Below are 485,886 nucleotides of genomic sequence, written 5' to 3'. Positions count from 1 at the left end.
CTGGAGCCCCCCGGCCGGGACCCCGCGCTCCTGGGCAGCAGCCGCGACGCCACCTGGGAGACGTCGTGGGGATGCACTTTGCGCACCTCCGGGGCTCCGGGGCTCCGGGGCTCCAGGGCCTCGCCGCGACCCCGACGTCGTTCCCGGCTGCCCCGGACCCCGATGCACCTGCAGCACCGGGATGCGCGCCGAGGATGCGCGCGGTGTATCCCCTGTCCTCGGGGGTTCTCACCCCGCCGTGCAGACCGCGGCCTGGAGCTCGGGAGGGCTTGGGAGGTGATGGCAGCGCCCCGACGGCGGGTAGGCCGTGACCTACCCGGGCTGCAGGGGCGCAGAACACACCCAGGGGCTGGGATCCCGGGGGGGGGGGGGGGGGGGGGGGGAAGGGGAGCACCGGGACACTGCCCAGGGGCTGGAACGGGGGGTGGGGTGGGGGGGAGCACCAGGACACTCCCCAGGGGCTGGAACGGGGGTGGGGTGGGGGGGAGCACCAGGACACTCCCCAGGGGCTGGGATGGGGGGGGGACGGGGAGCACCGGGACACTGCCCCAGGGCCTGGGATGGGGGGGTGGGGGGGGACTGCGAGCACCAGGACACTGCCCCAGGGTCTGGGGTGGGGGGGACGGGGAGCACCGGGACACTGCCCCAGGGGCTGGGATGGGGGGACGGGGAGCACCGGGACACTCCCCAGGGGCTGGAACGGGGGGGGGGGGGGTGGGGTGGGGGGGAGCACCAGGACACTCCCCAGGGGCTGGGATGGGGGGGGGGACGGGGAGCACCGGGACACTGCCCCAGGGCCTGGGATGGGGGGGTGGGGGGGGACTGCGAGCACCAGGACACTGCCCCAGGGGCTGGGATGGGGGGGATGGGGAGCACCAGGACACTCCTCAGGGGCTGGGATGGGGGGGTGGGGGGGGACTGCGAGCACCAGGACACTGCCCCAGGGGCTGGGATGGGGGGGGACGGGGAGCACCGGGACACTCCCCAGGGGCTGGGATGGGGGGGGGGGGACGGGGAGCACCAGAAGGTCCGGAGTGCGGGTGACCCCGAGGATGTGACACACGGAATCTGCCCATGGCCCTGCCCTCACTGAGTCCTTGTCCACCTCCTACACTTGTCTGCGGGGGAACAGCAGTAGCCTCGTGTCCAGGCGGTGAATGTAGGAATTTAAGGTCAGAGCAGAAGGGCGCTGCGCTCCCGGGTGGCCGAGGGCACTTCCTAGTCAGTAGTTTCGGGTAGCGGAGGTGTTGTTCCTGTCAGGGCTCCGCTCAGCCTGGCCTTGTCCCTGAAGCTCTCGCCACCTCCTGCGCCACCCATCACCGTCTGCTCGGGCTCCCTCTGCTTGAGCATGTCCCCCTGAGAGGTGTCATCAGGCTCCACGGCCTCTGCTCCCGTCTATCCCACGTCCAACAACAGCCTCTCCGTAAAGTACCGGGACAGGTCACATCCAATGACAAGCAACGGGCCGTGCCCTGTGGTTGGGGCGCCGAGGGCCACGGTGCTCCCACTGGGCCCATCCTCGGGCCTGGACACCCTCTGGGGCGACCGGGAGCAGAGCTGCAAAGGCCTGCCCCGCGGCCTCCTTCCGGACCACTTGGCCAGCCCGCCCCAGGGTCCCCCTCTCCCTGGCCCAGGCGGTGGGTGGGACTGCAGCCCACTTTTCCGGCTGCCCCAACCCGCTGTGCTGTCCCCCGTCCTGTGCCGGACATGCACCACGGAGTCACACTCACCAGGCCTCAGTTAGCTGTGCGTTGCCACCTCTGTCTTGTCAAGCACCTGTTTGCTGGGATCCCAAGTCCTAGGGCGCACCTGTTTGCTGGGATCCCAAGTCCTAGGGCGCACGGAAGGCCACCTGCATAGTGTCTGCAGTGCGGGAAGGGCTCGGTCCAGGTCGCTGAGCGGTCCAGACCTCGAGCCCTACCACAGTGGGCCTGTTTCCTGGGTGAGAGCAGGTGTATTGGGGAGGGGGGGTCGAATGACTATTTAAATCCTGGACATGTAGGGCTGAAAGGAAACACAGGCAGGACAGCTGGGCGCCCTTTCCCGCGGCGAGGTTCAGGGAACAGTAACGGAGGTAACTTATCGAAGGCCTTCTGCGTTCCAGGCATATTCACAGACCTCATTTCTCTCATATCCCAGAATAACCTTGTGACACAGACGCTAGTGTCACCACTTTAGAGCCGACAAAATAAGGGTCGGAGGTCACGCGACACGTTTAAAGTCCCAGCTGGCAGCTAATCGAGGGGGATGCAAAACCAGAGCCTCTAGCTCTTGCGCCCTTGGATTTTCCAGGACACACACTGCTGGTTTTCCTTTAGTCACAAAGCCAGGGTGGGGACCCGAGTCTCCATTCGAGGTGTGATCCCCCTGCCCCAAGTCACCTCATCTCCAACATGAGGCATTGGCAGCCATACAAGGGCATAGGAGGCAACTGGCTCCAGAGCAAACTGCAACCAGAGGCGGCTTGTTTAGCCCATCACGGCGTGCGGCGCGCCACCCGCGGATCCCGTGGAGTCCCGCAAGTCCTCAGCAGCCGGGAAGATGACCACGTAGGTCCTCAAGGGATACGGGATCATAATAAAACCCAGCAGCCATGTGGCAGAGTCCACGGGAAGAGGAAGAGGAGCCAAAGTCCCCCGGCCGCACACGCATCGTCCCCCTTCACCGCAGCAGCAGCGCTTTGGGCCGACCCGGCCCAGGTCCAAGCAAGGCAGGCAGCGGTCACTTCACAAGGCAGGACGCAGGCCCGGCCTCGAACCCTGCTCACACCCAGTGCTGTGTCCCTGGGAGGGTCTCTAAGACCCCCTGCGTCTCAACTCCCAGTCTCTCTTTCTCGTACAATAGAACGTGCCAGGAATGCCTTCCCATGCCTTTTTTATTTTTTTTTAATTTTTATTTATTTATGATAGTCACACACACAGAGAGAGAGAGAGAGAGGCAGAGACACAGGCAGAGGGAGAAGCAGGCTCCATGCACCAGGAGCCCGACGTGGGATTCGATCCCAGGTCTCCAGGATCGCGCCCCGGGCCAAAGGCAGGCGCCAAACCACTGAGTCACCCAGGGATCCCCCCATGCCTTTTTTAAAAGGCAGATGTTCCAAACTGGAAAGACAGGGGCACGGGGAAGCAGGGAGACCCAAAGCCACGAAAGGGGAATCCCTGGGTGGCTCAGCGGTTAGCACCTGCCTTTGGCCCAGGGTGTGATCCTCGAGCCCCGGGATCGAGTCCCACGTCGGGCTCCCAGCATGGTGCCTGCTTCTCCCTCCTCCTGTCTCTCTCTCTCTCTCTCTGTCTCTCATGAATAAATAAAATCTTAAAAAAAAAAAAGCCACAAAAGACATAGTTCACAATCTACCTACTGACAACCCCTGGTAAACTCCCTTACAGTACAGCTATTAAAGCTTCGAAGAAGTAAAGACAAAGACGTCCTTGACATGCTAAGTATCTAAGACTTTGTCACCTTAATAGATTGCATTTCAAGAAAGGCTTAAAAATTTATTTTTTAAAGGTTTAGAGGTTATTCTTTTATTCACAGAGGTTTCATGGAGCATCAGTGCTTGGAAGTGAGCAGGAATGATAACGGCACACGTTTTCCTTGGTGCCACAGCCACGATCCCACTAGATCTTCACCAGGTGTGTTGACGATGGATGTGCCTGGAGCCACATTAATGCAGAAATTCATTTCTTCAGAAGGTAAGCAGAGGTTTCTTTTCTTTTTCTGATTAAATGCCTTATATTTCCATTTAAATTAAAAGTTCAGGTAAGTAGTAAATATGGTTTTATGTTTAAATTTCAGTAGTCTATATTAAACTAAATGGAAATTTTATCACAGGTATAAATCTTGATTATGGACTGTTCTGGATAACCTTCTGTTCACGCCAACCTCTTAAATTCTTCTTCTGAGGCACAGTCAGCATATCCTTCACTCTTTGTCCTTCTCCTTCTCCCCCCATCCCTCCCCTCTGTACTCTCTCAGGGCTCCGGCACCTCAGCTGTCCATCCCACTCCCTCACTCCCATTCCCTCAATTCCTTTGATTTAGTATCAAAACCACAAATTTTTTCTCAGTTGCTCTGGAATAGGTATTTTTTCTTTGACTTACTTTTTGGTCCTTTGCTATTTGTTTTATTGTCATCTTGTGCTCATATTAGGAACAGAGGAATATAAAAACTTTAAATTTCACCAATACTTGGGAGACTTTTCCCTGATGGTTGAGATAACGTTTTCTTGGATCACAATTTTCAATGACTTCAGTTACTGATAACAGACTTGCCTTATAGGTTCCTGGCAACGAGTTAAAAATACTGATTTGTGGGGCACCCGGGTGGCTCAGCAGTTGAGTGTCTGCCTTCGTTCGGCTCAGGGTGTGATCCTGGGGTCCTGGGATCGAGTCCCACATCGGGCTCCCTGCAGGGAGCCTGCTTCTCCCTCTGCCTGTTGTGTCTCTGCCTCTCTCTGTGTGTCTCTCATGAATAAATAAATAAAATCTTTAAAAAAATTGATTTGTGAAGTTAGAAAACACAAATCTTAAAAAGGAACAGGAAAACAAAACAGGCAACTTTCTTAATACGAAACTAAATAGATAAAAATCATGGACAATGTGAAACAAATAATATACAAACTTTTATTCAAAGATATTCAAGAAAGACATGTTTTGGTCATTTTAAAGTGAGATTAATTGAAGATCTCAGAAAAACTGTATTTGATCAACACACATGGCTACGCACAGAAAGTTCTCTCTTCTGTTAATAGCAGCTAAATTTATACACACAGAAAAAATTCTTAAGACCATGCAAATTCAGTTGAATTCCATACATTCATTATATTCATCAAAAACCTGCAGTAATGTTCATGCCAAAGTGTTACGTTAAGAAAAAAATTAAAGATACACACCAAAACATGACCAAGATTAAACTAAAGAAAATAATAAATAAGCATAATTTATATTTTATTTAAAAAAGTTTGGCATCACACATATTCAAGTGTGTTACACCGTGTTCATTCCTCAGAAGTGGCATTTTAAAGTGTTAAGCATTGTTAAATATCAAAAAATACAACTCTGTTTTACAATGTAGTACTGGCATAATTCAAAGTACTGTGCCAATTATAAATAGTATAATCAAGTTTCAAACATCTTTTCAAACATATTTAAAGGAAAGCATATAGACACACATTTATATGCACACAATTTGTTATACTCATGTAATCAAAGATATTTTATAAAAGCAAACAGTTTTATCCCTCAGCTAGTTTGTATACTTACATAGATTTTAATACCTGTTCAAAGATTTTCAGTTCCTGTGCATACAGATTTTTCAGGAGAAGGAATAAAGATAAAATTTAATTTTACAAGAACACACATTACTTTATCTTCCTTCACAAAGTAATCCATAGTCACTCAAGGTTGGTAAGAACTAGTCTTTAAGAAAGCAGCTGTTGTCTAAAGACTACAGAGTAAGTACCGCAGTCCCGGTTTCTTATTAAAATTCAGTCAGCTGCTGCTCATTGCAGAAAAAGCCTACGCAGTGCTTCTACCAAAAATAATCTTCAGTATCTGAGGCCTATTAAGGCAGCCGATCTGATCTTCTGCTGAGACTTAAAGAGCAGCCACAAGTGGAGAAGTGCTAGACTCTGAGTCGCTTCAGAAATACGTGGTGAAGCCTGCTTCTCATGTATAAATATGCCAAAAATGTCCTTCCGGCTCATAATGGTTTATCAATAACTGTGACCCCTGAGCAAAGAAACGAAGAAATACAATAGAAGTCACAGGCAACATCCTGTACCTCTGAGAAAAGAGTACGTTCTCTATTATTGGAACAACAGGGACTGAATGAATCATGGTGTTTCAAGATCTCTTTCTTCAATTTGAATACTACTGTCATTTTAACCTAAATGACACAGAAACCTCTGCTCATTATGGACCAGAACTGCATCAGACTCCTTAAATCCAGAACTCGTCTTTTGCTCGTTATAGTTATAATTAAGGAGCTGTGATTTTAATCAGGAAATATCAAAATCCACCTAATATTCAAAGGGACACGAACCTTTTGTGGGGGATGGGTATTTTCATTATCTTGATTGTGATGATGGGTTCACGGGTATATACAAATGTCAAAAGTAATAAAATCATACACTTTAAATATGCATTATTCATTCTATGTCAGTTCTATCTCAATAAAGCCATCAAAAAAATTTCACCTGATTTTGAGCCATGTTATTCTGGAAGCCTACTATTTATAGTTCTTCCACTAGGTGTTGTTTTGCATGATACATAAACAACAGTGATGGTTAATTAATCTTAAACTCTTTTCTCTCCACTCCTGGGCCAATATTAGAAGGAACATTAGAATTTAAAGCAACAGAATAATCATTGGAATAATACGCAACATACAATCTTAAAGACTCATCATTACATTTATTAAAGCCTATTACCTTTTATTTCTCTTGAATGGACCAAAAATGGTATTTTATTTCTCTTGAATGGACCAAAAATGGTATTTTATAATCCACCCAGTGCTATGCTTAAGTAAAACAATTACTCCACAGTCTCACTATGTACTATCATATGGCACCTGCGAGGGCAGATCCTGAAGTAGTCATATTTCTTGGACATCTGAGTAATGAAAGCCTTGCCACACAGTAAACTCCACTCGACTATATACAGATTTTAGCCACATTAAATTTTATAATATGATTCTGCACTGGAAAGGTTTGGAATTTTTTAATCAAATGACTGTAGAATAATAAAACAATACCAGTGCTTTATTTTAGAATATACACGTCCAGTATTATTTTGAGAATAAGAAACATACTTTGCAAAAATTCTTCTTAGAACATTCTTAATATAAAAATCATGGTACTTTTTTTCATCATCTACTAGAAGATTGTAAGAAAGTTAGACATTTACCTGCGTAACTTCTCCCTGTGCTCATACAAGATGACACAACCGTCCATTTATCAGTCGTTGGATTATAATATTCTACTGATGCCAAGTTACAGGAACCATCATCTCCGCCAACTACATATAACAGACCATTAACTGCACAAACTCCTTTAAAAAAAAAATAAGGCAGAGAGAAAACAATTATTTAAAAAATTGGGGTAGGGATCCCTGGGTGGCGCAGCGGTTTGGCGCCTGCCTTTGGCCCAGGGCGCGATCCTGGAGACCCGGGATCGAATCCCACGTCGGGCTCCCGGTGCATGGAGCCTGCTTCTCCTTCTGCCTATGTCTCTGCCTCTCTCTCTCTCTCTGTGTGTGACTATCATAAATAAATAAAAATTAAAAAAAAAATAAAAATAAAAATAAAAAATTGGGGTAAATATAAATATCCCTATATGTACATGGTGAGGTGATCCAGAGACACTTACTTCCTTGAAAAGAGGCAAGAAGAGAAGACGGTGAACATGAAAACAATTCCCTTTATGTTTGAGAGTCTAATACCACTTCTGAGCTCCCGCTCGTTCCATTTATGCAGGAGTTTTATATGGGCATTGTTTCAATTAACCTTCAGAATAACCTTACTTTATAGGTCAGAAACTATTTTAATTTTTATTTTGTCAAAAAGAAAAAAAATTAAAGGTCAAAAGGTTTAACTATCCCAAAGTAGCTTCTTATGGAATCCTAAAGAAAAAATATATATTGGTAAAAGGTAAAAAACAATTCTGAATTCTGAAAGGATACTGAACGGTTAGGTATTTTATCTCTTGTAAAAGGAGAGAAAAGCATTATTTATTCATTATTACTAGAATAACTCACTTTTTTTGCAAAAATTCAAAACATCTAGGAAAGTATTTATAAAAAAAGATCACTTCTAATTCTATACTACTTAGAAAAATGACTATCAAAATTCTCATCTCTACTCTTGCTGACTCTTATCTATGCATAAATACTCAGATACTTCTTTTTTAACCTTAAGGTTGCTCATACTACATATACTACTTTATTACCCACTCCCAAACAATATACCTTGGACATTTCCTGAAGTTAATAAATACAGATCTACGTAATGATTAATGGCTGCTAGTAATTCCATCTATAATACCATAATTTGCCTTTTGCTGATATTAAGTCATTTTCATTTTTTTTCTTATCAATGATGTTGCAATGAACAAGAATCTCACACATATTTTTTGCAGACTTATGCAACTATTTTTTAAACATAAATTTTTACAAAGAAATTTGAGTCAAACAATAAACACCTTGTAAAAGCTCTTTATTTTAATGTGTACTTTAAAAGCATATCTATATATTTTTTTAATGATTTAAACAAGGTTCAGAGCTAACTGGTACCAGAGAGCATCAAAACATCTAGAAGGATACTGCCCACATACGGGTCTCAGTAGTTTTGTAAATGGTCTTGCTAACATAACTAATAGATGCTTGTAGATTTTTAACATAACAAAGTAATGAGTCCAAATCTCAATCCAACATTTAAAAGTGCACTAGCAATAGTATCTTCTGTGCTAATGCAATGGATCTTCTCTATACTCAAACTCAACTGTGTTACTATTCTAGTCTCTTGACAAGAAGCAAACATACCATTTTAATGTAGTTCAACTGCTTAAAAAGCAATAGCAAGATGACAGTTCTACAAATTACCACCTTATTCTTTCAGCTAGAAGAAAAGAGCTCATTTTGATTTGAAAACAATAAAACATAGGTAGAGGAAAAAATTCAGACTATTCCAATCTTTAGGAAAATAATGAAAGCTCAAAATGCAAATAAATTTCATAACCCAGCAAGGCACATGAACATATTACTGTGGCTTATCTAACCTAATATATACGGGGGTCAAGCACTTATTCTATTTATGGCCCAGATTTGTGGGTTTTATCATGAGACTATCTATAGCCAAGAGATTTTTTTTTTTTACCTCACCAAATACAATTGATTGGATGAGGGGAAAGGTCCTTGCAGTCCTACATACTTAGTCTCCCTTCATAATCACATTAACTTAATTAGAAATATTTTTTAAAATAAAGAGAAATTACGAAGAGCATTTTGAGAGGGATGGAGAGTGCATCGTACAACATCATACAGTAGTATACAGTGAGTTTGAGAATCATGAGGAACTTATTTTGGACTATGGGAATAATGGCATTTTATTTTATTTTTTATTTTATTTTTTATTTTATTTTATGGATTTTATTTATTTGAGAAAGAGAGGCAGTGAGTGAGAGAGAGCATGAGCAGGGGTAGGGGGACTGGAGATTGAGGGCCAGAGGGAGAGGGAGAAGCAGACCCCGCACTGAGCAGGGAGCCCCATGCAGAGCTCAATCCCAGGACCCTGGGATCATAACCTGAGCTGAAGGCAGACACTTACTTAACTGACTGAGCCACCCATGTGCCCAAGATAGTGGCATTTTAAAGATGACTAGCATTTCCTGAAAAGACTATTTAGCTATCCTGAATGTACTTTCTGTTTTTATTTCTCTTCCATGGATCTTCTTTTTAAGCAGTTAGTTCCCTAATCTTGAAAACCTCAGCTTTCTTAAAATTGCTTTCAACAGCACCTGGGTGACTCAGCCGAATAAGCATCTAACTCCTGGTTTTGGCGCAGGTCATGATCTCAGGGTCCTAGAATTGAGCCCCATGTCGGGCTCTGCACTCAGCGGAGAGTCTCCTTGAGGGTTTCTCTCTCTCTCTCTCTCTCTCTCTCTCTGCCCCTCCCACTGCTCGTGTTCTCTCTCTAAAATAAAGAAGTCTTTTTAAAAAATTACTTGTTGATGTTGCTATTTTAGCTTCTCCAATTTTAGAAATCATGAACTATATTAAATTAGGGTAAGCTTCAAGCTTCAGATTCAGATAAACAACTAGCTTTTAACCTGGCATAAATATTTACTCAACTAGACTAAATTTCCTGAGAATTGGACCTGTAGTACATGGTACATGATATGCACTCACAAATATTTGTGGTAAGAATGAATGAAGTTAAACATCAAATATAGAGGGCTCTTCCTCTAATTTAGTCTCTGTATTATCACAAAAAGTAGCCATTATGCCAGGCGTTCACTATATAGGATTACTACATAAATTTCAGCCTTTAAAGAGCTAATCTATTAGAAAGTCCAAATCAGTAAAAAAAGAATGAACATATACAGCAATACCAGTAAAACTCAGAATACAAATCAGTATAAATTTCATAATCGTAAGATAGACAGATACCTGCATTTCTTCTGCACATGTTCATATCTGCAACCTGTCTCCATGTGTTGGTGGTGGGATCATACACTTCAACGCTTTTTCGTACTAAAGGACCATCATGACCCCCAACAGCATACAATAAATTGTTTAACACACCAACACCTATAAAACACAGAAAAAAAACAAACTATAGTAAAAGCGACAAGGAATTTATGACACACTAGGGTTTATTTGAATGACTTGTAAAAGGAAGTCAATATTAAGGCTTACAATCTAAGAAATGGAAATGAATAGAATTGGCAAATGAGATTCTCAATAAGAACTATTATTCTGAAAAAGGTATGTCCAATAAAATAAAAATACTATGAGGTTGAAACCCAGAAAGGGAAAGTCCTTTAACATAATCCTTTTGAAAACAACTTTCATGGTAAAAGCAAACCAGTATGAAAGCACAAAACTGGTAAGGAATGGACACGAAGAGACTTGATTATTAAGTTCAATAAGGACTAAGCACAAAAATTAAAAGGAATGCCAAACAATATAAATAATTAAGTGATACAAGTGGCCTTTTATATTGCACTTAGGCATTTTACAAAGTGATATTTAAATATATCCACCACTACCTGCATAATTCAAAAAACACTTAACAGTCTCATTAAAATCAGTGTATATATAATATGTTTTCTGGTAATATGAAGAGAAGCCAATGAGTCATTTCACTTGTTTAATTCTTTTCCATCATTTTCGTGCTTCAATTGCTTAAATGAGTTTCCCACATACCGGCTCCACTCCGTCTGGTGCTCATTTCTGCTATATAGGTCCACTCGTTTGTTGTAGCATTATAGCATTCCACTGTGCTAAGACATTGACGCGAAGCTCCATCATACCCCCCTACAGCATAGAGCAAACCTAAACATGGAATCACAAAGGCAAGTTCATAAGAAGCCATCTTTTTACATCATATTTTCATCCACAGCAGCAGTTTCCCTTTTGTTACTGATTTTTATAAACTATGAAGATCTTGCCTAACGGTGATCGGAGGAGCTATCAGACCATATTATGAAGGTCTGCAGGGTGTGTATGAAATTTAACATTTTCATCAATAAATCTGAATGATAAAATAGGAAGTACACTCATTGCATCCTTGGATAACACTATTTGGTAAGTGAACAACATCGTGGGAAACAGAATTGAGTATGTTGGTAATCTTAGTAAGTCGGGGAAAAACAGTTAAATCAAGACCTAGTAGTACCAGTATATCGTGGAAATATTATTTGGCGATAAAAAGAAATGAGGTAGCAGTGAATGCTCTAACACAGGTGAACCCTGAAAACATTATTTTAAATTAGAGAAGTCAGTCACAAAAGATCACATACCATATGATTTCATTAATATGAAATGTCCAAAAATGGGAAATTTATATAGAGACAGAAAGTAGAGTAGTGGCTACTGAGGTCTGGGGAGGATGGAGGGGACAGCCAAGGAGAGTAGGGCTGCTTCTTGTTCTAAAATGAATTGTGGGGTGGCGCAGCGGTTTGGCGCCTGCCTTTGGCCCAGGGCGCAATCCTGGAGACCCGGGATCGAGTCCCACGTCGGGCTCCCGGTGCATGGAGCCTGCTTCTCCCTCTGCCTGTGTCTCTGCCTCTCTCTCTCTCTCTCTCTCTCTCTCTCTCTGTGTGACTATCATAAATAAATAAAAACTAAAAAAAATCTAATTTAAAAAAATAAATAATAAAATAAAATAAAATAAAATGAATTGTGGTGATGGGTGCACACTGAATTGTACACTTTAAATGGGTGAATTGCACGGCATGTAAATTATATCGCCGTAAAGCTGTTTAAAAAGAAGTTAGTCAAAGAATTATACCCATAGTGGGGAGGGAATGAGAACCCACAAATCTGCCAAAGAAATTAAAAAAAAAAAAAAAACCCACACCTTTAAAAAACAATTGTTAATGCCTTTCTTAAGCTCCGTTGGTGGACAAAGCATCTATAAATAAGTAACCCATGGATGGTAACCCATCCTCTGAAATGTGAAACAGCTTCTCCAGAAGTAAAATTCTGCACGTGTCATTTGATTTGTTCCCTAAACAATGGTATTAAGATCAGTTAACAGTTTTATATGGGTCATGAAGACAGAGAGAGAGAGAGAAAAGAAAGGGGTGAAGAAGAGGACAGAGGGAGAGGAGGAGGACGGGAGCGGGGGGGAAACGAGGGCTTCACATACATTAGTTTATACAGACCAGCTAATTTTTAAGAAATAAATAAAATCTACAATGACTATTCCTTTCCTTTTTTAGATGATCATTTCCTTGCCCATTTGGGAAACTGATATTCAGAGGATTGGAAGGATCACTCCTACCAATCAAGAGGCTACACGTGCCTGGAAATGTTCACCTGAAACAAGTGTCAGCACCCACCTCCAACAACGCCGACACCCACGCTGCTCCTCCTCGTGTTCATTGGAGCCACGTGAAACCACTCATTAGACTTTATATTATATGCTTCCACGGATGATAAACCTGTAATAAAGCACAGTGCTCTTCATTTCCTCCTCCCAAAGAATGTGAGGTAAGTGTTCTTTTCTGTGTAGAATCAGGGAGAAACACTTCAGGTCTGTTAAATGGGGCTAAAGTAAAAGAGGAAAATGATGGAATGTAAATATATCAATTACATGACAAACAGGATTAGCCTCTTTGCCGCAGGGCTCCCACCCAGCTGGCACTTGCTTTTTAAAAGCGGTAAGAGGAGTGACAGTGACGTGACGCATAAAGAAGCAAAGTTACATACTTGTATTCTCAACACTAGTCAACAGAAGTTTTGATGGAGTTTTTAAACTTATCCTTACAATACCTGTTAAAACACTCAAATGTCTCCTGAATTTTTTTAAAGATTTTATTTATTTATTTGAGAGAGAGAGAGAGAGAGGCAGAGACACAGGGAGAGGGAGAAGCAGGCTCCACGCAGGGAGCCCGACGCAGGACTCGATCTCAGGACTCCAGGATCAGGCCCCGGGTCGAAGGCAGCCGCTCAACCGCTGAGCCACCCAGGGATCCTCTGTCTCCTGAATTTTGTCACAGTTTGTTCCCCAAACGGGACTCTACGTTAATTCTAATGTAAGACAGAAAAGACCAGAAGGAAGTCACCTGTACTGCCATCAAAGCCTCCCACGGCGTATAACAACCCGTTCAATACGGCGGCCCCCAGAGTGCTTCTGCGGTCTCGCATGTTCGCGACGCTGGTCCACTGATCTTTCACAGGGTCATAGGAATCCACGGTGCGGACTCTCAAGGAGCCGTTAAAGCCACCGACAGCAAAAACCAGCCCGGCCATGTAGACCATCCCTGCAAAAGACAGCCAGCAGTTAAGGACGAACATGCAACCTAGAGGCTGTGCTCCGGGGAGGCCACGCTCGTGGGAACGGGAGCTGCGCTTAGAAGAGCACTGACGGAGTGAAGCCCGCGCCGCAGGAAAGCCTAACCCCGCGCGTGCTCCTTTCTAAGATGATTAAATCGTTCACCGGTGCGGCCTGCGGTATTCTGTTGACTCTTGGCTCTTTCAGAGACTTCTTGACAGAACTGAGTGTTGAGGCAATATGCACCAACTCCTTAAGCCTGTACACAGCTCCCGTGGCTTTCGGTTTTGGATCTTCTGCTCCTTATGTGTACACTTAATTTGCGTGATATCCTCCTGGTGTATCATGTTAGTGGGCTGCATCAGGGGGCGTGATTCTTCTTACTACAACCTATGAACTGGGAATGGTTTTTACGACTTTTAATGGTTGGAAAACAACCAAAGGAAAAAGAAGATTTTGGGACACATAGAAAACTACCAAAATTCAAATTTCTGCATCCACAAATAACGGAACACAGCCCCACCCGATCGTGGATGTAGTGCCAGTGACTGCTTTCGCACTATGGTGGCACCTGAGTTGGGACGGAGAGCGGACAACCCACAAAGCCTAAAATACTTACTCTCTGGTCCTTGAAGAAGTTTGCAGACCCTGAGCTAGTGAAGAGGTTAGGCAATCCCTGGATGGAGAAGCAAACCGCGAGCCTCTGGGTTTTAATCACCTTTTCACTTTTCCAAGCTTTCTCCTGCGGTTGCCCTGATCTGAGAAGCCCCTCTGATCATCCGCCCTGCTTTCAAGTTTCGAGTCCCAATGAAAGTTCTACATTCCTCGCACCACCTTAGCCTGGAGGGACTGCCTGTAGCTCCCGAAGCCCCGAGAGCAAATAATAGCTAGACAGTATATTTGGGGTCAGTAATTCATACGCAGTCTGCATCATTATCATCACTTTAAAGTGTTCAAAGTTTCATCGTTCTTAAATTCTGTAGTGCTTATGTCACTGCTCGGCTTGGGGGCAGGTGCTGTGCCTCAGAGTCCTCTGAATCCAGCTGGGAGATCAGGAATCACCAGTCCTAACTGCTGACCAGCTCGATGTTTCATATGATGTCATCAGACGAAGCATGTACCACGACCGCTCACTGTCTCGCCCCCTGGTGCTTTACACCCCAGCTCCCAAAATATGTACGGATGTGCAGTCCTTCGTGTGACATGAAGACTGCCCGTGTTGGCAGCTTTCTATCACAGAAAGGAAAGACTTTCCAGTCCCTGGTTCAATGAGGAAATGAATACTCAAGCTACTTCTCGGTAGATCTCAAGTGTCGGAGGAAAGCTGTGGGCAACAGACAATTCAAGTAGGCAGAGAATTAATGAATGGTGAAGAGTAACCCCTGGCCTTCCTGAGTGCCCTGGATGGAGGAAATGTGGTAGATCTCCAGGGAAGGCCTGGGTGGCCAGTGAGCAGTGGACACCGCAGGCGGTATGCTTCAGCAGGAAAATGTCCTATATCCCGAATCACAAGGAACAGTGGGGAATGTTCCCTGTGGAAATTTGGGCCACTGCAATGTTCATTTTCTTTTCTCTACAACAAAACAAAAATCTATCATATCTTAGAGATATGTAGCGTGCTAGGGTAGTTCAGGCGACAAGGAAGAAAACAAAAAATGACTCAAGCTATGAGTCCAAACACTCTGGGTAGAGAGGGGGTGGACTAAAAGAGCCGATACTCCCCAAAGTTACCTGGAAGCACCCAGAAGTTTGAATGATTTTGCCAGAATTCCATAGTTAAAGGGCATCAACTCTAATCTGAAGTGGGTGGGGAGGCATACTGTGCTTTCATGAGGGCACAATGAAGGTCAAGCTTACCCATAAATGGTACACTTCAGAATGGACCCAGTCTAATTACTTATGGTGCAATGAAAAGGAAACTGGATCAGGAATCAGATATGAAGTAAACTAATTATAAATATCATGGAAGGCTCCAACAGTAACAATAAAGATAAAATACCTAAGAATAAACCTGCCAAGAGACATACAGGACCGTATCAAGAAAATGTTAAAAATCTACTGAAGAAAGAACCAAGTCCTATCACCAGTCATGTAACTAGTCCCATCACATCTTATTTTTTTTTAATTTATTTATTTATTTATTTATTTATTTATTTATTTATTTATTTATTTTTTCCATCACATCTTAAATCATAAAGCACGGTAATTATAATGATAATTGCTCTGTGTTGATGCCTAAATAGAATATTTAGAATAAAATCAAGTAGATGTAGAAATTTAGTGTATGATAAAGGCACATTTCAAATGAATGGAAACAGCTGGATTAGCCCATACAGTCTTCAGACAACTGGCTACCATTGAAAAAACAAATTCCACATCTTACTTCTTACATCAAAATAAAGTCTAGATGTGTTTTTTTTTAAGATTTTTAAAATTTATTTACTCATGAGAAACACAGAGAGAGGCAGAGACACAGGCAGAGGGAGAAGCAGGCTCCTTGCAGGGAGCCCGATGCAAGACTCGATCCCAGGACCCTGGGATCACGCTCTGGGCTGAAGGCTGGCACTAAACCACTGAGCCACCCAGGGATCCCCTAGATGTTTCTGATATAAATATAAAAAGTAAAACAAAGTACTAGAAAAATTTATATGTTAAAAATATAATGTTGTTTCAGGGGAGAAACCTAGCAGATACCATCTTAACCAGGTGATTGAGGTTAACATCACCAGAAATAGTCATAATAACCTCCATCTAATCATGAGGAAACATCACGCCCAAAACTGAGAGATGTTCTTCAGAACACCTGACCAAAGAATCAAGGGCATGAGAGACAAGGAAAGACTAAGACGCTCTTGTAAAGAGCTGAGAGACTAAGAATAAATGGCAAATGCAATGGGGGATTCTGAAACAGAGTAAGGACATTAATGAAAAACACTCATAACATATGAAGTCCGTAGTTTAGCTAATAGTAGTTTATCAATACTAACTTCTTAATTTTGATAGCTGTATCATAGGCGTGTAAGGTGTTATTAAAGAATGACTATATCAGAAACCTTTGTAATAACTTTGTAATTCTTTAACTGCAAAACTATTTCAACATAAAAAGTTCAAAAATAATCTTTTAACTTAAAAAATAAGAAACATATGTGTATGTACACACACACACACACACACACACACACAAATAGCTTTAGAGTAAGACTTTTCTATAGAAGAAACAAATCCTTAAGTCCAAAGGCAAAACTCTGATGTACAGGGACCTCATAAAATGGCAAATATTTTACATGGTGAAAATAACACAAGTAAAATCAAAAGAGAAAAGATTAATACAAATAAATATTCACACCACAAATGATAGACAAAAATGCTTCTTTCCTTACCATGTATCTGTCAAATCAATAAAATAATTTTAAAAATGGCAAAAATCATAAACTAACAATTCAGAAAGACACTGAACCTTCCTCATAATAATATCCAGCAAATTGCTAGCTATGCCACCTCATACTAACTAGAGAACCAGAAAGGTATGTAAAGATGAAGACTGAGTGACTATCCCTAATGACGTCTTGGGGGCATGAATGACACATTGATTTTAATCAAAGCTTTTCTAATAAAGATTCTTCTAATTAATAAGACCTGAACTGGAAGCTCCCAGTGATCCAGCAGCAGAGAAATGACCACAACGCAATCACGCTTACCTGCCCTACATCTCCTGGAAGGTAGTTCTGCTACTTGGTGCCATCGCTCTTCTTTAAAGTCATAGCATTCCACGCTTCGGATAGCCTTTGGTGCTTGGCCCCCAACTACCACCATCAACTGTAAGGGTAGAAATGTAAGCACTTGAATAAACAACTATTGCATATGGAGGGATTTAAAATGTCTTACAAAGACTTTGATGTGGAGAGTGTTAGGATGAAGATGGTAGGGTGAGCTGGGGAAAAACAACCACCTAATCAACACTTAAGAAACATCAACAAACGGGGCACATGTTAGAACTACAATTCTATTATCTAGCACATTTAGTCAAAAATAAGGATTTCAGAAACTGGAATAAGTTTCTGATCCTTCAAGCAAAAGCAGTATTAAAGCCAAAAAACAGCAGGCAGTCAGCACTGGCAAGGCTGCAATATGTCATAGGGCTTGCTATAAACTAGACCCTGGCTTTCATGACCAGGGATTAGGTCTCCACAATCCAGGAGAACAGATAGGAGTGAAATTTATGATAGTGGGTAGGTGAGATGAAAAGGACAGGAAGGTATTAAAAGAAACATGGATAAAGAAAAAAAAAACTATAGAAAAAGGGAAAGTAACTGAATTAGAGTTCGCAAGAGAGCACACATTCCTAGATCTCAAGTAGAGACCTCTTTTGATGCCACACAAATAAACCAACCTAAAGGACAGGTAATGGAGATACTCGAAACCATAATGAATGAATGAATGTACAATAGGCTAGTGCTGAGAATAAACAAGGTCTACAAGTTTCTTCAATTCAACTCAATCCCACAACTATTTACTAAATTCCCATCATCTGTATTTGTCCAGAACTGTGCTAGGTGTCATACACATAAGAAATATAAGACATAGTCTCTACCTCCCAAGAGCTTATAGATCTCACTAAGGAGACAAGACCCACGAAGTAATTCAAGAACAATATACAATTATGTATGACCAAAAAGGTATACGATTAGCATAGACATTAATCGCTAATGCTGATCAGAAAATGGAACGCTGCCATAATTTAGTGAAAGCTTCCTGAAGGGGGTGGAACCTCGAGAGACAGATGGAGTTTAGCTGTCACTGGTTTGTCTTTTACGGAGTACAGAGGGGCACTCTTTGGCAACACTGAAACTACAGCCATCAAACCGGAAGAACATAAAAGTCAATGATACCACGTATGGAAAACTTTAAATAAAGGCAAGGACCTTGCGGGAAAGATGATGTGATGACAGGAGAAAACAGATGTTCAAAGGAAATAAATCAAAACAAAAGAAGATGGAATGACTCATACATACAGAAAGGGGAGGTTTGCAACCTTGACTGAGCAATGACCTACCTGTACTCAGAACTATAGAAAGAGAGGAGTATGGAGAAGACATGATTCCTGAATCAGAGTAAATCCCAAGTTTCCAAAAAGAAGCCTATTTTAGTGTTTTTTTTTTTTTAACTGGAGAGTAGAAGGAATTTTAATGGTCTTAACAAGAAGACTGAACAGAGACCAATAACATGATTCTTTTCAGATAATGTTGGTGAAAATAAGTAAAAGGAAGAATTAACGAAGAAAATCTGGAATACTCTCCCCCCTACCACCCAAAGGGGAAAGAGGGCAAGATTGTAAAACCACAGGGGTAGGATCAACAGAACGATCAAGCCCGTATCCAGGTGTTTATACATGATAGATCAGCGTTTGAACGTCTAAACACTGCCTGGCAGTTAGGCAATCGTTAACAGAGGCTTGGTTAACATCTCTGAAGATCACTTGAGGAACAAGTCTCTGAAGGGAATACTTTTCAAAAAATCCTTGGGAAACAATACTGATTTATTACATTTCATGAGTCTCAAACTTTGAATTTCATGCTTTCCATGCAGTAGTTCCCTTCCGCACATCAAAATGAGCATGGAAGGGAATGCACTACCGAATACAGAGAACAATGCTATTATCTGTCCTATACTCACCCAAGAACAGTAGAATGGGGTGAGGATTTGGGAATCCGAGAGGAGAGAGACAAAGGATGGATAATGGGATATTTATATGAGATCAAGAGACTGCACTAAAAATCACTGTGCTACTAACCAACAAAAGGGGTGATCATGGCTCTGACGCCCCAGTGATTTGTAAAAGACATGTGATCTCATCTGAAAACACCAAACTAGTTAAGCTAATGTAAAGGAACAGAAAACAGGAACAATTTTTTTTTGTGACATATTTAAGGAAGACAAGGGGTAGGGAGTTAAACAAATTAAAGTAACCATCCTAAAATGTAGATTAAACCTTGTTTTTTCGTTTTCCTCACCTATTAAATATTAGTTAGAAAATGTCTCCTGAAAAATCAAGTTTTATGATTTTCCAATTGGAAATCTCAACGGATAGTGTAAAATATAGAAGAATACATACACGGGAATAATATGATAGCATTTGTTAAAAAACAAAAACAAAAACAAAAACACATTCCAAAGTGAAAAAGAAGCAACAAAGTAGAGTAAGCAAACAAAGCTTCTCATTATGATGTCCAGATCCAAGGATGCCTTACACAACCCAATATTGCTTACTGGAAATGCAAAACTAACATCTGAGGTATAAAAAGAATCATTCATGCAAATCTGTGTGAGTCCACAGAATCAGAGCCTAATATAAAAAGTACTAAGTCACTGTCGTGGCAGAAATATTACTGAGACATTACAAAAGTTTCTTTAGCACTGCTACCACATTTTGTCTGATTTGACTTGTCATTACTATGATAAAATGGATCGTTACTATGAAATATATAACCATGAGAAATTAATCTTTGCTCCATTCTTACCTACCTACTCAGAATTAATCTTGAATATAACCCCTCTAAGATGACACACAGTGCTGCTGAAAGAGCATCCAATGCAAGCATTTTTTTCAAAAATATATATAGGTAAATAAATTTTGAGAAGGGATCATGCAAATGCACAGTCAAAGCAACAGTGGAGCTCACTGCCCCCTGCCATGTCTCCTGCCCCCCTCCCTGGCCACCTGAGAGAGTAGAATGAATGAGAACCTTCACGGATAGTATACCCACCACTAAATAAAAGCTGAAGAATTGAGAAATCCTGAAGTATAGAGTTGGAAGGGCCTCTCCAAAGCCACAACCAGAAAAGCCCAGAAACAATATAACTGAACAGATGAGCACAACTCCAGAAAAAATAAAATACTTGTAGGATTTTACCAAGAACTCTTAAGAAAATTTCCAAAAGTGACATGTTTATTCCAGATATTGGAAGAAAGTTAAGTTTTCACTCTAAAGGTCTTTGCAGCATAAAGACAGCAAAGCTAAAGATGTCAGAAGAGGGAATATATAAGAAGAGTACTTTTACAAATATGGAATGTTTAAAAAAGTATTAAAACAAACTAGTTAGAAGGATGCTGAAAAAACTAGCAGAAAAAGAAATGGTAATTTAAATGGGCTAAGGCTATGAACACTTTTTATAAATTTTCTTTTTCTTTTAAAAGAACAAAAACTGACACCAAATAATATGGACAAATATGAAGTGATGTAGACTTAAAAAGATGACTATTTATAAAAGCAGGTAAAAGGGTATTTGGAAATGTAAACATTTATAAAATCAGCAGACCCAGATGGCATGCATACTAAGGTGTTAAGGGAACTAGCTAATGTACTTACTGAGCCACTTACAATTATTTTTGAAAAATCTTGGAGAACTGAGGAGAGATCAGAAAATTTAAAAACGGCAAATACCAATTTTCAAAACAGGGTAGGAAGTGAATGCCTTGTAAATACCTTTTAAGTGATAATAATTCTGAGTAAAAATTTAGAATATTTTGGGAAAAGCATCTGAACCTCTAGGAGACGACAAAATGATGAGTAACACGCAGAGAGATGTTAAAAAAAAATACCAAATTTGAATCTATTCGATCCTGAATCTCACAGGATGTTACAGGCCAAATTACTTATTTTTGGCTTAGATAATAAACATAATCTTATGGACTGAAATTTTCCACAAATGGACTATGTCAGTGAGTGGGTATTTCTAGCAAGGTCACCAGGAAGAGTGCTGAGGTCCATTCTAAATTAAAATATTTACTAATCATCTAGAAAAAGGAGTAAATAGCATACTCGCAAAATACACAGTTGGGTCTAAATTGAGAACTGGTATTAACACTGGGCAGAACAGAAAAACAATACCAATATAGATTTGAAGCAATTAAAAATGTACACTCCAAAAATAAAACTTGAAAAAAAAAAAACACTAAGTAAAAGCATTAAGTGAAAGAATTTAAAAGACAAAATTTAATGGAAAGGACAGAGTGGCAACCAAAGATGACGTAAGAAAACAATGGATAACAGATTAATTCTTATTTCTTAATCCATCATTGCCCCACACGCATACAAGAGCTAAAAACACATACATAAATAAAAGCATTATATTATGGATCATTCTGATTAGACCATATACAAAATGATGCATAACGCGCTGGTCTTCTGGTACCGGGAAGATGGAAAAAGAGCACAAGAAATTGCAAACGGAGATGGAAATGTGGGGTTATTCTGTAAGGAAAATGAAATCAGTAAAACATCAATGGCTTCAACTAAAAAGATAAAAGTAGAGTATGAACTTTCACACAAGGGCAATGGGAATGCTGGCAATCTGGGACGACAGAGGGGAGAGCTACCCTGACCTGACTACCAATGATGTGTGCGTCAACTGTCTCGCAGTATACAACAGGGGACAGGACGGAAGTGAGCCAAATGAGCTGTTGGCCAACCTTAGCCCAACAGGTAATTCTGTGAAAACACTCGGTTTTCAATTATTGTCTAAACACACAGCTTACAGAGAAATCTTTCTCTGTAACCTACTCAGATTTTCCTTTCTACTAGAACTAAAGCTAATAGGACCCAGAAAGGACAAAAATCAGTTGCTTTCTGTTCCAGAACAGTGACAACATGCAGTTTATAAAGGTTAAATGAACCGAGCAACCCCCCCACCCCTTGCCACACACAGGCCCAATAGAGAAGTTGAATTATATACACTACAATGAATTCTCAGGCACATGGAAATTCAGATGAGTAAAAATATCAACAGCCTCTCTATGGGCCTTTCAGATGAAGTAATAACAAGTGTGAACAATAGATCCTACTTTGGGAAGGTTCATGGGTGTCCTCAGTCGGGTCCGGACACTCTTCATTAATATACGCTGCTCCGTTGGCAGCAAATGATACTTCATAGCTTCAATGAGGTAATCTTTGCAAGCACTGCTGTTCTTGACCAATGCTTCCTCTTCAACCCTCTGCAGGGAGAAATAAGACATACCCCATGACAGGGACAACTATTTCATGATAAAACTGGCAAAGAAACAGAAGTAAAGAAGAGGGGAAAAACAAAACAAAAATCATCCGGTCTGGCTCAGTCGTTTTCCTTACAAAAGAAAGCTTATAAATATCACTAAAAGAAAAATAAATGAAGCCAAAAAAAAAAAAAAAAAAAAAGCTCAAATATCTGGTCTGCAAAGAAAAATATATGTAAGTAATCAAGAGAAGAGCTGCAATCAAAATTATATACCTTAACATCAGCAATAGAATAATCTTTAGATAATACTATATTCACCTATTTCTCTCTCTCTCTCTCTCTCTCTCTCTTTTTGGTATATTCACCTATTTCTTATCTTAAAATATCAAGCCAAAGAGTAAGAAAAAAAATTTAGATAATGAGTCCTTCAGGTGGAATAGGCAATACTAATAAATTAAAGTCACTTTTCAAACGCAAAAAGGCAAATAAAATATCCAGGAGAGGGATTCAAAGTACTTTATAACATGCCTACACCACAAATAAATCTTGTCCCTGCTATTCCCGACCTCAAATGCAGGACAGGTTTTTTTGTTCATTTTCTTAACAGCGGAGTGCCAATGATTATGCAGATCACAACAAATAATGAGGCTTCAAGAAATCCTAAAATGCTCAGATTGAATCTCTTAATAAAGAACGTTTCCTTGGGATGCCTGGGTGGCTCAGTGGTTGAGCATCTGCCTTCGGCTCAGGTCATGGTGCTGGGGTCCCGGGATCGAGTCCTGCGTTGAGCTCCCCGCAGGGAGCCTACTTCTCCCTCTGCCTGTGTCTCTGCCTCTCTCAATAGATAAAATCTTTATTTTTTTTATTTTTTTTTCTTTTAGATAAAATCTTTAAAAATAAAATGTTTCCTTAAATAGTTTCAATTATAAGAATGTTGAAATGTTCCTGGCAGGATTCTAATAATAAAAAAATAAATTCAAAATTGTTCACAGACTGCTAAAATCCATTTATTTCTACTTACTTCAAATAACCTGGTTTCCCTCAGATTAGAAATAAAGACAGAAACCAAATGCATGTAACAGTAAAACTATGAAGTAGAATTAAATAGTATTTGGGTCAAATGTCAAAATTCCATTTCTGCAGGGCAATCAGAAGACGCTATCAACAGGAAAGCAAAGATGATGCAGAGCAGGGACACAGAGTCACAGGTGCATTTATTTATGTGTAAGCGACCGTAAGTACTGCCTACAGAAGCTCTAGAATTTGCTTGCCCACATCAAACATAGGGGGAAGCAAATTTCTAAGAAAGAGGAGTGGCCAAAGAAGGAGCAGCTGCCAAGGACCACAGGTGCCTCTAAGGTCCTCCGTCCCGTGCCCTGGGCATCTCATTCCGTAGGTCTCACCACTGTCATGCTGTCAGCCCAGTGACAAAGTGCTACGGGATTCACAGGTTTTGCATATGCTTTTACCTGAACTAAATATTCCCGAGGAAGCAAAGGTAACCGCACGTGTTCCATCAGCCGAGCCATAAATTCTTGCCTTACATCCTTGTCATGGTTTACCCAAGCTATTACTGCTTCAAATACCTTGCAGAAAATATGGGGAAAAGAAAAATAAGTAATGAGTTATGTACCAAGGCATCTGAATGAAGGATGATGAGATTACATTTTCTACACAATTCTTGCTAAGACATCCAAGTTTAATACACGGCTCAAGTTTTCCAAAATCCTGACCCGTGCTGTACTTAAAAAGCTATTCAGTCCATTTCTTTCTTTTAATTTGGTATTTAGTAAAGTATTTTTTTTCCCAGCTTGGCTGAAATATAATTGACAGATAACACTGTGTAAGTTTAAGGTGCTCATTTGATATATTTATATATTGCAAAATGATGACCATCATAGCTTTAGCTAATACCTTCGTCACGTCACATAATTACCGCTTCTTTTCCGTGGTAAGAATATTTAAGATCTACTCTCTTAGCCACTTTCACGTATATAATACAGTTTTGTTAAATATAATCACCGTACTGTACATTCCCCAGAACTTACTCTTTAGAAGTCTGTAGCCTTTCACCAACATCTCCCCTCTTCTTCCATCCTGAACCCCATGTAACCACCACTGTACTCTGTTTCTAGGAGTTCAGTTTAGATTCCACATATAAGTGATCTCATACAGCCCTGGTCTTTCCCGGACTTATTTCACTTAGCATAATGCCTTCAAGGCACACCTATGTTGTCACAAATGGCAGTTATTTTCTCTTTTTTCATGGTTGAATAATATTCCTGTGTATATATGTGTGTGTATCGTATTTCTGTTATCCATTCATCCACTGATGGGACACTAGGTTGCTTCTAAATCGTGGCTATTCACAATAGCCACGATTTAGAAATCTTGATTTAGAAATCAAAGATTTAGAAATCTTTGAATTGGTTTATTGTGAATGCTGCAGTAAACCAATGCACATGGGAGCACAGACGTCTCTTCAAGAATATATCCAGAAGTGGAACTGCTGGATCATATGGTAGTTCTATTTTTAATTTAGCAAGTACCTTCAGCACTTTTATGTATTAAGTATTCTTCATTTGGTATTTTACTAAGCATTTCACCAAATATATTATCTAATCTCCTTGAATTTAAGTGGTAGCTGTGATAATCTGACAATACATGATCTAATTCACTGTTGATAACCTTCCTAAGGTGGTTCTGCTTACCAAGATTTAAATCTCAAGTCTCTTTGGAATAAAGGGCCCAAAATAATAAAGCAAAGTGATACTGTTGAATGAATATCACATACCCTCATAAACAACTATTTTAGGCTTTTTCTTTAGGTTTAAAAAGAAATGTTAGCCATACACTTCTAAATTAAGTGTCTGCAGAAAAAATTAGTTAATTACTTAATTGTCTGCAGAATAGATGAACTCTCTTTTCTCACAATGAAATATATTAAATCTACTATTTTTGAATAGTAGATTAAAAACAAAATAAAATAAAAACAAAATAAAATAAAAACAAAAAAAAATAAGGGCATTACAACTTAACAACATACACCTATGAAAACGTTAATGAGCTAATATGAAGACAGTACGTGACTATATAATTTCCTTCCAGACTGATGAATACATAATCCAGTAATTTTTAAAGGCTTGTGGAAAGTGCCTGATAATAGGTAGTTGGATTATTAGGAACAAAAAAATATTTCTGTTGATGCTGGGATAGAGCATGAAAGTAAAAAAATCTACATTATAATTAACATGCCTCTTTAATTCATTCAGTCACCAAGTATCTACAAAGTACCTGTATGTGTTGGGTGCTAGAAATAGAGAGGATCCTGTCAATTTTGTCTACTATTTCTCAGCTCTACTCTCTCTTCTCCACCTGTCTCCACCATCCTAGGTCAGACCCTACTGCTCACTGGTATGACCTCAACATCCTCCTATCTGACCCTTGCCCCACTTTGGGTTCAGTCAGCACACTACTGACGGCTGGTCTCCAAAATGGTCCCTTAATAAACCACATCTCTGAGTATCCACACCTTATGCAGTGAACCTGCCACAGGGACTCTAAGTTGGCCCTGTGTCACCAAAAAAATAAAATATAAAATAAATAAAATAAAATAAAATAAAATAAAATAAAATAAAATAAAATAAAATAAAATAAAATAAAATAAAATAATAAAATAAAATAAAATAAAATAAAATAAAATAAAATAAAATAAAATAAAAAAATAAAAAATTAAAAAAAATGCAGCAGAAGTGCTGCGTGACTTCCTAAGCTTGGTCGATAAGAAGCGTTTCAGTTTTCATTCGGGTCTCTTACAATGCTCATCTGGGGGAAGACAGATGTCACGCAAGAAGTCTGATTACTTGAGATCACCATGCTATGAGGAGCCCAAACTAGCCCCAAAGAGGGAGGGCAGGGAAGGGGAGAGGGTTAGAGGACAGAAGTGGAAAGAGATACCAACCAAACTGCAGTCCAGGAGCTGGACAAGTGAATGAAGGGAGCCAATGTGGATTTTCTGGACCCACAAGACACCATGTGCAGACCGACTGAAGTTCCAGTATGGCTAATCTGGACATTCACGGCAACCCAGCTGAAGCCCAGACGCTACAGAGCAGAGATAAGCTGTCCCAATGTGTTGGTCTCTCTAGACATTGCTGGTCTCTCTGGACATTCAAGCCAAGCCAGCTGAAGCCCAGACACTACAGAGCAGAGACAGGCTGTCCCAACGTGCCCTGAGTGAATTCTGCCCACAGAATGGTGAGTATAATAAAGCGGCTATTGTTTTGTGTCACTACATACACTTTGGGGTGGCTTGTTGTGCAGCAGTAGGAAATCCGGACAGCTTTCATGCCACTTCTATTATGTGGGTATTACCACAGCATTCTCCTACCACTTAAAACCCTTTAAAGAATCTTCTTCATCACGAGGATGAAGTCAAGGTTCTTTAAGACAGCTGAGAAGACATTTTATGCCATCTTCCCATCTATCTCCTACCGCTCTGTCAAACATATATATCCTAGACTCTAAACATATTGAACCAACTTAATGCAATGATTCTTTCACACCCTTTTTACATTCACATACTCTACCCCTACCTGGCATGCCCTTCCCACGCCCACTCATCCTGACTTCCCGGGCAAACTCATATACTTTTTTAGAACTTGAGCCAGGCTAACAGCATCCCCATCCCAGGAATGATGAAATGTTCCTACGATACCCTCTACAGCATTCCGTAATTATTTATTCATCCCAATGGTTGTCCCTTTAACCTATGGAGTAAAGATTTCTATTTTGTTAACATTTCCGTAGCTGTGACTCTGTGACAGCGTCTGGTCCACATTAGGCACTCAATACGTGTCTGTTAAATATGAATAGCAAAGCAATGTCTTCCTCCTCTCTATATTTCTCAAGCACTAGATGACATACCTAACAACCACTCTTCACATCTTTTTTTTCATATGGTAAATATAATAGTAAATGTGTCTTTTTATGCCCAGGCAGGATGGATAACTTTGAGGAATAAAGCTACAGGTCATACAACCTTAAATGCAAAGCACACAAAGAAAAAAACAGTTTCACTTTCTCCAAATTCAGTGTGTTCACAAGCTTGTGTGCCCCAATTCCTGAATATAACACCCACCCAAAGAATAAAAGTCACTAACAGAAGATTCTTTCTCCACCAATATGAAAGGTACAGGTGGGGTGTCTGAGTGGCCCAGTCGGTTAAGCAGCCAACTCCTCATTCTGGCTCAGGTCCCGATTGTGGTGTCCTGGGATGGAGGCCCGGCTCGCATCGGGCTCCCTGCTCAGCTGGGAGTCTGCTTTCCCCTCTTCCTCTGCCCCTCCCCCACTGCTGTACACTCTCTCAAATAAATAAAATCTTTAAAAAAAAAAAAAAAAAGGAATGCTCAGTCTAGAACAAGCTATTACTTTGTTATCCCTGATAATTTCTTCCCACTCACATAATGGTGAAACTACTCTGGTTTGAGAAATATGGCATTTAGGTCATAATTTTTAGAGGCATCTAACTGTGGGAAGCAACCCAGCACCCAAAAGGACTTGGCTCAGTTTAAGGTGTGCTGGTTCTTGGTGTGGGGGTTGAGTGCAAGACTCTAACATCTAGCAATTCAGGGCATTTCCTGTGGCCTGAAGAAACTAATCTGCACAATCAACAAGTCAACTAGTTGAGTCTGTAATAACTTCCAGATCAAAGATCACTGGCTGTTGCTACACATAGAGGGTTACAAAGTTACAAAACAAAGTGAAATAAAGAAGGGAAAAGTAGGGATGCCTGGGTGGCCCAGTGGGTTGAGCCTCTGGCTTCGGTTCAGGGTGTGATCCCAGGGTCCTGGGATCGAGTTCTGCATCGGGCTCCCCACAGGGAGCCTGCTTCTCCCTCTGCCTGTGTCTCTGCCTCTCTGTGTGTGTCTCTCATGAATAAATAAATAAAATCTTAAAAAAAAAAAAAAAAAGGAAAAGTACTCCGTCACTATATACCAGAAAGAAAAACGTACTTACCTTCTCTTCTGAGGAAATGGTAAGTTTGTCACTTGAGATTAAGCTGCACACTTGTTCGATGCCGAGATTGAGAAATTCCTCACTAAGTACAACATCTGCAAAATGCTGCTCTGTTGGGAGGTTAAAAATAAAATCCATTAACACCGACATTGTGTTATCCAGCTTCAAACTGCTTCAAAAGGAGGAGGTTTTTCTTAATCTAACCTAAGACTGAGGAAAAACAACTGTATTTCCTCCAGGCAAGAACCAACAAAACCCAAACCAGCTACTCAGGGGAAGTGGTCTCTACTTCAATAAGAAAGTAGAGGCACAGGTAGGAGAGCCGGGTATCCTACAGCTGCCCGCCTCTGTATCACATGGTGGGGCTTCTGAGTTAACATTGTATTCCTTTTGTGGTAATAAGATTTTCAGTATTGAAATACGTAAAACCTATTGATGACATAAATCAAGTACATGGTGTACATTTTACACCCCTGAATGTAAAATACTTCCAAACCTAATGGAATAAGGAGGGAAACCCGCTTTATTTGAAAACTTTATTTTTTTTTAATTTTTTTTAAATTTATTTATGATAGTCACAGAGAGAGAGAGAGAGAGAGAGAGAGGCAGAGACACAGGCAGAGGGAGAAGCAGGCTCCATGCACCGGGAGCCCGACGTGGGATTCGATCCCGGGTCTCCAGGATCGCACCCTGGGCCAAAGGCGGGCGCTAAACCGCTGCGCCACCCAGGGTTCCCTATTTGAAAACTTTAAACAAAGAAATGTTAAATGCTGCTCAGTCTGAACATATGACCATTATTTTAAAAAAACAAAGTTGATTTATAATATAGATAGCTCTCAATTCTCTGGCAGTTTACCCGGGGACCAAATCATACCATTTTACACCCTCAACTCCTTTCCAGAAACTGGTAAAACCAGTAATTCTTAAAATACTACAGAAAGCCTTTTTTTGATCTCACACATATACCCACAACTCCAAACGGGGGTTGGGAGGGGAACTATTCAAATAATCAATGACTTTACAACTTTAAAAATGAATCATTTACAAAGTAACCTTTCCTGCAAATCCAGCAGCCACTTACAAAGTGTGAGTTCACAGGGAAATGTGTTCAGGCTTTGGAGTCAGACGCACAAGAGTCAAATCCCAGCTCCTGTAAAACCTTGGGCAAATTATGTCATTTGTCTGAGCTTAGGTTTCCTCATCTATAAAACGGGAATAGTAACACCTTACCTAATAAGACCACTGTGAGGATTAAAAAACTACAAGTCTATAAAGCACCTAGAACTGTGTATGGTAGAGAGTAAGGACTCAATAATCTAGCTCTTACTGTACAGTCATCCCTAAGTCCTAAAGCAAAAATTTGCCGGGAAACCTAGATATTTTCTAGGTCTTCCCAATTAACCATATTCTAACAGTCATCTATTAAAAGACGAGGTAAAGATTCACTTCAAATGTGTTTCCAGGTACCATAGAAAGGATCAGCTGGCTTCCCCTTCAGAAACACTTCAAAATCTGCATTTACACAAATCCCCTAACGATTCACTTTAACAAAAGGTTCATCACAAAATGGCTTTAAAAGTGATAAGCAGCCCTAGGATCATTATAAAGTGATGTGACTTTATAATGGACTTACGAAAATCCAACTGACACAATTTTCGTCTGTTGGAAATGTTTTTTCCTATTATTCTTTTACGGAGGGGTAGCTGACGATGTTAATGTTCGCTTCATCTAGCGTATGACCGTGGTTCAGCAAGCGTGCACGTTCCGCAGGACACACCAAGGTACGAGGAGTTAGCATCTGCCGTACGTTCCCACGCTGTTACTGCCTACGTTCCTTACCTGTACTTCTCATCCCTGCGGCTTATTTATTTCACAGCTACAAGCCTGTTCCTCTTAATCCTCTTCACCTATCTCACCCCCCTCCCACCACCAGTTTGTTCTCCCTATTAAGAGACTGCTTCCAGCTGAGTGTGTGTGTGTGTTTTACAGATTCCGTATATAAGCGAAACCGTGTGGTATTTGTCTTCCCTGAGAAAGGCCCAAACGTGTTGTTGTGAATGGCAAGATTTCACTCTTTTCCGTGGCTCACACTCGCTGCATCCACACACTACTGCTCCTCACCCAGTCATCTGTTGATAGGTGCTTGGGCCGCCTCTGCATCTTGACTACTGTAAACAATGCTACAATAAACACAGGGTGCATATGTCTTTCCGAATTACTAGTTTTGGTCTCTTTTAGAATCCCCGCAGTGGAATTAATGGATTATATACTATTTCTATCTTTAACTCTTTTTTTTTTTTAAAAGATTTCATTTATTCATGAGAGACACAGAGAGAGGCAGAGACACAGGCAGAGGGAGAAGCAGGCTCCCGCAGGGAGCCCGATGTGGGACTCGATCCCGGGTCTCCAGGATCACGCCCTGAGCCACCCAGGGATCCCCCTATCTTTAACTTTTTGAGAACCCTCCCCAGTGTTATCTATAGTGGCTGCACCAGCTTACACGCCCACCAAGAGTGCACCCAAGATCCCTTTTCTCCCTGTCCTGCTAACACTTGTCCTTTATTTCTTGTCTTTTTGATAATAGCCTTTGTGACTGGTGTGAGATGATATCTCATTATGGCTTTGACTTCCCTGATGATTAGTGACGTTGAGCATCTTTTCATGTACCTGTTGGCTACCCGGGGCCCCTATACCGTCTTTGGAAAAAATGCCTAATCAGGCCCTTTGTCCATTTTTTAATCAGATTGTTTTTTTTGGTGTTGAGCTGTAGGAGTTCTTTTTATATCTTGGATGTTAATCCCTTATAGGATACATTATGCATCAGTATCTTCTCCCATTTAGTACGTTGTCTTTTTGTTTTTTGTTTTAGGGCTTCTCTCATGGTTTAAAAGTTTTTATAGTTTGATGTAGTTCCAGTTGTTCACTTTTGCTTTTTTGTTGTCCCTTGCCCAAGGGGACATATCCAGGAAAATGCTGTGAAAGCTGCTGTCGAAGAAAATATTGGTTATGTTTTCTTTCAGGAGTTTAATGGTTTCAGGCCTTACATTTAGGTCTTTAATCCATTTTGAGTTTACTTTTGTGCATGTATAATGAAATGGTCCAGTTTCAGTCTTTTGCATGTACTTGTCCAGTTTTCCAGCATCATTTATCGAAGGAACTCTCTCTTCCCCCTGTATATTCTCACCTCCTTTGTGAGTTTAACCGACCATACCATTTATGGGCTCTCAATTCTGTTCAGTGGTCTATGTGTCAACTTTTATCCCAGGACCACCCTCTTTTTATTATTATACTTCTGTAATACAGTTTGAAATCAGAAAGTGTAATGCCTTCATTTTTGTTCTCTTAGGATCGCTTTGCCTCTTTGCGGTCTTTCATGATTCCATAAATTTTTTTTTTCTATTTGTTGAACAAAATACCACTGAGATTTTGATAGATATTACACCGAATCTATAGATGGCTTTGAGCAGCATGGACAGTTTAACAATAGTGATTCTTATGATTCATGAGCACAGGATATCGTTTATTTGTATCTTTTTCAATTTCTTTCATCTAAGTCTTGTAGGTTTCAGTGTCTAGATTGTTTGCCTCCTTGGTTCGGATTATTCCTTAAGTACGTTATTATTTTTGATGCTATTATAAATGGGATTGTTTTGTTTTTCAGATATTTCATTGCTAGTGTATAGAACTCGTTTGCATGTTAATTTCACATCCTAGAACTTGACTGAATTTGCTGATTAGTTCTACTAGTCTTTTTTTTTTTTTTTGATGGGATCTTAGGATTTTCCATATTTGAAATCATATCATCTGCAAAGACAATTTTACTTCTTCCTTTCTGATTGAATGCCTTTTACTTCTTTCTCTTGCCTGACTGCTCAGCCAGGACTTCCAGGACTATGTTGAACGGGAGTGGTGAGAGTGGGCATCCTTGTCTTGTTCCTGATCTTAAAACTTTTCAGCTTTTCACTGCTGAGTATGAAGTCAACTATGGGTTTGTCATAAATGACCTTTACTAAACTAAGGTTTAATATATTAATGTATGTTCCTTCCATACCTGATTTGTTGAGAGTTTCTCATGGAAGGATGCTGTATTTTGCCAAATGCTTTTTCAGCATCTGAGATGATCACACAGTATTTATCTTTCATTGTATTTATGTGTTGTACCACATTTACTGATTTGCGGATGTTGAACTATCCTTGAATCCTTTGGGTAAATCCCACCTGATCATGGTGTAGAATTCTTCTATGTGCTGCTGAACCCAGTTCGCTAATATTTGGATACGAATTCTTGCATCCATATTCATCAGCAATACTGGACTGTAATCTTCTTTTCTTATAATGTCCTTATCTGGCTTTGGTATCAGTTTTAACTCTGGCCTCACAAAATAAGTTTGGGAGTATTCTTTCCTTTTCTATGTTTTGGAAGAGTGGGAGGATTAGTGTTAATTCTTTAAATGTTTGATAGTATTCATCAGTGAAGCTTCTTGTCCTGGATATTTCTTTTGGGGACCTTTTGGATTACTAATTCAATCTCCTCACTTGCTGTTGTTCCGTTCAGATTTTCTGTTACTGCATGATTCAGTGTTGGCAGGCTGCATCTTTCTAGAAATTTATCCATTTCTTCTGGTTATATTAACACATAAGTGCACTTACAAGAGACTACTCTTATGATCTTTGTATTTCTGTGGTATAAGCTGTAATGTCTCATTTTTCATTTCTGATTTTATTTACTTGAGTCTCCAGTTTTTAATCTAGCTAAAGGTTTCTCAATTTTACCTTTGCAAAAACAACAACAAACAAAAACAAAAAAACTCCAAAAAATAAGCTCTTAATTTTATTGACCTTTTCTATTGTCTTTCTGGTCTCTATTTCACTTATTGCTACTCTGACCTTTGTCATTCCCTTCCTTCTGCTAACACTGGGTTTAGTTTGTTCTTTTTCTAGTGCCTTGAGGTGTAAAATTAGGTTGCTTATTTTGGATCTTTTTTCTTAACAGGCCTTTATCACTGTAAACTTTCCTCTTAGAATTGCCTCTGCATCATCCCATAGATTTTGGTGTGGTATATTTCTCTTCAAGATATTTATTTCCCTTTTGATTTCTTCTTTGACCCACTCGCAGTTCAGAAGTGTATTGTTTAATTTCCTCACACTTGTGAATTTTTTAGTTTCTCCTGTTACTGATTTCTAGCTTCATACCACTGTGCTCAGAAAAGATACCCAAAATGAAGACTTCTTTTGTGATTTATGATCTATCCTGGAGAGCATTCTGTGTGTGCTTGTGGAGAATATATATTCTGCTCTTGTTGGATGGAATGGAATGCTCTATATCAGGTCTATCTGGTCTAAAGTATGGTTCAAGTCCAATGTTTCCTCGTTGATACTCTGTCTAAATGATCTATCCATTGTTGAAAGTGGATACTGAAGTCTCCCACTATTAAATAATTAAATTAAATAACTGTTGTCTAATTCTCTTTCAATGTCTGTTAGTATTTCTTAATATATATTCAGATGCTCCAGTGTTGGGTAATATGTATTTATAATTGTTACATCTTCTTGATGAACTGAACCTTTCATCATTATGTAATAATGAATCTTTTATCATTATGTAATAACGTTCCCTGTCTCTACTTCTCATATTTGGCTCAACATCGTTTGTATGCTATCAATATAGCTATACTTGCTCTCTTCTGGTTTCTACTTGCATGGAATATCTTTTTCCGTCCCTTCACTCTGAGTCCTTAAAGCTAAAGTGAGTCTCTGGTAGGCACCATATAGTTTGGTCTTTTTTTTTTAATCCAGCCAGCCACATATGCCTTTTGACTAGAGAATTCAATTCATTTACATTTAGAGTCACTATTGGTAAAACCTTACTAATTCCATGTATTAATTGTTTTCTGGCTGTTTTGCATGTCCTTTGTTCTTTTCTCCCTCTCTTGCTTCTTTCTTTGTGAATCGGTAATTTTCCATAGTTGTAGGCTTTATTCTCTTCTCTTTACCTTTTGTACTTATACTGTAGGTTTTTGTTTTGTGGTTACCATGAGACTCATATAAAACTTCTCATAGATATAACAGTCTATTTTACATTGATAAGTATTAAAGTTTAATCTCATACAAAAACTCTACCTTCTACTCCAACAGTTTATGGTTTTGAGGTCATAATTCGCCTTTTTATGATCTTTGAGTCTCCAAAAGCCTCTCTTTTTATATTGTGTATTCACTAACAAATTATTGTAGCTATAGTTATTTTTACTATTGTCCTTTAATCTTATGCTAGTGTTAACACAACACCATATTACAGTATGAGTATTCTATGTATGTATGTACATATGTAAATATGTATTTATTTATTTACTCAGAAAGAAAGAGTGTGCAAGAGTATGCATTTGAGTGGGGGGTAGAAGGAGAGGGAAGGGGTGAGGAGGAAACAAACTCCCTACTGAGTGTGGAGCCCAACGCAGGGCTTGATCTCATGACCCTGAGATCATGACCTGAGCCCAAACCAAGAGTCAGATGCTTAACCAACTGAGCCACTCAGGTGCCTCTAGGGTATTCTTAATATGACTATATACTTGTCTTTACCAATGTGTTGAATATTTTCATATGAAAACTATATTTCATTACTAAAAATTAGCATCATTTCATTTCAGCCAGAAGAACTCCTCTTAGCATTTCTAAGGCAGGTCTAGTGATGATGAATTCCCTTAGCTTTTTTTGTCTGAGAAAGTATCTCTCCTTTATTTCTGAAGGACAGCTTTGTTAAATTAAGTATTCTTGGTTGGCGGGTCTCTCTCTCTCTCTCTTTCTCTCTCTCTCGGCACCTTGAATCCCACGAGATATATCTTAGCCTGTAAGATTTCTGCTGAGAAATCTCCCGGATAGCCTTATGGGAGCTCCCTTCTAAGTTACAAGCTTTTCTCCCCTCTCTTGTTGCTTCTAAGATTATCTCTTTGTCTTAGATTTTTTACTGTTTTATTATAATGTGTCTTAGAGAAAATTTCTTTTAAGTTGATTTTGTTTAGTGGCCTATACAAGCTTCATGACCGTAGATATCCAAATCTTCACCCAGATTGGGTAGTTCTCAGCTCTTATCTTTTTAAATAAGCTTTCTGTCCCCTTCTTCCTTTCTTCTTCTAGAACTCCAGTAATTCACCAGTTGGTCCTCTTTTGATGGTACCTCCTAGATCACAAAGCTTTCCTTCACTCTTTTTCATTCTTTTTTCTCCTGTTCTCTTCAGACAGTTCTAAACTTCCTGTCTTCAACCTGCCTGATTCTTTCTTCTGCTTGATCAAGTCTGTTGTTAATCCTCTCCACTGCATTTTTCATTTCTTTCATTGGATTTTTCAGCTCCAAAATTTGTTTTGGAGCTGGTTCTTTTCTATGATTTCTCTGTGTTAAACTTCTCATTTTATTCATGTATTGTCTTCCTGAAATCACCAAATTATTGGTGTTTTCTTGTAGCTCATTGAGTTTTCTTAAAATAGCTATTTTGAATTCTGTATCAGGAAACTTAAGCGCATCTTGATGTTTTGGGGTTTGGTTATGGGAAAATTACTGTGATCTTTTAGTGGTGCCAAGTTACCTTGATTTTTCATGTTTCTTGGAGTTGTGTGCTGCTGTCTCTGCATTTGAAGCAGCAGTCATCTCCTTCAGTCTTTACTGTCTTCAGGGAAGTAATACCTTCTTTCAGCCCTGCTCGAGATTCTGAGGATTTCTTAGACTTTCTATGGATACATCTGCTCTAAGCTTCTTATTCCCTTCTGTAGAAGAAATCTTAAGCTTGTATGCCAGTCTTTATCCTGCAACACACCAAGGTGAATGCTGACAGCCTCTCTTTTGTTTTCTCAAAGGTGGTGCTACAGCTGAAGTTTGTGGCCTCTCCCTGGCCCACGGATTTGGACCTGCTGCACGTGCTTATTTGTCATCTTCCAAAACTCACTCTTGCCACTTCCTACAAAAGCAGAAACAGAAAACTGGCCACACTGTGAGGGTGGAGGGCACAGCACACAGGGGATGGAGGTGCCCATAGGCCTACTGAGAGGATCCAAGAGAGAGGCTTTCCCAGCAGCTACTGGGCAGGCGTCTTGATGGAAATCTACCACACAGTTAGTAGGAACTATGTCCCATGTATGTCCTCAGAAAGTGCTATGTACCACTTTCCCAGACTTTCTGCCTCCTAGTCTGGATCTCCAGATTTAGTACTCTGAATAGGGCCAGAAAGAAATGGTCACTTTCAGCAGCATTTACACAGCTGGGGAATCTGGGTGCTCACTCACACACACAAACTTGTTGGAGATGGTGGGGCAAAAATGAGGAATGTCTTATGCTACCATGATTAAAAACAAATATTTCCCCAATTAGAAAGAAAAGTGTTGCTATAGACAATTCATTTTATTGTTTTGAGTTGAGTGGAGAAATGCTGTCCTAAGTAAGAAAAAAAAAAATGGTTTACCCTCCCTGGCTTAGGCCACTTCCCTACGCTGCTGGCCTTCATACCAAACCTCTTTAGGGCAGATCTTAATACAGAAGCCTCTGCATTTTGATGCACATCACATATTTATCTGTTGCAACACAGCCTCTGGCCCACCCTTCCCCTGTTTTGTTCTTTGGAAGTCCTTTTCTTGGGATTAAAATGTCTTAAGCCCTGCATAGTGTTGCAGTCTCTCCCAGTTTGGATTCTAGAATACTTTTTTCTAAACTTTATTTTTTAAGCTTTTATGTTTTTTAAGTAATCTTTACACCCAAAGTGGGGCTCAGACTTACAACCCCGAGATCAAGAGTACATGCTGTACCAACTGAGCCAGGGAGGCACCCCTAGAATCTTTTTAACCAGTCTGTCTCCATTAGCTCTCTAAAATTGGGCATTATCTATGGTCCTGCCTGCCCTGAGCCCTCTTTTCATTTTCTGCTTGTTCTCCCTGAAGCATTCCATCCCATTTGTGTGTCCCCAGTTATATTTAACTAGCACCCCGTATGGATGCTCCCAGATTCAACCTCTCTCCCAAATCTCAATATATGAATCTTCAGCTCTTAGTCTCCACATGACCTGGTTAACCACCATGGCTCTTTCAAACAGACAGAGCCACCCGCAACCACACACCCAGCAACACATACAAGCAGTCCTTTAAAACCTTCACATGATTCACCACTTTAGGCCACTTACCTTGGCTCTACTATCTGAATTTTTCTTCATTGTGAATTTTCCCACTCCTTGCCTGCATGCTTGGCAAAGATTATCTGGCTGAGTCTGATTATCTCCTCAAAATAAATCAAGGTCTTCCAATGGCCTGCTGTCTTTGCCTACTGCTAATAAACTTGCCCAGTTGGAGAACTTCTAAAATTGATAGTGTACTCCACTGCTCATTCTCCTTCAAGCAATCAAGACTGAGACCCACCTACACCTCAAAGAGTGTTAGTACCTTTCTCTGGACACCTGCTTGCCCTCCTGTCCTTTGGTGTCTTAATGGCTCTAGTATCCACATTCCAAGGCTAAGTGAAACCTCAGTCAATTCCTTATTCCCTTTCCTCTCCTTGTTTATTGCGGTAAAACACATAACATAAAATTTACCATCTTTACCTTTTTTAAGTATACAGTTCAGAAGTTTTAAGCAAACTCACATTGCTGTGAAAGCAACCTCCAGAACTACTTCATCTTGCAAATGCGAAACTCCATACTCATTATAGAACTCCCCTTTTCCCCCTCCTACATTCCTTCCTCTCCTTAAACCCTAAAATAAATTCTTTCACAAATCCTGTGGATTTTTTTTCTGTAATGCCAGAGGAAATCATAAGATTTAGTGGTATAAGGGATCTGAAAGGTCCCCTGACACAGCTTTTATGTCAGAGTAACTTCTAAAATTTTCATATTCAATGGGTATCTGGTACATTTTGTGCACATCAACAGGCAGCAAGGCAGTCACACCATTCCTGAACACTTACTATAAGTGGAAGTTCTGCTTTATGTTGTACTAAAACCTTCCTCCCTCTTATTTTGTAACACTGATGCCACCTCTGCCCAGATTAACCTCTCTCCATGCATGAAGTTCCTTCAAACTTTTACAGAGCTTTGTATTCTAAATTTTCTTCCTATGGTTTATAAATTCCTAAGTCTTCTGACCATTCCTTGTATAATTTCGTTTCATGTCTTCACCATCATCCTATCTCCAAGTTCAGGGCTTCCATGTGTCAGTCTCTCTCAAAACACGTAACCTGAAAATGAACTCGATTTCACAGATCTAGCCTGACCCAGGAAGAACAGAATGAGATAATCACATCTTTCTAGACACAGTTACGATATTGTTCTTGAGTACACTATCAGCTAAGACTCTAACATCTTTGGACTGGTTTGACTAATACAAGCCTGATACCTGTCACTAAGCCAAGATAAGAAATTCTTCCTTTTCACTGAGTGATTTCCTATTCAGTTTACTGCACCTCAGGAAGGTACAGAACAAATTAACAGCTACTGCACACTGGCAGTAAAAACACACACCAGGGGATCCCCGAGTGGCTCAGCGGTTTAGTGCCTGCCTTCAGCCCAGGGCATGATCCTGGGGTCCCAGGATCGAGTCCCACATCAGGCTCCCCGCATGGAGCCTGCTTCTCCCTCTGCCTGTGTCTCTGCTTCTCTCTCTGTGTGTCTCTCATGAATTGAATTAAAAAAAAAAAAAAAAACTTTAAACAAAAACAACACACACACACACCAAATGCACTTACAACATATTTACTCAAAATGTAATGCTAAAGAGCAGATCATGTCAGAGTTCAGTCTGTTTCCTCTACTCATACTCGGGGTTACTTCTCATATCCCCAGTCTGGCTTCAATCACCTCCTCTCTACCTTCATTACCTTGGCTCTCTGTTAATAACCTCAACTATGGTTTCCAATCCTTTCATTCGCACGTTGACAGATTATTCTGTTTACGGCACAGAGTTTTCACTGTGACTTCAGTAATTTGCCCTTACTAGGTTACCACTGCTGCTGAGCAAAGCTAACCGGGTTATGCTGGCATTCAATAATCAGTTCCTTTTCTCTGAACAAATCCCATAACTGAAGTAGGGCATAATTCCCAGTAGTAGAGACTATATCATGAATGTGCAATATATATTAAATATATATATGTATATTTTTTTAATTTTTTTTTTTATTTATTCATGATAGGCACACAGTGAGAGAGAGAGAGAGGCAGAGACACAGGCAGAGGGAGAAGCAGGCTCCATGCACCGGGAGCCTGACGTGGGATTCAATCCCGGATCTCCAGGATCGCGCCCTGGGCCAAAGGCAGGCGCCAAACCGCTGCGCCACCCAGGGATCCCCACATATATGTATATTTTAAAAAGATCTATTTATTCATGAGAGACACACAAAGAGAGGCAGAGACACAGGCAGAGGGAGGGGCAGGCTTCTCATGGGGAGACCCATGTGGGACTCGATCTTGAATCCCAGGATCACGCCCTGAGCCAAAGGCAGGTGCTCAAACGCTGAGCCACCCAGGCGTCCCTAAACACTTTCATTGTGACAATATACGTTAATATATTACACATATATTGAACCTATATGATGTACACATATATTCTTCCCTATATATAAGGATTCTCTTCACTCTCTAGGACAGATGAGCTTTCCTGTTTGCTTCCCTTCTGCAACTAAAATAAGATTATCAAGAAATGAAAGGACTGTCTCTCCTTTTTTTCCTAAGGATTGGTCACACCAGGTCTACTGGGCTCATTAGCTCTGGTCCCTCATCCTAAATTAAGTCCAATGGAATCAATAATAAAAGTCTAAAGTTTTGCCTTTTCAGTTTTGCACCTAGTGATAAGCTACAAAGTACCCTTTTTGTTTGATTCTCAACACCCAATACCTTTTTGATCAAAATTAAGTGCCACGAAGATTCCTATAATTCCTCTATATTCCATGTAGTACGGAATTCCATCTGAGAAATGAGGGTAAGTACCTGGATAACAACAGCACTTTAGACCCACAAACAGCTCATCCCTGAGAGACAGAGTGTTTTTGGGAAAATAAAAATCTCCCTGGTTTTCAGTAACCTAATTAATAAAATAAGTTTTAGACTAGATAACCGCTATGGTCCCTACAAGTGCAAATACTCTGTGATTCTTTCATTCTGAATACTACTAATCTCTAGGGGAAAAAAATTACATATATATCTCCAGCAGCTCCATTAACAGACAGTTTTGGTGAAACCTGAAACAGCTAAGTCATCTGAATGAGAAAAACTATCAACCCAAAGCAGAGTGGAGAGATTGCATGTCGCTGACTAGGACACAAATGAGAACTATAATGAATGTAAAAATGTAAAAATGATTAATTCCTGCAAGAAGCATCAATTAAGTCCGCATGGATTCATCAAGAACTGCTGTACATCAAATGCTTTCACAGTTCTCCAAAGGAAGAATCTTCTGGATCAGTAGATTAACATTTCAACAGATCCTCAGATAATCAGCACCTATTCGTTAGCATGCATATCACACAGTCAAGGCCAGTAATACTACTATTAAAACCACTTTCTCAACACAAGGTTATTTCAAAAGGGCAGCTTTCAAAATCATGGCTTAATTTGACAGATGTTCACCCGAGGCAGTGATTCCTGGCCTAATAAGTTACAGAATGATGGGCAAATGATTGAAGCAGACTGATTGCAAAAATAAATAAATAAATAAAATGTTATGGGAACTACTTTTACAGAGAATAAGGCATAATCTAGACACAGTGAATATGAGTGTAAGTGGAATATTATTGGCTTATAAACTCCTTGTAAGCGGGGGTTAAATCGCGCTGAGACTCTTACCACCCACAGTGGCCGGGGTAAAGGCAGGCACATAAACAAGGAGGCTCTGAAAGGACAGAGCATTGAGTCTAGGCTGAACGGCCAAGAGATTGCTGGGTAACTGGCATCAGAGAGCAGATTTATGAAGTAACACAAGAGCATGAGGAGGCAGGAAGATGTCAGCACAAAGCTGTTTCAAACACCAACCAGGTGTTCTAAATACCAACAAAGTTCAACACGCCCTGGAACTGCGTTCCAAGGTGGCAGGTGGGTGTATGGAGGAACGATGGTGGTCACAAGCAAGTTTCAGCAGGAAGTCTCAAGGAAGCCAAGAGTATAGATTCTGAGATTGCTGACAGCAGAAGAAAGGAAGAAGAGAGGGAAGAGGCAATCTAGGTGTTGAAGACACAAGAAGACGTGGAGGCCTGGAGAGAAAACAGGCTGCAGGCCGCCAGCCAGTCGGCGTAGAGCCAAGGATGGTGACAGGGACGGAATGACCATCTGAACCATACCCCTTTACCCGCCTTCCCAGTGGGTTGGGGGAGTAGGCCCCTGAGGGAGTTTGCCCCCGACACACAGGTGTCAGGGGAAAGCAACATTTCACTTAAGACCTAGGGAGAGGGGACTCACGTGAAACGTGAAAACAGCTGGGCATATAAAAATGGTCATTGTGCCAGGATTGTGGAAAGGCTATAAGGAGGGCCACGCAGGCCAAGATGCAAACAGACAACAGGGTTAAGAGCAAGAGGAGGGCGAAAAAGAAACTCAAAGTATGTCAGTGACTGGAGAAGACTTCTTTGCAGGTTTTCTTGTACTGAGGAACGTGGAGTGTTCGCCGATCCCAGAATTTCAGCTGGAACACTGGCTTGAAAATCGTACTGCAAATCTCCCCAGAGATCACTAAGAACTGATGCCAAGTAGCTTCGCAAAATTTTAGTGTGGGGAGAGGTGAGATGAAGGAATGATGAAAAATCTAAATCTATTGTTTCCTTACATCTGTTTGAAATACTTACAGTTCTACAACCGGCAACTTTCGTCACCACAGAAGGCTAAATAAAATTCTTATTTCAAGTTAAAATTAAAATCTAACTTCCAGAACAGTCTGGGACTATTAAAATGCATTGAAACTAGTAGGTTCAGTTTTTATCTCCTCTATATTTTTATCCTGGAGAAAATGCTAAAAACAAAGGTATTTGTGATTTGGGAAACTGTTAAAATACGGGCACCACTCAAAACACATGGGAAGTAAAAGCACCCACGAGCCAGCATTAGCCAAACAAGTCTATACAACTTGGAATTAGGTGTGAAATTTTTCTTCTGTAGGCATGAAGCAAAAATAATCTCATATAGCTTTTTAGCTAAGAAAATACTCATTCAAGAGCATTACAAAGGCTGATCAGTCCAGAACCCCATGCCTCAACACGCAGATCATTTAACCTGGCTGGTCTGTCACCCTCAACTGCCTCCCATTTGGAGAACATATCGCTACATGCCCCGGTGAAGCGGCGTGGGCCAGCGTGGGCCAGCGTGGCAGGCTGTGACCGCCAGCATCAGCTGCTGAAGCCACGGAGTGTAGCAGGGCAAGCAGCAAGGATTTACACCCTCCCTGCTCAGACTTTCTACCCTGCCCACTAGTTTCTCACATTTTTACTTTCTTTAGAAATGTGATATTAGGGCAGCCCGGGTGGTTCAGCGATTTAGCGCCGCCTTCAGCCCAGGGCGTGATCCTGGAGTCCTGGGATCAAGTCCTGCGTCGGGCTCCCCTCATGGAGCCTGCTTCTCCCTCTGCCTGGGTCTCTGTCTCTCTCTCTCTCTCTCTCTCTCTCTCTCTGTGTCTCTAATGAATGAATAAATAAAATCTTTTTTTTTAAATGTGATATTATGAAAAATAAGCATGAGTTCATAGAAGAGATTTCCATGGAACACCTTAATTCTTTCATCACACCTGTACAATTTAATTTATTCTAATTAACACCAGAGAACTCATTTCCACTCTGCAGGAGAAACCAATGGAGCAGATCTTATGTCCAGAATCTCTGTGAGTTTCCCAAGGACAGGAGTGCTCCAGCCTCTGAAGTACAGGGATGCTTGGGATCCGAAAGTACCCTGAGGTGAAGCGAGCCCTCTTTTCTTCCCCATCCTTTCTCTCTGTCGGCTCCCTTCTCTCCTTCCTTCTTTCCATGTCTGTCTGTCTGTCTGTATGAACCCCTTCTATTGCTCTGTATTCCTTCCTTTCTCTCTTTCTTTCTTACCTGTCACAGGCCCTATTCAGCCCACCATCTAGGACGGAAAAATAAAAAAAGGTGTTAACTTTCTCAAATGCCACTGTCCCACTTCACTCTCTCAGATACTTACAGGCGCTCTGTGATTTGAATTTGAAAGTAATTTAGGAGTTTGAGTAGATCTTCTGGATGCACAAAGTGCTTGAATTGTAAAAAGAAAGGAAGGGAGGAAGGGCTAAAAAACAATTATTTGTTCACACCAGGAAAACAAACAGTTCTCTTTCTGAGCGGACTCCTTACCTCCCCACCTCCTATTTGCTTAAAATATAAACAACCAGATATTTTCACTAGAAAGAACTGTTTTTTAGTATTATTCTGAATTATTTACGTTAGAAAGTTTGTTATTAATGTATCAAAGTATATGGAAATAGATTCTCTATGTGAAGTTGGTCACTGGGATTTTATTTCTCTAAAATTATAAGGATGGGGCACCTGGGTGGCTCAGTCGATTGAGGGTCTGCCCTTAGCTCACTCAGGTCATGATCTCTGGAGTCCTGGGATCCAGCCCCAAGTAGGGCTTCCTGCTCAGCGAGGAGTCTGCTTCTTTCTCTCTTCTGCCCCTCCCCAGAGCTCATGCTCTCTCTCTCTCAAATAAATAAAATCTTTTAAAAAAATAAATTATAAGAATGAAATAGATGAAATAATGACAGAATTGTGTCAAATAACACAAGAGGATGCAAAAATTCATCAAGATGTAGACTTGCCGCTCAGATTTCATTAAAAAGTTTACATGTAAAAAATAATAACAGAGGAAGGGGATAGTTAATAACAGAGGGGTATACAGTTGAAACAAGACTTTCCATGAATTGACAACTCTTTTTTTTTTTTTTTTGAATTGACAACTCTTAATGTTTGATGATGAGTACTGTGCTATTTTCACGTGTTGCAATTTTTCATAATAAAAGATGTCGTTAAATGTTACTTATAAACTCGAGCAAATGTAAGATTCAAAAGCGTGGTATAAAAGCAGTATATCCTTTAAGACTAGGCTTTGATGGGGGCGCTTAGTCAGGTAAGCGTCTGACTCTTGGTCTCGACTCCGGTCATGATCTCAGAGTCATGAGATTCAGCCCCGAGTGTTGGGCTCCACACTCAGCAGCATCTGCTTGAAATTCTCTCTCCTTCTCCCTCTGCCCCTCTCCCCTCTCTCTTTCTCTAAAATAAATCTTTAGAAATAAATACACAAAATAAAATATAGTGCATTAAACAGTAAGAATTAAGAGTATCCAGCTGGCTCAGTCAGTTGAGCATCCAACTCTTTCTTGGTTTGCAACTCAGGTCATGATCTCATGGGTCATGGTATCGAGCCCCGAATAGCATTCTGTGCTTAGTGGGGAGCCTGCTTTTCTCCTTCTCCCACTGCCCCTCCCCAATCCTGCACACTCTCTCTCTCTCAAATAAATATTTTTTTACAAATTAAGAATTAATTTTTCTTTATAATTTTGTTGAAAAGGACATAAACTGTCCACAAAAAATTCTTTGCATAACTATGAAGGACTCTACAAACTAAGACACAGAGGGGTTTAAATTCTGGTGGATAACTCTTCACATTCTGTAGTGTGCTACAATACATTTAAGATTTTAAATAACAGAAAGAAATAATTAAATGTGATAAAAATCTCCTAAACACACGGCACATAAGTTGGTTCTGAGAGAAGCAGAACTAAGAGTTCCAGTACATCATGTGAATTATGTGTGGACATCTTTTGCATGAATCCTGTTTACTCATTCTGTCCCCAGTCCCTTTCCCTATCTCTTAAAAGTCAGTAATGTGTATCAAGTCATGTGAGACAACTAGCTGCCCAGGAAAGATATGTTAAACAGTGATTGTTTCATGAACAAAAAAATTATCAAAAAAAATATACAAGCCGCCTTTATTTTCCCAATAGAAATCACTTATAATGGGCACGTTATGTCTAGAGTGAATGGATCTTGCAGATTTAGAGAGAAAATTTTCTATTTAGTTGAAGAACAGCTGAAGAACACTGGAACACATCGGTGAATCCAAATTTGTCTTGGGTTTTTCTTAAAATGCCTCATCCTACTCAAAAGGATTACATGAATATCATTACATATTATAGGCATTCCCCAACTTACAGAAGAGTTGTGTGCTGAAAGTTCATCTGTAAACAAGCTTTCTGAAATTCAGATCACATTTTCCCACTGAAAGAATTTTATAAAAGGTAGTCAGGCCAACAAGGCCACCCCAAAGAAATCTATAAAGTTCAAATTTCCTGGACCCACTATGTCTCACCACAGCACTGTGGGTTTTCTTTTTCTCTAACACCTTACCATTATTTCTTTGGCAAATACCATAGAGATTCTAGCATCATTCCTCTTCAATGCTTTGTGCATGCACATGTATACATACATGTGCACACATGCGTACACCCTTATCCAGGTCTACGTGCCACAGTGTCCCCTACTCGTCCGAGTAAGCACCGTGAAGCGGACCTGAGACAAGGGGCTCTTGCACTTGAAGGCTGGAGGAAGTTGAGGTTCTAATGCATATTAAGGGGCAGTGGTCATGGTAGGTTCTATAATAACTGTTCTTACTGGGGCTCACAAATACAGGAAGAGATGGTGGGTTATAACTTCCACCAGGTTTATCTTCCCAAAGATGGTTAAAAAATTAGAAATTTCCTAATAATCATTTTTAATATGTATTTTTTAAATGCTTATAAACTCAGACCAAATAAATTAAGGGTTACTTTTTTGTACTTCAGCTACATTCAAAAGTTTAACAAGCAACTCTCCGCCTGGACTGGAGAGATAGATGGGAGATCAGAGGGTCCTATACAGCAACCAGAGTGATGGCTTCCTTGGTAACAGCAATGGGCTGCCCTCTGCCACGGGAGGGCCTGGGAACTAGTGTCAAAGAAGAAAGACGCCTATATTCTGGATCTACTTTTCCACTCTGCCCAAAGGCAACTAGACTTCATCGCCTTGAAAATTTTTAAGCCACAAAACTGTGGCTTCAAGAAAAGGGTGTACACAGCTACAGGGATAAAACGACTTAATTTCATATGCAAACATTTCCTCATATGTCTGTTAATTTGATGATTTGAAAGATAAAGACATGGGGATGCAGTACTCGCATAAAACTAGCTATTCTTTAGGCCCAATACCAATTTCTAGGGTTCTTTTTAAGTTCAGAATTTTATAAACATGCTTCAGTTAGGTAGTGACACATTATAAGTTTTTAAATGTATTTTTATAAAGTCCAGATCCAGAAACATGATAGAACTTTCCAGAAATCACTACAGAATTACATCAGAACTCAGGAGTTCTAGACTCCTCCGTCTCAAAGTCAGCCAAAGTCTATTCCACTTGCCTGCATAGGTGTTGGCTTTGTTCAGGAGGTCTGTGCATGCATGCATATCAGCAAAAGCCCGAATTCCTAAGCAGTTGACAGGGTGAAGCTGAGATTCCAAAAATTCACAGCAAGTCTTCTTTACATCCTGTAACTGTAACAGACCAGCTGCGGGGAGAAGTACCTGCAACATGCAATTAAGTCCAGTTAGGCAGGTGGATGGGGGAACACTCACTATTTAGCACTCCTCTACAGATCACAATATATGCAGCCATAACTTGTGATCTGCATCCAGACCCAAATAGTCCACAGATCCAAACGCTCCATGGAAAGGAACGCAACATTTGCAAAAAGGGTGATGCCCCACATTCCCCAAGATTTCTACAGAGTATCTGTCAAAGATCCTGTCTTGGTCTTTGAACCTAAGAAATACCCAGGTCATATTAGGTTAATGGTTCTTTTTTATAAGCACAAACAAAATGTACCTTTGAATTTAAAAACATAAATTATTAGCATGCTAGGGGGTGCTATGGTTCAGTGGAAATGGTCTTTTTTTACCCTCAATTCAAGAAGTCATGAGCTTCAGTGATTTGTGGGGAAGGCCTGAGCCCAAAGTAATACATACCACAGCAAAGCCTCATTTTGCTCTCCCACTGTCTGAATAACACAATAAACTGCTTTCCTTAGAGGACAGTACAATTTTAAATTCAACAGTCTCAGTATAAGCACTTTCTCTAAAATGTAATAAATGTGCTAAAAAGGAAAACACAAAATGCAATTACCTAATACTAACTTTTTAATTTGTATTCAAATAACTCCAAGAGATTTTGTATTAATTATAAGTTTTTCTGTAGGATTTAACCAGTATCTTCACTATCAACACTACATCCAATACTACAACTGCTTTTCAAAAGAGGTCAATAATGGAAACATTTTTTTCTTGTAAGTGAATTAGTGTGAAGCTATGTTAAGTACCGCATTTGAAAGTCAAATTAAATAGGAAAACTTCATTTAAAAGAAAAAGTTCTTGAACATCTGCTGCTCTTTTATAAAAGCCAAAAGAAAAAAATAAACCTCAGCTATTAGAACAATGGTCAATTTTAGAAAAGATCACATTAGCATAAAAAAATAAATAAAACCTAAGTTCCTTCAGGAATTGACTCTCATATATGCCAAGCTGTAGCCCAAAGAAAAAGAGAGAAAAAAAACAGTAGTTTGGGATACCTTTTATAAGTTTTCTATCTCTATGTAATAAATCTTAAATGCAGAAAAGAAAGAGTGTGTTCACGTCTTTCTGTAACACAATCTAGTCTATTTTTTTAAAGGAACCAAAGAAGTTTTACCTTCCAGATCTAGAGGCTGCATGTGGGTTAACCCACATGTACACAATCAAATGGTCAGGAATTAAGGACTGAAGAGAATAATTTCATGTATTTTAGTGCAACTTCACCAACTAATATTAGTTTTCTCTAAAAATATAGCAGTATCTAGCGACCTTTTCCTTCTGAATTTAAGAAAAATAAAGTGCAAATAACGCTGTTTAGAGCCAAACCTTTTGAATAATATGTATAGAGCGTTTCATTATGTTATGAGAATGATCTCCATGGAAACCTTTAGTTGTTGATAATTTGCAAATTGGAGGTTTTTCTACGCTGGTATAATTGTGCTCTGAAGCAACATAAAGTACATTCCAAGATGCTTAACAGTGCTGCCATTTAATTCAGCAAACACATATAGTTAAGAAAGTGGTCTTCAGTGTAAGATTTAATCTCTGTGAAATTTGCATAAATAGTAACGATCACCCATCTTATCAGCATTTTCCCAGAGACAATACAGTGTGGGAAAGCAGTATTGAACCCGGTGGTAATCCAGAAAGACAGGAGCCCTGGGGGGAAAAAAAATCAGTGAGCAGAAACGGGCTCACTCATTCACTGTTGGTAGGAGTGTATACTGGCTCAATGTTCTTGAAACCCAATTTGCCCATTTCAATCAGAATTACAAATGCATGTATCCTCCAACCCAGCAATTTAATGTACACATACACTAACAAATGCACAAAAATCTCACGTGCACAAGACATTCACTGAACACCACTGTGGGTTAACAGCGGAAGTTAGGAAAAAGCCTACACGTCCACTGCAAGGAGACTGATGAAACGCTTGTACCCTCCATTCAATAGAATACTCTGCAGTCATTCAAAACAATGAGGAAACTATGAATGAGACAGTTTCTAAGATATATTCCTAAGCGAAAAAAAACCAGTGATTGATTCAGACTATGCTAACATACACATATACATCCTCACTTATACACACATCTATCTAAAAGAGCAGCTACAGCAGGCGTTTAAAACTTTTATTTTGCTTCCTCACCTTCGACTTCATCACTACCAAGCCCAGATCTACCTTATAAGGAGACTGAAATTCATGAACCGTAGAGTAAGTATGCCAGCGACAGAAAAGTCATTTCAATTGTAGGCCATGTAGCTAGAAATTCACATGTGATTTTTAATTGATGGCAATGATGATGGTCCCATGCTTGGCAAATAATATGGACGAAATACACCTTAAGTGTTAGTCAAATGTATAAAACAAGTTTATTCATAATATCCTTCTGTCTGTAAATCCTTTAAAAAATGCCTCAGTTTTATGATGTAATTTTACTAGGACTAAATTTCAATAGCTCATAATTATTAATTACACACAGCTTCAAAAACAATGAATAATTGGCCCAGGCTTACTAACATGACCCACGGTGACCATCAGTTACTCATGATGAAAACAGGAAAGCAGCCAGGAGCACATCAACTTTCTAGATTACTTTATTTATTAGATAGCCAGCAAAAAGAAGACAAAATAAAAAGTGCTCTTAATTTCAGACGAACCATATCCCACAACCTGAACCACTCAAACCATTGGCAACCTAAGAGCCTTGGGATCAAATCAAATCAAAACCTCTAATTCATCTGATAAAGAAACCAAATCCTAGAAGAGGCCAAAAGACGGGACCACGTGGTACAGCTGGTCAGTAGAAAGCTAAGAATATGATCAACTTTGCCAGCTTTCGGTCTACAATTCTTTCCTCTACCTTGAGCCCTCTCTGTAGGTGCAGACTGGAAGTTTTTGTCCAATTTCTAAGTATCCAATACTTCTCTTTTCAGCAAGAGTAATAAAGATGACAATCACTTCAACAATACATTCCTGCAATTGCTTCTACTTACTGAGTAATTACTACATCAGGCACTGTGCTAAGCAATTGGCAGGCGATAATATCTCATTATCCCCCATTATATGCAAATGAATACAGAGCTTGGAGAAGCTGGGTAACTTGCCCAAGGTCACACACCTGGTGTGGGACAGTTCAAGTCGGCAGGAGAGAAGTCTTAACTACAGTGAGTATAATGCTTTTGGATGGCACCCACGTGAACATTCTTATGTCAATAGGAGTAGGTTTTTCAAGTTACTATTTATTCCAATAATATATGACTCTTAAGTTCACTTATTTAAAGCAAGAATTGAGTCAACATAGGGAAAAACACTAAAAATTTAATAGCGTCAGCAGTAGAGAATACGGTAAAATCATATGAAGGTGACACACAAATTACTAAACTTTGAAAACCTCTGATTTGGGAGCTCACATTTAGTACTCTAATCCTTCAACATGCAATATCGTTCTGGTTCTTATGGCTTTTGTGTGTCACTGGAAAGGGAGCATGCGCTTTAAGTCCGGGGCCATCACAACCCCATGGCATATTTTCTACAGAGTGGATAAACTCTACTATTAGTAACAAATGCGGAAAACACCTACCAATGTAAAGAGGTGGTTTCTTAATTTGCTATTTAGGTCACAAAAATATCTTGGGCATTGTAATTAAGAGGTCTGAAGAATAAATTTATGCCTTTAAAACTAATTTTTCTGAGCTCCCTAGAGCAAAGGTACAGTTGAATCGTGCTGCTTCTTACATGAAGTGGAATCATATTGACACAATAAACCTCCAGCCACATAGTGTTATGACCTAACGGAAAATTTCCATTTGCTCCATTTTCCACATCAACGCTGAGATTGATGAAAATAACCCTAAGGCACTCTACGATCTAAAGGATATTCCAAAACATCAAAGAGAAAGCAATTATGTTTGTTATATAATACAAACGTTAATCATATAGTCTAAGAATCGAAAAGTGATTAATTCCCACAGAGTATATATGCCAAGGGAGGGCAACACTCCAGAAACTGAAATACTTCTCTCGATTATGTCGAGGCCTAAGAAAGACATAAAGCTGGCAGTGTGTCTTGGGGTCCAGGCCTCACCTCTCCTTCCAGCAGCCTCGTCCTCGTTCCCCGTGAGTTCTCTTCTACCAGCCCTGAGCTCTCCACTCACAAGCTGGTGTCCTCACCACGATCTCTCAGGCCCTCTCAGCTCACCACTAACAGCTTCACACGGGCCTGCCTGTCTCTCTGCAGAAGAATGCATGCCCTGGGACCGGGGTGGGGGGGTGGGGTGGGGGTGTCATATCAGTCTTATCCCTATTGTAGCCTCAGGTACTAGAAGAATATCTAGATGCATAGTAAATGAATCAACCTGAATGTACTCTCATGGGTATTTGTATTTTAAAAGAGATACAATTTTGGCTGTCCTTTGACCCAGAAATACAAAATCTTATTTCTAGAACGTGTCTATATGGGACACTTATGTCCTAATGCAAATCTTCTCAGCCCCATTTCTTGCTCAAGCCACCAGGGCAGCAACCAGGTCCAAGTAGACTATGATCACCTCCGTGAAAAGGTAACTCAACAGTGCGTCACCCCCACCTCCTACCATACCTCTCTCTGGCTTCCTAGCCGGGGAATGCACTGGGGACTCACACCTGCACCATCTAGAAGCACAGAGTTTGAAAGGACGCTTGTGGGGCCAGCTCTGACTGATGGAGAACGGTCCAAAGAAAGATGAGAGCTAAATGCTTCCCCTCTCTTCTCCCAAGCAGATAGTTCTGAGATACATTTCGTTAAGTCTCCTCAGATGGTTCTGGTGAAAAGCCAGGAAAAGTTAAATGCTTTTCTGGCTCCTTGGAATCCTAGCCAAGATAGCAATGATAAAGGCAGCTGTTTTTTCAGTGATTATCACCTACCACTCACCAGACACTGCTTCGGTTTGGCCTGTCCTCTGAGTACCATGAGTGTCAAAGGCCTATGATCATCAAACTAGCGTTTTGTAGAATTTTACGCAGGCTCTACACATTACTCTTCTTGTGAAAAGCAGTATCTTTAAGCGCTAAGAAAAACATGAAGCAAAAGAATATGACTGGGTAATTAAATAAACAACTTCAAGTCTATCATTTTGGTAAACAGGAAAAATGTATTTTCACCAAGATGTGCTGATTTCCAAAATATGGAGACAATAAAACCCTAAACATTTTACCCTTGGAGACGTTTTCTGAAATGAACAAAGAAGCAGGGGGGAAGCCACCGCTGATTAGAGAAGACAAGTGGAACATTAGACATGGAAGGCACCCGAGACAAACAATTAGCACCCGTGTGACACTCTTACACCAGCTGCACATTTTAAAGTAAGACGCTTTCATCCTACTTCACTTTGTTTGACAAGCCAAATTACACATAAGATGTTTCGCTTAGACAAGTACACTCCTTCTGCTTGGCTATTAGGATCTGCAATTTATTTTCAGCTTGGGCATTTACTCCATAGGGGGAAATAATTTATGTAGTGAGTCTTTCAAATCCTCAGCCATTAGCAGTGTGTTTATTAGAGAAGACTACCAAGGGGTCTGACTGCTCCAGACACAAGATTTCCAGATGTCTATGAAAATAGCTCAGTCACTATTAACTTTACAGTGAGTGCACGGCTAAAAAGCAAGTTTTTATTAATTTCCCAGCCATTTTATATCCATATTCGTTTAAAGAGCAAGGGGGGCACCTGAGTGGCTAATTCGGTTAGATATCCAACTCTTGCTTTCGGCTCAGGCGTGATCTCAGGGCCGTGGGATGGAATCCTGCATCAGGCTCTGCACTCAGTGGCGAGTCAGCTTGAGATTCTCTTGCCCTGCCCTCACTCCCTTTCTCTCTCTCTGAAATAAATAAATCTTTTAAAAATAAAATACAGAGCAAGCGCCTTGTGTGTCAGGAATGACCTGAAAACAAACAGGGAAACAACTGTTCAAAGGGCACGAGGAGAGGGAAGAAATTATTCCCAAACTTAAGCTATATATGTTGTTGGATCAAAAAAAAAAAAAAAAAAAAAAAAAAAACCAAAAAACTCTCATTATGAAACGTAAGCTTTTTTTTTTTTTTTTTTTTCTCTCTAACGAAAGGGAATTTATTTGTTCTGCTGAATATGCCTTTCAGGAAAAGGCCATTTCTAACCTATAGCAAGCAATAGCTGAGAGGTGATTATAGACAGGGAATTACTTTGCATTTCTAATCCACTGAATTTGGAGCATCTGATCTTACTGTTCAATTCAGCAAGGGTAAAGAAACCCACCTACCCAAAGTGAAGATAATTGAAGGGGAAAAAATAGGATGGAGATGATACAAAAACTGTATTCAAAGGAGAGTGATGCGATGTAGGAGAATGAAATTGGACCCTCATCTCAATCTGTACACAAGATTCAACTCAAAATGGATTAGAAACTTAAATGTAAGAAATGTAAGACCTGAAACCATAAAACTATTAGGAGGAAACATAGGCGGTAAGCCCCCCGACCATGCTCCAATGGCTTTTTGGACATTTGGACCACAAAGATACAGGCAACCAAAGAAATAACAGACAAGGGGACTGCATCAAACTAAAAAGCTTTTGTACAACTTTCAGTACTATACACCTTCTAAAATCTGCATTTAGTCTCCAAATTATAAATAAGTCCTATTCCACAAGTTTTTTTTTATTTTCAATTGGCTTCTTGATACTCATTTAGTCATAGAAACTGTATTAAAAAATAGTTACGAACCACAGTATCAATGAATATAATATTACTACTTGACTGCTGTGACCTTACAGGGCACTGGGTGCAGGAGAGGGGGATGAAGCTTCCTTCCTCTTTCTGAGATGTAGGCCCCGCTGGGTGCAGGGTTTTGAAATAGGAAGTGTTTTGCCCTTGGCATCCTGCAACCTCATTCACACTTCTGTATCTCAAAACCCTAAAGGTCAGTCACCAGAAGCCAGCCTCTATTCTGTGCACCCAGCTATGATTCTCCACACAGATCTGCCTCTCCTGATTGCTAAGTGTTTCATCCTCTAAATATATTTACCTCACCTCCCTCCTCCTCCCAACACACCCCCCAACCCAAGCTCCATCCCTCGGGATAGCTACTAGCAGCACAGTCAAAATTAATTCATACTAATGGTTAATAATGCATCACCTTCCAGGACAAATCCCGTCCAGAGATACTTAAAGTTTTAAGAGAGGCTGACTCTTAAGCAGAATACATCTGTAATTGAGGTCATTTCCAATGATACAATAAATGAAGCAAAAAAGCAAAAGGAGTACAGAAAGAGGAACTATGTGGGGACGCCTGGATGGCTCAGTGGTCAAGCATCTACCTTCAGCTCAGGGCGGGACCCCGGGGTCCTGGGATCGAGTCCCGCATCGGGCTCCCTCTGCCTATGTCTCTGCTTCTTTGTGTCTCTCATGAATAAATAAATAAAAATCTTAAAAAAAAAAAAAAAAGAACTATGTGAGCTATGTGGCTTTCCCACAGGCTGAAAACCACCCCTCCTCTCCTCTCCTTTTCACTGATCTTTTCCCATTCTTTTAAACCTACGTTTTCTCTAAAATCTCTTAAGTTATTCAACAGTGGCTCAAATGTATAACAACGTGTTGTAGAGTTGTTGAAAGCACTGATTTGGTCCACCACTCCACACAGTGTCTGGCACATGGTAGAGGAGCACACTGGCTCTAATTCAAGGCATTTCTTCTTGGATTGAATAGAATGTTCAACCCCATGACAACAGAATGTCAGATTTCCCTTCTCCCTCACGAGATGATGATCCATGCCACATCCTTTACAACAAGCATAAGGTTGCTTCCTTTTTTGATCAAGCATTCCCAAAGTAAAAGATATAATCGGGGACACTTTGGAAAAGAACATAGTATGTGAAGATGGGAAATATATTTGACACCATAGTAGCTATTAAATAAAATAAGGAGACAGCATTTTATGATTATTGATATTTCCAACCACCTATATTCAGGCCAAGGGACAGTAAGCCTTGGCCGCTATCACGTTTTTGCCTTCATTGTAAACTAGTCAACTCTCTTAGGAAGGAAATAGGCGATATTCATCAAGAGCTACCAAACAATATAAAGGTTTAAAGTCTTTGATGATGGAAGTATGTTCCTGAAAATCTACTCTGAGAAAATAGTGCAAGAGCTAGAACAGGCTATATCCATGAATTTTTACTTCAGGATTATTTATAAAAGTAGGGGGGGAAAAACAGAAACAACTGCAGATTTAGCAATATGGCCACAATTAGGTGAATTGTGTCAAATTCACATGATGAAATAGTATAAGCAATGATAATGAAGACTAATAAGGGTTTTAAAAAACTAGCATTTCTCAAATATTTGCAATAACATACAATATTACCAAATCAAATGGACACAGAGCTAGCTCCAGCCTGTGGTTTAGAAAGCCTTACTGGACGTCAAGTTCCTTTGATCTCAAGGAACCCGGGTCGGTAAAACAATGTTGACAGAGACAGGAAAAAACAAACAACTGAACATTTCCACACGATTTAGTTTTTCTACCACATAATGGACGTAAGTAAAGAAAGTGGTACACGGGTCTTGAAAACGACAGCTTGGCTCCCTGCCCCTGCATCTGTCGTTCTACAGCTGGCAGCACTGGATCTGGATCCAATCCGATTTCTAATCAGAGAGAACAGCTCGGCTCCAACCATAAGCAGCTCAACCTGGTCAATTTGATGTCACTGCTAACACGACCTTGGGCACTTTGATGTTTTTTGTCCCCCAGACCCAGCTCCAGCCCACCTGCCTCTAACCAGGATCCTTCCCTAGTGGGCATCAGTAATTTGGCCTTAACTTTACTGTGTGGACCAGTTCTCCCAGAGGCTGAAATCCTGTCCCTGCATCCCAGCCCAGAAAACACACACTGCTTGTTTCCAGGCTCCCTCCCTCTTGTTCTCACAGGACCTCCTGTCTGGCTCAGCTTCTATTCATCAAACAGCGACTATTCATCAAACATGCCATTATTCACTTAACAAATATTTATTGAGTATCTAGTCTAGGGTCCAATCACTAGTCTAGGTTGTAGGGATGCGACAGTGAACAAAATGGATAAATATACCAGCCATCCTAGAGCTTGGATTCTAACAGGTAGTGCTTACATTTAGTAGGGGCATGTGTGATTTCCAGCACCCCGGCACTCCTGCCATTCAAAGTGGTCTTTGGATCTCAGAGTCTAAAGTCCAGAGGCACCTGAGGATTTGAGAGCTATAGATTTTTAATCCCCAATCTGCCTCTGAATTCCTATAAAGCCTCAGGGGCAGAATGGGAGTTCATATGAAAAGAATGGAGAACAGACACCATAGAGTGTTCATAGAGAGTTCTCGCTTCTCAAGAGTGACAACTCTGGGCTTGAATGCTTGGACATGTGCCGTATTAACTGTGTGACCCCAGAAATCGCTTAACCTCCCTGAGCTGCAATTCCCTAAATTGTAAAACAAACAAACAAAAACAAACAAAAAACAACTCTCTGGGGATCTCCGGGTGGCTCAGCGGTTTAGCGCCCGCCTTCGGCCCAGGGCATGATCCTGGAGTCCTGGGATCGAGTCCCGCGTCGGGGTCCCTGCATGGAGCCTGCTTCCCCCTCTGCCTGTGTTGCTGCCTCTTTCTCTCAATCTCTCTGTCTCTCATAAATAAATAAAATCTTTAAAACAACAACAACAACAACTCTCTGTCCAGGATGTTGTAAAAAACTATATATCAGCACTTAGCAAATTGACCAGAACATGGAAGGTAGGCAGCCCCTTCCTCCAAAATGAGTATTTTATTCTCTTTCTGCTATTATTTATCAGCATTAATCCACTTTAACTTCCTCTCCTTTAGTGCTTCCTCTCTAAAATCACCTCAAAAAAAAAAAAAAAATGTTTACTAGTCTCTTGACTCAATCATGCATTTCACTCCACTAGAGGTCAAAATTTTCCCTGTACCCCTCCCCCCCTATTCTCCAGGGTTCTTCCCTTCCACAACCTCAGAATGCCATGAATAACTAGAGAGGGGGTTACTGTTTAGATCCTCCCTAACCCCGCCGATTACCAAGTGCATTCCAGTGGAATTTTCTCAAGACCAGAGACTGCTAATACTTTTTAAAGATTTTTTTTGTTGTTTTCACAAATACAATGCTAAATCAAAACACAGACACCTGCGCATGCCCACACTCGTGTGCACGCGCACACACACATCAACACTCACATACATAATACGCTTACTTCTTAGACAACTCTTTTTCTGTTGCGTGATTTTATATTCTCACCTTCTAACACTGTCTGCTAATAGGCAATTAAATAACTTTATCCATCTTACTGATTAGCCTCTCCCTGACCCCAACTAGACCTTAATTATAGAGTAAATGTGTCTCAACATTTTCTATCAAAGTGAGTAAGTCTTATTCATAACAGTCCAAAACTTTAAATACATATCCATCGGGATCCCTCGGTGGCGCAGCGGTTTAGCGCCTGCCTTCAGCCCAGGGTGTGATCCTGGAAACCCGGGATCAAGTCCCACATCAGGCTCCCTGCATGGAGCCTGCTTCTCCCTCTGCCTCTCTCTCTCTCTCTCTCTCTCTCTCTGTGTCTCTCATGAATAAATAAATAAAATTTAAAAAATAAATACATACATACATACAGACATATCCATCATCATGCTAAATTGCAATAAATCCATACAAATACAATACTCGGCATTTATAAAAAGGAACTAACTCCTGGAACATGTAACAACACAGATAAATCTCACAAATGTTCCGTTATGCCAAAGACATCAGCCTCAAAAAAATACATCCTGTATGATTCTACTTATATAAAGTTCAATAACAGGCAAAACTAATCTGTTATAACAGAAATCATATCAGAGGTTGCCTGGAATCAGAGGTAAGGGATTGGAAAAAGGCTTGAGGTTATAAATGCTCAGTATCCTGATTAGGGTGTGGGTTCATGGGTGTATGCATTTGTTGAAACTTAGCAAACTGAGCAGTTAAGATCCATGGTATGTAAACAACAGCCCACCAGGGGAAAAAATTTAAAAAATGAGTCTTTTGGTTCCACACTAAGATTAACGAGCAGTCAGTGGAAGGCATGTATACATTATGAACAAATTTTTTAAATGGAAAATAATAATCCTATCTAGTAGAACCCTAAATAAGAAAATAAATGTATGTCAAATATATTTACATGACCAAATTTCCATACTAGTATTCACAAAATTAATTTAAAACAATAGCTTTTGAATACATCTTAGTGATACAGCTATATTCTATTTTCACCAAAAAATGAAGTTTTCATAAGTTCTATAACCTGGGGAAAGAACACATGTACACTTAAACTAGATGATGAAAAGCACATTAATTTTACTGACCTGACAATGGAATTAAGACATCGAGATCCAAAAGGTAGTAATATTTTTTAAAGCTCCATGTCAATAATGCTAGGATTTATAAAACTTTTGGCTTATTTCAAACCAAATATGACAGAACCACAGAAAATTCAACAACTCTAGGGCTCTCACCATCTAAACTGGTTTGGAGAGAGGGACCCTGAACACGGACACAGATGTGCTATGCCCCACATAGGTCCACACTTTAACAATATGAGGCACAGATCAATGATGAAAAAAATCCACCTGAAAGGACTTTGATTTTTATCTAACCTTTCTCTGCTCAAATTAGGACACTGCTCTAAGATGGTAGGTCATAATCAAGATGGAGTCATTTTTTGCTCATCAAGATAAATTCCTCTTATATACCACATGAAGCTAATTAAAATACAAACCACAAAATGACTCAACCATGGACATCTTTCAAAGACTATATATTTTATAATGATAAATCATAAAAGTCATCATGTGGGTGGCTCAGTGGGTTAAGCATCCCGGCCTAGGTCACGATCTCAGTCAGGGTCCTGAGTCCTGCATCGGGCTCCATGCTCAGTGCAGTCTGCGTGTCCCTCTCCCTCTGCTCCTCCCCAGCTCGCTCTCCCTCCCTCTCTCCCTGGAATAAAACATTAAATTAAAATTTTAAAAAGATTATATATTTTAATAATTTAAAGCCACAAGTACCTTAGTTATTAATATTTCCTAGTACCTAGCTTTCCTGTAAATAAAAACTTGAAAAACTTCAAGTTCCATGTCCATCTAGTTTTACATGTTCTTATGATCAACCTTCCAGATTTTTCTCAAACTAGCTGACCTTCAATGGCTTCTTCCATGCTAAATTTTAAATAATAAGCTTTCACTTTTTCTATACTTTCAACTTATTCAGAATAAAATATAATTTAAATGGCATGACTGGAGAACAGTCATGTTCTAGCTGGTCAAGTATTTTGATTAAAATTATGAGGATTTAAAATACAATATGATACAATACTTAAATACAATAAAATGCAATTAATACCAAAACTCAATTGTAAATAATTTAAAAATTTATAGTAATTACTAACATAAAAGAAATTCATCATTTTGTGAATTTGGAAAATAACTAAAATTATCACTATTCTGGTAAAGTGATAAAATATCAGGTTAACAGTTTTCTGGGCATTAGACTGTCAGATAAATTCACTTCAATGACAGGATTTCCCAGTGCTATCCCATAAACAACCACTGAAAGTTTGATTCAACACATTTTCAAGTATTTTTTTTTAAAGTCTTGGCTTGTGCTTTAAGCACACCATCTGCCAAACCCTTTTAATCATAAAGAACTTACTTTCTATCTCATAAAAGAAACAGAACATGAGTGGAAAAATAATAAGGCTTCCATAAACTTTGATAGGAAAAATATCACCTTTTCTTGAGTTACATGTCAAACCAATGGAAAAGGGTGTTATTGGTACTGCAATCACCCCAGAGTACTGTCTCCACGGACTAACCCAAATATACAAGTCTTGTTGTATGGAGAGAAATCTACAGCAAATCAATATTTTTATTTTTTTGGTCACAAAAATATATCCAGTGCAGAATATAAAAAATGAGGGAAAGGTTACTGAGCCATTTTTTCTTTTTTTTACCCAATAATCCCAAACAATCTTCCTCTTTGTGGTTCTTCTTCCTTGTGGTCACAAGACTTTTTATTGATGCCCCACTTTTTATTTCTGCTCAACAATTATAAACCACTTCAATATTTTTATAAGCTTTAACTGGTATAATTTTATATATCACAGCATTTCTGTGAGGTGTCAAAGCATTATTAGCTTTATTTATAATTAATAAAAACCAGAAAGATTAATGTCTTACTCAACGCCATTCTTGAAGTCAATGGTAAAATTCAAGATTTGAGGGGATCCCTGGGTGGCGCAGCGGTTTGGCGCCTGCCTTTGGCCCAGGGCGCGATCCTGGAGACCCGGGATCGAATCCCACGTCGGGCTCCCGGTGCATGGAGCCTGCTTCTCCCTCTGCCTGTGTCTCTGCCTCTCTCTCTCTCACACTGCGTGCCTATCATTACTACTCAATTTAAAATAAAATTATAAAAAAAAAAATGATTTTATTTAAACCAAAAACATCTAGAAAGCTTCTCAGTAGACATTTTTGCTCACTCTGAAGATAAGCCTTCTCCTCAACTCCTTTGGTACATTGGGCAACTTCTAGTTGTGTGGCTAAGAATGGAAAGTGGTCATTCAATCAAAATAACCAGAGGACAGACCTGGAATGTGACTGTAATTACAGTTAAAGCATAACCAAGGGACACTTGGGTGGCTCAGTGGTTGAGCCTCTGCCTTTGGCTCAGGGCTTGATCCCAGGTCCTGGGATCAAGTCCTGGATCGGGTTCCCCACAGGAAGCTTGCTTCTCCCTCTGCGTCTCTCATGAATAAATAAATCTTTTTTTTTAAAAAAAAGCATAAAAAAATAAAAAATAAATTTAAAAAAGCATAACCAAGTGTATAGTTAGAGCCTCTGTCAGAAGAAATCATTTTTAACATTAAGTCCAAAATCATTCCTTTTATTTAATCTCTATATGGAGACAGATGAGCATTCAAAATACTGGGGCCCTACCCTCTAAGAAATCCTGGCCTCAATAAGCTATTATGGCTGGTAGAGTTCCTTACAGCATCTAAGCATGCTTAGAGGTGGAAAAGACAACTACTGGATAATAAAATATTCAGAAATGGGTTATCTGAAGAGAAATTATTTGTCAGTTTTCTTGGATACCATGCACGGGAGAGGCAATGGATCTGATGGTACTCAATCTATCTCCTGGTTACTAGAGATGTGTTTTGTAGTAAAATGATAGTTCATTAAAGCCCTCCTTAATCCACTTGAAGTAATCTCCATTCTCTATGATTTCATGCTCACCAAATAATCCTCTGATTAGGAATCTATTACTTAGAGACCTAGGTCCTGGGAATGATGCCCAGTGGATAACCTATACATATATATAGTCACCAGAAACACCTATTACCCTGTAAAGTAAGAAGCTATAAAGGCTCTTAAAACAAAGCCCTTGTCTGTCTTAGTTGATATTGTATCACCAATAGATGGAAGAACACTGCCTGGCATAAAATGGATGCCCCATAAATTTTTAATGAACCACTACTGAAAACTGGAATTCATAAGGATCAACACTGGCCAGCAATGGAAAAATGGGAAAGCTCAATATCTTAGAAGAAGAAAAGGAAAGAGCAAGCCATGTATAAAGAAGCAATGAATTTTTTTCTTTTTAAGATTTTATTTATTTGAGAGAGAAAGAGAGAGAACACAAGCAGGGGGAGGCACAGAGGGAGAAGCAGACTCCCCACTGAACAGGGAGCCCGACGTGGGACTCGATCCCAGGACCCTGAGACCATGACCTGAGGCACCCAGGCACCCAAGAAGCCAAGAAATAGTTATCAATCCTTACATAATCTATCCTCATCTAGCTGAAGATGTTAAAAGCCTTAGATCTTCAAGTTCAGTCCAATTCAGTCCTAAACTAATCCTGACCAAGACTGTGAAGTTTATTAGGTGCCCAACCAGTACTTCTAGTCTGTCATTAATCTTGCTTGCTTAAATGTGGTTGGCTTCCCCAAGCATCCTCATGCACTGTGAACCCTAAAGCCCTACAGGACTGAGCATGCCCCAGATCCTGGGTTGGCCATTCCGTTTCCTAACAGGAATATATTTTCTCCATAATCCCAACTTTATAGCTATGGTATTGCAATTGCCTAGAGTTTATCAAGTCTCTTTCAGCCAAGCGAGCTTGGGGCTGTAGACCTGATTCACTGTTCACTCTGGGCCACCCTCCCTGGATCAGAGACACTGCCTAACAGCAGGCACTACACTCCTACGGCCACCACCATGAGACATCCTGCTGCCATGCCTCCTGCAGCACCTCATTCAGACCTGAATTTGTCACTCATCCTTGAGAACTTTCATTTGGATTATAGGCTGCCCTCAATCTAAAAAAAAAAAAAAAAAAAAATACTTAAGTGCTTGCTCTCCCAGAGAGGTGCCCCTATTCTTGGCCCCAAGCCTCAATCCCTATGATGCTTTTAGTGAGGTCCCAGCATGTCTCACCCCTACATAAGCCAGTTATCCAATGAGTGATGTTTCACAAGCTCTTTTATAAGAACAACAGAATTCAACCCCTATTTCAGACAAAAAAACAAGGTCAGAGAAATTGAGGACTTTGGACAAAGTTACATGGTATTTCAATTAGCAAAGCCGACATCTATACTCTATTTACTATGCTTTGCTCCTTGTTCATTTTTTATAGCATCACACCTAGTGGAGGACTAAAGACTTAGCAGATACTCCATAAGTTTGCTTAACGATAGAGTATCTTCCATACCCATTTTAAAATAAATATCCATCTAACAGAAATCGCATTTCAGTGTCTATCTACACAATGCAGGAATACACACAGCAAAAGCATTGGTTTACCAACCTCCTTGACCTCTCACCTAAGTGTCCCATGCCCTTTGTCCTCTCCAACATGCTTGCACACTTCTGCCCCTCCAGCTGAGTTGCATTTTGCCAACTCGTAACATTTCAAATCTGTTTATGACACTTGCACTTGTTTCTGAAATTATGTAATTCAAATAAACATATGTAATCCAATGAGATGTAACTGTAAAAAGAAAGCTGTTGCTATGAAAACTAAGTTCATTGCTTTAGAATGACTTGACCAATGTGTTACGGCAAAAAAAAAAAAAAAAAAAAAATTTCTTAAATTACATGTAGGGGAAAGGAAGGGGAAATTGTATAATTCAAAGATGACTTTGCACTGAGATTTCAAGTGTCTCAATTCTTGCTGCACTTTTTTAAAAACTAGAAGATTACAGTTGACCCACCATTATGATGTCATACGTGCAAAAAAGCAGATGGCTCTCCAAGGAGCTAACCATACTTGTTTTACAACAAAAGACTGGCATAAATTGTGCAGTTGCATGTTGTAGGTTACAATAAAATATTTGGGGTATACATGTATTATTTTTTTGATGGTTTCTGTTGATTAAGTGGTCAACCATGTCAACAGGTCTGTGGATGCCCCTACCTCTACTATCTTCTTTTAGAAACACCTCCCTGGTAAAACGTTGTTCAATATACTGTTCACACTTCCAGTCTGAAACAAACAAAAAATAACCTCCCCTACACCACCAACAAAATGGACACACTATGTTGAATTTTCTACTGTGCTGTGATTGTGTGGCACACTGGTGTGTTTATTGACAAAAATTAATTTTAACTGTTTCTTGAAAAATTCTCATTTAAATTCTGTTCCTTTTCTAAAAGGATGAGATTTTCTATCTGAAAACATTTCAATTTATGCAACATATAAATTTTCTAAACTGTTTAAAATCTATCCATTCACAATTATCCGATGCTTCTTAAATTCTTCTGAAATGATACAAGTTCTTACAGACAGAACTTGTAGATAAACATTCATAATATTAATTTGGGAATAAGAGTATTTACTTACATTGGCACTGTCTACTAACATCCTCACCTTCGTTTTTCACACTTACATCAGGTGAAAAAAACTCTTAGCTACTTTTGGCAAGCCAAAACAAATACCCAAAAGCTGAGAAGTCAAAATGTATGTAACAAACCATAAATTTAGCAATGAGGTAAATGTTTTTAAAAAATTCAAGTTGCTTTAGGATTCTCCAAAAATGTTGATCAACACATCAAATGAAGAAGAGTTAAACCTCCAATAATATTAGGTAATGAAAAAAGTAGTTTTAGTTATAAAGGTATTTTTATTTTCAAATTTATGAACTCTCTTTTTAAGCAACACTAGTTAATGACAACTTAACAGCTGCTGTGTGATACTGAACTAATTACTTAACCTTCTTGAGCTTCCTTAATTGCAAAATGTAGTAATACCTATCTAATAAGGTGATGACTATCAAATGAAACATATGTAAAATGCCTAGCACACAACTGAAAATAAACTCATGTAAAAACCCTTCATACACACACACACACATACATACACACACAGCTTAGTATTCTTAACAGCAGGAGAATGAAGGGGAGAGACAAAGCATATGAATTCTCTAAAGTGTATATAAAACTGTGCATAAATGGCTATGTGCACTTTACTTGGGAAAGGGTCCACAGTTTTTCATCATTCTCAAAAGAATCCATGATGCCCCCAAATTTAAACAGTTCTTGTTTGTGTGTGTGTGTGTGTGTTCTAAAAGAGAGCAAGTAAACAGGTGGTGGAGAGGGAGGGAGGGAGGGAGGGAGGGAGGGAGGGAGAGAGAGAGAGAATCTTAAGCAGGCTCCACACCAGGTACAGAGCCCGATGTGGGATTTGATCTCACAACCCCAAGATCATGACCGGAGCCAAAATCAAGAGTTGGATGCTTAACCAACTAAATCACTTAGGAGCCCCATGATGCCTCCAAATTTTAAAAACTACTTTTTAATAACCTTTGACTGTATTTTCTCTGTTCCCAGATATATAATGTTTATAAAATTTGACTGGAAACTCAAGGAACAAGTTAAGTTTAAATTACTCAATAGCAACAACAAAAAAGTTCAATTAAAAGCATGATCGTGGCAAGATATATATTCTCCTTTTATTTCTCCTTTAAAAACACAAACAAATTCATTTGGCTCAAACTATTCCCTAATCTTGCCATAAATAAAAGCAAATATCTAAATTCAAAACCAAAGTTTAAAAAAAAAAAAAAAAAAACAAAACCAAAGTTTAAAAATCTAAACAACAACAAAAAAAAACAGCAATAGCAAAATAAAAAATCTGGGAAACTCCAAAAAGTCAAGAATTAAAGTCCTATTTTCCATATATAACACAATAACATTTCTTTTTTGGAGTTAATTCTTCAAATAAATTCATTCCCTTATTCTGACTCAAAGTTAACCACCTTCACTTCAAACAGTCGGTATATATATTTTTTAATTTGTGTAAATAGGAGACTATACGGCATCACAGAAAGGGCCCTAAACTAGGAATCAGGGACACCCACTGACTATGATGGCTGGACCGCAACATTCCACAGCACCATGATTCTACATCAAAACATGCGATCCAAACTAAAGCACTAAGTTACTTTCTATCCTAAAATTGTATTTTATTTTTTATTACTAAACAGAAACTCCATAAAAGAGAGGATACCTGACCAAAGATTTGATTCTATGTCTATAAGAAAATATACCTACAACAACAAACTTGAATTTCAGAAAGTTCTATCCCCACTGTCAATTTTCTCAAAACAGGACTACTCCGAGCAGGGTCTCGGGATCCCTGGGTGGCGCAGCGGTTTAGCGCCTGCCTTTGGCCCAGGGCACGATCCTGGAGACCCGGGATCGAATCCCATGTCAGGCTCCCTGCATGGAGCCTGCTTCTCCCTCTGCCTATGTCTCTGCCTCTCTCTCTCTGTCTCTCTCTGTGACTATCATAAATAAATAAAATTTAAAAAATATTTAAAAAAAAAAAAAAAAAACAGGACTACTCCGAGCAGGGCCCCAGTTGGGGCCATTTACAATTTTAGTTTAACATTAACAAGAACACCAAAAATGTCCACCATACCACTCCTTCCCCTAAGGTGAACAGCACTTACAAGAAAGATCTAACAGTGTACACAGACAAAAATAAACAGGAGAGAGAGCAGTTTGGTGTAACTTGATAGGTAAACTCTTATTTTGTATTTCACCGAAAGACACTTGCCACGGAAAAGGCAACTTATTTTAATCAACTTTATTTGCAAATTGCCTTTTCTAAAATAAGTAATTTTTTTCAATGGAATATAAATAAGGCTATGCATACCAAGGTACCCCATGCTCTCTTTCCCCATCTCCCCCCTCCCCAAAAAAATATATATATATATTAAGCATTTAGTAAGTCTGCCAAATACAACTCTTTGAATGTATTCCTGTAGGAGCTGAACATATACACAAAAGGCAAATCAGCATGGCAAGAGGTTTTCTGAAAGGCTGTGATGACTAATATTTCAGGACTGGAACGTGATAGTTATTAAAAGAAACATGAGAGGCGTTTTCCCAGTTCCTCATAGGCCAACATCTCCATCGCAAGAACTACTACAAACAGCATTCAGAGCTGAATTCACACAGTCGACTCTCTTAGGCCTAAATCATCTTTTGCAAATTTCCTCCATGTCACATATTATGACAATCAGCAATTCATTCGCTGAAGGTCAGATACAGGGCACAATGAGCACCATGAATTCAAATGAATTTTTAAAAAGGGGCAAAAAGAAAAACCAAGACAATGTCTTGTTGGCAACAATACCCCGAAATCCAGCAACAAGCATAACCACAGAGAAAAAAATCAGATTGTGATGACATGTTGGTACTGTTACCTCATGACATGTACCAAACACTTTCCTACAGATTAAAAAAAAAAGTCCACATAGCAGTTGATTCACACCTTTATACACAACTTTAGTATCAACCAAGGTTGTTTCAAATGCCTTATCTCATGAACTGGATTTCCAAACAAAGGCAAATGAGGCCACTTGGGAAAGATCACCAGAAGGCTTCACCACTGCCAATATTTCAGATTTAACAACAGCATGTCTTAACAAGTTAAAGTCCAAAGATTTCAGTCTCCGAATCCAAAAAGTTTGTATCATATTTCAACTAATTATAAGGGACAAAAGATGAAGCCCACATTTTCCTATTTGAGCAAGTAGAATTCAGAGATTATTTCTTAAGAAGTTAGTCCTAATTCTTTTTGTTATCCTCAAAACACAGTTTACCTGGTTGGAAGGAGTATAAATAAATATAAACTTGCAGATGGCAATTTGGCATACCAATCAAAAATTAAAATATGCTTGTACCCTTTGATCCACCAATTACATCTGAAAAATCTATTCCACGAAGTTTGGGATATAAATATAAAAATGTGTATTCACTGCACTACTTTATAAAGGTGGAAAAATCACATATGCTGATTAATATATGGCATGCCATTCAAAAGAAGGAGCTGGGTCCACATGTATTGACGTGTAAAGAACTACAAGATACTATGTACAGGGACGCCTGGGTAGCTCAGTGGTGTGAGCCTTTGGCTCAGGGAGTGACCCCCGGGGTCCTGGGATTGAGTCCCACATCGGGCTCCCTGCAGGGAGCCTGCTTCTCCCTCTGCCTGTGTCTCTGCCTCTCTCTCTCTGTGTCTCTCATGAATAAATAAATAAAATCTTAAAAAAAAAAAAAAAAAAGATACTTTGTACAGTGAAAAAAAGCAAGTTTCAGAATAACAGGTAGAGTAAAAATACACTTATGTCAGGAAAATTGTGCATAGGTGTGAGCATAGGTGTGAAACAGGTTTCATGTGCATAGGTGTGAGTGAATGGGTAGATAAAACTGCATAGAAAATGGTCTGAAAAGATTCACACCAAGCAGATAGCAAAAGCTACCCTCTGGGGAAGGAGAGTAGATCAACGTGTGTGGGTTGGGGAGCATGAGAAAGGAAGGGCAGTTTAAAAGAGGCACTTACCCTTTCTACACTATATACATCTGTATTATTCATTTATATCATTTATATACATAAAACATCTGTTCTTTATAGAAAGTTAAGAAAACGCAATGTTAAGTTTTAGCTAAATTCTAGAATCACTTATAAAAGATGTTGCAGGGATCCCTGGGTGGCGCAGCGGTTTGGCGCCTGCCTTTGGCCCAGGGCGCGATCTTGGAGACCCGGGATCGAATCCCACGTCGGGCTCCTGGTGCATGGAGCCTGCTTCTCCCTCTGCCTGTGTCTCTGCCTCTCTCTCTCTCTCTCTGTGTGTGACTATCATAAATAAATAAATAAATAAAATTAAAAAAAAAAAAAGATGTTGCAATTATAAAAAAAAAAGTAAAGACTGTTGATAGTCAAAAACATCCTTTGTAGATTTTAACCTCACGAACAGAGAAAGGTGGGCAGCATCAATCAGTAGTTACAAACGAATATGACAGCGTCTTCACAAACAAGCAAGCATCATTCAGAGAACTGAAAGATTGGAACACTGAGACTATAGAAGATTTTGAAATCAGAAACATCATTAAAAAGATGTCATCGTTCCAAACGTCCCTTAGAAATTCAGTTTTAACAATGAATTCCATTACTTTGGTACAGAAGGTATACTATGGTGTGGGGATGCTCTTGTGATTTAAAAACTGGCATGTATAAGCAGCTACACGATATGAGGGGTTGACTCTTACCTGTACATTTTCTTCTGTAACCTGAATTTCCGCAGTGTAAACATAATCAATTAACATCCTCAGGGTCCAGCCATCTACCTCTTTTATGCGAACTCTCTTTGCTCGGCTCTCACTCATCTCACCTAAAACACGAAGGAGAAGAGTGACGCTACAGCAAGACACTGTTGTGAAGACACCAATGCCATTTTCTTGCCACTCACTGTATTTTGTAGGCAACACAATCAGTCGCTTTTTGCAGGCCTAAAGCATCCCATCACCTCCCCCTGGAAGCTAATGATGAGCAAATGACGAAATGTACTTTTGTTAGTCACCTGTACCTGGAAATCACATCTCAGCAGTGAGCTTGCCATGTGCCCAACTCTAGCACCTGTGGCACTGTCGGTTCAGCATCTGACGCCGTCCATGCTTTTGAGCAGTTTGGGTTTTTTGGTCCATGCTTTTGAGCAGCTTTTCTTTTTGGCTTTCTACTCATGACTAGAAGAGTCACAATGTTACCCCCTCGGGCTAACAGCAATGAGCACTTGCTAAGGAGGACTCACTTGGTTAGCAGCGTTCACCCCACAAGCACAGCAGTGCCTGCCACGGGCATGAGTGGCCTACGCTGGACACAGAGGCTCTGTCCTCCGAGACAGCACCACCCTCATGCAGGAAACAACCAGAACATAAACTACAGAAGGTGGTGAGGGAACGCAAGACAAGAGGGATCATAAAAGGGTTAGTCAAGGACAAGGGCTTATTACAGGGCTCTTCTAGCCCAAGTTCTGTTCCTGTTTGTCATCTGCGGTAACTTCATCCACAAACGGTAGATCCCTTCCACACCAGCACTTCTTACTGAAGCCAGACACTCTGCTACGTCACTGACTGCTAGAAAGTGCTGTAGGACCCTCCTCACTCCCTTGCTCATTGAGCTAACTGAACGTGCAAGGACCATAAATAAGATCCCCTCTTGTGGAAACAGGGAAGCAGAAAAGAGAGGGGAGCTCAGGGAGAGAAAGCAGGCAGCAGGTGTGAGCACACACACATGGACAATAAATATAAAAAGACCCAAGACATTGGGAGACATAAACCACCGAACGGCGGGGAAAGAAAACTTCAACGTAAAAGGACGAGGACAGTCTACGAGTGATGTCGAGTGCTCTGAGATGCCTACGGAAAAGCTCTGGTGCCATTAGGTTTCAAAGATAAAAGCAGCAGCAGCAAAACCATGCTGCCCCCGCTCACCTTCACCTTAATCCAGCATCTCCTGTTGGAAAAACAACAGAACAGCCTCAGGATTTCTTGAAAGTTCACTTCTTTTTTAGCCATGGTACACTGTCTGTGACCATAAGCTATTACAAAAGCCTACAGGAATCCTAATTACACAAAATTCCTCAGTAAACACAAACCCTGGGAGGACAGAAATAATAACAGCGATGGACATTTAACTGCATGCTTCCCTGGAGATCAGCTCTGACATGCTCTCAGAAAGGAGCTGTTCTCCTAAGAGCTAAAGTATCTCAAAAGTATCCGGCCACTTCCCGGGGAAGGTGAGGAGGGGCCATCCCCCGGGACCAGGAGGCAAGGGAGACAGGTAATGAGAGAAAGGTATACAGGCCTATACGGTAGGAAGACAAGGGCCTGGATTACGTGTCTGCTGCCTCAGCACATTTTTTTCCCACTAAAAAAAGGGAGGGAAAAAGAAGGGTTGAGAAATACAATATGTAGTTCTTCATCTGCAATACAACACATGTCCCTATCCTACTCTCTCTGGATCTTGTACACAGATGGGATTTGCATCATCTGGAAGCTCTTTTGTGTCAAAAGTGAAGACACTGGTAATTCCCACTTGGACTGTAGACAGAGGCCACAGCTAATTCATCTGTAGGGCTCCAGTGATGCGTAAAGCCCTGCAGGGCCTGAGGCCACACATGGATAAAGCCAGGTACTGAGCTCTCCAGAAGTGAACTCACCTCTCAGGACCCAGCCGTGACCTAGCTTAGACTTTAATTTATACATATATGACTGAAAAATTAGTCCTATGCCAAGCACCTTTTACTATCACAGGTTTTTAAGATTTTATTTATTTATAAGAGAAACAGAGAGAGAGGCAGAGACATAGGCAGAGGGAGGAGAAGCAGACTCCCTGCAGGAGCCCGATGTGGGACTCGATCCCGGAATTCAGGGACCGTGTCCTGAGCTGAAGGCAGATGCTCTACCGCTGAGCCACCCAGGCATCCCTACAGTTACATTTAGTAAATAAATTTTATTCCATTACTCTTCAAGTTCACGTGTGATCTAGTCATTATCGTCCTTTTGTCTGTCATTAGTTCTGGGTTACAAAGAAGCTACTGACATACCGGTATTTTCATTTTGGCAAGCTGACCTGGATGCCCCTGCCAGCACCGTCTGTGATGGTCATGGCACGTAACTCCTCAACTCTATTACTAATCTGAGGCAAACATGGTAGCTGCATTCCTCCGCCAGTTTTGGTCAAGTTTGACTCACTTCTAGAAAAGGTCTACTAGACCCTCAAAGGGAGAAAAAAAGAAATAGCACTCCCTCCCTGTCCTTCCTTGAGATGTTGGGTCCACTCTAATAGACATCTGGCATTCACAAGGGGAAGCGACCTCGGGATAACATTTTCACTGCCAACGGAAGGACAGAGACACAGAAGGAAGTGGGATCCCTGAGGAAATTCTCAAGCTGCAGATCTGACTATGCCTGGTGTCCAGCCGACGTCCCAGTTACGAGAGAATACATGTCCTTACCATTTAAACCGGGGGGTTTCTGTCATGTGCAGCCTACAACAGCGTAACTTAGGCTCTTTATGCACAAGACCCTATTTCATTTTCTTCACAGCAGTTAGCAATATCAGAAATTACTGTTTCTTTGCATTTACTCTCTACCCTCTCCTCTTCTTCCAAGGAGAATCATGAGAACAGGGACTTATCTGTCTTGTTCATCTCTAAAGCCCTGATAATGCCTACCACAAAAAACATGCTCAATAAATATTCTTTGATGAGTGAAAGTGAAAGCACTTTGATGAGTGAAATGATGGTCTACTGTTTCGTATTCCAACTTACCGAATCATGTTCAGTATGACAAAGAAATCATCAAAAAGCACAAAACAAAGGAGTAAAACTAAAAATTCAGTATCTCCCGCTAGATATCAGATAGATATTTTAGCCTGAGGCACTAAATAAGCCTCAAATGTATTTGTAAGAGAAAAAAGCATTTTAAACATCGCATTTGTAACAAGTAATTTAAAACATAAGAACCCAATCTGACATACACTTTCTCAAGTAACAGTTAAACCACCTGGCCTTGCTCTAAATAGGCCCATACTTCACAGAGTAAAAACCTGTGAATATATCACAGAATTACTTTTCACCTCCCTTCTCTACCCAAATACTTGGAATTACGATGAGTAACAGAATTCTTTTTTTAAGTGACAAAATCTGAATGAAAAATTCCCCTACAATTTATGGGAAATTAAAAACAAGAGCCAAAAAAGAACATCTGCATATTCCCCACTTCTTAATAGGTGAGTCACAGGAAAACAAAAGAAGAGTAGGGTAATGCCCTATGCCACTGCAAATACTTCTGATTATCCACTAAGCAGGAGAAAATAAATATACATAATGTATGATGCAATGCAAGCATGGAAAGGTCTACTGGTTGGCCTCACTATATTTTTTATACTAAAGTTTAACAGAGCTTCAGATCAAAAAAAAGAAGACCAGAGAAAGAAATAATGGACTCATATTCTAGCAAATCATAAAAAAAAAGTATGTACACTAAACCCCTAGACCAAATCTCCTAATCTTCCTTACCTGACAAATGATGTACTACTCAGTGGTTTCAAAGATTGCCAGAAAGGTGAATAGCACCTATTGCTACAGAACCATAAAAGTCAAGCCTAATAAGCATATGAAAAGATGCTAAACTTCATCAGTCATTAGGGAAGTGCAAATTAAAACTACAAGAGATGCTATTTTACACCCATCAGAATGACAACAAGTTAAAAAAAGTAACGTGTTGACAAGGATGTGGAGAAATGGGAAGGAACCCTCATACATTAGTGGTAGGAATGTAAAATGGTGCACTTTAGAAAACAGCATGGCAATCCTTTTTAGGTCAAACAGAAATTTACCATAGGACCCAGCAATTCCACTCGTACATATCTACTCCCATGAGAAATGAAAATAAATGTCCACACAACCAACTGTTCATGGATATTTACAGCAGCACTATTCCTAATAGCTAAAAGTTGGAAAAAACCCAATGTCCATCAACTGGTGAATGGACAATCAAGATATGGTATATCCATAGAATTGTATCTATCTAGCAATAAAAAAGAACAAATTCATGATGCAGATTATGACATGGATGAACTTCAAGATCATTCATGTGGGAATAAAAATGTTCCAAAATTGATTTACCACTCAGTACATTTACTAGAAGTCACCGACCACTACACCTGAAATGGATAAATTTTATATTATGTAAAATATGTCTCAAAAACGTGAAAAAAACCACAATTGAGGTATTCATTTTATATATATATCAGAAATTAATAGTATCCTTATTTTGCATCTACCTTCATATATCACAGTCTGAAATTTGACTACATATAGAAGGTATATCCTCAGTCAGAAACAGGTAGGACTGCAAGTACCCACCTACCAGTTAACTGAGATACAACTAGGAATATTTATAGAATCAGAATATCTTCAGGGACTCTCATTACCATCATTAAGCAAAGCCTTCATATTCATAAATTGGGTATCAGCTAAAACATGAAGAGTTGGGAACTGTCAGACCACAAAAAAAAAAGAAGTGCAAATGAAATGTGGTTTAGATCACAAAGTAAACAGAAAAGAAAGAAAAGGTGTAACAAGATGTACCATCTCTATCCAACATTCATGTTTCTAGATATCTAAGGCTCAAGGAAAGTGAAGACTCTAAGTGCCACCTTTTGAAGGGAAAGGAAACTAACCTTGCTGTTGCAGTTTTAAGTTCACCACTATATTTCTGTAACTCTGTGGAAAATAAAACAGTCATCAAAAAAATAGTCTAAGGCTTCCTCAGTATTCTACTCTTGTAGAATATAAAGACATTTAGAAATTTCAAGTATAAGAAAAATGATGGATCATATGGTATGCTTATTTGTAACTTTTTGAGGGACTTCCATACTGGTTTCCACAGTGGCTACACCAAATTACATTCCCATCGGCAGTGCACAAAAGGTCTTTTTTTTTTTTTCCTACATCTTTGCCAACACTTGTTATTTCTTGTCTTTTTGATTCCAGCCACGTGGACAGGTGTGATTTGCATTTCCTTGATGATTAATGATGTTGAGTACAATTTCACGTGTTTACTGGCCATCACATTTCATGTGTTTATTGGCCATCACTGGTCTTCTTTGGAAAAATGTCCCTTTAGGTCCCCTGTCCATTTTTTAATTGAATTATTTGGTTTTGGGCAGCTCGGGTGGCTCAGCGGTTTAGTGCCACCTTCAGCCCAGGGCATGATCCTGGAGTCCCGGGATCAAGTCCCACATCGGGCTCCCTGTGAAGAGTCTGCTTCTCCCTCTGCCTGTGTCTCTGCCTCTCTCTGTGTCTCTCATGAATAAATAAATAAAATCTTTAAAAAAAAGAAAAAAGAATTATTTGGTTTTTTTTAGTGTTGAGTTGTAGAAGTCCTTTATATATTTTGGATTTACCCAATAAAATCAAAAACATTAATTAGAAAAATATATATCTACCTTTATGTTTTTTACAGCATTATTTATAATAGCCAAGATATGAAAGCAACCCAAATGGCCATCAAGAGATGAATGGAAAAAATAAGAATTTGGTACATATAAAAAATATTATTCAACTATAAAAAAATGAATGAGATCAGCATCTGAGCCATCATAGATGGACCTAGAGTATACCATGCTAGTGAAATAAGTCAGACAGACAAAGGCATATACCATAAGATTGTACTTATATATGGAATCAAAAACACAAAAGAAGCAGAAACAGACCCATAAACACAGAGAACATGTTACCACAGCAGAAAGAGTGGCAGGATGGGCAAAATGGGTGAAGGGAAGTCGAGGATACAGGCTTCTAGTTAGTGAATGAATAAGTTACAGGGCTAAAAGTCACAGCATAGGGAATATTCAGAAATGCTGAATCACCATGTTGTATACCTAAAACTAATGTAACACTGTGTGTCTGTTATTCTTCAATTAAAATAATAAAAACAACCATAATTACTGCCAAAAATTCTGTATTTTCTATGTGCCAAGTAAAATGCTAGGAAATTCACACGTATGATCTAATTTAATTTTTACCAAAATCCTAGGAAGTGAGTAATACAATCATCCCTCTTCTCCAGACAGAGAAACTGAAGCATAAAGTGATGACATGAGTTTCCCACAGTTTCTAACAAGGAGGTAGCAACCGCAGTGTCATGTGAGAGAATGCCACTTACAGGGGACAGCACTCCACTAGGGACTTCCTAAATTAGGCCAACACATTCCAGCTCAAACCCTCCTCTCACAAGCCTAGAGACTCTGTTGAGAAAACTGTCCAGGAGAAATAAATAAGACCTGAACCATGAGACTGAAACGAATCCTAGGACATAAAAATTTGACTAGTCCCATTTCATCAGTATCGACTTTTCAAATCGGCCGCAGCTAAAGGCACCCTCCCAACTTGGCTCAGAGCCCTCTGCTGCTATCCTTCCCATGTTCTTGATTATTTAACTCCGTTCAGGACCAGCAAGGCTGCAACAGGCTGAATAGTGAGGGGCCTCCAGGCACCCCTCTACTAAAACACTAAGCTCATCCTCCTTACATGGCCTGCTGCACTTCTCTTCATCTGTGTGAAGCCTTTAATCCCATCAGGTTTCAGGAAATGTCAGATCCCCTTCTCTCAGGGCTGCCCGTCACAGCCTTTACCAGCAGCATCAATGCTTTGGGCACCCACATCGTCCATATGCTACTACATATTTAAAGTGTGCATATCATTACTGGGGCAGGAAGCACGCTTACACTGTTCTGTATTCCTTGAAGTATCTGAGCAAAATCTTAGGCACAAGAAATACGTCATGACTTCTAAAGTATGAATAGCTTTGTATTTGTGCTTTTTTATATAACTACATTTGTATTTAGAAGTATTTTGTTTGTCCTATCAATGTTCTTAAGATTATAAGCTCACTGTTGGAACATATAACAACTTCATTTCTTATTTAAATGCAATACATGTTTAAATTTTTTTTTTTTTTTTTTTTTTTTTAAGAATGAGGTTAAGGGAGAACCTAGATGGCTCAGTCAGTTACATGTCTGACTTCAGCTCAGGCCATGATCTGAGACGTGGGGTCAAGCCCCACGTCAGGCACCTGCTCAGGGAGGAGGCTACTCCTCCCCCTGCCTCTACTCCTCCTCCTGCTCGTGCGCTCACTCTCTTTCTCTAGCTCTAAAATAAATAAAATCTTTAAAAAAAAAAAGAAAAGAAGAATGAGGTTAAGGACTTTAAGTGTTACGGGCATAAACTACTTTTTCCCCAGAAGTACTGAAATCATTCTATGTATTTTTACAGTTACCTAAGTGTTCACCCTATTTTTATATATATATCTAAGTCAAAGGATATTAAATAAACATCTCTTTATTCATAAAGAATACATGAATATGTGAAAAGCATTTTTAAAAATGGAAACAGTAAAAACACTTTTCTTTTGCCAAAATAATAAAGTGCCAAAAGTTGTTATAAATAGCAGGAAAGGAAACTAAGCCAATATATGTAAATATAAATATAAAGGGGAAAACTGAGAATAAAATCGTGACTATGTGAACGTAATGTACACATACACACAACATGATTATAAAAACGGAAAACAATGAGGAAAAAGAATTCGAAACAAAGGAAGAGCACTTACTTCCATTATGATACTTAATTTCCTAACAGTAAAATGTTAATAAGAAAACAAAATGTGGGAAGAAAAGCCCAGATCTGTATATATTTTAAAAACACTCATAACTAAGACATTTCATACCTGTAAACATGGCATGAAAGTAAGGACTACAGGCAGCCAGCACCACTCTATGTGCAGAGATTTCCATGTCTTCGGCCACAATTGTGACGTCACACAGCAAATTCTGACTGTTTACAAAGCAGAGAGAGAAAAACAATTTAATGATACCAATAAACAATGTATCGAACGTCCTTTGCAAAAAGCTTACAGTGAAAGCCCACTCCTCCGAAGTTGAGGCTAACTTTTAAAACTGCCATCCTGGGATCCCTGGGTGGTGCAGCGGTTTGGCGCCTGCCTTTGGCCCAGGGCGCGATCCTAGAGACCCGGGATCGAATCCCACGTCGGGCTCCCGGTGCATGGAGCCTGCTTCTCTCTCTGTCTCTCTCTGTCTCTCTCTCTCTCTCTCTGACTATCATAAAAAAAAAAAAAAAAAAAAAAATTAAAACTGCCATCCTCTGGGGCACGTGGGTGGCATAGCTGGTTAAGCAGCTGACTCTTGGTTTCGGCTCAGGTCGTGATCTCAGGGTCCTGGGATCAATCCCCCACTTCGGGCGCTGCACTCAGCAGAGTCTGCTTCAGATTCTCTCTCTCTCTCTCTCTCTCTCTCTCTCCCTCTGCCCCTCTTACTCCTGTGCATTCTCTCTCTCCAAAACCTTTTTTTAAAAAATAAACAAAACTGCCGTCCTTTAAAACAGAATTCCTAAACATGAAGCACATAGAAAACAGTCATGACAGATGCCTGACATGCATTGGGCCGTCACTCAGAATCTTGCCTTTGTTTATAGAGAAATCCTTCCCAATTTGATCATTGATTTCTCAACCTAAAATAAATTACTGGCAGCAAACCATCAATGGATCATAAAAGGGGAGGTCGTTTGAATTAAGAACATCAGCAGAAGTAGCAGATGGCAGTCTGACATTAGGATGAAGACAAAATAAAACATATGCAGAAAACCAAATTGGGTCAAAGTACCAAAAAAAAGAGATACTTAAAATGATGCTGGGTCATCAAGAAAAGGTAAAATTATATTCAATTACACTTGCTATTTAAAAGGCATAGAAGACATTCGAGGCTTCACTTAATCAGAACATTTTACCAGTGCAAACTATCTCATTACTCACGGCTTAAAAAAAAAAAAAAAAAAAAATTACCATATACAAAATTAAAAAGCGTTTTGTTACCTTAAAACAAACCATTATTCAGCAAACATAATTATACCTCCAATTCTGAAATATCCATTTTAAGTCATTCAAAACCATGTGGTGAACATTTTTTACATTCTACACAAGCTGCTGGATGAGACTCTCCAGCTAAATAAGAATGTCACAGAGTATCTTTTTGGCAAAAAGTGGTGCTGATGCTTCTTCCAGAACAAGCAGGAAGGATCTACCTCTAAAATCGACCTTACTGGTAGTTGTGTCATTTATTTTAAGATTTTATTTATTTATTCATGAGAGAGAGAGAGAGAGAGAGAGAGGCAGAGACACAGGCAGAGGGAGAAGCAGGCTCCGTGCATGGAGCCCGACGTGGGACTCGATCCTGGGACTCCAGGATCACGCCCTGGGCTGAAGGCAGATGCTAAACCACTGAGCCACCCAGGGATCCCCAAGTTGTGTCATTAATAACTAACACAGGTGTGGTGAACCCAAAAGTCCTTCCACGCCTCAAATACCCAAGCACTGAATTTATACGTCTAGCACACACAGGTCACACCTGGCCCCCTCCTCCACTATTCTACTTCCTACAAGGGTGGACCGTCTGCTTCTGTAGTTTCCTAGGAGCGCCCAAGCAACATTTTCACGTGCGCTTTACCAAGTCCTTGAAGTTCTCCAGTTTTCCACACTACTTACAAACTTGTTTCTGTAAAGTTCAAAAGTTTTTGGAGACCCTACTAGCATCTACTTTCCCTCCAGTTGAGGAAAAAATAAAAAAAAGAAGTCCCACTGCACGGGGGATAACTGCATTCCAGGCCTCATGGCTAATGAGCTTGCTGGGACCCTTTAGACTGAAGTATGGTTCACAATGCTGTATGAGAGACCGGGCAGGTCCCACATTAGTCATCAAAGGTGGCATAAGGTCACCCATTTGTGATTCCTCCACTGTGAAAAAATGACAAAGTCTACTGTCTGCTTGGAGAATATAAATCCACTCTGTAATTCCATGAATTCCATGGGTTCACAAGTAACCAGAGTGGGAAAAGTCAGTGGTGTTTTAGGAGAATACTATGCAAGAGCTTTATCTGCATGTATTATCTCATTTAGACCCCACCACAATCTTATGCAGTTGGTATTCTTACAATTTTTACCCCCAAATGTGTTGCTGGGGAAGTAAGGTTAAAGATGAACAATCTCAGGGCAGCCTGGGTGGCTCAGCAGTTTAGCGCTGCCTTCGGCCCAGGGCGTGATCCTGGAGACCCGGGACCAACTCCCACGTCGGGCTCCCTGCATGGAGCTTGCTTCTCCCTCTGCCTATGTCTCTGCCTCTCTCTGTGTGTGTGTCTCTCATAAATAAATAAAAATCTTAAAAAAAAAAAAAAAAAAAGATGAACAATCAGCCTCAAGTCCCAACTAGTGGCAATGCCAGCATTCAAATCCATGGAGTCTGGCTCCAAAGCCTTTAACCACCACACAAAATCTCCTAAAGTTGTGTGGCTTCAAGACCTGTGAAAGCTCAAATAAAATAGGGAATAAAAAGTATACATCAAGTAACACCAACGTATTAGTTGACATACTATATACCAAAAGAAATTTTTTGAAGTTCTACATATAATTTTAGTGGGGTTTTAGCACTAACTCTACAAGAACAGTTAAAAAAAAAATCAAATTCAACAAAGCACTGCAAGATCATCTCTGCCCTTAAGGAGTCTAGCAGAAAGGACTGACAATGCCAAGATTATAGGATAAAGTGGAAAACATCAAAAAGGTGCTATGGGAATAGGGAAGCATTTAAATCAGATTAGGGGTCAGAAGAGACTTCCTGCAGCTACCAGAAGAAAGGCAGACAGAGAGAGAGAGAAGGGCGAGCAAAGAGCAGGAGAAGGATGGGTTGAGGGTCAGGAGAGTTGCACACAGTCTCTCAAGCATGGGGCTTCCAGGGCGTCCACGTGGCTCAGTCAACTAAGCATCTGCCTTCAGCTCAGATCATGATCCTGGGGACCTGGGATCCAGTCCTACATCAGACTCCCCGCTCCTCAGAAAGCCTGCTTCTCCCTCTGTCTCCGCCTGCCTCTCATTCTTTCTCTCTTAGGAGGAAGAAGAAGAAGGAGAAGGAGGAGGAGGAGGAGGAGGAGAAGGAGAAGAAGGAGAAGGAGAAGGAGAAGGAGAAGGAGAAGGAGAAGGAGAAGGAGAAGGAGAAGGAGAAGGAGGAGAAGGAGAAGGAGAAGGAGAAGGAGAAGGAGAAGAAGAAGAAGAAGAAGAAGAAAAAGAGAGGAGGAGGAGGAGGATGGGGCCATCTAGGCTTTCCTATAAGGATCAGAGCCTTGAGGACACCCCTCAAAGGTGAGTCGAATACATCTTGATGCCTATTTTCCTTCTGTGTAGGAAATCCTTCTTAGTGCTCTAGTTTCAAGATGGAACTTAAGTGGAATTACACTCGAAACCCCCAAATCACATAATTAATTACATCTAGCTTCAATTTCAATTACTCATTGATCGAAACCATCTAGCATAACACCTGCTGGTTGTCACATAATTAGCTTGGCCTTCCGGCTTATTAACTGATGTTAGCTAACGAACAAGGTAAAAACACTGCCAAGTTAGTATGCAGCCACACCCTGGGTTAAGTCACACACAATCTAAACATTCCAAAACAATAACATATTTAGTGCTAGTGCTTCATTTTTTACCTCTTTGTCTCCAGCAATAACATATTTTAAAAGAGCACTCAGAGATAAGAGAGATCTGACCAAACTTCTGATCTTCCAATCAGTGTGTCTGAGTCTGGCCCTTACCTCTTTCCAAATGTGCACATTCATAAGAAGTAGAATAACTTTTGGGTGAGGAGGAGTGAGCTATAAATGAAAAGTCTGGCAATTTTTACCTTACCTAAAAATAAGAGCAATTTGTATAGCAGCCCATACCTAGAGTCTACATGGTGCGTTTCTGAGTTTGTAATCCTATTACTTGAGGCCTAATGAGGGAATGAATAGTAGAAGGAAAAACTCTTCCAGAATAATCAGACAAATAAAGTTGCTATTTAGCAAATTTTGCATTTATTCTCTCATTCATCAAATATCCAGAGTGGCTACTGGTGCACCAAGCACTATGTGCATTTACAATAACAAGATAATGTCCATGAAAGCACGGAGTTTACAGTTGAGTGGGAAGAAACAGAGAAGCTAGTAGCTAATTGCAGAAGGAATCTATAGCTTTTAAGATGGGGCAGGTGTGGGGTGTTTGAGAATGCACGAGAGAGGCCAAGTCCAGCCTGAAGGACGCTTTGCAAAGAAGTTGTCTCTAAGCTCAAACGTGGAGAAGAGCAAATACAGGCCTTATGTAAAACTCAAATTGCCCAGAAAAATGAAAGGCACTCCATCTCCTAAATGAAACAACATCATGCAAACTGGTCCTTCTCAGGAAAGAGAAGGCTTTGAAAATGAGGGGGGCACTTGATGGGATGAGCACTGGGTGTTATGCTATATGTTGGAAAATTGAACTCCAATTAAAAAAAAAATTAATGAAACCTGCCCAAACATACCAAGACAGCCTTTAGTTTTCTAATATAAAGTGACCAAATTCCTAAGACTGGAAAAACCTATTACCGTTGTGATATCTTCTCAAAATAAAATATGTCAACCGGCTCTGAGAGGTCAAAAATAATTAGTAGTCACATGAAACAAGAATTTACTTTCTCCTGGAAGTGGGGGAGGTGAGGCGATCACATGGCACCCGTCCACCTTCCTTCCCCAGGTGCCAGGGAAAACTTGGAGGAGGTCCTGCCACATGGAGTGGAGTCAGGGTAACGGCCGAAGTACCGGGCGGGTGAGGTGAGCTGTCGGCAAACCACAGCCCACAGCCAGGAACGTGCCCAAAGCCATCTCTGCAACAGCGTCGGCTGTTAGGATAAAGGAACAACAGCAAAACATAAAAAGAAACGAGGCAAGGGGTCAGAGATCAAGGCAAGAAGGAAAGAAGCTAAGGAAACTGAGAATTGGGCAGGAACCAGAGGGTGAGCCAGACGTGGGTGCTGCTGGGCGCACGGCTGCATCACGGAGCACTGGCTGCTCGGCACGAAGGGGGGTGGGCCAGGGGATGAGCTGATTTAGGGTGAAAGGCTTCCCGGCTGCTGACTTAGTCATATTTAACCAAACCTCCTATAACTGACAGTTTCATTTAACAGACAAGGGAGATGCAATCTGGCTATAATGTCAATGCTCTCCGAAGAGCAACAGAACTCCGTGACGAGTGTCACCAACTGTCTCCTTTTCCTTCTTAAAACCGTGACAGTTTGATTTGGATATGAATTTGAATTTCCGTGGCAGTCAGGCACAGGGAAAAAAACTTAAGATGTTGGGTTTAGTAAGATTCACCATCACAGTAAAAGTCCTAAAAAATAGCACGGCCCCCTCAACAGATTTGCACCTGCTGAGATTTTCAAACAGGAAGCAGGAAGTGGTGGCCGTCAAGTTGGAAAGGTAGGAAAACCCACTACAGGGACTTGGAAACTGCCTGGAACTACGAAAGGGTCCCAGAATAGAGGGTATTATTCTTCTCAAATAGAATCGAGACAGCAGAATGACGTGAAACATGACAAGACGGAGCTACAGGAAGACGTGGGGGAAAGCGTGTCACCGAATACCTCAGAGAAGGGAAGGAGACATCTCCAGATCTGACGACCTACAAGCACACGTGGTCACAGTTGAGAGCAGAAGACGGAAAGGATGATTAGAAATAAAGTGAAAGATGATATTAGGGACAGAGGAAAGCTGGTGGGGAGGGAGAAAAGAGAAATGAGGCAGGCGCAGGATTTCAAGGGGGAAAGAGTAATGCAGGGATGAATTTCTGAATATGCGAACGAAAGCCTGACTATGGGGTAGAAATGTAGGATGTATACAAAGGGAACTTCCTCATTAAAAGGTTCTTTTTTAGGGGCAGCCCGGGTGGCTCAGGGGTTTAGTGCCTGCCTTTGGCTCAGGGCCTGATCCTGGAGACCTGGGATCGAGTCCCACGTCGGGCTCCCTGCATGGAGCCTGCTTCTTCCTCTGCCTGTCTCTGCCTCTCTCTCTCTCACTCTGTCTCTCATGAATAAATAAATAAGATATTAAAAAAAAAAAAAAAAAGTTCTTTTTAGGGCAGCCTGGGTGGCTCAGCAGTTTAGCACCTGCCTTCGGTCCAGGGCGCGATCCTGGAGTCCCAGGATCGAGTCCCGCATCCGGCTCCCTGCGTGGAGCCTGCTTCTCCCTCTGCCTCTCTCTCTCTCTCTCTCTCTCTCTCTCTCTCTGTGTGTGTGTCTCTCATGAATAAATAAATAAAATCTTAATAAAATAAAATAAAATACAATGTTCTTTTTAACTGGAGAGCTAAATCATGGGATACGCTAGGCTATGACAATTTAAAGAAAAAAGCCAGAGTGAGATCTTCTCATTTTCTAATTTAAGAGCTCTGAAACAGAACACCATCTCGCATGTGGTAGGTGTTCAACAACTCAGAGAAAGGGAAAAGACACAAAGTCGGGTCAGTAAACTACCTCACTACTACTTGTTATTCGTAATGTTTGAAATGTGCAATAAGTCTACCCATGCTCCATAAACACCCCTTAAAAAGAGACCAATCAGGGCAACCCCGGGTGGCTCTGCGGTTTGGCGCCGCCTTCGGCCCAGGGCGTGATCCTGGAGTCCCGGGATCGAGTCCTACGTCGGGCTCGCTGCATGGAGCCTGCTTCTCCCTCTGCCTGTGTCTCTGCCTCTCTCTCTCTCTCTCTCTCTGTCTCTCTCATGAATAAATAAATAAAATCTTTAAAAAAAAAAAAAAGAGACCAATCACATGTGCTTAAGAAACACTGTGGAAGGGATCCCTGGGTGGCGTAGCGGTTTGGTGCCTGCCTTTGGCCCAGGGCGTGATCCTGGAGACCCGGGATCGAATCCCATGTCGGGCTCCTGGTGCATGGAGCCTCCTTCTCCCTCTGCCTCTCTCTCTCTCTCTCTCACTGTGACTATCATAAATAAATAAAAATTTTTAAAAAATTAAAAAAAAAAAAAAAGAAACACTGTGAAAGATTACCAGTTAAAATGAGACGAGAAGCTTCAAACTACACCTTAAATTTTTCTAAATAAACGAGTCTATTTGACTTGGGGGCTCTTCCCAACTGCTCCGTCCTTCCAAGAATGTTTTACAGTCTACTCTAGTACAACATGAAAGCAAAAGAACCTCACTACCTGAAGTTCTTCACAGGAAAAAATAAATGTTAATTAGAGTAATAAAAAATTCACATAGGAAAAACAATAAATATTAGAGTAATAAAAAATTCACATTGGAAAAAAAAATTCACAGCGTTATGTGATTTAAAATCTCTTTTACAGGGATCCCTGGGTGGTGCAGTGGTTTGGCGCCTGCCTTTGGCCCAGGGCGCGATCCTGGAGACCCGGAATCGAATCCCACGTCAGGCTCCCGGTGCATGGAGCCTGCTTCTCCCTCTGCCTGTGTCTCTGCCTCTCTCTCTCTCTCTCTCTGTGACTGTCATAAATAAATAAAAAATTTTAAAAAAATCTCTTTTACAAACAGAGATATAAAGCTATGAAAAGAAAGGCAGACTCACTTAAGTTTGTTCTTTAATTCACCTGCCATCTAAGCAACAGAATACAAATAACTGAAGAGCCACAACTCAAACTTTTCATAGATGCACAACAGATAACACAATCCGACTAGCGGTCTGGATCCGCAAGGTCTAAAAGTCCCCGAGGAAAAAAACTACAATAAACACTCCTTTAAGACAGAACTTCGGGATCCCTGGGTGGCGCAGCGGTTTAGCGCCTGCCTTTGGCCCAGGGCGCGATCCTGGAGACCCGGGATCGAATCCCACGTCGGGCTCCCGGTGCATGGAGCCTGCTTCTCCCTCTGCCTGTGTCTCTGGCGCTCTCTCTCTCTCTGTCTCTCAGTCTTTCATGAATAAATAAATAAATAAAATCTTAAAAAAAAAAAAAAGACAGAACTTCAGGCTTTTTTGTTTAAATTATCTTTGGAAATGTAAAACTGCTGCTATAACTGAATCAGTAAGTATTTATGGCTTATATGTGATGAATAGGGGCGCGTTTGAATTGCTTCCCACGACTCATCCTTACTGAAAACCTTCAACTCCTAAACCGAACTTAAGGATCAAATTCTCTTCCTTCTGAACCAGTGACGGGGGGCCCCGACTAAGAGCCCTTGAAATTTTTCAAGCTCAAATACAGTCTTATCCCATAACCCACAAAATGAAGTTTTTCTGTTTAAAATTTTTTGAAGGCGAAATGCTACCTCTTGACATTTCCTTTCTTTGGTCATCTCAAAAAGCCCACAGCATGACGTTCTCAAAAAAAACATACGTCCGAGATTTCGTCTGCTTGTCTTCTCCACAGACCCAACACAGCGCGTTGCACATAATGAGCACCCTGTGAAGATCTACTGATTTGATTTTGAAGATGTTAGTGTTCAGAAAAACTCCAACCCCCGCCAATTCACGCTTGGGAAATTTAAAGAGCTGAATTTCCTGCCAGAGATGTGTTGCTAAAAAGACCCGTCCTTTCACTACGCTGCCAGGTTGCTCCTCCAACATCATTAATCTTACAGTGCTGCTCCCTTTTTCAAAAGCTTCCCCGATTTCCGTTGCCCACAGGATGGAGTCCAAATGCACCACGCCACTGAAGCCTGCACGATTCTGTCCTCCTGCTTCCTAGCCTGTTCTGCACAGACTCCGCAGCATGAACTCTTGATTCGCTTCATCCAGCAAGTTCTGCGTATCCGCTCCCTAGCTCATGCCGTGACCCAGGCCAGGGACCCAGGCCAGGAACCGCCTCTCCTCTGCGAATCCTATGCTCCGGCAGGCCCAGCAGAAACCACGTCTGTGGCTGCTTAGAGTTCTCCTGCGCACACCCTCTTGGGCTCACGGCCCTCCACCATCCCACCCCCCTCCCCAGACGGCTCCTGCGGGGATCCAGACGCCCGCGGGGACCGGCCAAGTCCGGGGGGCCCCGCTCCGCCTTCCGGGGCCTGCTTGCTGATCTCAGAGGAGAGCCAGCTGCTCACAGACACTTGTGGAATACACTGTTCAGGAGTGACTGCAGGGCTCTCAAACCAAGTAATTTAACGTTATGCAAGCTCGTATTGGGCCAGGACAGGGAGCTCTATCTGGGCCTCTTGTCTAAAAAAGAAACAAAACCAAAAATCTATTACTTCCATCAGCCAAAGGTTCGTAAACTCTCTCTCTCTCTCTCTCTCTCTCTCTCTCTCATTCTCGTTTGGCTGCAATGCTACGAGGTAGACGTGAGGGCCCAAGGGCAGAGTGGTAAGAACAAGGAAGTTCCCCCTTCCCAGGAGTCAGGAAACCACTCTCAGCTACCCCTTCCTGGCGGCAGGAAGTTGATGCAATGACAGGAAATCAAAGATTTCCAGCTGTTTAAGGAGTAGGCCTCATCAGAGATTTTTTTTTTTTTTAATTACTCAAATGGGCCAGAAGGGGTAAGAGAGAAGTGAATGACGTTAAAAACAAACAAACAAAAGGGTTCTGATGAACTCCAAAGAGAGCTTATTTTTTAAAACACCACCGGTCAGTGACTGTATTAAAACAATCCCGGTCAGAGGGCTGGGAGCCAACACCCTCTGGCCTTTCAAAGGTCGCTCTTTGTTCTGCACATCAGCATCAACTACCAGCCTGTGACACATTAGCTCCCGAAACGGGTGCACGGTGTGACACAAAGATTGAGGTACCGTTTCACAGCCATACAGTCCACACCCAAAACAGGACAAATAGGTGCAGGGAGGCTGGCGCTGCCCAATGCCAGGATGAGGCAAGGCCCTCACCGCTGCGCAGGTCAGGAGAGCACCTCACAGGCCCGGAGAATGTTGGAGCAGCCACCTTGCGCTCCATCCCGCCCACGCCCCTCATTTTACAGCTAAGGCTCCGAGAGGTAAGAGAGCTGGCCCAAGGCCAAAGAGTTTGTCCCCAAACCTGGGTCACCCACCTCAGGAGAAGGTGTCGCCTTCCCTGAAGTTTAGTGAGTCAGGCCTGGGTCAACAGAGACCTACCCACCAGCGGAAGGTCACAGCGACCGCGCCCCATGGGAGGGGGAGGAAATGTGGACAGGCCCAGAAAGAGCCAGTCTTTCAAGACTTTTCAAAGAAAAAAGAAGCCATTAAAAACCGCAGTCTTAATATGACCAGACTGTTTTCTTACGTTTCTTTCTGTTGCATTGAGGAACCGCTGCAGTTTACCTTCTAATAACTACTGTTATGATGGAATTAAAAAACTAAAACAGCACAGCCAGGCCTGCTGGATTACCCCAACTATCTATCTGCATTCGCCCAAAGACTAAAATGAAAATACATTTATTAAAAATGCTATCATTACACTGTATGTTAACTAGAATTTAAACAAAAATTGGGGGGAAAATAATTAGTATTGAAAATAAAAATAAAAAATGGGGCACCTAGGTAGCACAGTCAGATAAACATCAGACTTGGTTTCAGCTCAGGTCGTGATTTCAGGGTCCTGGGAAAGGCCTTCCTCACTCTCTGAGCTTAGCTCCTGTGCTTAGCCCACAGTCTGCTTGTCCCTATCCTACCCCCTCTGCTGCTCCCCCCTCTTCCTCTTGCACGAGTCCTCTCTCTCAAAGTCTTTAGCAAAATAAATAAATAAAAACAAAAATACTATCAGAGCAGGAATAGGAAGCAAGTCAAATATGTAACAGTCGAATCTCTCTCCAAACCACTTTCCACCTGGTAGCCAATAAGTTTTCTTTTTTTAAAAAAATGTATATTTTATTTATTTATCCATGAGAGACACACAGAGAGAGAGAAGAGAGGCAGAGACACAGGCAGAGGGAGAAGCAGGCTCCCTGGAAGCCTGATGCAGGACCTGATCCCAGGACCCTGAGATCACACCCTGGGCTGAAGGCAGATGCTCAACCACTGAGCCACAGGTGCCCCTGTTCTTTTCAAAATGAAAATCTAATCATGTCATTACCCTGCTTAAAAGTCTCCAGTGGCTTCCTCCCATGACAACTCCTGATAAAGACCAAAATGTATAAGGCCCTAAGTCTGCTGGGCCCCACCTGCCCACTCAGGCTTCTCTCTTGCCTGAGGCCCCCCAACCTCCCCCACCCGGCCGTCTGCACTCCAGCTGCCCCTCAGTTCCTCCCACGAGGCCAGCTCCCACCTACCACCAGGCTTGGGGCCTGCCATTCCCCGTGCCCGGAACCCTGTTCCCTAATCTTTCCCACCCCCCCATTCTGGCTTCATTTCTCTACCTCTATTTTGCTTTGGATCTCAGCACAACTATTTCTACTTTCCCAAGGAAGCCCGTTCTGACCGCTGTTATCCACCTTCACAGCACCAGGCAGCCCTCCTTTGTGGCACTACCATTAAAATGTACAGTAAATTATGTGTGTAATTCTCTGATTAATGCCTGCTTCCTGCATTCAACCATTGGCTACATGTCTGTTTTTGCTCACCATTCTATCTCCGGCGCCCAAAAGATAAATATTCGCTGAATCTTTAAGTAAAGAAGAAATAAATGATGGACCCGAAGCGTGGGCTTTTAGGAAAGACATAGCACAGACAGATTGAAGGAAAAGTATAAGTCATTCCCTTCTTTGTAGTCCAAGCTTTCAAATATATGGGGGGGGGGGGGGAGGAGGATGTCTTTCATAAACAGCTAAGAAAACTAAACCAAGACTATTACTACATACTTAGTCTTTTAATTAAAAAACCATTCATGCATCATCAACTTTTTTGGGGGGGGGAAGGGCAGAGAAAGGAGGAGAGAATCTTAAGCAAGTTCCACCATCAGCACAGGGCAGAGCTCCATCTCACAACCCTGATATCACGACCTGGGCCCAAATCAGGAGTCAGACGGTTACCTGACTGAGCCACCACCCAAGTGCCTCTCAATCAACGTTTAAAGTCGCTTCTTTCCTATCAGTGATTCTCAAAATTATGATTCTCAACATACTTGAGAATTACCTTAGCCATGGGCAGGTACCAGTCCTCAAAATTACTACCACTACAACCACCACCACCTAAGTCACGTTTTCTTTCCATATTCTTGGTGGTAAGTTAGAAACCCTAGACCAATGCTGTCCAGTAGAGAAACATGGGATATATGTGTCATATAAAACATAATGGAATGTCAAAATCTTGTAGCAATCATATTAAAAAAAAAGAAACAAGTGAAAATAATTTCAATAATCTATTTAACCCAAAATATCCCATATATTATCATTTCAAAATGCGATTGATATTCTTAAAACATATTAAAAAAACATTTTACATTCTTTTTTTGTACTAAATCTTGGAAATCCATTATATATTTTCCACTTACAGAACATCTCCATTCAGACGAGCCACACATGGCTAATGGCTACCATATGGGACACAGAAGTCTTATACTACCCATGCTTCTCATAAAAAAAAAAAAAAAAACCACCTGCCGAAAAAGCTTTTAATGTTCTCTGTATCACACAAAGCAACAATGAGGCACAAAGAGTATATTCACTATAAACAACTGAAAAATAAAGGAAGAGACCCATGGTTACATGTGTATGAATGCAACAATACCTTCTTAATTCGTTCATGACTTTAAAAGCTTTCTTCATGTGCCAAGGATTCACTGTCACTGGGCAGTGTTTTTCAGTATTATCATCTTTTGAATCGAGAGGCTTCTGATGACCCTGCTTTGTGCATCTGTACATAAAAAGAAAAGAACAAAACAAACAGAAATAAACGGAAAAGGCCTTATTACAGATAATTTAGTCCAGGCTTATCAGCCTACAAGAGATAACAATGAGTCTCCCACACTCATACAGCATATCCCAATGTAAGATTAACACACAAAAATTCAGAACATTTTCTGATGGTCACTAGGATTTTAACCAAAAAAAGCGGGTAATCACTTCCACAGTGTCAAAGCTCAGAAAATTCAGTAAAAGTGGTTCAACAGACAACTTGAAGTAAAAATGCTGAAAAATGATCCTCTGTGTTAGAAATTAACCTGCGTTTAACAATCCGTTGTAGTCATATATTATTTACAAGCATTTTACAAGACAGGGACAGGATCATATTTTACACCAACTTCAAAGCCTCAGAATCTGATTTGAGTTTCGCTCTCCACCACCCAGGTTATTTACTCCACATATTTCAGACCTGCTTTTGCAACAATTAATCACGTTAGGTAGAGTTTATTGAGTATTTGCTATACAGTGGCAACAGTGCTAAGTCATTTACTTGCATTAGTTGCTTAATCTTCACAACAGCTCTGTGAACTCATTACTATTATGATACCCATTTAATAGATAAAAAGGTGAAGGCAAAAAAAATAATTTGGTTAACTAAATAGCAGAGCTGGGTAAGACTCGAGTCACTCTGAGTCTTTGAGCTCATTCTTTTTACTAACGTTCAATACCATTTCCTACATTAAGCAATGATACTTAACTTCAAATTTAAACAAAATTTTTAAAAGCATGAGCTAGATTCGTATTGCTGTATAAATTATTCTTTTGAGTCTCGGAGGCAAAAAAAAAAAAAATTAACAAATAAAATCAGGGTGCCACGGCTGGGAAGGGGGATTAACTGCTAACTTTTTGAGGAGACGGCTGCGCAACTCCAGAAATGTACTAAAAATCACTGACTTGTATAATTCTAATAGGTGAATTTTAGGGCATGTAAATTCTATCTCAATAGAACTAAAAAAAAGTCAGGATGCCAAATTAAGCCTAAAGAAATCATACAGTATATATCTCACAAAAAACAGGCAAGCATTATTTATTGATGTGTTTCTCCTCCCACTTCTTCCTTTCCTGGCCCATTTTGAAAGGATCATTCATTTTTAAAATATTACCTCTCACAAATTCATTCAGCAAATATCTGAGTGCCAACTATGTACCAAGCACTGTTCTAGGCACTTGGAATATATGTGAACAATGAACAAAAAAAGACGCCTATTCTCAAAGAGCCTGGAGTCTAGCAGGGGAGAGGGGAGACAGGGAGGAGACAACACACCAGTGAAGAGGAAGCACATCAGAAAATAAGGGTGATGAATACAAGAAAAACAGCAGGGTACAGAGAGCAAGAGTATGGAGTGCTGCAACTTGCACTAGTCAATAGGGTCATCAGGTCATCAAGAGCCCAACTGAGAAGTATGATTTGAACAAGGACTAGGTGAGAGAACGTCCAGAAGGAATGAAGAGCTATAGCACAGGCCTGTACGTGCTTGGTGTGTTCCGGGAACTCTGAGACCATGGCTGGGGCTGGGGGAGGGGCAGAAAGAAGCGCAAATCACGTAGGGCCTGTAGGATGCTATAAGGACTTTGGCTTTTACCCCGAGTGGAAGAGGGAGGCACTGCAGAAGACTGATACAATCCAACCGACGTTTTCAAAGGATCACTTTGCTGTTGGTTGAGAATAGTCCATGTGGGCAAAGATGAAAGAGGGCTAACCACTTAGGAGAGCAACGCAGTAGGGGATGACGGGGCTCAGGGCACGGGAGTAGCAGTGGCAGTAGGAGCAGTGATGAGAAACGGTTGGGTTCTGGCTTATTTTAAAGGTAGTGCCAACAAAATTTGTTGACAGGATACATGTACCATGTCAAAGAAAATCCGAACAATTTCTTGAGTTGAGTAACTGGCTTGAGTAACTGGAAGGATTGGGTTTCCATTCATTGAGATGGGCGAGGCTGCAGGTGGAACCGATTTGGGGGTAGGAAGATCAAGGGCTTAGTCTTCATACGTGTTGCTTATCAGACATCCAAGTAAAGATATCACACTGGCATATCAGAGTCTAGAGTTGGAGAGAAAACTTTAGCTGGATAGAAATGTGGGGATCATTGATTACATAGAAAGTACATGAAGCAACGAAACTCAGGCGCTCAAACCTTACTGTAACCCCCACCCTCAACCGTAGATGCTGTCCTTGCTTATTTCTCCACGTCCCAAGACTCAACAGTGGTTGACTAGGCATCCGATTCTTAGAGGATTTGCATTGTCCCCATTCCCTGGAGAGTTCTGAGAGTTTTTAAAGGGGCTTTACAAATAAATGAGTACAAGACACCGCCTCCAGGGGGTGAGCCCACAGCTGGAGTGGGAGAGCAAGACGGTGCACCCGTGGCCTCTGTGTGTGTGTGTGCACGTGTGTATGTGCGTGAAGAGAGGGATGAGCCATACCTGGCCTGAGAAGAAGAGCACGTCTAGGAGCCAAGGATGAAAGAATATTGAGATCTGACGAGGAGACTGGGAAACATTTCACAGTAGAAGACAATCTCATAATGCTATTTCCCCACCATTCTTTCACAGAGAAAACAGTAGGGGAAAGGAAATCATGCAGATACATACAACCTATGCAAACTTTCGGGGCGCCGGGGTGGCTCGGTGGTTGAGCGTCTACCTTTGGCTCAGGGGTCTTGATCCCATAGTCCCAGGATCAAGCCCCACATCGGGCTCCCTGCATGGAGCCTGCTTCTCCCTCTGCCTGTGTCTCTGCCTCTCTCTCTCTCTCTGTCTCTCCTTAATAAATAAATTCTTAAAAAAAAAAAAAAAAAAACTATGCAAACTTTCTGACACACAACGCTGAATGCCCACATGTACGGCCAGTCAGGGTTTACATCTGCTTCTAGTTTAATAACTTCAGAGCGCACAACAGAGGAGAAACAGACGATTGAGGCCTGGCAAAGCCATCACAGAAGGCTTCTCAGGGCTCAGAATGGGAGCGAAAGCAACTCAGCCCGAGAAAGAATGACATCATTTAAGAGTCAAGAGGGTTTATATTTGCTTAAGAAATTATGAATTAAAATTTCCTGCATTATAGGATTAAATAACTTTAAGACCGCACTCTCTAACCACCGGGATCTACGCTGGTGCGTTCTTAAGGCTATTTTCAGCTCCTGCTTTTTCTGATGTGCTCCAAAAACTCTACGAGAAAAGACTTTAGTCAAAGGCTTAAAGGAATAAGTGAGAAATAACACTGAATTTTTTTTTTAAAGTGTTCTCCGTACGGAGAGCTGCTTAGAAATACAGCGCCCTGGCGCACAGGGCTGCGGCTGCAGCAGGGACGCCCTCCCCGTGATGCCCCCTCCCGTGGCCTTCGTGTCAGGGTCTCTCCAGAAGCGGAACCGAGTGACGGGAAGCCCGTGCCTCGGGCCCGGTGTGGAAGCGAGCGGCGCTGCAGGTGGCAGGTGGCAGGTGGCAGGCGGCAGGCGGCAGGCGAAGGGCCGCCCCACCGGGCCCGGCTCCCTGCCGAGGCGGGAGCACCTGCTCCAGAGAAGCTCCTGGACGGCTGCGAGAACCGGGAGAACCGTCTTCCTCAAATTGTCCGGAGGAGATACTTTTCAAGGTTCTTGCATTCGTGAATCTTTCCCCAACCCCATGCTCTGCCCAGGCAGGCTTAAAACTGTGCTAAGAGCCTGTCGTCACCAAAACACACTCTCAAGTGGGTGAGGTTTCCAGGGTCTGGACCCCATACACAGCTGCAGGCCAGGGGCTCCTCCGATCCGGCCCCCACCCCCGCTGGCGGCCAGCGAGCTCCAGAGACCAGCGAATGCGGAGGCTGCTGCTCCCGGGCTCTCCCTCCAGGGTCAGGGTCCTCTTGGGGACGCACCTCAGAAAGGACGACGGTTGCTTCAGGCCTAGTGCTTGCTCTGGGGCGGTGGGGCCCCGCGCAGGGGCGGGAGCCAAAGGGCCCACGCGATGCCCTCTCAAGGCGACCCCACCTTCCCTTCACCCCAAGACTCAGGCGAGCCCTTTACGGGGCCACGACAGCGTGACGGGGCCCAGGAGGGGGTGGAAGGCAGCTACGGAGGATCCCAAAGACACAGAACAGGCGAGTGCTATGTCCCCCCACCCCCCAGGGCCAACCATCTCGGACTGAGAACAAGCACTTTACGAGGTTTGGGTTGTTGGGGGGGGGGGGGTCCCGGGGGAATCCACGCTACCCTCGTGTGAAGGATGCAGCCGCAGATGCACCAGGGGCCCAGGTGTGCTCACACGCTCGGCCACGGGCCACCGTCTGCGCCCCCCCCCCCAGCCCCGTCGCCTCAAAAGCCGCAAGACTCCCCTGCGGGCAGGGAGGCCCCCCACAGGGCTCGCCGGACCCACCAAGGGTGCTCGGCAGCTGTGGTGTCCGGAGTGGCCGTGGGCCCCCGGCTCGTTCTCTGCGGGCTTCCCCGCAGGCCGGTGCCCAGCAGCAGGTGGGCACCCAGCAGCGGGCGGGCACCCAGCAGCGGGCAGGCACCCAGCAGCAGGCGGTCATCCAGCAGCGGGTGGGTGCCCAGCAGTGGGCCGGCACCCAGCAGCAGGTGGGCACCCAGCAACCGGTGGGCATCTAGCAGTCGGTGGGCACCCAGCAGCCGGTGGGCACCCAGCAGCAGGTGGGCACTTAGCAGTTGGTGGGCACCCAGCAGCCGGCGGGCACCCAGCAGCAGGCGGGCACCCAGAAACCGGCGGGCACCCAGCAACCGGCGGGCACCCAGCAGCCAGCAGGCACCCAGCAGCAGGCGAGCACCCAGCAGCAGGTGGGCACCCAGCAGCAGGCTGCCATGCTCCCCCGACTCCCTCGCAAGGCCGCCTACCAACCTCGGCCCTTACGTCCCCCTCCAGGTTCCCAACAAGGTGCCCTCCATCCTTGCCTCCCCCCGACAACCGCCCCAGGAGTCAGAGGCCCTAGAGAGAGGGGGCTCCGTCCCGTTCCCGCAGTTGGCTCAGGCCGAGGCGCGGTCTGCAAATTCTCTTCAAGGGTCTGGGACCTGGACTCGGATTAGGTGCGCCCGCAGGCCATCGCCCCCGAGCACACGGCCACGTTGCCAAATAAACAGAGCGTCACCAAATGCTGCCGTCCGCCCTCGGTACGGCGTGTGTGGATCACGCCGGCGAAGGCCTCGAGGAGCCTACCGGGGAGCCTGCTGCCCAAAACCACCCCAACCCCAGGGCAGGGGCCGCTTACACGACGTCACCGCAAGGCCAGGGGAATCCTGCCACCTGCAATGACACCGGTGAACCTAAAAAGTATCACGCTGATCGAAAAAGGCCAAAGACAGATGCCGTCCGATTTCACCTACACACGGAATCTAAACAAACAAACAACAAAAGGGACACACGCTCATGACTTCCAGTTGTAAGTCACGAGGGTAAGACGAACGGCACAGAGAATACAGGCCGTGATACTGTAATGACCTTGCATGATGACAATAAAAAGGAATGCCACTGAATACATTAGTAGAGTACGTGTGTTGCCACAAGTTGTTTCAGATTTCTCCGAGCCGGAAAAGCTGGAAACGCCCAGTTTTCCCAAAATGGATCAGCAATGAGAGCACAGCACTGAACCTACTGGAGGACAGGGGAGGTAACCCCCCCCCCCCCCCATCCAGTCTTGCGGCTTTATGCTAAGCGTGGGGAAGCGCTGGCAGGAGGAGGTGGCGGGATGTCTGAGGCAGAGAGGTTGATGGAAGTCGGAATATAATTGCTCTCTGATAGTAGAACAATAGAGCTGTAAAAAGCTCTGCTTCAGTTCCACTCCGCTCTCTCTCCCTCTCTCCCTCCCACCTACATGACAAACAGCACAATCAGGCACTTTTTGTCCCTGGCAGGGACTATTCCCAGGAAAGGGACCAGGGTAAAAGTAAGCCTTATGCAAGATCAATCTCAGCTTAAAGAAGATGCCATCAACAGTTAGCCCAGCACCGTCAGCCCGGGGCACTTACGATGTGCTAAAACGGGGAGAAGGAGCTTGATGACCCATTTCAAACACTTCCATGTCTCTTATCAACTCATTTTTCTGGCCTTTCCTTGGCCACTTTTCCTAGTGTTACCAGCACTTAGCTAGGAATAGGCACAGCAATTTGATCCAACAATTCCGTTGACTAGGCTACATTTTCTAACACCTGAATGAAAGGCACTCGAAGAGGACCAGAATCAGCTGGAAGACCTCAGCTGCGGCTGTGCCCCTGCCAAACACTAACCAAGTGACCTTGGGTATAGGCCCTTGGCCTCTCTGGGCTTCAGACTGTTAACTTATAAAGCAAGGTTTTGTTATTCCACAAATATGCCTAATACGAAATGCAACAGAAAAGCCAAAGACAATAACACCTCACCCACTTGCCTCAGGAAGCTTGTACGAGCACTAAATACCCTATGAAGGAAAATACAGAGCTAAGAAGAAAAATGTTGAGGTTAGGCGCTAAACTGAATATAGAGATAGATTTTTATGGATTTTATTGATTGGCCTTCCTCATTTTTAATTGCAACATTCAATCAAAAGTTACTAGCAACACTCCAGACAACCACCACTGTTAATAAATCAAGCAGGTAAGCGCTGCCTGGACGCCGGCCGCGCGCCCGAACGTAAGCAGCGACGGATGTAAAGGAGGCTGAGCGCAGGGAACCTCTCCAGTTACCATCTAACTGGGGAGGCACATCTGAAACCACCAGGGAATGGCACAAGTCAGTACACAAGTGCAAGATTATGGGTTACGGATACTGTGGGAATGCAAAGAGCAGCTGGAATGAACTGGAGTAAAGAAGGAAGACTTTTGTGAAGGAAGAGGGTTCCCAGTGGGCGTTGGAAGAATTCCAAGTTGTTTTAACTGGGGGGGCGCGACAGGAAAGGCTGGAGACTCTGGCCTTGTGATAGGGCAGTTTAGGAGGTCAAAAGCACAGACTGATTTTGAACATCCTATAAGATTTGGCCAAAATGACAGGTGGTTCGGATCATCTGGTTGAGATAACTGGTTTGGTAAGTCATTTGATGTGACTGTTGGGGTCAAAATAGTAGATGGACTGAAAGGTGAGGAAAGAACACATAGAGGTTAATAGGAGAAAAGGTAGGAGGGGAAAAAAATGCAGGTATCAAGGGATGAAATCTGTTCATCAGAATAGTAGTAGTCAGAATGGACACTTGAAACCAGGACTCTCCTGTTCCTGGGAGCTGATAAGCTGCGGAGGATGACGAGAGAGGGGAATCAAAGACCATTCCAAGGCTTTGGGTCCCTGGGACCAGAAGAATGATTATTCCATCGAATACATGCAGACGTTATAAACGGAAGTCAGTTTGAGAACTCAGTTTCAGACAAGCTGGATCCGAGATACAAGCTAAGAGTAGATGTTCTGTGAGAAGCTGAAAATCTTAAGACCGAAGCACAGATCCAGAGTCCAAGCATAAGATACAGATGGAGCCACAATTTAGGGATTAATAGTTGATTAAAAAGAACTGGCCAAGACCTGGATCTGTGAGCAGCAGCCACTGCCAACAAAGAGTAACAGAAGAGAAGCCATGTGAGACAGAAAGAAGTGATCAACGAGAGGAGGGTCCCAACTTCGCCTCCACTTGATGACCTATGAAAAGTAATTCACCACCTGAAAAAAGATAACAGAGATCTCCGCTCTAAGGGTGTTGACAAGAGTAAATGAGATCAAGGTAAATCGCATTTAGCAACCTAAAAACTACAGGAGGAAACCAAGAAAAAAGTAGTGGCATGGAAAGCGAGGGCTTGTTTTTCAAGGCAGGATCAGAGAAAAGAACTGGTCAAAAAAAAATACCTGAGCAAATGTCAATAGTCTGAAGCGTAAAACAGTAAAGCACACGACACACAAACTATATTGACCCACGCACTACAATTTGTTCGCTATCAGTGTCAACCCCGAGGAAAAGGACTTTGTTTTCTGAGATATCCCCAGAGCCTGGTCATAGTAAGCAACCAATGATTACAAAGGAACCACCTGCACAACCTTATTATACACAGTAAATACATTTGGAATTCTGAATAATTCTACAGATAAGCATATGAAAAGCAATTTTCATTCTCTGTCTCATATCCCTGCCTATTTAAACAGCATGATCTTAATTATTTTCATAAACACTCCTGATGCAGTTCCATTATAGCCCCAGATGAGTAAACTTAAAGTCACCTTCACGAAAGCACACTTCCTGATATTACTGAGTGCCTACTGTGTGCCTTAGGAAGTACAGATCACAAACAAGGTTTGGGGCTATTTAGTGGGAGGGGGATGAGTGATTTCCCAGCATCAGAAAATTTTAAGACTACTGCAGAAATCTTACCTATTTCCAGAATCCACCTCTCAAGTTCCCATATACACTCCACAATTTTCCTTACATAAAACTTCCCTCAACACACATTGATCCATATCTTCTCTCAACATTACCTTGTCAGTCATCATTGCTCCTAAATATTTTAGACATCTTTGTCACTGAGGAGATTCACCTGTGATCTGATAGCAGCTCAATTTACAGTCCGGTCTATTTAAACAAAAACAAGAATACATTCCAATGTGCCATAAAAGATAGACCAGTGAATATTGGGGTAACCCATGTCAAGGTTCCAAATTCACAGAAATTGAACCTTAAAATTAGAAAGAACATTAAAGGTCATCCAGTCCAGTGGATCACAAACGTCAGACTTCAGTGAACTTTTTACTGGTCTGTGACAAAATACAGAAAGTGTAGTAAGTTTTCATAAAACTAAACTAATCATTTTAAGGACTGTCTTTTAGTCTGAGATAATGTCCTTCTCTGTATTGGGGAAGAGACACCAAAATGTCCTTTCTTTTACCAAAAGACAGTGATGGTTGATAATTATTTTATCGATATTTTTCTTTCTACTGGGCAAAACAAAAAACTTAGCATTTCTGTGTCGGACCTCAGTTTTTTTTCTTTTAACTTCACAGGTCAGTGAAATCCAAAATTCTGAAAACCTCTGCTCTAATTCAACCCATCTTCTGCTGTCTAAATCCCTTAGAACACAGTCAACAAGATGTTTGTCTGCCTACGCTTGAACAACTCTGATGCCAAGAGTCTCCAGTGATGTGGAATCAGTGATCCAAGATATGGTTGTATCTGAGGCGTGTTTGCTTAGTTCTGTGAAGGAAAAGCAAAATGTAAGGCTTGTAGAGAGAAAGCCAACTTGTGAAAAAGGAACCAGTAAGAAAACGAGGGCTAAGAAACAACTATTCAGTGAGGGGTGTCCAAGGGATGCACTCCACGCTAGACCTCCGTCTTCCCTTAATAATTACAAAAACCCGCTAGAAAGTGCGAAACATTCCTGAGGTCAGGGCTGCACAGCTCAGTTTTCCACCTAAATTCCCTGTACTAGCCCACATCTAATTTTTAGTCACACACCTTCAGGTTTGATCAGAGGCAAATGTCCCATCATCTTCATATCACTCAGGCTCCAACATGCAAGAGAATCTAAATGCCACATGTAGGATGCAAAAAAAACAATACGCAGAGATATGAAGCCCAATGACAATATGATAATCAAAAAAGATGAGGAGAACTAGGAGGCAAAGAGTGAAAGAGTGTGGAAACAGTACAAGAGATCAAAACCTAATTTCAACAAGTCTATCCCAAAGGAACTGGGGCACCTCTACTCCTCAAAGACAATGTGTTAACAGGTGGGCAGCAAGGTGGGATTAGAAAACAATATAAAACTGGCTGTTACAAAACCAGCACGAGCATAAGCTCCTACACAGCGCCAGGTAGAGACAGGCATTCAACTATTTGCAGAATTAATGAATTAACGGACACTCGCCCAAAGAGGATCTGAGTCCCTGCTTCTAAACCACACCACCCAAGGCATATTAAGTCCACACCAAACATCGTTCTTTGCCTTAAAGCTCAGACTAAAAATCTAACCTTATGAAAAGCTGAGACCTCCCCATAACTTCCACTGCCTCCATGTACCAGGCCCTAGCCCAGCGGCGCCCAATAAAGCTCCTTCCCAAAGACCCTGCCTCGCAATTCTCAAACACAGCACCCATGATTCAGTGTGGAAGGGAAAAGTGAGCTGATGGGAGTGGAGGCAAATAGGCCAAGGGGTAGGAAGGAGAACTATTTCTGATTCTAACAAACTCTGGACTGAGGGTTAGTCCTCTACAGACCAAATGACAATAAACCCTATTTGTCCGTAGGATTAAGTGAACATAAACCTGAAGAAGTCTTACCAACATTAGCCATCCATGATTACAAGAAGTTTTCACAATTCTTTCCTCCCTGCTGGCATTCCTAGCTTTCCTTTACAACTCAGCCTGTCATTGTTCCAGCATTATGGATGGAGTCTCGATATCAAAGAATTGCGCCAGGTGCCAAAACGAGGATTAACTGATCTGTCCTAGATTCAGTTTATCAATATCTGCAGGCACACCTCTGTTTCATTTTCAATGATGTCTATTTAAATCACGTTTTAGGTCTCTACTTCTTCCCTCCAGAGCCTGCCTAATGTCCACACCCTTTTTTTCACCTGCATTCTAAGAGCCCCTGCTCTTCCCTGTAGTTCCCTCTGCTCCAAAAGTAAATTGGGACTGCAGGAAATGGCTATTAAGGGGGCAGCTTTACTACAGATAACGTGCCTAGGTGGTAGGCACACTCTGTGTGTCTGGTGTTGCCTGTATACAGGTAGCGTTTCCTGCCTTCACGGCCTCTGAGCTCAGAACCCATGTGCTGGTGCTGGAGTCACGCTGCTGATGCTAACAATCCACCATCACGCTTCCTGGGGGTTCGGGAGCTCTCCCCAAGCTGCCGCAGAACATGACCGGAGGACAAAGCCCTCACAGCCACAGTGATGGGCAGGCAGCTGAGCCTTGCCTCCTCCAGCCCGGGAGGGTCAGCTCATCGGCCTCGCCGTCTGCTCCTCGGATCCCCGTGACCTGTTCCACTCAAGCTAAAAATCCTATAAGGCACTTTTAGAAATTGTAGTTCCGGGATCCTATGAGCTCTCCTGAAAGGACTCGACATCAAAAAAATTATTCGGCCTAAGCCAGATACCCATATTCTGGCTGGAAGTCTGCCAAATACCCACGAGAGGCTGGTGCGGTTCCAGTGCCCCGGAGTGAAGCTGCCAGACCCACGTGAAAACCCATGAGCCCCAGACCCAGCTGCGGGCGAAGCTCCCCGGGCCAGGCGTGAGGTCTGTTGCAGCCCGAGAAGTCCCCCTCAGAGGGCTCTTCTCCTTTACAGGTCAAACCGACGAAGGCAAGTCAAAACTGAGCTTTTCAAAACTCCTGGGGATTTACCGTGCACTTGCACCAAACACTTTCAAACAAGAAACCCCAGCACTGGACCGAATAACGCAGACCTTCAACATGTTGCACGAGAATCGCTCAAGCTGCTTCTTTCCGGGAGGCGCTTGTGCTGCAGGTGTCCTGGACGTCCGTGGGTACCGAGCGGGGGGACCCTGCACCCGGCAGGTGGCGGCTGCCCCGGAGCCGGCCCAGGCCCACGCGGCGTCCTGCAGCGCCCGGGGCAGGGGCCAAGCGCTGACCGCCGGGGCCCGGTCGGGGCGAGGTCCAGGCTCCTCGGTACTCACTGCGCCGGACACTCGGGGGGGGCAACCCGCGGCCGGTCGGCCCGGGACCCCCGGGGTCCTCCTCCCCCTCCTCCTCCTCCTCCTCCGGGCTCCCGGGCGCAGCCCCCTCCCCGCCGCACCCCGCCCCGGGCGCCCGGGCCCCGCGGACAGTCGGCGCCTTCCGCTCGGGGCTGCGGGCTCCGCGCCTCGTCACGCCCCGCGGCTCGCGGCTCCGGGCTCCCGGCTCTGGGCTCCCGGTTCCTGCAGCCCCCAGCTCCCGGAGCCCCCGGTTCCTGCAGCCCCCAGCGCCCAGCTCCCCCAGCTCCCGGAGCCCCCAGCTCCCGGCCCCCGGCTCCTGCAGCCCCCAGCTCCCGGGTCCGGGATCCCAGTTCCCGGAGCTCCCGGCTCGCAGCCCCCGGCTCCCCCAGCTCCCGACTCCGGGCTCCCGGCTCCCGGCCCCCCATTCCTGCAGCCCCCGGTTCCTGCAGCCCCCAGCTCCCAGCTCCTCCAGCTCCCGGAGCTCCCGGCTCCCGGCCCCCGGCTCCTGCAGCCCCCAGCTCCCAGCTCCTCCAGCTCCCGGAGCTCCCGGCTCCCGGCCCCCGGCTCCTGCAGCCCCCAGCTCCCGGCTCCCAGCTCCCGGGGCTCCCAGCTCCCGGCCCCGGCTCCTGCAGCTCCCGGAGCTCCCAGCTCCCAGCCCCGGCTCCTGCAGCCCCCGGCTCCCGGCTCCCAGCTCCCGGAGCTCCCAGCTCCCGGCCCCCGGTTCTCCCGGCTCCCAGCTCCCGCAGCCCCCAGCTCCCAGCCCCGGCTCCTGCAGCCCCCGCCCCCGCCGCCGGCCCCGCCGCCGGCCCCGGCCCCGGCCCCGGCCCCGGCCCCGAGCAGCGCCGCAGCGGCGCGCCTGTCCGCAGCGCCGAGCCCGCCCGCCCGCCCGGCCGCTCACTCACGCGGGCGGCAGCGGCGGCGTCTCCATGGTGGCTCCTCTCGGGCTTCAGCACGCAGGCACCGACCGCCGCCGCCAGCACCATTCCAGCCGCGGACGCCGGCTCCGCCCGCCCGCCCAGCCGCCGTCCATCCGCCCCGGAGGGGGCGCCGCGCTCGCCTCACCGCGCGCCACCACCTGCGGCGGCCCCCGCGGCCATGGCCCGTCGGCCCCGCGCTCCGTGTGCTGCGCGGCCCCCGCGCTCCCGGACTGCGGGCGGCGGGAGGGGCGGGGCGGGGCGGGCGGGAGGGCGGGCTCGGCCACTTCCGGGTTCGCCCGGCCGCGCCGACGCCGTGACGGGACGCGCTGCGGCCTCCCGCGGGCCCGGGACCCTCCCCCGGCGCCTCCCCTTCCTCCCGCCGCCGTCGCCGCCGCCGCCGGTGCTGGTGCTGGTGCAGCCGCCGCTGGTGCAGCCGGTGCCGGTGCCGGTGCTGGTGCAGCCGCCGCTCGTGCAGCCGCCGCCGGTGCTGGTGCTGGTGCTGGTGCAGCCGGGGCCGGGGCCGGTGCTGGTGCTGGTGCTGGTGCAGCCGGGGCCGGGGCCGGGGCCGGGGCCGGGGCGGGCGGGGCGGGTCACGGGCGGCGGAGCTGGAGAACCGGGAGGGCGTCGTCCCGGCGGGGAGGCCCGGCGCGCGCTGCACCCTCGGCGGGAGCCCGGGCCCAGGGAGAGGGGGGGGCTCCCCGGGGCTCCCCCGACCACCACGGGCCCACCTGCCCCCGAGCGCCCCGGGCCCCGCGCCCGCGGAGCAGCGCGGTGAGGCCCGCGGACGAGGCTCGGGGGCGGGGAGCGCGGGCAAAGCCGGGTCCGCCTGCCCGGGGCGCCGGCGGTCTAGACGGTAGAAGAGCAGCCGGCGACGCCTGCCCCGAGGCCGAGCGGACGCGCCCGCCGCAGCCGCCGGGAGGCCCCAGGACCGGGCGGGAGCCCGCGGAGACGCCCCGAGCAGAGCCCCCCGGCGGGGCAGCAGGTGGCCGTCCAGGTGTGCCGCCCCGACTCGCAGCTGCCCACCTGCCGGGGGCCCACGCGGGGCCTGGGGGCGCAGCCCTGCAGGTGCACCTGCCGCGCAGCCACGGCGAGGGACGGCGGGTCCGAGAGCACGTGCGCCAGTTCCACGGGCCACCGCGCCTCCAAGGCCGGCATCTCGCGCTGGGCTGCCACCAGCAACAGACGCGACCTTAAACTTGCGAGCCGCTTAGTCTGGTAATTAAAAGGACGCCTTTGCTGGCATTTGTTTTAAAATACTCCACCGAGGGGCGCCTGGGGGGCTCCCTGCGTTAAGGGGCTGCCTTTGGCTCAGGTCATGACCCCCGGGGGGTGGGGTCGAGCCCACATCTGGCCCTCTGCTCAGCAGGGAGTCTGCTTCGCCCTCTCTCTCTCTCTCTCTCTGTGCTCACTTGCTCTCAAATAAATAAATAAAATCTTTAAAAATAAATAAATAAATAAATAAATAAATAAATAAATAAATAAATAAATAAAATAACACAGCCCCTCCCAAAAAAAAGAGGGTACAGAATAGATGGGAAAAGATTGGCAGATGTTGATTTTTGATGCTGAGTTATGGATGTATGACGGTGGTCATCATTCATTTGTATCTATGTGTATGTTTTTAAAGGTCCAAGATTTTTAAATTATTTTTTTCAGGAGATGGGGCTGGTTGCTATATAAGCAGTATATGTAGGGAAGTAAGAGCAAGTAAGGAGACTAGCCCGGCTGCAAGGAAAAATAAGGGTGGCCCGGACTAAAGTCAGAGTGACGGAGCAAAGTCAGATTCGGATCCTGTTTAGAAGATAAAGCAAACAGTATTTGCTGACAGGTTCGATATGAGTAGAAGAGAAAGGATAGAGTCAAAGATGATCGCCAAGGTTTTGATCTGGGCTCTTGGGAGAATGGACTTCACGTTTACTGAGATCGTAGAGACAGAAACCGATTTGGTCAAGGGAGGAAAGTATTCGTAAACTGATTTAGACATGCTTAGGTTTGAAGTGTCGATTAAACACCCATGTGGCGATAGGTGTAGACAATTAGGTTTATGTATCTGGAGCGGACGCAACTGGAGAGTTTGTCAGCATACAGATGTCATTTAAAGTCCTGGAACTGGCTGAGCTCACCTAGATGCTGTAGCTACAGAACAGGACCAAGAAATGATCCCTGGGGCACTGCAACATTAAGATGATAAGATGAAGAGAAATCAGCAAGGGAGACAGAGAAGGAGCGGTGGGTGGGGTAGGAGGAGGACCAGAAGCGCCTTGGCGGCCTACTGAAGCGTTCCAGAAAAAGTCAGCACTTTAATATGCCCTAGCGCACGCTAACCTCTCCATGGCACGGTGGGCGTTATTGATCCACCATGAATAGGACATAAACAATAAGTTATTTCTCTCGTTGATGTCTTTTTTTTCCCTAGATTCCAAAAAGAACTTCCTACTTTATCAGGTCATTATAAGAATTAAATGAAATAGTCTATGTAAAGCGTATGACACTAGGCGTATAATGGAAGCACTAACAAATGGTCATTATTATTCTTCTACACATTTCCATGACTATCAGTCATATATGGCTGAGCTAGGAGTTGAGATTTGAGTGCTAGACCCAAGAGATACACCCTGACTTAGGTTTGACCAAAACTTTGACCTGACTTCTGCATGCAAGCTGAGTGAGCAGGGCTGTTTCATCAGCCATCTCAGGAACTCTTTCAAGAAAAAAACAAACCAAAAAAAAATCTATTGCTTGTGTATATTCCCACCCAGAGGAGGATGTGTCCGTCTGAGAAGGCACACAACTCCAAGCCAGAGCTCCTTTCACCTCCTCCCCTGGATTACTTGTATCTATTATAATTCTCTGCTCCTTGAGGGATCCAGGTCACCTAGAATGCTAAGTGTCTAGCCAAATTTTTTTTTCATATCTATTTCTAAATGTCTAGACTTTACAAATGGCCTGGGAAGGAGTACTTCTTAACCGTCATACCGCCCAACCTTCCTGAGAGTCACATATCAGTGCCTCGTGTGGTGGCCGCCAGGTAGATCGAAGGCAGTCCATGTTTCTGATCCAAATCACTGCCCCGGAGCCCATTCCTTGCAAAGAAGGGGAAGAGCTAAACCCACAATTCAACCTCTCATCTAAGAATATTGAAGCAATTTGAAAATGTTAACTATTTAGATTGAGTTGAAATCAGATGCTGCCGTGGACTCATGACACGACGTGACAAGCACAAACATATCACATGGCAAGAATCTGGGAACTGAGAATAGTTCGTGTAAAGAAAAGACCTAATTTCACCAAAGAGTATAAAGCTATAAGATCCTGTTCTTGTAATTCCTTTCAGTGTAAAGATAGCAAGTATGAAAAGCATCACTTACTCAAAAATACAGTTTTAAAGAAGATGGAGACCTTCTAAAGAGTCTTCTTTTCAATCCTAAAATGCATTTACTTGAGTTGTTTTCTAATTTGTTTTCTAATTTTAAATCAGTTTCGCTTTTATTCTTTTGATTTGGAAGCAGCTGAGTGTACATAATATATTATGAAGCATTTCAAAATATCCTTGCAAGATTTTTCTATTTAGCAAATGGATTTGTCGATACATTAAAGGTATTTATTACATGCTCTGTGGTGTTAAATGGGGTGATGTGAGTCTTCTGCTCCAGACCAGTAGAAAATCCTTAATTGAAGGAATCCTTCATTTTTATTACTCCAGTTTACTCTGCAAATGCTTCCTTGTTTTCGTAGACTTTAAGATACCAACCCTACTTCCAGCACAGCACACCTGTCCACTATCCTGTACCAGAGGTTTCTGGGAAAACAAAAGCAAATTGTTTGCTAGAGTTTAATTGGAAATCTGTTGGAATTGGTACAGGAAGTATCCAAAAATAGATTTCACCTTAATGTATATCAGATAAGCAGTTTCTCTGTGCTGTTTTAGGAAAAGGAAATCTACTTAATCTATTTTTACTTGCATGTAGTTTTATGCTATCTATTTATGTAATCTGGTGATGTAATACCTCATTAGAGATTTATCCAAGACTAAACATCTCTCTACACAGTCAGCAAATCTGGGGGAAAGAAAGAGCAAGTAAAAATTCTTGACAAATTACAGGAAGCATTACTAGCACGTCGTCGTTCACCTCAAGTTATCCATGCGCACGCACATGCACACGCACACGCACACCTCAACTTCTACCCACACTTGGTCTATCACAGCTGCCTGTTAATAGCATAGACCCTAAGCCAAATTGTGAAATAATCTGTTGTTGGCATTCTCATTTTCCCCATTCTGTTCCTTTTGTTTGTTTGTTTGTTTTTTTCCTTCTGGCATCAATACATCTATCACCTCAGACCCTCCCCAGCTACAGGTCTCCAATAAAACTCTAATAAAACTTAGAAATTATCTAATGTCAGTTAACCGAATGGCTCATTAGTGGATTACACTCTAATACAATAGCTTTACTATAATGGGGTAACTTCATTTTGGTATTATTTCAGCCAAAGAATATCTTCACACCCTATTCCCCACTCTCCTTTCTCCCTGAATGTGTTTCAATGCCTTCTATATTATTTCAATCACAGCATTTTTGATAACAAAGTGTGATGTTGAAATGTAGCTTTTTCATTAATGGGGATATGACTGTATAACACTGGGAAAGGAATGCTTTACTTAAGTAAAGGACAATGCTGATAGATGAAAAATATTCTTGAACTCTAGACTTTCTGAAACCAAAACCTCTGGGAGTTTGTGTTATTTACTCAAATTGTTCACATGGTAATATGAAAAGATAAGTCTTGAATTTCCACATAAATCCAAAAATTTGAGCTCAGCCCAAGTCTCGGAATTATTTTTGCAAGTAAGGATCCTTTCCCAAGAAATCCTTTCTAGTTCTTAATCTGGTTCTAGTCGGCTTCTGGATGCAGAAAAGCATGTTTAATGCAGGCTATAAGTGGTTAGTCAATTCCTGAAGCATCCATATTTCTTCATTTTTCCCTGTTAAGATCTTGGTAATAATCCAACCCAAGAAAGAGAATTGAATCCAGGCTGCATATGTATGAGAACTATTCTTCACTGAACTAAAAATGAACCTAAACTGCCATTTTGAAGTCTTTGTTAAAAGCCAACTAAAATTAAATCATAAGAAAAATATTCCTCGTCATATTTCCTGAGGCAAACTGATCCAAGAAAATCTTAATTGTATTATACTTAGGTATCATATCAATTATTTTATGCCAGGTAGGGAAAACACTGAGCACCCTATTTTAAGTTGCATTTGTACTCTTGAAACTCCCTAAACTCCTTTTCGGATTTATTTTTCCCCAAAGCACTTACTGGTAAATCACAGTTTAACAAACTATGTGTTTTACAGAGTTATTTCATGTATTGTCTGTCTTGTCCCTTGACATGTAAGCTCCGTGAAGACCTAGATTTTAGTCTGTTTGGTCCCTGCCGTGTGCGGGATTAGAAAAGTTCTGGCACGTAGTATGCATGCAACAAGTACTATTGAATGAACAAGTTGGCATGATTTGCTGTAGCTGCCAACCAACACATTTGCCTCCAGGAATGTATATTCTAACTCAAGATTCATGCGATGTGCATTTTAACACCTTTATACAATATATATTAGTTTTTCTTCCCTTTTACTTTTGGAAGGAAAAAATTAATGCTCCCCAGGAATAAGGAAGGCACAGAGAAACTTACTTTGATTTCAGTCAGTCAACCGGCCAACATTTATTGAATGATTTATTTGATGAATACAATGTGATAGGTTGGGAGCTAGGGGGCAGAGGTAGAAATAAGAAAAAGCTTAAGGCAAGAATTCTGCCTCAGGGAAACTTGTAATTAACTCCAGACACAAGAAATACATCCACTATATTAAATCAAATTAAACAAAAGTACCAGACAACGAGGTCTTCGCAAATAAGATGAGTATTGACTCAAGCACTTAGGAAGGCACACAGTAAGAAAACAGAGTATGTTCCTGGACAGTAAAGAAAGACTTCAAACAACAAATGATTCGAAGACTAGGGTAATAAGAAATAAAGCCGAGATGTTAAAGTGAAGGTCAGATTCTAGAGATCCTTGAATAAACTTTCGGCTTTATATGAAGTAGATAAGCATTGGAGGAGCATGTCTGTCTGCCTGCCTGTGTGTGTATGTTTGGCCAGATAGTAGAATACAAACTCTACTGGAAGAATTTTAATCCGGCATTGATGTGCAAAATTAATAACAGATGGAAGAGACTGAAAGCAAGAGAATCCTTTGGGAAACTGTCTAATCGCGAGCGTTCATGCGTGAGATGGTAAAACTCAAAGTAGAGTACTGGGCTATAATGAAAAGGAAAGGCCAAAGGGAAAAGATGGAATAAGCATGACTTGTTGACTTATTTGATACGGAGGCAAAGGAAGACGAAGTAGTCAAATTTCTGGGGGTTCTGAATGTGAGACTATGGTGATAGAATTGATAAGAAGAAAATCACATGGGACAAATGATAATGGGTATGGTTTTAGGCCTACAGAGTCTGCAGTGATAGCAAGACATCCAAGTGAAACGTCCAGCAGGAAGTTGTAGATAAGCCAAGACAAGGCCACTCGGTACAAAGATAGGATCACTCGGAGAGCTATTGTACCCTGAACAAACAGGTAATGCAACTTTCTGGGGTGAGCTACGCTGTTAGCAGATGTAAACTCTCCTGCCTGCCCTCCACAGTTTGCTATGCCTAGGTTGACGTCCCTGTGTTGTAACTCGTTAATTTCTTAATTGTTAATTTTTTTTTGTTAGGCAAATAATACATGATTACCTTCTTACTGTAAAAATTCAGACCGTGAAGTGAAACTTCCCAACCCTTCCCAGAGGTGACCCATGTTAACCCCGTGACGAATGTCCTTTCAAACATTTTTTTTCCCGCAGTTACGTACATATGTGGTGCATATAGAAACACATGTGTTTGTATTTGTTTTACATAAGTGGAATCATGCTGTATGGTACCATCAGCCCATTAGCAGCTGCTAAGGAAGTCTTTCTGCCAACTTGCTGTAGCTGTGGGGAACCCAGGCAGGAAAGCCGGCTGCCAGTTGCCAGTACATCCAAGATTTTAACTGGTACTGATTTCAGGGGAAATTCTGAACATCAGAAGGTTGGCTAATGCATTACATTAGATTAAATAGTATCTTGCGGGGTAGATACTCCATGGGGTCTCAGTATGACAGACGATTTTTGCCTCTCCTCTCACCAAAATGTACACACTTTTGGAAATGCTGTTTTCACTCTAAGCTTTAAGGAACAAGATCCAAGTCACTACTTCTCCAGTAAAAAAAAAAAAATTCCACTCTTAATTGGATTTACATTACCGGAAATCTTAGTATTTCTAGATTCTCTACATTTTCTCTCTGTAATTTTTCATTCCAGTTACTGCTTGCAAAAACACTTTCTCTTTAAAACTCAGGCATGAGGAAGATCTAGAAGAGCTGAGTTATGGTGGATATCCGTTCATTTTATGTTGGTCAAAAACTGCTGAAATTTCAAATTTCATTCTCTTGTGTTTTTGTTCTTGGTTAAATCTTCCTAAAGCCATAGTAATTACATGCCTACTTATAATGATTTACTTTAAAGCATATTTAAATATTGCAGCAACATGCATTTTATTTAGCACAATCCATTTTTAAAGTTCTAACTGTGGGAAGCTATATATGTTCATAATTACAGTTTATTTGAATGTGTAATATTTTTGGAAAGTGAAGTACCATACTTTGGGGGGGTGGAATGAAAATAATTTCAGTATTTTTAAATGAACTGAAGTTTTTTTTTTTTTTTTTTAATGTTCGGTATCTAGGGTAATTTTTAAATTCGTTGGTTCTATTTTATATTATAAGCCTTGAATAAAAATATCTTTATGCAGTGAAGTCTCACTAATGTTGTTTTCAAAATCCATACCATTGGCCACCTCTAACTACTTGGGCCACTGTGATTAAATTACCATCGCAGCATTTTTTTTTTCTTATGCTGGATTCCATACAAGATAATTTTTGCACGTAAGGGGAGGCATCTTTCAAAACACTAGCTGAAAATTACTTGTATTTTATCAGTAACTAATTATAATCATAGTATTAGGAAGTATGGCAGAAGCCACTTTGATGACCCATCCAGGCCATTCACCCAATTTTATACGGGAGTATGACCAATTCTATAGGCATTCAGGGTATACTTCAGCACCTTGTCCAATAACTCATTCCACACTTTTACAGTTCTTTTCAAGATTTAGTACCTAGCACTGTGTTTACTTTGGAGACAGATTCAAAAAATAACCTGCCTGAGAACAGCTTTTCTACCCTGAGGAAATGAGATATACATACCTAAAATTATAGGGGAATATGATTCATGAGTGTAAAGATAATATGGGTTGGATTATCCTAGAAACACTTTTTGGGAAGGTACAATTTGATTTGGGCTTTGGGGGGGCCTGTAAGATCTACATCAATCGAGAAGAAAAGGGAAGTTTCCTCACAGAGGGAAGGAAAAAACAAAACAAAACAAAAAAAATGGTAGACCTGTCAAAAATTATAGGTCTACCCTAACTGGAGTTGAAAAATAATAGGTGAGATTTGACACGTAAAACAAGATGCTTTCCCAGGGGAGCCCTCCTACCAAGGCCTGGGTGTGGGGTGGTCTATAAATTGGTCTAATAAGCTAGAAGACTGAGGCTTTTTAATAAGTGAATAAAATATGCGAGCATTACTTTATTGAGATTTATCTCGCCAAAATGGAAAGACCAAGTTGGGGGTTGGGAGGTTTCAGAAGGGGCGTTGATTAAGGAGGCCTTACATTTGCATCAAAAGGTCTAAAAATTACCTTTATCCTGTGACACAATAGTTCCACATCTAGGAGTTTATCCTAAAGAAGTTATCATACATGCACGTGAGTCAGCTACCAGAATATTTCATGCAGTTTATTTCTATAACAATTAATTAGAAACATAAACTGACCAATCGGTGAGTGGCCAAATATTATTATAATACCACCAGATAGTGGCCCGTGATGGGGCCATTGAAACTGATACATTATAAGACTACTTAATGTCATAAAAAGATGACATACTGTTGACCGGAAAATAGTCACAAAAATCTGGGTATAGTATGATCTCGTGTAGGTAAAAGGGAAACAAACTGTGCATATGTGACGGAGCGAGAGTGAGAGAGCATCTCTGTGTGTAACTAGTAAGTTGAGCAAACAGGACACCTCTCGATTGGATAGAAAATGCAGTTTTTATCTTCCATTGTCCTCTGAAGTATGTGTTCACTGGTGTTCCTGCCCTAAGGTAAAGAGTGGAAGAGAATCTTTTAGATAACACAAAGTTCTTCCGCCAGTTATAGTCCTAAAAAACCACAACTCAGTCTTAATCATCAAAATTCCAAACCTAGCTTTGTGCTACTTTTTCTTCCCTCCTCAGTCTCTGACTACTTCAGTCTGAAATCTTGCAGAGGGAAGAGTTGGAGGGAATGAGATTCCTCAGCAATACTCTTTAGACTGCAGAGGGCTAATCAGGAAATTTGCATTCTAGAATCACCTCTACGTCTCAAACTAGTAAATTAACCACTCCAGTTTTTCATTACCTCATGTGAAAAATGGAACTAATAACACTTGGCCTACCTACGTCTTAGATTTATTAGGCACATCAAATTATATCACAGGAGCAGAATTACTTTGCAGAGTTGAAAAGTGTTTTTAGTAGTGTATTATGAAATACAACCCTCTAGACTAGAGAGCCAAAACCCGGTGTCTATAGGAGGCCAGGAAGGTAACTTAAATGATTGCATCATTTAAGATGTAAGGTGATAGATAGGAACTGCATCTGACCCTAACACTGGGGAAGCGATACGTCGCAGTAGAGATGATGGCGACTAGAGATGGAGAGCTCATGCCCAGTGAAAGATGGCACAGTTACCCCCCAGACCTGAGCCACTTGTGCCGTGGAGAAACACAGGCCATGTTACCAGATACTTGTACCACGGAGACCATAGGCCAATTCAAGGAACGTCAGAATTCTTGATTTTTATGTGAAATCTTCTGATTTTCCCATATTGACAACTGATTTAAATATCAAACGCAATGTAGACCAACAATGTGTGATGTGAACTAATGATGAGGCTAGACTCAGGCCCCAGGACATCGCTTCATAGTCCTGCCCTAGACTATAAACAGCTTGAAGGCAGAGACCTTGACTTTATCTCGGTGGTCTTAACAGTTGACACAATGTCTGACATATTTGGTGCCTAATATGCGCTGGTAAAATGATAGATGCACTCTGCTAAGGAAAGACTGTTGGGCTGCCTGGGTGGCTCAGTGGTTAATCAGGTCGTGATCCTGGGGTCCTGGGATCAAGTCCCACATCAGGGTCCCCACCAGGAGCCTGCTCCTCCCTCTGCCTATGTCTCTGCCCCTCTCATGAATAAATAAATAAAATCTTAATTTAAAAAAAAGACTATTTCCATACGTGAAGATGTCAAACAACTCAAGACTGCCTCTGCATAGAGTTTTTTTATATATGGACACTTAATTGTGACAATCCTTCCTTTTATTTTTCCCAACCAGTCAAAGTAGAGTAGGGGAAAGCAGTAGAAGAAAGCTAAAGAAATAGATGCAAAATAAAAGATGAATGCAAGCAAATAATTAAGTAAATACATCATTAGTTGTTTGGTTATTTCTGCTGCTTGGTTTTGTCTCCCGTTAGGAGATTAGGTTGATCTGGGTGGGTGGATTTAGCTCACTAAGGAGGTAGGTGAGAAGAAGAGCACCACCTGACTTAGAAGACGTGGGCGTCTGTTGTGGGGACAGCAGGTAGTCAGAGAAGACCTTCTGAGGATGTGTTGCTGTTTAATTCAACAAGTGATTTAATTCAACAAATATGTATTGAATATATCGATAAAGCAGAGACCTCTAGGCCTCACGGGACTTAGATTTTGCTTGAGGAGACAAAAATTAGAGAATTAAATAATGTGTTAGATGGCACGATGGTCAATTTTATGTGCCGTGTGGTTAGGCTATGACCCTCAGTTATTCGATCAAACACCGACCTAGGTGTTGCTGTGGAGGTTATCCTGGATAATCTGGGCAGGCCCGATTCCATCAGTTGAATGACCTTAAGCACAGAACTGAGGTTTCTGTGCACAATGAGAAAGTCTGCCTATGGACTGCAACTTAACTCACGTTACAAGTTCTGGCCTGCCCTTCCTGACAGCCTGCCCCGATTTGGGACTCGCGTAGCTAGCCCCCACGGTTGCACAAGCCAAGGCCTTATACTACATAAGAAATTATTTGTCTTTGTATCAGATTATAGCAATGGAACTAACCACCCCCGACTGTAATGACCCCATCACCATTTGCCCAGATTCTGTGCATTGGCAATTTGGATTTAGCCGGGGGAGTTGATCTCTGCTCCGTGCATGTCAGCTGGGATCATTCATGTGTTTGCAATCATTTGGCAAGTCAGCCAGCCTGGCTAGTACCAAATGGCCTCATTCACAGGTCTAACAGTTGACTGTTGGGGTGGGGCCGCTGGGACTGCTCTGTCACCACCAGTGGGCTGGCTCAAGCTTCTTCAGGTGATGGCTGGGTTCAAAAAAGCAGCCAACGAGACAGTGCAAAAACTCAGTGTGCAAGCACTCATCAAGCCTCTGCTTCTGCCACGAGCCAAAGCAGGCCACGTGGCCAAGCCCAAAATTAATATGAGAGGACACTTCACAAGAGCGCAAGAGCCTGGGTTTGGCGATACCTGACTTATTGGGTTTGCCATTACTTCAACAGTCCACCACAGTCTTCATGAAAACTCCGTACGGTAGGTACTATTAATGTCCTCACTTTTTTAGATGAGGAAACTGAAGCCTAACAAGATGTTAAATAACCCAGGGGCATCTGGGTGCCTTAGTGGGTTGAAAATCTGAGTCTTGGTTTTGGTTTTTTTTTTTTTTTTTTTTTTTTGAGTCTTGGTTTTGGCTCAGGTTATGGTCTCAGGCTTATGGGATCTAGTCCAGCACTGGGATCCGTGGTCAGAGGAGAGTCTGCTTGAGATTCTCTCCCTCTGCTCCTTCACCCACTAGCATGCTCTCACGTGCTCTCTCTCTCTCTCTCTCTCAGAATAAGATAAATCTTATCTTATAAAAAATAAATCTTTTAAAGAAATGTGTTAAGTAGCCCATACCTACTATGAGGCAAGGTTAAGATTTCAAGTGTGAGCCAAGTCTGATTTCAGGGACCGTGCTCTTAACCACTGTTTTGCCAACATGAGGAAAAGCCATGGAAGGAAGGCCAGAGGGTGACCTGGCACAGACGGTGATGGGTCTTGAGCATGGTCAAGGTCCCATTCTCTAGGTCCATGCAGACTGCAACAGCTGGTATAGGCAGCAGCAGGTAGAGGACTTGTGGGTTGGGATTCCTGAAAAAAAGAAGAGAGAAAAGTGTTAACCAAGAAACAGAGTCACAAGCTGGGAGTCTATGAACCGTGGAGCAAACCGCAGAAGGCAGGTGGCGGCGCTGGATGACTAAGTAGATGTCAGCATCTAGAAGTCACCACTGGAGAAGGTCAGGAGAATGGAGTGAAAACAGGACAGAAACAGAAGTTGATTCTGCACCCCTAGGGTGAGACACCCCTGGAAAATGGTATCTACTTATGTGACAATTTGTCTGGAGTCATGCTCATCATGGCAGAAATAAATTCAGTTTTACTCCTTTTTTGTGAGGGTGCGGGTGTATGTAAAAACCGGGAATAGTGGATGTGCTGAAATAACAGTGAGCAGCTTTGAGCAGCCTCTGAGTGTATTTATAGATATCAAGCACACGAAACACGCCCACATTATACACCCTCTCCCCAGGAATCCAGGATGTATGAAGAATAATACAAGGTGTACATTTGGCAGTCTGCGCCACACAGGGGTGTGCTGGGTGTAATGATTCTGAAAATCCTTTATCGTACCTGACCAGGGTTTTATCAAAACTATAACATGAATGTCTGGAAAGCTTGTAGCCAGATTCATTCTGAATGCACGATTTTTCCTTTTTTCCAACATTGGTACTGACATAATCTGTCTGAATCTCTTAAGGTGAAGACATATCCGTTGCGACCTCAGGTGGATGGATCAATGATAAGATGGCAAAGGGTTGGAACTCCTCCTTTTTACTCCATTCAGTTCTGTACCATCACTTTCAACAAAGTATTGTTGCATAAAAGCAAAGTATTGCTTTTATGGTCAAGAAAAACTTAATTAAAAAAAAAAACTACAACTAATAGGATCCCTCAACAGAACTGTCTGGCTCTCTATAGTGTGACACACAGAGAGAACTTTTGGGGAATAGGAGGCACAGGCACGTAGGTCGGAGGGGTACCCACTCCCCCAGTGCTCCATGCCCCCAAAGATCTGGGAAGGAAATCCTTCAACTCTAGGACCAAATTGCAACCAACAGTAGTCTCTTGGCATGAAAAATAGGGACCTTTGGATTCCTTATCTTTGGAGGCAGTGGAGACATACCTTGTTTACCAGAGGAGACATCACTTTTTCACTCCCCAGAAAAAAGAAAGGAAGAAAGAAAGAAAAGAAACTACTGTGAGACTCAGGCTTAGAACAAACAGTACAAAAGACTGAGGGCATCTGCTCTCCCGTCACCAATTCGGGGAGGTGCAAAGAACAGCAAAGACTGGCAGAGACCCGGAGCACGAGCCAGGACCCAACACGTGCTGGCCTGCTCCCCTCCGAGTGCGCCACAACGGGTTTCATGAAACACGTCCACGAGCACCTCGTCTCCGGGCCTGGGTGCTCCAGGGAACCCATGAGGGCATAAAACCCGGCTTCCGCCCTCAGGGACGGGAGGACAGAACATCCCCATGGCTCTCTAGGACTTTATAGCAACTAAAACACACTCTCCCTGTTTCTTGGAATTGGATCTGCGTATCTGCTTTATTTCGCTCTGGTCCCCCACTGTTTCCTCCCACTAGTTTCCCCAGATGTTTGACGGCTGGTGGACTTTTTTTGTTTTTTTAGTTCAAGTCTCTCACCTCCGATTTCCTGAGAGAAGGAAAGACAGATGAACAATATGTTATCTGTTGGGATGTTTTCCAGTGACTCATTCCTCTGGGTTCCTAACTCACAAGAGCTCGGTGACAGGAGAAAACATCTTGCTCCGAGCTGTTAATTCCTGCTTAGGTGCAAGCCCTTCTGTCTTTTGACAGAGTTTCATAATGAGTTCTCTTGGAGCATAATGACAATGGCAGAAGTCGTAGATCCGTCCTCTCTGACTTTTGCCTCATCGACGAGTTACCCCACATCTGACTCCTTTGTCCGGCTCGGTGACCCCCGGCAGCCCCACTACCGGTTCCAGGGGTACCTGTGACTCTGACCAACCGGCCAGGTTGGTCTTCGGGCTTCGGCAACCACAGGCCCCAGAACTGATTTTGCTCGCTTGCTCACTTCTCTTTTTGAATCCTAGCATGGCGCTCACAGAAGGTTCTGAAGAGAGACCTTAAATAATCCAGTGCCAATAATAATAATAATAATAATAATAATAATAATAACAATCCAGTGCCTACATTCACAGGAACAGGGAGAAATAAAACAAGTAGAATTTATGAAGTTCATTTATTGAAAAGAAGGAAAGGGGGATGAGGCTGGGGCACATTTCATTCTTCTGCTTTTTTTCTTCTTTTTGTTCTTTCTGTTCCTTTCCCTTGAGTGAGAGAACATCCTTCCCAGCCTGCATGTATGTCAGTGGTGTCCTTCTGGGGAAAGCTCTTTCCCCCCAAGCTCAGGTAGGCCTTTGCTGAGAAGCAGCCTGGGACAGGAAAGGGTAGTGAGCAGGACAAAGAAACAACAAAACACACACACACACACACACACACAAACTGTTGGGTTTTTAAATTCAGCTAGAGTTCAGGAATCTACAGGAATTCGGAGGTGAAAGAGCCCATTTTTATTATTATTTTATTTACTTTTTTCCTGTGAGAGAAAGAGAGAGCATGGGGAGCAGGAAGGAAGGGCAAAGGGAGAGGGAGAGAGAGGATCCTAAGTAGGCCCCACACCCCGTGCAGAGCCCTACTCGAGGCGTGGTCTGAGGACCCTGAGCTCAAATCAAGAGTTGGGCGCTAATCCAACTGAGCCACCCAGGCACCCAGAAAGAGCCCATTTTTAGTTTGGGAAACAAGGAAGGGATAACAGAGGGGGTGGCTTGAAGGATGAGTAGGACTTCCGTGGCATCAGACATCAGACATCATCAGAGATGATGTCTTCAGAGATGAAGACAACGACCTGCTTCCGCCACAGTGGGACTCCACCGCCCTGAGATCCCATGGCTTCCTCTCTACGAGGAGGGTTGGAGCATCTGGAAAGCTTTCTCCCAACTCATCTCTTGTTCTAGCATGCAATTCATAACAATTACATTGCGTGGGGCTTGGTGAAGATCTTTCCCACACAACTTCTCTTATGCTAACTGTCGTCTTTCTCCATTTCCTCCCATTTATCCTAAGTTGATAATGAAACTATCATAGTTTATATAAATAAGTGTATTTGTTAACCATTGCCATGATTGTGCTACATATAAACTACCCTTTGGTTTAGTGGCCTATGACATTAATTCCACACTCATCAGATCTCTGGAGTAGCTGCTCTAGCCCGGACTTTTCTGGAAAGTTCTCCCTCACCTTCCAACCTTAGTAGACTCTAGTTTATTCTTATTATCGCTTCCAAATAATGGTTTGTATTCTTGCCGTTGTCTACACCATCTCCCAAAACCTTACTTATGTGGAAAAAGTTACAGATAAATATTCATTAGCGAAGTCAACAACAACAAAAAAAAACTCACAAAATTTTCCAAAATCGTGTTTAATGTTGAAATGAATGTTCTAGAAATAGCTAAGATCAAACCAGAAGGAACTGCCTTCTGGACTGTTTTCCACAATGACACAATTACCATTCTTCTGGGTTAAAACTAATAATGAGGATTCGAGTAATATCTCACTAAATAAACCTAGTATTTAAGAAGATGAGATAGTTCAGGGTGTCTGGGTGGCTCAGCTGGTTTAAGGGTCCTACTCCTGGTTTTGGCTGAGATCATGACCTCATGGTCAGGCTCTGTTTTTGGCATGGAGTCTGCTTCAGATTCTTTCCTCCTCTCCCTCCCTCTCTCTCTCTCTCTGTCTCGAATAAATAAAGAATATCGAAAGAAAGAAAGAAAGAAAGAAAGAAAGAAAGAAAGAAAGAAAGAAAGAGAGAGAGAAGAAAGAAGAAAGAAAGAAAGAAAGAAAGAAAGAAAGAAAGAAAGAAAGAAAGAAAGAAAGAAAGAGAAAGAAAGAAAGAAAGAAAGAAAGAAAGAAAGAAAGAAAGAAAGAAAGAAAGAAAGATGAAATAGTTCTAATGAGGCAAGACCACAACTTTTGTACTTTTTTCTGAAAAGAGTGTTTACTAAGTAAATTATTAATGAAAAGCAGTCCAGAGGGAACCATTAGCCTTACTTGGAAAGTCAACTCAAGCATTCTTGAAATTCTGTGGCAGTGTTTCTTTGCATATGAATGATGAACAAATTAAAAATGATTTTTTTTATCTGTTTGTTAAAGCAGGTTTAAAAGAACCTCTTGTTGGAAGTTTTGTGGGATTTAGCCCACATCCTAGGAGAGCTTTAAAATACAAACTTGTAGATCTCAAAAAGAACTTTATAAATCAGACTTTAATTCACTTGAATCTTTTAGATACGTTTTCTGAATTACAATTTTTCCCATGTTAAGCAGTTTTACCCACCTACTGATGACTTCACAAAGCATTTTAGGAAGGATGGCAAATGGAGAATTACTTTGGATATTTTAACCCAAATAAGTCAGCCCAGACAACCCTCATTGACCCAACTATACCACACGGGGACCCAAACCCAACAGTACCACAACAGCCTGAAGAGAAAGGTCATGGGAAACACAAAAAAATATATACGAGTATTACTCTCTGCTTCCATCTTAAAATAAGTCTTCTTCCAAAGGATACAGGTGGAACGTTCCTGTTTGTTCTCCAGGGAATGCCTTGCTCTAACAATTCAGTGTGATTATTATGCAGGGAACGGTACACGTACCGAAGTGTGTGCACGTCTGCTACGCTATTTGCCTCCAAATGACATATGCTTTTGATTATTATTTGTAATTCTAGTTTCTGGCAGTAATAGACTTGTTACCTTAAAATGCTTAATCCCTGTGTATTGTAGAAAGTAGCATTTTTAAATACTATACATTCAAGTTTGTGATCATTTATTGTTAGTGACCCTGTGTTTCTTTATAAACTTAAAAATCACATAAACTCTTAGTTTTCTCTCTCCGACTTTTCTTCCCAAGTGTGCTCACGCATACTCTCTCGTTCTCTCTCCCTCATTCTCCTCTCTTGCTCTCTCTCTCCCTTTCTTGCTACCAAATCTTCCCCTGTTTACTTTCTCAACCATCTTTAGACCCAATCAAATACTTTAACCTTTTGGAATTGACGTTTGGCAAGGATTAATTTTATCTGTTTCATTTCAGAAATGCAGGACCAATGATTTGAACTGAACCCAGCCTTTTTTCAAACTAATCAAGCCACAGATTAAGCCTTCCAAATTCACAGCTTGCTCGTGAACTAGAGGAGCCTGGGATGGGGGAGGACAATGGAACATTCAGTACCGCATGAGCCTCCCATCCCTCTGTCACCTCTTCTGCCAAGAAAATTTTCTTAAGCTCCAAGCTAAATGACCAGCTCTTTTCAACCCTCCTTCCTTCACAATGGTTTTCAGTATTTATTTATCGGGGCTTCTCCAGCTTGGTTGACCTATACACCGCATTTTTTTTCCAGAGTTTTCCCTTAGGTGGTTTTATTACAAAATCAGTGTTTCTGCCAGAATTATAATATTGAATTCTTTCCCCCTCCCATACACTGGAGGTTCTCACCCATCCCTCAGTGAGGAGCAGAGGGGCGGGGGTTGACTCTGGACGCTCCCTCTATAAGAATCACTGCTCTGACTGTGCTGCTCCTGGGAGCTTGGTTAGTAAATCTGCCAAAGCTGAAAAAGAAATTCTAAAGAATAAGTCATTCTTGTTGCAGATATTCCAAATTGCATTCAACTCAAAGTTAGGGCTATAAACAATGAATGAATTGGTCTCTGGGGGAAACATTCAGGTTTCTATAAGATTCTACAGCTGGTACTAGAACCTTGCATTGACTTTAGAGATTTTGCAACCAATCGAGCCCTGCATCCCACGATAACCCTTGTTTTACTAAATAGAAGGGAGAGAGCTGTTTGACTAATCTGAATGAGTTCTCTATTTTCACTCCCTTTTCCAACATATGTGGTTCTGAATTTCAGTTTTTATACTGAAAAGGCTAATGCACATTCCTTAAAAAAAGAAAAAGAGATCCAGAAGTTAATGATTAACAAATAGATAAGGATGAACAACACTGAAACAGTGTGGTAAGCTTGTCTTCTGTTAGCATTTCTCTCACCTTGGGAACTTTGGTTTCTAAAACTGAAGGGTTTTTTTTGGTGTTTGTTTGTTTTCCTTGGCAAGGCACTAAGGAAGAATTTATGAATATGAAACACTGAAGATACTAAAGTTTACATATGCTTTCACTTATCCCTTTTAGTTGTCCCTGTGCAATAAGCACATCCATAGCATTGTTCCCTTTTCCTAAAAATGGTTTATCAATATTATCTCATTAAACCTTACTGCCCCCCTGTGGTATAAGGCGATGTTCTCTTTCTGTCTCTAAATTGGACTGACCAAATCTGCTAGAAATAAGCACTTTTGTCCAAACTAAACAGCGTGACACTCCTAATACTAGAAATGGGATTCAAGATATCAGGGTCTAACAATTCTCAATCAAGTAGCAGTAAGAATACAAAACTTGACTTAATATATACAGTGTCAAGGAAGCTTATTTAAGACAATAAGTTTATTTAGGGGGTGCCTATTGACATCATTACCTGAAAGAAAACAAAACCCTAGATAAGTATATATGGAAATTTTTAATAAATATAAAGCCCTTTCTGTTCTGTTGATCTCTGTGTCTATTTTTGTGCCAGTACCACACTGTTTTAATCACTACAGCTTTGCAACATAGCTTGAAGTCCAGAATTGTGATGCCTCCAGCTGTACTTTTCTTTTTCAGTGTTGCTTTGGGGTCTTTTTCAGTCTTTTGTGGTTCCATACAAATTTTAGGATTCTTTGTTCTAGCTCTGTGAAAAATGCTGTTGGTGTGTCATTAGGGCACAGAAATGGACACATAGATCAATAAATAGAACAGAGAAATCCCAGAAATAAACCCACAACTATATGGTCAATTAATCTTCACCAAAGCAGGAAAGAACATCCAATGGGAAAAACAGTCTCTTCAACACATGGAATTGGGAAAGCATACTGGACAGCAACATGCAAAAGAACTGGACTGCTTTCTACACCATACACAAAAATAAACTCAAAATGGATTAAAGACCTAAATGTGAGACATGAAACCACAAAAATCCTAGAGAGAACACAGGCAGCAACTTCTTTGACACTGGTGTAGCAACTTCTTTCTAGACCTGACTCCAGAGGCAAGGGAAACAAAATCAAAAATAAACCATCAGGACTTCATCGAAATAAAAAGCTTCTGACAGTGAAGAAAACAATCAACAAAACTAAAAGGCAACCTATGGAAATGGAGAAGATATTTGCAAATGATACATTTAATGAGAAGTTAGCATCCAAAATATATAAAGAACTTATAAACTCAACACCCAAAAAACAATGAGTCCAATTAAAAAGTGGGCAGAAGACATGAACAGACATTTCTCCAAAGAAGACATGCAGACAGCCAACAAACTGAAAATGATGAAGATACTAAAGAAAATGAAAAGATGCTCACCATCACTGATCATCAGGGAAATACAAATCAAAACTACAATGAGACGGGGTGCCTGGGTGGCTCAGCCAGTTAAGCGTCTGCCTTCAGCTCAGGTCATGATCCTCTTGGGTTTGAGCCCCGCATCGGAGCCTGCTTCTCCCTTCTCTTTGCTCCTCCCCTTTGCTCATGCTCTCTCTCTCAAATAAATAAATAAAATATTTTTTAAGACTACAATGAGTAGTCTATCGTTGTCAAAAAGGCTAAGATCAACAACACAGGAAACAACAGGTGTTGGCAAAGATGTGGAGAAAGGGGACCCCTCTTGCACTCTTGGTGGAAATGCAAACTGATGTAGCCACTCTGGAAAACAGCGTGGAGGTTAAAAGTTAAAAATAGAGCTATCCTATGACCCAGCAATTGCACTATTGGGTATTTACCCAAAGACTACAAAAACACTAATTCAAAGGGATACATGCACCCCTATGTTTATAGTGGCATTGTCTATAAGAGCCAGATGATGGAACCAGCCCAAGTGTCCATTGACTGATGACTGAATAAAATAAGTCAATGAGAGAAAGACGAATACCATATGATTTTACTCATCTGCGGAATTTAAGAAACGAAGCAATTGAGCAAAGGGGGAAAAAAGAGAGGCAAATCAAGAAACAGTCTCTTAATTCTATAGGACTGATGAGACCAGAGGGGAGGTGGTAAAACAGGTGGTGGGGGTAAGGAGTGCGCTTATGACGAGCACCAGGTTTCATGTGGAATTGTCAAATATGTTGTACACCTGAAACTAACATTTCAGGTGTGTGTGAACGATACCAGAATTAAAATTAAAACTTTAAAAAATTATATAAAGCCTATATTTGTTGCTTTCAATATTATAGAGATCTTGCCTAATAATTGCTGGTGTTGGAAGTGCTTTAGGTCAGGGAAGGGAAGACTAAATCCATTCCTAAATCCATTCCATTCTCCTGGAACATAATACCCTCTTGAAATATATTTGAGAGTTCAATTACCAATCTTGTTTCTTTGCCAGAAATATGTTTCTGGCAATGGTGTGCAATATACTTAGCCTTACCCTGATATTATTTTTTGGCCTCTACCTACCAATGTTTCCTTCATGGAAGTCAATAGTGCTTTATGGTGATGCTTTCCCTAGCCTTGTGATACATCATTTTTACCTATTTCGCCGTAGGAATGTGTGCAAATTCAAGAGATTTAAGTTTCTGAATAATGAATGCCACTTTTGAGTAGAAGTGTAATATTTTTGTGGTAAAATGTTTTAAAAGGATCCCTGGATACAATGTGAACTCTTTGAAGCCGCATGGTTGGGTGTGGAGTTATCCAACTCTATAGGAACCATCTTATTTCTAATGTACTAGATACTTCTCAATATCTCCTCTAGTTACTGAGCTTTTTTTTACATTTTTCTTTAGGACTGAGGGTGTTTTCAGAAGAAATGTCCTTGACATGATCACTACTCCCGTATATGTGCCACCCTGCTAACACATGCATTGTCGTGCTGAAAGGAGCTGTATTTGGGATCAAATTTTTTTTCCATTTTTTTTGATATAGTCAATTTCTATTTTATTTATTTATTTTTAAAGATTTTGTTTATTTATTCATTTAGAGAGAGATAGAGCATGAGCAGGAGGGGCAGAGGGAGACAGAGAAAATCTCAAGCAGCCTCTGAGCTGAGTGCAGAGCCCTCTTTGGGGCTCGATCTCACGACCCATGAGTTCATGACCTGAGCAGAAACCAAGAGTCAGAAGCTCAATCAACGGAGCCACCCACGTGGATAGGGTCAATTTTTAAAACTAGCTTTCTGTTTTTAGAATATGATATATGCTCACTGTGAACAAAATTCTGACATGACAGAAAAGTACAAAGAAGAAAGTAAAAATACGCCTAAAATTGCATCACCCACCAGAGAAAACATCTGATAGCGTGGTGAACATCCTCCAGACATTTCTCTATGCATATCTACCCATTTGTAGATTAATGCAATTTTACATAAGTGAAATCACATACTATATATACACTATTCTGAAACATGCTTCTTTTGAGTCAATCATTTGTCTCTGAAATCTTTCCATATCCATCAATAAAGAACTACTTTCTTATTTTGAAGGATGCAGTATATTCTTTTTTTTCTTACCAAAAAAAGGCACTTATTGAAGTTACCCATCCCTGGATTTGACTTAAGTAAGCCCTAGAGAGGCTCTCCACCTCTAGAGATTTATTTTTTCAGCCCTTGAGAGCATCACTGTAGATCGAAGTCAAGGGCCCCAGGAAGGTGACATATTCCTGGAAGTTCACCACCTGACCTGGCCCCTATTCTGATCCAAATTGTCCATCAGCTTTGCAATTTCAGCATCCTGCAGCTTTAGGCCAATGGTGAGCTCTTTCTGGATCAGCTCTGTCAGCCCTTCTTGCCCAGGGCCTTCTTGTCGCCCTCCCCGCCCAAGTACTTGCAGAAGACGACCACGAGGAGGCCGATGCACATGGTGGTTGGGCACTAGGCTCAGAGCACACAACACTGGGAGAGTGTGGAGGGACCCAAGTAGTGGCCAGTGGGCCTTTTAGCCTACAGGTTGCAGTGTGTTGTACTGAATCCATGTGACACAACTCCTCTAGGCTGCTTCTGAATTTCTACCATTATCAACAGAGCCATGTGAATATCCTGTGGTTACAGCTATTCTCACTTACTCATGTATTTCTTTTGGATAAATTCCTTTATGTGGGGTTTTGGGTCTTTTTATGCATGTTGCCAAACTATCCTCTAGAAATATTGTATCAATTTACATTCCCACCAATAGGACACGAAAGTATGCATTTTCTGAAGCCAAATCCAACTCTGAATGTTATTAACTTTTTCAATATTTGTTGAGGACCAAAAATTGCTATTTCATTGTTACTCTACTTAGCTAGTATTTAATTCCTGATAAGATTAAACATCCTGTAAGCTTACTGTTTATTTGGATTCCTTCCTTTTTTTTTTTTTTTTTGAGTCCTTCTTTTTATGAATTTCCTGTTCACATTCTTCAGTCACTTTTCTTTTGTTTCCCCACCGTATGTGTATACATATTTATTTTTATTTTTAGTACTTTGTTATGCATCATGTTATGAAACATTGTCCTGATTTGTCACCTGTCTCTCTCCCTTTTTTATAGTGTGAATTGTGAGTTCATTTTTCACTTGGTTGTCTGCAACACAAAAGTATAAAAAGTCAAAGATATCAATCTTATCCTTTTTGGTTTCTGAATTTTTGTGACATGGTTTTTAAAAGTCTGCTCTATCTCAAAGGGAAATATATTTATCCATTTTTTCCCTCTAGTACTTCTGAGTCATCTATCACACTTACATATGTGATCCATCTAGAAGATATTTACTCTGTAAGGAGTAAAATCTTGGTCTTTTTTTGTTGCTGTTGAACCTATTGTCCCAAACCCTCACCGAATGGCATTTGCTTACCACCTATCTGAAATGCTACTTTGAACTATAGGTTAATATATATTCATCTGGCACAGTGATCACCATTGTACTTGGAGTCAAACAGATCTCAATAAGGTTTGATCATTTTCTTCATATAATGCTTCTTGTTAAAGTTTTCTTATGTTATTTAAATTTTTGTGGCTATTGAAATTGATGTGTTGTCTGCCACTATATTTTATGACTAGGCATTTTTTGTATATAAGCCCACTATTACATTTGTACATGTAGTTTAAAATAACCTCCAAAAATGACAGTTTTGCTGCTTCCATTTCAGTTCTTATTGGACTCCTTGTTTTAATATATTAGTGGCACCTTTGTTTTGCTTCAGACATTAATGAGTTAAGGAAATATTCATCTAATTCTACTTTGCTGAATGTTTGCATTGGAAATAGATATTAAATTTTATTAAATGCATTTTTGGCATCAATCAAAATGATATACAGTTTTTCTCCTTGACTTATTAATATGGTGAATTATATTAGTATTTTTCAAAGTTATAAACATTTGCATTTCTGGAATAAATCCCACTTGGTCATGGACTATCAGTCTTTTAATATACTTCTGCATTCTGTTCAAGATACACAAGATTACCTTGACATTTATAATTTGACTGTAAATAAGGTATCCTAAGAGTCCCACCATTTTTTTGTGCTACTTCAAGTACTAACTTCAAGGTCAATTAATTTAAAATACTATGTTTTGGGTGCCTGGCTGGCTCAGTTGGAAGAACACCAACTCTTGATCTTAGGTCATGAGTTCAGGCCCCACTTTGGGTATACAGATTAATGAGTTAAATAAACTCAAAATAAAATAAAATATTATGGTTTATAAAATGGAACTACCAAACAAACTCAGAAATGAAAGGAGAAACCATAGAAATACAAAGGATTATAAAGGAGTATGATGAAAAATTATATAGGAGAAATAGATAAGTTCCTAGAAACATCCTCCCAAAACAGAATCAGGAAGAAATAGAAAATTTGGACAGAATGATTATCAGCAATGAAATTGAATTAGTAATGAAAAAACTCCCAGCAAACAAAAGCCCAGGACTAGATGGCTCCACAAGTGAATTCCACCAAACATTTAAAGCAGAGTTAACAATGGGGTACCTGGGTGGCTCAGTCAGTTAAATATCTGCCTTTGGCTCTGGTCATGATCTCAGGGTCCTGGGATGGAGCCCCACATCAGGCTGCCTCCTCATCAGGGAGTCTGGTTCTCCCTCTCCTGCTCCTCCTCCCCACTCTTGCTCTCTCTCTCTCTCTCTCTCTCTCTCTCAAATAAATAAATAAATAAACAACCTTAAAAAAATAATAAAGTCTTAAAAAAAGAATGGTTATTACCTGTTCTCAAACTATTTCAAAATATAGAAGGAAAACTTCCAAATTCATTCTATTCAGACCAGCATTACCCTGATACCAAAACCAGATAAAGACACCACAAAAAAGAAAATGACAGGCCAATATCTCTGATGAACCTAGATACAAAAATCCTTAACAAAGTATTAGCAAACAACAATACATTTAAAAAATCACTCACCACAATCAAGTGAGATTTATTCCTGGGATGCAAATGGTTCTATATATGTAAATCAACGTGATACATCACATTAACAAGAGAAAGAATAAAAATCATGTAGTCATTTCAATAGATGCAAAAGATTTGACAAAGGATGACATCCATTCGTGATAAAAGTCCTGAACAAAGTAGGTTTAGAGGGAAACAGTAAAATTTGAAAAGATACATGCACTCCTAAGTTTGTAGTAGCATTATTTGCAATAGCCAGGATATGGAAGCAGCCCCAGTGTCCACTGGTGGACGAGTGGATAAAGAAGACATGATACACATATTGTACACTCTAGATGCATCCATGTTGTTGCAAATGGCAAGATTCCGTTCTTTTGAAAGAATGAAAGTACTCAGCCATAAAAAATGAATGAAATCTTGCCATTTGCAACAACACGGATGGATCTAAAGAGTATAATGCTAAGTGAAATAAATCAGAGAAAGTCAAATACCATATGATTTTACTCCTATTAGAAATTTAAGAACCAAAACAAATGAACAAAGAAAAGGGACAAAAAAACCAGACTCTTAAATGTAGAAAACACACTGGTGGTTACCACAGAGAAGGTGAGTGGGTGGGATAGGTAAAATAAGAGATGGGGATTAAGACTCAACATAATGAGCACTGAGTAATGTATAGAATTGTTGAAACTCTTTATCATAACACCTGAAATTAATATAACACCATGTTAATTTATACCGGAAGTTTTAAAAATACAATAAATACAATAAAGTGTATTAATTAATTAATTAAAAAATGGAACTGGATCATATGTGAATTCCACCCTAGAGAGTAAAATGAATTCATCTACATGAATATTCTGAGGCAATAGTCTAATTATACTACAATTTTTTTAACTTGCAGGTGTATGCCCAAGATTAGTTACGCATATGGCCCACAAAAATGTGTACACAAATGCCCATAACATTATTCATAATAGCCAAAAACTGGGAAAAACTCAAATGTCCACCAGTGGACAAGTAAATAAACAAAAGGTGGTATAGCCACATGATGAAATATTATTCAGTGATGAAAAGGCATGAAGTACTGATACATGCTACAACATAGATGAAGATCTTAAAAACATTTTGCTAAATGAAAAAAGCCACACAATGTATGATTCCATATATAGAAGTGTCCATAATAGGCAAATCCGAAGGTACAGAAAGTGGAGTCGTGGTTCTCAGAGGCTGGGGGCAGTGGGAAAGGTGGAGTGACTACTAATGAATATGACCTTTTTAGGGTGATGAGGATGTTCTAAGATAAGGTGGTGGAGATAATTCTGCAATTCTGTGTACGTGCCTAATGTCACTGAATTATACACGTTAAAAGGCTGAACTTCATTGTTTGTGAATTTTATCTCAATAAAGCTCTTATTATTTTTTAAACCATAAGAGGGGCGCCTGGGTGGCTCAGTCGGTTAAGCATCCGACTCTTGATGTCTGCTCGGGCCATGATCTCAGGGTCGTGAGATCGAGCCCCACGACGGGCTCCGTGCTGGGCTTGGAGACTGCTTAAGATTCCCTCTCTCCCTCTCCCTTTGCCCCTCTCCCCACTTGTACATACTCCCTCTTCCTCTCTAAAAAATAAAAAATAGGGATCCAGGGTGGCGCAGCGGTTTAGCGCCTGCCTTTGGTCCAGGGCGTGATCCTGGAGACCCGGGATCAAATCCCATGTCGGGCTCCCAGTGCATGGAGCCTGCTTCTCCCTCTGCCTGTGTCTCTGCCTCTCTCTCTCTGTGTGTGACTATCATAAATAAATTAAAAAATTAAAAAAAAAAAGAAAAGAAAAAATAAGTAAAAAAATTTGTTTTAATCTTATGAGGAAAAAATATGGAAGCCATACATGGGAAGCAATTATTTACTTCTTTCTTTTTTCTCTTTCAAAGTGCTAGCTTCAGAGATTGAAAACCTCTTAAGAACTGAAGCTTTGCTGCGGGGGAACAAAAAACACCCTAAATCTCTTGACTCACACAGACTGAGAAACTTATAAGATTCCCAACAACCAGTCATAGACCTGCACTAGTGAACAATAGTTTAATTTCCCTGGTCTGAAACATTTTACTCACAAAGGGCTTTACATTTAAAAGATATAGATGTAAAATACATTTACACAAATCCAGCTGACTTTCTGTGTCTTCTGCTCTTACCACAGGGGAACGATGAATCTGCTGGGAACGGGTTGGCAGGTAGACAAGCAGGTAGGAGGGATCTATGGAGGGAGGAGGGTAGCAGAACCGAGATGTGTTTGCACTCTCATCCACCAACATGTTCTCCATGTTATTTTTTTTTTAAGATTTTATTTATTTATTCATGAGAGACACACAGAGAGGCAGAGACACAGGCCGAGGGAGAAGCAGGCTCCACGCAGGGAGCCCGACGTGGGACTCGATCCCGGGACCTCGGGGTCACACCCTGGGCCGAAGGCAGATGCTCACCCGCTGAGCCCCCAGGTGACCCTGCTCTCCAGGCTTTCTGCCCTTCTTGGGAAGGCTGCAGTTCCTACCACCACACCTGAGAACCATCCTGAGGACCTGGTCCTCAATGCAAACCCCCAAGACCATCTGACCCCAGGCGAGTCACCAAACAAGACCCCAGTTACCCTTTTGCTGTTGCTGTTGTCTAACGGGTAGTGTTGCTTCATGCAGTCAGTCACTCAGAGTCTGGTCTAGGGATCTTTTAAGAAAATGTAATCAAGTCTGTGTTTAATACTTAATTCCCAGTTCAGCAGCGTATGCTAATGAGCACTGACTAATGTGGAAATTACAGTACTGTAGGGTGCAGTAGTGCGGATTTGAATTCTCGCGCAGGAAAAATTCTACCTCAGTGTTTGCCCTCACCTGCGATCACTGGGGTGCAGCCGTATGTCTTTGAGCAACTTAGACTTAATTTTTGAAATGCCGTTTTAAAGCATTTTATTATCTGATAGTGGTTAGGACTGGGTATCTGTGTTACAGACATGCTTCAAGAAACAATAGCCATGCGGAAATGTCTGGGGTTTTTATAAACAGTATGGTACACACTGCTAGCCTTTCCACTACCAGTAGTAGTAGAATAATAATAATTATGTAGGGTCCTTGTCCGATATACTTGGAATCTATTATTTGAACAACAAAGAGGGTCAGGGTTTCTGGTAATCATACAGATAAAGGGTAGCTGGAGCATTCATTAGGATCGCAAACATCCCAGAGGAGGAAAATGTCATGAAATGTGTCTTCAGGGATGAAGATGTCACTACCTACCCACTATAAGTGAGCAAAAATTTTAAACTTTTTCTAAAATGTTGATGAATTTGTACTGACCTATCATCACTTTCATGCCAAGATTTTCTCATAAGATAAATATGAGATGTGTGACAGGTGTGGCCGCTGAAGTATCATGTCTCACTAACCAGAAGTGGGTCACATGCACACCTGTACGGGGGGAGATTGGCTGGGAAAGTCGGGACTACGGCCCAGGTTGGGTCAACCAATGAATATCCGCTCCACCATCCCTTCCCTCACACATCCTGATGTCACTGAACCCAGTGGAGCCCAGGGGCAGGGACGACCACGGGCTCAGGTAGGAGACTCATGTAAGAGAGAAGAGAGCCTATTTCACAAATTACCTAATTACCAGTTCTACTTATATAGCAGTAATCAAGAGAGTGTGGTATTAAAATAAGGAGAGACCTGATACAGATTAATGGGATAGAATAAAAAGCCTGGAAATAGATGCACACATAGGTGGCCAAGTGACTATCAAAAGACATCAAAGCCAATTAATTGAGTAAGAGTAGTCTTTTCAACAAACATTGGAATTGGGCTTTCATATGGAAAAAAAGTGAACCATAGACACTATAAACAAATATTAAATTGAATTAATACAAAAGCCCACATTTCTGGAAGAAAACATAGGAGATCTTCACGATCTTGGGTTAGGCAAGGTCAAAGCAAAAACCCTAAAAGAAGAAAAATGATACATTGGACTCATCATTTTAAAACCTTTTGATCTTTATTTTATTTTATTTTATTTTATTTTATTTTATTTTATTTTATTTTATTTTGACAGGAAGCAGGATTTATTGGTGGGCATGAATAGGGTTCGGGTGGCGCAAGGTTCTCATGAGTGCAGAGCCCTCCATTTGTCCAAGGGGCCACGATTAGGGATGTATTTGACCCCACAGCCAACTGGGATGAGCCGCTTTTCAGCCACCATATCTTCAAACTTGTCCACATTAAACTTCGTAAAGCCCCACTTCTTGGAGACGCGGACCTGCTGGCGGCCAGGGAACCTGAACCCTGCGTGGGCCTCGGTCACCTGCTCCTTGTTCCGCAGCTCGGTGTGGATGGACGTGAGGACTTGGCCGACGTGTGCCCTGGCTACTGTGCCCTGGGGCTTCCCAGAGGCACCTCGCACACCTGTGTGCAGCCTCGATGGGAGAGAGCAGGAGGCCAGACCTCAAAGTGCACCATGAGGGGCTGTGCCCAAGGTGGGGGGGGGCACCCATACAATCAACAGGCTGCATTCGCTGCCAGGGAGGCTACTGTCGGCGGCCCTGGCACCCTGGGTCAAAGAGCACAGTCGCCTCCATCGGCTGCAGACCTTTTGATCTTGAAAAGACACAAGTTAGAGAAATGGAAAGGCAAGACTCAGAAACTCCGAGCTTCCTTTCTTGCAGCCTGAGAGGCTGTAGGCCTGGAGGTACTGGCGCCCCGACGGCCGGGGGGCATGGCCCAGGCCCTCCGAGGAGCAGTCCGATGGCACTCCGTCAGGCACGTGCGTATGCACCCCGGGGCCGTGGGTCTCCCTGCCGGGGGAGCGCCCTAAAGACATCGCCCCACCCCCCGGGAAGGGCCGGTGTCACTCCTTTCACCGCCAACGGTGCCAACGGTGGTAGAAGCCAAAATGGTGTAAAGCAGAGAGGCAGTCACTATTAATTTATATAGAACATTTTTTAGCATTCCCAGACGCCCCCAAAAGCACCTCTTTTAAGCTTCCCTGATGCTTTAGGACGCATCTTGCTAACAGATGCATGCAAAGAAAAAAAAATCAAGATAAAGCACAGATGTGCAGGAGCAGTCCAAAGCTGTGGGAGCTGGAAGCGGGGACGCTGAGCGTGGCTCCCAGGGAAGAAGCCTGGTGGGGCCACTCACCCCACGATCCACGAAACAAACCCTCACCACGGTCTTCACTTTTTGCCTCTTGTGTAAAAGCAGAAATCCTCTTTGCATTTTTTTCATTAGCCAGACAGGTACCGACGTGGGTCTTTCCTAAGAGTGAAACGGCATAAGGTGAACTTTCAAGAAGCAGGGGGATGCTGGTCTATCACGTCAACTAGAATCTTCAAGTCTGAAAGCAACTCATTCTGGTAGATTCTACTTTTTAGATTTTACAAAGAAAGAAAATGTCACTCTGCACCCATTAGGATGGCCTTTTTTTTTTTTTTTTTTTTTTTTTTTAGAAAGGAAAATCACAAGTATTGGTGAAACGGTAGAGAGAAACTGGAGCCCTGTGCACTGCGGGTGCCACTGTGCAAATGTTGCAACTGCTGTCGAACAGTTTGGCAGTTCCTCAAAAAGTCAAGCCTAGGAGTGTTGCGGGGTCAGGGAGGGCAACAGTCGGGAAAGAAGTCTTGAGACACAATATGATGCAACTCAGTAGCTTCTTTAAGCCGCACAGGGACCGCGGAACCGTCGGCGTAGAAAGCTGCTGCCTATGTGCTTAGTGTTCAACGGGAGGGGATGTGCAGAGAGGATTAGATCGTAATGGTCTTCCTTGAATTTCTACTTGTTTTTTAAAAATGTTATTTATTTATTTGAGACAGAGTGTGAGCCTAGGGAGGGAGAAGCAGACTCTCCGATGAGCAGGGAGCCTGATGCGGGGGCTCGATCCCAGGAGGCTGAGCCAAAAAGCAGGTGCTTACCCGGCTGAGCCACCCAGGTGCCCGGAATTTCTACTTGTAAAACTACTACTCTCAAGTGGTTTGACTTCTTAAAAGATTTCTCTGGTGCTTATCATTCAGTCGGATATTAACTATTGGTGAGATTTGCAGGCTGTCATGAGACCCTTTAGGATGGGGCCACCAGGGGCACCTGGCTGGCTCAGTTGGTAGAGCATGTGACTCTTGATCTTGGGGTTGTGAGTTTGAGCCCACGTTGGGTTTAGAGATCACGTAAAGTAAAATCTTAAAAAAAAAAAAAAAAAAAAGGAGAGTGGAGTGGTGGCAACCAACACATATTTGATTCTTATCAGAACTATGCAGCCTATATAGGTCAGCCTTCTGGCCTGAAAGTGAACATTTTTCTGCTTCCATCCCTCACCAAAAGTGCTATGTAACTTAACAATTCTAGATAAATACCCCAAAGAATTGAAAACAGGGACTCAAACACATACGTGTGAACGAATGTTCATAGTAGTGTCACATTATGCAAATGATGGAAATAGGGCAGCCTGGGTGGCTCAGCAGTTTAGCGCTGCCTTTGGCCCAGGAGGTGATCCTGGAGTCCCGGGATCGAGTCCTGCGTTGGGCTCCCTGCACGGAGCCTGCTCCTCCCTCTGCCTGTGTCTGCCTCTCTCTCTCTCTCTCTCTCTCTCTCTGTGTGTCTCATGAATAAATAAATAAAATCTTTTAAAAAATGGAAATAATCCAAATGTCCATGTGAATGGATGAACAAAATGTGGTACATACCTACAATGGAATATTACTCACCTATACCAAGGCATGAAACTCTGATGCATGCTACGACATGGTTAAAACTTGAAAATATTGGGCTAAGTGAAATAACCCAGACACGAATTTGGCCAAAAGGACAACTATCTTATAATCCCGCTTAGAATAGACAAGTTCCTAGAAACAGAAAGAAGAATAGAGGTTTCCAGGGGCTGGGACCAGAAGGGGATGGAGTGTTGTTGCTTAATGGGTACGGAGCTTCTGTTTGGGATGAAAAAGTTCCGGAAATGGATAGTGGTCATGGCTGCAGAACATCGTGAATGCACCTGATACCACTGAATGGCTGAAACAGTAAATTTTATGTGATGCCTATTTTGCCATAACAAAGAGAAAGAGAGTGCATGAGCAGAAGGTTCACAAGGGCTGAGCCACTTGCCTGAGGCCACCTTCCTAACAGATGCCAGAATTGGGATCAAACAGCAGCCAGCTGGCCCCAGAGCAGGTGCTTCTGCCCTGCCCTCCCCCTACCTTCTCCACCCTCCTGTCCTCTGTGAGAGCGAAAACGAGGCAGAGGTGACTTCTTCATCCTCAGCTGGGAGCACGTGCATCAGGCTACCCCAAATTCTCCGGGTTCTGCACATACCCGCGCATGACCATGAGAGTACCGAGCATATTGATTTGGGGATTACAAACAAATTTTAGCAAGTAGGTGAGTTCACACATACAGAATCTGTAAAAATGGGGATGGACTATATTTACTAAAATGTGTTTTTAAACTTGGCTACGTTTTGGAGGTAACCTCCCAACAAAGTGGATATAGATTTATATCAGGTGCAAAATCTCACACTGGCTTCCCTCGGATAGACATTTCTTCAGCACACGTGGAAAACAAATCAAGCAGTTATTTACATGCACGTAAGAGTCACCCTTGGGAAGCTTATTAAAGTGCAGATCCCGGGCCTCTAAAGAGGTTCAGGTGATCGAGGACTGAATCCAGGCATCTCCATTTTAAAAGCAGGCTCAGAAGATTCTGACAGCTGGAAAAAAAAGAAAATATATAGCAGTTCTAAGTCTGGGCCTGCCTCTTGTCGAGGCACTGCAGCCAAAGATGACAAGTAACACATACGTCAGTCAAACAAATTAGGTTTATTGGCTGGGCTCATTGCAACCACGGAGACCACACATCATGGTAGAAAGGTGGGGGGGGGGGCATCACGGTGAGAAAGAGTCAGAAGGAGCTTCCTATGGGAATTTGGCTTGTGTTAGACATTTTGGGGGAGAGTCCAAAAAAGCAAGCATTTGTCATGGATTGGGTGCTGTTGAGATACCCAATTCCGCAACTGGGTATCTCAATCATTTTTATCTAGAAGACAGGACAAGTGAAGAGAGGCTCAAGCTGCAATTGGTAAAGAACCAGGAGTCACTCTGTTGGGAAAGAGGACATTTGATCGTTTTTATGATTTCACAGTGACCTTGCTTTTTATTAAGGTCAGACCAAACTACACAGTGGTCTTGTTTTAGTGTCACTTCATTGCTAAGACAGAGTGACCTCGCCCAACACCGGTGCTCTAAGACATTGTTTATACTCAACAGGAAAACATCTTGGCCTGGCTGTGGGTGCCATCGACTCTAAGGCCCAGTTGGCAGTACCAGGCCAGCGCCCAGCTATTAAGGGTTGGTTTTTTTCTTTTTGATCTTCTTGGACATTGATTGTTTGTCCTGCTTCCGCCCTTTTCCATGGTCCCGTCACTCTCCCTTGCTGCATTTTTGCCTATTTGTCTTACCAGGTTCAAGTTCAGCAATCAGTTTGTCTAACATTTGCATAAAATTTCCTGGGACGCCCAGGTGGCTCAGTGGTTGAGCATCCGCCTTTGGCCCAGGGCGTGATCCTAGAGACCCAGGCTCGAGTCCCACGTCAGGCTCCCTGCATGGAGCCTGCTTCTCCCTCTGCCTGTGTCTCTGCCTCTCTCCGTGTCTCTCATGAATAAATAAATAAAATAAAAATTTCCCATGCTCAAAGGGTACCAGTGCCTATATTTCCTGCTAATACATATACAAGTGATGGGGGAAAATGCTCCCCCAACACTCACAATAAAAGTAAGGTGATACTTTAAGTTGCTATCTCAAGGGAAGAAATTTTGTCTTTTTTATAGTTCTTGGCATATCATAAATGTTAAGCAAATATGAAATGGAGTGTGATGGTGAGCCTGGGGAGGAAAAGGAGGATGCAGTGGTGTTAAAAGAAGTCAGAGGTGTTTAATCTCATTTTAAATCCTCAGAGAAACTATAACCACCTCTAACAAACAGCTTTAGATGAGTTGCAGTAAAAAGATGCAGATTTAGTGACCATAGGGTCATTAAGAAAACCATTAAGTAGCCTAGATTTTTTAGAAAAACAGTACTTTTTAAGACTTAGGTTGGCCAAATTCAATTTCCAATGGTTCTGAGTCTGCCTTAGACAGGCTGGTTAGAGCTGATGGATTTGCATCATGATACAAATGGGTGGTAAAACCTAGATCTCTGTAAATGGAGTGATGGTTACCATAAATATGCTAATCATTAATAACTACACATGCTTAAGTCTAGGCATTCCCAATATGTTTTTACTTGCTCAGAATCCAGGGAGTAGAAATGTCAACTGTTTACATCATAAAAAAATATGTTTTATCCATTGAAAATACCTGGTTTTAATCATGTATTTGGGCAACATTGCCTATCAAAAAAGTTTTCATAAAAATGTTTGAATTATTATCCCTATGAAGCAAATCTCTGATAGTTCAAAATAAGGACTGAGTGTTTTAGTGACTGAAGAAGAAAATCTACTTTTGCCAAAAAGAAAAAGTAAAGAATTGGGATGAAACGAGCCCAAGAGAGAGAAATCACATCAACTTGGCAAATGAAGCAACTCTAGGTAATCTCTTCATAGCAGCTCTTCAAATTCCAGTTGGTCTTTGTTCACTTTCTGAAACAATACACTCTCTCAAAACTCTATTTTGAAAGAAAAAAGAATTGTATTTCCAAACGTAGAACACCTCATTACCCCCTTACTATTCTTACCTCTTAATTTCTCTATATGTTGTCTGGAAAGAGCTGTCGTAAACATACAGAGAATCCACTACTTTTTAGAGACTAGATTTATTTCAGTCTTGATAGTCCCACTGAAGCACATGGTTACCCTACGAATGACCCAAGTAAAACATGGGTTTTAGGATCTTTATTGGTGTGTTGACAATTTATACCAGTTCAATAAAGCAGTTTTATAAAAGGAAACCCATATAAAGTAGACCAGTGGTGGGCATATGTAAGTGTATTTTAATTTTGTATCAAAATATAAAATGATAGACTTGCCTGTTTACAGCATTTAAAATTGAAATATGTAACACATAATTATGTGCGAGTCTTCCTCGTAGGAGCCGAAAGATTAGAAATATGTTCCATTCATTGTATTTGTCTTTAGTCCCATTTTACAGATGTACTGGAAAAGTAAGAAATTTAGTCACCATTCTTACATTTTAAGAGAAACAAATTTCAAAAGAGTCTAGGTGGGTCAAGAAATGAATATGCACAGAGCTAGGTGGGCTGGGGTACGCAGACGTAGAGTTCGTGGATACATTGGAAAGCATAGCTGTCTGGCTTCTACCCCGTTATCCAACCATACTTGGACTTGGTCTGTGTCCTTCTGAGCCTTCAACATCCCGAGCCTCTTAACTTTCACACAACAAGCTAGAGTTCAGGTACTTTGTTGTTAAAATATACATGAACCTGACTTTAAGCTCTATTACAAAGCTATAATCATCAAGACAGTATGGTCCTGGCACAAAAACAGACACATAGATCAACTCAGAAATGGGCCCTCAACTCTATGGTCAACTGATCTTTGACAAAGTAGGAAAGGAAATCGATGGAAAAAAGACAGTCTCTTCAATAAATGGTGTTGGGAAAACTGGACTGCCACATGCAGAAGAATGAAACTGGAGCATTTCCTTACACCAGACACAAAAACAAACTCAAATGGATGAAAGACCTAGCTGTGAGACTGGAATCCACCAAAATCCAGAGAACACAGCTAGCAACCTGTTTGACCTTGCCACAGAAACTTCTTGCTAGACACATCTCCAAAGGCAAGAGAAACAAAGATTCATCAAGATTAAAAGCTTTTGTTTGCACAGCAAAGGAAACAACAACAACAACAACAACAACAAAAGGCATCAAAAGGCTGAGTAGTATTCCATTATATATATATTTCATATATATTCCATATATAGATATAGATATAGATATAGATATAGATATAGATATAGATCCACATCTTCTTTATCCATTCATCTGTCAATGGGCATCAAGGCTCCTTCCATAGTTTGGCTATTGTGGACATGGCTGTTATAAACATTGGGGTGCAGGTGTCTCGGTCTTTCACTGCATCTGTATCTTTGGGGTATATCCTCAGCAGTGCAATTGCTGGGTCTTAGGGTAGCTCCATTTTTAACTTCTTGAGGAGCCTCCATCCTGTTTTCCACAGTGGCTGCACCAGTTTGCATCCCCACTGCCTCTCTCTCTCGCTCTCTGTCTGTCATGAATAAATAAATAAAATCTTAAAAAAAAATACTGATGAATCACTGGCCTCTACCTCTGAAACCGATAACACATTATATGTTAATTAATTGAATTTAAATAAAATTTTAAAAATATATACATGAACGTGAGACTGGTCTACAACTCTTATTTGCCTGGCTTTTAAAGCCAAGTTGGGGGTGCCTGGGTGGTACGGTTGGCGACTGACTCTTGGTTTCAGCTCAGGGTTGTGAGACCGAGGCCTGTGTGGGACTCTGTGCTCAGTGGAGAGTCTGCTTGAGACGCTCCCTCCCTCTCCCTCTGCCCCTCCCTGCTGCATGACCCACAGGCACACGAGCTCTCTGTCTCAAATAAATAGAAATAAACCTTAAAAAAATAAATAAAACCAAGTGAATTGCTTATGTAATGATTAGAAACAGCAAAATCTCGGTTGAGTTTACCTGAATGACAACCAAGAATAACACAAAAGGAAAAATATCCTAATTAGGAGAAAGAGAAGAATGAAAAGGTGCTTCAATTTCATGACTGTCTTGTCGGAATTTTTATATACCCAGATAATTCATGTATGTTTATGAAATTCAAGCAGTTTTCCTCAAGACACACATCTGCAACACCTTTTGGGAGCCGACACGTTGTGGAACGGTACCATCACGAGAACGGCATTTAGGTGTGTTCTCTTCCAGGGTGAGCACACCACAATTTTACTCAGTCTGTTCATGTGTTTAATTGCCTTCTGTTATTATTTTTTATGCAAGACATCTAGCCAGAGACCAGAGAACTGGAGCAATTATGCCTGGCTTGCATTCCTTCTGCGAACAGAGCCGACTAATTGCGCTGAAATTCACGCTTCACCTGCACTTTCAAAAATCTGCCTTAGACCACGAATCTGTACGCAGGGGCCCAGGCCTTGGGATGTTAATCAGGTGAATCAAAGGCCACGAATAACTTGGAGGAAAACATATACTTTCTAAAATCCACGATGGTGGTTAACTTACACTGGTTTTAAGAATATATTTTATTGGGAGGTCTGGGGGGCTCAGTGGTTGAGCGTCTGCCTCTGGCCCAGGTCATGACCCCAAGGTCCTGGGATCAAGTCCCACATAGGGCTCCCGCAGGGAGCCTTCTTCTCCCTCTGCCTGTGTCTCTGCCTCTCTCTCTCTCTCTCTCTCTGTCTCTCATGAATAAATAAATAAAATCTTTAAAAATGAAACAAAACTTACATGATCTGAATGGCTCAATCCTCAGCATTTTTTATAGACAATATTGGCGATACGACTGTACTACAGTGATCTTTTGGTATGCTTTGCGTTACCTTCATCTTTTTAACTATCAACAGAGCGTCGAGATTCCTCTACCAAACTTGGCTTATGAAATTGGAATTCAGTCTTAAACCTGCCTTAAAATAGATGAATATGCAAATAGTCGCATATTTATAAGGAAAAATCACTTTAAAAGGAGAAGGTTAGAGAAGCATTGTTTTAAAAGTAAAACCTTGGGAACAATGATTTGCTTATCTCATATTATTATCTTCAATTGTCTATTGATTCTGCTCATCATACTGACAGTTGGATTTGTGGGATTTTTTTCCCCTGAGGAAGGCTCCCCTGGACCTGCATCTCTTGGAGGTAATTCCAGAATGCCTGAGCTGAAGACCAAAACATAAAATAAATGTAAGAATTCAAAATCTTTAAGAACAAGGTGGTGTTTAAAACCATAGTAACTGATGCAATGGTTGCTTCCGTCCTTGCTCCTCCAGGTGTCTCTAAAAGTCCTCTCTTCGGGCTGGCCTCTTTATCTATTTAACACCCAGATGCCTCTGAAACTATCTGCTTTCCGGGGAAAAAAAAAAAGTTCTAGGCTCGCCTTGAGTTTTTTCCACCCCAGGACACTGGATCAGATTTTGAAAAGCTCTGGTTCTTTTAAACAGAAAACAACATTAGAGGATAAAAAAGACAAAATCGCGCATAAAAATGAATCTAGACATCTAATGATTGTCTTACATGACTGTTGCAAGGAGGTAGGATGACATCAGAGGAGACACTCTCTAAAATAACAGCAATGATCCCTTAAAACGAACAATGGATTCGTGTTAATGTTTTCACTTTATCTCTAGTTAAATTAAGTCCCTTCTGTATGGCCTGTTAGGAGAGCTTATTTTTCCACTTCAGTTAATGAAGTTTTTCTGTTTTACATTAACCTCAACACGCCATAGTGTAGCTTGTCACATTGAACTCTGTGTCTTAATTATTGTGTTGTCCCATAAAATGTCAAATTCTTTGAATTCTCATTTCTTTTCTGGATTCTCAACCCAGGTATCTGGAATTGCCTCCAATGTATGCAAGAGCTCTCTCTGTCCCTTCTCAGTATCACCAGAAACCCCAACTCTCTTCAATAGATCAAGAAATCCCATCCTCCCTCAGGAACACAACCACAAATCTGACCCAGTCTGATTAGCTGAATCAGTGGACACTTCATTGAAGATAATAATATCCAATGGGCAAGTTATTAGTTGTCCAAGTTTGTTCTTTGGTAATGCTTTTCTAACTTTCTCCTTTTGAATTGAATTTTCCTTTTTTTTTTTCCTATGCTCATACCATTGTTTGTTTGTTTGTTTGCATATTCCTGTATTTTAAGGCTGTCTTAGAGCCGAATTCCAATTTCAGAAGTCCTTGGACACATAACTGTTATCTCAGTGTTGTTCAACCCCAGAGATCCAAACCAGGCAAAAGATAATCTGAAAACAAAACTAAATTATAGCTAGAATCATTGGAAAATTACATTAAATGGAATACAAAATTCTCTTCCTAGAAAGTTTATTTATTTATTTTTTAGAGATTTATTTATTCATGAGACAGAGAGAGAGAGAGAGGCAGAGACCCAGGCAGAGGGAGGAGCAGGCTCCACGCAGGGAGCCCGATGTGGGTCTCGATCCCAGGACCCGGGGTGACGCCCTGGGCCGAAGGCAGATGCTCAACCGCTGAGCCCCCCAGGCGTCCCTAGAGTTTATTTTGAACAACTTCTGTTTTATTTCTTGTTGATTCTGCTATATTCCATAAAAACCAATCTGTAAAAGACAAAGCCCAATTGAATTATATCATGTTTCCATAGTCAAATTATGTCTAGATAGTCTCCCAATAACATTACATGCAATTCCCAGACACTTGGCCCATCTACAGAGAACTATAGGACAAGGACTTTTTTAACCCATTAAATTATAACTATGAAAAGTTTTACTGCAAGGCACCTGGGTGGCTCGGTCAGCTGAGTGTCCAACCCTTGATTGCAGCTCAGGTCATGATGTCAGGTTTGTGGGATCCAGCTGCCCCCCTAGACTCTGCACTCAATGGGGAATCTACTTAGTTTCCCTCCTTCCAACCCTTCCGCTGCTTGCTCTCTCTCTCAAATAAATAAATAATACATCTTTTTTTTTAATTTTATTGCGATATATCCAAGTTCTCAAAGGATTAAAACGTTCCATGCCTATACTCAATACTGCAGTCAATGAGAATTATCTAATCGCCACAGAAATAAATAATTCAAGTAACCCTATTACACTAAACATTTTTTAAAGAAAAAGGAAAGGAAAGGAAAGGAAAGGATAGTTTCCGTTTCAATTAGAAGCATAGATAATCTCACAACTAAGAAGTATCAACTTACTCAGTTTTATTATACCACACATGTCAATTTTTTTTTTTTTTTATGATAGAGGGAGAGAGTTTTACTCCATTGGAACCAGATGGAAGAAAAAAAAATGTAAGTCCAAATAGGCAGGTTTGTAGTTTAGGTGTCATAAAGATGAAAAGCTTGAAATCTGATGGTTTCTATTTTCTCAATGAATTTATTTTCACAATGAAGTGCCAGGGAGAGCATCGTCTCAAGAATGAGTACCCAGGTGGGGCGCCTGGGTGGCTCAGATGGCTGAGCATCTGCCTTCAGCTCAGGTCACCTCCTAGGGTCCAGGGATCGAGCCCCACATCGGGCTCCCAGCTCAGCCAGGAGACTGCTCCTCCCTCTCTCTGTCTGCCTGTCCTGCTTATGCTCGCTCTGTCTCTCTGTCTCTCTCTCAAGTGAATAAATAAAACCTTTAAAAAAAAAAAAAAGAATGAATAACCAGGAAGGAGTGCAGAAAGTTTGAACACGGAGTAGGAGATACAACCGAATCATCTCAAGGAGTGGAAACATGGCCAGTAGGGAACACAGAGGGACTGATAGGCAGCACCAAATGTCTATGAGGTCTGTGAACATGAGTTTAAAGTGTAAGTGTTTACCCGGATTGTGTGGTCCAAAAATGCCCAAGGTGGCAAAAGAAAACCCAATCAGAATTATTCCGACACTCTCTCTCCCCGCCGCAGGTGAATGCCGAGGGTGGGGAGAGCGGCAAGTGGGTAAGACCGTCTACAAGTGAGCCAGTAAAATGCAAGGCAGTGGACTCTAGACCAGCAAGGAGAGAGGTGGGATGAGAGAGACTTGAGGCTGTGTTACGATCCAGAGACTGGGTGCCTATGAAAGGGTGAAGAGTGGAGGTTACTTGAGCAACTGAGCTGAAAAAAATAGGAAGTAGTGTTTGAAGAATGAGTGTCTGAAAGCAAAGCTTCAGAAGTGGACATAGTTCTTGAGATGGGTGTCTTGGTTGTGACCATGGAAAGTGGTTGCTGGGAATCAAGTAGAGAGATGTCTTAGATCCTCTTCAATCTTACCATTCCAATTCGCTATTAATGGTGTATAAGAACAATGTTGGTTTTTGGATTTGTGTCTGGTCTCTGCTTATCTTACTAAACAATCTAATTGGTTCTAATTGTTTTAAAGTTGATTTCTCTTTTGAATCGTCCAAGGAGACAATCATCTTTCTGGAAAATAACAGGTTTATCTCTTCCTTTCTAATAATCCCACCTAATTTCGTGCATTATTGAATTGTCTGGACTATCTAATACAATGTTGAATGGTGCAAGTGCTTACCAGGGCCCACTTTGGTTCATTTTTTTAAAAGATTTTATTTATTTTATTTGAAAGAGAGTGAGCGAGAGAGAAGGAGCAGGAGGAGGGGCAAGTATGCTCCCGTCTGAGCAAGGAGCCTGTGCTGGGGTTTGATCCCAGGACTCCAGGATCGTGACCTGAGCTGAAGGCAAACCCTTAACCAACTGAGCCACCCGGGTGCCCCTCCACTTTGGTTTCTGACCTTAACAAGAATACTTCTATTTCGTCATGAAATATGGTATTGGTTATGGCTTTCTGATATATTCTTTTTATCAAACTAAGAAGTTTTCTCTTATTTCCACTATATTAAGCTTTTGTTTTACTACTTGCCTTGAAATCAGAAATGTGTGTTACATTTTATGAATGCTTTTTCACCATTTGTGAAGGTAACAATGATTTTCTCCCTAATTTCTTAATACAATGACTCTCATTATATTAAGAATGCAGATTCTATTTCAACTCAACAGGTGTTTTTGTAGTGTTTACTATATGCTACACTGTAATTTAGACTCTCAGCGTTCGGTATTGAACAAAATATGTATTTTTAAAAAATCCCTGATGACGATCAAGTTTACATTCTAATTTATCAATCTCCCACTTCTGCTTCTAGGAATTTATTCTACAGATATGTATGCTTAAATGCATGTAGGTTCAGGGATTTTTATTGGGACAGTTTTCTGCATTGTACAATACTCAAAAGCCGATGAGGCTCAATACACAAAGGAATAATGGCCTATTCACATATAGAACACTGTGCAACTATTAGAAGAATGAGGTAAATACCCTTGTACTGATATGAAAATTTCTTTAAGATTATTAAATTTTTAAAAAGTACGTCATAGATGCATTATGTAAAAAATACTTTAAAAATATTTTTTAAATAGTATGTATTTCATGATATACATTCTGTACATTTTTACATAACATGTATGTCCATGATGTATATACATGTATAGAAAGACAAATGAAGGATACTGTCATGATGAATTTTGTGCATCAACTGGATGGGGCTAAGGCATGCCCAGAGAGCTGGGAAAACATTATTTCTGGATGTGCCTGTGAGGGTGTCTCTGGAGGCGATGAGCATTTACTCAGTAGGCTGAGTGAAGCAGATCAATCACCCTCACCAGGGCAGGCGGGCATCATCCAACTCAGAAAGGATGTAAATACAACACACAGGTAGAAGAAGGGTAAATTTGGCCTCTCTGCTTAGGCTGAGACATTCATCTTCTCCTGCCCTCAGACATCAATGGTCCTGGTTCTTGGGGTTCTGGACTCAGACTGGCAATTATGCCATTGGTCCTCACTCCCCGTTCTTAGACCTTTAGACTTGGACTGAATTATACCACCAGCTTTTTGGTTCTCCAGCTTGCAGATGGCAGATTGTGGGACATCTTGGCCTCCCTAACCGTGTGAACCAATTCCTATAATAAATCTCTTATATCTATATCTACATCTATCCTATCAGTTCTGTTTCTCTGGAGAACCATGACTAATACAGATATCCATCAAAATATAACAGTGGTGGTTACCTCTAGGGAGGGAATGAGGAATGGGATTGAGGCGAATAGGAACCTGAATATGTTACTCTATAAACTTATGTATTGTTCAAACCATTTGCAATGAGAATTTATTTGTGTATTATTTGTGCAATTTAAAAAGAGAGAGAGAGAGAGAGAGAAACAGCATGAAACTGCTGTGAAACCAGCAAAATTTTGACAGATGGTCTGTCAAAACTACCAGGAAAAAATGCAAGCACTGGGAAAATAACAGAGGAAAAAAAAAATCAGGGAAGTATCCTCGGTTAATTGACACTAAGAAAGAAAAGAAAGAGGTGGAAAAACAAGCCAAATAGTTAGACTCTAAACCTAAAGCCGGAGATTCGAGAGGTCTTGAAGAGCTCTTAAGTATGACCACAGCCCATTACATCTGTGATTTATGAAGACCATTTTGTCAAAATGAGAGCATCACGAGTCTCTCTTACAGCTCTATTTCAGAAAGGCTGGAAGGCATCATTTCGTTTCAACACCCAAGAGGAAATGATCATGAGCCAAGAAAGATTTAAATATCCTCAGAGACGAGAGTTTTGCTTGCCAACGCTTAAGAAGCCAAGATTTACTTGTCATGATGAACCAAGATGCTGAGCAAAGAACAGATTCTCAAGTAAAAGGCAGGGACCAAGCAGAGTGACATCTGCAAGTCAGATGTTTTTATTCAAGAGTTTGCTTTTAATTTTTAGATTAGACAATTGGTTGATATATGCTTCTCCAGTGGAAGTCAGATCACATGAAAGGGGAGCCCCCAGCAGCTCTCTGGGTACTTCGGTGTCCATGTCCCCCAGCTCTCCTTATTCTTGCACATTGCCTAGCAGTTTAAAAAACACTTTCTCACATGCATTACTTTGGGTGGGGGTGGGGGGTTGTCACAACAAATCTAACACTGGTACTGTTGATCTTATCTTATGCGCTTAAGGGGGTAGCTCCAACCAAGATGACCTTAGCGAATGGCACAGCCGGGACGCGGATCTGTGACGGCCGACTCCGGGGTTGCCCGCCAGGATCACTCGGGCAGAGATCATGCATGGGCTTGATCTTTCCTAAAATCAGTATTTGTGTGGTAGTACGAGCGAAGGCAAGTAGATGGTTTAGGATGGAGCAGAACCGAAACAAGAAAGAACATGAAATAAGCTTGGGGAAGCTCGTAGAAGAGGAAGTGAATGAGCAGGCTCGATTTGGCTGCAGGGTTTTGTATCTGCGAGGATTGGGCCCACCAAATGCCACTGCAGAGCTCTGAAAAGGGAAACGCCATGATGAAAACTGTGCTGAAGGGAGGCTATTTGAAGAATTCAGCATCAGCAGAAATGGAAAATGAGCGTATTGGGATGAAGGGGAGTGGGGCTGGACGGAAAAGATGGTGAACATCAGAAGTAGCAAGCACTGGAAGGTTCTCAAGACCCTGGAAAGAACCAGTCGGACCGTGGGTGAAGAAGGAATCAGAAGCTACCTGCCAACAGCTCCTATCAAGTGTGCCAGACTGGTAGCAGGGCCAGTAACCGCCGGAATGCTGGGGGGCGGCTAAAGGTGACCCAGCCAGCTGCTGATACGTAAGACTTCAGGTGTCAATGATCAAGTGGAACTTCTTATGAGGAGTCGGTGGTATAAACCTGGAGACAAGTAAGAAGCGACTGCTAGAACTTTATATCTGAAAGCCATTTCTTTAGTTGGTGATCATGACAATGAGGAGAATTGAGAATTGCCCTTGCATGAAAAACACTGGGGAGGTCTACCCAGAAGCAGCCGGAAGGGGAACTCCAGCCAGGCGGGAGAAATCAAGGAGATAGTAAAGGTCTCAGCAAAGCAGAGCATCAGCCAACGTAGGAAGAGGAAAGAGGAATCACTAATCTACCCCATAAGATCTGCAAGTTTGCAAATACAGCCTCGTGGACTATGCCTGGTAAGCTTCGGTTGTCCAGCACGCATCCTCCTTGCTTTTGCTGACTTCTTATTGAATGGAGGCAATTCTAGGCTTAAAAGCACTCATACGGCTACAAAAAGATGGTTGGAGAATGGCAGGGTGTTGGAACTACAGTATTCTAAATGTGATTATAAAAGGCAGCAAAGCCAAAGCCCATTTTTAAGAGAGAGCCCATCACAAAAGAACAGGGGAAATGTTTGTGAAGGAGAAAGAGGAGAAGAAAGGTGAAAATAATAGTATCTCCAATCTTAGGCCAAGGTAGAGCAGAAAGATAGAAGTGCTGTTAAATGTAGCAAAATGATCAAAAAGGACAAGAACATACCAATAAATAAATAAATAAATAAATAAATAAACAAACCTTTTTATTTGATAATCAGGAAACCATAGAGGATAAGAAAGGGCAGTTTTGGGCAGCCCAGATAGCTCAGCAGTCTAGTGCCACCTTCAGCCCAGGGCCTGATCCTGGAGACCTGGGATCAAGTCCCAAGTCTGGCTCCCTGCATGGAGCCTGCTCTCCCTTTGCCTGTGTCTCTGCCTCTCTTTCTCTCTCTGTATCTCTCATGTATAAATAAGTAAAATATTTTTTTTTAAAAAAGGGTAATTTTTTAAAATCTTTATTTATTTCTTTATTTTAGAGAGAGAGGGTGGGGCAAGGTGCAAAAGGCGAGGGAGAGAGAGAATCTCAAGCAGGTTGCTTGCTGAACTCAGAGCCCAATGAGGGGCTGAAAACATGCCCTGAGCTGAAATCAAAAGTCAGACGTCTAGCCACCTGAGGCACCCAGAAACTGTGAGAAAGGAAAATTTTAGTGAAGATGTGAAGACAGAGTGTATTGCTAAAAAGAGATGGTGGTTAGTAAAGGGAAAGAACAACTCCAAGAGACAGCAAAATAATGGAATGATGATCGTTAGGCAAACAAGATTGAATTTAATTGAAGAAGTAATTTTTTTAAAAGATTTTATTTACTTATTTATTTATTTATTTATTTATATTCAAGAAAGAAAGAGCACTGGGGAGAGGGGAAGACAGATATGGAGAAAGTGTTAAGTAGACTCTGCACTAAGCACAGAGCCTGATGTGGGGCTTGATTTCACAACCCTGAGCTCAGGACCTGAGCTGAAACCAAGAGCTGAACCCACTGAGCCACCCAGGCTTCCTAATCAAAAAAGCATCGAAGGGACATGTATTATATATGCATAGCATCATGTTAGGTGCAAAAAAAAAAAAATCCTTTAAGAAGAAACAGTCAAAGGAAAGTAAGGGGTAGGAAAGATAGATGAGCATGGTGGTCCCCAAAAGGTTAACAGAAAGAACCAGAAGGAGCTGCTCAGCTGGCTGCTCAGGTGTGGTGGAGGCGACGTGGATGATGAGCTGGGGTAAATGAAAAGCAGGAGCAGAGAAAAACTTCAGGTAGTTTGGCCTCAAAAGAGAATTGGTAATTGCTGATCAAGCACAAGATTGGCAACTCCAGTTAGGTTGTGGCTAAATGTAAGGCTGAAGTGGGGGGCAGGGAGGTGAGGGTGCAGGGTCTGCAAGACGTGCGAGCCGAGGTCAAGTGGCAGGGACAGGCCAGGTCGTCGAGAGTGACACGCTGTTTTTGAAGTCACAGCAGATGTGGATTCGAAATCTGGTCCTATCACCCTCTCATTATAGGACCTTAGGGAAATCACTCGATCCTTTGGAGCTCTAATTTCCCCTTTAGAAATAGCCATCCCATAGTGTTATTGCAAAAAGTACATGAGACAGGGCACCTGGGGGGCTCAGTTAGCGAGGCATCCAACTCGTGATTTGGCTCAGGTGGTGACCTCAGGGTCATGAGACCAAGCCCCACGCCCGAGCTCCCTGCTTAGCGGGGAGAGTCTACTTGTGCTTCTCTGCCTCTGCTCCTCCCCTTGGTTGCACGCCCACTCTCACTCTCTCAAATGAATAAATAAATCTCTAAAAAAAGGTATGTGAGTTAATGCCTGTGAAAGCAAGTGCCTGACATTCTGTAAGTACTTAATACATTGCCAATATTATACGAACATGAAGCACAGGGTAGAAACCAGGTGTGGCGGTACAAAGCTGGATTGCATCTAGACACCAAGTCTCTGTGGTTCCCAGGGGAACGAGTAAGGGAAGCAGGAATGAAGAGACCTCAGAGCTCAGCTTTCACTCAGGAGGGAGGGCTGGGAGATCATCTTTGATAGTTTCTAAAAGATACCATCAGTGGTGCTATCACGGGCAGTGCCCTACGCTTAGAGGCAGCGGAATAGCACTTCCATTTTAATGTATTTATTATTTTTTTATTTATTAAGCCAATACATATGATCTATATACAAAAGGATCTACATAGGAAATCCAGAAAGTATTAAAAGTGAGTTTAAAAAGTTATATAATTCGGTCCAAGTCCCTGCTCCACTGTGTTGGGTATACTTGGACCCAAGCTCGAGCTTGCTAATAAACCCTCGTGCGCTTGAAAAAATAAATAAATAAATAAATAAATAAATAAATAAATAAATAAATAAATAAAATAAAAAGTTATATAATTCAATGCGTGGGAGATAACTACTATTAAAATGGTAGAGCAATTCCTTAGTTTTGTTTTCTCTCTCTCTCTCTCTCTCTCTCTCTATATATATATATATATAATATATGCATTTGGGGTAACAGACTGAATCTTATTTTTTTCACTTAACATCATTTCCTAGCTTCTCTCCATACTTCATCTTATGGGCATACCACACTTCATTTATCAACTTGTTTACTATTGAACATTTGCGAGTTTTCCACTTTCTGTATATAAGTCCTGGAGCAATATGAATATCTTTGCATCATTTATTTATTTTTTTAAAGATTGTATTTATTTATTCATGACAGACACAGGGACACAGGCAGAGGGAGACGCAGGCTCCTCCTGGGGATCCCGATGCGGGACTCGATCCCAGAATCCCGGGATCAGGCCCTGAGCCAAAGGCAGGTGCTCAACCGCTGAGCCACCCAGGTGCCCCATCTTTGCATCATCTAGAACAGTTACACGGTACCCTGTTGTGTTACTAAGTCTTAATTTACTTACCACTGAATCCTCTTCTACTTGACATTTTAATTTTTTTCTTTCTTTTTGATCTTTGTTATTGAAACAATATCATAATGAACATGCTTGTACATATTTGTGTGTGTGTTTGGAAATAAATTCCTTTTAAAAAAAAAAAAAGCTTAAAAAAAAACAAAACCCCAAACACTTGATCCAGAGAGCCAAATTTACCTCTAAAAGTTTGTCAATTTTCACCCATCCGTGGAACCTGACAGTGCCCATATCAACACATGTGCATCAATAATGAACAATGATTGCTTTCCTAGATTTATTGCCAACTTACTGACCAATGATTTTTGCTTTATTTTTCCTTTATTGTTTTATTAACAAAAGGTTGCACTCATAAATTTTTATTGGCCATTTGTTTTTCATAGAATCCTTCTTAAAACCCTTTTTAAGGCAAAGTATAACAACCACCGGAGCCTATTTTTAAGTACCATTACTAGAACATCAGGAATAATGCTTTTTTGCACAGTTTACAAAGAGCTTTGTTCTGTTTTCTGCAGCCTTATAGCTGGAAACAGAAACATTTGGCTTCAAATCCCAATAGCTCTTCATTATTTAAAGGAGGGGATGGAAAGCTCTAGAGGATATCTGAGACTATGTCAGTAACAGAGCCTGTGTTATCTTCTCGGTGCTAGTTCCCCGTCAGACTTCGGGGCAGTGCATTGAAGGGCGAGGTTGGGTAGACCCCCTGTGGTATATTTTTCTGTCCTGTATAATTAAGCTCCACCATTCTCTTCAAGTTGGACGTAAGACACTGGACAATGGAAGTGTGACTGGAATTAACTGTCAAACAAGGTAGTGGGTGCATTTCTTTTCTCATGGCTGGTGATGGTAAGGGTGGTGAACTGCAAGAATTTTTTTTTAAGATTTTATTTATTTATTCATGAGAGACACAGAGACAGAGAGAGGCAGAGACACAGGCAGAGGGAGAAGCAGGCTCCATGCAGGGAGCCCGACGTCGGACTTGATCCCAGGACCCTGGGACCACGACCTGGGCTGAAGGCAGACACTCAACCGCTGAGCCACCCAGGTGTTCCGGGAACTGCAAGAATTTCAAACAGAAACAATCTTATTCAATCTGATGGAAGAGACCACCAAGATCAGTACAGTGAAATCTGATCGCCTACATTTCTCTGATTCTGGGAACTCATTCTTCCTCTTCTTACCCCTGAAGTTTACCTAAATGACCCCCAACAGGTTGATTCTGCTGTGGACACCTGTCAGAAAGGAGGCCAGCCTCAACCCTTGGAAACTGGAAAATTTCCTCACCAGGGGTTGGAGCTGTAGGCCAATAAAAATCCTGTACATGTCAGCAGGTAGGTTTTTTGCCTTGTGCCTTAGGAAACAGAGAAAGTTGGTCAGCAAGTAGAAAGAAGGTAGTAGATGAGAAATAGTACAAAATACTTCCTTGGTTCATTATGTTGCTGCAGGTTCTAGTTCCAGTCCTCTGGCACGAGTCTCTGCCTGTATCTTTATAATAAATTCTCTCAAAATCAGTCTCTGTTTATCTACCTTTTTACCTCTGGCTAGGGTTGGTTTCCACTACTGCGACAAGAGAATTCTAAACAGTACAATCACCCAAATCCCTTTTCCTGTGACCCTACCTGTAAGTAAACAAATGCTGGTTATTTTAAACTGATAAGGAAAGGATCCATCTTCTCCCCTACAGCCTCGATGCCTTCTGCTTTCTTGTCTCTAGCAGAGCAAAATACTTGCAAACCATGCATTGTCATGTTCTCGGGAATGTAATCAATTCAATTGTAAATGTGATCAATTCAATTAGTAAGTGTTACCCACCCAATTGTAGGAAGACATTATTTTGTCATTGCCTTAAATAGTCCTCTTACTCAATTCTAAATCTTCTAAAGGGCGTTCCAATCACTTATTTTTCTAGGCACAGTCTTACATAGTAAAATAGGCATGTTTTGAGGCATGCTATTGAAAGATTTTCCTATTCAAAAATATTTCCCCTTTTGCGATGATGAAAACAGTCTGAACTCAGATAGTGGTGATGGTTGTACAACCTGGTAAATATATTTTTAGAAATCACAGAATTGTATATTTTAAATGGTGAATTTCATGGCATGTAAATTAAATCAAATAAAAATTAATAAAACCAAAACCAAAAGACACCAACAAAAATCCATCCCTAGTGAGTAATACATATTTAAGTTAGATCATGATGTAATAAAATTAAATGTATTGATGATATAACACAGAAAAAGGAAATCTGTCACCAACTGCCATCCCAGAATGTCTCTTTAACTCTATTACTGGAGAAATTGGTCCTTTACTTAAAGCATTGCCATGCCTGGAAACTCCCATTAATAGCAAATAAAAACTTCAAGGTTGTATAAAAACCACTATTGGCCTTTCACTCTTTTAGTTAGCTTAGCTGGTGAGCAGCAATCGCTTACAAGGATGTGAGGAAAGAAAATACGATGGGAAAGTATAGGTGCCTTTCAATGTGGACAGTTGATGGGGGAAGGCATAGTGGGGAGAAAGTGGGCAGTGGTCAGAGAATGCACGATATATCATGAGAGGTCCTGGACAGCCAGACGGTAGTGTTAGAGTTTGGGGTCTAGATAGAACAGTAGGGGGTCAGACTGGAGTAGGGAAAAGAAAGAAGACAGAGGAGTGTCAAAAAGAACAAAAGTCCTCAGGGGGGTAAGAAAGAACCCATACTTGATCTCCCTTATAATTGCCCCAGAGTGGATCCAGCCTGTTATCATCCTTCTAGAATCCTGAGCTTTCCATGGAAATCGCAAAGACAAATCTTAGAACAAAACTAAATTATTAATGGTCCTTAGGACAAAATGGCCTTTTTATCTCTCTGACAACACACTTGTTCTCCTTTGCTTGCTAACTGCTGATCACAGGGCTTACATTTCTCTTTGTTCTGCAAGTGGTACATGAACTTTCTAAATTCTCGCCATATCACCGAATGACAGGATGGCGTGTCCTCAGTGAGGTGTGATGGCTAAGCCGGAGATTCACAGGCAGCCAAGTACTAAGTTTTCACCAAGTCTGTTTCTATTCCAAACAAAGACTCTTCAGAAAACACCATGAAAATGAATCCTTTAGAAATAGTATTTACTAATCTTTAAGAAAAGTAATTAAAATTGTATCAATGTTCCCATCCAAAACTAGAGTGAACTTACAGGTAGAGGATTAAGTAATGACTTTTAACCCAATACGTACACGGAGAGTTTAGGTAATATTACTTTCTCATCAAAACGTTTTGGGATAAATGTGACCTAGACTTTATCTTTGTCCATGTAAACAAATGCCTATGAGCCATGGATAAGTAAATGGAATTAGCAACTGCTTGAGAGAAGACCAATGAACGCAGTGGTTATGTACGGTTAGGTACTAAGATAGAATTGTTCTAGTAGTAACAGCTAAACTTCACTGAGTACTGACTATGAACCAGGATTTGTTCTAAGTATTTTACATATACTAACTCACTGAAAGTTTACCACAACTCATCAGATAGGCAGCATTATCATCTCCACTTACAAAATTAGGAAACAAGGAAAAACTGAGAGTTTTCCCTCTAAAGTCAGGAACAAGACGATGATGTCCACTCTCACTACTTTTATTCTACATAGCACTGGAAGTCCTCACCACAGCAATTAGACAACAATAAAAACAGGCATCCAGATTAGTAGAGAAGAAGCAAAACTTTCACTATTTGCAGATGACATGATAGTCTTTAGAAAAAAATCCTAAAGACTCCACCGAAAGACTGCTGGAACCCATCAAATGAATTCAATAAAGTTGCAGGATACAAACCTAAAGTGCAGAAATCTGTTGCATTTCTGTACACAAATCATGAAGCAACAAACAGAGAAATTAAGAAAACAATCCTATTTACAGTTGTACCCAAAATAATAAGATACATAGGAATAAACTTAATCAAAGAGGTCAAAAACCTACTCTGAAAACTATAAAACACTGATGAAAGAAATCGAAGATGACACAAAGAAATGGAAACACAATCCATGCTCAAGGATCAGAAGAACAAATATTGTTAAAATGTCTATACTACCCGAGGCAACCTACAGATTTAAGGCGATCCCTACCAAAATACAAAGAACATTTTTCACAGAACTGGAACAAATTATCCCACAATTTATACGGAACCACAAAAGACCCCGAATAGCCAAAGCTATTTTTAAAAAGAAGAGCAAAGTTGGAGGCATCATAATTCCAGACTTCAAGTTACATTACAAAGTTGTAGTAGTCAGAGCAGCATGGTACTGGCACAAAAATAGACACAAAGATCAATGCAACAGAACAGAAAACCCAGAAATAAACCCATAATTATATGGTCAATTAATCTTCAACAAAGTAGGAAAGAATATTCAATGGGAAAAACTCTATTAAATAGACAGAGCTGGGAAAACCGGACAGCAACATGAAATGGATGAAACTAGACCACTTTCTTGCACCATATGCAAAAATAAACTCAAATGGATTAAAGATCTAAATGTGAGATCTGAAACCATAAAAATCCTAGAAGAGAGCACAATGTCTCTGACATTAGCCGTAGCAACATTTTTCTTGACAGGTCTCCTGAGGCAAGGGAAACAAAAGCAAAAATAAACTATTAGGGCTACATCATAATAAAAAGCTTCTGCACAGTGAAGGAAACCACCAACAAAACTAAAAGGCAACCTGCAAAGTGGGAGAAAATATTTGCAAATGACATATCAGATAAAGGGCTAGTATCCAAAATATATAAAGAACTTATACACTTAACACCAAAAAACCCCCCAGATAATGCAAGTAAAAAATGGGCAGAAGACATGAACAGACATTTCTCCAAAGGAAAAAAATCCAGCTAGCCAACAGACAAATGAAAAGATACTCAAAATCACTGATCACCAGGGACATGCATGCAAATCAAAACTGCAATGAGATATCACCACAGAATGGCGAAAATCAGAATGGCTAAATGGCTAAAATCAACAACACAAGAAACGACAGGTGTTGGCAAGGATGTGGAGAAAAAGGAACCCTGTTGCACTGTTGGTGAGGATGCAAACTGCTGCAACCACTGTGGAAAACTGTGTGGAGGTTCCCCAAAAAGTTAAAAATAGAGCTACCCTATGACCCAGCAATTGCATTACTGGGTATTTATCCAAAAAATACAAAACCACTAATTTAAAGGGATACATGCACCCTGATGTTTACAGCAGCATTACTTACAATAGCCAAATTATGGAAACAGCCCAAGTGTCCATTGATAGACAAATGGATAAAGAAGACGTGTGTATGCATATATATAATATATAATGTTATTCAGCCATGAAAAGAATGAAATCTTGCCATTTGCAATGACATCAATGGAGCTAGAGTGGAGTGCTAAGCAAAATAACTCAGAGAAAGACAAATATTATATGATTTCACTCATATGTGGAATTTTAAAAACAAAACAAGCAGAGGGAGAAAAAAGGAGAGAGTCCAACCAAGAAACTATAGATGAACAAACTGATGGTTACCAGAAAGTGGGGGGCAGGGGTGGGGAGATGGGTGAAATAGGTGACGGGGATTGAGGAGTGCCCTGGGATGAGCAGTGGGTGTTGTACGGAAGTGCTGCAGCACTATACTGTACACCCAAAACTAATAGAACACTGTATATTAACTAGACTGGAATTAAAATACATTTTTTTAAAAAAATGGGAAATGAAGGTACCAGCCTGGTGGTGAGAGGAGTAAAATAAGTTGCAGGGAGATTCCGAAATTAAAGTCAAATTAAAGAAGGCAAGCGTGTTTGGTTAGTTCTATGTACCCTTTCCCTAGAAATTCTCCTTCTAATGTTAAAATTTGGAGGTTCTGGGTTTTGCCTCATATGTCAATTCTAGGGTATGTGACCTCAAATGCCTTGCCCAAATCCCCTAGGACTGTCATGATCCTGTATGAAATTTGTGGGTATAAATCTAGAACCTCCTCGACTGAAGTACCTAAAAGCAGTAGTAAGGACTTCTGGCTTTATTCAGAGTGAGATGGCAAGCCATGTGAGCATTCTGAGCAGAGGAGTGTCATGATTTTATTTTTGTTTTTCAGAGATCGCTCTGGCTGGATATGTAGAAAAGAGATTGGGATGAGGACAAGGATCGAAACAGAGAAAGTAATTAGAAAGCCACTGAAATAGTCCAGGTGAGAAGTAATTATGGTCTAGATAAGGGAGGGGTAGAGAAGATAATGGGAAATAGATTTTTTAAATATATTTTAAATATAAAGCCATAGGATTTGCTCATGGCTTAATCATGGGCTATCTATGTCCAAGTTTATTGGCCTTAAAAACTGATTGAAAAGAGTCTTTCTATTCAATAACATGGAGAAATCCATGGAGAAGGATAGAAAATTAAGAATTCCTTTTTTGGATATTTTAAGTGTGAGGTGCCCTTTAGACATTCAACTGACAGTATTTAATAGGCTTTTAAATACACGAGTCTGTGCTGCAGAAGAGAAGTACCTTTGTTTTTTTTCTTCCTCCTCCCACCATGTTCTCAGGCAAAGATCTCACTCATATCAAGCTACAAATTAAGATGGAAATTTTACACATTCTCCTTTTAGAAAGAGTTTCATTTCAATAAGGGACAAAGTGTTATGCCATCTTCTGGTGGCAAAATTTCAGACATTCATACTACTCCAATCTGGGGTGAATAAAAAGGGCGTGTAAGTGCTGCCTGGGTCGTACCACAGAAGTAAGTGGGTGTTTATAATACTTTATAGTCACTCCTATAATAATCTCAGTGTTTAAGCAGCAGACATACATATAGAAATGTCAGTGAGTATTGACATTTTACCACTTTGCAAAAGAAATCTCTTGGATTGAATGTTCTTAGATTAAGCGGGTAGTTGGTAAAATTGTACTTAAGATAAATTCACTTCCTTTTGCTTCCTTTTGAATGATTTTTAAATATGGATGAAGAGGGACAGGTAGGTAATGTTTTCATAAGCTGAAATTTTATCAGGAAATACACGAAAACATTAAAACCACAGCACCATATCAGAATGTGTGAAAAAATACAGTGTACAGGAGATGTCTTAGACTTTAAGACCTGAATTTCCTTTATAAAATACACTTAAAGTTAACTGCGATTCTCCATACCTAAATTTTATTTCTATAATTGGATTTATAGCTGGAAAGAAAAGAACAGTCTCTAAAATGCTCCAACAGAAAACATTGCCAAAAACAGTCATTTTATTTTATTTATTTTAAAAATTTTATTTGTTCATTTGAGAGAGAGAAAAAGAGAGAGCACGAACAAGGGGAGGAGCAGAGGGGGAAAGATTCTCAGGAAGACTACTCTGTGCTGAATGCAGAGCCTGATGCAGGGCTCCATCTCATACCCACCGAGGTCATGACCTGGGCCGACACCAAGAGTCGGATGCATAACTGGCTGAGCCACCCAGACACCCCTTGTCATTTTATTTTTATTTATTTTTATTTATTTCATGTTTTATTTTTGTCATTTTATTTTTATGTTATTGTTCATTATTCCCAAATGTTCTTCCGAATAAAAACCCTTATTATATCTTGCACTGATTTTGGGGTGCTGCGTTTACTAACATAAATAAACACAATACTTTACAAAATACACTTAAACATACGCTGTATTTATCTAATTGATCTGTACAACAATCTTTTGGAGCAAGTGTTATTAATATCCCCATTTTGCAGGTGACAAAATCTGAGGCTCAGAAAAGGCGAAATGATATGCCTAAGATTATACAATCAATTGATGGTTTTAAACTAGGCTGCAGTTTGGTTCTTCGGATCCCTATCATGCTGCTGCTCTAGATTTCTCCTCCCAAAGCACGATTGCCATTCAAATTTCATCCATTTTCCTTTTCCTTGAAGCAGGAACTTTTCTATTAATAGAGGCCTTTTCAAGAAAGTACACCTGCCCTTGCCAAGATACTTACCCTACCCAGAGTGAAAGAACAATCAGATGTTTTCTGTGAGCCTAGCAGAGGAAGGGAAGAGCTTGCCTGTCCAGGCCATTTGTCCCTCTTTCTCCCCAATTTCCTTCTTCAACCTTGCAACTCCCACCCAGATCTAGGTAACGGCTGCTTTAAAGTCCTTTTTATTCCAACACCTGAGTCATCTCATAGATGACCTCTGCTGTTTGCCTTTCCCTTGAGAGTGGCTGACATTTTTCTGGTTCTTTTTTCTGGTCAAGTAATTTTAGATTGTGTCCTGGAGATTACAGATGTTATAGAGACTCTGGATTTTATTATATTTCTCTTAACAGTGTTGCCAGTTTTGTTTTAGCAGGTAATGAATTTGGTTGACTCAAACTGCAGATTTTTGTCTCCCCTGTGGCAGCTGGCAGCTCAAGTCTCACCTCTGTTCTTTCATGGTTAGCTGCCCCGCTTGCAGTCTGACACCAGGCATAGTTTGGGAGTCAGCCTGGATATCTTGGGCAAAATTTGTGCACAAAATTTTGGGCTCCCTCCTCTAGCTCTTGCCTTTCTGAGATTCTTCCTCATGTTCTCTGTGCCCCCTATTTGCCCCAAACTTATTCTTCATATCAGAAATACGCTAGCTTTCCACTGGTGTTTCAGCTGCCATGTGCCCTCAAATGACTGTGGCCTGAACTCAGGGAAAAGCTGCAAATAAATAGGAAACTCATGCTGTCATAGTCTCTTCCTTCAAGTTTCAACTCACGCTAAAACCTCCTGCTCCTGTCCACTCGTTACAGGTAGTTGTTTTTCTATTTTTTCTGTAGTTTATAATTGTTGTCTGCAGGAAGTTCGATCTGTTAGTTCGCTATGCCAGATTAGAAGCATAATTCCCCATATAGATCTCCATTTCAGTTATCTGTTGCATCAACCCAAAATTCGGTGGCTTAAAATAAAACAATTATTTGCTCACAATTCTGCAACTTGGGCTGGACTTAACTGGGTGGTTCTTCTCCATGCAGTGTTGGATGCAGCCATCTGGAGGCTTGAATGGGGCTGAAAATCCAAAATAGCTCCACTCACATGCCTGACACCTCAGATGGAATGGCTGGAACAGCTTGGGGGCTGATCAGATGGCTCTCTTTTTGCTTTCCTCCGAGCAAGATAGTTGGGCCTCTTTATGTTGTGGCTTAATGTTTCAAATGGAAGCATTCCAAGAGCACAAGCCCCAATATACAAATATTTACAGAGCCTCTGTTTGCATCACACTTGTTAATGTACAATTGGCCCAAACAAGTCACATATCTAAGCTAAGAGTCCGTGTGGGAAAGGATTACGCAAGAACCGTAGGGCCCACTGAGGCCACCAGTGTAATCATCCACCGTAGTCTCTCAGGCATCTTTCTACCACCAAGTTAGAGCTTGCTTCTCCCCGCGCTCTTTGCCTCAAGGATCTTTCTCTATCATGTGTTCCTCTGTTTCCTATATCCTCACCTCCCCCCTGATTCTTTCCATCGGTATGTAGATGATCTCCACATCTTCCTCTTAAAATAACCCAGAACTCGTCTTTAACCTAGTACCCTATCTCTTATTACCCCTCACAGCCCAGCTTCTTAAACCAGTTGTCCCAGTCACCTGTTTCCAGTTCTCCGTCCTGTGATTATTTCATACCGTAGATGTAGATGATGCGGCTTCACTCACACAGCTGCGTCGGATTGCTCTTGCCAGGATCGCTCACACCCTTTTGTTGCTAAATATGGATGTGGCTTGGTTCTTTGAGTTAACTTTCAACAGCAGTGAGCAACGTGGGAACATTGCTTACCTCCTTGAAACACTCTCACCTAGACTCAGCTTACTTTACCTCGACAGCACAGTTCCTTGCTGCTCCATTTATTACACGCCCATTTTTGAAGTGTTGTCATCCCTAAGGTCTTATCTTGCGCTCTCTTCTTTTTCGCTCTAAACATTCTTTCTTGTCATCTCATCCTTTTCAGGGCCTTTAATTACCACCTATATGCTGACACCTCCTGAACCTAAATCTTTGGCCCAGATCTCTCTCCCTTGGCTTCAGAAATATGCATCCAATTACCTACTCAACATTTCTGCTTGCTTATCCCACATCTCACGGGGATAAAGTCATCCCAACTCTCTCCAAAACCATCTCTCTTCTTGTGACCTCTGTCTTCGCGACCAACAACGTCAGTGACCCCAGTCAGACACCTGAGTATCCTTTTGCCTCCCTTTTGCCTGCTCCCACTCCTCTCCAACCAATAGCGCTCCAACTCCAAGTAGATCAACCACCAATGATCTTGTGTGCATTTCTGCCAGACTCTTATCTGACGTCCCTGAATATACGGTCAGGCTTCCTGCAGGCCACATGCGCATCCCAGTCCCCCAGACACACATATACGAAAGCTGTTTATCACAGAGAATCCAGAATGATCTTTCTATTATGAAGTTTATTCACTTGTTTTAAATCCCTCCACGGGTCCCCAACACCTGTAGAATAAAATCTCAACTCCTAGTAAGGTGACAAGGTCCTTACTGATGTGGCACCTACTGCTCAAAGCTCCTTTTTTTCTCTCTAGTTCTCTTCAACTTCCCCTCAAATCTTCTCCCTTCACTCATTTTCCCGCTGCTGCTTTTCCCAGGACACAACCTCACTCACCCCGACGCCGGAAATCCAACATGCTCTCTCCGAGGTTAGACTAATTGGCTGTTCTATCCCTCGGATGCGTGACCCTGAGCACTTTACCTGACCTCTGTGTGCTTTACTTTCTTATCTGTAACATCAGAACAGAAGGGGCATCTCCTTCACAAAGCTGTCGTGAGAATAAACCGAGGTAAAGTGTGCAGACTCCTTGGCATCGTGCCTACATATAACAAATACGTAACACTGGAGCTGTTCTTATTTGTCTCCAGCCACACGACTACTTTTAGTTCTTCAAGCTGCTTATTCTTTCCCTTCGTTCTGAGCCACTTGTGGGCTGTTCCCTCGGCCTAGAATATTCTCCTTCCCCCCCCACATCCTCCCATTCTCCTTCACAACCTCCCCCTCTACCACCACCATCCTCTGACTACCCTTTGCCTGGCCAGCCCTTACTCATACCTCGAGTGTTAGTTTGGATATCACTTTCCACTAGAAGCCTCCCTTCCAAACCACCGTTATAGTATGTATCACACTGAATCATCATCTCCTGTTTATTTCTTTGCATCTCACAAGATTGGAAATTCTGTGAGTACTTTTCTTTCTCACTCTCTCCCTGTGATGGACTGAATTCTGTGCCCCCCAAAATACATATGCTGAAGTCCTAATTCTCAATACCTCGGAATGTAGTTGTATTTAAAGATACGTTCTTTAAAAAACAAAACAAAAAGCTAATTAATCCAGTATAACTGGGATCCTTATAGGATGAGGAAATTTGGACACAGAGACATATGTGCACAGAAGGAAGATCGTGTGAGGACCGGGGAGAAGAGAGCCATCTAAGTCGTCTACACCAAGAAGAAAGGCCTCAGAGATACCAACTCTGCCAACACCATGGATTTCTCCAGAACTGTGAGACAGTGTTTCTATTGCTTAAACCACCCAGTCTATACTTTGTCAGCAGACTAATACACTTCCTTGTGTAGGATCTAGCAACATGCCTTGCGAACACAAAAGCTCAGAAATGTTTGTTTCATGAAAACAAATCATCCCATTTTCTCCAATCCTATTAGAGGAGTTGGAGATGAGTTGGAGTAACAGTAATGAGCTAAGCCTTCTTTTCGAGACCAAAGACACTACAGAAACATGAGATTAAACCAACATCTAAATCTAAACACCAAGTTTCAAATACTGGAAAATCACTTCCCTCTTCTTCTCCTTTCAGAAACAGAAGGCAGGAAATCTTGAAAGTTGTTTATAAACAGCTGAAGCAAAAGAGAGTATTTACAATGCCTATATTCCAAGCAATTTTGCTTTTGAGTGACTTCATCACTGTTATTTAGCTAATGGGGGTGTGTACTTGAAAAAGCCACCACAAGCGCTAGGGTTCCTGCAGCAGTCATCAGATACCTTCAAGTCCTTGACGTTCCAGGAGTAGCATGGAAATGTGCGTCTGTGTGGAGGGGGGCAGAGATAAATATTCCAATAGATTCTATTGATAGGAAGCAACTTCCATTCCCTCCTTAACTTTCTCTTGATGGGCTAAGACAACCCAAAGCAGAGAATCAAATAAAATGATTCTTCTATCTTTAGTATGTGGCTGTGTTAGTATGTAAAAGTTTTTTAATCTTTCTCTCAAGCAAAAAATGAGGATTCCTAAAATTTACAGAGTCCATTTGAACATAATAGCTGCTGCAAAATTACAAGGATGAATGGGAACTCAAAATCTGCAATGAAACGGGTCTCTTTAAAGATTTTATTTATAAATTTATTTGAGAGAGAGAGAGAGAGAGAGAGAGAGAGCAATCACACGCAAGTGTGGAGTGGGGGGGAGGCAGAGAGAGAGAGAATCTCCAGCAGGTTCCATGCTGACCCCAGAGCCCCAGCAGGGCTCAACCTCACCACCCTGAGACCATGACCTGAGCTGAAAGCAAGAGTTGGAAGCCCAACCAACTGAGCCACCCAAGTGCCCCACAGTGAACCCATTTCATATTGCTTTGCATTTAGTTTAAAATCCTCAACCAAAAAAAAAAAAAAAAAAAAAATCCTCAACCATCTAAGATTTAGATAAAGGCAGTAGCGAAGAAAATGGTCTAAAAAAAAAAAAAAAAGAATCAGTGTGCGACATTGATTTCTAGACAACACAGCAACCTTATTATTACTTCCTAAAATGGTAATTTTAAAATAATTTCAGAAAACTGGGATCCCTGGGTGGCGCAGCGGTTTAGGGCCTGCCTTTGGCCCAGGGCGTGATCCTGGAGTCCCGGGATCGAGTCTCACGTCGGGCTCCCGGTGCATGGAGCCTGCTTCTCCCTCTGCCTGTCTCTGCCTCTCTCTCTGTGTGTGACTATCATAAATAAATAAATAAATAAATAAATAAATAAATAAATAAATAAATAAATAAATAAATAAATAAATAATAATAATTTCAGAAAACTGAAAACCTTGTCTCTCGTTGGAAACACCTGCCTTCCCTTTGGTGCGGTTGTGGGTGTCTGGGTAGCGTGTTTATCCTGAAAACCATGACTTTGATGCTGCATATACTTTTTTTTATTGGTGTTCAATTTGCAACATACACCATAACCCCCAGTGCTCATCCCATCAAGGGCCCCCTCAGTGCCCGTCACCCAGTCACCCCCACCCCCACCCCACCTCCCCTTCCCCCACCCCTTGCTCGTTTCCCAGAGTTGGAGTCTCTCAGGGTCTGTCTCCCTCTCTGATATTTCCCACTCATTTTTTCTCCTTTCCCCTTTATTCCTTTTCACTATTATTTATATGATGAGGCCAAGTGATGAGGCCATATGATGTCTGTCCTTCCCCGACTGACTTACCGCACTCAGCATCATCCCGTCCAGGTCCCTCCACGTGGAAGCACATGGTGGGTATTTGTCGTTTCTAGTGGCTGAGGGATGTCCCACTGTCGCCACAGCCCCCCGCTTCTCTGCCCATCACCTGTCCGTGGGCCCCGAGGCTCCCCCCCAGGGTGGCTGCCGTGGACGTCGGGGCGGTGAGCGTCGGGGTGCAGGGGTCCCGGCGTTGCCCTGCCCGTGTCTTTGGGGTAAGCCCCCAGGGGGCTGCACACCCTGTAACTCCGGTGTGGCTGCGTGACTTTGGCCAAGTCCCCTGGCTTACCTGGGCCTCGGTTTCCTTTCCCGTGAAGTGCGGGTACTTTCAACCCAGGCTTTAATGAGACAACATTTATAAAACAGCCACTGATACCTCTCTGTAGTGGACAGCTGATAAATGTGTATCTCCTTTCTCCGCTTTCCTTCTTTTTTTATATAAGATTTTATTTGCTTATATTTATTTATTCATGCGCCAGAAAGAGAGTGAGCCGCAGGCCGCGAGCCGGGCTCCATCCCGGGCCCCCGCGCCGTCCCGACCACGAGGAGGAGCGCGTTACCCACGGGGGCCCAGCGCCGCCCAGCGGGCTACGGGAGCACCGCGCCCCTAAGCGCAGGTGGGCAGAGCCGCCCGTCGTTCGGCCGCCGCGGAGCCAGGCGGTTCCTGGACTTCCTGGGGAGCAGCCCCGAGCCGCCCCGAGCCGTCCGAACAGCCCCGAGCCGCCCCCGAGCCTCCCCGAGCAGCCCCGAGCCCCGAGCCGCCCCGAGCCGCCCCGAGCCTCCCCGAGCAGCCCCGAGCCGCCCCCGAGCCTCCCCGAGCAGCCCCGAGCCGCCCCGAGCCCCGAGCCGCCCCGAGCAGCCCCGAGCAGCCCCGAGCAGCCCCGAGCAGCTCCGAGCCCCGAGCCGCCCCGAGCCTCCCCGAGCAGCCCCGAGCCCCGAGCAGCCCCGAGCCGCCCCCGAGCCTCCCCGAGCAGCCCCGAGCCGCCCCCGAGCCTCCCCGAGCAGCCCCGAGCCGCCCCGAGCCCCGAGCCGCCCCGAGCAGCCCCGAGCCCCGAGCAGCCCCGAGCAGCTCCGAGCCCCGAGCCGCCCCGAGCCTCCCCGAGCAGCCCCGAGCCCCGAGCAGCCCCGAGCCACCCCGAGCAGCCCCGAGCAGCCCCGAGCCGCCCCGAACAGCCGCGAGCCCCGAGCAGCCCCGAGCAGCCCCGAGCCGCCCCGAGCAGCCCCGAGCAGCCCCGAGCAGCCCCGAACAGCCGCGAGCCCCGAGCAGCCCCGAGCCGCCCCGAACAGCCGCGAGCCCCGAGCAGCCCCGAGCCCCGAGCAGCCCCGAACCCCGAGCAGGCCCGAGCCCCGAGCAGCGTGGGGCGAGGTGCGGGCGCCGCGGGGGCACCCCTGGGGTTGGCGGCCCAGAGGTGGCCCGGCCGCGGCGCTAAGCTGGTCCGGGACGACCCGCGTGATGGGTGCGGGGCGGAGGGCCGGGCACCCACGTCCTGCTCGGCCCCAGCCACGAAGCTAAGCGGAAAAGCACGACGCAGGACGCGGGGTTGTTGGTGCTCCTGCGGGAGGGGGGCAGCGCGGAAGCGGCCGGGAGGGCGGCTCAGCCCGACGCCCTCGCTCCCGCGCATCCTCGGCCTCCAGGGGGCTCCGTGGGCACCCGCCGCGGGTGGGGTCCTGCCGCGAGGTGGGGTCCTGCCGCGAGGTGGGGTCCTGCGGACCCCGGGAGGCCAGAGGCCAGGGAGACCCCGGGGGCGCCGTCTTCCTCCCGGGAGCCGCACCTCTGACCCCCATTACCCTATGCCCCTCCCCCATTCCCCTGTCTCCCACCCCTCCCATCCCCCTCTCCCACCGCCTTCTCTCCCACCTCCCCACCCCCTCCCCCACCCCCTCTCCCCCTCCCCCACCCCACCCCCCTCTCCCACCGCCTTCCCCACCCCCCCAGCAGGCCATTTAAGAGGTTCGGACCAGGCCCGTGGGGTTCAGGTTGCACCCCGCTGGTGACTGCCCGGGGGCCGAGGTCGCACCCCGCGCCGCGCTCCCGGCCGGGCGCCCCCGGAGCCTGGCCCGCGATGTCCGAGCCGTGTTGGGGCGCAACCTGCTGGGCCTGCCCGGCCCCCCAACAGCCCTCTGCGTGCTTCGCACACGCGAGCGCCCGGATGTTCACCTGAGCAGTGCAGAGCGCCGGGGACCCCCGGCTGGGCCCCTCCCCGCCCCTGCGGCCCAGGTCGGCCCAGGTCGCTGTTCTCCTGCACACACCCCCCCCCCCCCGCCTCGGCCCCTCCCTCCCCCCTCCCTGTAGCCCGTGCCTCCCCCTCCCTGCACCCCTTTGGATCTTAGTCTTACCCCCCCCCCCCCGTTTGTCCCTGGCCTCTGCTGGGTCCTGAGCTCGGGGCGGCGGGTGCTGGAGGCCGCCTCAGGGTGCCCAGGGCGGGGGTGGGGGGTGGGGGGGCTAACCAGGAGACTCTGGGGCCTTACAGGGCCCGGCGATCATGGGCAGCTCCCCGGGAACGCCTGCCGCTGGGACCCCTGACCCGGGGCAGGAGTTGGCGCCCACACGGGGCACAGACCTCACCCAGTAGGCGAAGTAGGGGGGGTCCCTGGGCGGCTGGGCGCGGGAGGCAGCCACTGCGGGTGGGCGGGGCTCCAGGTTAGGCCCCTCGCCCCCCCCCCCCCCGGAGTCCCGCCTAGGAGTCAGCCCCGACCCGGAGAAAGGGGGGGCCTTCCTGAGCCCCCTAAGCTCTGAAGACCCGGCTGACTCTGGTTCATTTCTCACTCACTAAAGGATAGAGGTCAATTAAAAATGTGAAAAGAAGGAAAATGATTTTTTTCTTTTAAAAAATTCAGGGTTAGGGTTACCTGGGGGGCCCAGCGGTTGAGCGTCTCCTCTTGCTCAGGGCGTGACCCCGGGGTCCTGGGATCGAGTCCCGCCCCCGGCTCCCTGCTCAGCAGGAACCTGCCTGTCCCTCCGCCTGTGGCTCTGCCTCTCTCTGCGTCTCTCATGGATAAATAAAATCTTTAAGAAAAAAAAAAGAAAGAAAAGAAAAATTCAGAGTTATTATTTTCAAGTGGCTGGAGAAAGGTCGCATTAGGGAAAGAAGAGGGAGCGCCGTGTCCCCGCGTCTAGGGACTGTGATGAGTGGATAGGCCTTATGTCTGAGGAACAAGTACAACCTGGAGGGAGCAGCCTCCGCTGTGGGGCCAAACCCGTACTCTCAGCCTCCCCTGGCCTGCAGTCCTGGGGCGCTCCTCCCCACATTTCTGTTTGCTTCTTTCTTTCTTTCTCTCTTCTTCCTTCCTTCTTCCCTTCCCTTCCCTTTATATCCTTTATTTCTTCTGTTCCAATTCCCTGTTCCAATTCCCTATAATTCAAGGTGTGCCTGGGTGGCTCAGTCAGTTCGGCTCTCTGAGTTTTGGCTTCAGCTCAGGTCATGATCTCATGGGTCTCGAGACCCAGGCCCAGCCCCTTCACTGGGTCCCTGTGCTCAGCAGGGAGTCTGCTCGAAGATTCTCTGCCCCTGCCCCTCCCCCCACTGACATGCCCTGCACGCTCTCTCAAATAAATCAATCTTAAAAAAAAAAAATATATATATATATATACATATATATATATATATATATAATTCAAAAACCAACACTGTTTCAGACATACAGGCTATGCAGGGGGTTTGTAAGTCATTTTTCTTCCATTTTATTTCTCTTGGCTACTTTCCAATGACACATAAAGACACACCTTCATCTTTTGAATATAAATTCTGTTTCTATTGCTGGATATTTTTGCCTAAAAGAATTTTTTTCTACTAGTTTCCTAAAGCATGATCCTTTTCTAAGCTATTTTTAATTGTAAAAATATCATACCGGTTTTAGAAAAATATTTCTACGTACATACCAAGAGGCACAGGTGTACTTAAAAAAAGAAGTAGAAGAATGTTCATTTACAGCATTGTTTGAAATAACAAATAACTGAAGGCCAACTAAATATCCACCATTTAAGGACTGGTTAATAGACTATGGTTTTTATAATGAAAACACTTCAGCGATTCTAAAAAATGAAATAGATCTGTATATGTTATAAAGACAATCACAACAACCCTGTTCTACAATGTAGGGAAAAAATAGTCAAAATACTATTTTATTCATGGAAAAATGTATGTGGACTAGAAAAACCAAATGTGGTTTTTGTGTGTGTGTATATGGTCTCATTATTGTTGTTGTTTTGTTTTATTAAGTAGGCTCCACGCCCAGCATGGAGTCCAACACCAGGCTTGAATTCATAACCCTGAGATTAAGACTTGAGGTGAGATCAGGAGTCAGATGCTTAACCAACTAAGCCACCCAGGCGCCCCAAAAAACAAATGTTTTAATAAGCAAATATATGCTGTATGAGTATACAGAAAAACATCTGGAGAAATACACACACAAAGATGCTCATGTGTAGTCATGAATGACCTGTTTAATTAAAGATTTAAAAATTAAGTTTTTAAAAGGTTGTATGGAGTAAACGTTTCAGAGCACAGACAAATTTAAAGTGGAAGCAGAACATTTCTCTACAACCTCGGTCCTCCTCAATAGAGGTAACCACGAATGATTCTTGTATATTCTTAAGGAACGTTTTCATTAGTATACAAAAGCAAATATATGAATAGCTATTTTGCCTCCAGTGGAAATATGTGTATATAATTGCAAATCGAATCTTTTTTACCTAGTATATCATTCTGCAGTATATATTTATGAATGCATACGGATCTACCCCTATGCTTTTTAATGTCAAGTTTCATCAGCAGTGTTTTATTTAGTCCTCTATTGATGGATCTTTAGATTGTCAGTTTTCAATAGAGAATATTTCAGAAATAATGGTGCAAAAAATGTCCATAAACAAATATCTTTCTTACTTTTTCTAGTGTGACTGCAGGAAAAGTTTAATTACAGTCAACGGATAAATGTTTATTTTAGTTTTAATCATTTCGAAGATAAATATTTAAAACTTGGATAAATATTTAGAACTTGGGTAAGTGTTGATTTGGTTAGTTCAACAGACTTGGCCAAATTGTCCTCAAAATGTTGCAGTAATTCACACAGTTTCTAACAACAGTGTGCAAATGTTTCCCACATTCTCACCAATACTTTTCATCGTTGTGGATCTGATAAATAAGGTGGCATTTTTGTTTTCTGTTGTTTTAATATGCATTTTTAAAATTATGAGTGGAGTTGGACATACTTTTGCTGTTTACATTTTTTAAAAGATTTTATTTATTTATTCATGAGAGACAGAGAGAGAGAGAGAGAGAGGCAGAAACCAGGCAGAGGGAGAAGCAGGCTCCATGCAGGGAGCCCGACTCGGGACTCGATCCTGGGACCTCAAGATCACACCCTGGGCTGAAGGCGGCACTAAACCGCTGGGCCACCTGGGCTGCCCGCTGTTTGCATTTTCATTTCTGTGCACGTCTTGTTCTTATAATCATTTGTAATTTTTTAAAACCTTTTCGTTTGACATAAACTTGAAGTGCTTTTTGTATGATAAAAAATTAGCTCTTTATCATGTGAGTTACAGTTAGGATCATGCACTGATTCATAATCATACAGTAAGTAATTTTGTGTGTATCTTCTAGGCTTTTAAAAACTATTATTTTTGTTGTGGTAAAATATTTATAAGATACCATTTGCCATGTTAACCATTTTCAAGTGTACAATTCAGTGGCATTAATTACATTTATAATATTATGGCGCCATCACCACTCTTTATTTCCAAAAATTTTCATCACCCCAAACAGAAACCTTTACCCATTACAGAATAATTCCCATTCCCTCCTTTCCCCAGCTCCTGGTAACCTCTAATCTACCTTCAGCTTCTTCTGCATATTTCATAGAAGTGGAATCATATAATATTTGTCCTTTGGGATCTCACTTATTTCACTTAGCATAATCTCTTCAAGGTTCACCCACATTGTAACAAGTATCAGAACTTCATTCCTCTTTATGGCTAGATAATAGTTCATTGTGTGTATAATACTTCATTTTTGTTTATCCATTCATCTGTTGATGGACACTCAGGTTATTCCCACCTTCTGGCTATTGTGAACGATGCTGTAATACACATTGATGTACAAGTACCCGTGGGAGTGCCTGCTTTCAATTTTTTTGGCTTTTTTGTTTTGTTTTGTTTTGGGTTTTTTGTTTTTGTTTTTGTTTTTTTTATGATAGTCACAGAGAGAGAGAGAGAGTCAGAGACACAGGCAGAGGGAGAAGCAGGCTCTATGCACCGGGAGCCCGATGTGGGATTCGATCCCGGGTCTCCAGGATCGCGCCCTGGGCCAAAGGCAGGCGCCAAACTGCTGCGCCACCCAGGGATCCCAATTTTTTTGGCTTTACACCTAGGACTGACATTCTTTTTTTGTTTTGTTTTTTAATTTATTTATTCATGACAGACACACACACACACACACACACACACACACACACAGAGAGGCAGAGACACAGGCAGAGGGAGAAGCAGGCCCCATGCAGGGAGCCCGATGCCTGACTCGATCCTGGATCCTGGGATCACGCCCTGAGCCAAAGGCAGACACTCAACCTCTGAGCCACCCAGGGATCCCAGGAGTGACATTCTTTTATGGTAACTTTATGGTTAGCATTTGAAGAACTGCCAAACTGTTTTGGCTGCATCACTTAATTCCCACCAGCAATGTACAAGAATTCCAATTTTTCTGCATCATTGCCGACATTTGATATCTTCCATTTTTCTAAGTACAGTCACATTCTAGTAGGTATGAAGGATTATTTCACTGTAGTTTGATTTGCATTTCCCTAATGACCAAAGATGTTGAGATTCTTTTCATGTACTTATTGGCCATTTAGATATCTTACTTGGAAAAAGGCCTCTTCAAGCTCTTTGCTCATTTTTTAATTGGGTAGTTTGGTCTTTGTTATTATTATTGGTGGTACTTTTGTTGTTACTGTTTTTGAGTTGTAAGAGTTCTTTCTATATTTTGGATATTAAACCCTTCTCAGATATATGATTCCCAAATATTTTCTCATCCTGTGGATGGTCTTTTCACTTTCTTGATAGTATTTTTCGATACACAGAAGTTTTTAATTTCAATAGAGTCCAATTTATCTATTTTAATTTTTGGTGTAATTTTTTTTAAAAATTGCCAAATCCAACTGAGGTCATGCAAAAATTGCCTTTATATTTTAAAAGTTTTATACTTTTAGGTCTTAAATTTATATCTTTATTCCATTTTGTATAATTTTTGTATATGGTGTGGATAATCAGTTTTTCCAGCACACTATATTGAAGAGACCATTTTCTCCATGAATGATTTGGGCATCCTTGTTTAAAATCAATTGACCACATATGTATGGGTTTATTTGTGGGATATTGGTTCTACTCCACTGGTCTAGGTATCTAACTTTATGCTAGTACCAGACTGTTTTGATTACTACAGCTCTGTAGGACATTTTGAAATCAGGAAGTATTAGTCTTCCAATTTCTCTTCTTTTTCAATATTATTTTGGTTATGCTGGGTCCCTTGAAATTCCATGTGATTTTTAAAAGGGATTCCATTTCTGAAAAAATATTGTTAAGACTTTCCTAGCGATTACATTGAATCCATATACCTCCTTGGACAGTATTGTGATCTTAACAATATTAATTCTTGTAATCCACAAACATAGAATGTCTTTCCATTTATTTAGGTCTTTAATTTTTTTAGTAATATTTCTTAGTTTTCAGCGTACAAGTCTTGGACCTCCTTGGTTGAATTTATTCTTAAGTGCTTATTCTTTCTGATGTTATTATAAATGGATTTATTTTCTTGAATTCTTTTTTTTTTGTAGTGTTTGTTGCTAGTGTATAGAAATGCAACTCATTTTTTCAGTTGATTCTGTATCCTGAAAGTTTGGTGAATTTGCTTATTAATTCTAATACTATTTTGGTGGATTCTTTAAAGTTTTCAAGATATAACATCATGTCTTCTATGAATATAGTTTTACTTTTTTTCCAGTTTAAATGCCTTTTATTTCTTTTTCTTGCCTAATTTCTCTACTTCTATATGCTTTCATAACATGTATTTGCATATCAAAATATTTATTTTTTTGCATTATATGTGTATACTTTTTTCATTAAAACATAAAGATGGCATGACTATTATTTTGTAACCTAACCTACCTTTATGACACACTTCTAGAGCCTCTTTTGGCCAACATATATAGATCTATCTCATTTTAAAATTTGTTGGATAATATTCTAAGTATGGATACATAATTTACTTAACTATTCCACAAGCAATAAATATTTGGGTTGTTTCCAATTACTTGGCTTTTAGCATTTATATATTAAGTTGTCGTCTTCTTTCCCATGCAGAAGTTTAAAACTTTTTGTGTAGTCAAATTTATTGCACTCTTCCCTTTAGTGCTTCTGGATTTGGGGTCATGCATGAAAAGTCTTTCTTTTCTCTTAGACTATGTTACAATGTATTTTTCCCTAGAACTTTTGCTAATTTATTTTATGCTTAAATCTTTGAACTATTAGGAATTTATTTTGGCTTAAGAAATATGGGGGTGATCCAGCTTTATTTTCTTCTAAATGGCTAGCTGCCTTCTCCAACATCATTCACTAAATAATCCATCAACTGGGGAGTACTTATAAAAGAAGTATAAAGTTTGGGGCACCTACGTGGCTCAGTCAGTTAAGTGTCTGCCTTAGGCTCAGGTCATGATCCCAGGGTCCTGGGCTTGAGCACCAAGTCAGGCTCCTTGCTCAGTGTGGAGTCTGCTTCTCCCTCTCTCTCTGCCTCCCATCCCCGGCTGTGGTCTCTCTCTCTCTCTCTCTCTCTCTTTCTCTCTCTCTCAAATAAATAAAATCTTAAAATTAAAAAAAAAAAAAGAAATGTAAAGTTCAAGTTGAAAAAGGAGTAGGACTTTTTTTACTCCCACGAAGGGTTATATAGGCAAAGACAGACACTGAGAGTAAGTCTCCTGAAAGAGTGAAGACTACTTATCTTTCAGAACTGAATAAAAGCCAAAGTAGGGAGCTCCTGCTCAGCTCAGTGTGCAGGATTATAGCTTCTAATTTGGGTTCTTTACTTATGCCCTTTAGCCCAAGTATCCCTCCTTTCCTATTTTTCTCTGTGAAACTCAATTCAGTTGCCACTTCATCTATAACGAAATTATTTCCTCATTCTCCAAAAGTTTGTTTTTACTCCTGCTCCACTTCAAACACACATCAGAATGTCCAAGAATCCTTTTCAACTATTGGCTCTAAGAATAGAAAAATGAAAATGGGAAAGAGTTGACAAGAGATACCAGAGAATGGGGTTGACGCTGAACATAGTAATAGAGCGTGATCAGGAGAAAGCCAAGGCCCGATGGGAGTTTGTGAGTGTAGTTTACTCAGTCCATGCAGAAGTTCATTCTAAAGACAAGAGTCTAGGCAAATCAGAGATCAGAATTTACAAAGACCAGCCAGGAAGCAAGGAACAGACAAAGGAAACATAGGACCTATTGATTTTTTTAGTTTCCTATGGGGCCTCCAGTGTCTCATATTGGAGGACTTTAATAAGTGTTTATTGATTGAATGAATAAATGAATATGGAACATACAATCAAACTCCAATTTTCTCTACTATTAACAAGTGACCCTGGGCAAGTCATTTGAATTATTTTACCAATTTTCTCAACTGTGAAATGCAAGTAATAATATTACACAACTCCGTTCTGAGGACTGTTATAAGGATGAAAATAGTATGTTGTTTTCAAATGTAAATTTGAAAATTTTTGTAGAATTTTGTAAATTGTCACGCCCACATAAACACTGCACCTAGGATCCTTTTTAAAAAAAGGCAGGGCATACATACACCCTTGTACAAATTTACGTATTATTTGTTTTTGTCTTTTGTCTCCTTTTTAACATTCTAAGTAACTTAATTTTCATTTACTTTAAAGAATAAATCCATGTCCTACATTAACAAAAGTGATGTAAACAACAAATCGTTGCATCTCCTAGCTTATTTCACCTTGGTTCAAACAACTCAGAGACTTGGAAGTTATAAGGTTTTCTAAATATTGGAAAATCAATATAATTATTTTATAAGCTATTGGGGGACATTTTCAAATGTGCTTCAAACTTCAGCATGCAGAATTATGAATTGTATTTTAAAACAAAAATTTTACTTCTTACATGTCTAGAACATAATTAAATGAGACATCACTGCCAAAAGCTTAATGCTCCATCTTCTGATTATTTTGAAATAAGGAAATCCTCCTATGAAAATACTGAAAATGCATTTGGCTGGATTATAGAGCCTGGCACCTAGCATTAGAGTAGAATCAGAAGGGACCAGAGATCAAATGAGATTAGCTCCAGAATTACTAAGTAGTAGCCTTGATTTTCAAGAAGGTTACAAAATTCATTTTCATCCTAAGTTTCTGTAAATGCTTTTCTAGAACCTTATTTTTTTTAAAAAGATTTTATTTATTAATTAATTTATTTGAAAGATCAAAAGAGTGCATGTGGGAGAGAAGGGCAGAGGGAGCGGGAGAAGCAGACTCTCCGCTGAGCACGGAGCCCCACGTGGGGCTTGATCCCAGGATCCCGGGATCACGACCTGAGCCAAAGGCAGATGCGTAACTGACTAGCCACCTGGGTGCCCCTGTTTTCCTAGAACTTTAAAAGAAAACTTTTTTTTTTTTTTTGGTCTAAACCTTCATATATTTGATATCTATCCAGAGATAAATTATTTTTGGAAGTTTTAGCAAATTTGTTCTCCCACTCCCGAATTAGTCAGTGAAACTAAAATAAATTTTTCTGCCTTCAGGAACAAATGTGTTTTTAAATGTCAGCACAAGAACTTTAGGAGAATACAAACCAATAATACGGGAGGAGGTGCTGGATAACAAGTCTGAAATTTCATAGGTTTTGAGGACCTCTAATACATTTTTTTCATCCAAATTTGCAGTGTTTGGTTACAATTGGATTCTATTTGTGGGACCTGGTGCTTTCAAAGGCCCAAATATTTATGGAACAAATAAATGGAAACTGCAGAATATTTCCGATTGCTCACAATATCCTTAAATGTCTTTCTAGAAAAAGATTTCTAGAAGTATATAAGCCAAAAATAACTTGATACACTAAAATAACTGTTGACTTACTTTTCTGTGTGTTCATTGAAAGGGAAATTGTCAGCAGCATCTCTCTGGGTATCTAAGAGAGACTTCGCTACAAAGCATTACCCAAAGCCAGGGTTTGGAATAAGGGCATTCCTGACAGGCACAGGGAAACTTAAGAGAATTGTAGAAAAGTCTAGCGAGGATTGACTCTATCTAAAATTTGATTAATAAGCCAGGTTAAAATCAGTATTTGTAGCTAATGAGATCCTACTTCAAAATCAATAATAAATATTAATTAAGAACCTATTGTTTACACGATACTATGGAGGATGAATAACAGAAGTTGTATTAGTAACATTATAAAGTGAATTAAGGATACATTTTATATCGATGTTTAAAAAATGAGATATTACTAATACTTGAATATCTGTGATGACACTAAGCACTGTGCTCAAAATAATGTTGATGGTGACAACTTATAGGAAAGATGGAGCTTCAGACCCAAATCTAAAGGTGAACTGTTTGGCAGAAAAGCAGTATTCTTATTCCTCAAGGTAAACAAATGCAAGAATTTTCACTAAAAATGTTTCAATCATGGAACAATGAAATCTCACATACCTTTATAAATATAATTTCTTTATAGGGTTTTGCTGGTTTAAATTGCTTTAATCAACACTAGAACATTATATGGACATAAGATTTTAATAATCTTTCCTGATGATGATGAAGTTTCAATTCCTTATACATATCATCTGTGCCTGAGTTCTATAAAAATTCCTTTCAGAATTTTTGGAGAGAGTTCCAAAGAAATGTGTTCCTGCACCTAACCCATCATTTCTGTTTATAGTCCCTGACTATGAATATCGATGACTTTTAGTAGCAAGTACATATTTTTCTTTGCTTCTAATTTTTGACCTGGACATAGTAAATATAACTATGCTTACATGGCTAGGCCTAAAGAAAATGCTGAGGTAAAAATAAATCTTCTTCTTCCTTCTAAATATTCACCCTTGCCTTTCCACAGAGCATCCTTTTCTCCCACTCTTTCTAATCCCTGGAAGTCACAGCCTCCTACTGAAGCACAGCTCCTAGCCTGACAACCTCACTCCTCCACCAACCTGCTCCTACAAAATCTTGCAAAATTCAGAATTCTATTTCCTAACACCATTGCTCCCTTCTGGTTTATACAGGATAATCACAGATCATTCCTACCCTAAAGACTCTTAGCCTACCAAGTGCACCATCATCTTTTTTCCTCCCAAGTGTTTTTATTTTGAAAACTTTCAACCTCCAGAAAAAAAGACTTACTGAACTATTTGAATACTGTAACATTTTAATGTATTACTAAAACAGTGACCATATATGCTAATAATGCTTCCATAAACCTGACTTAGAAAAAAAAGCAACTAACATTTTGAGTGCTTAGAGACAACACTGCCAAGAGCATTACATACATTATTTCATTTAATAAAAAATTTCTCCAAAATTGGATCTAGTAACATTTCTATTTTTACAGGTGAGGAAACTGACTCCTAGAGAATTTAGCTAACGTGCCCAAGATCATACCCATAGTAAGATGCAGAATTCAAACCTTCGTGACTAATTCCAGAGCCTTGGTCTTACTTAAACAGCATAATGTGCTTATGAGAGTACACCTCCTGACATAATAACTAAGTTCAATGCGTGATCCTTGATTGGATTTTGGATGATGAAGAAAAAACAACTGAAAAAGATATTTTGAGGAGCACCTGGGTGGCTCAGTTGGTTGAGCTTCCCATTCTTGGTTTCAGGGGAGGATGTGATCTTGGCCTCCTAAGATTGAGCCACAGGAGGGGAGGCGAGGGGAATCTCCTTGAGGTTCTCTCTCTCTGTCTCTCTCCCTCTCTTTCTGCCCCTCCTTACTTGTACTCATGCATTCTCTAAAATAAATAAGTCTTTACAAAAGATTGAAAAGTTAGGGATGCCTGGGTGGCTCAGCAGTTGAGCATCTGCCTCCGTCTCAGGGCATGATCCCAGGATGCTGGGACCTAGTCCTGCATCAGGCCCCCCCCAGGGAGCCTGCTTCTCCCTCTGCCTGCATCTCTGACTCTATCATGAATAAATAAATAAAAGCTTTAACAAAAAGATTAAAAAATTAAAGTGGTATTTTGGGGGAATTTTGAAAAATTTTTGCCCTGGATTGGTTATTAGCAAACACAGAACTATTGGCTTTCTTAGTTGTGATAATGATACTGTGTTAAATAGAAAAATGTCCTTATTTTCAGTCAATGAAGTATTTGAAATGAAGTTTCATCACGTCCTGTACTTACTTTCAAATGGCTCACTTAAAAAAAAGTGTGTGAACACTTGCGTGCACGTGCAGATGCACAGACAGCAACTGCAGCATAATAGGAACAACTGATGAATCCATGTGGGAGACACATGGATCTTCGCTGTACTAGTCTTTCATCTCCCTAGGTTTAAAACTTCTCAAAACAAAATACGAAAGGAAAATGAATGCCAAAAGAAGGCGCTCAAAAAAGAATTAGGGACACCTGGGGGGCTCAGCAGTTGAGCATCCGCCTTAGGCCCAGGGCATGATCCCAGGGTCCTGGGATCGAGTCCCGCGTCCGGCTCCCTGCATGGAGCCTGCTTCTCCCTCTGCCTGTGTCTCTGCCTCTCTCTGAGTCTCTCATAAATAAATAAAATTAAAAAAAAATAATTCATAGACTCTCAGGAAATCTTATAATTTCCTGAGATTTTAAAGATCAGGTGGTCTTATATCATCTTTCCCTTGGCTGATATTTGAATAATTTTATTTCACCAGTGGCATAAACAGGATGACTCCATACACAGTGCACAGATAAGCTTTAGAAAGTGTGGAAGTGTGTGTAGCCTCCCTAGTGGGGTTACATCGGGGAAAAGTTGTTTTATTTACTTATTCTGGGGTTTTTTTGTTTTTGGGTTTTTTTTAAGATTTATTTATTCCTAACAGACAGAGAGAGGAGGAGGCCCCGGGCTGAGGGCAGCGCTAACGCACTGAGCCACTCAGGTGCCCCGCTTTACTTATTCCTTTAAGAAAGAAAGAAAAGCCCTAAAACCTCGGAACGGCCTCGTTTCGCGTTGGTGCGGCCCAGTGTGAGCTGCGAGGGCAGCGGCGGGATTCCGCGGCGGGTTCTCCTCGGCGGGGGCCGTGCCCGCGGGCAGGAACTAAGGGAGACGGAAGGAGTTAATGTTTTAAAGAGAAGCAAGTGGCGGCAAGAAGAGTTAACTTCTTGGACTTGGGGCGCGACCCTCCCGCGCGAGCCTCGGGCCCGGAGCGGGGCGGGGACTGCGGGAGCCCCGGGAGCCTGAGGTCGGCGCGGCCGCGGCCCCCGCGGGGGTTTCAAGGCGGGACACGCCCCCCGCACCTCGGCCAATCGGGGGCTCGGGGATGGGGCTGGGGGCGGGGCTGGGGCGGGGCTAGCGGGGCGGGGCGGGGCTCGGGGCTGGGGCGGGGAGGGGGAGGGGCTCGGGGCTGGGGGCTGGACTGGGGGCGGGGCTGGAAGCGGGGCTGGGGGGCTGTGGGCGGGGCAAGGGGCAAGGGGCGGGGCTGGAGGTGGGGCGGGGGCTCGGGGCTGGACGGGGGTGAGACTGGAAGCGGGGCTGGAGGCGGGGTGGGGGCGGGGCTCGGGGAGGGGCTGGGGGTGGGGCTGGAGGCGGGGCGAGGGGCAAGGGGCGGGGCTGGGGGCGGGGCTGGAAGCGGGGCTGGGGGCGGGGCTGGGGCTGGAGACGGGGCGAGGGGCAAGGGGTGGGACTGGGCGGGGCTGGAGGCGGGGCTGGAGGCGGGGTGGGGGCGGGGCTGGACTGGGTCTGGGGGCGGGGCTGGAAGCGGGGGCTGGAGGAGGGGCGAGGGGCAAGGGGCGGGGATGGGGGGGCGGGGCTGGACTGGGGGTGGGGCTCGGGGCAGGACGGGGGCGGGGCCGGGGGCGGGGCCGGGGCCGGGGCGGGGCCCGGGGCTGGGGCGGGGTCCAGGGCCGGGGCCGGAGCAGGCGGGGCTTGTCCGCAGTGAGGCGCGGAGGCCCGGGAGGCGGCGCTGTGCCCCGCGGAGGGCGCGCGCGCAGGTGGAGAGGCCCGGCTGGGCCCGGCTTGGGCCGCGGGGTCGGGAATGGCTGCGCGGGGCCGGATGGAGGACGTGAGTGCGCGGAGGAGGAGGGAGGCTGGGCCCGGGACCCCTTTCTTCCCCTGCTGGGTGCGCGGGGCGGGGACTGCGGGGGAAGCCGCCCTGCACCGGTGCGGCCGCAGCGGAGGCGGCGCTTCCCACGCAGGGCGGGCCCGGGGCGCGGGGTCCTGCGACGGGTCGCTCGGGAGGCCGGCGGGTGCGCGGGGCGGGGGGTGCGCGGACGTGGGTCCCCGGGGCGCCCAGCTCGGTGCCGCGCGCCTTCGGCCCCGGAACTGGGAGCCCCACGCTGCGCGCCCGGCCCTCGGCCCTCCGCCCTCCTCCCTCCGCCCTCGGCCCTCCGCCCTCCGCCCTCCTCCCTCCTCCCTCCGGGGCGCTGGGGGCGGGGGCGTCCTGCGGGGCCTCTCCGGCGCGTCCCGGCCTGCGGCTGCCCCCCACCCCCCACCCCCCACCCCACTGCCCAGAAACCCGCCCTGGAGACAACGGGGCGGTGATGACTTGAACGCCAGCGTGATAGGCGTGAAAGGAGTTTTAAGCCGCCCTACCTGGTGGATCCAAGCCAGATCGCTGACAAAACAAAGGCCCGGTGTACAGTCTGCGTAGTACCGAGCGAAACCTTGGCCCAAGTATATTAAAACATTTTTAGAGGAAACATGGCATTGTACCCAGCATTAACTGGTTGCCTCATTGACAGGTAAGGTAATAAAACTGTTACCCTTGAGAAACGCAAAGTTGACATCACCTTAAGGCACTAATTTGGGTTAACACATTAATAGGAATATTACTGTGATCCTGTCACTGATTTAGGGGTGTCAGGCAGGGCACCTAACAGCTGCAGCCCTATAAGAGCTTAGATTCTCATTAAATAGCTTAGATTCTCATTAATAGCGACCATAAATATTCAACTATCTTAACCAGGGCGCCTGGGTGGCCCAGTGGGTTTGGCTCCTGCCTTAGCTCAGGTCATGATCCCAGGGTCTTGGGGGTCAAGACCCCCATGGGGCTCCCTGCTCAGCGGGGAGTCTTCCTTTGCCCCTGCTCCTACTCTCCCCTTGCAGGGGCACGTGCTCTCTCTCTTAAATAGATAAATCTTTTTTAAAAAGTCTCTTAACTAGGAATCAAAACTATTTTTTTATTTTTTTATTTTTAATAGATTTTATTTATCCTTTCATGAGACACGCAGAGGGAGAAGCAGGCTCCATGCACCGGGGAGCCCAACGTGGGACTCCATCCCGGGTCTCCAGGATCACGCCCTGGGCTGAAGGCGGCGCTAAACCGCTGAGCCACCCCCGGGCTGCCCCAAACAATTTTTAATGATAAAACTAAAACTGAATTTTTCTTTTCAGTTGAGAAAATGGAAAACTAACTGTAAGACATGGAAGTACATTTGACATTCATCTACATTTAAAGAAAAAAAATCATTGTTTCTGAATTTTTAAGGGTGAGATTCATAAGCTGACAATGTATGGGAGAAAATCTGAGGAAAATGAGAGACCCTTAGAAAAATGTGTGCAGTAGATGGTTCTTGGTTGATGCTAAGTTACCCCAGGTCCTTGGATCTGTAGCTTTTAGCTTTAGGATGAGTACAATCCTAGAAATCTGTTTCACCAAACGGTTACACACCTAAATCACTTCAGATCCGAGCAGGTTGCCTGTTTTGGGAACTTTGTGGATATGATTCCTACCATTCAGTAAAAAGCTAAAAATATGGTGTGTGCGGTAGGCCTAGACACTTAAAAGAGTTAACAGAGGTAAAGGCTTTTCAGTTAAGGTTCATTGTTTGCAAGCTGTGAAACCAACTCTGCCCACTTTAAAGAAGAAAGGAATTTCTTTGAAATGATCCAGGGGGAATGAACACGTAGGCCTCTGAAAGTGCCGACTCCAAACAAGGGTGGCTGCAGGATCTAAGACTCCTTCAGAGTCTGCCGTGGAATGAACCTGCCCCACCGCGCTCTCCCTTTGATACGTTGCTCACAGAAACAATGGATGGCCCAGCGCTCTTAGGTTCCACCAGGAGCCAGAAGCTCCACCTGGGCCAAGGAGGGTGAAAAGTACTGAAGGATGTTCCCATTGAGACTTAATGCAGAGGTAGACAGTGGATCCCCTGAGGAAATCGAGTTATGGTCACAAAAGAAGAGGAAAGAGATCCACGTGGGCAAAACAGATATTTTGTACAGCTCAAGATGTAGTTATTAATAGTGTAAGGGAAGACATTATTTGGTTTCAGGAATTGTCTTCGCTTTACCTTTCACATGGAGATGGTGGGTTGCCGTCTGAGAGTGATGAGTTGTTTTTGGTCAGGTTACAACATTTCCTGTAGAATCCACAGAGTATTGGGTATAGCCACCAAATACAGGGTGTTTACTGAACATCTAATAAGTGACATAGAGAAGAAACTATATCATAGTCCCCAACCTCCTCGGTGTAGGCAGGTAAGACAAAAGCTACATACGTTAAAAAGGATGTAATACAAGACAGCGTAAGAAACACTCCAAATTATTATTATGAGCAGTACATTTTATAACAGTTTTATAGTGGAAAGGAAACATTTGGCAGGACAGGTTGGTTTTGGTTTTGTTTTTGAGGGAGAGGAGAATCTTAAGCAGGCCCAGCACCCACATGGAGCCCAGTGTGGGGTTTGATCTCGACCTTGAGATCATGACCTGAGTGGAAACCAAGAGTCAGACGCTTAACCAGCTGAGTCACTGAGGCGCCCCAGCAGGACAGGTTTTATGGAGAAGTCTTGAAAGATGAGCTGGATTCTGAAAAAATAAGAGACGATATTTGTGGGGTGCTCCAGAAAGCTCATTTATGCTAGGGGAGGAGGTGCCTCAAAGGGAGGTCAGTGGGAGATACGTGGACGCTAGTCTAACCGTTAGTTTCCAGGCTAGCTGTGTTTAAGTTCTCAGGCCCCAAGGGTTCGAGAAGTTGGACAGCCTCTCGTTCGCCGCACACACGTATTGAGCACCTACTGTGGTGGGTGCTAAAGGTACGGAGAATATGCAGTACAGAGCCTCTGCCCTCGTGAAGTGCGCTCTTCCACCGGGGATTGGATTCATCCTTCTGGCTGAAATGACCAAAAAAACTGTATGTGGTATATGAAACAACACTTTTTGAGATGGTGAGAGTCAGGCAGTGAGGGACAGTGCTGTCCCAGAGGAGGGACCCAGAGTGGCTCGTGCGACCGCCCCAGCTGGCCCCCGTGGGAGAGTGCAGGCCGGGAAGGGCGAGGGCGCCCGGCAGGGGTTGGCTGGCTCTCTGAGCTGTGGAGATGGGGCCGACAGTCTGGGGACACTGAGGCAGCCAGAGTTCACGTGGTGGTAGGAGAGAGGTGCACAGGGGGGACCTGAAATGCGTAGAGTCCCCCTCAGGGCCCCGCAGAGGCCTGCTTGGTACGTGCCCGTGAGGATGCCCCCCGTGGCCTGGAAAAGAGCCTCCTGGGATGATTGGAGAGAGTGGCGCTTGGTGCCCACGCAGGGCCGGCGTCGGGCGAGGCCTCGGTCAGACCGAAAGCTCGGGCGCTCGGGGCGTCGGGGGCTCACGCGGGGCTCCCTCGCGGGCGGAGCCCTGGCAAAGGCCTCGCCTCATCACAAATCTTAAAAGCAAGACCGAGAACGTCAGTGTTTCCCAGTCACTGAGCTGCGTTCGGAGGAGGAAAAGCTCAGGAGCACTGAGGGGAACACAAGGCGGCCCAGCCCGCAGACCGGTCGGGAAGTCCCGCGTGCCCGTGGCGCCCTGGGCCGCAGGCGGCGCCTAACCGCCGAGCCACCCAGGGATCCCCAGCGTCGACTCTGTTTCAATACAGTTGGAAAAATCGTCAAGCGTTGCAAAAGGCAGGGAAGTCTGACCTGGAGGTCCGTTGAAACTGACCGGGAAAGAACGTGCTAGAAGCAGCAAGCAGGAGCCTTAACACGCTCTTAGGACCCTTCCACGTGTTCAGAAGGGTAAAAACCCGTGCGGCAGATCCGAGGTGGGCCCAGTGCGCCCTGGGGACGGGGAAGGCACCTGCTGGACCAAACGGGCAGTAGGAAGCGCGGGAGCAGGGAGAAGCGGGGGTTTTGCTAAGACGGACTGACGGGGGCCAAGGAAGGCAGGCCCGGCCCTCGGGGGCCTGTGGGGCCTGGGAACCGAGCGGGGAGATGGGGGGAGATGAGGGGGTGGGGTGGGAGGGGGTCCCGGCAGGAGCTGGGAAGGGCTTGTGAGGCGAGAGCCAGACTGGCAGTCCCACTCGGGTCTGAGGGTGACCGGGAGGGACTCCGGGTTGGGGGAGAGAGACGTGAATGTTGGTTTTAGGAGACGTGAGCGCAGCTAGAGCTGGCTCGGGTCTGGAGGCTGGGGGGGCGGGGGGGCAAGGCCAGGGGGATGCGGGCCTGGCCGGGGCGGGGGCCGTGCAGCCCGCAGAGGCCTTACCGCCGGGCACACCGTCTCCTGTCCTCTCCCCGCCAAAGTGGGGGTGCAGGCGCCCTTAGAGCTCTGTTTTCCGAGGGGGGAGACCCGCAGAGAGAGGTGAAGGGACCGGGCTCAGCGCGAGGAGAGGAGAAGCGGTAGAGCCCAGCGGTTAGAGCCCTGGGAGCAGTTAGAGCCCTGGGAGCGTGCCTTAAGCATGCACTTCCTGCCGGGCCCTGGTCCCCCCCAGGCTCCCCGAGAACCCCTCCTGCAGAGCCCCCCCACCGCGATCCTAACTGGGCTCCTAACTGGGTCAGGAACGCGGCGCAGATGGGTTTGAAACAGTCTCTCCTCAGATGCTCCCTGGGTGCCAGCCCCCCTCGCCGTTGGGGGGTGACGAGGACAGGCCGGGGCTGTGGGTCTGGTGGCGTCGGCCGGGGTGGCAGGTGGGCAGGCAGCCGGCCGGGACAGCGTGGGGGGAGTGAGCGCAAAGTGCGGGAAGACCCGAGCTGCGGCCACCCAGGGCGCCGTGAGGTGGCCCGGGGCGCGGGGAGGAGGCCCAGACGTCAGCCGAGGGAGCCCGGTGCAGGCTGGGCGCCTGCTGGCTGAGCAGGAGCTGGAGGCGGAGGCCTCTCGAAAAGAGCACAAATAATCAGAATCGTGCCACAGGTTAGGGCAGACCAAGCAGGAAGCTGTGTAGCCTCGGAATGAAAAATAAATTGCAGCGTTAGATGCCTGAGTTTGGAAATTGAGACTCCCGCCTCAGCCCTGAGTTAGGATCCGGATTATTTTTTTTTTTTAATTTTATTTATTTGAGAGAGGATGAGTGAGAGAGAGAGAGAGCGCGCGAAAGAGCGCATGAGTCAGGGGAGGGGCAGAGGCAGAGGAAGGAGCAGACTCTCCGCTGAGCAGGGAGCCCGATGCTGGACTCGATCTCAGGACCCCGGGGTCATGACCTGAGCCCAAGGCAGCCGCTTAATGGACTGGACCACCCAGGCGCCCCAGGCTCCAGATGATTATTTTCATCTTTGTTCTGTGGTGTCCAGAAGCCAACCACAGAACGTGTGTCCCATTCTACCCTTTCCAAGGAGCCGTATCCTCTGTTTGCAGTTGCTCTTCTCAGGCTTCCCTTCTTCCGATGAAATCTCTATTTCCACCTTATTTCAGCCCAATTAGCTCACGTACATTATTTCATCCTGTATGCCTTTATCCGTAGCCTCCCCAATGAAAATGTAATCTTTTGGACAAGGATTCGGTTTTATATTATTTTTTTCATCTTATGGTACCTTATATATAATAGTTTTCAGCAAGGCTCTGAGATTAAGAGATTGTTGTATGCACCAGAGACCTGTTAGTACTATTCTTGCCTGGACATTACCTTTAAATAAGACAAACTGAATTTTTGGGTTGCAGCTCAACCCATCAGCTACCTCAGTGACTTTGCAGCTAGTTGTTTTCATTGAGAATCGGCTATCTATAAACTGAAGTCTCCCAAGGATCTATGAGGGCGATCTGTTTCCTTCTCTAAGGTATTTCTCTAGGGCGCCCAGGTGGCTCAGTCGGTGAGGCGTCTGCCTTCGGCTCAGGTCATGATCCTGGGGTCCTGGGATTAGCCCCATGTTGGGCTCCCTCCTCCAGGAGGAACCTGCTTCTCCCAACCCCTCTGCCTGCCACTCCACCCGCTTATGTGACTCTCTTTCTCTCTCTCTTTCTCCATTAAATAACTAAATAAAATCTTTTCTAAAACTAAAATAAATAAAATATTTCTATCATAACTGAAAGTCCAATAAAGCCTCCAGCAACTTTCCAAAATTTTGTGGAACATAAAGATGTAGTTTAAGAATTGCAACCACAGGTAATTATTTCATCAATAATGTAAGTACTGTTAGATAAATCAACATCTAAGTTTTTAGGACTTAAAGAAAAATGGTTTGTTTGGTCTCGTGATGTATTAGCTCATTTGAAGATATTGAAGTAAGATTTCCTCTATCCATTTGAATACTTGTTTTCACCAATATACATTTAGTAGTTATATACAAGTTTATGATATTTTTAAATTGGGCTTTAAATAGGGAGCATATTTTTCTTGCCTCTAACTTGTGTAATGGTTTTTAAAGCTTTATAGTTTAGTAGATTTGTCTTGGAAACGTAATCTAGAAAGTGGTGATTATATTTTGCTTCTGTTTTTCTGTACCGCAGGGTTCCTTGGATCTCACCCAGAGTATTGAAGATGACCCTCTTCTGGATACCCACCATCTCCCACATCATTCATTACATGCTCATTTTAGACCCAGATTCCATCCTCTTCCTACGGTCATCATAGCAAATCTTCTCTTATTAATACATGTAAGTTGACTGGGATGAAGTAATCCATACAGAGGTGATGTTCTTAAATATATATACGCTCTTCAGAGGGCAGCTTGGCTACATCTGCAACATTTAAAATGTGCATCCTTTTTTACTTATCTTTCTACTTCAAAGAATTTATAGATATATTTGCATATGTGTAAGAATGTTTTAATCATGTTGTCTGTAATATCAAGATATTGCAACTATCACCATTCAGAGGACACTTTGTATGACCCATCCATATGAAGGAGCGCTCTGCAACATTTGAAAAAGAAACAGGGTGGACGTGTATATATTAATTAGACTAGCCTTCACACTTACATTGTTGAGTGTCTACAAACACAGATTTACGGCAGTGTGCACAGAACGTTCCTATTTGCACATTTTAAAAGATAATTGAGAGGGCTGGTGTGCACGTATATTCCCATATATAAACAGAAAATTTCTAGAACCATTCGCAAGATCCTTTTAACACTAGTTGCTACTGAGGTGGAGGACTGAGGGCCTTGTAGAAGGCACCTGATATATTTTAGGACTGAGGGCCTTGTAGAAGGCACCTGATATATTTTAGTATTTGCATTTTGTACTATTTGAAGGTTTTTTTTTTTTTTTGAAGGTTTTTTTTAACCACATGCATATATTACTTTTTCAGTTATTAAAAAAAAGATGTAGATAAATCTATGTTGACACAGAAATTTATCAATTTATCTACACTTAGGAAGTAATGTTAAGCAGGGATATCAGGTTGCAGCAGAACAATAAGTAGTGTTGCCCCATATTTTAAGCAATGATAAAATTACAGATGTCTGGGGTTTTTGTTTTTGTTTTTTTCCTTGGGAAGAGAGCATGAATGGTGGGGAGGCAGGCAGAGAGAGAGGGAAAGAGAGACTCCTAAGCAGACTCCATGCTCAGCATGTAGCCCAAAACGGGGCTTGACCCCACAACCCTGAGACCATGACCTAAGCTGAAATCAAGAGTGGGATGCCCAACCAAGTAAGCCACCCTGGTGCCCCAAATATCTGGGGATTTTTAAAAACACATGTATTGCAACTAGTAGGTAACTAGTAGGTAATCACATAGACACAAAAAGAAACTCCTAGAGAGAAAAACAAAAAACCCTGTATGTGCAAATGGTCTTGTAGGCTTATTGATGGCTCTGCATCTAGTCTGTTAATTATCTCCATTTTGGTTGTTGAGATCTGAAGCACTAGAGGATGTGTTCTTGCTACAATGTGAAAAATCAAGAGGGCAAATTCTTAGCAATCCCAAGTGTTTATGAGGAGAATGAATGTGGCTCATTGACTTGTTCAGATGCTGTTCCAGTGACACACACTGTGTAGACGTGTACTCAGAGCTGAATACCCTGAGGAGAGAGGTGCATCCTTCTTCCCTGTGCAGATCTATTAAGTGTGGTGTGCTTCTGCTATGGCTTCCTGATCCCCAGATTAGCAACTGAAGCACTTCCTTCCTGGTGCCACCATGTGCAGATGTGGCCTCCTGGTCCCTGGATTGTGGCCTGTTTTTTTCTTCCTTTTTTTTATAACATACTCTTTAATTTGTGCAACACACTCTTTGTGTATATATTCCCCGAACATACACACACACAAACATGCACACATACCATTTTGAAAAACCTTTTTATATTAAACTGCTTGTCTATGATACTATGGGATTAATTGCCCTAATTTTAGGACTAAGAAAATCTTGTGTTAAAAAAAGAACAAGAAAAAATACCAGCATTACCCAGACACCAAAAGCAGATAAAGACACCACCAAAAAAGAGAGCTACAGGCCAATACCTCTGATGAACGTAGATGCAAAAATCCCCAACAAAATACTAGCAAACCAAATCCAACAATACATTATATCATTCACCACAATTGAGGGATTTATTCCTGGGTTGCAAGGATGGTCCAATATTTGCAAATCATGATACATCACATTAATTTTTTTAAAAGGATGAGAACCACATAATCATTTCAATAGATACAGAAAAAAAAAAAAAAAACATTTGACAAAGTACAACATCCATTCATGATAAAAATCCTCAACAAAATCAGTTTAGAAGGAACATACCTCAACATAGTAGAGTCCATCTATGAAAAACCCACAGCTAACATCCTAAATGGGGAAAAAAACTAAGCTTCTTTACAGTCAAAAACGAGACAGGGATGTCCACTCTCACCACTTCTATTTAATGTAATACTAGCTAATACTAATGAAGTCTTAGCCTCAGCAGTCAGACAACAAAAAGAAATAAAAGGCATCCAGATTGGCAAGGAAGAAGTCAAACTTTTATTTTGCACATGACATGATACTATATGTAGAAAACCTGAAAGACTCCACCAGAAAACTGCTAAAAGTGATAAACGAATTCAGTAGTCACAGGATACAAAATCAATGTGCAGAAATCTGTTGCATTTCTATACACCAATAGTGGAGCAGCAGAAAGAGAAATCAAGGAATCTATCCCATTTACAATTGCACCACAAACCATAAGATACCCAGGAATAAACCTAACCAAAGAGATGAAAAACTTATACTCTGAAAACTATAAAACACTGATGAGAAATTGAAAATGCCATAGAGAAATGGAGAGGCATTCCATGCTCATGGATTGGAAGAACAAATATTGTTAAAATGTCTGTACTACCCCAAACAATCTACATATTTAATGCAATCCCTATCAGAACACCCGCAGCATTTTTCACAGAGCTAGAACAAACAATCCTAAAATTTGTATGGAGCCACAAAAGACCCCCAAAGAGCCAGGGTAGCCTTGAAAAGGAAAAACAAAGTTGGAGGCATCACAACTCAGACTTCAAGTTCTATTACAAAGCTGTGGTGACCAAAACAGTATGGTACTGGCACAAAAATAGACACATAGATCAGTGGAACGGAATAGAGAGCCAAGAAATGAATTATATGATCAATTAATCTTTGACAAAACAGGAAAGAATATTCAATGGGGAAAAGACAGTCTCTTCAACACATGATGTTGGGAAAACTGGTCAGCTCTGCGCAAAAGAATGAAACTGGACCACTTTCTTACACCATACACAAAAATAGACTCAAAATGGATTAAAGACCTAAATGTGAGCCCAGAAACGATAGACCTCCTAGAAAAGAGCACAGACAATTTCTCTGACATCGACCATAGCAACACTTTTCTAGATATGTCTCCTGAGGCCAGAAACATAAAAGCAAAAACATATATATATATTGAGACTACATCAAAATAAAAAGCTTTTGGGGACGCCTGGGTGGCTCAGTGGTTGAGCATCTGCCTTCAGCTCAGGACGTGATCCCAGGATCCTGGGTTCGAGTCCCACATCAGACTCCCTGCAGGGAGCCTGCTTTTCCCTCTGCCTGTGTTTCTGCCTCTCTCTCTGTGTCTCTCATGAATAAATAAATAAAATCTTAAAAAAAAAAAAAGCTTCTGCACAGCAAAGGAAATAATCAACAAAACTAAAAGACAACCTATGGGATGGAAGAAGATGTTTGTAAATGTGACATACCCAATTAAGGGTTAGTATACAAAATATAATAAGAACTTATACATCTCAAACACCCAAAAAACAAATAATCCAATCAAGAAATGGGCAGAGGACACAAACAGACATTTCTCCAAAGAAGACACACACACGGCCGGCCAACAGACAGGTGAAAAGATGCTCAACGTCACTGATCGTCTGGGATATGCAGATCAAAACCACAATGAGATACCACCTCACACCTGTCAGATTGGCTAAAATCAACAACACAAGAAAACAGCAGGTGTTGGAGAGGATGCGGAGAAAGGGAACCCTCTTACAACGTTGGTGGGAATGGGAACTGGTGCAGCCGCTCCGGAAAACTGGAGATTTCTCAAGAAGTTAAAAATAGAGCTGCCCTATGACCCAGCAGTTGCACTGCTGGGGATTTACCCAAAGAATACAAAAACACTAATTCAAAGGGATAACAAGCACCCCAATATTTATAGAAGCATTATCTGTAACTGCCAAATTATGGAAACTGCCCCAAAAAACTTCCTTATTGTAACAAGTAAAACATTACCAAAGCAAACAAAGATAAAATCCTATCTTCCCTTTTCGCTACTTTAGTCTTTCTCCCTGAGTTAATAAATGAATGTATCTTACTGCTTTTTTTAAAAAAATCATACAAATATATACCAAAAGACGGGCTGCCTGGGTAGCTCCGTTGTTTAAGTGACCAACTCTTGATCGCAGCTCAGGTCTTGATCTCAGGGTCCTGTGTTCAGCCTCGTGTTGATGGGGCTCTGCGCTGGGCATGGAGACTACCTAAATACACACAGATTAGCACATATGTAAGGATTTCTCCCATTTCTTCCACCCACCCCCAGGTGGATAATACAGTATTTATTACTCTGCAGTGGGGTTTCCCAAACCTGAGCATGTGACAGATTCCCTGGCAAGCTTGTTAAACTAGATTGTTTGGCGGATGCTCCCAGAGATTTTGATTCTGCTGGTTGGGGTGGGATCTGAGAATTTGCATTTTTGACGAGTCCCCTGTGATGCCGATTGTGCTGGTGTGTGCACCACACCTTGAACTACTACTCGACAACTTTTTTTTTTTAATCTCAACATACAGACATCCATCCAAATTAATACAGGGAAACTTAGTAAATTCTTTCATAGCTGAAAAACATTCTGCTGTAGGAGTAGATGTATCTTAATTTATGAAGCATCCTGCTATGGATGAACACGCATCCTTGGGCACTTTGCAGTTTTTTGCAAATACAGAGAATATTGCAGTAAATATTTGTAGCCATAGAACCCTCTGTCCTGATGGTTTTACTTCTAATGGGTCGAGTCCTTAGGACAGTAGTACTGTGTCAAGCTGCTTCCAAATTCTTTTTCCACATCTATTCCCAGACCAGTCAGCAATATATGAGAAAGTCCATTTGCCTCTATTTTGACACCGATCTCAAATTTTTGTCAATCTAATTGGATAGCTATTTTTGTTCTCTTAAAACTGAAACTAGAAGTAAAGCTTTTTAAACCCTGATTTTAATTACCTTTGATGCACTAAATTAACTGTTTTTACTCTTTTCAATAAAAGAGAAGTGGGAAAGAAATTGTGTAACATGAACTATTTGATGGGTTTGGGGGTAGCTTTTCTTTTTTTAAAGATTTTATTTATTTATTCATGAGAAACAGAGAGAGAGAGGCAGAGACACAGGCAGTGGGAGAAGCAAGCTCCATGTAGGGAACCCGATGCAGGACTCTAGGATCATGCCCTGGGCTGAAGGTGGCGCTAAACCGCTGAGCCACTGGGGCTGCCCGGGGGTAGCTTTTCTTATTTATGATTTGTTTCCAAAATTTCTGCAAATTTTTCTCCAAATTTTGTTTAAAACGTTTGTAAAATGGTTTTAAGAAGAAGTTGTTTTAAAATTCATTTATAGGGCAGCCCGCGTGGCTCAGCGGTTTAGCGCTGCCTTCGGCCCAGGGCATGATCCTGGAGACCCGGGACCGAGTCCCACGTCGGGCTCCCTGCATGGAGCCTGCTTCTCCCTCTGCCTGTGTCTCTGCCTCTCTCTCTCTCTCTCTCTCTCTCTCTGAGTCTCTCATGAATAAATAAATAAAATCTTTTTAAAATAAATAAAATAAAATTCATTTATAAAAATAGGATAGCAAAAGTCATAGATAGGAGTATGTGAGTATGTGCTGGGATGGTGATAATCATTTCTTAATTCCAATTATTGAATTTTAATCCGACTGCTTTCCTTTCCACAGGTTGTATTTGTCATTTTAGCATTTTTAACAGGTATACTTTGTTCTTACCCTAATCCAATTGAGGACAAGTGCCCAGGAAACTATACCAACCCACTGAAAGTTCAGACAGTCATAATCCTTGGGAAGGTTATCTTGTGGATCCTGCATTTCCTTCTTGAGCGCTACATCCAGTATCACCACAACAAAGTGAGAAACCGGGGCTACACCATGATCTACCTGTCGACCAGGCACCTGAAAGGACTCACGCTGCTGATCCACTCCACTGGTGAGTCTGGCTCAGCTTGTCTGTCTGTGGCTTGCTTGCGCGGCAGAAATTCCAGCAGAAAGCAAACGTGACGGTTGACTTTATAATCAAATATATGCTCTCAGTTTTGTGAGAATGATGTGTGTTGTGGCCACTAAAATTCGGATCACCTTAATGTCTTGAAGCTTTTTTAATAAATATATTTAGTCTTAATTTTCCGTTGACATCTGTGCTTGTGATCATAGGGGAGGGGAGGGAAAAGAATGTACCTCTATCCTTCTAGGTAGATTTTTGGCTGATAATAAAAGACACTGTAATAAAAGACAGTATCACAAGAGGAAAACGACCAGGAGTTTACTAGCCTGCGCACCTCCTGTGTGCATGGGAGAGAACCAAGAAGACTGAGCAACTCTCCAAAATGGGCCAAGTCACCACCTTAAACACCACCTCCAGTTAAAGAGTGGAGACGGTGGCGGGTGGGGAGGTTGGAGGAGTTTTGCGAGGCTGCCAGGAGAAGCACTGTCCACAGGGGTAAGATTGTTGTGCAGATTACTGCATTCTCAGTCGGTAATAGTTTCTAGAAATTTAAAGTCCTCCTTCTCTCCCCGGTACAGAGAGGGGGACATGCTTACAAAATGTAGTTTTCCCCCATCAATGTCTCTTACAAAAGAGATCTTTTCACTTCTACTCAGCTTTCAGAGCTTCACCTGCTTAAAATAATCAGCTTAAAATAATCCTTTTGCGGAAAAAGCATATTTTGGGGTGGCATTGTCTGCCACCTGCCCCCCATCATTATGAACACGGGGTCCGTGTGATGTAGGAAAGACGTTAGGGTTCAGAGCTGACGGCTGAGAAAGAATTCTTGAGACATCTTTGGTGCAAAAAGGTGGTTTTATTAAAGCAGTGGGGGACAGGACCCATGGGCATTACGTACGTTCGGGTTGGAGGGGTTAGGGAGAGCGGAAGTCTCTGAAGAATCTTGGAAGCGGGGTTTCCAGGATCCTGAGGGGGCTGGCTATTGTTAGGAAAGGTCTTTTATTGGACACCTGGCTGGCTCAGCGGTTGAGCCTCTGCCTTCAGCTCAGGGCGTGACCCCAGGGTCCCAGGATCGAGTACCGCATCGGGCTCCCTGCATGGAGCCTGCTTCTTCCCTTGCCTGTGTCTCTGCCTCTCTCTCTGGGTCTCTCATGAATAAATAAGTAAAATCTTAAAAAAAAAAAAAGAAGAAGAAGAAGAAGAAAGGTCATTTATTGCTGTTTAGTAAAAACTCGGTCATGAGACCCTCAGATGCATATCGGCAGGCCACGTGCTTGGGGGACGGTAGCCAGCATCTGTCTTGGAGGCCAGAGCCTAAGGGAGTCTCCTAAGGAACCTTCCTGTTAAAGTCGCTTACAGGCCCCTGGGCGTCGGGCTAAGACTACCCGTCACCGCCAGCAAAGTATTAACATCGAGGCAGCTGCGTCCCTAGAGGGAGGTCACTCTGCCTGTGTCAAGGACTTGTCAATGGGCTGTAAGTAGTAAGGAAATTTAATCATTTTTCTTCCGTTTTGGTCCCCACATCACGCGTATCTCCCTGTGTCTAACGTGGACTCCCGTGCCCTTTCCACGGGAGCAGCCTGCTTCATCACGAGAAGCTGCAGAGCTGCTGCTCTTTGGTACTTGTAGGGTAAGAGGACGTAATTGCTTCACTTTCATGAGATGCTGTATTTTTCTTGTGGTGACAGAGCCTGTTAGAAAATAAGGTGCATTATGCAAAATGGAAAACTTGAAAAACTTTATGAAGGCGAGATCAGAAAGTCCATATGGGACTTAGCTGCATTCATGCCTCTTTTGTTCATCGTTGCAAACGTTTCCTTTATTTTTACTTTTGAAGATCTTGCTCATTTGAGGAAGAGTGAGTGAGAAAGAGCTCGAGCAGGGGCGCGGGGAGGGGGAGAAGCAGAGTCCCCTGATGAGCAGGGGGCCGCACGCAGGGCTGCGATCCAGGACCCCGGGATCCTGAGCTGAGCCCGCGGCAGGCAGACATGTAACTGACCGAGCCCCCCGAGGTGTCCCTGTTGTCACAGACATTTTACAGGCTGGATGGAATTACATTGAGCTTCTTTGGGTATTTTTGCCGTGGTGCTAGAAATCTCTACCTTTTCAAAAGACCCTCTTTTTTGGTTTGAGTCCAGAATAAACAGACGTTTTGAAACCAGATTGGAAATCAAAATTAATCCCCCCCCCCCCCCCCAGAAAAACGGCTCTACGGAATTTAATGTTTATTTTTCTCTGTGCGCTGTTAATACATCTGCTTGGGGCAGGCTGCTCGAGGCCGGGCGCTGTCAGTGGGGGCCGCAGGGTCGGCTGCAGCAGAGGAGGGCGCATCTTGGGGCCTGGCTCCCCTTCCCCGCCCCGGGGGAGCTCGACTAGGCCGCGGCCAGCAGGTGCCGCTGGAACCTTTCCTCCCACAAAGGGCACAGCAGAAACGCCTTTTTACCTTAAAGGCCTCGATGCCTTGTGAGCGGGGAAGCTGGGTGTCGGGCCGCCCTGGAGCTGGGGTCCCCGAGGCCCGAGGTCTAGCTCCCGGGACCCCTTGTGTCACCGAGCAACTGGACCCCGACTTCAGCCCCAGATGGTGTCACGTTCATGTCGCTCAGACCAGGACCCGGGGAATCAGGGACCTGGGGCCATGCGCCCCGAGCTTCCACTCGCCCGGGGTCTGGGCCTCGCATCTGAGAGTCGCGGGGCCTGGGCGCCTGGCACCGTCGTGGCTGCGGCTGGGGCGGTGTCCTGGGGTGACCAGCCCCGTCCTGATGCCCACCCGCTGTGGGGGGGTCGCGCTGTGTCCACACCCGCGGTGGCCGCCAGCAGCTGGCTGTGGCCTGGTTCTGCTGTGGGGCTGTCGTGGACGCCGCCTCCTCCAGGCGGCCCCCCGGGCCCTTGCAGCCGTGGCCAGGTTCCAGGCAGCCCCCCAGGCCCTCACAGCTATGACCCAGTTCACTGTCGGCCCTTCGTGGACGCCGCCTCCTCCAGGCAGACCCCCGGCCCTCGCAGCCACAGCCCGCCAGCCGCCCCACTCGGGCCCTTCCTTTCCTCCTGTGCCGCTGCCCCCAAGTCCGAGGAAGGCGGCCAGGGGTCTTCGGAGGCCGCGGGGCCCTCGGGGTTGGGGCGGGGCCGGGAGCCCGCGGGGCAGACCTGAGCCAGGCCACCCGGTGACGCCGCCCTGCGGACCCGAGGTTGGGCGCAGGCGGGCCCAGGTTCTGGGGGTGCGGCGGGGGGGGGGGTGTGGACCGGGGTTCCCAGGGACACCGCACCCGACACTGTCCATGCGCCGGGGCCGCGGTCCCTGCCCGCCAGGCCGTCGTCAATTATTTTATAAAACAGAAAATAGTAACAATCATTTCTTTAAGAAAATCCGGCGTCTTATGTGATTGTCTCGTGGGGCATCGTCAGCTGCGGGCCGTGTGGGCTTCGTCCTCAAGGAGCAGCCTTGGCTGATTGCGCTGGGGGGGCTCGGCATGTGGGGGGGCGTGCACCTGCCGTGGGCTCCGCGGAGGGGCTGGGGAGCGTGCACCTGCCGTGGGCTCCGCGGAGGGGCTGGGGAGCGTGCACCTGCCGCGGGCTCACGTGGGGGACGTGCACCTGCCGCGGGCTCATGTGGGGTGGGGCGTGCACCTGCCGCGGGCTCACGTGGGGTGGGGCGTGCACCTGCCGCGGGCTCACGTGGGGGGGGCGTGCACCTGCTGTGGGCTCCGCTGGGCGGGGGGCGTGCACCTGCGGGCTGCCGCTGACCGCGCGCCCTCTCCGCTCTCGTCCGCAGGCAGCACGGCTCTCCTCCTGGTGCTGAGCGTGCAGCACTCCTTCCCCGCGCCCGCCCGGCTGTATCTTTACCTCGTCCTGGCCATCCTGGCCCTGGAACTGCTCTGTTCCCTGACCTGTCTGCTCATCTACACAGGTGAGAATCACAAAATACCAGTGAGTCGTTTCTGAATTTGTGTCAACAAATTTTTGTCAAGTGACGCCTTGTATCCGAAAAGTAAACACAACAAAAATGAAAAGATCCACAAACGTTTGGTTTATCAAAGGCAACTGAGATGTAAGCCTGGCACTTAAATTTGAAATGACGAAATACAGATTAAGTAAATAAAGAATGCATGCAAACTGCATTTAGCCCAGACTTGCTCTAAGACAAACCATTTAGGAACTTATTTTCTAAATTTAGGGCTGTCTGAGGGCCAGTCTGTTCGTCTCTCTCTGTCTCTGTCTCAACTCTCAGTGATAAAAATTTTTTTTAAGATTTTGTTTTGTTTTGTTTTAAATTCACGAGAGACACAGAGGGGGCTGGAGGGGCAGAGACCCAGGTAGAGGGAGAAGCAGGCTCCGTACAGGGAGCCTGACGTGGGACTCAATCCCGGGTTTTCAGGATCACTCCCTGGGCTGAAGGCAGTGCTAAACCGCTGAGCCACCCAGGCTGCCCCATAAAATTTTTTTTAAGGTTTATTTATTTGAGAGAGAGAATGGGAGGGGTAGAGGGAGAAGCAGACCCCCTGCTGAGCCCAGAGCCCAGTGTGGGCCTATCCCAGGGCCCTGGGGTCATCACCTGAGCCACCCAGGCACCCCAGTGGTAAGATTCTAGTAAGCTTTACTGGGGCGCCTGAGTGGCTCAGTTGGTTAAGTGGCCAGCTTTTCATTTCAGCTCAGGTTCTGATCTCAGAGTCCTGGATGAGCCCCTATCGGGGTCCACGCTCAGCTCAGCAGGGAGTGGGCTTGAAGATTCTTTCTCCCTCTTCCTCTGCCCTTCCCCCTGCACACACTAAGATAAATAATCTTTAAAAAAATAATAAAGTAAGCTTTAGATATGTAAACATGAAAAATAGATGGAGGGATACTTTTGACAGAAAAGAATTCAAGCCCTGGAAAAATCTAGATTTCATTCCTGCTGCAATATTGGCATATAGTCAGTCTGTCCAAAATACTAGCTAATTTTTTGCCGCTGCATAACAGTTATTTTGTGACAATAAAATATCTCCTCTATGCATTTTAAAAGAGAGTCATTTCTCTACTTATGAAAGACAAAGTCCTGTGGATCTCAACTCATGTTTCATTTTACTGATTTTTTTTTTTTTTGGTGCATCTCCTTAGGCCTATAGAAGAGCATTTAGTTTTTTTTTGTTTTGTTTTGTTTTTTAATTTATTTATGATAGTCACACAGAGAGAGAGAGACAGAGACATAGGCAGAGGGAGAAGCAGGCTCCATGCACCGGGAGCCCGATGTGGGATTCAATCCTGGGTCTCCAGGATCGCACCCTGGGCCAAAGGCAGGCGCTAAACCGCTGAGCCACCCAGGGATCCCTAGAAGAGCATTTAGAATATGAATGGGGTAACTAGTTTATAAATGTGAATGTCACATTATTGATTGACCTTTATAAACTTTTCTGTAGTTATTAGCTAACAATGAGCCAAATTATGGAGATTGCATTCTGTACCTCACTTAAAAAAAATGTATATCACCCACTAAACTTCCTAGAAAAGAATGAGACTTTGGGTTGTTTTTTTTTTTTAAGATTTATTTATTTTTAAGATTTTATTTATTTATTCATGAGAGACACAGAGACAGAGAGAGAGAGAGACAGAGAGACACAGGCAGAGGGAGAAGCAGGCGCCATGCAGGGAGCCCGATGTGGGCCTCGATCCTGGGTCTCCAGGATCACGTCCTGGGCCGAAGGCTGCGCTAAACCACTGAGCCACCTGGGCTGCCGAGACTTTAGTTTTAAAGGTTAATTTTTCTGCATATAAGAAATAGCTTGCTACCATGTGACAAACGAATATTAAATTACTTTGTTGATTGAGATCAGTTCCATTCTACAACACTTCTGTCAAATGCTGTAAATGAGATAGTTTAGCTCTGAATATAGCATTCACTTACCATGTTATTTTACGGTAGCTCTACTACATTTATTTATTTGTTTGTTTGTTTGTTTAGGATTTATTTATTTATGATAGACATGGAGAGAGAGAGGCAGAGACACAGGCAGAGGGAGAAGCAGGCTCCATGCACCGGGAGCCCGACATGGGACTTGACCCCGGGACTCCAGGATCGCGCCCTGGGCCAAGGGCAGGCGCTAAACCACTGAGCCACCCAGGGATCCCCTACTTTTATTTATTAGAAAGGGTGCAAGCCTTCTGGTAGTGAGGTATTTTCTATAGTACCTATCGAATGCTCTATGACGTAGCAGGACTTAGGAACATTCCAAGGACCGTGTAAGGGGAAATTGGGGCACCTGGGTGGCTCAGTCAGTTAAGAATTTGCCTTGGGCTCAGGGGAAGATCCCAGGGTCTAAGATCAAACCCCCATCGTGCTCCCTGCTCAGTGCAGAGCCTGCTTCTCCATCTCTGTTTGCTGCTCCCCCTACTTATGCTTGTTCTCTCTCTGTGTGTGTGTCAAAGAAATAGTCTTTTAAAAAAATTGCTTTATTCTATATGCGAAGACTTAGTAACATATTTCATTAATATTAAAATTTATATCTGAATAAAAACACCATTAAATCTTAAGTGAATATGTTTCCCTACTGTAAGAAAACCTGATAATTGCTAATTCCGACTTTCAAAATACATGGACGGTTTACATAGGAAGGGTTTATAATATAATTTATAAACTTAGGGTTGCCGCAAATATTGAATTTCTTTGGAAGATCGAAGTATGTCTGTTTTACCTCCACATCCTTAAGAGTAGGCTTAACTTTTTAAATTCTATAATGTTCCTTTAAATGTATTGCGGTTTTGACAGGAGAGATTTAGGGAGTAGCTTCTAGAGACAAATGTTGCTTTTGTTCAGTGTCGTAGAAAATCTAAGCTTGGGCCCCAATGTATGGACTTTTCATGTTTCTCCATACTGAAATGATTTGAAAAGATAATGAGTTTTGATAACATTGAAAGTGATTCTTTAGGACATGATTCTTTGATATACTAATTATAACCTGACCTTGACTAGCGTATTTGCATTTTAAGTAGTTAACCTCTAGAAAACAAGATGGACCCTTCTCGTTGGGCACTAATTTGCTTTACTACCTCTACAGGGGAAAACTAGGAAAATAAAACTTGAAACAGTTTTGACCTACTAAATTCGATTAGCTCTGTTCATTTAAAAGTAAGCCAAAGGGATGCCTGGGTGGCTCAGTCAGTTGGGTGTCTGCCTGTCTGCCAAGGCCCTGGGTCTAGCCCATGGGCTCGCTGCTCATGGGGGAGGGGGGGGCACTTCTCCCTCTGCCCCTCCTCCAACTCGCTCTCCCTCTCCCCACCCTCTGAAATGGATAAGTAAAATCTCTAAAAAAAAAAAAAGGGGGGGGGGGTAAATAAAAGATGATGCAATTAACGCCACCCAGTTATCAGCCTTCCAGCAGCCGGTACAACTGCTCTGAAGCTGTGAGAGATTCGGGCTAGAATGGAAGCGGTGACCAAGCGCACCTGCCCTTTTCCGTGTTTTGACATCCTAGCATGCCTGCTTTCCTTGGCTTACGATGGAAAGAGTGCTTTGAATTGGTGATATTGCCTGACTTTTGATCGAGAAAATGCTGAATGTGTTCAATCGAATCTATTTTAAAGGCCACAGAGGCCTTTTTATTTTGTCAGACTGTGATGCGTCTCTTAGTTCTGTCCCCTGGCTTGCACCTGAATGCCGTAGAGCTGTTATTTCCTGTCCCCCACTTCAAGAAGCTTACGCGTGTTCCAGGCTTCTTCCTTTGTTCAGGAATTCTGATGCGAAGGAGGCCATTTGAGAGAGCCAGCTAGGATGTGAACAGGAAAACTCCCATTCACCGGCGGCCGTCACGAGTCGGTCGATTCTCGGCCTTCATCTTCCCCAGATGGCATCTGACACGACTGACCTCCTGGAAACGTACCCCTCTTGCTCTGGGCCTCGGGCTTTCCCGGTTTCCTGCCTGCCCCCCCGGGGCCCCATAGCCGCCTTCGCTCCGGGCCCTCCCTGACCCGCTGGAGGGAGCCCCAGGCCTCCGTCCATCTCCCCTAACCCCGGAGCCGTAGCACCTCAAGTGTGTCTGGGCCACGGGAAGCCACGAGGAGCTCCTCGTCTCCAACATCCCTGCCGTACCCGGAAGGCAAGGGCATCTCGGCAGGGTGCACACCACGTCTCTTGGCATCATACGGCATCGTACGGCCTGCTTCTTCCCGGTCCTTCCTAACGGGCCCTGCACAAATCTCCCAAATTTCTCACTTTTAACCTCTTCTTAAACTTCTTGAGCCTAGGAGTCAGCTGAGCGTGCACATTAGAATCATAGGTGAGCCTGGCCGTGCCACACAAGGTGCGTATCATGTGACTCAGCCATGGCACTCCTGCGTATAAACCCAAGACAACCGGAAACGTCCGCATCTCCACAAAACCATACAGTTGTTCAAAGAAGTGTCCATAATGGCCCAAAGTGGAAACGGTCTAGTGTTAGGATATATTAGGGCTAGATCAGCACAACGTGCTGGGTCCATACGGTAGAATGTTATCCGGTCCTCGAAAGGAGCGGGTACCCGGAGTGACGTGCTGCTGTGTGTCCAACACGCATGGCCCTTGGAGACGGGCGCTGCGGGCGAGCAGCCCTCATGAGGACTGTGTGGTGCGAGGCCTTGGATATGAAACACCCAGAACGGGCAGCGTGGGGACAGGAAGTAAGACGGGGGTTGCCTGGAGCCAGGGCGCAGGGGGCAGATGGGGAAGGACGGCCAGCGGGTGCCGGCTCGCTTCCTGGAGCAAAGAAGATGCTCTGAAAGTGGCTGGAGGTGGTTGCACAACCCGATCCTATGCTGAACCACGGCACTTGCGCTTTACGTGGACGAATGCGGGACACGTATCACCCGGAAAGCTGATGTGCAAAAGGGAAGAACGGCATGTGGAGCTTTGAACACCTGTGCAGCAGGGATCGGCCCCCACGTGGCACACACTCGCTCACTCATGCCGCACGGACAGTGGCCACGGTGGCGCTGGGCTGGCAGTCGCCACCGCAGCCCTGGCCCCCTGTCCCCATGGAGCCTCCTCTCCAGAGATGGCTCGTCCCAGCAGGTGCCAGAGTCCTCACCCAGGCGGGGCAGGGCCCGGGCCATGGACGGCTATCCCGACACACGGTCTGTGGGCACACCTGCCGGTCGGGTGCCCCGGGATCCCGGAGGCCGCATGTCCAGGGTCCTGAGGCCGCACATCCAGGGTCCCGAAGCCTCTCCTCCAGAGCTGTATCCCTCTGGCTGTATCCTCCCGGGACCTTCACCTGTGCAAGCACATCCTGGCCTCTCCCATCACATCAGGGCCCCACCCTTGTCACTTCTTGTGACACTAGTTACCTCACTAAAGGCCCTGGTCCCAGTCAGTCACATTGGGGGCGAGGGCTGGCACGTGTCACTTTGGGGGAGCGCGGTTCGGTCCGTTGCATCATGTATCCCCACAAACCGCCCAGCTCGTCGGTGGCCTCTGAACGGCCGCACCGGGGTCCTCTGTGGGTTGTCAGCTTCCTGGCGCGGGGCCTTGACAGCGCTTTCCTGGTTCTCCTCCTACCACTGTGGAGATTGATTTTCATTCCCTTTTATTTATTTATTTTAAAGATTTATTTATTCATGATAGACATAGAGGCAGAGAAACAGGAGGGAGAAGCAGGCTCCGTGCCAGGAGCCCGACACAGGACTTGATCCCGGGACTCCAGGATCGCGCCCTGGGCCAAAGGCAGGCGCCAAACCGCTGAGCCACCCAGGGATCCCCCTTCATTCCCTTTTAGATGGTTCCCCACCTCTTTATTACTGGTGGGTTTCTGCGTCCCCTCGTCCTTTCTCATTCTGCTACTAAAAATGACCATCTGCGCCCTCGTGGGCAGCCCCCAGGTGAGCAGAGCCACCCTAAGCTTTATGTTCACCTGCTAAGTGATACTTTCCATCCAAGTGTTCAGGCCACCAGCAAGACAGAAGTGACAGGAACACCTTTCTCTTCTTCCAAACCTTCCACCATCCTGTCCGTCCTCCCCATCTCAGCCAGCTGTGCCAGCCCCACCTCTTGCTAACTCAGAGACCTTTTTGCCGTCCCAGGCTCTTCCTTCCACCCTATATCTTCCATCAGTTGGCCTGCCTCCCCATCCATCTCCTCTCCTCTGTCCCTGCCATGGCCATGCTCATCACATCCCGCGGGGTTGAGTCCAGTAGGCACACTACTCGCCTCCCTTCCTCTGTCTTCTTAATCCGTATTCCTTCTCTTCAGTGTAATTCATAGGTAACTCTTGATCGTGAACAACTTACCTGTTCAGAGTTTTCTAAACGTCTAGGGAGGAAAAATCTGAAATAAAAGACTTTCCGTGAGCTGGCCCTACTCATCCCTGCCCTTGGTGGTGAGGGGTAGTGAGCTCCTTTCAGTGACTCCCATTTACTCTCGGGACTAAACCTCAGTGCTTCGGCATGGCACCAGTCCCTCAGGTCTTCCCTGCCTACCTTTCCACCCTATGCACACACACACACCTTCTCCAGGTCCTAAGTATTTGCTCAGGCTCTTCTCACACTAAAAACACCCTTCCTCTCTACCTCCCTAGTCTGTGCGGTTAGTTCTCACGTTTCCCTCAAGGCTGGACTCAAGCCCTACCATCCTCCTCCTCCATGACCTGCCCTCCCTTCTCACTCCTGCTGAGTTAAGGGGCTGCTTTCCAAGATGTCACAGCTCCTTGTACAAGCTTTGATTTTGGTTCTTTTCATACTGTCTTGAATTGTAGACGTATCATCTGTATTTTACCCTGGACTAGTCGCTCTTTTTATAGGGTAGTGTCAACATTGGAGGTTTCAAAGTCCTGATTCCTGGATTAGAATCTTGGCTACTGGGATGCCTGGGTGGCTCAGCAGCTGCATCTGCCTTTGGCTCAGGGCATGACCCTGGGGTCCAGGGTCGAGTTCCATATTGGGCTCCTTGCAGGGAGCCTGTTTCTCCCTCTGCCTGTGTGTCTCATGGATGAGTAAATAAAATTAAGAAAGAAAGAAAGAGAGAAAGAGAGAAAGAAAGAGAAAGAAAGAGAGAAAGAGAAAGAAAGAAGGGAGGGAGGGAGGGAGGAAGGAAAAGAAAGAGAAAGAAAAAGAAAGAAGAAAGAAAAAGAAAGAAAGAAAGAAAGAAAGAAAGAAAGAAAGAAAGAAAGAAAGAAAGAAAGAAAGAAAAAGAGGAAAAAAAGAAAAAAAAGAAATGTGGCTACTTACTTAACTGGGCTTCATTTTATTTTATAAAGCCGGAGTGATAAGGGCATCCACTTCAGGGGGTAGTTCTGAGAACTGAATGAGGCAATCCATGCACAATAGTTCACCTGTGCCTTCTGTGTTTTAAATTCACCCAAAAAAATTCATAGCTGTTATTATTATCAACAACAATGATACTGTCCGGATTCCCAGTGTTTAGTACAGGCCTGGCACATAGACTTTCAAAGGTTTGAGTAAATCCATAAACAAACCTGTGTATTCACCTTATGAAGCATTTTTGTCCATATTAACTTACTTGAAAAGCATGGCCAATTAATGTAATTTGAATAAACGGGAGCAAAAAAATGTTTTTCGTGATTAGATAACCTGACAATGATGACTTTATTATTTTAGTGAAAATTCGAAAATTTAATAAAGCCAAACCACAGCCGGATGTACTTGAAGAGGAAAAAATCTATGCTTACCCCAGCAATATCACCTCGGAGACTGGATTCAGGTAAGCGTTGAGTTGGGGGAGGGGGGAATGAAAGACTAGAAAAAAAGAATTGTAGGGCTCCCCACCCCGCCCCCGGAAATCTAGAAAACATTCCACTGCTCGTTTATAGTTGTGCAGATGTGCCTTTCGAATTCAGTTTGACTTGCTTACTCCCATTCAGCTGTGATAAAAGTCTAACGAAAGGATCTCATTTTGGAGTATTTCCCTTGGCTTACGACGTCAAGGAGAAGGTCCCAAATACAGCGCAGTGCTCTGCAAGCTGGGAGGGACCCCTTTGCAGAGACTACTGAGCACTGGTTGGCAGGTGCCACCCGTCACCGTGTTGATTCTGTGCAGGACCGTCTCAAGCCTGGAAGACATCGTCGAAAAGCAGGGAGACGTCATCGCCCACCTGAAGCGACACAACGCCCTGCTGAGTAAGCGGTTGCTGACGTTCACTTCCTCCGGGGACTCTCCGCCCAGTAGAGCGTGAGGGCCTGGCCAGGCCAGCGGCTGCAGAGGGAGCGGGGCCCACTGACCACCTGACAAGCCGGCCCAGCAGGTGGCAGTTTGGGCCGGATGCCACTGGATGCCACTGATGGTTCTTATTTGAAACCTGAATTGTGTTCTCCTTGTGGGGCTGTTGAGCAGGTGGGACTCGTGGGTCACCTGAAAGGTGCTTCACAGAGCCTGGATGCTCCAATGCTCCGGGAGGACGTCTCTTTTTGCACATTTTGAAGTCCTTTACCGTCTGGCTCATCCGAGGATCAGAGGTATGATTAAGCCTGGTCTCAAGCAGCGCTGCTTCCGCAGGCCGTAGAGCCCTGGAATGACTTGGCTGCTTATATGGAGGAGATTGACAGGATCATCTGTTTTAAACAAGCGTTTGATCAAATAAGTTCTTTCCACTCTTAAACTGATGGGAGGAGTCATTATTTTTTGTGGTTAAATAATGTTTTCTTTGCCCTGCGGAGCCTCACCATGTACCCGACCTGCTTGTGTGCTGTGGGATTACAGCTTGGCCCTGTAGCTCTTATGAAGAATTTCCTCCCCATAGGGCCCGTCTTACTAGGTGATTCACTATGCAAACACCTACAGCTTTTCATTCTCCACAAATAAGAGAATCAAGATCGCTCGGACCAGGGTCAGACTGACCAATGCTGCCCGTTGTATCAGCAGCACCTTCCATTGGCAACAGAAATACCCGAGAGAAAACCTGAGAACTTTCCCTTTTTTTTTTTTTCTTTCCCTTTATTTTAATCCTTCTTCAAGGAGTTGCCATGTGCTTCAGTATTGACTATCCCTTGATTAGATCAAGAAAGGTAGGTTCAGTGGCTCTAAGAGGGTCTAAAAAGGAAAAATTCTACTTTATTACTTTATTTATTTAAGTAATCTCTATGCCCAATGTGGGGCTCGAACTTGACCCAGGGATCAAGAGTCACGCACCCTTCCAGCCGAGCCAGCCAGTCCCCCCTTGGAGTATACTTTCAAATTATGAGAATAAATTGTCATATAAACTTATATAGATACTAATTATATCTAATTCTCCAGGTGGAATGAAGCATTTTTGTAAGTAAAGGGCATCATTTCCTCGGTTTTCCCAGTCTGCCCCTTTATCCATTTGCGTTAGCACCTCTATATACTGCCCTAGGAAGCTTCATAGGAGCGGAGGGAGGGGACATTTGTGATTATGTATGTGGGTCATTAACTGAATAATCAAGATCTCATCTGAAAACCCTAGGTATACACAGGTATTTCTCAGGGGGTGCAGTCATTCGGTCACATCCGGGTCCTTAGGAGGGCAAATACCAGTTACCTTCAGATCTTTGGGACCTTCTACATTTTGTCTTCTAAGGTAAAAGTGATGGCGTGTCGCCCGCAGACAATCCCCTTGAGGCCCCAAAATGATGACACTCACAAATTAAACGCAAAATTGTATTTTTAAAATTCAGATTGTATTCAAGTTTCCTGACTTATCCTCCCTCTCTTCTTTTTTTTTTTTTTTTTTTCTCCCCTCACCTTCCTTTTTACTAAGTATTATCTCAAAACCATTGCCTTCTCTGGAAATCTGTCTCTGTGTTGTGGAAGAGGCTATAAACTGCATCTGCGGCCTCCGCAGGAGCTTTCTGGGCGTCATCTCAAACTGGCCCTCGTACCTGGAGGGATGGGGCAGACCCGAGAAAGGGCCAGACCCCCAGGCCTATAGGCCGCAGGCCTAATACACACGGGAACCTCGAGCCAGGGCCTGTGTGGGGTGGCTGCAGGCGGGCAGATCTCTATAGCGGCCTGTACTGGGTCCTGTCACATGTGCGGTCCAGAGCCCCCAGGGCACATCGCTCTCCCAATGCCGTGTCCTCAGCTCCCCGGTGACCGTAGGGAGCGGAACACAGCCTCCAAGGACAGAGGAGGGGGAACAGCCTCTGAGGGCCCAGTCCTCCCAATAGCCTTCAGCTATGTTCCTTTTCAAAAGGAAAACACCAGTGGTAGATGATTCTTACTTAGTTTTAAATTCAGTTGAGGGACACTTCGGGGGCTCAGTGGTTGAACGTCTGCCTTGGGCTCAGGGCATGACCCCAGGGTCCCGGATTGGGTCCTGCATTGGGCTTCCTGCGGGGAGCCTGCTTCTCCCTCTGCCTGTCTCTCTCCCTCTCTCTCTCTCTGTCTCTCATGAATAAATAAAATCTTTTAAAAAATAAACTCAGTTAGGATCTATAGTCAGTTTCTAAGGTTTGTAGGATGAACTTTGGTTTACAGAAAGAGTTTATAAAGTTAGGATACTCAGATTCTGATGTATGGTGTCTGTATGACCACAAACTTTTCCAAAGTCAATAATGCACATATCAAACAATAAGAAAAGTGAAACGAAGTATCAGAACTAGGAAGACCGGGTCATGAGCAAAGCACTTTAAATGTCAAGCATTCTATTCACCAGGCTCTCGGTGAGCAAGCACAGCAGATACAAAAACTAAGGAGACCCTGGTGTGGACGGAGGAAGAGCACTAGGATGGCTAAGCTCCACGCTGGGTGAAATAACGGCTGGAAGCCCGGGGCCTTAGGCACTTTGGGTCAGGGTGCCCCCCCCAAGGAAGGGGCTGTGGGGGTTCTGGGCAGACTAAGGAGTAAAGAAGGCAGGGACAAAGGCCAGGAGCAGCACTAGGTAGTAAAGTTGAACCCAAAGTGTGAGGGAGGACATGGGGACAGAAGACCGTCCGGTTGGGGAGGGGCCCCATGCGGTCTCTTTGAGGGGCCTGCCCTGAAACATGGTCCACCGGCGAGTGCCAAGCAAGGAAGTGACAGGGTCAGTGTTATTTTCAAGAGAATCAGATTATAGTACAATGTGGAGGAAGGCTCCGTGGCAGAAAGATTTGGCCCTGAACTAGGAGGTATAGCTACATTTTTTTGAGAGTATGTGTGTGGGGGGCGCCTGGGGGGCTCAGTCGGCTAAGCGTCTGCCTTCAGCTCAGGTTATGATCCCGCGGTCCTAGGATGGAGCCCTGCAGCTGGCTCCCTGCTCAGTGGGGAGCCTGCTTCTCCCTCTGCCCCTGCCCTCTCTCTCTCTAATAGATAAATAAAATCTATTTTTTTAAAGAGTATATATGTATATACGTGGAATACATATATTTCTATAATTGGAGGATTTTGTTTCAGATGACAATAGCATTGTGACTTAAAAGTTAAAAGCTCCCTTTTTAAAAAAAGCAATATTGAAAAACATAAGGAGAAAAATAATTTGAAATCCTGCTACCAAGGACTTGTACCAACAGTGCTTATCGTCCCCCTACTCTCACCCGTTGTGGCTGTTATCAGTCTGTTCAAGTCTAGCCCATCTGATTAAAAAATACATCATTGTTGCACATTGCATTTCCTTAAATATTAATGAAGTTGAGCATTTTCCTCCATATTCCTTGGCCTTTTATCTGTCTTTTGTGATGTGTATAGATCAGGTCTTTTTATTATTCTACTGGGATATTCTTTTTCTTAAATATAATATCCCTTTCGATATAAGGATAGTCCTCAGTTTATGTTTCTTGGAAATCTTTCATTGCTTTGAGTTCACAAAATTGAATCTCTAAAAGCCACGCCTGATGCATTCTTGTGTGAGAGCCAGCAGTGTCGTGAGTGAATTTTAATATACCCAGGTTTCTGCTGCAGGCTCTGCTCTTCTTCCAGGGACTCAAACCCAAGTCATAAGTGAATCAAGCAACGTCTTTTTGCTCTAAGGCAGCATTCCCCAACCTTGGCACTATGGACATTTCAGGTTGGATTATCTTTGCTGTGAGGAGCTGTCCTGTGAATTTTAGGAAGTTTAATTGGTATTTCTGGCTCTTGGATGCCCCTGCGCACCCCCAGCTGTTACAGCCAAAAATGTCTCCATACCATGTGTTTCATTTCATTGAACACTTAGCATTTCATTGAGAACTGACCATGTGCCAGAGCGTATTCTAGGTCCTGGGAGTTCAGGAATCAATAAGACAGTGAAGGTTCCTGTTCTTGTGGAGTCTACATTCTAATGATGGTGTGGGAGGTGGGAGTAGAGGGAAGGAAGATCAAAGTGAACACAGACAAGGAAACCGACCATTGGGTTTGATAAGTTTGATTATTCTTCTGTAAATTAGACCTCATGGAGCATTCTTACATTAATATGACTTACGGAGAAATTTTAACTTCTGTGTACTGCACCATCCAGAAAACCAAATGGCAAATGAAATGAACTTTATGTTCTTTCCCCATCCTTTTTACAGAAAGACTTACTTTAGGGACTTCACAACTTGATCAGAGATGGTTTCATAGGTCTTACATTTTTAAGGAAACAGACATTAAATAAATGACAATCACAAATCACAAAAATCTCTAAACATGCCCTAGGTTCCATAAGGAAAATAGCTTCATTTGTAAACCAAGGAAGGCTGTCTCTAATTCTCTCTGCATTTTTAATCCAGTCTCACTTTTCACCCTATTACTACACTGAAACTGTTCTCAAGGTTACCAAGAACACCCTTCTGTGTGGCTTGAGCTAGGAATGGATGCATAGGTCTCCTCTTCCTAAGCCTGTCAGCAGGAGTAGACTCAGCTGAGCACTCTTCCAGGATTCATCTTCTTCATTTTGGCTTTCAAGACACAGCAAACTCGTGCTTGTTTTCCAAACTCATTGGCTTCTTGTTCTGTGTCCTTTGCAGGTTCCTTTTCTTATTGTACACCACAGCTCAATCCCTGGGTCTCTTTCTTCTCCATCAGTACTCACTCTCTTGGTAATCTTGTGGCTTTAGTACAGTCTACAAGCTGGCAACTCCCAAATGTGTACCTTCTTGAACTCTAGACTCATATACCTAGCTGCCTCATCTAGAGCTCTAATTAATGTCCAAGACATCTCACAAACATAACATATCCAAAGCTGGGATGTCCTTCACAGCCTTCTCTGTCTCTCCACAGTGATGGTTCCTCTACCCCTGACATCCCACAGTCTCTCAGCAAATCCTGCTGGCTTTTCCTTTAAAACAGATCCAGAATCCATCATCTTTACATGGATTTTTGTAATAGTCTCTTAAGTGGTGTTTTAGCTTCTAACCGCCACAATCCCCTCCCCCCACACTCCCAAAACATCGGTATTTAATACAGTAGCAAAGAGATTCTTCTAAAATATCCATCAGATCATGTTACTCTAATGGTTTAATGGTTCCCTATCTCAGTAAAACCAAAGCCTGATGGTGACGTCCAGGGCTCTAGAAAATCTGCTCCTCCTCCCACCCTTCTTAACTCATCTCTTCCTACTCTTCCTTTATGTACTCTGTTTCAGTTATATTGTGGTTTTTCTATTGTGAAGTCCATCCCCACCTCAAACCCTTGCAGTTGCTGTTCTGTCTACTTGGAATGATTAATTCCCATATACCCTTCATCCTTCAAGTCTTCGTTAGTGTTACTTTCTCAGTGAGGCCTGCTCTGGCCCACTATTTAAAATTACAGCCTTTCCCACACTCAGCACTTTCTAGCCCCTTACCCTTATAGGGGTTTATACTCTCTTACCCCAAAGTATGCCACTTTGGCTTACTGAATATTTTGAAATAAAGATTCTTGAGAAACAAACAGCAAATGCAAGAACACTGACCCTTCTCTGTCCCTCTGAAAGGAGATTATAAATCTCCCACGTGAAAGGTGTCCTCCCTGTACTAGGAGGTTAGAAGACATCCATATGACCAGAGATGGGATTTAGGGCTAGAGACTATATAAACAAACCTTTTTACTTCTTTACCTATTCACTACCCCCAAGCTCAAACCCCTTTGTCTTGTCAATTTTTTATAAATGTATTGTTTCTTTGTCTAAAAGGTTTAAAGGCTTCCTGCTTTGGTCACTTCTTTGAGTCACCCTTTTAATGCGGCTCTTGTATGTATGAAATTAAATTAGTTTTTCTCTTGTCAATATGTCTTAGGTCTATTTTATTATTAGACCAGCCAAGGAATCCAGAAGGGAAGAGGGAAATTTTTTCTTCCCCTGCACCCTGTTTGAGTTGTTTCCCAGTGTACTTACCATCTAAAATATTACATAATTTACTCATTCACTTTGTTTCTCTCTCCTGACTAGAATGTCATCCTATCAATTTCAGATATAGGGATCCCTGTGTGGCACAGCGGTTTGGCGCCTACCTTTGGCCTGGGGCGCCATCCTGGAGACCTGGGATCGAATCCCACGTCGGGCTCTCTGCCTGAAGGCTGCTTCTCCCTCTGCCTATGTCTCTGCCTCTCTCTCTCTCTCTCTATCTCTCTCTCTGTGTGACTATCATAAATAAATAAAAATAAAAATAAATTTAAAAAAATTTTCAGATATAGCAAAGATTTAAAAGAAAAGATAAAATAATTATCCTACATAAGATTTTCATTTGAAAAGAATGCAACAGAAAACAAAGGAAATAGACGTGTGGAGTAACATCAGAAATAAGAACATCCACACTTCTTATTCTGGAGGTTCTAACAAAATATGTATGTAAGAAAAAGAATACATAGAACTATAAAATTTGAAAAGGAAGTGATAAAATTACCATTATTTGCAGATAATATGATTGAAGATACAGAAAACTCCAAAGGACCTATTGGGAAAGCTATTACAAAATATACAGAAATAAGACAATTCAATAAGGTGGCTGGGAGCGAAATTAATATGTAAAAGTCTATTGCTTTTTATAAGCAACTACTGACTAGGAGTTGCAATTCAAAAAAAGGCCCCATTTATAATAATAACCACAAAAAAAAGATTAAATATCCAGATTTTTTTTTTTTTTTGAAGAAAACTTGAAAACATTACTAAAAGATATAAGACATGAAAAGGCATGATACGGGCACACCTGGGTGGCTCAGTTGGTTAAGCATCTCCTTCAGATCAGGTTGTGATCTCAAGGTTGTGAAATTAAGCCTCCTCCCTACCCTATCGATCCACCTTCCTTGTCGAGGCCCCCCACTTTCAGCTCCACATTCAGCAGGGAGCCTGCTTCTCCATCTCCCACCCACCCCCCACTGCCACTTATGCTGTCTCTCTCTCTCTCTCATAAATAAAATCTTAAAAAAAAAAAAAAGGCTTGACACATTCTCAGAGACTTGACATTGTAAACATGACAGTTCTCCCTTGGTTAAGCTATCTATGAGGACTAGTGCTAAGATATCAGAGATATTATAACAGTATAATTAAAACAGTGAGATACTGTCTGCAAATAATCAGTGTATCAAAAAAAGAAATGTAGAAATAGACTAAAGTGTAGATGGGAGTTTAGGATATAAAGGTGACACTATAATCACCACCAAAAAGTTAGTTCATTCAGTAAATAGTGTTGAAACAACTAGGAAAACCATTAAGGGAAAAAATAGGTTTGTGGAAGGATTTCCATCTAAAATGAAACTGGAAGACATGAAATAGAGAACCTCACGTGCCTTTTAGAAGCATGGAACTTAAGAACTGAGACTGGTTTTCCATAAATGCCTGATTTACAGAGGATAGACTTAGCTCCTGACCAATGAACATCCACCAAGAATCTCTCCCCATCCTTATGCCAATGAACTTAGTTTGAACTCTAGCTGGACGCACACCCCTACTCCTTGCCCATGAATACAGCCCGCCCCAAATCTTTAACAAATTCACCTGTAGCTTGCTAGAGCATGCATTTCCTTTTTTTTTTTTTTTTTTTTAAGATTTTTATTTATTTATTCATGAGAGACAGAGGCAGAGACACAGGGAGAGAAAGCAGGCTCCATGCAGGGAGGCCGATGTGGGACTCGATCCTGGGACTCCAGGATCATGCCCTGGGCCAAAGGCAGGTGCTAAACCACTGGGCCACCCAGGGATCCCCTAGAGCATGCATTTCCTGAATTGCAACTCCTCTGCTATTCCCAGAGAGACTCAATTTCTGATAATTTGAGCTTGCTTCAGTTTACCTCTTTCTTTAGGTTAACAGATTATTAGATCTCCATCTTAAAATTCATATCTAATAAATTCTAGCTGATTCAAAGATTTCACTGTTTAAAATAAAACTATAAAAGTTCTATAAATAATGGGAGAGGTTTTTAAAATCATTTCAGAATAAAGTAACTTTTTCTAAGACTGGTGCAGAAGCCACAAAGGATAAACCTGATATATTTAACTACATAAAAATTTAAATTTCCCCTTGGCAAAAATGGTTATGAGATGCATATACCAAAAATTAAAAGACAAATAGAAAACTGGGTTAAAAAATATTTACAGGGATCCCTGTGTGGCGCAGCGGTTTGGCACCTGCCTTTGGCCCAGGGCACGATCCTGGAGACCCAGGATCGAATCCCACATTGGGCTCCCGGTGCATGGAGCCTGCTTCTCCCTCTGCCTGTGTCTCTGCCCCTCTCTCTCTCTCTCTCTCTCTCTCTGGGACTATCATAAATAAATAAAAATTTTAAAAAAATAAAAATAAAAAAATAAAAAATATTTACAATTAACGTCACTGTCTGCAATTTGTGATTTATAAAAGGAAGTATTTATTTGGCATAGAGCTTCTAAAAGCCTTGAAATTTCCTAAGAGCACTAGGAACATCTTCTGCTGGTCTTTCAGTGGGTTTCTGAATAGTTGGAGAGCTGCAAAAGTGAAAGGAGTGTCTTGTTCATAACAAGCCCCTTTCAGGGGTACTTGAGTTTGTTATTGAGGTGACTTTTGGAAATCCCCTAAAGATAGGAGCCAGTTGCCTGCAAGAACAGCCATGTGACTTAGAGTTGGAACTCACAGTCCACCTCTGCCAACCTGTGGTGGGCGAAACTGGGCAGCTAGGAGATGAGTGGGAGCGAGATTTCATTGTACAATCCCTTTTTACCTTTCGAATTTTGAAACTTGGCTTTTTTTTTTTTTAATTTTTATTTATGATAGTCACAGAGAGAGAGAGAGAAAGGCAGAGACACAGGCAGAGGGAGAAGCAGGCTCCATGCACCGGGAGCCCAACGTGGGATTCGATCCTGGGTCTCCAGGATCGCGCCCTGGGCCAAAGGCAGGCGCTAAACCGCTGCGCCACCCAGGGATCCCTGAAACTTGGCTTTTATACCTATTCAGGTATTACATTTAGGAGCGCCTGGGTGGCTCGTCAGTTGAGTGTCTGCCTTCAGCCCAGGGCGTGATCCCAGGATCTGGGATCGAGTCCCTCATCAGGCTCCCTGCATGGAGCTTGCATCTCCCTCTGCCTGTGTCTCTGCCTCTCTCTCTGTGTCTCTCATGAATAAATAAAAAAATATTTTTAAAACAAATATTATATTTAAGATTTTTAAATTATTTGAGAGTGGGGGAAGGAGCAGAGGGAGAGGGACAAGCAGACTCCACACTGAGTGTAGAGCCCAAAGTGGGGGGCCTCGATGAGGGCGGGGGGCTTGATCTAAGGACCCTGAGATTAGGACCTGAGCCAAAACCAAGGATAGGTCGCTTGACTGAACTGAGCCACCCAGGCACCCCTACATTTAAGATTTTAAAAGGCAAAGCAAAGAACACGCAGCTCACAGATGAAGCATAGTGCCCAAAAATCATGTGAAAAAACAGTCCACCGATCAGGGAAATAGAAGACAAACCACCGTAAGAGACTCTTAACCAGAGGAAACAGACTGAGGGTCACTGGAGGGGAGCCGGTGGGGGATGGGGTAACTGGGTGATGGGCATTAAGGAGGGTGCGTGAGGGATCCCTGGGTGGCGCAGCGGTTTGGCGCCTGCCTTTGGCCCAGAGCGCGATCCGGGAGACCCTGGATCGAATCCCACGTCAGGCTCCCGGTGCATGGAGTCTGTTTCTCCCTCTGCCTGTGTCTCTGCCTCTCTCTCTCTCTCTGTGTGACTATCATAAATAAATAAAAATTAAAAAAAAAAAAAAAGAGGGCGCGTGATGTTACGAGCCCTGGGTGTTATATAAGACTCATGAATCACTGACCTCCACCTCTGAAACTGATAATACATTATATGTTAATTTAAATTTAAAAAATAAACGGTATATTTGCAAGCCAGAGTAACAAGAATAGAGATTGTTTATATCCAATCTTGGCAGGAGTGTGCACAAATGGATATACCAATAATGGGCAAATATGGGGAAAAGCATTCTTAGTGGTAACTTGACCCAATAATTTTGACCCCAATCATCTTTCCTACAAAAATATTCATATGTGAAAAGTTACACGAGGGAAGGTTTATTTCATTTGCTTTTTAAAAAAGATTTTATTTGCGAGAGATTGAACTGGGGGGGGGGAGGGGGCGGGGACGTGGAGCAGAGGGAGAGAAGCAGACTCCGCACTGAGCAGAGAGCTGGAGGGACATGAGGCTCCACCCCAGGACCCTGGGGTCACCCCCTGAGCGGAAGGCAGATGCTCAACCCCTGAGCCCCCCAGGTGTCCAGGTTGTTAGTTTAAACCCTGTGTGTTCTCCTGATCTCCTACAGGACCAGTAACTCTCCGGTAATGGTTCAAGGACTGGCTACTTGAGTGGCACTGGTCTTTGTTAACTGTCTTTATTTCTTCAGTTCTCTCTTGAACCCACACACCTCTCTGGCTTTTGCTTCCACTGCTCCCCAGAAACTCCTGCTGTCAAGTAGTTGACTGGAGGCTTCCATGTTGCTCAGTATGCACCCCTCCCCATGCTGGATCTCAACAGTCACATCCGAGTTCATGCCCTCCCTCATGCACTTTCTTTACCTGGCTTCCAGGGCACCACGAACGTTTGGCTCCTTCTCACCTTCCTGGTAATTTCTTCTCAGTCTCCTCTGCTGGTTCCCCGTTTTCTAGACCCAGTTTTAACATTTACATACAGCCAAATTCACTGTTGGTGTGAAGCTCTGTGACTTTTGAAAAAAGTGCAGCGAGAGTTGTATGACCAATACCACAAGAGTAATAGGTTGACAGGGGAGGCTGAGATGAGGTGAGGGTGGGGGGTGCTAGCCACAAATGTGTAATTTGTTACAGCAGCAATAGGAAGGCATTACAATAATCAAGATAAATAACTTCATCAGCCTTTGCCCCCAAAATATCAAATTCTATAGTCCCTTTGGAATTAAACCCTTCCCTGATTAATAACCACTGACGAAGACTGACCTGTTTGCCATCTGCCTAGTCTTGTCTTTTCCAGAATGTCATATAAATGGAATCATAGAGTGCGTGGCCCTTAGGTCCGTCTGCTTTCACTTAGTGTAATGCATCTGGGATCCATGTATGTTATGATTATCAGTAGTTCGTCCCTTTTTCTTGCCGAGTGGTGTTCCCAGGGCATACCACAGTTTATCCGTTGCATTTGGGTTGCTCCCCGTTTGAAGCTCCCTATGAATAAATCTGCTGGAAACATTTGCATTAACGTTTTTGTGTGAACTTCATTTAACTGATGTTTTCATTTCATTTGGGTAAATACCTATGGGAGAGATTGCTGAGCGATATAGTAGGTATACCTTTAGCTTTATAAGAAATTGCCAAACTATTTTCCAAAATAACTGGACCATTTTGCATTCCTACCAGCAGTACAATAAAAATTCCAGTTTCTCTGCATACTCCAGTCCTTGAATTATAACTTTTGAAAAATTTTAGCTCTTCTTACTAGGTGTATAGTAGTAACTTACTGTGTTCTTTATTTTCATGTAACCAGTGACGAATGTACGATCTTGAGCATCTTTTCGTGTGCTTATTTGCCATCTGTTTGTGTTCTTTGATAAAATGCCTGTTCTAATAATTTATCCCTTTTTTACCAGGTTGCCTGCTTTTTTAGTGCTGGTTTTTAAGAGTTCTTTTTATATTTATCTGCCCCTTGTGTGAGCCACTCAGGAGTCCTCTGGGACTTCCTAGGGGTTTACGCTGTAGTCCCATTTCTCAAAGCATTTGCTTTGCTTCTTCGGGTTGTTCCCTTATGCTCAGCTCTGTAGGGTGAGGCTGGAAATAGTCACAGAAAGGGAATTCCCTTCTCCAGTTGTCTCCTCCTTTCCTCCCCACTCTGACTCCCTTTTCGAATTACCTGTGGCCAGATAGCTGGGGTTTTCTTGCAAATTTAACATCCTGTGTAATTGTGCCATTCTGAACAAATGGGCCTACACTATGGACAAAGCAGCAAGGGAGAAAAATAACAGGGGGATCCTCCACCACACCTTGCAAGGAACGGTACCTTTTCCTGGTTCCCACTGCCTGGGAGTGCAGATCTCCAATTAGAGTTAGGTCTGGCTTCTGGGCAGAACTGGGAGAGAAGGAAAAAGAAAAAGAAATCACATTCTCTGGGGTCTTTTTCTTGGTCCTCTCACAAGATGGACTGCTCTCCGAGTTTCTACTGTCTTTGATTCATTATCTCACTCACATTACCCCTGGGAGATAAAAAGGGAAAAGTCCCAGGAAAGTCACTACCACCTTACCAGTCGCTCTTCAGGTATAACTTCCCCACCCAGCCTGTCTGCCACTATTTACTTTTTGGAGGACTCAGATAATTGCATTTGTATTTTGTCCAGGTTTTTAGTTGAAATCTGGAGAGATAAGCTATGGCTGGCATTCTGGTTGAAACCCAGTTTCTAACTTCCTGAATTTTCAAGGTTCAGAGAGCCTTGGGGTTCAGTCCTGGGCCCTCTTCTCATCTGTTTGCACACCTTTCTGATTCCATCCAGCATCATTGCCTAAATAATTCCCCAATACTATATTGCCAGACTTTCTCCTCAACTCCAGAACTGCTGGTCCAATTGTATGGCTGACACTTGGATAGCTTACAGACAGTTCAAAATTAATATGTTCGGAACTGAACTCCTGATCTTCCCTACCCCAAGCCTGCTCCACCGATCTTCCCCATTTCAGTAAATGGCAAGACCATACTTGCCTGTGTTCAGGGCAAAAAAAATCATGTCCTCCTTGGTGTTTGAGAGACACAGAGAATCAGCAGTTTGTGCACTAACAAGTAGTAATAAATAATACAGAGAACACTAACCTCAAAGGAGGAAGATTAACTTGAGAAAAAGTAATGTGAGTAGAAAAGGAAAAGCGATCAGAGAAAAAAAAGTCACCAGAACATTCACTCTCATAACTTAAACTGAATATTCAGTTAACAAAAAATAAAGTAAAACTAAATGGGAGGTTTGGAGAAAAAAGACGGCACGTGTGTCGTTGGGATGGAGAGGTAGAAGTTGGTAGACAGTGGGTGAACCTGAGAAAACAAGTAGCAATAGAAGAACATTATTAAGAAATATGGAGATAAATACCAAAAGATGCTCTGAAGAGCTAGAAGTAGTTATCTCTGAGAAAAGAGTAGTCAGGCAGGCTAGAGAATGCAGTTTTTTATAAGTTGTATAGAACTTTTTGGCTTTGAAGTATACGCATGTATAACTTTTATATAATAAAGACAGTGGAGGGGGATCCCTGGGTGGCTCAGCGGTTTGGTGCCTGCCTTCGGCCCAGGGCATGATCCTGGAGTCCCGGGATCGAGTCCCACATCAGGCTCCCTGCATGGAGCCTGCTTCTCCCTCTGCCTGTGTCTCTGCCTCTTTCTCTCTCTGTCTCTCATGAATAAATAAATAAAATCTTTAAAAAAAAAAAGACGGTGGAGGATACATGCCAATTCTGTTAGATGATTACAGGGGTTCTTTTGTGGACTTAGTCTTTCATTTTCTTTTTTTTTTTTCTTAAGATTTTATTTATTTATTCATGAGAGATGCAGAGAGAAAGAAAGGCAGAGACACAGGCAGAGGGAGAGGTAGGCTCCATGCAGGGAGCCCCACGTGGGACTGGACCCGGGGATCATGACCTCAGCTAAAGGCAGAGGCTCAACCGCTGAGCCACCCAGGCGCCCCAGTCTTTCATCTTCTAAATTATATATTCCTATAACACTTGAATTTTCTTAAGGAGCATATATTTATGATAGTGTTCTACTTTAGATCTACTTTAGATCTAACACATTATAGATTAGTCAGGGAACAGAAGATATCTATCTTCCGTCCCTCTGAAGATCCCTGACTAATATACTTCATACTTTTGAAAACAGAATAGTATATATTATCAATATATATTATCTATAGAGAGAGAAAGGAGATACCTATATATAAATACAGAAGCCACACATATTATGAGGAACTGGCTGGTGATCTGCTGTTTACAAACAGAAATCTAAGAAAGCCAGTGGTGAATCCAAAGGTAAATGAGAGATATAGTTCAAGTAAGCAGGAAAAAAAAAAAGTGAATTCCTCTGTCCTCTGCCTTTTTTATTCTATTCAAGCCCTCAACAGGTGGGATGAAGGCCACCCACATAAGGGAGGGCAATCCTCTTGTATCCACTGACTCAAATGCTAATCTCCCCTAGAAACACCCTCACAGTCACACCCAGAAACGTTTAATCTGGGCACCCCATGTCCAATCAGGTTGATATATAACATTAACCTTAATATAAAAATGTTAAGAAAATATCAGAGGTGCACCTGGGTGGCTCAATCAGTTAAGTGCCTGCTTTCAGCTCAGGTCATGATCTCTCAGGGTCCTGGGAGTCTGGCTCCCTGCTCAGCAGGAAGTCTGCTTCTCCCTCTCCCTCTGCCCCAACACTGCTCATGCTCTCTCTCAAAAAAATACATAAAATATATATATTTTTTAAATTGACTACCATTTTTATAATCTTGGCACATCCATGACTAAGCATGACTTGAAACGCAGAACCCATAAAATTTTAAATGTCTTACAGTAATTATATCAAGAAAAACATTGTAATGAATATGTAGATAAAAATGTAACTATGTAGTTTAAAATATAGTCTATCAGATAGGAAATCCCTCAACCTCTCATGAGTTTAGAAGCCCCAAATCTCATCCCATCTGTAGAGGCCACTTGTGGGCAAATAGGCTTGAGGGGTGGCATGCAGAAAGGGCCCACGGGCCCCCCCTTGGCCGAATACCAACTGGCCCATCAGGTGACCCACCTAAAAAGATCCATAAGCTGGGGATCCCTGGGTGGCTCAGTGGTTTAGCGCCTGCCTTTAGCCCAAGGCGCGATCCTGGAGTCCCGGGCCTGGAGTCCCGGGACGAGTCCCACATCCGGCTCCCGGGAGCCTGCTTCTCCCTCCTCCTGTCTCTCTCTCTCTCACTGTCTATCATAAATCAATCAATCAATCAATCTTAAAAAAAAAAAAAAAAGATACATAAGCCTAACTGACCAATGGGCTACTTACACCTGGGCAGTCACCAAAAACTGGAAGATTCCATCGGTCGCCATGCTTCCTCATCCTCCCCCTTTAAATGCAGCCCCCACCCACTGGCTTGTTGCAGACAGCCCCTCCTCTGGGGTCCTGCTCACTGCTCCCCTGCGGTGTATTTAAGAAAGTTCTCTCTCCTTCATTCTGTCTGGTGAACTTTCACCTCCCACCACCCAATCGATCGTTGGCCCACATCCGATGGAGAGGCACCCTCTAGACGCCACACCATTCATCCTCTTTACCTTTTTTTTAAGTTAAGGAATCACCTGTCTAGGTTAAAGACCAAATATTCCTCTCGTGGTCTGTATTCCATTCTCTTTCCTTCTAAGCTTTAAGACCGTGGTTCTCAATTTTGTATTTCTGGACCCCTCCACACTTGTAGGTAGGGGAGGAAAAATAATCTTCCATCCTCCTTCCTAGCTAGTCCCTGCTCCTCAGTCTTCTGGCAGCTTCTCAGCCAGTCCTATGAATTTTGTGATTTTTCACTATATATTCTTCTCTAACTTTTCTTTTTTACTCCCAGAGCTTCAGGTTCTTTTTTTTTTTTTTTAATTTATGATAGTCACAGAGAGAGAGAGAGAGGCAGAGACACAGGCAGAGGGAGAAGCAGGCTCCATCTCCATGCACCGGGAGCCCGATGTGGGATTCGATCCCGGGTCTCCAGGATCGCACCCTGGGCCAAAGGCAGGCACCAAACCGCTGTGCCACCCAGGGATCCCAGTGCTTCAGGTTCTAAGCACTTACCGAGGCCTCCTAAATTTAGATCTCCAGCTCACACCACTGATCTGAATGTCAGAGTTACAGAGCCAATGAGCCAGAAACCGGACTGCATTCAGTTCCCTGCTTCAAGGCCCTCAGTGGCTTCCCGGTGTTCTAGAATCCTTAATATACTTGCAGGGATCCTTATGGTCTACTTTCTTCTAATTTTCCTGTCCCTAATGTTGCCCTTATTACAAATTAGTTCACATAAAAAGACTTGATGTTTCTATGCCAAGAAGTCACTACAAATTAAAAAAAAAAGCACTGTTTGTGGAGGCCGAGAAAAATTAAGGCCATCCCACCTAAAGTTTAGCATTAGCACAAGTACAGCCATCTTAGGTCCCTGTGAATAAGAGCTGAACTTTAAGGGGAAAAACTGCAGAATGTCCTCAATGTTCTCGGCAGGTAATCCCATATCCCAAAGACAACAGAGCCCAACGCCCCTGGAAGAAAGTCCCATCTTAGAATTCCTCCACCCCTTCTGGAAATCCCCTAGACCAGCCTATAAAAAACCCAGCTGTGGGGATCCCTGGGTGGCGCAGTGGTTTGGCGCCTGCCTTTGGCCCAGGGCAAGATCCTGGAGACCCGGATCGAATCCCACGTCGGGCTTCCGGTGCATGGAGCCTGCTTCTCCCTCTGCCTGTGTCTCTGCCTCTCTCTCTCTATCATAAAAAAATAAATAAAAAAATAAAGCTTTAAAAAACCCAGCTGTAACCCACTTCGGGGTCCAAGTCCTTGCTCCGCTGTGTCGGGCACACTTGGACCCAAGCTCGAGCTCGCTAATAAACCCTCGTGCTCTTGCATCGGTGTCAGCTCCTTGGTGGTTTCTCGGATTCGCAATCTTGGGCACAACAGTTAACATGCGTGTAGGGGGGTGAGTGGGTCTCCTGTATCGGTAAGGGATTAGGGGAGAGGGTTACACCAGTCATCTCTATGTGCCTATTTTCTTTATTAGAGTGACCATGTTATAGTACCAGAGAAGTTGTCAAAAATAGTTGATGGGGGGGGGGGGGGGGCACCCGGGTGGCTCAGTTGGCTAAGCACCTGCCTTCAGCTCAGGTCGGATCCCCGGGTCCTGGGATTGAGTCCCATGTCGGGCGCCTCCCCCTCCCCCTCCCCGCTGCTCCCCCGCTTGTGTTCTCTGTCGAATAAATAAAATCTTTAAGACCCTCTCTCTCAAAAAAAAAAAAAAAAAAAAAAAAAGTTGCCCAACAGAAACAAAAGGAAAGCAAAAGGTAGGTTCGTGATTCATATATCTAAAACCAGGAAACAGGCAGGAGGGAAAGCATCTTTTCGTGCACTATCGCGGTAAAAGTGTGTGAAGCCAGCACAGAGCCCAGCTGGGGACTGCTCAGGACATGGGCCTGCGCTCAGCTCTTAAGACGAGCCAACGGCGCCGCCTTCGGCCCAGGGCGTGACCCCGGCCCGGATCGAGTCCGCGGCGGCTCCCGCGTGGGGCCTGCGTCTCTGCCTCTCTCGCTGTGTGTGTCTCGTGAATAAATAAATAAAATCTTGAAAAAATATAAAATAAAATAAACTAAAGCCAACCAACAGCTTGAGGACGGCCCGGGGGTCTTCGTTCGGGGCGCGAGGGTGCGCGTGAGGGCGCGCGGGCGGCCCGGGGCGGTGCGGGCGGACGCCGAGGCCGGGCCCTGTGGGCCGGAGCCCCCGCCCGTGCTGGGAGGCCCGCCCCGTGCCCGGCCCGCGGAGCAGCGGGAGGGGAGCGCCCGGGCCCCACCCCGCTGTCCTCGCCCTCCCGGCCGCGTGGCGGATCCCGCGGGGAAGCCGCCGCCAGGCCGCCCGGGACTCCGGCGGGAGCTGTGCCGCCCGGGCGGTGACCCGGCCCCGGGGCCGTCCACACACGCGGCGGTGACGGGGCCTCCGAGCCCGGGCGGGAGCGGGCGGCCGCGGGCCCCTCCTCAGGAGCGCTTCCCGGGGGGGACTGGCCGCCCACAGCCGCGGGCCTGACCGAGCCGCGGGCCTCACGGTGCCTCAGGCCTGACGGTGACTCGGCCTGACCGAGCCGCGGGCTGTGGGACCCAGGAAATTTAACAAAATCCCCCACCCCTGGACAAGCAGAGCAGGACCGACTCCACCTGGTGCTGCCCCCGCCTCTGCCCACCTGCGTAGGGCACTGCCCCACCCTAGGCAAGCCCGGGGCACACCCTAATCGGACGCCGGCTCAGGGATAGGCCCGCTCACCTGGATCCTCTAGGTACGCGGTGACGCAATCGGCCGCCTGCGTGCGGACCGACGTGACTGCGCAACTTCCTGCGTATCCCGTGGGCCACGGGCCGCCATAAGCTGCTGCGCCTCTGAGTCTCGGGGTCCGAGTCCCTGCCCCGCTGCGTCGGGTGCGCTTGGACCCAGGCTCGAGCTTGTGACTAAACCCTCGGGAGTTTGCATCCGTGTCGGCTCCTTGGGGGTCTCCCGGATTCATGATCTTGGGCACAACAGGGCCTGACGGTACCTCGGGCCTCCCGGAGCCGCGGGCCTCACGGTGCCTCCTCAGGCCTCACGGAGGCGCGCGGGCCTGACGGAGCCTCGGGCCTGACGGAGCCTCGGGCCTCCCGGACCCGCAGGCGTGCAGCCCCACAGCCCAGGCCTGACGGCAGCTGCCAGGGACCCGCCTCCGTGGAGCCGACGCCGGTCGGCAGCGGCGGGACCGTCTCCAGCCCGTGGGAGCCGAGCGTGCGTCAGGCCAAGCTCCGTCCCGGGGCGACCACGGCCTCCAGCGCCACCCCCAGCGCAGAGCCCCCGCCCGCGCAGCCGCGCCCCTGCCGCCCACCCACGGCGCCGCCTGCACAACCCCGCGGGGCCCACGGCCCGGTCACCAGCCCCGCGACTCGGAGGGACTCAGAGCCTGCCCCCGGGGAGGGACGCTGGGGGGCTCAGGGCGTGACCCCGGGGTCCCGGGATCGAGGCCCGCGCTGCGCTTCCCCCTCGGCCTGTGTCTGTCAGGAAAGAATAGAATCTTAAAAAAAAAAAAAAAAAAAAAAATCCACATGCCACCCCAAAATATGCCACTGGTACGTGACTTACTGTGAGATGAAGGCAGTCGAGCCTCGGCAGAGTCAGGAAAAGCCCGACTTTTAGGCGTCCCCGTCCTAAGGGCCTCCACGAGCCCCGTCGCGCTCACAGCATAGTGGGGCCCGGAGAGCCACCAGCAGAGGGAACGTGTCCCCCTGACAAGGCTTCTCCGCCCAACACGGCGACCTTGTTGGCCAGGTTTTCCCACTCCCCTTCCCAGGACCTGCCTCTCCCAGCGGGGAAGCCCCGGGCTCCTGCTCTTTTGAGGTGGGGATGCTGTGGACGTCGTCGCAGTCGGCTGGTGGCCCTTGAGGCTATCTCTGTGACACTCCGGGGCACAAATATGGAACCAGATCTTTTCCCTGTTATTCCACCTCAATTTAATTCTTAGACTAGTCACTGGGCCTAAAAGGACAGAAGGAACATTTTTCCTCCCCTACAATCCCAAATTCTTAGCATCAGGTAAATAAGGACTATAACATCCACGTAGACCCTTGTCTACCACAGAACGTAAGGAAACCTCAATTTTGAAGCTTGAAACCTCGTGTTCCTGATGGCCCAGAGTTCACACACACCCAATTTGGTCTGCTTTTTTCATCCTTGGTCCGAAAGTATAGAGAGGGGAGGAAATACAAGTTTCCCTCCGTCCTCCTAGTTCTTGGCTGAGACTCCCCTATAATAAAAAAGCATTAACAGAGAAAAACAAATATGTTTTACAGTATGTGTACATCTGGATACAAGGAGATAGGACTCAGGAAAACTGCGGGACTCCCCCTCGGGCGCAAACCACCACCTTAAATACCATCTCCAGCAGCTGAAGACAAAAGAAAGATGGGGGGGGGGGGGTGGGCAGTGTGAGGAGGTTTAGCAGGGAAAGCGCAGGAGACAAAGGCTGGGTTGTTGTGCAGATTTGTGTCCCGGCCTTCTTCAAAGATCAGGGTTTCTAGAAATTTAGCCATGCCCTTCTTCCGGGTACAGACAGCAAGAAACCCTAACAAATGCATATTTCTCTGAGGACTGTAAATTTCCCTCACAAAAGGACAACTTCCATTTCTATTATCAAAGATTCTCCTGCATTTGCTGCCTTTCACAAATAATTAGCTTGAAATAATCCTTAGGCTGTGGAAGAGCTTATTTTGGGATGGCAAATTCCCAATGGATGGCTCCTCTTCCACCGCCCAACGTACTGAAATAGCCTGTCGAGTAGTGGGATCCCCCTGTCGAGTAGTGGGATCCCGTCAGTAACATCAGGACATGCAAATTTAAACAACAAACGCAGAAAAATATTTTCAATATGCTACCTCTAAACAAAGACTACCTACAAAATAAGTAAAAAAAACCTGAACTCCCTGTGGAGAAAAAGAAGCATAAAAATGGCAGTTATGGGAAACACAGAAACGTAATCATTTAAAGAATTATAAATTGAAAAATAAGTTCTCCCCCCTTTAAGTGCTTATTGTATTGGTAAGATTTTTAAAAATACCATTTTGGCTTTAGGAGGTAGAGATTCCAATACTGTAGACAAGTGAAGTAGAAATACTTTATTTTTAGCAATGCTGAAATATCAAACATTTTTTAAACTTTGCCCTTATTAATGCCACCTATCCTAATTCCAAAGTCACATGTTAAAAATGGAAAATAAAAAAAAATAAAATAAAAAATAAAAAAATAAAAATGAGAAAATAGGCTCCAAATGGTGTAAGGCCCAGTCACCAAGACTTAACTAGTTCTGGCTTCAGGAATGGAGTCTGTCCATCAGGAATCACCCAGTTAATCTACCTGAGGGTCCCTCGCTACCCCCTAAAGGAAAGTAAGCTTGTGATGACCAACCCACTTGTTTGCCGGTAGAATTTCCTGGTTCCCGCTCCCTTCTGCCTATAACCCTTTCACTTTGTACAGCGCCTGAGAGCTCTTTTCCGTTAGACTGGAGTAGGTCTTTAAAATGTATTCATCTGAGGGGCACCTGGGAGGCTCAGTCTGTTGAGCATCTGACTCTTGGTTTTGGCTCAGGTCATGATCTCAGGGTGCTTCATCGGGCCCTGCGCGCAGCACAGTCGCTTGAGATCCCCCCCCCCCCCTTCCTCTGCCCCTTGCCCTGGCTTGTGGTGTTTCATAAATAAATAAATAAATAAATAAATTTTAAAATAAAATTTACTCATTTGAGTCTTTCTTAAAACACACATAATTTTTTTTAGATTATTTATTTATTTATTAGAGACACACAGAGAGACAGGAAGAGGGAGAAGCGGGCTCCACGCGGGAGCACGACGTGGGACTTGATCCCGGAACTCCAGGATCACACCCTGGGCCAAAGGCGGCACTAAACCGCTGAGCCACTGGGGCTGCCCCACACACATAATTTGAACAAATATTCAAATATATACAAAGCTATTCTCTTCAGCATTGGTTTGAACTTCAAGTAGAAACATTAGAAATCCCGTCAGTACGGGTTGAATGGACGATGTCACATATGCGTTATGCACATTCTTTATAAGAGAATAACAAGCAGATTTTAAAGAAAGATGTACTTTCTTTAAAAAGATGTGCTCATCAGTACTCAACGTAGGGACAAGAAAGATGCAAACAATACATTGTAGAATGAAAAAGGTTGACTTCTCACTCTCACCACTCTAGTCCCAGGAATTCACTCCCCTCCGCCCCCGGCCACTGGACTAGTATACTCAGAATTTTGTATTCTAGAAAAAGAATATGGTACATACATGACGTACTGGGTCAACATCCCCAGAAGAGTCAGAGAAAACACTTCCTCATCAAACACAGTGATGTTTATGGAGAATGCCTAGGTTTTCAAACCAAGTAAGATAATTAAAGCTATCCTTTATGGATTATCCTTTACGGATTTTAAACAACTTCCTGCCCGGTGAAGTTTTGCCAAATACCTTTTGCACCAAATTTATCACAAACTTGTTTTACAGCTGTTTGAGTTTCAGACCCATGGGCGCTTCAGGATGACCACATGACCTGGAGCCTGAGTCGACCAGGGCCGGCCATTCCTGCCTCTGTTTACACAGATGCAGGATTTGCAAAGTGCTCAGTTGCCCCAAATCCTTCACTGGGCCCACAGGACCCCTCGAGGTCTGACCCTTTATCTACCGCCCCACCTCCCCCAAGCTGGCCTCAGTCCCAGTTCTTCCTTCACGTGCTCCAGGATGACGAACTTTGGCCCCAGCACGTTGGCATACTGCCCACCTGGAGTCGGGCAAGCTCTGGCTCTGGCCCACCCATCAGTCTCCTTCCTTAGTTCCTCTTCTTCCCTCTGATCTCACACATCCCCTCTGGCCTCAGTATCCTAGTTCAAGGTTCCCCTCCGTGAACCTGAATCACTGTTGTGGTTTTCTTTGAGATCAAGCTGTTTTCCACACTAACCATCAAGACAGTATCCTTATTTTTCCTAATTGATCCTTAAGCAACCAGGTCAGGAACTCATTAAATATTTTTTGGATTAGGTCCCCGGTGCTCCCTTACAAGCTCTGGGACCTTGGGTAAACTACTTAACCTCTCTGAGACTTAATCTGCCCTCTGTAAGAAAGCTGACCGGTTAAATTAAGGAAGCCCAAGGCCATGCAGGGCCCGACGGTCAGGGGTACAGGGGCCCCTGGCTCTCTGCCCTCCGCTCTCCTCACCACAAACCACTTCTCACTGAGACATCCTCTGAGGAGATTCCACGTCAATGTCAGACCCACCCTCTGGGGGCTTCATCACGCAGATATTAATTCCGCTTTAGGGCCGGTGGGACCTAGGTATCTGTAGCAAACATTTCAGGTGACCGTGAGCAAGGTTGTTTGAGGGCCAGGGAACCATGACGTGAGACACGTGTTGTGAAATAAGCCAAAGCCCAGCTTGTAGCTCCTGATGAGGCGGGCTTTCTCCAGGACCCTGAGTGCTGAACTCAGGGGGCCACGGGCCTCACCACCCCAGCCTCCCGAATCCGCACCCCCCATCTCCCATCCCGGGGCTTACCTGAAGAGCGGCCTCTGCTAGGGCTCCTTTAGCAGCGCAGAGAGCCACGCACAGATAGAGGAGGGAGCAGCTGACAGGCCCCCACCCAGCACACAGGGTCCCTCCTATAGTGGGAGGGGCATGGGCCAGGGAAGGGTGGAAGGGAAGGGTGGGGGGGGAGTCCTGTAATTATAGTGAGCACTCAACTGTCTTTGGCCTAAGAGCCATAGAGTCTTCCTCATAATAACCATGTGGGGCAGTTTCATTCATTTGTTCATTCATTCATTTTTACGTATTTACGTCTGTCTGTCTGTATGTATTTATTTAGAGAGGGGAGGGGAGGGGCAGAGGGAGAGGGAATCTCTCATGCAGACTCCCTTACTCCTGCTGGAACCAGAGTCACAGGGCTCCATTGCAGAACCCTGAGATCATGACCTGAGCAGAGTCCCAGGCTTAAATGAACCACCCAAGCACCCCACTCATTTTATTTATTTATTTATTTATTTATTTATTTATTTATTTATTTATTTATAAGACAGTGAAGAAGAGAGAGAGAACAGGAGGGAGTGGGGCAGAGGGAAAAGCAGACTCCCTGCTGAGCAGGGAGCTCAATGAGGAGTTCCATCCAGCGACTCCAGGATCGTGACCTGAGCCAAAGGCAGACCCTTAACTGACTAGCCACCCAGGTGCCCCCTCTATTCATTCATTTTTAAAAGTAAGGTCTTCATATAAATAACCAACACACACATGAAAAATGCTCAACATCACTGGCATCAGGAAAATACAAATCAAAACCACAATGAGATACCACCTCACACCAATCAGAAGGGCTAAAATACCACCTCACACCAGTCAGGAAAAAACAAATATTGATGAGGATATAGAGGAAAGGGAGCCTTCTTACACCATTGGTGGGAATGTGAACTGGTACAGCCACTTGGGAAAACAGTGTGGAGGTTCCTCAAAGAGTTAAAAATAGACCTGCCCTACGACCCAGCTATTGCACTACTAGGTATTTACCTCAAAGGATACAAACATCGTGATTTGAAGGGGCACCTGCCCCCCAATGTCTATAGCAGCAATGTCCACAATAGCCAAACCATGGAGAGAGCCCAGATGTGCGGGGTCAGATGAACGGATAAAGAAGATGTGGTGTGTGTCTATGTATACATATGTACATACACACACGTGTACACACGTATGTATAATGGAATACTACTCAGCCATCAGAAAATGAAATCTTGCCATTTGCAATGACGTGAATGGAACTAGAAGGTATTATGCTAGGCAAAATAAGTCAACCAGAGAAAGTCAATTATATGATCTCATTCATATGTGGAATTTAAGAAACAAAACACAGGATCATAAGGGAAGGAAGAGAAAAGTAAATAAGACAAAATCAGAGAGGAAGACAAATCCTAAGAGACTCTTAATTATAGGAAAACTGAGGGTTGCTGGAGAGGAGGTGGGTGGGGAGATGGGGTAACTGGGTGATGGGCATTAGGGAGGGCACATGATGTAGTGAGCACTGGGTGTTATGTACAACTGATAAATCACTGAACTCTACCTCTGAAATGAATCATTCGCTATATGATAATTAATTGAATTTAAATAAATTTTTTTAAAAAGGTCTTCCCCCAATGTGGGGCTTGAACTCAACCCCAAGATCAAGAGTCATGAGTCATGAGCCAGGCACCCAGGGCAGGTTCTATTATTTGCATTTTTTAGTTGAGCAAACCAGGAGAGGTTGAGAAAGAATAAAAGAGATTTCAACCCAGAGCCTGCCAGTTGGGTTACCCATCGAAAAGGATCCTCCTTACAGAAGATTAACACTGAGGGCACCTGCGTAGCTCAGGGTGTGATCCCGGGGTCCTGAGGGGAGCCTGCTTCTCCCTCTGCCTCTGCCTCTGCCTGTCTCTGTGTGTCTCTCATGAGTAAATAAATAAAATCTTAAAAACAAACAAACAAAACAACAATCATTGAGGGTGCCAATATGAAACAAGCACTAGTTCACAGGCACATACTGATTTTTTAAAAAATATTTTATTTATTTATTCATGAGAGACACACACAGAGAGGCAGAGACCCAGGCAGAGGGAGAGGCAGGCTCCATGCGGGGAGCCCGGGGCTTGATCCCTGGTCTCCAGGATCACACCCCGGGCTGAAGGCAGCGGTGCTAAACCGCTGAGCCACCCAGGCTGCCCACACAAACTGATTTTATGATAAAATTACTGAGAAATAATCTAAGTCCTTTTTATCTGATATATATATATATAACATAAATATATAGACAAGATACAAAATAATTAAATTACTTATTTTATTTAATATATAACTATATATTTTTATATATTTATATATAATTAAATAAAAAAAACATGATTCTGACATGATTCTTATAACATTGATAATAACTTTGGGGGCAGCCCAGGTGGCTCAGCGGTTTAGTGCCGCTTTCACCCCAGGGCCTGATCTTGGAGACCCGGGACCGAGTCCCATATTGGGATCCCCGCATAGAGCCTGCTTCTCCCTCTGCCTGTGTCTCTGCCTCTCTCTGTGTCTCTCATGAATAAATAAATAAAATCTTTAAAAAAAAAAAAGATAATAACTTTGGGGATGGTTGCATGGAGGTTCGTTTCCTATTCTCTTTGTATAGTTTCAAATTTTTATAGCAATATTTTAAAAAGATTTTACTAAGGAAAAAAAGGTTTTACAGCTGAAAACATTTTTTGTATTCATGTGAATCTGGTATAATGTATAATGGAACCCTGTAGGAAATAATACTGTACGTATATGATATTCTTCAGCTAACCTAATAAAAAATAAATCAGTTAAAAAAAACTATTATTATTGGTGAACAGTGAAAGATTGCAGGCAAGAATACAGTATTAATACCATTCATGAGTGGCACTGTAAAAGCAAATACCAATGCTGTTTTTAAGTGAATACCAGAACGAAAAAGCAAAGCCGAACATGATTTAAATGAGTTCCTATACAGTGTGTACAGATCAAATGAACATAGCAGTAAATTAAGGCTAAATTATACGGACTTAGGCACACAAAGCAATACTTTATATCTTACAAGAATACGTCCAGTCTTAAAGACAAATGAATCACCTTCAAGTAGGTGCTCAATGGAGGAAGAGAGAACAGGAGTGGGGATCAATGAGAGGGGATATTTTAAAAAGACAAACTGTGTGGTCTTGCATAAAATGATGATCATACGGTCTGACTGAGGACAGTTTCTCCCACCTGGGACTCCCTCAGAGCGGGAGTGCGCTTCTCCCTCTGCCCTCCACCTGCACCTGCGCTTGTGCCCCCACCCCATGCATGGGCGTTCTCTCTCAAATAAATAAATAAAATATTTAAAAATATTAATAAATCCAGTTTCTAAAAAAAAGAGAAAAAAATGAATTCTCTCTGTAGCAACACTATATGCACACAAAATGATATATTTGAACAACTCTTACTTATAAAATTGAAATACGCCATTTTAAAAAAGCAAGTTTAGGGGCAGCCTGAGTGGCTCAGCGGTTTAGTGCTGCCTTCAGCCCAGGGCGTGATACTGGAGACCTGGGATCGAGTCCCATGTCGGGCTCCCTACATGGAGCCTGCTTCTCCCTCTGTCTGGGTCTCTGCCTCTCTCTCTGTGTGTCTCTCATGAATAAATAAATAAAATCTTTAAAAATAAATAAATAAAAAAGCAAGTTTATTTCATCCTCTTACTATGCCTCAGTTGTTTTTAAAGTATAAAGACAAAGTCTGTATCTATTAACAGACGTATCTGTGACACCAATAGTACATCATTCCCCTCACTATCCTTGTCAACTGGTTTATTAAGGGTCATTTTAACTTTTGTTAATCTAATGGGGAAAATATATCTCAATTTAATGCTCTTTTCTCTGATTACTAGTGAATTTGAGAATTTGTTAATTTGGGGCCCCTGGGTAGCTGAATTGATGAAGTGGCCAACTCTTGATTTTGGCTCAGATCTCATGACCCTGAGATCAAGCTCCATGCTCAATGGGTAGTTTGCTTGAGGTTGTTTCCCTCTGTCCCTCCACTCTGCTCTCTCTCTCTCTCTTAAATAAATAAATCCTTAAAAAAAGAGAGAATTTGTTAATTTGTATTACTTTTAGAAATTCTCTGGAGGATCTTCTTTCTCTTTCATTTTTCTTAGCATTATCTAAGACTCCTTTATGCTAAGGGCTCAAAATTTTCCTCCAGCTGGCATCTTTCTAGACCAGAGTCTTCTGAATGCAACTGTCCAATGGAATCATTCACTTGGATTTCTTACTTGCATCTCCAGATTCATGGGTTCAAAATAGAATCCTTGATTTCTCTCCAACCATCACTGCCCAGAACCTGCCCCCACCAGGACTCTCCATCTCAAATCTAGGGAACTTCTGTTCTTCTAATAGCAGAGGCAGACACCTAGCAGGCATCTGATTTCTCCCGTTCCTTTACCAACCCATCAGCAATTCCTGTTGTCCTCCCTTGGGAATATATCTCTAAATTTTGTACATGCCCTTGGGGAGCACCAGGGTGCTCCTGCCCCGACCTGACTGTTACCTTATATCCCCACATTCTTCAGAACTGCAGTGTGGTCATGGGGTATGTGACTTTGGGGATTTTGGCTTTCTGTGGGTCCCGTGAAGGGAAAAAAAGTGGAGACCACCAGCCAGGAGCAGAACCTTAGGAAACAAGTTCTAAAGGCTGGCAGAGGAAGAGCTGTTTGCCAAGCAGATAGAGAAACAGTCAGCACTGTCCTGTGTCTGGGGGATCAAGACACTAAAGGCCCTGAGAAAGTGTTCAGTGGACTGGGAAGCCAGGTCACTCATGGATTGGTGGGAGCAATTTCAGTAGAAGAGGGGAAGGGGGAACCCAGAGATATGTAAAAGAGAAATGTGGATTATAATCCTGAATGATAATTAGCCTAGAGCAGAAAAACAAAATGTAAAGATAGATTTTGGGGGGGGCACCTGAGTGGCTCAGTTGGTTAAACATCTGCCTTTGGCTCAGGTCATGATCCTGAGGTCCTGGGATCGAGCCCCATGTCATCGGGCTCCCCACTCAGTGGGGAGCCTGCTTCTCCCTCTCCCTCTGCTGCTCCCCCTGCTTGTGCTCTCTCTCTCTGTCAAATCAATCAATAAATAAAATCTTTTAAAAAAAAAGTAGATTTGTGGGATTAATTGGCACCTCTGATGGAAGGTAATTGTATCCCAATACTGCCCCATCCCTGACCTGTTGGCTAATTCCATTTAGTTCTTTGGCCCAACCTGTAGATAGAGGAAAATGATCAGAGATGAGGCGAGGCTTCCGATTTTAAGAAACAACCTGAATGTCTTCAATTCTATAAACTCTAATAAAGATACAATATAATAAATGTGGGGATTCTAATAAAGTATGACATATTCAATATTTAATATTTTCTGGAGGAGGGGATCCCTGGGTGGTGCAGCGGTTTGCCGCCTGCCTTTGGCCCAGGGCGCGATCCTGGAGACCCGGAATCGAGTCCCACGTCAGGCTCCCGGTGCATGGAGCCTGCTTCTCCCTCTGCCTGTGTCTCTGCCTCTTTCTCTCTCTCTCTGTGTGTGACTATCATAAATAAATTAAAAAAATGTTCAAAAAAATTTTCTGGAGGAGAAACAAATAAGTGGAGAGAAATGGCAAGTGATGAGCATCGAAGAATATAGAGTCTATTTGGTCATCTTTTGAGGTCACGGTCCTACCCCCTCCAGGGACGTACAGTCCTCTGGGTTCAACATCCCCTAACCCGTGTTTCATTACAGGTAGCTAATTTTTTCTGATTCTATATGATTCCAATCATGTCTTGTGAAATATTAACACATAAACTATGGAAAAGTTTCTTACAACCTCCTTCAATCTTGTTCTTCTTATCTGTCTTATGAAAATATGAATCTATATTTGATCACAGTTCTCTCTAGAATTACTTATGAGTATTAAGTAAAGAACACATCAATGAATAGATCTTGTTTGTTCAATGAATAGAATTGTTTGTTCAATACAGAACAAACCAACTGTAAAAATTAAAGCCTATGAGACACCATGGGAAATCTGAACATAGAGGGATATCTGCTGATCTTAGAATTACAGTTAATTTTTTAAGAGTGGAGGTGCCTGGCTGGCTCAGCCCATAGAGCATGTGACTCTTGATTTTTGGGTCATGAGTTTAAGCCCCATCTTGGGCATAGAAATTACTTTAAAAATAAATAAATAAACTTTTTAAAGGGTGAATGTGGCATTATTATTTTTAAAAATATTCCTCCGGATGCCTGGGTGGCTCAGTGGTTGAGCGTCTATCTTCAGCTCAGGGCTTGATCCCGGGGTTCTGGGATGGAGTCCCACATCGGGCTCCCTAGCCTGCTTCTCTCTCTGCCTGTGTCTCTGCCTCTCTCTGTGTTTCTCATGAATAAATAAATAAAATCTTCAAAACAAATCCTCTTCTTAAAAAAAATTTTATAGTAATCTCTACACCTACGTGAGGGTCAAAACTACAGTCCTGAGATAAGAGTTGTACTGTCCATTGACTGAGCCAGCCAGGCACCCCAGGACTCATCATCTTTTAGAGATAGATATTAAAGTTCATTCAGATGAAGTGATATCATGTCTTCAAATGATATATTATTTTAAAATAATCTAAGTGAAGAGGGGAGAGGTGGGACCAGAGTCGGCAGATAAAATAAGATTGGCCACATGTGGGTGACTATTGAGAATGAGAGATTTATGGGATTTTATTATCCCATTTTCTTTGCTTATGTATATATTTGAAATTTCTTATAATTAAAAAATTAAGCAAGCATGGGAAAAATAATGATGTATGTAAGGAGCTTCATAAATAAAAGAAATTATTTGGAACATTATTATTGCTACAATGGTTTAAAATACCTAAACACAGACATACAGAATGAAACAATAATTCCATTATCTAGAAATAATCATGTTCTGAAATATGTATATCCAGACATTTTTTTTTTCTGTATGATGAGAAATACAGAAACTATCGGCACCGGGTACCTGGATGGCTCAGTGGTCGTCCGCCGTTGGCTCAGGTTGTGATCCTGGGGTCCTGGGATCGAGTCCCACATCCAGCTCCCTGCAGGGAGCCTGCTTCTCCCTCTGCCTGTGTCTCTGCTTCTCTCTCTGCGTCTCTCGTGAATAAATAAAGTCAGAAGAAAGAAAGAAAGAGAGAAAGAGAGAGAGAAAGAAAGAAAGAAAGAAAGAAGAAAGAAAGAAAGAAAGAAAGAAAGAAAGAAAGAAAGAAAGAAAGAAAGAAAGAAAGAAAGAAAGAAAGAAATTACTGGCATGGATACTCCGTTCCAATAACTGCACTCAGAGACTTGGCCAAACTTTGACTTGACTTCTAGCAGCTTCTGATCCTGTACTAGAGATGGCCCAACCCCCCTTTGAGTGTCTGTCCAAAAAAGTTCAAGGCTGTCAAAATCCTCCCCAACCCAAGGGTTACTTTAGAATATTTGGTTGTATTTTCTTTGTATCGATATATAGATGCTTTTTAAAAAATAGATCTTTCTACATTCTTCTTTTGGCTTCCAGACAAGAGTTTTATGCAATGTCCCTGAATCCTTGTCAGTCAGAAGAGCTAAACCATTTACCCCAACCAGCTCACACAGCTTGAAGAAAGGGGTAAGAATGGACTCCGATCTGTGCGACATCTATTTGAATCCAAACGGTTGCTTTTTCTACAACCCCAGTCGGCCTAAGTCCAGTGATTTCGGGTGCCCAGGGTGTGGGGAGGAAAGAGAGAACGGAGACTGGAGGGATATGTGGCCACAGCGTAGGAAGGATAAAAGTGCAGCTAATTAGATAAAGAGAGTGAGGCAGGGGCCTAGAATGTCCTCTCGCCCAAAGAAATAAAGCAGCGTGGGCTGGGCTGGGGAGCTTGTCAGAGTAAGTTCACACTTTAGTTGCCTGAGGACATCTTCAGATTCCCTCTACCTGTTGAGTCTGCATTTTTCCCTCCCAGGGGTCAAAGGTCTTCCCTCTAAAAGGTAATTATTTTCTGGGTTCCTTCTTGTGGCCTCATTTCATGGGTTCCCTCTCCCAACAATTACTGCGCAAGGTGCTATGCTAGGGCTCTGGGCAAACCGAGTCCCTGCTTTAGCGGAGTTTCTAGTCCGCGGAGGGGTTTGTAATCTAGTCCCAGGATAGGCACTAGCTAGGCCGTTTCACCTTTCACCGGGGATGTTGAGTGTCAGATGCCATAGAACAGTAGACTAGGCCGCGGTGACAGGCTTACCAACTCTCCCCCTCTCCCCCCCAGCAGGCAGGTGCCATCGAAGGTCTCCCTGGGGAGGTGACTAAGGTCAGGTGGAGTCCAGTCTCAGCAGCGATTATCTGGGCAAAGAAGGCAGGACAGTCCACTCCAGGCCAAGTGAAGCGCTTAAGGGAGTCTCTGTGCAGAAAGGAACATGGGGTGGCTGGAAGGGCAAGAAGGCTAGTCTGCGTGCAGCACCGCTAGGAGGGCTGGGCACGGGGGAAATGGCTTAGGCGCGGCAGGGGGCCAACTGAAGGTCAGATGCTTGGAGTCTTTTAGGCTAGGGAGGTCGGGCCAGAGCCAGACAAGCCAGAGAAGGGGTTCCCGGGTGTCCCCAGGAGGGTGCACCAGAATCCAAGCACGGAGTGCAGCAGCAGGACAGCAGGATGTGCTGACAAACAGGCCGGGGGAGTTAGGAAGGAGAGAAGCAGAGGTGCCACCAGAATTTTGCTCTAGCTGTGAAGAGAAAGGAGTTTCCATCGAGTGAGAAGGAGAAGACTGGGGGAGGAGCAGGATCCCAAGAGAGGCTGGGAAGGGTGGGGAGACCTGACATTCTGCGCATGCCTACTGCTAGTGTACAGGTTCACAGCTGGGTAAAGGGCCTTTGCAACTTCCTGTCCCTGCCTCCATTTGGGTGTTTCCTGAGGAGTGGGTTAAGGCTCAGGGAGAGGAAGGAGCATTCCCGAGGCACCCGGGGATAAAGCGGAGCCCGGATTTATTTATTGGCAAAGATTTACTGGGAGTCTACTGTGAGCCAGTAACTAAGCCAAGGGCTTGCGGATGCAAATATTAAATTTCTCTTCCAAATTTTTTGTTCTGAAAATTTTGAAGCATGGAGAAAAGTTGAAAGGATAAATAATGAGCACCCTTCCACATAGATTTAAGAATTCAACAGTTAAAAAAAAAAGAATTCAACAGTTATTTGTCATATTTTCTTTATATCCGTGTGTGTATTTATGTATGCATATACCTGGGTTTTGGGTTTTGTTTTTGTTTTTGTTTTTGTTTTTTTTTTTGGTTTTGTGGTTTGTTTTTATACTTATACTTTATATCTTATTTTATTTTTTAAAGATTTTATTCATTTATTTGTGAGAGACACAGAGAGAGGCAGAGACATAGGCAGAGGGAGAAGCAGTCTCCCTACAGGGAGCCCGATGTGGGATTTGATCCCAGGACTCAGGATCACACCCTGAGCCAAAGGCAGATGCTCATCTGCTGAGCTACCCAGGCATCCCTAGACTTTATATTTTAGAGCAGCTTTAGTTTCACAGAAAACTGAGAGGAAGGGATCCCTGGGTGGCGCAGCGGTTTGGCGCCTGCCTTTGGCCCAGGGCACGATCCTGGAGACCCAGGATCGAATCCCATGTCGGGCTCCTGGTGCATGGAGCCTGCTTCTCCCTCTGCCTGTGTCTCTGCCTCTCTCTCTCTGTGTGACTATCATAAATAAATAAAAATTTAAAAAAAAAAAAAAAAAAGAAAACTGAGAGGAAGGTACAGTTATTTCCCATATTTTCACTGCCCCCACATGTACACAGCCTCCCCTATTATCAATATCTCCCACCACGGTGGTACATTTGTGACAACTGATGAACCTATGTTGACTTAACCATAATCCCCCAAGGTCCATAGTTTACGTTAGAGTCCACTCTTGGTGGTGTACATTGTATGCATTTGGACAAATGTATATTCATATGTATGTACCAGCATCAGAGCATCCAGAGCATTCCACTGCCCTAAAAACTCTCTGTGCTCTATTCTTCCCACCCCAATCCCAACCCTGGCAAATGTTCCTGTCTCCATGGTTTTGCCTTTTCCAGAGTGTTATATAGTTGGAATCATACAGCATGAAGCCTTTTCGGATTGGCTTCGTTCACTCAGTAATGGGAATTTTAGGTTCCTTCATGTCTTTTCTTGGCTTTAATGAAGGATAGTCGGAAGAATGGTCTGCAAGGCCAAGCCCCCTCCCACCCCCCCACCACCCTAAGAGGAAACCACCCTTAAAAGGATTTTACACCACCCTGGGACCTCCACCCTTTCCCACGTGAGAAGTGGGTGACAAAAACCTGATTGGGCAACAGATGCAGGGAAGTTAACCAGATTAAAACAGCCCACCAACATGCCCATAAAAAACCCCTGGATCTAATCACCAAATTCTCAACCCTCTCCGGTCCCCTCCTTCCTTGGGAGCTTTGTACTATCACTCAATAATCTTTGCTAGCGCTCAGTAAACTTCCTTTGCTGCCCCCACCCTTCATCTCATCTACCTCTTCATTCTTTGAACCCCCCCCCCCCCCCCCCCCGGACCAAGAACCTTGGACACTAAAGGAAAAGAAGTGCTCTAACAGTTTGATAATTTATTTCCTTTTAATACTGCATAATACTCCTTTTTCTGGATGCATCACAGTTGATTTATCTACTCACCTACTGAAGAATATCTTAGTTGTTTGCAAGTTCATTTATTTATTTAGAGAAAGAGTACTTGCATGCAGGGGGAGGGCAGAGGGAAGGAATCTTCAAGCAGACACTCCCTGCGGAGTGTGGAGCTGACTGGGACTCTGGACTCCACCCCAAGGCCTATGAGATCACACCAAAACCAAGAGTCATAAGCTTTTAACCAACTGAGCCACCCAGGAACCCCCAATTATATTGCTTTTAAAAGAATATTTCATTTAAAATAAAAGGCAATGATGAGTGCTGTTCCCATACAAATCCAAGTTCCTATGGGTCCTCCTCTCCACCCACATAATTGTCCTCCCTAACTCACCTTCAAAGACTGAGGCTGAAAACTGTTTTGAGAGTCATTTTCCCACTTGAAGCTACAAACATGTACCTACATGTACCTACTACTATTACTCTCCCTTTGACTCCATCCCCTCTATCAATTCCTTAATTCTAAGTTTTTCAAACTCAAATATAACACTTGTTCCATTTCAAGCATTGGAATAGCTTTTCACTAGTCAAACAATAATGCTTAGATGACACCAACATCTTAAGGGAACTCCCATTTTTTGGCTCCACATATCTCTCATACCACGTAGCTTAGTTGAGATTTTACATTTATTTTTGTCAACGTTTGGTTAATGACACGACACTGGAGTATATCGCCCATGATCTGAATTTTGCCTTGTTTTCTCTCAAAACTGTATTACCCATTCTTATTCTTACGTCTTTGGCCAAGCTATACTGCCTGGACACTGGCTTGTTTTATTTATGTATTTATTTATTTATTTATTTATTTATTTATTTATTTATTTATTTATTTATTTTAAAGATTTTATTTATTTATTCTTTTTTTAAAATTTTTATTTATTTATGATATTCACAGAGAGAGAAAGAGAGAGAGGCAGAGACATTGGCAGAGGGAGAAGCAGGCTCCATGCACCGGGAGCCCGACGTGGGATTCGATCCCGGGTCTCCAGGATCGCGCCCTGGGCCAAAGGCAGGCGCCAAACCGCTGCGCCACCCAAGGATCCCCTTATTTATTTATTCTTGAGAGACAGAGAGGGGCAGAGACTCAGGCAGAAGGAGGAACAGGCTCAATGCAGGGAGCCTGATGTGGGACTTGATCCCAGGACCCCGGGGATCACACCCTGGGCTAAAGGTGGCGCTAAACTGCTGAGCCACCCGGGCCGCCCTGGACCCTGGTTTTAAAAGCTTTACCATCACTTCTTCTCCCAAAAGGTGAGGGAGTGCAGAGTTCTGTACTGTAACCTCACCTAGGTTGGGATTACTGAATGAAGTAGGTGGTGGGGATTAGAAGGTGGTATGGTTAACCTCGAAATGAAAGGAGCAATCACCTCTTTCATCAGTTCACATCTCATTAGGTGAATGGGTAGGTCTGCTCCACCCTATAGGATTATGCTCCATCAAGGTTTTGTTATTTTTTTACCCCAACTACCACAAGTCAACATTGTCACTGTATTTCTAGAAAATTACCTGTAATGTGGTATTTGCCATGCCTATTTCATAAGTAAGGTATGATTCTTTTGCGATTCTAAAATAATTACTCAGACTTCAAAAAAAAAAAAAAACACAAAAGAATCTACCATAAATATAAATCTCATTCAGGATTTTCATGGAAGATGCAGTAAAAGCTTAAAAAAATAGATGAAATTGATCTACATAGATGGATATGAAGAAACTCCAGGTATATTCCAGTGAAGTAAACAATACGCAGAAGGCAGCACAATCTTGCTCCTGTTGGTGTAAATTTCAACTAAAACGTGTTCCTTTGTTTGTATATTTACATACATACAGACATTGGCGTGGGGATACTGAAGGGACTTCACTGTAACGCTGGAGAGAAGCCAGAGGAGTAGTGTAGTTCATGTCTCCTTAGTCTCTTCTGATATCGAAGAGTCTTTCTATTTCATAACACTGATATCCTTGAAGAGTACAGGGTAGTTATTTTGTAGATTATCCTTCAAATAGGTTTAACACTGCATAATACTCCTTTTTCTGGATGCATCACAGTTTATTTATTCTATTAGGATTGGCAGAGAAGTGATGCTAAATACTCAGTGAATCACATCAAAAGGCACATGCTGTTGGTTACCATCACCATTGGAAATAAAAACTGAGGTCATTTTGGCTAAGGTGGTGCCTGCCAGAGATTCTCCACTGTAAAAATTGCTGTTATTCTTCTAAATTAATCTTGACAGAGTTTTCATTAAACATAGGGATAAAAGACTTTCATTCATGCAAGAACTCCAAACATTTCTCTCCCATGCCTCCTTCCTCTGGAAGCTGCTGAAAATATAATCTACCAGGACAAGGGACTGACCTCAAAGGAAATCATGTCGGGAAGCCTGGGTGGCTCAGTGGTTTAGTGCTGCCTTCAGCCCAGGGCATGATCCTGGAGACCAGGGATCAAGTCCCACGTCAAGCTCCCTGCATGGAGCCTGCTTCTCCCTCTGCCTGTGTCTCTGCCTCTCTCTCTCTCTGTCTCTCATGAATAAATAAATAAAATCTTCAAAAAAAATGTCCTAACTTAAAAAAAAAAAAAAAAAAAAGGAAATCATGTCAAAGGAGACACCAAAGGAATCCTCAGGATGACAACTGGGCAGCAGCCCACAGAGCAGCTGCTCTGGATCAGAGCAAGTCAGAGGCTCCCCAAGAGGGTCCTGCAAGATCGAAGTGCTGGAAGGCCAGGCGTATTTGAATGAATTCAGGGGGTGTTTAGACAATTTTGGATATAGTTTGGGAATAAAACAAGCACAAGGAAGTGGAGAAGAAACAAAATAAATACATGAGACAATGATTAACTATGGGAAAATACTGTGTGCACAGAACAATCAGTAGATCTTATATGACTCAGATTTGAATAGTCTTGAAATATGTTATAGACTGAATTATGTGCTCCTCCCCAATTCTTTCATTCAAGCTATAACCGCTAGTACCTTAGAATGTGACTATATGGGATACCCAGGTGGCTCGGTGGTTGAGCCTCTGCCTTCTGCTCAGGGCATGATCCCACAGTCTGGGATCGAGTCCTCCATTGGGCTCCCTGCATGGAACCTGCTTCTCCCTCTGCCTGTGTCTCTGCCTCTCTCTCTCTCTCTCTCTCTCATGAATAAATAAATAAAATCTTAAAAAAAAAAAAAAAAGAATGTGACTACGTATTAGAAAGTGGGTCTTGAAAGAGGTAATTCAGATAAAACAGGGTCATAAAAATGCAACTTTAATCAGGTATGACTTCTGTCTTTTTAAGAGGAGAAGACACTAGAGATGACTATACACATAAAAGAAAAGGCCAAATGTGGGCATGGTGAGAGTTCCTATCTATAAACAACGAGAAATTTCTCGGGAGAAATCAAACCTGTTGTATACCTTGATCTTGGAATTTGAGCCTTGTAAGAAGTGAGAAAATAAACTTATTTTTAAGCCACCCATGTTGTGGTTTTTGTTATGTCAGCCCTAGCAAACTAATACAAAATATAAAGTAATAGAAAGATAGAAAAATTAGTTTTTTAAGGAAATAACTACTATAGGAAGGGCCAGAGACTGAAAAGGGATTGCCCTAAACCCTCATTTTTCCAAGTAGGATGTTAAAAGATAATGCATCAAAATCAAATATGCATAGGTATCACTATTAGCATATTTGGATTCCAAACGGAAGGACAGAGGGAAAGAAGGAGGGAAGGAGGGAAGGAGGGAAGGAAGGAAGGAAGGAAGGAAGGAAGGAAGGAAGGAAGGAAGGAAGGAAGGAAGGAGGAAGGAAGGAAGGGAGGAAGGAAGGAAGGAAGGAGGGAAGAAGGAAGGAAGGAAGGAAGGAAGGGAGGAAGGAAGGAAGGAAGGAAGGAGGGAAGAAGGAAGGAAGGAAGGAAGGAGGGAAGAAGGAAGGAAGGAAGGAAGGAAGGAAGGAAGGAAGGAAGGAAGGAAGGAGGAGGGAGGGAGGGAGGGAGGGAGGAAGGAAGGAAGGAAGGAGGAAGGAAGGAAGGGAGAGAGGGAAGGGGAGGGAATAGAATGAAAGGAAGGAAGGAAGGAAGGAAAGGAGAGACCAGGAGAGTGTTAAGTGGTTGCTTCTTAGAAACTAGCAATGATCACAGCAGTCTTGGGCCTAGTAGAGAAATGGAAGGCTTATCTTTATGTGTATCTTTACTAAAAATAAAGGTCAGACACACAGGGCAAGTACTGTTTCTCTGTTAATTGCTTATGAGAAATCAAACGAGCCACGGTTGCTGGGTCAATGGCACTGAAATGAAGAGGGAAGGCAGCCCCAAAGCCCAGTGATGGGGGATGTGGATGGAGGTTCAGGGTTTTGAATTATAACTCCGGGAAAGGCAGGTTATCAATCCACCAAGAAGAAACCAGTCCTAAAAGTGACACCCATGTAATCACTCCAACACTTTATTTGCTGTTTCCACCCTATGTGCTTCGTGGGGAAACACTTTCGTCTCCAATGATTGGCTTCTCTCCCAAAGGCACCTTCCAGCGCAGCCAAGAAGCTGTTCCCCATCTGGGGCTCTGCCCTCATGAGGGAAGTTGCCTTCAGGAGACTCTTAGACACCTAGATTTGGAGACTGTGAGGAGACGGAGCTCACATCTGGTCATTCTCTCATTGAAAAGGGTGGAAATGATAGCAGAGAGGGAGAGGACGCTCCTGCTCCTGCGGGCAGAGGCTTGAGGCCTGGAGGTGGCTTACGATGCCATCTCCTGATCATCTCTGGAGAGAAAAAAATTCACAAAGGAAATGATCAGAAGTCTTATCTCAGGGAGGGTGCCTCACTGGCTCAGGTGCTAGAGCATGCCTCTCTTGATCTCAGAGTTTGAGCCCCATGTTGGGTGTAGAGTTTACCAAAAAAAAAAAAAAAAAAAAAAAAGATTAAGAAAAATCTTTTTTTTTTTTAATTTTTTTTTTCTTTTATTTATGATAGTCACAGAGAGAGAGAGAGAGAGAGAGGCAGAGACACAGGCAGAGGGAGAAGCAGGCTCCATGCACCAGGAGCCCGATGTGGGATTCGATCCCAGGTCTCCAGGATCACGCCCTGAGCCAAAGGCAGGCGCCAAACCGCTGCGCCACCCAGGGATCCCGATTAAGAAAAATCTTATCTCAGAAGTTAAACCCTCTACAATAAAACTCACAAGAAAAAGAAAAATCTAAGGAATTGTACTTCCCACAGACATGACAATATGTTATTATTTTGCAGTTCTAAAGGGTCCACACAAATTGTGTCCTCTCTCAAAAAAGAGATGGAGGACTAACAACCATGAATCAACAATTCCCAAAAGAGAAATAAAACTGGGGGAAAAAAAGTGAAATATTTGCCAACAGATTGAAAATATTCTTCCATAATTTGGTCTTATAGTTTATGATTTTGTTAATATTTTTACTTTTATTCAATTTACATACTTGCACAAGCCTGTAATCCTACTTCCACCACTCGGATTATGAAATAGATGTTACCAGCAGCCCTGGAAGCCTTTCTCATCAGTCACTGATCTGTCCCACCTCACCAAATATAAGCATTATGCTATGTCTAATGCCATACAATCGTTTTTCCCGTATACACGGTATGTATTATTTTGTGCCTGGCTTTATCTCATACCTTACATCTGTGAGATTCATCCAAATTGATGGATAAAGAGTATTATTGTCTTGGGGCATCAGGGTGGCTCGGTTAAGTGTATGACTCTTGATTTTGGCTCCAGTCATGGTCTCAGGGTCCTGAGATCAAGCCTTGATGTGGGCTCCCCACTCATCGGGGAGTCCTCTCGAGATTCTCCGTCTCCCTCTGCCCTCTGTCTCTCCCCCTGTTTGCACCTGGGCATGTGCTCTCTTTCTCAAATAAATAAGTAACTTTTAAAACAGAAAAGTATTGTTTTATCATTACTGGTTAATGCTTCCCTATGTGAATATACCACAATTTAATTATGGCTCCTAATATACAACATTAGGTTTATTAACAGGTTGTACATGTTGTGAAAAATGTTGTCATGAACTTTCTTGTACATCTTCTAGTGCTCACATTTTGATGCCCTTTTGTTCATACTTCTGAGGGTTGCATAACTTGAAATAGAATAACTGGGTCTCACAGTATGTGCATGTTCTGAGTTAGCTGATAATGCAAAATAGTTTTCTAAAGTGGTTGCACCAACTTGCAGTCTCACCAGGTGTGTCTGTACATTCCAGTGGCACCACATATCACCAAGATTTTATATTCTGGAGTCTTGAAATGTGCTTTGTGGTCTGGCAATCAGATATTGTCTGAAACCTTATCATAAGGGTTTGAGATGATTAAGTGAGACTTGTCGAGGAGCAGCCCGCTTTCTATTATCTCACTGTGAGTGGCTAGCCATCCCCTGCTCCAAATTAAAGTTTGGGATGCTTATCAGGAAGCATCTTCTGTGGGATACCCTGAAGTCCAAGGTTATTCCCTCAATCCTGAGAGTCAGCTGAAAGCTCTACTCTCTTTCTAAGCCTCTCAGCCTCTATTTGGATCAGTAACTACTTCTAAAGGAAAACTTCCTCTTCTAGGATCCATTCCTGCAAATCTGCATAGCTGGCAGCTCAATGATGACTTCAGAGAAATGCGTTTTGTGTGTGTGTGTGTGTGTTTCTCCGTTTTATTTTGCTTTGAAATCATGATTCCCAAGTTTATTCTGTGTATCATGTGAAAATCACAGGTTTTCCAACTTTCAGGGTTTTCAGGGCAAATCTATTCTAGACCAAATCCCATCCACTTTATTTACACAGTTTGATATAATCTTGCAGTTGAGAAGCTTACATGAAAGACAAGTAAACTTTGATATAAATCCAGTGCTATCAAAAACACAGTAAATCTACTACCTTACCTGCAGATTTGCTTTCAGCAGTTTTAGTTACCCACAGTCAACTGCACTCTGGAAGCAGGTGATCCTCCTCCTGACCTATCATCAGTGTCAATGACAGCCTAATGCGATGTCACAACACCTACGTTATTCACCTCACTTCATCTCATCATGTAGGCATTTTATTATCTTATATCTTCACAAGAAGACAGGTGACTACAGCACAATAAGATATTTTGAGAGAGAAGGATGATATTCACATAACTTTTATTACAGTATATTGTCTAATGATTCTATTTTATTATTAGTTATGGTTGAGCTCTTACTGTGCCTAATTTATTAAGGTTTATCATAGATACATTTGTATAAGAAAAAAACATTGTACAGGATCCAGTACTATCTCTGGTTTTAGGAATCTAGTGGGGATCTGGGATGATATCTCCTACAGTTAAGGGGTGCCTACTGCAACTTAAGCAGAAAGTGCCTGGTCATATTTTAGGTTCTTCACAAGATTTGAATTATTTTTTTTCAAAAATTTATTTTTAGGGACACCTAGGTGGCTCAGCAGTTGAGCATCTGCCTTCGGCTCAGGGTGTGACCCCAGAGTCCTAAATGTGATAATTTAGGTTTACTAAATGTGATAATAGACAACTAGAGTATTCTGAATAAAAGTAGTTAATAATTGCAGGTATTATTCTCTTGTAGCTGATTCTTGTATTCTCATCCTTAAAATATAAATGTGATACTTTTATATTATTAAGTCATCTGTGTCCTCCTCAAAGCCTGCATAGACAAATGACTGTACACTTTAGGAAAGAGGTAAATTCAGAAAAACTAAAATGATATAGATGAAAGCATCTCCAAGAAAACTGAAGGGGGGAATTCCACTGAGGTGTGTCCTCTGGTGAAAATTTACTTTATGGCATATATTTTCAAAGTACCTGCAAAATTACACTTTCTCTACTTACTCCTGTCTCAGTGCTTATAGATGTGTAGAGACTACAGCTGAGGTTACAATCTGTGCTTGACCCATAGGACATATTCTCTAGATAGGCAAAATTGACCTTTATCAGAACAGGGTTCCTAATTATCAATAAACCTACTTTATTTTTTATTTTATTTTTTTAAATTTTTATTTATTTATGATAGTCACACAGAGAGAGAGAGAGAGAGAGGCAGAGACTCAGGCAGAGGGAGAAGCAGGCTCCATGCACCGGGAGCCTGATGTGGGATTCGATCCCGGGTCTCCAGGATCGCGCCCTGGGCCAAAGGCAGGCGCCAAACCGCTGCGCCACCCAGGGATCCCAATAAACCTACTTTAATTTGACACTGATAAATATATACAAACACATCTCTGAAAAGGAGAAAAAAAGATTGGTAAGAAAAATAATTCTGTAGTCTAAGAGTTTTTAAAATTTCTATGTAATCCTCATAACATCTTTGTATGTTAAGCATTATTAACATTCTTTTATATAAGACAGAGCTCAATTTCTGACTTTTAAGTGATAACATTAAAAACTCCACCAGAATTCCTGGAGCCAGTTTCAACAACTGGATCTTAAGTTATCTTATAGTACTTTATCCCATTTTATGAATCCCTCATAAACAATGTAAAAAAATAAGAGAAAATACACTCCTTTTTTTTTTACTCCTTTTTTTTTAAGATTTTATTTTTATTTATTCATGAGAGAAACAGAGAGAGAGAGAGAGAGGCAGAGACACAGGCAGAGGGAGAAGCAGGCTCCGTGCAGGGAGCCTGATGTGGGACTCGATTCCGGGTCTCCAGGATCACACCCCGGGCTGAAGGCAGCGCCAAACTGCTGGGCCACCGGGGCTGCCCAGAAAATGCCCTCCTGATACACTATTAGAACACTTACTAGCCGTGTGATGATGACCTTGGCACACAGGAGGTGCTCAACGCATGACTGTTCTTGCCATACCCTCTCTCTCCAGCACCCAAATCACTTCACACATTTAATTTCCTAGCTCTTCTGAAGCCAACTGAAGAGAGTTGACCTGGCCATGAATCTCTCCCTTTTTGTCTGATCGCATTTCAGGTAGGGCATATTCGTTTTCATTGTTAGAATGAAGGAAGTAAATGTCAGAGTGTTTGAAGTAGTTTCAAGCACATGTAGAACATACCACGCACACGGATCTCTCGGGGGACCATCAGATATGTGGGTTCATTTATAGGGAGGATGCCTCCTAGAGAAAGAAGAGTTTTGTGGGGGCACCTGACTGGTTCAGTCAGTAGAACATGTGACTCTTGATCTCAGAGTTGTGAGTTCAAGCCCCACACTGAGTATAAAGATTACTTAAAATATGTTTTTAATTAAAAATTAAAAAAAAAAAAGAGCTTTGTTAAATTTGTTTATTTGTTAAGTTCCCCGATCCCAGGATGAAGAAAATGCAAGCACTGGAAGAGGAAGAATACCAAAGACGCCCCAAAGGAAACTGGACTAAGAAAAGCCATATGTGTGTCTCCAATGGTGAACATGAATACCTTACAAACAACTGTGGCTTCCCGTTGGTGTGAATGTTGTGAAGGTTGGTGTCCGAGGACGCAAGCAAAGATCAGAGGATTTCTCTCCCAAACCTAGGATATTGTCTCCTTAACATTTCTGTTGGCATTTGTCCTAAGGGTGTGGTGAAACGAGGGTGTTGGAAGGCCAGAGGGAGGCTAGTTGTGTTGGTAGTGCACATGGAAAATGCTGTAGACCTGACCTGACGGACGTCAGTGGATTACAAAGTGGATATACACGCACCATGACTGGTTGCCTGTGGAGAGTGAGGGGGTACAAGGAGCCTCCGAGTTCATGATATGGACATTTGGGTGATTTGAGCTACCATCCCAGGTAGGGAACACTACGGAAGAGCAGGTTTGGGGAGAAATTGAAGTTAAATATTGGTCACATTGGGCTATTACATTGGATTTCATTGAGAAATGCAAGCAGAGAGGTTCCTTATGCAGTCGGAAATCCTGACATTTGTGGGACAGGTCTCAGCTAGAGGTAATGAGTAGGAATCTCATGCAAAATAAAGCCATTAGAGTACATGACATCCCAAAAGGATGTTGACAAGGGAAAAGGGAAAGGCACGTGGTCCTTTTAAATATTCGGACACTACTCAATTGCCAAAGGGTCTTGTTTTCCTATCCCTTAAGCAGAAAAATAAACGAACGCATCAAACGTGAATCTATTCTCGTTCCTTCCCAAAATGGTATCAATACACCGACCTACTCACAGCCTCTCACAAGCACAGGCGCTGTCTCTGGGTCACTCCTAAGGGAGGCAAAATCAAGAAGCCAAGTAACTTGGTGGAAAAAGACCTAAGCTCTTTAAGCAGACGGTTGGGAGTTGGATCGACCCCGCACAAGCTGGTGGAATTCAGGGCTGGCGGTAGGGCGGCTATGCTATTAATGCAGTGACAATTAAGTGAGTCAATATAAGCCGGTGCCTAAAGCCCTGCCTGGCGCTTGGAAAGAACACATGGCGCTTGGAAAGTGATAAAATCTTTCATCTACGATATGCTGGAGAAACTAAATGCCATGGTTTTATCTTGAAATGCAGAAACCTGGATTTACTATTCGTGACGCTGTCTTCAAAAAACTTATTATTCCCATCTCAAATATATCTTCTGGACCAAGATACCCAATTTTTTTTTTTTGGGGGGGGGGTCTCCTCCTTTCTCAACAAGAAGCCATTTGTCACTACCTCTTCCACTGCCCTGAGACTATTTTCAAATGTTTTCAGTAGTCTGGTGTCCAACATTGAAATCGTTTGTCTGGACTTTTTTTTCTTAAGATTTTGTTTTATTTATTTGAGAGAGAGAAAGGGAGAGAGTGACAGAGATGGCAAGAGAGAGCAGGAGCAGGGAGGAGAAGGAGAAGCAGGCTGCCGGCTGAGGGGGCCTGACGCGGGGCTGGACCCCAGGGCTCTGCGATCATGACCTGTGCCCCAGGCAGCCGCTTAGGTGACAGCCACCCAGGTGCCCCAGGTGTCTTTTTGATCTCTCAAGAACTTGATCTTGCTGCCTGGCCTCAGGATGCACCTTTCCAGTCTAAGGCTACTCAGAAGTGGGTGGTTGCCAGCTTTCTTTCCTTGACGCTCTTGGTTCCTTGTCCCCAAGCTCCCAGGCCGCAGGGGCTCCTGCTGGGGCACAGGGCACAGTGTTCCAGGATGTTCCTGGGGACGGAAGCAGATCCAGAATTTCCAGTGAGCCCAGCAGCAGCCCTTTGAGCCGGGCCCCCCAGGCAACCCGACGGGTTCCACCCGTTGCTCTCCCTGTGCCCTGGCCTCCGGATCTCCTAAATCCTAGCTAGCACCCAGTTATGACTTTATGAGCTCACTGCACGTCGTGAGGCACACACCAAACCCGAGTGCAGGGATGCCCTCTGGAGTCCCCACCCCCAGAGAAGCCACGGCCCAGAGACCCGAGGAGCAGACACCACGCGCTGCACGGCCTGCCTCAGCGGTCGGCGGCCCAGGCAAGGAAGGCTGCTCGGCGCGGGTCATCAGGCCCACACGCTCGGAGGCCCGAGAAAAATCAAGGCCACCCACCTCAAGTTTAGCATTAGCACAAGTACAGCCATCTTAGGCCCCTGTGAATAAGAGCTGAGCTTTACGGGAAAAACTGCAGAATGTCCTCAATGTCCTCGCAGGGAATCCCATATCAGAAAGACAACAGAGCCCACCCCCGTGGTAGAAAGCCCCATATTAGAATGGGAACAGAGCTCAATGCCCTTGAAAGCCCCATATCAGAATGTTAACAGAACCTGAGAAATTCCTCCACCCCTTCTGGAGGTCCCCTAGACCAGCCTATAAAAAACCCAGCTGTAACCCACTTCGGGGTCCAGGTCCCTGCCCCGCTGTGTCGGGTACACTTGGACCCAAGCTCGAGCTGGTAATAAACCCTCGTGCGCTTGCATCGGTGTCGGCTCCTTGGTGGTTTCTCGGATTCACAATCTTGGGCACAACACCATGCACTGACTCCTAAGTTTTTTTCTGTATCTTTCTGGGGACATACTATTAATATACGAATATATTAGCATAGGATTTTTTTTTCATTTATATTACAATACAAATGTGCTTTGCTTTTTTTTTTTTACACTTGAGCATATCTAGAAATATTTTTGGTATTTGTGTATGTAGATCTATTTTCTATCATTTAAAAATATTCACTGCCTCCTCAATGTAAAAATAAATGAGATATATCTCGGGTAGATTTTTTTTTTTTAATGGAAGAACCAGTAGTGTAAGATTTTTATTTGTAAATATCAGAGATGCAAAAACAATTATAATACGTTCCCATACCTTTCCCCGGAGAAATGAGGAATCACAAATATAGATAGATAGGTAGATAGATAGAGATAGATATAGATATATCTTGGGATCCCTGGGTGGTGCAGCGGTTTAGCGCCTGCCTTTGGCCCAGGGCGCGATCCTGGAGACCCAGGATCGAATCCCACATCGGGCTCCCGGTGCATGGAGCCTGCTTCTCCCTCTGCCTGTGTCTCTGCCTCTCTCTCTCTCTCTCTCTCTGTGTGTGTGACTATCATAAATAAATAAAAATTTAAAAAAATATAATAAAGGGATGTTTTACAGTAGTTGGAAAACAAAAACAAATATACCATGCTTCCTGGGATCAGAGTCTCCCAAGAATTTACCTGGGATTAGATAAAATTCTAAATACTGTACAGTCACAGCACATAGGGAGAACCTCACCTCATCCCTCAAGATTTGCCTTTGTTATCAGGACTGCTGACGGAACTACTGGGGAGGAAAAATTATTCTCTACCCTCAAGGTCTTCCAGCTGGACTAAGAATTAATCTTACACAAGACAGATGAACGGGGGGGGGAACCCCAAAGTCTCATTACTTGTGCACAGAGGCCCAATATTAAAATAAAAACCCAAAGAAATGATCAAAGCAGGCACTTTTTAACCTTTAGACAAAGAAACAATAAATTTGTGAGGAGTTGACAGGACAAAGAAAACTTATGTTTGGGAGTTTCAATTAGGTAAGGAATGCTAAACAGAATTGAGGCTAAGGTAGTAAAATTAGTGAAAAGTAACAAGGGTTACTTTTACAGCTTTCTTGGTTCTAATTTCCCATCTCTGGTGATAAGGATGTCTAGCTCCCGGTACAGGGACAGTATCTCCCACAGGAGATTAATTCCTTATTTTCAGGGGAACAGGAAAGTCCGAGTGTCCTTTTTGCATAGGCTGTATTTTTAAGCAGCTTTGAGATAATCCACATGTCATTTGGCATTTGGGAGGTTGGCTTGCCATGGTTCCTACACCACAAACACAGTGAGAGAGTATCAGATAGTTTATTGCTCACTAAGAGGCCTTAGGTGGACAGCCGGATGGCTACCAATCCGAAAAGGGCCCGAAAGGAGGGAGAAAGACAACCAGCTGGGGGTCTCTTGGTGGTTTACGGGGTCACTGAGGCTAACAGTTCCTCTGCAGCAGGGTCTTGCTTGATTAGAACCACCCCACCGAGTCCAGAGAAGGAACACCTAGTCTGTCCTGATAGCTTATGCAGGTGTGGGGCACAGGGTGAAGCCAGAGGGGTGAGGGTTAAAAGACATCAGCTTCAGGGGCACCTGCAGGGCTCAGTTCCGGTTTAGATCATGATCCCAGGGTCATGGAATGTAGCCCCCCATAGGGCTCTGTGCTCATCGGGGAGTTGACTTGGGGATATTCTCTTGCCCTCTGCCCCTCCCCCCTCTCACTTTCTCTTTCTAAATAAATAAATATTTTTTAAATAAATAAATATTAAAAAAGACATCAGCTTCAAACATCAAAAATTTAGTTAGACTCTTTATTACAAGCACTTTCTCTTAAGAAAATGGGAAGAAAATGGAACGCACAGGATGGTTTCCAGTGTGGCTCAGGATTTATCTTTGACTATACTTATTGTGATTCTGACATATTAAAAAGATAAAAGAGGGGATCCCTGGGTGGCGCAGTGGTTTGGCGCCTGCCTTTGGCCCAGGGCGCGATCCTGGAGACCCGGGATCGAATCCCACGTCAGGCTCCCGGTGCATGGAGCCTGCTTCTCCCTCTGCCTATGTCTCTGCCTCTCTCTCTCTCTCTGTGACTATCATAAATAAATAAAAATTTAAAAAAATAAAAAAAAATAAAAAGATAAAAAAGCATATAAATCATTGACATTATTTTGGTTTACTTACTGTATTCAAATACATTTAAAAATGGTAATTGTATTTATATGGGTTAGTGGATATCTGATGATTTTTAAAAAAGGGTAGGATTTTGTTAATGAAAAGACTAGTTGGAAGACACATAGGATAAAATTTACATATAAACCCTATGATATCTAGGATTTGCTTCACAAGAGTGAGGGGTAGGAAGAATGGGGGCATAATTTACTGGATACATACATGAGATGTTTTTGGCTGAATTGTGTCCCCCCCCAAAATTCATGTTTAAGTCTCAACTCCCAAAAGCTCAGACTGTGACCCTATCTTTAAAAAAATTACATAATCTTTCTAAAACAGCTTATTTATTTATTTTTAAGTAATCTCTAGAACCAATGTGGCGCTTGAACTAATGACTCCCCTTGAGATCAAGAGTCACACGTTGCTCTTAGTCAGCTAGGCACCCCTATGACTATCTTGTAAGGTCTATAAAGGGATGAATAAGTTAACCTGGGGCTGTTCAGGTGAGGCCTGATGCAATAGGACTCCTCCTCCAGGTGGAAGAGATCCAGGTATGCACAGGCCTACAGGAGAGGCCATGTGAGTAGGAGGTCATCCGAAAAGCAAGGAGGCCTTAGACATGAAACATGCTGACACTTTGATCTTCAACTTCCAGCCTCCAGAATGGTGACAAAACTCATTTTGGTTTAAGTTAGCTGGTGGGTGGTATTTGGTTGTGGCAGCCCCGGAAAACGAATACACTGGGTTTATTATACTATTTTTCTATTTTATTTTTTTTAAATTTATTTATTTATGATAGTTACAGAGAGAGAGAGAGAGAGAGAGAGAGAGAGGCAGAGACACAGGCAGAGGGAGAAGCAGGCTCCATGCACCGGGAGCCCGATGTGGGATTGGATCCCGGGTCTCCAGGATCGCGCCCTGGGCCAAAGGCAGGCGCCAAACTGCTGCGCCACCCAGGGATCCCCTATTTTTCTATTTTATAAGCTTAATATGTTCTACATAAAAACATTTTTTAGGGCAGCTCTGGTGGAGCAGCAGTTTAGCACTGCCTGCAGCCCACAGCGTGATCCTGGAGGCCCAGGATCGAGTCCCACATCGGGCTCCCTGCAGGGAGCCTGCTTCTCCCTCTGCCTGCATCTCTGCCTCTCTCACATGAGTTAAAAAAAAAAAAAAAAAAAAAAGACTTCTCAAACTTAAAAAATAAAAACATTTTTTAAAAGACTAACTATTGGAAAAAAAAAAAAAAAGGCTAACCATTATGTTCAGGGTGCTACTGCCCTGCTAGCCAAGCCAGCTTCTCTCTTCCTTGAGTCACAACCCTTACTCTCTCCATCCCAAAGTCCAGATCCCTTCAGTCTCTATCTTCTAGGGAAACCTAAAGGATTATAGCCAACTTAAAAGACATATCAACCATCTACAACTTATTGATATAATTTATTTACAATTTAAAAATACAGGATAAAAATATAATTAAATTTGGCAAGGTGGATATCTACTTAATGAAACCCCTACTACTAATCATCCTAAGTGGCAATAACGGCTCTTCAGGGATCCCTGGGTGGCACAGCAGTTTGGCGCCTGCCTTTGGCCCAGGGCGCGATCCTGGAGACCCGGGATCGAATCCCACGTCGGGCTCCCGGTGCATGGAGCCTGCTTCTCCCTCTGCCTGTGTCTCCGCCTCGCTCTGTGCCTTTTGTGGATAAATAAATAAAATCTTTTATCAGAGGAAGAAAGTTGCCTGCTTTTCCGACGGAGCCAACCCGGGAGCCCCACACACTTCATTCTAAACTGTCGACATCGTGAAGGGAGAGGCTCGGAGGGCAACGCTGCGGCCACGAGCGCCCCCTGGAGCGGCGCCTGCTCGGGCGCAGACGGGCGCGGGCACGAGCCGGGGACTGCTCCGCAAACACTGGCGCGCCTGGCCCGGCCTGGCGTCCGGCCCCTGGGGAGCGGCCGTGGGCCGGGAGGTCAGGGAGGCTCGGCGGGCGGCGGCCTCGGGGCCCCTCCCGGGAGGGCCGTAGCAAGGGCGGCACCCGGTGCCCGCGGCCGAGCTTCCACCAACCTGTGAGGCCACGGGCCCCAAAGCAGGGCCCGTCATTCCCGCCTGCACGACCGGGAACCCCTCCGGCTCCGTTCGGGCTTTTCCGAGAGGAGAAGCCACTTTGTACTTGTCCAGGGCGCCCCTGGGACGGGGATGGTTAGAAGCTGGCCCCCGTTTCTTTGTGAACCGGCTCATTTTGCATTGGGTTGGTTGGGTGCTGTGGCTTTTGGTACGTTCAGCCCAGACTTTATTGAAAGTTATACCATGAAAACACACGTTTCTAGAAATTGTGAAATATATCCATATATTTGCCAATTCTAAATTTACCAGAATTCCTTAGAATTCTGGTGTAATGGTTCACAATTGGTTACTACTTAAGTTTTCATTGGAGACTAGTGTTTTAAAAGTTAAAATTCTACTAAATGTAACTTACACTGCTAGAGATGCTAAGGGAAGCAACTCTATGTAGACAAAGTAGGAAGCTTGTAAGAAAGCAGTAAGAATGAGAATACATTTTTGTGGGTGGGGGGAGTAATTATGTCCTAAAATGAGACTGATTGTTTAGAGAGAGAAAGCTTAGGACAAAATCTAAATGAAAAAGAAACCTGTGGGGCACCTGGGTGGCTCAGTCAGTTAAGCATCTGACTCTTGATTTTCACTCTGTCATGATCTCAGGGTTGTGAGATTAGGCCCCACTTTGGGCTCACGGGTTCACGCTGGGTGTGGAGAGGCTGCTTAGGATTCTCTCTCTCCCTCTTTCCAAAAAAAAAAAAAAAAAAAAGTACGCTTGTAAGAGATTAGAATTTGTTTCTTCTCTCTGTTAAAATGACAAAGTTTTTCTTGGACTGTTGGTCTGCTTTTATTTTATTTATTTATTTTTTAATTTATTTATTTATGATAGGCACACAGTGAGAGAGAGAGAGGCAGAGACACAGGCAGAGGGAGAAGCAGGCTCCATGCACCGGGAGCCCGATGTGGGATTCGATCCCGGGTCTCCAGGATTGCGCCCTGGGCCAAAGGCAGGCGCCAAACCGCTGCGCCACCCAGGGATCCCTGGTCTGCTTTTATAAGAAATATGAACAAAGGGTTTTTTTTTTTTTAAATCTGCCCCCCAAAACAAAGTTTCTATGTTTTGTTTTCATCAGGTCTTTGATTACTTAAGAAAACTGAATCTTCTCAATATTAAAGGACCTAAGTTTTGCTAATGACTAGAGAACCTTCTGTAGAATCTCTTATTGCCACCTTGGCTAAACAGATAATTAAACAGTAAATTTTAAAATAATCTGTAATCTTATTTAGGCATGTGTTTTAAACTTTCTTTCTTTCTTTTTCTTTCTTTCTTTCTTCTTTCTTCTTTCTTTTTTAAGATTCTATTTATTTATCTATGAGAGAGAGAGTGAGAGAGAGGCAGAGACACAGGCAGAGGGAGAAGCAGGCTCCATGCAAGGAGCCTGACGTGGGACTCGATCCTGGGTCTCCAGGATCATGCCCTGGGCTGAAGGTGGCACTACACCACTGAGCCACCAGGGCTGCCCTATTTTAAACTTTCTGATTGTTTTAACTTTCTGATATTTTTAACAAACTTACCAGAAATTGGAATTCTAAACAAAGTCTTTTTGACTAATTAGGCCTATTTATTTTGTATGTTAAGTTATATGGGAAGCGATATCAAAGAAATGATGATAAATCTTAGTTTATACTGTGTGGGTAAATACTGTGACTATTCCAAAATTTATATAAAATTCCTAGTTTTAATATGTCCTGGTATAAGGTCATCACATATAATCCTAATTATTAAAATGTTGTGTGTCACAAAAATAATGAAATTTCTTTATCAACTACAGTATAATGAACTCCCATCAGATTTTTAACCATGGCCATTTTTGAGGCTTTTGCCATTTACAGTTATTATTTCATGCTGATACTCTTACTAATGTGTTTCAGCTTCAAGAAGATTCATGAAAATAACCTTTTTTTTTTTCCTAAGATTTTATTTATTTATTTGACACAGAGACAGAGCACAAGGAGGCAGAGAGGCAGGCCGGGGAGAGGGAAAAGTGGACTCTTCGCTGATCAGGGAGCCTGATGCAGGGTTTGATCCCAGGAACTGAGATGATGACCTGAGCCGAGCCGAAGGCAGACACTCAACCTACTGGGCCACCCAGGTGGCCCATGAAAAGTTTTGACAAATACAGGATTCTAATATCTTTAAGATCATGGAACTAAACTAAGAATTTCCAGAACTAGTGCAAAACTGCATTAACCACCTATGGTTACTTCTAAGACCCTAATGGCAAAAAGAGGCACTTAAGAAGAATGCTTTCTAAGTCTAGTCAAATTAATTGTTCTAGTCCACAGTTGCCCCCTTTGACCCTTTCCCTTTTTTTTTTTTTAAGATTTTATTTATTTATTCATGAGAGACACAGAGAGGGAAGCAGAGACACAGGCAGAGGGAGATGCAGGCTCCCTGCGCAGAGCCTGATGCAGAACTTGATCCCAGGACCCCGGGGTCACTCCCTGAGCCAAAGGCTCAACTGCTGAGCCCCCCGGGCGTCTCCCCCTTTGACCCTTTCCATCAGGAACTAGTCAGATGAGAGATGATGTTCCCCCCCTTGCCCTGGTCCCACAAGATTATGGAACACTGACACTGGGGAGTTGTAACAGGGAGAAACTTAGCATGTCTGACTCCACATTGCTTCTATTTCCCTGCTGCTGTGACCCGTCACTTACCTTCTGCTTGGCCCTGCACGTGGGCATGTTACAGCTAGGATTTGCAAACTCTGCTTTTCCCTTGAAATCCACCTCACCTGAGGAGATAAGGAAGTGTATCAAGAAATGACTCTGTGTTTCAGATTTACAGAAATGATGTGACCAGATTCCTGCAGAACATCAAGTGAACACAGACAAAGAATTTGCACACTTTCCTCAGAAATCTGCAAAGGTCAGTCATCTTTTGATTCCCATTCCCTCCCCTTTCATTGGGGGGTAGGGGGAGTGCGGGCGGCGAGGGGGGAGGAGTGGAGGAGATGGTTCTTTGGGACAGTAGTCCACTAGCTCCTGGATTTGCTGGGTTTTCAAATAAAGGCACTTTCCTTGCCCCGGCATCTTGCCTCTCTGCTTACTGGCCTGCCATGCAGTGTGAGCAGAATTGAGCTTGGACTTGGTGACATAGTCATACTTTACTGAATTAGTAACCATGTTAGATGCACTGTTACAGGTGTTTAAGTATCTAACTGAAGCTCTCTAGCCAGCTCCGGATGCAGTGATTATTATCTTCAATATACAGAATTAAGAAATGAGCTTGCAGGGGATCCCCAGGTGGCTCAGCAGTTTAGCGCGCCTGCCTTTGGCCCAAGGCGTAATCCTGGAGTCCCAGGTCCCCCCCCCCCCATGGAACCTGCTTCTCCCTCTGCCTGTGTCTCTGCGCCCCCCCCCCCCACCCCGGCGTGTGTCTCTCATGAATAAATAACATCTTAAAAAAAAAAAAAAGAAGAAGAAACTTGCCTTTGGCTCAGGTCATGATCCTGGGGTCCTGGAATCGAGGCCCTCATCTGGCTCCCTGCAGGAACTCTGCTTCTCCCTCTGCCTATGTCTCTTTCTGTGTCTTAAACAAACAAACAAATAGATAAATAAATAGATAAATTAATAAATAAAAGAAATGAGCTTGCAACGGGTCACTTATGCAAAGTCCAAAATGATGTGTTCTTACAAGAACAGGAAGAGACATTGTGGACACAGGCCTATAGAGAAGAAGCCACGTGAAGACAGAGTGAAAAGCAGGCCATCTGCAAGCCAAAGAGAGAAGCCTCGGAAGGAACCAAACCAGCAACACCTTGACTGGGACTTCCAGCCTCCAGAACTGTGAGAAAATAAATGTCTGTTGTTTAAGTGGCTCACTGTATGGTATTTTGTTTGGCAGCCCTTGGTGCTCAATACAGGAATTGTCACTCTTTTGAATACTGCTTAGCTGAACGGTGTGTAATGGTGTCACACTACAATTTTAAATTACAAATCTCCTGATTACTGATAAACTTCATCATCTTTTTATATATTTATGGGCCATTTATGAATTCTCTACTGTGAGGTAGCTTCTATAATATACCCAGTTTTTTCTATCAGGTTTTGTCTCAGCTCTGGCTGCTGTAACAAAATACTGTACACCAGGTGGCTTAAACATTTGTTTCTCACAGTTCTGGAGGCTAGGAATCTGAGATCAGGGTGCTAACATGTTCCAGTTTTAGTGAGGGCCCTCTTCTTGGCTTGAGGATGGCCACTTTCCTCACTCTGTGCAGACGGCCTTTCCAGGTGCAAGATCCTGAAGAAAGGGAGATTTCTCTCTTATAGGACTAATCTAATCCCATTGTGAGGGCTTCACCCTCATGACCTCATCTAAACCTAATTACCTTCCAAAGGCCCCACCACCCAAGTACCATCATATCCCAAGTAAGGGCTCAACATATGAATTTTGGGGAGAAATCTTCAGTCCAGAATAGATTTTCTTTTTCTTATAGACTAATTCCTATAGGCTAATAGGGAGTTTTTCTATGTTCTAGAAGTGAATCTTTAATCATATGTACTGCTGATATCATCTGATTTTTGTCGGAAAGATAGTTTTTCATTTATGATTCCCAAGAACAGAGGGCATGCCACATCGTGCAGAGTCATGTGGGAATTACCAGGGTTAGTCAGGGGGCAAGAGAAAAGCAGGGGCATAAGCCTTTATTGGGGTTTTCAAGGGAATGAATGGTTGAGACAGCTGAACAAATTTAGGATTAGTGGGTTCTGATAGGGGTGCTTTAGGGGACAGTGTTCTGAACTTCAAGAGCCCTGATAAAAGGGGGCTGATGCTGGAATGGTCTCAGAAGTGGTTGGTTTACATATCAAAGCCACAGTCACAGGCAAGTTGTTTGCTTTCTCTGGGGCTTAGCTAACCAAAGGACAGGCAGTCCCTTCCTGGGTTTACATACACACATTATAATGGAATATTATTCAGTCATTAAAAAAAGAATGAAATCTTGTCATTTGTGAAAACATGGATGAAACTTGAGGGCATTACACTATGTCTGAAATAAATCAGACACAAAGACAAATACTGTATAATCTCATTTGTACATGAAATCTTAAAAAATCCAAACTTTTAGAAAAAGAGATCAGATTTGTGGTTACCAGAGGCAGAGGCTGGGGGGTGGGGGAGGAAGGTGGAGGAAGGTGGAAGAAGGTGGTCAAAAGGCGCAAACTCTGACTTATAAGATACATAAGTCCTGGAGATGAAATGGCATCATGATGACCATAGTTACCCTGCCGTATGATGTACTTGAGAGTTAAGAAAGTTGATTCTATGAGTTCTCATCACAAGAAAAAAAATATTTTTTTTTATTCTTTTTTTTTTTTTTTTTTTAAGATTTTATTTATTCATCAGAGACAGAGACACAGGCAGAGGGAGAAGCAGGCTCCATGCCGGGAGCCCGATGTGGGAGTCGATCCTGGGACCCCAGGATCACGCCCTGGGCTGAAGGCGGCGCTAAACCGCCGCCCTGGCTGCCCATATTCTTTTTTGGTGTGTTTATGTTGCAGGATTGCAGGGTTCTTGTCTCACAGAGTCGAATTATGAATCTCGCAGACACAAAAGGGTGAGGTGAAAGCTTATTAAGTGAAGGTGAGAACAGAAAGGAAAGACAAAGCTCTCTACACAGAGAGGGGTCCCGATGGGTTGCCACTGAGGTTTTTAAGGCCAGTCTTTTATTGAAAACTTGACCAGGTAGCTTGTGGCCTTGGGATTCTTGTGCCGTCTTAGTTGGAGCAAGGGCTGTTGATAACACCCTTAATGACGTACTTCTCCAAGGTCTGGTCATTTTCTGTGATTACACTGTGGCCGCCAAAGAAAAAATGCCTCCTAACATCCGGGGCCAGGTGGTCTGGTACACTCTGGCTCAGTGCCTTTGCCTGCCAGGAAGTTTCAGAGCCCACTCAGGGCCCCCCTACCTCTCCCTGCCTGCCTATACCTTAACCCTTTCCTTAACATTTATATGTGATAATAGTTATTAACTAAACCTACTGTGGTAATCAGTTCACAGTATATGTAAGCCAAGTCACACTATGCTATCTTAAACTCATAATTAAATTAAATCTCAAAAACTGGGGAAAAACATGATCAATATAATGACTACTAGAGAATTTAACTGCATTTAATAAAATGAGTTCTCAAAAAATAGAGTTCTCACAACATGTTTTAACCTATGCTTTCCTAAAACAACAGTTATGAATAGCAAAACAATACACACATCTATTCCATAATTTAAGATATGATTAAAATGATGAGGGTGCAATACAATGTAATACATTAATCACTGAATGTGTGTGTATAAAATATGAGACAAGTAGGGGCACGCCTGGGTGGCCCGGTGGTTGAGTGTCTGCCTCGGCTCAGGGAGTGACCCCGGGGTCCTGGGATCGAGTCCCTCATCAAGTGCCCATGTGGAGCCTGCTTCTCCCTCTGCCTCTCCCTCTGTCTTTCATGAATAAATAAAATCTTAAAAAAAAAAAAAGACAAGTAGACTGAATTTTAAAATGTATGCCATTTAAAAAAGAGTAAGTTTCAGGAGAAAAACAGCTTTATAATTTTTCTTTTACTCAAATTTTATAAATTTTGCTAGGGTGTAAGCCTGATACCTATGAATTGGTTGGGAAGATTAGTCATTCAGGTCTGTAAAGTCCTAGTTATTAAGCTTAGCTGCTCAGTTCTGTCTTGGTTAATTGTGTGAAGAGAATTATTTTGTCAGCCTTTTTCAGAGGATCCCAGCCATCACTACCATACTACTGATGCAATTTCCATTCCATGAACTACACCTTCGTCATCTCTTTCTGAAGGTCTTCTGTAAAAGGCGAGTTTTGTTTGTTTGTTTGAAGATTTTATCTATTTTTGAGAGGGAGAGTGTGTGGCGCACACGTGTGGTTTGGAGGGGGGCAGAGGGAGAAGCTGGCGCCCCACTGAGCAGGGAGCCCGATGTGGGGCTCAGTCCGAGAACCTTGGGATCATGACCTGAGCCAAAGGCAGATGCTTAACTGACTGAGCCACCTAGGCATACCAAAGATGAGTTTTTAAATAATGGTCCAAACACTTCCGAGTATTCAACTCCTTCTGATTCCCATTTCTGCAACAACACAGAAGGCTGAAGACTTCTAAGTATATTTCTTCCATTGTCAAACATGGACTTTTAAGACACTTTAAAAACTGGTGAATTTATAGGACACAGGTAGATATAGCATTAAGTGCATTAGGTAAAGTCATAAAATATGTTTACTGGTGTTGATAAAACAGGAACGGTAAATAAAACACACTCAATTTGAAGTCTTTACATTTATTTATTTATTTATTTATTTATTTATTTATTTATTTATTTATTTATTTTAAGTCTTTACTTTTAGAACTGCAAATTGCAATTTCTAATTGATTCCCACATCATTTCCATGAAACAATACAAATTCTGTATTATCACAAATTATTGTTATAGGACAAAAAGGGACTCTCTTTCTATTGAAAACATACAACATTGTAACTCTTGAAATCATGTTATCCAAAACTTAACAGAGATTATACATTATCTTAAGGACACTTCATATTATAGAAAGAAAATATAACAATATACAGGGTTCCAAGGAGTTCACAACCCATCTGTGATTTTACAGAGTAAGAGTTTGAAGTAGGTCCAGTAGAGAAAGCCAAAGTTTTTCTGTGAAAGTGCCAGTGAAGATGTAAATATAAGATCTATTACTCATATTCTAAAATGAAATCTCTCCCCACTCATTCAGAAAATGCAGTAACCCTTTGGTGTTGGTGGCATAAAGCATTTCTGGGGTGAATAGTCAGCACAAAACTATGGAAGATTTACCAGTGCCTCTTTCTGTCTGCCAGCATCAATCCCTCCAAAACTCAGGACAGTGGAGTAAAATGTAAAATGTCTTGGGATTGTATATTTCCATATTTTATACTTGTTTTGTCTTCTGATGTAACAAATTTGGGGTGGGCAGTTTTAGGATCTAGAGTCAAATCCACCCTAATGTGCTGATAATTTTTTGCAGGACAAAAATGTGAAAGAGATAATAACTCTTTCTTTAATTGATAAAAAAAAAAAAGACTCCTGGGTTTTATAACTGTTCTGCATATTCAATACCTATCAGTAAATCTAAGTTTGCCTGTACACACTTCTTTGCTATTTCACATAGCTTTTTTTTTTAGGATGGAAATATAATCCGAAATATGGTCTTTGTTTTCAATTAGTTTTTCTTCAACATCCTTCTTTTCCATCAGAAATAAATCTTAGAAAAGGGTATTCTGTTCCTCTTCCAGTAAATGTTGAAGTTCTCCTTGTTCAGACTGTAATGCGCCCCCCTCTGCTTTTCTACCTTTCCCCTTAATTCAAGTAATTTTGAGACTTAGATTTCTAGACCCTCGGCATTTTCAACCTGCTTTTTCCGAGGCTTCCTGTAGCCTCTGAACCTCCTCCTATGACCAGCTGCAGCTTGCTCAGTGGGCGTCAGGGGGTGGCCCTAGAGGTCTGAGGAGACCCTATGCTAGGGACACAATAGCTCAAGGTCCTTCACACAGAACAGGACCAGAATCCATGTTCTCACACAGGGGTTTTGTTAATGGAAACTGGGTTTGCCTCTTGGTGGGTACTGAGACAAAAGACACAACCCAGCTAAAGGACAGGAAAAGAAAGGGTTTTACTGACAAGAGAACACCAGGGATGTTTCCCAAAGTAGTGTCTCCCCAAACAACAAAATTAGGGAAGTTTTAAGCTAGAGGTCCTTTATGAAGGGACTGGACAAAGGGGGGTTCAGCACAGAATTGGGGCAAAAGTCATCCTAAATTGACAGAGTCCAGGTCCTCGTTGATTGAAGTCACAAGGGCCAGCAAGGGTCAGTGTCATTAATTCTCTGCTCCAGCTAGTCTGGCATTTGAGTGCTCAGAGGGGTTTAAATCCTGCAAAAATGACTCAATAATATATGTTAGGTAAACCTTTACTTTTGAAACTGCTCTGGAAGTTTTACCATTGCTTTATTGAGTCTGATATGGGTAGGCTATTTCCTGGCCTGTGACACTGTTGGGTTTTGCATTTTCTTTGTTCCCTCAAAATCCTTAACTATGGACGTTTTTGCATTTCTCTGTAATTCCAACACCTCCTAGGAAGTTCTGCAAGAAGTGTGCTAGGGCAAGTCAGGCATAGATCATAAAATGGCTGGAGGCCTAAAATGTCTTACGTCACAAAAGCTAGGCCTCCTCTTTGTCTGGGGACCCCTAACTCTTTCTGTTTACAGTTTCTCTTCCTGTGATCCCTCTGTTCCTCATGATGGGAAGCTGCTTAGGATATTCATGAGACAAAACTGGATGTTCCTAAGTCCCTGTCAGGGCTGTGGTGGAGGCATTTGGAACAGGGGGAAATGTCTTCTCGGTTTTTCCAGCACGGGGGAAGCAGAAGCCACAAAGTTGTGCCTGCGGTCAAGGGTCATTGGATCTCTCAGGTAATCCAGGTAGATGGGGCAGCTGGCTTCGGCTTGGAGCTGGGCCAGACTGGCTTTATAGACCACTGTGTAGAAAGGATTTCTTTCTGAGGTCTGTCTTAAGAAAGGACTGATTAATATATGCGAATCAAACCATCCGTCGTGTGGTCTGCCTTAAACTTACACAGTGACGTATGTGAGTTATTTCTCAATAAAGCTGGATAACAGGCACCTGGGTGGCTCAGTCAGTTAAGTGTCTGCCTTCAGCTCAGGTCATGATCCTGGGGTCCTGGGATGGAGCCCCACGTCAGGCTCCCTGCTCAGCTAGGGGGAAATGGGGCCTGCTTCTCCCTCTCCCTCTGTTGCTCCCTCTTCTTGTGCTCTCTCTCTCTCTAATACAAACAAAAAACAAAAAACAACAGACCTGGAAAACTCCAAAAAGGTGTGGAGAGGGGGCTGGTTCTCCCTCTGCCTGTGTCTCTGCTTCTCTCTGTGTCTCTCATGAATAAATAAAATAAAATAAAAATAAGACAGAAGGGGGGTGCCTAGGTGGTGCAGTCGGTTGAGCATCCTTCTCTTGGTTTTGGCTCAGATCATGGTCTCAGGATCGTGAGATTGAGCCCCACATTGGCTCTGCACTTGGCAGGGAGTCTGCTTCAGAGTCTCCCTCTCCCTCCCACCCCTCCACCCTCTTTCTCTGTCTCTCAAATAAATAAATCGTAAAAAAAATTAAAATGGTCTTTTGAATGTCATGAGAACAATTAATGAGTGACGAGGTTTATGCGGTGACTTTGTGTGCTTTAGTCAGACCCCTGGAACCTAGACATTCCCTGGAGCAGCTTCTTGTGCATACCTTCCAAATAACCTATGCATATAGGGTAGGAGTCTGTTGTATGAGTGTGTATATGTAATCAAGAAATGGGAGCATCCTGTGTATTCTGTAAATTTTTCTTTGAATTTATATCTAGGAGATTGTCCATGTCCTCACATACCATTCACTCTATTTTATTTTATTTTATTTTATTTATTCATGAGAATATACAGAGAGGAGAGAGAAGCAGAGACACAGGCAGAGGGAGATGCAGGCTCCATGCAGGGAGCCCGACGTGGGACTCGATCCCGGGTCTCCAGGATCACACCCTGGGCCGAAGGCGGCACTAAACCGCTGAGCCACCAGGGATGCCCCCATTCACTCTATTTTAAAAAGTGTTGCAAACTTGGGTAAATGTCTAAATGGGAAATATTTTAAATGTAATGAATGTTTTTTTGAAAAATGTATAGGTTCTCCTCTCCATTATTATTTCCCCGTTATCTTTTCTTCAGTTTGTTAGCTAAAAATACCTTCCATTTACTCACTGGATGATATCCAAAGGATACTGAAAGATACAAACCAACAGCCAAATGTAGCCATACAAAGGGCAAGATTCCAAAAGAGCTTCTGTCTTTGTGTTGTCTGGGGCCCAGCATGGTGGCACATACAAACTCTCTGGCTCACCACCCGGACGCTCTCCAACCTCCCCCTCCTTTTTTTTTTTTTAAGATTTTTATTTATTGGGAAGCCTGGGTGGCTCAGTGGTTGAGCATCTGCCTTCCTCCCAGCTCATGATCCCGGGGCCCGGTGGTCAAGTCCCACATCGGGCACCCCTCATGGAGCCTGCTTTTCCTTCTACCTGTGTCTCTGCCTCTCTCATGAATACATAAATAAAATCTTTTTAAAAATTATTTATTTATTTGAGATAGAGTGTACATGTGATGAGTGAGAGTGGTGGGTATAGGGTGAGCGTGGGAGTGGGGGTGGGCACCTAGAGGCACAGGGAGCAGCGGACTCCCCACTGAGCAGGGAGCCCAACTTGGGGCTCCAAATCAGGATCTGGGATCATGCCTTGAGCGGAAGGCAGATGCTTAACCAGCTGAGCCGTCAGGCACTCTCCTCCCAGGTTTGTAAGGCAGCTTCCTTACTTAGACATGACCAATTAAATCACTGGTCATCGGTTTACCCTCCAGCCTCTCTCTCCTCTCCAGGGAGACCCATCAGGGTGGCACTAAAGGTTCCAACCTCCCATTTTTGGTCATTTCTCCTGGCAACCAGAGCCCCCAGGATCTCTGGGGAACTTCTAAGAGTCACCTCATTGGCAGTTGTGGTTGAAAGGGGCTTGTCCTGAATAACAAAAACACCCATTCCACCTTTGCACCTGGGGGAAACTGGATATTACAACAGGAGATGCTCCCCTGACTCATCATCCACGAAGCCACAAGGGTTCTGGGGCTTGTGAGCCAGAGACCATGGACAAAGACCAAATATATATGGGAAAATAGATTTGGGCCAACTGAAGCACGACCACATAACAGCAGCTTATCCTTCTGAGAATCCGGCCCTACGATCTCAATCAAAAGGAGATTCATTGGGGATCCCTGGGTGTCTCAGTGGTTTAGCATCTGCCTTCGGTCCAGGCGTGATCCTGGAGACCCGGATCGGGTCCCACGTCGGGCTCCACGCAGGGAGCCTGCTTCTCTCTCTGGGTCTCTCACGAATAAACAAAATCTTAAAAAAGAAAAAAAGAAAAAAAAAAAAAAGAAGGAGATTCATTGATTTTATGACCTCTTGGGCAATCTTAGCCTCCTCCAGTCCCACAGGTGCCAGTTAGGGTCGTTAGGACGCGTCTTGGTGATCGACCCCTCGGCCCTGACGACCTCTCCTCCAGCTGTCCGACCGACTCACCTTCAAGGACACTTCAAGGAGAGACCTGGGGGAGCCAGGGCTGGCGGGGCTGACTCTACACGGTGGGACAGACCCACCCAAGCTCTCAGGGACATGCAATCGATCCGAAGACGACTGTGCTTTCGAGGCCGACCGCAGGTGACGCTCGCCGCGCAGAAGTCCCGCCGACTCGGTCTGCAAGGGGGACTGGGTGTCGGAGATTTAAAAAAAAAAGGCAGCCCGCAGGGGGGCGTGGCCTTACCTTGGTTCTTAAGTTTGTCACGGGAATAAAACAGTAGCGCCCGAAGTTCCACCGACACGCGCGGCCTCGGCCCCGGAGCCTCCCCTACGGCCGGGAGCGCGGCCCCCGAGCAAGGCCTCTGCGCACGCGCCGGCCCGCAGCGGCCACTTCTGGCGGGGACCGCCAATCAGAGCGCGGAACATGCGCGCCCGTGAGGCGGGAGCGCGTGCGCAGAGGGGCGTGCCGGGGTCACTAACCTGCTCCCCTGAGGAGCCCCGCGAGGTGCGTCGGCTGCGCCGCGGAGCCGCGCTCCAGGGGACGGGGGGCGGCCGAGCGGGGTGCTTCGTGGGGAGCTTAGCTGCGCAGGGTCTGCCCGGGCATCCTCTGGGCTCCCGACTGCGGGGTGCAGGCTTCTCTGCACACCCCACACCCCCTCAAAAAAGTGCTTTTTTTTTTCAAGAAAAGAAGAAGTACAGGATCCTGGGCCTCCGCTCAGACCTTGAGCCCTAATGGAGGTGGCGTGGCCGCGCCAAGTGAGGGTCTTTTTTTTTTTTTTTTTTTTAAGATATTTGACTGGGAAAGTGGGAGAGAGAGCGTGGAGCAGATCCGCGCGGAGGCCGATCTGGCGCAGGGCTCGACCCCAGGGCGGCAAGCTCCTGACCGGAGCCGAAGCCTCGAGTCAGACGCTCAACCGGCGGAGTGACCCGGGCGCCCCACAGTGGGACGTTCTTGCCACAGTGAAGGTTTGCGAAGCGGCGCCGTGACGTCGGAGGGGCTGTGGGCTGTGAAGGTGTGAAGGCAGGGCCCTCCGCCCAGGTGGGCACTTCCGGCTGTCGTCAGGGAGGGCCTCCTTCGTGGGCCTTGTCGGTGGCGGATTCGCCTTTCTGTTTTTTTTGTTTTTTTTTTTTTTTTCCCACCATAAGGTGAGGCTCTGCTACGTTCAACAGCATTTTAAGTCGCAGGTGTTGAAGCTGGAGAGCCCAGACTCTACTACAAGTTTGGTTTGTTAGCCTAATACTTATTTATTATCTTTTTTTTTTTTAAGTTGCCAGAATTTATTTATTCATTTATTTTTTAAAGATTGTATTTATTTATTCCTGAGAGACACACAGAGAGAGGCAGAGACACAGGCAGAGGGAGAAGCAGGCTGCTCGCAGAGAACCCGACGTGGGACTCCATCCCGGGGCTCCCCGGGGTCACGACCTGGACCAAAAAACAGATGTCCAAGCGCTGAGCCCCCCCCAGGCGTCCCAGCCTAATATTTATTTATTGAGTTTATATTAGCCGATACTTTTAAGCAGCCACAAGAATAAAAGTAGGTAATACAGCTTTCAGGAAAAACAAGAATTCAGACCACAAACCATACACTCCCATGTCATTCACCAAAAGTTGACAGAAATGAATGTAAAACTGAGTATGATCTGTACTATGATAGAAAAATCTGTGGAGTCAGGAAGTGACAGTTGGGACCAGATGTTGATGTCCTCAAAACTTAGTACATGAATTAGTATTGCTGTGGAGTTACAGAACTAGGCGGAGGACTGGTGGAGGAGGCGGTAGCCACAGTATAGTCTGTCTGTAGCTTGGGAAAGTGTTCATGGCTGGAGTCCTGAAGGGGAGTTAGAGGACGTAGGTATGTGAGAAGAAGAAGACCCAGTGGGAACCTGGATCTGTGCAGGAACTCCACCCACCTATTTTATTTTATTTTATTTTATTTTATTTTATTTATTTTATTTATTTTATTTATTTATTTTATTTATTATTTTATTTAATTTATTTTATTTAATTAATTTAATTTAATTTATTTATTTTATTATTTTATTTATTTATTTATTTTATTTGTTTTATTGTTTTATTATTTTATTTTATTTATTATTTATTTTATTTTATTTTTTGTTAAGATTTTATTTATTTATTCATGAGAGACACAGAAGGAGAGAGAGGCAGAAACACAGACAGAGGGAGAAGCAGGCTCCATGCAGGGAGCCCGACATGGGAGACATGGGACTCCATCCCAGGTCTCCAGGATCACACCCCGGGCTGAAGGCAGGGCTAAACCACTAAGCCACCGGGGCTGCCCTCCTTTTTTTTTTAAATGAAATATTCTTTTTAGGAGCGTTTGGGTGGCTCAGTCAGTTGAGTGGCTGACTTGGTTTCCACAAGGTCATAGGAAGGGGGTCCTGGGATCAAGCCCAAGTTGGGCTCTGAGCTCAGTGGGGAATCTTTTTAATGTACCAGCTGTAAACCTTGTAAAATATATATTTTTTAAATTTTATTTATTTATTCATGAGATACAGAGAGAGAGAGAGGCAGAGACAGGCAGAGGGAGAAACAGGCTCCCTGCAGGATCACGCCCTGAGCCGAAGGCAGCCACTCAACCGCTGAACCACCCAGGCGTCCCCCTTATACAATATTCTTAAAACTTCCTCTTCGTATTTACCCAGCCCCGAAGCATCCATAAAATATGGAATTTTATTTTTTTAAGCTTTTGTATGTATGTAATCTCTACCAACAAGGGACTTGAACTCACAGCCCTGAGACGAAGTATTCCTCGCTCTTCGACTGAGCCAGCTAGGTGCCCCAAAATGAGGAATTCTAAAGATTAGGGACTCTGTGACAGTTACTCATGAAAAGTTAGATTGGAAAATCTGAAGAATTAGAAGACACATTATCATTATGTTTCTTTTTATTGGATGGGAGCGAAAAAATAGTTTTCCCTCTACCCCTCTAGGTTCTTGGCTGAGACTCCATTTGTAGTAAAAGACAGATTAACAGGAAAAAAGAAATTACGTACTCACATTTTTATGTAAGGGAGACTCACAGAGATAGGAGATTCATGAAGGCAGCCAGGCAGTTTCATCCTGAACTCAGGAAAGACACAGGGAAATGGAGGAAGGCAATTCACAGGATAGTGAAAAGAGAAAATATACGGTAAACAAGATTTGCCCTGCCAAGGATTTAGTCTCCCAGGTGAAAAAGTTGTGAGTTCTCTTCCTGGGACAGGCCTCCTTTCTATTGTAAATTGCTCTTACAAAAGGGTAGCTTCTAGTCTGTTTTCAGAGCTTCTGTGTTTGCTATTTCTCAAAATAATTGGCTCAAAATCATCTTTATGCCAAAGAGGCATATTTTGGGATGACATATCATGCTACCCTCCAATCATATCATGCTATAATTAAAAAACTTTGATGTAATAATATCTTACTGCTTCCTCAAAATTAGATTTTTATACAAACTTTCTCTGGCAAACTACCATGAGTAGTTAACATCTTTTTTACTCACGAAAGCGTAAGCAATAAGGTATATAGTGGTTTTTAGACTGAAACAATGGTGTAATATATATATATATATATATATATATATATATATATATATATATATTACATGATATAATATCGAGGCAGTTGGGCTAGATTTCTAAAAGCTTTATTTGATTTTCTAATAATACTTGTGTCTGTGGGTTTTCAAGATGACCTTACGTTCAGACATTGTTACAGGGACTCAGGGCTCACATAAATTGGTTATAGTGAATGGACACAAAGCAAAATCCACAAAAGGAAAAGATGCATGAGTTGAAGTCTGGAGGAAGCCATGGCAACCTTTCAGTTCTTTCCCAGTTAAATCACGTAGGACCCCTTTAATTCCTTTAGCAACAAGTTATGATAACGTGTGAAGTGTCCACCAGGGTCGTTCTTCGAAGCTCATTGTCCAAGGCTTCTTTTCTTTGGAAACGGCTCATGAGGTCAGCCCCTGCTTAGATGTATCAGATTTCCAGATTATTGGAAGGAATGCTGGTAGTTAGCATCAACCATATTAGCTGTACCAACATTTTAGGCTTGGCGAGCCAGTGTTATCAGGGAATGGAGGGAATCCTTCCAAAATCCAGGTTCTGACACAGGAGGAGCCAAGGGCCAACCTTGCAAGCAGGCACTTTTTTACTTTTAATTATTTATTCATGAAAGACACAGAGAGAGGCAGAGACATAGGCAGAGGGAGAAGCAGGCTTCCTGTGGGATCCTGATGTGAGACTCAATTCCGGGATCTCCTGAGCCAATGGTAGGTAGATGCTCTACCACTGGGCCACCCAGATGTCCGCAAACAGGCATTTCTGGAGCATTTGTTCTAGTCAGGCGCTGCATGCCGTCCCCAATGCACTGGGATGTATTCACCAACCCAGAAATTCTCTAAACCTCAGCATTTAGGGGTTTTTATCCAGGCTCATTTATGTTTACACAGTTTGTTAAATCATTGACCATTGATGATTACCTCTACCTCCAGGGCCTCTTCCCAGGAAGATATAGTTGGGGCTGATAGTCCAAACCCTCTTGGCCTATCTGGTTACCTGCCTCCATTCTGAAGTTACATAGGGGTCCTCAGCCATCACTTATCTCATTAGAATGCAAAATGCACTCATCACCATAGGGCGAGCCCAAGGGTGCTAAGAGCCCTAAGTCAGGATCCTGGGCCAAAGACCAAACATGTATTTTTTATGCCACAGGAGTACCAAGAAAACGGTAGTGTGCTTAATGGTTTAGTATGCTAGTAGTTAATAGCAGTTAATGTTGTATGACTTTGGATAAGTCTATACAGTTCTCATAAATTTAAACATCACAGCTATAATGAAAGATTTTAACTCCCAACTATCAATGCTTAAGATTTTACCCTACTTGAAGCTAACACATTACCTGTTGTTGTTTCATGGTTGCCGCCAGCCAACACAAACAACTGGCTCAGAGACAGGACTCAGTTACTCCTGGCACAGCCAACAGCACGAGCATCAGGTTGGTGTCCGTTCCATACAAGCTGGATGCTGTGTACACCGTGGGTTTGTGACACAGCCAAAGAACTCTGTGTTTGGCAGATCCGCTTTTATAGCAAGCCTGTTCTTGGCCCCCCAAGGAGACCACCTCTTTCAGGGATGCTTGCAGGAAATACAGCCCTGAGAAATGGCCTGAGTGAAGAGCAATCAGGACCCGGCATCTTGGCATACCAGGCAGTGTCACCCGGGGCCTATGTGAGATTGCCTCTCCCAGCGTTAATTGACAGTTGTGAGGGCTTAACTGAGGAGAGTCGGCGACTGCATGGAAGACACTTACCGCAGTGTTTGACGCACGAGATACTTTTTAGCTCCAAAAAGCCTTAGAATTGAACCCAGTGAAAATTTGAGGGAAGGGTCACTAGTCAGAGGGAATACTGTCTATATAGATGGGAGATTGGCAAGAGGATCTAAAAAATACTGAGCCCTGCCAGGTCAGAGGAGATGGAGATACGAACTGTGGGTCCATCTATGTTGGAAAACCAGCCTTCTACCAACCCATTGCTGTCAACCACACAGGACACTAGCCCCGCTGTCCCTACATGTGTGTGGATGACAGTGGCCGGAACATCTGGGAAGTTATTTGGATTCAAGGTATGTGTTAGACGAAGTGGGTAGAAACCATTTCCCTGAGGAGAAAACATTTGAGAAGGAGGTTCAGAAGGAAAAGGCAGAGATGTACAAGGATTTTTGGGTAGAATGGTCAAGCAGTCACCTCAGCACATTGAACCAAAACGGCGGTTACTGTGATGAAGCAAGGAAGATTGACAAGAGTCAAGAGGACTGGAAGGGAAGTGGCGCAGGGCTCTGTGCACCATGTTGAGGCGTTGAAGATTCAAAGCATGTTCAGAAACTGGAGGATTTTAATCTCTAGAAAGAGATGTTATGAGTTGCATATTCAAGGAAAGTTTTACTATTACTTGAATGGCAAATGGGTGCAAGAGAGCAAGAATAGAAGCAGGTTGACGGGGTGGTACCATAATCCTCCTGAGAACTGATTGCAGCGCAGCGAGGTTACACTGCTATCCTAGGTCCATACAGCTTACAAGGTGGCCGACTGCCCAAATATTATGCAGTACAGTCCATGAGTAGAGAAAGCAAGGCACCCAGTGATTCCTGGTGTATCCCAGTGCTCTACAAAGTGAACCACACCACCTTTGATTTAAACATTTGGATGAGGCTGAAGGTGATTTTTCCAAAACTTTAATCCTTTGTTTTGTTTATTTGTTTTAAGATTTTATTGATTTATCCATAAGAGACACACAGAGATGCAGAGACACAGGCAGAGGGGAGCCTGATGTGGGACTTGATCCCAGGACCCAGGATCACACCCTGAGCTGAAGGCAGACGCTCAACCACTGAGCCACCTGGGCATCCCAACTTTAATCCTTTGGAATAATAATAGATTCCCGGAATTTGATAAGACAGTACAGGGAAGTCTCAGGTGTCTGTCACCCAGGTTCCCAGGTTTCTTAATGATACTATATCAAACTAGGAATTTGGTACTGGTTAGACGAGTATGTATAGTTTTCTGCACTTATCACATGTAGATTCACACAGTGCACACCAACATCAAGTGACTGATCAATCTGTCACCGAGTGTCTTTCATGCTGCCTTCTTACAAACACATCCATCTCCTGCATCATACCCAAACCATGATACCCACTTCTTTCTTTCTTTCTTTCTTTTTTTTTTTTCTCAGCAAAGTTATTTAGCAATAGTAAAGTGATAGTACAAAGCTCCCAGGGAGGGAGGAGACCCGAGAGTGTTGCCCTCACTTCTTTTTTTAAGCAATATTTCAGAGTAACATTCAAAGATCATGACCCCTTCCTCTGTAAATACTTCAGCATATATTTCCTAAGAGCAGGATGTTTTCTTCAGCTATGATGCAGTCATTTGAATCCAGAAAGTTTAATTTTGATGTTACTGTTATCTAATAAATAGGGCATATTCAAATTTTTGCCATTATTCTGTACTGTCTACTTTAGAGCAGTTTATCTGCCTATCTAGACTCTAGAAAGCTAAAGACCACAAGTTTTTCCCAATTGTTTCTGTAGTCTTTTAGCATAGAAGAGTGCTCCTTTTTTTTTCAGAGACATTGTACAGACTTGAAGACCATTGACTTGAATGTTGCCATGATTTAGATTTTAGTGATTGTTTCCCCATGATTAAATTTAGGCAAATTTCTTTTTTTCTCTTTTTTCTTGGGCGGAAAAACTCTGTAAGTGTGCTTTTCTCATTGTAGGCCATCAGTTTGTCCTTTCATTGGCCAGGAGGTATTCTTCAGATCTTCACATTGTAAAGGCACTGGTCTTTCCTCTCTCTAAATAAAATATAATTGTTAAGAGTGATTATTCTGAGATTTTTGTGAATATATCACCCAGGAAACGTCGCTGAGTAATTTGTGCAGCTATCAATGATTCTTGCCTAAACTAATTATTGTATTGTGATAGCAAGTCTAGGAGATTTTGAAAATTAAAAACTTTTCTCACACACAGCAGTGATTGCCTACTTGGACCTGTGACTACTTTCTTAAAGAAGAAAGTCATTAATCTTAAATTTAGGCGCCCTCCTGTGATAGAGCTGCAAACACTGGATCCTTCTCACCCTCAGGCTAAGGAGCAGGACCTTGGAGGCCATCAGCATGCAGGCCCAGTGAAACCTGGAGCTGGGAGGTCTGGGAGCGGGTCTGGAGCTTAAGGCGAGCCTTTCCAAGGGAGCATCTCACCCGCCACTTTTGTTCTCGGCCGATGGAGTTTGTGACGGGCCTGACACACCTCCAGGAGTCCAGCTGCCCCATCTGTCTGGACTACCTGAAAGACGCGGTGACTACAAACTGGGCACAACTTCTATCGCTCCTGCATCAACATGATGTGGAAGGACATGGATGAGACCTTCCCTTGTCCCGTCTGCTGATTTTGCTTTCATAACAAAAGCTTCAGGAGCAATCGCCAGCTCTGCAATTTGACCGAAATTGCTGAACTACTGCAGGTCAGAAGGAGCAAGAGGAAAAGGCAGGAAGAGTACTCTGTGTGTGAGAAGCACAATCAGTTTCTGACCCTGTTTTGCGGGAAGGACCTGGAGGTTTTATGTACACAGTGCAGTTTCTCCCTGCAACACCGGAAACACTACATTTGTCCCATCAAGAAAGCTGCATCTTTTCACAGGAAGATTCTAGAATATAGTATTGACCCCTTGAAAGACAATATGGAATGAGTAGAAAAAGTGATAATGCTTCAAGCCAGCAAATTAGTGGAAGAAAAAGAGTTTAGGAGAGAAGAAATCCTTTCCAAATTTGAGCAAATTAGACTGCTTCTACAGAATCAGCAGGAGGCTCTTCTTAAGCAGATGGAAGATGAAGAAAGGGACATTTTAACAAAACTAGCCGAACACTGTACAACATTTTCAGGTCATGTGTCCACATTAAGACGTCTGCTGAAGGAGGTGGAGTCCAAGCATATGCAGTCAGACCTGGACTTTCTGACACACGTTAAGGGTATCCACCACAGGTATGAAACCTGGAATATCTTGAGCTCTTCTTATTCCAATTAAAGAAATATGGATTTAGCCTTCCTCCACAGTATTCTGGCTTGGACAGAATCCTCAAGCCCTTTCAGGTAGACGTGATTCTAGATCTTGAAACAGCACTCCCTCGGCTTGTTGTCTCCTAGGATAGAAAAACTGTGATACAGAAAGAGAAAAAAAGCATCTCTGTTATAACCCAAGGAGATTTTATCTCTGCCCTCCTGTCCTGGGTTCTAGGAGATTTAGTTCTGGCCGGCATTACTGGGAAGTAGAAGTGGAAAACAAGCCTAAATGGACCTTGGGGGTGTCTTGAGACTGTTTCCTTCAGAATTGGTGGAATCGGCCAGTAGTTGAGGGTGGATTCGGGGCGATTGGGAGATACGTTGAGAGCATTTATATTATGCTGGGTCCTAAGAGAACCTAGTTTCTGCCTGTAGTAAACCCAAGTAAGGTTGGCATTTTTGTGGACTGTGAGTTAGGGGAGATTTCCTTTTACAATATGAATGATAGATCTCTTCTCTATACTTGTAATGATTATTTTTTTTAACGTGGGTTTATTCTTTTTTTTAAAGATTTTATTTATTCATAGAGATGCAGAGAGAGAGAGAGAGAGAGAGGCAGAGACACAGGCAGAGGGAGAAGCAGGCTCCATGCAGGGAGCCTGATGTGGGACTCAATTCCAGGTCTCCAGGATCACATCCTGGGCCAAAGGCGGCGCTAAACCACTGAGCCACCGGGGCTGCCCCAAGATGTGTGTTTTTAGAGAAAGATTTATTTTAAGGAATTGGCTCAAATGATAGTGGAGACTGGGAAATCTATGAAGACTGGCATGGTAGATTTGAAAACCAACAACCTAGAGACCCAGGGAAGATTGCATGCTGCAGCTCAAGTCTGAAGGTCATCTGGGAAACTCCCTCTTGGGTCATGGTGGGTCAGACTTTTGTTCTAGTAATGCTTTCAGTAGATGAGGCTCTCTGCATTAGAGGGCTATGTACTTGAGGTCTACTAATTTAAATGTTAGTCTTGTCCAAAAACTCCCTCAGAGGAATATCCAGAATAATGTTTGACCACATATTTGGCACAGAGGCCCAGCAAAGTGACATACAAAATCAACTACCACATTTACCTTCAACCTGAAATGGTACTAGGTGAGAAAAACTAAGATTTCCTGTCCTTGAGTAACATACTTAACTAGAATGGAAAAAAATAATCAGAGAAGTATAAATAATTGATATAGCAACTTAGAGAAGCTAATAAAGTGCTATGGGTACAGGGTAAAGTAAATCAATGTCCAGGGCATAAGAGTACTGTGGGTGAGGAAGGGTTAGCTAACTGAAGTTGGGTGGTAGGCATTTTAGAGAACATGGAATTGGAACAGAATTTAGAATGAGGGAATCTCAGTGGTGGGACATTGCAGAGAGTGGCTAGAGCAATGTTGAGGGGAAGGAATCGGCATCCCAGGGACAGCAGGAAAGCCTGGGTGTGGAGTGAGTGCAGGGAGAGTAGTGAGGTTGGAGATGAGTTGTAGTAGGGAGCGGAGAAGAATCAGCCTTTGGGTCAAGTAGGCCATTTTAGGTATTTTAGTCTGAAATAAATGGGAGCCCTTAAGAAGCTCTTGTGGGACAGAGTAACTTTATCAGACTTTCCTGTTAAAGAATCTCTCCCCTCTATCGACACTGGCCTACTTGCTCTTTCTGGAACACGGTACGTGCTGTATGTAACCTTTCTTGGTATTCTTGTTCAAGAATTTTTTATTTAGTATTTTGAAGTTGTATTTTGCTTCCTATATTTACACCTCCGACCTCCTTCCTGCTGGTTATTTGGTCTCTGTCTTTTATGTCAGACTTTAAATGTTAGATGGATAAATGTTTATTCATAATTAAGGGTGAAATACTAGAAATCCCATTGAAAATTGCATGTACTTGTATATTTAAGAATTCGAGTAGCACACATTGAAAGAATACTTGTTTGGTTTACAGCTATATACATTGAGCCTTTTTTTTTTTTTAAAGACTTTTTTTATTCATGAGAGGCAGAGACACAGGCAGAGGGAGAAGCAGGCTCCATGCAAGGAGCCCAATGTGGGACTCTCGATCCTGGGACCCCGGGATCAAGCCCTGAGCCAAAGGCAGACGCTCAACTGCTGAGCCCTCCAGTCATCCCTAATTGAACATTTTGATGTGTATTTCTAGTTGCCCAGCCCTGACCCTCAGAAGAATTACCATGATATTCCAGAAATGCTATGTGAGTGTTACCTTTATCCATCTGATACAGTATAGTTCATGGTAGTATTGCATTTTTTAAAATCATGTGTGTGGGTACTACTGTGACACGGGACCCCTGCACACCCTGGAGCTCTTCCACGATGTGCTCTCCCCCTACTCCTAGCTGTGTTTCGAGTTCTGTGCTCATATGAAAGCATCTGGAACATCAACCTGCAGTTGCACTCAAACATCATTGCACTGAACGTGAGACAGTGGAAGCAAATGGCCAGTTCTGCCTCCCTGCAGAGCCTAATACCTGAGAAATGATGTTAGGCTCCTGGGACAGTATGTCCAGTTTCCTGTCCAGTTCCCCCAAGGGTTTCTTCTCGGTGATCCTTAAAAAAAGAAATTTATTGGCCCTGTGATTCCTTATCACTGTCAACCTGGAGCACCCAAAGGTGCTGGAGAAAGTGTCCAGGGAACTATGGATGAGTATCTGGTCAGAGGACAAAGACATCTTGGAGTCCCAGAGCATCCTGGCTGCTGCAGAGAAGCTGGTGTATCTTACAGAGCAAGCCCAGGGACTTCTAGAAAAGATCTCAGCAACACAGGTGAAGAATGAGTGCAAAGGAGACCTCCAAGGCAGCCTGCATATATAGGGCCTTGGGGCTGCCCATCACCATGACCCATTGGGATGGCCGAACCCATGTGGTGTGGGCTCTGAGCAGATGCTGACACATCTGCTGGAGAAGTGGTTGGGCCCTGTGCCTCCAGCCATGAATGCCACACCTTAAGGAGGGCTGGGGGAGCAAAACTGTTACAATTAAAAACCAGACCATTTGCTTCTCTTCTTCCATCGTGCAACACTAGGACTCTAGTTTCTCCGTCTGATAAAGGTTCCTCTCTGGCCCTGGGGAATAGCGGAGAGGGTTCCATGTTGCATCATCTACTGCTCGTCTCATGGCTGCTCTTATTTGCATGCCTCAGAGGTGTGTTTTAAGAGCCCCAAACACTACTTTCCCTCAAAATAAACCTAATGCCTTCAAGTAAGCAAACAAAAAAAAATACATGTGTGTATGAATAGCTTCAAGTTTATTTTGTTTCCTTAACTATTTCTTTATTGATATTGATATCTCTTGTATTTATGTCAAGTACTGTTTACTATTGTGTATAATCTGTATACTCACCTAACTTATATGTACGTACTACATGTATGAATATATATAAATGCACCAGTGTACTCACATAATGCATGTATACATCATACGTATATTTGGCAGTGAAACTATGTTGTTAATATTTTCCATTGTTGAAATGGCTTTTAACCTTTTTCATGGTGCTTTTGCTATAAAGAAGTCTTTCATATTTATACTGACTTGCCACCTGTTTTTAGTTGCTTTCTGACCATACATCCATGCTTTAATCTCCAAGTTTATTTAAAATATTCCCAACATTTTTATCAAACTTTTCTGATGTTTAACATTTCTATAATGTATGCTTTCTACTGAAAGACTGTATATTTAACAACGTAAAAACTCCTTTATATCTTGTTGACCCATGGTTGACAGTTTGTATGAATGGTCTTCCAATTTTTTCCTGTTACATACAAATGCTTTATTTTCTTCTTTTAAAAAAACTTATATTGTGTGCATAGTATTGTGATTTTAAGATCTCTGTGTCTTTATTTTCCTTTATACTATTTGTTTTATGAGACTTGGAGCCTTATATGAGTCATTCCCACATACACAAGTGGTTACTAGAGTCTCCTGTGTTGGCTTTGAAATGGTTTATAATTTAATTTTCTATATTTAAATTAAATGAACTGACTTTTGCATGTACCAGGAAATGGAGTCCAGTGTCCATCTGGATAACCAGTTGTCCCAGAACCATTTATTGAACAATTCATTTCTCACTACGCTGCGTGGGAGCCTTATCATACAGCCAGTTTCCATATATTTGTGATTCTGTGTCTACGTCTTTTCTGTTCCATTAGTCTATTGGCCTATCCCTGCACAATACAACACTTTCATATTTACTAAGATGTAATTATTTAATACTATTTTGATGTCTGGTAAAATGTCTCAGTTTTGTTCCTCTTCTTCAGAAGTGCCTTGATTCTTCTTGGTATTCTTCAGTTTAATTCTATTAAAATAATATCTTTGGGTATTTTGTTGGAATTACACTGAAGCCATAATTTTAATTGGCTCCTTTGCTATATTGAGTGTTCTCATGCATGGCAATGGTGTCCTTTTGCATTTGTAAAGGTATTCCTTAATATCTTTCCCTAAATATGATTTTCTCCACAATACTCACATATTCCTTTTAGATTAATTCCTAGCTATTTAATATTTTTGATGCGATTGTAAAACTCCTACTTTTTTGAATGCACAGTGTTGCTGATGAATATCCAATGATGAATATACAATGTTGATATACATGTTAGGTTATTTCAGGTGTACAATATAGTGATTAGACAGGTTTATACTTTCCGCTGTGCTCATCACAAGTGTAGCTACCATCTGTCACCATACAACACTACTACAATACAACTGACTGTATTCTCTGCTGTACATTTTATCCCTGTGACTTTTTCAGCCCATAACTGGAAGCCTGTATCTCCCACTCCCCTTCACCCTTTTTGCCCATGCCCTTAACCCCCTCCCCTCTGGCAGCCATCAGTTCTCTGTATTTATGAGTCTATTTCTGCTTTTTTTGGTTAATTTTTAATTTGTTCTACTTTTTTGGATTCCACATAGAAGTGAAATCATACAGTATTTTTCTTTGACTTGTTTCACTTGGCGTAATACCCTCTAGGTCCATCTATGTTGTTGCAAATGGCAAGATCTCATACTCTTTTTGTTTTACAGCAGAGTAAAATTTCGTGTGTGTGTGTGTGTGTGTGTGTGTAATATATATACCACATCTTTATCTGTTAATGGATTGGATTGCTTCCCTATCTTGGCTTCAATAAATAGGTAAAAGTTTCACCTTTTAAACATTGCATTTTTGTTTGTTTGTTTGTTGCTCACATACCAATATACATAATACACATTTTGTAAAAATGATCTTGCTGAAAATATCCCTCAAGACTATCTGTGGATTCTTGTGAGTTTTCTAAAAGGTTTACCTGTTTTTGCAGATATTACCTTTGTCTCCTTTTGGTGCTTAAGACTTTTTCAGCATCACCTTACTGAGCTGGCTCTATCTTGTATAATTGAGCTGTCAGGCTGTCACCACCCTAACCCACTGACCAATAATATCACTAAAGCAGAGCAACTAGACATGTGCACACTTATTTTATGTTTTTGAATAACATTGCATCACCTATGAGTTGTTCTTGCTGCAAAATTTGAACCTGAATTCAACAAACCTTTGTAATTACCTTTCAGTTGATAACAAATATATGGAGTAGAGGGGGGATAAGCTAAATGACACTGTGAGGAAACAACATAATTATGTGGAAATTATCCAGAAGAATGACCTAGTCACTCCAATAAATAAACAATATCCAAAAACAAAAGCGAATAAAAGGAAACCAGTTGGAACTGAAAATTTCTATACTTGATCTTAGCCAAAAGGCCAAGAAGCGACGATGGAACTGAAAATTCCTAAATGTGGAAACCTGGAACTTTGGATGGTGATTTGAACAAACCAAGCCCTGTCCACACATTCAAGCCAAAGGGACCAGGAACACACTTGGCATTTGAGTGGTTGGGCCTCAGACCCTTGGGGAGGAAGAACACACATCCCAGAGAACCCTAGAGTGTTCCAGGAAGGTGGTGTTAGAAAGGATTTATTGTAGGATTTGGGTTGTGTTCGGGGTTTGGGAGACTTAAGGGATCAGGACATTGCTCCGATAGGATGTTGTCAGGAAGAGGAGTAATTCTATGATTGGGCTGAAGCTGTAATGGGTGAAGTGTCAGTAGTCACTCATGTGAGGAGCCGTGGGTGTTGGGTCATTTGTGGTCATGTGTGTTCATCATGCTTTGTCTGTATTCAGATCCAGTAAGAGTCGTCTTGCTTTTGTCTTGATCCAGGGTCACAGAGCAGCCCTATCTGATATTGCTGATCTGTGAGATTGATGATGGAAGCGAAAGCTTGATCATAGAGTTGATACTATAACTGAAAGCGTTTATTCCTGAATCAAAGTTGAACAGTTAATTATGTCTCCGAGGATGGGTGGCTCCAACTAAAGTCTGCTGCCCTCCCACCACCGGGAGCCTGGAAATTTGGGTTATTCTCTCAAAATGCTCAAGGAAATGAACTAATCAGTTAGGATTTAGGGTCTAGTTAAAGGATCTTAATTTTTTTAAAAGATTGATTGATTCATTTATTTATTTTAAAGATTTTATTTATTTATTAATGAGAGATACAGAGAGAGAGATTCAGAGACACAGGCAGAGGGAGAAGCAGGCCCCATGCAGGGAGCCTGATGTGGGACTCGATCCTGGGATCCTGGGGTCACATCCTGGGTTGAAGGCAGGCGCTAAACCACTGAGCCACCCGGGGATCCCCGTTTTTAAAGACTTAATATTCGTGGGCAGCCCTGGTGGCTCAGCAGTTTACCACCGCCTTCAGCCCAAGGCCTGATCTGGAAACCCGGGATCGAGTCCTACGTTGGGCTCCCTGAGAGGAGTCTGCTTCTCCCTCTGCCTGTGTCTCTGCCTCTCTCTCTCTCTCTGTGTCTCTCATTAATAAATAAATAAAATCTTAAAAAAAAACTTGAAAATGAAATAAAAATGAAAATGTAATATATTAATGTGGGATGCAGATGAGGCAAATTTTCAGGAATATTCACAGCATTAAATATATATTTTAGGTGCCTGGGTGGCACAGTCAGTAAAGTGTCCGACTCGGCTTTGGCTGAGGTCATTCTCTCAGGATCTTGAGATCAAGCCCCGTGTCAGGCTCCACACTCTGTGTAGAATCCGCTTGGGACTTATTTTCCCTCTAAAATCAATCAATAAATTTATACACACACACACACACACACACACACACACACACACACACACACACACACACCAGGGAAACAAAAGGCCTAAAATCAATAACCCAAGCTTTGACTTAAGAAAGTAGAGATAAGGTGTACCTGGGTGACTCAGTTAGGCATCTGCCTTCCCTTGGATCATGATCCCAGGGTCTTTAGATCAAGCTCCAAGTCCGGCTCCCCACAGGGAGCCTGCTTCTCCCTCTGCCTGTGTGTCTCTCATGAATAAATAAATAAAATCTTAAAAAATAATAATAATAAAGAAATTGTTGTCCCCACCTCAACACCGTCTGTCACAGTACCTGGCTTTGTCTTCTTTTACAGCAATTATCTCCTTTTTTTTTTTTTTTTTTTTTTTTTGTTTTTCAATTAAAAAGTTGCTTGCTAATCACCTTGGTTGTGGTTGAGAATTGGAGAAAGATGTTCCTGTATGGCAAAGGAAAATGTCATATAAACCCACTTATTAACTGCAGAAATTACAGAATGGACAAATTGTTATGATCATACAACAGCATGCAGCGATGGGAAAAAAAAAGACAAAGTTACATGTATCGGTATAGATGAATTTTTTTTTTAAGCTATCTCTATACTCAACCTGGGGCTCAAACTTACAACCCTGAGATCAAGAGTCACACTCTCAGGATCCCTGGGTGGCTGGCTCAGTGACTGAGCATCTGCCTTCAGCTCAGTGCATGATCCTAGGGTACTGGGATCGAGTCCTGCATCAGGATCCCTGAGGGAAGCCTGCTTCTCCCTCTGCCTATGTCTCTGTGTCTCTCACCAATAAATAAAATCTTTAATTAAAAAAGTCACAATCTATGGGCAGCCCAGGTGGCTCGATGGTTTAACACTGCCTTCAGCCCAGGGCATGATCCTGGAGACCCAGGATCGAGTCCCACGTCTGGCTCCCTGCATGGAGCCTGCTTCTCCCTCTGCCTGTGTCTCTGCTTCTTTCTCTTTCTTTTTCTGCATGTGTCTCTCATGAATAAATAAAATCTTAAAAAAAAATAAAAAAGACATAATCTCTACTGACAATCAGGTGCCCCAGTATATAGATAGATGAATCTTAAGAATGTTCAGAGAAAATAGCAAGTCACAGAGAAATCTCTATTTCCTGGTTCTATTTGTATAAAGCCCCAAACCAGGCAAAACTAAATGATATAGTAAGGATATATATGATAAAAATTATAAAGAATAGCAAATATGTGATTCAATATAAAATTCACACTAGTGATTAGTCTTGGTTCCAGGGAGGAGATAGAATGCAGTTGAAGAGGGACTTTTAATTTACAGGTATATTTCTTCAGTTGAATGGTAGATATTTGAGTATATTACTCATTTCCTTTAAACATGTAAAGGAATATATATATATATATATATATATATATATATATACACACAATCACACAGATTTGTTATGCACCACGCATGCAATGAAAGGAGCTAAGCCAATTAGGTTTTGCACAATTATTCTTCTTCTCAATAGATAACATAACTATCAATAGGTGTAGAAAGGCCAACTACTCACTACCAGATAATAGTAAAAGCAAATCTCAATCAAAATCTTGCTGCACCTGTAGAACATGTCTGACAGAGCCATTTACTTAGCAGGCCAACTCTGCGCATACATATAGCCTGTTGCTGAACTCCATGTTCCCAGCATTCTGTCTGCTTAGATGCTCTGATCTTGCACCAAAGTTTCACTGGAAGCAAACACTGTTCCATAAAGGCAAGATTCGTCCAACAGTGTACTTACTGGGAGGCCACCAGTGTCCTCAAAAGGAACGGCCAGACAGTTGTGGAATTCCAGACTCAGGTTTGATCAGGAATAGGCTTCAGGGTTCCCTAGACATTATTGTCTTATGCTTGGAAGAGTGTGGAGTGGCTGCAATATCTCAGTCAATTCATATATGCCCAATACTACTAATTTCACCAAATTCATCCCACTTTTTATATCCATTATAATCCATTAGTTTAACCATGGCCTCAGAATTTATGAGAGGTTAGATAACTGAAGCAACATCGTAGCACTTGGAGTTTCAGTTTCCCATTAGGTTGCCACCTGACCACCTCTGGAAGGGAGTTGCTGATTAGGGAAACTAACTCTGTATATGGTATTGATTAAAAGTCATGCTTTAGCACATTTTTTCTGCTGATATATTTTATTTATTTATTTTTTTAAGATTTTATTTATTCATGAGAGACACACAGAGAGAGGCAGAGACATAGGCAGAGGGAGAAGCAGGCTCCAATGCAGGGAGCCCGATGTGGGACTCGATCCCAGGACTCCAGGATCATGCCCTGAGCTGAAGGCAGGTGCTTTAGCCGCCAAGCCACCCAGGGATCCCCTCTGCTGATGTATTTTTTTGTTTTGTTTTGTTTTGTTTTTGCTGATGTATTTTAAAACACATTTTAGACATCATAATATATTTCACAACAAAAAAGTGCTAAAAGTATTTAATTGTAAATTATTTCAAAACTAGAAACTGGGAAAGTTTTAGTTAAATATCAGGATAGACTAAAGTACTTTCAGACTTGAAACTCTCAAGAAAGAGGTGCCTGGCTCGCTCAATCAGTGAAACATGCAACTTTTGATCTTGAGGTTGTGAGTTCAAGCCCTATGTGAGGTATAGAGATTACTTAAAAATAAAAACACTTTTTATAAAGTCTCAAAATTCCATGCACCACTATTAGGAAGCTACTGAAGGACCTTGCCAATGAAAAACTAAATGGAAACAGAAAAAGCAACTCCAATGATGCCAACGGCATTCCCAAGATGCTGTATGAGCATCTGGCTTCATGAACAACCTGCTTGCATTGGAAGTTACACGGCCCTTGAGAACAGTTGGCAAAATCAAAGCAGTATAAAGCTAAACATGTTTAAATTGAAAAAACTTAGACAACTGCACAGTTTGGGGATGAACTAAGGATAAGGACATTGAAAACAAAGTTGTGGAAAAACAAAATGCAATCATTGCATAATACATGGCTCAGAGATGGTGTTGACATAGCCAAACTACTGTAATCATCAGAAAATATTCTATACAAAAATGAAGAGTTCTATTAGGAGAGGACCAGAGTGAAAACTGCTCTAAATTCTCATCTTCCAAAGTAGGACATTAAATGATAATACCAAAAACTTGAAAAATAGAAGTTATTACTGTAAGCTTATTTAGTGACATATACCCTAAGAACAAGAGTTGAAAAGTGGTTGCTTCTGAGAAGCTGGCAGTATTGGTTGTAAAGCAATCTTGTAAACAATGAATATGAAAAAGTGAAACATTAAAACCAGATTTTTTAAAAAAAATTTTATTTATGAGAGACAGAGAGAGACAGAGACAGAGACACAGGCAGAGGGAGAAGCAGGCTCCATGCAGGGAGCCTGACGCGCGACTCAATCCCGGGTCTCCAGGATCACACCCTGGGCTGAAGCTGGTGCTAAACAGCTGAGCCACCCGGGCCGCCCCTAAAACCAGATTTAAAAAATAATTATCAGGATAGACTAAAGATACCTTCAGACTTGAAAAAATTAGTGAAACCCCCCCTTCCCTAAAGGAAATCACGTGACATTTTATTTTTAAATATTTTATTTATTTGAGAGAGAGCACAAGCAGGGGAAGTGGCAGGCAGAGGGCGCGGGAGAAGCAGGCTCTCCACTAAGCAGGGAGCCCAATGAAGGGCTTGATCCAGGACCCTGAAATCATGACCTGAGCCGAAGGCAGACACTAAACCGACTGAGCCACCTAGGCACCCCAGATGAGCTATTTTTAAAGTACAAAATGATTAGCTGCACTGAGTTCAATTGACAGGAGGAAGGGGAGACTAAGTCTGTAGTTTCGGTATGGAGGGTGGCAGGTGGGAGCATTGTCTTTGATCAACCCTGTAAGGTAGATTATTTTTCAGTTTTAAAGGAAACTGGTTCTGGGGATCCCTGGGTGGCGCAATGGTTTGGTGCCTGCCTTTGGCCCAGGGCGCGATCCTGGAGACCCGGGATCGAATCCCACGTCGGGCTCCCGGTGCATGGAGCCTGCTTCTCCCTCTGCCTGTGTCTCTGCCTCTCTCTCTGTGACTATCATAAATAAATAAAAAATTAAAAAAAAAAAAGGAAACTGGTTCCAAAACTCTTCAAGTTCAAACAACTTCAAAATCCTTTTGGTTTATCTAGTATATGTGCTCCCTCCAGAGACCACTTAACTCTTCAGTGCAATTTCAGAAGGTCTCTTCCAGTCCATGAATTCCACTCACTTGTCGGTTAAATCCCAAAACTTAGTGTCCTCTTGGGACATGAAGCTTTTAAAATAGTGCACGTCCCTCATTTGTTCAATGTCTCATTGACTCACTCCTACCTGAACCATCTCACAGGGAACCCAAAAGTGCTCTTGGGCAGCTATGTGGACTAGAAAGATTTCCATGGAAATCAAGCTACCAAATGTAAACCTGCTTAATATTCAATATTCTTCTGCGTAATCTTGATGTCAAGCATGCCCTGTGGAAGTCATGTGAGTTAGAATGTTTAGCTTTTTTTTTTTTTTTTTAAGATAGCTCTGGTGTTTTTTTTTTTTTTTTTTAATTTTATTTATTCATTCATGAGAGAGAGAGAGAGAGAGAGAGAGAGAGGCAGAGACACAGGCAGAGGGAGAAGCAGGCTCCATGCCGGAAGCCCGATGCGGGACTCGATCCCGGGACTCCTGGATCGCGCCCTGGGCCAAAGGCAGGCGCTAAACCGCTGAGCCACCCAGGGATCCCCTAGAATGTTTAGCTTTACATAAGGCATCCCATTGGTGGGTGTTGTAGAAGTTTTAAAGAAGACTTAAATAGACGTACAGATATAGATGATTGGGCAATTCAATAAAGGCGTCAGTTTTATTCAACCTGATTTATAGCTTCAATACAATTTCAAATAAAATCTCCAAGTTTATTTTATTTTTTTTAAATTTTTTTTTCTTTTTTTTAAATTTATTTATCCAAGTTTAATTTGATGTTTAATGATGTTTAATTTGGCAAGCTGACTCTAAAATATATATTGAAGAGGCCAGGAGTTGTCAAGGCATCCTTGAAGAGATGAAAATTGTCACCAGATATCAAGAATGAGAAAGCTGCAAGATTTGAGTATGGTATTAGCCCAAGGATAACCAATCGACCAACAGAGCATATGAGATGTCAAGACACAAGTTGCACTGCAAATAAGCTGGATGGACCTCTCAATAGATGGTGTGACCATTAGTCATTCTTATATTATGTATACTTAAGTTTATAAGCAGGCTCCATCCCATTCACAAACACAGAATCAACTTCCAAGTAGATGATTAGAAGTACATATAGAATATTTAATGGCTCTAGAGTAGAGTAGGGGAGGATTTTTTAAAGGATCCGAACCTCAAAAGGAAAGACTGATAAAATGAAATATATCAAACTTAACTTCTGTCCAAAACACCATAAAAGTGAGATAAACTCTGGAGAAGATACCTGGCAAGTGAATATACTTGCTACAGGACTAAAATCCAGAAAATATAAAGAGCTCTTATAAACCAAAAAGACAAATAGAAAAGCAGGGTGGGGCATTAACAGTTATTTTACAGAAGAAAAACAAATGATTATTAAATTATAAAAATATATTCTATTACAGATCATGGGAATAATTAAAACTGGAGAGAACATTTAACACCTCACAATTAGTAAAAAATATATATGTGTATATATATAATTGAAATCAAGTACTGTTGAGGTAGAACAATGAAAACATTTATACACTGTGGGTGGGAGTATATAAATTGACACTACACTTAGGAAAATAATTTGCCATCATCCAAAAAGGTTTAGTGGTTCACTTCCCAAAGAAACCAGATGCATAATTTCCATAGTAGCTGTTTGTTAAAGTTTCAAACTGAATATCCACCAGGGTAGAATGAAAATAAATAACTTTAAGCAAAAACATAATGAATCAATCTCATGAACATGTTGAATGAAAAAGTTCAAGACTGGATTAATCAACTTTATGTAAGTCAAAAACATGTGGAACCAGCGTACACTTATGATGACCTATGTATAATGTATGGAATTGCTGAATCACCACTATATTGTAGATCTGAAATTAATGTAACACTGTCAACTAACTATACATGTTATAACTAACCATGTTATTTTTAAAAATATGCAAAACTAAACATTGTTTAGGGATACAAACATACACTGTAAAAGGTCAGGAAAACAATGGACTATAAACTAAAAACAGTGGAGGTATCTATATAGGACCAGGAAGTGAAGAGATTATGGTCAAGAAGGGGCACAAAGGAAACCTTGAAAGGTGATGCAAATGTTCTATTAATGTTAGGGTCATAGATACATGTTCTATTTTTCCATTATGTTCTAGAGTCTTATTTTGTTAAAAGTATAAATATGTATAAATTGTACATTACTTGCAAAAGATAACCAAATAAGCATGTCAGTGGGGAAATGATCAGAGGATACTGAATTTCAGTATTAAACAAATGATTTTATGTAAAGACTAGGAGGCACAAAGTCAGATAGTAAAAAAATAGGGGTGGGGGTGGAATGATGGGGTAAAGGGTGCCTTAAGGAGGGCACATGATGTAATGATCACTGGCTGTTATACACAACTGATGAATCACTTAACTACCTTTGAAACTAGTAATACACTATACATTAATTAAATTTAAATTAAATAAAAATATATAAAAATCAAGTGAGGTAATATGAGCAATAAAATGATAGCTAAAACCAATCATAAAATGTCAAGAATTAGCATTGTGCTACAAGTCCTAGTCAGTGCAATCAGGCAAGAAAAAAAAGGACCTAGACTCTCAAGGAAACAATCAAAATGTCATTATACTTGGGGATAAATCTGACAAGATGTTGTCAAGTCATATATACTGAAAACTACAGACAATACAGAGAGAAGTCAGAGTCAAATAAATGGATATACGGATTAGAAGCCTCAATATTGTGAAGAAATGAATTTTATGCAAACTGATCTAGATTTAACACAGTCCCAGTCAAAGCCTCAGTAGTGTTTTTGGTGGTTTTTTTTTTTTTTTTGCTGATACAAGTTCTAACTTTTACATAGCTGTTATCTACTAAAAAGATGTGATTTCCCGAATAGATAAAGTCTAAGAAAGAAAACCTACGGGATGCCTGGGTGACTCATTTAAGCATATGACTTTGGCTCAAGTCATGATCCCAGGGTCCTGGGATCCAGCTGTGTTGTCAACTTCATGCTAAGCCGGGAGTCTGCTTGTCCCTCTCCCTCTGCCCCTTCCCCAGCTCGTGCTCTCTCAAATAGGCGGAAGGAAGGAAGGAAACCTAGAACTAAATCAACGGGGATTCTGAGAAGAGGTCAGTTCCCAAAATGAAGTGAACAATGGTATCTGAAGAGCGCTACAGGGTAGTGTCCAAATAGGAACAGAGGGAAGATGATTGTGTGTATATAATGTGGTAAGTATATGGTATATGTATATGGTGGCACTATTACTCAATTTTTCATAGTACTAAGTCAAGACTAACAGACACACACACAAAATAAAAAGAAAACACATTAGAGAACTATTAAATTCCACAAAGTGGAAAGTGGCTACCTTTATAGGGCACATAGTCCTGGAATGGTCATATATGCCTCTAATAAAGGCTTACATATTTTTTAAGGCAAAAAATATGTACACAACATAGAAAAATTATTGGACTTTTATTGACATTCTCCAATTGATCCCATAATATATCTGTAAAGGAGGCATTATAACCATATATTTTTTTAAAGATTATTTATTTATTCATTCATGAGAGACCCAGAAGGAGAGAGAGGCAGGGACACAGGCTCCATGCAGGGACCTGACGTGGGACTCAATCCCGGACTCCAGGATCATGACCCGGGCTGAAGGTGGCACTAAACTGCTGAGCCACCGGGGCTGCCCTATAACCACATTTTTAAAAATGTAAACTGTACCCTCAACCTGGGGCTCAAACTCACAATGTGAGATCAAGAGTTGCATGCAGTACTGATGGGACCAGCCAGGTACCCTTTAAACAAATATTTTAGAAGCTGCTGAGGTAAAATCATTCTGGTTGTTTAAAACTGAAAAAATGAAACAAAAATCCAACAAGAAACTCAACAGAATTGTTGAGACTAGAGTCACTGGCTTAGTTTTGTCCACTACCTGAAAAGAAAAGAACAATTAAAAGAGTTTTACAATAGTTCATCATTCAGAATCTGTTACTGCACAGATTTTAAGATGTTTTGAGTCAGTTCCAGTATAGAAATAAGGCCAGACTGTTTCTTTAATAGTTAAAAATATAGAGATTTATCACTCAAATTGTAAAGGAAACCTCACCCAAGTCACAGTCTAAAAAAATACCAGTCTTTGTAGGTATTACTTTTGGCAGAAGATTAATTTTTCTAGGACCCAATGCAATATAATTACTCAGACTACATCGTCCAACACCCCATAATCTGTCCTGCACTAAAACTGGTTGATTCTGATTCTTTCTCCTTCTGGAGAGTCTTTACAGACACCCATGATCCATTCAGGCTTGTCTTTCACTTCTACCTCCCAATACTGCTTGCCAGAATTATAACCTATAGAACTCAGAACAGCTGGGGAGAGATAAAACCTCCTTGGGTTACGAGGTAAGTTATGTGCTTTAGTTCCATATCACACAGTTTTTCTATCTTCTGAGATAACGAGCTTACGATGTGCTGTTTCACAATCTAGAATTAGATCCACCTGAAAACTCTTAATTTTCTTTAGGCCAAAATATTGTGGAGGAAGATGGTAACCATATTCCTTTATTGGAATAAAAAAGGTTCAGGGGACTTTAAGGTTCCATATCTACAGTAGATGCTTTTAATATCTGTCAGTAATTCCAGCTCTGACTTCAGATATTTGCCCTCTATTTCCTTTGAGAGATATTTTAATGTAGAAAGATAATTTGAAAATGTTGTTTTCATTTAGTTTGGCTAAAATATCCATTTCTCCATCTTGTAATTGCCGAAGAACAATCTCTCGCTCATTTTTGAGAAACAACAAAAGTTGCTCAAATTCAGACTTTATTTCTTCTCTCCTACATTGTACCTTCTTCAGTTCCAATGATTTTCTGCTTTGCGTGATTATCACTTTTTCGACTTGTTCTATTCTCTCCTTCCATGGTTCAATGCAGTTCTGCAATCTTTTCCTATGATGGGGAGCAGCCTTCTCTATGGGCCAAATATAGTGATTCCGGTGATGAGTGGAGAAACTACACTGTGGACATAAAACTTCTAGGTCCTTCTGACAGCAAAAGGTCAAAACTTGATTGTTTTTCACATACAAGCTTCTCTTCCTTCCTCTTCCTCTTGCTTCTTATCTGTAGTAGCTTAGCAATTTAAATCAAATTGCCCAGTTGGGGATTATTGGTGAATTTCCTTTCTGGAGAGCTGTGACGGCAAAAGGGGCAGGGGAAAGTATCACTTAGATCTTTCCAGGACATACTGATGCAGGAGAGACAGAAGTTATGCCTACAGTTAGTGGTCACTGGCTCTTTGAAGTAGTCTAGACAATGGGACAGCTAGCCCCCGTATGGAGGTCAGCCAGGGCTGTTATGAACTCCATTGGGCTGTGGACAAAGGTGACGGGTACAAAGGTGACGGGTAAGGTAATATATGTCCTTTAGCAATGCCTGGTTCTCTAGCACACAACACCCAGCAAGCAGTGGCTATCTTCCCACAGACCTTGAAACCCGACCAGCTTTCCGTTTCACTGGATTGGTGTGTTGTCGATAGCCTTCACAAACCTGTTTATCCTCCAGCCCTTAGCTCTAGAGCTTGCTGCCCAGAATACTCCACAGGCTGCAGTCTGTTGCACGCTAGAACGTTTTAGCTGGGATGCTGTTCTTCTCACTCAATGATGTAAAGTCAGGCTTAATGACTTTCCTATTCAAGAAAGTACTTTTAGGTCCAAAACTAGGAATCTTTCCTATGGGTGAGAAAAGACAGTAAGTTAAAAATATGATACCACAATCACTAATGTATTAAAACATTCACACAACACTCTTCAATAAATGCTAAACTCCTTGTGTAGTTGTTCTTGGAAAAACAGGAATTCATAGTGTTTATAGAAATTCATTCCTCTCACACAATTCCAAAACAACAAAGCCTATATAAGATAGCCTTCCAAAAAAGTTATCCATCTCAATCCAATCATGAGAAAACACGTAGTCTAACTTAAATTGTGGGGCACTCTATATAATAATTGGTAGGTGTTCTTCAAAATGTCACGAAAAACAACATAAAAAAGTTTCAGAAATATTACAAACAAATATAATGGGTGGTTCCTGACTGAAATAGGGATCTTAAGAGATAAGCAACTAAAAGAACATTTCTGGGACAAATGGGAGAATTTTGGTATGGACCACATATCATAGTCTATCAGTATTAAATGGTGTGTATCATAGGTAAGTAAAACATCCTTGTTCTTAGACAATATATACTTTGGGGAGTAGGGGGGTCATCTTGATGGCTACTTTCAGAAGGTTCAATAATTTTAAGATGTTAAACAAAAGGTTAATGAAACTGGTGCATCCAAGCAAAAGGCTTATCTCTGTTGTTGCACAGCCTTTCAATTTTTCTATATGTTTGAAATGTTCAAAATAAAACGTTACAGAGAAAATTTCCCAGCTTCTTTTTGAGATATGCACCACACCCAATTTTAAGCAAATCAAATTCCTCCAAGCTTGTGAGTCATTTTACCATTAGCATTCTCTTTCTTCCCACATTAAGATACTTTCTCAACTTTTGTTCTTTGTCTCCTCTCCCTCATAATCCAAAGACAGAACAGAAATATGGGTGTGGTTCTGACATCTGAAATTGGCTTTGTCTTGGTGACCTAGCAAGTTCTTTTACCACACAGACTTACTCTTCCTACAAGTAGAATAGGAAAAACAATAATTCTAGAAAGCCTCCGTTTCCAAGTCATTCCCAAACTCAAGGATTGACTTAGTGCCATGAGCCAGCAGAAGCAAAAGCTAACATAGCAACATGCTGTAGAAGGCAGTGTTTCACAATATAAGGACTACAATTAAGTCCTTTAGGTTTGAATCCTGGTTTAGATACTTAGTGTATACTTGAGGAAAATCCATGTAACTTTTTTGAATCCCATTTCTTTGACCTATACAATGAGGATTATAACCCCCTCTTTTTAAAAATTATGATACCACATAAATGGCAGCCAACGTGTCCACTGTTCTTGGCCAATAAGCTTTCTATTTTTTATTAAAGATTTTTTTAAAAAGTAATCTCTACCCACAACGTGGGGCTAGAGCCTACAACCTCAAGATTAAGTCACATGCTGCATCAGCCTGAGCCAGCCAGTGCCCCAGCTTTCTATTTTACATTTATTTTAACCTGGATCCAACTACAGCCCACATGTTATATTTAGTTATTAGCATCCTTAACTACCTTTCAATCTAGAGTAGTGTCTTCTGCCTCTACTGTTGTAGAGTCCTGGTGGACTATCCTAAGCTCTACACTTAACCTACTGCTTGATATATAATTTAACTTATCTCTCAAACCTTGACTTTTTAAACCGATTAAATGTTTCCTCTTAGTTAAACCTGTCCATAACTCACCAAAAGTCAGGACAAAGTGCTTCACCCTTAGCTTACCAATCAGAGCCCTTCATACCTTATTATCTTTAAGTTCATCTTCATCTGGCTTTGGTCTTTTTAAAAAAACAAAACAACAAAACAGAGATGTTAGGTTTTCCTTCCCCCACAAACCCCTCACTGCTTAGATTACCTTCTCCTCCCGTCTTTCCTTAAGACTAAGTTCTGCTCCTTTGGGAGACTCAGACCAAGACAAATGTTCTCTATAAGCTAAGGATCTTTAATGTAGTTGCTGATTCAATTAACCTCTCCAAGCAACCCTATAAATTAGGAGCTGTTATCTTCAATTAGAGCTGTAAAAAATGAGTCTACAATAATGTACTCAACAATGAGTATGCTCAAACAACATTGCATTAATTGGCATGATAATCACTAAGCTGTAGTGTCCCTTCTTCATATTCCCACAGCACCCTATGGCTCCCTCTACATCTATTTCAGAGCATCTCATATTTTTCATATTTGCTATATTCACAGTTCTTCACATTTGATAACATATTTCAAACATTTTTAAGAGGAAAGACTGGGATTTATTGATTGTAGCACTGTACCAGCAAAAAACATAACACAAATTGAGAGGCAGCAATACCTGATAGAACTGGGTCTTCATCAGCTCTGCCACTTAACTAGCAGTATGTCCTTGGTCAAATTAATTTCTCTGAGCTTCAGTTTTCTTTTCACAAAGTGAAAAATAATACTATCTCATTCTGTAATTATTTAAAAGAAAATAAAATTAAGGCATACCTTGTTTGTTTGATCATGCTTCACAGGACTGCCACTTTGCAGATATTGGGTTTATTAGCAAACTGTGGGCTCAAGACTTCAGTGAAAGAATTAACTACAGATGTGAGGGAAACAGCAAGACCCAGAGTTAGAAGTGGGGCCTGAAGATATGACTGAATTGTTGCAATCTCATGATCAAACTTGAAGAGATGAAGAGTCAGATGCTGTTTATGGACGAGAAGAAAAAAATGGTTTGAGATGGAATCTACTTCCAGTTAAGATGCTGTGAAGACTGCTGGAATGACAAGGATTTAGAAGATGCCATAAACTCAGTTGATAAAGCAGCGGCAAGGATTGAGAACAGACTCCCAATTTTGAAAGGATTTCTACTATGGCTAAAATGCTATCAAACAGCATCACATCCAACAGAGTAATCCTTCATGAAAAGAAAGCGGCAATCTTCACTGTCTCATTTTAAGAAATTGCCAGAGCCACCCCAGCCTTCAGCAACCACCACCCTGATCAGTCAGCAACCATCAGCATAGAAGTTCCTCCACCAGCAAAAGGATTACAACTCACTAAAAGCTCAAATGATAGCATTTTAGCAACAGATTGTTTTTAATTAAAGTATGTACACTGAAAATTTTTTTTTTTTAAGACATAAGGCTATTGCACAGTTAATAATACCAGTAAACATACTGGGGAACAAAATTTGTTTGACTTACTTTATGGCAGTGATCTGGAACCGATCTCACAGTATCTCTGAGCTGTGTGTGTATACACACACCTACATATAAAAAGTAATGATATTAAACCTGAAAGTTGCTAGTCTTGAACAGTTGCTAAGTCTTTCATGACTGGTAAAGGCATTAACTTCCACCAGGCTCGTTATAATAACGTGATGTAGGAAATTTTCTTACACTAATTTTGGAAGTGCAGGAGAGAAGTTTCAGAATTTTAAAATACACCTTTAATGTTAAAATATACTCAACTTGTAGTAAATGCCAATAACACAGAACTACACAAAATACAGCATACAGGCTCTTCCAGGTGACTCTTCCTACTTGCCCAAACTAAGTGTTATAGCTACTAAGGTTTCCATGACTTCTAATTCTTGCTTAATATGTTCAAAATGGGTGCTTTTTACAGACTCTTACCCAATGTGACATTCAACAGTGAAGCATGATGGGAAAACAGAAATCAAGAAAAAAACATAAAACTTTTTGGCAGCCTGGGTGGCTCAGCAGTTTAGTGCCACCTTCGGCCCAGGGCGTGATTCTGGAGACCCAGGATCGAGTCCCGCATCGGGCTCCCTGCATGGAGCCTGCTTCTCCCTCTGCCTGTGTCTCTGCCTCTGTGTCTCTCATGAATAAATAAAATCTTCAGAAAAATAAAACTTTTTAAAAGGTATGTACATGGGATCCCTGGGTGGCGCAGCGGTTTGGTGCCTGCCTTTGGCCCAGGGCACGATCCTGGAGACCTGGGATCGAATCCCACGTCGGGCTCCTGGTGCATGGAGCCTGCTTCTCCCTCTGCCTGTGTCTCTGCCTCTCTCTCTCTTTCTCTCTCTGTGACTATCATAAGAAAAAAAAAAAAAAAAAAAAAGGTATGTACATAAAAAGGACTCAGCGAGGTGCAAGGAACATAATAGGAACGACCTCCAGCTATCGTTGTGCCCCCTCTTTCCCCAAATGCATACACACAGGTCAGTCTTCTCCATGTTTCAGAATAAAGCCATTGACAATCAAGTTAACACCACCCTCCTTAAACTGCCCATTTCTCTCCCCACTGTAGCCAGTTTTCTACTCTGAAACATGACGGTGCTTCCAGTCGATCCCCTAACTGTAGGTAAAGAGGTTTTTTTTTTTTTTTTTTTAAGATTTTGTTTATTCACAAGACACAGGCAGAGGGAGAAGCAGGCTCCAAGCGGGGACCCCGGGGTCACACCCTGGGCCAGAGGCAGGCGCTCACCCGCTGAGCCACCCGGGCCGCCCTAAGGTGGTCCTTCCCACTGCTATGTTGGGAATGACCCTTTTATCTTCCACCTAAGACCTTCCAGGAGACCTTGCCCTTGAGGAAGTAGCTTCTCAGGCCTTGGACTGCGTGTCGGTCCCGCCGCACCTCGGTGGAAGACTCCGGGCCCACAGTCCCAGTCTCTGGCTCCGCGTCCAAGTTCGCAGGGGACGCTGCCGGGCTCGGGGCCTCCGCTCGCGGGTCACGTGCCGGCCGCCGGGCCTGGCTCCCCGTGGACTCCTACGTCACAGGTCCGCTCTCGAGGGGGACGGATCTCCGGGTTGCTGCGGTGGCCACGCGGGCGAAGGGCGCTCGACAAGCACCCAGCGGGTCAGCACGACCACCTCGCACTGGACCTGGGCCCGCCGGGGCCGGAACCGGAACCGGAAGAGTCTGCACGGCGGTGGCGGCAACTGCCGACTGCAAGGCCTGCGAGCCGTGAGGCGTCCCCACCGGCCAGCGCGTGCGGGCGATGGAGCGCGGCGGGTTGTCCGAGGGCGGCTACCGCCCCTGCTCTGCCCTCCCCACCCTCCACCTCCTCCTTCCCACCGCGCACGTTCAAGTCATTCTTTGCAGACACCCCGGCGGCTTCCCCGATTCTCGCTCGGCTCAGAATCTTCTGGAACATCTAACGAACGCGGGCCCAGCCCGGCCATGCCGCGTCCACGGGTCCGCAACCCTCAAGTTCCCACAAGACCCTCCCGCAGCCTGAGGCGACCCCGAGGCGCGGCGCCCCGGAGCCGCTGAGCACACCCGCGCCGCCGCCGCCCCTCGGCCTACCTGGCGCAGACGACGCGCGTCCCCAGAGCCCAGGCCTTCCGCGTCGGTGGGCTCCTGCCGGAAGCGCGTCCGTGGCCCCGGCGCTGATTGGCCGGCCTTCCGGAAGTGCGTGGTCAGCGCCTGCGCATGCTCCGTGATTCTGAGGGGCCGAGGGGCCTAGGAGCGGAGGAGCGGGGCAGGGCGCGCGCGGCGGAGGGCCTTTCCTTCAGCGGCCCGCCGTTGCCGCCGTCGACCGTGGCTCCCGCTGGCGGCTGTTTGCACGTGAGTGTGTGTGTCCCTAGGAGCAGTGTGGTCCGGTGAGGGGCAGGTTGGTCTCCGCCGCGCAGTCCCGCCTTCCTGGGGCGCCCCCGGGCTGCGGCCGGCAGGAGCCGGAGCGGCCGCCCTGAGGGACCGCGTGGCGCCTCGGCCGTGACAGGCCGCGTCTGCCCGCCCACCGCGACCCCGGCTGACCCGGGGCGCTCCCCGGAGGGAAGAGCTCGGTAGGGGAGGCGTCGGGGGCGCCTCGGGGTCCCGAGCGGGAAGTCGGAGAACGGCTTTTGGGAACCGACGAGCTTGCCCACGATAGCAGCCCCGACGCCTTTCGGGCAAAATGGGGGATTTTCATTTTGATAGAACCACTGTGGTTTGCGTGGTGCGGAGAAAAGGCAGTAAGCCCCCCCCCCCCCGCCCTTTTTTTCTTTTTAAAGCAATCCCTGCCCGCCCCGTGGGGCCTGAACTCCTGACCCCGGGAGGCGGCGTGGCCTGCTCTGCGGCCGACCCCGGGCGCCCTCGCCGCCGTCGGAGGCCCGTCACGTGCTCCGGTGCAGCCTGAATTCTGGAAGGATGATTGGCTACGACTTCGATCCAGCGAGCGGTGAGCGGTGGGAAGGGACACGCAGGTGTGACTGACGAGAGGATCCTCCCCAGGTACTGTTAGGATCCCCAAGGCTTTTGAACTGCTGGTGGCTACTGCTTCCCTGCTTTGCCTTTGTCCTTGTGTTGTGGGGGGAGTATGTGGTTTTGATTTAAATACTGTGAGTTCGGGACGCCTGGGTGCCTCAAAGGGTGGCGTCTGCCCTCGGCTCAGGGTGTGGGAGCCTGCTTCTCCCTCTGCCGGTGTCTCTGCCCCCCCCCCCCCCGTGCCTCATGAATAAATAAATAAATAAATAAATAAGTCTTTAAAAAAAACCTAAATGCTGTGAGTTGGGTGCCTGGGTGGCTGGGTGGTTCGGTGGTTACGTTTCTGCCCTCCGCTCAGGTGGTGATCACAGGGTTCCTGGATGGAGCCCCGCGTTGAGCTCCCCGCTTGGCAAGGAGTCGGCGGCCTCTGCCTCCCCACTCCCACCCCCAGCTTAGGCTTTCTCTCTGTCAAATAAATAAGACCTTTCAAAATAAAGAGATACTGTGAGATACAAAATTTGAGTCCTTTCCTATCACGGTTCAGTCCTATCAGGACATGATCCCTGCTGACAGGAAACCCCGTCAGTAGGACACTGAAGCCTGAATGGCGGGCTGCACGTGGTCTGGTGGTGGTAGTCTCCTCGGGTGGGGCGGGTGGGGCAGGTGGGGCCAGCCTACCTGCTGTGTGCTAACTAAGGACTTGATGGTTATGTATTGGATTCTTCTGAACTCTGGGCTTTTAAGAATTATCATTTAACTTCCTACTCGGAAGCGATCTGGCCTCCGCCTCAGTCGTCCTGTGTAAGAACTGAAACTCTTCCTAGTTATCAGTGGCCTAGTTTCTCAGCAGAGGATTAGTTTCCGTGCCTGTTCCCCTCTGAGATGCCTTGTAATCCCGGTCTCTGGCTGCGCCATCTTGTTTCAGCAAGCTGCTCTTCCTCTCCCTGCCTTCATGCATGACCGTAAAGGTCTGCAAGGGCGCAGGCACACAGCAAAGTCTTAATATGTAGCATGACCCATGTATATGTGTGTATGTGCAGGTGCACATGCGTGTATTTGTGTGCTTCGGCATGTAGAGAGGAGAGTGGTTACGCTCTGGCTTTGCAAGCAGGCTTCCCAGAATTCAAAAGCAAGCACTGCTTTGTGTAACCCTTGGCAGATTATCTTTTTGTACCTGTTTCTCATCTACTAAAAAAAAATGGGGTTGGGGGGTGACAGTATGTAGAGTGTAAGATGGAGTCACTCATGTCAAGTAGGGGCACTGCAGCTACCGGATATCTCTCAGACCAGCAGCTGCTGAGGACACCCCAGAACTGATAAGTGGAAGCAAAGGAGTTGTGCAGGGGCCCAAGACTAATTAAGTCCCTTTAAAAAGGGAGGATTTTGGCAGCAAACTGTCAAGAGTCTTCAGACATCGACTCCTCTGTGTCTGGCCCCTTAAGAAAAGGCAGCTGCCGCCACAGGCTCTGCCCGACTGATCTCCCGACAGAACAGAGATCCTTCGCTGCTCAAACATAGTAGGCCCGGAGTGCTGGGAGCTGACCTGGACCAGACCCAGGTCTTACCTCAACTGCGCACCCAGACTCACTTCCCGTTTGGTTCGTTAACTTCCTACCCTCTGTGTTACCTCGTTTGTTGTGGGACTTGTGTTCTGCTCTGTGCACAGCCTAAGTCGACAACTTAATCACATGGTGAAATGTCATTGAGTCTGGGATCCTGAACCTGCTTTATAATTATGTTAACCTTGTTTTGACCGAATAAAGCTGCTACTGTGGAAAGACACAACTCCTGTGAGCGCCTTCATAGCTGCTCATGAAGTGGTACAACCTAACTTCTTGGAGCTCTAAAGGAGTTTTTTTTTAATGAGTTATAGCACTAGTGTCTGACATGGCAAATACAGTATCAAAACACACACACACACTATAAATTCATCCAAAAATGCCTATTTCTGTTTCCCTAAGAGCAGAAATGAGATTTAGAAACAGCAGGTATGAGAAAAACTAACAAAACAAAAAACCCACCATTTTCTCTCATTTGTAAAGCTCCCCCCCCCCCCCCCCCCCCCACTGAACTAAGTGGCTTTTTTGGAGAAAGCCTGGGTTACAGCAGACTTAAGAGTTGGTGTCGGGGCCCTTCTTGCCAGAGGTGGGCACAACATTGACAAAGTGCCAGTTTGGCATCTGGGGTTTGGCTCAGCTGTCTTTTTCTCCTGCTCGGCCACCATGGCAGTCTGTCTGCTTGCTTTCCCAGCACAGGCCAGGGAACCATGGATTTGACCTCCAGCCGTGCGGCCAGCTACTTCCAGGATAGTCAGAGCCTCCACTCAACAGTGACCTAGGATAGCCTCAGCCTTTAGGGCGGGCCTGCCAGGAACTTGATCCTCTGGAATGATAACCTCCAACGAGGCTCTCTGAGCCTTGATCTGGGCCACCATCTCCTGGCCACCATCTCCTGGCCAGTCACCTTGATCTGGGCCACCATCTCCTGGCCAGGCATGCCACTCCTGGGTGCGGACAAAGAGCTGCGTGTCCCATGACTGAACCATGGCCAACATAGCCACTACCTCAAAGGAAATTACTTTGCAAAAGGCTGACCCTCTTCTCCCTGCCCCCCATCCCTTTCTTTTAACAAGTGCACTTTTTATTTAAATTTTTTAAAAAGATTTATTTATTTTGAGAGAGAGAGGTGGGGTGGGGGGCAGAGGAAGAGTGACAGAATCTCAAGCAGCAGACTTCCCTCCCCCCACCCTCTAAGCAGGGAGCCTGACGCTTGATCCTACAATCCTATTCATGACTTGAGCTGAAATCAAGAGTTGAATGTTTAACTGAGCCACCTAGACATCCCTCAAGTGCACTTTTTAAATTAAACAGTAAACCTGATAAGTTTTTTCCCTTTATTTTATTATTTTATTTTATTTTATTATTTTATTTTTAGGTGGGAGGTGGGTGGAGGTAGGGAGAGAGGGCATCTTAAGCCGACTTCAGGCCCAGGGTGGAGCTTGATCTCATGACCCTGAGATGGTGACCAGAGCTGAAATCAAGAGTCAGATGCTTAACTGACTGAGCCATCCAGGTCCCCCGCCCCAATCTAAATAATTTTTAAAACGCGGCTCAGGTACTCTAAAAGCAGAACTCCAAAAATCACAATATGGACAAGAGCAATCATCCACAATCTCATTAGAGGGAAGAGTATTTTAATAGAAAACACTTTTTTTTTCATCATATTACAAGTTTGGGACTTTTTTTATTTTTCAAAGATAATATTAAAAGTTCTTGAATGCTAAAGAATCATAAATATTTTTTTAAAGATTTTATTTATTCATGAGAGACACACACACAGAGAGAGAGAGAGGCAGAGACATAGGCAGAGGGAGAAGCAGGCTCCATGCAGGGAAGCCTGATGTGGGACTTGATCCTGGGACTCCAGGGCCACGCCCTGGTCTGAAGGCTGATGCTTAACCGCTGAGCCATCCAGGGATCCCCTGAATCATAAAATATTTTTGTTTTGGTTTACTTATATTTGAACCTTCCATGATACTTAAGGCTCAGTTTGAACCTTCCATGATATATATGGCTCAGCTCATATTTAGTTAAGCATAACTATTTGAGTTATGAAACAAAAATTTTAACACCTCACTGGAAGAAATAATAGCATGGAAACTAACATATTAACACATGCTTCAAGGAAATGTTACATTAAGGATGGAAAAGTTGAGAAATGGATACATAGCAAAATATTCTTTACCCATTACCAAATTAAAAACTTTTGAGAATATTCTATAACCACTAACTACATAGCAAATGACACAAAACAGTTGATATAAGGTACTATGAGAACTTGTAAAACCTGAGTTTTGTAATACTCCCTAAATATGTAGTAAGGAGACAGCATAGGTAGTTCTTGTGGATTCTTAAGTGTGCAATCAAATAACTTCCAGAGGAGGGTGAGGACTTTTCTGTCGAGCAGTTGACAGGGACCAGAGCCTCAAATCATCAACCTCACTACCACTTACCAAGACTCCTTGGAATTCAATTATGATTTTATAGTAGGATGAGAATTTAGATGTAAAAAGAAGCCAGGGCTAGAATCCAGTGTTCTTTCCATGAACATTCTGGCTGGGTGGAAGCCAGAAATGGAAAATGGGATACAGATCTAGAGTTTAGGGGGTGAGGTCATTTATGGAAGTGAGAACAAAGGGAAGAAACAAAGCCTGGAACTCAGCAATATGCTAAAATAACGTTTTTCTTACTGGATTAAAATTACTAATTTTTTCTTTTTGCCTCAGGCTCTAACATGGGTCAATTGATCCTGTCTTTATTTTAAAATTTGCTATTGTTCATCATACATTTTTTGGTGTTAATTTTTTTTAATGGTGTTAAAATATTATTTATCTCGTTTAGTGAGGTTTTGAGCACACCCTTAAATTTTTTGTCCAGATTTTCTAGTCCTGGCCGGCCCTGTGAAGGAATAAAAATAGTGCCAGAATGGAACCAAAGACCACTGATTGAATTCAGAGTTTGAAAGGAAGTGAGCCAAGAGAGAAAGATCAACATTACAATTCTTATTTGGTCTACCACTTGCCATCTGCTCCACTTCACTGACTCACCTTATGGCCCCAAACTGGGGCAGCACCATTACTTCTGTTCCCCTTAACCATCTTGATTAAACTATGTAAAATCTATTTTCCTTTGTATTCTGAATATGTTGGAATTTACAAAGAACTTTTAATAGAAATTTTTAAAGAAAAATAACAAAACACCAAATCATAGTGAAAGTTAAGTTTAAAGTATACATATTGACACTCCTCTGGTCTCCCCCTCCAACTATCAGTGAATAAATTTGGGTCCATTGTCATGAATTTGTTCTGGTATGCCACTTTCAGCATACATGCCACTGATAGCAGAATTTTTATAATTTTTAAGAGAATCTTTGCCCTTATTCCCCTAATCCTGAATTAAGTAAAAAATCTCCAGTGGTAGGGTATGTATCAAGGATGCAGAGTCTCAAATGCCTCAATTAAAATGAACAAAAAATTGGAAATAAAGACAAGTATCAGAAGCATTTCTACTAGGCTGTGTTCAACACTTTGAACATTTCCTGTACAAAAGGACAGCTAGACAGTCAAATGTCTATTGAAAACTTATTGCTGTTGTATGAGCAGAAATCTACAACCATTTAATTACCTTGCAATGGTATGGCTGGTTTTTAACTTTGTGAATGTGAGTCTGTACTTGAAAAAATTGGCTTCTATTCAATGAGCTGTATCTGAACTATATAAAGTATTGCTTTTCTTTTTTTGTTGTACAAAATATATAAACATACATGTTTTAAACATAAATGTAAGTGGTAATAGGTTATATTTCTACTGAAATGCACTTATATAAAAGAATTACAATTTATCCAGAAAATTACTTAGAATTTCCCCAAAGTATCCAATTTAAATGAGGTAAAACATTTCATAAAGCATCTTTTGTGCTTAAAGTTAATTACAGTGCTTTTATAGAAACTTTCCATCCCAAAAGACATTAATAAACTATGAAAGGAGACAAATTCTGTGATTTCAGAATTTCTATCTCAAATTCTTTATAGTTTACAAATCCCAATTTTTTATTTTATCAAAATAAGGGTTAATGGTTTATGGTTTCTTCTACTCTATAATGTTTACAGTGCAAATTTTCTAATCAAGAAAAGAATTTGTAATTTTCACACCTGGAATTAACTTACAGCAAAATAAAAACTTTATGCTACTGAGCTGTCTTTTAATAAATACAAATTAACAACTTAAGAAGACCTAAAAGAACTTCAAAGGAAATCAGACATTGGCTTCTTATAATTACATGATGAGAGATATCAGAAATGGACATTTTCATTAGTATTTCAAACCTTTTTTTACAACTTTATGGATATTATTCAAAATAAAAAAAAATACTTTCACAAACATTAAAGCCCACAATATAAAATTGGTAGTAATCAATAGCTTTTTTTTTTTTTTTTTTTAGATTTTATTTATTTATTCATGAGAGACACAGAGAGAGGCAGAGACATAGGCAGAGGGAGAAGCAGGCTCCTGACAGGGAGTTGGACGTGGGACTTGATCCCCAGACCCTGGATCATGCCCTGACCAAAGGCAGACGCTCAACCACAGAACCACCAGGCATCCCTCAATAGCTTCTTTCTTAGTCTCTCCATATAAATAATCAATTATAACCAATTAATGTTTCCCTATTCTGTAAAGCCAAATGGTCAAAAGCATTTGATTTCAGCTTTAGCATTTTTGGAAAAAAAACACTTTAAACATACAAATATTTATTTTAATACTTTTGGAGAATTATAAGACGATGAAAGAAAAGTTTTAAATTCTTATACTTTTTATTACCGGAGAGTTCTAAGACATTAAAAAGTATTTTTCTTTTTATCCTCTGAATAGTAATGTGCAGAAAAAGATTTTTGTTATGCAACCAAATAATTGTGCTTCAGACGAGAATTGCTTTTGAATTTGTTATTTTCCCCTCTGAAGGGAAACGAGGGAGAATCCTGTAAAACCAGTAAACCATCCCAGATGCTTTCAAATGATTCCTTTTTGTACAGGAACTTCTAAGCAATCACACTATGGTGTGGGTGGGTATCTTTCCTTCACTCCTCTTATGGCAGACCAGGTGTGGTTACCTAGAGAAGATCTACATTGGGAAGGCAAAGGAGAAAGAAATATATTATAATAAGAACGAATTTACCCATGCTTAATTTCTTTTTATTTTTTTCTTAATTTCTTTTTAACAGATAACACGTTATGTAAATTTGCCAAGGTTTTTCAGTGCACTGAAAGCAATTTTATATTTTCTTACCTTTCAATATAGAAACACCTATTTTCCTTCAAAAGTCTGAATTTGTTAAAGATATTTTTTTTCATTAAATTATTTTTCACCCTTTGCTCAGTGATCCACAGTAGCAGTCTCAGCTATTTTTTCTTAATATTTTGGATTTGATTCCCGATATTTGTACCAGGTAAGACAATTTATTTGGAGGAGGCCAACGAAAACATACCAGAACCAGTATCTTTTTCTCAAGTAGGCTTCATGCCGAACCTGGGGCTTGAACTCACAACCCCGAGACCAAGAGTCACATGCTCTACTGACAACCAGGCACCTCCAGAAGCAATTATCTTAATTTGAGGTATTTTAACAGGTAAAACAGTCCATGGGAAACTTCTGACGTTAAGAAACTACTTAATAATTAGTGCTTAGCGATGTTTTAAATAAACGGTAGGGCAACATAAAACTACTTTTTATTTTTTATTTTTATTTTTTAATAATAAATTTATTTTTTATTGGTGTTCAATTTACCAACATACAGAATAACACCCAGTGCTCATCCCGTCAAGTGCCCCCCTCAGTGCCTGTCACCCATTCATCCCCACCCTCGTAAAACTCCTTTTTAAAGAGAAAAATGGTTCTTTTACAGGAAGACAATTCTTGGTATCAAGGTTTCCCTAGGCAATTTGTTTTGGCCCCCTCCAGAAGACGTGAAGGCATTTTTGGAAGCTTCCACCTCCTTAACATTTCACTTTCCTGACACTCATGGTGAGGTGTCAATCATAACAAATTTAGCAGTAAAAAAAAATGCAAGTATGCCTCTTCTAGTAATCACCTCAGGCTGCCTAAATTTAGAACATAAAAACAAGATGGTCTTTTTGCTCATCAGATTGCAAAGGTTAAAAACATTGTTAACATGCAGTGTTGGCAAAAGCGAGGGGAATACACTTTCTCATAACTTGCTATTGGAAATATAAGGTGGTGTAGCTTTTCTACAGAGCAATATATTACTAGGTATGCATGTTTAAAATATGCATAATCGAGAGCACCTATCCAGCTCAGGAAGTAGTGTGAGCAACTCCTGATCCCTTGGGGGTTGTAACTTCAAGCCCATGGTGGCCACAGAATTCACTTAAAAAAAAAATGTATAACCTGGAGGGTTCTTAAATGTTATAAGAAGCTCTGTGACCCTTCTTCCCAGTGAAACAACCTTAGCTGATGAAAAACTTTTTTTTTTTTAAGTTTATTTATTTATTAGTAATCTGTACACTCAACATGGGGTTCAAACTCACAATGTTGAGATCAGGAGTTACACTTCCAACTGAGCCTGCCAGGTGCCACTAAAGTTTTCTTTAAAAATGTATTTTAAAAGGTTCCTGGATGAGTCAGTTGGTCAATGTTGGACTCTTGATCTCAGCTCAGGTTCTAATCTCAGGTGGAGAGTTCAAGCGCAACATTGGCTCCATGTTGGGAATGGAACCTACTTAAAAAAAAAAAAAGGTTTTTAAAGTCTTTGGAAATTGAGAGAATATGGAACCTGAGAGAATAGAGCAAATGGTGAAACACTGATTTAAGTGCTGTAAATGGAATGTTTGTGTGCTCCCCAAATTCACATATTGAAACCTGATTGGCGATGTGATAGTATTTGGAGGTGGGACCTTTGGGAGGTGAGTAAGCCACAAGGGTAGAGCCTTCACGACTGGGATTAGTGCCCTTATAGAGTAGAATCCAAAGAGTTCCTTAGTCCCTTCCACCATGTGAAAAGATAGACATCTATGAACCAGCCTCCCCAACTGTGAGAAATAAATTTCTGTTCATAAGCTACCTAGTCTGTGGTATACTTTGTTAGAGCACCCTGAACAGACAGAGACACCAGAAATACCTAATGACAAGAACTGGAAGTGGTAAATAAGAAGGCTAATGCAACAACTCTATATGTATTTCTTCTTCCTTCTCTCAGACTTAAAGGACCTAAAATTGTAGAAAGTAATAATTTTAACAAAATTGTATGTGTAACGTGGGGCAAACTCACAACCCCAAGATCATGAGTCACATGCTCTACTGATTGAGCCAGCCAGGTGCCTCAGAAATAAAAAATCTGAGTAAGCATTTTTACTTGTTTTACAAACAAGTAAAAATGATCATACTAACAATTTAAAAAACTTCCCACAAAGAAAAGCTCTAGGTATGATTTCACTCATATGTGGAATTTAAGAAACAAAACAGATGAACATAGAGGAAGGGAAGGAAAAATTTTAAAAAGGCAAAAACAGAGGCAGGCAACCATAAGAGACTCTTTGCTATGGGAAACAGGGTTGCTGGAAGAGAAATGGGTGGGGGAATGGGTAACTGGATGGATGATGGGCAGAAAGAAGGGTACTTGATGTGATGAGCGCTGGGTGTTGTATGCAACTGATGAATCACTGGATTCTTCCTCTGAAACTAATAATACAGAATGTGTTAATTAAATTGAACTTAAATAAAAGATTTTAAAAAAGAAAAAAAAGCCTTAGTCCAGATAACTTCACTGGTGAGTTTTACCAAATGTTCAGTTTTTCCCCCAAACATTTAATAATTTAATGTCACATACAATTTCAATAGAATAAAAGACAAAAATGCAGATAATCTCCATAGTTACAGAGGAAAAAAAAGTTAAAATTCAGTACTCCTCTTTCACAATAAAAAACTTTCAACAAACTGGGAATAAAAGGGAACTTTTTCAACCTGATAAAGCACATTTAAAAAGACCCACAGTTAACATACTTAATGGTGAGAGACTGAATGCTTTCCATCTAAAATCAAATTAAGACAAAGATGACTGTTCTCACCACTTCTATACAGCATTGTACAAGAGATTCTAATTAGGGCAATTAGGCAAGGAAGGGAAATAAAAGACATCCAGATTAGAAAGGAAGTAGGGGCGCCTGGCTGGCTTACTCTATAGAGGATGTGACTCTTGATCTTGGAGTTTTGAGTTCAAGTCCCAAATTGGGGGTAGCGATTATTTAAAAACAAAACCTTAAAAAAAAAAAAGTATCTATTTGCTGATGACATGAGTTCATACACAGCAGATCCTAAGGAACCTACTAAAAACTATGAGAATGAATCAATTTCACTAAGTTCACAAGATTTAGGATCAATAAACAAAAATCATATTGTATTTCTATACATTAGTGATGAACAATTCATAACTCAGCCATAATGTGATAAAACTACAAAACTCTTAGAAGAAAATATGGGTGTAAGTTATATTTGTAACCTTGGAGTAGTCAGTGGATTTTTTTTTTTTTAAAGATTTTATTCATTTACTCATGAGAGACACAGAAGCAGAGGGAGAAGCAGACTCCACGCAAGGAGCCCAATGCGGAACTCATCTCAGGACCCCAGGATCACGCCCTGGGCCCAAGGCAGGCGCTAAACCGCTGAGCCACCCATGGATCCCCTAGTCAGTGATTTTAAAACATGAAGCCTAGGGCAGCCCAGGTGGCTCAGTGGTTTAGCGCCAACTTCAGCCCAGGGCCTGATCCTGGAGTCCTGGGATCGAGTCCCACGTCAGGCTCCCTGCACGGAGTCTGCTTCTCCCTCTGCCTGTTCTTTAAAAAAAACATGAGGCCTAGAGCACAAGAAGCCGAAAGGAAAAACAGACAAATCTGACTCTAACAAAACTAACAATTTTTTAAAGAGATTTTATTTATTTATTTATTCATGAGAGATACAGAGAGAGGCAGAGACACAGGCAGAGGGAGAAGCAGGCTCCATACAAGGAGCCTGACATGAGACTCGATCCTGGGTCCCCAGGATCACGCCCTGGGCTGAAGTCGGTGCTAAACTGCTAAGCCATCCGGGCTGCCCAAAACTAACAGTTTTTATGCTCAAGGATAGACCCTACTAAAGTGAAAAGACAACCCAAAGAATGGGAAAAAAATAATTGCAAATCATAGGGGTGCCTGGGTGGCTCTACCAGTTAAGTATCTGCCTTTGCATTCAGGTCATGATTCAGGATCCTGGGATAGAGCCCTGCATTGAGCCCTGCATTGAGCCCTGCATCGAGCCCTGCATCGGGCTCCTGCTCAATGGGGAGCCTGCTTCTCCTCTCCTTCTGCCTGCTGCTCCCCTGCTGTGCACTCTCTCTCAAATAAATAAAATGTTTGAAAAAATAATAACTACAAATGATATCTCTGATAAAGGCCTTGTATTCAAAATAGAATTCTTATAACTCAAAACAAAGACAAGTAACCCAATTGAAACATGGGCAAAGATTTTGAAGACATTTCTCCAAAGAAGGTAGACAAATGGCCGAAGTACATGAAAAGCTGTTCAGCATCATTCGTTATTAGGAACATGCAAATCGAAATCACAATGAGATAATAGTAGTCGCTCTTATCCCAACGATGTGTTCCAAGGCCCCAGTGAATATTTGAAACCATGGATAGGGCCAAACCTTATATATACTGTTTTTTTCCTATTCATACATATCTATGATAAAATTTAATTTATAAATTAGGCACAGTAAGAGATTAACAATAACTAATAACAAAATATGGTAATTATAACAAAGTGTAATAAAAGTTATGTGAATGTGGTCTTTCTCTCAAGATACTACACTATACCCATCCTTTCTTGTTGTAATGTGAGATGGTAAAATGTCTATATAATGAGGGCAGCCCGGGTGGCTCAGTGGTTTAGTGCCGCCTTCAGCCTGGGCCTGACCCTGGAGACCCAGGATCGAGTCCTGCGTCGGGCTCTCTGCATGGAGCCTGCTTCTCCCTCTGCCTGTGTCTCTGCCTCTCTCTCTATGTCTCTCATGAATAAATAAGTAAAATCTTAAAAAAAAAAAAAGTCTACATATTGAGATGAAGTGAGGGGAATGGCATTGTAATGTATTGTGCAACTATTGACCTTCTAAGACAAGTCAGAAGGAGAATCATCTTCTGAACCAAAATTCACTGCAGGTACCTGAAACCATGAACAACAAAATCATGGATAAATTGGGGCGGGGGCGGGGAGGTTGGACTACTCTACCAACCTCTAGGATGGTTATAATAAAAAGTGTTGGTGAGGATGTGGAGAAATTGGAACCTTTATAGGGTAGGAATGTAAAATGCTTCAACCACTATGGAAAATAGTTCCTCAATAAGTTAAACATAGAATAATCATATAACCCAGTAATTTCACTCTTAGGTAAATACCCAAGAGAAATGAAAACATCTGTTCAAACAAAAATTTTATGAACTAGGGGCGCCTGGCTGGCTCAGTCACTAGAACATGCAACTCTTGATCTTGGGGTCATGAGTTCAAGCCCCATGTTGGGTGTAGAGATTATAAATAAATAAACTTAAAAATATTATAAATGAATGTTCAGAGTAGAATTATTCCTAATAACCAAATAGTGAAAATAATAATGACTGGATAAACAAAATGTGATTTTTCTATACAATAGGATTTTATTTAGTCAGTTAAAAGTAATGAGTACCGATATCTGCTACTATATGGATAGATCTTGAAAACATTAAGCTAAGTGAAACAAGCTGATTGTAAGAGAAAAAAAATATAAGAATATTTATATAAAATGTCCAGAATAGGCAAATCTGTAGTATTAGTAGTTTAGTAGTTGTCTAGGATTAGAGAGCTGGGGAGAAAAGGGGAGTGCCTGCTAATCGGTATGAGTATTTCTTTATGGGGTGATGAAAATGCTTTTTATAAATAATTACCATGATGTTGCACAATTACTTAAATATAGTAAAACCATTAAACTGTACAACTTAAATGGGTAAATTTTATACTATGTGAATATCCAAAACATTAAAAAACATGCATGTCCCAGTGATTCTTTTAGAAATGTTTTGTAAGTAAATGTACAAGCGTGCAAGATGAGTGCATACATGTTCATTGCACTATTCAAAATAGCATAAATAAATAAACATCCACCAAAAACCAAGTTAAATAAATGAAGGCTGCCCAGACAATGAAACTGAAGTCATTCAAAAAGGCTGTCTTCTAGGGTGCCTGGTTCACTTAGTCTATAGGTCTTGTGACTCCTGATCTTGGGATTTTAAGTCTGAGCCACATGCTGGGTGTAGAAATTACTTTAAAAAAAAAATCTTAAAAAAAAAGGACTATCTCTAGATCCACAAATAAATGCATCTAAGTTTAGCAACCTCAAGAGGCAAGATGATAAATGCATTACACGTGTGTTTAAATTACCTGTGTTTACATATATATAATTTATATATATAAAAATGTTACTATTAGAGAAAAAAATGAGTACACATAAAGTTGAAAGCTCTAATACAATTTCCTTCCTTTTTTAAAAAAAGATTTTATTTTTAAGGAATCTCTGCACACAATGTGGGGCTCACAACTCTGAGATCAAGTCGCATGCTCTACCCATTAAGCCAGCCAAGAGCCCCTACAATTACACTATATAATGAAACATGAAACCTAAAGAACTCCATAGTTCCTCGGGCTATTGTAATGAGAGATGTTATAAATGGTACATGTGCATGTGCGCACACACGCACACGTATGTGCACACACAAGTGAAGTGACATTCGATCAAAGTCTTCTTGATTGAGTAGGAATAAACTAGGTGAAGAGAAGGGCTAGAACAACCTAGATCCTAGATCCAGAGAAATAATATGTGAAAGCTCTGAAGTGAAAAAAAAACAGGACATACTTGATAAACTCACAGATACAGTCAGTGAGTCACGTTGGATAGGGTTGGAGAGATGCTCGATCATGCACAGTTTTATGGGCTACATTAAGAATTTTATTTTGAGGGACGCCTGGGTGGCTCAGGGTTTGAGTGTCTGCCTTTGGCTCAGGTCGTGATCCTGGCATCCTGGAGTCCTGGGATCGAGTCCCACATCGGGCTCCCTGCTGGAGGGATTCTGCTTCTTCCTCTGCCTATGTCTCTGTTGCTCTCTCTGTGTCTCTCATGAATAAATAAATAAAATCTTTAAAAAAATAATAATTTTACTTTGGGAAGAAAAAAAAGAATTTTATTTTGGGGCACCAGGCTGGCTCTGTTGGTGGAGCACGTGCTTGGGTTTGTAAGTTCAAGCCCCATGCTGGGTGTAGAGATTACTTAAAAATATAGTCTTAAAAAAATAAAGTTTTATTTTAAATGTAACAGTAATGAGAAAAACCTTAAGGGTCTTGAGTGGTATGAAGCTGTAATATGAAGAATGGATAGAAGAGAAGCAAAAGTAGATATGAGGAGGATGGTGCAAGGCAGACAGTAGAGAGGCCTTCGAGTTGTGAACTAGAGATGAAATAAATCTGGAATGGAGAGACTGAACAGACAAATGGACAATGGCCTGACCATATGTTAAAACAGAACCCTGACCCACAACTCTATAGCAACCAGTCCAGGGAGCCAAACCATAATCTATGGAGCAACTGGCCTCAAATGGTCAAGATTTGTTCCATAACTACCAGGTTCCCTAATTTTGCCCCATCTTTCCTCTGATTAGAATTCTGGACTAAACAAAGAAAGCCATATATGCACCCCAAACCAATCACATAGGAAGCCCTACTTCTAGGTAGCCTGACTCCAACTTCCCCATACCTCAAAGCCGGAAGGCTTTTTTCACCATAAAACTTTCTAACTCCCTTGCCTATTCTTGGTCCTCTGCCAAATATGAATGACAGTGGCTGACTCCTTGCTCAAGCAAACTCTGAATAAATAGGCTTTACTTGTTCTCATTTGGATGGTCTCCCCCCCACCCCGCCCCCTAGAATATTATCAGTCAATGTAAAGAGGTGATTGAGGCCAAATGAATGGTTGAAACACTGTTTCAACAACACTTGAATGAAAAAAAAAGGGATCCCTGGGGGGCGCAGTGGTTTAGCGCCTGCCTTTGGCCCGGGGTGTGATCCTGGAGACCCGGGATCGAGTCCCACGTCGGGCTCCCGGTGCATGGGGCCTGCTTCTCCCTCTGCCTGTGTCTCTGCCTCTCTCTCTCTCTCTATCATAAATAAATAAAAATTAAAAAAAAAAAAAAAGTAAATGCTGAAACCTTAAAAAAAAAAAAAAGGAATGCTTAAAACAGTAGAAGAGGGCAGAGAAAAACTAGAGCTTGCAAGCCTTTTAAGTATGATTAAGCCTGCCTAGGAGTCAGAGGGTTAGCTGCAAACTTAGTGGAAAAGTAGAAGTATGCTGTCAGAAATTTAAAGGAAGAGATTTTTGTAGCCCAAGTAGTCAGTTGTTAAATTCTCCTGAGGGAAAAAAAAAAAAAAAAGGAAGAATAAAAAAACCTTAATTTAGAAAGCTGAAGGTGATTGATGGCTATTTTATTTTATTTTATTTTATTTTATTTTCTTAAAGATTTATTTATTTGGGAGAGAAGGAGAAAGAGAATCTCCAGCAAGACTCTGTAATGAGGACAGAGCCTGAGGCAGAGCTTGATCCCAAGACCCTGAGATCATGACCTGAGCTGAAATCAAGAGTCATATGCTTAACGGACAGAACCACACAGGCACCCAGATGGCTATTTTAAAGAAGGTATAAAATAGATTAGAGTGGATTGAAATGTGAATGGAAAATAATGGATCAGATAGGGTGCCTGGCTGGTTCAGTTGATGGAGCATGCAACTCTTGATATTGGGTCAAGCACCCTGTTGGGTATAGGGTTTACTTTAAATAAATAAAACAATTAAAAATATTAAAAAAGAAAATAATGGATCAGAAATGCGGACCACAAAGACTGGTTTGAGAGCATTCACTGAGAAATGCACGGGTGTGTGGTGTTTGTTTTAGTATGTAGTCTTATCAGCATTTAAACCTCCATCCTTGGTGATAAGTAATCCAGAGAGCAAGGAGAATGAAGAAAATGCTTAAGTGGCAGTTTCAGGTTCCTGAGAAAGTAAGAAGGGACGGCCGGGACCCACAACACAGATGAAGGAATGGTCGTGCTTTCCATGGCTGCAGGAGGGAAGAGGAGGATGAGGGTGAGCAGGGTGGGACGTGGATTAGATAGGACTCTAGTTTGGTGCTGGGATGTTGAGGGATACACCATCTGATGACTTCTCTTTTCTGTAATGTAAGAGGCAAGGCCACCTGCTGAAAATGCAAAAGAGAAAGATCTGAAACCAGAGGTGAGTAGAAAAAGTAAGAACCAGTGATGGCGGAGCATGAGGCAGCAAGCTGATGACAGAAATGCAGCAGGCTTGCTGGGTGGTGAGTGGAGATGATGGATATAAAAGTGGTTCCTCTCTGGCTTCTTGTGTCCTCTTCAGCAGCAGTTAACATGTCTGATGAAGACCTCAGGATTCATCCAGAACAATGTGATGAAAACAGAGCAGCAGGGCGACTTGTGATATTGGCAACGCTCATGGAAATAATGAATTATAGAGTCTTGACTCTATTATAGAGTCTTAGCTGGAGGAAGGAAAGACTCATGAGGACCAGTGTGTCTGGAGAAGGATGGCGGGTACTCTGGAAGGCCTGAGGAGGTTGGAGTGGCGGCTGTGGCTGACCAAGCTCCCGGTATGACTGCGTATGCATGGGTGAGACTCCAGTGGAGGAAGAGTTCTTGGGAAAGCCTCTATATTTTGCCTATTTTTTTTTTTTTCTAATAAAATTTTAACAGAGGCACCTGGTGGCTCAGTCGGTTAAGCATCTGCTTTCGGCTCAGATTGTGAGCTTGGGGTCCTGGGCTAGAGCCCCACGTCGGGCTCCCTGCTCAGAGGGGAGTCTGCTTCTCCCTCTGTGCTCTCTCTCGCCCACTCTTATTCACTTAAATAAAATCTTTTAAAAAGATTTTTAACAAAGCAGGATAAAGGTTTACATTATTTTATTTATAAATCGGCATAGATATTCTGAGTGATAACAGGTATAAACTATCAAGGATTTTAATTATAAATGAGCAATATACTGGGGCACCCCACGTTGGGCTCCCTGCTCAGAGGGGAGTCTGCTTCTCTCTCTGCCTCTCTTCTCTCCCCCCACTTGTGCTCTCTCTTTCTCTCAAACAAATAAAATCTTAAAAAAATAAAATAAAATAGGGCCTCCTGGGTGACTCAGTTGGTTCCACACTCAGGTCATGATCCCAGAGTCCTGGGATCAAGCCCCACAGTGGGCTCCTCTCCCACTCCCTTTCTTGTGTGCTCACAGTCTCTCTGTCAAATAAAAAATAAAACCTTCAAAAAAAAAAAATTAGCAATATTCTGAGGGACACACTGACAAGAATTTGTTTCTAGTGACGATTGTTCATAATTTTATTAAGATCAGGAACTTCAGAATTCATCTTTACATTTTGATATTACGGATGGTATTGAAGATATATTTTTTTAGAGATTTATTTATTTATGATAGACATAGAGAGAGAGAGAGAGGCAGAGGGAGAAGCAGGCTCTATGCCGGGAGCCCGATGCGGGAGTCAATCCCGGGTCTCCAGGATCGCGCCCTGGGCCAAAGGCAGGCGCGAAACCGCTGAGCCACCCAGGGATCCCCTATATTACAGATAGTATTGAAAGAATTGTGGCATTCAATAATACCATGCATCACTATTAAAAAAAAATACATCCAAGAGTGAAATGTGTTGAAATAGTTAACAATAAGCAATCTTATTTTTCTCATCCCCTAAAGACCAATAAATATTCACTTGCTATTATCTAGGAATATTTTTCAAATATGTTACTGTTATGTAATAATAAAATTAACTAGATATCAGTAGATCATTACCTGAATACGTAACTGAGAACAAACTAAGACAAAAGATTGATGCTACAAAGAAATTGTAGATACCTGAGTATGATAGAGAACAGCCACTTTTTTTATTTTAAAATTTAATTTTAATTTTTAAATTTTAAAATAAAAAAAAAGAATTTAAAGAGAGCAGCCACTTTAAGAAAACATCCTCAGAAAAACTTATAAGACATTTTGTAACAAAAACTTGCAAACTGAAGAAAACTTTGAAATTAGGCTTTAGTCTGTCTTTCTCTGTGTGACTATCATGAATAAATAAATAAAATTAAAAAAAGAAAGAAAGAAAGTAAAGTGAAAATGTGCCTTCAGGTCTCACTGTAGTAAATCTATTTTTTTTTAAAGGTTTTATTTATTCCTGAGAATCACAGACAGGCAGAGACAGAGGCAGAGGAAGAAGCAGGCTCCTTGCAAGGAGCCCTATGTGGGACTCGATCCCAGGACCCCAGGATCACACCCTGAGCCCAAGGCAGACGCTCAACCACTGAGCCACCCAGGTGTCTTAAATGCTAAAATAACTAAAAGGTTCATTTCATGTCTTTTAGCAACATTTATGGAGTGCCTGCTGTATGCAGGACACTTTCATTGGCTAATGAGGCAAAGATCAGTACAACCCACTATTAAGAAGTTGGCTAAGCCACATCTTGGTACTACTCCCTCTGGGTCCATTTTGTGTGGCCTAGCAGCCTGCACAGGTCTGGCACCAACACTAGCCCCTCCAGCAAGCTTCTGTGCCCAGCAGCAAAGTCACAGGCAAAGAAATGTAAGCTCCCGATATCACTTCTCCAATAGCCCTATGATCCAGTCTCCCCTGTCCTCAGGCCCTGTATATCTTATGTATCCCTTATTTTTTTTTAAAAGATTTTATTCATTCATGATAGAGACACAGGCTCCATGCCGGGAGTCTGACGCGGAACTCGATCCTGGGACTCGTGGATCCTGGGACTCCAGGATCACACCCTGGGGCCAAAGGCAGGTACTAAACCCCTGAGCCACCCAGGGATCCCCTTTTGTATCCCTTAGATAAGAACCCTTGTGGAGCAAAACTCTGCTCTTTTGGTTTGAATTGACCCATCAGACCCTAGCCCAAGAACCGGAAACACTCCACCAGAATCCCAAAGCACCCCACCCTGTAGGTAATTAAGGCATCTGCCCTAGGGCTTGCCTGTCTCTAGGTCTGCTTCTCCCTTAACCTTCCCATGGTGGGGCCTCTCCAGGCATTCCATGACCGTCCCACAGGACCTTCGAGGAATACATTTCTCTATTGCAATTTACCTCCTGGCCAGCTTTTGAACTAAGGCTCCCCTGCTCATTGTCCTGCAGTAGATGCTCCACTTAACAAATGTTAATTCAACAAAGCAGAACAGCCACACTCTGCCTACAGGGAACTGGCATCCTGCTGAGGAAGGAAGGGAGGAGTCCTGCCAGCTAACAAGGTGTCACAAAGCAGTGAGTCAGGTACTTTGACAGAATTATTCAAATAGGTTGAGAGCAAAATGTAGACCTCCAATACACATTGTAGGGGCATCAAACTCAGGAAGTTTCCTGAAGGATGAACTAACAGCCAGAATAAAGTAAGGACACTGCAGACAGAAGTGTACTTTGAAGAATAGCAAGAGGTAAAGAATAGACTAAAGTGATGTTAATAATAACTGTAGCTGCTACTGATTCAGCAGTTACCATGTGCTAGGTGTGGAATGGCAAAGTTGATACCGTTACTAGCTCCCTCTTACAGGTCTGGAAGTGGCGGGGGGGGGGGGGGGCTGTCTTTTTTTTTTAAGATTTTATTTATTTATTTGAGAGAGAGTGTGTGTGAGACAGACAGCAAGGAAAGTGGGGAGGGATACAGGGAAAGGGAGAAGCCGACTTCCCACTGAGCAGGGAGCCCAATGTGGGACTCGACCCCAGACACTGGGATCATGACTGAGCCACCCAGGCGCCGGTGGTGGGGGTCTTAAAGAGGACAAGTGACTTACCAGTGACCACCAGTGAGTGAGCTTGTGGTCACTCAAATGACCACAGAGCTCAGCTCGAATCCACAACCGCCAGTGTTAATCCTTTCTTATCCCCTCTAGGAGAGGGAAGGGGAGAACAGGTGACAGATGGTGCTGGAGAGGCATATTTTGTAAGGTCTTGTTTTTTAACTTATGGGAGGTAGAAGACTTTGTTATGTCCTGAAGACTACCGGGACAGTTAAGAATTTTAATCAAGATGAGACATAATTGGATTTACAGCTTGGGAAGATCGAATAATAAAAGGAAAAAAAAAAAAGGTTTTCCAGAAGTGGAACTAGAGGCTGGAATGATCAGTTAAGGAGTTGAAGTCATGCTGGAGAGATATAACAGGTACTAAGATAGTAACAGAGATGAAGAGGAGGGAGCAAATTTTTAAAAACATCTCAGGGTAGAAATGACAGGCCTGGGAAACCAGCTAGAACTGAATATTAGAGCACCAGAGTCTCAAAAATCTACACAGAGACAGTAAAATGTATATTTCATAGCACAGAGCTTGATACAGAGTAAACATCTGATATATAATAGCTCTACAATTATTCTCCAAATTCTGCGAACACAAGAGAAATACCTGCACGGGAGTAATTGAAGAGTTTAAGTGTGCATTCATTCGTTCATTCATCAAATATTTCTGTGGAGCTTACTACAGTCACTGGGCATATAACTGTAATCAAAGCAAAGTCCCTGCTCCTATGGAACTTACATTCTAAGGAAGAGAGGCAGATGATACTACACAATGACAAGGTAAATATATGTGATGTCAGGTGGCAGTAGGTGACATGGAGAAAAACAAAACAGGAAAAGGGAAAAAGTATTTTGGGTAGGATGAGGTACTGCTTTTTTATATAAAAGTTTATTTTGGCGCAGCCCTGGTGGCTGAGCAGTTTGGCGCTGCCTTCAGCCCAGGGCCCGATCCTGGAGACCCGGGATTGAGTCTCACGTCGGGCTCCCTGCAATGGAGCCTGCTTCTCCCTCTGCCTGTGTCTCTGCCTCTGTGTGTGTGTGTGTGTGTGTGTGTGTCTCTCATAAATAAATAAATAAATCTTTAAAAAAATAAAGTTTGATATCCCTTTTTTTGTTTTTTTTTTAAGGATTTATTTATTAGAGAGAGGGAAAGAGAGGGAGCACGCATGGGTAAAAGGGACAGAGGAGAGAGAAACTTAAGCAGACTCCTGCATATTGCAGAGCGGGACATAGGGCTCGATCTCATGACCCTGAGATCATGACCTGAGAGTCGGGCACTTAGCTGACTCTGCACCCTGGTATTGCTTTTTTAAAGAAAGGAAAGTCCTTCCTGATGACATCTATGATTTTGGAACAGAGAACCGAGTTATAAGAATAAGCTATGCAGAAGCCATGCTTGCGATTTGCAAATGCACTGTAGACATGAACTTGAGGTGACTTAGAACAGCTAAAGTGATCCCACGTAGATGACTGGACACCTGGTACAGGTACTAAGAAATAGTGATTTGTTTCAGAGTTAAATAATCAAAAGGGAGCATCGTATCATTGAAACAAGGAAGACTACTCACTATCTGACCTGTAGCAAGATAACTGAGGACAGAATAAAAACGTGTTCACTGGATTGAGAAGAAAGTCACTGGGGATCTTTCCCAGAATGCAGTGGGTAGCAGTGTATTGAAACAGTAAGAAAAGAAACAGCCACTTTTTCAAGAAACTTGGCCATGCAGTGAAGAACAGGGGCTAGTCACTAGAGAGCACCATGGGGTCAGCGGTGCACCTATTTTCCTTGTTTTAAAAGATGAAACCAATCAGTTTTGACATACTGAACAATCTGAGGAAGAAAGGGAATAAATGTCAGCTTAAGATTCTTGAGATGTAGAGATTACCCACACTCAGGAGAGGAATCTCTTAAAAGACTATGAAGTGAAAATAGAAGTGTAGCAGATGTAAATGTAGCTGGAGTGTGGAGTCTGATTTTAAAGCTTGATGATCTCCATCTTCTCTGGGAAGAGAAATTATCTCTAGCTGTGAGCTGGAAAAGGTTAAGAAGTTCAAGGAAACTAGAGATCATTAGAGATTTAAATGTAGGTGACTGGGAATCAGAGGTGCCTAAGGGTAAGTAAAAGAGTTTTTCCCAGAGGCACTTGCCTGGCTCAGTCCGAAGAGCATGCGACTCTTGGGGTCATGAGTTTGAGCCCCACATTGAGTGTGGAGGTTACTAAAAATGAATGAATGAATGAATAAATAAACTTAAGGCAAAAAAAAGGGGGGGGGTGTTCTCATAAAGTCCTGCCAATGTTGAAGATAAAATGCTCCACAAGAGTAGAGATTCTGTGCTTTAGAAAGTTGGCTTTCAGTTCAGCAAGAGAGTGAGAAGGGCCAAGACAATAAATAGAATTACAGAAAGAATTGGCAGGTGAGGCTAGAGGTTTGGTCAAAGGTCAGAAGCCCATAACTTTGAGGGGGTAAGAATAAGGCAGAAAATAGAGTACATACTAAGTACTTAACATTTTGAATGGTAATCAAGAGTGACAAGAGAGTACTAGCTGGTCTCAATTTAAAATAATGTACTAAAATGTACTTTTACCAGGGCACCTGAGTGGCTCAGCCAAGCTACGCAGAGTCTTGGTTTTGGCTCAGGTTGGGATCTCAGGGTAGCCACCCCACCCCATTCCCCTCGCCCCCCCCCCCCCCCAACTCCGCTGACTCCCTGCTAAGTGCAGAGTCTGCTTGAGATTCTGTCCCTCTCCCTCCTCTGCTCCTCCTCTCCCACCCTCCCACCCCTGCTTACAAGCTTTCTCTCTCAAATAAATCTTTTTGCAAAACAAAAAATTAAATCCACCTTTACCAAAACCTTTTCATAGCCACTGCCTCTGGGAAATGAAAAAGGCCAAAGAGACTTAATTTTGACTTTACATTCTTTCATACTGTTAGGAAAAGATTTTATACTATAAACATATGTCACAATTATTAAAAAGCTAGATAGGGACACCTGGCTGGCTCAGTCAGTGGAACATACGACTCTTGATCTCTGGGTTGTAAGTTCAAGCCCCATGTTAAGTATAGAGATTACTTTAAAAAAAGTGAGATCGAGTGTTCATTACTGGGTTATATAGTTATCTAGAGTATTTTTAATTTATTTTAAAGATTTTATCTATTTGAGAGAGAAAGAGAGAGAGAGAGAAACACAAGCCAGGGGAGGGGCAGAGGGAGAGGGAGAAGCAGGGAGCGCCACATGGGGCTCTATCCCAGGACCCTGGGATCATGACCTGAGCCAAAGGCAGGTGCTTAACAAGTTGAGCTGCCCAGGCGCCCCTGGAGTACATATTTATAAAGAAAAGCATTGGGACGCCTGGATGGCTCAGCGGTTTAGTGCCTGCCTTCAGCCCAGGACGTGGTCCTGGAGACCCGGGATCGAGTCCCACATCAGGCTCCCTGTGTGGAGCCTGCTTCTCCCTCTGCCTCTCTGTGTCTCTCATGATAAATAAATAAAATCTTAAAAAAAAAAAAAAAAAAAAAAGTATTGATGGGATGCCTGGGTGGCTCAGTGGGTTAAGCATCTGATTTTGGCTCAGGTCATGATCCAGGGGGTCCTGGGATCGAATCTCACATCAGGCTCCCTATTTAGCAGGTGGCCTGGTTCTTTCTCCCTCTCCCTTTACAACTCCCCCTGCTTGTGATCTCTCTCTCAAATAAATAAAATATTCAAAAAAAGGTGAAAGCCTTGATACAGTGAGATTTCATGGCTAGAAGAGGAAAATCATGAGAATCTAAGGATTTTGCCTCATTTTCCACTCTAAAACTATCACATTAGCCTATAAACTTGAATTTCCCAACACCCTTTCTCTTGTTTTCCTCCACTCTAATTCACTTAGGGCTGAATGTGATACCAACATATTTCAGCAAGAAAAAACAATTATGAAGAGAATGAATTTTACACAGCAAGATTATTCTATTTAATTAACTCAGTTGTAAGGGTTAGGAAATGTCACTGAAGATCACTGAGAAGGACTCTAGGAGTTGGTAAAATTGACAGAGTAAAGATAATGGGGCATTCTTGTTAAGGGAACTAAAAGCTAAGTTCCTTCAAAGGTTAATCTGGACAACTTCCAAAGTCAACTGTTTACCTCACCTGTCCTCTCCCAGTCTTACATGACCCTAACTGAATCAAATAACCATGTGTGATTTTTATCTAAAACATGCAGAAAACAGGGGTGGCTATCTGGCTCAATCAGTCGAGCACTCCTGATCTTGGGATCCTGAGTTCAAGCCCAATGCTGGGCATAGGGCTTACATGAAAAAACAATAAACAGACAAATAAAACATTCAGAAAACAGAGGGAATAAGTGAAAGGGAGGTTCCGCCTTAGAGTTCCACTACACCTACGTCTACAGTGATTTAGCCAGCAGTCAAATCATTGTGTTGCAGGACTTATAAAAAGTGTGCAAGTATTTAGAACGACAATTGTGGTTTCACATATGAGGGCAGCACTGGGTATTATAGCCCTCGTTGAGCAAGACCTTGGAAAATGATCGTAATATTCATCCCACATTGGCTCTTATGCTATCACTGGATTTCAAAAGAGGAGTTCTGTACATTCTTCGAAGAACTGTAGCTGGAATGCAGAAGTAGTCTAAACAGAAATAAGAAAATGGATGCTGTAATCTGAGCAGTTCTTTACAACAATCAAATTTTGTACAGGACTTCTCTTACTACATGGTTTACACAGGTTCTATTTAGATTTCCCTTTGGTTTACAAACTTGGTTTATAGATCAAAATTTTCCTGAATTTTGACAATTCAAACTTCATTACTCTGTCTTGTTTACTTGCAACCCTAGTTTTTATGGCAGGTGGTTTGTGGAGAAAGCTGATACAACCCGTGGCCAACTGAGGGCTTTTATTTGCCTTATGCAAGGTATCTATCTCAGTATATGCAGGAATTCCCTTGCTACTGTGAACTGCCTCCTCTCCTCTTTGTTATTTGTGGAGGAGTGCTGGGAAAGTCTTGAACTTCTCTCCTAAGCACAGATTTTACCACTGTTTATATCTGAGATTGAAATGCATTATTGACACATGCCAAAGGATTCTTTAGGATAGAAAATGTTTTAGCCCCTATTAGTTGGCCTCTCAGGAATTTCTTACTGTATCTTTCTGGATTTTTCCAACAAACTTATTTTGACAGCAAAGGGTAATTTGTTACAGATACAGGTATAGAGAACTTGGCTTTTTGTCTTAGCCCTCTTGATACATGATTACTGAATTGCTCCTTCATTTAATGTCCCACTAGAGGACATTCCCCAGGTTTGAAAAGCATGTATTAAACAAGAGGCATGGCAACCATTCTCTCCTTGAATGAATAGTGCCATAAACACTAGTCTACAGACCAACTGAATAAGCTAACTTAGCAATTGCCTGCGTATGCTAACCAGCTGAGAGATATTTCTATGGCATTTTTTTAAAAGGATGATACATTTTATAAGAATTAAAGAGCTTAAAATAATTACAGTGGAATGCCCCATCATTTATTTTTTAGTATGAAGAAATACACAGTTGGGCAGTGTTTGAAGTTAATTGATTCAAGCAGTATTACTGATAGTGGTGGTAGTATAAAAATCACTGGTCTTTCAGTGAATTAAAAAAAGGGGGGGGGGGGAGGAAAGTTCTTTTCATAATTTAAAGATGCAACAACCATCAAGACCAATTCTATGTGTAAGGCTGGAAAATTGCCATGGTATTAATATTAAATTGATCTTATACACTCAAATATTGTCAAGAAAAATAAACTATTTTAATAATCTATGAAAATATCGAGGATGGTACATCATCTATATGGTGTAATTGGGCAAATATGTTCCAATGCTTTCAAGGACTCAGTGGTCTTAGTGTCTTACAGGGCTATTCAGTGTTTTTGAAAACAGATTGTTTAAAGATACTATCACAATTATATTCTCTGGGTACCTGAGTTTTCATTAGGAAATTGTTTAACACAAGAAGAGTAATCCCCACTCTATCACTCAGAATCCATGATTATCAAGATTTTCCTACATTTGCTTTATCTATCCCATTAAACAACTAGAACAATTCTCAGATATCATGTCATTCACTATTCCCATTTGTCAGGATGCATTCCTTGAACTGATATCATCTTAAAGGTATTATCACATATTACAAAATATAAATGAACCTTCTTTGATAGATCTAATCTGGAACATTGCCTAAATGTAGTAAAACAATTTTCTATCAGAAATACCTCAGGGGAAGGGCACCCGTGAATGGAGAGGCATACATCTCCTCTGAAGGCAGTTGTGTCTGTGCAATTTTCTTCTCATTGCCAAATTAGCTGAGAAAAAAAAAGGGGGAAATATTAAGAGCATATTTCAGAAAATGAATTGTTTAATCTGGAGAATGTAAGGGAATATTTTGGGTCCAAACTATATTGTGATTATTTGGTACTTGTTTGGAGGTGATTGTGATGTAAAAATTAACATGATGCAAAAATATGAAAAATATTCCTAACAACTCATGTTAACAGCAGGATCTAGTTATAATAACCTCCTCCTTCCACATTACTTCCTAAATGCTCTTGGATTTTCAGCTAATGTAATGAATTAATCACAGATACTTTACAAGAACATTGTCCAAGGTGTTCTGGAGTTCAGAAGTTTGATTAGCAATTGCTATTAACTGTAAGCAGGGGCCAGCTGCTTTCTGAATTGCTGATTTGTACATTTTTTTCTTGTTTATGTAAAAGGGCAAGCCTGGGGACATCATTTGAAATAACCTCAGTGATCAAACTTCTCATTAACTAGAAGGGAGAGACTGAATTTTTAACCAGTTATGTGCCCTTTTCTGCTCTAAATGGAGAAGTATGTTACCAGTTGAATAATCTGACATGGAATAAATATTACCACCTTTCTCCTTAAATTTGGGTTTGCTTTTCCCTGAGTCAGAACACTTTCTTTTCTTTTAACTTGCCAGGGCTTTGAAATCTTAGATATTTGATTTTGAAGTAAAAGCACATTAGAGTAACTGTTTACTAATTCTTGCTGGTAAGAACAACACAACTATACCACCTTTGAAAATTGTGTCAAGTCGATTGCTATTATCTTGACCATAAATATTTTTGACATTTTTGGCTCTGTAAGCACAATAATACTAAAAGCTGCATTTTTAAGTGAGATATATAATTACGTAACTATAGAAATAACAGCTATAATAATCTGACTTAAGGTTTCATCTGTATTTTGTCACATGATCTTTCTGTTGTTAATTCAAAATGTTAACATTGCCCCTACTCCAGCCAGCAACATGTTCTGCTAATCAACCCCTTTGGCTTTTACATTTTCCCTAAAAATCCATTAAGTCTGTTTATCTCTGTAATCAATAGACCCAACAGTTGTATTTCTTTTTTTACTTACAAGGACAACATACCTAAAGTAACTTGGGAATCAATTTTTCTTTGAATTTCGAAAAACAGTGGTAAAATACTCATCGTCATTTTAAAATCCACCTACTTTTTAAGGTATTCGAGTAGCAGACCCGACAGGATGGATAGCATGCTTCGGAAAGCCTACATTCTTACCCAAACCCCTAAGCACCCCTAAGCGACCTGCAACAGGTACGTGTCCGCCCTGCTCACACGGGCACGGACAGTGACTATCAAAGTCCTACCTGGTCTCTGTCCGTTGATAACAAGGAGACTCAGCATGAGAGCACAAGCCGCAAGGAAGAGTCGCCGCAGTCTCATGATTCCGCGTCCCCGCGGGAGCGAGCTCCGGGGCAGCGGGCCGGGCGGTGCAGCGGGAGGTCCCCGCGGGAGCGAGCCCCGGGGCAGCGGGCTGGGCGGGGCAGCGGGAGGTCCCCGCGGGATCGAGCTCCGGGGCAGCGGGCCGGTGCAGCGGGAGGTCCCCGCGGGAACGAGCTCGGGGTGCAGCGGGCCGGGCGGTGCAGCGGGAGGTCCCCGCGGGAGCAGCTCGGGGTGCAGCGGGCCGGGCGGTGCAGCGGGAGGTCCCCGCGGGAGCGAGCTCCGAGGCAGCGGGCTGGGCGGGGCAGCGGGAGGTCCCCGCGGGATCGAGCTCCGGGGCAGCGGGCTGGGCGGTGCAGCGCGAGGTCCCCGCGGGGGCGAGCTCCGGGGCAGCGGGCCGGGCGGTGCAGCGGGCGGCGCAGCCTCACAGTCCGCGCGGGCTCCGGGGAGGTTAATGATCACCTCCCCCGAGGCTACTGGGCTGCGGCGGAGCCTCCCGCCCCCCCTTTATTTCCATAAGCAAATACCGGTGAGCGAAAGCGGGGGCTGAGCCTGGGGGAGGGAGCCCGCAACTCCACCTGGACGCGGAGAGATGTGTGGACCCAGGCAGGCTCCCTCCGCCCCCCCTTTGCATCTGCTGAAACTGGGCTTTGCCATATTGATCCCACGAGCGGAAATCAATCGAAATGACAGGAAGTCTCTCTTTTGTCCTTTTCCGAAGGAACTCTGGCCGAAAGGCTTTCTCCCTCCCAGACCCGCTGCCAAGGGGTGCTTCTTCGCTCCCAGTCGCTAAATTGCCTCCTGTGTGCGGCTTTCTATCAATCAGCATTCCTGAGGTTTGAGAATGTTCCGAAATAAATCTGAAAAAAATGTTTATCTTTTGACTTCGCAAAGTGCGATTTAAAAAGTAACGGGGATCGCTTCCATCTGCAATACCATCCAGGAGTTTTTTAAAAGGAGGTTTAGGGAAGCCACAAACTCATGAAATCTGTGTTCTGTTTAGAAAATGTATATGTGGTGGGACAGCAGCCTAACGCATCTCAGACACAGAAACGAGACATGGGGAAAACAAGTCCTCCGATCACCTCCTGCTAAATTCAGAAGACCCAGGAACCGTCTAGTATTGCCTCTGCACACATGCCCTGAGATCTTCTGAAGCATTTTCTTGCCAGGGGGTAGCTGTTGCAAATGGAAATCACTGTCCTCACTAACGGAAAGAATAGTATAGATACACTCTGGGGTGCAAGTACAGCCAAACTACCAAATCTAAAGCCTGGGCAACTTGTTCCCAGTGGCCAGGCATTCTAGTGCATTTTCCTTCTCTAGGTCCAGATGCATAATCTTGGGCTTCCAGAGATTTGAAATTAATGCATGATTTGTCCTACAAGTCAAGTCACTCTGTAAAATTCCCTGCCTGCCTAATTATCATGCACTTTATAACAGGCAATAGCATACAGAAATTCTTCAAGTCACTTAAAATCCAAAGACTATTTGCCCATCTGATGACTGGAAACATAACATTAAAGGGTACTGCATTCCTGTGCTACATTTGTACATCGCTTTGCAAAATCAGTGAAATACAAGAGTTTGGACTCACGATATAAAAGTGCATCGGGGAGTCTGGCTGGCTCAGTTGGAAGAGCTGCGACTCTTGATCTTGGGGTCATGAGTTCAAGCCACCCCACTGGGGATTACTTGAAAATAAACTTAAAAAAGTAGTAAAAGATAAAAGTGCATCATGAGTAGCAAAGGGTTTGTTCAAGTTGTCACTTCCCCTTCAAAATTCTCAGTAGAGCATATTGGAAAACAGCAAGCTAACAAAATTGAGTGTTAAACAAAACAACAGGAGACCAATATAGATTTTGACAATATAACTTCAACTTTACGGCACCTGGGTGGCACAGCAGTTGAGCATCTGCCTTTGGCTCGTGTCATAATCCTGGGGTCCTGGAATCAAGTCCCCCTTGGGCTCCCTGCATGGAGCCTGCTTCTCCCTCTGCCTGTGTCTCTGCACCCCCTCTCTGTGTCTCTCATGAATAAATAAATAAAATCTTTTTAAAAAGGAAGAAAAAAACCTTCAACTTTAAGTATATTCAAAGGAATAATAGTTTTCTTTAGGATAAAATAGTGACTACCACAGACTGCATATATCAATTAAAATTTTTTATATTTCATTACCAGATGATAAATAACGAACTCCTAGAATATGGCCAATAAAAGCCAAGCACTGTGGAAGATATATGACATCTCCACTGATCAGGATACAGTGAAGTGTTGTATTTGTCATATAACTACTTTGGGGCACCTGGCTGGTTCACCCCATAGAGCATGCGACTCTTAATCTCAGGGTTGTTAAGGTCAAGCCCCATGTTGGGTGTAGAGATAACTTTTAAAAAAAGTCTGTCGTATAACTACTTTGAAGATCAATTTTCTCATTTCAAAAAATTTATACAAAATACTAGGTTTTCCACCTGTAAGAGTTATAAGATAATGTAGAACATTTATAAAACTTAAGATATTGCTTATTTATATATTTAAATAGTATTCTTTCCAAAACAACTTAAGGAAGAAGATGATGGTAATAGTTATTATATTTAAGCAGTTGTTTTGGGGAACGCAATAATAAAGTGTTATAAAGGTGATGGGCAAAATGAAATGCTAGACATTGAAGAATAATGACGTGGGATCCAGCATTTCTATGGAATGCGGGTCACCAGTGGTGGTAAATCATTCATATTGAACAACCAGACTGAAGAAATCTCAGTAGCAAAATGATTAGTGAAAACAATGCAAGTGGCCCTGCAAACAGTGCTTGTAGCCAGCTCCTAGTTGAAAAGGATGAATCATCTTTGTTTCTGTGAACAGAAACCCCCACTTTACCACCCCCTATAGCACAGGTCAGGTTCCTGTGAGTGAGCCAAGCCCTGCCCTTCTGGGCCAGGTACCAGGCTAAGTGCATTGCTTACATTACTTCACTTAATCCTCCTTCCAACACTCTGAAGTACTCCTCCCTGTTTATTAGATGAGAAAATTATCAACTAAAGAGGGTGTGGTCTCCAAGGCTATGCCACTGGGAAGAGGAAGAAATGGAATTCAAATTTCATGAACTGAACTCTCAACCATTTTGCTTTCTTCCCCTCTAAGGCCCAAATCCTAGTTCTTATGATAATGGCCTCCTGAAGACATCACAAATAAATTAGGAACATACTTCTTGTACTGGATTGAATAGTGCCCTTCCTCCCCGAATTCATGTCAGCCTAGAACCTCAGAATGTGACCATGTTTGGAAAGAGGGTCTTTGCACATGTAAGTAGTTAAGATTGAGATCATACTGGAGTAGCTGGGCCCTAAATCCAAAAGACTGATGTCCTTATAAGAAAAAGGAAGAAAAAAAAAAAAAAAAAAGAAAAAGAAAAAGGAAGAGAGGGCACCTAGGTGGCTCAGCCGATTAAGCGTCTGCCTTGAGCTCAGGTCATGATCCCAGGGCCCGGGGATCCAGTCCTGTATGGTACTCTCTCATCGGTGGGGCCTGCTTCTCCCTCTGCCCCTGCTCATGCGCTCTCTTTCTCAAATAAATAAAATCTAAAAAGAAAAAAGGAAAAGAAGGAGAGACACAGGACACACAGGGACAAGGCCATGTTGCAGCAGAGGCAGAGATTGGATGTATGCTGCTATAAGCCTAGGAACACCAAGGATTGCCAGCAACCACCAAAAGTTAGGAGAGAGGCATAGAACATATTCTGCTTATTAGCTTTTATCTAATATAATTTAACTTTTTTTTTTTTTTTAAAAAAAGATGTTATTTATTTATTCATGAGAGACACACAGAGAGGCAGAGAGGCAGAGGGAGGAGAAGCAAGCTCCATGCAAGGAACCTGATGCGGGACTTGATCACGCCCTGAGCCAAAGGCAGACACTCAACCACTGAGCCACCCAGGCGTCCCTAATTTAACTTTTAAAAATAAATTAATTAAGTCTCCTCTATAAGCATTTTCTGATTCCTGCCAACTGAAAGTGATTTCAGTTCTCTTCGAGGGATCTGGAAAATTTCATTTAGTTATCATAGCCTTTTCACCACTGCAGCACTTAATGTCTCCCTATGGGCCATAGTACATTCATCCTGGTCTGACAGTTTCTTGAGGACATACGAATGCCTACAGAAATAAAAACTCCCTGAATGGAAAGACTTGTTCTTTTACTTTTTGATGTCTTCTCCAGAACCTAGAAATATTAAATATAGAAGCCATGAGATATTAAAAAATAAAGGGTTGAGAATTTAAAACCAGTATGGCTCCAGAGTGAATATTGGAATAAAGAATTGGAAATGTGAAAAATATACACCTGGAAAAGGTAAAAAGGAAAAAGAAATGAAACAAGTTCAGGAATTAATTAGAGCATTACTAGAATGGCAGTTTATGGAGATTGATCCAGATAAAGATAGAACAAGGTGTCTTTAAAGTCTGAAAAGGTGTGTTCTGTAACTAAGCTCTATGATCTGTGATAGACCTAATCTATAGAGTGTTAACTCCATGATGGCAGGAAATTTTACGTTTTTCTTCATTGCTGTATGTTCATTATATAACGTACTGGTTTGGGTTTCTTTTCTTTTCTTTCTTTCTTTCTTTCTTTCTTTCTTTCTTTCTTTCTTTCTTTCTTTCTTTCTTTCAGTAGGCTCCACACCCAATATGGGGTTTGAACTTCCCACCCAAGGATCAAGAGTTGCATATTCTGCTGTGAGCCAGCCAGATGCCCCATAAAACTTATCGTTAAATAAATGAATTAGTAAAATTGCACTCTATATAGTAAGGCAGATTTTTTTTTTAAAGACTTTATTTGAGAGAGAGAGAGAGAAAACATGAGAAAAAAAACCAAGGGGCAGAGGGAGAAGACTCCCTGCTGAGCAGGAAGCCTGATGTGGGGCCAGATCCCAGGACCTGAGATCATGACCTGAACTAAAGGTAGATGCATAACTGACTGAGCCACCGAGGTGCCCCAAGCAGATCTTAATAGTGTCAGAATCGGCTCTTGATTCCTGGTTAAGCACCTGCCTCTCTTTGCGGTGGGATTAACTCCTGCCCATGGATGGAAACATTTAAAACTGATCCTGATGGAGACAGACTACGGCTTTGTTGAGAGTCTGTCTTTGCAAGAGTGTTTTCTATTGGATTCCTATTTGCTCAGATGGTGTTGACTACCTTCTCCTAATACCTTGCCTAGATTTCAGCTATCTGCCCTCAGCCTTCTTTCATCCTGGTTTTCCATCTCTATGCTTTCTGATTCTTGCTGGATTTTGGACCAGCAAGATTGACCTCTGGTTTTGGTATACATTTTTCTTTTGGCCCTAGGTTCCATTTTGATCACTTCTGGGTCTAGATCAGTCCCACCACACTTTTTGTTTTCATTCCCTACATTTGTTTTCCTGGGCCTCCCTGAATTATTTACTGCCATTCTTGGACCCCAAATTAACAGTGAAGAGGAGTTAACAACCAAAACTGTAGAAAAACAAAATTATAGTAAATAAAAAATTTTTCTTTTTAAAAATTTGTGTGACCAAAATTGGCATTCTCCCTACTTAGAGGAAATAGTGAATTAGACATGTTGAAAATATCAAATGTATAAAATTAGAATATTGAGTGTGGTAAAACATGTATTCAGTACAATGCTCACTCAAACATTTTCCCAGGATCTTCTTGGGCATATGTGCTGGTTGAAAAAACATTACTGATCATAAATGCTGCATCAAGCTAGTATCTGGGCCAAAATACATATTTTCACAAGAAACCATAAATCCAAAAAAAAAAAAAAAAACCAACACAAAAACAAAAAACCACACACACTTTTGAGAATATAGATATCTTCCTAACCCTCATATGCCTGGCAAACCAGAAAAAAGTAATATGGTCATGGATGTAGTAGACTCTCAGTTATATCATGCACAAAAAAAGTAATAGAGGTGGCAATATATCTGGAACATACAGATAGCCCCCTGCATTATTATGGTGATTCTTATTTATTGGGTTAAAGTGATTGACCAACTGACATCAAGACTTTTGTTATCATGGCACATTAAAAGGGATATTGGTGATCTTTACGTATTTTTCTAATGAAAATAAATTAGGTAAAAATTATTCAATTGACATAGAAGAGGTCCCACTTAGTATTTCTCTCTTTTTTAAAAAAAATAAGTGAGGGGCTCCTGGGTGGCTCAGTGGGTTGATTGTCTGACTTCGGCTCAGGTCATGAACCTCAGGGGTCCTGGGATGGAGCCTGTCATCAGGCTCCACACTCAGAGGGAAGTCTACTTCTCCCCCTCCTTCTGTTCCTTCCTCCTCCTGCTCTCTCTCACAAATAAATAAATAAAATCTTTAAAAAAAATAACTGATACATTTTGGGTTTACCTTCTCTACCTCTACTTTTAACGTTGCTTATATGCTCATTCTGATCAAAAACATCTCAGGAATTCTCATAACATATCCAAGTAACTCCTAAGCAACGATTACTGTTTATTGGATGCATTATATATAATATAAAACTGCTAGTAAACCTTGTGTTAGAATTCTTTAAGAATGTATTAAGACTTTGGGATCCCTGGGTGGCGCAGCGGTTTGGCGCCTGCCTTTGGCCCAGGGCGCGATCCTGGAGACCCGGGATCGAATCCCACGTCGGGCTCCCGGTGCATGGAGCCTGCTTCTCCCTCTGCCTATGTCTCTGCCTCTCTCTCTCTCTCTGTGTGTGTGTGTGTGACTATCATAAATAAATAAAAATTAAAAAAAAAAAGAATGTATTAAGACTTTGAAATTATAGAATTTTGAGTTTTTTGAATCATAAAGCTTGAGTGGTCTAGAGTGCAACATTAAACCAACAGATTAGAAACTTGGCTTGTGATCATTTTGTTCATCACTGAAAGTGAAGGTAGTTTGGTGTCGTGGAAATAGCATGACTTTGGGAGTCAGGCAAATTGAAGTTTTTAGTCTGGTTCCTGTCACTAAGTCATGTGGTTTTGGCCAAGTTATTTTGTCAGATCCTTCGTTTAGAATGTGAGCTATTTAGACTTTAAATTTACAGAATCTGGGATGCCGGGTGGCTCAGCGTTTAGCGCCTGCCTTTGGCCCAGGGCGTGATCCTGGAGTCCCGGGATTGGGTCCCACGTCGGGCTCCCTGCCTGGAACCTGCTTCTCCCTCTGCCTGTGTCTCTTCCTCTTTCTCTGTGTCTCTCATGAATAAATAAATAAAATCTTAAAAAATAAATAAATTTACAGAATCTTAAATTCTCCAAAACCATAGTTTTGGGCTCCACTTTAATTTCCTTTGGCTGAAAATTTAAGAGGGTTAACAAATTTATTCAATAAATATGAAATGAACTACTTCATATATGCAGAGATTTTGCTGCAGTTTATGAAAAAGGAAGATGTAAGCCCAAAGCATCTGTGACTCACAACAGTAGGGTGGTATCATGCTGATTGATGTGTGGTTGACAAAGTCCAGAATATTTTGTTGATCAATTTCCAAGTGTTTTATCCTTTCAACCTGACCCTTATTTCACTCCCTAGTAGCATACCACAAAATATCATTTCTCTTTCTCAGAGAATCAGTCCAATTAACATTATCCCAGGATGCTCAGCCCAGTTGTCTAGCCGTGCCACACTTTGCCTGACTGTTTGCCCGATAACTAGTGCAGGATAATTTCCAACTCTCTCCTTTCTACAGGGAGTGCCCCCAGGGGCTATTTGATAAGAATGTTGGGTACAGTTCTCTGTCAGACCTCTTGACACGGCTGGAATGGGTATGTTATTGTTTATTATTATGTTGTGACTTCTGCGTTCCCCAAACTTGGCACCTGAACTGGAAATGTCTGTGATCTGTTAGTTACTCAGTTACTGTGACTGCTTTAGATTTGCTGAGCCCATTTCCCACACACACACTGATACTTAAACCAGTTTATGTGCTTTTAAAGTCTGATAAAAGTCCTAGAAATAGATCTAGGAGGAATGTTAGATATGAAATCCGAAAGAAAGAAAGAAAGAAAGAAAGAAAGAAAGAAAGAAAGAAAGAAAGAAAGAGAAAGAAAGAAAGAAAGAAGAAAGAAAGAGAAAGAAAAAAGAAAGAAAGAAAGAAAGAAAGAAAGAAAGAAAGAAAGAAAGAAAGAAAGAAAGAAAAAGAGAGAGAAAGAAATGAAGTGCATTCTGCTTTGATACTATCAATGAGAAAACTGGCATCAATGGCTTGCTGAAAGCTGAAGCAAGTTAGTAATAGAACAAATGTGCCCTCGCTACAATTCAAGCAAGGATCTTGGGCAGCCTGGGTGGCTCAGCGGTTTAGTGCTGCCTTCAGCCCGGGGTGTGATTCTGGAGACCTGGGATCAAGTCCCACATTGGGCTCCCTGCATGGAGCCTGTTTCTCGCTGCCTGTGTCTCTGCCTCTCTCTCTCTCATGAATAAATAAATAAAATCTTAAAAAAAAAACAAAGATATTTAATGGGAATGATCCTTGCTGTCTCACCTGCTATATGCCAAGCATTGTAGTAACTTTACTAGAATTAACGGATTTAATCTTCGCAACAATCCTCTTCTGCTTGTTTTGCAAATTGGGCAGCGTAGATATAGAGAAATGAGATAGTTTTCCAAGGTTACACGGAGAGTCAGCAACAGATCTAGGTTTTGAATCCCGACAGTGAAAGCCCAGAGTTACAGTTATGGGTTGCTCGCTACCTCTCTCTCCACGGATGCAGGAGTAAAACAATCCTTATCATATATTAAACTTGGTGGAGTTTCCCTTAGTATTTACAGTGGAAATAATTTTGTATTTTCTTATTTTAAAGATTTTATTTATTTGATGCAGAGTGAGAGGGGCATGGGGAGAGAGAGAACAAGCACAGGCAGGGAGAGTGGCAGAGGGAGAGGGAGAAGCAGACTCCCCTGCTAAGCAGGGAGCCCAATGCAGGGCTCATCCTAGCACCCTGAGATCGTGACCTGGGCCAAAGAAAGGCATTTAGCCAACTGGGCTACCTGAGTGCTCCAATTTTGTATTTTTAATAAAGCTTTATTTGAATTTTAGGTCTTATTCATGTGCTTGTCTTCCAGTGAACAAACCTTATTGGATTTCTGACTCTGCTGAACTGGTCAAATGTTATTTTTCAGAAATTTAATTGTTAGACAGTCACAGAATATGTAGATATGTAGGGATGTACTTAAAGAAATTTAATTATTTAGGTTAGGCTACTGCTTTCTCATGAATACTTTAAAACATCCAATTCCTCTATCACACAAGCACAAAAATCTGTTATAGCATGAATACAAATTCTCTTTAAAAGACTGGTATACAAACTTGGCAGGAAGTAAACTAGAAGAATAATTATAGGTGTGTCCTTTTACTTCTGCTCCTTTTCTTAGATCAAAACTCCACCGTGAAGTTTACTTCTTTTTAAAATCCTGTAAGCCAGCACATACGGATCCAATTACCTAATTGTCTGCAGAGTTGTAATGACAGTCACTTCTACTGATTTCAGCCAGTCTGCCAAATCTCTAGAAGCAAACTGAGGAATGGCTCCTCTAACTTGACCCTTTGTCCTTTTTGGAAGAAGCCAATCAGTAGCAGATGCAGTTGTGTGTGTGTGCGTGTGTGAAGGAAGAATGTTTATGGCAATCTAGTCATTTGAAAAGGAAAAGAATAAAGTGTGAAGTAAAAGGGAAAAATGAGATGTAAGAGGAGAGAAAGAGCTGAGGCAGCAGGACAAAGAGGAGGCTCAAAGGAGAGAGCTTGACTGTGAAGGAATTTTGGTGGCGTCTGTATTTGTTTACCTCTAGGAAAATGTGTTTTGCAAATTTAATTACCATACAACATGATTGCTCTCGGTAAAATATAACACAAAAGCCATAGCAAGTTCAATGTATTTAAGGATGTTTTGGACCTGGAATTACAATCTCATGGAAACAACTTTAAATTTTGAAAACACTTTGCTAGTCCTCTAATCACACCTCAGCAAGACGGGCTGAGAGGATATTTAACATATCAATGTTTCCTCCTGATGGTAGCAGAGGACAATGGAGTGTTTTTATTTTTTTTTAAATTTTTAAGATTTTATTTATTTATTTATTTATTTATTTATTTATTTATTTATTTATTTATTTAGAGAATGGCTGGGACACAGGCAGAGGGAGAGGGAGAAGCAGGCTCCACGCAGGGAACCTGACGTGGGACTCGATCCCAGATCTCCAGGATCACACCCCAGGCTGCAGGCGGCGCTAAACCACTGCACCACCGGGGCTGCCCTAAAATCTCACTTTAAAAATAAAATTGACAAAGGTGATCAACCTCTTTGTTTTCTGCTGAATCTCTGCTCTGTTTCTCAGATTTTAGTCTCTCTCTTTTTTTTTTCCATTTCATTTCAATTCAACAAAATAGAGACGGAAGGAAAACCTCAAGGGGGAATTACTAAAGAGTTAGCTTTCTCCTCTATCCTTTTGGAGACCATTTACTTTTAATGATTTCTCAATGCTACCTACAGATTAAAAATGAAGGATAGATAATGCTAATGCTAGGTGTAGTCTGCAAAATTGTCTCAGATTGTCATGAAGATCTGTGTTAGCTCTTACAGTCCCACCATGGTTGATTAGTGAAAGGTACTATGTTTTTTATCTCCACATGGTTTTTCCTTCCTCCACCTGGGAGTGAGTGTTGATCAGATTCTAGCCGGCCCCTCTGGACTACACACAGAGACCTAATATTTTCAACATAAATAGCATTACTAAATGGCGTTGTTAGGCAGAACATCTCATATTAGACAGGATACACTAGTTCATGAATAAGAATGCCAACATGATTTCATGGTCTAACTTCAACTAATGACTCAACAGCAAATATGCCTTCTAAAGATTTTTATTTTTAGGTAATCTCTATGTCCAAAGTGGGGCTCGAACTTACAACCCCTAGATCAAGAGTCTCATGCTCTACCAACTGAGCCAAAATATGCTTTCTGACTTACATAGTTGTGAGATAGTAACTTACCCAAGTGCTGCATGCAGCTTTGGGGGAAGTTAAATCAGCATCCTTGGTATTTTATCATTTGGCAGAAAAGTTTAGTACACCAATAATAAATGCTCCAATTATCAAAGTAACAACCCTTTACTGAGCTGAGCTCATGGTATGTGAAAAGCACCATGAGTTCATATGTTCTACATAATCTCCACAAAAACACTAGGAAGTAGAAACTATTCTTTCTCCATTTTTCCTTTTTTTTTTTTTTTGAAGTAAGCTCTACATCCAACATGGGAATTGAACTCGTTCATGACCTGAGGATCAAGAGTCACATGCTCTATGGACTGAGCCTGCAAGGTGCTCTTCTTTCTCCATTTTACTAGTAGTGAAATTGAGCCATAGAATGGTTAGTAACTTGCTGGCCTTCTGAGGGCCAAGTGGGAGGGTTAGACTTAGAACCCAGAGCCAGGGGCAGCCCCGGTGGTGCAGCGGTTTAGCGCCGCCTGCAGCCCAAGGCGTGATCCTGGAGACCCTGGATCCAGTCCCACGTCAGGCTCCATGCATGGGGCCTGCTTCTCCCTCTGCCTGTGTCTCTGCCTCTCTCTCTCTCTCTCTCTCTGTCTCTATGAATAGATAAATAAAATCTTTAAAAAAAAAAAAAGAACCCAGAGCCAGCACTCCTAACCACTGTGTTAATCTGCAGTTTCCAATAATATAGATGGTTTACCAATACTCTCAACACAACCCAGGTTACCTATGCTGACATGTACAAAGAATGAATAAACATTAAGAATGTAAAGATAAATGCATCATGGGGCACCTGTCTGGCCCAGTCAGCAGAGCATGCAACTCTTTACACAGTGGGTGTGGAGATTACTTAAAATATAAAAATGCTCTTGAGAGAAGATTACATTGCTCTTTTTTAGCAAAATCATAAATGGTGAGAGGCATTTTGGATAGATTTTCCACACAGAAGAAAATCAAATACGGTACCAATTCCTTCCAAGTCCTTTATAGTATGACCTGTTGTCTATCCTTACCTTCTACTCTTCCCCTTCTCTCTGTTTATTTATGTATTTATTTATTTTTAAAGATTTTATTCATTTATTCATGAGAGACACAGAGGCAGAGACACAGGCAGAGGGAGAAGCAGGCTCCATACATGTCCCACACTGTATATTTAATTGCTTATCAAACCCACATATTTTCTTCCCACAGAGTTTTTGCACCTGCTGTTCCCCTTTCTTGGAATTCTCTTCTTCAGATCTTCACATGGATAGATAGTGATGGGGTTTAGGACATGATATCCCAAAATATGGCACGCAGCATTTCAAATATTTTAAGCTGAAGGAGTTTGAGAAAATAACGGAAGCCAGAAGGTGATGTTGCCTCTTCTGATATCTCATGAAACAGGTGCTTGTTTCCCTGCATGGAGCCTGCTTCTCCCTCTGCCTGTGTCTCTGCCTTTCTCTCTCTTTCTCTCTGTGTGTCTCTCATGAATAAATAAATAAAATCTTAAAAAAAAAAAGGAGCTTATGTGACAGGTGCCCTTCCTATACCTAGAGGAGAGGAGCATCCTTATCTTCTAGGTCAAAGGGACCCCAAGAAAAATCTGAACAACCAGGCCTTCCTAAAATTTCCCCCAGTCTAGTAAACTTAGCTCACACTCTGACCTATCACATATCTATGTGACTGGCCACTCGTCATCAAACATAGCATAGAGGTGCCTGTTTCTTTGGTTCTTTTTCAGAAGGCTCCTATGTCATGTAAATTTATCTTAAATAAATTTGTATGCTTTTCTCCTGTTACTGTCACTTCAATTTTCAGACCCAGCCAGGGGCATGAAGATGGTCAAGGAAAACTTTTTCTTCCTGTCCAATAGCTTTTCCTCGTGCTCTCTGCCATTCCCTCTGCTTATATGATCTCATGTTGTCCGTTTTCTCATTTTTGGAATATTTAATGCAATCTTAAATTTATTTATTTATTCAATGATCTCTCCCCACTCAAATATAAACTCTTTGAAAGTAGGGATCTTGCTTCCCGTGCTCATTCTATCCATTGAGTTCAGAGGCATGTGTGGTACACAGTAGGCACTCCATACATCCTTGATGGATGGTGAATACGAAGACATTCTCTACAGGAGCCCTGCCACCTGCTGATCTGTGTTTACCCTGTCAGCCTTGAACACCCCAGCTTTACCACAAGAACTCCAAAGTGCATTTTTATTGCGAAGAAGGGGGATTTGAAGACTTTGTTGTCACAGTAGGAAATCCCTTGACTTTTGCTTTAATACTGCATGATAATACCATAAACTGTGGTGATAAATACTAACCTTTATAAGTCCCCAAAACCTAACTCCAAGTAGCAAAATATAAAAAAGTTATGCATGTACTTTATTTATGCACTATATTTGCACTATATGCAAGGGAACTGATTTATTTTTAGTAATCATAAGGCAAAAAAGGGTTGAAAGATCAAGAACAAACAGAATGTAATTTAATATTTCTTTAAAAAAAAACTGCCTTTTGAAGGCCTTTACCAACTTGGGATTTTCCAGAATAAATTCCATCTTCCTTGTATATGCTTTTATGTTCTGACCACCCATGCTACAAACCATTTTTATAACTCCGCTGCATTAAGTTCAGGGGAAAATGTTTATATTGTAATGTAGTTGGCAAGTTATTTTTCTTACTCTGTGAAAGCATCTCATTTGCACTGCTTCCAGACTAAGGTAAGGGTTAAATCCCACAAGAATACTCTGTCACTGTCCCCACAGAAGAGAGACTACAGCCTAGGGCTGACTCATTGTATGCTGAGGACCTGTCTGGTGGATCACCCAAAGCCAGACAAAGAGAGCCATTCACATAAACTGTCTACTACTCCTTTGTGTCGGGAGAATCAGAAGAGAACCGCCAACTGACAAAGGTCACCTTTGGAGTAATGACTGGCAGATTTAATTTATGCAAATATATATAGCTTCAATCAAGGTACTTTGCAAATTAGATTAACAGTACTCATTTCAAGGATTTTTGTAAACCCTGAGAAACTAAAACACTTCGGTCTGAAGAAATCAATTACTTTGATTTAAAAATCATGTTCAGGCTTTCCGATGATAAACTACAGAAAGGGTATTGAAAAGGCCCTTTCATATTCATATTATTTGTATTTCCTCTGAAATCTTGGAAGTATTTTAATTTAATTATTATTTTATCATGTTGGCAAAGCTGCTGGTCTCATTCTCCGTGAAAGCTGCCTGCACTAACAGAAAGGTCAAATATGGGATGTATGATGGGAACTTACCTTACTAGCTTGGCACCATGACTCCCCATCTATGACATCTAAACCTCCTTCTTTATGATGTTGAATTTTGAGTCATTGATCTTTCTGCACCCACGTCAAATTTAATAAGGTTTAGTGTAGAAAGAGTGCAAAGAGGGAGAAAAAATTCATAAATTTTTCATAAATTTACCACTTAGAGGCAGTTGCTATTAATATTTTGGAGCATTTCTTCCTTTTTAAAATTCCTTCCTTTTTATTTTTTTTCTTTTTATTTATTTATTTATTTATTTTTTTAAAATTTTATTTATTTATGATAGTCATCACAGAGAGAGAGAGAGAGAGAGAGAGGCAGAGACACAGGCAGAGGGAGAAGCAGGCTCCATGCACCGGGAGCCCGATGTGGGATTCGATCCCGAGTCTCCAGGATCGCGCCGTGGGCCAAAGGCAGGCGCCAAACCGCTGCGCCACCCAGGGATCCCAAATTCCTTCCTTTTTAAAAAAATATTTTCCCCTAGTCTTCTCATTCTCATGTTGCCCTGTATTCTAATGAAAATGTCACTCTACACACTTGGTGAATGACTTATTCTATCATTCTGTATTTAAGAGGAATGGCATGAGAGAGCTACTCTGGCTAAATTTTGCCCTGTAATGAATATCCTTAAAAAAAATTGTGCCAGGTTTTTAGATGTTTTGCCTTTTTTTTTTTCAGTGATAGCTCAGAATAATTTATAAATAAATAAATGACTTCTAGAGAAAATAAATATTCTGCTTTGAAATTGCATTATTTCAAATCAGGGTAATATGTGATTTATTTCTAGAGAGGGAAATAAAAATTTAGGAAGGATTCCCCCCAATTAATGAGGTTCCTTTTGGAAGGAATCCAGGTTTTAAGTAGAAACTATATATAGTAAAGGAATAAAGGAAGGTCTGTTATTGGTCTCCAATTAATTAAAATTGGTGCTCAGATTCATAGAAGACCAGCATTCGACCTCTCACTAGTTTCCATTTGTGTATAAAAAATAAAGTTTTGAATTAAATCTTAAATCATGAAATGAGAACTTACCACCATATAGACTTTAACTCCACATACATTACTCAATTGCAAAGCTATTTTTCTTTGTTCTGGCATAAGATAAATGTGTTTTTTTGTGTAGCTGGTGTTAGTTTCATTCTCATTAAAAGAGATCTTATCAGAATATATTGGGTATATAATGAGATGGACAAGTCAAGAGTACTTAGTGTGTGCAGTGGGTCGGGCATGGGAGGGACAAATTCAGACCTGACTTGCTGCCCTCTTCTGACCGTTACTCTTCCCAGCCATTTCTTCCTATGAATTTACATATGAAAAGTAATTTTCATATAAACTCAGAGAATTAAAAAAATACATGTTATCTATTTAAAGATTTTATTATTTTTTTTTTTAGAAAGGGATTGAGAGGGGGAGAAGGAGAGAGGCAGAGAGAATCCTAAGCAGGCTCCATGCCCAGCATGGAGTCAGATACAGTGCTCCATCTCACAACCTTGAGATCATGACCTGAAATCAAGAGTTTGATTCTTAATTGACTGAGCCACCAGGGTGCCCCTAAAGAGTTTAGTTTTACACCCCATGGGGGGCTTGAACTCACAACGCCGAAATCAAGAGTTGCATGCTCTACCGATTGAGCCAGCCAGGCACACTACAAACTTAGAGAATTTTAAAATGATAGATAGATCTGTAAGTGCAAGAGGAGAAAGAGTCGATCTTATTTCCATTATTTTAAGGGACAGGGAGGAGGTATAGTCAAGACCTTTATGTATGTTTTCTTTTTTAAATCTTCCCAGATAGGGGAATTTATAGTTACATATAAGGCAAAGATCTAGCTTCCAGAGTGTTAATATTGATGTCCTTATTACTTTTTCAGTATTTTCATGGGTTGTACTTAAACATACAGATGGATAATTTCTCTTTTAAAAGGCTCTTCTAGTAAGTGTAATCAAGCCAACAAACTTGGCTATCGTTACAAAATGGTCAACGAACATTAACTCTTAAAAACAGCGCAGCTTGGGACACCTGGGTGTCTGAGCAGTTAAGCATCTACCTTCAGTTTAGGGCATGATCCTGGGGTCCTAGGATTGAGTCCCACATCAGGCTCCCTGCAGGGGGCCTGCTTCTCCCTCTGCCTGTGTCTCTGCCTCTCTCTGTGTATCTCTTATGAATAAATAAATAAAATCTTTAAACAAACAAACAAACAAAAAACGGTGCAACCAATAACTTTGTACCTCTCTTAACTACCTGAAATGCATATTAAGGCCACCTGTACTATTTTGGCCTCAGGTACTTTCAAGAAGTTCAACTTTTTTTTTTTTTTTTTTTTGAAGCTCACCTCTTAAATTCATCATCAGCATTTCATGTCTTAGAATAATCCCAATAAATTTAGCCACTCATGGTTATATTTCCAAATCTTTTCCATTTGATTAAATCAGCTTTAACTATCAACCTAGAAATACCTCATTATCCCAACTGTAGTGGTCAAACTAAAGAATAAAAAATGGAACCACCTTTGCTTCTGCAGACAGTGAGATCTCACTGCCTTCACCATCAGCTCAAATTTCCCTTGTCAAGAAGACTTTGATGCCCCATAAATATTCCTTAAAAAGCATTACTTTGGAATGTGGAGAGTAATATATATTATGATTTTCTCCCAAGAGGCTGATGTCTGTGTGTCTTTTATTCTTTCTCTGTGTTCCTTATTTTGACTCTTGTTACTAAATCAAGGAACATTAAGCCATTTGCAGTGAGAAAGCAGATATTTATTTTCCAGTGGAAATCAAGTCAGGAGAGAACACTAAAGAGTCTTCACCCCCTTCAAGCCGTCTGTGGCGGCCATCCCAGGTGGACATTACAATCCCCTGATGCGAGGCTGGGCATGCACGTAGTGTAGAAAATGTCATTTATTATTGAAGTCATTTATAGTGACATTCCGTGTATGTGGCAGGAAATATCATTCACATGAAAATGAAATGCGCCTTTTCAAAAGGTGAGTAACATCTTCTCATGTATTTTTCTATTTCCCTCTCTTTTCATTTATTTTAATTTTTAGAGATCCCATTTTATTTCAATAAAGACAGTATAACATAATATTAAGAGCCCCATAATCTGCCATCAGAAAGAATAGGTGCAAATTTTAGCTCATGTTAATTGTGTGTTTTCAGTTACTTCTCTGGGGGCACCTGGGTGACTCAGGCGGTTAAGCGCCTGCCTTTGGTTCAGGTCGGATTGGGATGAGCCCCACATCAGGATCCCTGCTCAGCAGGAAGTCTGCTTCTTCCTCTCCCTCTGCCCCTCCTCACATTTGTGCTGCCTCTCTCTGTATTTTATTCTCTCTCAAATAAACAAACAAAATCTTTTAAAAAACAATTTCTTTTCTGTAAATAGAGACAAGGCCTAGTAAGAAAGGAGTGAAGAATAAATGAGAATGCAGGTCAAATGAACAGGGTGTAGCAAACAAAATGCCAGCTTTTATCACTATTTTTTTCTTTTTAAGCAATCACTACACCCAACTTGGAGCTTGAACTCACTACCCTAAGATCAAGAGTTGCATGCTCTGCTGACGGAGCCAGCCAGGAGCCCTGGATTTCACTATTAATGGCAATTCTACTACACTTTACATTACATTCAGGTTGAGACAACAATGGCTTATAAATGACATTCAGCATGAGCACAATCTTGCAAAATGTCTAGTTCTTTCATTCTTGATAACATGACCCATTAATCCCTTTTCCTGCTCCCTAATCCATCTGTTAGGGTAGGAGGTATGTGGTGAGAAGTAGATTTTTTTTAAATTGTTTTTACTAATCTCTACACCCAACATGTGGCTTGAACTCATGACCCCAAGATCAAGAGTCACATGCTCTTCTGAGTGAGCCAGCAAGGTACCCCAGGAACAGAAAATTTTAATTTTTTTCAATTTAAAAAATTTATTTTTTATTTTAAGTAAACTCCACACCCAATGTGGGGCTCGAACTCACAACCCTGAGATTGAGAGTCACATGCTGTACCGCCTGAGCCAGCCAGGCACCCCTAGATTTAGAAAAAAATTTTTTACTAAGTAATCTCAATACCTAACAGGGAGCTCAAATTTATTACCCCAAGATCAAGAGTCACATGCTCTACTGACTGAGCTGGCCAGATCTGACAGGAAGAAGAAGAAACAAAACAGAGTCTTTTAGGGATGCCTGGGTGGATCAGTGGTTGGGCGGCTGCCTTTGGCTCAGGTCATGGTCCCGGGATTCAGAATCGAGTCTTGCATCAGGCTCCCTGCGAGGAGCCTCCTTCTCCCTCTGCCTATGTCTCTGCCTCTCTCTCTGTGTCTCTCATTAATAAATAAATAAAATCTTAAAAAAAACAGTCTTTTTTATCTGGTGGCAGGAGCTAGGGGGACGTGGTATCACAAGCTGAATTTGAGTAACATTAAGCTTTTCATGATTTCTGGGATCCTTAACTACCTTGGTACTTTGCAAATGTCTAAGAATTATGTTCCAGAGTTCTGAGTTCAGTTCTCTACCAGAAATGCACACTATTGGTGTATAGAGATGTCTCTTTGAAACTCAGCAGTGTGGTTTCCATTTCCTTCCCCTGCTAGTTGAAACCCAGAGTCTCTTGCTCCTTCTCATGTGATGGATGTTGTTGTCTGTATTTTTCATTTATCAGGGATTTGACTCAACCACAGCAAGTAGCATGTCAGTCCCTACATTTCCGGCAGCCCCCCACCAACTGGCTCCCCCTAGTGGTAGATGGTGCCCAGGGGCGAAATACCCAGCGCCTTGCCTCGCTGGAAAAGAATTAAAAGTACTGATCTAGGAGGCACCACTGCACAAGACCAGATTGACCACCAGAAAATCTTGGTGATGTATCACTTCTGTCACTTACCTCCTGAGACAGACCTAGCATCATTCTCCTGCAGGACTTGAGAAAGTAATGAAATCTCTTTGAGCCCCACTTTTGTTACCTGTTAAATGGGTATATTATTTAGCTTTATTCTTTTTTTTTTGTTTGTTTTGTTTTTAGCTTTATTCTCTTGAAGGATCATTTGGAAATGCTGAAAATTGAGAAATTTGATTTAACAGAACTCTGTGCATGTCTATTACATGTCATATATATATTGTTAAAGATTTTATTTATTTCAGAGAGGAAGAGAGCCTGTGCATGAACAGTGGTGGGGGGTGGGGCAGAGGGAGAAGCCCACTCTTGCTGGGCAGGGAGCCTGCACTCTGGGATCTTGACCCCAGCTGAAGGCAGACACTTAACTGACTGAGCCATCTAGACGCCCCTCCATGTCACGTATTAAGACAATTTATACAAAGGGTCCCCAAACTGAATAATCATAGGTATCAGCTGGTACTTTGATTATCGTGTGCTTTTTGTTTTGTTTTTGTTCTGATGCATTAATAAGATGTGGAGGAGTAACCACTGTATGTGAGAATAGAATTTTTTTTTTTTTTTTTTTTTTTTTTTTTTTTTTTTGTGAGAATAGAATTTGAGTCTTAAATGCAAGGAAGGAGTGTGGCTGAGGATAGGAGGAAGTACCCTTTGTGTTTAGCTTGCTGGGACAACTGGAGGGGGCTCTCACGAATGCCTCGTTGGTTGCAAGGTATTGTGGACACTGCTTCCTCTCTTGAAGTTGCAGCCCAAGTTCCTGCTTCCAAGGAGTTGCTGATGATATAAATTCCAGGGCACAAAAAACCCACACTTTCCATAATGGGTTTCAGGCCCATTACTGGTAATAATTTAAAATTGTTAGAATTCATGGCTAAAGGGAGATGTTTCTGCTTTTCATTAAATGTCACTGAACAGGTGCTGAGCTCTGCAGTCTTTAATGACTTCCAGCCTCTGCTAAGTCATATTTAAAAGTAAAATATTTGAATTCCTCCTAACTTTCAAAAGTCACATTAGTGAGAGAGTTAGAACAAGTACAGATTTCATAACCTCTATTTTGCATCATTTGGTTTAGATTTCAATAACAGTATTCCTTCCTTCTGGTGGAATATTGAGTAAAGAGAAATGAATGGAAAAAAACACAAATCTGTCTCTATTGCATATGTGGTTGCACAGAAATTCTGGGAATATCATGCCTTCCTTTTTTACTGCACTGAGATGAATAAAGGAAGACTGCTCTGCTGGGGAATGTTTGAAGCAGATAAATTTGTGCCTAGGAGATGGGAGGTAATTACCAGGCAAATGAGTTGCACATCCGGTAGATTCACGGAGGGTTAAACTAAATATTTCAAGCTGTTATTTGGTCTGTTTGCTCATGTTTATATGAGGCTAACAACTTCCACAACTGCCTTTCAAGCAGTTGTTCCCAGGTGTCTTCTGTTTAGCTCTTGGGCTCATTTGAATTACTTTATGAGGAATATTTAAAAAAGAGAGGGGGTGGGGTGATGAAGGGTGATTTGGGCTTCTCATGGCTTCAGGAGAATTCTCTGCTTCTGCTATTCTTCTCAGCTGCTGGGGTACAAAGTTTGCTGTGGGCGAAAGTCAAATCTGGTGATTTTCACTTGTGATTTCTGTAGATTATTATAGGCTAACTAGAAATGTTGCATGAATGAAGAACTTAGTCCCTGAAAGCGCTTCAATTTTGAAGACTAATAGGCTTGCTTATTTATTTATTTATCCTCAGAATTCTTATGAGACAACTAAAAACTTCTCTATACTAGGCATATCCAATATTTGAAGTGATGATAATGTTTGTGGATAAAAATGAGAATGTCTCAATTCTTGGAGATGCATGCTAAAGTACGCGGGTGGGAGTGGTATGATGTCTGCAAAAATATTTTCAAATGTCTCAGCAAAATATATAGAGATAGATAAAGGACATTCATTCTGTGATGGACTTATTTCACGTAGCATAAAGCCTTCAAGGTTGATCCATGTTGTCACGTATAGCAGAATTTCCTTCTTTTTTAAGGCTCAGAATATTTCCTTGAATACATATACCATATTTTCTCTATTCACGTAGCAGTGAACATTCGGGCTGTTTCCACACGTGAGAATGTAAATATCTCTTCACAATGAATTTTTTTAAGAGAAGTATCTAAAATGATAAACCTGGAGACTAAAGATTGTGCAGTCCAGAAGTTACTTACTGCAGTATGAGTGATTACACTCCATGTTACATTTTTCCCTCAACTCAGCCATTCACTGCTGTTTTCTCATTCATGAGGAAGGAATACTGACAGAGACTAGCTAGGTGTGTTGCAGCTGTCCCCCACTGATTGCTCTGCACCCTCTTTTTGCCTCTCTTTTTCTCCCATTTTTCTTCATGGCTTTTTTTTTTTTTTTTTTTAAGATTTTACTTATTTATTCATGAGAGAGAGAGAGAGAGAGAGAGGCAGAGACACAGGCAGAGGGCAGGGATCCTGATGCAGGACTCCACCCAGGACCCTGGGATCATGACCTGAGCCGAAGCCACCCAGGCATCCCTCTTTATTGGCTTCTTTGTAAGGGTATAAACATGTTCAAAGCCGTTTCTCCCTTTGAAACCAATAGAACACTTCTCTGGATTGTGTGGTCTTCTTCAAAAATTTTTCACCTTTTCTTCCTGAAAAAACTGAGTCAATCCTTGCTTGTTTTATGTCCTCCTCTCCCATTTACTCTTCAATTTGCTGAGATATAGTTTCCACTTGAAACCAACTTGGCAAAGCTCTTTATTAATCAGTCTAATGCCCTTCTCTTAGTGCTTTTCCATTTGTACCTCTATTTGACTCAGTTAACTGACATGGTTAAGTCAGATTCATTGAGCATCCTCTTTCCTCGCATTTACCTTTTTTTGTTGTTGTTCTCTTTTATTACCCACGTATTTTAGTTTCCTTTGTTACTGTGCGTGGTCAGCAAGTAATGGCCTCCAAGTATATCCACGTCCCAATCCCCAGAACCTGTGAATATTGCCCTTGTGAGAAGAGAGAGTTTGCAGATATGATTCAGTTAAAGGTCTTGAGGGACACCTGGCTGGCTCAGTTGATAGAGCATGTGATTCTTGATATCGGGGTCATGAGTTCAAATCCATGTTGGATGTAGAACTTACTTAACAAACAAACAGAAAAAGTTAAGGGTCTTGAGATGAGGAGTTTATCCTGGGTTAACCAATAGGCCAGATGTCATCACAGTAGTCCTCATACAAGGAGGAATATAGCAGCAGTCAGAGTTAGAGCTGGAGAAGGCCATATGATGATGCCAGTGGACATTGGGGTGATGTGCTGAAAGGAAGAAGGGGCCACAAGCAGGCACTGTATGCTGAAAGGCAAGGAAATGATTGTCCCTTCAGAATGTCCACAAGAAACTAGCTCTGCCATGACGGTGACCTTAGTCCTGTAAAATTGATTTTGGACTTCTGACCTCCAGAACTGTAAGGAATAAATGTGTGTTATTTTAAGCCACTAAGCTTGTAATAATTTGTTACAGCAGCAATAGGAAGCTAATATACTGTGTCTTTTTAAATTCTTTCCTAAACCTTTTATTAGATCAGAACTCCACACATGACCCTCTTTGCTCCTTGTTGTACATTTTCTCACTTGGAGCTTTTGCCATCTGTCAAGGTTTTAACCATGACCAATGACTCCTACGACCATCTTTCTCAATTTACACCCAAAATTCCAACTCTCCAATTAATCATCTTATGCTGTCTTGAAGGCCACTCAAACTCATTATCCTTTTTTTTTTTTTTTTTTTTTTTTTTAAGTAATCTCTATGCCCGGTGTGGGGCTCAAACTCAAGACCTTGAGATCAAGAGTCACATGGTTTTCTGACTGAGCCAGCTAGGTGCCCCTCAAACTCATTATCTAATGGGCATTCAAAGGTGGATTTACCAGGCTATTGAAGCATACTTTAGGTTTCTTCACTTGCTCAGGTATTTTCCAAGACTGTGGGAGAGCCCTAGAAATTTGTAGTTGTGATTTTACATTATTCTTTTTAATATAATTGCTCATGGTCAGAAAGGCAGTGCCTTAGTGGTTCCAGCTGTTACAACAAAAATACCACAGACTGGGTGGCTTAAACAACAAACATTATCCTCCTAGTTCTGGAGGCTGGAAGTCTGAGATCAAGACTGGCAGATCCAGGGCGACTGGGTGGTGCAGTCGATTTAGCAACCGACTGTTGGTTTCAGCTCTGGTCCTGATCTCAGGGTCATGAGATTGAGCCTGCATTAGACTCAGTGTGGAGTCTACTTAAGTTTCTTTCTGCCTCCCCACCTTCCCCAACTCTCTCTCTCTCTCTCAAATAAATAAATCTTAAAAAAAAAAAAAGATCAGGTGTCTATTGAGGGCCAATTCCTGATTCATAGTAGGCCATCTTACTCACTGTGTCTTTACATGGTGGAAGGAGTAAGGGAGCTCCCTGGGGTCCCTTTTATAAGGACACTGATCCTATTCATGAGGGCTCTGCTCTCATTATCTAATCACACCCCAAAGCCCCCACCTCCAAATACCATCACATTGGAAATTAGGTTTCAACAAATGAATTCTGGGAAGATATAAACATTGAGCCTATAGCAGGCAGTAAGGTGCATTTTACTTCCTAGTCGCATGGGTGAATCCAATATTTGTGTATTTCTAAATTTTTTTTTTTAAATTTTTATTTATTTATGATAGAGAGAGAGAGAGGCAGAGACACAGGCAGAGGGAGAAGCAGGCTCCATGCACCGGGAGGCTGACGTGGGATTCGATCCCGGGTCTCCAGGATTGTGCCCTGGGCCAAAGGCAGGCGCCAAACCGCTGCGCCACCCAGGGATCCCGTGTATTTCTAAATTTATCCAATCTCTCATGTTTATGAAGCACTTAACCTGACATACAACGGGTGGCCAACAAATCATAGTACTGTTATCCCCAGATGCTTTACCCTGGTTAATGACATCACTGTCTTTCCTACAAAAGCTAGAGATCTCTGAATTATTCGTGATACTTCACATAACCTCCTGCCATATCCAAGCTAGAAAATCCTGTTGGCTTTGCCTTTGTAATTAAGGTTTTGCCTTAATTCTGGCCTCAAAATATCTCATCACCACAATCTTTGACTTTATTCAAGTCTTAGTTTATTATAATAGTTTCCTCACTTGTTTCTGTGCTAAACTACTCCATTTGATGCAACTTCTTTGCTGCTGATAAATCTATCTTCTAGATTTCTAAAGCCAAAATGTAATCATACCTCTATAGTTTAGCGCTTTGGAATACGGAATCTATAGCCCAATATAATTGATTGTTGAGCCTCTAGATGGTGGGAAACTGTAATACTATGATTTATAATAAGAAATATGTATTTAATCTTTATCCCCCTTTCTGGCGCAGAGCTCCTAAAACCCTTGGAATTTCTTAAGTGATTAGAGTGATTAATGTATCTTTTGTTATGTTAATGAGGCGACTTTTGGAATGTCCCTTACATCACCTAAGGATGGAGGCTGGTCTCTAGAGCAAACAACCTGTGATTAGAGTTAGAACTTTAAGTCCCATCCCCCTGACCTCTGGGGAGGTAAGATAGCCTGGAAATAGAATCAATTCTTATTGGTCAGTGATTCAATTAATCATGACTAGGTAATAAAAGCCTCCATAAAACCCCAAAAGGATTCAAAGAGCTTGAAGGTTAGTGAACATGTAAGGTCTGGGAGATGCCCAGTGAGGGCACAGAAGCTCCACACCCCTTCCCACATACCTTGCCCTACACTCATCTTTCTTCTGGTTATTTCTGGGTTACATCCTTTTATAGTAAACTTGTGTCTAGTAAGTAAAATGTTTCTGAGTTCTGTGAGCCGCTCTAGCAAAGTAATGGAACATGAGGAGATCATGGAACTGTCTGATTTATAGCCAGTCAGAAGCCGGGGCAGCAACCTGGGCCTGCGACTGGCATCTGAAGGGGGGTGGGGAGGATAGGCTGTGGGCCTGAACCCTTAACCTGTGGAATCTGATGCTATCTTTGTGTAGATAGTGTCAGAATTGGGTTGAATTCTTGGACACCCTGCTGGTTGTTGAGAAAGGCTCGTTGAGTGCAAGGAAACTACCTCCTTCCCGCCTCCCCACCCCCCCCACTGGAATTGGTGTCAGAACTAAAAGAGGAACCAATGAGCATAGTATTCTGTTTTGTCCCCAGTGTACTTCCTTAGTTTTAATTTTATTCCCTCAGAAAGGCTTTTCCTGATGCCATCAGCCAAAGTAGGCAGCAATTATTGTCATGTCGTCCATGCTGTAAATTTACTAATTCATATCTCTCTATAAGTATCTTAAGTATCTTGAATATTGGTTTCTTAGTTTACTTATTATGTTGCCTCCATTAGACTGTAGCTCTGTGAGGAGAGGGTCCTCTTTTTTTTTTTTTTTTTTTTTTTTTATTCTTGTTAGGTGATATATCTCCAGAGCTTATTACTGAATCTGGCAAAAAGCAGCAGCTCACTGCTATCGAATGAATGTCCCCCTCCCCCCCCATACATATATTGAAGCCCTAATTCTTTGTGATGGTGTTTGGTAGTGGGGGGTGCTTTGGGAGGTGATTAGGGCATGAGGGTGGAATCCTCACTAACGGATTAGTGTCCTTATAAGATGAAACACAAGAAAGGATGTCTCTCCCTTTCTGATGTGAGGAAATAGCAAGGAGGTAGCCATCTGCAAACCAGAGAGAGGGCTGTCATCAGAACCTGCCCATGCTGACACCTTGATTTTGGACTTCCAGCCTCCAGAACTATGAAAAATAAATGTTTGTTGTTTAAGCCACTTGGCCTATCGCATTTTTTTAAAAAAGATTTTATTTATTTATTTGGCAGAGACAGAGAGAGAGTATGTGCACAAGCAGGGGGAGCAGCAGGCAGAGCAAGAGAGCAGAAGCAGGGGGCAGGACAGAGGGAGAAGCAGGCTCCCCACAGAGTAGGGAGCCCAATGCAGGATTCAATCCAGGAGCCCCAGATCATGACCCAAGCTGAATGCAGAAGCTTAACCAACTGAGCGACCCAGGCATCCCTATGGCATTAAAAAAAAAAAAAAAAAAAGATTTTATTTATTTATTTGAGGGGGCGGAGGGAGGTGGGAAGGGGTGCAGAGGGAGAGGGAGAAGCAGACCCCTGCTGAGCAGGGTACCTGATACAGGGCTCCATCTCCAGACCCTGTTTTCATGGCCTGAGACCAAGGCAGATGCTTACCTGTCTGAGCCACCCAGGCACCCCAAGCCTATGCCATTTTGGTTATGGCAGCTCAAACTAACTAAGACACTCACTGAGTATTTGCTGAAAGAAAGAGCTAAGTGAGGATATTAAAAACAAAGAAAGAAATCTATAACAACATGGTTGTTACATTCATGTAAAAAAAAAGAAATGATATTATAATGCCACAAAGTTAGGAAAACCACAATTGGAAAGTAAAGGACATTTTATTTTTATTTATTTATTTATTTTTTTTAAATTTTTATTTATTTATGATAGAGAGAGAGAGAGAGAGAGAGAGGCAGAGACACAGGCAGAGGGAGAAGCAGGCTCCATGCTCCGGGAGCCCGACATGGGATTCGATCCCAGGTCTCCAGGATCGCGCCCTGGGCCAAAGGCAGGCGCCAAACCTCTGCGCCACCCAGGGATCCCGTAAAGGACATTTTAAAAAGTTGAGTCAAAGTAGCTTTATGAAAAATCCCTACATTTTTCTTACTTTTGAACTTCCCTTTGGATGGTAAACTTTCTCATCTCTCGTCTCATGGCTGGCATCAGGACAAGCCTTTGGGAGTCAAGGAAAAACAAAATGCTTTCCTCTTCCCTGAAGGATCATGCGCTAAAATAATTCCGGTGAATGGCTGGTACAGATCACAGTACATATGTTCACTGTTGCTGTGATTTCACACATTTCTTTGTGCTTAAACACAAGCTTTGCCTATTGCCTTAACGACCTTTTATTTCTTTCCTTCAGCCCTGCCTCAAAGTTTAATTTTTAGCTCAAATGTCAGTTGCTCTATGATGTTGTATAATACTCTTGTTTTTAAATTTCTTGTAGTTGAATTATAATGCAGTTTGTATCTTTAAAATTCATCTCGCAAGATTGAAGTTTCCATTATAGGAGGAAAATCTTTTAGTTTTACAAGTTTCATAAATACCTGAGGAGTGAATGCCCCAGACTGCAAGTTTAATTTAGTTTTGTTCAGTGAAGAGACTTGATTACTTTGAACCGGAGCTAACACTACTGCATATATACATGAACACTACCGAAAACACTTTATAACATAATCTCAGATAATTCTTGGTTCTGTAAGGACAGATTTTGTTTTATCCATATTTTAAAGTTGAAAAAATGACTCAGGAGGTTGACGTGACTTGAGCAAGGTCAAATCAGTGGTACAGCTGAGTTTGGAAATCAGATCTCTCTGACTTTTGATCTTTGCTATCATGATATAGTATTGTGGACATTTGTGCCATCTTTTTTTTTTAAGATTTTATTTATTTATTCATGAGAGACACAGAGAGAGAGGGAGGCAGAGGCACAGGGAGAGGGAGAAGCAGGCTCCATGCCGGGAGTCCGATGTGGGACTCGATCCCGGGACTTGGGGATCACGACCTGGGCCAAAGGCAGATGCTCAACCGCTGAGCCACCTGGGCGTCCCTACATCTGTGCCATCTTATACAGTAGCCACTAGTTACACAGCTATTGAGCACTTGAAATGTGAATAGTTGAAGTCAAGATGTCCCATAAATGTAAAATACACTCTGGAGTTTAAAGATTGCGTATGAGGAGTGCCTAGCTGGCTCAGTCCATACATAGATCGTGTGACTCTTGAACTCCAGGTTGTATGTTTGAACCCCATGTTGGGTGTAGAAATTACTTAAAAATAAAATCTTAAGGGCGCCTGGGTGGCTCAGCTGATTAAGCATCTGCCTTTGGGGTCATGATCTCAGGGCCCTGGGATCCAATACCACGTTGGGCTCTGTGCTCAGCAGGAGTCTGCCTCTCTCTCTCCCTCTGCCCCTCCTCTGCAGGTGCGTGTGCACTCTCTCTCTCTGTCAAATAAATACATAAAATCTTTAAAAAAATAAAATCTTAAAGATTATAAGTGAGAATACATAGAGTCTCCATTCTAATTAATATTTGTTCATATTGATGATATGTTGAAGTGATAATATTTAGAATATGTTACATTACATAAAACACGTTATTTAAATTAATTTCACTTATTTCTTTCTACCTTTTTTTTTTTAATGTGGCTATTAGAGAATTTAAAATTGCACATGTGGCTCACATTTTATTTCTACTGGACAGTGTTGGCATAGACCGAGATTTTTTAAGCTGTGGATTGGAACCCATTAGAGAATCTAAAATCTATTTAATGAGCTATAACCAGAAGTTTTTAAAAATCATTTTAAAGTTTTTAAACAGGGTGGATTAGAATGGAACAGAAAGGACTAGAATAGAATAATCTAGAATATAGAGTGTGTCATGTGTATCTAGTCAGGGCAAGTATTGTTTGGTGAAACTTGTATCACTTGTAGACATGTGTTTGTAATAGGCAACCATGTGAAATGTGTTTCTCAGTGTGAGTCTCTCATAAAGTTGAGAAAGAACTGGGATAGACAGCAACTCTTGCTTCATTGTGATACAGAGACCTCTTCTATTAGGAAAGAATTTCAGTCCTCTGCAAATTATTTCTTTCCTTAAAAAAAAAAAGGGAGGGGGACTCCTGGGTGGCTCAGTGATTGAGCATCTACCTTAGGCTCAGGGCGTGATCCTGTGGTCCCAGAATCGAGTCCCGCATCAGGCTCCCTGCAGGGAGCCTGCTTCTCCCTCTGCCTGTGTCTCTGCCTCTCTCTCTCTCTCTGTGTCTCTCATCAGTAAATAAATAAAATTCAAAAAAAAAATATATTTTTTTCATTTTCCAGACTCTCTCTAGGGTTGTGAGTAAAATACTTCTCTGTGGTTTTGCTCTCAATTCACCGGCGTCTGTAGCAGTTTTCAGTTTGTTACCCCATCATCTCACTTCCCTTCTTATGAAGCTTTAACTCCCTAGTCTATAATCACTCTTTAGCAGGCACTCAGTCCTTTGCCTTCGTGCTTCGACATAAAACCTGGTAAAACACTAACTCTGGTTAAAGCCTACTCTCTTGTCTACTCTGTCCCCAGGGGGCTGCATATCCTTGGAACTAGCCCACAACCTTGTGCATGATCCCACTTGCTTTTTGTGCTTCTCTGCAATGCTTCTACATTCCCTACTCAGTGGTTGTCCAGCTAAAACCTGCATCGGAATCACTGGTGTCTTATCCAGGTTGCTGGGCCCTGCCTTCAGTTTCGGATTCAGTAGGCATAAGAGCTGTATAACAAATTACTTCCAGACTTAGTACCTTATAGCAAACTTTTTTCCTTTTTTCTTTCTCTCTTTCTTTCTTTTTAAAATCTTTTAAAAAGTCTCATGCCATTTTTGAGGATCAGGAACGTGGGAGAAACTTAACTTGATGGTTCTGGCAAAGTTGTAGTCAAGCTGTTGTTGGCTGGGCTGCAGTCATCTGAAGGGCTAGAGGATTCGCTTTTAAGCTCATACATGTGACTGTTGGTGAAAGGCTATAGTTCTTGCCACGTAGGCGTCTCCATGGTAGCCGTTTTCTTACAGAGAAAGTGATAAGACAGATGATACAGATGAGGGGGATGGGACAGAGTCCATAGTCTTTTAAGCCTCTGTTTTATCCATTGGTCACAGACCAAAGGACACAATTGTACCTTGGTAGAATGTGGGAGGGAACTGCCCAAGGATGTGAATCCCAGGAGGCAGAGATCTTTGAGGACCATCTAGGAGGCTGGCGACCACAATAGTCTAAGGTGGGGCCTGAGAATTTGCATTTTTACCAAGTTTCCAGGTGATACTGATGCTGCTGGTCTGGTTGATGATCACACTCTGAGAATTATTGCCTCAGTCCATTCATTCTCTCACCTTGCAAACCAGTGGTTTCGAACTGCAGTCCACTAAGACTTGGATGTTCAAGTAATTTAAAGGGAGTAACTCCATATCTTAAATTTCCATATATTTATTTCCTAAAATTTATAATTCATCTGCTTCAGTATGTTCCTGTGCAAAAGGAATGAGAGTTTCTCTATTCTTTTTTTTTTTTAAGGTTTTATTTATTTATTTGAGAGAGAGGAAGAGCACGAGCTGGGAGAAAGGCAGAGGGAGAAACAGACTCCTCGCTGAGCAGGGAGCCCAATGAGGGGTTTGATCTAGGACAACTGAGCCAACTAAATGCCCCCTAGTCCTTTTTCCATATGATCTTTCTTCTACTCACAAAACAAAGTCATCCCTTTTTCTTTTCTTTTTTCTTTTCTTTTCTTTTCTCTTCTCTTCTCTTCTCTTCTCTTCTCTTCTCTTCTCTTCTCTTCTCTTTTCTTTTCTTTTTTTCTTTTCTTTCTTCTCCCAAATTTTACTTTGATATATTGCCCCAAAAAGGACAATTAAAATTGTGGTGTTAGAGAAGATCCTTTAATGTCAAGAGATACATTTTGTGGGGTGCTTGACTGGCTTAGATGGAAAAGGATGCAGCTCTTGATCTTGGGGTTATGAGTTTGAGTCTCGTGTTGGGTGTAGAGATTACTAAAAGAGATGAATAGGGATGCCTGGGTGGCTCAGTGGTTGAGCATCTGCCTTCGGCTCAGGGCATGATCCTGGAGTCCCGGGATCGAGTTCCATATTGGGCTCCCTGCGTGGAGCCTGCTTCTCCCTCTGCCTGTGTCTCTGCCTCTGTGTGTTTCTCATGAATAAATAAAATCTTAAAAAAAAAATAAAAAAAATTTTAAAGGATGAATAAACTTAACAAAACAAAAAGAGATACTTTTCCAATAAAGTCTACATTTTACTTAGAATAATTTATTTATTTATTTAGCTTTGAATAATTTTAATTAAGATTATATTTATGTGTGTGATATTGTGGTTTATAAGAAATATATATTTAATCATTCAGATGACCAAAATATCTTTCTCATATATCATTGGTCTTCATCCACCATTTTTGGTTTACAGCCTCCAAAATCCTTGGAATTTCCTGAGTGGTAAGAGCAATGGTATAAGAGATAAGAGCAATATTTCATCTGTAGTTTTTAGTTCCAGGAGTCACTTCAGAGCCATAAATATCAAATGGATATCTTGTTATTTATAACAAGCCCTTTTCCACCACAAGTGGATTTATATTAATGAGTTGAGTTTTGGAGAGCACCTAGAATGGGGGCTGGTTGTTGGGAAAACCAACCTTGAATGCAGGATTGGATCTTTCAGTCCCACCCCTTGATTTAGGAGTTGGGGAGAGGGGGCTGGACATTGAATCAATCATCTGTGGCCAATGATTTAATCAATCATGCCTATGTAATGAAACCTCGATAAAAATCCAAAAGGAGGGATGTTGGGGAGCTTCCAGGTTGGTAAACACATGGAGATTCTGAGAGAAGAGTGCCCTCCCAGAGGACGTGGATGCCCAGTGCTCACACCTTGCCCTATGCATCTCTTCCATCTGGCTGTTTCAGAGTATACTTTTTATAATAAACTGGTGACCTAGTAAGTAAAATGTTTCTACAAGTTTTGTTTTGAACCCAAGGATCGGGTTGCTGAAACTCCTACGGTTGGCAGGTGAAAAACCTGTGCTTGCAACTGGTGTGTGAAGGATGGGGTACAGTCTTATGAGACTGAGCCCTTAACTTGTGGAATCTGAAGCTCTCTCTGGGTAGATAGCTTCAGAATTGAGTTGAGCTGTAGAACACCCAACTGGTATTGGAGAATTGCTTGGTGTGAGGAAAAATACTCCTCCATATGTTGCAACTGGTGATCAGAATCTTTAGTTGGTAATAATGGTTAATAAGCTAAATACAGAATGATAATTTTTTGACATTTATGAACTGTATAATAAGAAAAAAGTAGTTTTTTTTTAAAAGATTTTTAATTTATTCATGAGAAACGCAGAGAGAGAGAGAGAGAGGCAGAGACACAGGCGTAGGAAGAAGCAGGCTCCCCACAGGGTCTTGAATTTGAGTCCCATGTTGGGTGTAGAGATTACTTAAAAAAATAAATTTAAAAAAAGAATGGCTGGGGGGGGATCTGGGTGACTCAGTTGGTTAAGCATCCAACTCTTGATCTCAGTTCAGGTCTTGATCTCAGGATCATGTGTTCAAGCCCTACACTGGGCTCCACATTGGATATGGAGCCTACTTAAAAAAAAGAAAAAAAATGGCTATTGAATTTAAATGTATATTAAATTAGAATAATTATATGAAAAGGTAAATAAAAGTAGTATTTCAAGGAGGAAAAATGAAAAATGTAAATATTCTGTTAAAGAAGAATCATATGTACTTTATTTTTATTTTATTTATTTATTTATTTATTTATTTATTTATTTATTTATTTATTTATTTATTTATTTTAAAAAATAGGCTCCACGCCATAGAGCCCAAAGAGGGGTAATATTTTGTATTCTTTAAAATGAATGATTCTGGAGCAACCCTCTTTCATTCTCTCCCTCTTGGAGAGTTTTTGTATTCTATCTTTCAATAAACTTTACTGTTGCTCAATAAACTTTGCTGCCCACCAAAAATAAGTAAATAAAATGAAATAAAATAAAATGAATGATTCTGGGGACACCTGGGTGGCTCAGTGGTTGAGTGTCTGCCTTTGGCTCAGGTTATGATCTCCGGGTCCTGGGATTGAGTCCCACATCAGGTTCACTGCAGGGAGCCTGCTTGTTCTTCAGCCTATGTCTCTGCCTCTCTCACTGTCTCTCATGAATAAATAAAATCTTTCTTAAAAAAATAAATGATTCTGGATATCAGATTATTATGCTATTCTCATAAGAAATAGAATCTGAGACACAAAAATATGCAAAAGGATGATCATATGACTTTTCAATGTCATATTAATAGGAGTATTGTCTAACAGGCTCAAATATGAAATACCTAGTTTTCTAAAAATGTGTACCTTTTTTTCAAGATTTTATTTATTTATTTGAAAGAGAGAGAGAGGGAGAGACAGAGAGAGAATGAGTGGACGAAGAGCAGAAAAAGAGAGAGGGGGAGGGAGAGAGAGAAGCAGATTCCCTGCTGAGTGTGGAGCCTGACCTAAGGCTCAACACAAGGCCCCATCTTGTGATCTTGAAATCATGACCTGAGCCAAGATCAAGACTTGGAATCCTAGCTGAGCAATCCAGGCACCCCAAGATGTGTACCTTTTTTGACTCACTATATACTATTGATCAGAATATTTTATAATTCTTTAAGGGTAGGTGCTAAGTAGTAGAAAATTAATAGCAAAGCAAATATATATATATATATATTTTAACATAAGTTCTAGGCCCATTATAGGGTTTGAACTTATGACCCCAAAATCAAGAGATGCATGCTCTACCAACTGAGCCAGCTAAGCATCTCAAAGCAAAGATTTTTATTCAATAAAATTGCAAATGAATTTTGTTTAGTAGAGATATGGATGATTTCTATAGAAAAGACAGCTTAAAATTTACATTTTTACTGCCCTATAGCACATTAACTAATTTTATATCTAATTTGGCAATCTTATTTCATTATACTTTTTTCAGGGACTATGAACACCCTTTTCTATAAGTTTTTGAACCTGTTTACCATCCGGCTGGTTCCCTCATCAATGACCTAAATAAATCTATGTATGCTTACTTCATATTTCTATGAATAATGTTTTTCTTATTTTTTATTTTTTAAAGATTTTATTTATTTATTCATGAGAGACACAGAGAGAGAGAGAGAGAGAGAGGCAGAGACACAGGCAGAGGGAGAAGCAGGCTCCATGCAGGGAGCCTGACATGGGACTTGATCCCGGACGCCTGGGATCACGCCCTGGGCCAAAGGCAGGTGCTAGCTAAACTGCTAAACCACCCAAGGATCCCCAAATAATGTTTTTAATTTTTGTAAATTATACTTTGATTCCAGTATCTACATTTAAAAAAAAGCAATATAAAAGTTTTATTTAAAATGTCTATACTTGGGACAGCTGGATGGCTAAGCGGTTGAGCATCTGTTTTCTGCTTGGGGCATGGTCCCGGGATCCTGAGATCGAGTCCCACACTGGGCTCCCTGCAGGGAGCCTGCTTCTCCTTCTGCCTATGTCTCTGCACCCCCCCCTCTCTGTGTCTCTCATGAATAAATAAATAAAGTCTTAAAAATATAATAAAATAAAATGTCTATACTTACAATGTACCAGACATTACATCCTTGGCAACTTTTAAAATTCCTAATGAAAAATTTTAAGTGTCAAGTAAAACATGTGTGAAAACATAATTAAAAAAAAAATGATTTCACTTGGTATTTGAGGGAAAAAAAAAAGTCCTAGGTGATTATTTCACTATTTCTTTCCCCTCAAACTGTAACACCTTTTTCTCTTCCTCCTAATCATTCTGTTTTGACTCTGCTTATTCACTTTTTCACTGATAAAAATAGCAGCAATCAGAAGAGAATTTCTATTATACCTATTCACCCACGTTCAGCATATTCTGCTTTCCCTACCCTCCAGCACCATTGCTCCTCTTGGGCCAGGTTACTCTCTTGATGTCCATAACGATGGTCTTCCTAATCTGGAGCTAACACTTTTTTTTTTTTTTTTTTTTTAAAGTAAGCTCTTTGCCAAACATGTGGCTTGAAGTCGCTACCTGAGATCAAGACTCACATACTCTATGGACTGAGCCATCCAGATGCCCCTAGAACTAACATTTTTCTGTATTTGTCTCTTATGCCTTTTTCAATTCCTAGAATATTCATTTATGTAATAATCCTTATTTATTGATGAGTGAATCAACATTTTTCAGCAGTGACAAAAAAAGGGTCATGAACTGAAAGATCTGAGTGTTTGTGTTTGTCTATGTACATGTGTCTGTAAAGAGACAGACTCTGCTAAGGAAAGAGCAAATGATGACAAGTGATATTTATTCATTTTTAAAGACAAGGATCAGAGGAATAGAAATGGTCTCTTATTTCTGATTTCACTTTTTGCTAAGTGCTTATATTATAACTATGAAAAGACCATGGAAGTCATAATTGTATAAATAAATTTAATCATCATACCTTGTGCCTCAACCCCACTCTTCCCTGATGTTTCCTGAACAGGTATGTCATCTTATTGCTCCTGGTATCAATACCTGACACATAGTTGTTTAAAAAGTATTCACTAAACGGGATGCCTGGCTGGCTCAGTGGGTATAGCATGTGATTCCTAATCTCTGGTTTGTTAGTTCAAGCTCCATGTAGGGTATAGAGTTTACTTAAAAAAAATTACAAGAAAACACTTGCTAAATCAATATATTACCTTATTTTAACTTTTTATACATGGTCTTATAAAGGGAGAATTATATTTTTCTCATTTGTTCAACACATTTATTAAGTTCCTACTATGTTTCAGGTACTTGTCTAGATCCTGGACTTAGTCAATAGTGAACTAAGACAAAAATGATTTAGAAATGTTCTATCTATTCAGGGCTCATAAATTCCAAGAATATAAGCTAGATTAAATGCTTCATACTGTAACTCAATGTACTTGATTAAAAACTCATAGCTGGAAGAAAGCTTAGGTATGATCTAGTCTAGTGGCCTTATTTTACAGATGGAAATCATGAAAGTGTAAGTGATTGGCTCTAAATCACACAGCTAGTACATATCATAACTCTAAACTCTCTTCCCAGGATTTTGTCCTTTACCATCAATCTTGCTGCCAAGTAGATATATTAATGTCATTAAAGACAAGCATTTGAATGTGTCAATGAGCTTCTTTAAGAAAAATAAATGGATTCTTATGAATTGTGAATTGTTTGCATGACTGAATTTGATAATACCTTCAACTTTCATACACATGATTATCTGCTCTTTGCAGTTTGTCACTTATGTAGTATTTATACCAATATATTCATTTGGGGAATTAGAAAGGCTGATTCTTCTAATTCTTCAGAATTCTTCAGAAATTCTTACTCATTTCAAAAAGAAACAATCTGTTACAGCAGAAGCAGGCAAACTGCCTATCATGGGCCAAATCTGGCCACATGCCTGTTTTTTGTACAGTCCATGAGTAAAGAATGGTTTTCACATTTTAAAATAATTGAAAAAAAATCAACAGAAGAATACTGTTTTGTGATATGTGAAAATGATATGATGTTCACATTTTAGTGTCCATTTACATGGTTTTATTAGAACACCACCATGCTTTTTTGTTTAAGTAAGGCCTAAGGCTACATTCCTTTTTTTTTTTTTTTTTTTAAAGATTCATTTATTTATTTGAGAGAGAGAGAGAGTGCAGGAGCAGAGAGGAGGGAAGAGGCAGAGAGAGAATCTCAAGCATACTCCCTGCTGATCATGGAGCCCAACGTGGGGCTCAATCTCACCACCCTGGGACCATGACCTGAGCCGAAATCAAGAGTGAGACATTTAATCTCCTGAGCCACCCAGGCGCCCCCAAGGCTGCACTGTCACTGCATCACAGAATCAGATAGCTGCACCAGAAACTGGATGACCTGCAACGCTTCAAATATTTGCTATCTGGCCTTTTATAGAAAAAGTTTGCTTATCCTTCATTACAGCAGCAAACATCATACTATACGTCCTTCCCATTCCCCACATGTGTAAGACACTGAGACAGCTATTTAATAGGAACTAGTTATTTCAGTATCTTTAAGGATTGTACCAAAACATTACCCCTAAATTGCAAATAAGCCAAAATAGACTCAGGTTTTATCCTACGTTCTCTTCTTGTTCAACACTGTGGTTAATGTCTGTGTATTTCTTTCCTCAAGAAATTAAAGCTTACAAATGATGTTGACATCTGGCAGGCATCAAAATTGTATCAACGGAAGGTCTGTATTGAGGTCATTTGTAATGGCACAAGGAGGACCAGTTCCCCATAGGATCTGACTATTTGTTTGCAAGGGAGGATGTGTTCTTTTATGGTTAATTATTGTGTGTCCAGCTCCTTATACTCTATGTTTAAATAGTTAAAACTAAATATTTTATAGCAATTTAAAAGCTTAGGGTTCTTTAAGAAGAAAATTCTGGGCTGATAATACAAACAATTTCTTGTTTTACTTGAGACTTCTTGGATTATGAAAATACCTGTACAACAACTGCATCTTTAACTGCAATAAAGTTTACTAACAATGGAATGAAAAAAATACACACAGTGAAGGCACATATGGAAATCATTACCTCATAAGAAGTTAAAGAAATGTAACTTAAAACAGTTGATGAAATACCATTTTTCCTATATGAAATTACAAAGAAAAAAATGCACTTGCTAAAATTGGTCATTTGGTAGTCACAGAGTAAATGTTGATATTCTTTTGTGAGGCTAACTTTATATGTTGACACTCAGATGATTTCCAAAAAGGTGTAAAATGCCATCCACAAGGATTCACTGGAGCATTTCAGGTTTTAGTGATCTATATGAAGTACTGGCTATTGAAAAGAAGGGGTCAATTCACATTCTAAGTTGAATCCCGTCCTGGATACAGGGTTGTTACCTAAAGTACAAGTCTAACATGCCTCTTCCCTGTTTAAAAATCCTTTGAAGGTTCCCAATAATCAGCTAAGTAAAATTCAGTTTCCATAGAGGCATTAAAGTCCCTGACATCTTAGCCTTTCTTCCTCTTATTGCCTGTCAACCTACTTGTGCAAAATAAATCTCCCTCCCTAAACCACTTAAACTCATCCTTATAGCAACTGGCCCCAAATCCCTTCTGCGTTACTATTCCCCCGTCCTTTCCTGAATCATTTACAAATGCTGTGCAGTTCACCCCTGAACAATGCGGGTGGGAACCGTGTGAGTCCACTTACACACAGATTTTTTGTTTGATAAACACAGTACGGTTTATAAATGTACTTTCTCTTTCTTATGTTTTCTTAATAACATTTTCTTTCCTGTAGCTTACATTATTGTGAAGATACAGTATATAATACATATGACATACAAAATATGTGTCAACTGTTTACGTTATCAGTAAGGCTTTTTGTCAACAGTAGGCTACTAGTACTTAAGTTTTTGGGGAGTCAAAAGTTATATGTGGGGGCGCACCTGATTGGTTAAGTCTGTACAGTATGCAACTCTTGATTTTGGGACTGTGAGTTGGAGCCTCATATTAGGCGTAGAGTTTTCTTTTTAAAAAAAAAAAAAGGTTGTAAGTGGATTTTTGACTGGAGGGCAGCAAGATTGGCACTCCAACCCCGTATCGTTCAAGAGTCAATTGCATCTTCTTTCATCTTAAAAGAAATTCTCTCTGGATCTTAGACACCCTCCAGCTACCATCTTATTTCTCTCCTTTTTTAAAAAAATATTTTATTTATTTATTCATGAGAGAGAGAGAAAAAGAGAGAGAGAGGCAGAGACACAGGCAGAGGGAGAAGCAGGCTCCATGCAGGGAGCCCGACGTGGGACTCGATCCCAGGACCCCAGGATCACACCCTGGGCTGAAGGCAGGCATTAAACCACTGAGCCACCCAGGGATCCCCCTTATTTCTCTCCTTTTAAAACAAACTTTTTGAAAGAACAGCCTGTATTTTCTTAAATGATTTGTCCCTAATCTCTCTCCTCTTATTTTCTCTTGAACTTACCTTTTCTCTCTTTATTTACCTTTATTATGAATAAAATTAAACACAAACATAAAGAAAATGATGACATTAATGCCCATACGCCCATCTTCTGGCTTTCGCCAGATTATTTCAAAGCTGATTATAGATATATGAACATATTCTAAACAGCCTTTCAGACTCATCATCCCACCAACTGCTCATGTCAAAGTCAATAATGATCTATACTTCACTTACTTTGTGGAGTAAAAATTTTGTTTCTACTAAAATTATTTTCTAAGAACATAATGAACTAGATCTTTCTAAAATATCTAGCCGTTGCTTCTAGTTCTGAATTTTGTGGCATTCTAGAATAAATCCAGTTCCTCTTTTAAAATTATGTTTTATGAAAAATATATTTCAATATTTGGAGGAAAACTTTGTTTCTCCTTGAGCCTTGTCTTCTTCAGCCTAGCTTCTCTAGTTTCTCCAGTGAATCTTTATAAGACATAATTTGAATGTTTTGTCCCTTGCCATTCTGAGGGGCCCTCCTTTACTCCTGTAACTTTTCATATGGAACGTCAAAACCAGAAAACAAGGCTTGTCCAATTGATATGAACTCTTTCACAACTATAGTATTAAAAATGAAAATTCAACTAAGTAAATTTTATTTTATATTATTTTATTTTTTTAAAAGATTATATTTATTTATTCATGAGAGACACAGAGAGAGGGAGGCAGAGACACAGGCAGAGGGAGAAGCAGGCTCCATGCAGGGAGCCCGACGTGGGACTTGATTCCAGGTCTCCAGGATCACACCCTGGACCAAAGGTGGCGCTCAACCGCTGAGCCACCTGGGCTGCCCCTCAACTAAGTAAATTTTAAAGATCTTGTTGGCTTTATTCACAAGTTGGGCAGCATCTAATCAAGCAGATAGAAAGGAACTGCAAAGAGTTATATAAAGCAAGAGATTTTTATAGACAGAAAGGAGTGGGAATATGTAAATTATACTAAGCAAAAAGGTGGATTGGTTATTGCAAGGTTACTTTCCTGATAGGGGATTGCAGGAGTCTATTGGGCAAATTATCTAGCTCATACTAATCAGACAGTTTCTGATTGGTTTAAGAGTCCATTCCTGGGAGAGTTGGAACTATAATTAAGTCTCAGCTTGGTGGTGTGGGTTTTAAAATAAGTAACTCCATTTTGGGCCTGTTGTTTTGTCTTTAACAGTACTGAATATTTGTTGCTGTCATATATGTATGTCTGTGTGTGCTACAAAAATGTTTATTAGTAGTTGATCCAAGTACTGTTTTTTAATCCCATTATTTTCACTAGCAAGTAAATGTCTTGTTTTTTTTTAATTTGGCAAGAGGCAAAAATGTAGTTGAATTTTAAAAGTTCACTTTAAAAAATTGTTTTATTTATTATTTTTTAATTAATTTCTTTTAGAGAGTGAGAAAGAACAAGTGAAAAGAAGTAGAGGGAGAGGGAGAGGAAGGGAATCTCTGGCAGACTTCTCTCTGAGTGTGGAGCCCGACAGGGAGCTTGATCCCAGGACCTGATTATGACCAGAGCCAAAACCAAGAGTTGGATGCTCAGTGGACTGAGTCACCCAGGTGCCTCTTAAGTTTTATTTTTTAAGTAATCCCTACACCTAACATGGGGTTTGAACTCACAACCCTGATATTGAGAGTAGTATGCTCTACTTACTGAAACGGCCAGTTGCCCCAAAGGTTTACTTTTTTTTCTGATTATAAAATAGATAACAGATGCGATAAATGTTCTAATATTACAGAAATGGTTTTTTTTATTACAGAAATGTTGACTTAGAACATAAATTTGTAATCTCTTTTGCACACACCTGTGGAAACAATTGGTGAAATATTATAGATTTTTTGTTGTGATTGTATTCAGGGAGAAGACTACTAAGAGCTTGGGCTTTGAAGTCTGATTGTCCTAAATTCTGACTCTGCCACTCACTAGCTGATGCTGTTTCTTTGTTCCTAAAGTGATGATTGGGGCACCCGGTGGGCTGAGTTGGTGGAGCATGTGACTCTTGATCTCGGGGTTATGAGTTTGAGCCCCACTTTGGTTGTACAGATTACTTAAAAATAAAATCTTTAAAAAAAATAAAGTCATAGTAATAATATATCTACCTTATCAAGGTGTTGTGACTCTTCAGTGAGGCAATATAAGATACTCTGTATACGTGGCATTATATTAAGTTTTTATTTAAACTTAGCCACTTTTTATGTTTACATAACATGTATTATATATTGATTTATAGACATGAGAGTTATAGAGAATTTTATTTATTTAGCAATATCCACCTTAAAATTCATTTATATTATATTGATTTAATTATCAATTTCTATCACATTCCATTTTTTAAGATTTATTTATTTATTTGAGAAAGAGAGAGAAAGAGATGGAGAGCAGGGTAGAGGGAGAGGGAGAGGGAGAGAATTTCAAGCAGATTCTCCACTGAGCATGGAATCCGACTTAGGGCTCAATATCACAACCTGACTCATATAGATCATGACCTGACCCAAAATCAAGAGTCGGACACTTAACTGAGTCACACAGGTGCCCCATTCGCTATTTTAATCGTTGCACATTATGGTAGGTAGTAATGTAATATTATAGAAATGTACCTTAGTTTATTTAAACAATACTCATCTGATGGCCATTGATTATAGTTTCAGTGACATGGTGGGGGTTGCTTATACCAGCTCATAAGAGTTGATTGTCACATCTTTTCCTAACTCTGTGTGTAGCTGACATCATGTTGGTAGCTTGAAATGGGCCATAGTGACAGGATTTACAACCTTGAAAACTGGCAAATGCTACATGAGGACTCCCCTTTCCCACCTCCACCCACACATATATCGTTTACCAGAACACCACTGTGTAGTCCCCCAAATTTTGTTATAACATATAATTAACATTCTGGAACATATATATATATTTGCACATTGGTGAGGGTATTTCCAAAGAAATATCCTTAAAAGAAAAAGAAACAGAAAAAAAAAAAAAAACCCACCCCAAACAAAACAACAAACAGTGGTTACTTCCTTCCCCCCAACCAGGTTATGAGTCAGAAACTGAGGGAAAATGTTTTTCTCTCTTTATAGGGCATCCTTTCCCCACTTGCTGAGTCCCACTGATGCTGGTCTTTGTGCCAAGGAATTACGGTAACTTGGCATCAATATTGTCATTATTTTCAATTAATGTAGGGGCATATGTACCCAGAAAGATTTGATTGAAATCTTTTGGCTTTAGATGTAACTATGGGGGAAGAAAAAGATGCTTTTCCAGACATACCTCCCTTCAGTTTTTTCCCTTACATAAATGGATCACAGAGGGCAAAGTGAAAGGAAATGTAAATTTGAACCCATACTAAATTCCTTTCCTATTCATATTGTAATGAAAAGTTGCTAATCAATCACATCACAAAAACAAACTTCTTTTTAACTTATTCTCTGAACACAAAATGGGCTTGTAAAACACAGATTAGTTCTTAAAGAAACACAGAGGTACACAATGGGGAAGATCTATCACAGACGCATTGGGAGGGCTGATGAAAGATGAACATAAAAAAAAGAAAAGATGAACATAGGAGAAAGTAAACTAATCCCGAGTTCATTGTCCCCACCTTCCGTCTTTGTACCCTACCCAGGAGGTTTTGTGAAAGCAGTATAGAACTGAATGGGAGACAAATGGCTAGTTTGTGCTGAACAGTTTTGTGCTATTCGTATTTGCCCCTACTTATTTTGAGAAACTCAGATAATTTATTTGACACTTTTAGATAGGGCTGTCACTTAGAAGAAGGAAGGCCAGATTCTAGGGTCTGGGTAAGCCTCTCTGAAAAGAAAGGGGAACAGGTCGGAATAGAATACATTTAAACCTCATTTAAACCTCAATTGCATCCCAGAGCTGCACAGTACAGCTGAGTTCTTTACAACCCAAAGCACACAGTGGCAATTTTAATTTGATTTTAATTTAATTGAAAATTCCAAATGAAGTCTCCAAATTTTGGAGAGCAAAGATAGGAACGTGACCAGGAGCAAACAAAATCTTATTTGAGTGAATATTAGAGCAGTTAGAGAGAGAAAATACAAAGAAAAAGAAAAAAAAATAATCTCACTGAACATTTCCTAACCTCATGGAATATTGCTACAAGGATATCCCAAATGTTCAACTGAGTTGTGAAGACCTCCCTATTTTCCTCTTGTTCTTGTTGAAATGCATGTGACTTTTGTTCTCATAAAGCAAAACCAATAGACTTTGCTAAAAAGTTATGATCCCTGCTTCTAATTGTTTGGAGAGCAAAAAAATTAAAGTCAGAATGTGTTTGTTCTGTAAGGTGAATGTGGTTAAAAGGAAATTGCTAGAAAGTTGAAAAAAATCGGAAAATTGGTAAACATTTAAAATTATATTTGTCTCCAGACAATGTAAATTAGGACTTGGTTATACATGGATCTGGGGGGAAGAGGGGGACCTGAAATGCTAATTACAACTTGAAATAAACTTGAATAATAGCTGAAGGCTTTTCTGTTTGCTCTTGTAGCTTCTCAGACTTTTCTTTTGGTTCCAGTCCATGAAGTCTCATCCCTATGACCCTTGAGCAAGTTGAGTGGCTTCCAACAAAACTCAGTCATGGGTGACGTTTAATTAAGCAGGAGGGGATGCACAGAGAACATTTACAGGGCTCTAGCTTTGGGACTTAAGATAGGCATTATCAGTATTTATTTCTCGTGTAAATAAATATGAAAGAATGCTTTGGTCCATCAACCTAACCATTGGCTGTGCCTTGATGTGGTAACTCCCCAGGTAGTTGCTCTGGGATTAGGCACTTTTTTTTTTTTTAACCAAATCAAAGCTTGTAAAAACAAAGAACAATGCCAACAATAATTGTAGGATGTCACTAAAAGTTTTCTTCATCAGCTTGTGGCAGTGACAATTCCTGAATGAGTCTTCTGTATCCATAGAATGTACACATAGTCCTGAACGACTGCAGGAGTAGAATGGTTACATCATGTCATCGGTATGATTCTTTTGAATAGGCACTGCTTCATTTGTTTTCTGGCTCATGTGTCTCTTCTAGGTACCTTTTTTTTTTTTTTTTTCCATTTTCTTCTAAGCCTCTTTGGCATAATTTTTTTTCTTTGAGGCGTGCTTATTTTTAATGTGCATAACAGCATCCGTGATGATAAAAATAGTGCAGGGACAGCATGAAAGTATGCCAAAGTAAACAGAGTCATGGCCATCTCCAGCGGAATGATCACAGCTCTAATAAAATCACAGTCACATAGTTTAGGCTGGAAGTTTGCAAACTAGCAGAAAAAACACATTACTCCTTTCCCTTCCTGTCATATAATCTACAATATAGCTGTCCTGAGAAAGATATATATAGTCCTAGCACCTTAGTCCTGTGAATGGTACTCCCTTGTTCCAAATAAAGTGAAGCTTCCTGTCAGCAGTTCTGCGTGGTTTTCACGCCCCCTAAACGGGATTGAAGGCAGTTGATAGTAGTACTGGTGGTCAAGGCTCTGCCTGAGTGATTGATTTCCATTGTGCTCTTCAGCTGCCTTCATATTTCCCAGATCTTAGACATAATTTCACTTAACAAAAAAGTAAAGAAAGGCTTTCAACAGTGTTCACAATGGATGGGACTGGGAAAAGGAGCTTAAGTTCTCTGGCATTTGAACAATCTTAGAGGTCCTTTTGTTTGCTGTGTCTGGCTAGCGGAATTTTATTGGAACAATAGTGGAATAAAGAAATAGTTCTAAAGAAGAATTTCATTTTCCTGACTTTTGCCATATCGAAGTAATAAAGAATCTTATTTATTTATTTATTTATTTATTTATTTATTTATTTATTTATTTATAAAGAATTTAAATAACACACAGAACAGCCATGAAAACTGAATTTAAAACCATAGGGCATAGAAAATATCAAGGATATTTTATAAGACAGATACTCATAATAGCTGCCTTTTACTGGTCTTTTCCTATACAGGGCCAGTTGCTGTGTTTCATATACACTACGGCTTTTAAACTTCCCTACCATCCTAGGAGCTAGCTCTGAATTATGATCTCCATCACCTCCATGATGAAGTGAAGTTAGGCTGGGAGAGTTCAATAACTTGTCCCCAGTCTCAAGGGGGATAACTATATAATAACTTATCTGTTTATAAAATATAAAATACAAAATTATGCAAAGGATTGTAAATAATGAAATACTATTAAAAAGGTGATTTTGAGAGTATGAACATTCTGGGAGGGAATCTGCTTTCCAGGAAGGAAAAAGGAATCTCTGAGGCTCCCTGTGAAACTATACATTTTCCCTAAATGTAAATAAAATAAGTGTTTTGTATCTTTAGTTCATAGTCCATCTAATGTCTTCTTCTGGTCAGAAATCAGGCCTTTGAAAGCATCAGTTTCTTTTTTGCTTTCTCAGGTTTTGTAGGGACAGTTTGAGTTTTCATATACATTAATCAGTGAATAATCTCCTGGAATTTGTTTTAAGTTTAGTTTTTGTTTTTTAAGTAAGCTCTATGACCAATGTGGGGTTAGAAGGGTTTGAACTCACGACCCTGAGATCAAGAGTCGCATGCCATAGGGACTGAACCAACTAGGCGCCTCTGGAATCAGTTTTAACTTACTCTGGACCTGGTTCTTCTGAAAAGCATCATTTGCTCTTTTGAAACTAATTTGATCTAATTTAAATTTAAGCTGGAAAATGTTACCTTTCCCTTAGTTATTTTACATGCTCTACTATTATTCCCTGCCCATAAAGGTAATCCTAACGGGTTTGCTCATCTATTAAAGTCCAGCAAAGATTTCTGTATCTGGACTCTCTTTTGGGAAACCAGTTATCTTTTAGTCAATATTTCAGGAAGCTTTCTGCTCTGTGCAAATACTGGGAAGTTGCCTATTTTTAAGCTACAGAACTGATTCTTTTTTTTTTTTTTAAGATTTATTTATTTATTCTTTATGATAGAGAGAGAGAGAGAGAGGCAGAGACACAGGAGGAGGGTGAAGCAGGCTCCATGCAGGGAGCCCGATGTGGGACTCAATCCCGGAACTCCAGGATCACACCCTAGGCCAAAGGCAGGCGCCAAACCGCTGAGCCACCCAGGGATCCCCAGAACTATATTTCTGAATGTGCTTTAGACGTTGAATTATGTTTTCTGAAAACTTAAGGCACAATATGTATTTGCAGTGGTCATATGATATTAAGGCATCACCATAAGATGAAATAAAGTGATTAGAAGGTGATTAGCCTGTTAAGACATACTGAAATTCAGTAATTATGGTTTTGTTTCTATATTCTCTGTATATAAAACAGATGTTAGTATATACTTATGTATGTATATATGTATGTATGTATGTATTTTGAGAGAGACAGAACAGGAGCATATGTGAGGGTGGGGGGGGGGGGGGCAGAAGGAAAGGGAGAGAGAATCCCAAGCAAGTTCCATGCTCAGTGTACCCAACCTGTTCAATATTTTTTAAATAAAAATGAATATTAAAAAATAAAGTAATTGGAGTGCCTGGCTGGTTTAGTCAGTAGAGCTTGTGACTCTTGATCTTGGTGTTGTCAGTTTGAGCACCACTTGAGGCATAGAGATTACTTAAAAAAAAAAAAGAAGATATTGAACAGCTAAATAAAATATTGTACATAATGTTTTTTTCCCCCAAATGTATCTTATATAAATGATCTGAAGTCCTCTGACATTATTGGATCTTAACACATTTCTGCATCACATATGAGATTCTTGTCTCTCACCATAAAGACTTGAAAGATTAAATAAGAAAGTGGCATGCAGTTTAGCATATGGTTTAGTTTAGTTTGCAGTGGTAGGTATAATAGCTAATCTTGGTCTTATTAAAAATAACTAATATTAGAGAAATTTTTTTACTGTTCTGTACCTCAAAGTCATCACAAAAAATGCCTTTGGAATTACACTGTCATTACCATTTATGATGGCAATAACTACATTGTGAGAATCTTTCCTTTATATTATTGAAACTCATATAATTTTCAGTTTCATACTATACCTGTGGATGACTTGAAAAATGACAAGTGATTACAAACTGAGCTGTAGCTCCAGATAAAGCCTAAGTGCATGTGTAGTTTCATTTGTTACAATCAAATGCTCTTATTTTCATTAGCTATTTGACATTTTTATTCCAAGAGCTGCTGATTTTAGTTTTCAAGTTACCAGTTCTTCGGCTTGATTTTGAAGCCTTTTATTTTTGCTCATGAGTCCTCACAAATCTGGTTTGAAACAAACGTTTGGCAAATTGAAAAAAAAAAAAGCACAATGGTGTATTATATAAATTATCAAAGCCTGGAAATTAAAAAGAAATTCATACAAATTAAAAAAAATTAGATTTCCATTAGTAAACTTTGTGATGTTAGTGTAATCTGGTATTATTTATTATGCATACTCTAATCCTGATAAACATTCATTCTATACAGATATTAGAATAGGATGTGTTCCTAGGTTTAGATAAACAGTTTTCAATGATGTTTTGTTCAGATAATACTTATCATTATGCTTCCAAAGAGGAAATAAATCCTCACAGTTCTTCCAAACAAGTCAAGCAAGTGAATGTGAATATTTCACCACCAAGTTCATTATTTGATATGCTAAGACATGATCCCAAAGCACAGTACTCAGAAGTACTTAATAAATTTACAAGTCAATTTCCTGCTAGTCTCTATTAGACACTTTAAACAAGCTTCATTAAATTACTAGGGGAAAAAATGTAGAGTCTATTGACCTACATTCCCAGACCTTTTGTCATTCATTTAAGAGACACTTAAAACAATGATACGAGGTTTATTTAACTATTCTCTCCTGCCGCCATTATTACCTAGGAGAGATAACACTGATAAGACATCAGAGAGCCTCTTAACCAAAGTCTTAGCTCTTGGAAAAACTTCAGGACCTGATTCTTCTGATTCAGTAAAAGAGAAAGAAAACTTTTCCTCTCCCCCTTCTTCTGTTCTCCTTGATATCCTTACATACACCTGATTTTCAAGATTTGGTTGATAGAAGGTTCATTACTTTATTTTTTAATTTTCATTTTTTTTTAAAGATTTTATTTATTTGGGAGAGAGAGAGAGCATGAGAAAGAGAACACGAGCAGGGAGGTGGGGTGGGGAAGTGGCAGAGAGAGAAACAGACTTCCCACTGAGCAGGGAGCCAGATGTGAAACTCGATCCCAGGACCCTGAGATCATGACCTCAGCTGAAGGCAGACGCTCAACCCACTGAGCCACCCAGGAGCCCAGATTGATTTCTTTAGATGTGCTTCCCATTCCATAGATTAAGTAACATGAGATCCATTTCCTAATTGAGGTTTATTTAACCGAGGTATAGGATAATGACAAATTCCACAAGACTAGGCCCAGATGAGTCTTCACACAATAGTTGGATATCCACACTTCTTTGTTCTAGCACACGAGTTTGGCAGACATTTCCCCCATGAGTATTACTTTGTTTGAGTTCGTGCTTCTGCTCCTTCATAGTTAAAAACATGCTGGATGCTAGTATTAGCATTACTTTTATCTAACGGGGGTCTTATTGAATGCCTCCAAAATCAGAACCAAAAAAGTATTTTGAATACAATCATGTATCATACCAACTGTGTAGAAAGTACCATTTTAGTCATTTTGGCCAAAGTAAGGGATTAAGACAAGCCTATCACTATGAACTTCAAATAGAATACCCTGGGAATTTATTCAAAACATAGGGCTCTGGCATCTCTAAAAAAGTACCTTCAACAATAAGCCAATCAGGTATAGAAGGAGAATAGAGCATTTGAGGCAGAATGAATTGTAAGCAGGGGGTCAAACAGTGTAGGGAGTGTCAGGATAGCTAAGGATAGATGTCTACTGGGGCCAAGACTGGGAGTGAGCTAGCGTGGTCTGAGATTAGGATGAAGAGCTCAAAGGCACCAGATTTTGTAGGGCCTAGTTGGCTGAGTTAAGGAGTTTTAGCTTTATCATAAACATAGTACAAAGATAGAATTTAAGGTGTCTGTTATGGGATGGAGGCTGTTGGAGGATGGATAGGATGACTGGACATGGGATGAGTGCTGACAAGTTTTTGAACAGATGGCTCTGGCTGCATGGTGAAAACAAATGGGAAGAGAGCCAGGGCAGTCGGGGTCTTCCTCAGTTGTCTTGATGAGGAATGATTGTAGCTGGGACTCGGGTGGTGGTGCTAGAGGGAAGAGAAGTGATGGATTAGATCTCTAAGGTTCTTTGTAGTTTCAAAAGTTTATGAAAAGATGAAGGAGAGTAATTTGATGAGTAATGGAAAAAATGCTAAAGATAAAGTGGGAATAATTATGACTTTTTTGGTATGTGGAATGAAGCTTGTTTTTTAATAGGAAGTTTCTGATCTCTAATGCACAAAGGGTAAAATGGTACAATTTGTTTTAGGAAACCTGGAAAAAAAGAGTTATCCAACTCAAACCAGTTTATATCCAACAACATGCTACACTGAGAAATTAAGATTAATGGAGGCTTTCTTTGTAGACAGTTAATTTTAAGTTCCTTATATGATTAGGCCAAGGAAGATAAATTTTGGTATTTATAACAATAGATTTAATTGGCATACTTAATCAAAATTACAGTTTTTTTTTAAATGAATTCCTTGCTTAAAACATGATGCAATGATATGATTAGTGAAATCACTCCTATTTGACCCATAGCATTAATGAGAATTCAAAGTTGAGAAGCCTGAATAATTTGGTCTACAGGGTACTGACATGTGTTCACCATATGGTCTAAGTTGTTTAGAGTTACGTTATTTAAACCACAGCAAGAATAGTAGCAACAACAAAGTACTTGCGCTTTTTTGAGTTTTTTTTCCTAAGTGCAAAGGAATTTTTCTCTTGATAGAAAGCATTTGCTCTGGCTGACAAGTCTCCATGAATTTTCTTTCGGTCGTCCCTTGGCCCAAATGTTGTGCCTCTATGAAGAACTTGCAGTTTCCTACATGGAACTGATTCTAGGACTTGGACCCTTAGGGGCACAAGGAAGCATGTTTTATTTCTTTCCAGAAAATTCCAAGGTCAATCCTTTTTCAGACTTTTATTTAAAATATACCTATTGAAAATGTAAGTTTTTTGTTATTCTCTCGTCTTTCATGTTGAAACGTACATAATTTCATCCTCCTCTTCCCTCCCCCATTGCAGAAAATCACAGTCATGCTTCTAGTCAGAGGATCTGTAAGACAATGGCAGGAGCAATCTTTAGTTCTTTGCTCAAAAGAGCAAAAAGTTGGTCTTCCACTGTTGTCACCTTAGGGACCTCTACAGTCAGAGCTCCCCTGCTTTGTCTGTGATCCCAAGAAATAATTTTGTTTTTAATTTTAATTCCAGTAGAGTTAACATGCATTGTTATATTAGTTTCAGGTGTGAAATCTAGTGATTCAACAATTCCATACATCACCCTGTGCTCATATGTGAACTCTCCTTAATCCCCATCACCTATTTCACCCATCCCCCCCACCTCTCCTCTGGTAACCATCAGTGTGTTCTTTATAGTTAACAGTCTGTTTCTTGCTTTGTCTCTTATTTTTTTCCCTTTTGTTTGTTTTGTTTCTTAAATTCCACATGAGTGAAATCATATGGTATTTGTCTTTCTCTGACTGACTGACTTTGCTTAGCATTATACTCTGTAGCTCCATCCATGTCATTGAAAATGGTAAGATTTCCTTCTTTTTTATGGCTAAATAACATTCCGATATATATATATGTGTATATATATATATATATATATATATATATATATATATATATACACCACTTTCTTTATCCAATCTTCAGTCGATGGACACTTGGGCTGCTTCTGTAATTTGGCAATTATAAAGAATGCCACAATATAGGGTTGCATGTATCCCTTGAAATTAGTGTTTTTGTATTTTTGGGTAAATACCCACTAATGCAATTACTGGATCATAGGGTAGTTCTCTTTTTAGGTTTCTAAGGAAATTCCACACTGTTTTCCACAATGGCTGCACCAGTTTGCATTTCCACCAACAGTGCACAAGGGTCTCTTTCTCTTCACATTCTCACCAACACTTGCTGGATCTTGTGTTTTTGATTTTAGCCATTCAGACAGGTGTGAGGTGAGATCTCATTATAGTTTTGATTTGCATTTCCCTGATGGTCAGTGATGTGGAGCATCTTTTCATGTGTCTGTTGGCCATTTGGATGTTCTCTTTGAAGAAATGTCTGTTCATGTCCTCTATCCATTTTTTAATGGGATTATTTGTTTTATGGGTGTTTGAGATGTATAAGTTCTTTATAGATTTTGTATATTAACCCTTTATCAGATATGTCACATTTACAAATATCTTCTTTTATTCCATAGGTTATCTTTTAGTTTTGTTGATTGTTTCCTTTGTTGTGCAGAAGCTTTTTATTTTGATGTAGTCCCAATAGTTTATTTTTGCTTTATTTTTTTCTTGCCTCAAGAGACATATCTAGAAAAATCTGGCTATGGCCGACATCAGAGAAATTACTTCCTGTGTAATTTCTAGGATTTTTCTGGTTTCAGGTCTCACATTTAGGTCTTTAATCCATTTTGAGTTGTTGTTTTTTTTTTTTATTTTTTTATTTATTTATTTTTTTGTATTGTGCAAGAAAGTGGTTCAGTTTCATTCTTTTGCACAGAGCTGACCAGTTTTCCAACATCATTTGTTGAAGAGACTTTTTCCCATTGTATATTCTTTGCTGTGTTGTCAAAAGTTAATTGATTATGTAATTGTGGGTTTATATGAGTTTTCTATTCTTTTCTATTGGTCTATGTGTCTATTTTTGTGCCAGTACCATACTGTTTTGATCACTATAGCTTTGTAATATAACTTGAAGTCTGGAATTGTGATACCTCCAGCCCTCCAGCTTTGCTTTCCTTTTCCCAAGGAGTAGTTTTAATCTCCTTTGCCAAATATTAGCAGTTATTAACACTCTTTCAAAATCTTGGATAATATTTGAGGTATTCATTCAAGGTCCTCCCATCATACCACCCCTCCACATATACAACCATAAAAGATCCTAAAGTCATGCATGGAACATGTCCAAGGAACTGGATGAAGGGGTATAGAATACCCAAAATTAACCCTCTGAGGCTAAACTCATCATCAATTCTTTTGTAAACATAAATTTGTGGTCCAAAATATTATGGACTGAAATCTATATCTACAAATTTATCTTAAATTTATGATCTTCTGAGCAAATTTCCACCTCTCCTTTGGGGAATGCCTTTTCCCTTACTGAAAGGTAATTTGAAATCTTAGGTGTGAGTAGAAAGATTATTCTTAGTTTGCTAATGGTTTCATTACTAATAAGTCATTAATTTTTTTTAAGTTTCTAAGTTTAATTTTTACAATCTAATTTAATGTGGCCCTTAGTTCTCCTTTTTGAAGTCTTATGTAGGTTGAGACATGTTCATATAAATGTTTTCTTCCATTAATGTTTCAAGAGGGAGAAGCTCTATAGAGTAGAGGTTTTTTTTTTTTTTTTTTTTTTTTTTAATTTTAAGTAGGCTCTGTGCTTAACATCATATCCTGAGGTCAAGAGTCACATGCTCACCTGACTGAGCCAGCCAGGTGCCCCAAAGCAGAACATTTTTTTTTTTTAAGATTTTATTTATTTATTTGACAGCATGCATAAGCAGGGAGAGGTACAGAGGGAGAGGGAGAAACAGGCTCCCCACTGAGCAGGAAGCCCAAAATGGGGCTCAATCCTAGGACTTTGGGATCATGCCCTGAGCTGAAGGCAGATGCTCAACTGACTGGGCCACCCAGATGCCCCAAAGCAGAACTTCTTGGCAGCATAGCAGAGTCTCCTGAACTTTCAAAAAATGCAAATTCCTAGATTCTACTCTAGACCTACTAAATGAAACTATTGGAGGTAGGAGCAGTGGGGAGGAAGCTTTAGAGTTGCCTTTTTTTTTTTTTTAAGTGAGGTCTGTGCCCAACATGAGGCTTGAACTTGTGAGATCAAGGGTCCCATGCTTTACTGACTGAGCCAGGCAGGAGCCCTAAGAGTTTGCATTTGTCAAATGCTTCCCAGGTCATTATGATGTAACCATTCACTCATTTATAGATTGCTTTGGATATCCTGTAAGCATTTTCCTGTGCAGAATTAACTGATCTGGAAATCCTTTATCTTTGGAAGTGAAACCACTTTAGGATATTGTAATGGGCTGAATTATGTCCTCCTTGAAATTCAGGGTGAACTACTAACCTCCAGCACTTTAGAATGTGATCATATTTGGAGATAAGATCTTTAAAGAAATGATTAAGTTACTAGGAGGCCATCAGAGAGAGGTCCTAATTCAGTATGACTGGTATCTGAACAAGAAGAAGAGATACTGGGGTGCTGGAGAATGGCCCTCCAATGTAAACTCAGAACACCACGATCTTACACTTCTAGCCTCCAGAACTGAGAGCAAATAAATTTCTGTTATTATTATTATTTTTTAAGATTTATTATATATTCATGAGAGACACAGAGAGAGAGAGGCAGAGACACAGGCAGAGGGAGAAGCAGGCTCCCTGCAGGGAGCCCGATGTGGGACTTGATCCTTGAACTCGCGGGATCATGACCTGAGCCAAAGGCAGATGCTCAACCACTGAGGCTTGAGATCCAGGCATCCCAAATTTCTGTTATTTAGAGACACACAGTCTGGGATGTTTTGTTATGGCAGCCCTACCAAACCACTAAAATGTCATATACCATAGGGTAGAGCCACATATCAGGGACAATAGAAGCCTTTAATTTTAGTGTTAGGCACAATGTTAATTAAAAAAAAAAATCTATCTGGAACTAAATCTATTCCTTTTGAGTTCCTAGCTCTCCCTTTATAATGGAACAGGATTAAGCATTTTAAGAACATGTGCAGAGAAGACTGTTCATGGTGAAAGCCTGTGTATAATGAATTTTGACCTCAAATTTGAGAAATTAAATTACAAATCTACCTTTAATGATTGACCATTAAAGCTTAAACAATTAATTGTGGTTTGATAAATTCAGATAGTCACCTATTGAAGACATAACTATATAAATTTACTAGTAATCTTCATTGATTATAAGATTTAAAAAGTGTAGAGTAGTCTAATTCTTGATACAGCCAAGGGAAAAAAGGCCATATCACAGTGTAACGAATAAATAGATGAATACAAAAGTACTCACTTTCTCAGCAAACTATAACCATAATAGAAGCTGAGAGAACAATGTATTTCTTAGCATAAGGTATTAGGTGCCTTGAAAAGAAGTACAATTGACTTTGTAATGATAACTTCTTGGGACCTACTGTCATGTTCTAAGATGTTGTTAATTATTTCAGGCAAAACTTTTGTAGGAAGTTCTTATTCTCTCTTTTCCTCTCCTAAGTGCTTCCAAAATCACTGTACTTTTGACAGCATATACATTTACTATAACATATTGTAAATATTTATTCATCACCCTTATAAGCTGTAAATTCCATGAGGGTAGGACAATATCTCTCTCTTAGTTTGTTCCTATCAGTCTCCACACTCTCTGGCACATTGTAGGTACACAATAAATATTTGTTTCATAAATAAATTTATAACGGAAACAAATATAATTTATTATATTTGACTCATATTTTATGTGATAAGAGTAAATATTGAAGGGTAACTTAGAAGAGAGAAGGTCCTTTGAAGCAGTTAAAGTAATGTATTTGTATTGAGTAGCTCATTTTAACTGAATGCTGATTACGTGTAAAGCACTGTTGCAGAAAAAAAATGTTTGCTGTATACAATTTCATTAAGAAAACAAAGTGCATATACACAAGTTAATTCATAATAGTATATGGAAGTTTGCATATGAGTATAGACACATGTACTATTTTTCATAATTATACTTTATTAAATTGATCAAGATTTTATTAAATTTTTAAAAATATTTTTAAAAGTTATCTCTACACCCAATGTGGGCTCAGATTCACACCCCAAGATCAAGAATCACATGCTTTACTGGCTGAGTAAGCCAAGTGCCTCAGATTTACTCAATTTTGAGACAGTTTATACATATCTATTTCAGAAGTCCATATTTGACTGCTCTAAATGTAGGAAGGTAGGCTTTGGAATCTGAGAGGTTTTGAGAATCCACTTAGGCTCAGAAGAATGTTTCTTTAGAAAATAAATTCTTAAAGATGTAAGTTAAAATGACTTCTCTACATAGAATTCCAGAATACTCATAAACTATACATGGGTATTCTAACAATAGTAATGGTCAATGGAAGATCATTTTGGATTCGGCAAGATTGAATAAAATATGTAAACATTAAAATTCAATAAACATTATTGAGATATATTTGTTTTAAGTTATATATTTTCTTGAGTCCTCAATGGACAGAGATAGTGTTATGTGCTCACCAAACCATTTTATTTTTGTCTTGAGCACACTGGAAGAGGTATTTCCCAGCTCCTTGTAGTTGGGTCTTATAGTATATCATATCACTAGTTCTGGCCAGTGGAAAACTGGTGGAAAGGATACATGCATTTTCAGATCTGGTGCATAAAAATCTCACTCAGAGCTCTCCTCCTTTTTTTCCATGGATGACCTGTGTTGAAGAGGCATCCACAAGACGGAAGTAGCCTTTGTCTGAGTCCTCACGTGGACCTGAGTAACCTAGCAACCCACAGACAAAACTGCCAACCACATTCAACTCTTATAGAAGTAATATAGTGTTTCAAGCCTATTGAGATTTTTCTTCTTTCTTTTTGTATTTTTTTTTATAATGAATAGCATAGCATAGCTTATCCTGAGTAATTCAGTCTAATGCTAAGGATAAGTAAATATTGTCCTTGTGTCATTCAGCATTATCATAGACTTTGAATTGCTCTCATGTTGAAGTAATATTTTCCCAAACTTTAAAGTCTTACAGAATTTAGCTATATACTTTATTTTCCATGTACTTTTTGAATTACTTAATACTAGATGACAACTGTAGGTAGTTAAAAGAAAGAGTATATGAAAATAGACTAAGAATTACCAAAGGTTTGAAGAAAATTACAAAAAGAAGGCAGCAAATTTTAAGGTAATTTCCAAGGGAATAAAAGATTATATTTGTTAACTCAAATTGGATTTCTTTTTATGTTAGTAGGATATCAACTTCATATAACTTGAAGGGAGAAGGATCAAATGGTGTTTTGAAAGGTTTGATTCAAAGTTTTTTATCTATTTTTCTTTCCTTTAATTATTTTTAAAATTCTAGTAGATAAAGATATAGTCCATACAAATTATAGACCATGTTTTTGTTTGCTAAGCTTAAAAATTTTAATTTTAGTAATTAATTAAAAAAATCATTTACACATCACATTGTTCAAAGTTCAAAAGACACAAAAGACTGTACATTGAAAAGTCTCTTTCCCACTCTTGTTCCCCAGACCCTTAGTTTTCCTTCCCAGAGGCAAATAAAGTTATCAATTTCTTATTTATTCTTTCAGAGAATTTATGTATTTACAAGCAATGATATTTATCTATCATCTCCAACTATTTTTTAAATTTAAATTCAATTTAATTAACGTATAGTGTATCATCAGTTTCAGAGGTAGAATTTAGTGATTCATCAGTTGCACATAACACCCAGTGCTCATTCCATCATGTGCCCTCCTTAGTGCCCAGTTGCCCCATCCTCAACCCCTTCCCCCCCATCAACCCTTTGTTTCCTATAGTTAAGAGTCTCTTATGGTTTGCCTCCTTCTCTGTTTTCATCTTATTTTTTCTTCCCTTCCCCTATATTCATCTGTTTTGTTTCTCAAATTCCACATATGAGTGAAATCATATGATATTTGTCTTTCTCTGACTGACTTATTTCACTTAGCATTATACTTTCTAGTTCCAACCACATCATTGCAAATGGCAACATTTTGTTCTTCTTGCTGGCTGTCATCTCCTTCTGTTTTAAACACAAATGGTAACACACATTATTCTTAACATTTAATTAAGCAGTGTTTTTGGATATCATCTAAAATATATCCAGAATGCAAATATATCTTGCTACTTCCTCTATGATCACCGTGCTTCGAGCTAGTGTCCTTGATTCTATTAAGGCAATAGATTTCTGACTAACGAGTGAATCAACCAGAGTGATCCTTAAAAAAAAGTCAGATCATGTCATTCATCTATTCTGGACCCTTTGATGGCTTCCCATGACACAGAGAGGAAAAGTCACATTCTTTACTTTTGGTGTACACCAAAAGGATTCTGATTCCTTGCACTACCTGTCAGGTCTCATCTGACACCTCTATCTAGGTGTCTCTATATATGTGTCCCCTCATCAACAGCCTCCGGTTTGTGCCTTAAATGTGGCATCTCAGGGACTTTATATAGGAGCTCTATCTCTGGATAGTTCTTTCTCCAGATATACATGTGGCTAATTTCCTCACTTCTTTCAGGTCTCTGTTTAAATGCCACCTAAACTTTGAGAACTTCCCTGACAATCCTAATTAAAAGAGCAACAAACTGGGTCACTACCTATCCCCCTTACATTGTTTTATTTTACCCTGTTTGACACAATATATACATTTTTATTTGTTTATTGTTGGCATCCCATATGAGAAGGAACTTTGTTTTGCCCATTTTGTGTCCTCTTTGTTTAGAATATAGTAGGTGCTTAATAGGGTTTTGTTAAAAAAATAAACAAATGAGTTGCCGAGTTAGTGCATAAATATATATCTCATTCTTTTTTTAATGGTTACACAATATTCCATTGGTGCATGTACCTTATATATTTAACTAGTCCCCAACTGAGGGATATTTAGGTTATTTTCAATCTTTTGGTAAAAAGACAATACTGCAAAGAATAATCTTTTACATGGCTCATTTTCTAAATATTTCAGTGATGTATATCTGAGGGATAATTTCCTAAAAGTAGAAATACTAGGTCAAAGTAATTTGCTTTTGTGACTTTATTTGCTACTGCTAAATCATCTCCCACAGAGATTAGATTAATATATAATCTCATCAGTCATATATGAGTGCCTTTTTTTTTCACATCTTCAATGCCATGTGTTAAACAGTCCATATTCATGTCACATGACTTCTTTCCTAAGATTACCTTATTCCCAAAACTTGAATTAATTCCAAGGGACATATAGAAAAACAACATTTTTTTCTTAATTTAACTTCCGAAGAAGCTGAAATGAGTAAAGACAAACATGACATGACACGTCAGATAAAAAAATCCGAGGAAGCTGACAAGTCAAAGAAAAAATGACAGGAGTTGAATTAATGGATATAGTTACTAACATAAACTCATGTAGATCGGTATGGAAGGCATGGGCAGACATTTTATTTTTGCGCAGTGCTACCACCTCCTTCAGAGTGGTAGGTCATTTTCGCTAGGTCCAGTTATTAGTCTAGTTTTCATTGAGTTTCAGTTTTCATTCTCCATTCCCACATTTGAGGTAGGTTTTGAGAGAGTCACAGTTTCTTTCTTGGATTTATTGCTTCAGTCACACACCAGCAGCCTTTCTCAATGGGCGTTCTATAGGAGAATTAAGCTCTAATTACCTAACATAGAGGTAACGAACTTTTCTATGAAGGACCAGGTAGTAAATATTTTTGGCTTTGAAGGCCACGTGGTATTTGGCATAACTACTGAACCCTGCCATTGTAGCTCAAAAGCAGTCATAGATGATACATAAATGAATGAGCATGGCTGTGTGCCAATCCAACTTTATTTACAAAAACAAATGGGCAACTGAATTTTCCCCACGTGGCTGTAATTTGTCAACACCTTCCCTAAGATACCAATTAACATAATGAATGAGCTTCTCTTCTTTGCAATGAGATGGCACTGGCTATTTACTACCCTAGGGAGAAATCAGAAAATAGTCATGCAACTAATTTTCTATATGGCTAATTCTTTTGTAAACCATAGATGGGAAAGTCTGTGGGATCTAGAAAACCATCTTGTAATTGATGCCAACTGGTTCCTTTGAAACCTGAAAGCTGTGCCTTTGAAAATTGCAGGCAGTGGTCCATGAAGCCCTCTTCATCCCTATTTAGCATCTTTAGTCTGTGGCTCCTCTAATTTCACCTTGTGCCAGGTCCTGAAGACTGGTTGAAAGCACGTGTTTTTGCCTCTTGTGTTCTCTTTCTAATTCCCTAGTTCACCCATGGTTTTATGTTCTTAATTGATTAATTGATGCCACCAGTATTTTAAATAAACATAGCCCCACTAGTAGTTTTATAAGCTTTGTCCAGTGGGTGGAAAACTAAGGGATGAAGCACTGGAGATATTTCTGACTCAGGGAAGGTGATGTGTGATTTCTGGGAGAAAACCAGTTCCCAGAAGATTAATGACCCAAATACAGTACATAGCATGGGGGGGTCTGGTCTGAGCACATAGTTAGACACTGAAGAGTCACTTCTGGATTATCTAGGACAGGATTAATCTATTCTGACGTTGGGAAAAAACACAGCTCACTCATCTGTTCACATTTTTCTATTTTATTATTTTCTGCAAGCCTTCTAGACTTTTCCTTGTACTTTTGTGTCTTTTTTTTTTCCAGAAGGACTTAAGGTTGAAAGAGGAACAAGTTAAAACTTAAGCTAGTTGGTCTAGTTTCCGATTAGCTCTTCAAATAATAGATTAAGTTTGAGCGAAGCTGAAAACCATTGAGTAAAGTTGGCTTTTGCATTATTTGTAAACTTTTGTTATTCTTTCCCTATTTCCAGGTAGCACAAATAACGGAACATTAGTTTTACTCCTAGAAAAATTTACTTCGATTTCCAACTGATTACACAATGATTATTTTATTTGGGTGGACAAATGCAGAGGTAACATTTTGAACCCATCTGTGTATTTTATCACTGTTATGAGTGCTTGCAATACAAAGGTTTTCCTAGGAATAGAGTGACTCAGATTTCCTGTCCTTGGCCTTTCTTCCCAAATCAGACCAAAGAGAAATAAAATACTTTAGTCTTTAATCAGTTAAAATACTGATAGTTGGGAAAATAACAAACAGTAGCTTGTTTTCCTGCCTATTGTAAAGCAAAATAAAATGTTTACTTGTTGGAAACACTATATCTTCTTTGAGTCTCTCTCTCTCCCTCTTTCTCCTATCTTTCTTTTTTCTTGATGGAATTTTTCTCTTATCTGAGCAAACATTTTTCTTTGTTTAACTCTTATTCTCTGAGTGGACATGAAAGCGACCCATTAACTCCAACACGGGTCTGACGATTTCAAGAGTAGGAGTTTGAAATACATGCAATTCTTACCCACCATATTTCCCCAATTCTTAGCTCTCCTTTACTGCCTTTTAAACACTTTGCAAAATGGAAAACCTGTTAGAATAAAAACAGGTAATTCTTTTAGAGATGCACAAAGAAATGCTATGAAGAGAAGCAGAGTTTCTTTCTTTAGTATGTGGCTGCTCAGAAGTTGCTACTAAAGCAAGAGGACGTTTTTGTCAAGCATGATCAGAGTTTAAACAAAGTCTATTTCTGATATTCTCATTAGGGAATTAAATGTAAGGGATGCAAATCTATATATTTATAGTAACTTTCAGAGGGCATGGATATATTTAAACTTCTGTTAATTGCACACATCAAAACAGGAGGGTACTTATCCAAACTTTTTTATAAGAATCCAGCATGGGAAGCTTTGAGAACAGGATTTTTTGAGAGAATACCCAATACTTTCCAGTCTCTGGAAGATTCAGAAGTTTCTCATTCAATTTACTATTCAGGCTGCAAGCCAGAAATGATAGAACACTTAAATGAACTAAGAGATGGAAGGTTTGTTAAATTATTTTAAAAAATTAATTTTAAGGCCTCTGGCTGGCTCAGTTGGAAAAGACTGTGACTCTTAATCTTGGAGTCAAGAGTTCGAGCCCCATGTTGGGTGTAGAGAACTTAAATAAACTTGAAAAACAATTGTGTGCTTGATGGGGATAAAGTTTAGGAATATGTTATGTATCTGAGATAGTTTATTTACAACTTATATGCAATCATGAAATGGCAACATTCCTATTTTCAGTGTGATGTCTGTTATACAATGACGGGAATAACTAGAACAGTTGCTTCAGAAGCAACTTGATAGATTTGGTAGATTGGTTATGCTCTAGGCAACAAAATAATAGCCCAGGGATTTGGCAGTTATTCTATTAAACATGTTAGGGAGATTTAATTTCATGTCTCTTTTTTACCATCTGGCCTGAAATACTCTTAATTAATTTGCTATGTGCTTCCCATTCCCACTTAATGCAATATAATGTAAGATGAGTTAGAGGACTGAAGTGGGTGGGCACCATCCAAGTATTTTGAACCATATTGTAGACTTTTCTGCTTTCCTGAAAAACCGTATCAAGGAAACCTAAAGGTCTGAAGGAATATCAATACTTTCTAATAATAACAACTAGCCTTTTTGAACAACTGTCTTAGGCACTGAGTTATACATTTTACATATACCGTGTTTTATCCACTCATCAATCCAGCAAAAAAGGTCTTTTTTAATCTTCATTTTTCTTGGAGAACATCAGGGCTTGGAGAAATTAAGTAATTTGCCAAAGGGCACAAAGAAAGATTGGAGTAGATTCAAACCCAGATCTCTTTGTCCTTAAAGTGCATGGTCGGTCCCTTTCTAACTAAATGTGCCCATTTAAATTTTGGTATTTTGACCTATGACCTGGGTGACTTTGTGGTTAACTTTGCTAAAAGATCTGCTGACAATAGTATGCATATCTACCTATGACAGAGAACTGCTTTTATTAACTCTTGCTTGACAGCAAAATGTACAAGACAGGGACAAGTATAGATGAACTGAATCTTTTACAAACTGGAACTCAATAGCCAAAAGCAATATAGACCTAAGCTAGGATTCTTACTAAATGCATGTTCGGTATCTTTGGCAGTATTGTGGATTCCTTTCTGTCACTACAATGCTATCAGTATTGATGATGATGATTTAATATCTATTTATAAGAAAATGACAGGACATTTCACTTTTAGGGAAAAAATGGACATAGAATAACACTTTTTCCTAGATGCTTACACATTATGAATTTACATAGTTCTAGTGTCAGAAGTTTATAAAGACTCATGTCATTGTAAGCCATACTGCACTGCAGAACATAAAAATTCGTGTTTTAAAGCCCATTGAAGCAATGATATTTTCATTTAGTGTGAACAACTCAAAGTTTCTACCTTACGTCTGTAAAAATATGTAATATTCTTTCTATTTCATGTTTATTTCAGAAAAGTAACAGCAATACATTTAATTGTAGTTTGAACAATCATGTATTAGGACAATTAGGTCTCCTACATTACTATATAAGTCTCATTTAAACAAGTGATTAAAATGCATTTTTTCTCTCGGCAAATTATAATAAATGTAATTCGGGCTCTTCTTGCTCTTTGTCCTATCTTATTATTGTCACCACTTTGCCTATATTCCTTTGTACAAACCGTTGTACCTAGCATGGCACGTCACTCTTAATAGGCATAATAAATATTTTTAAATAGAGCTGCGTTACGAAAATGTTACGAAGTCCTCTCCCCAGTCTTTCCTTCATTAATGGTTGTTACCATCATGTCTGGTCTGTAAATGCATCTTTCAGCTTTCTTGGCCATCTCTTCCTCTTATTTACTGTGGGTAGGTAGCTCCTGTGGATCACTTCCTCCATCTCCTTAGTGGGAAGAATCTGTGGCTGTGACGTCATAGGCGGCTGCTCTGAACCTAAACAACTTCAATTTTGTGCTCTTTCTTGGGGCAGTTTTTCTTCTTTTGAGACTCTTTTCTTTTCTTTTCCTCTTCCTTTATTTGGTCTTCTTCCTCTGTAATAAAAAAGAATTTAGAAAAAAGGATTGAGAATCAACCATTTAGAAAAGTAGAAATTAACTTTGGTTATAAAGGACTTGGGTACTCACTAATGTCATTTTTCCTGTTGGCTAAGGAAAGGAAGTGGATCTTGGGAAAGAGGATAAAGCAAAGAGGAAACAGAAATCCGACCACTGAGAAGAGACTGTTCAACATTTGTTTCCTCCCGGGTAGTGTTTTTGTTCAATACCATGAAGGCTAATAACATCCTTTATAATACAGGAACTGCCTCTGAAGTGTTTGAACATTTAGATTGATGTTATAGTTAACTGCATGTGAGAAGCATGTCACCTATGAAGACAGAGGGGGCTATAGAGGGTTGGGTGATAGATTCTGGGAGCCAGCTGTGCTCAGATCCTTAGGTTCTGGGGTCATTATCATGCATTCTGGTGGCCGATCTCAGTCTGTTCCAGGGTCCATGGACCTGGTGTAGGGGCTATCAGGATACCATTTCCTCAGACACTAGTTTACATTTCTAGGGAGAAATAAGTCAATCTCCACTTAGATAGAGGCTGTCTTTCAGCGCCTCAAGAAGTCTTGGTTAAGCCTAGGGGATAGGAGAGACAGAACCAGTAAAAACTGGGGAAAACCACTAAACCAAAAGATCCAGATTGTCTTTCCTTTGCCATGAACTAACAGTATGATCTTTGATAAATCTTTTTATTTCTCTGGTTCCATTTTCTAAATTTCTTTTTTTTTTTTAAAGATTTTATTTATTCATTCATGAGAGACACAGAGAGAGAGAGAGAGAGAGGGGCAGAGAGACAAGCAGGCTCCATGCCGGGAGCCCGACGCGGGACTTGATTCCGGGACTACAGGATCACGCCCTGGGCCAAAGGCAGGCGCTAAACCACTGAGCCACCCAGGGATCCCCCTTTTTCTAAATTTCTTAGATGAGTGATCTCAGGTGAGCTTTAAAGCACCTTATGGCTTTGGGATTCTACTTCTATCCACTGTGATCATTCATACTGTCTATTGATATCAGTCATTTAGTGCTGATGTCAATTATTCTTACTAGTCTTCACTTATTCATTCATTCAGCAATTACTACTGAGCACCCACTGTGCATCAGGCTTTGTGCTAGATGCCTGGGATACCTCAGTGACAAAGATTCCTGTCTTCTTCTCCCCAAGTCTCCCAAGCTCACATTTTTGCAGACAGAAATAGGCAATAAACAAAAAAGAAGAAAATGTATATTATGATAGTAAGTGCTATACTAAAAAAAAAGTATAACATGACAAGGAGGACCAGGAGTACTGAGGTAAGGAGGAGATTGGAATTTAAGTGAGGTAGTTAGGACAAACCTTATTGAGAAGTTGACAGTAAGTAAAGACCTAAAGAAGGTGAAGAGACAAAGCCATATGGGTATTAGCTTTAAGAGTGATACAAGAAGAGAGAGTGATCAGTGGAAAGGCCCTAAGGCAGTAACATGTCTGCATGTTCCAGAAACAGCAAGGATGGCAGTGTGCACAGCAGGATCTGGGGGGAAGAGATAGGGAAGGAAGTCAAAAGGCTAGGGAAAAGGCATTTGGCTCTGTGGGCCATTGTAGGGATTTTAGTTTTACTCCCAATGAAACAGGAAACTATGACAAGCTCTGGGCTAAAGGACAATACAATCAATTATTGCAGTTCTCCAGATGAGAAGTGATGGCAGTGGACCAGGATGGTGTCAGTGCGAGTTTAACAAGATGTGATCGAATTCTGGTTCTAGTTTGAAGCTAGAGCTAACAGGATGTACTGACAGTTTAGCTAGGGGGTATGAGAGAAAGAGATTTGTCTTGAGCTACTGGAAAGATCCGGCTGTCAGCAACCTTAGAGGGAAGATGATAGGTGGAAGGGATTCAGGGAGTGATATTAGGAATTAAGTTTGGGGGCAGCCCCGGTGGCTCAGCGGTTTAGCGCTGCCTTCAGTCCAGGACATGATCCTGGAGACCCGGGATTGAGTCCCACATCAGGCTCTCTGCATGGAGCCTGCTTCTCCCTCTGCCTGTGTCTCTGCCTCTCTCTCTCTCTGTGTGTCTCTCTCATGAATAAATAAATAAAATCTTTAAAAAAAAAGGAATTAAGTTTAGGTATTAGAGTTTGAAGTAAAGATGTTGAGCAGAAATGAGGTCTGGCTGAGGGTAAAGACCTGTGGGTCATTCATTTAAAGATGGTGTTTAAAGCCAAAAGACTAGGGACGCCTGAGTGGCTCAGCGGTTGAGCATCTGCCTTTGGCTCAGGTCTGAATTCCGGGGTCCTGGGATCGAGTCCTGTATCAGAATCCCCGCGGGGGAGCCTGCTTCTCCAGGGAAGAGAAGAGGTCCAAGGATTGAGTCCTGGTCCCTCCAATGTGAGGAGGGAACTACAAAAGAGATGAGGAATGACAGGGGAGGTGAGGGGAACCAAATAAATGCATATATTTCTCATTACTGAAGGAATTCAGATTTATAATCAAATTTACTACAGTAAAACTTTTGGCGGCTGAGAATGAGTTAGAAATTTCACAAATTGGGGTACCTGGATGGCTCAGTCAGTTGATCCAACTCTTGGTTTCAGCTCAGGTCATGATTTCAGGGTCACGGGAGTGAGCTCCAGTAGGGCTTTCCTGAATGTACTCAGGGAGGAGTCTGCTTGGGATTTTTTTTTTTTTTTTTTAAGATTTATTTATTTGAGAGAGAGAGAATGAGTACAAGAGAGCACTTGAGTAGGGGGAGAGGTAGAGGGTGAAGCAGACGCAGGGAGTCTCGATCCCAGGACTCCAAGATCCAGACCTTGGCCTAAGTCAGACACTTAAAGGACTGAGCCACCCAGGTACCGCAGCAGTTAGCTCAGAGCCTGCTGGTAAGTAGCCTAAGAGCTGGGCAGTCCTATACATTTAGGAGAATATTGCCACCCTTTCAGAGCCCATTGAGTATATCACTGGTCCACAAGGAGTTCGGGGGGGATTTCTCTGTGGCATGTGTGAAGGAGTGTGATCAGAAGCTAAATGAAGAAAACGGAGACGTTACACATCACTAGGTTGTAGTTCTATGAGGGCAGAGACTATTCTGGTCATCTTTGCTTCACAGAACCCTAGCATGTTGCAATCAATCAGTAAATAGTCATTACATGCATTATTAACTATTTATAATTAATAGTTATTGATTGCTTATGATGTATCAGGGCATGGGAATACAAAGGTGATTACAGTACAACCTTTATTTATTAATCATTTGTTCTTCTTAATCCTATGAGATAGATATTATTAAACCCCTCCTTTTTTTTTTTAAAGATTTTTAAAAACTGATCTCTACTTCCTATATGGGGCTTGAACCCACAACCCCAAGATCAAGAGTCACATGCTTTACCAACTGAACCAGCGAGACGTCCCTAATCCCTTTTTATAGATGAAGAAAAATGTGATGCTTAGTGATATTAAGCATTTTATCCAAAGAGTCAGGAAGCAAATTTCTAGATCTTCCTGATTCATTTAGTTCTTCTTTCTTTCCTTCTTTCCCTCTCTCTCTCCCTCGCTGCTCTTCTCTCTCTCTCTCTCTCTTCTCTCTCTTTCTCCCCCCCCCCCCCAATGTCCATTAAATATGTTTCTTTTAGTGGAAGTGAAGCAAGCCTTTGCTATAGGCTACCTGAAGATTTGGAAAAGTGGTATTCTAACCTCGGCTACTGATTGAAATGACTTGAGGCATATAAATATTCCTTCCTTCACTTTTCTACCTCTAAGCACTCATTTACTCTTCATCATGCAGATGTATGGGATGAGATACGTAGAAGTGCTTTATAATTATTGGAAGAATTTTAAAAATTGTGATTAAAAAGCATATGCATAGAATGTACCACCTTAACCATTTTTAAGTGCACAGGTCAGTAGTGTTAAGTCTATTCATATTGCTGTCAGCTAGATCTCTGGAAATTTTTCCTCTTGTAAACCTGAAATGCTGTCCCCATTAGAAAACAGAATGTTGTCCCCTTTTCTCCCTCACCCCAGCCCCTGGTAACCAGCACTCTACTTTCTGTTTCTGTGGATTTGGCTCTAAGTATTTCAGGTAAGTGTAATCATACAGTATTTTGTCTTTTTGTGACTGGCTTATTATGTCCTCAAAGCTCATCTATATTGTAGCATGTGACAGGATTTCCTTTTTATTTATTTATTCTTTTAAAAGTAATTTCTACACCCAACTTGGGGTTCAAACTTATAACCCTGAGAAGAGTCACGTACTCTTATTAACTGAGCCAGCCAGCCAGGCGCCTCCCTCTATTTTTTTTTTATCAAAGAATAATTGATACAAATATTGTTTTAGCTTTAGGTGTACCAAATAGCTATCTGATATTTATATACATTAGGAAATGGTCATTACAATAATTCTAGTTACCATCCGTCAACATACAAAGTTATTACAATATTATTGACTGTATTCCTTATGCTATGCATTGTATTCCTGTGTCTTAATTATTTTATAACTGAAAATTTGCACCTTCAATCCCCTTTACCTATTTCATCTACCCTCCTTCCCATCCATCAGTTGTTCTCTGTATCTATGAGTCTTTTTCCATTTAGCTTGTTTTGTTTTTTATGTTTCACCTCTGACTGATGTATTTCACTTAGTAAAATATCCTCTAGGCCCATCCAGTTTGTCACAAGTGGCAAGGTTTGGGCAGCCCGGGTGGCTCAGCGGCTTAGCACCGCCTTCAGCCCAGGGTGTGGTCCTGGAGTCCCGGGATCGAGTCCCATGTCGGGCTCCCTGCATGGAGCCTGCTTCTCCCTCTGCCTGTGTCTCTGCCTCTCTCTCTGTGTGTCTCTCATGAATAAATAAATTTTTAAAAAATGGCAAAGTTTTATTCTTTTTTTATGGCTGAGCAATAATACATTGTACGTATACATGACATCTTCCTTATCCATTCATCTATAGATGGACACTCAGGTTGCTTCCATGTTTTGGCTGTTGTAAATAATGCTGCAATGAACATAGGGTTGTGTATTTCTTTTTGAATTGGTGTTTTGTTTTCATTGGATAGAAATCAAGAAGTAGAATTGCTGGATCATGTGGTAGATCTATTTTTAATTTTTTGAGGAACCTCCCTACTCTTTTCCATAGTGGCTGAACCAGTTTATATTCCTACCAATTTATCTTCCTACCAGCGTGTACAGGATCATGGGAGTGAATAACATTACCAAGTAGTTAACATTTTCTCCATATCCACACCAATATTTGCTATTTCTTGTCTTTTTGATACTAGCCATTCTGACTGGTATGAAGTGATATCTCATTCTGTGTTTCTTTTTTGTTATTATTATTATTTTTAAAAAGATTTTTATTTATTTATTCATGAGAGACACACACAGAGAGGCATAGGCAGAGAGAGAACCAGGCTCCATGCAGGGAGCCTGCCTGATGTGGGACTCGATCTCGGGTCTCCAGGATCACGCCCTGAGCCGAAGGCAGGTGCCAAACTGCTGAGCCACCCAGGCATCCCTGTTTTTCCTTTAATTTAAAAAATTTTGTAATTAATTAATTTTTTAAGTAGGATCCATGCCCATCATGGGGCTTGAACTCAGGACCCTGAAATCCAGAGTCACGTGCTCTACTGACTAAGCCAGCCAGCACCCCTCATTGTGGTTTTGATTTGCATTTTTCTGATGGTTAGTGATGTTGAGCATCTCTTCATGTGCCTGCTAATTACAGATATGTCTTTTTTGGGAAAATGTCTGTTTAGGTTCTTTGCCTATTTTGTAATTAGGTTGTTTTTTAATTGATAATTGAGTTTTATGAGTTCTTTATATATTTTGGAGATCAATCCATTTCCTCCCTTTTAAGGCTGAATTGTATTCATATACCATATTTTGTTTATCAGTTCACCTGCTGATGAGCATTTGGATTGCTTCTACCTCTTGGCTATTGCAAATGTGTTCTATGAACAAGGATGTGCAAATATCTCTTCTAAACCCTGGTTTTAATTATTTTGTATATATACCCAAATATTGTATTGTGGAATCATATGGAAGTTATAGTTTTAATTTTTTGAGGTATCTCCCTACTATTTTCCACAGTGGCTCTACCATTTTACATTCCCAACAATAGTGTCTAAGGATTCCAATTTCTCCACATCTTTGCCAACACTTGTTGTTTTCTCTTGTTTTGATAATAGCCATCCCAGTGGGTGTGAGGTGATATCTCACTATGGTTTTGATTTGCATTTCTCTGATGATTAATGATGTTAAGTATCCTTTCACATGCTTGTCAGCTATTTATTTTCTTTGGATAAATGTCTTTTCAAGCCCTCTGTCCATTTTTAAATGGGATTATTTGACTTTTTATAGTTGAGGTGTAAGAGTTCTTATATATTCTAGATATTAACCTCTTATCAGACACATGATTTGCAAATATTTTCTCCCATTCCATAAATTGCTTTTTTATTCTGTTGATTATATCTTTTGATACACAAATGTTTTGAGGTTTGGTGTAGGGTAATTTGTCTATTTTTGCTTTTGTTGCCAGTTCCTTTAGGTATCATAGCCAAGAAATCATTGCTAAGTTCGATGTCATGATGCTTTTCCCCCATGTTTTCTTCTAAGAGTATTATTGCTTTGGGTGTTTTATTTAGTTCTTTATCTCTGTGAATTAACTTTTGTATGTGGTATAATATTAGATGGAGTTTTTGTGTCTTTCCAAAATTCGTATGTTGTAATTCTGACCTCCAGTAGAGCTGAATTTGAAGATGAGGGCCTTAAGGAAGTATAAAGGTTAAATGAAATCATAAGGATGGGGCCCCAATATGATAAGGTTAGTGTCCTTATAAGAACAGACACCAGGGAGCTCATTCTCACTCTCTCTCTCTCTTCCTTAATATACACAAAGAAGAGGCACATAACAAGATAGTCACCTACAAGCCAAGAGTAGAGGGTCTTAGAATGAAATCTGTTGTGCTAACACCTTGATCATGGACTTTCCAGCCTTCAGAACTGTGAATTTTGCTATGTAAGCCACTGAGTCCATGGTATGTTACTATGGCAGCCTGAGCTGACTAATATATGGTATAAGATAAGAGTTCAACTTTATTCTTTTTCATGTGGATATTCAATTTTTGCTTTGCTGAAGATACTGTCCTTTCCCCATTGAGAGATTGTGGCAACCTTGTCAAAGATAATCTGAACGTATATGTGAGGGTTTATTTCTGTGCTCTCTATTCTATTCCATTCATCTAATTTATCTTTATGCCAGTACCACATTATTTTGGTTACTGTAGCTTTGTAATATTTAATAAAATCAGGAAGTGTGAGTCCTCCAACTTCGTTCTTTTCAAAATTATTTTGGTTATTTGGAGTCCCTTGAGATTCCATATGAATTTTAGGATGAAATTTTCTATTTCCACACACAAAAAAAATGCCAATGAGATTTTAATAAGGATATGTTGAATTTGGAGATCACTTTGGTAGTCTTTGAGGAACGCTGGGAAGATTTTTGTGTAAAATCAACTGGTCTTTCTTAGTATTAGTCACAGTTCAGATGATAAATTCATCAATTAAAAATGCTAAGTAAAGAAATTTGGTACTTTGGGGGCACCAGGCTGGCTCAGTTGGTGTAACATGCTACTCTTATTTTGAGGTTATGAGTTTGAACCCCAGGCTGGGTGTAGAAATTACTAAAAAAATAAAAATAAAAAAGGTTCAGTACTTTGAAATGCCTGTAAAATTTAGACAAATTTTGGCAAATTTCTTTAAATTTTAGGAACTGAAGCTTTGGTCTTCATGTTGTTCTTTTCCTTAAATTGTAAAAAATTCTGATTAAATTAGCTATAAAAAACAATTGTTGAAAATAATTCATTGATAAGATTTACAGCAAACTAAATTAGTTTCCTGAAAGAGGAAGAAATTTGGCAAAATGCTGCCTGCATATTATGTTATTTCCAAATCTCTCCTCTCTTTAAAAAAAAAAATTAATGAGTTGCTCCCTTTTAAAAAACAAAACAGGATTTTCAATTATATCTTTTTTTATTTATTTATTTTTATTTTTTAAAGATCTTTATTTATTTATTCATGAGAGACACACACACACACACAGAGGCAGAGACATAGGCAGAGAGAGAAGCAGGCTCATGCAGGGAGCCTGATGTGGGACTTGATCCTGGGACTCCAGGACCACGCCCTGGGCCAAAGGCAGGCACTAAACTGCTGAGCCATCCAGGGATCCCCTATATCTTTTTTTTTTTTTAATCTTATTTATTTATTTGAGAGAGAGAGAATGAGCAGTGGGGAGGGGCAGAGGGAGAAAGAGAGAGAGAGAGAGAGAGAGAGAGAGAGAGAGAGAGAGAGAAGCAGACTCCCTGCTAAGCAGGAAGCCTGAGGCAATGCAAGGCTGGATCTCAGTGGGGATGGTGACCTGAACTGAAGGCAGATGCTTAACTGACTGAGCCACCCAGGTGCACCAATTACCTCCTTCTTTTTAGACAACATTCAACAAACTGCTTTGGAATAGATTAATGATAATGTAAAAATTTGCCACTCAAAGTGTAGTCTGTGGCACTGCACCATTGTATCAGTTGGGAATCTGTTGAAAATGTAGACTCTTAAACCCCACCCAGATCAAACTTCACTAAATGATGTTTGCATCCTGACAAAATCCTCAAGTGAATCAAATACACAGTAAGGTTTTAAGAAGTGCCGGTCAGTGCATATCTGATTTGAGTGGTACTTTGTGTAGCAAGGATCTAAAGCATCAGCTTGCCCTCCATCACCCAGAAAATCTTAAGCAGCTGACAATAATATTGAGGCGAAAATGTTTGCGAATCAATACCAAAATGTTTGAGAACTGATGCCACAGACAATTAGTATAGACTAATTCATTTTTTAAGAATGACTAAACTTATCAAAATATAATTTTTAAAACTCAGTGATTACAATGTCATGCTTTTTTTCATGTAAGCAGATAAATTTATCTTTTTAGTACAATTAATTATTTTAATGACAATTTGAAAAACACCAATCTACTTAATGTAGTAATTTTATTGAGAATAAGAAGATATAGTCCAAGATAACTTTAGAAGTAAGTGTAAGTTAATAATGAATGTGGATAGAAACTACATATAGTCAATTTATATATAATCTTAGTATTTGTTGATTGACTTCATATATTTTCCTTTGGGTCAATATTATTCTAAAAGTTGTTAAGGCCTTTAAATTTTATTTTTTGAGATAACCTGTATGGGATTTTTTTTTTTTTTTTTTAACATTAAAAGTATTTACTGAGGTGCCTGCCTGGCTCAGTGGGAAAGGTCATGAGTTTGAGTCCCATGTTGGATGTAGAGATTACTGAAAAAAACAAACTTAAAAAAAAAAAAAAAGGATTTACTTATAGGTCCTTTTCAATGTAGAATCTAATGGTGATAATAGACTTTTTTCTAATGAACAGCACTAATTATTTGACTGAATTACAGTAACCCTAAGTATTCTAAGAGTTGAGTAAGATTTATTCCTGAATAGTCTAGAAAGTAAAACTTTTGTTTAAAATATAGAATTGATCTTAGTCACCTTATATTTTTCTGTTTTTCATTTTTCAGAAACCATGTACTAAAATGATGAGTCAAACCTGATGCTTCTTTACTTATTTGTAACCATAAGGATTGATAAGTACTGTGTGAAGTCACTTAAAGCAAAACACTCATATATTGAAATTTGTTGAGTTACTTTAATAGGAATTTTGAAATCTGTAAAATAGGCAAATATAATTCCATTTTCAGAGTTTTTTTAAAATACGTGAATGCTAACCCATTTAAAAAGATTTGAACTCACAACCCTGAGATCAAGACCTGAGCTGATATAAGAGTCAGACATTTAACCAACTGAGCCACCCAGGTGCCCCCATTTGAAAAGATCTTTTAAATGCAGTATCATTCAAGTGGCTGATATCAGGTAAATAAATTGTTTAACTTATAAGTCCTTCAAGTTTCCTGATTAGGTGTTTTAGTCATCATAGTATTTCATGTATGTTTTTAAAAGTAAGTAAAAGAGGCCTAGGAGAATTCTGAAGCTGTGGCAGCCTACCAAAGACTATGTTTATTATCTTTTATTTACTGCGAGAGAAAAGTAGGCATCACCTAAAGAAAGGGAAGCTGCGAATGGTCTCCAGATGAATAAATGCATATTTCAAGAGTCTTCTCAGCAAAGCTAGGTTTCTAGTCCTTTGCTACTTTGGAAGGAACGTTCTGCATAAAAGTGGCATATCATGAAAATAACTAAAAGGTGTCAGAGAGTAGGGAATCCGAGAGAGGGAAACATTAACCTCAGTTTTTTTCATGAGAAGGATAAAATATCAAAGAAAGAATTTTTTCTCAATAAGAACCATCTTCCCACATTGCTTATCTGTGAGTTGCAGAAATACTCGGTGGTGATGCAAACACATTGATGAAGAAGCATCAGATTAATAAAGATTAGTTAAACTCTTACATTTATGGTAATTACTAGGAGGTCAAATTGATTTGCTTTCATTCCTTTCTAGATATAGATCCTATATATAGGTAGGAGTAATACTTGAAAGGTTAAGTAACAATTATACATTGAGAATATCAGGCCTCTACACAATGAAGTTTCTCTTAGAATTGACATATATTGGTAGACATAAATGGAAGTGTAATTATTTTGAACAGTTCATGTTAAATGACATGACTTTCATGTAAGTATCAAATTATTAAGTTTTTCCTTAATCTGATCCATATAGATATTTGACCAAACTTTTGATATGACATCTAGAATGTCACTATAGATAAGGGAGGGACTCTAGGTCCTCACCTTCACCCTACTGAACTCATTTATACCTCTATTATCTTTGGTTCTCCTACAACACTCTCACACCAATGCTGTTGACAAACCTGTTTCTGCATTCCAGGACTGTCAGCTAATTATTTGCAGGTCTTTGGAATCCGCAAACATTCAAAGACTAGCACTGAAGTTGATTGAAAGACTCCTTATGATAATTAAATTATTCTTGAATTCTTGTGTATAAAGAAAAAAAATTCCAGAAATAGTCCCTTTTGAGATTTTCTTTCCCCTCAGATCACAAAGAACTTTTAAAATAAGGACATTAGCATCACACACGAATAAGGGCTTTGTTTCAGTTGCTCCCTAACTCTCAAGTTGCATTAATGTCACAGAACTCTCCAACTTTTCTGGTAAGATGTAAAATCAAATGCATTTTACTTTCTGAATTGATGGATTTTATATCTGAAATAGTATATAAGGATACCACAGAGTGCTATGTGAAATGATTTGAAATTTCTGAAAATGACATATAAAATGTTGGATAAGTTTCATGAAATGAGTTCAAGGAGCAGTCTTAAAAATGGGGAGAAAATGAATTTTATAGATTAGGATTGGACACTAGAAGTTGGTTGACTAAAAATGTTTTTTTCAAAAAAAAAATGTTTTTTTTTCATCAGTACTAATAGCCAGGACACTAATTTCTGTGACTCTGTTTCTCCTTTTATAAAATGAAAGTTCTAATATTTTCCATGGATTTACCACATGGAAAAACAAAGAGTGTATATAAAATATTTAGTGAAGATACCATTTATCTTTGTAAATACTGTGATTTATCAGAACAATTAGCTCTAATGAACCTAAATAGAGAAAGTAATTATACTCAGCTTTCAAATTATTTTTTCTTTTTTCCAGTTTTGTAAATTGAGATGTAATTGACATATAACATATTAGTTTTAGATGTACAATGTAATGTTTTGCTATATGTGTATATTGTAAAATGACCATCATAATAAGTCTAGTTATATCTGTTATAAACATAGTTGTACAGCATTTTTCTTGTGATTAAAATTTTTAAGCTCTACTTAAACTTTTTAATTTTCATTTTTTTCTACTTAAACTTTTTTTTTAGCAATTTTCAAGTACACAATACCATATTATTAACTGTAGTCAACTACTTTTCTGAAACATAAATACTGGACAGTATTAAAGAAGTTCTTCCAAATCAGGACCAATGTTCAGTGAACACTGTTGATATCTCTACTACTTCCCAAGAAAAGCAAAGTTTTGAAAAGACACTTGAAAACCATTTGTATAAAGTGAAGTCTTCCTAGTAATACAAGAGTGAGGATGGTAGGGAGAGTCTTTGAAAAGGATTGAATTAAATAGCTGAACAATGCGCCTAGACTGGGAATGGTATCACAGCCTTGAAAAACTGATAGTAACACATGCCCCAAGGTGGTACATATGTACACAAACGCATTGCCAAAGATGTTGAAAGCACAAGTATGTGTCTAAGTGAGAACTTGATGCCATATTCAAAGACTTTCTCTTAAATGGTTGACTTTTTAAATCACTAAAGAGACTAGAACAGAACAGGACACAAAACAGACCTATATCCTTGGGCAGCTGATAGTGTGCATATGTTTACACAAAGTGCATTTTCTAAAGAGGGAGGGATTTAGGGGTCAGGTTGAAGAGATGTAGAATTGTCGTTATCCATGTAAAGTGAGTTCTAGTTCGTGACATTTGAGATTGAATTGTCAGAGAAGAAAGAATACAGAGAACACTACGCTTAACCTGTTTTTATTCACTAGTCCTAACTTTGTAAAGAAAAAAAAAAAAGGGCCCAAATGCTTATTTTTAACTTGAAACAAAAAGAAAGGTATAGAGAAAGGGAAATAAGAGAGGAAGGAAGGAGGAATGGGTGGTGGTGGTGGTGGTGGGGTGGTTTAAAGTACCAGAGAAATGCTATATTTATCTTGTGAAAATATGCATTTCTTTCTCTAAACAACTCATAGAAGTTATAAAAGTCCTGGCACACCATTTAGCAGCTCTCCCCTCCCTGGTGTTGCCTAAGGAATAGCAACATTAATTTCAATTTACCACAAGTACCATTATCCTATTTTTCCAAAGTAGTTTTAAGAATTACTTAATGAAAACTCTGAGATGTAAACAAAGAACACTGAAAGTTATTAAAATATAACCATCTACTCCTGAGGATAGGACTTAAAGTTATTCTTCTTTCCTCTAATTTTCTGTCCTCAAAAATTTCTGGAAAATGTTCTTTAGTTTCTGCAAAGAATTATTGGTGTTAATTGTAACCTCATGGTTTCACTAAAGATTCCAAGAATAAAATGGGTGCTAACCTAAGGTTTAGCCATTTTTTCATAAATATCTTTGCATCCTGTACATACCCATTTACATTTTACATCTGGGTGAAGTCAGGCAGGCTCTAAGCCTCTAAACTCCCTAGTGTCAGAGTATTCAAACCAGGCAGTGACAAAGCACTTGGGGCAAAATTCAATCAAGCTTTACTGGTTTGGATATTCGACCTAGAGAACCTTGCCACTAGCATTTAGGCACAAAAGAAGGTAAAAGCTAAAAGTAGCTAAAGTGTGAGTACATTTTTTTTAGATAATCAGTCTTTGACCCAAGAATAAAGCCTTAAGATTCTAGAAGGAAATATACATAAAAGCTAAAATACATATTCAAAATTAAAATAAAAACTTAAAAAAATAAAACATATTCAAGTGAGCAAATATTCATCTTTTTCCCTCTGCGCTCTTCCTTTCTCTTTCTCTCTTTGTATTTCTAAATCCTAGGATTTGTTTTTCTTTTCTTTTTTTTTTTTTTTTTAAGATTTTATTTATTTATTCATGGGAGACACAGAGAGAGAGAGGCAGAGACACAGGCAGGGGGAGAAGCAGGCTCCCTGCAGGGAGCTTGATGTGGGACTCAATCCCAGGACCCCGGGATCATGACCTGCACCGAAGGCAGACGCTCAACCACTAAGCCACCCAGGCGTCCCTAAATCCTAGGATTTCTGATGATAATTCTCCCCACTGAATGGTGGAATATTAAGTACCCATAAAAAATGTAGTTATCAAATTTTCCAGAAAGATGACATTGATGCACTTTTTCCCCTGTAATTTTGACCACGTCCTGGGAACAGTGTTAGGTAGCTCTTGGATGGAAATTTCAATGTCTCCTCTACAATCCTAATATAACCCACTACATAAAACTGGAGCCACTAAGGCTGTCACTGCTGGTGGGTGGAGGTTGGTTTACTGGGCAAATGATTTAGCAAACATCCTTCAACTAGGATTAAGTTCCTGGGAAATTGTGTTATAAAAATAAAACATAAATTCTACCACTTTCCTCAAATCTGTAAAGTTGATTTTCCTTAGGGTTATAATTTTTAGATGTAAATTTTGTTGGGGCCAGGCGGGAAGGGAAACTCCTCAAGATGGCGGATACGCCAAAATGGCTGAAGTTCCTGTCACCACCTCCACTTGGGATGACAGCTTGAGCAGACCCTTACACCTCTCCTTTGGACTTCCTCAACCGAACCCAATGCCCTTCAAACCCCAGAGGAGGAAGTCACCTTTGACTGGTCGAATTGCAATCCTTCCTTTGCATAGTGAGGGTCACTCTGACTGGTTGGATTGCAATCCTTCCTTTGCATATGAGCCAACCAATAGGAAACCGTTCTGCCTTACAACGTTATGTAAACCCCCTACCACCTTGTCTTGGCGCGACTTCCTCGACTCACTCTCTTTCCCCCGTGAGTCGGGGAACCTCGCCCGAGGGTGCCTGCAATAAAATCTGTTCTTGGACCCTCGCTTGCCTTGGCGGTCTCATTTCCGTCTAGTTACTAAAAAAACTTAACAAATTTAATATTGGTTTACTGTACAGATATACTTTCTTAAAAGTGCTTGGTCTCTTGACTATCTCAGATGGGAAAACCATAGCTTACGTGGTCCTCAGGGATAACCACTCTCCCTCATGCTACGTAATTTTACCATCTACAAACTGAAGTTTGGGATTAGATTCAGGGAACTGAGACGATCCATGCTGCCTGTAGCCACGACATTTAACAACCTATTCCAAATGATACTCTGCTTCTACCGTTGTAAGAGGGTGTCTGGTCTTACAATTCTTGAAACACAGTTTTCCATTCCTTAAAGAGACCTATATTAAAACTTATGTAAGATATAGGTTGCATATTTCAAAGTTAGATCTCTATCTCAAGAATCTATCTCATTAATAAACAAAATATTCAGTGCATATATAAATAATTCCTTGAATATGACTACTATTTTGTGGTTTCCAAGGTTTATCTGAATACATCATTTCATTGGATTCTCCTACCAGGCAAGGTAGGTGGTATTATCTCCATTTTACAGAGTAGGATATTGAGGCTTACAGATATTTGATGACCGACTTTGAATTTCAAAGTTAGTAAAGTTTTTGAGAAATAAAGCAGTGTAAATCAACAAAAATAGCTAAGAAACCCATTTTGGAGTGATTTTTAAATGTTTTTGTCCTGAAGAAATATTTCTTTTTCCTTTAGTAAATGTTTCAAGACTGAACTATTCAAGGAATTAAAAAGAAAAAAAAAAAGACCCTCCACCCCCAGGGAGATGTGGGGGGTGGGGGTCATAGGGTGGTGGTGGGGGTGGTGGTTGGAACCCTCAGCAGCAGCTTAAAAGCAAAGCTCTTTTTGTCCAAAGACACAATATTCCAGAAGTACCCATGGCAGCCTATATAATCAGTTGAATGAGCCCCACTATGGCACATTCCTTTGAGACGGTTTCATATTGATTCTTGTTTAGATTCCCAGGTGTGTAAATAGAATGTAAGATTCCCAAACTAGCTTTTTCTTATTTGCATCTTAATGCCCGAGGAAGTAAACCTTGGGTCTTATTTCTCCCAAGATCTTTTGTAGTCTGTTAAACAGGAGTCAACAAACCATGTTCTTGAATTTACTGGTTTACTGCTGGATTTCCATTCATTTGAAATTCGTTATGTAGTATCTAATTCCACCTGTTTGTGGGTTATTTTGCCATCTTTCAAAAGATTTCCTATCCCCATCAAATGGTCTTTTCTGCATCAAAAAAGCCTTATTTGGATATGTGGCATTTTCTTTTTTCTTTTCTTTTCTTTTCTTTTCTTTTCTTTTCTTTTTCTTTTTCTTTTCTTTTCTTTTCTTTCTTTTCTTTTCTTTTCTTTTCTTTTCTTTTCTTTTCTTTTCTTTTCTTTTCTTTCTTTTCTTTTCTTTCTTTTCTTTCTTTTCTGTTAATTCTTAAGTAATCTCTACACCCAATGTGGGGTTTTGAACTCACAATCCTGAAGTCAAGAGTCTCACATGTTCCTCCTACTGAGCCAACCAGGTGCCCTATGGCATTTTCTAATATCAAGAACCAATGGCATGAGCAATTACATTTACCAATCACATATTAAACTGTTGTTTGTTTCAGAATTCAAATAAAGAGATAGCTAAGCTGCCATCATTAGTCTATAATTTAAGGGCAGTCTTTAGAGTCAAGCTTGGAATGTCTTTTGTACTCAAATCATATATTTTACATCTCCCTAGAGAGTGGTGAGAAAGTCTTGATGTCCCCTTACAGCTCCCACACTATTAATCTCGTCTCCCAGCTGGGCCTCTGCTTCCAACTTTCTTTCTTCATAGTTACTACTATGTTACTCCTCGTTTTTATTTTTAGGGCCACCATTCTTCCTTTGCTTTTCAGCAGATGGTGTGTGAGCAGCAGAATTTATTATGCCTCGGTGAGGGGAAATCATGCCTGGAATCCTTGTCATTTTCAAGTTACTAAAGCAATGCTCTGGTAGTTAATTATGTCATAACACAAATGGCTTCTCTATTTTACATTTTCTGAAGTTTTTTTTTTTTTTTTTTTTTGTAGAAGTAGTTACAGAGAAGTAAGTGTATATAAGTGAGGTAAAAATGTATAAGTGAAAAAATTATTTTATTTCAGCAAGATGTGTTATATCTTTTTATATAAAAATCTGAAGAACACACTTTTCTATATTGGCAGACCACTTTGCATTCAAAAATGAATTTAAGATATCCAGTACATTCGTTGTATTGAAATGACTACTGTAAAAAAATACTATGATGTCTTTTTTTTTTTTTTAAGGATTTTATTTATTTATTCATGAGAGACACACAGGGAGAGAGAGAGACAGAGACACAGGCAGAGAGAGAAGCAGGCTCCATGCAGGGAGCCTGACGCGGGACTCGATCCTGGGTCTCCAGGATCACACCCTGGTCTGAAGGCAGCACTTTACCGCTGAGCCACCAGGGCTACCCTATGATGTCTTTTAAAATTATCCTTTATGTACAGATATACACACTTATTCTTAAAGAACTTTAAACTTTGCAGTACTATTTATATGCTTATTGTCATTTATATACTATATTCTTTGATATTTGACATGAAAATGCAAAGCTCTGCCATTTATTTATTTATTTATTTTTATTTTTATTTTTAAAGGTATTTATTTATTTATGATAGTCACAGAGAGAGAGAGAGGCAGAGACACAGGCAGAGGGAGAAGCAGGCTCCATGCACCGGGAGCCCGATGTGGGATTCGATCCCGGGTCTCCAGGATCGTGCCCTGGGCCAAAGGCAGGCGCTGAACCGCTGCGCCATCCAGGGATCCCAAGCTCTGCCATTTAATGCTGCATTAAATAATTCTCTTTAAGTTCACATATTTCAACTAAAGTATTTGTATTGCTTTAGAGATAAAGTAGTGTTCCACGTGCTTCTTTAAATTTTATTTTTTAATTTACATAAAATAGAACTCCCTTTTTTTTGGTGGAAAATTCCATGAATTTTGCCAAGACAAAAGTGTCACCATAAATAGGATATAGAACAAGACCCTTTATTCAAATTTCCTCGTGTTATTTCTTGTAGTCAAGTCTTTCTCCTATCCTTACCAGCTGGCAAACCACTATTGTTTTCTGTTCATAGAGTTTTTCCTTCTCCAGAATGACAAACAAATGGAAACCTATGATATGCAACCTTTTGAGTTTGGCTTCTTTCCCTTAGCACAACAGTTCTCAACTGAGAGCATCTTTGGCCTCCACAGAAGACGTCTGACAGATTTGGAGACAGTATCTGGTTTTCAGAACTGGGGGAGTGCAATGTGGATCTAGTGGGAAGAGGCCAGGGATGCTGTTAAATATCCTGTGATGCACAGAACAGCCTCCCACAGCTAAGAATTCTCTGGCCTAGAACGTCGATGAAGCTAAGATGGAGAAACACTTAGCATGATGATGCATTTGAGATCCGTCCATATTGTTGTATAGATCAGTAGCTCATTCTTTTTTATTTCGGAGTAGTACTGTGATATATGGATATATTTGCCCACTAAAGGACATTTGGGTTCCCAGTTTTTGGCACTTCAGAAAGTTTTTGAGTGAACACAAGTACTGGGAGGATTGCCTGATCATATGGCAAGTGTATGTTTAACTTTATAAAGAATCTAAACTGTTTCTCAGGCTGTACTATTTTATTTTATATTGCCACAAGCAACATATGAGAGTTCCAGTTGCTCTGCATCTTTGGCAGGACTGGGTAGTGGGTATTTTTTTTTTTTTTTCCTAATTTAGTCATTCTAATGGGTCTGTGGTAGTATCTCATTGTGGTTTTAAGTTTGTCCATTCTGGTTAATTTTTAGATTTAGAATTTAATGCACATTTTCTGAGATTTCAAAATATAGTATCACATAAATAAAGTCTGTAATAACTGGCAAAAAGTTATGAATGTCTTGTAGACTTTCATTCAGCTCTTCCTCATTATAGAGCTACTGATCCTTTTACAATTTCTATTCTAAGAGAATCCAGTTTAACAGTGTTAGGATTCACTGATCTACAAGGATCTTCAGTACATGCCTGGTCCAGGCTACATGGATTTTGAGAAAAGGTGAAGGAGGAGAAGCCACCCCCATTTTAATTTAATTTAATTTATTTTTTTAAGATTTTATTTATTCATGAGAGACACACACACACACAGAGGCAGAGACACAGGCAGAGGGAGACGCAGGCTCCATGTAGGGAGCCTGATGTGGGACTCGATCCCAGGACTCCAGGATCACGCCCTGGGCCGAAGGCAGGCGCTAAACCGCTGAGCCACCCAGGGATCCCCAGCCACCCCTGTTTTACATATAATTAAAGGATTATTTGTAAGTTTAATGCACTTATCATAGTTCACTGGGGAAAGGAACAAAATCTCTCTCTTTTTTTTTTTAAGATTTTATTTATTTATTTCTGAGAGACACAGAGACACAGACAGAGGGAAAAGCAGGCTCCATGCAGGGAGCCCGACATGGGACTTGATCCTGGGTCTCCAGGATCACGAAAAGGGACAAAATCTTAATGTCCTTTTTATCTAGCACGATCATTGGCATGAAGTGAATTCCACAGAGGCAGCTTTTGAGCAAAACAGAATAAAAATAATTTTCTTAGATTCAAGTGTCCATAAAACATTTTCCGTTACTGGTTGGCTGCTGAAATTACTTCTGAGATTCATATAAAGAACTAGTTACCTATTCTCACAATTTGCTATATTCCCACCTCTAGCCACAGGCTATTAAATGGTTTCTTGCATCTTTTCCTTCTTTTTTTTTTTTTTTTTTTAAATTTATTCATGATAGGCACACAGTGAGAGAGAGAGAGGCAGAGACACAGGCAGAGGGAGAAGCAGGCTCCATCTCCATGCACCGGGAGCCCGACGTGGGATTCGATCCCGGGTCTCCAGGATCGCGCCCTGGGCCAAAGGCAGGCGCCAAACCGCTGCGCCACCCAGGGATCCCTCTTTTCCTTCTTCTTAAATGTAACTTCATTGATCTCTATTTCAATGCAGGGATTTCTCTAGATTAGGTGTGTCAGGAGTATTGATGCTGAGAGGATGTTATGATTTCATTCACAACAAACTTGAAATTTGCCATCAGAAAGAACTAACTGTGGCCCTCTATCATTCTGGTCATGATCAAGGCATCCAGGTGAGAGAAATAGATAGGAGGACCTCAGTCCCACTAGTGGCCATGGCTTAACTTTGGACAATTTAATTAATAAGGGGCAGAAGGCTCATGGCATCCAATGAGAACAGAAAAAAATTGCAGAAAATTAGTTTTAAAACTGTTTGTAATAAGAGTGCATCTACAGATTGGCCAGCAGCCTCAATTTGGTCTTTTTGCTAACGGGCTTTCCTCACTTTTATGAAGTGAAGGCAGAGGCGTACAATTTGGGATCCAGACACTTTGGCATTTTGTTCCTAACAATTTAACTGGAAACCTTGGTGCCTGTGGCCTTTGGCACCCAAAGCACTCTGTTGTGAAGTATTAGTTCAGCATGCTGGGTAGTCCACCCACATGGTACAGAAATAGCCTAGGGTGACCAAAATGCAAACCCAACTCTAATTATTTGAGAATTGGAAATGAGCACACACAGTCCTCATCTGCGTGCTTTATTAAGACCACACTGTTTCAGTTATACATATCCCAGTGTGAACTTCTCTGGGATCAGAAGACATTTCATTTATGTTTCATTTTAGGTAATTTACGTTTAAACTTGGGTAATTGCAAGCACCACTTTAAGGGAGTTAATGATGCCCTCATTTGAAAATGATGTAGCCAACGCTTTGGATTTACATTTGTTCCTTCCTTTCTCAATATTATTTTACATTTTCCTCAGGGTAGGAGGTCACTTTTTTCCCCCACAAAAAGTTCACTACCATAGTACACAACGGTGGATTACTTTGTTCAAGGACACTTGGATTTAGATGTGAGGGTTGATTTGGCAACTCAATCACACAGCTACTTCTGAATCAATTCTGCTTTCCACACTTGCATCTGACTCAATTGTGCTAAGAACCTGAATCATGACCATGCACTCAGACCCAGATCTGTCTTGCTAGCTAGAACCTTGGGCACATTGCTTCTGGGAGTTTCCTTTTCCTTATCTCTCAAGTAGAGATAACAATATATCCCTACTTTATAATGTGGTCACAAGGATCAAATGAGTAAAAATGCTTGGCATGCAGCAAACACTTAAATTATTATTATTATCTTTATACCATCAATTATTGAAGATGTGTTATTTTGTAGACAACTCAAGTTGTGTACAAAAGAAAATAATCTTACTCCAGTCATCAACTAACTCCCTCAGTGTGTGCTGGTACTATTGAATTCATTTAGTATTATTAAAAGCATGTATTTATTTTTTTGTTTGGGGTTTATTTGTTGTTATCGTTGTTTGGAAAAAGGTGTATTGGTACTGCAGAAAAAAAAATGCTTCTCCTCATTACATGAGTAAAATCTACATCTTCCTTCCTTTGGTTTTTCAACACTACTCCTGAGTGCTGTATAATTTATATCTTATGGCTGTTTATTGACTGATCTGTGAGACATATCTAGAAAAAATAGGAATTTCCTTAAATGACAAGTGTGTTTGGTGCTGTCTGATTAACATGAAATCACTGTGGTGGTGATTTCCTTTATGAACAGATCACTTTATTTTTTTTTAATTGTTTATTTCTTTTAAAGATTTTATCCATTCATCCATGATAGACACACAGAGAGAGGCAGAAACATAGGCGGAGGGAGAAGCAGGCTCCTTGAGGTGAGCTGGCCGTGGGACTCCATCCTGGGACTCCAGGACTACACCCTGAGCCAAAGGCAGGCGCTCAACCACTGAGCCCCCCAGGTGTCCCTGAACAGATAACTTTAAATCAAATGTTTCTGATTGGCAGACCCATGAAACTTAGAAAGCAGACAAATTTGTTCTGAGGTCAGAATTGTGTTCACTTTATGTCCATCTGATTCCATGAGTTTTGCAATCTTTTTTAATTTTTATTTTTAAATGAAGTGTCTTTCAAAATTTCAGTGGTGCTGAGTGGAGACACATTCATTGTTTCTCCCTCATTGAGGCTACATCTTGCCTGGGTGGCCTCCATGTCATCTTCTTGCTTGTCTTCCTGCCTTGTCCAACATTATCTTTCCAATCTAGTCTGAATGATCTTTTAAAAAATATGTATCTAATTTTGTCTCTGCTCTGCTTAAAATCATTAACCATTGTCCCTTTGCTCATGGGATAAAATCAGAAACACTGACCTTGGCTTCTAGCCCACTGATCTACCTCATCCCAGTCACTCTGCCTGACCCTTTGTGACCAAACCCTATGTGGCATCGTGTTAGTTCTTTGTACCCCTTTCCATCAAATGGCTGGCTCATTTGATCTTCCGTAAGAGGAATGCTGGCTCTCATCTGCTCCCCTCACCCCCACCACCATTGCCTTACCCTCATCTCCTTCAATGCTCAGCTTAAATGTCATTTCTCAGAGACCTTTTTCTGGGTCTCTAACGTGTGGTTGGATTCTCATATTGTACATCTCTTGGCACTTTATATTTCTTCCTAGCTCTTATCACAGCCATAATAAAATAGTTATGTGATTAGATATTCAATTTCCCCAACATCATGTATGTAAGTTGTAGGAGGGGAATTTTAATGATCCAAATAGTCAACATCTACCACAGTGAATGCATGTTAAGCTTTTGATTGATATTTCTCAAATACATGATTGAATGACATGTTCATTACTCTACTGTCAATGTCTAAAATATAGCAGATGCCCCAACAGTATTTAATGACTAAATAAAAATTTTGTTTATTCAGAAAGAAAAGGGTTGCTACAGTAGTGTGGAGTATGTCGTAGTGAATCAAAGTGAGAAGACTCTCTGAGCTTGCTGAAAACCCAGGGAGAAAATGTAATGGACTATTTGAATGATGATCGGCTCACTGGAGTTATTTTGTGTTCCTCCAGGTTTGCTTGTTTAAGGAGTTCAGAGGGTATTGCACTTGGGTCAGGATATATGGTTCTGTTACTGCCTGGCTGTGTAACTTCAGAAAGTCATGTATCTCCTAGAACAGAAAGGACACAGGGATCTTCCTACCTCCCCAACCAACATCATAGGTTTATAAGAGTCCCACAAAAACCATGAAAGTACTTTGAAAACTGTGAGCAGTTATAGGCGCATGATTATTTAACTGTGGAAGGAATTTACAATAGGTTGTTGGTAAAATACTCAGTTCAGAAGGGCCCAAAGTCCTGTGTCCCAATTCTCCTCTCCAGAGTTACTCACTTTTGGCAGTTTCTCTGTGTTCTTGTCCTTCTAGATATGATCAATAGATCATGTGTGTGTGTGTGTTCATCTATGTGTGTGTGTATATGTATATTTATAAACACACATATAAATATATATGCAAACCCAAAAGCACAAATCAGATCATAATATAATTCGGGAATATATTTTTCCACTTACTGTGGCTTGGATATTTTAATGACAGTTCATATAGAGTTCTTTTAGCTATTGCATGATATCCTTTTGTGTGCATTTACTATGATTTATCTTATTTCTATATCGATGGATATATAGCTTGTTTCCACTTTTTTCACTACTGTAATCAGTGCTTCAGTGAACATCCAATTTGATTTATCTTCTGTGATTAAAATCATTCAAAGCTTCCTATTTTTACCCTCTGCACTTACATCTCATGCCACATAAGTCTGGTGCTTACAGAGTAGCAGGAAAATGGAAGGTGTCGGTATAGTATTACCTCTAGCTGCAGGGAAGCTCCAGAATGGTTTCTAGTAGTACTTCCCGGCTCTAGAGGATAGGTGGCCTGTTCTCTGCATGTGATTTTCTTATTTTGTCATCACCTTTACAACTCTTTTGCTTAAACATGTTGCTTTAACTTTCTCTTTATATAAATTTCTAAAAGTCCACCTCTTCCCAAAAGTCTGCATAGGCTAATTTAACTACAATTTATTTTATTTTATTTTATTTTATTTTATTTTATTTTATTTTATTTTATTTTATTTTTTTTAGGTTTCATTCATTTATCTGACAAAGAGAGGACAAGTAGGCAGAGCGGCAGGCAGAAAGAGAGGGAGAAGCAGGCTCCCTGCCAAGCAGAGAACCAGATGCAGGGCTCGATCCCAGGACCCTGGGATTATGATCTGAGCCCAAGGCAGATGCTTAACTGAGGAGCCATCCAGATGCCCCTCAACTACAATTTTTTGATGCCATCAAGATTCTAGTTTTTTTTTTAAAGCAAGCATTTATTGAATTGTTATAGTGCTCCTCTCACTACACTAGAGACAAATGCAGATATAAGTACTTCGTGAGGTTTCTGTAGTTATTCCTTGCTTATAAATTGTCACAATCCAAGTTAGCAATGGCTAACAGGTGTGCCCTGGCCCACTCTTCAGAGCTCTACTGCTGAATTTTGCTCCCTATACAAAACTTTGCATTTGCTCCTGCTGAGTACACATGGTGCTCTCTGGGAGATGGCATGATATGGTTAAAGTGGGATAAAACCTTTCTTTGTAAGAGGTCAGGGAGTTCCTTAACATCAGATCAGTATCAAAATATTATATGTTTCCTGGAATGTGCCAGAATTTTGCCTCATGAATATTTAGAAGTCTGTGGTCAGGGCAGTGAAGCAGTTACAGTCAACAGTTACACGGAGACCAGTTGTTTAGTGAAGTAACTATGGAAGCATTTATAGGCCTTGCAAGAGATTATTAGGCTATGGCCATGGCTGTGCTGTAACAATCTCTATTCGTTGACACTGTTTTGTATTTGTCCAATGTTCCTTTAAGTAAGGAAACAGCCACCCAAATTCCAGAATTCAAATTTGTGCCTGCAACAATTTTTTTTTTTTTTTTTTTTGCCAGTCAGAAGGTCTTTCCAGAACAAAGAGGTGTCTTTTCTGCTGAAGAAGAACTGTAATATCTGTTACAGAGTTGAGTAGCAGGTACTCAACAAATATTTCTTTTTTTTTTTAAGTTTTTAAATAATTTTTAAATTTAGGTAATCTCCACACTGAATGTGGGGCTTAAACTCATGTCTTTGAGATCAAGAGTTTTACACTCTTCCAACTGAGCCAGCCAGGCACCGCAACAAGTATTTCTTACTATCAACTGGCACCCAGTGTCACCAAGAAAATCAAAGCCCAAACCCAAAAAGAAACAACAAATCACAAAATTAGAACTAGCTTGTAAGCTGCTATAGCAGTGAGACTTACGTCTATAGAACTGTGCTAATTTGGAGCAAATAAACAGTACATGTAGGAGGAATGCCAAGAGTATCCTCCTAACATCAGCAGATGGATCAACCTAGGAGACATCCTAACTGCAGCAGGCTGTTAGAGCCACGAACACTACCACCCTACACACAGCAGGTGTATGCACAAACCGAAGAGCAGTCTGGACCACACCAATAAAAAAAGTAAGATAACGAAAGTAGCATCTATGATTCGTTGTTACAATAGGTAGTGTTTGTTTTAAATATATTATTATGTCTTAATTTTCACAACAGCCTTGTGTGGGTAATTAGTATTATATAAATGAAGTGAGCCTCGGGGCATTTATATAACCTGCACAAGTCATATTGCACGTAAGTAGGAGGGACAGGATTCAATCCATTTATCTCTGACTCTAGTACAAATATTTCTTTTTCTTAAAAAGGATTTTATTTATTTATTTGATAGAGAGGTGTGGTGGGGGCACAAGCAGGAGGAGGAACAAAGGGAGAGGGAGAAGCAGACTCTCCGCTGAGCAAGGAGCCCGATGAGGGACTTGAGCTCAGGACCCTGGGATCGTGACCTGAGCCGAAGGCACAAGCTCAACCAACTGAGCCACCCAGGCGTCCCTGTTACAAATATTCTAACCATTATTTTCTACCAAGTGTTTTCAGGTGGGAAGGGTGGAGAGGAGTGCCGGGCTTTTTGGTCACATCGGCACAATTGGGTAATAGTAGCTCAAACATCTAAACAAACTCTTAATGGATACAAAGTTCTAGAAGTGAAGGGATCCCAAGATAATTTAACATTTCTCCTCATTGGGGTGGGGGTTCATCAGCCTCGAGCCTGATTTCTCCCCCTAAAGCTCTGTGCCTGATGCACAAGGTCAGCAGTGCTGCTCACCTGGCAGTCCCACACCTGTCCTGGAAGGCCACGTCTGGCACGGGGATGTTGGGAGGCTATGGTCTGTCAGGAGGATGGACACACCTTTGATGAAGGATCATTACCTACCCAGAATATCCTTATAATTCCCTGATGGGTCACTAACATTTTATCACTTCCTACTGGTCATTAGACCCAAGAGCTTTCAAAGGCAGGGCCTGGTGAGCAGGTGGGCAGCCGTGTAATTCAGGCAGGAAACAGCCAGCCTGCCTCACAATGTGCTCCTCTCTAAAGATATAAAGAGGCCGAGACACTAGCCTCTTCTAACCTGATACTGTAGCCTCACAGCGTCCAGTGTGAAATCTGAAGAACAATGACATGGATGGAACAATGACATCCTTTATAATTCAAGGAAATAAAAAAGAAGCAGTGGTCTGGATGGTACAGTAAAAGGAAATCCCCCAAACCATTTATATCCATCCGGCTGTGGCACACATCACAGCATTTCCTCTGTCCCGCAGGCATACTCATCCTAGCTAGATTGTATTTGACTGAGGTTCAAATACGTTTCAATTCATGGATATAAGGGATCATCAAATGTACCTTGAGTACTGCCAGGAAGACCCTCTCTATATTGAATTTGTTGCTACTCTGAAGTTGTTTGTGCTGCATGTCACTGGTTTTCAAGAAGGAGGTTCATAAATAGTTCGGGGATTAACTTTGCACTCACAGAAAAGCCCTATCATGACTGTTCTGCTCATTTACGAGTTCATTGGATTTTATAGACAGGATTCCAGTGGGTAGTCTTTGGGGATTTTAGATATAATATAGTAGAGGTACCTGCCTCATAAATTTAGTGTGAGGATTAAATAATGAATATACATCAACCAGTTTCAGCTATGAGCACACTAGAAGGAGGTATAGAATGAGTGAGAAAGACCATGTCCTATGCTAATAATATTTAGAACTCATGTTGAGCTTGTTTAAATAAGCTGCAGGTATTATTATGATTACCTAAAATTTTATTATTGATTTGAGAGAGTGAGAAAGAGACCCCGAGCTGCAGGAGGGGGAGTAGGGTAGAGAGACAAGCAGACTCCACACTGAGCAGGGAGGCCTACTCGGGGCTCGATCCCAAGACCCCAAGGTCGTGACCCCAAGATCATGATTCCAGGACCCCGAGATCACCACCTGAGTCCAAGGCAGACACTTCACCAATGGAGCCACCCAGGCACCCCAAGCTGCGGGTATTATTGAGTAACTCATTCGGCAATGAGCCACGAGAGCCTCCGCTGTCCCAGGCAGTGTGGTAAGTGCCGGGATGAGGAGTGACTAACAAGAACTAAATGTCTGTTTACGGAGTTTACATTCCAGGGGACGTGCAAAGTGGCCTTTCTTACTTTCTTTAAAGTATCGCTTTGGGTGGTGTATTGTCTTACTTTTTTGGCTTTTCAAGGCAAGCTTTCATATAGAGATGAAGAAATTTATTTTCACACAAACAAAATTATTTTGTACTTTTATCAACCTACTTCATCTCACCTATAAAACTCTGGAATTTAAGGGCAAAGACGGGTGATTGGGTAGTTGGTCGTTCTCACCCAATACCTAGCACAGTGTCTTCTTGTAAATAATATGAAATAAAAATATACTTGTTGAAAGGCTAATCGATTCCAATAACAAATTATGGATCTTTGTCTGATTACTTCGTGGTTGCACTTCCTATACAAGCAAAGATAATTAATAATACAAGGTGATAAAGACAAGTGTCAAATTAGTGACATACAACGGAGGTGCTAGCAGAACCCATTTTGGCGGGCAGCCCGGGTGGCTCAGCGGTTTAGCGCCGCCTTCAGCCCAGGGCATGATCCTGGGGTCCCGGGATCGAGTCCCACATCGGGCTCCCTGCATGGAGCCTGCTTCTCCCTCTGCCTGTGTCTCTGCCTCTCTCTCTCTCTCTGTGTCTCTATGAATGGATAAATAAAATCTTAAAAAAAAAAAAAAAGAACCCATTTTGGGTTAGAGTGATTTTAGAAGAGAGGATGTGAATTTGGCCTTAAAGAATAAATAAGATTCAGGTAGAAGAGGACGGTGGGTAAGTGGAAACACCCCACTTGGAAGAATCCCAGCAGCTTTGGTAGTTTTTACTTTATTTTCTAGTCAGTGGTAAATTAGTGAAGGTTTTTGCGTCAGGGATTAACGTGAAAATTGTTTTCCCAGCTGTATTTGCTGCTATTGCCTGAATTTCGAATTTACAAATGATGAGAATTTAATAGAATTTAATTAGAATTTAATGGATCATATAATCTATTAGGAGGCCTGCCATTAGCTTTAAAACAAAAAAGAGGAAAAAGAGAACTGAATACAAAGTATTAAAGTGTGTCATGGCACGCGTGTGGCTCAGTGGTTGAGCGTCTGCTTGGGCTCAGGACGTGACCCCGGAGTCCCAGGATCGAGTCCCACGTCGGGATCCCTGCATGGAGCCTGCTTCTTCCTCTGCCTGTGTCTCTGCCTCTCTCATAAATAAGTAAATAAAATCTTAAAAAAAAAAGTGTGTCACCTGGGGTGAGATAAAGTATTATGAAAGTCTCAGTTGCACATGTGTGGATGAGTGTGTGTGTCTGGGTAGGGATGGATCTGGAAGTGGATTTCAGTCAGAAAAAGTTCAAAACCACCGAGCTAGAGCCCTAGTGAGATTCTCACTAGTGAGCACTCCTTTTTTTTCTCCATTTCAGAAATAGTTGTATTTCTGCTAGCAACTGTGTTATTTATTTATACACATATCACATTATCCTATGGAGGGGCAAGACTGTGTTTTCTCAAAGACAAAACTCAAAAAAATGAAGATGTTGATACTATTCAGCCTATGGAGAAAGGGAGAACACCCTGGATCTGAAGTTTACAGATCTGAAGTTGACACCTCAGCAAGGTGTTTTTACCTTAGACAACCAGAGGGAGGAGTAGAAAAGTCACGAGTGAGTGCTTTACAGTTGGAATTGCTTTGTAATCAAAGAAAGTCTGTCGGTCAGCTGTGCAGGAATGCTGATGCCTCTGCCTAGGTAGTTTCAGGAAGACAAACAGTGCTAATCTCAGCTAAATCATTCTTGAGACAAAGAACAGGGAGCCGGAGGGTCTGTGTCCGTCCTTGTCAGCAGGTTCAGGTGAAAGAGGAAAGGTCTACTACGTTTGGCTCTGTCACAGGTAAACAGGAGTCATGGAGAGTCTCATGGAAGTCAGGAGAAAGAGTGGACAGTCTTATCTATGTTAAATGGGGCAAGGTGGTTCTTTGAGGTAAGCCATTTCTCAGAACACAAGACTTGAGGGATTTTGGAAAATAAAAGTTGAGGGGATTCCTTACCTACAGCTGTTTTCCAGAAGCATAGTGCTCATGTAAACATTGGCACTGTCAGTTTTCTCTTCTGGAGGGGCTTTAAAGAAAGTATAGGACCCAAAATATGACCTACTTCCTACAAGTGGGTAACTTGATGGCATGTATCCAGCTAATTCCTTGGATGATAACTAATGGTAGGCTAATAATGTTGGGCATATACATCTGTAACAGGAAACGTCTTTTTGGAGAATAACGGTTACTGGAAAATTTCATTTAAAGTGAATCTACTTTCAGGGCAAAATTGAATAGATGATAAACTTCAAAAAAAGTTTGAGTCTATCTTGAAAAATAAAACTTAAAATTTTAAAAATAGATTTATTGTCTCATTTAACAAAACGCAATTTGTAATCCTAACTATCAGCTAATTTTAGAACAAAGAATGGATGAGATATTGATTTGGGGGCATCACTTTTCTGACATGCTGGTACCATAGCTCCATACAATATTCTTCTCTTCGCCATTTTCATAGGACAATTTTATAAAGGGTATCATTGTAAAAATATATTCAAGTCTTCATCAATTTTCTTTCAGTTCTTTTCGTATTCACTTTATTGTTTTTGGCAATGCCTGTGTACCCTCCCCTTTTCATTTGCTAGATCTAATTCAATCAATGTTCAATTTGTCAATGGCTTTACCTGAGTAATTCTAGTGGTCCTTCCCCCTCCCTTACGGATTTATATTGTTTATATGTAGTTGATTTATATTGAATGTATTGTATGGCCGGATATTTAGAACAAAGACATTTGCCCAATATGTGGATGGTTTAGGTGAATACAAATTGTCTCAGTTTTCTAGTAAATATTTTCCTTTACTTTCCTTTTAGACTCTTATTGCTCTATCTAAATTCCTAGTTATGAAGACTTCAAATGACAGAAACTCCAATAACAGGCACCCCTCTGTGTTTTCTATGCTTTATTTTATGAAGTTCTCACTTCAACTCTATGAGGCAGGTGTTATTACCACCCCCAGGACCCAGGTGAAAAAAATGGGGATTTTGAGAATTGGTACAATTTTCCCTAAGTCACCAAATGACAGAGCCAGGGCACGAATGAAGGAATGTTTAATAACTCAGTTTGTACTCTTTGCTTAAACGGTATGCTAGCTTTCTCCTCACCTTCCCACCCATTTCTATGTTTCCCACCCTTACTTTTCTCTGTCTAGATTCCCTTCCCTGTGTACGACAAATGTAGTTTTATCTTTCTATATATTTTTAGCTAATTAAAGTCCTTTGTGGGAATAAAGAGAGGTATATACACATTTTTTCCCCTTCCTTTTCTTTTTTTAAGCAAGTATGTTTTTGAAGGTAATCTGTAAAGAGAGTATGGTTACATATACAGGTTTTCTAGTCCTATAAACCAGAGTTCAACTTTGGCTCTGTCTCTTATTAGCTGAGTGATCGGCTTAAAGCTTCAATGTCCTCATCTTAAAATAGTGAGGTTATTATTACCTCATAGGTAATAACAACCCTATTATCTCATAGGGTTGTTTTAAGATTAAATGACATTATATACTTAAAGCACTTAGCATCATGCCTTTTACATGGAAGGCACCTACTAAACATTGTCATCATCATTGCTTTTATGCTGACAGTGAGACCCGGTAGTCTGATAAACAGTGTCCTGGACTGAAAAAAAAAAAAGCAGTTCTGTCTCATTGTAAGTTCCACTACTATGATATAATTTTTTAATTTTCTCAACTTTTAAGTCATCAAAATGAGACAATAATTTTTTTTCAGGTTGAGTGGATTCTTTAAATATCTTTGGAAAGGCATCTTGTAAATTAACTCTATGATGATCAAGCTATACTTATTTTATTATTTTAAAGATAATACAGCAATGAAGTAGATACCTATGAGTCTCAAAAACAAACAAACACATAAACAGTAATGGTCTTGGGATGACGAATTTTGCGTGCGTATGTAACGCTCCAATCTGTTGGTGTGGTTTTGAAATCCACAGGGGACTTTTGATCATGGTGGTGTTAGATGAAGCTTTCTTGAACAGTTAAGATTTCTTTGGGACTTTGTGACTTTCTATAGTGACAAAATTCTGTTCTTTATTGGATTCAAATTTAGTAAAGCTATATTTAACATTTTTACTTTAAATTTTAAGATATATGTGACAGTCCAGAATGAAAGCAACTTTCTTAAGTTCCTCTAAACAGTCAAAGGTGGATAATCTATGTAAATTCAGTTAGAGATCAGAATAGCCAAACCTTTCCTTCCAGCCAGAGATTGTTGAATTGACAGTGTTTGAAAAATTTTATCTAGAGACTCCTCATGGTAATGATAATAAGAATAAAAACGTGGGTTATTGGTCAGATTCTCAACAAGTAAATTTTCCTGAAATATCTAAAGGATTTGTCATGCTTTATACCTTCATTTAACAAAGAAAGTTGTCTTAACTGTTTCCTTATAAAAAGGCACAAGAGAGAGAATTGAGAATGCTAATTACAAATGAGATCGTGAATTCATAAACTATGAAGAATTGCAGGAATCTTGTAATACTGAAATATTTTGATTTTTAAGGAATGCCTATGAGTCTTCTAAATATAGAAAATATTTTCTTAAATATAAGCTCATCCATTCCTGACATTTGTAGGACCTGTGGCAAGAATAGAGTGGGTTCTGTGGTCTCTTTTCTTCCTGCCTTTGTATCTGTCCTGTACTATGCAAGGATAATACCTGCCTGCAGGCATGTGGGCAGGCCAGCCACATATTTAGGCTCTCTCCTCACCTGCTGCACATAGATGACTTAGGCCATCCCTGGGGCCTAGGAATGTGTACATTCGTGGCTTGACTTCTCTTCTGGAGCATTGTCATTACCTGGAAGCTTGTTAGAAATGCAGAATCTCAGGTCCCCACTTGGACCTACTGAATGAAAGTATACTTTTTCATAAAATCTCTATGTGATTTATATGCAGATTAGAGCTTAAAACTTCTGTTCTCAAGTGGGAGGTTGAAAACAGAGGCCGCTATCTCTTAGGTTTAAGGGTGGCACTATTCACAGGCTCACTTCCTCTCTTGACCTCTGAAAGGATTGAGAAAGTTCTGGCCAATAATCAATTCTGTTCAATTTCTTGATGGATTTATATTCATTTTAAATTACAGTTGATTTTATACTATATATATAAATACATATATATATTTATATATATATTTTTTATGTTTTCAATTGGATAATTTTCCTTAGGCTATTTTCTTATTTGGAATGTACTCTACTTCACCCTCTTCCGTCAATGCACAATTGGACCAAGATGGCCATTTCTTCTGTGAAGCCTATCTCAATGCCCCTTGAGTAAGTTCTTTCCATTCTGACTCCATTGTCTTTAATAAAAACATTTTATTGAATTTTTCTCTGGTTATACAGCTGAATTCACCACTAGATTATTAATTAGCTTCCTGAGGTAGAAACTGCCTCCTATTCATCTTTGGATCCTCCATTACTTATAGTTTGAGCCCGTTAACTTTTTTTTTTTTTTTAAGAGAGAGAGAGAGAGAGAGAGAGAGTGCATGCACTTGCAAGTGGAGGCTTGGAGGTGGGGGACGAAGAGGGAGAGAGAACCTTAAGCAGGCTCCATGCCCAGCATGGAACCCAACACAAGGCTGGATCTCACAACCCTGAGATCCTGACCTGAGCCAAAATCAAGAGTTGGATGCTTAATCAACTGAGCCAACTTAAGTCATTAGATGTTTAATAAACATGTGTGAAATTATTTTTTGAAGTATTTATTTATTTATTTGTTTAGGTAATCTCTATACCCAATATGGGATTCAAACTCATGACCTCAAGATCAGGAGCTGCATGCTCTTCAACTGAGCCAGCCAGGCACTCCTAACATGTGTGAAACTAAATCCACATTGTTTAAGTTTATTTTTAGTGGCTCTTGTAATTCTCTGCTATGCTGAGAAAGGAAATTAAAATAGTCCTGCTATTTTAATGGAGGTAGGGTTTACTCATAAGTCTTATCACATTTAGGAAAGGGTACATCTTTTGCTTCTCTTGTAAATTTGTATTTATGTTTGATCTGATAGTCATGAAGAAAAGTGAGTGCTGCTAGGCCAAAGGTGTTCTTTGATGGGAATCCTTGAAAAGCTGGTTCTATTAGTATGATAGTATTCCAATGAAGGAATAGCTTTAGCTTGGAAAATAAACATGGGATATAGGAAGAACAGAGTTGGAGAAAAAATTAAGAAAAATGGACCATGAAATGTAAAGCAAAGGTAAATTTCTATGACTGTTCTAATCCTTTGGCTCCTCATGCTCATGGATTATAATTAGGGAGGCAAGGTGGCCTAGAAGATGGGGTGAACTTGGAACTATGGGACATCTGCTCTAGTTTTGGCTCTTCTACTAATTGAGCACCTGAGAAACTTTCTAAACACTTTTGAGTCTCTGTTATCCCATTTGAAATGTGAATAGTTAGATTCAGTACTTTTAACCAGAGATGAAAAGCTTCCTTTCCATGTAGGAGAAATACATTATTATCAAGTTAAAGTGACGGCTATTTTGGTTTTACTCTTTCTTTGAACAAAACTCATTTTAAACTAGCATAACGTGGAGTAGGAAAAGACCTATGGACTCCAATTTTGTTTCCTAATCTGCATGTCTGCATGAATTGGACTATTTACTATGACTTTCGTTTCCTACTTCTACAGGTGTTGTATGTCAACAGAGAATAACGTTTTGTTAAACAGAGAGAACTTCTTTTAGAATCCAAAATTGTTGGAAGCATATCACAATTGCAGGAAACACAATTTTCTTTTTATGATTTTTATCTTATTCTCTACAAGTGTGTATAATTTCCTTGGCATATTATATATATATGTAAAATTTTTGGTCTTAAAAATGGCCAGTTACCATTTTTGTATTGGGCCTTGAATGACAGTGAACTAGGGAGCACAACCATTTAAATTATATTCTCTGTTGCTCAAACAATTATTATTGGCAATAGGTAAACATGCAGTGTTGTTTTAAAAACACTTCTATTTTTCAAAAGGTTGTCTTTGACAGGAAATCATTAGAAAAAAACTCAAATCCTTTTCCTTCCCATGTATAGTTGAAAACATACATACTCCATGCTACACAGGAATTTTTGTCTCATAAACTCATTTATGTTTGCCTTGTAAAAAAATTACCTTTAAAAACTTTTTAAAAATATTGAGCTTTTTATACATTTTAAATTTCTAATTTGGGGCAGGGAGGGAAGGATGGTGAAAGTTAAAATTAGATAAATAAATAAATATCTAATTTTATAGTATATGCATTAATTCTACATTATATGTATATTAGTTTCAAGGCATAAAATCTGCCAAATTCTGGGATCAGAAGTCATGTGATGATTTTTTTCCATGTCTAAGCTTTAAAAAAATTGGTGGTAAAGTGCCATGATAGGTTTTTGATGCTACTTAATAAGAAACTCTCCCTCTGTCTTGCCCTCTCTCTTTCTCACATGCACACACCACACCCCAAAACAAATTTATCTTCACACACAGAACAGAAACCAAACCAATCAAATCATACAGAAAGCTGATTGGAAAACAAAGGAAACAGAGACTAGCCACAAAGAGCTTTCTCTTCTTACCTTCATTCCTCTCATCTGGGTTAGTGTAGATGGAAGCCAGAGTAAATAAAGAAAAGATAACAAAAGCCAATAAAATGAATGCTATTTCCAGGCTGGTGAACGGAAGCTCCATGAGCCACCACAAACTTCTTCACCTGCAATGGAAACCAAACATTGGTTTAGCACACTCTAACCCGGAGACAGCTTGTTCGACAATTATTTATTTTAGAATCAAACACTTGTGAGATTTACTGAAACTTGTTAAAATACTTTTGTGCACCTGGAACACTACATTCAGCACTGGCAAAAAATACAGTGTGTTCTCATTTTTTGAAATTTAGCATTACTATTGATGTAACTGAATTTACGCCTTTACCATACAGATTGGAAGAGAACGTGCATGAAGGCTGGGGCCAGGTTTTGTGTATGTACATTTGTGAGTTTTTGGATACCACTCTGGGAGTAAAACTGGGGTGTATTTCATTTCATGAAAAAAATAAGTAGTAATGTTGGTATCTATCCGACATGACTATACCCAGCTTCGCTTTTTTTTTTTAAGATTTTATTTATTTGACAGAAGGAGAGAGCAAGCAAGCACAGGCAGGGAGAGTGGCAGACGGAGAGGGAGAAGCAGACTCTCTGCTTAGGGAGCCCAATGTGGAGCTTGACCCCAGGACCCCAGGATCATGACCTGAGCTGAAGGTAGACACTTAACTGACTGAGCCACCCAGGTGCCCCAACTATACCCAGCTTCAGAGTAAAATCTCTTTGGTTTGTGTGCCTGAAATCACCTGACATCCACTAGCCAGGTGATAAATATACAATTGAAGCAATTTTTAGTGAAAAAAGCCATAGACCTCAGAGTAGCTGGATTATACCTAACCTAACTAAAGACAAAATATAATAATGCAACCATGGAGCTTCCAATTTCCGACTCAAACAAGAAGAGCTCATTTATTTAGAAAGGAAATAATAGTTCCATTGGGGGGAAATTATAGCATTATCTAGTTGGAAGTAACCTCCCTCTTTTTGTCTTTCTTTCAATGTTTAGTGCACAAATGGCAAATATTTAAATGACTCCAGATATATGTGGAAATGTTATAATTTTAAGAACATGCAGAGAATGAGATTTCACATCCTTCCACTGTAACTCATCCCCAATTCTTCATTTACTGTCTCTTTTGTGGAAGCGATTTACTGAGGTCTTTCACCTAAGAGTTCAGTTTCCTTTGCCTGTTATTTTTAAAATGACCTCATCAGACCCTTTCTTGAGAGACAACATTTGTGGCCAAAGTTAGGTTTGCCCTCTGCAGAACAGAGGTGGGTGAGGGAATCACAGATTTCTTTTTTTTTAAGGACATATTTATTATATTTGACAATAGTTTGGGAATGACTGGTCAGAAGTCTATAGCTTTTTGTGTTTTGTAGGACAGAATTTCTGTGTCCTAGGTACGCATGTTTTTTTGTTTGTTTTCACTTTTTTGTTTGTTTGTTTAGAGAGAGAGGCAGAGAGTGTGGGAACTCCCGCAGAGGTTTGGGAGGGGCAGGAGAGAGAGAAAATCTTGAGCAGGCTCCACGCCCAGCACAGAGCCCAACATGGGGCTTGATCTCACAACCCTGAGATCATGGCCTGACCTGAAAACAAGAGTCAGACGCTTAACCAACTCAGCCACCCATGTGCCCCGAGTCCGGGGCATGTTTCAAAATATAAAATTTAAAGGATATTTCCAACAGAGGTTAAAATGCATCTAAAAAACTTTTAATACCATTGCATGTTGATCTAGTTTATTCTCGTTAATGGGACCCCAGCTTTCTAGAGTATACCTCTACTATCATGTGTTTACCTATTCTTGAATTGGGCTCTAATTTTTTAGCATTACCAACAATGCAGTAGAAAAGATTTTTTTTTGTAAATATCATTTTGCAGACAGGTTTAGATTTCTCTAGGAAAGATTTATAGAAGTAGAATTGCTGAAACTATACAACTTTCAAATATTATTCTTCATAAATTTCCCTGGAATTTGCAACCGAGACTATATGTAAAGGACTGTTTCATCAATCCTTCCCCACCTCTCTCTCTCTTTAGTTTTTTTCCCTCCAGTTTGAAGTTGAAAATACTATCTTTGTTTAAATTGGCTTTTTCCTGATTTTTAGTGAGGGTAAATATTTTTTCATATGTTGATTATTTACATAGTTTTCTCTGTGAAAGCTTTTTTCATATCTTTTGTCCAGTTTTAAGCTGGGCATTTGTAATTTTCACACTGATTGTAGACACTCATTATATATTTTGGGTCTATATATTCTCTAATCTTCAATCTATCTTTTGTCTATGTTTATGGAATCTTTGATTAATCAGATATTTTTTTAAAACATTATTTTTTATGAAGTTAAATCCACCTTGACTGAAAAGCACTTGTCCATCTCTGGTCTCATTCCTAGTTCTCTCCAGGGTCTTGCCATCTCTGGGGTAGGAATTTGAAGTTAATTCTTACTTGTGACCACCTTTGCATTGATAAAGAATTGGCGGTGCCATCCATACTGCCTCACCATTGTTTCTTGTCTTCGCTGCCACACAAGAACCCGGGCTCACAGCTCCATTCTCAGGTTGAGGAGCTGTCCAACACTGTGTTTAAGAAAACAAGTGGGTGTTCTGGATGGTTTGGGGAAGTCAGAATGTAAGGAAAAGTGAATATGTTATTTTGTGGTTTGTCTAGTACCTATAACCGCGGATGAATTCTGTTCATTTCTCTAAGAATGTATTGGGTTTTTGTTGTTTTGTTGTTTTTTGGCCACTGTGTGTTTCCAAAACCCAAGGTGTGTGTCTATGAGTACAGACAGACTCTGCTAAGTCATGTTGACATTAACAGTCTGGGCCATGTTATAGCAATGGGCTGAAATAAGCACCTTGGCATATATTAGCAGAATATAATGATTTATTCAAAGGCAATATGATTCTTTGTAATAAGTAAAGGAATGTATGATTTTTGTAATAAGTGAACATGTTAGTAGCTGCTTCCAAAGTCACATATGCTTTTTTCTCTCTACATAATTTTAATTTCTTAAAATAAAAATATCCTTGGTTTTGTTTATGACAATTTTAGAGATACAGAAATATTGAGCAGATAGTACAGAGAATTCCATATATTGTCTCTCCCTGCCTTCCGTTTCTCCTGTTATTAACATCTTGCATTAGCATGGTTCAGTTGTTACAATCAATGTACCAGTATTGATGTTATTATTAACTGAAATTCATGATTTACACTAAGGTTCACTCTTCGTGTTGTACAATTCTGTCGACTTTGGCAAACTCATGTCAACCTCATTACAGTATCACACAGAATAGTTTCTCTTCCGCTTCCCTGTCATCTCTCTTTCCCACCCCCAGGCAAGCACTAAGCTCCTTACTATCTCTAGTTTTATTTCTAATTGTCATATAATTGGAATCATATGGTATGTAGCTTTTTCAGATTTTTCGTGTGAGTATGAGTTTTCAATCTATAAAGGAGCATTTTTGATGGATCATGTGGTAAGCCTATCTTTGGAGGAAACTCCCAACTAACCTTCAGAAGTGGCTGTACTATTTTGCATTTCCATTAGCAATGAATGAGCATTCCTGTTACTCTGCATCTTTGTGTTGATTTGGTATTTCATCTTTTGGGGAGATTTTAGTCATTCTAATGGTAGTATGTCATTGTTTTCATTTGTAGTTCCTTAATGGTATACAATGTTGAACATCTTTTCATGCACTTATTTGACATCTGTGTATCTTCTTTGTTCAAGTCTTTTGTCTTCTGAAGAGCAGATTTTAATTATAATAAAGCCCAGCTTATTAAATCTTTTCTTTTGTGGGCCATGCTTTTGGTGTCGTATCCAAAAACTCATTGCCAAACCCAAGGTCATATAGATCTTCTGTTCTAGAAGTTTTATAGTTTTGCATTTTATATTTAGGTCTAAAGGTTCATTTTGAGTCACTTTTTGTAAAGAACCTATGTCTGGGTTCTTCTTCCACCACCTCCTCCTCCTTCTGCTTCTTTTAAACAGATGGATATACAATTATTCAAGTACCATTTGTTGGACAGACTATCCTTTATTGGATTATCTTTGCTTCCTTATTGAAAATTAGTTCACTATTTGTGTGTGTCTATTTCTGGACTCTTGATTCTGTTCTCTATTTTTCTTCCTCTCTCATATATATATATATGAACCATATATATATATATATATATGAACCATATATATATATATATATATGAACCATAAACTTTTGTTTTGTGAAAGCCAGAATTTCCCAAATGTCCTTGGTAAATCATTTTTCTGGAGAGATCAGATTTCTAGAGAGAGTAGCATTAATTGTATGTGAAAATTAGGTCTGACTTTTGTTTTAAAAAATGAGATCTATTTTCCTTATATATTAATCTAGAGTCTTTTTAGGTTGTAATTCTAGAAAAGAAATGTCTGTGAGCAGTTTTCTGTAGTTTCAGAAGCAATTCAACTTTCAGCAGCAACTTTATCTCTTGCCACTAGAGGGAGGTCTGTGGTTGCTCTCCTGAAAATGTCTTAGCTGCTTTTAATTTCAGAGGTTGAAATCAACCTTATTTCAAAATTCCTTTTGTGATATTAAATAGTTTCATTTATTAGTGGAAGGTAAGTTAATTGAGCTTGTTTAATAAAGCAAATCTTATTCTTTTCTGTAATCTTCAATTTTTAATAAATGTGAGTTAGCTCTTAAGTGAAAAAAATATATAGTGTGTCTGTGTATATATATATATGTATATATATGTATATATATATAGCAGTTATCTATCTATCTATCTATCTATCTATCTATCTATCTATCTATCTATTTATTTGGGGGGGTACCAAATTACTTTATTTGAAGAAAAGATACAAATGAAAGAAGTAGATGTTTTGGTACAACTTCTAGAAAAGGTAAAGGTAACCCCAACATGCATGCACTGCCTCGGTGACCAGGGAAGTCACCCTGTGGCTATGGGAAGACAGCCTAAGGCTTAGCTCTCACTATCACTGTTTCCCTGGGTGTGCTTGTCAAAGATACTCTGCCATGCCAGATTCGGGAGCCCCCATCTTGCGCAGGTTGGTTACATGGTCGCCTAATTCTTTGATGGATTTCCCCTGCTCGTTCAGGTAATGAGTCTCAATGAAGTCACACAAATGGGCACTTGCAGACTGGTTGGACAGTGTGATTTCATAACGTAAAAAAGAAAAATGGGAAAAATGCCCGAAGCAGATTTTGGTTGCCTTGTCAAGTCAGGGTGGGCCCAGGGCTGTCCTTCCAGAACAGCTGGTTCTGAGCATGCTCCAAGCCCCTGTGTCCCACCACATTTGCCGCAGTGAAGGCCTGCCTCTACATTCCACAACATCCAAAACTATATATTTAAGAGACTCGTGGCATTTGTTCTCTGGCTTAGTGATCTGCTAGATTGCTTGAGGGCAGTCTCCTTCTTTGCGGTGTTGACAGCTGAGCGGTGCCGCTGCTAGAATAGAAACAAGCAACAAGGCATGCATTTGGCCCAAATAAACCAATGCTGGTCTATGGAAAAAAAAAATAAAAAGATAACTGATATATATATATATATATATATATATATATATATATATACATATATGTATATGTATATATCTTATATATATACAGATAGACACTTTGTTTTTTCCATGGAAATTTATTTTGTGGAGACTCTTTCATGACTCGTTAAGCACTGTTCTTATTGTCCTGAAAGCCACTTTTGCACTAATTATTTTAAGATATGAGGTGTGAAGTCTGAAGAAACCAAGCCCAACTCCTGTGCTATCAGTTCTTTTCCTGGAGAGCCGCTGTGCATGTGCTGTCACGATGTGTAAAAGCAGCCCCAAAATTCAATACTAAACAAAACTTGCTCTTTGAATTGGGCAGCAGGTATAAAAATAATTCTGTAACACCTTACCAAGACCCTTCTTTTCTGATTCTATTTATCCTTCACCTCCCAACTGGAGCTGCACCTCCTCCTCCACATCTTTTCTGACTACTCTTAACATAAGGGTTCTCATTCTTACATGGATTTCCTTAGCACCTGATTTCTACTTTCTATCTTTATTTTTCACAGGTAACAGGTTAATAAATATTAACTGCACCATCTCTTTTGTCTTATTTTTCTCTGAGTGAGTAAAATTCTTGCAGGTAAATGCTCTTACTTCTTTTGTCCTCTCCATGGCATTCACTATGATTTCTGTCCTCAGAAAGTTAAAATCTAGAGTCAGAAAGATACAATTAAAAGGTTGATGAGGGACATCTGGGTGGCTCAGCGGTTGAGCATCTGCTCTTGGCTCAGTGTATGATCCCTGGGTCCTGGGATCAAGTCCCACATCGGGTTCCCAGCGAGGAGCCTACTTCTCTCTACTTGTGTCTCTGCCTCTCTCTGTGTGTCTTTTATGAATAAATGAAAATCATTTTTTTAAAAAAAGGTTGATAGAAAGCATACATTAAAAAAAACACAAACTTGTATGCATGAGACATAGTACAGTGCTAGTAGCATAGAGAGAAAAGGAGGAAAAAAAGAAAAGAAAGAAAAAAGAAAAGAAAAGAAAAGAAAAGAAAAGAAAAGAAAAGAAGGCTTGGTGGGGGGTACATTTGGACCTTAAGCTTTGCGCTAAAGAAATCCCAGCTTTCAGTAGAGAGGAGTGGCAAAATCAATTCAAATGAAGGGGGTTCATTCATTCCACACATGTTTTTTGAGCCTTGCATGCTGCCAAATTGTCTGTGTGGTGGAGTGAGATGATAGGAAGAGAGAGAAGCAGGAGACATAGGAGACATAATGAGCACTTGGAAGGTGTCAGGTGCTGTTTCAAGAGCTTCACTATCTTTAACCCCTTTAATCTTCATAGTAATGCTGTAAAATAAATACTATTTGTTTTGTTTTGTTTTGAGAGAGAGAGAAAGAGAGAGTACACACGAGCGTGGGTGGGAGGGGATGGAGAGGCAGAGGGACAGAGGGCTAGGGAGAGAAAGAATCTTAAGCAGGCTCCACACCCAGTGTGGAGCCCTACACGGGTCTTAGTCTCACAACCCTGATATCATGACTTGAGCCAAAATCGAGTCAGATGCTTTGCTAACTGAGCTACCCAGGTGCCCCAAGAGCAGTTATTGTTTTTAATCTCCACTTCATAAATGAGGGCACTGAAGCACTGATACATGAACTAACTTAACTTAAATTGTAAAACTTCTGTGTGTGGGTCACATGGGTGGCTCAGGGGTTGAATACCTGCCTTTACCTCAGGGTCCAGGGATCAAGTCCTGCCTCAAACTCTCTGCGAGGAGCCTGTTCTCCTCTGCCTGTGTCTCTGCCTCTCTCTCTCTCTCTGTCTCTCATGAATAAATAAATAAAATCTTAAAAAAAAATTAGTTTGTAGTGGCACCTGGCTGGCTCAGTTGGTAGAGCATGCGACTTGATCTTAGGGCCATGAGTTTGAACCCCACGTTGGCAGTAGAGATCACTTAAAAAAATTACAACCCCCCCCCCCCCAAACAAAAACAAAAACAAAAACCTAGTATAGGGTAGAGCTAGAATATCAACTCTTGGCAACCTGGTTCCAGAAATCCTCACTCTTAATCAATGTACTATACTGGCCATGAGCCAACCAACTAAGCAACCAGGGAAACAAACACATCAAAACCTATCCTCATAGTTAGAATCCTGTTTTGCTAAGCATTAGGTGCATTAATTGAAAAAGGAATTTTTATGTTAGGTAATGGAAGAAGATAATATTGGTCAGGCAAAGGACAACTGAAAGAATTTAATGTCAAGGTAAGAGCTTAGACTTAAATGATGTTGGAAGGTAAAGAGAATGTCATTAATAGTACAAGGTCATGGGGCGCCTGGCTGACTCAAGTCCATACATCACGTGACTCTTGATCCTGGGGTCATGAGTTTGAGCCTCATGTTGGGTGTAAGGGGTTACTTAAAAAAAACAATACAACGTCATAATGAAGTAGTGTTTTGGGAATATTAATTGCATCTCCAAGGGAAGAATAGATTGAAGGAAAAGAATTCTAACTGGAAAAAATTCAGAATGAGATTTTTAGCTTTGTATTAGGTGCCAGCAATAGGAATGGAGAGGAAGAGATGAAGCCAAGAACCACTGTAAAGCAAGTTTGCTGGCTGTATGGGGTGCAGAGGATCCCCCAACACTAGTTACAATGCAGTACAAAGAGGAAGAGGGGAGATGAAGATCATGGGGAAATAAAAGATCCATGGAATGATGTGTGAATTCAGCAGTATAGAGAATATTAATTCTTCAAACTTCCTCATGGTCAGTAGACATGTAGCATATGCTGTTGTACATTTTGCAGTCTTTCGAGTATTTGAAAATCAGATTGATCATGCTGTGCCTCATCAAAGAATATGAAGACTGTTAAGTTTGTTAAAGCAGCTCAGAGAACAAAAAAATCATGTTTATTGCTAGAGTCCTATGAGAACTTTGTTTCTTCATGGAAAAAAAAAAGGCAAAGCAAAATAAAAACAGAAAAGAAAAAGAAATGGTGTCATCTAGTGGTGACTAAATGCTATAGGTTGGAAGCAAATGAGGACGAATCGCCCAAGCTCTCTGATATTTCACATTGCATATACGGTATCACACACCTACGCAACACCGTTTCCCATATTCTTTGGTTTGTCCCATGCTCAGAACATTCACTGCTTTTCAGGTAGCTGTTTCCAGAAGGAAGAGTCCGTTAATGTTTCCTATACACATGGATCAGAGGCAACGAGTTATTTCTAGCTCATCATACTGGCTGCTGGGCATAAAAACCACAAAGTAATGACCTTTGGATTGTCAGGAATGAATAGTTGGGCGATTTATTGCCTGCTGATGTGCTGGGATAACACTGTCAAATGATGTCATGGGATAATGAATATTGTCACATATATGGCTATTGAAAATGGAACCTGGGGCTCCTGGGTGGCTCAGCTGGCTCAGTGTCCAGCTCTTGATTTCGGCTCAGGTCATGGTCTCAGGGTCTTGAGACAGGCCCTGTGTGGGGCTCCATGCTGGATGTGGAGGCTGCTTAAGATTCTAAGATTCTCTTGCTCCCTCTGCCTCTGCCCCTCCCACTGCTTGCCCCCTCTCCTTCTCTCTGTCTCTCAAAATAAATAAAATCTTAAAAAAAAAAAAAAAAGAAAAGAAAAAGAAAATGGAACCTGATTATGTCCTTGTTGAATGCTCAGACCAGAGAGCCCTTAACCAGAAACTCTCTACCATCGTGCCCTTAATTCCAGAAAAAGGTGGTTTCACAGCTGTCTTTTGGGCCTCAAAACCAGCCAAAAGTTTGTTGTCTGAAGGCAAAAATGATGCCTTTAGGGCAGCCCGGGTGGCTCGGTGGGTTTAGCACCGCCTTTAGCCCAGGGCCTGATCTTGGAGACCCGGGATCGAGTCCCACGTTGGGCTCCCTGCATGGGGTGTGCTTCTCCCTCTGCCTGTGTCTCTGACTCTCTCTGTGTGTCTCTCATGAATAAGTAAATAAAATCTTACCAAAAAATGATGTTTTTAGAGGATGATGTTATCTGCATTCTCCCCACTCTGGAGTTTTGTTTTTTTTTTTTTTTTTAAGATTTTATTTATTTATTTGAGAGAGACAGAGAGAAAGAGAGAGAGCACACAAGCAGAGGGAGGGGCAGAGGGAGAAACAGGCTCCCTGCGGAAACGCAGGGCTTGATGCCAGGACCCCAGGATCATGACCTGAGTCAAAGGCAGATGCTTAACTGAGTGAGCCACCCAGGCCCCCCCCCCCCAGAGGATTATTCTGGGAGCATCTAAAAGCCAATTGGTTGTACAGCCTGCATTTCTTGCTGGGTTGTGTGTCTGGACACTTTGGTCCATCCCAGGTCGCCTAATGTATAAACAAATCACTTTGCTCTGTAGCTTCTCACAGAGTAGGACTAACTGCACTTACTATTTAGTAGGAGACTGTAGATAAACCCTATTCATTTTTAAATAAGAGAAAATAAATCTCGCTCCTTTTATCATACCGAATATCATATCACATCTAAGCTTATGGAAGCTTACTTGAGTTCCTTTCATTTACTATTGACTAAAGCATGGCCACCTTGATCTGTCATTATTATTTAGGGAATTCCCCAGAAACCAATTAAATTCAGACATTATCTTCTCTATATGGGGAGGGAATTGGGTCATTAGACTTATCTTACCCCTCCATCCTACACCCCTGCTGTCCTTCTGGCGACTAGAACGATCTTTATTAATGTAAGTCCGACCGTGTTGCTTTTCTGTTTAACTTGCAAATGGCTCTCCTGGGGATAGAATCTTAATTCCCAGGCCTTCCCTACGAGGCCCTGGGTCACCTGCCCTCGTCTGTGATGGTGGTGCCTGTGATACTTACCATGCTCCAGCCCGCTGACCTTGTTTGTGCTCCTGGTCATACTTGGCGCACCCTGCTGAGCTCACACAGCTCTTCCCCTGCCCAGGCCTAGAACGTTCCTCTTCATTTCCCTGGACCTGGTTTCTGCGTATCATTCCCTCTTCTGTTCAAGTACTGCTTCCCCTGCTTCCCCTCAGAGGCCTTTCTTGCCTCCCATTTAAAGGGGGCTCTAAGCACTCTTCATCATCCTGTTTTATTTTCATTGTCGTTCTTACCCATTGCATTTTTTTTCTTGGTTTATTTGTCTGTCTCCACGAAATAAAGCCCTATGAAAGCAGGGCCCTCGAATTGTTTACCTCTGAATCTGCAGAGTTCCAGAAAGTGACTGGTATGCCATAAATGTGTCTATAAATATTCATGGAATGAATGTAAGTGAATAAACTAATGGACCAAAAAAAAAAAAAAAAAGCACATAAACAAGCAAGTTGAAGCAGAGATCCTGGGGGAAAATCTGGGTTATAGGTATATTTAGAAATCTTGGTGATTGCTTGGTGAAGTGCTCTATTACTTGAGCAAATCCCACCCAGAGGACAAGAAGTCTGCTTTGAAAACAGCTTTAAGACTTCAAGAAAATGGACAGCCTTGTTGGGAGGGATGGTTTTTCTTGCTGCCGTCATTGCTGGCAAGGCGGGGATGTGTTTCTGGTGCTTTGTTGTTTCGTTTTCTCTCTGGCGGTGGCTTGCGGTGCACACTGCTCTTTCTGTGCCCCATCCATTTGTTCCATGGATATTGGAACAAACCCTGGGGGGCTGTTAGGATTGCTTGGGGACTGTGTGGGATGTGCTCTTTTTGTTCAATAACCTTCTTCATGTGAACGCCCCGTGTTTGCACCGAGAGCCGAAGGGAATGGGGAAAATGATTGCCTCAATCTGAAGGAAAGTTGGCCGAAGTCAACACAAAGGGCTCATTCACAGTAAGTAAATAAACTTGCCTGGGTACAAGGGACTTTTTTTTTAGTGTATATATATATATATATATATTTTAAGACTTATTTATTTGAGAGAGAGAGAGAGAGTGCACTCAAGTTGGGGAAGAAGCAGAGGGAGAGGGAGAGAGAGAATCTCAAGCAGATTCCTTGCTGAGTGTGGAGCCAGACACTGGGCTCCCTCCCAGGTCCCAAGAGATCATGACCTGAGCAGAAACCAAGAGTTGGCCCCTTAACAAAATGAGACACCCAGGTGCCCCTAGAATTTTGATTTCTTCTTCCTTTTAAAAATATTTAATTTATTTATTTGAGATAAATAGATAATGATAGATAGATAGATAGATAGATAGATAGATAGATAGATAGAATGCAAGAGGGGGAGGATCAGAAGGAGAAGCAGACTCCCTGCTGAGCCGGGAGTGCAGGACCATGACCTGAGTCAGAGGCAGACCCTTCATCGACCAAGCCACGCAGGCACCCCAGTATTTTGAATTCTTAAAGCCAACTCTATCAGAAAACTACAGGCTGAAAAAAAATTCCATGATGTTCTGCAGCTCCTCCACCTGTTTTCAGAGGCCTAAGGGGCAAAATCTGAAAAGCTGCACTAGTCACAGATATTCACACAGTCTCACTGTCAAGCGCAGGCCCTGGCCACTAACCCGACACCCATGCCATTCCCTGAGCCTGATGGAATTGTCGGCCCTTTTTGTTTCTGAGATGGAGCATCTCAGTCCCTTTTTAAAAAGTCTGAACACAACATGCAGCCCCTGCACGGAGCGATGGCCTTATGGACATGGTCTGAAACTACTTGCACATCTTTCTGTTGTGATTGTAGGAGTGAAGATGGTTGTAGATGGAAGTTTCTGTCATGGTGTAAACGCCACCTACAAAACAAGGCCTTGAGCAGGAATCCTTCCAGCTTGGAAGGATTGGGAGGCACCACCACCACATTCGTCTCTGTAGGCCGTGCTGCTGAATTATTTCCTCACTTTGTGGGCTCATTGTTATGGGCTAAATGTCTGGGTCCCCCCAGAATCCGTGTGTGGAAATCCTAATCCCCAATGTGACTTTATGTGGAGGTGGAGCCTTGGGAGGTGATTGGGTCATGAGGCTGGAGCCCTCGTGAATGGGATTAGTGCCCTCATGGAAGATACGCCAGCGTGCTCTCTCACCCCCTCTGCCACGTGAGGGCACAGGGAGGACACAGCTGCCTATGAACCAGGAAGCAGGACCTCGCTGGACATGGGACCCGCCAGTATCTTGATCCTGGGACTTCCCAGCCTGTGGAACTATCGGCCTCGTCCCAGCCTCCTCATATAAGTGATAAATGTTTGTTAGGTAAGCCACCAGCCCGTGGTAGTTTTGTTATAGCGGTACAAACGGACTGAGATACTCCTCCAAGTGGTTGCACTTGCCGATGGCAAATGTGTTCCCAGCTCCCGTACTGTTGTCTCCGCTTCATGTGTCAACCTGCTAAATGTCTCCTTGATTGATTTTCTCAGTCTTTATTTTGGATTCCCCACCATATCGACCTCTCCTGTCTTGGACTCCATACTTCAAGCCATCCTCTCTTTAAATTTTGACTAAAAAGCCATCTTCTTCCCAAGAACTTTCCCTTAAATGAAATTTCAGGTCTGGAAAGAAAATTAAATATCACTCTGCCTATACACCACACAACGATTGGATTCTCCCTAAACTGTTTTGTCAGAATAGATCCCAGCCTAAGCTTGAATTCCTCTAGTGACAGGGCACTCACTACCTTTGGAAGCTATCCATTTAACCTCTGGCTAGCTCTTGGCTCATTAGAAAACTCTTTCTTTAGATGAGCTGACTTCTCCTCATAGCCATTACAATTCCGTTCTTAAATGCAGAACTAGTAGGTTCCCCTTCTATGTGAGGGCTATTCAAATATTTGAAGACAATGAATTTGTAACATGTCACTTGCATGTCCTTTCTTTGCTAAACAAACACTCCTCATGCGACATAGTTCTGCATCTCTTTTCCCTTGTGATTTCTCTCCCTGATTTCCAAATCTTTTAAAGTGAAATACCCAAGCTAAAGACAATATTTTCTATTAGATTGCCTAGGGTCCCATAGGACAGTAGCAGAATCCATTGCCTTCTACTTGTTCTCTTTCATCAATGATCTGGTGCAAATCAATCCTACTTTTAAAAAATATTATACTTACTGACAGACTAAACCCCCATGTCATTTTTAAAATCTATATTATTGCCAAATTGTCAAATCATAGTTCTTATATTGAATTCTATTATAGTTGGTTGTTTGGTCCTTGATAGTTTTACTTACTAAATTTCGTATTGTAAGATTTAGCCCATCTAGCCCACCTAAGACCTTTTCTGGATCCTTTTCTTATCATTCCATGCCTTTGCAAATTCTTTCAGCTTTATGTCACCTATTCCAGTGAGTTTTCTATGCCAGCATTTAAATCTTTGGTGAAAACACTGCTTAGAACAAGGTTATCTGTTCAATGAGAGCAAGACAAATATGCTGTGGTTATTGGATTTGCTTAATCCTATATATTTAGGGAGGCCACTTTTCAGAGTTTTAGGGGGAATCATATGAGATAAAGTGCCTTGAATAGTGCTTTGTGTTTGGTGGGTGCTCAGTAAATTAGTCATTGAGATTTATACCCCTTCCTGAAAATTTCTTTTGAAGAGTTATTTATTTGAGAGAGAGAGACAGAGAGAGAGAGAAAGAAAAAGAGAGAGAGAGAGAGAAAGAGCTGTACATGCACGTGCATGTGCGAGTGGGGGGATGCGGTGAGGGACAGAGGGCGAGAAGGAATCTTCAAGCAGACACCACACTGAACAGGGAGCCCCACATAGGGCTCGATCCCATGACCTTGAGATCATGACCTGAGCCAGAATCAAGAGTAGAGCACTTAACTGACTGAGCCACCCAGACACTCCAGCCCCCTTCCTGAAATTCTTAAATTTAATTTGCCTCTACAGATCTGTTCTTTGTAAAAACTAAATCCCTTAATTTTAATCTGTGTCTTTATTTGTTCCATCTTCAAAAATTCTCAGGTTTTGGTTACAGACTTACTTTAAAGAGACTATCCTCATCCTTCTTGATATATTTATTCGTTTTTTAGTTTAGTTAACAACATTTTCTGGGTTTCTAACAGGTGATTTAAAAATAACATTGATCTTTTAGTGATTGTGAATGTAATAGTTGGGGAATTTTGGAAAATAAAGCAAAATAGGAAAAAAAAATCATGAAAGTGTTTGTGTTTTCATTTTAGGCAGTGGCTTTATATTGCTGAAAGAAGCATTACCAAACTTGCAATTCTCTAAGGTGTAGATTTCCTAAGGGTTTTTGTTTTTCTCCTTCTGCCTTCTAAGGATATATATGCTGTATTTAACTCAAGTTCATGCTAAGAATATTAACTTTCCTTTTTTCTTTATTCTTTCGTCTCTAGTTAGATATTCATCCTCTAATCAAAAACAGTCAGAATCCCTTTGTGATTGAAAAGTAATAGATCTCCAAAGTCTTTTTAATTCAGGGCCATTTGAGGTCTATTTTTGCCCAGGAGAGCATGAATGCAGGTATCTTTAGATTTTCCTCTTTGCTTGCTCTTCAAAGTGTTTCATTCTTCTAGGCAGTGTGGAATCACATAATTCCACCCACAACCAAGTAATTCCAATGCTTTTCAACCTGAGAGAGTTAAGATGAATTTTGTGTAACATATAAGCAAATGTTTTGCATTTTATTTTATGGCAGCATTTTGGCTCCATTTGGAGGCTGCTGAGTATGTTCAATCATTTTGGTTGAATTAGACATTTTATCATTTTGGTTACAGTAGATATTTGTTAAAATAGAAGAAAGACATTTAGGATGTTATAACTGTAATTCCAATGCCTTGAATTCCAGGTGATGTCTGGTATATCTTCAGTCTTTGAGCTTCCTAAACCTGGCAGGAGCTATCATATTCAAATATATTCAAATATTATATATAATATATTATTATATATAATATATTCAAATATATATATATATTTCCCATACTTGAGGCCATTTTTTAAAAAGATTTTATTTATTCATGAGAGACACACAGAGAGAGAGGCAGAGACATAGGCAGAGGGAGAAGCAGGCTTCCTCTGGGGAACCTAATGCAGGACTCGATTCCAGGACTCCGGGATCATGGCCTGAGCTGAAGGCAGATGCTCAACCACTGAGCCACCCAGGCGTCCCCTTGTTGCCACCTCTGAATCATATGCTTTATATTGCAAAGTTTCTATTTAGAGTTAAAGAGAGTTTCCTATTTTGTACTCTTGGCCTTGCTGAGTGTATGTTGTGTGATTGTTGAGGGTGGTGGAGTCTGGATGGATTGAGGTGGCTCTCTTGCATGTTCTCCTCTTTCCTGTAAACACTGGCTGTGCTGGGCAGAGCCCTGGAAGTGGGAGCCAAAACAAAGCATGAGATAGATACCTCACTGTTCTAACTCTTTGCAACTACGTACTCTATTTCAGGAATGAGTAACTGACCATGGCTCCTTTTGCTGTGTGTCAGTGCTGTGATTTCTGGATTGCTAGATTCCAAAGGGCAGAAATCGTGTCTATTTTTATAACCACCTCTGTAAAATTACAAGATAAGTCCTGCTAAGTTTCAAGACCAGTTTATAACTATTTTTTTTGTGATAATAATGATGGTTTGACAATAAGGTAAGAGAACTGTGCAAAGCATAGAAATAAACTCAAGAAAAAAAGATTCAATTGTTTTATGAAACTGTTAACACAAAACTTTAAGTTTATATCTTTATATGAGTAATAGTCACCAGAATATTTCTCTGATAAAGTTATACTACAGCATGAAGTTCAATTACTAAATCCTTTGTGTGTGTGTGTGTGTGTGTGTGTGTGTGTGTGTGTGTGTGTTGTGTATGTTTTAATGAAGAGTTGGCATTCAAATACTGTCAATTAATATATGGTAAGTCTCTGGACGGGCATAAAAATAATCAAGACACTTTAATCCTTGGGCTTAGCATAGCAATAAAAATTTAGGGCTGGGCAATTGTTTTGAGAAAACAGGAAATGACAATATTTCTATGCCACGAAGAACTCAAGAGATTTCATTAGACAATGATCTCATATATCCTTGGATATTTATATACCATTTCTCAAACTTAACATGTTCTTACTTTATCTCACCCCCTAACTTTTCTATTCATACTCTTCCTTTCTCATTTGACAGCAACTCTATCATCCTTCCGGTTGCTCAGGACCCTTGAAGTCATCCTCAACTCTTCTTTTTCATACTCCGTTTGTTCTTTCATTGAGGAATCCTGTTGGCTTTACCTTCAAAATATATTCAGAATCCTACCACTTCTATTTCAACTACTCTGATTTAAGGTACTTAAAAAAATTAATTAATTAAGACTGCCCAATATGGGGCTTGAACTCATGACCCTGTGTTAAGGGTCACATGCTCTACTGACTGAGCCAATCAGGCTCCCTTAGATACACTTAGTTCTTACAGGGTTTAATGAAATACCCTCCTGATCTCTCAGTTTCCTCCCTTACTTTTCTTAAGTCTGTTCTTAAGACAGTATTTGAAAAATTTGATTAACTTACCGGCTGAAAACTCCAATACAACTCTTCCATCCACTCTGAGTAAAAGCTAACATCCTTGTAATGGCCTTAGAAGACTTTCCATGATCTGGTTGCTGTTGTGTCTCTGACTTTCTCTCTTGCTCCCACCCCCACCTCCATTCTAGATGCACTGGTCTCCTGGCTTCTGCTCCATCACTCCAGGCTTGCTTGCATCTTAAAGCATTTATCCTGGTTGTTCTCCTGGCCTAGAACGCTCTTTCTCCAGATAGCTAAATACTTCCTTCCTTCAAGTCTTTGCTTGAAATAATCTCCTCAATGTGGTCTACTCTTATCACCCTATTTATATTTGAAACTTCCTAACCTCCTTAAACCACACTGTTTTATTTTTGCAAAACAGTTTTACCCTCTGGCTATGTACTTATTTATTATGTTTTTTATTTAGTATAATGATAGAATTTAGCATCACAAAGGCAAGGATTTTTGCTTGGTTTGTTCTTTGAACCTATACCAGTGACTGAAGTAGTATTGGCACATGGTAGGTGCTCAATTAGTACTTATCAATCAATATTGTTGAATGAATGAATGGAGGTCTGATGGGTTTGATATAGATTTGACTGTTGGTATGATTCCTTACCAGTGTTAATATCTTTGATTAAGTTACTATAAAAATGAATTTGATAAACAGTATACTAGAATGAAAGAAGCTTAACCTTTAGAGTCTTACATTACTCTAGCCTCTGCCACTTACTAATACAGTTTCTGCATTTTTAACATAGGGATAATAGTATCTGGGGTGCCCGGGTGGTTCAGTTGGTTAAACTTCAGACTTTTAATTTTGACTCGGGTCATGATCTTAGGGTCCTGGGATGGAGCCAGACATCAGGCTCCTTGCTCAGTGGAGAGTCTGCTTATCTCCCTCTCCTTCTGCCCCTCCCTCCCACTCATGCTTTTTCTCTCTTTCTAAACTAAATAAATCTTTTAAAAAAGAATAATAATATCTACCTCACAAGGTTGTTGTGGTGATTAAATGAATTAACATATATAATACTCCTGATATAGTAACTGACCCATTGTCGGATCTTATAAAGATGATAGCTATTATTACTGACCTTCTTATTCACAGGAAGATTATGATAGGCTTTCATAAGATGAGTGCATTCTATCAAACACTTAAGGAAAAAAAACCCACCAATCTTACATAAAACCTTTCAGAAAATAAAAGCAGAGAAAAACAATTCCCAATCATTTTATGAGGCTTGCATTAATTGTGATAAACAAACCTGACAGATACTAAAAAAACAACAAAAGAAAACTACAGATCAATATTCCTAATGAATATAAACTGAAAAATTCTAACAAAATAAGAACAAAATAAAATCCAGTGATGTACATAAAAGGATAACAGAATGATCAAGTTTATCTCAGGTTATCCTAAGGCTGATTTAACACTTGATATTCAATCAATGTAATTTTCTCTCTTAAGAGAATAAAGAAAAAAGACCCCATATAATCATTTAAATCAATGCAGAAAACTCATTTGACAAAATTGAACTCCATTCAGAATAAAAAAATTCCCAGCAAATTGGAATAGATGGGCTCTTCCTCAAACAGATAAAGTGAATATCTAAAAAAACTATGGCTACCATCATACTTAAAGGTGAAATATTGAATGCTTTGCCCCTAAGCAGTAGTATCCACTTCAATCACTTCTATTCGATGTTATGCTGGTGTAGCTCTAGCCATTGCAGTAAGGTGAAAAATAAAAATAAAAAAGCGTGAAGAACGTAACAAAAATAAAACTATCTCTATTTGGAGATGACATGATGGCTTAAATAGAAAATCCTAAGGATTCTATAGGGAATTATTAGAATTTGTCAAGATCTCAGAATTCAAGGTCACTATTAAAAAATCAACTTTATTTTGATTAATTTCAAAAATTATAAAATAAAACATAAGAATTCCACTTAAAATAGAATTTAAACACTTAGGAATAAATGAACAAAATATGTACAAGACCTTTACATTTAAATACCATGTGGCTGGTACATGTAAACACTCCGATTTTTATTACCATCATAAAGTTAGTTCAAATTTGGTGTCTGTCATCTCAACTAAAGAAGTGCAGTCTATTTTTTTTTCAAAGGAGTGCATTCTAATGAACATTTTTCACATATAGTAGCAAAACTTAAAATGACGCAATGAAATGGTTTATCTTTGTTGTATAGTCTTAGAACATTAGATTTAAAATATTTTTCTTTTTTTAAGTAAGCTCTATGTCCAATGTGGGGTTGAACACATAATCCTAAGATGAATAGTTATATGCTTTACCAACTGAGCCAGCCAGGTGCCCTCAAATATTATTTTAACAATGAAATTAAAAGTGAAAAATATCTATCTAGTTAATTTCACATTTAGGATTCCAATTACCTTTTCATTCAAGACTATGAATTTTGCCCACATGTTTACCTTTCCTTCCTCCCAAAGGTCATTAGCAATTCAAGAGCTATGTGGGTATTTTATTATTACAATAAAAAATATGTGACAAAAAATATCACCTTAGCCATTTTTAAGTGTATAATACAGTAGTATTAAAAAGAATGATGTTAAAAAAGGGAGAAGTGCCTGGCTGGTTTATTCGGCCGAACATGAGACTTTTATCTCGGGGTTTTGGGTTCAAGCCCCACATTTTTGTTTTGTTTTTTTAATTTTTTTTTTTTTGGAGTTCAATTTGCCAACATATAGCATAACACCCAGTGCTCATCCCGCCAAGTGCCCCCCTCAGTGCCCATCACCCAGTCATCCCAACCCCCCGCCCACTTCCCCTTCCACTACCCCTTGTTCATTTCCCAGAGTTAGGTGTCTCTCTAATGTTTTGTCTCCCTCATTGATATTTTCACTCATTTTCTCTCCTTTCCCTTTATTCCCTTTCACTAATTTTTATATTCCCCAAATGAATGAGACCATGTTTGTCCTCTGATTGACTTATTTCACTCAGCATAATACCCTCCAAGTCCCTCCATGTCGAAGCAAATGGTGGGTATTTGTCGTTTCTAATGGCTGAGGAATATTCCATTGTATACATAGACCACAGCTTCTTTATCCACTCATCTTTCGATGGACACCAAGGCTCCTTCCATGGTTTGGATATTGTGGACATTGCTGCTATAAACATCGAGTTGAGTTAAAAATAGATCTGCCTGGGATCCCTGGGTGGCGCAGCGGTTTGGCGCCTGCCTTTGATCCAGGGCGCGATCCTGGAGACCCGGGATCAAATCCCACGTCGGGCTCCCGGTGCATGGAGCCTGCTTCTCCCTCTGCCTGTCTCTGCCTCTCTCTCTCTCTCTCTCTGTGACTATCATAAAAAAAAAAAAAAAAAATTTTTTTTTAAATAGATCTGCCTTACGACCCAGCAACTGCACTGCCGGGGATTTACCCCAAAGATACAGATGCAGTAAAGCGCCGGGACACCTGCACCCCGATGTTTATACAAGCCCCACGTTAAGTGCATATTGATGTAGGAAACAAAGGAAGAAGAAAAATTATTAAATTTCCTTACTACTTACAGCTCGGTGACAAGTCCTTGAAACAGGCAGAGTGACATTCCTTTAGGGACTCAGCTGCCTCAATGTTGATACTTTCCTAAGGCAACAGGTAATCTTAGCCCAACCTCCAGGATCCTGTAAGCTACTTTAACATATAAAAATTTCTTTGGAAACTTCCTTTATCCCTACTCTCCAAGGTACACATTGGCGATCACTCTCCAAGTGTATGATCAATCAGTATACATCTGACATGACTCAGGTTTTATTAGACAGTAATGAATAACCTTTTCTCAACAATAGCCAGCCCCTTCAAGGTCCTGGAAACTTGCTTCCAAAATTCCTTAGACCCTAAGGCTATCCTAACCCTTCCCAACTTGAAAATATGTAATGGGCCACACCTCATGACCCAGTGCACCTCTTTCTGCTGGTGGGTCCTGCTCCTAAGCTTTAATGAAATCACCTTTTTGCACCAAAGATGTCTCAAGAATTATTTCTTGGCCATTGGCTTCGAACCTTAACATCTTCTATATCATGGAGATTACTTAAAAGATAAAATCTTTTTTTAAAATTAAAGATTTATTTATTTATTTGAAGGGGGGAAGAGCAGAGGGAGAGAAAGTCTCCAGCCTTCTCCACACTGAGCAAAGCCCAACGTGAGGCCTGATCTTAACGATCCTGAGATCCTGACTGAGCTGAAATCAAGAGTCTGATGCTTAACCAACTGAGCCATGCAGGCACCCTGATGTATACTTTTAAAGAATAAATCCATCACAGTAGTGGAAGACAGGCACGTGGATGGTGAATGAAATGTCAGTTTAAAGGAATCTCTGAAACCCATGATGCAGATGGGATCAGAACATGGAAAAGCCAACAGAGGCTGAAGAGCTGGTTGCACAGTTCAAGTGACATGAAAGCTGCTGGGGAAGGGAGCTGGCTTGGCACAGCAGGAGCTCGCTGGAGTGGGGTAGGATCAGTTGACTACCACTGCAGGATGCATAACTGGTCCCTAAGAATAGAGGAGGGGGCTGGAGACACCCCTGGGCCAGTGGAGAAGTGGAGCTGTCACTGTAAGGAGGGCTTAGCCATTTATTTATTTATTTATTTATTTATTTATTTATTTATTTATTTATTTAAAATAAAGGTGATTCCGAGCCCCTTCTTGGCTTTCTCAATGACAAAGGATCCCTGGCCTACTTTCTGCCAAAGTACCCTTCTGCCCAATCATCCTCACCCTCCATCCAGAAGGAAAAACCCCTCCTGGGGATAAATCCCACTGGATTCAGTCTTTTTGTTCTGAGTATCAGTATTCCATTTTATGAAAAATCCCACATTTTGCTTATCAATTCATCAGTCGATAGGCATATTTGGGCTGTTTCCAGTTTGGGACAATTATGAGTAAAACTTCTGTGACCATTTATGTAAAAAAAAAGAAAGAAAAGATCGCTACCCTTAAAACTACAAAACACTTCTGAGAGACATCAGATAAGAGCTAAATAAATTGAGAGATATACCATGTTTATAGATTGGGAGATTTAGCTTATTCCTAACTTAACCTATAAATTCAATGTAATCATAGTCATAATCTTACCATGCTTTTTGTAGAAATTGATAATCTGATTCTAAACTTTCTATGGAAATGCAAAGGAGGTAGCATATCCAAACATTTTCAAAAAAAGAAAAAAAGAAAAGTAAATTTAAAGGGCTCATATTACCTGACTTGAAGACTTCCTGTAAAGCTATGGTAATCAAAACAATGTGGTGTTTTCATAAGAAGAGAAAAATGAATTAATGGAACTGAATAGAGTCTGAATTAAGACCTACTTTTAAAAAAATTATTTATTAATTCATGAGAGACACACAGAGAGAGAGAGGCAGAGACACAGGCAGAGAAGAAGCAGGCTCCATGCAGGGAGCCTGACATGGGACTTGTTCCTGGGACTCCAGGATCACGCCCTGAGCTGAAGGCAGGCGCTAAACCACTGAGCCACCCGGGCTGCTGAAGACCTACTTTTAGTGGTCATTTGATTTTCTACAAAGTCTCCAAAGAAATCCAGTGGGGAAAAGGAAAAAACAAATTTTTTTAAACAGCGGTGGAACAACTCAAGCAAGCACAGAACTTCCACTCCTGCTTTACACCAAACACAGACACATAGTTTTAGGACTGAATGTAAAAGCTAAAATGATAAGACTTCTAAGGAAAAAGAAGAAAATAAAACATAAAATTGTATCTTTGCAATTTGAGAAAAAAAGACTTTTTTAGATAGTACACAGAAATTAATAACCATACAAAAATAGGTACTTAGATTTCATCAAACTTTAAAGCTAGTGCTCACCTTCAAGAAAATGAATAAGCTGGCCACAGACTGGGAGAAAATACTACAAAATATGCATTTGACAAAGGACTTGTAGCTGCAATATATACTTACAAAAGCACCTCCAGTCAATAATAAAAAGACTAACAACCCAATTTTTTAAAAAAATGGACTATATATATATATAATATAAATTATATATTTTATTTTATAAAAATGGACTATATATAGACTATTTTAAAAAAAATGGACTATATATATATATATATATATATATATATATATATATATATAAATTTATTTAAACAATTGAACTCTGGTTAGTGACATGCATCCCTAAATGTTTAGGTAAAGTATACTGAGGTCTGCAACTTCAAAATGCATCATAAAGGTAAGGAGGATGGAGCCTCTGGGTTGGTGAACATGTGTGGATTTGGGAGAAGTGCTGTGCCAGGACAGGGTGTAGGAGCTCTGTGCCCTTCCCCACACCTTGCCCTGTGCATCTCTTCCATCTGTCTGTTCTGAGTTATACCCTCTTATCTTAAACTGGACATCTGAAAACATTAAAAAATATCTATATAATACCAAAAAGAATAACCCAGAAAGAAATAATTGATAATCTGGACTTCATCAGAATTAAAAATTGCTTTGTGAGGGACTATATTTAGAGAGTGAGAAGACAAGCCACAAACTGAAAGATAACATTTGCAGAACTCAAAATCTGATAAAGCAGTGTTTGCAAAAATACACAAAGAACTCTCAGACTCAACAATAAGAAAATAAACAACCCAATTAAAAAAAAAAACCAAAGATCTTTCAGACATCTTGCCAAAAAAGATATCGATGTCACCCAGCATATGAAAAGATATTTCCTATCATGTCATCAGGGAAGTGCCAATTAAAACAACAATGGGATACCACCACACACCTATTAGAGATCCAGAACACTGTTAATGGAGATGTCGAGCAGTAGAAGAAACTCTTATTCATTGCTGAAGAGAATGCAAAATGGTACAGCCTTTTCCTTTTTTTTTTTTTTTTTAAATCTATTTATTTATTTTAGAGAGAGTGAGAGAGAGCACAAGCGGGAGGGGCAGAGGAAGAGGGAGAGAGAATCTCAAGCAGACTCTGGTCTCAGCTCGGAGCCCGATGCAGGATTTGATCTCATGACCCTGAGATCATGATCTGAGCTGAAACCAAGAGTTGGATGCTTAACGGAATGAGCCGCCCAGGGATCCCAGTACAGCCATTTTTGAATACAATTTGGCAGTTTCTTACAAAACTAAAGGTATTCTTGCTACATGATCTAGCAACTATTCTCTTTGGTATTTGCCCAAAGAAGTCGAAAACTTATCTCCAACCAAAACCCAGCACACAACTTTATTTATCTTTCCCAGAACATCAAATATGTCCTTCAGTAGGTGAATGGATAAACTGTGGTATACCCAGACAATGGAATATGATTCAGCTCTAAAAAGAAACGAGCCACGATGCTATGAAAAGACATTAGGGAACCTTCAATGCCTCTTACTAGGTGAAAGAAACCAATCTGAAACGGCACGATACTCTATGATTCCAACTATAGGATGTTCTGGAAAAGGCAAAACTATGGAGTCAGCAAAACCAGTAGTGGTTGCCACGGATGGGGGAATTCAACACCCAGGGTGAAGCCTAACATAAACTATGGACTTTGGGTGATTATGATGCGTCAATTTAGATTAATCAGTTGTAACAAATGTACCACTGGGGTGGGAGAATGTTGACAATGGGGGAGGCTGGGGACGTATGAAAGATATTTGTACTTTACTCTTAATTTTGCTGTGAACCTAGAACTGCTCTAAAAATATAAAAGTAAAGAATATGAACTGATGGATGACTAGATGGAGGGGTATTGGATAGTATATGAAGAAGTCAATACGGCAAAATGTTAATTGTAGACTCTATGTGGTGGGTGTTCAGGTGTTCATGGTATAATCATTTTAATTTTTTGTATGTTCGAAATTTTTCAACAATTTGGGAACAAGTCTTTGCTGCTAAAATATGAAAATATGAAAAACAGCATTTCGGGTTTGTGTTTGTGTAGATTAATTATAAACATTGCACCCTCTGAGAATTTTTGTTTTTAATGGTTGGTAATGTGATTACTGCTGTGTCTCAGCAGAGAGGAGCCCTATGGGACTGGATGGATCCTCTACACCTCATCACACCACACAATAGGCGACTGAATAGCCCCCGTCCAATTTGAATTTTCAAGGCACATCCTATGACATTTTTTACCTCAGAATGCTAGTTGAATATCTAGAACAAAATAATATTGGTTACGGATTTCTATCGTAAGATTTACGTTACAAAAAGTCCATAGAAATATTCAGGAGGAAATGTTACCATTTATCTGCTTTCAACCTAAATTAAAAAATTAAGCTAGCATTATTTAAGTAACTATGTCCCTCGGAAGTATTTCTCTTGAAGTTATTTCTTGCTTTCACCAGAATACAGTACCATAATTTCAACAAGAGGAAAGTACGAGAACTGAAAGTTCTCGCTGAATTCTATCTCAGAAGTAAATGAAAATACATTTCTTCTTCCTTGGTCGGTGGGGGGGACTGGCACAAAGAAGTCAGTCAGTCTCAGAGAGCAGAGGAGAAGAAAACTGTTCTGAGAGTGTGTTCTACAAAGCATAGGTTTCTTCTCCCCCTTTTTAGCTATATTTCTTTTACACTAATGAAAATCTCCAGGAAAGAACAATAAGTGGGATTTCATATCTGTGGCAATGAAATTAATTACCAGTCAATACAGATTAAGGAAAAAAGAAGAGTTTCGGTTGAGGCTAAGAAAATATGAGGGTTTTATAAAAACTTACCAGAAGCATTCCTGTCTCTGAGAGTGGCTAGGAAGAAACTCATGAGTCTGATTCAAACAGAGTCTTCAGTGTCCTGGGGGTGAGGGCAGGACACGCCGTGTCCCTTAGTAAACATTTTCACCGAACTCTACAAGGCCGTGAAAATATAGGTGCTTCCTGATGCCAATTCATTAACCAAAGTTTACTAATCCAGCTAGAATTTTAATTAAGATTTATCCAAAGAGAATCTGCGCTTCCAAAGGAAAGAAGTCATTCCCCCTCTGCAGGATCAAGAAGGAAACAGGAAACTCTGAATAAGTTCAGTTATGTACTTTTTCTATCACACGCCCTTGTGTAAATACCACTAATATATACAGCTCTGAGCCAGCAAAGACTATTCTTTCCCCCCAGGCACACTTGAGATTCAGCAGGTGGTTTATACGAGTGACGTGTCTGAACACAGGTCATCTTCTGGCGTGTTCTTTAACAATAAGTCGGGCTGAACAAATAAGAGTTTGGTAAACAATTAACTTTCCAAGTGCTGTTTATCTTGAGACTTTGTCTTGGTTTTTATTGAATTTTAAGTAGCCCTTTTGTGTTCACTCTGCCAGGAGATCTCATTACTTTCTCCTTATTCATTATTTTTTTTTAGTTTTAAAAAGCATTGATTAATTAATTAACTAATGAAGGAGTAAGAGCAATACTTCTGGAATGACTTTAGCAATAAATAAGTATTCCCAAAGTGAGGCCTTTCCATGGAGGGAGTTATTATAAGGCTGCTAAGTTCATATGTCCAGAACATTATTTGTAGGTTGAAAAATCTTGCTTGATCTGTGTTTCTAAATGCATGAAGATTCTGTGGTTAATTGGTCATTTAAAAAATAGCTTTTGGAGCGACTAATGTTCTGAGTGGCATGCGCTGGCCAGTGCTGTTTAACGCTCCTTCTCCTACTCCTTTCCAGTGGCTGTAGCATTTCGCGTGCGTGACTGTCCAAATCTCCACGGCCACCGCTCAGCTTTTGCCTGCATACTTGTTCTGTGCCTCCAACAATTCGCCTTATAGTTTTAGATAGATGTGTTGTTGGTTCCTTAAACTCCCTGTTTTTAAAGCATGCTATTTTCTCCTAAATTCAATCTATCGTTGTTCAAAACAACAGCGGCCAATCGCCTGTGACTCTGGAGCATTTGAAGTGTGGCTAATGCAACGGAGTATGAAATACACACTTATACATTGAGTTTATATCTTGAAATGATCACATTTGGGATGTATTGGATTAAATAAAAGATATTAAAATTAATTTTGCTTTTTTCTTTCTGATCTCTTAAATGTGGCTACTAGAAAATTTGATATTACATATGCATGTCTCATATTTTTACCCGATAGCACTACTCTATACTTCCCTGTGCCTCTCACCCAGGATTAAAACCTGATGCCCTCTTGGATTTCTCTGTTTCTTCAAATCCAAGACTTTTTTCTCATAATTTCACTCCGATTCCACCTATCCTTTTATCGACACTGCCAGTACTTTGCCTTCTGATTTTCTCCCCTGGACGATCTGTCTCCAAATTATCATTCTTTCCCTTTCATTTCAACTCTTTTGCCCTGACATCCATTAATATATTCCAAGTGTGATCCTCTGGCATTCTTCTGGAACGTAGCTACATGTGTTTAATTTATGTGCATCTGAAGTACATATTCTTATTTAATAGATCGGTATATAGATTTCCCATTTACAATTTTCTCTTCCATCTGATGCCTGTGTACTTCTTTTCTCCACTCTTCTTTTTTTTAAGGAAGTTCTATGCCCAATGTTGGGCTTAAACTCACCATCCTGAGATCAAGAAGCGCATGCTCTCTATGGCTGAGGCAGCTAGGCACTCTCCGTCCTGCTTTTCTTTTCTTTTTTTTTTTTGTCATTTTAACATTTTAATATTTCATTTGACAATTTTTTGATGTATTTTTATTTTATTTTATGTTCAAAGAGTTAGCATTAAGCTAACTAAGTCTGCTGGACATCTGCAGTTAAGGTAGGTCTCTTAGACGACCCATTCAAAGAGGTTCACTTAACCCCTCGCGCTGATGGAAACACTGGTGGCACACATTGAGGCTGTATTTCTGGATCAGACGGTGCGGGTTTGAGCAGATGTGTCAAGAACAAGAAGCTGGGCCAGACTTCCTTGGATACTCCAGGAGAGCTGATGGGGATCCCTCTTGCTCTCTCTGGGATGCAATGAGGCAAAGGCTCATTTTTTAATTTACATTTTATGTTAGGGTTTCAAATTCGAAAGGTTCAAAAGGGTACATAGACAAAGTTCTTGTTTTCATTCCTATTTTTCAGCCATTTACTTAACCTCACTGAAGACATCCAACTTCCCTGTGTGTATGTGTGTGTGTTAATGTGTGTTTTCAGAGACATTTTATGCATATACAATCAAATACGCAGAACACTCTGCTTTTTTTTTAGTACAAATGATAGACTATTACACATATTTTTCTGTATTTTGAATTTTTCATTTAATGTATCTTGGAAATTACTCAAAGAGATGAACTTGGGGATCCTTGGGGGCTCAGCGGTTTAGCACCTGCCTTTGGCCCAGGGCGTGATCCTGGGGTCCTGGGATCGAGTCCCACATCGGGCTCCCTGCCTGGAGCCTGCTTCTCCCTCTGCCTGTCTCTGCCCCCCTCTCTCTCTCTGTGTCTCTCATGCATAAATAAATAAAATCTTAAAAAAAAAAAAACCAAAGAGATGAACTTTTTCGACATTACGAGGATTTGTTCTTTTAAATGCCATATTAAAAATAAAGTTTTTTTAAAAAATAAATAAGTAAAAATAAAAATAAGTTTTTCCCCTGTGCTGTAGTTACTTGTTTTTATTTTAAATTTTTATTTATTTTTACAAGTTTTAATATTAAATTTCACATTAAAGTTAAAATATTTAAAAAGTTGACACAGACCACTAGATGGTGCTGTCATCACAAAGAAATGAAATTATACATATTTAAAAAATAATTCGCAGATTGTAAGGAAAAAAACCCAAATGTTATAGAATTGTATGTATAAAGTAAAAAGGATAAGCTAAACTTCTAAGAACTATTCCCCAAAAGTAGTCACTGATGACAGAGATTTTTCTTCTCAGTTACTTTATATCTCTATATTTCTGTGTATCTTTATATTATTTTTCTTTTTATTCTTTTTTCCTGTATATTCCTTTATAAAAAAATCCCATACTGTACATTGCTATTTTGAAATTTACTCTTTTTAACTTAATAATACAGAATGGCATTCCTTCTATGTCAGTACATATAATTAACTTCATTCTTCGATAAAATTTGAGTGAATTTTTTTACATGGTAAAAACATCGTAAGATGTTATAATATGTTCTACTTTGTTTATTTATATGATTATAACAAAAATTTAATGTTACATTTATTTGGTGTAATTTATTTTACCTCTAGTAATAGATATCTAGATTGCTTCTGGATTTTTGCTTATACACACAGCCGCCCTTGTACATTCATCCTGGTGTAGCAGGTGTAAAGTCTATGTTGATATCATTTCTCTCAGATATTTAAATTTGTTTCTATGAATGAAAGCTCCTAGCATTGCTGTTGAGTAGTTAAAAATGATATTTTTCATCTTGATTCCTTTTAAACCCTTTGAATATGATCTGTTTTCTCTCTGCCCATCCTCCCCCATTTCTCTTTCTCGGCTTTAGGGATCTTTTCTTTTGAACACCCTTGATAATGTCCCTAGGGGCTGCTCTTGTTCCCACACATTGTCCGAGGCCCTCAGCGAGCCTTTTCAGTTTGGAAACGTGTGTCCTTCCATTCCGGGAAATGTTCTTGCATTAGTTCTTGGATAATTTTCTCCTCCCTATATTCTCTTTGAAGAACTCCTATTACTTGATGATCTATCTCCTAGGCAGATTCCCTACTTTCAAAAAGTATCTTTTTTCTCTTCTGTTTTTTACTTTTTGTCTTTGTTCTCCTCCTGCCTTGTGTCCTCAACTTTATTTTCCAGCTCTTCTATTGGTTTGTTATTTCTGTGGTCATGTCTCTCTCTCTCTCTCTCTTTAAAGATATTATTTATTTATTCACGAGAGACACACAGAGCAGGGCAGAGACACAGGCAATGGGAGAAGCAGGCTCCCTGCAGGGAGCCTGACGTGGGATTTGATCCTGGGTCTCCAGGATCACGCCCTGAACCAAAGGCAGACGCTCAACCACTGAGCCACCTAGGTGTCCCATGTCTCTCTTTTTTAAAAAAATTATTAATTCGTATGCGTTGCTACCTTATAAATGACATGAAAATGAGGTGAACCAAGCTGTAGTATTAAAATGAGATTTAGAGAATGTCTTTATCATTTTTATCCATGATGAGACCATGGCGTGCCACGGCAGTGAGAACACTGATTTAGGAGTCAGAAGGTTTATGTTCCCAAGCCAGGTATGCAATAACTAGTGGTGTCAATACGTCTCTGGGTCTTTCCCCTCAACTACTTACTAATCTATTCAACAAAGATTTAGTATATGCAGCTACTACTATGAGTCAGGTGCTACGGTATAAAAAGAGAGGACTGGACCAGATGATCCCTGAGGTATTGTCCTCATTCTGAAATTCTGAGGCTAAGCCCCTTGGATTCTACCTCTGAGATCTCTTCGGTTGGTTCCTTCCTTTCTCTTCCTCCTCCTCCCACCTTACAATCTATTGGATGAACTTTGGCAACAGTTTCCTAGCTGGTTTTCCTGACGTCATAGCGGGAAAGACTAGGGAAGGAGTGAAGAGAAGCCCAGGATAAGGTGGGATACAGCGGGCCTGTGGGATTGTGGAGTTCCCTAGCCTGACCCTAAATTGCTGCGGTCGTATTTTTAATTTAATAAAGCTTTCCCCTTTTTCAGGAGGGTCACCAGCTTTCCTGGGTTGCCTGGGACTGCGGGGTTTCTTGGCTAAGGGGCCTTCAGTGCCAAAACTGACGTATCCCTGGACAAACCAGGAAGGCTGATCATCCCGCCTCTGGATACTCTTTCCGTAGCAGCATTTTTCCCCCTCCTAGTTGCAATATTGTTACCCCCCTCTCTGAGAATGTTAATCATATAGATTTTTAAAAATTTATTAAAAAATATATTTTTTAAAAGATTTATTTATTTATGATAGACATAGAGAGAGGCAGAGACACAGGCAGAGGGAGGAGCAGGCTCCATGCAGGGAACCCGATGTGGGACTTGATCCCAGGACCCCAGGATCACGCCCTGGGCTGAAGGCAGATGCTAAACCACTGAGCCACCGGGCTGCCCTCATATACATTTTTAAAAGGCTTTTGTTTTCACTGTATCATGTGTTGTCTCTAGTTTCTTTGAACTTTTTTGGTTTACTTATCTTAGTCTCTCTTTTATGGTGGCGACTTTCCCCAAGTGTCTTGTGATTTGTAACTGGCTGATTATAATTAAGAGTATTGGCTGGAAACTCAAGGAGGTGGGGTTCATCAGCGGTAGGGTTTCATTGCAGGAGGATTGGGAAAGGACCTGGTATATTGTTGAGAGATTACCAAGTGTCAGTCTAGAGCTCTTTTTCCCTTGGGCTGGCTAGTTTTCTCGAACAGAAATGCCCCAGCCATCATCCTGGGGGGAGCAGGGAGCTACTGGAGAAAACAGACTGGACTGGCAGTGGTGGGTAAGCAGACGTCCACTTACCGGCCTATTTTCAGTATGGGGCTTTGCTCAATCAGTGCTTGATGTCTTTGGGGTTAGATGCTCTATGGCTCACACTTTTCAAGAATGTCAACCTCTAGTCTTATACTGTTGCTAGAATGAGGTCCTCTCCTCATTGTGTTGGAAGAGGAACAATTTCTGAGAGTGAAATACTTTTTTTTTTTTAAATGATTTTCAATTAATTCTTCAGGTTTCAGCTTCAAATACTCTAAACTTTCCTGTCTTATTCCAAAGACTTTACAGTGGCCTCCAAGATCTCCGAGTGACTTCCTGACTGTCCCCTAAGGCCTGGCAGCCAAACTAGCACGCAACATGCCAGGTATGGTCCCAATTTAAGACATTTACATATGATATACCAGTTTCCCCCAGATATCCAGCTGATGGGCTCCCTCAGGTCCTTCAGTCTTTGCTCAGATGAAATGTCATGCCTCAGCAAGAGCTTTCCAGATCACTATATTTTAAAATGTACTCCCATCCCCAGTTCTGTATATATATACAACATATAATTAAATCTAATATCATAATGTAATATATAACTATTTGTTATATGTAATCATATATTATTTTAACATTATCCCCATGTTATATGTTCCTATACTTTTATAAGCTCCCTGTTAGAAGCTTAGCTCCATGAGGGTACGCATTTTTACCTCTTATTTCATACTATTTTCCCAATGAACAGGAGAGCTTGGCAAATAGAAAGGTCTGCCCTACATTGTCACTTTTAGTAGTATCTGGTGCCTCAACTCTTGGGTCATTCTGGGACAAAGCAAACAGGCATGATTCTTCTTAGTTGCCCCGAGCCCACCTACCTCTTCCCATAGGCACTTAATTTTTAGATATTTCGGTTGTACCATAGTTACTACTTTCCTCTCTGCTTTCTAAATTTTGTCATTTGTGATCTCTTTGGTTTGCTGTTGTCTTGTTTTGTGCTCTGTGCTTACAAATTTATGACCTCAAAAAAATTCTTTACTGTCATTTCAGTGGGAGTTTGGGAAAGGATGGAGAAAGACACATACGTTCAGCCCATGAAATTTAAGTCGTAAAGCGCCTCTTTACATATTTTTGGCTATTTGTATATACTGTTTTGTGCAGTGTTTGTATATTTTGCTCAACTTTCTTTAATGCTGCTCTTCTTTTGCTGCTTGACTGTGACTACCTTTGAAAATTAAGGAAACTAGGTTTCTGTCATTTGTGCTGCAGAGATTTCCCTCAGAAACATTTGGACTTCTAGTGTGTGTTTGCTATTTCATGGCATTTTATCAATCTTTTCTTATATGTCAGTTATTTTCACTCTTTGATTCCATTTCTGAATTCTTTAGTATTTTTTATTGATCTGCTTATATTTTGTTAGTTTTGTTTATAGCTTTGTATTTTGTAATAACCTCAGATTTACATAAAGTGTAAGAATAGCACAAGGAATTCCTCAAATGTTTACATTTTGTCACATTTGCTTTATTATTGTTATTATTGTTTTCTGAACCACTTGGGAGTAAGTTGTAGACATAAAGATAATTTATTCCTAAACACTTCATTGTGTATTTTCTGAATCTTAAATAGCCTCAGTGTGATGATCAAAAGCAGGAAATTATCATCAATTCAATGCATCCATCTTAACTAAAGACCTTATTCAAATATAGCAATTTTCATAATAACTTACTTTATGGCAAAAGAAAAAAAAAGAAAAATCCCTTGCTCAGGATCAAATACAGGAGTATGCTCTGCATTTAGTTGTCATGCCTCCTTAGTCCATAACCTGGACCGTTCCTTAGCATTTTTTGTGTGTTTTATGACCTTGGCATTTTGAAGAGTACGTTTTCTCCACTGAGGTTTGTTTGACATTTTCTCATGATTAGATATAGCTTATGCTTTTTTGGGTAGGAACACGGGAGCAATGTTGAGTACTTCACAGCAATGTTAACATTGATCATTTGGTTAAGGTAGTGTCTGATGTTTTTTTCCATGGTAAGGAGACTTTAAGACTATATAAATACTCTGTTTTTTATTATGGTAGATAGTGTAAAGAGCCACCATCAGTTCTTTCTATACCACATGTGCATGTGCTCCTCACCTCAAGAGGGGAAATCTAATTTTACCCTCTTGAATCTGGGCTGGCCTCGGTGATCCACTTGACTAATAGAATGAGGTGGAAAGGATGTTCTGGTGCTTCTCAGGTAAATCTCAAGAAGCTTAGCAGCCTCCACATGAATCTCCTGAAAGTCTTGCTCTTTGGACACTCCCTCTCAAAACTCAGCTACCATGCTGTGAGAGGCCCAGGCTATCTAGAGGTCATATGCAAGTGCTCTGGGTGAGAGCACTAGCTGAACTCCCTGCTGATAGTCTTTTTTTAAAAAAGATTTTATTTATTCATTTTTTTTAGTCAGCCATTTTTTAAAAAAGTGTTTATTTATTTATTCATGAGAGACACACAGACAGAGACTTAGGCAGAGGGAGAAGTAGGCTCTCTGTGGCAAGCATGTTGTGGGACTTGATCCCGGGTCTCCAGGATCATGACCTGAGTCAAAGTCAGATGCTCAACCACTGAGCCATCCAGGTGCCCTGACAATCAGTCATTTTTAAGTAAGTCATTTCAAAGGTTCAGACTGTATGATAACTATGACCCCAACTGACTGCACCTATATGACTGACCCCAAGTAAGACCCACACAGTTGGGCCCTGTCTAGCCACAGGACTATAAGAGATAATAATAAATTTTTGCTGTAAGCCTCTAAATGTAGCTTGATCTGTCACATAATACTAGGTACATGAAACAAAAATTATCTGTAATTGAGGGGCACCTGGATGGCTCAGTCAGAAGAGCATGTATTTCCTGATCTCAGGGTTGTGAGTTCAAGCTCCACAGTGGGTGTAGAGATTACTTGACTAAAATGAAACTTTGTAAAAATTACCTGGAGTTGAGGTTCTGTTGTAATAAAGACCTGAAACCTGTAGCATTAGCTTTGAGACTAGGCAGCAGGTGAATATGGGAAGGCTTTAAGGAAACTCTTAGCAAAACCTGAAAGACAGTGAGACTGTGAGGAAATTATTGTTGGAAGCTAGAGAAGTGAGAACTCTTGTGATGTAGTCTTAGAAAGTTTGACAAAAATGTGGCCTGCAGAAATATGGGAAGTAGAAATGAACTAAAATTTGGCCAGGGAGATTTTTCATGGGTAATGTTGAAAGTGCCACATTATCTCTTTTAGCAACAGATTCAAGTAATAGGTGCAGAGAGATGAGCTAGAAAAAGATACTCTGAAGTTTTTGGACAGTTTCCCAGGAAGTAGATTTTCTTAAGATAAAAAAGGGGCATGGGTAAAGATCAAAGCTAGAAATGACTAGTAACTCTCGTGACAGGATAAAGATAGAATGAAAGTTGCAGCTGTATCACCCATGTAGAGTCCTCAGGCAGACGTAGGCGTGGGCCTTGTAGATGGTCAGGGGGACACAGGGCTTCTAAGTATTGCAAGGGCATTTCCGACAGGACTCTAACTCTCAGGCAAGTAGAGAAGGCCATGTCTTAAAGAGACTTTGGTTGTGACTTTTGTAGAAAGGAGTGAATTCCAGTATTATGAGAGAATATGTTCGATTTTCAAGAAGTAGTTAGAAACAGTCTGCTTGGTTTGAAAGGACAAAAATAGTTCAAAATGAAAAGTCTGGAGACTCTTCAGGCAGGAAAGAATTTGAGAAAGCTGCTTAGCTATAAAATATACTTTCTTATAGAAAAGGAAGGTCAACTCAAAATGAAGAGCTAAGAGTCCAGAGGGTGGAATCAAGACTAATGGAGAAGCAATTCCAGGGAGAGGAGCAGCTCCTAATCAAAGAACTAGGGGGATGTGCCCACCAGAATTTCAGAGTTGTGTGGACCAGGGACTCCTGACTACTTCTTCCAACTCTGTCCTGTTTTTTTTAAAAAATATTTTTTTAATTAAATCTTTAATATAATAACACAGAGAGAGGCAGAGACACAGGCAGAGGGAGAAGCAGGCTCCATGCAAGGAGCCTGACGTGGGACTCGATCCCGGGGCTCTGGGGTCACGCCCTGGGCTGAAGTCAATGCTACACCACTGAGCCACCCGGGCTGCCCTCCATCCTGTTTTTGAAGACAATATTGGTTGTGGTCCTCCTATCCCCGCATCACCACTGCATATAGGGTTTGTAGGAGGGGAAGATAACTTATCTCTTGAGTTTATAGGTCTTCAGGCTGAGAAGATGCATACTTGAAGGTTATATCCAGGGAACTACATCATCTATATTTAAATGAGGAGCTCCTGGATTTTGAGCTGATGCTATAATAAAATAAGACTGTAGAGGATATTGGGAATTGTGGTGAGTCCATTTTGCCCATGAGAAAAGTAAAAATTGTGGTGACGAGGGGTGAACCATGGTAACTAGTATCAAGAGATGTCCACTGTCAATTATTTTCCTCTCTGTGTCCATATGCTTCCCCCTCATATTAAGAGGTGGGGTCATGTTACTCTCTTCTTGAATCTGGGATGGACTCAGTGACCTGTTTGACCCGGAGAATGCAGCAGAAGAGATGTTCTGGGACTTCTGAAGCTATGTCAGAAGATGTCTTATGGTTTCTTCCCAGATTTCTTAAAACATTTATTTTGGGAATGCTCTCTCTAAGAACCTAGTGACTGTCCTGTTAAAAATCCCAGCCACATGGGGAGGTGTCCTGCAGGTGCTCTAGCTTACACCTTCAGCTAATAGCCAGCACTGTCTGTCAACCATATGAGTGGACCATCTTGGACATGTATCTCAGATGAATTTTCAAATGATTCTAACTCCAACCACTCTTAGGCTATAGTCATATGAAGAATCCCAAATAAGAACCATGTGAAAAATCCCAAATAAGCTGAATCCAGCCAAGTTACAAAACCATTAAAGATAATTTTTTGAAGTCACTAAGTTTTATGGGTTTCTGCTGTGCAGCAAACTGGAACACTCATGACATTTTTACTCATCTGTTTTAGCATACCTGTTTATTTTTGAGCCAGTACCGAACTATTCACCACCATAGAATTACAATACATCTTAGGGCCAGTTTCCGATTACAGAATCAATATATCCATGGGTTCGGTGTACAGGCTCTAGAGTCTAACTCCGATTCTATCTCAACCACTTCTAAATGTATCCTTGAATGGTATTTGACTGTTATGTTTCTTGCTTTTCTTATTTACAAATTAGTATAATAAAAATACCTATTTCATATGGTTACTTAGTGGAATTCATGAAATAATATATGTAGATTATTTAATAGAATTCCTGGCAATTTGTCAGGGTTCAATAAATATTAGCTATGATTATTACTCTTCTTTTCTGGGTTTTTTAGAACTTCATAAAGACATTTAATCTCATTAGAGAGTTCATTAAAACATCCCCTCTATGAAGTTAATTGACATGTTTTTCTATCTTTATTATATTGTTAAAATGTCTTTGGAGTGTTTTAATGTTTGAAATTATTTAGACTGAATATATTAAATAAATGTTAGTTTAGATCTACAATCTGTTAGAGCCCATGGGTCTGGATGTGTTTTGTATGGAAAATCTTCCATTTTAGACATGTTAATTGATTTGTGTCCCCTGTGTTATATAATCCTCCCGGAGGAGGGCAGGGAGAGCACCCCGTTATCAAATATATTAATGGTTCTACAGTCAAACTCATGAATATTTACACTAAGAGAACATAAAATGACTAAAATTAGTCTCACATCAATATGGGTCATGGTTATTACCAAACTAATCAATCAGGTCATGTTTCAGTGCCAAATGAGTTATGGAAAACCATTTAATTTTTAGAGTAGTTGTTGGATGTCAGAGTTGTGAATAATGGATTTTAGACCTACACACTTGCTTTGTGTCAGTTCTGGGAATATGACTTGGAGGCTCTTAGCCCATAATTGGTAGTTGGACTGCAGAAGTGAGTGCAAAGGGACTAGGAAACATCAGCATATCATTCTTGCTGGGTTTCTTTTTTCTTTTTTTTTTAAAGATATTTTATTTAAATTCAATTTGCCAACATATAGTGTATGGGTTTCTTAGAACATTCTTTTTTTCTTTTTTTTTTAGAACATTCATTTTTAAAAATTGTACATTTGTATGTTCTTATTTCTTCATTTTCCTCATGAGATTTTTTTTTTTTCAAAATAAGAGCAAAGTAATGGCTGAAGTCAATTGCTGAAGTTCTCTTTTGTAGGGCAGCCCAGGTGGCTCAGCAGTTTAGTGCCACCTTTGGCCCAGGGTGTGATCTGGAGACCCTGGATCGAGTCCCTTGTCGGGCTCCCTGCATGGAGCCTGCTTCTGTCTCTGCCTCTCTCTCTGTGTCTCTCATGAATAAATGAAGTTCTCTTTTGTAGAACAACATAAATGCTGCCCAACCTAAATATCCCAGATTTTAATTTTTAGACAGTATCACAAATCTGAAAAAAAATGATTTAAAACGTGACCCAAAACCTCTTGGAAAAAAATAAAGAAGTTGGTGAAAAATGCCAATTTGATGATTTTTTTTTTTTTTATCTAGTAGCACCAATTGTTAACAAAATACAGGATATTATATCATTCGGTAAAGACAGTAGCACCCAGGGATATTCTTCCTCAAATATCTATATCTAAGGTGATAGAGTCCCAGACTTGTAATACTTATTGGCTGTTATGAAAAGGATAGCCACAGCTTTATGCTTGCCTCTTATCTTATGGTTTAGAGGAGAAGTTGGTAAGTGCAACCGCTGGAAGTGGGTGTGAATGAAGTGGGAGAGGATCAAGGGAAAATGATGGTGGGAGAGGTAGAAATGTGATCTATATGTTTTTAGGAAATCCACAGAGCTAGAAAAACATGTGATACTTAGCAACAACAACAACAACAACAGTTGTGATCCTTAAAGTTTTCATTCCAGAATTCTATAAAAACTGTGGCCCCTCCCGCCATAAGATGTATGGATGCATGTCCACCCAAGTTTGCACACCATTTTAGATGATTTACATATTAATTAACTCATCCAGTGATCCTGGATGCCTCCTTTAAATAAAATCTGATTTTAACCAAGCTGAGATACAAATACTTGCCCTCTCTGCTCCAACCTTAGGATAGTAAAAAGGAAAAAATACAAAAGAAATTTAAAAATGGCTCTAGCATTTAATGATAATATTTATTATGGTGTAATTTTAGAATATTAAGATATCCTGATGACTTTTAGCTATTGGAAAGGGATTAAGAGAAAGTTTCTTTTTAAATTATAAATTTTTATTGTTATAGAATTAACATAACATTATAGGCAATTTAAGAGTATTACTTAATAGGATTTACTGCACATGCTTTAATGCATTTGCTTTTAGTTTTTTCCCTCAGTTCAAAAAGAAGTAATTTCAAAATATATAAAAGTAAAAAGAATATGATAGCAAATGTCCAATATCTCTCACCTAGTGTGGCAGATATTATTTTTAAAAGATGCCTGAAACAATAGTTCTCTCTCACATGCTATTCTTCGAATGTGACCTTGCCACTTCACCATTAAAAGGTGGAGTCTGTGATCCTTCCACTTGACCTCAGTAGACCATTTGTCTAGAGTAGACTGAAGTGATGCTGAGTACTGTCTAGATAGTAGCAGAGAACATACGCTTCCTGTTGGCTTCTACTGGGACACCTGCTCAAGGCATCGGCTACTATGTAAGAAGTCTATCTTCTCTGAGGCCACCAGGTGTAGAAACCACTTGAGGAAAAAAGAGAGTGAAGAGATGGGGAAAGAAGAGACACACTTGAGGAGTCCCAGCTCTCCCAGCCCCCATATGCTCAAGTGAAGAAGGAAGCCAGATGTGGCTACCAGGAAATCCTGAGGGAGGCTGCAGGATGCAGCTGCAGGAAATCCTGAGGGAGGCTGCCAGCTGATACAAGTCCACTACCAAATCTGCCAGCAAAATAATGATCATTATTGTTTTGAGACCCTGTTTCTGACGTTGTATTAAAAAGCAATAGCTAACTAACTAGAAAACCTGAATATAAAATTATGAACAGATTTCCATATTTGTTCATCTAATTTTTTTTCTTTGTAGGAGAATTTTAAATATCAGACCATGTTATTACACCCATAGTTCATTCTCTATTCCTAAGAATTGAGGACCTCTTCCTCCCCACATACTGTAAAATGTAAAATATATTTACATAATTTAATAACCAGCCCATATTAAAAATTCTGTTATCGTTCCTAAGATATTTTTACTCTTATTTTTTAAAAATTAGATCACAAACAAGATCCACATATTACATATGATTGCTATATCTTATATCTCCTTTCACAGCGAGTAACCCCAATTTTTAAAAAAGTCATTGACTTGTAGAAAAGATATTTATATTATAAAAGTGCTTTAAAATCTAGTGTATGCAAATTTGTGGTAAGCACTCTGTAATATAACATTTTTTTTCACATTGCTATAACTTCATAACTGTACCTGTTAATGGCTACCATAAAAACCACTGAATTGCTACACCTTGGTTTGCTCACTCATTTCCCCAAGGTTGGATGTTTGAAGAACTATCTGTACCTATTAATTTCCTATTTTATTCACTGTTACTAAATTTATGAATAAATCTTTTTGCTAGACTCTGATTTATTCCTTAAGACAAACTCTCAGAAATGAAATTATTAAGTCAAAGTTCATTTAATTTATTGCATGAATACAGACTAAAAAGGCAATATGTAATTGCCAGACAGTAGGAATTCAACCAAATACAAATACCTTAACTTAGAGATGGTCTGTTGATTGCCATATCCACCTCAAATTTCTTCTTTCTTTTTAAAAAGATTTTATTTATTTATTCACGAGAGACATACAGAGAGAGAGAAAGAGAGGCAGAGACACAGGCAGAGGGAGAAGCAGGCTCCATGCAGGGAGCCCGATGTGGGACTTGATCCCTGGGACTCCAGGATCACGTCCTGGGCTGAAGGCGGCGCTAAACTGCTGAGCCACCCAGGCTGCCCCAAATTTCTTCTTTCGACAGAATAAATATTTTAATGTTATTTTGCTATTATACTTAGGGTTAATTTTATCCTTTGAAATATAACAGGTTAAAAAAGAAAGAAATTTAACAGGCAGCTTCTAAAAAGGAGCCAATTATATATTTAACAAGTTTAGAACTTTATAGATATGTATGTTTGGAAATATTATTTGAAATAAAGTGGAATGGAGAAAAAAATAAAAAAATAAAATGGAATGGAACAGAAACTATGGGTTTATGGAGAGAGGAACTTCATGGTGTCGAAGCTTAACCTCAGGTGGTTGCCTTAAAGAACTTAAAATTATTTCACCTTTTTTGTAGGTTTATCAGGTGGTGTCCCCTGAGGACTCTGGGGGATGATATTTATCCAATCATCAGATATTTGAGTGCTTTTAGAGGTACTGCTTGGGAATATGTAACAACTCAATCTCCTGCTTTATTAGACCAAACCCCCGGGTGACAACAAATCTCAAGCAAATCCCTTCTAGGGTATTTTAAACTTCATTTAATTTAGAGGAAATCAGGAAAAGTAAAGAATGGATATTTGTCTAATATGGGAATTAGACATTTCAGTATTAGTTCTAGGAAATAAGGCTTTAACAAGCAACAAGCCTTGCTTTTCATTTTAGAGTCATAATTCCAAGACATACTGGCCGTTCTCTGCCTGCCACTCCCTCCCCAGCCGTGTTCAGAACTCTACGAGTTTGACACTGACGGGCTGAGAGATTGCAGGAACCATGTGGCACAGAGTTCAGAGTGGCATCTAGAGCTGAGAGTGGCCCTGGATGACAGCCAGCAAGGACATGGGCACCAAGTCTTACAACGACCAGGAACTGAATTCTGTTAAAGAGCAAAAAAGAATTTGGAAGTAGATTTTCGCTCAGGGCTCCATAAGAGAACCTGGTCCAGCTGATACCTTGATTTTTCAGCTTTGTGATGCCATGCCCAACTTTTGGCCTGTCAAAGTGAACTAATAAATTAGTGGGGCTTTTTTTTTTTTTCCCTGTTTTTTATTTGTTCTTCAAAGATTTTAAATACAAAATAACTCAAACATTCAGGAAGATTCAGAAGATTATATTACTCATCACTCATCATTTTTGCCATATTTGCATCAGATCTTTGAGTTGTTTCCTTTTTTAAAAAAATCATGGTAAAAACACAGAATATGAAATTTACTCTCTTAACCATTTTTTTTAAGAAGGCTCCATACTATACAGGACTTGAACTCACCACTGTGAGATTAAGACCTGAGCTGAGATCAAGAGTCAGACATTTAACCAACCGAGTCACCCAGGCACCCCACCTTTTAACTATCTTTTAAAAATATTTTATTTATTTATTTGAGAGAGAGTGAGTGTATGAGTGGGGGTGGGAAGGACCAGAGGGAGAGGGAGAGAGAGAATCTCAAGCAGATCGCATGCTGAGCACTAGGCCTGACACAGGGCCTGATCCCACGACCCGGAGATCATGACCTGAGCTGAAATCAAGAGTTGGCCACTTAATAGACAGAGCCATCGAGGCGCCCCCTTCCTAACCATTTCTATGTGTACAGTTCAGTAGGGGTAGGAGCAGGACACTGTTGCTGTGAAGCAGATCTCCAGAACTTTTTCATCTTGTAACACTTCTGAAGCTCTGCACCCATGGAATACCCTCCATACACCCCCCCAGGCCCTGGCACCCCATTTTCATTTCTGTTTCTGTAAATTTTACTACTTTAGACACCTCGTATAAGTGGAATGAATCATGCAGTATGTGGCTGGCTTATTTCCCTCAGCATCACGCCCTCCAGTTTTATGCACGTGGTAGCATGTGGCGATTGGCGTTGCTCTCCGCCACCAACTTTCTGGTAATTTCCGCCCCGTGATAGAAAACCAATAGAAGTGCTTATCCATTTTGGCTTTATTAAATGTATCTGTGTCTGATAAAAAGAAAGATGTCCCAGCAGTTTGACTTGTAGGCCACCTAACATGTTTCACTGCGGGGGCTGGGCCTGAGCCAGGAGCGATAGCACCTCGGACTAGAGGGAGCCGGGCTGCGGCTGCGGGGCCTCGGGCCTGGAGCACGTGCACCCGGGCCTTCGAGCTCTGAGACGCAGCTTTTAGCCGTCTGACGGGCAGTCCTGGCCTCACTAGGGACCTAGACGTTTCTACATGGAACACATCTATGTTTTCAGATCTGGTGCTTAAGGCCTGATTCAACATCAGGGATCACTTAGCGCTTGGCTTTCTAACCTGGAAGTACAAGTATATTTTCCTCGACAAACTTCCAGTGACTCTGGGGTTTTCCTTTAGGTGTTATCAAGCATTTATTTAATATTTCAAAAAATGCTTAAAATTTGTGATGGGTTATCGTATCCCAAAGCAATCTTTGAAAACGAAACAAGGAATCTACATAAAAGTGATTTTTTTTTTTTTTTGGACCAAAAAGCTTACGTCAACCTAAAGCGTCGCTCTTTTGTGAGGTAATCTACAATGATTTACCTTCACGTTAACAGATTTCTGATAATTTACTTGGATAGATGTCTAGTCGTACTGGATGATGAAGGGCCTCATGTTTGCTCGTGAAAGTCCATGTTTAAGAGGCATTAATTCTTAGGCAAATATCGTATTCTGTGTACTCCATGTTGCTCTTATCAGTTGGAAAAGAAATAGATGTAAATATATTCTAATTGTTCTTTGTTGTTATATTTCATTTGATCATTGAAAAATATTCCTGCTCCTTTGACTTTTATTTACTCTAATGAAAATCCACCAACTCTTTTTTATTAATTGCCTAAAAAAATTCACCTAGTTAGTACTAGTTTGTGGAAATTTGGGATTTGGACCCTGGTAGAAGTTGCTAGGCCATCCATTTATTCTCTCCTCTTCTTTAGTAACAGACCCCTGCTTTTTAATTGTACACATTGCACAGAATAAAAGACATTTCCTGCCTCCTGCAGCGAGGTGTGACCATCTGTCCAGGTTATGGCCGATAAAATAGGGTGGGCGTACTGCTTGGGACTTCCGAGAAGACATCTGAAAGACCCAGCTGGCAAGTGTCCTTTATGTTTCTCTTTCCCCTTCCTCCTCCTTATAACTGCTCAGGGAATGTGACCCTGGGGCTGCAGAACTGCCAGGAGGCATCGTGGACCTGATGTTACAAGCTTGGAGAGTGGGACAGCAAGCAAGGAACCCGTCCCCCCACGGACCCCATAGATCTGCCCTAACAGCCACGAGCTACTTATCGCTAGATTTTTCTTACGTGAGAGAGAAATAAACCTTTATCTTCTTAAAAAGCCTGATATTTTGGTTTATTGGAAGCACCTGTATCCAATCCTAGGCATCACAGAATAGAATCTAGGCTTGAGCCTGAGAAAAACATCCTACCTTGCTCCTTCTTCACCTGGTGAACTTCTTCCTCAGCCTTCATGTCTGAGCTCAAATGTCATCTTCACTGAGAAGCTGCCCTGGTTTTCCTCAGGCTGCATCGCGTTGCAAGGTACCGAACACACATCAGTCAGCACAACACATCAGTGCTTTACTATCACTCCTTAGGTGATGACATTTTTTGAAGATGAAGATAGTATATATGAACATACATATATTTATATGTTTACTTTATAATGCTGCAATGTTTTTTATTAATCTTTGTTTTTCAGTTTTAATACATAATCGACATATCCAAATCTTTTTTTTTTTTTTAAAGTAAACTTTACACGCAAGGTGGGGCTCAGGCTTGTGACTCTGGGATCAAGAGTCACATGTTTTACCAACTGAGCCAGCCAGATGCTCCTGGAATGCTTAAATATTAATAGGGCTCAGAGATTTATTGAATCTCAGGTTTATTATTTATTATCTGTATGAATTCAAGTATTATCCTCTCTGACGCTGATTTTCCTCTTAACTAAAATGGAGAAGTTAATATCTGGTTGATAGAAGAACTGAATAACAACAATAAATTTATATAAAGCCCATTGCCTGGCATTTAGTGGGTAAATATTAACTATTAATTCCTCGCCTCTTCTACGAAAAGCAGCAAAATTATGATTCATATATATGTATTTATAACACTTAAATAAAACTCCAATCAAAATACAAATTCAAAAAAACCTCTGCTTCCTAACAAAAATTTTCCAACACTGTCACGAATACAAAGAAAATGTGAGGAATACTCAATAGTAAAAGTCAACTTCGGATTACATTTTTGGCTTAGAGGATCATAGTCAACGATTGTCACCTATGAGAATCTCCTAAAGCTAAAATAAGGAGCAGCAGAAGTCATTCACTTAAAATTAGAGCTAATACCATCCTCCGCCTAGAACCTCGTATGACGTCATCCACCTGCGAGGTGCAGTGATGGAACCTTCTCACAAGAGGGCATCATTGCAGCTCCTGTCTCCTGGCGACAGCACATTATTTGCAGTGTCTGTCGCTGTTTCTGACTTTTTTAGTAACTTGCACAAACTTCCAGCCTCTGAAGGGCCGGCTTTTCAGAAAATGTATCACATTATTAGATATAAAATCAGCGTTAAGGGGCACCAAAGAGAAGCCAAAAGTCATGTTTCTGAAAGGACAGTTCAATATTAAAACGATTTTCTTTTCACTATATGTATTTTATGAAACACCAATGCAAAGTCTCTGTTTTTTTCCCCAATGAGTTCAACTGTTAACGTAGTATTAATAAATCAGAAGACAGCTGATGAAAGGTTGGTTTGAACCAGAAGGCGATTCCACATAAGCTATTTTGTTGTTGTTATGGCGAGAAAACAGGACTACGACTAAAATTTGTAAACTGTCATGTATGGCTTTATCAAACATTTTTACTTCATTCTAAAAAGTAGGCTTTCCAACTATTATTTAATCTTATTTAATAGAAAGTTTCTGATAGGTTAATGAACTGTCTGAAGGCTGACAGCAAGTCTGTGGCACAATTAGGACCTGAGCCTGGTGGAGCCGAGTAAGTTCCTGCTTTTGATTTTTGTTTGTTTGTTTTTTAAAGATTTTATTTATTTATTCATGAGACCCAGAGAGAGAAGCATAGACCCAGGCAGAGGGAGAAGTAGGCTCCATGCAGGGAGCCTGACGCAGGACTCGATCCCAGGACCCCGGGGTCACGCCCTGGGCCCAAGGTAGACGCTCAACCACTGAGCCACCCAGGCATCCCTAGTTTTGTTTTTTAAATAAATAAAACCGGTCTGTGCTTTATCCTCATGTAAGATGTGCTTCATTGTTCACCATTAGGAGGTTTTAGAAATCTCTAAACAGGTCTGTGCTGCATTTCTTGAAAATTCAGAAGGCCTGGGGCGCCTGGGTGGCTCAGGCGGTTAAGCATCTGCCTTCCTTCAGCTCAGGTCATGATCTTAGCATCCTGGGATCGAGCCTCGTGGGCTCCCTGCTCAGCAGAGAGCCTGTTTCTCCTTTTACTCCACCCCTGCTCACGCTTTCCCTTACTATCTCTCTCTCTCTCATTCAAATAAGTAAAGATCTTAAAAAAAAAAAAAAAAGAAAAAAAGAAAATACATAGGCCTGTAATTGCCAATATAAGCGTGGCCTAAGGTTAGTTCAGTAGTGCTTTCCCACATGCTCCATCAAATGACAGTCTCATCTGCGTATGTATCGGTAATATCATCCGAAAAGAATATCAACACGTATAATTTTACTGTAAATGAATTACCACCAATTTAACAAGGATGTAAAAATAGTTCGTGATGGTATCAAAGATAAAGATGAAGGAAGAATGGACCTTGATTCCTGGCTCAGTGCAGCCTTATGAGAGGGAACCGAGTGCTGCTGGGTTCGGGTAATGAATCCGTCAGCTAAATGTCACGATAGTCACTCAAAAAAGCTCTGGAAGCTGTGCTAGAAGTCATGCCACATGCCGCATGCCTCTGGGTGCTAGGTGCATGACACGATGATAGGGACAGGCGCAAAAACGTTGTTTTCCCATGAACTGCTTGGTCCCCTTGCCAGCTGTCACCTCCTGGCTCTTCGTAGAGAGGGGAGCATGTGAAGGATTTCACTTGGCTCTCAGCTGGACTCTAGGAAGGACAAACTACAGGAGACGTCAGGGCGGTGCCGGCCTCCTGGCAAGGAGGGGAGCACCACAGAGCCCCCAGCAGGTCTGTCCCGGGGAGCTGCCTCTCAGGCCTCCTCCCTGCTGCCTGACGGAGTGGACGGGGCTTTCACTTTACTGCATCTGCAACGTTTCTGAAGCAAAGCGGAAGGTCAGGCCTCTTCTCCCAGCTGAGAGCCCGCAGCTTGCACACCAGTCGGTCGGCCGGCCGTGCTGGCCGATGGGCCTGGCGGGAGTTGGCCTGTGCGCCGCTGACTTGCAACCGCCTCGGGTCTTACCTTCCGTGTGCGCTCCCTCTCCTAAGTCCTGACCCCAGGAAACAATGAGCCACCGGACTTCTCTGCCGGGACATGTCAGCTGCCGTCCACTCGTGGTTTGCGGGCGCCCCGCAGTCTCCCGCGAACCCCGCTCTCCTGCTGGTTCTACGTGCAACCCCCTGGGTTCCTTCAGCTGCAAGGTGGCAGCTGCTCCGGCCTCCCTGCCTGCCCCCCACCCTCCCACGCCTGCCCATCACCGCATCCTGTGAATCCTTCCTTCTAAAACTCTGTGGAACTACTCCTCACTTCTCCCTGCTGGCTGCCACCTGGGGTCTTGTGGCCCAAACTGTCCCAGCCCTCCGTTGTGCCCTCTCTTCGTCCTCCACCGGTACGATCCTTTCAACGGAAATCCAACCACGTAACTTTCCAGCTTAAACATTTTAATGACTTCTGACTGATGTTAGGATGGAGCTGAACGTTTAACCTGGTTTAAAAGGCTTCCTGACCTGGCTGCCATTCAATCAGTCTCCTGGCAAGTATTTGTTGAGCACCTGGCAGGCACATCTGAAGCTTCAAGAGAGAGCAAAGTGTCACTTTCTGAGTGTGACTCTAAAAGCGCGGCTTCCTGCGCATGTACATTTATCAACTGATTTTCTACCCCTTATTTCACTTACCTTAAGACCTATCCTGGCCCAGGTCTTAGTCTAGGTACTCAGGAAGCTAACAAGATACAGCTTCTGTGGTCTTTGCCCTAGTGCTGGCGTTTCCACCCGCGACAGGAAGGAGTTATCTCCATGATGAACGTTCCCATCACCATCAGAGGGCTAGCCTTCTCATTTTTTTTTCTATGTCTTTAGAAATGTTGAAAAATGTAAGCGTGAGGGAGTCTTTGGGGGTTTATTTAGGTTCTGGAAATATCATCCCCTACTGCCACTATGGAGATATGTTCAGATTTGTAAAATGTCCTCGACTCCCCAGAGGGTGTTGTTTGCCTAAATGGATAAACAAAAGATTGAATCCATGAGTGCCACCTGGTAGGCCAAGCATCACACCCATAGAGCCATTGTTACCGCATCTACCCGAGAACACATGACAGCTTTCCTTGGGTTCCGTAACCTGCCCTGTAAGCCATTCACCCTTTCTTTCTGTTGGAATTTGAGCTTCTTCAGCAAATTTTTCCCTCTGCCTTGATTAGGAAGACAGTGTTAGGTGCTAAGAGAATCAGGGCAATCATGAGCACTGGTCATAAGGAGGGAGGCAGATGAGGAAGAGACACAAATTGCCGCATGAATGTGGAGAGGGGAAGAAAGCTATTGTATCCAACTGAGGAGCCTAGAACACTGGGTATCTGGCCTGGTACTTACACAATGTATAAAACCTCAACAGGCAGGAGAAAAGATAGTTCCATTTGGGTGGACTCTGCAGGGTAGGTCCGAGCTGTGTTCAGGAGACAGCAGTATCTGTGGGAGTCCTGCAAGGGCTGGCAACGGTGTGGGAGGGGAGAGGCAATGGGGAGATCCAGGCCAGGCTGGGGTTGGATCACATTAAGAGCATGCACAGAAGGTCATGACAAGAAGCGAGAATAGGAGGGGCACTCGGGTGGCTCAGCCGTTACATGGCTGCCTCTTGACTTTAGGGTTATGAGTTCAAGCCTGATGTTGGGTTCCATGTTAGGTTCTATGCTGGGGGTGGAATCTCCTTTAAAAAAAAATTGAAAACAGGAGGCACTTCTGAGGTTCCAGACAACTCAAGGGTAACCATTGTATGTCTGCAAAACCAGAGGTGCCTGTAGTCCTCTTGACCTGCAGTTCTCAGGTGTGCAGTTTTTTAAATTAAAAAAAAATTTTTTTGAGTTATAGCATAGTGCCGAGTATGAGTCCAGATAGAATAAACAAAAATATCCCTCTTGACAGAAGCTGCTAACCTGAGTCATAGGACAATTCCCACGCATGATCCGTGTGGAGTGTCTTGTTGGTCTGGCCAGTTGGAGGACTCAGCAGAGAAAGGAGTGGCCAGAAAGTTAATTTGCTCTGTGAGGGTTCTAGGAGCACAGGCTTTGGCAGGCTTTAAAAACAAAATTTACAGCTTTAATAAAACTGATAAAGTCTTTCTCACTTTTATACATTGAAATATGATTTGATATTCACTGGAGATAAAGTAGATGTAGTGAGAGTTTCCCCAGGGCTTCTGCTGGAGACTGAAATGGCATCATCTATAATGAATCCAAGGATTCATCTTTGGATTAGGATCTGGGTGAGTCGGAGGAGATGAGGAGTAGGTCGAGGGTTCAAGCAAGAAGTGAACAAATATGAAATAGACTTTAAGTCAGATGGCCTCAAGTGTTTCTTAGGTGCTGTTGTGCATCTGAAAATCTGGAAGGAAGCAAGAGAAGGGCTTAGAGGGGCCTTAGCTGGCCCACCTCCATAATTCACAGGCTGCATGGACTCCCCCGATGCCTGACCCCGAATCTAATAGGGCTACATGTTCGTTTACTTAAAACAGGATATAAAACAATGTGCAGTTTCATCTTCCTTATTTATCTCTCCCAGATCCAGTGAGAAGCAAATTTGCACATAATGACAGATCGCAGGCATCTAGCCCCAAATGGAGTGTCTGGTTGTGATCCATCATCATGACATTTCAGCTTTAGCAAACATGGCTGCTCGCAGGGGGACACAATCCGTGAGTGAAATTGGAGGGAGCAGAGTTTTAGGAGCCATATATCAGTAAGAGAAGTAAGAGAAGGGAAGGGGGAGGGTACTGATGGGATTCATCCTCCAATAGTGGGCAGCCGTACAATTTCACTCCAAGCTCAGTCAAAAGTCTTTCACATTGTATCTTTTTTCTTTTCAAATGAATATCCAAAGATCATATATCTTTGTCACTTGGGAATTATATGGAGACTCTTAAATCAGATGAAATCTAGGTTAATGGTTGTTTCATCAAGATGGTCAAATCCTCCTTGGAAGATAAATCAGAGAAGGAGGACATAGAGGCTTTAATTTGATTAGTTGGCTATAAAATCAAATGGAGTGTTTTTGTTTGGTCGGTTTTTGGTGTCGCGTTGAGCTTTTATCAGGGTTTGGATCAAATTTGGAGAGAGATCACACAAAAATGAGTTGTCATATACTTCAGTTATATTTTCAGGTAATCAAGATAGAACCATTACAAAAATCTTGCTATTTAAGAGAACATGAAGGGATTCAAGATTTAGACCATCTGTAAAGTGTTTATGTGATTGGCTTAAAAATAAAGATATACACATTAAGGAATTAAAGCCAGAGGCTGAAAATTAGAGAGAAAACAGACACATCAAAGATACGAGTGAGGACAAAGTAATTGGAGAAAACACTTAGAGTAAGGAATTTGCTCTGTCTGGGATCCTAAGCGCCGGACTAGGTAAGTCTATGGATGTGCAATGATTCGGATCCCTAACACTCCACGTCCCTATCTAAGTTCACCACCTGATTCTTTATCTTGAGTTGCTCAGATAATCACTGAACCCTCGGGGGTACTTGCCACAGAAGTAGCGAAGAGTCAGAGCCAAACTTGAACCCAGTACTAGTGAAATCCTCCCCCCATCCCTCAAGTTAAAAAGCTATAGGGAGATGATCTAGTTAGAGTAGTCATCAGTTCCTGCGGGAACGCTGTGCCTCCGGTGTGGGAGGTGGTAACCACATTTCTTCAGGACACATCCTGCTGATTGATTAGTTCTTTCTGATAGCTCCAGGAAGCAGTTAAATACAACTTCTCATTTCATTAAAGTAAAAAATGAGGCAAAGATGGTGTCAGGCATTGATTTCATGCCATAAATGAAGACCACATTACCATGAGAGCTGTAACTTTTTCTGACTTTAGGCAAATAAATAACACCCCAAAAGGATTGTTCTGTTAGAACACAAACTCCATTTGTACAACTTCAGTGAAAAGGGAAGGTTACTAGGTCTCTTACGACTCTAAGAGCAGGCATTCTGCAAGGCCTCAGAGGGCTATCATGAGCTGGAGTGCTGTAGAGACCCAGGAAGCCTCCTCTGTGCATCTGTTTTCCTCTTCTTTTGTTTCTGCAGATCACTTTTCTCTATTTCCCAGTCCAAATGGCAGTTTCAAGGATATTAATGAAGACCCAAGAGTCAAATACAAGGACCACGTTAAAGATATTCATAAAAAAATCCAGGAAGGTGAGAGAGGATCTGGAGGTCAATGGACGGGAGCAACCATAATGCAAGTGGTGAATGTAAATTCATAAAAAGAATTTAAAACAGCACAACTAAACAAAACAAGACATATTATAAAATCCAGAGATGGGTAAGGGAAGGGGACTGCTTGCCAAATTTTGGCACTGAAATGTATGCAATCTTTTTTTTATTATTATTTAATTCTTTAGGGGTCTGTCTACTTTCACTGGAGGACTTTAAGAGGGACACTGTGTCCCCAGGGAGGAACTAGGCTTCATCTGTGGTAAGGAAGCAGAATGATTGATCTCTAGGTGAGTATCGTTCATAATTCTGTGATGCAAGCATTTGCAGAGAGGCTGTGTGGAGCGTGCATGAGAATGTAATTAAACAAAAGAGACATCTATAGACAGGTGACCTTTCTTTCCTATCAATCTCCTTTTCTCTTTCTTCTTTTGTTTGACTCACTTTTATTACCAAGATCAAAAAGTGAGCAGATTAGAATTTTATTTCCTTTCATAATTCATAAACATGGTAGACATGACTAAATCGTTCAGAAACTTTCAATTTTAACAGGGTATCCTGTATGGAAGACAAGAATTTTTTTTTTTTGGAGGGGGGAAGGGGCATAGGGAGATGGAGTGTGGAGGCCCACCCTGATGCTAGATCTTACAACCCTGAGATCATGACCTAAACCGAAATCAAGAGTTGGATGCTTAAGTGACTAAGCTACCCAGGTGCCCCAAGAACCTTACATTTAGTTACATTATTATTTAATTTCAACTGGTCCTTTCATCCAGAAGACACTGTTGAGTGAGCCACATTGCGTTGTGCGTGATAGTACAAGTTAGCACAGACCAGGCACAGCTAACACTATCCAGTACTGTTCAAGAGCCTCCTCTATATTACCTCATGTAATCTGATCCCACATCCAGTCACATAGATGTTGTTAGCTTCTTCTTCTTTTGGTGAGGAAGCTGAGGCACAAAGAAATTAAACAACTAGCCTTGGGTCACACAGGTGGGAAGCCCGGTGTGAACCTGAGCACGCGGACTCCAAAGCTTTTTCCTTCACTCAGCTGTCTTTTCAAAGGCTACAAATAGAAGTATCTACTGCAAACAGCACTTGATGACACACACTGGAAGACTGGGTTTCCACAAGTAGAGAAGGGATGGCTGATTTCCAGGAGTTTGACCTGGCCTCAAAAAAAGATTGAATGATGGGGAATCATGAATGTTGAACCTAACCATTGGACCACAGAGATGACTAGAGCATTAGAGATTTTGCAGCAAAGAAGGGAAAGTATCATGGTGTTGCTATAGTGGGAAGACCACCCGGCAGCCCTGTGAGAGATGGTTTCGTCGGGGAGAGAACTAGGTCATGGGAACTAGGGTTTTAGGACCAAGGTGATAGACTTTAGGACCCATCTCGAGATTGCGTAGATATACAGGATTTGGGCTTAAAACAATATAATTTCAGGAGACATGGAGAAGATAAAAAAGATAAACTGTAATACTTTCCCTTTTTCTCAGCTTTCTTTCTTTACCACAAGTACACTTAATTTTTCTGTTTTGTTTCCCTGTGAGAATTTCCCAGGGCAGCAAAACAGTCATGTTTTGCCTTTGATATCTGAGTGCTAATCAGATGTTCTATGGTCATGTTCTGCTGTTTATGATTTGAAAGGTAACCATATGGGACAAATGAAAGCATGATCCTCAGTCTATGCACTTGTTTATGGAAGAGCCAGTACGGTAGCTTCAATGGCTTCTGTGATGTTTGAGGGACTCTGGATATTTATTCTTTTTTCTTTTTTGTTTATTTATTTATTTATTTATTTATTTATTTATTTATTTATTTATTGAACTCTGGATATTTAAACATAAGCAAAGCCTTTTGAAGGCCTGGATAATGTTGATTAGTCTCCAGATAAACGACAGGGGATGACACAATCTCCTACAGAGTTACGTAACTGGGTAAAATGAATCTTAAGCGCTTTACCTTTCTGCTCTTTATATTAGAGGGTTGCCCTCTTGAAGAAAGCTCTGATGCCTTTACATCCTTCAGTGCTTTACACTTAGATTTGTATTGCATGGCTTTTTTTGCTGGTAATTCTCACTAGGACTTGGTAGTATGCAGTTCTTTGTGTTGGTTTTGTTTTTTTTTATTTCTTTCATAGATCTCAGACCATCTATTTTAAAAATGAATCATGCCCAAAATATACCAAGTGAACTAGGTCAGACATAAAAGGACAAATATTGAGTGATTCCACTTGTATAAGTTACTCGGTATAGTCAGATGCACAGAGACAGAAAGAAGAATATTGGTCACCAGGGGCTGGAGTGGGTGAGAAGTAATGGGGATTGTTTAAATAGGTACAGAGTTCCAGATGGGGATGATGGGAAAGTTCTTTTTAAAAAAATAGTTATTTATTTACTTGAAGTCAGCAGGGGGTGAGGGGTAGGGGTAGAAGGAGAGGGAGAGAGAGAGAGAGAGAATATCAAGTAGACTCCCCACTCACTGAGCAAGGAGCCTAATTTGGGGCTCGATACCACCACCCATGAGATCATGACCTGAGCCCAAATCAAGAGTTGGATGCTGAACCAACTGAACCACCCAGGTGCCCCAGATAATGGAAAAGTGTTCTCAAAATGACTAGTACTGATGATCACACAACAATGTCAATGCAGTTAATATCACTGAAATGTACTCTTAAAAATGGTTAAAACGGCAAACTTTATGTTACATATATTTCATTGTGACAAAAAAGGGTTATACCAATTTACCCTACTTCCCCCTTTCAGGACTGATAGGTTTGGTGGCTGTGTTTCGGGGATCTCACTGATAAATCTGTCTTGCTTGAAATTCCTTTTCTGAAATGAGAAATCTATGAACATTTATTAAACATGAGTCAGACCCCATCACTCACTTCCATCCAGGTAAACAATTGGTCCTCTTTGCCTAGTAGCATTTCATAAACCATATTCATTCTCCTGAGACTTAGATCCACAAGGTGTTAATAAATGTCATCGAAGAATTATTGAAAGAATTATAAAGCTTGAGAAACTGTGAGTTAAAAATACTAAGAATCTTTTTTACTATCAGACTTTTCAGAAATTTTGGTGTACTCATGTGCATAAGGAATATTCAAGAGGGGAGCATTGTATGCATATTTTCCCCACGTTTCTGACCACACATCTGTCTAGTAATAGAAAATCTCTTGGGACTAGAATTCCCTGGACAACAATTTGGGGAATAGAGGCTTGCAGAATAAAATCCAACTATTTAGTATGGTTTCCAACACCTACCATGACGATTTCAGCTAAAATTCCAACTCCCTGCATCTTCCTTCACTCACATAGTACGTAGCCATGCTAAACTTCTTGATTAGTGTAACTTGCACTCTTGGCTCACCATGCACTTGCTCAGGCTCAGTCTGATATACACTCCTCTCATGTTTATCCTCCCGAGACACTTGATTTTGTTCACTTCGAAGTTTTTCCTGGTCTTTTAAGTGTAAAGGAATTGCCTTCGTCTGTAATCACTAATAGCAAATGTCTTGCTTTTTTTTTTAAGCATTCGTGCATATATTAGCTAATTACATGCGCAATTATAGCATTTTACCTTTATTATCGCTAATTGTTCACGAGCCTCTCTTATCTACTAAATGTTAATTTTCATGACTGCAAGGTAAGGCTATGTCTTAATCATCTTTGCATTTTCTACAGCCTGTTGTTATTCACGTCAAATAGGTTTTCAATATGTATATATTTGCAAACTTAGATTTAATTGCTAAGCAGTACCTATGATGTATAGAGCTCTGGACCAGGTTTAATTGGTAGGATTCAAAAATATTAGTCACAGTTTCTGTTTGCTGGGAGATAGGAAGCCAACATGTGCAGAACTGAAATAATTTTAGAAAAATTATAAAGTGAAATCGCTGGTACAAATGGTGGAATAGAAATAGAATACATGATTGGGGAAGCAGTGAACAGCTAAAGACTCATGTAAGTTGGTTGGGTTGAGGGAAAGCACTTGAGCTGAGTTTTATTTATTTTATTTTTTTTAAGGGTTAAGGAGGTCGCCTTTTCACATCCACCTAGTATAACTGGGGCTTTCCTGGCTCAGTAAGAGGATGTGTGTGGAAGTAGTCTACTTAGCATCTCATTTTTTCCTTTGATCCTGAGGATGGTATATAAATGACAAGGGGAAATGATAGAGGTATTTTTATACTCTAGCAGGTCACAGTGTATCAACCACATGATGTAAACTATTGTTATATCATGACCTAAACCTTAATACCATGTTGCCAGCATATTCTGGTGGCAAAATGACTCATGGGTTTTTTCTACTTTGGTATTATTTACTTAAATGATTTTTTTAAAAAATATTTTATTTATATATTTTTATTTTATAGAGGGAGAGAGAGAGAGAGAGAGAGCGAGAGAGCATGTGAGTCAGGGGAGAGGCAGAGAGAGAGAATCTCAAGCCGACTCCACTCTGAGTGTGGAGCCTGACTCCATGGGGTTCAATGTCATGACCCTGAGATTGTGACCTGAGCTGAAATCAAGAGTCAGAGGCTTAACTGAGTCACCTAGGCACCTCTATTTAAATAATTCTGATTTTTAATATTCCATGAAAGTCTTCACAAGTCTTACTTTATGGAAATCCACTAAAGGGGATGTTGCCTAAATGCCTGCTGGCCCTTATAATTACTTAGCAATGACTCGGCCTTCACAGGTACCATGGACATTCTTGTCATTGTTGACAAATGGAAAGGGGCAGCTAGTGACAGCCATAGGCTGTCAATAGCAGGGACAGACTGATTTTGGCAGCGCTAGTGATGAAAATTCAAAAGGAAAAATTGTTGAAAAATTTAAAGTGCACAGGGTATCACAGAAATAATGGGAACATTTAGACCAGATAGAAATGGTTCCCAGAGACATGGCTGCACCTAAAGGATTGGCTACCTCATTCTACAAACCTCCCACAGCCTACCTTCTCCAAACTGGGCACGTGGCTCACTTACTAAGCAAAAGGCCAGGTGTGCTTGCTTTTGTGAGCATTCAGCATAAGAGAGAAGGCCAGCTCTCCTTAAGATTACAAACCACTAACATTTCCTTTCATTGGGATACTTCTTTCGAATGAGATAGTAAGCTGTTACATTTAACCAAATAGTGCATGGGAAGGTGCTTTATAAGCAGTAATCTCCAACAGCAATAACAGAAGACTATTTTATGCATTATGACATGCTTCCAGCACTCCATTATATACATGGATGCTCTTATTTTTATTATTTGAGGCAATTTCTAGCATTGGAATTTAGACCGTACTTGCATTTCGTTTATAAAACAGATTTCCCATTATCATTTGATACAGGTGTGAGAGATGGAAGAAACACAGGCAAAAATGTTAAGCATGAACAAGGAGCCGTGGTGGTGGGTGTGCACGGTTATGGGAGTGGAAGGAGGGACACGATAGGAAGGCCTGCCCTAAGAGTAAATATCATTCCATCGCTAGAATTTCTACTACCACAGGAGCAAATGTCAACGCCTCATTTGAGCGGAGCAGCTTTGGAGTACACAAATGTGCAAAATCGTAGAGGAGAGAAAAGGTAACTGCAGGGAAATGGCTGTAAACAAAATGATCATCATAAGTGAATCTGGCACTTTTGTTTTTGTTGTCCATATAAATAATGCTAGAAATACCTCTAACATCAGGAGCTCAGTCGGTTAAGTGCCCGGCTCTTGATTTCAGCTGAGGTCATGATCTCAGAGTTGTGGGATAGAGCATCAGGCTCTCTCTGGGTATGGTGTGAAGCCTAGTCGAGATTCTTTCCCTCTCCCTCTGCGCCCCTCCTCTACCTCCCACCCGTGTGCACTCTCTGTCTCTCAAAAAATAAATAAAATAAAATAAAAAGAAATAACTCTGTAACTTTAGACAGTTATATTTCAGTCTGTTCTCCATACTTACGAACCGAGATTATATCTTGAGATATTATTTGTTGAGCTTTTCTTTTCCCCAACTTATATTTCCCCCTAGTTAATCAGAGACTTCCATATTCCTCCAAGAAGTAGGAATATTATAAAAGGAATAAAAAGAACTAGAAAGAAGTCAGCGTTCAGTTTCCTTGACTTTCAATATTGCGCACTGAGATTTAAAAGGGAAAACCTAAGGCATGTGAGGAAAATTAACACTATGGAAGCAGAATATGAGGTTATGCTTGAATAGGGTTCTCTCCACCCTGCCCCTTGGCAAGGAGCTGGGGAATGTCACAGGGTTACCTCAGGAGATTTCGAATAAAGACTTGGCCAATGCTGGACACAAACCAGCATCCTGAAGACTATTGACTGCTGAGGGGGATTGCATGCTCTCTGGGCAACGGAGCTGTGACAGTGGCCTATCTTGCCCTTCAGGGTCCTTTTAATAGTAGCTGCCCACATATCGCTCTCTTGTCAACTTGCAGAATGTTAAACTGCCCCACATAGATAGATACTGATGTAGGAAGGAGTTAGGGGCAGAGGGGGCGAGGCAGGGAAAGATAAAGGGAAAGGCCCCGGAGTCAGGCTCCTACCCATCCCAAGAATACAGAGATAAGACAGTAAAAACAGAAAAAATAAACCTCCCTAGCTCCAAAATGTTAGGGAGTATCCCCCTTTAATGGCTACTAGGCTCACAGAAACCCCAGATGTAGAGAAATATTATGGAGGAGAGATTAACCGGTGAGAAGGAAACACCTTGTTTGTGCTCATTTTATACAGAAACATCTTGTTTGTTACACGTCCACCATATTCCTTCTAAATGTCCACCCCGACATTGACAAGAAATTTACCAACCTTTCTGTAAAAGACAGACCCTACAAGCCCTCGGTGGCGACCCTGATGGGACCCCTCTCACTTTTGAGAGCTTTCTCTGTATCTCTGCTTAATAAGCCTCTATGGCTTTGCTCGCTCTCCGTTGTCCATGAGACTTATTCTTGGACTTGGTGAGACAGGAACAAGCTCTCTCATGTCAATACCATCACACCCCTACCCCCTAAAGAACCCCCCCCTACAAATTCCCAAGATGAGTAATATGCCTAACGGAATACAGCCAGCAAGTCTATGCTAGTAGTCACCCCAAACATACAGTTAGGATTCAAACTCAGACCATCTCATCCAAGGAACGGACCTTTTAACCACCGTGAATTACAAAGAGAGCCAAGAAACGGAGTCGTAAGGACTGGCGTCAATGACTTTCTTCTGAACTGAGCAGTCAGCTGCTTAGAAAGACACTTTCCACTAGTGATAATCTCATGAAAAAATATCTTTATTTGGAATGACTGTTTTTATAGAGTTATGGTCATAAGCTCATATCTTATTCATACTCTAACTCAAGAAAAGATCAACATTTTTACCTTCTATCTTTTTTTTCTCCGAGGCTCAGCTCTTTTCACTTGTAAAATTAAAATAAAACACCTACCTGTATGGGGTTACAAGGATTAAATTGGATAATATGTCAAATGCCAAAACACTTAGCACAGTGTCTGACACAAACAAGACCTAGAAAATTTTACTTATCTTCCTAGAAAAAAGAAAGAAAAGAAAAAGTGTTTCTAAGGCTATCTTCATGTATTAACCACATAAAAAGGTCAGGTGCCAAAATAAAATATATATCATTTCTGTTTAATGGCTCTATCTCTTAATTTTCTTTGGAGATATACTCAAAGACACTTTTTTTTTTTCTGATATCATCATTCTGCTGAGATCTTGAGAAAGGATTTCAGTGATTTCACAGATGAGAACGAGATAGGAAGCAGGGGGGCCCATCTTCACGATCTTTCATAAACTTCATTCCAGAAGAGCTAGACATGGCATCCGGCCCAAACGCACCCGAAGTCTCTGTCCCCCTGACTACCAGAGCCACCAATCAGCATACAGCCCAATGCCCATCTTTGAGGAGACTGTATTTTGAGTTAGAGACCGACTCCCAAACTCACAAATCTGATTCCATTAAAATTGATGTGACTTTATACAATCTTCCTTTTCAAGAACTCATCGTATTATCTTTAAAGACTTTTAGCCTCATTTCTTTCTTTCTTTGGTTTGCAGAATTGAGAAGACAAATAGGGGAGAAACCATTATTTGATGTTATGCAGGGAGTTTAGCAAAATCCTTGCTCTATCTGGAGGGCAGCTCCGGGTTCACATAGGAGTTCACAGTTTGATGCTACACACTGGGGCATCTCTGGTGAAGAAGAGGACCATTGTACGTACTCCTATTTTTATAGGATAATCACTCTTCATTACCTGATGCTTAATTCAATGTTTCTAAAATTCAAAGCCCATATTAATCTCATTTAACACAATAGCAACATTCATTAAAACACATTTCTTACTTAGTCTTGATGCCTTCTTCACAATTGTCATATTAGAGATAATGTAGTAGGGATAATTTTGTTTTAATGCTGAGACCTAGAGTCCCATCATTTTTGTTGTTATTGGTGCAGATAATAAACTATTAAATTCCAATATTCTAAAAGATTGCTAAAATGACTGAGCATCTGTTAGTTTGAGCTCTTTCTCCCTAGGGCAGCGATTTGAATTTTTGGAAGTTAAATTTTGTTTGGTTATTTGTGTTTGTTGAGGCAGGAGTATTTAAATCTCAATACAACTTTTCTTCCTTCATGTGAAGGAATTCCCAAAGAGTTTATATTCTCTTTCTACCTCCCATCTGCCCTGCCTCAGGCATCTAAAAGGATTCTGGTAAGGAAAACTAGAATGTTCTTTACTCTGTTGGAATGAGAAGAGACAAGCCTTCTGGGGGAAGAGAAGGGTTTGGTAATATTTTCCCAGTCTTTGGGCCCAAGCCCTTCCTAAAATAAATAATTCAAACCGTTAGAGATGTTTCAGTGCCTATCAATCCAAGGTGCAGAAGGGTGTGTCTGGTGGCTGCACTGCCAACGGCTAATCGAAGACTTGCTTATCATGAATGTATTCATGTAGGAAATAACTTGGTCTGTTCAAATCTTACACAGCCCATGAGACCCAATTCACAGCTCTGAGTAAAACTGCAGACTCCCTTTGATAAGATTGTGGGGGGAAATGTGAAATATTTTTTTTTTTATTTTTTTTTATTTTTTTGAAATGTGAAATATTTTTATAAAAGTAGAAGCACTGTAAAGACTTCAGGTAGATCACTGATGTGTTTCTGGACTTTTCTGTCAATAGCATCGCTAGAATTAATTGCTCACATACAGCTACTCTGCTATCCCCTCACTTCACCTGCACACACGTTAAACTCGCCTGTCTTGACAGGAACAAGCAATTATTTCGGGATTGTTTGCTATACCAGTGTTTAGTGTAACTACTCTACTGTACCACTGAGAATGTTTCCTTAGTTTTTGAATTTTGAGGAAGCCATACATCATATTTTATTTTTATATGTCTCAAAAATGAAACAGATCATCTTCATAGTTTCTCGGTGCCTCTTAAAGTTTATAAAGTGGAGGAATTCATAACGCCAGGACAAAACGTGCAGCTCTTGGTTTTCACTGAGGGGTTTGTAAGTACTGGTTTTATCCTCCAGTTTATTTGGGGATCTATTTTGTTTCATGTAGAGGAAAGGAGAGTGGATTAGGGCCCTGGAAGAAGAATAAAAGAAATTGTGATTTTTCACTTCTCAAATGTTGAATGTTTTGTATAGATTTTCAATGGTCTGTACGTGCCAAGTGTTTCCCTGTCAGTTCTATATCTTTTACACTCTTTTTTTTTTTTAAAATTTTTATTTATTTATGATAGTCACAGAGAGAGAGAGAGGCGCAGAGACACAGGCAGAGGGAGAAGCAGGCTCCATGCACCGGGAGCCCGATGTGGGATTCGATCCCGGGTCTCCAGGATCGCGCCCTGGGCCAAAGGCAGGCGCCAAACCGCTGTGCCACCCAGGGATCCCTCTTTTACACTCTTATAACGTCGGCTGTGGCTCTTCTCGTGCAGACACAGAACCCAATGAGTGAAAATGCTAACCAGCCCAGAGCCAGGGGCTGAGAGGTGGGAATTAATTTCAGTCTTCAGATTTTTCTCATATTGAACTTTACTAGATGGATAGTGCTGACCCTTGCTCTTATTAATTCACTGACCTTACATTATGTGATAAAAAATTACTTAAGGAAAATTTTATTTGACAATTTGAGGATGTTATATGACTGTCAAAAGCAAATTATACAATTTTTTCTTCTCTAACATTTATGCTTTCTTGCAGTTTTTAAGTTTTATCAGTCAACATACATTTCACTGAGTTTCTCTTGTGGGTAGGACCTCCTAAGATTTCCTTTAAAGGGGACAAAAGGATCCATGAAACATGGCTTTTTCTCAGAGGAGGTTTTGGAGGGAGCTAAGGCAGCCCAGTAGAACATAAACAGCCATTCAGGCACTGCTTGGTTAACTACCCACTAAGTAACATAGAGAATTCATGTTAGAGGGAAGGTAGTCAGTGGGCTGGAGCTGTTGGGATGTGGCACTTGTCCTAAGCTTTAGAAGCAGCTGCAGTGTAGGGTAAAAAAAAAAACAAAAAAACAAAAAAAACAAGAAAACAAAAAAACTAAAATGGGGCTCAGCAGACCTTAGTTCTCACTTTAGACTGGACTTGAGTGAGTCATAGAATCACCCTGTGTCTCAGTTTCCTCATCTATAAAATAAAAACCTTGGGTATAGTTTAAGGGCTTCCTTCTCAGTTCGGCCAGGTGTGGTGTTCTAGTCGCCATTGTTTACTCTTTTTTTGCTCACTTCTTAAATACGGAAGTTTTATTTTCGGAGCTTTCCTGTTCTAAATCTGTGCATTCTCAGGGTTTATCTCATCCTGTACATGTGGTTCAAGCCAGCATTGCCTAAAGTATGGGATATAAACCACTGCGGGAATGGAATGATTTTAGGGGCTCATGCTCATCCAGTTAGCTAATACTGAGTCACATAATGAGAACCTCATGTCCATTTTAATGCTTTTTCTATCCAGTGTGCATCAAGTTAGGTATGAAACTTAAATGCTGTTCTAAAATGGGCTAACCATCCTTGGTAATAGAGGAATGCCATGCCATTCTTTCTTTCTTTCTTTTTTAAAATTTATTTATTTGAGAGAGAGAGGGAGAGAGTTTGTGAGTTGGGGTGAGGGAGAGGGAGAGAATCTTCAGGCAAACTCCCCGCTGAGCTCAGAGCCTCACATGGGGCTTGATCTCATGACCCATGAGATCATAACCTGAGTTGAAACCAAGATTTGGATGCTCAACTGACAGAGCCACTCAGGTGCCCCTACAGGAATGCAATGCTTAAGAGCAGACCTTTTTTTTTTTTTTTTAAGATTTTATTTATTAAAAAAAAGATTTTATTTATTTATTTAAGAGAGATAGTGAGAGAGGGCATGAGCAAGGGGGATAGGGAGAAGCAGACTCCCCACTGAGCAGGGAACCACCCCAACCCCACCCACAACATGGGGCTCAATCCCAGGACCCTGTGATCATGACTTGAACCAAAGGCAGTTGCTTAAGTGGCTGAGCCATCCAGGTGCCCTAAGAGAAGCACTTTTGACAAACAGGGATAGAATCTGACACTGTGTCTTTGTAGTTAACTTTTACTCACAGCAAGTGATACTGACTTTCTGGTGGTAGTGGTAGTATAAATTTGTCCCTTGATTTATTAAAGTAAAAAAAAGATTCATTTGAAGAAAAACTTTAAGTAAATATGTGATCCATACTAGGAGCAGAATTATGAAGGTGCTGTGGTATGAGAATGACTGGAATTTGAGAAATGGTACACTAGAGATCTAGAAAACCACTAATGCATCTTCATCCTCAATTGATTTATTTAATGGTTGTCAGTGAACTGAGCATGAGCTCCAAAAGGCACAGTATGGATCTGGATAATAAAAAAGAGTATCAGATGTTATTAGATGTAAGAGCACTGACTTGGAAATGATCTCACCTGGATTCTTCTAATTGCCTCAGTCTCTTTGCTGAAGAAATCTGTGGGTGGCCCAAAGCAGAGGTTTTCAAACTTTAGGTAGGGGCATCAAATTCACATGGAGAGTTTCTGAAAGTATAGATTGCTCCCTTGCACCTTCAGAATTTCTGACTTAGGGCCCGATAATTTGCATCTCCAAGATACCTGATCTGGAGACTATACTTGTTCTAAGCTAAGCCTTGGACAAATTACTTATAACATCTTTGGGTCCCGTTTTCCAAGGAAGTATTTAGCTAAATAACATAGACTTACAGAGTTTTTTAGAATTGGAAGCAATGGATCCTGTGTGTCCTAAAGCATGTTATGGTTATCGTTGCTGTTTTTTTGAGAAGACTTAGATGCTATTTTAATCATTATGTGCTTATATTAAGGTGTATTAGAAAATCACAGTGCCTCAAGCCCATGATTTTCCTGCTCAAGAGGGGCTTAATATCAGTAAAAAAAATACTGAGTAAAAAATAATATGGGTCTTTCTTAGGTTGTGATGGGAAATATGAATAATGGAATTGGGAAATGCTGATTCTTAAAGCCTTATCTCTTGGCTGGATCTCCATTTTAAACTTCAGTTGCAAATAACCAATAGATTTTTTGATTCCTCTCCATGGTTTTAGTTCAAGCATTCAACAACTCTTTTTTTGATGATAGTAAGTGCTTCCCTAGTTGGTTTTCCTTCTAATCCATCCGTTCTTCACATTGTTTCCAGTGGAATCTCCCTAAAGTACAAACTGGAGCATGTTACTCCTCTGCCCCCAATTCATCAATGGCTTCCTAGTGGCTAGAATAAAGTTCAAATTCCTTAGCATCTTACACAGGCCAGGTGATCACCCTTCTACCATCACCCTCCACTCTTCTCCCATATTTACCTAAGATTTGTTTTTATTGAGCTACTACACATATTGGATAGCTCTCCTCCTCCTAGATCCCCGGGCCTTTGCACATGCTAGTTCTCTGCCATAAGTACCCTTCCTCTTTTTTTTTTTTTTCCTTCCTCTGATATTCTGACTGATTCCTTCTCAGTTATCAGGGCTCAGCTGAGCCCATCCCCCAGGGTAAGACACTGTACATGTCTATCATAATATCTATCATTGTATTTTTTTTAGATCATAAAGTGTATGATTAGAAATTTCAAATAAGACAGAAGTGTAAAGAAAGCCCTCCTTCCTAGCTTTCCCCAGCCTCACTCTTCCCCCTGGAGGTAACACTATTAATAGTGTAGAGTGTTTTCTAGCCCTTTTAATCTGCATTTACAAACATACATATAAATAATAAAATCTATCTAAGAATATAGTTCAGCAGCTTGCTCTTTTTTTTTCATTTCAGATCTCATGGGCATCTGTGTACATCAGGGCTTGAAAATATATCACTGTTTTTTTTTTTTTTTTTTTTTGGCTATTGCCTTTTCTTTAAGGAGAGATCAAGGAAAGAGACTGACTTT

The 485,886-nt window shown here is 41.4% G+C and overlaps 4 protein-coding genes, 9 long non-coding RNA genes and 3 pseudogenes across 26 annotated transcripts; 6 read left to right on the top strand and 10 right to left on the bottom strand.

The window, feature by feature from the left end:
- The first annotated feature begins 1,015 nt into the window (after positions 1-1,015).
- LOC144282662 (uncharacterized) lies at positions 1,016-47,067 on the top strand. 7 transcript variants are annotated; one of them, XR_013351160.1, is made up of 5 exons: positions 1,016-2,549; positions 3,535-3,692; positions 12,443-12,713; positions 30,239-30,287; positions 36,352-38,411. It is a non-coding gene; the product is annotated as an uncharacterized LOC144282662 (long non-coding RNA). The 7 variants fall into 7 exon arrangements; XR_013351165.1 differs by lacking the exons at positions 30,239-30,287; positions 36,352-38,411 and adding an exon at positions 46,297-47,067; XR_013351162.1 differs by lacking the exons at positions 30,239-30,287; positions 36,352-38,411 and adding an exon at positions 26,637-27,845.
- Positions 4,600-102,316, bottom strand: KLHL2 (kelch like family member 2). Its single transcript, XM_077846566.1, has 15 exons — positions 102,155-102,316; positions 89,492-89,617; positions 76,766-76,872; positions 68,738-68,859; positions 46,905-47,067; positions 28,507-28,616; positions 23,958-24,074; positions 22,340-22,489; positions 17,196-17,313; positions 13,289-13,486; positions 12,563-12,664; positions 10,923-11,051; positions 10,164-10,304; positions 6,906-7,049; positions 4,600-5,729 (listed from the first exon to the last, which is right to left on the bottom strand). The coding sequence occupies exons 1-15, from the start codon at positions 102,178-102,180 to the stop codon at positions 5,701-5,703; spliced, it is 1,782 nt and encodes a 593-aa protein (XP_077702692.1). The 5' UTR covers positions 102,181-102,316; the 3' UTR covers positions 4,600-5,700.
- Positions 102,317-102,837: 521 nt separating this feature from the next.
- Positions 102,838-106,989, top strand: LOC144282659 (uncharacterized). Its single transcript, XR_013351158.1, has 2 exons — positions 102,838-103,384; positions 105,102-106,989. It is a non-coding gene; the product is annotated as an uncharacterized LOC144282659 (long non-coding RNA).
- A 24,562-nt stretch (positions 106,990-131,551) lies between these two features.
- LOC144282730 (small nucleolar RNA SNORA70) lies at positions 131,552-131,675 on the bottom strand (annotated as a pseudogene).
- Positions 131,676-146,044: 14,369 nt separating this feature from the next.
- On the top strand, positions 146,045-162,049 carry LOC144282658 (uncharacterized). Its single transcript, XR_013351157.1, has 3 exons — positions 146,045-146,744; positions 155,915-156,007; positions 161,173-162,049. It is a non-coding gene; the product is annotated as an uncharacterized LOC144282658 (long non-coding RNA).
- On the bottom strand, positions 150,735-163,904 carry LOC144282657 (uncharacterized). The gene is made up of 3 exons (XR_013351156.1): positions 163,240-163,904; positions 151,112-151,178; positions 150,735-150,884 (listed from the first exon to the last, which is right to left on the bottom strand). It is a non-coding gene; the product is annotated as an uncharacterized LOC144282657 (long non-coding RNA).
- Positions 163,905-178,357: 14,453 nt separating this feature from the next.
- On the top strand, positions 178,358-214,697 carry TMEM192 (transmembrane protein 192). 2 transcript variants are annotated; one of them, XM_077846564.1, is made up of 6 exons: positions 178,358-178,500; positions 185,071-185,217; positions 190,977-191,241; positions 195,023-195,157; positions 202,807-202,909; positions 203,246-214,697. In XM_077846564.1, the coding sequence occupies exons 1-6, from the start codon at positions 178,474-178,476 to the stop codon at positions 203,379-203,381; spliced, it is 813 nt and encodes a 270-aa protein (XP_077702690.1). In that variant the 5' UTR covers positions 178,358-178,473; the 3' UTR covers positions 203,382-214,697. The 2 variants fall into 2 exon arrangements, with proteins under 2 accessions (XP_077702690.1, XP_077702689.1); XM_077846563.1 differs by lacking the exon at positions 178,358-178,500 and adding an exon at positions 183,158-183,317.
- Positions 180,738-183,394, bottom strand: LOC144282655 (uncharacterized). 3 transcript variants are annotated; one of them, XR_013351151.1, is made up of 4 exons: positions 182,896-183,075; positions 181,882-182,490; positions 181,359-181,548; positions 180,738-181,247 (listed from the first exon to the last, which is right to left on the bottom strand). It is a non-coding gene; the product is annotated as an uncharacterized LOC144282655 (long non-coding RNA). The 3 variants fall into 3 exon arrangements; XR_013351153.1 differs by lacking the exon at positions 182,896-183,075 and adding an exon at positions 183,181-183,394 and having other exon boundaries at positions 180,739-181,247; positions 181,882-182,276; XR_013351152.1 differs by having other exon boundaries at positions 180,743-181,247; positions 181,359-181,552; positions 182,334-182,490; positions 182,896-183,059.
- Positions 203,629-221,572, bottom strand: LOC144282656 (uncharacterized). Of its 2 annotated transcripts, none has more exons than XR_013351154.1 (4): positions 221,503-221,572; positions 215,497-215,565; positions 214,446-214,682; positions 203,629-203,757 (listed from the first exon to the last, which is right to left on the bottom strand). It is a non-coding gene; the product is annotated as an uncharacterized LOC144282656 (long non-coding RNA). The 2 variants fall into 2 exon arrangements; XR_013351155.1 differs by having other exon boundaries at positions 221,423-221,505.
- A 25,707-nt stretch (positions 221,573-247,279) lies between these two features.
- LOC144282651 (uncharacterized) lies at positions 247,280-265,664 on the bottom strand. 2 transcript variants are annotated; one of them, XR_013351150.1, is made up of 5 exons: positions 265,541-265,662; positions 265,300-265,473; positions 256,584-256,683; positions 255,810-255,886; positions 247,280-248,040 (listed from the first exon to the last, which is right to left on the bottom strand). It is a non-coding gene; the product is annotated as an uncharacterized LOC144282651 (long non-coding RNA). The 2 variants fall into 2 exon arrangements; XR_013351149.1 differs by lacking the exon at positions 265,300-265,473 and having other exon boundaries at positions 247,283-248,040; positions 265,541-265,664.
- A 3,270-nt stretch (positions 265,665-268,934) lies between these two features.
- On the top strand, positions 268,935-478,508 carry LOC144282649 (tripartite motif-containing protein 60-like; annotated as a pseudogene). The gene is made up of 5 exons (XR_013351148.1): positions 268,935-275,562; positions 296,901-297,120; positions 472,361-472,471; positions 472,678-472,779; positions 477,842-478,508. The product of XR_013351148.1 is annotated as a tripartite motif-containing protein 60-like (transcript).
- Positions 276,172-280,533, top strand: LOC144281735 (glutathione S-transferase kappa 1 pseudogene; annotated as a pseudogene).
- Positions 285,604-296,317, bottom strand: TRIM61 (tripartite motif containing 61). The gene is given in 10 exon segments (XM_077846560.1): positions 285,604-289,347; positions 289,349-289,560; positions 289,563-289,855; positions 289,858-289,997; positions 289,999-290,358; positions 290,360-290,600; positions 290,603-291,014; positions 292,721-292,757; positions 293,443-293,645; positions 296,215-296,317. Coding segments are annotated over 7 exon segments (1,380 nt in total). The 5' UTR covers positions 290,652-291,014; positions 292,721-292,757; positions 293,443-293,645; positions 296,215-296,317; the 3' UTR covers positions 285,604-289,262.
- Positions 300,204-324,413, bottom strand: APELA (apelin receptor early endogenous ligand). Of its 2 annotated transcripts, none has more exons than XM_077846561.1 (3): positions 324,259-324,413; positions 322,838-322,927; positions 300,204-303,770 (listed from the first exon to the last, which is right to left on the bottom strand). In XM_077846561.1, the coding sequence occupies exons 1-2, from the start codon at positions 324,332-324,334 to the stop codon at positions 322,839-322,841; spliced, it is 165 nt and encodes a 54-aa protein (XP_077702687.1). In that variant the 5' UTR covers positions 324,335-324,413; the 3' UTR covers positions 300,204-303,770; position 322,838. The 2 variants fall into 2 exon arrangements, with proteins under 2 accessions (XP_077702687.1, XP_077702688.1); XM_077846562.1 differs by lacking the exon at positions 300,204-303,770 and adding an exon at positions 319,949-321,219.
- On the bottom strand, positions 382,686-387,319 carry LOC144282647 (uncharacterized). Its single transcript, XR_013351147.1, has 2 exons — positions 387,038-387,319; positions 382,686-386,944 (listed from the first exon to the last, which is right to left on the bottom strand). It is a non-coding gene; the product is annotated as an uncharacterized LOC144282647 (long non-coding RNA).
- Positions 421,791-447,670, bottom strand: LOC144282646 (uncharacterized). The gene is made up of 3 exons (XR_013351146.1): positions 447,305-447,670; positions 432,054-432,176; positions 421,791-421,815 (listed from the first exon to the last, which is right to left on the bottom strand). It is a non-coding gene; the product is annotated as an uncharacterized LOC144282646 (long non-coding RNA).
- Positions 478,509-485,886: the final 7,378 nt, after the last annotated feature.

The sequence above is a fragment of the Canis aureus genome, chromosome 13 (assembly GCF_053574225.1).
Source record: "Canis aureus isolate CA01 chromosome 13, VMU_Caureus_v.1.0, whole genome shotgun sequence".
Taxonomy (NCBI): Eukaryota; Metazoa; Chordata; class Mammalia; order Carnivora; family Canidae; genus Canis; species Canis aureus.
This window is presented reverse-complemented; position numbering and strand designations above follow the sequence as displayed.

Bases quoted from the DNA above. Each gene is read 5' to 3' on its own strand.
- APELA (XM_077846561.1), bottom strand. From the start codon at position 324,334: ATGAGACTGCGGCGACTCTTCCTTGCGGCTTGTGCTCTCATGCTGAGT. The intron at 322,928-324,258 runs GTAGGACTTTGA...TTTTTTTCTCAG, and splicing joins TATCAACGGACAGAGACCAG to CTAATTTGGCAATGAGAAGA.
- TMEM192 (XM_077846563.1), top strand. From the start codon at position 183,228: ATGCTCCCTGGGTGCCAGCCCCCCTCGCCGTTGGGGGGTGACGAGGAC. The intron at 183,318-185,070 runs GTGGGCAGGCAG...TCTGTACCGCAG, and splicing joins GGCGTCGGCCGGGGTGGCAG to GGTTCCTTGGATCTCACCCA. The intron at 191,242-195,022 runs GTGAGTCTGGCT...TCTCGTCCGCAG, and splicing joins GCTGCTGATCCACTCCACTG to GCAGCACGGCTCTCCTCCTG.
- KLHL2 (XM_077846566.1), bottom strand. From the start codon at position 102,180: ATGGAGACGCCGCCGCTGCCGCCCGC. The intron at 47,068-68,737 runs GTAAGAGTCAAC...TGCATGTTGCAG, and splicing joins TTACAGAAGAAAATGTACAG to GTACTTCTCCCCGCAGCTGG. The intron at 7,050-10,163 runs GTATCTGTCTAT...TTTTTTTTAAAG, and splicing joins CATGTGCAGAAGAAATGCAG to GAGTTTGTGCAGTTAATGGT.